Here is a 576,716-nt window from a genome sequence, read left to right on the forward strand (position 1 = left end):
GCGTAGGAAATGATGTTTAGGTTGTGTTGGCGTGCGATAGCTGCGAGGACATTGAAGAGGGTGGGACTGAGCGAGGAGCCTTGAGGTACGCCGCAGATGATCTTGGTGGCCTCTGAGCGGAAGGGAGGAAGGCGGACTCTCTGAGTTCTGTCGGAGAGGAAGGAGGTGATCCATTCCAGGGCTATTCCTTGGATCCCGGCGTGGTGGAGGCGGTTTGTTAGGGTGCGGTGGCAGACTGTGTTGAATGCGGCTGATAGGTCGAGGAGGATGAGGGCAGCAGTTTCTCCGTTGTCGAGCAGGGACCTGATGTCGTCGGTGGCTGCGATGAGGGCGGTCTCGGTGCTGTGGTTTGCTTAGAAACCAGATTGTGATGGGTCTAGGGAGCCGTTTGTCTCGAGGAAGGCGGTTAGCTGCTTGTTGACGGTTTTCTCGATGACTTTAGCGGGGAAAGGGAGGAGCGAGATGGGGCGGAAGTTCTTGAGGTCCGTGGGATCCGCGGTGGGTTTCTTTAGGAGGGCGCTGATCTCCGCATGCTTCCAGCTCTCCGGAAAGGTGGCAGATGCGAAGGAGTTGTTAATGATGTTCCGGAGATGGGGTGCGATGATGGAGTCGGCTTTGTTAAAGATGTGGTGTGGACAGGGGTCGGCTGGGGAGCCTGATTCTGTGTTGGTAAGTATCTCTTTAATCTTGTCTTGCTTCACCTTGCTTGTGTTTTTCCTTTTAATTCAACGTGTGGTTCTTATCTTAGTATATTGCTGCTAATACATTTTTTTCTTCGAAATGTTATTAATACTCTTTTCTGTGTATTTTCCTCAGCCAGTATTTATCTCAAAATATTCTGTCAGCAAAGATTCTTTTTAGATAAAGTAACTGCAAGCGCAACTACAGAGTGCGCGGAAATATGTATCTTGTAACTAGCGCTGACTCTGCTGTTACTCTATCTCTCTCAGAATGACTACGCGGATAAACTAGAGTTCACACTAACTCACGGTGTTCCTGATACCTAAAGCGCAAGAACACACTAGCGACTCTTTTTATTATCCTTACTCATGTATTCCAATACTTCTTTAGGAACAGTCTTACCGCGCTACGATGTATGCACAGGAATTCCAGACTCGCTCTTTGACACGGTTGCTTTTGTGCGACGAAGATGTTTTTTCCCTAACTAACTTTCGCGGCGCTCTTCAAATGCTACTTCTCTCCTCCTCAGTTCTCAGGTGAAGTGCGCCACAGCACGGGCGCTTCACCTGGTTCTTCATAATTGGTAGCGAGCGCTAGAGCGCTAACTTCCTGACCTGACTGTGGATTTTCGGCGGCCATCTTAGAATTAGAATTTGCCTGTAATTTGTATTGCCCCTTAGCCTTCCTGATTCTTCCTCTGGTTTTAACCACCACAGCGTTCACTGACAGCCTTTTCCTGACTGAAGATCTGACAGCCCTGACAAAGAACGAGGCGAGTGCGTCGCAGAGGTCTTGCGAGGGCGTAATGTCGTTGTTGCTGGCGCTGGGGTTGGAGAGCTCTTTAACGATGCTGTAGAGTTCCTTGCTGTTGTGGGTGTTGTTGTCTAGTCGTTCTCTGAATGCTGTCCTTTTGGTGGTGCGGATCAGCTGGTGGTGTTTGCGGATGGCGTTCTTGAGGGCTGTCATGTTTTCTGTTGACTGGTCATGGCGTCAGGCTTTCTCGAGGGTACGGCAGGATTTCTTGGAGTCTTTGAAGTCGTTGGTGAACCACGAGGTTTTCTTGCTGCCGGGTCCGCTGGGAGGATTCTTCAGTGGTGCAAGGGCATCGGCGCAGCCGGTGAGCCACTGTGTGAGGTTACGGGCTGCTTCGTTGGAGTCCGTAGTGTTGGCGGGAAGATTTTGGCTCAGGGAAGTGATGAGCTGGTCGGTGGTGATCTTGCTCCAGCATCTTCGGGGAGCACTGTTGCGGGTGGTGGTGGGTCATGGTTTTCCTGAAGTTGAAGTGGATGCATCTGTGATCTGTCCAGTGTGGTCCGGTGGAGTGGCTGAAGGAGATGTGGTTGCTGGAGGAGAAGACGGGGTCAAGCGTGTGGCCGGCGCGGTGGGTGGGGGTGTTCACTAGTTGCTTGAGTCCGAGGTTGGCTAGCAGGGTGGTGGTGTTGTTGTCATTGTTGTTTTCCAGGTGGAAGTTGAGGTCCCCTAGGAGGATGTAGTCTGAGGAGGTGAGGGCAAGCAGGCTGATGAAGTCTGCGATGGCTTCGCTGAATTGTGTGCGTGATCCCAGGGGTCTGTAGATGAGAGTGCCTCTGAGAGTGGTTTTGGGGTCGGTGTGTATCTGGAAGTGAAGGTGCTCGGCAGAGGTGAGGGTGTCCTCGGCATTGGTTGTGACGCGGATGGTGTTTCTGTAGTCAATGGCGATGCCTCCTCCGGTTTGGTTGACGCGGTCCCTCCGGGTGATCTTGTAGCCATCCGGGATGGCTATGTCGATGTCGGGGGCTGAGGAGGCGTTCATCCAGGTTTCTGTGAGGAAGGCGACGTCCGGCGCTGTTGTGTCGAGGAGGTTCCAGAGTTCGACGGCGTGCTTGTGGACGGAGCGGATGTTGAGCAGGATACACTTGAGGCCGTTGTTGCTGGTGCCTGGTCTGGCGGGTGTGGTGCAGGTCTGGAGGCAGGTGAATTTGCAGGCTTGGCAGGTGAAGGGTCCGTGGGTGCGTTTCGGGGTGGCTCGGTGGCAGGCGGGGGTCCGGCCGTTGTTGAGTGCGTGGAGGGTGTCGGTGTCGTAAATCAGTCGGGTGGGCTGGCATCGGCGAGGGCCAGGGGTCCTGGCTCTGGGGCTGGGCGCGGTCCAGGTGCGGACGGGCTTGCCTTAGCGCCCCCGCAGCGCGCGTCCGTTGCACGGCCGCTGCGCGGCCTCCATATGAGGGGGAGAGGGAGGGAGGAGCAGCTGGGAGGCGGGAGCGGGGCGGCCAATGGGGAGCGAGGGGGCGGGGCCACGTGGGACACGAGCGGCGGGAAGAAAAGTGGCACAGAAGGCAAGAGGGGGCTGGGAGGGAGAGACAGGCACAGCGGGCACAAAAGAAAAACAAGGGGCAAGTGGCACAGTGGTCAAAACGAACACACAGTTAGCAGAAGGCACAAAAGAAAAAAAAAAAAAACACAGTCAACGGACCCGTCTGCTGGGACGCAGCAGACAGCACGGAGCAGCAGCAGCGGCACACAGGTGGTCTGCGCGGTGGTAGAGGGAGAGACCTGCCTGGTCACAGGGTCAAGGGTCGCTCCTCTCACCAACACGCGGCCTCCATATGAGGGGGAGAGGGAGGGAGGAGCAGCTGGGAAGCGGGAGCGGGGCGGCCAATGGGGAGCAAGGGGGCGGGGCCGCATGGGACGCGAGCGGCGGGAGCTGTGTTGGGATCATCATCATCTTGAACCTACAATTGTGGCAGCGAGACCCGAGCAGAGGTTGAATATGGCTTCCCTGCACCACTGGGAACCGTGCGTGTATATTCCTCTGCCTGACTTCAGTGGAAGGGGTGGTATCTGAGTGGAGCCAATGCTCGCCGTCCGTAAACCAAAGATATGGACCCAACTTGGAGCGAGAGAGGCCCTGGGGCAACTAGTAAGGACAACAGTGAACCCCAGGCTGCGGTCAGCGAGGGCTGTGTGGAGTTTCCGCCATAATGCACACGACTAGTATCTGCAGCACACACCTCAAGGGCATCTCCTCAGGCAAGGCTCCTCTAGGGAGAGCCATCCTGTCGGTCAGCAGCAAGAGGGATCACAACCTGCTTGTCACGTCGACTTCTAGGTAGACTTTCCAATCAGGTCCAATCCAAAGACTTTATTCGGATAACAACGCATCCATAAAAGTAGAACATATACAAGATAAAAACACGTTAAGAGAAAATAAATAAATAGCGTATCAAATTCATAATGTGGCAAAATGCAGTAAACATGGGTAAAGTGCATATTGCGGTTAGCAAAATACGAGTCACTTCATTGGTCGCACATAGATTTCCGAGCCCCCGTAGCTACTCTCAAAAAAGTGTCAATGCGCAAGATCAGTTCAACATTGTCCAATTTGAGTATACAGTTGAGAGCATTAGTTAAATTAATAGGTGGCCGTCTAAAAAAAATGGAATTAACAGCCATTGTGCATATTTCATATAATATTTACAGAAGAATAAAAAGTGTAAAAGTGTTTGTCCGCTATAGCCATCACTTGGGCATGGCAGGGAGTCAAGTTTTGCATTATACCCAGAGGGAAAGCAAAGCAGATATCTTACTGTCCCGGCTCTTAGACGGAAGAGGAGGCCTCTCTCCCACTGGGACATTGGTCATACAATGTAACTGGGGAAACAGTATTCCGGATACTCAATAGGTATAAATTTAGCAACAGTTTGTTTCTTAGATTCCCTCTCTAGTATTTCCGCGCTATTAAGTGCGCACAGTGCTGACTTTAAAACTTTTTTATCCACTGTTGCAACTGTGTTCGGATTAAAAAACAGTCTATCAAAATTGACGCTTTCCAAACTCTTAAGAACCCAGCAAACCATGGAATATCCATCCCTTTCTCCCAGCGAATACGATCATCTATTATGTCCCTTGTAAGAGATGCTTCGGGGTTCTTATTTATAGCTAGCCAGAATAGTGTGGGGCGTGCCCTTATGAAATCTTCGATGTATCCTAATTTTAGTTCTCTGTGACATATATAAAGGGCGGTGGAGATTGGAGCGCCCAGGAGTTTTCTGCAAAATCTATTTTCCTTCAATTGGACACAAGAACATTTGGCAATGCCCCAAACCTCTGCACCATAGATAGCTATTGGTACGCACTGAGTCTTAAAAATCTTTAAAATGGCTGGAAATGTCCCCGATCTTTTAGGGCGGGGGAGACTGAGGATTGAATTAAAGGCCCTCTAGAACTTATTTTTACAATGCGCCATGTGTTCACACCAGGTACCGTTTGCAGCGAAGACCATCCCCAGATAAAGAAAAGTACCAGTGCAGGTACATTTTTGATCATGCACAGAAATAAAATTTAGAGGATATTTCCTTGGCCCACAGGACATTATGAATGATTTCTTGAAATGTGTGCATAAATCCACGCGGGTCATAAAATCTGTAGATCCTTGAACTCAAGTGCGTAGTGCATTTGGTGTGCGACCAATCAAAACCGCATCATCTGCGTATAAAAGCACCGGGAGAGTTTTACCTTTGACATCATTAATTTGTGTAATCAGAGATCTATGTAAATTGTTTATATAAATAATAAAGAGGAGGGGGACCAGAACACACCCTTGCCTGACCCCTCTACCTACACTGATATCATTGGACACCTCTCCCCTGCCACCAATCCTGACCCGCGCTTTCAGGCCAGAAAATGAACGAGGGCCTCGTCCAAGTCATAAGCTAGGAGGATAGACCATAGGCGGGACCTGTTAACAGAATCAAAAGCTGAGGTCAGGTCCATAGAAGCTAAATAAAGTGTTGACTGCTGTGCAAGGGTGTACTTCCCTACGATCAAATTAAGATTTAAACATTGCTCATTTGTACCAACTTTACTCCTAAAGCCTAGTGGGCATTGTTCTAAAATGTGTTTGTCCTGTGACCAGGTTAACATTTTTGTATATAAAACTCTGCCTAAGATTTTAAGGGTGTATCTGTGAGGGAGATCGGTCTATAGCAGCTAGGTTGTGTGCGATCACCCCTTTTGAAAAATTTGAACAATGATGCTAATGGACCATGTCTTTGGCAATGGGGCGTTAGTTAAGTTATTAAAAATATTTAACAACAGTGGGGCCCAAAAATCTGGTTTATGTTTGATAAGGTCAATGGGCAACCCATCGGGCCTGGGGCTTTATTGCCCACACTCTGGCGTATGGCCTCCTCGACCTCAGTTATTGATATTGGGACTCCAGATGGCACCCTATTATTAAAAAGATTGGGTTCAGAAGCAGGCGCTTGATAAATTGCGGAAAAGTGACTTGCCCAGGTAGCACTCTTTATGTTGCAGCTAATGGGAGTTAAGGGCTGCCCCATTGATGTTAAATCTTTAATGGTAGTCCAAAATATATTCCCAGTATTTTGGCTAGCAGCGTTGATGAGCGCATCCCAGTGCTCGCTTAATAACTGTTCCTTCCGATTAGCAGTGGCCTGCTTATATGTCAACCTTAAAGACTTGACCAGTACGTTACACCTTGGGTTGTGAGATAAGGCCTTGCGGAACTTCCTGTTGGCAATTGAGCACTCCCGATTGAACCATCTAGGTTCGCGTAATGCTGTAGCAATAGGTTTCGACAGCAAGGATTTAATAGCTCTACAAAGTTTGGTAAAGGCAGTGATTGCCTCGGGTGTGGATCCAGGGCCTCCAAACAGATAGTAATAAGATTCATCTTTTTCCTAACCATAGTACTGAATAGGTCAGCGTTATTAACGCCTCGCCATAGCAGTCTAAGGTTATCTGTAGATGGTGATAGATCCCTAACACCACATGCTATCTCGGGCGTTGGAACTGGGGACAATCGTAATGTTATTTGTATTGGGTTGTGGTCCCCAAAGGTTGTGGCCATAGTTTCGGCTTTCAGCAGGCTAACTTCTAAAACGGGAGAGACAAAGACATAGTCGATTGTGGATGATCCGCCCCTCCCTCTAAATATCGGTTCAGGGGTGGCATTATGTTTTGTAATTGCGGCAATCTCTGTAACATTGGTTAAACTGTGGTTATTCAAGTGGTCCATTAACTCTCTACCCCATCACATATTTGTCCACTGCTATGTGAGTATTTACTTGCCCATGGTTGAGATAACTTAGTATTAAAATCACACCCTAGGCAGGTTCCTAATGACTTAAAAAGGTCTTTGGATTTTTCAATAGATGCAATAACATTAAACACATTTATAAAATTCATATTTAGAACAGAATGAAAATCATTATTGTGAAAATTGATTAGCAAAAAGGACATTCCCCTATTAAACAATATGCCTTGGAAGTTGTTATTGTCTGAGCGTACAGTTTTTATGCTACCCCCTGTCGCGATATTAACCTAAATTGATAAGCCCCCAAATGGTCGGCCGTGCTTGGGGGTTGTTGCTAGAATATTATGGCATTCAAACCCCTCAATATGCAAATCTTGGGTGGCCCATGTTTCCTGGAATAAAAGTATATATTGGTTTTTAATAAATTGCAACCAATCAGGTCGGTGAAGTTTAGAGTACAGCCCTGCAACGTTCCAACTTAAAATGTGGTCTGAGCGAGCTGGGGCCTTTATTCGCGTGTGGGGAATAATACTTAGTTACAGGCAGGGGCTGAAGTGATCTATTAACAGGATCGGTATTTTCCCCAGGAGTCGATAGTCAATCTTGGGCATCTAATCCAGACAGGACCTGGAACATAATTGGGGGTGGTAATTAAAGGGAACTTGTTGAAGCAGGGGCCGTGACTTGGTTTGTAGTTTGTAGACGTACCCAAGGGATAGTGCGCATATATTAGTACTATTGGATGTTGTGAGTTCACATCCCCTTAGTAGGTGTCTCACCAAGGATGGTCTGCGAAAATTAATTACGATACAGTCCCCTTTGATATTCTCTGTGGATGCACCGACCCACCCAACCCTACGTTCCATTATAATATCCTTTATTTCAGAGTCATGAAACCCTCTGTGCCTTGATAGCCAGTCCGCACATTTGTTGCGTATCGGGTCCCATGACTCATGCTGATCCCTCTTTAAGGTTGGTACCCCTGCCAGTATCAGCACGTAGGGGCAAGCAGCAGGCGGCAAACTCAAAACGATGGGGACATTACTACTCGGGGGTACTAAGCAACCTATTCTGATCTAAGCCACTGGGCCTATTAACCTATTAACGCCAACCCTAGTGGGATGGATGTTTGGGACAATTATAGGTTTAGGGGTGGGTACGGTACCATGTCTATCCGGGGGGCAATTGAGGGCAACTCCTGATTTGATCGTGTGTCATGCGCAAGGTGCTTACGGGAGCAATAGCTCTGGTAGTTTGCGGCAAAATTTCAGGGTTTGGAATGCTCGTTACTACGCCTCCACTTTCACTAGTCCCGCACCTGCCACCCTCGCCATCAACTACCATTTGTACATTTTCCATCAATTGGCCAGCACCCCCTATGAGAGCAGCCAGGTTATCTAGGCGGCTCTGTAATAGAAAAAACTTTTTATCAAAAAGTTCAGTAATTTGTTTAGTCACCAACACAGCAGCAATGTTTGCGACAGTGTCCCCATGGTTCTCAGGATAAGGTACTGCTTCAGTCTGTGTGTTAATAGAGCAACTCAGTTTCACAATCTGTGTAGGCACAGAGGAATGAAGGGCTTCAACTGCACCAATGCTTGAAGAGGGCTGTATCCAGGCAGAGAGACGTGTTTGGGCAGGAGCGGGGACACTGCGAGTAGGCTGCTTCCTTTTATTTCAAATAGGTTTCCCAGACCCAGTATTCCTTTTCCGTTTAGGGGCAGGGATTCCCACTGATGTGGCAGTATTGATGTCACATTGCGGCTCAGCTTCCTCAGTTATATCCTGCCTACTTATATTCCCACTTACGATTGGTGATTGATGAGTCCCAGTTCCCTCGGGCTGAGGTGGGGGCAGGTCTTCAGTGTGATCTGATAATGTGCCTCTTAAGATTGCAATGTCGGTCCGCCCTTCAATACCCATAGACACCCTTAGAGGCCTTGTACCCTGACACACACACACTGCCTTTGCAGGCTGAGTGTCTTGGTGCAGAACAAAACAAAGAGTTGACATGGCACACATCCCTGCGTGCCATGACCACAAACCACTACCATGGCATGCATCAGTCACCCCTCTAGCTGGGTGCCCTATGCCAGTGGTGAGGGTACAGGTGCATGAGCCCTGTACCCCTACAGTGCCCAGGTCCATTCCTGGGCCCTGTAAGTGCAGTGCTGCCATTAAGAGTATATGGTGCTGGGAGGTTGTCATTATGAACACCACTGCACCATAATGGCTACACTGAAGACTGGGAAGTTTGGTATCAAACTTCTCAGCACATTAAACCCACACTGATGCCAGTGTGGGATTTAATGTAAAATGCACCACAGAGGGCATCTTAGAGATGCCCCCTGAAAAACGACCAACTACCAGTGACCTGACTGAGTGGCTGCGCAGGCTGCCACCACCAGACATGTTTCTGGACCCCTGGGTCGAGAGCCTGCTGCTCTCAGGGGCATGAAAAAATGCACATCCTGGGAAGAGGTGCCAAGCCTCCTCCCCCAGGATGGGCAGGGTTCACGAAGGAGCAGATTCAAAGGCATGCCGCCTTTGTGAGCCTCTCCAGACCATTTGTGCTTTCAGCAACTGGTCCCCACTGGTTCTACCCCCCACTTTGGGCAGGAGAACCGGTGGAAAAAACATGTGAGGAAGAGAGGTGTGCCCACTGTTGGACAGGCCACATGAAGGGCTTGCTCCCTCCCCGCATGACAGGGCCCAAGCCCCGGGCCTACCGGTGTTACCCACAGAAACAACCCGCACCCCGTCTCCCGACGGGACGCCTGCCCCCGGACATCTCCGTATCATGGGGCCAGACCACTACCGGCTCCCTCGCCCGGCCCGGCCGCCATCTTGGACACTGCACCACGAGGCCGCGTGGCCTCAGCTCGACCCTAACCCTGGGCCTGGCCAGGCCCCGACATCCCGGCACCACCATCCACCCAGGAGGTGAGCGGACCGCTTGGCAGGTCAATGGGAGAAAGAAGTGTCGATGGCTCTCCCCCGCCAGGTGCCGATCGCCCCCAGCTCCCCCGGGCGCTGGCTCCACCCCCCTGCTGGGTGTCTGGACTCCCTCATTCCGAACCTCCCGACCTCCAAGTGCGAGGGTCCGGACATCAAAGGGCACCAGACCTATAACTGGGGCAGCTCCAGAGCAGGAGGGCAGTTGTATCCTGGAGTCGAGAGACACCGAGAAGAACTCATCCTTGATGGACTACCGGCGCTGCCGCGGCCTTCTACATCCTCCATCCTCGTCGGGACCTGCTGGCGCTGCCGCGGTCCGTTGCAACTACCACCTTTGTCGGGACCTGCTGGCGCTGCCACGGCCCGTTGGAACTACCATCTTTTCCGGGACCTGCTGGCGCTGCCGCGGACCGTGTAACGTCCACCTTTCACCGGGACCTGCTGGCGCTGCCGCGGCCCGTCCAGCTAGAACACCGAGCTCGAGGATTGTGAGCTACCCATCATCGCATCTACCAGATTGGTAACCAGACTGTCCCGCTACCCCCTTTCCCAACCAAGAGACTAGAATCGAGGGGACCCCTGAGTCCAGACCTCCTTGTACCATCCTATCGTACCTAAGAGATCGCCTATAAAGAACGTTAAACCTTATCTTTGTGTGGTGTACATCTGTGGGGGGGAAGTTACTCGTCTGTACGATCGCTGGAGACGGCTCTCCCCGGAGACCTCTCCCCTTGTCCTCGGCCAACCCTCCCGGTCCGTCTAACATTGGTGGCCAGCGGCGCGATCCGAATCAACGCGTAATCGTACAGAGAGTAGCTCACCCCACGACAAAACCGCAATGTCAACCAAAGAGAGCGGATCCACCGAGAAATTCCAGATGGAGAAATTGGAAGAGTACAGCCATCGTGAATTAAAACAATTCTGCATAGAACTAGGCATTGCTACCACCGGCCTGAGTACCAAAGACGATTTCAAGCACGCCATTGAGTCGTGGGCAGAAACCGGGGCCGCCAGATCCCCGGGCCAAAACATTGCAGCAGAGAGGAACGCCACGGCTCCCGAGGAGCGAGGATCGGGCCTCTCGCAGGAAGAGATCCAAGAGAGAGAAAAAAACAGGCTACATGAGTTAGAAATGGCACGGCTCAAAATGGACGGTGAACTGAAATTAGCCGAGCAAAAACTGAACCTAGAACATCTGCGGCTCCGAGAAGAACGGGAAGAAAAACAGAGGCAGAGAGAGCTCGAAGAAAAGAGATTAGCATACGAACACGAGCGCAAACTGGCAGAGATAGACCTACGGAAGCAGAACAAAGAACCGGAGGGGCCCGAGTGACCGCGCACCCCGGGAGCGACAGAGAAGAAAGTCCACATCCCCAAGGATGTCGTTCGAGAGTACGTCCGGGAGGACGACATACAACAATGGTTCAAGGCCTACGAGATCGCCATGACCTCCCACCGGATCGATCGAAGTGACTGGGGAGCCGGTCTATGGGGGAGGTTCGTTAACAAAGGCCGCGATGCCCTGCTACAGCTCCCAGACCATCAGATGTCATCCTATGACCACATGAAGGCTGCCCTCCTCACCCGTTATGGGCTCACACCCGAAATGTACCGCCAGAGGTTTCGAGACTGCACCCGGATCCCGGGTACAACTTGGGTGGAATATGTCAACTATTTCAGCCGAGCCTTCGAGGGTTGGATCAAGGGAAGCCACGTAACGACCTACGAGCAACTTTTTAATCTCATGGTGTGGGAGCACCTCTCTAACAACTGCTTCGTTGAGCTCAGGCAGCACCTCCTCGACAGTAAATTGACTGACCCACGGCAACTCGCCGCCGAAGCTGACCGGTGGGAAAGCACCCGAGTGGGCCGGAGAGGGCCACACGAACAGAACCGGAACAACCAAGGTCAGCACCGTCCCCGAGGAGGTGGAGGAGGCCAGGGACGAGGGAGAGACACCGTCCCGGCCGCTCCCGCTGCCAGCACCCCGCCCCCGGCCAGCCGGGGCAACCCCCCGATGCGCCCGGGGTTCCGAGCCAACGTCACGTGTCACCGATGCCAGCGAGTCGGCCACTACGCCAATGACCCGAACTGTCCACAGAACCAAACTCCAAGACCCCACCAGGTAGCTGCCGCCGCCCTGGGGAGAGAACAAATGTCCGAAGAACCGGAAGGATATGAACAAGCACAGCAAGAGTGGGAACCGGCCGCCATGGTCCTAGCGTGCCTAGGGGGAAGAGACATGGTCCCGCGGGTTCCCCTGCCCGCCAACACCAGAAAATATAGCCAATGGGTGTACATTAATGGACGCCGGGCCGAAGCCCTACGTGACACGGGGGCCAGTGTGACGGCCGTCCGCTGTCACTTGGTAAAACCAGAGCAGATCCTGCTGAACATTCTCTGCCCCGTCCGCTCAGCCGACAATTCAGAGAGTCTATGTCGGATGGCCTGCGTCCCCTTCGAATGGGGAGGAGTCTCCGGCATGTTGAAGGTGACGGTCCGGGATGATGCCCCCGTGGACTGTCTCCTGGGGAATGATCTTGAGAGTTCCCCGTGGGCCGCCGTGGAAAGAAGAGAGCACCTGGGGATGTTGGGCCTCCCGGACTGGGCATGGATAACCACCCGGTCCATGGCCGCCCGTGCCATCCCCCGACCAGAAGAACCAGAATGGCCAGCACCTCCTCCCCCGATCGCTCCCGTAGAAGACACCGACAATACCGACCCCCCAGAGCAAACCCCCGAAGGGGTCGCTCAGCCCCAGGACCTTCCCGACCTGGCTCAGTGGCGTCAAGAAGGGGGGCCCACCCAGGAGCAGTTCCGTCAAGAACAAAAGACCTGTCCCTCCCTTGAGGGACTCCGCCAGCAAGCCCTCGCCCAAAGCGCAGGGGACACCACCGGAGCCCATTGGATCTATTGGGACAACGACCTATTATACAGCGAACAGAGAATCGCGGAGTTAGGGGCCAGTCGAGTGCTGGTGGTGCCCCTCCGTTTTAGAGACTTCCTGTTAAATTTGGCCCACGATGTCCCCCTGGCTGGACACCTGGGCCAGGACAAAACCTACAGTCGCCTGGTGACCCACTTTTTCTGGCCAAAGATGAGGAACGACGTCCTCAACCACTGCCGGTCCTGCCCCACGTGCCAGGCCAGCGGGAAGAGCGGCCGCAAACTCAAAGCACCTCTGCAACCCTTCCCAGTGGTCACCACCCCGTTCGAGAGGGTGGGAATAGACATTGTGGGGCCCCTGGACCCCCGTACCGCACAAGGACATCGGTTCATCCTGGTACTGGTGGACCACGCCACCCGCTACCCCGAGGCTGTGCCCCTGCGAACTGTAACAGCCCCGGTGGTCGGCCGGGCCTTAATGGGGATATTCTCCAGGGTGGGCTTCCCCCGAGAAGTCGTCAGCGACAGAGGCACAAACTTTATTTTGAAGTATATGAAGTCCCTCTGGCAACAGTGCGGGGTCACCTACCGATTCACGACCCCCTATCACCCTCAAGGAAATGGACTAGTCGAGCGATTCAACCGCACGCTCAAGGGAATGATTGGGGGATTGGAAGAGCCCCTCCGTCGCCAGTGGGATGTACTACTTCCGTGCCTCCTCTTCGCCTATCGAGAAGTTCCCCAGAAGTCCCTCGGCTTTAGCCCTTTTGAACTCTTGTACGGGCACCCTGTGCGAGGGCCCCTCAGCCTAGTCAAAGAAGGTTGGGAGATGGCCCCCCTAAAGACCCCTCCAGACGTCTTCAAGTACCTCCTGACCCTACGCAATCAGACCCGGCGATTCAGAGGAGTGGCAAAAGCGAATCTTGAGGCCAGTCAGGAGGACATGAAAAAATGGTACGATCAAAATGCCTCCTCCATCGAATTCGAACCTGGCCAACAAGTATGGGTGATGTCCCCCACCGAACCCTGTGCCTTGCAGGACAGGTGGACGGGGCCCTTCAAGGTGGTCGAACGCAAGAGCCCCGTCACCTATCTCATCGATATGGAGTCTCCCCGGAACCCCCTCCGGGTCCTCCACACCAACAGACTCAAACCACACTTTGTGCGCTCGGAACTCAGCCTCCTGATGGCTACGGACAGTGGAGCAGAAGAAGACTCCGAGCCTCTCCCTGATCTCCTGAAGATTCGGGAGAAAGATGGTTCCGTGGACGGGGTCCGGCTCTCCGATGCCCTCACCCCGGAACAGCGCCAAGGCTGCCGGGACCTCCTGCTGCAGTTTGCTACCTTGTTTTCCCTCACCCCAGGGGTCACCCCCTGGTGCTTGCACGACGTGGACACTGGGGACAGTCCCCCTATCAGACACCGGGCATACCGCGTACCAGATCGGGTACGGGCCTGCATCCAAGAGGAGGTGTCAAAGATGCTCACGCTCGGGGTCATCGAGCCCTCGGACAGCCCCTGGGCCAGCCCGGAGCTCCGATTCTGCGTCGACTATCGGGGCTTGAATGCTGTCACCAGAACCGACGCTCATCCCATCCCCCGAGCGGATGAATTGATCGACCGCATGGGGGCTGCCCGCTACCTCAGCATCTTCGACCTGACAGCGGGCTACTGGCAGATCGGTCTCACGCCCCGGGCCCGAGAACGGTCCGCCTTTTCTACCCCCGATGGCCACTACCACTTCAAAGTCATGCCCTTCGGCATGAAGAATGCCCCAGCTACTTTTCAGCGACTAGTGAACCAGGTCTTGGCGGGGCTCGAGGAGTTCAGCGCCGCCTACCTGGACGATATCGCTGTGTACAGCCGCCACTGGTCCGACCACCTCCACCACCTCCGAGAGGTCCTGCAGGCCCTCCAGCGGGCCGGCCTCACAATCAAGGCCGGCAAGTGCCAAATTGGTCAGGGATCCGTGAACTACCTCGGACACCAGGTGGGAAGCGGTCTGGTGGCCCCTCTGCAACTCAAAATCGCTGCCATCCAGTCCTGGCAGCCCCCAGTCACACAGACCGAGGTCCGAGCCTTCTTGGGGCTCACCGGCTACTACCGGCGGTTTGTGAGGGACTATGGCAGCATTGTGGGGCCCCTCACGGGGCTCACCTCCAAGAACCACCCGAAGAAGATCAACTGGACCCCCGACTGTCAGACGGCCTTCGAGAAGCTGAAAGCCGCCATGTGCACTGCCCCGGTGCTCCAGGCCCCCGACTACAGTCGGGAATTCATTGTGCAAACAGATGCCTCCGACCATGGCATCGGGGCGGTCCTCTCCCAGCTGAACCCCGAGGGACTTGACCAACCGGTGGCCTTCATCAGCAGACGCCTCCTGGCCCGAGAACGGCGCTGGAGCACCATCGAGAGGGAGGCCTTCGCAGTGGTGTGGGCCCTCAAAAAGCTCCGGCCCTATCTCTTCGGTACCCACTTCCGGGTGCAAACAGATCATCGACCCCTGCAATGGCTAATGCAGATGCGGGGGGAAAACCCCAAACTGTTGCGCTGGTCCATCTCCCTGCAGGGGATGGACTTCACTGTGGAACATCGGCCGGGCCAAGACCACGCCAACGCAGATGGCCTGTCACGCTTTTTCCGCCTCGACGAGGAGAGTCCCCAAGAGGATGGGTGACTCTCCCCGCCTTCAGCTGGGGGGGACGCATGTTGGACAGGCCACATGAAGGGCTTGCTCCCTCCCCGCATGACAGGGCCCAAGCCCCGGGCCTACCGGTGTTACCCACAGAAACAACCCGCACCCCGTCTCCCGACGGGACGCCTGCCCCCGGACATCTCCGTATCATGGGGCCAGACCACCACCGGCTCCCTCGCCCGGCCCGGCCGCCATCTTGGACACTGCACCACGAGGCCGCGTGGCCTCAGCTCGACCCTAACCCTGGGCCTGGCCAGGCCCCGACATCCCGGCACCACCATCCACCCAGGAGGTGAGCGGACCGCTTGGCAGGTCAATGGGAGAAAGAAGTGTCGATGGCTCTCCCCCGCCAGGTGCCGATCGCCCCCAGCTCCCCCGGGCGCTGGCTCCACCCCCCTGCTGGGTGTCTGGACTCCCTCATTCCGGACCTCCCGACCTCCAAGTGCGAGGGTCCGGACATCAAAGGGCACCAGACCTATAACTGGGGCAGCTCCAGAGCAGGAGGGCAGTTGTATCCTGGAGTCGAGAGACACCGAGAACTCATCCTTGACGGACTACCGGCGCTGCCGCGGCCTTCTACATCCTCCATCCTCGTCGGGACCTGCTGGCGCTGCCGCGGTCCGTTGCAACTACCACCTTTGTCGGGACCTGCTGGCGCTGCCGCGGCCCGTTGGAACTACCATCTTTTCCGGGAACTGCTGGCACTGCCGCGGACCGTGTAACGTCCACCTTTCACCGGGACCTGCTGGCGCTGCCGCGGCCCGTCCAGCTAGAACACCGAGCTCGAGGATTGTGAGCTACCCATCATCGCATCTACCAGATTGGTAACCAGACTGTCCCGCTACCCCCTTTCCCAACCAAGAGACTAGAATCGAGGGGACCCCTGAGTCCAGACCTCCTTGTACCATCCTATCGTACCTAAGAGATCGCCTATAAAGAACGTTAAACCTTATCTTTGTGTGGTGTACATCTGTGGGGGGGAAGTTACTCGTCTGTACGATCGCTGGAGACGGCTCTCCCGGAGACCTCTCCCCTTGTCCTCGGCCAACCCTCCCGGTCCGTCTAACACCCACCTCTGCCAACTCCACCCCTAAGGTGGGGGAGGCGAGGTGAAGCACAACCTCGAGTCCCCGCCTTCTTGAGGATGGGGGGACCCAGCCAACCAGGGACAGGCTCCTGCCTCCCTCCCACTGGAGAGTAGCAGAATAGGGGGTGTACCCACCCCAGAGAAGGGACCCATTGGTCCCTGCCCTTTACCTACCTGTAACGCCCCTAAATGTAGTATTAGGGGCACCCTGAACCTTCCTTCCTCAGATCCAGCAACTACAAGAAAATAAGAAGGACGAGAAGCAGTGCAGAGCTAACAAGAGTACGACGCCCACTGACTTGGCTCCAGCCCTACAGGCCTGTCTGCCCTCGAACCTGCTCCTGCGAAACCCTGGCGTGTCCAGCAGCCAGAAACCTCAAAAACCCCAGAGGACCTGCCTGCATTCACTTTCCAAGCTGCTTCTCCCGTGAACACCGGACGTGTTTGAACGGCAGCTTCTGGTGCCAGCCAGAAACCGCGAATCCAGCACACTCTGCACCTGCCGAGCCCGGCCTGTGTTTGAGTGAACAAACACCACGAGGAGGTACCCCGGCGATCCTGACCCAAGATCCCGTGACCCCTGACCTGCCTCAAGCCTCCAGACGATGCCTGCTGCCTCAATCCAGGAGACCCCCTACTGCGACCATAGCGGGTAAGAAAATCCGACGTCCAAAGGCACCGCTGCACCGGTCGCCCCACGGCCGTGTGTGCCCAACCCAGTGGTGCCTAACCATCCCTCTACCTTCCAACTTACCCCTCGAAGTGGTGGTCACTCCTGGAAGATCTTTGTCCCGAGCCTGCAGTGTTTCTTTGTCCCGGAGAATCTCCATTGAATTTAACAGGGCACCCGACCTCAAAACTGCGCCATGCACCCGGCTGCTCTAGCGCCGCTGAGGGTGCCCTTTTGTGCTAACTTGGTCCCCAACTTGGCCTGAGCTTAACCCTAGGAGCTTTGCTCCCACAACCTTGTAGCCTGCTCGCCAGCAGACACCAACCGGAGTCCCCCTATACCCCATAGGATAACATTGGGCCTCAGCACTCTGCACCCGGCTGCCCGAGTGCCACTGAAGGTGCAACAACAGTGCATCATTGACCCTGGGAGACCCCAGAGTCTAACCCCAGAACCCTAACTCAAAAGACCGGTTACTTACCTTGAAACCGATAACTCATTTTTCCTCATAGGGTAATATTGACACTTTTTCTTTCAAAAGGTTTCCAAGTGTTGACTTTTGAAAACTGCAAATATTCCTTTCAAAATCAGCCGATTAACCAAAACGCATTTTCTCAACTGTTTTCAATAAATGTCCCAGTGCTGATTCCAGGACCCAGCACGGAGCAAGAAAAAGCAACGATAACCTAACTACCTGCAAAGTGAATTTCCTCCCGTAGGATAACATTGGTGATTCTATGTGAAAAAGTTTCAACTTTTGAAATACAATATTATTTCTTAAAAATCATACCTTTAACCAAAACGCATTTACTCACCTGTTTTTAGGAAATGTCCCAGGGCTGAATCTAGGGTCCAGTCCTGTGGTTAGAAAAGTAATCTGAAAAGTAATTAACTGCATTTTACTTAAAAAGCCCATTCAATTGAATGTACTATACCTGCAATGTGTTGCAATCTGCTTCCTTAAACCTGTAATCAAAACCAGTACCAGTTATACTGCAATTCTGAACTGTGTTCAAACAAGACAATTACTACTGCGAAGTAGTTATATACTTACCTGTTCCAGGCTTCCTTGGTTCTAGAAATAAAACAACAGTATATTTTTTTATGCAAATAAATTGGCCTAGAGTTCAGTTCTTGAATGTGTGAGACCATTTGCTGACTGAGAATGTACATCAAATGCTTTACACTGTCCTCTGATACTTCCTTACTGCTCGATCAAGCTACCACTTTAGAGAGTAAGGTTCTGTCTAACTTTAACCTCTGCCAAACCTCTTGAGACTCTTGGACTCTATACACACTGTACCTCACTTTGGTGCAGTATATATAGAGCCAGTTTCTTACATTGGTGGATCAGCGGTGGGATACAAACTTACATGTGTTGGACTACTTGGTTACCATCTGATCACACAACAGAACTCTTAAATTTCCTTTAGAATTCAGATTTTTACAAATTGGCATTTTTTCCAAACTACTAAGGTGCCGATTAGGATCCTGGAGAAACCGGGTACGAACCGTCGGTCGGAGCGTATTCTCCGTCCGACTCGTACCCGGTTGCAAAACTTTACAAACATGCAAGTACGATTCGCACGGAAACACTATTTCCGTACGAATCGTACAAAACACCAACCAAGGAAAATAAACTTACAAATGACATCCGGAAAAGCGCCGACGTGACGTCGGGACGCATGCAGCCTGCGTTCCACGAACCAGGAAGTACGATTCGCACCGACGTCATGCCGCGCGGAGAATATTTTCCGGCAGCCAAAAACTGCCGGGAAATCAGGACTACGCGCACAAGGAGCACCTGTACGCGACGGACAGACATGGACCCGAACCTACGAGTCATCCCGGCCCTCATAGCAGTCGACCTCCTCTACAGGTACCGCCGCAGATGCCGCAGAAGGTAAGAACAACACCAAGGGGCAAAGGGGAGGGGGGGGGCCAGGGGCAGGACACAAAACCCCCACCCAAGTCACACAGCACACATGCCCTGGACATACCTGACCTCCAGGCCCTGGTCACTTCGAGGGGGTGGGGGCGTGTCCAGCAACGCCAGTGTCCGCCACAACGGAAGTGGGCGACGTCGCGAACCGGCAACACAACAATACAGGTACATACCGTACCCACGCCTTAAGAGCGTGGGTACGAGTCGTACCACGCCCACACCCACGTCACCCCAACAATGGCGGTACGGCCCGTACCCATGTGCCAAAGGCCTGGGTACGGGCTGCACAAGCACTCCACAGCGTGGGCACGGGTACGTACGGACCGTACCCCCACCCGCGTATGTATGGAGCTTACCCCCACCCCAACAGTGTATGTACGGACCGTACCCCCACCCCAACAGTGTATGTACGGACCGTACCCCCACCCGTGTATGAATTGACCGTACCCACACCCACGTATGTATGGAGCGTACCCCCACCCCAACAGTGTATGTACAGACCGTACCCCCACCCGTGTATGAATGGACAGTACCCACACCCGCGTATGTATGGAGCATACCCCCACCCCAACAGTGTATGTACGGACCGTACCCCCACCCGTGTATGCATGGACCGTACCCACACCCGCGTATGTATGGAGCGTACCCCCACCCCAACAGTGTATGTACGACCGTACCCCCACCCGTGTATCAATGGACCGTACCCACACCCGCGTATGTATGGAGCATACCCCCACCCCAACAGTGTATGTATGGACCGTACCCCCACCCGTGTATGAATGGACTGTACCCACACCCGTGTATGTATGGAGCGTACCCCCACCCCAACAGTGTATGTACGGACCGTACCCCCACCCGTGTATGAATGGACCGTACCCACACCCGCGTATGTATGGAGCGTACCCCCACCCCAACAGTGTATGTACGGACCATACCCCCACCCCAACAGTGTATGTACGGACCGTACCCCCACCCGTGTATGTACGGACCGTACCCCCACATGCGTATGTATGGAGCGTACCCCCACCCCAACAGTGTATGTACGGACCGTACCCCCACCCCAACAGTGTACATATGGAGCATACCCCCACCCGTGTATGTACGGACCGTACCCCCACCCCAACAGTGTACATATGGAGCGTACCCCCACCCGTGTATGTACGGACCATACCCCCACCTGTGTATGAATGGACCGTACCCACACCCGCGTATGTATGGAGCGTACCCCAACCCCAACATTGTATGTACGGACCGTACCCCCACCCCAACAGTGTATGTACGGACCGTACCCCCACCCGTGTATGTACGGACCGTACCCCCACATGCGTATGTATGGAGCGTACCCCCACCCCAACAGTGTATGTACGGACCGTACCCCCACCCCAACAGTGTACATATGGAGCATACCCCCACCCGTGTATGTACGGACCGTACCCCCACCCCAACAGTGTACATATGGAGCGTACCCCCACCCGTGTATATACGGACCATACCCCCACCCACGTATGTATGGACCGTACCCACACCCGCGTATGTATGGAGCGTACCCCCACCCCAACATTGTATGTACGGACCGTACCCCCACCCCACCCGTGTATGTACGGACCGTACCCCCCACCCGTGTATGTATGGAGCGTACCCCCACCCCAACAGTGTACATAGGGAGCGTACCCCCACCCGTGTCTGTACAGACCGTACCCCCACCCGCGTATGTTTGGAGCGTACCCCCACCCCAACAGTGTATGTATGGACCATACCCCCACCCCAAAAGTGTACATATGGAGCGTACCCCCACCCGTGTATGTACGGTCCGTACCCCCACCCCAACAGTGTACATATGGAGCGTACCCCCACCCGTGTATGTACGGACCGTACCCCACCCGCGTATGTATGGAGTGTACCCCCACCCCAACAGTGTATGTACGGACCGTACCCCCACCCCAACAGTGTACATATGGAGCGTACCCCCACCCGTGTATATACGGACCATACCCCCACCCACGTATGTATGGAGCGTACCCCCACCCCAACAGTGTATGTACGGACCATACCCCCACCCCAACAGTGTACATATGGAGCGTACCCCCACCCGTGTATGTACGGACTGTACCCCCACCCGCGTATGTATGGAGCGTACCCCCACCCCAACAGTGTATGTATGGAGCGTACATGCCCAGACGCAGGAGGGGTGGGGGCCTATCACTCCCAGCAGTGCCCAGACGCAGGAGGGGTGGGTGTAGAGTCCTCCCAGCAGTGCCCAGACACAGGAGGGGTGGGTGTAGAGTCCTCCCAGCAGTGCCCAGACACAGGAGGGGTGGGGGCCTATCACTCCCAGCAGTGCCCAGACGCAGGAGGGGTGGGTGTAGAGTCCTCCCAGCAGTGCCCAGACACAGGAGGGGTGGGGGCCTATCACTCCCAGCAGTGCCCAGACACAGGAGGGGTGGGTGCAGAGTCCTCCCAGCAGTGCCCAGACGCAGGAGGGGTGGGTGTAGAGTCCTCCCAGCAGTGCCTAGACACAGGAGGGGTGGGTGTAGAGTCCTCCCAGCAGTGCCCAGACGCAGGAGGGGTGGGTGTAGAGTCCTCCCAGCAGTGCCCAGACACAGGAGGGGTGGGGGCCTATCACTCCCAGCAGTGCCCAGACGCAGGAGGGGTGGGTCTAGAGTCCTCCCAGCAGTGCCCAGACACAGGAGGGGTGGGGGCCTATCACTCCCAGCAGTGCCCAGACACAGGAGGGGTGAGTGCAGAGTCCTCCCAGCAGTGCCCAGACGCAGGAGGGGTGGGTGCAGAGTCCTCCCAGCAGTGCCCATGGAACGCAAAGGGTGGAGTACCCACAGATACAATGCCCACAAATGTCAGTCAGGTGCACAAAGACCCTGCAGTACATGTACCACATGTGTGCGAGGCTGGGAGTACACACATGCATAGCGCCTAAAAGAGAACATGTCCACATGAAGTCTTGTCAACAGTCTACATACACAAGTACAGTGACCACCAAGGATGCCACGAATGATGCAGGTGGAGACATCGCTCAGCATGCATGTGCAAAGTTGAAGGAGTCCGTCACACCGCCAGCTGTTGTAGACACAGCTCAGCACCACATAGTGGAAACACCCTGCAGGGAAGATGTCAGGTTACACAGAGGAAGGTACACACCTTGGGACGATGTCACCATGCAGTAACTGTTTACATGAACAAAGTAATTTAGCCAACAGCTTGTGATGGCACACAGATACCAGGGTCCACCCTATGACCAGCACAAGACTACATTTCCCACACACCCAACACATTATCACCACCCAAAATCATGGAGCAGGTCCACCAACAGCAATACCAGATAAACAGTAGTGTTCAAAGGAAAAAACAAATTGCTTTATTCAGCAGGATGTAAGTAATAATCATCATAAATGTCAATATATACAAGGCCCATAGGGCAGTCCATGACTCCAATCCGGATGGGGGACACAGTGGTACGTGTGTCCCCTAGCTTGCCTGCACAGACTCCTTTGTCTTCCACAGGGGGGGGGGGCATCATGTTGGGGGGGAAGGACCAGGCACCACAGGGACAGGAGGGGCAAGGGGAGGTGTTGTGGGTGCAGGGACGGACGACTCCAACACGGGGTGGGGCAGCACCAAAGGTGGATTCGAGCACGGTGCTGCACACTACTGCCAGGTCGCTCAGCGTCTCCCCTGCACCCGAAGGAACCACAGGCCCCAAGGAGGGGAGGGGGTCACAGGGATGGGTCGCAGTGCTACCCGGGGAGGGTGTGGACAGGGGGGGGACTCCTTTGACCGCTTGTGGGATGGTGTCACTGTGGGGCTCAGGGACAGAGCGGCCATGAAGGAGTCCTTGCTGGATTTGTGGCCAGGAGAGCTGAGGGGAGTGGATTTGGAGGGAGTGGATTTTGCAGAATGCGGACTCCCACTCTGGCTGCGTGTCTTACGTTTGCCCCCCGACCCAGTGGCTGTGCCTACTTCACCCTGTGTGTGCGTGCCAGGAGGTGTGCGCTTGTCCTTCCCTGCTGGTGTGGTGCCTGTGTCTGGTAGGGTGTGTGCATGCTGACGTCTGGGTGTACGTGGGACAGGCATGGGAGTGGGAAGTGTGGATGGGGCATGGGTAGGGGGTGGGACGAAGTGCTGCAGGAGACCCACTGCTGCAGACAGTGTCGAGTCAATAGACCTCAGCAAGATGCGTTGGTCAGCCTGCGATGCTGAAATGCCCTCCAAGTATGCCTCCATGTTGGTGAGCACTTGGCTGTGGCCATGGAGGACATTAAGCATCGCAGCCTGACCAACCTGCAACTGCCGCAGGATGTCCACAGACTCGGCATTGGCGGCAGCAGTGGATACAGGGGCAGGGGGTGCGGTGCCTGGCAGGAAGGAGACACGTGATGACCTAGCACGCCAGGAAGGGACACGAGCAAGTGGGAGGCCGGTGATGGCAATGGAGGGTGCGGGGAGAGATGTTGTGCTGCTGTCAGCTGTTGGAGCAGCCTCCGCCCCCTCGGAGTGCTCAGCCTCGGACCCGTCAGCTTCATAATCTGTGGTGGCAGTGGACAGGTCCTCCGGCTCACTCCCCTCGCCCTCAGTTCCACTCGATGTGCCAGCTAAGGTGTCACTGCTGGCACTGGTGCCCGGTCCCTCCGCACGGTCCGTGCCGGTGTCTCCATCCGTGTCCCCCGACAATGCTGTGGGCAAGGTGAATAAACAGGAATTAATCAGACACCTGTATACATATGTCACATGAGTCAAATCTACATAGGTTACAGTGCATAGCCTGAAATAAAAGATGAGTAACATCTACAATACAAGGTACATATATAGGCCCTGCAACACACAGTTGGTTCACCCACCATGCCACTGAGAAACTATGGAGAGCATGACACATTTGCAAATGACATGATATGGATTTGGACAGAGGAGCCAGGCTCTGGGGCCAATCCAGCACTGCATCTGCACCACACAGCGTTGCCGTAACTAGGGATGAGCAGGGACCATCTCCATGAACTTGAGGCACATGCTGCAAAGGTAATACTTAAAGACATGCCCAACATGAATGGGACACTGCACCTTGAGTGTATGTTCAGACAAACATCACACACTGGCCAGACCGAGCAATGAGATTTCAGGTGTCGACATGTAGGCCTTGCCCGCACCAACCACCCCCTACATGAGACAATTTGATGAGACACAGGAAGCACTTGCATCTCTTAGTCTGGGAGAAATACACATGGGCTGCCAGAAACCCATATTGGACCCAAAATACCCCATGTGCGCCTGTACAACGATCTCATTTACAAATGGCCATCATCAGTAATTGTAACAAGACACACAGACACTGGCCACCGTGAGTATGAACAAGGAAAATTAGGTCAGGCTGTACAGTGGACACTTGTAGAACACGTTACGTAAATATACATGGTGCCAGGGGACAATGGCACAGAGCACATCCTATGCTGGAGACACACAGGGCCCGATTCACAGAACTAATTTAAGACAAAATCCTAAACTTACTACCATTTTGGTATTCACAGAAGGCACTTACTCATTTTGGTATTCACAGAAGGCACTTACTCATTTCGGTATTCACAGAAGTTAGTAGTCCTAAGTTTAGGACTCCTAAATGCCTTCTGTGAATACCAAAAGTCTTAAAATTAGGATTTTTCGCAGTTTAGTAGTAGTATAGTTAGGACTCCTAACTTTAGGACTCCTAAATGCCTTCTGTGAATACCGAAGGTCTTAAAATTAGGATTTTTCTCAATTTAGTAGTCCTAAGTTTAGACTTAGGACTACTAAATTGAGAAAAATCCTAATTTTAAGAATTTCGGTATTCACAGAAGGCATTTAGGAGTCCTAAAGTTAGGAGTCCTAACTATACTACTACTAAACTGCGAAAAATCCTAATTTTAAGACTTTCGGTAGTCACAGAAGGCATTTAGGAGTCCTAAAGTTAGGAGTCCTAAACTTAGGACTACTAAATTGAGAAAAATCCTAATTTTAAGAATTTCGGTATTCACAGAAGGCATTTAGGAGTCCTAAAGTTAGGAGTCCTAACTATACTACTACTAAACTGCGAAAAATCCAAATTTTAAGACTTTCGGTATTCACAGAAGGCATTTAGGAGTCCTAAAGTTAGGACTCCTAACTTCTGTGAATACCGAAATGAGTAAGTGCCTTCTGTGAATACCAAAATGAGTAAGTGCCTTCTGTGAATACCAAAATGGTAGTAAGTTTAGGATTTTGTCTTAAGTTAGTTCTGTGAATCGGGCCCTGAGAGTGTCCACATATTGTGATGACACACATGATACCTAGCAAAATATGACCCAGGGGACAGTAGTGGCCACAATATTCCATGGTCCTGAATGGTAATGACTGCAACACAGGCCACCATCCCTGCTCTCTGCGTATCGCACACTCATGCACATCATGTCACAGGCCACAACATAGGACATGCTTGCTGTAAGGCATTACACTTCAGAGACATACTCCTATGTCTGGACTCAGCGTCAGTGCCAATTGACATGGACCCCACAAGTACTGAACTGGACAGGGCACAGGCAAGGTCCCAACACCTGTTACACACCACCCCCACACATGATGCTGCAAGCATTGGTCACGTGGATAAACTGCCAGCCCAGATGACCTTGTGAAAGAGTGACTACACACAGACCAGGGAACACATGGCAAGGAGGGGAAGGGAGGAAGGACAGCACCGCTATACTGTGGGTGACAGGACCTGCACCGCACATTTAAACACTGGCAGTGTATCCATGCAACTGCGCACTTACAAATGCTGGTGACACACAACAAACACACATGTACCTACCCCCTTCCTGCTGCTGCTTTTCCCGTAAGCGCCTGTCCATGTCTGGAAAGACCACCGCCAGCACACGCTTGTGGATGTGGGTCAGACGGCGACGCCCATGGTTCTTAGGGCCCACAGGTGAGTCCCCCAGCAGGACCCGTGCGATCCTCCGCGTCCAGCACCGGATATCCTGCCAGCGTTTTCTCACCTGGGCCAGGCGCCGCTTGCGACCCTCCGTCCTCCTCACGGCACTGACGGCGTCCCTCCAGATCTGCTCCTTGGCAGCGGCGCCTACCTGTGGGGTTGAAAAAGTGAGACTACATCAATACACCTGCCACATGTCACAGAGACACACATTAGTACAATTTTGCTGGTTTCAACAAGGCATAGTATGCAGCCAAAGCATTGCACCTTTGTCATAGGGACATTTTTCTCTGTGTAATGGCAAATGCACCACTTGCCATTGAAAGTACACAGGTGGCATGAGGGGTGCGACACAATAAATGATCCAGACTCACACTGTGCATCAGAAGGTACACCAGGATTATGTGCAGCACCTCAAAGCAGTCACATGCCACAGGCCACTGACGCCACCTCAGCAGAGTACACAGACACACACAGGCACAGGACATTCACCTGCCATTGCCAAATGCAGCTACAAACCTCACTCTGCACATGTGCCACTAGACTGGGGGGGCTCACAGGTGTGGAGCTGGCTCTGCACGTCAGACACACAGCACTGCTCCCTGCTCGCATCAGATGGGCAGGGTATATCCATCCCTCATGCAGCTTGGGTGCTACACTCCACATATGAACCCACCCACATGACAGGGGACTTACACACACACCGATGTCCAGGGTACGAACACATCATGTGGACACTCTCAGCACAGGTACACTGAACTAACACACATCTGTGGGTACAGTCACCTGTCACACTGGGCTGACCACATAATCACATGAGTACTGTAGAGGCAACATTCCCAAGAGGATAAGACAGGCAGAATGTGGCATGCACCATGCAGTGATTGTCACAGTAAACACAATGCAAGTGAGGACGGCAGACATGCACCACAGCATGCTCTGGCTGGGAGACATCAGGCATTCCCCCCCCTGGGACCCACTCTACAGTACAATGCATGTGTGTCACACCTGGACACAATGCCAGAAGTCCCAGTCACAAAAAAGGGACACAGTCTGTGCTAGTGGACTCTGCACTCACCTGAAACCCTGGTTGCCCATACAGCATGGTGTACTGTGGGAGGATCACATCCACCAACACCATATTCTCCTCCATGGTGAATGGCTGGGCCCTCTCCACAGACCTGGACATGGTGCCAGGGAATCACGAGCAGCAGCAGTGTTGTAGAATCAAAAGATGTGCAGGCAAGTGCTCTCTCATGGGACCTGGCTGCCTTATATCTGCCTTGCTGGCCTGTTTCATGCACAGGAGTACAGAGTGATTGGTCACTCACATTTGCATCCTATGTTTCCTCCAATCCCTTTAAACCTAGCACAGTCAGTGGCTTTGCTCTTTTTTTTTCTTGAGCATGATGTAAACTCCACAACCACTTTGCAACAAAGTAGATTCATTCAAACCGACTTTTGCTGGGCACCTGATGAAAACAATTCAAACTTTAAACTTGGTCTCCATGACAACCAGCATGCATGTAGGGCTTTATACTTGTCCCTCATGTGTCCCCTATGTAATTTGGAGATTCACACACAGGTACGGTGCGTTCCAGGGCCCTAGGGCACCCCAAATGCATAGCAACGGCCCGTACAGGCGTGTGTACGGTCCGTATCACTATGGGTATGCATACGCGAGCACACCCATAGTGATAGTGAGCGTACAGGCGTGTGTACGGTCCGTATCACTATGGGTTTGCTCGCGTATGCGTACCCATAGTGATACGGACCGTACACACGCCTGTACGCTCACTATCACTATGGGTTTGCTCGCGTATGCGTACCCATAGTGATACGGACCGTACACACGCCTGTACGCTCACTATCACTATGGGTTTGCTCGCGTATGGGTACCCATAGTGATACGGACCGTACACACGCCTGTACGCTCACTATCACTATGGGTGTGCTCGCGTATGCGTACCCATAGTGATACGGACCGTACACACGCGTGTACGCTCACTATCACTATGGGTGTGCTCGCGTATGCGTACCCATAGTGATACGGACCGTACACACGCGTGTACGCTCACTATCACTATGGGTGTGCTCGCGTATGCGTACCCATAGTGATACGGACCGTACACACGCCTGTACGCTCACTATCACTATGGGTGTGCTCGCGTATGCGTACCCATAGTGATACGGACCGTACACACGCCTGTACGCTCACTATCACTATGGGTAGGCCTATGGCAGCACTCCCATAGTGATAGGGAACGTACACATGCCCTCAGAGCGAATGTACGGTGCCTTACACACATAACAGTGGTGACAGGCAGCACACAGAAAGGAATAGAGCTGACATACTTGTCCATGGATGGACATCAAGGCATTGTCTGTGCAGTACTACATGTGTGGGGCACAGGTGTGAAAGGCTGTGATGTGGCACATTACTCCTGAGTTGTGAAGGCAACAGATGTATGATGAGATGTGTACAGATGTTATGTGTGACGGTGCACAATGTGTCAGACATGCCCTTCACTCCTTTGACATGTGTGCATGTCGTACAGCACACTTGAGATGAGCGTCACTGGCATGGCACAGTCAACAACACACGCACGTGTCCCCTGATGCCCGCTACAGGGGTTGCCACACCTGACATGTGACTACCCACGTTGCACGATGTGACTATGTCATGTATGTGTGGTGTGTTCACATTAGCTTGATGTTGGTGTTCCCTCAAAAGCATCTGCTGTTGCTGCAACCAACATGTGTCTGTGTGTAGATGGCCATGGCACACTGTTACGCACACCAGGCCACATGTGGTATCGCATGTAAGGTGTGTATGTATGCATGGGACACAGAGTAGCGTAACAAGGACCTGTCTGCATCCTCTCAATGTGTGTGTGGTCAGTCATGACATGTACACCTTCATGGCAAGGTGTGTGGGCTGTCCTAGTGTAATGTCGTGTGACCTGTGGCTCTAGTGTTCCGCTACCTGTCTCTGCAATCAACATCCTACTTTTGCTGATATGCTGATGTATGTCACTCCTGTATTGCGTCTGGCTGTTCACTTACACTGGGACACAGCTAGTCCCATGCCATGGGATGTGGAGGTTCACAATCTCCGTGTGTAGCTGGGTCTTGGTAGGAGTGTCACCTGGCAGCCATACGTGTCCAGGGCATGTAGCACATACCTGACTCCGTATGTAGCATATGTGTATTGACAGATTAACATGTGCTCACTACATATAAATTGTTGTTGTAGTGCACTCACTCTTCCTTGTCAATTCCAAATTACTGCAGAGCGCCGACTCTTCCCCGACCAATACCGGACTTGGCTGACATGTGGGAGAATGACTGTATATGCTGCTACCGCTTCCCCAACTGTTGATTGAGGAGTTGACGGCAAGGCTGGCACCACACCTGCAACCGCTGCACAGGTATCCTACGGCACTGACACCCAAGCTGAAGGTAATGGCAGCCCTACATTTTCTTGCCACGGGTACCTTTCAATATACCATAGCTCATGTTGGTGGCATGTCCCAGAGCATGTTCAGCCGTGTGCTGCATGATTTTTTAGAGGCCATGTTGCTTCACCTGGATGAGTTCATCCATTTCCCAACTCCTGAACAGTTGACTGGTGTCAAGCGTGGATTCTATGCCCTAGGAGGGATGCCCCATGTCATTGGGTCCATAGATGGGACACATGTGGCTTTGGTACCACCACAGGCACAGGAGGTAGCGTACAGGAATCGCAAGCACTACCTCTCCATCAATGCCCTTGTGGTGTGTCTGTCCAACATGGTGATTTCACATGTCTGTGCTCGTTTTCCAGGATCAGCACACGATGCCTACATCATGAGGCGTAGCAGGGTGCCTGAAATGATGACGCAGCTGCGCAACGAACGAGCATGTGTTGTTGGTGGGTACACTCTGTCTGTCCTGTATTTTGCGTAGACTTCCAGCCCGAACGCTTCTCCTGTCCTACTTATGTCCATGTGGTTTCCATGTAGGGGACGCTGGCTATCCCAACATGCCATGGCTGATCACACCTCTCCGCAACCCCAGCACGCCGGCCCAGCTCCGCTACAACACCGCCCATGGCCGGACAAGGCGAGTGATAGAGAGGACATTTGGCCTCCTGAAGAGCCGATTCAGGTGCCTACACAAGACCGGCGGCGCCCTCCCATATGCTCTGGCGAAGGTCTGCAAAATCTTCATGGTCTGCTTCATGCTACACAACATGGCAATTGAGAAAGCTGTGCCACTCATCCTGGATCAAGATGATCAGGACCATCCACCCGTGGAGGACGAAGGGCTTGGCAATGGGGCTAGTGATGTGGAGGATGTGGAGCCGCAGGAGGACATCCGGAGTCGGCTCATACGCAACTTCTTTGCTTAGTGGTGAGTACCAGTGTCTGAGTGTGCACGCATTGGTCCCCGTGTGGCATGTGTTGCGATGTGTGTGTCCATCTGCATGTATGCCACGTGAGTCAGAGGTGTGTGTGGATGTGTCACTTGAGTGATGGTGCCAGTGATGAGTGTATTTCCACAGTCATAATTGTGACCTAGCATGTTGTCATCCTTACATGTGTCCAGTACATGCACATGCGAGTGGATGTGCTTTTTGTGGCTGACTTCTTGTGTGTCTCTCATCCCCAGGTACTTGCGCATGCCGTCTGCTGGTTGAATTGTTGTGGCACTGCTATTCCTCATGGACACGTCATCGTGTGCTGACTCAGCGTTACACGCACGGACAAGCTTGGAAGTCTCCTTAGGGTAAGGGATGCAACAGGGGTGTATTGGGTGTGGCAGTTGTTTACGATGTGTGCACACTGCCCCTGTCGATGTTTGGTTCCTCTGCAGACATGTCGCATCACCATGGGACACATGACATGTAGCTGGATACACCTGAATAGATGGTCAGACTTGTTGACAGTCATCTGTAATCGGATAGTGGATTGTGATGATGGCCTCAATGTGTGTAACACTGCCCTCGGACACATACTGTTTGCATTGGCTTGACATGGTGTGGGACTTCCACATCAGAGGATCAATTGTGTATGGCAGGCTCTCCGTGAGCAGCAGGGGGTGTTTAGCTGTTAGCCGACACTTGTGTGCCAGTTCCATGGATATCAAGCATTTGTGGTGCAGAAGGGGGGTGCCAGTGTTGGACCCACATGTTACTCCACATGACCTGTGTATGTGTACTCCGAGTTGCCTCTGCATTCCGGAATATATGACTAATAAAGGTGTCCCTATGCCTCCAAGGTGCCTCTTCTCAGTCAATGCTGGTGTGTTGCCACGGTGCATACGGCATGTCTGGCATGGTTTTCAGTGATAGTGGCTATGTGTCTATGTGTAGAGTAGCAAGATGCAAGCTGTTTGTCTGGGATTAGACTCTGTATTGTGCATGATGTCCATGACTGTGTGGGTATTGTGACATGAGCCATCCCCATGCATCCAACGTTGGCCAGGCCACCATTCTCTGCATCCACCTGACTCAAGCTTGCAGGACATGGTTCTGCCACCTGTCTACACATACCTGGGTGCCCCCCAGGACACTCCACATGATCCCTGACCTCTGCGCATGACTGTTGCTGTACTCAATATGTCTGTCGGCAGGGTTGTACGGCCACCCCCTCAGCTGGTTGGGCCCATCACGGGTGTGTATGGTGCTCCATGTCTGTCTTGCCTAATACATTGTGACCCATGTGTGTCCTGTGCCAGACTCAGGCCCCAGGGTATGGATGGTTGAAGTCATATGAGAACTCAGGCATGGTTAGACTTTACAAGACACATGTAAGGTAATAATGCAAAATGTAGGCATCATCTCTTGATCGTGTAAGTTTTTATTTGTGTTGGGGTACGTGTTGGGGGGGGGGTATGACAAGAGGGGCTTTCTGGGTGTGTGGAATCCAAAGTTCACTGGGGGAGTTGGTGTCCTTGCCATTGGAAATCATCAGAGTCCATGCCACAGTCTTTGTCATCATTGGTCAGACAGTGACCAGCAAGTCCATGTGGCAGAGAATGTCATTTGCTGATGTGCTGCTGTTGGGCCAGTGGGCCAGGTGCCAGGCCAGGTGTCCTGGGAGATGGTGCTGTTGCGCCGACCCTCACGGTCTTTTCCGTGGACGACCCGCCCTCCTGCGGGAACCCTCAGAAGCAGGCCGTGACGATGTTTGGGATGCTCCGTCGGATGCATCCTCCTCCTCCTGATCCCTCCCTGTGGGTGGTGATGTTCTTCGCCTGGTGGCACAGGGAGGGTTGCCCATGTTGTCGGCTATCCGACGGAGTGAACGGTTAATTCCCGTGAGCACCGTCACAAGCTAAGCCTGTCTGTCCTCCATCCGTCCTTGGTGTCGCAGTTGACAGGCATGTTGCTCCGCATGTTGCTGGGCCTGCTGGGTCTTGATCTCCTCGAGGGTCCCCTTCATCTCGTTGAGGGTGGACACAACCTGGCTCATGCCCGTGGTGTCCTGCCGGTATGTGTCCAGGATGTTTCTTACATGGGAATATACCGGTTCCGCAGCCAACTGGTCAGGCTCGCGCCTCCGCCGTCCTCCACTCCCACCACCCCTGCCCACTTGCACCTGGCCTGCCCTTGTGGGCACATCGGGTCTCCGGGACCCCTGAGGGGTGGCATTTGCGTTGTCGCCTGCCTCCTCCTGGGTGCCCGGTACACCGTGTTCCTCCTGGTCAGCCTGGCTGCGTTGTGGTGGTGGGGCAGGGATCCTGGGTGTCTCCTGGGATGTGGCAGGAGTGGGGGTGGTGGTTGGCCCAGTTGTACCTGACGCAGGTGCTGCAGGTGGTTGGACACCAGAGGGGCCAGGTTGGTCGGGGTCGTCCACAGAGTGGTGAGAGTCGTCGCTGCCGGTGGGATCGTCCTCCCGCAGAGCCAGGTCCTGTGAGTCTTCTCCCCCAGTGTTGGGGGGTGATCCATTTTGTTGACCTGTGTGTGAGAGAGACAATGTTATTTTTGTTCCATGCAACATCCATGTTTCATTCGTTTCAAAGTTGGCACATTTCCTCAGGGTATTTGGATATGTCTTGCATTCCACTCACAGTGCACTTGTGCATGGGTATGTCCCTTGGCCACAGCTTTTGAGACTTTACCTATGTGTGACACAGTCTTACTTGCTGCGTCAATTGTGACTGCAGTCAGCAGTGGAGTGAGCAGGTGTGGCGAGCCATGCATTGGCGCCTTCCGTGTTGCACTGTACGTGGGCACATGGAGTTGTTCCACACACTTATATAATGCAGGTAGCTGGCGTTGTGCTCGTGCACAGGTTGAGACATGGCCCAGTGTTTTGCCATGGAGAAGAGAGGGGGATTCAGGCACTGGCCACCCTTGTCTACATGCACGCAGTCCACCTGCTGACGAGCAGACATTCCCACACCACCCAAGGCTGAATTGGTCTCCCTGTGTATCCCTTTCTCACTCCCTCTCTGTCCCCCTCTCCCTCCCTCCCTGTGTCAGCCTCCTCCCTCTGTCCGTCTCCCTGTGTCTCCCTCCCTCTCTTTCCCCCTCTCCCTCCCTCTGTGTGTCACCCTCTGTCACCTCAGCCCAGCTTCCTAGGCACACACTTTTTGCAGATCTTTGAATGGCCCTTGGCTTGTTCATGTGAGTTTGTTTCTGATCTCCAGGCACCCATTGGGTGTAGTGTCTGTGTCTGCGCTGCTGCTGTGGTGGTGTGTGCTGCCACTCTTTCACAGTGTTGGCTGTTCATTGGCTGCTGTCATGTGCAAAAAGTGCCTTCACCCCCATGTCTTCATGCAAGGCGTCCGCCATTTGCAGGCAAGTCTTTCCTGTGTGGGGACACACTGTTTGTCTGGCTGTGACCTAGGCCATATGGGCAGAGGGCATTGTTGTCTGCTTCTGAGTTGCACTATGTGATTTTTGAGGCCCACACTTCCGCCATCCAGGTTACCGTGTCTTGTGTTGGTGTTTTCTGTGGCCTGTGACTTGGCATTGTCCAGCTGGGTGCATGCGGCATGGTGGCGCTAGTGGCATGTGCGTGTTTATGGAGTGTGGTTGAGTCATGCGATAGCTTTGGGGTGGTTGCGTGCATGATTGTGAGTTTGGTTGTGGATGACGTTCCCCCCATGTGAGGTGAGTTGTTTGTGTACTCACCAGGCTCTCGGAGTCCTTCTACTCCCTCCACTGCCACCACCGGCAGTATGGCCATCACCTTCTCCTCCCAGGGATGGTATTGTACGCGTCTGCGGGCCGGCCCTCCTCCAGTGATGTTGGCCTGGTTGTGGTCGTCGGTCATTTTGCAGCGGACCGTCCTCGGCAGATCGTACCACCTGGCTTGGCATTCATGCCTGGTCCTTCTGGTGGACGCAACAGCATTCACAGCATCGACAATCGTCTGCCACATGGCTGTTTTTTCGGAAATGCTGGTCTGTCGGACCAATGTTCCAAAGAGGTGTGGCTCGACTCTGAGGATTTCGTCGACAAGGACCTCCAACTCTTGGCTACTGAACTTTGGATTCTTGTTAGTGGGCATGGTGAGGGGTGTGGGTGTGGATGGTTGTGGGGGGTGTGGGTGTGGATGGTTGTGGGTGTGTGGGTGTGGTTGTGCAGGTGTGTGAATGTGATGAGGGGGTGTTTGTGAATGTGGTTGTGTGAAGGTGTGCAGGTGTAAGGTGTAGTGGAGGTTGTAGTATGGTGCAGTTGTTTCTCTGTGTGGTCTGGCAGCAGTGGGTCTGTTGCAAAGGGACATGGTTTGTGTGTGTTGGGCCTTTTTATTGGTCCATTGGTGGGTGTGGCTGTGTTTGAACTTTGGGTGGGTGTGTTATAAGGAGTGGTTGTGTTTTGGGCCTCTGTTTGGGGGTTTGGCAGTTGCAGGTCAGTGAATAGGTTGTATTTGTGGCTTTGTGCGATTCGAATGGAGTCTTCTTGTGATGTTTTGCTTTGTCCTGGTTGTGTACGTGTGTTTTTAGCGTCTGTACGGTGCGTACATCGGCCATTTTGTTGTACAGTGCTGTCCTTGTCTCTGGCTTGGTACGACTCGTACATGCGCGATGTTGGGTGAGGGTGCTGGTGTTGGGGCCTGGGGTGCGCTCCGTACTTAGACTGGTGGGGTGTGTGTTCGCTCGTACATACACGGGTGGGGGTACGGTCCGTACATACACTGTTGGGGTGGGGGTACGCTCCATACATACGCGGGTGAGGGTACGGGCCGTACATACACTGTTGGGGTAGGGGTACGCTCCATACATACGCGGGTGAGGGTACGGGCCGTACATACACTGTTGGGGTGGGGGTACGCTCCATACATACGCGGGTGGGGGTTCGATCTGTACATACACTGTTGGGGTAGGGGTACGCTCCATGCATACGCGGGTGAGGGTACGGGCCGAACATACACTGTTGGGGTGGGGGTACGCTCCATAAATACGCAGGTGTGGGTACGGTCCGTACATACATGGTTGGGGTGGGGGTACGCTCCATACATACGCGGGTGAGGGTACGGTCCGTACATACACGGTTGGGGTGGGGGTATGCTCCATACATACGCGGGTGGGGGTACGGTCCGTACATACACGGTTGGGGTGGGGGTATGCTCCATACATATGCGGGTGGGGGTACGGTCCGTACATACACTATTGGGGTGGTGGTACGCTCCATACATACGCGGGTGTGGGTACGGTCCGTACATACACTGTTGGGGTGGGGGTACGCTCCATACATACGCGGGTGAGGGTACGGTCCGTACATACACGGTTGGGGTGGGGGTACGCTCCATACATACGCGGGTGAGGGTACGGGCCGAACATACACTGTTGGGGTGGGGGTACGCTCCATAAATACGCAGGTGTGGGTACGGTCCGTACATACATGGTTGGGGTGGGGGTACGCTCCATACATACGCGGGTGAGGGTACGGTCCGTACGTACACGGTTGGGGTGGGGGTATGCTCCATACATACGCGGGTGGGGGTACGGTCCGTACATACACTGTTGGGGTGGGGGTACGCTCCATACATACGCGGGTGTGGGTACGGTCCGTACATACACGGTTGGGGTGGGGGTACGCTCCATACATACGCGGGTGTGGGTACGGTCCGTACATACACTGTTGGGGTGGGGGTACGCTCCATACATACGCGGGTGAGGGTATGGGCCGTACATACACTGTTGGGGTGGGGGTACGCTCCATACATACGCGGGTGTGGGTACGGTCCGTACGTACACGGTTGGGGTGGGGGTACGCTCCATACATACGCGGGTGGGGGTATGGGCCGTACGTACACGGGTGTATATACGTGGGTGGGTGTACGGTCCGTACGTACGGGGGTGTACATGCACGGGTGGGGGTTCGGCGCGTACATACGAAGGCTGGGGGGGTGGTTGGGCGCGTACATACGGGGGCCTGGGGGGGTGTTGGGCACGTATGCGGGCACACATCTCCATGGTTTCTATAGGAGTTCGGTGCGGACGGTGTTTTTTCCATCCGGTTGTAACATCGGACGCACGGGATGGATCGTACTTGCGCGGTCGGACTTCACTTTTCACATTTGTACAGTAAATCGTCCGGGGACGTGTCGGACACATTTTCCGACCCGAGGACGTGTGGGGAATTATTCCCAATGCGTTTCGTATGGACTTTTTCCCATGCGAATCGTACTTGGCAGTTTGTACGGCACTTGTACGATTCGTACGGTAAAGAGACCGGATACGAGTCGTACGGGGAATTTTTTTCCAGGATCCTAATCGGCACCTAAAAGTCTTGTTCGGGCATTGCTTAAGTCCCTTTAGAATTTTAGAAAATAAAAAGGCACTGTAGTCAAGGGTAGAGGGATTAGATCTTTGTGATAGAATGTCTCAAAAACAGAACCCACCTATTAGTGAAAATAACCCTGACACACAGGACATGGTTGAGGAGCTCGACCTCACCCCTTACCTCCATCTGTCTTTTCTGGAGTTAAGGTCCTTATGTAAAATTAAAAATATACCAATGGGCCAGCATCCAACCAAACAAGGGCTCCAGGAGCTCCTGCCTGAGTATGCACAGGCCCACCCATCTGAAAATAGTGATGACCAGTCAGATGAGGAAAGGGATGAGGAGGACAGGGCTGGTAACCCACCCCCAATAATCCCTAGAAAGGAAAGGGTCTCCATACCCTTAACTCCAAGAATTAACCCCTGGGGACCAATAAGCCAAACAGGTTGTACAGGCTCCAAGGAGGGCATTGAGGATGTCACGTCTGAACCTAAATCCCAGCGGAAGCCAAGTGTGATTCCACAGGAGCGAAGATATTGGTCCCAACGGTGAGTAGACAAAATATCGAAATTTTAATATTGATATACAGAAATATCGAAGTTAAAATATCGATGGAATAAAATATCTCTGTTTTTTATATCGATGTAAAAAATGTTGATATTGTTATGTGTAGTAAAATATCGAAGTACAGTATAGTATATCGAATGTCATAATATCGTGTTGTGAAAATATTAAAAAAGGATAGTATTCTGTGATTTTGTTATTTGTTAAAATTTATTGTTTATAAGTGTTAGAAAATGTTTATTTAAGTGTATTAAAATTAATAATTTTGTTTATATTAACATTATATATTTAATTTTGATATATAATTTTAGGAGCGGGATGTTGGGTTTATAGGGGATAAGGGTGGGGAGTGTTTTAAAAATATATATTTTAAATGAAATATTTTAAGAAATATTTGTACAAATCGAATTTAATTCATGAACAAAATTGCTATATTTACATTTTAATAAGGAAATACATTTTATAAGTGGGATTTTGTGTATATAGGGGATAAGGGTGGGGAGTGTTTTAGAAATAAATATTAATTTTAATTTTTTATGAAATAATTTTAAAAATCAATTTTTTAATTAAATTTAAAATTTAAAATTTTAATAAGAAAAAAAAATAATAAGTGGGATTTTGGGTTTATAGGGGATAAGGGTGGGGAGTGTATTAGAAATATATATACAATTTAATATTTTATCACAAAAATTAAAATTTCAAATTTTTGATTCCATTAAAAATTTAAATTTTTAATAAGAAAATTATTTTAATAAGTGGGATTTTGGGTTTATAGGGGATAAGGGTGGGGAGTGTTTTAGAAATATATATAAAATTTAATATTTTATAAGAAAAATTTCAATTTAAAATTTTTGATTCAATTAAAAAATTAAATTTTTAATAAGAAAATTATTTTAATAAGTGGGATTTTGGGTTTATAGGGGATAAGGGTGGGTAGTGTTTTGAAAATACTTATTTTAAATTAAAAGCAATAAAATATTGAATTTTTCTTTTTTATTTTGAAAATTGCAAATTTAATATTAAAAATTGAATATAATATTTTATTTTAGAAGTGTGATGGTGGGTTTATAGGGTTAAGGATGGGTAGTGTTTGAAAAAGGTTTTTTTACAAATAAATAATATGAAAATTTAATCTTAAAAAGCAATTAATTTAAAAAAAAATATTTTTATTTAAATGAAATGTTTAGAAATACATTTAGGAGTGTGTTTTTTGTTTTATAGAGTATTATTGTAGGGAGTGTTTTAAGATACATTTGTCACAATAGTATATTTTGTTAGAATTGAACATTTCAGAATATATTTTGAGAGAAAAAATGTATTTGGCATTTCAAAGATGAAAAATAATTTTAGTTCTTGGATTGGTGCTTTCATAGGGATAAGGTTGGGGATTATAATAAAAATAGATATGTTGTATTACATTTTATTATGAAATTAATAAAATATAAAACAGATATAGATAGAGAATTGTAGGAAAATAGGCTTAAAAATTTTTAAGAAATATTAAGAATATTTTGTTGGATTTATATGGGATGAGGGTGGGGAGTTATTAAAAATAAATATTTTTAGGGGCCTATTATTGCTAATGTTTAGTCATGAGGTTTTCATGATTAGAATTTATATAGCAGTGGCAATAGAAAAATATGTATGTTTAGTGTCCAGTAACTACCCAAAAATTTAATAGATTTTTGTGGGACGTGTACATTTTTTATATGTAGTGTCTGGCAGTTACATTAATTTGTTAAAAAGGGGAGTGGGAATTGTAATTTATTTATGTTTATAGTTTATTATGTACAGTAATTTTGAACAGATTGGAGTGGGAATGGGTAATTAATTTTGTTTATTGTTCAGCAACTACCACTATTTTTTGTAGATTGGAGTGGGAAGAGTTTATTATTTATGTGTAGTGTCCAGCATCTACTTCAATTTGTTATAGTTTGGATTGGGAATAGGAAATAATTTATGGTTACTGTTCAGCATCTACTGTAATTCTTTGTAGAATAGTATGGGAATTGTAAATTAAATATTTTTTCTGTCCAGCAGCTATTCAAATTTTTATAGACTGGAGTGGGAATAGTAAATTATTTGTGGCAACTGTCCAGCACCTATTGTAATTTATTATAGAGTGGAGTGGGAATAGTAAATTATTTATGGTCACTGTCCAGCACCTACTCTAATTTATTATAGACTGGAGTGGGAATAGTAAAATATTTATGGTCACTGTTCAGCACCTACTCTAATTTAGTATAGACTGGAGTGGGAATAGTAAATTATTTATGGTCACTGTCCAGCACCTACTCTAATTTGTTATAGATTGGAGTGGGAATAGTAAATCATTTATGGTCACTGTCCAGCACCAACTCTAATTTATTATAGACTGCAGTGGGAATAGTAAATTATTTATGGTCACTGTCCAGCACCTACTCTAATTTATTATAGACTGGAGTGGGAATAGTAAATAATTTATGGTCACTGTCCAGCACCTACTCTAATTCATTATAGACTGGAGTGGGAATAGTAAATTATTTATGGTCACTGTCCAGCACCTACTCTAATTTATTATAGACTGGAGTGGGAATAGTAAATTATTTATGGTCACTGTCCAGCACCTACTCTAATTCATTATAGACTGGAGTGGGAATAGTAAATTATTTATGGTCACTGTCCAGCACCAACTCTAATTTATTATAGACTGGAGTGGGAATAGTACAATATTTATGGTCACTGTCCAGCACCTACTCTAATTTATTATAGACTGGAGTGGGAATAGCAAATAATTTATGGTCACTGTCCAGCACCTACTCTAATTCATTATAGACTGGAGTGGGAATAGTAAATTATTTATGGTCACTGTCCAGCACCTACTCTAATTTATTATAGACTGGAGTGGGAATAGTAAATTATTTATGGTCACTGTCCAGCACCTACTCTAATTCATTATAGACTGGAGTGGGAATAGTAAATTATTTATGGTCACTGTCCAGCACCAACTCTAATTTATTATAGACTGGAGTGTGAATAGTACAATATTTATGGTCACTGTCCAGCACCTACTCTAATTTATTATAGACTGGAGTGGGAATAGCAAATTATTTATGGTCACTGTCCAGCACCTACTCTAATTCATTATAGACTGGAGTGGGAATAGTAAATTATTTATGGTCACTGTCCAGCACCTACTCTAATTTATTATAGACTGGAGTGGGAATAGTAAATTATTTATGGTCACTGTCCAGCACCTACTCCAATTTATTATAGACTGGAGTGGGAATAGTAAATTATATATGGTCACTGTCCAGCACCTACTCAAATTTATTATAGACTGGAGTGGGAATAGTAAAATATTTATGGTCAGTGTCCAGCACCTACTCTAATTTATTATAGGGGAAACCTTTCTACGAATTGCATTACCTGCCCTGGGGGTCCTGCTGCTACACCGCTTTTCCTGCTGCCGCTGCTGGGTCCCTAACGCTGTCTGTCTCCCCTGCCGCCGCCTATCCACTACGCGGCCGTAAGCAGGGGGAGACTACAGCTCCCAGGGCACTTAGCGCTCGCTGATGCCCCACACGCGCCCGGAGGCGCTGAAAATACCGCGGCTCCCTCCGCGACGCGGGAAGCGCGCGGGCCGCGCCGTGCGAAGCCCGGGCAAAGGGCGGGCCGTCTGTGGCCGTCCGGGGCTGTACGAGGCTGGGCTGGGCCACCCCTCCTTTGACCCACTCCTGAGGACATTGGAATTGCGCCTGTATGAACCTACTATATCAAGGTACTTCATATGAGTCATACATAGCTGTTGTCTCCACGTGTTGATCGGTATAGCCTTATTTTGATTCCCTGCGACACACGTGATTGTCCAGGACTCTGACCTGATACTGTGATTGTACCCGATTTCTTGTATCTAAGTTATCACTGCCAAAAAATAATGAGTAAACCGGGCAAGATATCTAAGCTCACTGTGCCCCGCCCAAATACTAGATTACACGCAGCTGCTCCTCAGCCCTTACCTACACTTACGACTATTGACAAAATGTTACAACAAAGTATTGGAGTTGTGGCCACTGCAATCGAAAATACTGAAAGAAGACTATCTCTTACTCCTACAGTATGTTTGCAAGACTTTGGAGGGGACTGCTCAGCACTAACTATTGATCCTACGGTCTCTGATTCTTTTCTTGTACCCACTTTTGCTGAGCTGCCATGCCCACAGTTGCCCTCTGAATCATTAAGTGATGTGCAGCTAGGGCAGGCAATAGAGGAGTTCTCTAGTAATGCTGTGGATTCGCATGTCACCTTGATTCCTTCTTCCCCTGCATTAACTGTGAAATCTGGGAAGTTAGGCCCTAAGCCGAGGAAAAATAGTCTCCCTAAAAAAGCTAGAAAACCGGGCAAAAAAACGCTGGCCAACCAGAACCATAATTTGGTGACCCCATTGGATAGTACTCTGAATCCCCAATTAGGGGTGCCATGCTGGGTCACAAATATGGTGGCGGATTTACAGGCATGCCTGGAACAGACCATTGTCGCTCATATTACACCCTTAGGTGCCGATTACGATCCGGTAGAAAAAATCCCCGTGCGACTCGTATCCGGTCTTTTTACCGTACGAATCGTACAAGTTCCGTACGAACTGGCAATCACGATTCGCATGGTAAAAAGTCCATACGAACCGCATTCGGAATCATTCCCCACACGTCCTCGGGTCGGAAAATGTGTCCGACACGTCCTCGGACGATTTACCGTACAAACGTGAAAAGTCAAGTCCGACCGAGGAATCACGATCCCACCCGTGCGTCCGAACTCACAACCGTATGGTAAAAACACCGTCCGCACCGAACTCCCATTGCAACCATGGAGATATGTGCCCGCATACGCGCCAAACACTCCCCCCAGCATCCATACGTTCGAGTCGTACTCCCCGTTAATGTACACCCCCCCCCTGTATGTACACCCGTGTACGTGTCGAACCCCCACCCGTGTATGTACACCCCAGTACGATCGAGTCGTACCCCCACCCCTCTATGTGTCATACCCCCGTGTACCTACACCCCACTACGTTCGAGTCGTACCCCCACCCCTGTACGTGTCATACCCCTGTGTACCTACACCCCAGTACGTTCGAGTCGTACCCCCACCCCTGTACGTGTCGTACCACCGTGTACCCACACCCCAGTACGTTCGAGTCGTACCCCCACCCCTGTACATGTCGTACCACCGTGTACCCACACCCCAGTACGTTCGAGTCGTACCCCCACCCCTGTACGTGTCGTACCACCGTCTAAGTACACCCCAGTACGTTCGAGTCGTACCCCCACCCCTGTACGTGTCGTACCACCGTGTACCCACACCCCAGTACGTTCGAGTCGTACCCCCACCCCTGTACGTGTCGTACCACCGTGTACCCACACCCCAGTACGTTCGAGTCGTACCCCCACCCCTGTACGTGTCGTACCACCGTGTACCCACACCCCAGTACGTTCGAGTCGTACCCCCGCCCCTGTACGTGTCGTACCACCGTCTAAGTACACCCCAGTACGATCGAGTCGTACCCCACCCCTCTACGTGTCATACCCCCGTGTACCTACACCCCACTACGTTCGAGTCGTACCCCCACCCCTGTACGTGTTATACCCCCGTGTACCTACACCCCAGTACGTTCGAGTCGTACCCCCACCCCTGTACGTGTCGTACCACCGTCTAAGTACACCCCAGTACGTTCGAGTCGTACCCCCACCCCTGTACGTGTCGTACCACCGTGTACCCACACCCCAGTACGTTCGAGTCGTACCCCCACCCCTGTACGTGTCGTACCACCGTGTACCCACACCCCAGTATGTTCGAGTCATACCCCCACCCCTGTACGTGTCGTACCACCGTCTAAGTACACCCCAGTACGTTCGAGTCGTACCCCCACCCCTGTACGTGTCGTACCACCGTGTACCCACACCCCAGTACGTTCGAGTCGTACCCCCACCCCTGTACGTGTCGTACCACCGTGTACCCACACCCCAGTACGATCGAGTCGTACCCCCACCCCTCTACGTGTCATACCCCCGTGTACCTACACCCCACTACGTTCGAGTCGTACCCCCACCCCTGTACGTGTCATACCCCCGTGTACCTACACCCCAGTACGTTCGAGTCGTACCCCCACTCCTGTACGTGTCGTACCACCGTGTACCCACACCCCAGTACGTTCGAGTCGTACCCCCACCCCTGTACGTGTCATACCACCGTCTAAGTACACCCCAGTACGTTCGAGTCGTACCCCCACCCCTGTACGTGTCGTACCACCGTGTACCCACACCCCAGTATGTTCGAGTCGTACCCCCACCCCTGTACGTGTCGTACCACCGTGTACCCACACCCCAGTACGTTCGAGTCGTACCCCCACCCCTGTACGTGTCGTACCACCGTCTAAGTACACCCCAGTACGTTCGAGTCGTACCCCCACCCCTGTACGTGTCGTACCACCGTGTACCCACACCCCAGTACGTTCGAGTCGTACCCCCACCCCTGTACGTGTCGTACCACCGTGTACCCACACCCCAGTACGTTCGAGTCGTACCCCCACCCCTGTACGTGTCGTACCACCGTGTACCCACACCCCAGTACGTTCGAGTCGTACCCCCACCCCTGTACGTGTCGTACCACCGTCTAAGTATACCCCAGTACGTTCGAGTCGTACCCCCACCCCTGTACGTGTCGTACCACCGTGTACCCACACCCCAGTATGTTCGAGTCGTACCCCCACCCCTGTACGTGTCGTACCACCGTCTAAGTACACCCCAGTACGTTCGAGTCGTACCCCCACCCCTGTACGTGTCGTACCACCATCTAAGTACACCCCAGTACGTTCGAGTCGTTCCCCCACCCCTGTACGTGTCGTACCACCGTGTACCCACACCCCAGTACGTTCGAGTCATACCCCCACCCCTGTACGTGTCGTACCACCGTGTACCCACACCCCAGTACGTTTGAGTCGCCCCCCCACCACAACCTCCTAAGTACGGAGCGCACCCCATGCCCCAACATCACAACCGCATGTACGAGTCGTGCCAAGCCACACACAAGGACAGCACCGTACAACCAAATGGCCCATCTACACACCGTACACACGCTCAAAATGCACGTACACAACCAGGACAAAACATAACAACACAAGAATACACTATTCGAATGGCACAAAGCCACTAAACGTGGCCAACAAACACTAAAAAAACACATACACTGACCTGCAACTGCCAAAAACAAACAGAGGCCCTAAACACCACCACTCCTTATAACACACCCACCCAAACTTCAAACACAGCCACACCCACCAATGGACCAATAAAAAGGGCCCACACACACAAACCATGAGCCTTTGCAACAGACTCACTGCTGCCAGACACCACAGACAACTTACAGCACCTTACTACAAGCTTCACCACACCTTACACTTGCACATCTCCACACAACCACCTTCACAAACACACCCTCATCACATTCACACACACACACACCTGCACAACCACACCCACACACCCACAACCATCCACACACCCCCCCCACCATCCACACCCACACCGCTCACCATGCCCACTACCAAGAATCCAAAGTTCAGTAACCGAGAGTTGGAGGTTCTTGTTGATGAAATCCTCAGAGTCGAGCCACAGCTCTTTGGAACATTGGTCAGAAACACCAGCATGGTAGCAAAAACAGCCATGTGGCAGACCATCATCGATGCTGTGAATGCTGTTGGGGACACCAGAAGGACCAGGCAGGAATGCCAGAACAGGTGGTACGATCTGCGGAGGAGGGTCCGAGCCAAGAGGCAGGAGGAACACGACCAGGCCAACGCCACCGGAGGAGGGCCCTCCCGCAGACCCGTACACTACCAGCCCTGGGAGGAGAGGGTGATGGCCATACTGCCGGTGGAGGCAGTCGAAGGATTAGAAGGACTCCGAGACCCGGGTGAGTACACAAACAACGCACCTCACATGCGGGGAACGGCATCCACAACCAAAATCACTAACAGGCACGCAACCACCCCAAGCCATCGCATGACTCAACCACACTCCATGAGCACGCACATGCCACTGCTGCCACCATGCCCCATGCACCCAGCTGGACAATGTCAAGTCACAGGCCACAGAAGACACCAACACATGACACGGTAACCCGGATGGCGGGAGGCTGGGCCCCAACAATCACATAGTGCAACTCCGAAGCAGACAACAATGCCCTCTGCCCATATGGCCTAGGTCACAGCCAGACAAACAGTGTGTCCCAACACAGGAATGACTTGCCAGCAAATGGCGGACGCCTTGCATCAACACATGGGGGTGAAGGCACTGTTTTGCACATGACAGCAGCTAATGAACAGCCAACATTGTGAAAGAGTGGCAGCACACACCACCACAGCAGCAGCGCACAGACACACATCACACCCAATGGGTGCCTGGAGATCAGAAACAAACTCACATCATCAAGCCAAGGGCCACTCAAAGATCTGCTAACAGTGTGTGCCCAGGAAGCTGGGCTGAGGTGACAGAGGGTGACACACAGAGGGAGGGAGAGGGGGACAGAGAGGGAGGGAGACACAGGGAGACGGACAGAGGGAGGAGGTTGACACACAGAGGGAGGGAGAGGGGGACAGAGAGGGAGGGAGAGGGGGACAGAGAGGGAGGGAGACGGACAGAGGGAGGAGGCTGACACACGGAGGGAGGGAGAGGGGGACAGAGAGGGAGGGAGAGGGTGACAGAGAGGGAGGGAGACACAGGGAGACGGACAGAGGGAGGAGGCTGACACACAGAGGGAGGGAGAGGGGGACAGAGAGGGAGGGAGAGGAGGACAGAGAGGGAGGGAGACGGACAGAGGGAGGAGGCTGACACACGGAGGGAGGGAGAGGGGGACAGAGAGGGAGGGAGAGGGTGACAGAGAGGGAGGGAGACACAGGGAGACGGACAGAGGGAGGAGGCTGACACAGATGGAGGGAGAGGGGGGCACAGAGGGAGGGAGAGGGGGACAGAGAGGGAGGGAGACGGACAGAGGGAGGAGGCTGACACACGGAGGGAGGGAGAGGGGGACAGAGAGGGAGGGAGAGGGTGACAGAGAGGGAGGGAGACACAGGGAGACGGACAGAGGGAGGAGGCTGACACACGGAGGAAGGGAGAGGGGGACAGAGAGGGAGGGAGAGGGGGACAGAGAGGGAGGGAGAGGGGGACAGAGAGGGAGGGAGAGGGGGACAGAGAGGGAGCGAGACACAGGGAGAGCAAATCAGCCGTGTGGCGTGTGCGAATGTCTGCTCGTCAGCAGGTAGACTGCGTGCATGTAGACAAGGGTGGCCAGTCCCAGAACCCCCCCTCTTCCCCATGGCAAAACACAGGGCCATGTCACAACCTGTTCACGAGCACAACGACAGCTACCTGGACCATATAAGTGTGTGGATCCACTCCATGTGCACATGTACAGTGCTACACGGAAGGCGCCAATGCATGGCTCGCCACACCTGCCCACTCCACTGCTGACTGCAGTCACACTTGACGCAGCAAGGAAGACCATGCCACACATAGTTAAAGGGGCCAAAGTGGTGCCCAAGGGACACACCCATGCACAAGTGCACTGTGAGTGGAATGCAAGACAGATCCCAATGCCAAGAGGAAATGTCCCAACTTTGAAACTGATGAAACATGGATGTTGCATGGACCAAAATTAACATTGTCTCTCTCACACACAGGTCAACGTCGTGGTTCACCCCCCAACACTGGGGGGGAAGACTCACAGGACCCGGATCTGCGGGAGCCCGATCCCACCGGCAGCGACGACTCTCACCACTCTGTGGACGACCCCGACCGACCTGGCCCCTCTGGTGTCCAACCACCTGCAGCACCTGCGTCAGGTACAACTGTGCCAACCACCACCCCCACTCCTGCCACATCCCAGGAGACACCCAGGATCCCTGCCCCAACACCACAATGCAGCCAGGCTGGCCAGGAGGGACACGGTGTCCCGGGCACCCAGGAGGATGCAGGCGACAATGCCAATGCCACCCCTCAGGGGTCCCGGAGACCCGATGTACCCACAAGGGCAGGCCAGGTGCAAGTGGGCAGGGGTGGTGGGAGTGGAGGACGGCGGAGGCGCGAGCCTGACCAGTTGGCTGGGGAACCGGTATTTGCCCATGTCCGTGACATCATGGACACATACCGGCAGGACACCACGGGCATGGCCCAGGTTGTGTCCACCCTCAATGAGATCAAGGGGACCCTCGATGAGATAAAGACCCAGCAGGCCCAGCAACATGCCTGTCTACTGCGACACCAACGGAGGATGGAGGACAGACAGGCTGAGCAAGTGACGGCGTTCCAGGGGAATCACGATACACTCCGTCGGATGGCCGACAACATGGCCGACCCTCCCTGTGCCAGAAGGCGGAGAACATCACCACCCACAGGGAGGGATCAGGAGGAGGAGGAGGAAACATCCGATGGAGCATCCCAGACGTCGTCACGGCCTGCTGCTGAGGGTCCCCGCAGGAGGCCGGGTCGTCCACGGAAAGGACCGTGAGGGTCGGCGCTACATCACCATCTCCCAGGACACCTGGCCTGGCACCTGGACCACTGGACCAACAGCATCACAGCATCAAGAGACATTCTCTGCCACATGGCCCTGCTGGTCACTGGCTGACCAATGTTGACAAAGACTGTGGCATGGACTCTGAGGATTTCAAATGGCAAGGACACCAACTCCCCTACTGAACTTTGGATTCCAAACTCCCGGAAAGCCCCTCACTTTGTCCCCCCCCCCCCCCCCCAATAATAAATCACACTATGAAGAGTAGATGCCTGCTGGTTGCATTATTACCTAACATGTGTCTTGTATAGTGATAGGGAGCGTACAGGCGTGTGTACGGCCCGTACCACTATGGGTGTACTTGCGTATGCCTACTCGTAGTGGTACGGGCCGTACACATGCCTGTACGCTCGCCATCACGATGGGTGGCCTTGCGTATGCGTACTCGTAGTGGTACGGGCCGTACACACGCCTGTACGCTCCCTATCACTATGGGTGGCCTCGCGTATGCGTACTCGTAGTGATAGGGAGCGTACAGGCGTGTGTACGGCCTGTACCACTACGACTACGCATACGCGAGGACACCCATAGTGATAGTGAACGTAGGCACGCGTGTACGGTCCGTTGCAATGCATTTGGGGTGCCCTAGGGCCCCGGAACGCACCGTACCTATGTGGGGAGCTCCAAATTACATAGGGGACACATGAGGGACAAGTATTAAGGCCTACATGCATGCTGGTTGTCATGGAGACCAAGTTCAAAATTTGAATGTGTTCTGGAAGGTGCACAGCAGTAGTCAGTTGGAATGAATCTACTTTGTTGCAATGTGTTTGTGGGGCTGACATCATGCAGGAGAATGAAACCGATAGAGAACCCACAGACTGCTAGGTTTGAAGGGATTGGAGGAAACATAGGATGCAAATGTGAGTGACCAATCACTCTGTACTCCTGTGCATGAGATGGGCCAGCAAGGCAGATATAAGGCAGCCAGGTCCCATGAGGGAGCACTTGCCTGCACATCTCTGTATTCCACGACCCAGCTGCTGCTACTGATTCCCTGGAACCATGTCAAGGGCTGTGGAGAGGTCACAGCCATTCACCCTGGAGGAGAACATGGCTTTGGTGGATGTGATCCTCCCACGGTACCCCATGCTGTATGGGCGACCAGGTTATCAGGTGAGTTCAGTGTCCACTGGCACAGACTGTGTCCCTTTTTAGTGACTGTGACTTCTGCCATTGTGTCCAGGTGTGACACACATGCTTTGTACTGTAGGGGGGGTCCCAGGGGGGGGAATGCCTGTTGTCTCCCAGCAGTGCCCCGAGACAGGAGGGGTGGGGGCCTATCACTCCCAGCAGTGCCCTGAGACAGGAAGGAAGGGGGCCTATCACTCCCAGCAGTGCCCTGAGACAGGAGGGGTGGGGGCCTATCACTCCCAGCAGTGCCCTGAGACAGGAGGGGTGGGGGCCTATCACTCCCAGCAGTGCCCTGAGACAGGAGGGGTGGGGGCCTATCACTCCCAGCAGTGCCCTGAGACAGGAGGGGTGGGTGTGATGCACAGTGTGAGCCTGGATCATTGATTGTGTAGTTGCCCTCATTCCACCTGTGTCCTTTCAATGGCACGTACTGCATTTGGCCTTCCCCCACAGGATCATGTCCCTATGACAAAGTTGCAATGCGTTGGATGCATACTATGCCTTGTTGTAAACTGCAAATGTGTTCTAATCTGTGTCCCCGTGACATGTGCAAGGTGTATTGATGTAGTGTCACTTGCTCATCCTCACAGGTAGACGCCTCTGCCAAGGAGCAGATATGGCTGGACGCCGTCAGCGCCGTGAGGAGTGCGGATGGTCGGAGGCGGCACCTGTCCCAGGTGAGGAAACGCTGGCAGGATATCCGGTGCTGGACACGGAGGATCGCACGGGTCCTGCTGGGGGACTCACCTGAGAGCCACAAGAACTGCGGGCGCCGCCGTCTCTCCCACATCCAGAAACGTGTGCTGGCGGTGGTCTTTCCTGACTTGGACAGGCGTCTACAGGACATGCAGCAGCCGGAAGGGGGTAGGTACATGTGTGTGTTTGTTGTGTTTCACCAGCATTTGTAAGTGCACTGTTCCATGGATACACTTCCAGGGTTTATGGTGTTGTGACGAACCTGTTACCCACAGTGTTGCAGGCATCACCTGCCTCCCTTCCCCACCTTGCAATGTGTTCCCTGGTCTCTGTGTAGTCACTCCATCACAAAGTAATGTAGCCTGACACCTTCTCCAAGTGTACAATGCCTGCAGCATCATGTGTGGGGGTGGTGTGTAAGAGGTTTAGTGACCTTGCCTGTGCCCTGTCCAGTTCTGGACTTGTGGGTTCCATGTCAGTTGGCACTAATGCTGATTTCAGACATGGGAGTTAATCTCTTGAGTGCGAGGCCTTCCAGCAGGCATGTCCCATGTGGTGGCCTGTGACATGATGTGCATGAGTGTGCGTTACGCATAGTGCAGGGATGTTAGCGTGTGTTCCAGTCATTTCCATTCAGGAGCATGGAGTTGTGTGGCCACTACTGTCCCCAGGGGCATCTTTTCCTAGGTATCATGTGTGTAATCCGAGAATGCCGACAATCTCTGTGTCTACAGCATCGCTTGTGCTCTGTGCCATTGTCCCCTGGCACCATGTTTATTGACGTGAGATGTATTACAAGTGTCCACTGTCCAGCCTGACATGATTTTCCAAGTTCATACTCACGGTGGCCATTGCCTGTGTGTCTTGTAGCAATCATCTGATGATGCCCATTTGTACATGATTCTTTGGAGAGCCGCACCTTGGGTATTTGGTGTGCAATCTTGATTTATTGCATCCCATGTGTATTTCACCCAGACTAAGAGATGTAAGTGCATCCTGTGTCTCCACAGATGTGTCTCATGTAGGGGGTGGGTGGGGCGGCCATGGCCTACATGTCAAGACCTGTCATCTCCTTGCTCGGACTGGCCAGTGTGTGATGTTTGTCTGGACATACACTCAAGGTGCATTGTGCCAGTCAGGGTGGGCATGTTCTCAGTATTACCTATGCTGCATGTGCCTCTAGTGCCTGGATTTGGTCCCTGCTCATCCCAATTTCCTGCCACGCTGTGTGGTGCAGATGCAGTGCTGTATTGTCCCCAGGGCCTTGCTCCTCAGTCAGAATGCCATGTCATCTCATTTGCTATTGTGTCATGCTCTCCATAGTTTTTCCATGCCATGGTGGGTCACACAACTGTGTCTTGCAGGGCCTACGTATGTACCTTGTTTTGTAGTTGTAACTCATCCTTTGTTTCAGGCTATGCACTGTAACCTACGTAGATTGTACTCATGTGACATATGTATACAGGTGTATGATTACTTTCTGTCTCTTCACCCTGCCCACAGCATCGTCGGGGGACACGGTGGGAGACATGGACACAGACGGCGCGGAGGGACCGAGCACCAGTGCCAGCGGTGACATCGGGGCTGGCACTTAGAGTGGGACAGAGGCGGTGGAGAGTGACCCCGGGGACCTGTCGACTGGCACAACAGACTATGAAGCGGACGGGTCCGAGGATGATCACTCCGAGTGGGCGGTGGCTGCACCACCATCTGACAGCAGCCCTACATCTGGCACCGCCCCCTCCATTGGCATCAGCCGCCTCCCACGTGATCGTGTCCCTTCCCAACGTGCCCGGTCACCACATGTCTCCTTCCTGCCAGGCACCGCACCCCCTGCCCCTGTCTCCACTGCTGCTGCCAATGCTGAGTCTGTGGACATCCAGCGGCAGTTGCAGATTGGTCAGACTGCGATCCTTAATGTCCTCCATGGCCACAGCCAGGTCCTCAACAACATGGAGGCATACTTGGAGGGCATTAATTCATCGCAAGCTGACCAACGCAACTTGCTGAGGTCCATAGACTCCACACTGACTGCAGCAGTGGGTCTCCTGCAGCGCTACGTCCCACCCCCTACCCCTGCTCCTTCCACACTTCCCACTCCCATGCCTGTCCAACATACACCCAGACGTAAGCATGCAACCACCACAACAGACACAGGCACCACACCAGCAGGGAAGGTCCGCCGCACACCTCCTGACACGCACACACAGGGTGCAGTAGGCACACCCACTGGGTCGGGGGGCAAACGTGTGACACGCAGCCAGAGTGGGAGTCCGCATTCCACCCAATCCACTCCCTCCAAATCCCCTCCCCTCAGCTCTCCTGCCCACATCTCCCCCAAAGACTCCTTCATGGCCGCTCTGTCCCTGAGCCCCACAGTGACACCACCCCGCAAGCGGTCAAGGAGGTCCCCGGTCATGGTGCTTGATTCCCCCCCCTGTCCACACCCTCCCACAGTGGCGCTGCGACCCATCCCTCTGACCCCCCCCCTCCTTGGGGCCTGTGGTTCCTTCGGGTGCAGGGGAGTCCCTGGAGGACCTTGCTAAGGTGTGCAGCGAGATCCTGGCCTCCGCCTTTGGCCCTGCCCCACCCCCTGTGGTGGAGTCCTCCATCCCTGCACCCACGACACCTACCCTTCACCCTCCTGTCCCTGCGGTGCCTGTTTCTTCCCCCCCACATGATGCCCTGACCCCTGTGGAAGACGACGGATTGTAACTGTGCAGGCAAGCTAGGGGACACGCATCCCACTGTGTCCCCCATCCAGTTGGGACTCCTGGACTGCCCTATGGCCTTTGTTGAAATTGGACTCACGTCATACTAGTTTTTTTCTCATGCTGAATAAAGCTATTTATTTTTGCCCTTGGAACACTCCTGCATTGCTGGCATTGCTGGCGGTGGGGCTGCTACATGGTTGTGGGTGTTGGTCATGTGTTGGGTGTGTGGGAAATGTAGTAGTGTGCTGCTCATGGGGGGACCCTGGGATCTGTGTGCCATCACACGGTGTTAGCTACCTTTCTCCATTCATGTATGCAGTTGCTGCATGTTGCTATTGTCCCAAGGTGTATTCCTTCCTCTGTGTACCCTGACTTCTTCCCTGCAGGGTGTCCCCTGACTTTGGCACAGAGCTGTGTGTCCATGAGCTGGGTGTGTGACGTAGTCCTTCACCTTTGCACATGCATGCTGAGCGATGTCTCCACCTGCGTCATTCGTGGCATCCTTGGTAGTCATTGTACTTGTGTATGTGGCCTATTGACATGACTTCATGTGTACATGTATTCTTTTCTGCGCTATGCATGCGTATACTCCCAGCCTCGAACACATGTGGTACATGTACTGCAGGGTCTTTGTGCACCTGACTGACATTTGTGGGCATGGTATCTGTGACTACTCCACCCTTTGCGTTCCATGGGCACTGCTGGGAGTGATGGGCCCCCACCCCTCCTGTCTCAGGGCACTGCTGGGAGGACTCTGCACACACCCCTCCTATGTCTGGGCACTGATGGGAGGACTCTGCACCCACCCCTCCTGCGTCTGGGCACTGCTGGGAGGACTCTGCACCCACCCCTCCTGCGTCTGGGCACTGCTGGGAGTGATTGGCACCCACCCCTCCTGTCTCAGGGCACTGCTGGGAGGACTCTGCACACACCCCTCCTGTCTCAGGGCACTGCTGGGAGGACTCTGCACCCACCTCTCCAATTTCACAATATGTACGCTCATGACATAGACGGATGTGGGTACGCTCCATGCATTCGAGGTGAGGGTACGTGTCTTACTTGCACTGTTGGGGTGGGGGTACGCTCCATGCATTCGAGGTGAGGGTACGTGTCTTACTTACACTGTTGGGGTGGGGGTACGCTCCATGCATTCGAGGTGAGGGTACGGGTCGTACTTACACTGTTGGGGTGGGGGTACGCTCCATACGTACGCGGGTGGGTACTGGTCGTACTTACACTGTTGGGGTGGGGGTACGCTCCATACGTACGCGGGTGTGGGTACGGGTCGTACTTACACTATTGGGGTGGGGGTACGCTCCATACGTACGCGGGTGTGGGTACGGGTCGTACTTACACTGTTGGGGTGGGGGTACGCTCCATACGTACGCGGGTGTGGGTACGGGTCGTACTTACACTGTTGGGGTGGGGGTACGCTCCATACGTACGCGGGTGGGTACGGGTCGTACTTACACTGTTGGGGTGGGGGCACGCTCCATACGTACGCGGGTGTGGGTAGGGGTCGTACTTACACTGTTGGGGTGGGGGTACGCTCCATACGTACGCGGGTGGGTACGGGTCGTACTTACACTGTTGGGGTGGGGGTACGCTCCATACGTACGCGGGTGTGGGTACGGGTCGTACTTACACTGTTGGGGTGGGGGTACGCTCCATGCATACGGGTGGGGGTAGGGTCCGTACATATCCGTCCCCACGCTATGTGATGCTTGTGCGGGCCGTACCCAGGCCTTTGCCACGTGGGTACGAGCCGTCCCGCCATTGTTGGGGTGACGTGGGTGTGGGCGTGGTTCGACTCGTACCCACGCTCTTCAGGCGTGGGTACGGGACGTACCTGTCTGGTTGTGTTGCCGGTTCGCGTCGTGACGGACTTCCGTTGTGGCGGTCGCTGGCTTATCTGGACACGCCCCCACCCCCTCGTAGTAACCAGGGCCTGGGAGTCAGGTATGTCCAGGGCATGTGTGCTGTGTGACTTTGGTGGGGGGTTTGTGGCCTGCCCTGGTCCTGCCACCCCCACCCCACTTTCCCCCCTCCCTTAGTTGTTCTGACCTTCTGCGGCGTCTGCGTCCGAACCTGTAGAGGAGGTTGACTGCTATGAGGGCCGGGATGACTCGTAGGTTCGGGTCCATGTCTGTCCGTCGCGTACTGGTCCTCCTTGTTCGCGTCGTCCTGTCGCGTACTGGTCCTCCTTGTTCGCGTCGTCCTGTCTGTCCGTCGCGTACTGGTACTCCTTGTTCGCGTCGTCCTGTCGCGTACTGGTCCTCCTTGTTCGCGTCGTCCTGTCTGTCCGTCGCGTACTGGTAGTCCTTGTTCGCGTCGTCCTGATTTCCCGGCAGTTTTTGGCTGCCCGAAAATATTCACCGTGCGGGATGACGTCGGTGCGAATCGTAATTCCTGGTTCGTGAATGGCAGGCTGCGTGCGTCCCGACGTCAGGTCGGCGCTTTCCCGGTTCGCATTTGTATGTTTATTTTGTTCGGTCGGGGTTTTTTACGATTCGTACGGAAATGGTGTTCCCGTGCGAATCGTAATTCCATGTTGGTAGATTTTGACGACCGGGTACGCGTCGGACGGAGAATATGCTCCGTCCGACGGTTCGTACCCGGTTTTGACAGGATCGTGATCGGCGCCACATATGTCAAAACTGGATAGAATTGCTTCCATTTTAAACAATAGGGTTGCGGGAACAACAAAGTTAGTAACCTCTCATGGAAAGTTAGTACCTTCTGTTTCTGGTAACTCGGGGGTTGTTCCTGCTGACATTCCAGTAGCTCTGAACTCAAATTTAGGGAGTACAACTATCACCCCCAATCCCTTAACTCATATGACACCACCTCCTCCTACTTTCAACGACCTAGGTCATATCTCCCAGACCCCAAGGGTTCCAGTTGATAATCCTAGAATGCATCCTAAGGAGGCTGAAGTTCCTGAGAAAAGTGTTTCATCTTTGCCAACGAGAACGGCCCAGCGTGGGACGGTTCCCAGCCAGTTGCCCTCAATAAATTTGCCTCCAGAAGCTCAACCCTACGTGGTTGTCCTAGCGGGTGTCCCAGCTCTTAGAGAGGGAAAAAAAGAATTTGAGATCGACCTAAAAACTAAATGTATCCAGTGGTTAAGCATAAATAGACCCCTCCCTCCTAATATCTCAGGGGAAATTTTGGCGGTGAGAAGAATAGAGTGGATTGGAAGGGGCCCCAAAACAGTGGCAGGGGACGCCATAATAATAAATTTCAGGGATCCTTCCGCAGTGGATTTTATTTGTAAATCTCCCACTTGGCGGAACTCCCAGATATTGTCTCTGCACTTGTCCTATTTTTATCCTACTCTCAATTACAATCAGACCTCTACTCAATATGGTAGGAATCATCTTTTGCCCTCTAGTGGGACCCGACAGTGGAAGTCATCTGTAGTGCACCCCCTAATCCCTATCCCGCCTCTGCAGCCGTATGCCCACTGGAACAGGTTTAGCGTCCTGGAACAAGTTGACTGACTGACCCAGACTGAAACCCCCATTCTAGAATTTAGCAATAGTGAATGTACGGATGGATCTGGACTTGGGGAGAATACCCCCACCCCACCCACTGGTGATGACCTTTGTCTTATTGACAGTGGGGGGGTGGTTAAGAGAGTAGGAGGCATCCCTAATCAGAGTCCCCTAAAAGAAAAAGGGTTCAGGCAAGGCTCAAAAAAAGTGATGGAAGGGTGTATAAAGATCCTTTCCTGGAATATAGGGGACTTAAGAACAAACTACTTGAACCTGAGTGGTTCGTATTTATGGCAAAGTATGACATCTGCTTGATGCAAGAGACCTGGGCCTTGGAAGGGAGTGAATGTCCCGGTTTTGCGACCTTTGACATTCTCGCAGTTTCCAGGGGCAAGGGTCGCCCCTCGGGTGGCCTATCCATTTGGGTGGGCACACACTTAGGAATACGGGCCACTCAGCTTGAAACAAATTCCCTTGATATCCAATGTGTCCTATTAACTTTATCTGATAAGTCACGAGTGGCCATTATTAACATTTACTCTAGGCCTACAACGAATGGAAAGGAATCAAGTATTATTACTGCTCTTGACCTTTTCATTCAGTCACTTGATTCTTCAATAACAATAATTGTGGGTGGCGATTTTAATTGCCAGTTCGAACCCTTGACCTCTCCTGAGCTGGATAATCTAGACGAAATAGACTCGTTCTGGTGTATCCCGGTTCCTGTTATCACCCCAGTGAAGGTTTGGACCAAGCTTGTATTACAAATCAAATCTTTTACACTTGCAAAATCCTTATGGGCGTGTAATGGAAGGTTTGATAACGCTAATTCTGGCCTACCCACTTACAATAGGTCTAATAGTTCTTCCATTATTGATTACATTTTATTAGAAGCCAAGCACTGGGATAAGCTCAAAGATTTCCAGGTTGTATCAAGACAAGATAGTGACCATAACGCTTTGGTCCTGATGCTTAAGCCTGGCGCATTTGGCTTTACCAATCCAGAGCCATGCAAAGCACTGGCTGCACTACTCCTTATTTTATCTAATAATAGAAGAAGGGTTAAATGGTCAATGTGCCTGGAATCATCGACTCGCCTTGCTGAAATTTATCAGATTGCTATCCCGTATATAAGCGAAATGGGGGGTCTTCTCTCTTTCAAGCAGGTCCCAGATATACATAGAAGGTTGACCTCGAGCCTTGGGGAGATATTCTACCCAGTTTCTGGGCCCAGACAACCAAGGCCCAGAACACATCCCTGGTACGACCATGCTTGTAAATGCGCAAAGAGAAATATGCTCGTAGCAATTAAATCCAAAGACGTAATTGCCACTAGGGCACTTAGATTGCTGTACAAGAAGGAATTGAGTAGGGCCAAGAGAGAGTGGGAGGAATCCAAGTGGAATGACCTAATAGAAGCACTCCTATCCAAGGATTCTAGGACTTTCTGGGCTATTGCCACTTCAACACTGAGTGGTGAACGAGAGCTAAGGGTTCCAAATATTGCCCCTCTAGTCTGGGAGGCACATTTTAAAGAACTTTATGCAAGTCCCGAGCTAAGGGAATCTGAGTGCCAAGATTGGGGAAATAGACCATCCCTTGGGATCTTTGTGCCCCCAGACTTCCCCACCGAACACAGCCAGCTTGGACCTCCGGCCTCTTGGTTAGGGGCTTGCCTTCCGGATCCTCAGGATAGGTCTGAGGGTGACTATCTGTTGTATCTTCCCTTTTCTTCCCACCTTGGTACCTTCCATCCACCCCCGCTGTCCCACTTACCTTGGTATCTCCTGAAGCCTACCTTAGAATGTTGACATACTGATCGCCAGACTGAGAGCGGTTGGCCTGAATAAAGAAGTGTTCCTGAACTTCGGTCTCTTCGTACTTATTACACTGGCGACGATCCTGTGTGGGGGGCAGATCAGGCCAATTCCCCTTTGTGTTGCTCTCATGTTTGGAAAGCAGTACGCTCCATCGCTTCTGTGAAAGGAACTGTCAGCTAGGAGAACCTCTGCAGCGTATCGTTCCTTGAAAGCTGACGTTGGTAGTTCCTGGTCAAGATTGCTTCCTGCATCCGTGTACGCCTCCTCACGCCCACAAGCGGGCGGAGTTACTGGCTCTACGGTAGCATCGTACGCCTCCTCTTGCCCACAAGCGGGCGGAGTTACTGGCCCTACGGGAGCATTGTCTGGGCGGAGACTGTTGCGGTGGATCATGAAGGAGGTCGGTTTCTTGTGGAAGTTTTGACGTTAATTAACGTCTCCTCACGTCTTGTCAGCCGACGCCTGGTTGTATTTGTTTGTGAAAGCTTCCTGTATCCGTGTACGCCTCCTCACGCCCACAAGCGGACGGAGTTACTGATCCTACGGGAGCATCGTCTGTGCGGAGGTTGCTGTGGCGGCTTCTGAAGGAGGTCAGTTTCTTGTGGAAGTCCTGAAGTAAATTGATCTTCGCCTCACTCCACCTTGGGGCTGAGTTTCACGCGGTGCCGGGAGGAAAATTTAAAGTGTCTACCACGAACAAAAGCAGGCTGCAAGCTTCGCGTTGACTAAGGTACTTTTCTGGCACTGTACTGTGGCGGTTCCCCCTGTTGGTGGTGTTTCTCTGCCGGGAAAACCCTTCGCACCGCAGGGTCCTGTGTGAAGGAGTACTCCATTTGCGGTTGCTGGAAGGAGATTGGTGTCAGACTGGTGCCGAATTTTAGTGCGATTGGCTAGGCGTACTCCATTTGCCTTATACATGTAATTTATCATTGAGGCACGAAACTCTCCGAGTTGTTACTTGAAGCTGGGGTTACCACAGTGGAATAGACGGTCATTCACTGTAGTACCTCGTATGGTACAAATTTACATTATTCTGGATATAGGTGGGGGTTCCTCTATCATAAATTGACTAGCAGCGAACTCTTCTAGAATTACATTAGTATTGTTATTACATATCTTACAATTTTAAAGTTACAGTGAAAGTGAACTCAATCTATAGCTGCAAAATAATATCAGTTGAGAGTTTATTGCAACATTTGCTGTGTTGGACCCCTAGTGTATATTGATTGAGTACGTTATTGCTTCTTATATCTTCTGTAAAGTATGGGCACTCTAGGAATATGTCAACCACCCTCATTTTTAAATGATAGTGGTGATCCTGAGATTCATTGGAAGGAATGGACCAAGCTTTTTGAATCATATTTGTATGCCATGGGGGGGAGAAAGGTTTTCCGCTTTAAGGAAACAGCACCTTCTCTTACATAATATTGGTGTTCACGGGCGGAATGTGTATGAAACTCTGCCAGAACCAGAGTTGGAAGATGAAGATGACCTAGATGTGTATGACATAACTATGTTAAAGTTAGGTAATCATTTTGGGGACAAAATTAATGTGGTCCTAGAACGTCATAAGTTTTTCAGTAGGTCACAAGGAAAAAATGAGTCTGTAAAAACTATATAGCAGTTTTGAGAGGGCTAACCCAAAGGTGTGATTTTGGGGAGCTTAATGATTCACTTATACGTGACCAGTTGGTCAGGTGCACAAGTAACATTAGGATACAAGAAAAACTACTCTCCAAAAATCCGTCATTGGAAGAAGCCGTTTCCATAGCTCAGTCTATTGAACACACTGCCAAATGTATGAAGGAGATTAAAATATCTGAGGAAGTGGTGGCAGCAGTTCAAGTTGAGGGGCCTAGTAAGAATTTTCATAAAGTCAGACAAAAAGTAGTGTCTTCCTCAAAGTTTCCTAGAGAACAAAACGAATTCAAATGCTATAGATGTGGTAGTAGTAATCATCTAGCTAACAATCCGTCATGCACTGCTCGCAATGCTTATTGCAAAAAATGTAATAGAAGGGGTCATTTAGCTAGAGTGTGCAGGGACAGCGATTCTAGCCAAGTCAAAGTCATCAGTGCACCCAGCGAGGACCAACTCAGTTATGTGTTCCAAGTAAAGAGTTTGGCAGGTAGAAATGCCAGTGATTACCCTAAATGCATGGTTGTAATTAATAGCGAATCTTTTGAAATGTTTGCAGATTCCTGCTCTCCTTTCACCTTGTTAAATGTGAATGATTTCAGTAAAAGTAAAATGGAACATAGTATGACCATATCGACACCTGACATCTCACCCCACGGTTACACCAGAGATCCTATTCCGTTAGTGGGAATGGTGGAGACACAAATACATTTTAAAGGGAGGTCCACGGTGGGAAAAGTTTATCTGGTCAGCTCAGGATCCAATCTCCTAGGGTGGCGCTACCAGAGGGAACTGGGCATTATCCTTGACCCCAATAGCAAAGAACAGGTCCAATTAATTAATGAAGTCACGGAAGAGTCACCTCTTTGTAACGAATTTCCGAATCTTTTTTCTACCAGTCTGGGGTTATTGAAACACTATCAGCACAAGATAAAGATTAGACAAGGGGCCAAACCGGTGGTGCATAAAACCCGTCAAGTTCCTTTACTTTTAAGACAACCCTTGAAAGAAGAACTAGACAAATTATGCAAACTAGGCGTCATATATCCCATTGATGCATCACAGTGGCTTTCTCCGATTGTTATAGCTTCCAAGGCTAATGGACAGGGTATCCGTCTTTGTATTGATTTACGCAGCCTGAATGAAAATATTTGGGTGGAACGGTTCCCTCTTCCTAACATTAATGAAATGTTGTGTACCATGGGCAAAGCTAAGTTTTTTTCAGTTATAGACCTTTCCATGGCCTATTATCAAGTTGAGCTGCACCCAGAATCTAGAGCATTAACAGCATTTTCTACGCCGTTTGGCACATATATGTTTGGAAGGATGCCTTTCGGCCTTGCCTCGGCGGCGGCTGTCTTCCAAAAGATGATGCAAAAGGTATTGGAAGGAATTCCGAACTGCATGTGTTTCCAGGATGATGTGTTAATTTATGGTGCAGATGGAAAAGAACATGACTCTATATTTAGGGAAGTGTGTACCAGGCTAACTGATGCAGGGCTTACTGTAAGAAAAGATAAATGCAAGATCAAAGTCACTGAAGTAGACTACTTGGGTCACAATCTTTCCTTCGAAGGAATAAAACCAAAACTCAGTCTGGTTCAGGCAGTGGAAAACGCTCCTTTACCAACGAATAAGGAAGAGCTAAAGTCATTTTTAGGTCTTGTGGAGTATATGGCTAAATTCATCCCCAACTTTTCTGAAAAATGTGATTCCTTAAGAGAACTGTTAAAAAAAAATTGTGAATTTATTTGGGAAAAAAATCACTCTGACTCCATAGCAAATTTAAAAAAAGAAATTGTTAACTCACATGCTCTAGGCCATTTTGACCATAGGAAGAGAACCATTCTATGGACTGATGCATCCAACAAAGGTCTTGGGGCCACACTAACTCAGAAAGGGGATGGTGTAGAAACTATCATAGCTTTTGCTTCCCGCACCTTAAGCCAACCTGAACGGAATTATTCTGTAATAGAGAGGGAAGCTTTGGCATGTTACTGGGCCATTAACCATTTTAAGTTTTTCCTTTGGGGAAGTACTTTTACGGTCCGCACGGATCACAAACCTCTACCACACATTTTTTCATCGAAGAAGGTATTTTGTGAATTCCCTAGGATAGCTAAATGGGTCCTAAGGCTGGAGAAATTTAATTTTCGTATTGAGTATCTTCCTGGTCAGGACAACGTCCTTGCTGACTACTTATCCAGATCTCCCATTACAGGCAACATTGAGGCAGACCCTTTAGATATTCCCATTCTTTCAATTTTAATACCTTCTTTTACAGAGGAGGAATGGAATGAGGAAATGGAGAAGGATTCCGACATGCTGGCACTGAAAGGCCTCATCATAAATGGGTGGCCGGCAAAGTGTGGCGATGTCATGGAGAGCTTAAAGGGGTTCTGGGAAGTTAGGGATGAGCTCAACATTCAAGGAAACAAAATTTATTGAAATTCAAAAATTGTGCCACCTGAAGCCCTCAGAGACAGGATAATAGATCTGGCACATGAAGGCCACTTAGGGAGGAGTTTCACCAAGGGAAAAGTGAGGAACAGTTTCTGGTTCCCAAAGATGGACTCTAGGGTAGAATGGAAGGTTAAGGACTGCTATAGTTGTGCCAAAAGTGACAAGGTAAGATCTACTCATAGAGTCCCTCTTTCCCCTGTGGAGGTACCTACCGTACCTTGGACGAAATTGGCCGTGGACATAATTGGCCCAATGGATGCTCTAGGTCCTCAAAGGAGATTCATGTTTGTGTTGGTGGACTACACTTCTCACTGGGTCAATATCAAATTCACTCCTTCCACTACGACCAAGAGCCTTATTACCTTCTTAGAGTCAGTGTTTTCCTACGAAGGGGTACCCTCCATATTAGTGACCGACAATGGGGTACAATTTACCTCGGAGGAGATGTTATCCTTTTTGAAGAACCATAACATCAAGCATGAGAAAACGGCTCTCTACTGTCCCAAGGCAAATGGGTTAGTGGAGAGGATGAACCGTATGATCAAAGAACATATCCAACTGGCAATATCTAATGGGTTCAATGTAAATAATTCCTTAAGAGACTGTTTGTGGGCCTACCACACGGCACCCAATTTAGTGACGGGTATCTCTCCTTTTGTGGTGTTGAGAGGGAGAAAACCAGGAACTAAGATGTTTCCCCTATGGCTGGATGGGGGTAAGACTATTGCCTATGACAGAACTGAAAGTCAGGTAAAACTTCAGCAACATCAATCCCGCTACAAGGGGTGGTATGACAAGAAATATGGTGTGAAGAATTTAAAGGCTAGTGCCAATGATTCTGTTGTGATAAAGAAACCCTCTTGGGTACAATTGGGACAGAGTAAATTTTTCCCTCCACAAAAGATCAAGAATAAGGGAAGAAATGTGGTGGTATTGGAGGATGGACAGATATGGAGTGGGGATAGAGTTGCTAAATAAAGTTTCTCCCCGCTTATGTTTTCTGTTATGTTGGGTAAGGAGATGTGTTGTATCTTCCCTTTTCTTCCCACCTTGGTACCTTCCATCCACCCCCGCTGTCCCACTTACCTTGGTATCTCCTGAAGCCTACCTTAGAATGTTGACATACTGATCGCCAGACTGAGAGCGGTTGGCCTGAATAAAGAAGTGTTCCTCAACTTCGGTCTCTTCGTACTTATTACACTATCCAGATCCAATTGCTCTCAAGGAGGTAGAATCTGCGATTAAGGGCTTGTCTCCAAATAAAGCACCAGGTCTCGATAAGCTTCGGGGGACCTCTTTCGCTCTCAACCTAAAATCTGGGCCCCATACCTGACTGTTTTGTTTAATACGGTACTGGAAGGTTCTGCATTGCCGGACACATGGCTTGGGGCCGAGATTGTACCGATCTTTAAGAAGGGCTGCCCATTAGCCCCATCCAATTATAGACCCATCAGTCTATTGGATACTACCCAAAAACTGTTGGGTCGAATTTTATTGAACAGATTGTTAGATTGGATGGAGGCGAACAAAGTATTGACTCCCCTACAAGCTGGCTTTAGAGCAGGCATATCTACCATTGACCGGATCTTTCGGCTCCAGGTACTATACTGGAAAACAGCAAGAGTCGAGGGTGGCAGCCTCTACCTTGTTTTTGTGGACCTGCGAGCAGCATTTGATCTGGTCCCCAGCGAGAAACTCTGGATGGTATTGAAGGAACTTGGTCTCCCACCTTATCTACTTGATGTGTTGATTCGCCTCCATACAGGGAACTTTGCTCAGGTGAGGTGTGGGAAGAATGGGGATCTATCAGCTCGCTTCCTTGTATCCCGGGGGTACGACAGGGCTGTGTATTGGCCCCTACATTATTCAGCCTTTATGTTAATGGATTGATTGACGAATTAAATAGTATCAGGGATATTGATGCCCCACGACTGGCTTCTGGTCGGGTGCCTTTAGTCAACAGAAAGCAACCTCCTTGTCATGAATGCACAACAGTCAACACACCTTTCACACTAACGGGATTGAAATGAACAGCACAGATATAGTCAAAGCAATTGAGAGAAAAAATATGACATAAACATTTATTCACAATTTCATTAAAAATTCGGTACACAGTTGAATCAACAAAATCAACAAAATCTGTGAATGAGTACTCAGTATTGTTATAAAGCTAATTATGAGGCAATTACAATATAGTACCTGAGTAAAAAATATCCACAATAACAATTTATCAACACCATAAAACATACGATTGGGGACAGTCTAAAAAGGACAATAAGTCCTATTCACAGAGAGAAATCACCAAATCAACGATACATCAATTGTGACCCCAGTTAGTATTGCTTTCAGTTATGTATGTCACAAAAAACTGTAATCCAAGATTTTATGTGGTTTCCTCTTTGAGAGCATCGACGCGTTTCGGTGGGCACTGATTCCTTGCCAACACCTTCATCAGGAAATTTAAAATAGAGTCCCAATAACAATCATGTAATAAAACGAGCGATATTAATTATTAGAGAGCTGTATCCATATGTATGCTGCCAGAAATTCTTTTCATTAACTTTTGACAGTAACAAAAGGTTGACCTTCACACTGGGTATATAGACACCTTGTTAATATCCGCTTCGAGTCTAAAAAGACCTCAGGACAGTTTTATATGTCTATTTTGCATCCGCTTCAAGTTTAAAGAAACCTCAGATCGTATTCACTTTGTGGATGAATGTTTTCCACGCCAGCCGACAGGCATCTAGATGGCTTTTCACTTTAAAATCCTATTTTGTCCATCAAATCTGAATAAATTTTTATTCTCAAGGCCACGATTCGGTGCCAATAGAGCACTCCAAACGGCCTGTAGTAGTGCACACGAAAAAGTCTTCTGCGTGGATGTCATCTTTAAGAAGGGCTGCCCATTAGCCCCATCCAATTATAGACCCATCAGTCTATTGGATACTACCCAAAAACTGTTGGGTCGAATTAAATAGTATCAGGGATATTGATGCCCCACGACTGGCTTCTGGTCGGGTGCCCGCTTTGATGTTCGCGGACGACACACTGTTGTTATCGCGGACACCATCGGGCATCCAGCGGGTACTGGATGGGTTCGCAAATTTTTGTGCCTCGCGCGGATTGGAGATCAATTTGGGGAAAACAAAGTTTATGGTCTTCAATCCCCCGAGGCACATATGCTTGAGCCCTGTACTGGGAGGTGTCCCCCTGGAAAGAGTTAAGACCTTTATATACCTGGGGGTCACGTTTACCGAGAACTTTGCCTGGGATGCCCAAGTAGTAAAATCCTCTTTGAGGCTATCTCAGATATCGGGTGGTATTGGTAGATTGCATAGAACTTCTACTTTCAAACCTGTCACTCCTGTATTAGAGATCTATAAGATCCAGGTTAGGTCTGCAGCACTGTATGCTGCAGAATTGTGGGGCCATACTAATACTAACCTACAGAAGGTAGAACAAGCCTTCATGCGTGGTCTGGTTGGCCTCCCCCAGAGCACGCCTCTAATACCATTGCGCCTGGATATGGATCTGGTTCCTGTTAATGATTTGGCAGCGGCACGACCATTACTTTTTTGGAAAAGGCTCTGGTCTGTCCCTGAACTTGAATTCTTTAGAGCAGAATTCAGTGCAATCTGGGGGACGCTAAAGTGTAAGAAAATTCCCTGGCTACTTCATATAAAGTCTTCTCTTTACCAAATTGGTTTGCCCCAACTCTGGGACACCCCGGATACTAGCAATATAAGTACCCAGAGGTCTGAGATATTGGCAGCTGACTTTATAACTCTAATAGATTAAGCTGCTCAACTTCTCTGGGTAGGTTGACCTCTGAATTCCTATTGATGAAAACTGAATCTAAGTTGGAGGTATTCCTGGACTTAGTACAGCCCCCTTTGGCGAGGAAACTTTATACCCAGTTGAGATATGGTTGTCTCCCAATTGGGGCGTTCACATCAAGCTGGGGAAAATTGATGGAGGCCAATTGCCCAATTTGTAAATCATGTAAAGAAGATGCTGTGCACATTTTGTTCTTTTGCCCAGCATATAGTATGATCCGAAAATGCTGGCTTTTCCCTCTGTGCAAAAAATTGGGTCTCAGACAATGGTGCCAATTCCGATCCGGTAAAAACCGGGTACGAACCGTCGGACGGAGCCTTTTCTCCGTCCGACTCGTACCCGGTGCGAAATCCATCCGAAAATGCAAGTACGATTCATACGGAAACACCATTTCCGTACGATTCGAACAAAACACCGACCGAACAGAAACTAAACACAATTCCGATCCTGAAAGGAGCCGACGTGACGTCGGTACGCATCCAGCCTACGTTTCACGAACCAGGAAGTACGATTCGAACCGACGTCATCCCGCACGGAAAATATTTACCGGCTGCCAAAAACTGCCGGGAAATCAGGACGACACACGCAAGGAGCAGCTGGACGCGACGAACAGACATGGACCCGAACCTACGTGCCATCCCTGCCCTCCTAGCAGTCCACCTGGCGTACAGGAACCGACGCAGACGCCGCAGAAGGTCAGCACAACAACCAGGGGCAAAGGGGGGGGCAGGGGCAGGACACACAACACCAACACATGGTACCAAATCACACATGGCCTGGACATACCTGACCATCAGGGCCTGGTCACTTCCAGGGGGTGGGGGCAAGGCCAGCAACGCAAGCGTCCGCCACAACGGAAGTGGATGGTCACGCGAACCGGTACGTACCCTACCCAGGCCGCAAGAGCGTGGGTACGGAACGTACCACGCGTCCCCCTACGTCACTCCAACAATAGCGGTACGGCCCGTACCCACGTCAGAAAGGCCTTGGTACAGCTCGTACCAGCATTGCTGGGGTCATGTAGGGGTACGCGTGGTACGACCCGTAGCCACGCCCCCAAGGCCTGTGTACGGTGCGGACCCCACGGCCCGCAACAATGGTGGGACGCACCGTACCCACACACCAAAGGCATGGGTACGGCCCGTACCCAGGCACGCAGAGCGTGGGCAGGGGTATGTACGGACCGTACCCCCACCCGTGGAAGTACGGCCCGTACCCCCACCCGTGCATGTACGCCCCGAACCCCCACTCGTGTATGTACGCCCCGAACCCCCACCCGTGTATGTACGCCCCGAACCGCCACCCGTGTATGTACGCACCCAAGCGCCACCCGTGTATGTACGCCCCGAACCCCCACCCCACCCTGGTATGTACGCCCCGAACCCCCACCCGTGTATGTACGCACCCAAGCGCCACCCGTGCATGTACGCCCCGAACCCCCACCCCACCCTGGTATGTACGCCCCGAACCCCCAGCCGTGTATGTACGCACCAAACCCCCACCCGTGTATGTACGCACCAAACCACCACACCAGCCGTGTATGTACGCACCAAACCCCCACCCCAGCCGTGTATGTACGCACCGAACCACCACCCGTGTATGTACGCACCGAACCACCACCCGTGTATGTACGCCCCCGAACCCCCACCCCAGCAGAGTATGTACGCCCCGAACCCCCACCCGTGTATGTACGGACCGAACCCCCACCCCAGCCGTGTATGTACGCACCAAACCACCACCCGTGTATGTACGCCCCCTAACCCCCCCCAGCCGTGTATGTACGCACCGAACCACCAGCCGTGTATGTACGCACCAAACCCCCACCCGTGTATGTACGGACCGAAACCCCACCCCAGCCGTGTATGTACGCACCAAACCACCACCCGTGTATGTACGCACCAAACCACCACCCCAGCCGTGTATGTACGCACCAAACCACCCCAGCCGTGTATGTACGCACCAAATACATACACGGGTGGGGGTTCGGGGCGTACATACTCTGCTGGGGTGGGGGTTCGGTCCGTACATACACGGGTGGGGGTTCGGGGCGTACATACTCTGCTGGGGTGTGTGTTAGGTGCGTACATACACGGGTGGGTGTTCGGTGCGTACATACAGGGCTGGGGGGGGGGTTTGGTGCGTACATACACGGCTGGTGGTTCGGTGCGTACATACACGGGTGGGGGTTCGGGGCGTACATACGCGGGCGGGGGGTGGTGGGGTGTTCGGCGCGTATGCGGGCACATGTCTCCATGGTTGCTATGGGAGTTCGGTTCGGACGGTGTTTTTTGCGTACGGTTGTGAAATGGGGAGGACGGGAGGGATCGTACTTGCGCAGTCGGACTTTATTTTTCCGCACGGTGGGTTTCTCGCCCGGGGACGTGTCGGTGACTTTTCCCGACCCGAGGACGTGTGGGGAAATCTTCCCAATGCGATTCGTATGGACTTTTTTCCGTTCGAATCGTACTTGGCAGTTTGTACGCTACTTTGACGATTCGGACGGAAAAAAATCCGGATACGAGTCGGACGGGGAATTTTTTTACCGGATCGGAATTGGCACCAATGTGTACAAGCCTGCAGAGTCCTAACTTACGATACTGACCCACTCATTGTTTATGCAGTTTCCCGCTTTTTATTTGGTATGTGGCGGAGAAGGATGAGTTTTATTAATATGAAGTAATGGCTTATGAGCTTTTACATTTTAATGAACCAATCATGATAACTCATTGTTTAATAATTATTTTTAACTATATTTCTCTATTTATGATCTTATTCTTGTACCTGTACATATTTAATTGTTCTTTTATGGTTTTTAGACCGAAATAAAGTTATCACCGGCATATTATAGACTGGAGTGGGAATAGTAAATTATTTATGGTCACTGTCCAGCACCTACTCTAATTTATTATAGACTGGAGTGGGAATAGTAAATTATTTATGGTCACTGTGCAGCACCTACTCTAATTTATTATAGACTGGAGTGGGAATAGTAAAATATTTATGGTCACTGTCAAGCACCTACTCTAATTTATTATAGACTGGAGTGGGAATAGTAAATTATTTATGGTCATTGTCCAGCACCTACTCTAATTTATTATAGACTGGAGTGGGAATAGTAAATTATTTATGGTCATTGTCCAGCACCTACTCTAATTTATTATAGACTGGAGTGGGAATAGTAAATTATTTATGGTCACTGTCCAGCACCTACTCTAATTTATTATAGACTGGAGTGGGAATAGTAAATTATTTATGGTCATTGTCCAGCACCTACTCTAATTTATTATAGACTGGAGTGGGAATAGTACATTTTTCATGTTTAGTGTCCAGCAGCTACTCTAATATTTTATAGCTTTGAGTAGGAATAGTAAATTATATTTTGTTTATTGTCCAGCAGCTACTACAACCTATTATAGACTGGAGTGGGAATAGTAAATTATTGTTGTTTACTGATCAGCACCTATTCAAACTTTTAATAGACTGGAGTGGGAATAGTAAATTATGTATGGTCACTGTCCAGCACCTACTCTAATTTATTATAGATTAGAGTGGAAATAGGTAATAGTTTATGTTTAGTGTTTTAAGTATTTATCATATTTTGTTATAGATTGTAGTGATAATAGTATGTAAATTGTGTATATTTTTTATTATTGATTTAATTAATTTAAATAGCATTGGAAGTGTAGAATTAGTTATTTTCAATTTTGAACATCTACTGTAATTATTGTTAAGTGCAGTGGTTATAGTAGATTTTGAGGTTCACTGTCTGGTATTTCATGAAATTAAATTATATTGATATAGCAATAGTAAAAAAAACAGTTAATGTATAGTAATTGTGTTTTATTATTATATATTGGATTTGTACTAATTTATTAAATATTTATAGTTTAGGATAATAAATAAACTTAAAGTTTTAATGTGATATGTTTATTGATATATTTAATGTTATTAGTAGAAACAAAAATAAGAATATTTTGTATTGGAATAATGGGTAATGGTATTATGTAATTTTATATTTATTTATTTTTATGTTTGTAAAAACAATATTTTATATATGTAAAAGATTGACAATAGAAGTTAAAAATAAATAATCAGAGAAACACAATTAATAAGACAAGAACACGGTTTTTATTGTAGTTTTTGTAATTTTTTATTGTTTATTCATTTGAGTAGGATAATTCAGAAATATCGTTATTTACATTGTAATTCAATTCAAACATATTGAATATAGGTCAGAAAAAATGTTATGTACATTTACTATATTTTGTACAATTTTGTAGTACATTTTAGTTATTTATAATTTAGTAGCATTTTGTGTTTTAAATTAAATTTAACATAGCAATAGGTTGTGTAAGTATTTATACAAAAAATGTGCAAAATATTTTCATATATAAACATTTTTAACATTTTAATATTTGTATTAGAAACATGTTATAATTTTTAAGTAATATTAATATGTAAAATATTAATTTTTTTTACGTTTTCAAAGCAAACACATTTTTAACATAAATATAATTTTATCATTCATGCAAAATATTTGTAACAATTTTTCATACATTATTTTGTTGTATTTTCTTTTTAGAAATTATAATAATAAATATTGTATATTTTGTAATATTTATTTTTATAATTTTACACATGAGGAAAATGTTCTTACAATTTTTAGGTACATGAAAAAAAAGAGGTCTATTTTAGTTAAATAATAGAAAAAAAATTGTGTGTGAATTTACATTTTACTTGATTTAATGAGGTTTTTTTGGTATAGTTAAATGTTTTATTATGTTTTGGGCGCTCTATTTTGTAACCCGGTAATGTTGTTTTGTGTCATTTGGGTTGAAGGGAAGCTCGCGGTTGGGAGTTACTTCACGTCGTCAAAGGTAAGGTTTGTTTTATATGTTTTAGATGGTTTAAAAATTAATTTTGAACCTAGTTAGATACTGTTTAGTGTAGCTGTATATATATTAGTTATATTTGGAAATGTTATGTGTTATAGTTGCGTGTCGTGTTTTGACGTGTTTTAAACGTTGTGTAGGCATGTTTCGAGAGTTTGGATTAAGGTGTTTAATGTATATTTAGAACTCTTTTAAATGTAGTAGTATTGTTAGTAAGTGTTTATGTGTTGTTTTGTGTGGGTGGGAGTGTATGTTGCTTTGTTTTTATACATTCTTTCCTAGGTTTTTCGTTTCGGATGGAATCGTTTTTTTTTTAAAGAAGTGTGTGTTTGTTTTATTGACTAATATGTTTTTTACACTTCTTTAAAATTTTCGGTTTTCCTGGAGCGTTTTTTACTATTTTTATCTATTTTCGGGTTTTTCATGGTTTTCCTATGGATATTTGCTGCATGGATTATATATTTAATCGACAGTTGTATTTTTCCATTTTTTTTTGGGAAACATTTTTTTTTTATGTTTGGATTGTGTAAGCAGAAAATGGATTTTACAGACTTTGGAATAAACTTGGTAAGTTAATTTATTATTATTTCTTGTGGGTGGGTATTGTTTAATATTATTGTTTATTTTTATTTTATTACAAATATTATTAATGTGTGTTAATATATTTTTTACAATATGTATACATATGTTACACACAGTAATTATTTTTGTGATGAAATAAATATATTTTATGTGTTTGATATGATTGAAAATGAGTAATTTGTCATTTATTTGTATTGATGTTTTAAAGAAGTGTTTTAGCTATGATGTTTAGGTATTCTAGGCCTTTGGTAGTAGGGTACAATTTTACTTGTTGCTCTAGATATTTATACATTTGTTTTGAGGTTTTTGGAGTTAGCTGAGTTATGGATTGTTCCATTCGGAACTCTTGATAACTCTGTTCTTTTTGTAGGCATGATATAAATCTTTCTAGTGTTGGTTTTGTTCTGCCTGTTGATTGCAGGAAGGCGATATGCCATCCTTCAACTGCATTATTAGTTTTTGATTCTCCATTTAATGTGCTTCTGTATACGTTCCACCAGGGAATTAAGAATTTAGGGTTTCTTCTGTGGCCAGATCTATGTAGTCTGCCGACCCATGTATCTTCAAAATAGTCCAATATAGGACTTAGTTTGTCTTCATTTTGTTTGTAGAAGGCGCTGTCTATTAAAATGTTGTAATGTTCTGTTACGTCTGTGTCAGGTACATAAGCTAGTGCTATTAATTTTTTTATTTGATATGCGAAAGCTGAATTAGTTGCATATTCAATGCTTAGGGCTGATTTTTCCATGTGTCTCCATAGGTACTGATTAAAATGATAGTAACAGCCTTGGATGGAGGTATGGGGTGTGTTTTTAATATAGTATTAATCATTGCATGTTCAAAATCTAGGATGATTTTTTGTGGGGAAAAGTTATTTGTTTTTTGTTTTATTGTATTTAATAGTTCAGTGTATGTGGAGTTATCTTTGTTTGGTAATAATGTGTAAATTAATGGTATATTGCAATTGTGATATAGGACGTGTATTGTATATAGTTGGAAAAAGGGCTTGGGACATATGGTAAAAGTTCCATCCATCATCCAGTTTTGTGATTCTTGTAGATTAGAGAGATTATTAGCAGTTCCAAATATTATTATTTTTTTGTCATTGTTTTTATTATCAAAAATGACAAATGGTTCTTTGTTTAAAGTTATACTTTGTTCTGGACTTAGAATAACTTCACTATGGTGCCGATTCCGATCCTGGTAAAATTTCCCCCGTACGAATTGGATCCGGATTTTTTTCCGTACGAATCGTACAAGTAGCGTACAAACTGCCAAGTACAATTCGCATGGGGAAAACTCCATACGAATCACATCCGGAACATTTCCCCACATGTCCTCGGGTCGGAAAATGTGTCCGACACATCCCCGGACGATTTACCGTACGAATCAGAAAAATGAAGTCCGACCGCGCAAGTACGATCACTCCCGTCCTTTCGAATTTACAACTAAATGGAGAAAACACCGTACGGACCGATCTCCTATAGCAACCATGGAGACATGTGCCCGCCTACGTGCCGAAAAACCCCACCCCAGACCCCGTATGTATGCGCAGAACACCCCCACAGCCCTCGCATGTACGCGCCGAACCCCCCCATCCCCCGCATGTACGTGCCAAACGCCCCCACGGCCGCGGATGTACGTGCCGAAACCCCACCAGTGCATGTATGGAGCGTACCCCCACCCGTGTATGTACGGACCGTACCCTCGCCCGTGTATGTACGGACCGTACCCCCACCCGTGTATGAATGGAGCGTACCAACACCCGTGTATGTACGGACCGTACCCCCACCCGTGTATGAACGGACCGTACCACCACCCATGTATGAATGGAGCGTACCAACACCCCACCAGTGTATGTACGGACCGTACCTCCACCCGTGTATGCATGGAGCGCACCCACACCCCACCTGTGTATGTATGTAGCGTACCCACACCCCACCCGTGTATGTACGGACCGTACCCCCACCCGTGTATGCATGGAGCGTACCAACTCCCCACCCGTGTATGTACGGACCGCACCCCCACCCGTGTATGAATGGAGCGTACCAACACCCCACCAGTGTATGTATGGACCGTACCCCCACCCGTGTATGTACGGACCGTACCCCCACCCGTGTATGCATGGAGCGTACCAACTCCCCACCCGTGTATGTACGGACCGTACCCACAACCATGTATGAATGGAGCGTACCAACACCCCACCAGTGTATGTACGGACCGTACCCCCACCCGTGTATGTACGGACCGCACCCCCACCCGTGAATGAATGGAGCGTACAAACACCCTACCAGTGTATGTACGGACCGTACCCCCACCCGTGAATGTACGGACCGAACCCACACCCCAGCAGTGTATGTACACCCAGCCCCCCCTATATGTACGGTGCGAAACACCACCACCGATGGACGGTGCGGACCAACACCCTGCCCGTGTCTGTACGTACCCTACCCCAGGCCCCTACACCAGCACCCTCACCCAACATCGCGCATGTAAGAGTCGTACTAAGCCATAGCAAAGGACAGCACTGTACAACAACATGGCCCATGTACGCACCGTACAGACGCCAAAAACACTCGTACTGAACCAGGAAAACAAAAACAACACAAGGAGAGTCAATTTGATGCACACAACACCACAATACATGTCCAACAAGCCAAAATACATCCTATACACTGACCTGCAACTGCCAAACAGCTAAACAGATGCCCAAAACACAACCACTCCTTATAACACACCCACCCAAAGTTCAAACACAGCCACACACACAAATGGACCAATAAAAAGGCCCAACACACACAAACCATTATCCTTTGCAACGGATCCACTACTGCCAGACCACAGAGACAACGCACTGCACCATACTACATCCATCAATACACCTTTCACTTGCACTCCTTCACACAACCACCATCACAAACACCCCCTCATCACATTCACATACACACACCTTCACAACCACACTCACACACACACACAACCATCCACACCCAAAACCCACAAACATCCACACCCACACCCCACACCATGCCCACTAACAAGAATCCAAAGTTCACAAAGGAGAAGCTGGAGGTCCTTGTCGACGAAATCGTCAGAGTCGAGCCACAGCTCTTTGGAACATTGGTCAGACGGACCAGCATAGCCGAAAAATCAGCCATGTGGGAGAGGATTGTCAATGCTGTGAATGCTTTTGGGTCCACCAGAAGGACCAGGCATGAGTGCCAAGCCAGGTGGTACGATCTGTGGAGGACGGTCTGCCGCAAAATGACGGACGACCACAACCAGGCCAACATCACTGGAGGAGGGCCGCCCCGCAGACCGGTACACTACCATCCCTGGGAGGAGAAGGTGATGGCCACGCTGCCGCCGGAGGGAGTAGACGGAGTACAAGGAGTCCGAGAGCCTGGTGAGTACACAAACAACTCACCTCACATGGGGGAACGCCATACACAACCAAAATACCAATCATGCACGCAATCCCCCAAAGCCAGCACCGGACACAACCACACTCCAAAAACACACACATGCCACTAGCGCCTCCATGCCCCAAGCAAGGCCAGGCCAAGTCACAGGCCACACAAAACACCAACACAAGACAGGATGTCCCCGATGCCGGGAGGGTGGCCCTCCAAACTAACATAGAGCAACTCTGAAGCACACAACAATGCCCTCAGCCCATATGGCCTAGGGCACAGCCATACAAACAGTGTGTCCCCACACAGTACTGTGTTGCCTGCAAATGGTGGCCGCGTTGCAGGATGACATGGGTATGAAGGCACAATTTGCACATAACAGCAGCTAATGAAGACGCTTCACTCTGAAAGAGTGACAGCACACACCGCCACAGCAGCAGCGCAGACTCACACACTCCGCCCAATGGGTGCCCGGAGACAAGCAACAAACCCAAATGAACAAGCCAATGGCCTTTGAAAGACCTGCAAACTGTGTGTGCCCAGGAAGCTGGGCTGAGGTGACAGAGGGTGACACACAGAGGGAGGGAGAGGGTGAGAGAGAGGGAGGGATACAGAGGTGGACACAGGGAGACAGACAGAGGGAGGGAGGAGGGTGACAGAGGGAGGGAGAAAGGGAGACAGAGGGAGACAGACAGAGGGAGGAGGCTGACAGAGGGAGGGAGAAACGGAGACAGAGGGAGACGGACAGAGGGAGGAGGCTGACAGAGGGAGGGAGAAAGGGAGACAGAGGGAGACGGACAGAGGGAGGAGGGTGACAGAGGGAGACGGACAGAGGGAGGAGGCTGAAAGAGGAAGGGAGAAAGGGAGACAGAGGGAGACCAAATCACCCTTGGGTGTTGTGGCCATGTCCGCTCGTCAGCAGGTGGACTGTGTGCATGTAGACAAGGTTTGACAGTGCGTGAACCCCCCCTTCAACCTTTGATAAACACTGGGCCATGTGTCAATCTGTGCACAAGTACATCCGTGCTGCAGGCACAAACCTAACCTTACACCCAGTATACCCACCCACTGTGTTTGTTAGAACCCTGTCACAAATGCTTAAGTTACCTACCTGCATTCCAAATAGCATGGAAAAAACACCATTTGGCCACGTACAGTGCAACACGTAAGGCGGCTCTGCATGGCTTGCTACGCCCGCTCACTACACTGCTGACTGCGTTCCAAAAATATACATCAACTAAGATTGTGTCACACATAGGTAAAGTGCCGAAAGCTGTGGCCAAGGGACATACCCATGCACGAGTGCACTGTGAGAGGAATGCAAGCCAAATCCACCCACACAGAGCAACTGTGCCAACTCAAAATGAATTAAACATGGATGTCGCATGTAACACAATTAACATTGTCTCTCTCACACACAGGTCAACGTCGTCCATCTCCCCCCAACACTGGGGGGAAGACTCACAGGACCAGGCTCTGCGTGAAGAGGACCCCACCGGCAGTGACGACTCTCACCACTCCGTGGATGACCCAGACCAACCTGGCCCCTCTGGTGTCCAACCACCTTCAGCACCTGCATCAGGTACAACTGTGCCAACCACCACCCCCATTCCTGCCACATCCCAGGAGACATCCAGGAGCCCTGCCCACACACAACAACAACACAGCCAGTCTGTCCAGGAAGGACAAGGTTCTCCGGGCACCCAGGAGGAGGCAGGCGACACCGCAAATGCCATCCCTCAGGGGTCCCGGAGACACGACGTGCCCACAAGGGCAGGCCGGGCTCAAGTGGGCAGGGGTGGTGGGAGTAGAGGACGGCGGAGGCGCGAGCCTGACCAGGCAGCTGAGTACCCGGTTATGTCACACGTCCACAACATCCTGGACACATACCGGCGTGACTCCAGAGGCATCGACCAGGTAGTGGAGACCCTCAATGAGATCAAGAACATGGAAGTCGAGCATCATGCCAGTCATCTACAACACCATGGACGGATGGAGGCAAGACTGGTTGAGCTCCTGGCGGTGCACAGGGACGTGAGCCAATCCCCTTGCTGGTCACTGTCTGACCAATGTTTACAAAGACTGTGGCACAGACTCTGATGACTTTCAATGGCAAGGACACCAACTCCCCCTGTGAACTTTGGATTCTACACTCCCGCCAAGCACCTCTTGTCACCCCCCAAACACGTACCCCAGCACTAATAAAATTCATCACAATCACAAGATGATGCCGTCATTTTGCATTATTCCACTACATGTGTGTGTTGTAAAGTCAAACCATGCCTGATTTCAGAAGTAACTGCAAACATCCATACCCTGGGGTCTGAGTCTGGCACAGGACACACATGGGTCACAATGTACCATCCAATACAGACATGGAGCACCATACTCACCCGTGATGGCCTCAACCAGCTGAGGGGGTGCCTGCACAACTGTGCCTACAGACCTATGTAGAAGAGCAACAGTCATGGGCAGAGGTCAGGGATCATGTGGAGTGTCCTGGGGTGCTACTCCCAGGTATGTGTAGACACGTGGCAGAACCATGTCCTGCATGCTTGAGTCAGGTGGATGTGGAGAATGGTGGGCCGGCCAACGTTGGATGCATGGAGATGGCACAATGGGATGTTGGATCACAGTGCCACAAGGTTGTGTTGTGGTTGTGGGCTGCATCCTGAGTGTGTGCGTGGATTGAGAAGGTCATCCTGCAGCTGGCAGTGATTCATTCCCCCCATCTCTGTTGGACGTTGATGTGGCCTTGTCGCCGGATGTAGAAGCAGAGCTGTGCAGATGCACCCTGGATGTGGACAAGTATCATGGGAGTTGTAACGCACACGTCCGTAGAGTGCAGGGTAGGATTTGACACAGATGTCGTAGTTGACCTGGGGGATGGTCTCTCTTGCCTTGAGGTGGATGGAACTGGGGATCTTGTGCATAATGCAGAGTGTGCTGCCGCATGAGGCACAGATGCTGCTGATCTGCATAGCACATGTCAGCAAGCAATCCATGATGAACACCAGCTCGTTTGCGTGGACACTGGGTGCCCTTGCTGCAGGGCCTGCAGCAGCATGCGCCATGTTAAGAAAACAATGCCACAAGTAGCACACAAAGACAAGGATCTCAGGAAGGAACCATGCAAACGGTGTATGTCAAGGAAGGACTGTCTGGTTCAACATGGCACACACACACACAATGGATGCACATGCAGCACAGTGGCTGTCGTGGAGAATGACATGCCACAATACCTACACAGCCATGGACATCATGCACAATACAGATTCTAATCCCTGACAAACAGCTTGCTTCTTGCACATAGACTCATATGCGCCATCTCTGAGAACTATGCCAGACATGCCGCATGCACAGTGGCAACAGACCACCATTGTCAGAGATGAGGCACCTTGGAGGCAGAGGGACACCTTTATCAGTCATGTGTGTTGGAATGCTAATGCAACTCTGTCAACACATACACAGGTCATGTGGATGAACACGTGGGACCAACACTGGCACCCCCCTGTGCACCACAGATGCTGTAAATCCATAGAACTGGCACACAAGTGACGGGTTACAGCTAAACACCCCCTGCTGCTCACGGAGAGGCTGCTATACACCATTGAGCCTCTAATGGGGAATTCACACACTATGTCAACCCGGTGCAGCACGTATGTTTCCGAGGGCAGTGTTTCACCCATTGATGGCTTCATCACAATCCACAATCCCATTACAGATGACTGTCACCAAGTCTGACCATCAATTCAGGTGAATTCAGCTCCATGTAATGTGCCCCATGGTGATTCTACATGTATGTAAAGTATCCAAACATGAACAGGAGCAGTGCACACACATTCAAAACAAATACCACACCCAAAAAGCCGTGCTGCATCGCTTACCCTAAGGAGATTTTCAAACTTGTCCGTGCATGTAATGCTGATTCAGCACATTTTGCTGTGTTCATGAGGAATAGCAGGAGCACAACAATGCCACCAGCAGACAGCAAGCGCAAGTACCTGTGGATGAGAGACACACCAGAAGTCAGCCAAAAGAAGCACATCCGCATGCATGTGCATGTACTCGACACGTATATGGTTGTCAACATTAGGCCTGGGCGAAGCACTACGCTACGCTCGCGTAGTTTGCGAAGTTCGCGCTACTTCGCACTACGCGAACTGCACGTAGCACAGTGCGAACACGCGTAGCGTAGTGTTGCGTAGTGCTGCGGTCATTTTTTGCTTGCTCGCGGTCCTCAACGTCAAGTTGGCGACCGCGAGCAAGCAAAATGACATCCTGGCGAGACTTTTTCCTTGTTCGCGATCGCGAGCATGGAAAATAAACCTCCCGGCGAGATTCCCAACGCGAGGAGGTCAGGTTTCTCATTGCGAGGGGTCGCGTATGCTCGCGACCGCTCGCGATATTTGCAGAAGAAGGATGTTTATTGTACAGACAGGTTGCGGAACACTCGAGGCACAGGTCACATGTCATAGAAAAAGGACAGACCACACACCTTGCCATGAAGGACTACATGTCAAGACTGATCACACATACATTGAGAGTATGCAGATATGTCCTTGTTTTGAAACTCCGTGTCGATGCATACATACACACCTTACGTCAGATTACACATGTGTGCTGGTGTGCGTAACAGTGTGCCATGCCCATCTACACACAGACACATGTTGGTTGCAGCAACTGCAGATGCATGTGACAAAAAACACCTACAGCAAACCTATGGGAACACATGACACACACATGACATAGTTACAGCGTGCAACGTGGGCATTCACATGTCAGGGGTAATATTCCGTGTACCTGGCATCAGGGGACATTTGCGGGTGTCGGTGACTGTGCCATGCCAGTGACGCATAGCTCAACAAGTCTGTACTACATGCCCACATGTCAAAGGAGTGAAGGGGATGTGTGGCACATAGGGCACCATCACACATGACATGTGTACACAGCTCATCATACTTTTATTAGCTTCACACCTCAGCCTGACCCACCTGTGCCCGACACATGTAGTACTGCACAGACAATGCCTTGATGTCCAGCCTTGGCCAAGTATGACAGCTCAATTCCTTTCTGTGTGCCGCCTGTCACCACTGTCAGGTGTGAAACGCACCGTGCATACGCTCTGAGGCCGTGTGTAGGGTCCCTATCAGTATGGGAGTGCTGGCATATGCGTATGCCACAGTGATACAGACCGTACACGCGTGTGTAGGGTCCCTATCAGTATGGGAGTGCTGGCGTATGCGTACGCCACAGTGATACGGACCGTACACACGTGTGTAGGGTCCCTATCACCATGGGAGTGCTGGCGTACACGTACGCCACAGTGATACGGACCGTACACGCGTGTGTAGGGTCCCTATCACTATGGGAGTGCTGGCGTATGCGTACGCCATACTGATACGGACCATACACGCGTGTGTAGGGTCCCTATCAGTATGGGAGTGCTGGCGTATGCGTACGCCACAGTGATACGGACCGTACACACGTGTGTAGGGTCCCTATCACAATGGGAGTGCTGGTGTACACGTACGCCACAGTGATACGGACCGTACACGCGTGTGTAGGGTCCCTATCACTATGGGAGTGCTGGCGTATGCGTACGCCATACTGATACGGACCATACACGCGTGTGTAGGGTCCCTATCAGTATGGGAGTGCTGGCGTATGCGTACGCCACAGTGATACGGACCGTACACACGTGTGTAGGGTCCCTATCACAATGGGAGTGCTGGTGTACACGTACGCCACAGTGATACGGACCGTACACGCGTGTGTAGGGTCCCTATCAGTATCGTAGTGCTGGCGTATGCGTACGCCACAGTGATACAGACCGTACACGCATGTGTAGGGTCCCTAACACAATGGGAGTGCTTTTGCAAAGCACTATATTAAACCATCACTTCCTGTCAGTAACCCTGCTTCAGTCTTTTGTAACCTCTATATATTCGTATCATTAAGTCATTGAATCTCCAAAATGGGTTTTACTTTAATAGCGATTTGTCATGGAGCTCTATGGTCATTGAGGGGTTATTAGTGTGGTCACTAATCACGACATTTACACCGCCCCATTTATATTTAATATTACATTGCTTATGATACTTGGAGAACTAGCTTTAAACAAGCACTCATGGGAATAAACGAAAAGGTATCCCGAGCACTACTCAGTATGTATTATAAAATCAAAGTCAAGTTAATCTTCTTTCAACTCCGATGTTTATTCCTGAGATATTTTAATCACAGATCACTATTCATCCTTCAAGTACATGTTGCAATCTTCTTCAGGTAGCACAAAATAGCCAACACGTGTTTCGGCAGATCCAATGCGTCCGCATTTCTGACTTCATCAGGGCTATGAACAGATTAACAACATATGTCTAAGTCAAGCTGGAGTTGAATAGGATCACCTTCACCACATCACCCAAGTGTTCAGTGATCCGCAAATATTTGACAAACACTCCAACACAAATGATCACATTGATTGTTATGAAGATATGTGTGTCATAGAAAGAGGGAATTGAATACAAAGCAATAATTATTACATAAGGGGTTCGAAGAACACTCATATTCTTATCAAATGCATACAGTAAGCCCATACTATATACAAAACAAACCTTACAAAAGTGTATAAAAATGTATAAAACACAAGAACCTATTATATATAGTGCATAAATCACCACCCAACCCGTGACTAGCACCAGTTCACACTTTAGTAGTTCTGGATAATGAGCTCACCTTTACTAAAAAATCTCTCTACTCACAGCGTCTACTGCTTAAGATTTCTATACAATCTGTGTTGTAAATTGGCAGCGATTGGGTTAGCATTAGCGGAATCCATCTTGTATTTAGAGGCTATCTTGTCCATTTTGTGGAATCCATTTTGTATTTCTGGCAGCCATTTTGTTTGCCATGTGCTGCCACGTGCTCACCATGTGCTCTGTCCTCCCTCAGTGTTGACTGCTCTTGTAACCTGCCTAGAAACAAACTATATTTAGCATCTTTCACCTTTGCACATGCCCAGTGAGTTTTCAGCTGTACTTGCAGCTGTTAGTAGTATGTAACTGTCAGGATGTGTTTACTAGCATTGGCAAACTGTTAACTCCTCCTACTTGTCGACTGCGCATTTCTATATGACCTTATATGTGCATAAAACCTTCTCCTGTACTTGTACCGCCCTCTTTTAAGCCCCTGTGCGGGTATAAAAGGACCATGCTCCTTCTGTTTGGTGTGCTTCTTCATTCAATACCGAAGGGTGCTGTGTGAATGTAGTTCCACCTCATGAGGTTTATTAAACTTTGTATTTTCTATTCCAGTTTCTGTGCCAACTTCTTCCTATTGGTCTGAGGACTCTGTGCAGAGAAGGGCGAACCCCTTGCACTGGTAGACCTAGCTGAGGTCCACTTCTACAATTTGGCGCCCAACCACGGGGCTCATCGGCGACTCGGATGCCCAAAGGATTGGTCGCGACGAAGGATTGGAATCTCGCTCTGGACGCGATCGCTGCCCGATGAGACCCGAGTTTTGGCAACCACGGCGTTTTTCCTTTCTTTCTGATCTGACCATCCAGGTGGTGCCGGTCCTCGACTGAGATCTCTTCTGTTGATTCGCCGTGCAGTGACCATTTGGTCGATTTTAGAACTTGCCAGTTGTAACCTGGACACCAAGTGATTGGTAAGAGTCGTTGTGCGGCGCTTGCTGTTGGTTTTATGCCGGGGATTGGTAAGGTAGTTTAGTAACACTTACTGCGGCTTTTGTATTTTGGAATTTTTGTTGGCCAACTTGGATTTCTATGTGGTTTATAGATAAATTACAATTTATATAGGCAGGTAATGAGGAGAATTTTCTTTATCTGAATTGATTTGAACGGCACATCGTACTAAAGGTACCTTAACTGCTACTTTGATTATAATACTGCATATTCTGCACTATTTTTGGCATGCCTGTTTTTAGCACACTTCGTAGGATGTCTTGCTTTTGTAGTGGTACCAATTTGAGACTCGATGAAGCACAACCGGCCCCCCCGGAGGGGACGCCTAATAGGGATATGTATATTAAGCATGGTCTTTCTTCTATAATGTACAGCGCATTAGGGAATAAATTAGGCCTGGGCGGTAAATTTCGTTCCGCTCGCGGAATTTGCGGAATTTAGGTAATTTCGCGTTCCGCGGAGAACGCGGAATTGCCCAAAATTCTGCTTTCCGCAGCTTCGCGGAATTTTTGCTTGTTCGCGATCTCAAACTGCGTGTTCGCGAGATATTTCCCCGCGAGCACGCAAACAGCTGTCGCAAACAGGAAAAAAGCATCGCGAACAAGCAATTCCGCGTGTTCGCGGATTTTCTGCGTGTTCGCGGAGATTTTAAACCATTTCGCGGAGATTTGCGTAACGCAACTTCGCAAATTCCGCCCACCCCTAGATTAAATACACTCGTAAGGATTCTGACTTGCGTTGGCCTATGCATGGGTCATTTGATTTACAAAAGATTGAGTATGGGGAACAATGTATGTTTAAGCGAAAGACTAGGCAAGATATGTTTGACTGTGTATGATTGTGGGGGAAAGAAGTGCGTGAACGGATGAAGCGTGAGCAAGCCTTGATTGAAAAAGAACAGCGAAAGAACATTTATGCGAAAGCATTAGAGTTGAAAAACAAAGAAATAAAAGAGTTAAAAGAGAGAGAAGATAGGGAGCGCAATTTACAGGTCATTGGCCAATACGCTGTTCGGCGGCCCCTTTATCCTATACTTAAAAAACCACAAGATGATTTCTTATTATTAGATCGTCCTCCACCTCAGTATACTGTTCCTTCTGCCCCTCATGAGTCAGATGAGGACTCCGGTTCAGAGCATCAGAAGGCACAAGAAACTCGTTCTATGTTGACCGCTGAGCGTGCGTCCCAGCTTAGATCTGCTGCTCGTAATGCAGTTCGTAGCACTGCCCCGCCTCTGAACTTCTAGATAGTATGAAAGGGTGGCAGGAAAGGGAGCAGCTGTATTTTACTGAGGTGTTTGCCGCAGAGGTCCTTGAGCTGTTTAGGAAATATTCTGAGGAGTTAGAGCCCGACGATGTAGCAGATAATTTTAAGCAAATGCGTGATGGTCTTTTTGTTTTCTCCCAGGTGACTGATACAATCAGGCGTTTGGTTAAACTGCGTGTTGATGCAGTCCATTTGCGAGAGGAGAAAAAGGCTGCAGACGTAGCTGCACAGACATCACAGACCGGCATGGCACAAGCTTCTATCTTCGGAACAGATAAGACTATGATAGTTCATGCGAAACCTATGCGGGAGGCCGCGCCTTTGTATGTTCCTCCTAAAGGACAGGGTACAAGTGATGATAAGGCTTCTATCGAGGCTAAGGGTTATTTTATTTATAATTGGGTTTACACTCCTTGGAATAGGACGGATGTCATGGCACTTAAAACTGCATTGCCTGATCCGCGGAAAAATCCAGCCGCTTTTTATGAGGAAGTTGAGGGTGCAATTAGCTCTTGTACTATGACTTTGCCTGATATTGATTTATTTTTCGGATTGATATTACCGCCTGATATGTGGAGAACTGTTCGTAAAATTGATGATCGTGCAGCTTTTGGGGCGTTATGGAAAGACTTAGAACAAATGGATGTAGAAAGGATGCACGCACAGAAGCCATGTCAGTTAGTTTTAGATCTTCCCGCAGCTATGTTAGTTAAGTTAAAAACGATTATTCCCCCTAAAAAGATAGATTGGACTGATTTAGCGTCCTGTAAGCAAAAGGCAGATGAATCGGTCTCTGATTTCTTTACACGTTTTGAAGAAGCATTCCACGATTTTAGTGGCCAGTCATGGACAGATGACACAGGCAGACATCTGCTTGTCGATAAATATGTCGCTAACCTGTTGCCAGGAATAGCTAGTCGCCTAAAAGCCAGTGAGAGTTCATGGACTACCTCTTCTCTGGTTTCTCTCTTGACTATGGCTCAGTATTATGAACGCCAGGAATTAGAAGCAAAGGGTAATGAGGATAAGAAGACTAAAGAATTAAAAATGAAGGTTATGTTGGCTCAGGCTTATGGTCCGCCTTTTAGAGGTAGTGATAGAGGTGGACGTGGATCTTATGGTTCGTCTTTCCCTTCTTATACTCGTTCGAATTTGTCTGCTGACCAGTGCGCGTACAGTAAGAAATTTGGGCATTGGGCTTCCAATTGTCCAGCACTGTGTGCTCAGCAGTGTCCACGTGGTCGGGGACAAATGAGAAATCGTTCAGGATATGCAGGGCCTAGAGGAAGCACAGGTGATCGTGCTAGGTTTGATGCTAATATACGTGGGCAGGATGGGTTTAACACTTTTGATAGAAGGAACCAATATCAAATGTCCGACTATGTGCCGTCTGATTCTCAAGATTCTGCTTATTCATAGGATTGCCTAGGATGGGGTAAGGAATCAGTTGAAGTTCCAGTAGATCAGAGGGGTCCCTATGTTACAGCACATGTTTTGGGTTCTACTGATCAGTTTCTGGTTGATACAGGAGCTACTTGTAGCGCCTTGTCTAAACAATTGGTTCCAAGGGCTCCCCTGTCTGGCTTAACCATTACTTCGATAGGTTTCGATGGAACCCCTTCCCTTAGCCCACTGTCACAACCACTTGCATTCCATGTGGATAAATGTACTGCTCCATGTCCATTTTTGCTTTCCCCGAATACACCAGACAATATTGGGGGTCTTGATATGCTCAGTATTTCAGGGCTACGATACGATGTTCTCCAGAAGGTGTACGTGTTATCTTGAATGACAACCATCCTGTGATGGAGAGGGCTTGTCTTGCTAAAGAGGATATTGCATTAGCTTCACTCCCAAGTACCTTGTGGGCTACTTCTGACACTGATGTAGGGCAAATGGTTATTCCACCAGTACATATTAGTGTCAAGGAGGGCGCTGCGCTGCCACGTTTGCCTCAATACAAAATTTCACAGGAAGGCGAAGAAGCACTCATACGTATTGTTCATGATCTTATTGAAGTGGGGGTTGTTGAAGAAGTTCCTTACAATGTTTGTATCAGTCCCATTCTTCCTATTCTGAAAAAGATACTGACACTAGGATTTACTGAATCATTATTGATTTGTGAGAAGTTAACAAGATTGTAGTACCACAATACCCCGTGGTTTCTGACATAACGACACTTCTTACTTTGGTTCCTCCGACAGCAACTACATTCTCTGTGATAGACTTGAAGAATGCTTTCTTTTTGATCCTTATTCATCCTGATAACCGATATTTGTTCGGTTTCACTTAGAATAATCGATCGTATAGATTTTGAAGAATTCCTCAAGGCTATACTGAGAGTCCTAGTATTTACAGTAAATCATTAAAAAGACAACTTGATTCTTTCGTTTTGCCTGAAGGTGTGGCTCTCATCCAATATGTCGATGGCATCTTGTTGGCAGCCGATACCCCTGAACAGTGTGAAAAATGTACTTTGTCCTTGCTATCTTTTCTTGCTTCTCATCATCACAAAGTGTCACGGAAGAAATTGCAATATTGTAGACCGAAGGTAACCTAATTAGGTCACCTTCTGTCTAAGGAGGGCCGTGCACTCACACCAGATCGCATTCAAGCTATTTTAGACACACCAGTGCCCCTTACTCTGAAAGATGTCCGTGCATTCATTGGTCTTACTTCTTTTTGTAGGCAATGGATATTAGGGTTTTCACACATTGTTAAACCCCTGTTGGCTCTTTTGACTAAAGATACTCCAATGCCCCTTCCATGGACAGATGAGTGTGAGACTGCTTTCTGACAGTTACGACAAGCTCTTTGTTCAGCACCAGTGTTAGCACCAGTGTTAGGTACTCCAGATTATACGAAGCCTTTTACACTCTATGTACATGAGAAAGATGGATGCGCATTGTCAGTTTTAGCGCAGACACACGGCGACAAACAGCGTCCCTGTGCATATTTTTCAGCAGTTCTTGATCCTGTTGCTCGTGCGTTACCTGGATGCTTCCGTTCAGTTGCAGCAACAGCTGTGTCAATACGTCAGAGTGAAGGGATAGTTTTGTCACATAAGCTGTTGGTGTTAGTACCCCATGCGGTTGATGCCCTTTTAAATCAGACGAAGACGCAGCATTTAACTAGTGCTCGTCTGACAGGATATGAATTGACATTGTTGGCCCCTCACATCACACTAAAGAGATGTGCGACACTAAACCCAGCCACTTTGTTGCCATATCCGGTGACTCAGTCTCAGTCACAGGAGTCTCATGATTGTATATTGCTTACTGAGGAACAGACAAAGGGTCATGTCGATTTGCAAGACACGCCCCTTTCAAGTGTTGATGGGGAACTATGGGTTGATGGGTCCTGTTTGAAGTTACCAGATGGTACAACGTCAGCTGCATATGCAATTACAACACTTCAGACGGTAGTTGAGACAGCTCGTATTCCACAGAAGTCAGCTCAGGCAGCTGAGCTAATAGCTTTAACACGAGCATGTGAACTTAGTACTGACTTATCTGTGAACATTTATACAGATAGCCGCTATGCTTCGGAGTGGCTCATGATTTTGGGCTACTATGGAAGGAGAGCGGCTTTCTTACATCCCACGGGATGCAAATAATGCATGGAGAATTAGTACATAATCTCCTGACTGCTTTAACATACCCGAAGAGAATAGCAATTGTTAAATGTAGCGCAGATAAGAAAGTAATTGATAAGATAGGACAAGGCAATGCTTTTGCAGACCAAACAGCCCGTGAAACTGCCATGCAGCGAAGCACCGAGTCTATGTACGTAGTGAAGTCACAGGCTATACATATTTTGGTGTTCGACCCAGTTTCCTGTTGCATTTGTAATATCTACAGGTCGGAATGGTCGTATTATGATTATTGAATATCCTGGATGGAGGCTTATGGAAGAAGAATAGTGGTAAGGATTGCTGCCCTCGATTATGGCGCAACTACGCGTGTCCTGTATCAATTAACTATGGCCATGAGAACTGATTTTTGTGTCTTGCACTCCAGATTGTACAGAAATCTTAAGCAGTAGACACTGTGAGTAGAGAGATTTTTTAGTAAAGGTGAGCTCATTATCTGGAACTACTAAAGTGTGAACTGGTGCTAGTCATGGGTTAGGTGGTGATTTATGCACTATATATAATAGGTTCTTGTGTTTTATACATTTCTATACACTTTTGTAAGGTTTGTTTTGTATATAGTATGGGCTTACTGTATGCATTTGATGAGAAGAGGAGTGTTCTTCGTACCCCTTAAGTAATAATTATTGCTTTGTATTCAATTCCCTCTTTCTATGACACACATATCTTCATAACAATCAATGTGATCATTTGTGTTGGAGTGTTTGTAAAATATTTGCGGATCATTGAACACTTGGGTGATGTGGTGAAGGTGATCCTATTCAACTCCAGCTTGACTTAGACATATGTTGTTAATCTGTTCATAGCCCTGATGAAGTCAGAGATGTGGACGCATCGGATCTGCCGAAACACGTGTTGGCTATTTTGTGCTACCTGAAGAAGATTGCAACGTGTAATCTCTGACGTCACTAAGGAGATACAGGGCTTAGGGAGCGGGTGGACACAAATAAAGACAATATTATTTAAATGAGTCAAATATTTGACAAAATGTAGGCCACTAATGTCAAAATAGAAGTGGAGATCAAGGTGCTCTGGGAGAAATGAATAAAACTGGAGGGTAAATCAAGACGTGGTAACATTCATATTCAAAATGTGAGAGAACATCATGAAGGTGAGGTGGTCAAGTATCCTCAGACCTGAAGGTGAGGTGGTCAAGCATTCTCAGACCTGAAGGTGAGGTGGTCAGGTATCCTCAGACCTGAAGGTGAAGTGGTCAAGCATCCTCAGACCTGAAGGTTAGGTGGTCAAGTATCCCCAGACCTGAAGGTGAGGTGGTCAAGTATCCTCAGACCTGAAGGTGAGGTGGTCAAGTATCCTCAGACCTTGTGCCACTTCATGCTTAAAGATGTCCAGATGTATGAGATCCCTATTACCCACGGGATTGGGGTTGGTGCACCAAGGAATGTGCTATGGACACAACCAAGACACGTAATAGCCAAGCTGGTCTCCTCCCAGCAAAAGCCAAGATAAAGAAGATGCTTCAGGAACAGTCTTCTGACTTGTTTTAGGAATGTTCCTCGGCCAATTTGAGCAAGCGAAGATCATTAACGCCACTGACTGCAGAGCTAGTTAGGAGGTAAATCCAGTACAGGTAGGGCTTTCCATTTGCAATTAGACACAAAATCACAAACGGTGCTTATAGTAGAAGAAGCTCAGGAAAGTCTGAGCATCTTGAGAGAATAACCCCTCGTAATCAAAAGAAGAAGACGTATGATGATGCATGCTATAAAAGAAATGAGAGAAAACTAGAGTGAGAAAGACGACACGCAAAGAACAAGAGGGATCAAGATCATAGAACAACTGAGCCTATGTTAGGTATGATGCCACCTATGGGTTCAGCATGTTCTCGGGAACCATACACGCTTACCCATTGGTATATTAAGTTACACAGATTTTGAAAGTGTGACTTATCATCAGAGGTTTATCAGGGCACTGGAGCAGGTGTGAAGGTTATCTGATGGGGGTTAAATGAAAAGCCAGGTCTTCTTGAGGAATTCCAGAAGTGAGGAGGAGGCCCTCAATGTGTAGATGGAGGAAGTTCTACATTGTCGGTGTAGGGTAGGAGGTTAGGCCTCCTGTTGTGTTTTTGCGGGTGCAAGACATTTATGCGAGAGAGAGAGTGGACAACTGCTTTCGAAAGATACTGGTAAAACAGTAAAAGCTGCAGGCCATGTATCAATATTGATCAGTACACAAGGACTCAAGGCCAGCACTCTCTTCTCTGCCTTACATTCATTCTTACATCTTCCCTGTGTGTAGCAAGTTGTATATATCTATATATTTATTTGTTCCCATTTTTTATTACTCTGCAGAAAGTGCTCCCTTAAAGACTCTGCCTCCCCATGTATGATAGCTTCAGGCACTTGTTTTGCTCACAGTCCTTCCCTGTGATGACCACACTGTGCAGCTTGTTCTTCTATATCTCCTAGTTGTCTCCAAGAACCATCACTTAAAAACATTTGATCACTCTCATTGCGTCTCACGTTAGTGGCATTAGCTCCGATGTCAGCCCCTACTCCAATTGCAATTAACACTAGTGTGGGCGCTGGCATCTTGTAAGCTGCTCCCTCCTTGATATAAGCTGCTCTTTACTTGCTTCTTGAATACTGTGGTGCTGCTGAGCCTCAGGACTATCCACAGCAATGCGCCTCCCAGAACGTGGATTTACATTTATTTGAGAATAAGAATCTACATGAGTCTCCTTATTCAAGTTCAAAGAATGGACTTATTGTCTTATGTAAATCCACGGCCTGGGGGGCACATTGCTGTTGATAGTCTACATTTGTTCCAGCCTCCTGAGCTGAATGACTCCACAATAGGAGACTCCCGCCGAGCCTCAGGTCAGCAGTGACTCCCTGACTAGGGCCCCAGTCTCACCTTTGCCGTCTCCTTCAGTTTCAATCGATCTTGCTGCTGTGGGGACTAAATGTGGGCTTTGAATGCTTTGCCTGGGGGTGGAACCACCTGCAGAACCCTCCACCGTGCCTTGTGTGTGGAACTGCTTGAGGGGCTTTAGGGTCTGTCCCTCTGATGATGCGCTTGAGCTCTGCCCCCTTCAGGGGGGTTACCCATTCCTCTAACTCAGGGTCCAGTCTTCTCTTCAGTGGCCACTGCCAGGGCCACTGAAGGTGATTAGAAAGGATGAGTGTGGACAGGTGGGGAGAAGAGTGCTGATAGTTGAAAGTTAAAGGATACCAGTCCTCCAGTTAGAACACTGTGAGAACCAAATGCTCCTGTGTGGGGCAAAGACATCAACAGAAAGAGAAGCCACTCAAACTAGAGCAACAAGCTGAGCTAGACAACGCCATCCAGAGATGAAGAAGGAGCTGTTTGAAAGTCTGTAAGTGGATGAGATGTATTGGAAACAGTAGGTCTATCGACAGATGTCTAAAGCCGTCTATAATGGAGGATGGGACAAATACAAGAATAGAGGGAAAAGACATTGAACTCAGAAATACAACTTAACTACCCAGTCATGACCAAGAGGTGATACAAAGTCCACTGTTTACAAATGATGTGTATTGAAAACAATAGGTCTGTCGAAAGACATCTAGCAACGTCTTAAGCAGAGAATGGGACAACCACAAGAATAGGGAAGAAAGACATTGAACTCAGATAGACAACTTAGCTATCCAATCATGAGCCAGGGGTGAACCAAAGCGCACAGTAAGTATATAATATGTATTGGAAAGCTAGGTCTGTAGACGGAGGTCTAAACCCGTCTTTAGGAGAGGATGGGACCAACAAAAGACTAGGGAGGAAAAACATTGAATCAAGAGTATACAACTCAGATAGACAATTTAGCTATGCAATCATGAGCAAGGGGTCACCCAAAGCCCACTGTAAGTACATGAGATGTACTGGACACAACCGGTCTGCCAACAGCTGGTGAATGTTGTCTGCAGCTGAGACCTAGAAGATCTATTGACAGGTTGAATTGCTGGCCCCAGAGAAGGCTTCTGACTCTACTTTGAAGCTATCTTGAGATAATCTTATTGATCTTCTGTTTGATGTTTACGAGACCAACATCATTTTAGGTTTGAGATCGGAGACGGTGAGTCTGCCAGGCCCATTAAAGTGTTTTCACATCAGTCTTACTTTGAACACCTCTGAGGTTTGGAACACCGACTATAAACATGTTTTTATGGATCTTTCCCTTCAGAATTCAGAAGTAAGACAAACAGAATCTGTTTCTCCTGAATGTAAAATTATTGACTTGTCCCAGACCCCTGAACTTCGGATCTATATATAAGTTGTGCTCCAAGACTGTTATTATGCTGCCCCAGATCAACACAATCACTTTCTTTTTTCTATAAGAACTCACCGTAGATAATGCCGTGCATGGCGCTTTTTTACTGCTTATGTTGAACACATGTGTTCTGCTGGAATACAACAGACTTTTAATACCTAAGAGCAGGGGCGGCAATACAGAAGGAGCTGGGTCTATGATCTGCTTGATGTAAGGTGAGTGAAAATTGATAAGCACAATATTGTTCCTTTGTGAATTAAACACCACATCACTTCTGCCAGAAGAAGCCTACACTGGCTTTGAGAGCACAGCAGACACAATCAATCAATCAGGGACTTGTAAAGTGTGGCTACACACCGGTGAGTGTCTCAAGGTGCTGGAGGAGGGGGGCTGCTAGTCGGACTGGGTGGGGAATCATTAAAAGAGCCAAAGGTCCAGGATTTTCGAGTACCAGCCCGGCTGTGGCATTTTGGATAGTCTGTAGTTTCCTGAGCTGTTTCTGTGTGATGCCGGCGTAGAGTGTATTGCTGTAGTCGAGTCTGCTGGTGATGGTTACGTTGGTGACCATTTTTCTGGGTTCTGGGGGGATCCATCTGAATTTCTTTCGAAGCAGGCTGAGAGTGTGGAAGCAGGCCGAGGACGCTGCGCTGATTTGGTGGTTCATTGTGAGTGATGGGTCTAGTATGATGCTGATGTTGAATGCGTAATGTGTCGGGGTGGGGAGAGCTGTCTTTCAACCAGGTAGCAGCAGCCTTCATTCCACTGTGGAGGTTGGTTCTGGCAGTTGTGTATCATTGGTGAGGGAATGCTGGGCATCATTGACGAAGGAGACGATGTTGAGTCCGTGGCTTCTAGAGATGGCTGCCAAAGGGGCCATATACATGTCGAAGAGGGTGAAACTCCATAACTGATCACTGTGGGTTCTAAGAGGAATGGAGGTAGTCTGACTCGCTGGGTCCGGCTGGTGTGGAAGGAGTGGACCAGTCCAAAGCCTTGTTGCGGATGCCAACGTCATCGAGTCTTGTGAATAGTGTGCACAGGGAGATGGTGTTGAAGGGCTGCGGTCCCACACCGGTCAATGATGGAGCAAAATGTCATCTGTGGCGGCGAGGAGTGCAGTATTTTTGCTATGTTTGCCTCAGAAGCCGGATTGGGAAGTGTCCAGGATGTAGTTCACTTAGATGAACTCAGAGAGTTGGGCGTTGATGGCCTTCTCGATGACCTTGGCTGGGAATGGGAGAAGTAAGATCGGTCTGAAGTTCTTGAGGTCTGTCAGGTCTGAGATGGTTTCTTCAGCAGGGGGTTGATCTCAGCGAGTTTCCAGTTGTTGGAGAAGGCATTGGTTTCTTTGGAGAAGTAAATGGTCCGGAAAAGTTGGGCGGAGATGGCGGCAGCTGCTCTGTGGAAGACGTGATACAGGCAGGGATCCGTCGGGGCACCTGAGTGAATGCTCTTCATGGTATTGAGCTTGTCCTCTGTTGTGAGCGTGGTCGAGCAGAGCACGGTGTGTTGGGGTGTGGCTTGGTTGTGTGTGATGGTGGAGGGTGTGGTGTCCAGGTCTGTTGTGTCGAAGCTGTGGTAGATCTCCTGATCTTGTGGTGAAAGAAGGTGCTGCGTTTCTTGCAAAGGACTTGGGAGGGGGGCCCATCTGTGGTCTTACTGTTGAGCCTGGTGAACTCCTTGTCGATGGCAAAGAGTTATTTGCTGTTGTGTGCCTTGGCATTGATCTGTCTTAGAGGGACATCTTCTTAGTAGTTTTCAGCAGGCAGAGGTGTGCATTGATGGCGGATTTGAAGTTTGCATGAGTTTCCGGGGTTTTGTTTTGCCTCCATGTCTTCTCGAGACGCCTGCAGGTGTGTCTGGACTCGTGGAAGGCGGGATTGAACCAGCTGGCCTTCTTGGAGTGTTGTTTGCCTGGTATTTTCATGAGGGGTGCCAGGGTGTCGGTGCTGTTGGAGATCCATAGGTGTAGGTTGAGTGCTGCGGTGTTGGCGTCCATGGGCATGTGAAGTGGTTGTGCTGAGGGAGTTGACTAGAAGTTTTTTGGTGGCCTTGATCCAGCCGCGACCGGGGAGGCGATGTTGGCGGTGGTGTACTGTGGGAATGGTACAGGCGAGACAATGGGGTTGAGCATGTGTTGGCTGTATGGGTCAGTGCGGTGACAAGCTGCTTAAGTCCGATGTTGGCGAGTTTCTCCAGGAGGGAGGTGGTGTTCTGGTCACTAGGGTTGTCCAGGTGGAAGCTGAGGTGTCTGAGTGGGATGTAGTCGGTGGATGCGAGAACCTGGGGTGAGCTGAAGGGGGTTCGGGCTGGGGGGCCTATAGACCAGGGTGACATGGAGGGTGGTGTATGGGTTGGGCTGGATGTGGAAGTGGAGGTGTTCCATGGTTGCCGTTGGGTTGTTAGAGTGCGTGGTCTGTCTGAGTGGACTTTTGTGGACAATGGCAATGCCTCCTCCTAGGCAGTTGGGAGGTCCTTGAGGATGATTTTGGAAGTGTCGGGATGGTCCAGGTTTCCATGAAGAAGGCCCTGTCAGGAGAGGTGGCGTCAATTTAAACTACACTTACAAGGGTACAAATATACTGCACAATACTAAGCAGGGATCATTGGACTGAGCTCCCCATAGTGCCTGAGGGTCAGCTCATCTCAAAAGGAGGCAGGGCTGCTTCTACTCCGGGCTCCTCAGCTTCGGAATCACTTCCTGGAAAACTGCTCCACGCGCTGTCTATGCCAGCCCTCAAGAAGGCGCTGAAGGCTCCCCTATACTAAGGTATATGAAGACCACCTGCTCGAAGCGCTGTCTATGCCAGCCTTCAAGAAGGCGCTGAAGGCTCCCCTATACTAAGGTGGTGAAGACCACCTGCTCCAAGCGCTGTCGGCACCAGCCCTCAAGAAGGCGCTGAAGGCTCCCCTATACTAAGGTGGTGAAGACCACCTGCTCCAAGCGCTGTCTGCACCAGCCTTCAAGAAGGCTCCCCTATACTAAGGTGTATGAAGACCCCCTGCTCCAAGCGCTGTCTGCACCATCCGTAAGGACACAGGAGTGAAAGAGTGGCGTCTTCCACTATTCCTGCAGAAAGGTTTCTGCCTAAATGTTCTACCTTCAGAGTCGAAGGAACCACAGCTGTTACATTTATAGGATGCCTAAATAATGATATGAGAACTTTATTAAGTGACTAAAAGGAAGGAGAGATGGTACAGGAGGCAGGCTGAGAGAGCCAATAACAGGATAGAAACCTAGAGCAAGATAGAAGGTGGGTTAAATTAGGTGGGTTATTCATGAGCTGTGGAGGAAGATTTCATTAAAGAAGGAAAAAAGGCTAAGAAGAGACAGAGACAAATAGCTTTTCCTCACATTGACATAAACACAAGTGCGAGCAACAAACGGAAGCCAGGAGCTCTTTGATAATGAAATTTGATTATATGACTCGGGCTGAATTATACTAAAGGTGCATTTCCATTGTTTGTGCCGGACTCTCCAAACAAGAGGTGCGCCCTGTGCAAACAATGAAAATGTGCCGTAATAGAGTGAATGCACGGCCCCCAGGGCAGCCGTGAACTAGTGCTGCCCCCTGGGCAGCGCATTCCTACAGAGCGGCTGCTTTGAAGCCGCTTTGTGTTTTCACACTGCAGGTGGGTTTGAAGGGGGAATAGAGATCAGTGAGTGACTGTACCCCCCTACAAGGGAATGTCTGGGGGGTCCGTGGGACTCCCTTTCCCCCTCCAGAGAACTGCCATCAGGGGGTGCACTGTCAGTGCACCTCCCGTGAGCTCCTTTGCCTCGGCACCCACATCTGTAATACAACGCAGGCGCAGAGGCCTAGGGATTCCCTCATTTGCATGGGGCACACCCCATGCAAATGAGGAAATGCCCCCTAAAGGTAGCACTGACACTTTATGTGCACCAGCGCTATCGCATTACAGATGGGCTGCACACGTCTGCAGCCTCTTCTGTGATACCATTATGCCCCAGGGGCACGTAAAGTGGGCGCAAATTCCCGTTGCACCCCTGTGGCACTTTCTGTACTAGGGCGTCTTATCTATAAAATAATTCAATTCAAAATTAGATATATCACTCACAAGGCTATCAATGTCAACACTGTCTCTACCTTGCTGCACTTCACACAATCTTCCTTGATAAGACTACAGGAGGTCTGGTTAGAGACACAGGAGTTCAATGATACATCTACATGAGGTCTCCTTAGAGACATGAGGGTTCAAAGATGGTTCTACAGGAGGTCTCGTTAGAGACATGAGGGTTCAATGATGGTTCTACAGGAGGTCTGGTTAGAGACACAGGAGTTCAATGATACATCTACAGGAGCTCTGGGTAGAGACAGGAGAGGTCAGTGATAGGTCTACAGGAGGTCTGGTTAGAGACAGGAGAGGTCAATTATAGGACTACAGGAGGCGTGGTTAGAGACACAAGAGTTCAATGATAGATCTACAGGAGGTCTGGTTAGAGACACACGAGTTAAATGACAGGGCTACATGAGGTCTGGTTAGAGACATGAGAGTTCAATGACAGGGCTACAGGAGGTCTGGTTAGAGACAGAAGACTTCAATGATAGGGCTACAGGAGGTCTGGTTAGAGACAGAAGAATTCAATGATAGGGCTACAGGAGGTCTGGTTAGAGACACAAGGGTTCAATGATAGGGCCACAGGAAGTCTGGATATAGACTCAAGGGTTCAATGACAGGTCTACAGGATGTCTGGTTAGAGACACAAGGGTTCAATGATAGGGATACAGGAGGCCTGGTTAGAGAGACAAGACTTAAATGATGGTTCTACAGGAGGTCTGGTTAGAGACACAGGAGTTCAATGATACATCTACAGGAGGTCTGGTTAGAGACAGGAGAGTTCAATGACAGGGCTACAGGAGGTCTGGTTAGAGATATGAGCGTTCAATTACGGCTACCCGAGATCTGGTAATAGATGTGAGATTTTAATGTTGTTGGTAAAGGATGTTGGGTTTAGCAACAAGAGTTCAATGATAGGGTTAGAGCAAGTCCAGTTAAAGAAGACAACTGGTTAAAACATTATGATACAATGGAGCACTAAAGGAGGCTGGGTACCAACAGGAGATTAATGATAGTGTTAAGACAAGTCTGGTTAGAGACACAAGTCAATTATATGGCTGAAGAATGTCTGGTTAGCAATATAACAATGATTGTGCGTCACATTTTACGACTGTGTTGGACTTTAGCTAACCATAGAATAGAGTACCACAGTAGAATGTGGCACTCTCCTTCCTATATGTGCCTTTGTGTGAGTCACCCGCATGTCTCTTTGTCTTTCCAGCTCCGAGGATGTTGGTGAGAGCACTCCTGCTAACACCGGGCAGAGGTTCAGTCAGGAGACATTGATCATTCACCAGCAGCAGAAGATACCAGCTCAGATTTCCTGCTGCTAAATCATGACTGAAACAAATACCAGCCAACAATGTTCAGAGCACACCCTTGTGAAAGTCACAATGTGCCTGTGGTTTGCTTTTTACTCCATCGCCTTCATGTGCGCTTCTTGTGAAGTTTCACCTTACACTCCCGGCTGTACCTTGACAAGCAGTGATAAACCAGCCTACTACAAGGAGGGAGATCTCATGGTGGGAGGAGTCATACAGATAAACACACTCAATGTATATGTGGGGGACGCCCGCTCAGGGTTTTACTACCCACCCTGGTACTGTGCAGAGTAAGTCCTATATAAGAGCACAAATCATGCATTCACCACCGTGGTCCTGTGAAGAGTTTATATGTATATGTGCATGTTTACATGGTTTATGTGTGAGCCAGATGATTGTTTACCAAATAAATACTTACATTAAAATAAACACATGCAATAGATGGGGGCAGGGGGATGTTGCTGTCACTAAATGACTCTCAACAATGAGGTGGAGTTTTGTTGATGTGGTTATGGATCTTGCTGTTGCTGTCTATGAGTCTGGATCCGAGAGACTCCATGTAATGTTTTGAGATCACAGGTGAGAGGAAGGAACACTGATGTTCTCCTGCAGGTGGCAGGAAGTTTCTTGGATCTTGCATGAGTTGATGGTAGTTGGTCAGAACGGAGAGAACCATTACAGGATTAAGCCAGAGACATTGTCAAATAATAGCATCATTTGTTATTGTACAGTTGTTCATAGCATCCTTCTGCCTTATATCAGCACTTACAGCAGTTGCTATTTTTACTCAAGTAACTGATAATCAGTTTGCTGACCGTAGAAGAATAGAAGCCTGAGGTGACCTTGCAGGAACTAAAATGTGTGTGCAGTTGATCACCACATGAGTTAGCAGTGAGGTTTGAGCTCACAAAACCACTAGGCAATCAGCTCACTGGGCTATCTCCAAACACTGATGCCAATCACTTGCTAGTTTGATCAAGTTTTATGGCTTCCACCTGCGTACATTTTGAGTTCTCTAAAATTGAATATCACTGGTGCAAAGTCCACGTGCCAAACTGCTTGCAGTCATTTCATCTCTTCTGGTAAGCTCTGTATGTTTTTTGTTGAAATTGACACAAGTCACACGTTTCCTGATTAGTGCTTAGTATGATTATGGTGTTTCTCAGTAGAGAATGCAAAGTTGTCTTAGGGTTTGGGTTCCACTCTCCCCCTGCCAGGGTTATGACACTATTGACTGCTGCATCTGAATCTGAACCTCATTGGAAGAGTAAAGACATTGGCCCAGGTGGTCTGACCAACATACCACATGTGTCATACAAAAGACTGGACAGATGCTCCACCCGTACAACTGGTGCTTTGTGATAGAGGCAGACACACTCTCCCTATAGAACACAAGGAGCAAGTCAAGGTTTCCCCTCAAATGCTTGCCATGTATATGTGGCTATGGGAAAGGAAGGGGAACTTTTTTTTTTCCATCTTCCTGAACCTCCCCTATCGCTCCTCAATAACTCCCTCTCCATGGGCATTGTCCCTAACCTCTTCAAGACTGCGGAAGTTTCACCCATCCTAAAAAAAGTAGGCTCTGACCCTCTTGTACTCAGCAACTTCCACCCAATATCGCTGCTGCCCTTCCTGGGTAAAATTTTGGAGGCCCATGTAGCAAACTGCCTGAGCACATTTGTGGAACACTCCCACTATTTAGACTCACATCAAGAGGGCTTCAGGCATGAACATTCTACCGAGTCTATTGTTCTGGCGGTTCACGATGAAGTCAGGAAGGGGGCTGATCAGAACATCGCGCAGGAACTAGTGCTCCTGGACTTGTCGGCAGCTTTCGACACCGTCAACCACAATTTATTGGTTGATCGGGTCTAGAGTGCCGGCATCCGGGGGCTCCCGCTAAAATGGATCATCTCCTCCCTCAACGATCGCTACCAAGCGGTTCGTCTTTCCAATTTCTCCTCTGAGAAAAAAAGACTGACCTGCGGAATCCCCCAGGGTTCTTCTCTTTCCCCTCTTCTTTTTAATCTGTATATTTTTCCCCTGATTTTAGATCTTCAGAAGAGAGAAGTAGTTACTTTTAATTACGCTGATGACCTCCAGCTTGTCTTCACCATAGACTCGTCACCCTCCTCCATGGAGGATTTTCAATCGACCATGAATTTCATCAGCAACTGGATGAACTTAAACCAGTTAAAGCTCAATCCTGATAAGACAGAGCTGGTTCTCACAGGGACCTCAGCCAACCCTTGGAACTTTAACCTTTGGCCCCATTCTTTGGGATGCCCACCCTCCCCAGTCAGCTTGGTTCAAAAGCCTAGGTGTCACAATTAGTAGTGACCTCACCATCAAGGCCCAGATTAATCCGTTGGTCTCTGTCTGCTTCTTCCACATGCGAAGATTTCGGAAAATTAGCAGATTCCTCTTCTTTGAGGCTCTTATCCAAGTTACCCTGGCCTTAGTAATGTCACATATCGATTACGCCAACTCACTGTACACCGGAATCCCTGCATACCAATCACACCGGTTACAAATGGTACAGAATCAAGCCGCCAGGCTTGTTTACAGCCAGCCAAAATCCCACCACGCGAACCCCCTGCTTAAGAGTCTCCATTGGCTCCCAGTGACCCAGCGCTGTCTCTTCAAACTTGGCTGCCTGATCCACAGAGCCTTGTCGTCCCATGGACCTGTTTTCATTGCTACCAGAATTCAGCGATATGCCCCCTCTCCTGTGCTACGTTCTTCTAGCATGAATCTACTGACCCCTTGCTCATTCAAACGAAAAAACATGGTGGTCTAAGATTCTCGACCTTGGCGCCTCAATTCTAGAATACCCTCCCCCTCGAATTGCGCCAAGTTCCCTCCTACCCTCAGTTTAGGAAATCCCTTAAGACTTGGCTTTTTTCCCAGGCCTATAATTAATTAACTCTCACTGCATCTGTCTATGCATCTCCGTTTAAGCACCAAGAAACCACTGGAGAACGTGCGCTCAATAAATAATTTTATCATCATTATCAACTTTGGCTTCAATTGGACATTGGGAGGAGCCGGCTCTGCCCAGAGCTGGATGCAAGTGAGCCCCTCTTGCCCGTCCAATTCAAACCTTTCCACACACAGGAGCTCCGTGCGTCCGTGAAGAGAGAGAACGAGGCTAAGGGCAAAATTTAGGGCTGAGGACTAGTTTCATAGAATTAGAGAGAAATATTGTCTCATGTACCTAGCCAAGAAGCAGAGTTTGATTTCCTTGCATTTATCTTAAAAAAATTGTAGCTTACATTAAAAAAATATTATATACTTTTAACACATATACTAACTGTAGGAGAGTAGGATCTGCTTCACATGGGTACCCCCACTTTTTGCTGGTGTTTCACTGTTTTTCGACCTTAGTCTGGCTGTGGCCCTGCTAATCAGGACCCCAGCCTAGCTGCTTCCTCTCTAAAATGGTTTCCATGTACATTAGGTACATATCTAATTGGATTCTGGAGTGCCTTATAAGCCCCTAGTATATGGTATACTATGTACCTAGAGCATAGGTACCTCAGAGGCCTACCAGGGGCTGCAGCATATATTATGCCACCCCTGGGAAGCACTCTGAAATGGCACTACATGTCTGCTACTGCGGCCTGGGTAAGAGTGTGTTGCACCCCTTACCGTGGTATAGGCTACCTATATCCACACATATATGCAGACACATATAAACCTATAAGCCACTCCTATGGCAGGCCTTGACAATCCTGAAGGCAGAGTGCTTGGTGTTATGTGAGAGGGTGCCCAAGCATGAGCTGAGCTCCTCTGCAGCTTTCAGAAATACTTCCTTTTGGCTGTTCTGTGATACAGCCATACCATATACTCTTAAGTGCATTATAACCTCGCGGTAAATTCTAACTTTGGAATGGCTGCATCAAAACATGTCGTGTTTGGTGTCAAACGCTTTTGAATACTACCCCCTCACCAGTTTTGCCAGAGGGGGTAGCATTCCACCCTTCTAGAGGGAAATACATGTTCTCACTGGTCAAACCCGGTAGGACTTTCCTGAGCCCTGGCATCAACAAATGGATGCCTCTGCCACAGACATGGGTCTGGCCTCCTGCTGCTGACCGAAACTCCAGCAGGGGAGGCCTGGACAATAGGTTTCCTGTCAAAGGGAGGTGTGACCATCTCCCCAGACAGGCAGATGTGTATTGGGGCTGGGCGGGAGCACTCTCTGGTGCTTTGAAGTCTGGCACTGGGGGCAAGTTTGCTGTCCCTGTGCATAGCCCAGTTCAAACCGGTTGCAGGGGCTACCTGCCCCTGCTCTTGCACGAAACGGGACAAAAGAAATGGGTGTAACCACCCCTCTTTCCAAGCCCACCCATAGATGGGGCCTTAGAGTTAGTCCATCCCCTAAACTTACTATAAGTATAGGAATCCAGTCCCTAGGACATTAGATTACCCTGGATGAAACTCTGCAACATATATCCTGGACCTTCGACGTTCTACCTCAACTAGAAGACTGAAGAAATCTCCCTTGGGGTCAAGGAGTGACTCCCCTGCTTGGCAGGCACCAAAGAAGCAACTGACCAGTCTGCATCGCTGAAGCTCCCGCCGGACGCTGAAGTCCTTGCATCACCAGAGGTAGATTTTCAGACTTCACCGAGGCTACCCTGAGTCCACAGCAAAGCTAAGGCCTGTGGCTATCGTGGGTGACGTGGAACCGTGACCCCTAGACACCGTGAACTATTGCAGCAACACTATCTTCCTGGAAATCCTCGCAGTTGTGCTTTGGGCTTATAGTAGCCCCAGCTTTGAGCACCTCTTGCACCGAAGATTGTTGACCTCCACTCCACGAGTGACCCATGGGCCAGCTTCAAGTGCGACTGCTTGAGGCCCCTTTGCGATCACTAGCCTGTTGGCTAGCAGGTCCCCATGAAGGCAACTTCTTTTCTAATTGGACGTTTCTGGTTGCTCCAGATGTGCCCTGACGTACCCTTGCTGGGTGAATCCCTCAGACCTTGCTGGTCTGTACCACAGTCCTTTCTCTGAATTCTAGTGACTTGCCGTTGCCAAGGCGTGTTGGGTCCATTCTGGTCACCGACACAGCAGCACTTGACAGACTTTGTGGGACAGCTTGAATCCGGCTCATGGACTGATGATTGCTATCTTGTAACTCAAGTACTTTGAACTCCAGTCTCTTAAAGAGACTAGAGGGGTGTGTTTTATCTTAAATACATATATTTTAAATATATACCTGGTGTGGTTGTCTTTTCATTTGATCATTTAAGAGATTATAGACTGGTAAAACAAGCTGCTTTACATTACTTCAAGACTTAGCCTAAAGGCTGCTCTCCATAGCTACCACTAGGATAGCTTTCAATAAAGGTTGTCTTAACCTATCACCATAAGGGGTTGTTTGACTGATACAAGGTGCCCACTAGAATTAGTGGACAGCATATATCAGGCCACCTTATCACATTGGTGTGCAGCGTGCGAGATTCCAGCTTGCTATTATTTTACCAGATAATCTCAAATGAATTGATCAACTGAAAACCACTAAAGGTACCTGAGGTACATATAATGTCAAGTTTAGCTACAGTAAGTTCTACTGAACTTAGAGTTGTATGTTAAGGGATAGCACACCCTTTCTACAACTCATGAGAGTTTAGTAGGCCACACTAGTGTAGGTAGTGCAATACACCACACCACATTAGTAATGTCTAACCAGCCAGGAACCAGTGGGTCCCTACCAGGAACCAGTGAGCTCCTTCCCTATAAATATGAGGATCTCTCCTTTGCTCAGCTTAGGGCCTTATGTTCCATTAGGAATCTGAAGAGAGGCAAAAGTCCATCCATCCAGCATCTCATAAAGATACTTAAGCTGGATGATATCACAGGGCCTAGTGGGCCTGATGATGTAGACAGTGTGGGTGGGGCAGAAGGAGAGGGTGGGCCTAGGGGTAATAATTCCACTGACCCTACCTCTGATGCTGACCAGACTGGTGACAATGACCAGACTCTGGTGAACACAGACCACCAGGATTAGGATGACAATAATGCCACTTCTTTTATTCCTCCAGGTACGCCTGACAACAGGGCTAGAAGGGATAGATCTCTGTCAAGGGGATCTATCCAGTCTAACTCCTCTATAGGAACCTCTGTTTCTTCTCACAGAGGGAGGGAAACCTCCCAGGAGAGGAGCGAGAGACTGCTGAAGTATGAGCAAGACAAGTTCAACCTCAGAAAGCAGCAGATGGCCTTAGATAGAGAAGCCCTGGAGCTCTACAGAGCTAGTAAAAAGGAGGGACTAGTGTCCCTTGGTGACAGTAATTTCCCTAGAGATAGGGAGAGGTCTTATGACCATACAAAACTAAGTAAGATTGTCCCTCCCTACCAGAGTGGGTTTGACATCCACAAATGGATCACTGCCTTGGAGAGGGTATGTAAAGTACAGAAGGCACCTCAAGGTCAGTGGGAAGCAATCTTATGGCTCTCCTTTGCAGACAAAGGTAGAGATAAGCTCCTCACTGTAAGAGAAGAGGATGCTGATGATTACCAGGTCTTGAAAAGTGCACTGATAGATGGGTTTGGCCTAACCACTGAACAATACAGGTTAAAGTTCAGAGACACCCAAAAAGCACAAAATCAAGACTGGATTGACTTTTTCGACTGTGCTGCTAAGGCTCTGGAAGGTTGGTTATTGGGCAGTAAAGTGTGTGACTTCAAAGGATTGTACAATCTGATAATGAGGGAGCAGATTCTTAATGACTGTCAAAATCAGCTGTTGCACCAGTACCTGGTAGACTCTGATCTGACCTCTCCCCAAGAATTGGGAAAGAAGGCAGACAAATTGGTCAGAACCAGGGTGAGGCAGAAGGTGCAGAACCAAGGGGGTGACCCAAAGAAGCAAGATTCCAAAAACTCTGACAAGGGTGGGGTCAAGGGTAAAGAACAGAAGTCTTCTCCAGGTCCCCAAAAATCTTCTTCAGGTGGGGATTCACAGTCAGGAAAGGGTAAAAGCCAAACGAAAATATTCCAGCCCCCACCAATGCCCCTAAGGCACCTGCTCCCCCTAGTGTAGTTACAATTGGTGGTGGGAATACACAGAATAAGGGTGTAGTGGGGTTGGCTCTGGGTTCTGAGATGGACTCTGGCCTAGTCAGAGTACCAACTCAGGCTGTGCTTGTCAGTGATGGGGGCATAGATATATCCCCCTATGTGAGTCCCAGTAACTTGGGCAAATACAGACAGCAGCCTTTAATTAATTGACTAGAAGCTTGGGCATTCAGGGACACAGAAGCAAGTGTCTCAATGGTGACAAAAGATCTTGTGGATCCTGGGCAGATTATACTTGGTGAAATGTACCAAGTGACCAATGCTAGCAATGTCAGAACAGACCATTATCTGGCAGTTGTTAACTTCTCCTGGGGAGGGGTAACTGGCCTTAAGAAGGTTGTGGTAAGTGCAGACCTGATTAAACAAAACCATTTAAAATAGGGTCCAAGGGATATATATTTTAAAGACCCACACCTGATTTTATCCCCAGCACCAACTGAATGTATAACACACGAAACACAGGGGGTCTAACAGCCAAATTTGAGAGGCTACACTGTCGATACTGAGTCAACAAGATCTCAAAATATCTTTATCGCACACACATAACGTATTAATAAAGGTAAAGAAGGAAAAAAGGCTAACACTACATGCATAGAGGGGACCGGTACATCATCGATTATTCGTAAAATGGCTGATTAATCCACAGCAGATTGTAAAGGGTTTCCATCAAATTAGACTCAATGATCAGTCCTATCATTTGGCCAAACCCATGTGCAAATGAGGTTGGTCCCCTGATCAGTGGGACACTCAGCTCCGCACCTTATTGTTGTATCAGGATTTGGTCCACCAAATACACAAACCGTCCATGATGACTGATCTTTTGATGGTAAAGTAAGAAGAAATAGTGCAACGAACAAAAAAGTGATTTAAAATAGGATGGAATGTCCTCCTTCTAAATAATTTATTCTACGGACTGGACACGCCTCCTATTTAAAAAATAGAACAGTGCAAAAGAAGACAGTGACAATTATCTGTCTACAGAAGGGCCAACATGTTTCTGCCAAACGGGTATTTAATCCCTTGGCATTCGTCAGGGCCTCTGCTCGTATAATAGTTGCACTCCTAATAGTGAAATATAGAATTCACCACCATCACCAAAAACAAATTATAATAAAACTGGTTTGAAACGGTACAACCTGTAACAACCATGGACATTAACCCTCCGATTCACAATGATTACTGTGAATTCTGTGAAGGAAAACGTTATATCATTAGGACTGTATTCGATGCATCACTCTCGTGTGCATAGTGTGTCACCAAACTAATCAATAATGTGTGTCAGAAAATTAATTTTTATGCTTACCCTTTGTGGTAGGGCAATAGACCTCACCTCACCTGGACACTGCGCAGGTACTAAGAGGCCCCGCACTACAAAGATATAGGGAAAACAAAAGAATGTGGCAAAGTACTATAAAGACATTTTTTTTTGCTTTATACCCTGCCTAAGTGCAGACCTACCAGTACAGTGCTTGCTAGGCAATGATCTAGAGACTTCAGCTTGGGCTGAAATGAAGCTCAGGACACATGCAGAAATGGTAGGGATCCCTACACCTGTCTTTGCTGTGACCAGATCACAGGCAAAAATGTCTAAAACTGGACAGGCCCTGGATTCTGGAATAATGGACCAGGTGCCTCACACGAGGAGGAGCAGTAGGGTTAAGGCAGAGCCTTCCTATCTGATTTAGAATGCTGATCAGTCTCCTCAGGAAGATGATCTTGAGCCTGAAGAAGGAATTGTCCCAGAGGAGCTTGAACCTGACCAGGTTGAGTTCTTGGGGACAGGGGGCCCTTCCAGGCCTGATCTGAGACAGGAGCAGAAAACCTACCCCTCTCTTGAAACTCTCAGACAGCAAGCTGCTGATGAGGCTGCTGGGAATGCTAGTGGCACCCATAAAGTTTATTGGGATGATGGACTCCTTTACTCAGAGAGTAGAGACCCCAAGCCTGGTGCATCCAGGAGGTTGGTTATACCTCTGAAGTGTAGGGGTTTCCTATTGGCACTAGCCCCTGATATTCCCCTAGCAGGACACTTAGGCCAGAACAAGACTCAGGACAGAATTGTTCCTCACTTTCACTGGCCCCACATGTCTGAAGACACAAAGGAGTTTTGTCGCTCCTGTGTAACCTGCCAAGCCAGTGGCAAAGCAGGTGGCACTACAAAGGCCCCCCTGATACCACTACCTGTGGTGGGGGTGCCCTTTGAAAGGGTAGGGATTGACATTGTTGGTCCCATGGATCCCCAAACAGCATCTGGGCACAGATTTATACTGGTGGTAGTAGATCATGCCACTAGGTATCCAGAAGCAATTCCCCTAAGGACCACTACAGCACCTGTAGTTGCCAGACCTCTCTTTAGTGTGTTCTCAAGAGCAGGCTTTCATAAGGAGGTAGTATCTGACAGAGATGTAAACTTCATGTCAAGTTACTTAACTGCTATGTGGAAGGAGTGTGGAGTGAATTACAAATTCAACACACCCTATCACCCACAATGCAATGGTTTAGTTGAGAGATTCAGTCTTCTATGGAATTATTCAGTCTGCTGCAGCATGTTTCAGTCTGCTGTGGTGTGGTTCAGTCTGCAGTGGTGTAGCTCACTATGCTGGGATGTGTTTCATTCTGCTCTGGTATGGTTCAGTCTGCTGTGGGGTGGTTCAGTCTGCAGTGGTGTAGCTCACTATGCTGGGATGTGTTTCATTCTGCTCTGGTATGGTTCAGTCTGCTGTGGGGTGGTTCAGGCTGCAGTGGTGTAGCTCACTATGCTGGGATGTGTTTCAGTCTGCTCTGGTATGGTTCAGTCTGCTGTGGGGTGGTTCATTCTGCAGTGGTGTAGCTCACTATGCTGGGATGTGTTTCAGTCTGCTCTGATATGGTTCAGTCTGCTGTGGGGTGGTTCAGTCTGCAGTGGTTTAGCTCACTATGCTGGGATGTGTTTCAGTCTGCTCTGGTATGGTTCAGTCTGCTGTGGGTTGGCTCAGTCTGCAGTGGTGTAGCTCACTATGCTGGGATGTGTTTCAGTCTGCTCTGGTATGGTTCAGTCTGCTGTGGGGTGGTTCAGTCTGCAGTGGTGTAGCTCACTATGCTGGGATGTGTTTCAGTCTGCTCTGGTATGGTTCAGTCTGCTGTGGTGTAGTTCAGTCTGCAGTGGTGTAGCTCACTATGCTGGGATGTGTTTCAGTCTGCTCTGGTATGGTTCACTCTGCTGTGGCAATATTCAAACTGCCTTGGCATGGTTCAGTTTGCAGTGGTTTGGTCCAGTCTGCTGTGGCATTATTCACCCTGCTGACGTGTAGTCCAATATAAAATGACATGGTCCAGTTTTCAGTAGTGTTGTCAATCAATCAATTATTCAATCAATCAGGATTTATAAAGTTAGGTTAATCACCCAAAAGAGTACCCAGGCGCTTGCAGGTCCCGGAGGCTTATTCTAACAGCCGGGTCTTGAGGGCCATTCAGAATTTCCGAAGTGAGGTGATGGTCCGGAGGTGCATTGGGAGGCTGTTTCAGGTCTTTGCTGCAATGTGAGAGAAGGCGCATCCTCCACTTCTGCTTTGGTCGATGCGGGGAGTATGGGCAAGTGAAAAAGAGGGGGTGCGTAGTCTTCTTGACGGTTGATGGAAGTTCAGGTGGTGGTTAATGTATTCTTGGTCCATGGTTGTGCAGAGAATTGTGTGAGTGGGTCGGCAGCTTAAATTGGAATCTCTTCTGTATGCAGAACCAGTGGAGGTGCCTCAGGTTGGGTGTAATGTGGGTTCGTGCGAGGATGAGTCTGGCTGTGGCATTCTGAATGGTCTAAAGTCTCTGTAGGAGATGTGCAGTGATTCCTACTTAGAGGATGTTGCCTTAGTCCATTCGGCTGGTGACGAGGGCCTGTGTCACGGTGCATCTCATGTGTAGGGGTATCCACTTGAAGATCTTGCGTAGCATGCGCAGAGTGAGGAAGCAGGCAGAGGAGGTGGCGTTGATCTGTGATTTTATGGTGAGCATGTTGTCAATGATGATTCCGAGGTTTATGGCTTGGTCGGAGGGAGGAGGTGCGGGTCCTAGGTCTGATGGCCACCAGGAGTTGTCCATGTGTTGCTGCTGTTGCCAAAGATCAGTACTTCCTTCTTGTCAATGTTCAGCCGCAGGCAGTTCTTCTTCATCCAGTCGGCAACGTTTGTCATGCATCTGTGGAAGTTGGTTCTGGTGGTGGTGGGTCTGCTGTGGTATTATTCAGACCGCTGCAGCATGGTTCAGGCTGCTGTGGTGTGGTTGACATGATGTTCTTTGTCACCATCCTATCCACAAACATTAAAGAAGTACATGAAATACCAGCGAGATTAATGTGTTTGTCATACAGGTGCCTTCATCTTGTGAAACTAAGTTTCTGACTGTGTCACTTTCAGACCTGCATTCAGCTTTCTCCGACACGCCATGGCTCTTATCTTTGCCGTAGAAGAAATTAATAGAAACCCTGAACTCTTACCAAACCTCACACTGGGCTACCAGATTTATGACTCTTGCACCAGTGAGATGAAAGCACTTCACAGCACTATAAATATATTATCAGGTAAAACAGAAGCAGTTCCAAACTATGGCTGTCAGAAGAAGGACATACTGTGTGGGATCATCGGAGACTTCTCTTCGGCAACATCCTTACCGATGGCTGAACTTGTGGGAATCTACAGGTATCCACAGGTAAGAGGTGCTGATGACTTTGTACGTTTAGTGGTAACAGGAGTTTTCTACTAAACTGAGATGAAACCATCTAGCGTTATAAGAGACATGAAGTTACAGACTGAGCCCAAAATTGGAGTGGTGCACCACCTGTTAAATGTGAAAGGAGTTGTTTCCAAAAAGTATCACAGTCTTTTGGAATTTGTTTTTTAGATAGTCTTTTGTTGTGAAGACATACTTTCCATCGGAGCGGACGGCTGCTCTCTACTTGTTCATACAGATTCTGCAGCACACTAGCCCTTATCAAGGAGGCCCTCGCAGCTGTTTTGTTCATGATCACTACAACTCAGACGCCATAAATATTTTTGCCCTGAAGAAGTTCATTGCTATGAACGAAACGCGTTGGCTGACATTTTCTTCATTTGGATCTTCACAATAAAAGACTGTCTAAAAGACAAATTCCAAAAGACTGTGATACTTATTGGAAACAACTCCTTTCACATTTAACAGGTGGTGCACCACTCCAATTTTGGGCTCAGTATCTCTCTGCTTTGCAGTTAGCACCAAACAGCGGCTGGTGCTGGAGTAGTCTGTGCACACCAAACCTAACTGACGAATCACGATCACAGTAAGGGAACACTACAGGTGAAGTGCGGTCATTGTGTCCGCCATTGTCCGCCTCTGCAACCTACATGGGGTTACAGACTGTAAATATGCTTATGTTGAAGCTTGAGTAAATCAGATTCCATTGTAGAGTTGTTTTATTTCGTGAGGTCACAACTACCTTGATAGATGTGTCTATATAGATGCGTTTTTCAAATGTCAACATGACTTCTTGAGGCCACCACAGAGCAGGATAGAGAAGGAAAGGAAAGTTCAAAAGTGTAAGAAATAACAAGTTTAGGTAGAGCTCAACAACTACAAGGTGGGACACCCCCATACATTAGTCCCCCATCATTGATGATGACATCTCAGTTGCTCATTGAGATATCAGTCTGAAACATCTGTGTCCAGGAGTTCAGTGAATGGAATGTTTCTATAACATGACACCAAAATATCGTGCCCCAGGCTACATAAGGCAAGAATATTGTTTTTCAAAATCTTTTATTCAATTTTGTGTTATAACTTATAATTTAAGCGTAAATTTATTTCCTTATTTTTAGTGTTTTTTGATTTGGTAATATAGTTCGAGTTTGTTTTATTTTATGTCTTTTTTGAAAAATATGGTCATATGTTTGCGTTTCTTAATTGATTAATTACATAATTTATTGTGTTCATTAATTGTTTTGAAGAATTTGGATATTAATTAATTATATTATCTTTAAGGCCTAATGGCTAGAGGGTCGACCTCAAACCTGTGGAACCGGGTTCGAGTCTCGGCAGGGACACTCAACATCCTGTGATCCTGGGAAAATCTCCCTGTGCCTAACAAAATGAATGTGTCCATCTGTAACCCAACTGGTGCACATGTGAATCCCCTTGATACCTTCAGGTCGAGTTTGCGCTATGTAAAACTCAAAGGGGCAGATTTATGAGGTTTTGCCATAGGGCAGCGCTGAGGCCTTCCTGCTGCGCTTCCCTACGGCAAAAGAAAAGGGCAGGGATGCACCGTATCTATAAAATTCGGTGCATTCCTGTCCTTTTCCCCTGCGCCGGCGCACAATGGGCTGCCTGCGCCAACGCAGGCACCTCTGCACTATGGTGCAAGGGTGCCTGCATTGTGGAGATGAATATTTTTGTACAGGAAGGGAAACCTTTCTGGACAAAAATAATCACAAGAGGTTTTTCCTCTTTGTATGGGTGCTGCAGAGTGCAGCAGACGTAGAAAAAGGAAAAACGAGGAGAAATAAAGATATTGCTACCCGTTGCGCCTCACTTACGCCTCCCCTGGGGAGGCGGAAGCTTTTGGCGCTGCCTCAGATTTACGATTTCTCGTAAATCTGGGGCAGTGTCAAAAGGCCATGGGTGTTGCTGGGAACGCCCCCAGCAACACCCATTGCACGCCCCTTTAACGCAGAACACTGCGTTAAAGGCACTGATATTTATGAGGCAGCATTAAGTCAAAAAAAGTGGCTCAGTGCTGCCTGATAAATATCACGCAAGCTTCTGCGCCACGGAACGTCACAAAAAGTGACGTTCCGATGGAGCAACGGGCCTCATAAATCTGCCCCAACATATAAATAAACTTCACAACCATTAATAACTGGTCTAAGGATCTATGCTACGCCGTTGTGATAATGTCTCGAACCAATCAACCTTGCACAAAGTGTTTTTTGTAAATTTTAAATGGACTTGAGGGGATCATCTTTTATACCTTTACTAAACTCTTTACATTTTAAACAATGTAGGCCGGCATTTTAATATTGATCCCCAGAATCTAAAAAGCAGCATACAATACATAACAAAACAACAGTAAATAGTTGTTCCTAAAATTACACGTGGCGGCATGGTTAAAACTTTATATAAAATTCAAAGTACTGGTTGTGTGAGCCATAATTGTCTAAGAACAGAGAGTAATCAACCTGAAAGGAAAATCCTTGTGCAAATAATCTTACTCCTAAATGCCTTCAGTGAATACCGAAAGTCCTAAAGTTAGGACTCCTAACTTCTGTGAATACCGAAATGAGTAAGTGCCTTCTGTGAATACCAAAATGAGTAAGAGCCTTCTGTGAATACCAAAATGAGTAAGTTCCTTCTGTGAATACCAAAATGGTAGTAAGTTTAGCATTTTGTCTTAAGTTAGTTCTGTGAATCGGGCCCATGGTCTCTCTCTTATGTCGGTTTTCAAGACTAACCTTTCATATATAAAAAAGAAAATAGAATAAAACAGACACTATGACCTGCGTCTTACAAACCTTTCAAAGGATGACAATCGCCGTGCAACTGCAGATTGAAATTAAAAAGTGGTTAATTGTTAATTCACATCTGGATACAAGAAAAAGACACCCATTCCATATGCCACCCTCGTCGCCTGGATGGATTTCAAAGGTATCCTTGGACAGCAGGGCCGCAATAGATTACAGCCTCGTGACTCGAGGGATGAGCTCTCAAGGGCATCAAGCAGAAGAGGAATCCGATGATAACAGGGAAGTGAAGGCAGATGTTGTGTCGCCGAAGAGGAATCCGATGATAACGGGGCAGTGAAGGCAGATGTTGTGTCGCCGAAGAGGAATCCGATGATAACGGGGCAGTGAAGGCAGATGTTATGTCCCCGAAGAGGAATCCGATGATAACAGGGCAGTGAAGGCAGATGTTGTGTCGCCAAAGAGGAATCCGATGATAACAGGGCAGTGAAGGCAGATGTTGTGTCATCGAAGAGGAATCCAATGATAACATGGCAGTGAAGGCAGATGTTGTGTCGCCGAAGAGGAATCCGATGATAACAGGGCAGTGAAGGCAGATGTTGTGTCGCCGAAGAGGAATTCGATGATAACGGGGCAATGAAGGCAGATGTTGTGTCACCGAAGAGGAATCCGATGATAACGGGGCAGTGAAGGCAGATGTTGTGTCGCCGAAGAGGAATCCGATGATAACAGGGCAGTGAAGGCAGATGTTGTGTCACCGAAGAAGAATCCGATGATAACAGGGCAGTGAAGGCAGATATTGTGTCACCGAAGAGGAATCCGATGATAGCAGGGCAGTGAAGGCAGATGTTGTGTCACCGAACAGGAATCCGATGGTAACAGGGCAGTGAAGGCAGATATTGTGTCACCAAAGAGGGATCCAATGATAACAGGGCAGTGAAGGGAGATGTTGTGTCGCCGAAGAGGAATCCGATGATAACGTGGCAGTGAAGGCAGATGTTGTGTCGCCGAAGAGGAATCCAATGATAACGGGGCAGTGAAGGCAGATGTTGTGTCATCGAAGAGGAATCCGATGATAACAGGGCAGTAAAGGCAGATGTTGTGTTACTAAAGAGGAATCCGATGATAACAGGGCAGTGAAGGCAGATATTGTGTCGCCGAAGAGGAATCCGATGATAACGGGGCAGTGAAGGCAGATGTTGTGTCGCCGAAGAGGAATCCGATGATAACGGGGCAGTGAAGGCAGATGTTGTGTCGCCGAAGAGGAATCCGATGATAACGGGGCAGTGAAGGCAGATGATATGTCCCCGAAGAGGAATCTGATGATAACAGGGCAGTGAAGGCAGATGTTGTGTCGCCAAAGAGGAATCCGATGATAACAGGGCAGTGAAGGCAGATGTTGTGTCATCGAAGAGGAATCCGATGATAACATGGCAGTGAAGGCAGATGTTGTGTCGCCGAAGAGCAATCCGATGATAACAGGGCAGTGAAGGCAGATGTTATGTCCCCGAAGAGGAATCCGATGATAACATGGCAGTGAAGGCAGATGTTGTGTCGCCGAAGAGGAATCCGATGATAACGGGGCAATGAAGGCAGATGTTGTGTCACCGAAGAGGAATCCGATGATAACGGGGCAGTGAAGGCAGATGTTGTGTCGCCGAAGAGGAATCCGATGATAGTGGGGCAGTGAAGGCAGATGTTGTGTCGCCGAAGAGGAATCCGATGATAACGGGGCAGTGAAGGCAGATGTTGTGTCATCGAAGAGGAATCCAATGATAACAGGGCAGTGAAGGCAGATGTTGTGTCACTGAAGAGGAATCCGATGATAACGGGGCAGTGAAGGCAGATCTTGTGTCACCAAAGAGGAATCCGATGATAACAGGGCAGTGAAGGCAGATGTTGTGTCACCGAAGAGGTAGCCGATGATAACAGGGCAGTGAAGGCAGATGTTGTGTCACCGAAGAGGAATCCGATGATAACGGGGCAGTGAAGGCAGATGTTGTGTCGCCGAAGAGGAATCCGATGATAGCGGGGTAGTGAAGGCAGATGTTGTGTCACCGAAGAGGAATCCGATGATAACGGGGCAGTGAAGGCAGATGTTTTGTCGCCGAAGAGGAATCCGATGATAACAGGGCAGTGAAGGCAGATGTTGTGTCACCGAAGAGGAATCCGATGATAACAGGGCAGTGAAGGCAGATATTGTGTCACCGAAGAGGAATCCGATGATAGCAGGGCAGTGAAGGCAGATGTTGTGTCACCGAACAGGAATCCGATGGTAACAGGGCAGTGAAGGCAGATATTGTGTCACCAAAGAGGAATCCAATGATAACAGGGCAGTGAAGGGAGATGTTGTGTCGCCGAAGAGGAATCCGATGATAACGTGGCAGTGAAGGCAGATGTTGTGTCGCTGAAGAGGAATCCGATGATAACGGGGCAGTGAAGGCAGATGTTGTGTCATCGAAGAGGAATCCGATGATAACAGGGCAGTGAAGGCAGATGTTGTGTTACTAAAGAGGAATCCGATGATAACGGGGCAGTGAAGGCAGATGTTGTGTCGCCGAAGAGGAATCCGATGATAACAGGGCAGTGAAGGCAGATGTTGTGTCGCCGAAGAGGAATCCGATGATAACATGGCAGTGAAGGCAGATGTTGTGTCACCGAAGAGGAATCCGATGATAATGGGGCAGTGAAGGTAGATGTTGTGTAATCGAAGAGGAATCCGATGATAACAGGGCAGTGAAGGCAGATGTTGTGTCACTGAAGAGGAATCCGATGATAACGGGGCAGTGAAGGCAGATGTTGTGTCGCTGAAGAGGAAACCGATGATAACAAGGCAGTGAAGGCAGATGTTGTGTCGCTGAAGAGGAATCCGATGATAATGGGGCAGTGAAGGCAGATGTTGTGTCACCGAAGAGGAATCCGATGATAACGGAGCAGTGAAGGCAGATGTTGTGTCATCGAAGAGGAATCCGATGATAACAGGGCAGTGAAGGCAGATGTTGTGTCACTGAAGAGGAATCCGATGATAACGGGGCAATGAAGGCAGATGTTGTGTCACCGAAGAGGAATCCGATGGATAACGGGGCAGTGAAGGCAGATGTTGTGTCACCGAAGAGGTATTCGATGATAACAGGGCAGTGAAGGCAGATGTTGTGTCACCGAAGAGGAATCCGATGATAACAGAGCAGTTAAGGCAGATGTTGTGTCACCTAAGAGGTATCCGATGATAACAGGGCAGTGAAGGCAGATGTTGTGTCGCCGAAGAGGAATCCCATGATAATGGGGCAGTGAAGGCAGATGTTGTGTCGCCGAAGAGGAATCCGATGATAACAGGACAGTGAAGGCAGATGTTGTGTCACCGAAGAAGAATCCGATGATAACAGGGCAGTGAAGGCAGATATTTTGTCACCGAAGAGGAATCCGATGATAGCAGGGCAGTGAAGGCAGATGTTGTGTCACCGAAGAGGAATCCGATGATAACAGGGCAGTGAAGGCAGATATTGTGTCAACGAAGAGGAATCCGATGATAACGGGGCAGTGAAGGCAGATGTTGTGTCACCGAAGAGGAATCCGATGATAACAGGGCAGTGAAGGCAGATGTTGTGTCACCGAAGAGGAATGCGATGATAACGGGGCAGTGAAGGCAGATGTTGTGTCGCCGAAGAGGAATCCGATGATAACGGGGCAGTGAAGGCAGATGTTGTGTCATCGAAGAGGAATCCGATGATAACAGGGCAGTGAAGGCAGATGTTGTGTCACTGAAGATGAATCCGATGGTAACGGGGCAGCGAAGGCAGATGTTGTGTCACCGAAGAGGAATCCGATGGATAACAGGGCAGTGAAGGCAGATGTTGTGTCACCGAAGAGGAATCCGATGATAACGGGGCAGTGAAGGCAGATGTTGTGTCACCGAAGAGGAATCCGATGATAACGGGGCAGTGAAGGCAGATGTTGTGTCACCGAAGAGGAATCCGATGATAACGGGGCAGTGAAGGCAGATGTTGTGTTACCGAAGAGGAATCTGATGATAACAGGGCAGTGGAGGCAGATGTTGTGTCACCGAAGAGGAATCCGATGATAACAGGGCAGTGAAGGCAGATGTTGTGTCACCGAAGAGGAATCTGATGATAACGGGGCAAGGAAGGCAGATGTTGTGTCACCGAAGAGGAATCCGATGATAACAGGGCAGTGAAGGCAGATGTTGTGTCACTGTCAGAGACACAGAAAGCGATTCCATCTTCATGTGGCAATGGGGCTACTGGCACCCGGCCTCCTTCTTTAAATCCATGATGGATCACTCTATGATGAAACTTTGGTGCTGATATTATCACCGATACCTGGAGAGGTTCACTCCTGGGCAGGGTCAAGTAGATCACCTCAGCACTTTCATCTCATTGCATTATTCGATATCGGAATCAAAATAAGTTACTTTTAAAAGAGTTGAACAAGTGGGCTACTGAGCAAAACAAATTACTTTTTTCAAATAGGATTTGTTTAATGCTGCAGTACTGAGAACACTCTCCATGCACTGTGAACTCTAGTAGAGAACAATTGACAAGTATTGAGTGCTTGCTGCACTTTAAGCAGCCTTCATTGATTTTACTACAACATTTGACAAAGTCAATAGGGGTGTGCTCTGGGTGAATCGCAATGAATTGAGCATCTGCAACCCTTATTGAGGGAAATCATTGATCTGCACTCAAGCACCTGGGTAAAGATTAGACTTACATCCAAATGGGACACCTCAGAGAGCACGTTTATGAAGAAGGGCTTCAAACATCCTGTCTGGTATGATGTTCAACTTATACTTGGTGGACCTGTCTGAAGTCCTTCTCCCAAATAGATGGCAGAAGTGAAGGTTCATATCAGTGCCAGTGACACTCTCCTGTTGGATTTAACTGGAGCGGGCGCCAAAGGCACTTAGATCAACTTATGAGGTATTTCATAAGCAATGATATTAAAAACTATCACATCTAAAACACAGGTCATTGTTTTTTTGTAGAAACAAAAATAAGAAAGGCCACTGATGAATTGGTAATGAGTTCCATTGAGAAGGTGCTCAGCTATGAATATTTAGGGGTGTGGATTAAGGACAGGGGGCAAAAAAGCGCACAAAACATATCAATTAGGAATGTGGCCACCTTTTTAAGCACAACATTCTGTTGTATTCTAAGGAACATCTGGTGTTGACACAAGTCATTTGTGTAAGGTGATGCAATGTAAACTAACTTCAAAACTCCTGTCTGGTGTGGTTATATTGAAAGAAAAACTGGGTGACTGGCTTGAGATAATACATTGTGGGAGTTACCGTGCAGACATTCAGACTTCCTCCTGCATCCCCCAAGCACCACTGAGGTAGAGCTTAACTTGAACAGATGCAGACGGCTCATGCACGCCAGGTTTATTGTCTATTGTATAAGTTTAAAAGAGCTGACCCTGATACTTTGAGTTTTTACCTGTGGGAAATGATAAATAAAGGTTCTAGCTGGTTATTTGTTTTTAAAAGGGCCATAAAACAACAAGAAGCCAGGTACCTCTGGTTGAAATTATTTTCCAAATTAACTAATAAACTGGATAAACATCTCTCAATGAGGCAAGATATTGAAGTTTTAAGTAAAATATTGCATATTAAGTTGTTCCCTGTGCTATATGAAAAGCAGAGGGCTGCATATTATCTTATGCAACATTGGCCACTGAAATGGAAAAGAGCATTAATGACATACCGCTTCGGTTTGCTACCCTTGAGAGCTCTTCTTTACCACACTTAAAGTCCTGACACTTAGAGCCCGATTCCGATCTCGTTTGGAAGCATATTGAACGACTAGGGTCTGAAATGCTTATAATACGGCTCAGGGGAGTCCGACCGAACGAGTATGATGCATTTGAATGCAGGAAAAGGAACAAAGAGGGGAGTAGAGAGGTACCACTCAGCGAGTGGTGGAGGTGGATACTTCCTCCCGGTCAAGCATACATAAACATAGGGATCCACCCACGGGTATAGTATGTCAGGAAACTCCCGTTTACACAATATGTATCCCACAGTCGTGGAGAATACACATCAGTAGTTTAAATACCCCTCACACACCAAAAGGGCCCTTGGTGTCATGCTTCATCATAGGGGTCTTCCCGCCCCTCTACGGGACGGGGCGTGCTACGACCTACGTTTGCGTGGGAGCACTGTTATTACTGAGACGGCTATGTGTGATGCAAGGGTGTGAGAGGAAGGGTCAGGAGTGGATGGAAAAGTGAATAAAAAAATACCTGGCTCTCAGGTCTTAGGAAAATTTATTCTGCCGTTTGAGCTGGTATTAATAAAAGGTGAGGGGGAGGAGGGTCTATGCCTCAATGAGCTATGCCTCCTAGTGGTGTCGACATGTTTCGAAGCTTCCCCATGCTTCTTCGTCAGGACCTTAAGGATCCCTTCCTAAAACTCACAGTGATGTGTAAAAAAGAAGAATAGTGAATGAATTAATGAACAAAGGAAGTAAATAACCTCCACACAGTAGTAATGCCTCAATAGGTCTTACATAATCCTATTGACTTGCTGTAAAGAGATAAAATAACCTCATGAGCTCATGGACCGAGTGGTGGAAGTGCCACTATAGGCTACGACTACATGGAACAATGTCCTGCCAAATGAACCACCCCGGTCGGCTCCGTCGATGGAGCTGACCGGGGTGGTTCATTTGATGAAGCATGACACCAAGGGCCCTTTTGGTGTGTGAGGGGTATTTAAACTACTGATGTGTATTCTCCACGACTGTGGGATACATATTGTGTAAACGGGAGTTTCCTGACATACTATACCCGTGGGTGGATCCCTATGTTTATGTGCATTTGAATGCATCCAGATACAATTCATTTGGGCTCCTTTTGACTTCAATGTGAGCCTATGTACCGAACACGTACACAGGGTCACATTGACAAAAGGGGTGGTTGGGGATAATCGTGCCCCCTGTGGCAGGCACCGAATTGTGCCTGCCACACTGTGCATGCTTGGGAAGAGAGGATGCATGGGTAGCTCCACGGGCCTAATTCGGAGGGCCCCAGGTCAAGTGGGGCCTGCTACCGGCCCCCAAAACCGATTCTGTAAGCCTTTTCGATCTGGGCAAACCAAATCGGAAAGGCTGTCCGAATCGTTCATCGTACTTGCTGTCCCGAGAAACCTAGTTGTTAGAGCTGTATGAATCAGCTCCAGAACGCTCTATCTCTCTGAATGCCTTTTAGAACTGATTCAGTCAGCACTAAGGCTTTCCAGGCATCGTACTTGGTCATTCAGAACTGTGAATGATTCGGTTGGAAACAAGGGCTCCGGATTGGTTTAGGCAATTCTGAATCCGATTTGGAGCCCTTCTGACCGAGATCGGAATCAACCCCATAGTATATTTGGGAGTGCTTATAAATCCACAAACCATTGAGGTTTTAAGCACTAGAAAATAGGAGATACCTCAGGATCAAGACCACAGCTTAAATGGGCCTGGAGATGCCTATTGTGTCCTGTTTTGACCATCACCTTTATTTTCCAAAAGCCGTTCTGTGAATAATTCTGATAGGGAAGCATAAAATATATTGCAATGTTCATATTCACCTGCACTCTGCACTCTGCACTCTGCACTCTGCACTTTGCACTCTGCTAGCTAGTACTAGGATTAATTCTGAAGATTTTTAAGCAGAAAGCTCATAATTTATTGCCACTATTAGTAATCCTGGTTGGTTTGGTGTTTTGTAGATGTAAGAACAGCCTGTTCTCTGAGAAAAATTTTAAACGATCTGTTTCCAATGGTCACATTCAAGGGGCCTCAATTACAAGCCCCGTGCACCACGGCTACATAACTTTTTTACTACGCAGTGGTGGCGTAATCAGAGTGCCACATTGCTCCTTATCTACAAACTGACACACTACACCTGCACTAGGTATAATGCTTGAAGTGAGGTTGAGGTCCCATTTGGGATACAGGGAAGAGAGAGATATGCATGCTCAAAGAGTGGAAGCTACAATTACGCATTGGAAGTCTATCCTGCCAAACCAGCTCCCCCATATCCCTGGATATGGCGATAGGAGGGGCCTAATTTATTTAGAGACCCGAGCAGAATGAACTTCCATTTTTTGAAGGCTTTCCCAGCCATTAAAAGCATGGAGCCCTTTATGTGTTTTCACAGTTTCTGGTAATATTCCAAAGGAAAGTCATCGGGTCGTGCCTGAATTCATATCACGAAAGGCATCTTCCGGCTCCTCCAGCTCTAGTGGGCGATCTACATGGTCCCTCTCAGAGTGGGAAAGAGTCAGCAGTAGGATGCCTTCAAGGATGGGGCAAGTGGATTCCCCCTCAGGCCTAGGACACATACTACAGAGGGACCACAAATGTGGAGGAAATGGATGGAGCCTCTGTGTGGATTGTGCCATCTGGAGCAACCTCACTTGTAGCCACCCACGGCCCCAAGTTGTGTGTTATCAGCCAGTACAGCACCGTGTCAGATTCACCCCCCCATTCATGGGCTCTCCTAGGGTGGGCCATCCAGCATTTTTTGGCCTCATTTTCAGGCCTGGTTCGTTAACATTTGCTGTCCCCACACATGAACTCATAACTTGGCTGAGGGCGGGCAGGGGTCGAATCCAGATGGCGCCCCTTCTTCAATATCCTCCTGCAGGAGATGAGAAAAATGATCCCTGCCCCACCCTACCGGACGTTCAAACATAGTTACTCTCCTTGTTCACCACGCTGTTTCCCCTACCCCCTCCACCTCCGCTTCCCTCCTTCATCCTTTGGCTACTTCTCCTTTCCCTTCCTCTCTCCCCTGAATTCCTCTCCACCTGCTTGCTTTGTCTATCCTTTCGCCTATGCTCCATTAAATTCTCCCTCCCCTCACCCTTTTACTTTACCCCTTACCCCTCTGCATGCCATTTTTCTAAAAAATGTAACTTGTAACTGTTGTGCCTGAAGTAACAATGTAGAATTTGTAAGATACGCACCTCTCCTCATGTAAAGCGCTCATAATTCATAGCACTCTTTCTTTGTCTACTTCCTTTGCTCCTATCCCCTCTCCCCTGAATCTCTCCCCTTGCCTGCTACATTGCCAAGCCCCCTGTCCTTTTTGCCCTTTGACCAAGCACTCCTTCTCCCCTTGTTGGGGAAAGATCCAATATTTACACTCTGGAGTCTCAGCGAACCCGCTGAGAGAGTCCACAGCGCCGGGGGAGCCACTCACAGTTGAGGTATGGTATGGCGCCCCTTGCCAAAGCACTCCCTCTCCCCTTTTTGGGGAAGGATCCAGTGTGTAGGCCTTGGAGTCTCAGAGACCGCTCTGAGAGAGTCCACTGTGTAAAGGGAACCTCTCGCAACAGAGATGGGGAAATGAACCACTTCCCCTGGGATCACAGCCTACTGGACTCTGGACGCAGCTATGACTCGTCTACCGGTTTGTGTCCCTGTCACCCCCCTCCGCTTTCCATGCTGTGTCTCTCACCCTCCCCTCCTCTTTCCCTCATTCGTTCTCTGTCTACTTCCCCTGCTCCTACCCCCCCACTGAATCTCTCCCCTTGCCTGCTTTTTCCATTATGTATATTTCCTTATTGTTTGTTTTGACCTTACATATTACTATGCTGCCAGGCTCTAATAACTGTGTAACCTTTATAACGATGTAACCTGCAACTGTGGTTTGATACTCATGTAAAGCGCTCTGATACCTCCGGGTCTAGCCAGCGCTATAAAAAAACCTTAAAAAATATATAAATAAATAAACAAATAAATAAATAAATCCAGAGAGAGTTGCCTGAGTGTGGCAGTGTGAATAGTTCATGGTGAGTAAATTTAAATACAACCAAAAGCACAATGGTATCCGAAGGTAGGAGTCATTTCACAAAGATGTCACTCGTATGTGGACATGGGTATCTTGGACCAGTTAAATGATCCCTCTCTTTAGTTGCAAGTGTCTGCACATGTTGCACGTTTAGCACACGTGGGGCATCAGAAACCTCTCAGTGCTCTTTATGTCATCTGGCCACTTGTGGCCTGCAGTCTAATATCATGTGTTTTTTAATAATGTCTTTGAATGTTCTTTTGCTCTTGTTTGCAGATCAGCTATGGTGCTCTTGATCCTCTCCTCAGTGACAAATTGAGATTTCCGTCCTTCTTCCGGACTGTCCCGAATGAGCTCTCCATGTACGCAGGAATCACTCAGCTGCTAAAACACTTTGGATGGACCTTGGTGGGGATCCTGGCCTCGGACGATGACAGCGGAGAGAGAGCGATGCGAGACCTGAAGACGATGATCACCCAGAGCGGAGGCTGCGTGGAGTTTTCCTATACGTTGCCTACAGATTTAATTTCCCTTAGTGTTGAAAGGATTAATCGAATTATTGGTGCCATACAGAACTGCACTGCTCAGGTTATAATCATCTACAGCACCAGCGCATCAATGACAAGACAATTCCTTTATGATTCCTGGGAAAGGGTACCCCATAAAATTTGGATTGGAACCGTGAGCATGTCTTTTTCTAAAACAAGGACCGGATTAGATGACCTGACTGAATTGAATGGGTCCCTGACTTTCTCCATCAAGGAAGGAGAGATTCTCGGATTTCGAGATTTCCTCTATGATGTGAATCCATTGAAGTTTCCAGATGACAATGCCCTGTGGGAGCTCTGGCTTTTAATATTTGGATGTATCATGATCTCTAAAGCTGATTTGGTCCATGCTTATTCACCGCATTTACCTATATGTTCAGGAAATGAGACCCTCAGAGTCTCTGACCTGCTCTCCATCAACGCCTTCAGTTATCGATTCACCTACAGTGTGTACACGGCTGTCTACGCCTTGGCACACGCCTTAAATGACATGTATGTGGATCAGTCCAGATCAGGATCTTCTGCTGGGAGCCTCAAGCAGGACTTCAAGCCCTGGAAGGTGATGGATTGTTGCATGTCCTGCTCAAGGCACAATATCAATGTCTTGATTGCTCTCTCATTCCTTATCTTCTGCAGTTTTCCTCTCATAGTGAAGAGTTTACTTTTCTAGTTTTCTGACATTTTTGGATTTCCTTGGAATTTTTCTGTTCATAATGTTATGTATGATTTGGGGATTTCAGAAATGCCTTATGCTTATTTCAAGTGAATTATTTTGGTAAATGATGCCAAGTTAAGCTTAACATGTTATCCCCAGCATTACATGAAGGTTTGAGAAGTTACTCTGATCCCTTCATTTACACCTCAGTTCACCTTGTCTTTGACCTTCAGATCCAACTTTAACACATTTAATGTCAACAACAGAAGGCAGACAATCTCCAGCTCCTAACTAGCAGAGGAGGGTGGACAGATGATCAGTTTGTTCTATGGGCTTCCAGAGCCCCCTTAACGGATCACTGTTTTTAAGATGTTTTGATTTATTAAAAGTATAAAATTGAAAAAAAGAAAGTATTAGATTTCTTGCCATTTTACTAATTATCCATTCAATACTTTAAAAGATGTAAAAACATTTAATAGCACATTCTCACATTGGTTCACTGACAAAATATTGATAGCAAAGATATAGATGACAAAAATATAGATGAAAAAATATAGACTGCAAAAATATTGACTCCCTATACTTAAACAGGTAAGTACAAAAATGTTGAATCAAAATATCGAAGTTAAAAATACTCTTGGGAGAGTGTTACTTCCCACCCTATTCCCCTATAAAGCCACAACCCACTACGGAACTAAAAACACAAAATTCAAATAAAAAAATAATAACTACTAAAATGTTAATACATATAATAAACATACAAACAATTCTTAATCAAAAAACATACATCATACACATATAAAATATATACTACAACACATAACTTTAATAAAAAAATCAATATTTTGAACAACTATATTTTTGCAAACAATATTAAACACTTCGATATTTTTTACATCGATATAACTTACTTAAAATTGATATTCTTGACCACAAGATTTTGCCTGTCGATATTCCTGACCCACGAAATCTTTGAAACAATATTTGTGCAATTCAATATTTTTTACTCGATTTTCTGTCATCGTCAGATATCTCATGTACAAGAGAGTAACAACATACACAGTAATCTACTGTGCAGGACAGTGATAGCATGTACAAGTATCTTCCGCACTAGACGTATGCAGGTGTTTCCTAGTTGGGACAGTAACAGAACACAACAATATCAAAAGTATCTCCTATGTGGGAGTGTAATCGCATGTGCATGCATCTAGTGCACAAGACAGAAACAGCATGCTCAGGTATCTTCTGTGTGGGATACTAACAAAATGCATAGGTAATTCCTGCATGGGACAGAAACAGTAAGTAAAGGCATGCTCAGATATCTCCTGTGTGAGATACTAATAGAACCCATAGGTAACTACTACATGGGACAGTAACAGTAAGAAACATCATGCTCAGGTATCTTCTGTGTGGGATACTAACAAAATGCATAGGTAACTCCTGCATGGGACAGGAACAGTAAGTAAAGGCATGCTCAGATATCTCCTGTGTGAGATACTAACAGAACCCATAGGTAACTACTACATGGGTCAGTAACAGTAAGAAACATCATGCTCAGGTATCTTCTGTGTGGGATACTAACAAAATGCACAGGTAACTCCTGCATGGGACAGGAACAGTAAGTAAAGGCATGCTCAGATATCTCCTGTGTGAGATACTAACAGAACCCATAGGTAACTACTACATGGGACAGTAACAGTAAGAAACATAATGCTCAGGTATCTTCTGTGTGGGATTCTATCAAAATGCATAGATAACTTCTGCATGGAACAGTAAAAGCCTACAAAGGTTTTCCCCGCACGGGACAGTAAAGCATATGCAGAGGCCTCATGTGCAAGGCAATAATAGTATGATAAACAATCAATTTACATCAGATATATCCTAAATTTCCGTCCATCAGAAGCTCACATATTACATTACTCATGACATGGTCAGTTACATCGCTGATGACATCTCAAATGGCTGTGACTGTTTTTAAAATGTTTATGAGTGTCAAATATTTGTACCAAGGTGCATTGATGAATCAGTGTATGAATGAGTGGCTGCATCAATGATTCAGTGGGTAGGTGAATGACTGTATAAGTGAGTGATTAGGTGTCTTACTGAATGCATGGGTGAGCGACTAGGTTTTAAGAATGCCTGTATCAGTCTGTCACATGGTGTCTAAGTGGCTGTATGGGTTGGAAAGTGGGTACATGAGTGGCGTATGGGTGATTAATTGGTTTTCTGAGTACCTATATGGATGAATAAGTGCCTGTGTAGGTGGGTGAGAGGGTGTGTGACTGCCTGCATGGATGAGTGAGTGAGAGAGTGAGTCAGTGGCTGTATGGGTTAGTGAGTGTGTAAGTGATTGGCTGTATAGGTGACTAAGTATATGTATGGATGTGTGGGTGAGTAAATGAACGTATAAGTGGTATATGGGTGAGTAACTGGATATGTGAAAGGCAGTATAGGTAAATGTGTGTTAGTATATGAGTGACTGTATGTGTAAGTGAGGGATTGTGATAGTGGCTGTATGTGTGAGTCTGTGCTTGTGTCAGGGACTGTATAGGTGAGTGAGTATGTGTTAGTATCTGTATGAATACGTGAGTGGTGTGTGTATAAGTGTATAGGTAAGTACATGGCTGTATGATTGACTTTGTAGGTGAGTGGGTAGGTGTGTGAGTGGCTCTAGGAGTGACTGAGAGTGTGTGAGTGTCTGTATGGGTGTATGAGTTGGCATATCAGGGGCTGAATTAGTGAGTGAGCTGGTACATGAGTGGCTGTATGGGTGACTGAGTGGATGTGTGTCTAGACTTATGAATCAGTGAGTGGGTAAGTAGAAACTGATATGGGTGTGTCAATGGTTTTGGGAATGTTAATGTGGAAGTTAGAGTGGGTGTAGGAAAGGTTATAAGGGGGTGTGAGTGGGTGAGTCAGAGATTCTGTGGATGATCCTATCAATGATGTCATCAGTAAAGTCACTGACCATGTCATGAATGATGTTATATTGAGGTCATAAACAGTGCATTATGGGGATACGAGTTATAGTTAGCTCAGCTAACTATAACTCCAGAGTTTCACTAGTTTTGTAGAAGTGACATGTCAGCCTAACGATAACGTTCCTGTAATCTTTGATTTTTTTTCAGTGAATTTCTACATTTTTTTAAAATTCTATTACCTAACTATAACGTCCCTGTAACATTTGTTTTTTTCAGTGACTTTCTAAGGTTTTTAAATGGTAATTCTTAACTATACCATCCCTGTAGCCTTTGGAATTTTCAGTGAATGTTTTATTTTTTATTAGCTGCGTTTGAAGAGTGGTGGTGTGAGGTGACAGGGTCTCCAACCAGATCTCAGGAATTCTGTTATGTAGTGCTTACAGGAGGTACCAGGAAGGCTTTTTGACCCCCAAGGCCCCTCAGGAGTAAAGTGGGCTTTATTCCCCTAACCAGAAGTGCGCCAGAGAAAGGGGACGTGGCCTCCGAAGGCCTCTTATAAATCCCACTCTGTGGGACTTACGGAGGTAACAGGAGGGGTAGTTGGCCACAAGGATGTCCTTGGATGCCAACTGCTCCTCCTATTACCTCCAATAAGTCCCACACAGCAGGTTTGCTAAAACCTGATAGGGGGCCACACCCGCCTCTAAGGCTCACCACCAGGGCCAATTTGGCTAGCAGATTGCTCCATTATTAGTTGTTGGATTCTTTGCTCTTTTTGTAATGCTGTTATACATTTGTACAGTGTAGGTTGGGATCTGCCTAATGTGGATTGGAAGGCATTGTGCCACCCTTGCACTCCGTTGTTTGTTTTGGCTTTCTGTGCCAAGGTGCTGTTATAGGCATTCCACCATGGTATTTGGAAATTTGGCTTGCGTCTGTGTCCTGAGCTATGCAGTCTGCCAACCCAAGTGTCTTCAAAATAGTCCATTAGGGAACAGACTTTGTCCTAATGTTTTCAGTAGAAAGGGATTTCTATTAGTAAATTGAAGTGGGTTGTTATGTCTGTGACAGGGATATTAGGTTGGTGATATAATTTGTTTTAAATCAAAGGCAAATTGGATGTTTGTAGAATATTCTACGCTTAGGGCCCCATTACAAGTTTGGCAGACAGGGTTACTTTTGGAACTTGTAATACAGCGGACAGGATATTCGTCATGTTTGTGATGGAGAATCCCATCCCCCTAAACTCGTAATCAGGCCCTTCGTACAGATTTTTAGAGGTGCCTCCGTGTACTTTGATTACAACTATAGTATCACCTTTGTATGGCTGTGAGGGTACATTTTTAATATGGTTTCAATCATGCCTTTTTCCAATTTAAAGGTTATTTTTTGGGGGTAGTAGTAATTTGTTTTGTGTTTGATATGAGGTCATAGTAAGTACTGCTTCTTTATTTGGTTTAAGGTCACATATAAAAGGTATGTGTTTTGATATTCACCGTGCACGGTGTATATCTGAGGGAATGTTTTGGGACACATTTTGAAGGTTCCATCCATGTTTCACATTGTCTTAGTTTTAGTACGTTATCTGCTGTAGACAATATTTAGATTTGTTTAGGTTGTCATGTAAAGGAAAGGTTCCTCATTAAGTGTCATTGTTACGTGTTCATGTATGTCTTTGACTTGGTATCATCTATGGGTAGTTGGGGTATCGCTGATGAATGAAACATTTTAAGATGGGGATAGGTGGTAGTTGGCCTGTTATGTGTTTGGGGACTTTAGGTAATATGTCTGTCAGGATTTTGCATGTTAATTCCCGGGAGCTGGTGCTTTCCTCTCTTACATCCTACAATATATATTTTACATCTATTTATGTGACATTTGAGGGGTGGTTGTGCTCTTTAACATGAATTACAACTTCATCTTTTGTAGTTGCCCTCCCATAGCATACATTAGAATTATATTTTTTACATTTCCATGTAATAGTTTCTGTTGATGTAGTTTCTTGGCTGTAGGTGTACCCATGTTTTCCTTTCTGAAAAGAAATAACATTTGCAGCTTTTGTCATTGTATCTGAAAGTAGTGTAAAACTATCAATAGATAGAATCCTATATCAGATTTCTATGAATTACTTACAGTTAAAATTATGCAATGCCCTTATTTTGTATGCTGCCATGTATGTTGTGTATAGATGTGACGCATGATTTTTCATTCTTTTCGTAAGGGGCGTTCCTATGTGAATCAAGGGCTTTCTTTTTTGTTGGATGAAAAATAAATTGTAAGTTGCACTTCAACTGTCAATATGCTGTTAGGTTTGTTTTTGCTTGCTATTTGGGTGCGTTTATACTTTAGTATTCATTTATGTACACTTACTTCATTCTATCTTTTTAATGGTTATTGATTGTTGTTTTTTCAGTCAGTGTATCACTGTTTCCAGGCGTGGGTTTTACTTTTAGGACATCTATGTAAAAAGATAGAAGTTGTATTGTATTTTATTAATTATTTTTTTAAATCTTTTTAAGTTAATAACAATTATGATTTAGTGTTAAAGTAAGTTTTACTTATTTTGTTAAGTAGCTGTTGAAATGTATATATTTTTTTGTAATGGTTTGGTAAGAAAATCTAGCAGAGTTTCCTTGTCTTGCTTAGTCTGCAATTTTTGAAGCAGTTAGAAGTTTAAATTGATGTGCCTTTTATATTGTGGATTTAATTGTTTGTTTGGATTTATTGTTTCTTATAAAGCGCATGGCTACCTAAGAAAAGGCTATTCAAAGCTAACAGGTAACCTGGATGAGGAAGACGGAAATCACTACAGGAGAGCATACAGTCTAGGTATTATTCTTATGTGTAATACATAGTTTGCTACTTTTGAATATATACCATAGGTTTCAGGGGCGTTATAGTTAGCCGGACTTTTCACTCGTACAAAACCATTGAAATTCCCCCGTTATAGTTAGTTCAGCTAACTATAACTTGCGCGCCCGCAATGCACTGCTGATGACGTCACATATTACATCACTCATGGCATGGTCAGTGACATCACTCATGACATCACTGATGACATCTCAAATGACATCACTCATGACATCACTGATGACATCATCGAGTGAATGTGTGTTTTTCTGAAAATTACATATGTTTTATATATGTATATGTCAAGGTCGATGGAAGAATAAATGGGTATATCAGTGTCTAAATGGATGATTTGTTTTTGAAAAATTGATTATATAACTGACTGATTTAGTGTATCTTAGTGAATACATGGCTTAGTGAGTAATGTTTAAATATGTAAATATCTGTATCAGTCCCTCACTTTGTGTATAAGTGGCTGCATGGGTTGGTGAGTAGCTATATGAGTGTCTATATAGGTTATTAGTTGGTTTTTTGAGTATCAGTATGAGTGTCTGAGTGTCTGTATGGTTCAGTGGCGGGTATTACGTAGTGCATAGGTGCATGAATGAGTGACTCACTGTTTGTATTTGTTGAAGACAGCATGTGTGCAGGACTGTATGGGTGGATGAGTGTGTGCATGGGTGTGTTAGTGAGTGAATGACTGTCTCAATTGTGTCTTTATGAGTAACTACATATGTTTTAAACTAGTATATGTGACTATTGCTGTATATAAGTGAGTATATGTGAGAGTGAGAGATTGAAAGAGTTCCTGTATGAATAAGTATGTGTTTCTATAAGTGATTGTTTAAAAGACTATGTATGTGTAAGTTTCTGTAGAAGTAAGTGTGGTGGTCTGTGTATAACTGTATATGCAAGTAAATGGATGTTTGATTCTTTATTAGCATGAGTGACTATGTGTTTGAGTAACTCTATGGATGAGTGGTGTTGTGTAACAGGATGTATAGGTGTATGAGTACATATGATGAGTGAGTATATGTATGAGTGATTGTATAGGACTGTTGGTGAATGAGTGTATGTGTATGTGGATCTTAGAATTACTGAATAGGTTGTTGTAACTGGTATTGGTATATCCATTGTTTTGAAAATTGTAGTTTCTATTTTTGAATGTGTGTTTCAAAGGTTATATTAGGGGGAGAGGAGGTCTGCCACTCTATCACAAGGATGATGTCATCAGTGATGTCATTTGAGATGTCACCAGTGATGTCATGAGTGATGTCACTGACCATGTCATGAGTGATGTAATATGTGACGTCATCAGCAGTGCATTGCGGGCGCGTGAGTTATAGTTAGCTGAACTAACTATAACGGGGGAATTTCAATGGTTTTGTACGAGTGAAAAGTCCAGCTAACTATAACGCCCCTGAAACCTATGTTTTTTTCAGTGAATTTCTAAGGTTTTTTAAATGCTAATTCCTAACTATAACGTGCCTGAAACCTATGTTTTTTTCAGTGAATTTCAAAGGTTTTTTAAATGCTAATATCTAACTATGCCTACAGAGATAGGACATGTGAAGAAAGAAGAAAAACGCACAGAAAGAAAAAAAAGAAATGCAGAAAGAAGCAACAGAAGTCCTCAAAGATGAAGAAAAGTGCAGGAAGAAGGATAACGTGCATAATGAAACAAACAAAAGAGCAGAAAGAAGACTTGTTGCAAAATCATCCTGTACCCTCAACTTTTTCAGACGGATACTGGTGGTAACTGAGTCTGACTAACCAGTCCTAGAGCCAGTGCTATGTTAAAAGACACTCAGAATACTGTGAAAACACCTACATACACTAGGGAACACTATGCATTGGGGTCCCCCTGTGATTAGCATGACCTCCTCTGTAAGCCCCTAGTATATAATAGGGCAGAGGATTAAAACTACCTCTTAAAACACGCCACAGGGCGTGCTTGCACATGTCACCTCAGGCACCGTCCCCTCCCTTCCCCACTGTGTAAACATGCCCTGTGGCCGTTTTAAGTTGGGAGATTAAGTCCCCTTGAATCCTGAGGATCCCTAGGGTCCAACTAGACCACTAGGAACCTCCAGTAAGCACCACAGAGCTGCCTTGCAGAGAGATGTAAAAAGGGGCACGGCCTAGACCACCTCTCTGCAACGTAGAGCAGTGGCACTTACTGGAAGCACCTGGTGGGCTAGTTGGCCCCTAGGGTCCCTCAGGATTGAAGGGGAATTATTTCCCCAACTTAAAACGTGCCACAGGGCGTGTTTGCACACCTTAACTCAGGCCCTGTCCCCTCCCTTCACTACTGTGTAAACACGCCCTGTGGCCGTTTTTAGTTGGGTGATTAAGTTCATTTGAATCCTGAGGGTCCCTAGGGTCCAACTAGCCCACTAGGTACCTCCAGTAAGCGCCACAGAGCTGCGTTGCAGAGAGGTGTAAAAAGTGGCACGGCCTGGACCACCTCTCTGCTCAGTGGCGCTTACCGGAAGCACCTGGTGGGCTAGTTAGCCCCCAGGGGCCCTCAGGATTGAAGGGGAATTATTTCCCCAACTTAAAACGCGCCATAGGGTGTGTTTGCACACGTCACCTCAGGCCCCGTCCCCTCCCTTCCCCACTGTGTAAACACGCCCTGTGGCCGTTTTTTAAGTTGAGAGGTTAAGTCCCCTTGAATCCTGAGGGTCCCTAGGGGCAAAATAGCCCACTAGGTACGTCCAGTAGGCGCCATTGCAGAGAGGTGTAAAAAGGTGCACGGCCTGAACCACCTCTCTGCAACGCAGTGCAGTGGCGCTTACTGGAAGCACCTGGTGGGCTAGTTGGCCCCCAGGGTCCCTCAGGATTGAAAGGGAATTATTTCCCCAATTTAAAATGCACCACAGGGCATGTTTGCACATGTCACCTCAGGCCCCGTCCCCTCCCTTCACCACTGGGTAAACGCGCCCTGTGGCCGTTCTAAGTTGAGAGATTAAGTCCCCTTGAATCCTAAGGGTCCCTAGCCGCCATCGCCATCCCGGACGGCTACAAGATCATCCGGAGGGACCGCGTCAACCAGACAGGAGGAGGCATCGCCATCATCCACAGGAACTCCATCCGCGTCACGACCAACACCGACGACACCCTCGCACCCGCCGAACACCTGCACTTCCAGATCCTCATCAACCCCAAGACCACCCTCAGAGGCACCCTCATCTACAGACCCCCGGGACCACGCACCCAATTCAGCGAAGACATCGCCGACTTCATCAGCCCTCCCCTCCGCTGACTACATCCTCCTCGGGGACCTCAACTTCCACCTGGAGAACAATAACGACCGCAACACCACCACCCTACTGGACAACCTCGCCAACCCCGGTCTCAAGCAGCTGGTGACCACCCCCACCCACTACGCTGGACACACACTCGACCCCGTCTTCTCATCTAGCAAGGACGTCGCCTTCAGCCACGCCACCGGACTCCACTGGACGGACCACAGCTGCGTCCACTTCAGCTTCAGAAGGACCACGATCCACCACCACCAGCAACAGGCCTCCCCCCGTTCAGATCAGAAGCCACCGAAGTCATCTGCGGCGTTCCTCAAGGCTCCTCGCTCAGCCCAACCCTCTTCAACATCTACATGAGCCCCCTCGCAGCCATCGCATGCCAACACAACCTCAACATCATCTCCTATGCCAACGACACCCAGCTGATCCTCTCCCTCACCAACGACCCCGCCACCGCCAGAGCCAACCTACACAAAGGGATGACAGGCGTAGCCCAGTGGATGATGAGCAGCCGCCTGAAACTGAACTCGGACAAGACGGAAGTCCTCATCCTGGGATCTTCACCCTCCGCCTGGGATGACTCCTGGTGGCCCCCCGCCCTGGGCAGCGCACCCAAACCAACAGACCATGCACGCAACCTGGGCTTCATCCTAGACTCCTCCCTCTCCATGACCAGACAAGTCAACGCAATCTCCTCGTCATGCTTCAACATCCTGCGCATGCTATGCAAGATCTTCCGGTGGATCCCCAACGAGACTAGGAAGACGGTCACCCAGGCCCTCATCACCAGCCGTCTGGACTACGGCAACTCTCTCTATGCCGGAACCACCGCCAAACTCCAGAAGAGACTCCAGCGGATCCAGAACGCCTCAGCACGACTCATCCTGGACATCCCCCGTCGCAGCCACATCTCCAGACACCTGAGAGATCTGCACTGGCTCCCGGTCAACAAGAGAATCACCTTCCGCCTCCTCACCCACGCACACAAGGCCCTACACAACCAAGGTCCAGGATACCTCAACAGCCGCCTCAACTTCTATGCTCCATCACGCCAACTTCGATCGACCGACCACGCCCTCGCCGCAGTCCCCCGGATCCGAAGAGCCACCACAGGAGGAAGGTCCTTCTCCTACCTGGCAGCCAAGACGTGGAACTCCCTCCCGACCCACCTCCGCCTGACCCAGGACCACCTCGCCTTCAGGAAGCAGCTCAAGACCTGGCTTTTCGAGCAGTAGCGGACCCCCCTCCCCCAGCGCCTTGAGACCCTCCGGGTGAGTAGTGCGCTATATAAATGCTGTGATTGATTGATAGGGTCAAACTAGCCCACTAGGTAGCTCCAGTAAGCACCACAGAGCTGCGTTGCATAGAGGTGTAAAAAGGGGCGTGGCCTCAGAACACCTGTCTGAAATGCAGCTCCCTGGCGCATACTGGAGATAACTGTTGGGCTAGTTGGCCCTCAGGGACCCTCAGTATTGAAGGGAATTAATTCCCCAACTTACAACTGGCCAGGGGGCACGTTTGCAGAGTGCTGCAAGGAGGGGGCGTGGCCTCCGGCGCGATGCCGGTCTTTTATTTATTTTATTTTTTTAAGAAGGAGGTCTGTGTGGCCACCCCTTCTTTTTCTAATTTATTGGCCCCGGGGACCCCATCCCCCAGGGCCTGCACCCTAATTTGATCTGTTGAAAAAAATTAATTTGGCCCTCCCAAGGTCTTAATCGGCCCCAGGGACCCCAATCCCCGGGTCATGGCCTTTTTTTTTTTTTAAATTCTTTAGGAGGGGGGCTGTGTTGCCCCCCTCCTCAGGCCACTTATGGCCCCGGGGACCCCATCCCCCAGGGCCGCCCTTTGTTTTTTAATATTTTTAAAAATATATATATTTATAGAAACACCTAGGACATGCTGGACAAACCGTATGTACCTATCACCATGACGATTTGCGTGATATTCATTAAAAGGCGATTATGCATACAATGAATCCATGTGGAATGTATTTACATCGCGAGTGAATTTCTGACGTGTCTGACGCCCTACCGTGCCTAATGCCGGCGCCCCCGCCGGTGGGCACTCGCCTAGTAGACACCCTTGTCATTTATTTATACAAATATGGGTAGCTATTGACGGGCACATTTAATACACACGCACACAAAGCCATTCAAAGGGGATTCGACAAAAATTCGACCAAACTATGCAAGAAACCCCCCTCACGGTTAATAATACTTTTTATTTTACTCTCTGGAAAGGAGACAAACCTCACTTGAGAGGCACAGTGTGCTCCTGGCTAAGCCCAATGCTGTGTTACACCCACCAGTGCCCACCGAGTGCCACACACCTCTGTGTTGTATTCCACAAGCTAGTGCGTATGCTATGACACTATCTAGCCCATGTGCACTGTAACACCACCCCGCGAATATGTCATGCCACACTTGCCTTCGTACGGGTTATATTGCCCCATCTAACCTGCCTTCCTCAATACCTATGTTATAACGCACAGCGCTATGCCATACATATTACAATCTGGGATCCATATCTTTGTCACAGTGCATATGCAACGTTTCACTCCCCAGCACATATTTTATATTACAACTTTAGAGACTAGTTAGGTTACACAACACTGCCCTGTGGATATTAAACTCCAAGGCGCATATCGCATAGCACGCGCTAGTGCCTGTGCTATCTCGTGCTCTCCAATGAATCTGTCATTGCTCACAATGTATTGCATATTATATCACACTTTTTGATGCATAGTTTATACCATATACTATATCTAGTTTTCATTTTCAATCGTGCTCTCAGGACTATGTTCTATATAGCACTGTGTCCACCTACCCTTTTCACGGGCATTACATTTTGCGATTAGGTGGAGGGTCAGGGGGTGTTTCTGCCAAGTGAGCCCGGAGTCACAGTCACAAACGTCCTCTTCTTCCTGAATAAAAGTGAGATTATGCTGCATACTTTTTCATATTTTAAGTAGTTCGCACAGACACACATTTTAAAAACAATAACGTTCCTAGTACCCACCTTCTCTGAACAGTTAGCTTGCTGCCCCATCAACCTCCTCCCTGTCCTCTGTTGTCTGAATCCATGGACTAGCCTCCTCCCTCCTGCCATGCATGGTCTGATGTGCTGCCACTGCCCTCCATTTAGCATGATGTACCAGTCCACTCCTCCTGCCCTCCGTTGCCCAATCAATTCTATGGCCCTTCATTGACCTTCTGCTTAGCCTCTGTGCTTAGCTTGCTGCCCCTAGTCTCCTCCCCCCCCTGCCCTCCGATGTCTTTATGCATGCCCCTGCTCCATCCTTTTTGCCCACCATGTTCCATGGACCTGCCACTCCTATCTACTCTGAGTGTTCTTTTGAGCTGCCACTCCCCTCCCACCTGCCTAGCATTGTCAGATGACTGTATCCTGTCCCTGCCACCTCCGCCCTGCCTGTCACATGCCATGCCCCTATCCCCTTCCTCCTATCCTCCATGGTCCATTTTACTGCCACACCCTTCTGCCCTCCCTGGTCTGTTGTGCTGCAACTGCTCCTCATGCCTGCCCCGCGCGGTCTGTTGTGAGGCCCCTTCCCCTGAACTCTCTTGTCTGTGCCCAGGTCCTGACCCTCCCTTCTATCCTCCATGGTCCTTTGTGCATGCCCCTGCACCCTCCTTCTTGCCCATCATAGCCATTGTGCTGCCACTAACCCTCCCGCTTGCCATGCATGGTCTTCTGTGCTGCCATGGCCCCTCCCACCTTCCCTGTGTGGTCAGCTAGCTGCTCCTGACCCCCTCCCACCTTCCCTCCATGGTCTGTGTGTATGCCATCATAGTCTCACTGTTGCTCTCCATGGTGTGTCTTGTTTCTAGTGCCCATCCTGCCTGACCTCCATGGTCATCTTGCTGCTCCTGCCCTGCCCCCTTGCCCCCAGCCCTCTGTCTCCATGTGCAGACCCCTAGTCCCTCCCTCCTGGCTTGTCGGTTCCATTGTAATGCCCCTGATCCGTCCCTCCTGCCCTTTATGGTCTGTTATGCTGCAGCTTTCTCTCCTGTCTGTCCATTATGGTCAGCTAGCTACCATTGCCTCTTTCCCCTCTGTTCTCTGTTGTCCATGTGCATGGTTCTGTCCCCTCCCTTTTGCTTTCTATGGATTGTTGTGCTGCACTCCCGTCCCGCATGCGCTGTGTGGTGTATTGTGCTGCTGCAAATCCTGATACCTGCCCTGTAGGGTCAGTTTGGTCCACCTCCCCATGTCCCTCCTGTCCTCTGTTATCCGAGTCCATGTCCCTACCCCAATTCCTCCTGCCTACCATGATCCAATGTACCATACTTGCGAACATTTTGAACTTGGTAAGAGGGAGATTTAAAAAAAAAAACTGGGGTATTGATTTTCCCCTTTGAGTTACATTAAAAAGATTGTAGACAGGAGACAGATCAAATAAAGCCCATTTGAGCTTAAAAACATTGGACGCTTTCAGGCTGAAACGGGTTTGTTGGCTTGTATGGTTGTATTACCACTGCCTCTTCCTTCTGCCCACAATGGTCTAATATATTGCCACAGGCTCTCTTGCCAGTCCTGTATTGTTGGTTTGTTGCCCCTGCCCCCCTTTCCACTGCCCTGCATAGTCTGTTGTGCTGCCACTGCCCTTCCTGCCTGCCCAGTGTGGTCAAATTGATGCCTCTGCACTCTCCTACCTGCCTTCAGTTTTCAGAGTCCGTGCCCCTGGCCTCTGCCTCTCAACAGTATCCCAATGAACAACTAGATTGCTAACATTCTATATTTATTACAAAAGTGTGGATCGCCTGACGTCATCTTGATGTAATCAAAACTGTAATACCTAGAGCATTTCCTTTAGAAATTACGTATATGAGAGGGTCTTATTTGCATCAAAATTATGGTTAGTGCTCTAAAAAACTAAAATGAGGACATATTTTCTGAGTTTTCAAATAGCGACAAAGAACTTTTAAATTATTTGTAATCTTTATGCTTTTTTTTCCAGTTGACCACTTCATTAAATTTTGCACCTAGGGGAGAGGATGTGGTGTTACTTCCAGAGCTGCAGACTTTGCAACTGGGAAACCAGGTTGGAGTTTCTGCTTCAGCTCAACATTCTGTGATTCTGGTCAAATCACTTAATCTCCCCATGTCTACAACCAAAATGAATTTGATCTGTGTGATGTAACCACTGCTCATGTAAAGCACTCCAATACCTGACAAGTCTGCACTATATAAAACTGCAAATACACAAAAAATAAGTGTTTTGCACACTTCCGTCATTGGGCTACATGTGGGCTACATCTGGGTGATATTTGGGCTACATTTTGGCTCTTTTGTCTCTGGTGGCCATCTTGGGAGATTTATTTGTTATGAAGTTTCCTAATTTCCTCATTTACTGCAGTCTCCTCAGTAGGAAATACTTTCAGTTTTTTACTTTGGTTCTATCAAGAAGGCATTCAGATGTGTCAAACATTTGCCATAAATTCTGAATATTAGCACTCTAGTTGCTCATTAGATCACTGTAGTAAAGCTACTGCTCACCAGGGAAGTCGGCTGCTGGTATTCAAAGTGCATGTTTCAGTATGCATGTCAGAATTTTTTTATGAAATAGAAGAGGATTTGAGAAGTCACTCAAAATGTGCCCTAATTTTTCTTTCTGCAGCATTAATCATACTTTCTATGGCAAAATGAACCCCCTCATTTTGTTCCTTTTTAAATTAAATGGTTTAAGAGTTACCACTTTATTCCAATCAAGATGGCTTCAGGTGTGCCATACGATTGTCATAAGTAGGACTGTTAGCGCTCTAGTTGTTCTTTAGAACACTCTGGGCAGCTGCAGTAGAACACAAATGAATCAACTGGCAGTCTCTGACCTTGTTGGATATACATGTTTTACTGAGAATGTCAGACTTCATTCTCACATGACAGAAAGATAATGTGAATTTACAGAAAATATGCTCTCAGTTTAGCTTATAGATCACGTTCCAAACCTCTGTGGGAAAAGCATGATCAAATAGTTTTCTCTCAAACATGATTCATGATATCACAGCAGAAGGCTTTTTCACATGGTAAAATCACCTTAGAACACACCACAATTCCTAAAATGAGTATGTTACCATCAACAAATAATTTATAATGTCACTAAAGGCTTAAAACCTCCTATTAACTGCAATGCTTTTTAATGAGGTGCTATATTGGTCCCAAGATGGCTGCCAACACTTCTTAGATGAAGTGCTGACAGCCAATCAGATCTCACGGTGAGATGTGTGGTTAGGCTACGCCCAGATATATCTATCTATTTAACTCTAATTTTCTCAGGAACTACTGAACAGATTTACACCATTTAAGCAAAAGGCACAAGTCTGAACTGAGGACTACCTCTTTGCCAAATTTGGTGTCATTCCGTTCAGCAGTTCGGGCTGTAGCTGCGTCAACAGGTCCTATGGGAAAATGCATGGAGAAAACGCGTTTTGGGACCCCCCTTTTTTCTCAGCCCCCGCTTGACGAATCACCGTGAAAATTTCAGGATAGGAGCCGACCGGAGCTGGCCAAAAGTTTGGAAAATTTTGCGAAGATTCGTTAATCGGTGCCAACGTTATTCCAAATAGAATGTTGCGGATTTCCTATGTCCACTGATGATGACATCACATATTACATCATTCATGACATGATCAGTGACATCACTGATGACATCTCAAATGACATCATCCAGTGACTCTGTGTTTCTGTAAAGTTTAAATATGTTTTTATATATATAAATCCCAAGGTGTATTGAAGAACGAGTGGGTGTATCACTGTCTAAATGGATAATTTAGTAGGTGTGTGACTGATTGTATGAATGAGTGATTAAACATGTCTTACTGAATGCATGAGTTAGTGACTAAACTGTGTGAATGTCTGTATCAGTCTGTTAGTTGGTGTGTAAGCTGCTGCATGGGTTGGTGAGTTGCTACATGAGTGTCTATATGGGTTATTGATTGGTTGTTTGAGTATCTGTATGGGTGCCTGAGTATCTGTGTGAGTGGGTTGGGGTGTGTGACACTGTGCATAGATGTGTGAGTGGGTGATTCAATGGGTGTATGGATTCAAGACTGCACGTGTGAAGCTCTGTGTGTGTGGGTTGGTGAGTGAATAGATGTCTCAGTGGTACATGTGTGAGTAACTACATATGTGAAAGGCAGTATATGTGGGTGCTGGAGTATATACATGACTATATGTGAGAGTGAGTGATTGTGAGAGTGGCTGTATGGATGAGTGTGTGCTTGTATGAATGATTGTATAAGTTAGTACGTTTGTGTTAGAATCTGTATGAATATGTGAGGTGGTGTGTGTATTACTGTATAGGTGAGTAAATAGGAGTGTGAGTGATTCTTTGCATGACTGACTAGGTGTGTGAGTAACTCTATGGATGAGTTAAGACCTAGGAATCTGTGAGAGGGTATGTAGTACCTGGTATAGATGTGTCTATGGTTTCGAAAATGGTGGTCTGTATTTTAGAGTGAGTATATCAAAGGTTATATTAGGGTGTGAGGAGGTGCATCAGATAATCACGTGGATGATGTCATCAGTGATGTCATCATTTATGTCATTTGAGATGTCATCAGTGATGTCATCAGTGATGTCTCTGACCATGTCATGAATGATATAATATGTGTCGTCATCAGCAGTGCATTGCAGGAGCGCAAGTTATAGTTAGTTTAACTAACTAGAACAGACACATTTCTTTGGTTTTGTACGAATGAAATGTCCAAATAACTATAACGTCCCTGAAAACTGTGATTTTTTCAGTGAATGTCTAAGGTTTTTTAAATGCTAATTTCTAACTATAACATTCCTGAAACCTATGTTTTTTTTAATGAATTTCAAAGATTTTTTAAATGCTAATTTCTAACTATAACGTCACAGAAACCTATGTTTTTTTTTAGTGAATTTTAAAGGTTTTTAAATGCTAATTTCTAACTATTCCTACAAAGATAGGACATGTGTAGAAAGGGGAAGAAAAGCACAGAAAGAAGCAACACAAATGCAGAATGAGGCAAAAGAAGTCCAGAAAGATGAAGAAAGGTGCAGAAAGAAGCAAGAGATATCTTGAAAGAACCAACAGAGGTGCAGAAAGACGCTTTGTTGCAAAGCCATCCTGTGCCCTCAACTTTTTGCTGACTGGTACTGGTGGAAACTGACTCTGATTAACCAGACCCAGAGCCAGTACTATCCTGAAAGACACTTAGAATACAGTGAAAACACCGACATACACTAAGGTACAATATGGGTTGGGGTACCACTGTGATTGGCATGACCTCCCTTGTAAGGCTCTAGCACATAATAGCAGTGTGGTAAAACAACCTCTAAGTCAGAGGTGGAGAAAGAGGCAAGAGAAGTGCAGAAAGAAGCAAGAGAGGTGCAGAAAGAAGCAAGAGAGGTGGAGAAAAAGGGAAGAGGGTGCAGAAAGAGGCAGGAGAGGTACACAAAGAGGCAAGAGAGGTATAGAAAGAGGCAGGAGGGTTAGAGAAAGAAGCAAGAGAAGTGCAGAAAGAAGCAAGAGAATTGCTGAAAGAAGCAACAGAGGTGCAGAATGAAGCAAGAGAGGTGGAGAAATAGGGAAGAGGGTTCAGAAAGAGGCAGGAGAGGTACACAAAGAGGCAAGAGAGGTATAGAAAGAGGCAGGAGGGGTGCAGAAAGAAACAAGAGAAGTGCAGAAAGAAGCAAGAGAATTGCTGAAAGAAGAAATAGAGGTGTAGAAAGAAGCAAGAGGTGTACAGAAAGAGGCAAGTGAGTTGCGGAAAAAATTAAGAGCAGTACAGAATGAACCAACAGAGGTGAAAAAGGAGTTAAGAGGGGTGCAGAAAGAGGTAGCAGAGGTACACAAAGAGGCAAGGAAGGTACAGAAAGAGGCAGGAGGGGTGCAAAAAAATGCAGAAAGACGCAACAGAGGTGCTGAAAGAGACTCAAAGGGTGCAGAAAGAAGTAACAGATTTACACAAAGAGGCAAGAAAGGTACAGAAAGACGGAAGGGTGTGCAGATAGTGGCAAGAGGAGTGGAGAAAGAAGCAAGTGAGGTGCTGAAAGAAGCAACAGAAGTGCAGAAAAAGGCAAGAGAATTGCTGAAAGAAGCAACAGAGATGTAGAAAGAAGCAAGAGAAGTGCACAAAGAGGTAAATGAGGTGCAGAAAGAAGCAAGAGCAGTGCAGAAAGAAGCAAACGAGGTGCAAACAGAGGCAAGAGGGGTGCAGAAAAAGGTAGAAGAGGTGCACAAAGAAGACAAGAGAGGTACCAAAAGAGGCAGGAGTAGTGCTGAAAGAAGGAAGATGATTGCAGAAATATGAAACATAGGTACAGAAAGAGGCAAGAGAGATGAAGAAAAAAGTAGGGAAGGTGCAAAAAGAGGGAACAGGGGTGCAGAAGGAGGCAAGAGATTTGCAGAAATAGAAAAAAGGGTACAGAAAGAAAACAAAGGGGTGCAGAAAGAGGCAAGAGGGATACAGAAAGAAGCACATGAGGTACAGAAAGGCAACAGAAGTGCAGAAAGATGCAATAGAGGTGCAGAAACAAGCAAGAGAAGTGCAGAAAAAGGCAAGAGGATTGCTGAAAGAAGCAACAGAGGTGTGGAAAGAAGCAAGAGAAGTACAGAAAGAGGCAAGTGAGATGCAGAAAGATGCAGGCGAGGTACAGAAAAAGGCAAGAGGGGTACAGAAATGTGAAAGAGAGTAGCAGATAGAAGCAAGCGAAGTTGAGAAAGAACCAACAGAGGCGTTGAAAGGGTTGCAAAGGGTGCAGAAGGAAGCAAGAGAAGTGCAGAAAGAGGTGGGAAATGTGCACAAAGGGACAGGAGAGGTACAGAAAGAGGCAGGGGGATGCAAAAAAGGAAGAGGAGTACAGAAAGAAGCAACAGGGGTGCTGAAAGAGATTCAAGGGGTGCAGAAAAAGACAAGAAAAGTGTAGAAAGAGGAAAAGAGGTGTAGAAAGAGGCAAGTGGGGTGCAGAAATATACAAGAGAGTAGCAGATAGAAGCAAGAGCAGGGAAGAAAGAACCAACAAAGGCACTACAAGAGACACAAAGGGTGCAGAAGGAAGCAAGAGAAGTGAAGAAAGAGGTAGGAAAGGTACACAAAGAGGCAAGAGAGGTACAGAAAGAGGCAGGAGTGGTGGAAAAATGAAGAGAAGTGCAGAAAGAAGCAACAGAGGTCCTGAATGAGGCTCAAAGGGTGCAGAAAGAAGCATGAAATGTACAGAAAGAAGCAAACAGAGGTACAGAAAGAGGTAAGAGAGGTACAGAGACAGACAGGAAAGGTGAAGAAAGAGGGAACAGGTGCAAAAAGAGGCAAGAGAGTTGCAGAAAGAGGGAAGACGGGTGCAGAAGGTGGCAAGAGGAGTACAGAAAGAAGCAAGTGAGGTGCTGATAGAAGCAACAGAGGTGCAGAAAGATGCAATAGAGGTACAGAAACAAGCAAGAGAAGTGCAGAAAGAGGCAAGAGAATTGCTGAAAGGAAAGAAGCAACAGAGATGTAGAAAGAAGCAAGAGGAGTGCAGAAATAGGAAAGTGATGTGCAGAAAGAAGCAAGAGCAGTGCGGAATGAACCACCAAAGGTGAATAAAGAGGCAAGAGGGGTGCAGAAAGAAGCAAGTGAGGTACAGAAAGGTAACAGAATTGCAGAAAGACACAGTGGAGGTGCAGAAACAAACAAGAGAAGTGCAGAAAGAGGCAAGAGAATTGCTGAAAGAAGCAACAGAGATGTAGAAAGAAGCAAGAGAAGTGCACAAAGAGGTAAATGAGGTGCAGAAAGAAGCAAGAGCAGTGCAGAAAGAACCAAACGAGGTGCAAAAAGAGGCAAGAGGGGTGCAGAAAAAGGTAGAAGAGGTGCACAAAGAGACAAGAGAGGTACCAAAAGAGGCAGGAGTAGTGCTGAAAGAAGGAAGATAAGTGCAGAAATATGAAACATAGGTACAGGAAGAGGCAAGAGAGATGAAGAAACAAGCAGGGAAGGTGAAAAAGAGAGGGAGCAGGGGTGTAGAAGGAGGCAAGAGAGTTGCAGAAATAGAAAAAAGGGTACAGAAAGAAAAAAAAGGGGTGCAGAAAGAGGCAAGAGGGATACAGAAAGAAGCACATGAGGTACAGAAAGGCAATAGAAGTGCAGAAAGATGCAAAAGAGGTGCAGAAACAAGCAAGAGAAGTGCAAAAAAGGCAAGAGAATTGCTGAAAGAAGCAACAGCGGTGTGGAAAGAAGCAAGAGAAGTACAGAAAGAGGCAAGTGAGATGCAGAAAGATGCAGGTGAGGTGCAGAAAAAGGCAAGAGGGGTACAGAAATGTGAAAGAGAGTAGCAGATAGAAGCAAGAGCAGTTGAGAAATAACCAACAGAGGTGTTGAAAGAGGTGCAAAGGGTGCAGAAGGAAGCAAGAGAAGTGCAGAAAGAGGTGGGAAATGTGCACAAAGGGACAGGAGAGGTACAGAAAGAGGCAGGGGGATGCAGAAAGATGCAGGCGAGGTGCAGAAAAAGGCAAGAGGGGTATAGAAATGCGAAAGAGAGTAGCAGATAGAAGCAAGAGCAGTTGAGAAAGAAGCAACAGGGGTGCTGAAAGAGATTCAAGGGGTGCAGAAAAAGACAAGAAAAGTGCAGAAAGAGGAAAGAGAGGTGCAGAAAGAGGCAAGTGGGGTGTAGAAATATACAAGAGAGTAGCAGATAGAAGCAAGAGCAGTGCAGAAAGAACCAACAAAGGTACTGTAAGAGACACAAAGGGTGCAGAAGGAAGCAAGAGAAGTGAAGAAAGAGGTAGGAAAGGTACACAAAGAGGCAAGAGAGGTACAGAAAGAGGCAGGAGTGGTGGAAAAATGAAGAGAAGAATGAACAGAGGTCCTGAAAGAGGCTCAAAGGGTGCAGAAAGAAGCATGAAATGTACAGAAAGAAGCAAACAGAGGTACAGAAAGAGGCAAGAGAGGTACAGAGACAGACAGGAAAGGTGTAGAAAGAGGGAACAAGTGCAAAAAGAGGCAAGCGAGTTGCAGAAAGAGGGAAGGCGGGTGCAGAAGGTGGCAAGAGGAGTGCAGAAAGAAGCAAGTGAGGTGCTGATAGAAGCAACAGAGGTGCAGAAAGATGCAATAGAGGTACAGAAACAAGCAAGAGAAGTGCAGAAAGAGGCAAGAGAATTGCTGAAAGGAAAGAAGCAACAGAGATGTAGAAAGAAGCAAGAGGAGTGCAGAAATAGGCACGTGAGGTGCAGAAAGAAGCAAGAGCAGTGCAGAATGAACCACCAAAGGTGAATAAAGAGGCAAGAGGGGTGCAGATAGAAGCAAGTGAGGTACAGAAAGGTAACAGAATTGCAGAAAGACACAATAGAGGTGCAGAAACAAACAAGAGAAGTGCAGAAAGAGGCAAAAGAATTGCTGAAAGAAGCAACAGCGGTGTGGAAAGAAGCAAGAGAAGTACAGAAAGAGGCAAGTGAGGTGCAGAAAGAGGCACGAGAGGTGCAGAAAAATGAAAGAGGGTGCATAAATGTGCAAGAGAGTAGCAGATAGAAGCAATAGCAGTGCAGAAAGAACCAACAGTGGTGCTGAAAGAGGCTCAAATGGTGCAGAAGGAAGCAAGAGAAGAGCAGAACGAAGTAGGAAACGTGCACAAAGAGGCATGAGAGGTACAGAAAGAGGCAGGAGGGGTGGAAAAAAGGAAGAGAAGTACAGAAAGAAGCAACAGAGGTGCGGAAAGAGGCTCAAGGGGTGCAGAAAGAAGCATGAAAAGTGTAGAAAGAAGCAACAGAGGTACAGAAAGAGGCAAGAGTGGTACAGAAAGAGGGTAGAGAGGTACAGAAAGAGATAAGAGAGTTGCACAAAGAAGGAATAGGGGTGCAAAAAGAAACAAGAGGGGTGCAGAAAGAGCCAAGAGGGGTTCAGAAAGAAGCAAGAGAGGTGCAGAACGAAACAAAAGAAGTAGAGAAAGAAGCAACAGAGGTACAGAAAGAGGCAAGAGGAGTGCAGAAAGAGGGCAGACGGGTACAGTGAGAGGTACACGGGTTTACAGAAAGAAGGGACAGAGGTGCAGAAAGTAGCAATAGAAGTGCAGAAAGAAGCAACAGAGGTGCAGAAAGAGGGATGAGGGGTGAAAAAAGAGGCAAGAGAAGTGCAGAAAGAAGCAACAGATATGCAAAAAGAACAAAGAGGGGTACAGAAAGAGGCAAGAGGGAAGCAGAGAGAAGCAAGAGATGTGCAGAAAGAAACAAAAGTACAGAAATAAGGAACAGATGTGCAGAAAGAGGCAAGAGGAGGGGTGCAGAAAGAGGCAGAAGTGGTGCAGAAATAGGCACAAGAGGTGCAGAAAGAAACAAAAGAAGTGAAGAAAGAAGGAACAGAGTTGCAGAAAGAGGCAATAGAGGTGCAGAAAGAGGGAAGAGGGGTGCAGAAAGAGTCGAGAGGGATGCACAAAGAAGCAAGTGAGGTGCGGAAAGAGGCAACAGAGGTGCAGAAAGAAGCAAGAGAAGTGCAGAAAGAAGCAACAGAGGTGCAGAAAGAGGCACGAGAGGTACAGAAAGAGGCAAGAAAGGTACAGAAAGAAGCAATAGAGGTGCAGAAAGAAGCAACAGAGATGCAGAAAGGAGGAAGTGGGGTGGAGAAAGAGGCAACAGTTGATACAGAAAGAAACAAGAGAGGTGCAGAAAGAAGGAACAGAGGTGCAGAAAGAGGCAGAGTGGTGCAAAAGGAGGGAAAAGATGTGCAGAAGGAGGCAAGAGGGGTGCAAAAAAAGGGAAGAGGGGTGCAGAAAGAAGCAAGCGAGGTGCATGAAGAAGCAGCAGAGGTGCAGAAAGAAGGAATAGGAGTGGAGAAAGAAACACAAGAGGTGAGAAAGAAGCAACAGATGTGCAGAATGAGGGATGAGAGATGGAAAAAGAGGCAAGAGGGGTGCAGAAAGAAGCAAGAGAGGCGCAGAAAATAACAAAAGAAGTACAGAAAGAAGGAACAGAAGTGCAGAAAGAGGCAAGAGGAGTACAGAAAGAGAAGAGGGGTGCAGAAATAGGCAGATGGGATGCAAAAACAAGCAACAGAGGTGCAGAAAGACAAGATCAATCAATCATAGGCATTTGTATAGCGCACTGCTCACCCGGAGGGTCTCAAGGCGCTGGGGGGGGGGGGGGGGAGAGAAACGCTACTGCTCGAACAGCCAGGTCTTGAGTTGCTTCCTGAAGGCGAGATGGTCTTGCGTTGTCCGGAGGTGGATGGGGAGGGAGTTCCATGTCTTGGCTGCCAGATAGGAGAAGGATCTTCCTCCGGCAGTGGCTCTGCGGATGCGGGGGACGGTGGCAAGAGCGAGGCTGGCGGTGCGGAGCTGGCGGGTGGGCTTGTGGAAGGTCAGGCGGCTGTTGAGGAACTTGGGGCCCAGGTCGTGGAGGGCCTTGTGTGCGTGGGTGAGGAGTCAGAACGTGATTCTTTTGTTGACGGGGAGCCAGTGTGGGTCTCTCAGGTGTCCGGAGATGTGGCTGTGTCGGGGGATGTCCAGGATGAGTCGTGCTGAGGCGTTCTGGATCCGTTGGAGTTTCTTCTGGAGTTTGGCGGTGGTGCTAGCGTAGCGGGCGTTCCCGTAGTTCAGCCGACTTGCGACGAGGGCCTGAGTGACCGTCTTCCTGGTCTCGGTGGGGATCCACCGGAAGATCTTTCGAAGCATGCGCAGGGTGTTGAAGCATGAAGACGAGACGGCGTGGACTCGTCTGGTCATCGAGAGTGAGGAGTCCAGGATGAAGCCTAGGTTGCGTGCGTGGTCCATTGGTTTGGGGGTGGCTCCCAGGGCGGGGGGCCCCCAGGAGTCGTCCCAGGCGGAGGGTGATGATCCCAGTATGAGGACCTCCGTCTTGTCTGAGTTCAGTTTCAGGCGGCTGTTCTTCATCCATTCGACGACATCTTTCATCCCTTCGTGTAGGCTGGATAAGTGCAGAAAAAGCAACAGAGATGCAGAAAGGGAAAGAGGGGTAGAAAAAGAGGCAAGAGGTGTGCAGAAAGTAGAAGAGATATGCAGAAAGAGGCAAGCAAAGTACAGAAAAAGAAAGAAAGGTACAGAAGGAAACAACAGCAATGCAGAAAGAGGCAAGAGAGGCGCAGAAAGAAGCAAGAGTGGCTTGCACACCATTACTACCAATTTAACACCCACATTTAGCAATAAGTAACAGGTGACCATTCTAGGTTTACAAATGACCTTCCACCACACTGTAACACTTGTCACTGCATTTTTGGTAATGTTTGATCCGTTTTTGCTAGAAACAAGGCTTTTTTTTTGTTCAAATCTGCAGATTAGGCAGCAGATGATGAATTTTGCGGCTAATGCGGAAAATGTATAACTGAGCAAAAGATGGTGCAGCCAAAGAGTCGCATAATTCCAGTGGCCCTGCTCATACCTCTGACTAGGTGACTAGGTCCAGAAGTGCTCCTCAGTGATTCCTTCTTTTTTTTGTCTCATTGAATTCATGGTTTAGCTTCTATGGAAACGAGGAAGACTAAACCTGAGGTTACTACTCCACAACACAGACTACCATACCACATAATTACTCTCCATAACACATAATCCCACTCTACATAATTCCTATAAAATAAATACGACATACTTTCTATCCACATAATTTCACTGCACAACTTACCACATAATACCACTACACACAACGTACATCCACTCCACTCTGAAAAACATTCTTAAAAAACGTTTACATTTACATTGCCAATAGCTCTAACTCTCGCAAATGCGAAACCTATTACATTGCAAAAACTTCTTTAACTACTAGTCGCGTTTGCAGAGTGGTGGAGAAAGGGTGCTGGGCCTCCAACCAACACTGAGGAATTCCGCTGTGTAGGACTTACAGGAGGTACCAGGGGGTCCTCTTGCTCCCCAAAGTCCCTCAGGAGTAAATTAGACTTCATCCCCCATCCCGTACTCCAGGAGGCGCTTTTGCAGAGTGGTGGTGAAAGGGAGGCATGGCCTCCGCAGACATCTTAAAGGTGGTAACAAGAAGGGTAGTTGGCCCCCAAGGACATCCTTGGATACCAACTACTCCTCCTATTACCTCCAGTAAGTCCCACACAGCAGGATTGCTAAGATGTCATAGCAGGCCACGCCCCCTTTTACCACCACTCTGCAAACGCACTTCCTGGCACGCTCTTAGATGGGGATTAAAGTCCCCTTCGCTGCTAGGGGTCCTTAGGGGCCAACTAGCCTACCTGATACCTCCATTATGTCCCAGATAGTGGAATTGCTGAAAGCTGGACACAGGCCATGCCCCCTTTCTCCACCACTGTGCAAACACCCCTCCTGGCATGTTCTAAGTTGGTGGATTAACTCCCCTTGTATACTGAGGGACCATGGGGGGCAACTAGCCCACCAGGTACCTCCAGTAAGTCCCACACAGCTGGATTGCTGAGAGTGGTCCAAGGACTCTCCCCCTTTTTACAGCACTCTGCAAATACACCTCCTGGTGCACTGCTATTTAGGGGATGAAGTCCACTTTAGTCCTGAGGTCCTCAGGACACAAGAGGACCTAATCGCCCCACTAGCAGTGCCCTAAGAGGCGCGTTTGCAGAGTGGTGGAAAAAGGGGTGTGGCTTCAGCCCACCTCTCAGCAACTTGTAATGGGGAGGTCGGACCGCTGATGGAGCGGTGGCTGGACCACCATTGACTCGCCCCAGTGAGACTGTCAGTCCTAAGTGTCAGGTTGTCACTCTGCAGGATCCATTCGCAGTGGTAAGCTCCACCTCCGGACCGGCCAAACACCCTGATGGTTAAATACGTACAGGGTATTTGACTGATACGGCGAGGGAAAAACCCCAAAAAGGGGAAAAAACCCAGGGAGGGAAAGGAAGGGGCAGCAGGGAAGGGAAGCTGAAAAACAAAACACACAGGTTAATAATACGCCAACTTCCGACTCTCAGTATTTCTCGCTAATAAAATGAGCGTCACGTGAGCTATCTCCCCCTTACTGCGGGAATACCAAGGCATGTAAGTTCTTCTGCAGGGTCACCTCCTGGTATATTCCCTCCAGACACCACACTATATGTTGTATTGAAAGTGTCAATGATAATGTCACGCAACCTTCGGTATATATTGCTCCATATACACCGATGAACTAAACAAACACTTTACCGCAATTCCAAAGTCCATCAACATGGGAGGGCGTAGGATTTAACTACCGCCGTCCCCGTTGTACACGATATTCCGCCCAACCGGCTCAAGACCTTCGAGACAGCAATGAGGAGGATTCCCCCCAAAACTCCGCCCCTTGCAGATCTCGGTTATCGTCCGGGCGTCTACCCGCTCCCCTTGACTCAGGAAAGCAAATGATCCTTTCCAAACACTCCACTCCCCGGCACACCAGCCTGATTCCCTGGTACCTGCCCGAGCGCCCCGCTCATCCTAAAACCTACGACTCTGGATCGGTCAAGCAAACGAATCCTCGCTCCTGACTCGGGAGTCCGTAACCGTTCCTCTGGTCGTGCTGCTTCTTGCGCAGCCTCCGGACACACAGGAACGGAGCTCAGCGTCTCCCGCCAAGTACAGCTTAATCACGAACACTCCCCTACCGGCCTTGCCTCGCTATATCCTTCCGGCGGCCGGGGCATCTGGGAAATGTAGTTAAAACCCACGGAAGCGTGGGAGTTGTAGTCCAGGCAGGCGCCTAGGCTAGATCCTGACACTAAGACCGCCAGACTCATAATTAGGCCTTTACTCTTTCCAGTGTTGGACACCAAGGGGTCGATTCCAATACTGTATTTTTTTTTCCCATATGACTCGTACCCGTAAATTTTTCCATATGAATCGTACAAGTCCCGTCCGACCCATGAAGTACGATTCGTATGTGAAAAATACATACGGATCAGCCCTATCCGTACGAATCAGATCGGGAAAAGTTGTACGAGACGGACTCGGACACTTTTCCGTACGAAGCCTAAAAATACAGTCCGAACGTACAAGTACGATCCGGACCGGCTTAATGATTTATGAATTGTACGGTAAACGTCCCGTACATGCAATGTCGGTGTACGCACCGTACATACGCAATGGCGGTGTACGCACCGTACATAGCAATGGCGGTGTACGCACCGTACATAAGCAATGGCGGTGTACGCACCGTACATAGCAATGTCTATGTACGCACCCTACATACACAACGCATGGGGTTGTGTGCCTGTACCGTACTGAACCACGGACCCTGTAAAACAGCACAAGGAGGGTCTATTCGACTCACACAACACCACAAAACACGTCTACACTGCACAAAATATGGAAATAACTGACCTGGACACATCCAAACAGGCAAACAGAGGGGCAAACTCACAACCACCCCTTATAACACACCCACCAAAAATTCAAACTGAGCCCCACCCACAAATGGACCAATAAAGAGGGCCCACACACACAAACCATGAGCCTTTGCAACAGACTCACTGCAGCTAGAGAGCACACACCAACAACTGCACCCATCTACCTTAACATATACACCTTCACACAACCTCCTTCACACATACCCCCTCTTCACATTCAGACCCACACCGTCACATTCAGACCCACAACCATCCACACCCTCACCACACACCATGCCCACAGACAAGAATCCAAAGTTCACAGGGGAGGAGCTGGACATCCTTGTCAATGAAGTCATCAGAGTCGAGCCACAGCTGTTTGGAACATTGGTCAGACAGACCAGCATGGCCGAAAAATCACGCCTGTGGCAGAGGATCGTCGATAGGGTGAATGCTGTTGCACCCATCAGAAGTACCAGGACCGAATGCCAAGCCAGGTGGTACGATCTGCGGAGGGCGGTCAAGAGAAGAATGAATGACGATTACGCCCAGAGCAACATCACTGGAGGTGGTGGGCCCCGCAGACCAGTACATTTCCATCCCTGGGAGGAGAAGGTGATGGGCATGCTTCCGCCGGTGGGAGTACATGAACTTCAAGGAGTTCCAGAGCCTGGTGAGTACACAAACAACTTACGTAACATGGGGGTAATGGCATCCACACCCCAACTACACCAAATGCACGCAACTACACCCAAGCCCTTACCGGACAGAACCACAGTCAAAAACAACGCTAATGCCAATAACATGTGTATGCCCCATTGATAAAGCAAGGCCATGCTATGTCCCATTCTACACGAAGCACCAACCCAAGAATGGATGTCCCGTATGCTGGGAGGGTGGGTGTCACAAAACGCTTTGTTGAATTCCAAATCAGACACAATTGCCCTCATCCCATATGGCCCAGCTACATACCCATGCACCATGCGCAATGCACAGGGATTGGGAAAGTACTGATAAGATAGCTCACACTTGGCCCTGGTATAGGCAGCACAAGGCCCTCCTGTGACCAGTGCAAACACAAACACCAAGACAACAAGGTCAGATATCTAGGACAGGAACTCACACTCACTGTCATGGCAGCATGCTCCATGGGGGGACAGATACATCACCTGGGAGCCCCAGTGCAAAATCACACTATACCCACCAGCAGGCCCTGTCACACACACCCCTTACACAAGCAGACACCCCCAGGACAGGCAATGGATTTACCCACTGTCACAATGAACATGCAACACAACAAGACCAATACATAGCCGAAGAAGCATCCAAGCCACAAATCGACATGTCAAAGATTCAGGAGAACATATCAATCTGTCCCCCGCAACATACCCATCCGCAAGTGAACATTGAGGAGAATGCTAGGCAGATACAACTACTTGGAGGAACAGTGCCAACTTGAATGTGTATGAAACATGGATGTTGCATGAAACAGCATTAACATTGTCTGTCTCTCACACACAGGGCAACGTGATGAATATCCCCCCAACGATGGGGGTGAAGAATCACAGTCCCAGGCTTGGGAGGAACCTGATCCCACCGGCAGCGACGCCTCTCAACATTCCACGAATGACCCTGACCAACCTGGACCATCTGCTGTCCAAGCCCCTGCAGCATCTGGTTCAGGAACATTTGTGCCAAACACCACCCCCATTCCTGCCACATCCCAGGAGACACCGAGGGGCCCTGCCCGCACTGAACAACTGAGCCAGTCTGACCAGGAGGGACAAGGTGCAACGGGCACCCAGGAGGAGGCTGACAACACCGCCACTGACATCCCTCAGGGGTCCCGTATACCCGATGTGCCACAACGGCAGCCCAGGCTCGTGTAGGCAGGATGGTGGGAGTGGAGGAAGGCGGAGGCGAGAACCTGACCAGCCAGCTGAAGGGACCGGTATGTCACACATAGAGGACATCATGGACGCATACCGGCGTGACACCAGGGAGGTCAGCCAGGTAGTGGTGGCCCTCACAGAGATAAAAGGGACCATCACAGAGATTAAGAACCAGCAGGCCGAGCAATACGCCAGTCAACAAGAACATCAAGGACGGATGGAGGCAAGACAGGTTGAGCTCCTGGCAGTGCAAAGGGACATAAGCCATTCACTCCGTCGGATTGCCGACAACATGGGCAACCCTCCCTGTGCCACCAGGCGAAGACCAGCACCAGCCACAGGGAGGGAGGAGGAGGAGGATTCGTCCGATGGAGCGTCCCATGCATCGTTAAGGCCTGCATCTGAGGGTCCCCCGAGGAAGGTGGGTCATCCACGGAAAAGACCGTGAGAGGCAGCCGGCCATCCACATCTCCCAGGTCACCTGGCCTGGCACCTGGCCTTCATGTGCGACAGCATCACCTCATTGACTGACATCATCTGCCACATGGACTTGCTGGTCACAGTCTGAACAATGATGCCAAACACTGTGGGCTGGACTCTGATGACTTCAAATGCCAAGGATCCCATCTCTCCCTGTGAACTTTGGATTCTATGGTCCCTGTATTGCACCTTTTTATGTGCACAAATCACGCCCCAGACATATAATAAAAAAATATATATTTTTATTTTGATGTTGCAGTCATTTAGCATGAGTCCACAACATACGTGTGGGGATATGTCAAAGTATGCCTGAGTGTTGAACTAACTCCACCCATCTATACACTTGGTTCTGGAGTCCGGTCGAAGACACACATGGGTCACAATGTATCACCAAATACAGACATGGAGCCCAATACTCACCCGTGATGGCCTCAAGCTGCTGAGGGGGGGCTTGCAATACTGCTCAGATAGACCAATTTGGAAGAGTATCATGAAGGTGTAGAGGTCATGGGTCATTTAGAGGTGCCTGGGGAGGGAGTCCCAGGTCTATTTGGCGAGGTGGGAGAAATATCTCCTGCATGCAGTTTTCCTGTGGATGTGATGAATGGTGGCCAGGGCAAGATGGAGTTGGGCCAATGGGGTGTTGGATGACACACGTCCAAGCTCGGTTTTGGGTCTGGGGTTGTGGATTGCCTCCTGAGTGTGGTTGAGGAGTCTAAAGGTGATCCTGCAGCAGACAGTGAGCCATTGTACCTATCTCAGGTGGACGTTGATGTGGCTGGGGCGGGGGATGTTGAAGATGAGGTGTGTGGATGCACCCTAGATGGGGACAAGTCCACATGCAGTTTTGCAGTCGTTCCTCCGTAGAGGGCGGTGCCGTAGTTGACCCGGCTGATGTCGTGGACCTGGGGGACGGTCTGTCTTGCCTTGGATTGGATCTATCTGTGGATCATTTCCAGCATGCGGAGGGTGTTGCAGCATGAGGTACAGATGGTGGTGAGTTGCATGGTAATTGTGAGCCATGAGTCTATGATGAACACCAGCTTGCGTGCGTGGCCACTGGCTGCTGGTGCGGTGCTCAGGCCGGTGGGAAATAAGGAGTCGACCCAGCCGTAAGGAGACAATCCTCAGATGATGACCTCAGTCCTGTCCAAGTCCAGCCTCAGGTGGCTGATGTACAGCCGTTTGTCTACGGATCTCATGCCTTCTTGAAGGTTGGATCTGGCAATGGCTGGGTCTTTTGTGAGGTTGAGGAGCAGCTGGGTGTAAATGGCATACGAGATGATGATGAGGTCGTGTGCACATGTGATGGTGAAGAGGGGGGTCATGGAGACATTGAAGATCGTCACGCTGAGAGATGAGCCCTGGGGCATGTGCCAGTTGACCCCAGTGTACTACATGCTGCAGGGTGGAGGCAGACTCCCTGGGCCTTGCTGGTGAGCTACTTTCTGATGTAATCCTGGGCCTTCCTCTGGATACCAGGGTTGGAGATGTGTGAGCTGACAGTGTGTTAGCACATGGTGTAGAATGCCGTTGAGAGGTCAAGGGGGGTGGGCTCACCATTGTTGAGCAGGGCAAAGTTGTCGTTGGTGGTGGCAATGCTGACGGTTGCAGTGGTGTGATTACTGTGGAAGATGGTCTGGTGCTGGGTAGCTGGAGCTGGTTGCATGGAGGAAATTTGTCAGTTGCTTGTTGAGTGTCTTCCTGATGAGATTTGCTGGGTAGGGAAGCAGGGTGATGTACCAGGAGATCCTGCGGTACTGCCGTCCGTTGTTTAAGAAGGGCCTGGCTCTCTGCATGCCTCCAGCACCCATGGAATGTGGCAAACTCAAAGGAGACATTCATGACACGCTGGACGTGGGCTTCAAGGATGGGGAATGATGTGGTTGAGATGTTGTGTGGGAAGGGGCCTGATGGAGATCCAGAGTGGATGTTGCACATGAGCCAGGTTGTGTACTTGCTGCTGATGGGAGTCCAGAACCTGAGGTGGGTTTGTCCTGCGGATAATAGTGCTGTCTGCCTCTGTGTGCCAAGGCTGTCGTGTATGGCCATGAGCTTGCAGTGGTACAAAGTTGCAAGGGATGTGATCTGCCTAGCAAGGGTGGGGTGTCTTGGTTGGAGATCTGCTGTCAGTTCACTCACAATGCTGATGAGCTCCTTGATGTCGTGTGTTTGGGTGTCTCGGCACTATCTGAAGGATCTCCACTTTTCCTTGCTGATGATATGGTGATGTCTGTGTGTGGCGTTTTCCAGGGCTGTAAGGTAAATGATGGCTCTTTGTGTTGCAAGGTTTGCACAAGAGTCCGGCTATGTCTGTAGGAGTCCAGTAGGTCTGCTTTGTCCCAGGTGCATTAACTGTTGTGCTTCACAGGAAAGTCCGTCAATGTGGCAAGATTGTTGGATCAGTTGCTGATCCAGTGCGTGAGGTTGCAGGGTATGGCGGGGGTGTTGTTTTGAGTGTCCCACACAGCTTGTCTGTGGTGACTTACATCAAGCATCTTTGGGGGACTGGTAGCGGGGTGTGGGGCAGTGTGTTGCTTGTCGGAGACGTGGATACAAATGTTTATGGACCGATGATGGATGGTGGTGTGGTTCTCCTCCAGCAAGAAGTTACTGGCCCCCAGCCACATGTAGCCTGTGGAGGTGAGGGCGTGCGTGCAGATGTACGCGTTGATGGCTTAGCGGAATTATGGATGTAGGCCTGTAGATCTGTAGATGAGTATTACTCTGAGGGTTGCCAGGGAGTTGCTGCAAACCCGGATTTGTGACTGAGGATGTACTTGTGAATAAATTGCAATTCATCCTCCGGGATTGTTGTGGCCGTCCCTGCGGGTATCCCACTGAGATGGCAATGAAGAAGTTGTGTGCTGAGGATGCTTCTGTCCAGGTTACTGTCATGAAGGTGATGTGTGGGGCTGTTGTGTTGAGGAGGTAACAGAGTCCAATGTCGTGCTGGTGGACGGAGTGGGTGTGGAGTAGGAGGCACATGACCTGGTTGTTCTGACAGGGTCTGGTAGGCGGGGCAGCGCTGTGTAGGCAGTTGGAGTTGCACACTCAGCATGCAAAGGTGTCGTGTGTGCGCTTAGGGGTTGCCTGATAGCAGGCGGATGATTGTCTGGAGGACATTGCTTGGAGGTTGGCTGCAGCTGAGCCTGTTGTGTGATGTGGGTCATGCAAAGACCAGAGGTTTGTGCACTGTGCACGTTGCAGGCGCAGACCATCCTGCCTTTGGCACGGCGCTGGGGCTACAGTGGCACAGAAAAGCTGCTGGCTGCATTTAGAATGGGGGACGGGGAAGGGAGGAGCATTTTGGAGGCGTGTGGGTTGCAGAATCATGGCACTCAGTGGGGCGGTGCTGCAGGTGAGGCAGCAGCAGGCGGAAGGGGTGAGAAATTAGGCAAAAAGTAGCACACAAAGACAAGGAGGTCAGAAAGGCACAGTGCAACAGGTGTATGTAAAGGAAGGAGTGTCAGGTTACTCATTGTTCACTCTGAGAAAATGTATGAACAATCACCATAAATGATGGCCACAGGATCAGGCAACAAAATGCGGATCTGCGCACAGGAGACACACCATCAGCAGGCGTTCACGTTCCGTTGTGGGGAGCAACCTGCACAAATACATACACAAGCAGGTACTTCATGCACAATAGATATTATTATCCATGAAGAAGTGCATGCATGTTGCCGAAGTACACATACACACATATGCTCAATCTTTGACAATTATGCCATAGATGACGCATGCAAACTGGCAAGAGAGCTGCAGTGACAGAGATGAGGCACTTTGGATTGTGCTGAACACCTTTATTCCACATACACACACAAAGGAAAATGCATCCATATGAACAGACTCACAGGTCAGTTGACAGAACATGTGGGACATACGCTGGACCCCCCCCTTCACAACACGGATGAGGAAAATCCCAATGAACTGGCACACAAGTTAAGGGGATGAGCCAAACACATCCTGCTGCACACGTAGAGGCTGCAATTCCCCATAGAGCCTGTTGTTGTGATGTCCCACACTATGTCCACCCTTAGCATCCGCAATGTTTCAGAGGAAAGGTTTACACACATTGATGCCTTCATCAGACGCCACATTCCACTACAGATGACTGTCAAGAAGGGTGACTATCATGTCATGGGAGTGATGCTACATGTTATATGCTCCATGGTGAGAAGACATGTATGCATGTTACCACAACATGCACAGAAACAGGCCCACAGATTCCCAACCCGTACCACCACCAAAAAGCCTTGCTGCAATCCTTACCCAAACTGACATTTCCACATGTCCGTGCATGGAACGCTGATTCAGCACACATTGCAATCCTCATGAGGAATAGCAGGAGGACAACGATGACACGAGCAGACAACAGGCGCAAAAACCTGGGAATGACAGACACACAAGAAGTCACCTAAAACAATTCTCTCCGCACACATGGACATTTACAAACATGAACAATGTTGGACACATGTAAATTTCAAAGAAAGTCTCTCCGCAAAACTGTGTGGCATGACATCATCACTCGAGTGACACATCAGAACACACATCAATGTCACTTTGCATTCAGTCAGCTGGACACACACATTGCAACACATGCCACTCAATGCTACAAGCTTGCATACTCTTACCCAGTGACTCACAATTATGAGAAGAAGTTGCCTATGAGCTGACTCCGGATATCATCCTCCTCCTCCTCCTCATCACTAGCCTCGTGAGCAAGCCCTTGATCCTCCATGGGTGGATGTTCCTGATCATCCGGATCCAGGATGAGTGGTACTGCCTTCTCAACTGCCATGTTGTGCAGCATGCAGCACAAGAGGAAGATTTGGCAGACCTTCTCTGGGGCATAAGGGAGGGACCCGCATGTCTTGTCCAGGCACCGGAATCGGCTCTTCAGGAGTCCAAACGTCCTCACAATCACTCGCCTGGTCTGCCAGTGTGCATTGTTGTACCGGTGATCTGCAGCTGTTCTTGGGTTGCGGAGAGGTGTCATCAGCCATGGCATGTTGGGATAGCCAGAGTCCCCTACAGAGAAACATCTTGTTAATAAGCAGGTCAGGAGATGCCGTAAGAGACAAAAATACTGCAACACACAGGACAAAAGAATATACCCACCAACAAGACATGCTCGTTCGTTGTGCAGCCGCAGCATCATTTGTGGCACCCTGCTATGCCTCATGATGTAGGCATCGTGTGCTGATCCTGGAAAACGTGCACAGACATGGGAAATCAGCATGTTAGCAAGACACACCACAAGGGCATTTATCGAGTGGTAATGTTTTCTATTGCGATAGGCTTGTTCCTGTGCCTGTGGTGGTACCAAAGCAACATGTGTACCATCAATGGACCCAATTACATGGGGCATCCCTCCCAGGGCATAGAAATCACCCTTGACATCTGTCAACTCCTCAGGAGTAGGAAATTTGATGAATTCATCAAGGTGCTCCAACATGGCTGCCAAAACATCACGCAGGACACGGCTGAACATAGTCTGTGACATGCCACCAACATCAGCTATGGTCAATTGAAACGTACCTGTGGCAGAAAAATGTAGGGCTGCCATCACCTTCATCTTGGGGGTCAGCGCAGTAGGATACCTATGTCGCAGTTGGAGGTGTGGTGCCAGCTTGTCTGTCAAGTCCTCAATCAACTGCTGAGAGAATCTGTAACGGCGGATGCAGGCACGTTCCCTCATGGCACCCAAGTCTGGCATTGGTCTTGGGACAGGTGGTGCTCTGCAAGACATTGTTTGGAAGAATGAAGATTGAGAGTTGGGCAACATCAATGTCAATGAACATAGCACATGCTACACTGCTAATACACATCAGGTAACTATGGAGTCAGGTGTGCGCAATACATACAGTACACATATGACAGCTTGCTGGCACTCCTACAAAAGGCCAGATACACCTGTTGATTGTCAAGTCTACATGACATGCCTTGAAATGAGCTGGGGGCCAGTGTGAGTGAAGAGCCACAGATATCACCGGAGTGACACACAACCACATAGCTGCATTGGAAGGATGTCATCTCATCCAGACAGCTGACTGCAGGGCACACGCACAGGTCGCATGGAATGTCAAATGTACATATCAAACACATTGCGATGAAGGGGAACACGTGACAACAGAAAGACACAGCCATTGAGACAACGAAGACATGTATGCCTGGGAAAATATGATGTCCGATGCACACTGACCCTACAGGCGTGGGAATCCACATGTGGCATGGTGTGCGTAGATGTGTTCTATGCCCATCTCCACACAGACCCATGTTGGACGCACCAACAACAGATGCAGTTGACGGAACACTGACATCAAGGTCATGTGAACACATGACACACACCTGACATAGTCACAAAGGGGCATGCTGATCGTGACTTGTCAGTTGATAGAGTGTACCTGTCCCTGGCATCAGGAGACAGGTGCGGGTGTAGATGACTGTGCCATCCCACTCCTGCTGTGCATGACACAGTTGGACTACAGACACACATGTGGCAAGTGTCAAGGTGATGTGTGCCACATATTGCCCCATCACTCATGACATGTGTCCACAGGTCATCACACATCAATTGTGCAACTAGATGAGATGACCTGTGCAATATCACTGGCTGCCACACCTAGGGCCTGCACATGAAAGTATGCAATGACAAATACTTGATGGACATCCTTGTGCGACTCGTAGCCCTCCATTCCTGGCATGTGTACGGCTGTACGCCTGTATTACCATTGTAAGTGTCTGAAATGCGTACCCATATGTGTGAACTAGTGCGTATCCGTACGTGTGAAACGCACTGTACTACTAGTGCGTACGCATATGTGTGTACCAGTGCGTACCTGTACGTGTGAAACGCACTGTACTACTAGTGCGTAGGCGTATGTGTGAAACGCACTGTACTACTAGTGCGTACGTGTATGTGTGTACCAGTGCGTACCCGTATGTGTGAAACGCACTGTACTACTAGTGCGTACGCGTATGTTTGAAACACACTGTACTACTAGTGCGTAGGCATATGTGTGTACCAGTGCGTACCCGTACATGTGAAACGCACTGTACAACTGGTGCCCTAGGGGTATGTGTGAAACGCACCGTACCTGTGTGTGGATTTCAAAATAACATAGGGGACACATATGGACAAGTATTAGGCCCTCAATGCATGCTGGTTGTCATGGAGACAGAGTTTTCAGTTGGAAAGTGTCGATCAGGTGTCCTGGAACAGTCAGTTGGCCACAAAATACAATGTTGCAAAGTGGTTGTTGACTTGACATGATGCTAAAAATTTGAACGATGCGAATGGTGTCATTGGTTTATGTTTAAAGGGATTGGAGTAAACGTAGGATGCGAATGAGTCAGACCAATCACTATGTACTCCTCAAAATGAATGCCCCTCAGCAAGGCAGATATAAGTCAGCCAGAACCCATGAGAGGGCACTTGCCTGCACAACTTTCCAGTCGACCACACTGCTGCTGTCTCTGCTTCCTCTGGACCATGTCAACGCGTACTGTGGAGAGGGCCCAGCCATTCACCCAGGAGGAGAATGAGGTCTTGATGGACTGCCTCCTCCCACAGTACACCAGCCTGTATGGGAGGCCAGGGGAGCAGGTGAGTGCTGACTCCACTACCTTTGCCTATGCACATGTTGTGTGACTGGCAATATTGTGTCCAGGTGGGACAGACATGCAATGTTGTTTACAGTGGGTCCCAGGAGGGGGGGGGGGACATGCTGGTGTCTCTCATGCAGAGCATGATGCAGTTCCTGTGTGCACTCCTCACTTGCATTGTGCTTACTGTGACTATCACTGCATAGTGCATGACACTTTCAGCCTGGCAGATCCTTGGTGGCTTTTTTTCCTGTTGTCCTGAGGTGATTCAGTGGTCCCCCCGGTGTGACAGGTGACTGTACCCACAGATGTGTATGAGTTGCGTGGACCTGTGGTGAGAGTGTCCAAATGATGTGTACGACCTCATGGACATTGATGTGTGTGAATGTTCCTTTACATGTGGGTGAGTGTCTATGTGAAGTGTTGCACCACAGCTGCATGGAGGAGGCAACAGATCAACCCATCTGATGTGACAAGTAAGCCGTGCTGTGTGTCTGACTTACAAAGCTAGCACGACACCTGTGACACCCCACTGGCAAGTGGCACATGTGCAGTGTGAGGGTTGTATCCGCTGTTGTCAATGACAGGCGAGTGATCTGTGCTTGGGTGTGTCTGTCTAGTATGCTGATGGTGCATCAGTGGAGTGGGACATGTGACTGCTTGGCACGTGCTGGCCTTCAGCCTGCTGTTGCATGTGCTGCACAGTGTGTGGCATGATCAGTGAGTGTGTCGCATCCCTCATGCCAACCTGTTGACTTTCAATGCCATGTAGTGCATTGGGGCTTGCACACAGGCCAATTTCTTTTTGTGTATGATGTAATTCCTGTCTGCATCCTATGCCCTGTTCAACATTTCAAAGATGTTCAAATGTGTGTCTCTGGGACATGGGGCAGGTGTATTGAAGTTGTGTCACTTTGTCATCCTGACAGGTAACTGCCTACGAGAAGGGGGTGATCTGGCACAACATCATCAGGGCCGTGAGATCTGCGGGGGAGCGTAGTAGGCAGCTGCCACAGGTCCGCAAAAGGTGTCAGGATATCCGGTGCTGGACCCGGCTGATCGCCCGGGTCCAGCTGGGGCTCGACAGTCCTCGCCCCCACGGCGGCCGCCAACGCCTGACTCCCCACATGAGACGTGTCCTGGCGGTGGTCTTCCCTGAGCTCAATAGGCAGTTAGAGGAGAGACTGCAGCAAGGAGGGGGTAGGTACATGGCTGTTTGTTGTGTTATGTGTCACCAGCTTTTGGAAGTGCTCTGTAGCCTGGATACACTGACAGAGTTTATATGTGCAGTGCATTTTCTGTTCCCCAATGTCACCTGGTGCTCTTTTTCATCCCTTCCCCTCCTTGACATGTGTCCCCTGGTCTGTGTGTAATCACATTTGCAAATGGTCATCTAGGGTGCCAGTACATCTAAGTGCACATAGCTTTCTGCATCATGTGGGAGGGTGGTCTGTGACTTGTGTTGGTACCTTGCCTGTGCCATGACCTGTTCACTATGTTGGGGGTCCATATTTGTTGTCACTGATGATGATTCTCAACATAGGAGTGTGAGGTTTAAACTGAACACCCTTGCACCATGCATGTCCAATGTTGTGGCCTCAGACATGATGTGCATGAGTGGTAGATATGCATAGTGCCATGACGGTTGAACATGGTACAGTCAGCTCATTCCAGGACCACGGAGCCACCTAATCATGTGTGTCATCCAACACTGTGCACATTCTCTGTGGGTTCAGCATAGGTCTGCCTCTGTGGCATTGGTCCCTGGCCTAGTTTGTATTTTTCTAATGTGTGCTACATGTGTCCACTGGACAGGGATACACCATTTTGCTTGTGCATACTCACACTGAGCAGTGCCTGTGTGGCTATTCACAACAATCTGTTGATGGTTGTTTATCACAAATATGTGTTGCCCGCTGTTAGACCTGGCACCATTGGCGTGGGTCACCCTTCCATGTTTGTCTGTGCCTCAATGTATTTTTGTGCTGGTGTTAGCTGCTCAGGGCACTGTGCCACTGCCATCCAGTGCCACAGTGCAAGTGCTCCCTAAGGGAAAATATATTATGTGAATTGACTTCCATGTTTGGCCTATTTGGTTTACTATCAGTCCCTAGTAGAGTGCACCAGGGGTGCCAAGGGCTTGTATATCCAAATGCTGCTAGTGGGCTTGCAGCACTGGTTGTGCCACCCACAGAAGCAGCCGGGTAAAATGTGTCTAAGGTCTGCCATTGCAGAACCTGCATGCAGTCTGGTACTGTCATGCCGACTGGGCAAGTGTCCCCACTTGCCAGTCCCTAAACCTTCCCTTACCTTCATGTTAGTCACCCCTATGGTAGGCCCTAGGGCAGGGTGCATTGTAAGGATAAGGTAGGACATGCCCTGAAGTGTGTGGCATGTCCTAATAGTGAATTACAGACATTTTCGTTTTTCACTATTGTAAGGCTACCTGCTCTCCATAGGCCAGAATGGGCTGCTAGATTATAACACTCTATAATCCTAGCAGGCTCAGGAAGCATGGTAGAAATTCACGTTTAGTATGCCTGAACTCGGAATAATAAAATACATCTTTTAGCAAAGGTTATTTTAATATCCTGTGTTTGCAAATGCTACTTTTAGAAAGTTAGCATTTGCTTGCCTAACCATTTCAGTCCGCCTCTGGAGGGAGGGGCTATCTTCTTTGTGTGTAGCTTGAGTGACAGGGCTGGGAAGTTCCAGGAGACAGGCTGGGGCTGCCAGGTGGTGAATAGAGAGATTACACCAGGATGGGTGGGAGGAGTGCAACTTGACTCTGAATAGGGCTGTGCTCTGCCACCACAATGCTGGCTCCACCCCCTGGGGAGCGTCTGATGTCTCTGCCCTGCCTGCTGAAAGAAGAAGCCAGAGTCCCAACAACAAACTGCTCCTCGCTGAAAAGAACTGGGCTGGCATTAGGCAAAGGCCCCCCTGGCCTGCAAAGACAAAAGAAACTTGGCATAAATGTAGGAGCCCTGCTCCTAAGAAAGCAGATCCTGATTGAACCACGAAGAAACTCTGCCTGACCAGAAGGACCTGGAAGAAGCTGAAGGAGGAGTAACTTTCCCTGACCTGGGGGATTGGCCTGCAGTGGGTGCCTTGCTGAGAAAGGAGAGGAAAGGACTGAAAGAGACTTTGCAACTTTGTTTCAACAATCTCCAAGGGCTTGGAAGAGAGCTTGTCCGCTGAACTGAGTCTCGGGACCATTGGACTCATTTGCCTTCTAAAATTGAGTTGCCTGGACAATTCTTGCTTGTATCCCGCTGGATTTGGCCCCAGTACGACCCGTACCCCGTCCGCCCTGGCTGCCTAATCCTGTACGCCTTGGACACAAGCTTCGTTGTCCCGCAGGTACGGTCCGTACGCTGCTAAAACATACTGCACTGTGCCGTGCTCAGAGCCGAGAAGCCCCATCGCACGATCCTCCCCGTACGCTGTACGGTTCGCCGAGAGGTCTGAAGTGGGCATGCTCTTGGCAACAGATGATGGGGCAGAAGAGGAGAGCGAGCCTCTTCCTGACCTCCTGGAAGCCACAGAGAAAGATGGGTCAGTGGATGGTGTCATCCTCTCTTCCTCCCTGACCCAGGAACAACATGACTTCATTGTATTGCTGTGCTCACCGGTTCACAGCCACTAGCTTCTCAGTGTATTTCTCATTCAAGTTGTGGCCTTTTGTGTTCTTTTTTCCTGGTGTCCAAGTGGCATAGTGGGTCTACCAACTGGGCAGCACAGGGCTTACATATGTGCGGAGTAATCTAGCTGTTACTCATGATGCATTGCCTGATATGCACTGTGACCTATTGTTTTTGTGCTCATGTGTCAGATGTATACAGGTGACTGATGCATTTTGGTTTCTTCTCCTTGCCCACAGCATCATCATCCGCAACCGAGGGAGACACCTGCATGGACCTGGAGGAGGGACCCAGCAACAGTGCCACCAGTGCTGTGGAGTCAGAAGGAGCCAGTGGCACGGAGGGCGAGGGGAGTCAGTCGGAGGACCTGTCTGGAGGCGATACCAGCTACCATGCCGATGGGTCCGACGCTGACCTCCTTGAGGAGGCGGAGGCTGCACCACCACCTGGCAGCATCCCCACATCTGTCCCCGCCTCCTCCATTACCATCTCCGCCCTCCCAGTTGCTCCCGTCCTTTCTGTCCGTGCAGAGGTCCACCATTTCTCATTCGGGCTAGGCACCGCACCCCCTGCCCCTGTCACCCCTGCTGCCTTCAGTGAAGAGTCGGTGGACATACTGCGCCACTTGCAGGGTGGGCAGCCATCAGTGCTGAATGTCCTCCATGACCACACTAAACTGCTCACACAGGTGGTGTTGTTCATGGAGGGCATGTCAGCAACGATGTCTGACCAATGCAGGATTCTGCGGTCCATGGACTCTTCCCTGATGGCAGCAGTTACTCTCCAGCAGCGCTCCGCCCCCTCCTCCGGACCCATCCACACTGCCTTCTCCCATGCCTGCCCAACGCACACCCAGACAGTCAAAGGCACGCACCCCACCAGACACAGCCAGCACACCCCCAAGTAAGGCAAGGCGCACACCTCCTGGCAAGCACACTCAGGGGGATGTAGGCACACCCACAGGGTCTGGGGGCAGGCGACAGACACGCAGCCACAGTCGCAGTCCGCAGTCCTCACAACCCGGTTCCTCCAAAACCACTTCCCTTGCCTCCCCTGCCACACTCTCACCCAAGGAGCTCTTTATGAGTGAGCTGGACCTCGCCCCCACTGAGCCACCACCCCACAAGCGGGCGAGGAAGTCCCCAGGCAGGGGAGTTGAGTCCCCCACCATGTCCACCCCCTCCCCCAAGAGCGCTGCACCCATCCCTCACCCACCACACCCTCAGTTGGCCCTGGGAGATCTTCAGGTGCAGGGGTTCGGAAGGACACCCTAGCAGCAGTGTGCAGCGCAAAGCTCACCTCCACCTTTGGCGCTGCCACACCCCCTGTGGTGGAGACGTCCACCCCTGTACCCACCACACCTACCCATCCCCCTCCTGTCCCTGCAGTGCCTGGTACTGCCACAGTTGATACCCCCCCCCGGTCGACAAACCTTGAGGTTCCTTTGTGCAGGCAAGGTAGGGGTGGACACGGTCCCCTACATCCACCCTTGGACTTGAGAAATGGACTGGCCATTGGCCTTTGTACATAGTGTATTTTTTTTGTTTTTGGTGCTGAATAAAGCCTTTTCTTTTACTTTCAACACTATTGCATGTCAGGTACTTGATATTGGTGATGAGGCTCCTGGAGTTGGTGTTCTTGTAATGTGTTAGTGTTCTGAGAAATGTTTTTGTATGATGGTCATGAGGTGGGCCATGGTATCTGTGTGCCATCACAATGTCTTTGCAAAGAATCATTGGTAGTGTGTGTTCATTTAGTTTGGAGACCTTGCCCCAAGGATATTTCTTTCCTCTGTGGCACCTGACATCTTCCCTGCAAACAGTTGCACAATTGTTGTGCTGACCTGTGTCAACATTTCCTTTGTTGGTGACGGATCCCTTCAACAATGGCCATGCCTGCTCACCGATGTCTCTTGCTGAATCGTCTGTGCCATCATTGCTAGTCACTGTACTTGTGTTTTCGGTATGTAGGAATGCCTTCAGGGACAAATTGCCCCTTTTCAGCACTATGCATATGTGTATTCACGGCCTACCACACAAATGGTACTTGTTATGCAGGGTATTTGGGCACCTGACTCACAATTGTGGGAATTGTATCTATTGGAATTCAACCCTATTCCTTCCATGAGAGACAACATCTTGGTGGCTGGACCAGCACCTGAACATTCCTTCCACTCCGGGGATGTGCGTGACAGTGTGTGTGCCCTTTGGCTATCTTAGTTTTGTATGCAGTTACATGACTATACAGTCTGTTGGCATGATCTCAGTGTGTGTATTGTGCTGCCAGCGCCAGGGGTGGGTATGCATGTGTTATTTGTCCTCACACCCACATGTGGTGTGTCATCCAGTGGGTGAAAGACATCCATCCTCCTGGGAGTGGGACACTGCTGTCAGTGATGTGTTGTTATGGCACTATCAACATAGTCGAAAATTAGTGATGCGTACATACACCCATGGAGTTGTGGTCATCTGATAATGATGTACACCCCCCCATGTCTCTGTACACTGCTGGAAGTGATAGGCACCCACCCCCACATCTCTGTCCACTGCTGGGAGTCATATGCACCCACCCCTCATGTCCCTGTCCACTGCTGGTATTCCTCTGCACCCACCCCTCATGTCTCTGTCCACTGCTGGTATTCCTCTGCACCCACCCCTCATATGTCTGTCCACTGCTGGGAGTCCTCTGCACCCGCCCCTCATATGTCTGTCCACTGCTGGGAGTCATATGCACCCACCCCTATATGTGTGGCCACTGCTGGTATTCATCTGAAGCCACCCCCAGATGGCTGGCCAATGCTGGGAATCCTCTGCACCCACCCACGCACCCCCTTGGGGCAGAACACTGCTAGCCTGGACCTACACACACACCAATATGAAGGTAACATGCTGGGCCAGTCCTCTAAGCCCACATTCCTGGCGCGTGTACGCCTCGTATCCCAAATATACTGCTGCCGGCACGGGGTACGTGTGACACGCACCGTACCCACACATTCATTGCGTGTGTACGGTCCGTATCACAGTTCTAATGGTGCCGTAGGGATACGTGTGGTATGCACCGTACCCACACATTCATTGCGTGTGAACGGTCCGTATCACTGTTCTACTGTACCATAGGGGTATGTGTGGTACGCACCGTACCCACGCATTCATTGCGTGTGTACGGTCCGTATCACAGTTCTAATGGTGCCGTATGGGTACGTGTGGTATGCACCGTACCCACACATTCATTGTGTGTGTACGGTCCGTATCACTGTTCTACTGTGCTGTAGGGGTACGTGTGGTACGCACCGTACCCACGCATTCATTGTGTGTGTACTGTCCGTATCACAGTTCTAATGGTGCCGTAGGGGTACATGTGGTACGCACCGTACCCACGCATTCATTGCGTGTGTATGGTCCGTATCACTGTTCTACTGTGCTGTAGGGGTACGTGTAGAACGCACCGTACCCCCCCATTCATTGCGTGTGTACGCATCGTATCACTATTGTACTGGTGCCTATGGGTACGTGTGGAACGCACCGTACACGTCCACGTCCGTTTTTGCGGTACGGAGGGGTTGCTTGACACGCCCCCCCAAATGACCAGACCCTGGTGGTAATGTATGGCTTCCATATTATAGGTTTGGCTTTGAGTATAGGGTATGTTTCCTGCCCCTCACCCCCACCCTGGCCCCTGGGTGTTGTTCTCACCTTCTGCGGAATGTGCATCGGGTCCGGTGCACCAGGTCGTAGGCCAAGAGGACCGGGATGACATGTACGATGGGGTGCATGGCATGTACGTCGCGTACCGGGGCTCCGTTTGTGGGATTCTGCTTTCCCGGCAGTTATTCGCTCCCGTAATCAAAGAGAGGTACGTTGTGGCGTAGGGAAGAATCGTACTTGCTGGGCCGAAAACCGCTGCTTAAATACGTCCGGATGTCGCGTACAAGCAGTTCTGGATCAGAATCGTTGTTTTTTTTTAGCCGTATTGTCTTTTGTACGATTCGTACAGAAAAAGGCATTCTGTACGAATCGTACTTCCTATGTTGTAAGATGAGTTTACCGGGTACGAGTCGTACAGAGAAAACGCTCCGTACAACAATTCGTAAAGCCTTTTTACAGGATCAGAATCGGCCCCTAAATGGGTGACATTTACTATTCCCATCCCAATCCAAACATATAGGAGGAAGGCGTTGGACACTAAAGGGGCGACATTTACTATCCCCGCTCTAATGTAAATCAATTTGGAGAAGGTGTTAGACACTAAAGGCATAACATTTACTATTCCCAATCCAACTCTATAGGGGTAAATTGTTCAACTCTAAATGGGTGACAGTTACTATTCCCACTCCAATCTATACCAATTTGTGGAAGATGCTGTATACTAAAGGGGTGATATTTACTAATCCTACTCCAAAATAAACCAATTTGGGGAAGGCATTGGGCACTAAAGGGTTGACATTTACTATTGCCACTCCAATTCAACCATACTGGGGGAAAGTTTTGGACACTGAACGGGTGACATTTACTACACCCACTCCATTCTATACCAATTTGAGGAAAGTATTGGACACTAAAAGGGTGATTTTACTCTTCCTACTCCAATTCAACCATGCTAGCGGAAAGTTTTGGACACTGAACGGGTGACATTTACTACACCCACTCCAATCTATACCAATTTGAGGAAGGTGTTGGGCACTAAAAGGGTGATGTTTACTATTCCCACTCCAATCTAACCCAAATCGAGGAAGGTGTTGGGCACTAAAGGGATGACATTTACTATTCCCTTTGTAATCTAAACCAATTTGAAGAAGATATTGGACTCAAAAGGGGTAACTTTTTCTATTTACACTCCAATCCAACAATACTGGAGGGAGATGCTGAACACTAAAATGGTAACATTTAATAATCCCACTCCAATCTAAGGATATTTGGGAAAAGGTGTGGAATGTACAATATCCACTTGTAAATATATTTTAAAAGAGTGTAATACAAAATAAACAATTTCAAAACATAATCAGTACTCCATGCTGATAAACATTTTTGTACTATAATATTAAAAATAATTTGATTTACAAACAAACATTCGTACTAAAAACCTGTATATACAAATGAAATTCATTTTATTTGTATTAACAATAAAAAGTTGTTTTTAAATATAAATTATTTTTCAACCTTTCCAAAACTATAAATCTCAAAATATCATATATACTATGATTTCAAAAGCAAGACTCGTGGAATCAAAAATTGTTTAAACACATGTAATATTTGAATTCTTTTAAATATATTTTTAAAATAAAATTAGAATTTGAAAATATATAAATGTTCAAATAAAATAAATTGTAAATATTATTTATTTAAAAAAGCAACAATTAAAAAAAATCTAGTTTTAAAATGTTCATATCGTCACAATTCTAAGCATAATATAGATTTTCAAAATATACATAATTTAAATATCTACCCGCCCTTATCTTGCTGCTAAAAAAAACAAATATATTATTTAATAATTATTTTTATATGTTAATACAGCTACATCTATAAATGTCAACAATTTCTTAAGTAAAAATGTAGCTTACTGAAAACACTAATCTAAAATAAATAATCGGATACAATTAAACACAAAACAATCAATTGCATACTTATTGACACAAATGATATTACATACAACATTATTTTCTACATCAATATTGTTTACAATGATTCTAAAACCAACACTAAAACAATATTTTTACCTTCGATATCCAGTTGACCATATTTTTGATGTCCCGATATTCTTGACACCGTATCTTCAGTATTTTTTTGACCTGGTTTGTTTGGAGAGCCTTTTTTTTATCTTAAGAAGTTTGGAGTCCCCACCAGATTAGTCAAGATAATATCGAATCTATATGAAAGTTGCTAGAGAGCAAACAATTATAAATTCCAGAAATATCAGGACTTGTTTGGTGACTAGGGGGGCGAAGCAGGGTTGCCGCATTTTGCCTAATTGTTTTGCTCTTTTAATAGAACTGTCAACTATTGCCACACAGACAAATTTACACACAGTACAAGCGGGATGACTTCTATAAAGTTATACGCGGATGGCATTGTGAGGTTTTTAAAACATGAAATGGAGAACCGGAAGCGACTTTTCGCAATCTTTCAAGCATACCAAGCTTTGGGTGGCTTTAAGATTAATAAGTTGAAAACAGAGGTTTTATCATGCAACTGCGCACGTGACACTTTACTTTATGTGTTTCATCCTCCAGTTTATTCCAGGCCTAAGTGCTAGTTAGGGGTTCCTTTCTCAGGAAGTGTTAATGACTTATTCATATTGAATGATACCCCTTTAATCAATTAAGGTTAAGGTACTATTTACAAAATGGAATAAGCTACCTCTTGCCATAATGGGCCACATTACGTTATTTCAGATGTCACTTTTCCCTCTGTGTAAATTTCTGTTTGCTGCTTCTCCATAGACCCTTCAGATGATGAAGCTTATGTTCTCAGTCTTTACTTTGGCTAGTAAATTGCCTCGAATGTCGGTGGACACACTATATTGGTCACTGAAGTGGCTGGGCTTACTCTCCCCGATCTGAGGGAATATTACTTTTCGAACTTTGCATGTAGCACTTTCGATTTTTTAAATCCTCAAAAGGGAATGGGCTTCCTGAAATTGTTTCACCAGGATATCACATTATGGAGATTTTACACCTCACCAGTGTGACTAAAAAGGGTAGATATAAGACCTTACAGTGGCATTTAAAGAGCAACAAATAGTTATTCAAATAGATTGATATTCCCTTGATTAATGGAGTTACTCATTCGTCTGAGATCTTTATAGGGGATCAACCCCCTTTAGGGAAGAATGTTGTCTTAAAGCGGGAGAGTAGCGGTTTCTGCATGATCACTGATTTATGAATGAGGAAGTTTGGAAAGTCTGGAGTGACATTGAAGCTAGAACTGGGTATTTTAAAAACACGTTACAATGATCCTTAAATTGATCAGATGTTTTTAATTGAATTAGATCCCAGTAGAATCCACCAAATCTCGATTGAGGAGGGACTTGGTAGAACCCAGAACGCGTAGATCTATTAGTTGCTGGATCTTAAGCCTCAGACAAAATGAGGCTAAAACAGTGTATGAGAAGGTTCGTGATAGGTGGCACTCATATCCAGGATTGAATTTCTGACTGCAATAAGATCAGCAAATTTAATTTAAATTTAATTTAATTAAGACGCATACTTCAGGCAGATGCAATTTTAGGCCAAGTAGCTCTTGAAAATACCCCCAGCTTTTCTGCATGAAATTAACCCCCAAATCCCAGCAAATTGCTTTACGTGTTTGATGGAAGGCAGGGTTCATGGATCCAGATCATCTGGAGTTGCTCAAGAACAAAGCAATTGTGGTCTGAGATTGAGCAGTACTACTAACATACCCTAGAACTGACTCAGCCTATAGAGGCCCAGACAGGGGTTTGGGGGTTTGCACCTGATATGAATATAGGTCCCTTTCACAGAAAAACAGTCTATATCATTGTTTTATTTGCTAGATTAATAATCCTTAAAAACTTGCATTTGGAAATAATCCCAATTTTCCAGCAATGGTGGCCAAATTATACAGAACCAAGAACTTGAAAATACATACATCGAGGTTGAGCTCTTATGCAAAGTTTCTTAGACTTTGAGAGGCATTTGGATAAAAGTATTTCAGCTGAGGTCAAACAAAAATGGAAACTTTGGGGCATGTGCAATGTAAAATAATTTCTATCATGGCTCATTTGTGCTGAGTCTTAATTTGCAGCATCCTTCTGCTTGTATATCATCAGGGTGAACCTCCTTAATAATGATGGCTTCTGTTTTGATGGGCTTTTATGACTGTTGACCTGTTCCAATAAAAAATGTTATAACAAACAAACAATTACAGATGGCCGTCTACTACATCGCCCCATGCTCTACACAGCTCTTTGAGACTGTAACTTAATGAATAAGAGAAAACTCCCCAATTGCCCTGGAATGTCTGGAAACAAAGGTCTTCTAAATCCAAATCCAAGCCACCTGCCTGCCTGGAGAGGCTTTGGTGACGACTTAAGTACTTCACTTCAAAGCCACCAGTGATGCCTCCTCTGCACCCGTCTTCCTTCTTCACCTGTCTGCTGACCCTGTTCTTATCCCCCTGTGAACTATCATCTTTATCTATTAATGCTGCTTTATGCGGGTTCTTCCTTCCACAGTGGAGCACAAGACTCTAGGGGTGCAGTCAAAGTGACCAAAAAGAAATTGGAGGATGGCTCAGAACCCCATGCACTATTACACGGGAAGACAAGCAGGGGCCATGGGGGGCTGATTTGTAAAACAGGAACTCAGGAGGATTGTTCCCCCCTGTTGCACCCTCTATAAAATCACATTTTTGTTTCACTCTGTACAGTGCTCCATTGACCTTCAGTTCATGTTATTTAAATACTACATGCATACATGTGCACACACTTGCATATGAACATATATTTAACTTGTGTCCTTCACTTTCCATGAGCATGTGCCCTGTATCTGTGTTTGTATGTGTTGTGCATCACAGAGTGACTTATGTTTCCTTGCATCAAGGTATGGCCAGTCTGATTTCTCCTCTTGAAGTGGTCCATGGGGCCTACAGCTCAAAGACTCTCTTATCCTTTCTCCAAGGTCTGGTTTCTGTGCTGTGATTCGCACTCAGGTGGCACACCCCACAGCGCATACATACAATTGCACTTTGGGGTACATTGTTACCCCTGTGCTCGTACCTCACTTCCATTGGCGAGAGGATGATACTAGACATCAGGGGTATATGAGCAGCAAATTATAGCACAAAAGCATGTGGGGTCACATCTCACCAAAGAAGGTGCTGGAGAATTTGTGTTTCTATTAGATTTGATTACTTTAAATGTCACATACTTACAAACTCTTTAGAGAAGATTCACTGTATTGAGAAGAGATAGCACTTTAATAGAAATGTCTTTCATCACATGGGATTACTGGGATAAACTATCTGAGTTTCAAATTTGCAGCTCCCCTCCAGCACATCCAAGCTACTAAACGTTTTTCAACCAATGATTCTACACCTTCTCTAATTGATGAGTATTTTGTTCTTTTAACAGCTGAACAAGTTCCTTATGAAGACACACTTTAGGACACCGACTGGAGACAACATTATGTTTGACATGCCAGCACAGTATGACATTCTAAACTGGGTTAAATTTCCCAACAAATCAATATCTGGCATCAAGGTTGGAAGCTTTGACCTTTCAACCCCACCAGGTCACCAACTTTCAATCACCCAAAGCGCCATCATATGGCACTCTGAGGGGCCCAACCTGCAGCAGGTGAGTGTGAGACTCTGTATCGAGTACATCTGCAAGTGATATTCCAATCAGGGGCTTTATTGTCCGCACTGGGCTTAAGTTACCTCATGCTCTGTTACTGTAGCTATTACAAGGCTGTGTAAAGGTACTGTTTACATGTCCAAGTAAATGTATAAGGAAATATACCCATATATCATGTACAGACTACAATTTAGACAACCTTCCTAAGGTGCAGATGTGAATGAGTAAGTGAATAAATTAATGAGTGAGTGAGTGAGTGAAGAAAAGTGTGATATTTGATTGGAATGTCGATGTTGGTGGCGTCACGGACCAATGTTACTAGTAGAGATGTGCAAACATAATTAGGGGTGTGTTAAATCTATCACACTCACATGGGCAGTGCAGAATGTGCCCGACCAACATCACTAGTGATATTTTATATTTAAAAGAAATAAATGAACAAAACACATAGTTTCTTGGATATCACTCAGTGTTCAGAATTCCAGTTAGGGCTCCAGGAAGCTGGATACATTCTCTTGAATGTCCCCCTTTGTCGCTGTGAAGGCAATTGGTAGATCCCCGCCTTATCCTGGGTGAGGGTCATGTTGACTTGGGGCCCTTGCGCTGGCCCAAAGTGTATAAATGTTCTTGGGACAGGACCCTGCAGTTCAAGTGAGGGATCCCCTTCTTGGGTGTGTGAATAATCTCTGACCCTACCCCCAGGTCAGTGCTCCAGTTGGCTCTGGAGTAGACGCCCCATCTGGGGTTATATAGCCATCCTGCCGTGTCTGAAAGAACTCGGGATGAGTTTCCCTGCATGGACAGGTTAAGAAGCTCTGACCTGACCTTGGGTCAGAGCTCTGGCATGCCTAGGGTGTAAGACCCTGCCTTTAGCTCAATGATCCGATGAAGCTGTGTCTCAGAGTCCCGGGGATGGGGACCCATCTGACCGGGCCGCAGGTCAGAGCTCTGACTGTCCAAGGATTGAAAGCTTCCTGCCCTGGGCCCAATGTTACAGCCGACCAAGGCCTAAAAGCTTAAGGTAGGCTCCAGCAGGCCCAGGAAGGTATCCCTTGCCTTTTCCATTATGAAGCTGTGACTGGGCCTTGCGCAAGAGCTGCGACAGGGCCTGTGATGGAAGCCCCTGGCCCTAGGCTACCTTTCCAGGCCTGCTGTTTTACAAAGTGCCCACTATGTAGTCCTGCAGTTCCAGGGAGGTCTCTGTTCTTTGAGGGGGTAACAAGCCCTCACTGGGCTGCGTATCGGGGTTCCTGCTGACTCTGGGTTGGTGGAAGCCCTGTCCCTCTTCCCCAAGCTCAGGGTGGCTGTGTCTCAAAGTGCCCTGGGTCAGATCTTGCAGGCTCACAGAGATTTCTCCTGCTTTCTTGGCTAAGAAGCTCTGACTGGGCCTCAGGTCAGAGCTCCAGCTGGCCTGGGGGTAGGAGGCCATGGGACCCATGCTCCGGCTGGCTCTGTCTCAAAGTGTCCGAGATTAGGGAAATCTCTTCTGCTTGGTAATGGTAAGAAGTTCTGATTGCGCCCTGGATCGATCTCTGGCTGGCCTAATGTTGGAAGCCCCCAGCCTTGGGCTCTCTTCCCTGGCTGCTGTGTCTCAAAGGTACTGCAATGGGGTCCCACAGGCCTGGGGCGTTCTCTCCTGCTTGTCCTGGTTAAGAAGATCTGACCGGGCCCTCAGTCAGAGCTCCAGCTGGCTCGAGAAGAATGACTCAGCAGTTGATTCCATTCTCCTAGCATGGGGTCCTGCAGGTCCCTGTGAGGTACCCCCTTCATGGCCAGGATAAGAAGCCCTCACCAAGCACTGGTAAAGAGCTTCTTGAGCCTCATGTCTGGTGCCCAGCTTGGTGTCCAAGAGCCAAGTCTGCAGAATCCTGGGCTCTAAGAGACTGGGAGCAAAGAGTCTGGTACCATTGGTGCAGTTGAGAACACTAAATCTCCTCCTGCTTCCACGGACGGAATGATTCCTCAGTCACACGCACATACACACATCACACGCTGGTGGGGCCCATAACACCAACATTCATTCACATCAAACTAGCCGTGCCTTTCAGAGGAGAGATACCCTAATACTGAACTACAGCTATTCACTTTGGATAGAGGAAACACATCTATTGACTTACCCTAACAGACCCTCCATCCGGAGGTCGAATAGATCATTTAGTTGGTTTGGAATTTGATAGAAAACACTTTAACCCTCATTTTAATCAATAAAATATCACAAGAAATAATCACCCGACACAGTTCTTCAAATAATGATTTTCTTTATCTAATTAATTTGCAAGTTAAATCCTAACAATGCCATATTATCTTTTGTCATATTTACCTATTCTGGCTATTTGTCGTTTTCTAAGTCAGCACCAGTCCTCGGAAAGATCATCAGTATTCTACCGTCCCGTCCTCTTCCGTCAGCACGGGTGTCGCATAGAGCAGCATCGATCAGGGTGCGTCTCAAGCTCCAGGGGTGGTGACTAATTTCCCTCTCTAGACTACTAATATTCATACCAAAATTAACCTATAATAGTATCATTTTCTTTATTTCCAGGCCGCTGATTGGCTAAATTCAGCCCCGTACCAATACTTTAAGAAACATTCTCAAAATTTCACATACGGATGATGAATAAACTAGGCGCATGGGAAAGCTGTTTCCAGGTCAGGAAAGTATCAGTCTATTGTGAATAGGTGGCTTTTGGTTCCCAGATGGCAACATTTGCTCCATGTTCAGGGACATTGGCATCTCGCCCAGAGTAGTCTTTATGGACCTGGTTCAATAGTTCATGGAAAAGCCACGACAAAGTCAGTGCAGGCGCCTTCCTCCATTGCTCAGTGCATGAAGTCATGTACTTTAGTGAGGATTCAGTCGGCAGCCATCTTTTAGTAGGCCGAAATAGTCAACTTAAGTAAAGGAAACACAAAATCGCAATTAATACATAGAAATGACTAAAACAGTGTTATTTCCTTACTAATACCCTTATGTGTATGCCTTTATCTAGCCATATGCAACATTTAAAGCCGTTAATGCTGGTTTATTTAAGCGCAAATCACGTTAACACTGCTCAAGCTAAACATATAAATTTAATATGCGTACAAACTTAGTTCACTTATTATTTTAGCCATGCAAATGCATTCCCACGTGTATTCTCTTGGTTAATAAGGTTGATTAATTCAATCACAACACTTTATTATTCATTAGAATTAGTTCTTTAGTCGTTTTAACATAAACATATATAAATGGATTAGGTATACTAAAAAAAGTTTATTTTACCCGCTCCATCAATCCCCCCTTTGGTGATTTTATCACCACAAAACCCACAAATTTCAATTTATTTCCCCTTTTGCAGAAATTTGAAATGTCTTTTTGCTTAATTAAAATTCTGTTTCTCTTTCGTCTTCTCTCTTTGTTTTGTCATACATACTCTCCTTCCACTCTTCCATTTCTATTTCATTGAGATCTTTTTCTGGTTTCTTTTCCCTCTTTTTGTAAATTTCTCGTTTAACTTTCTTTTTATTTCTTCTATATCTACAACACATACATCCTAATCTAAGTATTAATAATACGAAAATCACACCGGTTAATGGAAATATTATTTTCCCTAATATGATACTACCTAATTTACCTAAGAAAGCTTTAATAGCAGCCATTTCATTCCTAATTCTAGTCCAGATACTTTCAACCTCCAGTGGTTTTATTTCATCATGCAATTCTGTAATATTCTTTATATAGACTTTTAGATCTCTGCTTTCGTCAGGAATGTAAGTGCAACAATGTTGAACTTTCAGCATTCCACAGACTTCACCCTCTTTTGACAATAAAATATCAAGGGCAAGTCGATTTTGCATAATCATAGCACGCATGGCAACCAGCTCAGTGTTTACCAAAAGAAATCCTCCAGCGGTGCTTGTTGACAAGCGATCCACTATGGTGGACAACATCCGAATATTATTTGCATTCAAAGAAATTCCCACTGCTGGTATCAAGGCTCCAAAAATATCACCTACAATTTCTAACCAAGTTTCTCTTCTGCTACGCATTAGTAGGTTATTTGGTCCACTATTTTCTACTCTATCCATGTGAAAAATCTTTGGAAAGACCAGGCCAACATAACATGTGCCATACCAATGGTCGGGCAACCTGTAGTAAGCCTTGTTCCCACAAATATATTACAGTCCAGGGAAAACTGGATCTTCTCCAACTCTAAATCCCCATCCGGATGCAATGAAATATGTATCATGACACTCACTTGTCCCTATATAAATATAATCATATTGGGACTTTTCCCTCATGATGCATAATTTGCCTTTCTGGGGTGAGTCTATTGCTATTGTCGGTTTAACTCCACCCGGTGTCTCCTTTTTCCCATCTATTTCCCAAATGTTTTCCCCTTCCTTATGTCCCTCTGCATTCTTATGTATTTTCAATCTTCTCTCCTCAACCATATCAAAAAATGTTTTCTCTTCTGTTTTCAAACTACAAGTTAAATTGTTCTTAAAAATATATTCTAGAGTTAGTCCTTTAGTTTCTATAAAAATTTCTCCTAACACATTAGCATCTTTAGCTGGATTTAATTCTTTATTCATGGGCAATCGTCCAAGAATATTATCTATATTTGACAAATTATACTCTAATTTCTCTACTTGATAAAATATACTAGTTAAAACACTACATGTAATTCCATAAGTTGCTGGGAGGTGATGATAAGTCACCCCTTCTGAAACAGATGCAGGTAATTGCATACATATGTAGCAATCCCTTACTTCCATTGTTTTTACATATTCATACAATAATTTTGAAAACACATTACTAGAAAAATCAGTAATTGACCTATCTTGATGCACATGCTCTGTGCTTGTTCTAACCGGTATTACCTTTTGTGAGTTTTTCACTATATTAGTCATATTCTCGGTATGTCCTGCTAGTGTATCTAAAGTTACCTTGAAAGAGATCAAAAGAGTGAGTACGCTCCAAAGAAGCATTAATAGTCCTGTACAACAGCAACATGTCTTGCACCATCTTCTCATGAAGGTACATCTACTCTTGTTATCATCTATGTTAGCCATTTTGTTAGAATTAACCGTGTCTTTTGACTTAGCCTCTTCTACTCCGCCTCTTGTAGTTTTCCTACAAGAGCTAAGACCTTATCAGGTGATCCAAATACTTCAATTTCTTATTCAATCCTGTGTATTCCTACAAGGATCGCTTAAAATTACTCAGCTTGGCCTCTCGTCGTTTTTCACTTCCTTTTCGTCATCCACATGCAGGATTTCCTGATCTTCCGCTTCTTCTCCGATGTCGGACAAGATAACTCTCAGGATTTCCCCTGTTTCTTCTTCTTTTATCAATCTCAGCAAAGTCTCCTCTGGATTTCCTTGACTATCTGCCTCTTCCCTTTGTTCAGGCAGTGCCACGTACGTCCATTCAGGTGACTTATACTTTTGGTTTGGTTTTCTTACTCATTTATTTGCTTCTGACACCTCTTTTTCTCCCTCTTTCTCTGGATGCTGGCTGGTTACTTCATTCACTTGTTCAGCCTCTGAGGGTTTAACTCTTGTCAATCGATATCTCAGCTTCTTAATTTTGTTTGGCCAAAGATCACCGTTAGCATTTCTTCTTGGTTTGCCGTTTCTTTCCTCAATCCAAGTTCTCTTTCTCAGAACTCGACCCTCTGGTATTTCAGTTTCACTGTCCTCAGATTCTGTCTTGATTGACTTTTCCTTTTCAGAAATCTCCTTTTCCACCACTTGAGTTGGCCCTACTTCTGTCCCTCCTCGGGTCTCCGGCATGCAATCTCCCTGCTGACTACTTGTCCCTTCACCTAGCTGGGGGTTGCGGTTCCCTACACCTCCTCTGGGTTTTTCCGCAATCTGTCCCTCTCTTTCTGTGACTGTCCCTTCTTCTTCTTCCAGTATTTTCTCAGGTGGAATTTCTTCTACTCTCTCATTTGGTGTAAATGTTACTTCTGACTGGACATTCTTTTCTTTTCTTTTCTTCTTTCTGTGTTCACCATTGGTGTTTTGCTCATCTCCAGAATCTGAACTGTCTGAAATCTGCAATCTTTTCCTCAGAATTTCCTCTCTGGGGGTCTGAACTAGTCTTGGCTCATTTTCCCCCATTTCAGGATTTTCTTTTGACTTTATATTCTCATTGCTTGACTCATCACTTGATTCTGATTCGTCAAAGTATTCTTTTCCAATGCCGTCTGCTGGGTTTGGAACTCTCAGAGTGTGACTTGCATGTATCCAGTTTTTCAATCCCACACACTTCACAGCAGTTGTCGTGGTCAAGATGACCTGTCTTGGCCTTCCCCACCTTGGAACCAGGCAATTTCTTCTTATGTGGACTTTTATCCTCACCCAGTCCCCTGGGCTCAGATCATGGGCTGGTTTCTTTTCAAGTGTGGTGGCATCCGCTCCACCCTGGTGAAACACAGAATGAACTGCGTCAGCCAGGCCTTTACAGTAATCCAAAATCATGTCATCAGTTATAGTCATCAGCTTGTTGACTGGAACAAACAAATGTCTCATGGCGCGTCCCATGATGATCTTGTGTGGACTTAAACCTGTAGTTCTGTCTGGAGTAGACCTAATGGTCATTAAAACCAGAGGCAAGATATCAGGCTATTTCAAACCTGTGGCTAAGCACATTTTCCCTATTCTGTTTTTGATAGTACCATTCATTTGCTCGACCACACCAGAAGCCTCTGGTCGGTAGGCACAATGCAGTTTTTGTTGTACGCCCAATGCTTCACAAATCAATGTCGTGATCTCATTGTAGAAATGTCCTCCTCTGTCTGATTCTATGGTTACTGGGAACCCGTACCTTGGGATGAATTCCCTCAACAATAGCTTGGCCACTGTGATTCCATCATTTCTTCTGGTCGGGTATGCCTCCACCCACCTAGAGAACAGACAAACTACCACTAAAACATACCTCAGTTTGTTATAAGGGGGGATTTCAATGAAATCTACTTGCATTCTGGTGAAAGGTCCTCCCTCCCGGCCTATGGTGCCTAGACTCACCACTGTCTTCCTTCCAGGGTTGTACTGTTGACATGTCAGGCATCTCTGACAGAGACTTTCTGCTATCAACCTGAATTTTGGATTGTACCAGGTCTGCTTAAAAGCCCTTATCATGGCATCCCTTCCCAGATGTCCTTGGCCATGATACATCCGTGCCATGGTTGACATCATGCTATCAGGCGTTACTGGTCTTCCATCCCGATAGACCCACACATGATCCTTTTCCCGGGGTGCACATCCTGCTTTTACCCACTGCCTCATTTCTGCATCCACTGCCTCATCCTGCAACTGCCTCACTTCATCCCATGTTCCCACAACGTTAGTAAACATTATGGAGCAAGAAGACATTTCCTTTTCTTTTGACCGATTAATTGAGTATTTGTTTCGGGCACAATACTGAGCCATGTCGTTGGCAAAACGGTTTCCGGTAGTGATGTAATCACTACCCTGTCCATGAGCAGCACATTTTACGACAGACAATTCTTTGGGCATTTGTACTGCCTCAAGCAATTTTCCAACCACTTCTGCATTCCTTATGGGAGTTCCACTTGAGGTCAGGAAACCTCTTTGCAGCCATAATTGGCCGAAGTCGTGGACAACTCCGAAGCCATACTGCCTATCAGTCATCACAGTCACTCTCGCATTTCTCCCAATCTTGCATGCCTTAGTTGATGCCACTAGTTCTGCTACTTGAGCGGATTTAACTCCTTTCAAGGGTGATGCTTCTATAACTGCTGAAACTGTGCATACTGCATAGGCTGCGCTCAACACTCCTTCTTCCGTTCTCAAACAGGATCCATCCACAAAAAACACATAATCACTTTCTGGCAGTGGCAGATCTCTTATATCAGGTCGAGGTTTTGTGCAGTAGTCAAGCACATCCAGACAATCATGATCCACCTCTTCTCTTATCTCCACTCTCTCTGCATCAGGCAAAAGTGTAGCTGGATTCACATTCACACATCTTTCCAGACTCACATTTTTCGCACCTAGAATGACCTTTTCATACTTAGTCAGCCGACTATGTGACATGAACTGTGTTCGACTCCTTGTTAAAAGGATCGCCACACTATGGGGTACAAACACTTTTACTGGATACCCCATCACGATTCCCTCACTCTGCTCTAGACTTCGGCATGCAGCCGCTACCGCTTGCAGACATCCTGGCAGACCTATCGCCACTGGATCTAGCATTGACGAGAAATATGCCACTGGTCTCCTTTGCCTTCCATATTTTTGTATCAACACTGAAAGTGCGCATCCATTTCGCTCACTACAGTATAGCTCAAACTCCTTTTCATAGTCTGGCATACCCAGCGCAGGGGCTTCACAAAGACTGTTCTTCAACTGTTTAAATGCTGCCAATTCTTCTTTGTTCAGTTCAATGGGGTCTTTTACCTCACGTTTTGTCAATTTCACCAATGGTTTGGCAATCAGGGAAAAATTACTTATCCACTGACGACAGTAACCAGCCATTCCTAGGAACATTCTCACCTCTCTTTGGGTCATTGGAGCTCTCATTCCTTTAATGATTCTGATCCTGTCTATGGTTACTTTTCTCAGGCCTTTTTCAATATTATGACCCAAGTATGTCACTTCTTTCTTACAGTATTGCAATTGTGTTGGAGATACCTTCAGTCCTCCATCTGCCAAATGATTTAACAAAGCTATGGTGTCTGTTTCACAAGCCTCACGTGTCTTTGACGCCACCAATAGGTCGTCAATGTACTGGACTAAAACTGAACTCTCAGGCATTGTTAGACTTTCCAGGGATTTCTTTAACAACTGATTGATAATGGAGGGGCTCTCTGTGTACCCCTGTGGGATTCGGCACCATGCCAAAATACGGTTTCCAAACCGAAATGCAAAAAGCGGCTGGCTGTCATGATGCAACGGAATGGAAAAGAACGCATGACACAAATCAATTACTGTGTACCATTCTGCATCATGGGGAATCTGATACAAAATCACTGATGGATTTGGAACAATTGGACAAAATGAGATGACAATCTTGTTAATCTTTCTCAAATCTTGCACAATCCTGAATTTCCCACTTGGCTTTTTCAGTCCCATGATAGGCGAATTACATGGACTGCTCATTATTTCCCTCAGCACTCCTTGCTGGATCATTTTCTCAATCAAAGGGGTTACTCCTGCTATTATTTCAGGTGTCAGTCTGTATTGCGGAATGTTTGGGTAAACGGCTCCTTCCTTTACAGCAATTCTCACTGGGTCTACATTTCTCATCAGGCCTACATCTTCCCCAGTGAAATCCCAGACTGCTGCTTTCACTGTCTGTTTCAATTCTGGGGGCAATTCATCTGGATTGAATACTGCATAGGTTCCAGCAACCTCACACTCTCGGTTAGCTATGGTCATTTTATATAGAACATCTTCATCTGGTGTTTCAAAGGCTATTCCGTCTGGTGTACAGAATATGGTGCAATTAATCTTGCACAACAAGTCCCTTCCTAGTAAATTCACAGGACTGGTGTCACACACCACAAATCTATGCATGTCTGAAAATGTCCCTATTCTGACCTTCACAGGATCAGTAAGGTATGTTTTAATCTGGGTGTTAGATACACCAACTACTTGGATTGTTTCATCCGAAAGAGGAAGATTTTTAACATCCGCTGATCTGACAGTGGATCGGGTAGCTCCAGTGTCTACTAGAAAAGTAATGTTTTCATCATTAACTTTCCCATCCACAAATGGTCCTGTCTGATCTATTTCTAGAGATGCGCCAAGTACGCACCCTGCTTCCTCTTTTCGGCACCGTCAATAAATCTCTTCTGGCTCACTTTCGTCATTTTGCAGCCAATACTGTGACACAGCGCTCGCGCGTTGCAGTTAGTTTACCTGTTCTTCATTGTAGAATCCCGTCTCTTTGCTATACTTCTGTGTGCTCCGGCTCTGTGTTAAAGGCGGTTTTGGCACCTGATTCTGTAGATTAACAGCCTTCTGCTGTTGCGGCGGTGGGCCACTCCCCTCACACTGCACCTGTGGATTCAATGACGGATTTTCATCATTAGTACCTGGTGGATATTTACACTCGGATTTCCAGTGCCCAAATCTACCGCAATTGTGACAGGGGAACTTCTTCTTGGCTTCTTCTATATTCCCCTTTCCTTTTCCTGGGCCAAATTTTGATTTAATGCCTGGATTATTAGCTTGTTCTATCAGCTGAGCTTCCTGTCTCTCTGCAACCTTCACTTGAGCCCACATTGCCTTTTCTTTTAGTTTTCGCTGCTTTGCCTCAATCTCATCACTAAAGTATTTAGCATGCCTCAAAATCTCATCTATTTTCTTGCTCTGCCAGTCCACGGTGTGCTGCTTGATCATATCCCCAATCTCGGGCCGCAGACCATGCACAAATCTGTACACAAAATGACTCAGGTCCTTTTCTCCCAGACTTTCATCCCCACTAAACTGTTTGAAAGCCAAAATTAGCCTCTCATAGTATGCGTGGACTGACTCTTTTGCTTCCTGATGTGTTCAATCTATTTTAACCCAGTCTGTTTCTTTTGGAGGCACTTTGTTTTTCAAGAACACCATGACCTGTTCATAATCCTTCATTACCTCTGGGTCTGGGGCTCCTGTTTTGGGATCTCTCGGGTACTCTTTAGTCGGCCAATCTATGACTATCTTACATTCTGCCCACAAGTCTGCTGGCACTATTATTTATTTATTTATTTTTAGCATTTATTAAGCGCTAACAAATGCCCGCAGGCGTCTCGGCGCTGTACTATTATTACTCTCCTGAATGATCTTATGAGTTTTTAGAGGTTAAATAACCATGTCTTCAGTTTCTTCCTAAAGGACATGAGATTTGGGCAGGATCTTATGGTTTGTGGGAGTGTATTCCATAGTCTTGGGGCGACTACTAAGAAGCGTCTGTCTCCCCAGTTGACCAGTCTAGTCCGTGGCACTACCAGGTCGTGCAGTTTTGCTGATCGTAGCGTTCGAGTGGGAACGTATGGAACCAGATGGTCACACAAGAATTGAGGCGCTTGATGGTGTAGTGACTTGTAGACAATGCATAATGTTTTGAATTTAATTCTAATCCTAACGGGAAGCCAGTGGAGACTCCTCAAAGTCTCCGCTATTGGCTTGAATTTAGGAATATTAAGAAGAAGCCTGGCTGCTGCATTTTGGATCGTTTGCATTTTCTTGATAATCCTGACTTGCGCATTACCGAATAAGCCATTGCAGTAATCCAATGCTGACAGGACCAAAGCGCTGATCAATGTCTTTCCCACATTTTTTGGAAGAAAAGGAAGAATCTTCCTGACCAGCCGTAATTTATGGAATGCCGTGGAGGCCGTCTGATTGGCATGAGCCATGAAATTTAGATTGTCATCAAAGATGACTCCCAAATTTCTCACCTTCGTGACCGGTTTGGGTACCGCTCCAAAGGAAGAAGGCCACCAAATTGGGGACCAGCTCGGATTGAGATGGCCAAAAGTGACCACCTCGGTTTTATCAGAATTTAGTTTCAAACAGTTTGCTGACATCCAGTTACCTATGGCCAGCATACCTGTTCTGAAACTTTCTGCCACTGCTTCCCCATCATTTTTGACAGCCAGTATCAGCTGTGTATCATCTGCATATGAGGTAAGGTTCATCCCATGCGCTTTGATGGTTTTTGCGAGGTCCGACACATATATATTAAATAGTGTCGGGCTGAGGGATGAACCTTGAGGTACCCCACATGGCAGTGATAACTCAGCAGATTCAAACTGGCCCAGTATAACTGCCTGGGATCTCTCTGCCAGAAAAGACGTCAATAGATCTTTTGCTAGGCCTTGCACGCCCATTTTTTCGACACGGTTGACTAAGATCTTATGGTCAACCGTGTCGAAAGCAGCCGATAAATCTAGAAGCACCAAAAGTGCTGTGCCACCTTGGTCTCTGATTAATCGGATATCGTCCGCCGCTTTAATGAGCGCTGTTTCCGTTCCATGAAACTTGCGGAATCCAAATTGTGATTCATCGAGCAGATGATATTGCTCGATGAAATCCGCAAGTTGGGTGTTCATGGCTTTTTCGACTACCTTAGCCAGAAAGGGTAAGTTAGCAATGGGCCTATCATTTTTAAGTTCTGCTTTATCTAAGCCGGGTTTTTTCAGGAGGGGTTTGAGTAAGGTCTTTTTTAACTGGTTAGGGAAGATGCCTGTGCGAAACATAACATTGCTTATTTGTGTAATAACTGGAATAACAGTGTCCATTAATGACCGAAGGGTATTTAGAGGACAGGGATCCAGAGCTGATCCAGATTTAATAGTATTAATGATATCTTGGATTTGATCTTCAGTGACCTCTGCGAAGCAGGAAAAATTATTGCTTGAAGATGGTCTATTTATTTTATCAATGCCTTGGTAATCACCTAGGTTGAACGCTGAAAATATGTCATTCACCTTGGTGAAAAAGAAGGATGCCAGTGAATCACAGACATCTTGTGAGCAAGGGAGGTTAAGGTCTGGAACACATCCCGCAAGATGTTTGGTTATTTCAAAAAGCTTTTTATTCGAATTTTTAGCACTTTCGATTTGTTCAGTGTAGTACTTCTTTTTTGTCTCTGTGATCAAAAGTTTATATTGAGTTAACAATTCCTTATACACTTCCCTATTTTCATTATCATACTTTTTCCTCCAGTTTCTCTCTTTATTTCTGCAATGTTGTTTCAGTTTCTTAAGCTCCTCAGTATACCATGGTGCTGAAGGGGAGCTTCTGTTCCTGGACATTATTTTTACTGGTACCAGTTTATTAGCAGCCTGGCCCACCCATGTGTAGTATTGCTCAATATCAGTTTCTGGGTCGGTAGCCCATATGGGTATTGAATTGTGCCACGCTTCCTTAAAACAGGGAATGTTGATGTCTTTCCAGACCTTGAACAATTCTCGCTTGGGGGGGATTGTTGTGGCGGTAGATGTTTTATTAATTTGCATTGTAGCCAATACCAGGTGGTGGTCGGACCAAGTCGTTGGCAAGATATCGGTCACTAAGATATTATCCAAATTAGAAAAAATACCATCTAAGGTATGGCCTGCAATGTGAGTAGGTCCTTTTACCAACTGCGATAGACCAAAAACCTCCATTTCAGATTGCAGAGATATGGTGTCCTTGTCTTCACTACAGTCCAAATGGAAATTGAAATCACCTAACAGTGTTACAGATTTATCCGTAGCTGAGGTTTCTAAAATGGTGAGGATTTCTGTGAGGAAATCCGACCGGGCTTCTGGTCTTCTATATAATAATACGCCCTTAAAGTTATATGAAGGGGATAGATAGATATCAAATTGAAGTGCCTCGCATGTCGTAGAGGGAATTGCAGTAGAACGGATTTTAAAAGAATCACGGGCAATTATAGCAATCCCACCGCCTCTTTTACCAGTTCTGTCTAGTCTATAGCATTTGAATCCTTGAGGAACGGCTATCACAAGGTCCGGGTCGGAAGCTTTATCCAACCACGTCTCCGTCAGGAACATTATGTCTATGTTCCTATCAGTGAGTACATCGGCTATTTCTTGCCTATGCTTGGCTAATGAGCGCACATTAATAAGGGCTATGGTAAACATTTGCTTTATCTGATTAAAGTTATCACTACCTACCTTTTTATCTAATAGAGGAATGGACGTTTGACAGTGTTTACAATCCAGTGCCGTTTTAGATGGTATGGAGTCAAGACTGTACCTTGTGCATTTTTCCATGGTTTGTGGGCGGAGGTCAATCAGCGCGGAGCGCGGGTATGATGTAATACATGCGGGAGCAGTCCGACCAGGGGGGGTGGCCCTAGGCCCGTGTCCGGCGCGGACGGCGCGCCGCCGGCGCGCCCGCTGCGCCCGCCCGCTGCGCGGACGGAAAAACCCCATGTTTTTATACTGTGTCGAGGAGGGTGGGAGGCGTCCTGCCACTGGACCGCCAACCCTTCCTCCCTCCAAGATGGCGCCTCTGCCCCGCGTCGTCAGCCCGTGATCGGCCACGGCGGGAGGAAAAGGTGAGAGGAACGCGCCTCGATGCTTAACAGAACTTGTTCTCACTAAGCGCGATAGAATGCAGAATAAAATCTAGCAATTAAGATATATACAAATGTTAAAAAGACTCGCCCATTAATGTCACAAGGGATAGAGTAGAACCCCCGGCTTCCGCCTCAGGGGAGAGTATCTAGTACGCAGAGCGACGGCCACCTACTACTTAAGTATCCGGGAGGGTGGGAGGCGTCCTGCCACTGGTCCGCCAACCCTTCCTCCCTCCAAGATGGCGCCTCTGCCCCGCGTCGTCAGCCCGTGATCGGCCACGGCGGGAGGAAAAGGTGAGAGGAACGCGCCTCGATGCTTAACAGAACTTGTTCTCACTAAGCGCGATAGAATGCAGAATAAAATCTAGTAATTAAGATATATACAAATGTTAAAAAGACTCGCCCATTAATGTCACAAGGGATAGAGTAGAACCCCCGGCTTCTGCCTCAGGGGAGAGTATCTAGTACCAAGTATTATATCAAACAGACTATTCAAATTAATCCACAGCACCTTTGACAATTTCACAAATCTGTCTACCTGACTGTACCACTCGACCGGCTTTTCCCGTAATCGAGGGAAGTCATTTGTAAATGACAAAATGTCCTGTCTGGTCCATGGGACATGCACATATCCCCCTCCTGGAATCTCTCTCATAGGGAACTCCATCACCACCTTCTCCTTTTCTCTCACAGGAAACGCTGGAAATGTTCTGTCTGAGGTGTCATCCCGCTTCCTATACCACCTGCTCTTACATTTGTCCACATCTCCCCATTTCCTCAATACCGCGATTATGTCCCTAATATGCCCTATCCGCCCTGCAGCATTCAGATTCTCTATATCTTTTTCTGTGAAATCCACTCGGTATGGCTTTTGTAAAGCCTTTACCTTGTCCATGTCAATTCCCATTTCACTCGCTATTTCTGCTAATCTATCATGTAAATTCTTTGCTCTCCAAGTGACACTTTTACAAAGGAACAGCAGTTCCTCATCTTGGTAATTTTTCAGCTTTTCTGTGGGAATGGTCCCTACAATCAATTCTTCCAATACAATCCGTAATTTTGCCACATCAAATGTATGAGATTCTTTTTCTTTATCCTTCAAGCTTTTCAACCATTCATTCAATTCTTCAGTAGTTATGCTCACTGATTTCTCCACATTCCCTGGTTCTGTCAATCTCTGTGGTTCTAATATTGATCCTCCTACCATTCTACTTCTCTCGGCAGTATCAGCACAGTAAAATGGGTTCTTTGACACATGTAATTCTCTTTTACCCATAGTATGTCCCCAGGAATCCTCTTTTGCTCTCATCAGGGGCTGTTCTTCCTGTCTATTGTTCACATACGGAACCGTTAGTCCGTGCTCACTGTCTTTCTGCTTTTCAAAAATAGGCATAACAGGACCTATGGTCACAGGAACTGTAACTGCTTCTAGATTTTTCGTCAATTCTCTTATTTTCTCTGTCAGTTCTAATGTTGTTTTTGCTAGTTCCCTAGAATTTTCACTCTCTGCCTTATCTTCCTTTCCCTTTTCCTTAAGAGAATTTCTTCTTCTTACTTCTGGGGTCACAACTTCTGTTTTAATGATTCTCAGAGTTTCCCTCATTGGTGTACCTGCGGTTGGCGTTTCTGGTTCCTGCCTGTATGGAGGTGGACTTTTGTAAAACATATCATCTAGGACATCGTCGTCCGTTTCGTTAGCCCCATACCTCCGGGTTTCTACATGATTTTTCTTTTCAAGGCATTTCCTTCCTCCACTTTCTCCTTCTGTTCTAACGGGAAACAATCCTTCAGTCATACTAGCATCTCGCCACCTTCTCATTCGGTCACAATGAGTTTCACGATCGTTTGGCCGTCCGAACATATACCGATACCTACTGCCATTTCTCTGTTTCTCTCGCTCGTGCATCTCATCTTCCCACTCTGTCAATGCCTCAAACTGTGTAGGCCTGGGTCGCGGATCTAAGCTCATCATCCTCTCCCGTAAGTTCCTCAATATTGCCAAATTAAAGGACCCATCCTCTGGAAACACTAAAACTCCATCTTCCTTCGGATACTTTGCCCAATTGTCTAACCAGATGCAAGTATGGTACCCATATTTCACAACCATGAAGGATGCGGGGGTCTTCGCTGGGGGAAGTAACTGTCCTTCCCTAGTTACAATCTCTTTGTCTTTTACAAACCAATTCCGCATTTTACTAAATAAAGATTTCTTCTTCTTTTCGGGTGAATGATAATACATTTTTCTTTCTTTCGTGAACCCTTTAGTCTTTTCTACAACTGTACGATCTTTAGTCCAATAGCAACGCGACTCTTACACCTGCACCAATCCCGGCGCGTCTACGTCACTGTCACAACCTCCAATCCTAGCGCGGCTTACACTAACGCACCAATCCTGGAGCGTCTACGTCACTGACTAACTGTCCAATGCCAGCGCAGTCCACCTGACGTCAACAGTCACTGCAGCAGCTCCTGCTCCTGTCTCCAGTCTACCCCTCCTTTACAAGACTACTCGGTAGACTTTGTTTCGATTTTACAATACTTGTTAGTTATAACATACAAACATCACCATTGTCTGCTCCGCTAGCCACAGAATAGTAAAAGACCTTTCCCACGAGAATTATGTCTTCCCGAGAGCAGCGCTTACCTCTGCCCTACTACAGAATCATTACGTCCATTGGCAAAGTAGCGCATCCCTCTACTTTACCCCTCTTTCAAGCATCAATTAACTGTTTTCTCCGGAATTAAAACACATAGGTGGAAATGCAATGCTCCGGAGAGATAAAACCAGAGTTCCACAATCAATCCGAATGCTATTTCATTCACGCACTTTTACACAAGAAAATATAGTTCATTCACACAGAATCCTGCCTTTTCCGAGAACAGCGAACAGTCTGTCCTACTACAGAATTATAACATACGTTAACAAAGCAGCGCTTACCTCTACTTTGTCCTTCTAACAAGCTCAGAGAACACCTGCTACCTTTTCAGTAATAAGCGTTATCGGCATGCCAATTGGTTTCCTGGTACCTAAGACCAAAATTTCACAGGTAACTCTTCGCTATCATTTACACCTTTCTCACACAGAATATTACTAATGGCAACACACAACGATGCTGCCGAATCGAACCCAGACAATGTGCCATGCAATTTCAATTGTCACACGTTTCTCCCGTGTACCTACGGGCAACCACAATCCTGTCTTTCCCGAGAGCAGCACTTAACTCTGCTCTACTACGGAACTGTCATCAATTCCCGACTTCCTACCTCCCAGAAGCCGTACAGACAACATAAAACTCAATACGACTTGAACATATAATGTTAGTACATATATTAATACCAATCAATAATCGATAAGCTATATACATGCCAAATCATCAAACCAAAACAATAAAAACCATCATCTTGCTACCAGAAATACTGGTGCAGTTCAGAACACAAAATCTCCTCCTGCTTCCACGGACGGAATGATTCCTCAGTCACACGCACATACACACATCACACGCTGGTGGGGCCCATAACACCAACATTCATTCACATCAAACTAGCCGTGCCTTTCAGAGGAGAGATACCCTAATCCTGAACTACAGCTATTCACTTTGGATAGAGGAAACACATCTATTGACTTACCCTAACAGACCCTCCATCCGGAGGTCGAATAGATCATTTAGTTGGTTTGGAATTTGATGGAAAACACTTTAACCCTCATTTTAATCAATAAAATGTCACAAGAAATAATCACCCGACACAGTTCTTCAAATAATGATTTTCTTTATCTAATTAATTTGCAAGTTAAATCCTAACAATGCCATATTATCTTTTGTCATATTTACCTATTCTGGCTATTTGTCGTTTCCTAAGTCAGCACCAGTCCTCGGAAAGATCATCAGTATTCTACCGTCCCGTCCTCTTCCGTCAGCACGGGTGTCGCATAGAGCAGCATCGATCAGGGTGCGTCTCAAGCTCCAGGGGTGGTGACTAATTTCCCACTCTAGACTACTAATATTCATACCAAAATTAACCTATAATAGTATCATTTTCTTTGTTTCCAGGCCGCTGATTGGCTAAATTCAGCCCCGTCCCAATACTTTAAGAAACATTCTCAAAATTTCACATACGGATGATGAATAAACTAGGCGCATGGGAAAGCTGTTCCCAGGTCAGGAAAGTATCAGTCTATTGTGAATAGGTGGCTTTTGGTTCCCAGATGGCAACATTTGCTCCATGTTCAGGGACATTGGCATCTCGCCCAGAGTAGTCTTTATGGACCTGGTTCAATAGTTCATGGAAAAGCCACGACAAAGTCAGTGCAGGCGCCTTCCTCCATTGCTCAGTGCATGAAGTCATGTACTTTAGTGAGGATTCAGTCGGCAGCCATCTTTTAGTAGGCCGAAATAGTCAACTTAAGTAAAGGAAACACAAAATCGCAATTAATACATAGAAATGACTAAAACAGTGTTATTTCCTTACTAATACCCTTATGTGTATGCATTTATCGAGCCATATGCAACATTTAAAGCCGTTAATGCTGGTTTATTTAAGCGCAAATCACGTTAACACTGCTTAAGCTAAACATATAAATTTAATATGCGTACAAACTTAGTTCACTTATTATTTTAGCCATGCACATGCATTCCCACGTGCATTCTCTTGGTTAATAAGGTTGATTAATTCAATCACAACACTTTATTATTCATTAGAATTAGTTCTTTAGTCGTTTTAACATAAACATATATAAATGGATTAGGTATACTAAAAAATGTTTATTTTACCCACTCCATCAATCCCCCCTTTGGTGATTTTATCACCACAAAACCCACAAATTTCAATTTATTTCCCCTTTTGCAGAAATTTGAAATGTCTTTTTGCTTAATTAAAATTCTGTTTCTCTTTCGTCTTCTCTCTTTGTTTTGTCATACATACTCTCCTTCCACTCTTCCATTTCTATTTCATTGAGATCTTTTTCTGGTTTCTTTTCCCTCTTTTTGTAAATTTCTCGTTTAACTTTCTTTTTATTTCTTCTATATCTACAACACATACATCCTAATCTAAGTATTAATAATACGAAAATCACACCGGTTAATGGAAATATTATTTTCCCTAATATGGTACTACCTAATTTACCTAAGAAAGCTTTAATAGCAGCCATTTCATTCCTAATTCTAGTCCAGATACTTTCAACCTCCAGTGGTTTTATTTCATCATGCAATTCTGTAATATTCTTTATATAGACTTTTAGATCTCTGCTTTCGTCAGGAATGTAAGTGCAACAATGTTGAACTTTCAGCATTCCACAGACTTCACCCTCTTTTGACAATAAAATATCAAGGGCAAGTCGATTTTGCATAATCATAGCACGCATGGCAACCAGCTCAGTGTTTACCAAAAGAAATCCTCCAGCGGTGCTTGTTGACAAGCGATCCACTATGGTGGACAACATCCGAATATTATTTGCATTCAAAGAAATTCCCACTGCTGGTATCAAGGCTCCAAAAATATCACCTACAATTTCTAACCAAGTTTCTCTTCTGCTACGCATTAGTAGGTTATTTGGTCCACTATTTTCTACTCTATCCATGTGAAAAATCTTTGGAAAGACCAGGCCAACATAACATGTGCCATACCAATGGTCGGGCAACCTGTAGTAAGCCTTGTTCCCACAAATATAATACAGTCCAGGGAAAACTGGATCTTCTCCAACTCTAAATCCCCATCCGGATGCAATGAAATATGTATCATGACACTCACTTGTCCCTATATAAATATAATCATATTGGGACTTTTCCCTCATGATGCATAATTTGCCTTTCTGGGGTGAGTCTATTGCTATTGTCGGTTTAACTCCACCCGGTGTCTCCTTTTTCCCATCTATTTCCCAAATGTTTTCCCCTTCCTTATGTCCCTCTGCATTCTTATGTATTTTCAATCTTCGCTCCTCAACCATATCAAAAAATGTTTTCTCTTCTGTTTTCAAACTACAAGTTAAATCGTTCTTAAAAATATATTCTAGAGTTAGTCCTTTAGTTTCTATAAAAATTTCTCCTAACACACTAGCATCTTTAGCTGGATTTAATTCTTTATTCATGGGCAATCGTCCAAGAATATTATCTATATTTGACAAATTATACTCTAATTTCTCTACTTGATAAAATATACTAGTTAAAACACTACATGTAATTCCATAAGTTGCTGGGAGGTGATGATAAGTCACCCCTTCTGAAACAGATGCAGGTAATTGCATACATATGTAGCAATCCCTTACTTCCATTGTTTTTACATATTCATACAATAATTTTGAAAACACATTACTAGAAAAATCAGTAATTGACCTTTCTTGATGCACATGCTCTGTGCTTGTTCTGACCGGTATTACCTTTTGTGAGTTTTTCACTATATTAGTCATATTCTCGGTATGTCCTGCTAGTGTATCTAAAGTTACCTTGAAAGAGATCAAAAGAGCGAGTACGCTCCAAAGAAGCATTAATAGTCCTGTACAACAGCAACATGTCTTGCACCATCTTCTCATGAAGGTACATCTACTCTTGTTATCATCTATGTTAGCCATTTTGTTAGAATTAACCGTGTCTTTTGACTTAGCCTCTTCTACTCCGCCTCTTATAGTTTTCCTACAAGAGCTAAGACCTTATCAGGTGATCCAAATACTTCAATTTCTTATTCAATCCTGGGAATTCCTACAAGGATCGCTTAAAATACTCAGTTTGGCCTCTCGCCGTTTTTCACTTCCTTTTCGTCATCCACATGCAGGATTTCCTGATCTTCCGCTTCTTCTCCGATGTCGGACAAGATAACTCTCAGGATTTCCCCTGTTTCTTCTTCTTTTATCAATCTCAGCAAAGTCTCCTCTGGATTTCCTTGACTATCTGCCTCTTCCCTTTGTTCAGGCAGTGCCACGTACGTCCATTGAGGTGACTTATACTTTTGGTTTGGTTTTCTTACTCATTTATTTGCTTCTGACACCTCTTTTTCTCCCTCTTTCTCTGGATGCTGGCTGGTTACTTCATTCACTTGTTCAGCCTCTGAGGGTTTAACTCGTGTCAATCGATATCTCAGCTTCTTAATTTTGTTTGGCCAAAGATCACCTTTAGCATTTCTTCTTGGTTTGCCGTTTCTTTCCTCAATCCAAGTTCTCTTTCTCAGAACTCGACCCTCTGGTATTTCAGTTTCACTGTCCTCAGATTCTGTCTCGATTGACTTTTCCTTTTCAGAAATCTCCTTTTCCACCACTTGAGTTGGCCCTACTTCTGTCCCTCCTCGGGTCTCCGGCATGCAATCTCCCTGCTGACTACTTGTCCCTTCACCTAGCTGGGGGTTGCGGTTCCCTACACCTCCTCTGGGTTTTTCCGCAATCTGTCCCTCTCTTTCTGTGACTGTCCCTTCTTCTTCTTCCAGTATTTTCTCAGGTGGAATTTCTTCTACTCTCTCATTTGGTGTAAATGTTACTCCTGACTGGACATTCTTTTCTTTTCTTTTCTTCTTTCTGTGTTCACCATTGGTGTTTTGCTCATCTCCAGAATCTGAACTGTCTGAAATCTGCAATCTTTTCCTCAGAATTTCCTCTCTGGGGGTCTGAACTAGTCTTGGCTCATTTTCCCCCATTTCAGGATTTTCTTTTGACTTTATATTCTCATTGCTTGACTCATCACTTGATTCTGATTCGTCAAAGTATTCTTTTCCAATGCCGTCTGCTGGGTTTGGAACTCTCAGAGTGTGATTTGCATGTATCCAGTTTTTCAATCCCGCACACTTCACAGCAGTTGTCGTGGTCAAGATGACCTGTCTTGGCCTTCCCCACCTTGGAACCAGGCAATTTCTTCTTATGTGGACTTATATCCTCACCCAGTCCCCTGGGCTCAAATCATGTGCTGGTTTCTTTTCAAGTGTGGTGGCGTCTTCTCCAACCTGGTGAAACACAGAATGAACTGCGTCAGCCAGGCCTTTACAGTAATCCAAAATCATGTCATCAGTTATAGTCATCAGCTTGTTGACTGGTACAAACAAATGTCTCATGGCGCGTCCCATGATGATCTCGTGTGGACTTAAACCTGTAGTTCTGTTTGGAGTAGACCTAATGGTCATTAAAACCAGAGGCACGATATCAGGCTATTTCAAACCTGTGGCTAAGCACATTTTCCCTATTCTGTTTTTGATAGTACCATTCATTTGCTCGACCACACCAGAAGCCTCTGGTCGGTAGGCACAATGCAGTTTTTGTTGTACGCCCAATGCTTCACAAATCAATGTCGTGATCTCATTGTAGAAATGTCCTCCTCTGTCTGATTCTATGGTTACTGGGAACCCGTACCTTGGGATGAATTCCCTCAACAATAGCTTGGCCACTGTGAGTCCATCATTTCTTCTGGTTGGGTATGCCTCCACCCACCTAGAGAACAGACAAACTACCACTAAAACATACCTCAGTTTGTTATAAGGGGGGATTTCAATGAAATATACTTGCATTCTGGTGAAAGGTCCTCCCTCCCGGCCTATGGTGCCTAGACTCACCACTGTCTTCCTTCCAGGGTCGTACTGTTGACATGTCAGGCATCTCTGACAGAGACTTTCTGCTATCAACCTGAATTTTGGATTGTACCAGGTCTGCTTAAAAGCCCTTATCATGGCATCCCTTCCCAGATGTCCTTGGCCATGATACATCCGTGCCATGGTTGACATCATGCTATCAGGCGTTACTGGTCTTCCATCCCGATAGACCCACACATGATCCTTTTCCCGGGGTGCACATCCTGCTTTTACCCACTGCCTCATTTCTGCATCCACTGCCTCATCCTGCAACTGCCTCACTTCATCCCATGTTCCCACAACGTTAGTAAACATTATGGAGCAAGAAGACATTTCCTTTTCTTTTGACCGATTAATTGAGTATTTGTTTCGGGCACAATACTGAGCCATGTCGTTGGCAAAACGTTTCCGGTAGTGATGTAATCACTACCCTGTCCATGAGCAGCACATTTTACGACAGACAATTCTTTGGGCATTTGTATTGCCTCAAGCAATTTTCCAACCACTTCTGCATTCCTTATGGGAGTTCCACTTGTGGTCAGGAAACCTCTTTGCAGCCATAATTGGCCGAAGTCGTGGACAACTCCTAAGCCATGCTGGCTATCAGTCATCACAGTCACTCTCGCATTCCTACCAATTTTGCATGCCTTAGTTGATGCCACTATTTCTGCTACTTGAGCGGATTTAACTCCTTTCAAGGGTGATGCTTCTATAACTGCTGAAACTGTGCATACTGCATAGGCTGCGCTCAACACTCCTTCTTCCGTTCTCAAACAGGATCCATCCACAAAAAACACATAATCACTTTCTGGCAGTGGCAGATCTCTTATATCAGGTCGAGGTTTTGTGCAGTAGTCAAGCACATCCAGACAATCATGATCCACCTCTTCTCTAATCTCCACTCTCTCTGCATCAGGCAAAAGTGTAGCTGGATTCACATTCACACATCTTTCCAGACTCACATTGTTCGCACCTAGAATGACCTTTTCATACTTAGTCAGCCGACTATGTGACATGAACTGTGTTCGACTCCTTGTTAAAAGGATCGCCACACTATGGGGTACAAACACTTTTACTGGATACCCCATCACGATTCCCTCACTCTGCTCTAGACTTCGGCATGCAGCCGCTACCGCTTGCAGACATCCTGGCAGACCTATTGCCACTGGATCTAGCATTGACGAGAAATATGCCACTGGTCTCCTTTGCCTTCCATGTTTTTGTATCAACACTGAAAGTGCGCATCCATTTCGCTCACTACAGTATAGCTCAAACTCCTTTTCATAGTCTGGCATACCCAGCGCAGGGGCTTCACAAAGACTGTTCTTCAACTGTTTAAATGCTGCCAATTCTTCTTTGTTCAGTTCAAGGGGGTCTTTTACTTCACTTTTTGTCAATTTCACCAATGGTTTGGCAATCAGGGAAAAATTACTTATCCACTGCCGACAGTAACCAACCATTCCTAGGAACATTCTCACCTCTCTTTGGGTCATTGGAGCTCTCATTCCTTTAATGATTCTGATCCTGTCTATGGTTACTTTTCTCAGGCCTTTTTCAATATTATGACCCAAGTATGTTACTTCCTTCTTACAGTATTGCAATTGTGTTGGAGATACCTTCAGTCCTCCATCTGCCAAATGATTTAACAAAGCTATGGTGTCTGTTTCACAGGCCTCACGTGTCTTTGACGCCACCAATAGTTCGTCAATGTACTGGACTAAAACTGAACTCTCAGGCATTGTTAGACTTTCCAGGGATTTCTTTAACAACTGATTGATAATGGAGGGGCTCTCTGTGTACCCCTGTGGGATTCGGCACCATGCCAAAATACGGTTTCCAAACCGAAATGCAAAAAGCGGCTGGCTGTCATGATGCAACGGAATGGAAAAGAAAGCATGACACAAATCAATTACTGTGTACCATTCTGCATCATGGGGAATCTGATACAAAATCACTGATGGATTTGGAACAATTGGACAAAATGAGATGACAATCTTGTTAATCTTTCTCAAATCTTGCACAATCCTGAATTTCCCACTTGGCTTTTTCAGTCCCATGATAGGCGAATTACATGGACTGCTCATTATTTCCCTCAGCACTCCTTGCTGGATCATTTTCTCAATCAAAGAGGTTACCCCGGCTATTATTTCTGGGGTCAATCTGTATTGCGGAATGTTTGGGTAAACGGCTCCTTCCTTTACAGCAATTCTCACTGGGTCTACATTTCTCATCAGGCCTACATCTTCCCCAGTGAAATCCCAGACTGCTGCTTTCACTGTCTGTTTCAATTCTGGGGGCAATTCATCTGGATTGAATACTGCATAGGTTCCAGCAACCTCACACTCTCGGTTAGCTATGGTCATTTTATATAGAACATCTTCATCTGGTGTTTCAAAGGCTATTCCGTCTGGTGTATAGAATATGGTGCAATTCATCTTGCACAACAAGTCCCTTCCTAGTAAATTCACAGGACTGGTGTCACACACCACAAATCTATGCATGTCTGAAAATTTCCCTATTCTGACCTTCACAGGATCAGTAAGGTATGTTTTAATCTGGGTGTTAGATACACCAACTACTTGGATTGTTTCATCCGAAAGAGGAAGATTTTTAACATCCGCTGATCTGACAGTGGATCGGGTAGCTCCAGTGTCTACTAGAAAAGTAATGTTTTCATCATGAACTTTCCCATCCACAAATGGTCCTGTCTGATCTATTTCTAGAGATGCGCCAAGTACGCACCCTGCTTCCTCTTTTCGGCACCGTCAATAAATCTCTTCTGGCTCACTTTCGTCATTTTGCAGCCAATACTGGGACACAGCGCTCGCGCGTTGCAGTTAGTTTACCTGTTCTTCATTGTAGAATCCCGTCTCTTTGCTATACTTCTGTGTGCTCCGGCTCTGTGTTAAAGGCGGTTTTGGCACCTGATTCTGTAGATTAACAGCCTTCTGCTGTTGCGGCGGTGGGCCACTCCCCTCACACTGCACCTGTGGATTCAATGACGGATTTTCATCATTAGTACCTGGTGGATATTTACACTCGGATTTCCAGTGCCCAAATCTACCGCAATTGTGACAGGGGAACTTCTTCTTGGCTTCTTCTATATTCCCCTTTCCTTTTCCTGGGCCAAATTTTGATTTAATGCCTGGATTATTAGCTTGTTCTATCAGCTGAGCTTCCTGTCTCTCTGCAACCTTCACTTGAGCCCACATTGCCTTTTCTTTTAGTTTTCGCTGCTTTGCCTCAATCTCATCACTAAAGTATTTAGCATGCCTCAAAATCTCATCTATTTTCTTGCTCTGCCAGTCCACGGTGTGCTGCTTGATCATATCCCCAATCTCGGGCCGCAGACCATGCACAAATCTGTACACAAAATGACTCAGGTCCTTTTCTCCCAAACTGTCATCCCCACTAAACTGTTTGAAAGCCAAAATTAGCCTCTCATAGTATGCGTGGACTGACTCTTTTGCTTCCTGATGTGTTCGATCTATTTTAACCCAGTCTGTTTCTTTTGGAGGCACTTTGTTTTTCAAGAACACCATGACCTGTTCATAATCCTTCATTACCTCTGGGTCTGGGGCTCCTGTTTTGGGATCTCTCGGGTACTCTTTAGTCGGCCAATCTATGACTATCTTACATTCTGCCCACAAGTCTGCTGGCACTATTATATCAAACAGACTATTCAAATCAATCCACAGCACCTTTGACAATTTCACAAATCTGTCTACCTGACTGTACCACTCGACCGGCTTTTCCCGTAATCGAGGGAAGTCATTTGTAAATGACAAAATGTCCTGTCTGGTCCATGGGACATGCACATATCCCCCTCCTGGAATCTCTCTCATAGGGAACTCCATCACCACCTTCTCCTTTTCTCTCACAGGAAACGCTGGAAATGTTCTGTCTGAGGTGTCATCCCGCTTCCTATACCACCTGCTCTTACATTTGTCCACATCTCCCCATTTCCTCAATACCGCGATTATGTCCCTAATCTGCCCTATCCGCCCTGCAGCATTCAGATTCTCTATATCTTTTTCTGTGAAATCCACTCGGTATGGCTTTTGTAAAGCCTTTACCTTGTCCATGTCAATTCCCATTTCACTCGCTATTCCTGCTAATCTATCATGTACATTCTTTTCTCTCCAAGTGACACTTTTACAAAGGAACAGCAGTTCCTCATCTTGGTCATTTTTCAGCTTTTCTGTGGGAATGGTCCCTACAATCAATTCTTCCAATACAATCCGTAATTTTGCCACATCAAATGTATGAGATTCTTTTTCTTTATCCTGCAAGCTTTTCAACCATTCATTCAATTCTTCAGTAGTTATGCTCACTGATTTCTCCACATTCCCTGGTTCTGTCAATCTCTGTGGTTCTAATATTGATCCTCCTACCATTCTACTTCTCTCGGCAGTATCAGCACAGTAAAATGGGTTCTTTGACACATATAATTCTCTTTTACCCATAGTATGTCCCCAGGAATCCTCTTTTGCTCTCATCAGGGGCTGTTCTTCCTGTCTATTGTTCACATACGGAACCGTTAGTCCGTGCTCACTGTCTTTCTGCTTTTCAAAAATAGGCATAACAGGACCTATGGTCACAGGAACTGTAACTGCTTCTAGATTTTTCGTCAATTCTCTTATTTTCTCTGTCAGTTCTAATGTTGTTTTTGCTAGTTCCCTAGAATTTTCACTCTCTGCCTTATCTTCCTTTCCCTTTTCCTTAAGAGAATTTCTTCTTCTTACTTCTGGGGTCACAACTTCTGTTTTAATGATTCTCAGAGTTTCCCTCATTGGTGTACCTGCGGTTGGCGTTTCTGGTTCCTGCCTGTATGGAGGTGGACTTTTGTAAAACATATCATCTAGGACATCGTCGTCCGTTTCGTTAGCCCCATACCTCCGGGTTTCTACATGATTTTTCTTTTCAAGGCATTTCCTTCCTCCACTTTCTCCTTCTGTTCTAACGGGAAACAATCCTTCAGTCATACTAGCATCTCGCCACCTTCTCATTCGGTCACAATGAGTTTCACGATCGTTTGGCCGTCCGAACATATACCGATACCTACTGCCATTTCTCTGTTTCTCTCGCTCGTGCATCTCATCTTCCCACTCTGTCAATGCCTCAAACTGTGTAGGCCTGGGTCGCGGATCTAAGCTCATCATTCTCTCCCGTAAGTTCCTCAATATTGCCAAATTAAAGGACCCATCCTCTGGAAACACTAAAACTCCATCTTCCTTCGGATACTTTGCCCAATTGTCTAACCAGATGCAAGTATGGTACCCATATTTCACAACCATGAAGGATGCGGGGGTCTTCGCTGGGGGAAGTAACTGTCCTTCCCTAGTTACAATCTCTTTGTCTTTTACAAACCAATTCCGCATTTTACTAAATAAAGATTTCTTCTTCTTTTCGGGTGAATGATAATACATTTTTCTTTCTTTCGTGAACCCTTTAGTCTTTTCTACAACTGTACGATCTTTAGTCCAATAGCAACGCGACTCTTACACCTGCACCAATCCCGGCGCGTCTACGTCACTGTCACAACCTCCAATCCTAGCGCGGCTTACACTAACGCACCAATCCTGGAGCGTCTACGTCACTGACTAACTGTCCAATGCCAGCGCGGTCCACCTGACGTCAACAGTCGCTGCAGCAGCTCCTGCTCCTGTCTACAGTCTACCCCTCCTTTACAAGACTACTCGGTAGACTTTGTTTCGATTTTACAATACTTGTTAGTTACAACATACAAACATCTCCATTGTCTGCTCCGCTAGCCACAGAATAGTAAAAGACCTTTCCCACGAGAATTATGTCTTCCCAAGAGCAGCGCTTACCTCTGCCCTACTACAGAATCATTACGTCCATTGGCAAAGTAGCGCATCCCTCTACTTTACCCCTCTTTCAAGCATCAATTAACTGTTTTCTCCGGAATTAAAACACATAGGTGGAAATGCAATGCTCCGGAGAGATAAAACCAGAGTTCCACAATCAATCCGAATGCTATTTCATTCACGCACTTTTACACAAGAAAATATAGTTCATTCACACAGAATCCTGCCTTTTCCGAGAACAGCGAACAGTCTGTCCTACTACAGAATTATAACATACGTTAACAAAGCAGCGCTTACCTCTACTTTGTCCTTCTAACAAGCTCAGAGAACACCTGCTACCTTTTCAGTAATAGGCGTTATCGGCATGCCAATTGGTTTCCTGGTACCTAAGACCAAAATTTCACAGGTAACTCTTCGCTATCATTTACACCTTTCTCACACAGAATATTACTAATGGCAACACACAACGATGCTGCCGAATCGAACCCAGACAATGTGCCGTGCAATTTCAATTGTCACACGTTTCTCCCGTGTACCTACGGGCAACCACAATCCTGTCTTTCCCGAGAGCAGCACTTAACTCTGCTCTACTATGGAGCTGTCATCAATTCCCGACTTCCTACCTCCCAGAAGCTGTACAGACAACATAAAACTCAATACGACTTGAACATATAATGTTAGTACATATATTAATACCAATCAATAATCGATAAGCTATATACATGCCAAATCATCAAACCAAAACAATAAAAACCATCATCTTGCTACCAGAAATACTGGTGCAGTTCAGAACACAAAATCTCCTCCTGCTTCCACGGACGGAATGATTCCTCAGTCACACGCACATACACACATCACACGCTGGTGGGGCCCATAACACCAACATTCATTCACATCAAACTAGCCGTGCCTTTCAGAGGAGAGATACCCTAATCCTGAACTACAGCTATTCACTTTGGATAGAGGAAACACATCTATTGACTTACCCTAACAGACCCGCCATCCGGAGGTCGAATAGATCATTTAGTTGGTTTGGAATTTGATGGAAAACACTTTAACCCTCATTTTAATCAATAAAATATCACAAGAAATAATCACCCGACACAGTTCTTCAAATAATGATTTTCTTTATCTAATTAATTTGCAAGTTAAATCCTAACAATGCCATATTATCTTTTGTCATATTTACCTATTCTGGCTATTTGTCGTTTTCGAAGTCAGCACCAGTCCTCGGAAAGATCATCAGTATTCTACCGTCCCGTCCTCTTCCGTCAGCACGGGTGTCGCATAGAGCAGCATCGATCAGGGTGCGTCTCAAGCTCCAGGGGTGGTGACTAATTTCCCACTCTAGACTACTAATATTCATACCAAAATTAACCTATAATAGTATCATTTTCTTTATTTCCAGGCCGCTGATTGGCTAAATTCAGCCCCGTCCCAATACTTTAAGAAACATTCTCAAAATTTCACATACGGATGATGAATAAACTAGGCGCATGGGAAAGCTGTTCCCAGGTCAGGAAAGTATCAGTCTATTGTGAATAGGTGGCTTTTGGTTCCCAGATGGCAACATTTGCTCCATGTTCAGGGACATTGGCATCTCGCCCAGAGTAGTCTTCATGGACCTGGTTCAATAGTTCATGGAAAAGCCACGACAAAGTCAGTGCAGGCGCCTTCCTCCATTGCTCAGTGCATGAAGTCATATACTTTAGTGAGGATTCAGTCGGCAGCCATCTTTTAGTAGGCCGAAATAGTCAACTTAAGTAAAGGAAACACAAAATCGCAATTAATACATAGAAATGACTAAAACAGTGTTATTTCCTTACTAATACCCTTATGTGTATGCATTTATCGAGCCATATGCAACATTTAAAGCCGTTAATGCTGGTTTATTTAAGCGCAAATCACGTTAACACTGCTTAAGCTAAACATATAAATTTAATATGCGTACAAACTTAGTTCACTTATTATTTTAGCCATGCACATGCATTCCCACGTGCATTCTCTTGGTTAATAAGGTTGATTAATTCAATCACAACACTTTATTATTCATTAGAATTAGTTCTTTAGTCGTTTTAACATAAACATATATAAATGGATTAGGTATACTAAAAAATGTTTATTTTACCCACTCCATCAATCCCCCCTTTGGTGATTTTATCACCACAAAACCCACAAATTTCAATTTATTTCCCCTTTTGCAGAAATTTGAAATGTCTTTTTGCTTAATTAAAATTCTGTTTCTCTTTCGTCTTCTCTCTTTGTTTTGTCATACATACTCTCCTTCCACTCTTCCATTTCTATTTCATTGAGATCTTTTTCTGGTTTCTTTTCCCTCTTTTTGTAAATTTCTCGTTTAACTTTCTTTTTATTTCTTCTATATCTACAACACATACATCCTAATCTAAGTATTAATAATACGAAAATCACACCGGTTAATGGAAATATTATTTTCCCTAATATGGTACTACCTAATTTACCTAAGAAAGCTTTAATAGCAGCCATTTCATTCCTAATTCTAGTCCAGATACTTTCAACCTCCAGTGGTTTTATTTCATCATGCAATTCTGTAATATTCTTTATATAGACTTTTAGATCTCTGCTTTCGTCAGGAATGTAAGTGCAACAATGTTGAACTTTCAGCATTCCACAGACTTCACCCTCTTTTGACAATAAAATATCAAGGGCAAGTCGATTTTGCATAATCATAGCACGCATGGCAACCAGCTCAGTGTTTACCAAAAGAAATCCTCCAGCGGTGCTTGTTGACAAGCGATCCACTATGGTGGACAACATCCGAATATTATTTGCATTCAAAGAAATTCCCACTGCTGGTATCAAGGCTCCAAAAATATCACCTACAATTTCTAACCAAGTTTCTCTTCTGCTACGCATTAGTAGGTTATTTGGTCCACTATTTTCTACTCTATCCATGTGAAAAATCTTTGGAAAGACCAGGCCAACATAACATGTGCCATACCAATGGTCGGGCAACCTGTAGTAAGCCTTGTTCCCACAAATATAATACAGTCCAGGGAAAACTGGATCTTCTCCAACTCTAAATCCCCATCCGGATGCAATGAAATATGTATCATGACACTCACTTGTCCCTATATAAATATAATCATATTGGGACTTTTCCCTCATGATGCATAATTTGCCTTTCTGGGGTGAGTCTATTGCTATTGTCGGTTTAACTCCACCCGGTGTCTCCTTTTTCCCATCTATTTCCCAAATGTTTTCCCCTTCCTTATGTCCCTCTGCATTCTTATGTATTTTCAATCTTCGCTCCTCAACCATATCAAAAAATGTTTTCTCTTCTGTTTTCAAACTACAAGTTAAATCGTTCTTAAAAATATATTCTAGAGTTAGTCCTTTAGTTTCTATAAAAATTTCTCCTAACACACTAGCATCTTTAGCTGGATTTAATTCTTTATTCATGGGCAATCGTCCAAGAATATTATCTATATTTGACAAATTATACTCTAATTTCTCTACTTGATAAAATATACTAGTTAAAACACTACATGTAATTCCATAAGTTGCTGGGAGGTGATGATAAGTCACCCCTTCTGAAACAGATGCAGGTAATTGCATACATATGTAGCAATCCCTTACTTCCATTGTTTTTACATATTCATACAATAATTTTGAAAACACATTACTAGAAAAATCAGTAATTGACCTTTCTTGATGCACATGCTCTGTGCTTGTTCTGACCGGTATTACCTTTTGTGAGTTTTTCACTATATTAGTCATATTCTCGGTATGTCCTGCTAGTGTATCTAAAGTTACCTTGAAAGAGATCAAAAGAGCGAGTACGCTCCAAAGAAGCATTAATAGTCCTGTACAACAGCAACATGTCTTGCACCATCTTCTCATGAAGGTACATCTACTCTTGTTATCATCTATGTTAGCCATTTTGTTAGAATTAACCGTGTCTTTTGACTTAGCCTCTTCTACTCCGCCTCTTATAGTTTTCCTACAAGAGCTAAGACCTTATCAGGTGATCCAAATACTTCAATTTCTTATTCAATCCTGGGAATTCCTACAAGGATCGCTTAAAATACTCAGTTTGGCCTCTCGCCGTTTTTCACTTCCTTTTCGTCATCCACATGCAGGATTTCCTTATCTTCCGCTTCTTCTCCGATGTCGGACAAGATAACTCTCAGGATTTCCCCTGTTTCTTCTTCTTTTATCAATCTCAGCAAAGTCTCCTCTGGATTTCCTTGACTATCTGCCTCTTCCCTTTGTTCAGGCAGTGCCACGTACGTCCATTGAGGTGACTTATACTTTTGGTTTGGTTTTCTTACTCATTTATTTGCTTCTGACACCTCTTTTTCTCCCTCTTTCTCTGGATGCTGGCTGGTTACTTCATTCACTTGTTCAGCCTCTGAGGGTTTAACTCGTGTCAATCGATATCTCAGCTTCTTAATTTTGTTTGGCCAAAGATCACCTTTAGCATTTCTTCTTGGTTTGCCGTTTCTTTCCTCAATCCAAGTTCTCTTTCTCAGAACTCGACCCTCTGGTATTTCAGTTTCACTGTCCTCAGATTCTGTCTCGATTGACTTTTCCTTTTCAGAAATCTCCTTTTCCACCACTTGAGTTGGCCCTACTTCTGTCCCTCCTCGGGTCTCCGGCATGCAATCTCCCTGCTGACTACTTGTCCCTTCACCTAGCTGGGGGTTGCGGTTCCCTACACCTCCTCTGGGTTTTTCCGCAATCTGTCCCTCTCTTTCTGTGACTGTCCCTTCTTCTTCTTCCAGTATTTTCTCAGGTGGAATTTCTTCTACTCTCTCATTTGGTGTAAATGTTACTCCTGACTGGACATTCTTTTCTTTTCTTTTCTTCTTTCTGTGTTCACCATTGGTGTTTTGCTCATCTCCAGAATCTGAACTGTCTGAAATCTGCAATCTTTTCCTCAGAATTTCCTCTCTGGGGGTCTGAACTAGTCTTGGCTCATTTTCCCCCATTTCAGGATTTTCTTTTGACTTTATATTCTCATTGCTTGACTCATCACTTGATTCTGATTCGTCAAAGTATTCTTTTCCAATGCCGTCTGCTGGGTTTGGAACTCTCAGAGTGTGATTTGCATGTATCCAGTTTTTCAATCCCGCACACTTCACAGCAGTTGTCGTGGTCAAGATGACCTGTCTTGGCCTTCCCCACCTTGGAACCAGGCAATTTCTTCTTATGTGGACTTATATCCTCACCCAGTCCCCTGGGCTCAAATCATGTGCTGGTTTCTTTTCAAGTGTGGTGGCGTCTTCTCCAACCTGGTGAAACACAGAATGAACTGCGTCAGCCAGGCCTTTACAGTAATCCAAAATCATGTCATCAGTTATAGTCATCAGCTTGTTGACTGGTACAAACAAATGTCTCATGGCGCGTCCCATGATGATCTCGTGTGGACTTAAACCTGTAGTTCTGTTTGGAGTAGACCTAATGGTCATTAAAACCAGAGGCACGATATCAGGCTATTTCAAACCTGTGGCTAAGCACATTTTCCCTATTCTGTTTTTGATAGTACCATTCATTTGCTCGACCACACCAGAAGCCTCTGGTCGGTAGGCACAATGCAGTTTTTGTTGTACGCCCAATGCTTCACAAATCAATGTCGTGATCTCATTGTAGAAATGTCCTCCTCTGTCTGATTCTATGGTTACTGGGAACCCGTACCTTGGGATGAATTCCCTCAACAATAGCTTGGCCACTGTGAGTCCATCATTTCTTCTGGTTGGGTATGCCTCCACCCACCTAGAGAACAGACAAACTACCACTAAAACATACCTCAGTTTGTTATAAGGGGGGATTTCAATGAAATATACTTGCATTCTGGTGAAAGGTCCTCCCTCCCGGCCTATGGTGCCTAGACTCACCACTGTCTTCCTTCCAGGGTCGTACTGTTGACATGTCAGGCATCTCTGACAGAGACTTTCTGCTATCAACCTGAATTTTGGATTGTACCAGGTCTGCTTAAAAGCCCTTATCATGGCATCCCTTCCCAGATGTCCTTGGCCATGATACATCCGTGCCATGGTTGACATCATGCTATCAGGCGTTACTGGTCTTCCATCCCGATAGACCCACACATGATCCTTTTCCCGGGGTGCACATCCTGCTTTTACCCACTGCCTCATTTCTGCATCCACTGCCTCATCCTGCAACTGCCTCACTTCATCCCATGTTCCCACAACGTTAGTAAACATTATGGAGCAAGAAGACATTTCCTTTTCTTTTGACCGATTAATTGAGTATTTGTTTCGGGCACAATACTGAGCCATGTCGTTGGCAAAACGTTTCCGGTAGTGATGTAATCACTACCCTGTCCATGAGCAGCACATTTTACGACAGACAATTCTTTGGGCATTTGTATTGCCTCAAGCAATTTTCCAACCACTTCTGCATTCCTTATGGGAGTTCCACTTGTGGTCAGGAAACCTCTTTGCAGCCATAATTGGCCGAAGTCGTGGACAACTCCTAAGCCATGCTGGCTATCAGTCATCACAGTCACTCTCGCATTCCTACCAATTTTGCATGCCTTAGTTGATGCCACTATTTCTGCTACTTGAGCGGATTTAACTCCTTTCAAGGGTGATGCTTCTATAACTGCTGAAACTGTGCATACTGCATAGGCTGCGCTCAACACTCCTTCTTCCGTTCTCAAACAGGATCCATCCACAAAAAACACATAATCACTTTCTGGCAGTGGCAGATCTCTTATATCAGGTCGAGGTTTTGTGCAGTAGTCAAGCACATCCAGACAATCATGATCCACCTCTTCTCTAATCTCCACTCTCTCTGCATCAGGCAAAAGTGTAGCTGGATTCACATTCACACATCTTTCCAGACTCACATTGTTCGCACCTAGAATGACCTTTTCATACTTAGTCAGCCGACTATGTGACATGAACTGTGTTCGACTCCTTGTTAAAAGGATCGCCACACTATGGGGTACAAACACTTTTACTGGATACCCCATCACGATTCCCTCACTCTGCTCTAGACTTCGGCATGCAGCCGCTACCGCTTGCAGACATCCTGGCAGACCTATTGCCACTGGATCTAGCATTGACGAGAAATATGCCACTGGTCTCCTTTGCCTTCCATGTTTTTGTATCAACACTGAAAGTGCGCATCCATTTCGCTCACTACAGTATAGCTCAAACTCCTTTTCATAGTCTGGCATACCCAGCGCAGGGGCTTCACAAAGACTGTTCTTCAACTGTTTAAATGCTGCCAATTCTTCTTTGTTCAGTTCAAGGGGGTCTTTTACTTCACTTTTTGTCAATTTCACCAATGGTTTGGCAATCAGGGAAAAATTACTTATCCACTGCCGACAGTAACCAACCATTCCTAGGAACATTCTCACCTCTCTTTGGGTCATTGGAGCTCTCATTCCTTTAATGATTCTGATCCTGTCTATGGTTACTTTTCTCAGGCCTTTTTCAATATTATGACCCAAGTATGTTACTTCCTTCTTACAGTATTGCAATTGTGTTGGAGATACCTTCAGTCCTCCATCTGCCAAATGATTTAACAAAGCTATGGTGTCTGTTTCACAGGCCTCACGTGTCTTTGACGCCACCAATAGTTCGTCAATGTACTGGACTAAAACTGAACTCTCAGGCATTGTTAGACTTTCCAGGGATTTCTTTAACAACTGATTGATAATGGAGGGGCTCTCTGTGTACCCCTGTGGGATTCGGCACCATGCCAAAATACGGTTTCCAAACCGAAATGCAAAAAGCGGCTGGCTGTCATGATGCAACGGAATGGAAAAGAAAGCATGACACAAATCAATTACTGTGTACCATTCTGCATCATGGGGAATCTGATACAAAATCACTGATGGATTTGGAACAATTGGACAAAATGAGATGACAATCTTGTTAATCTTTCTCAAATCTTGCACAATCCTGAATTTCCCACTTGGCTTTTTCAGTCCCATGATAGGCGAATTACATGGACTGCTCATTATTTCCCTCAGCACTCCTTGCTGGATCATTTTCTCAATCAAAGAGGTTACCCCGGCTATTATTTCTGGGGTCAATCTGTATTGCGGAATGTTTGGGTAAACGGCTCCTTCCTTTACAGCAATTCTCACTGGGTCTACATTTCTCATCAGGCCTACATCTTCCCCAGTGAAATCCCAGACTGCTGCTTTCACTGTCTGTTTCAATTCTGGGGGCAATTCATCTGGATTGAATACTGCATAGGTTCCAGCAACCTCACACTCTCGGTTAGCTATGGTCATTTTATATAGAACATCTTCATCTGGTGTTTCAAAGGCTATTCCGTCTGGTGTATAGAATATGGTGCAATTCATCTTGCACAACAAGTCCCTTCCTAGTAAATTCACAGGACTGGTGTCACACACCACAAATCTATGCATGTCTGAAAATTTCCCTATTCTGACCTTCACAGGATCAGTAAGGTATGTTTTAATCTGGGTGTTAGATACACCAACTACTTGGATTGTTTCATCCGAAAGAGGAAGATTTTTAACATCCGCTGATCTGACAGTGGATCGGGTAGCTCCAGTGTCTACTAGAAAAGTAATGTTTTCATCATGAACTTTCCCATCCACAAATGGTCCTGTCTGATCTATTTCTAGAGATGCGCCAAGTACGCACCCTGCTTCCTCTTTTCGGCACCGTCAATAAATCTCTTCTGGCTCACTTTCGTCATTTTGCAGCCAATACTGGGACACAGCGCTCGCGCGTTGCAGTTAGTTTACCTGTTCTTCATTGTAGAATCCCGTCTCTTTGCTATACTTCTGTGTGCTCCGGCTCTGTGTTAAAGGCGGTTTTGGCACCTGATTCTGTAGATTAACAGCCTTCTGCTGTTGCGGCGGTGGGCCACTCCCCTCACACTGCACCTGTGGATTCAATGACGGATTTTCATCATTAGTACCTGGTGGATATTTACACTCGGATTTCCAGTGCCCAAATCTACCGCAATTGTGACAGGGGAACTTCTTCTTGGCTTCTTCTATATTCCCCTTTCCTTTTCCTGGGCCAAATTTTGATTTAATGCCTGGATTATTAGCTTGTTCTATCAGCTGAGCTTCCTGTCTCTCTGCAACCTTCACTTGAGCCCACATTGCCTTTTCTTTTAGTTTTCGCTGCTTTGCCTCAATCTCATCACTAAAGTATTTAGCATGCCTCAAAATCTCATCTATTTTCTTGCTCTGCCAGTCCACGGTGTGCTGCTTGATCATATCCCCAATCTCGGGCCGCAGACCATGCACAAATCTGTACACAAAATGACTCAGGTCCTTTTCTCCCAAACTGTCATCCCCACTAAACTGTTTGAAAGCCAAAATTAGCCTCTCATAGTATGCGTGGACTGACTCTTTTGCTTCCTGATGTGTTCGATCTATTTTAACCCAGTCTGTTTCTTTTGGAGGCACTTTGTTTTTCAAGAACACCATGACCTGTTCATAATCCTTCATTACCTCTGGGTCTGGGGCTCCTGTTTTGGGATCTCTCGGGTACTCTTTAGTCGGCCAATCTATGACTATCTTACATTCTGCCCACAAGTCTGCTGGCACTATTATATCAAACAGACTATTCAAATCAATCCACAGCACCTTTGACAATTTCACAAATCTGTCTACCTGACTGTACCACTCGACCGGCTTTTCCCGTAATCGAGGGAAGTCATTTGTAAATGACAAAATGTCCTGTCTGGTCCATGGGACATGCACATATCCCCCTCCTGGAATCTCTCTCATAGGGAACTCCATCACCACCTTCTCCTTTTCTCTCACAGGAAACGCTGGAAATGTTCTGTCTGAGGTGTCATCCCGCTTCCTATACCACCTGCTCTTACATTTGTCCACATCTCCCCATTTCCTCAATACCGCGATTATGTCCCTAATCTGCCCTATCCGCCCTGCAGCATTCAGATTCTCTATATCTTTTTCTGTGAAATCCACTCGGTATGGCTTTTGTAAAGCCTTTACCTTGTCCATGTCAATTCCCATTTCACTCGCTATTCCTGCTAATCTATCATGTACATTCTTTTCTCTCCAAGTGACACTTTTACAAAGGAACAGCAGTTCCTCATCTTGGTCATTTTTCAGCTTTTCTGTGGGAATGGTCCCTACAATCAATTCTTCCAATACAATCCGTAATTTTGCCACATCAAATGTATGAGATTCTTTTTCTTTATCCTGCAAGCTTTTCAACCATTCATTCAATTCTTCAGTAGTTATGCTCACTGATTTCTCCACATTCCCTGGTTCTGTCAATCTCTGTGGTTCTAATATTGATCCTCCTACCATTCTACTTCTCTCGGCAGTATCAGCACAGTAAAATGGGTTCTTTGACACATATAATTCTCTTTTACCCATAGTATGTCCCCAGGAATCCTCTTTTGCTCTCATCAGGGGCTGTTCTTCCTGTCTATTGTTCACATACGGAACCGTTAGTCCGTGCTCACTGTCTTTCTGCTTTTCAAAAATAGGCATAACAGGACCTATGGTCACAGGAACTGTAACTGCTTCTAGATTTTTCGTCAATTCTCTTATTTTCTCTGTCAGTTCTAATGTTGTTTTTGCTAGTTCCCTAGAATTTTCACTCTCTGCCTTATCTTCCTTTCCCTTTTCCTTAAGAGAATTTCTTCTTCTTACTTCTGGGGTCACAACTTCTGTTTTAATGATTCTCAGAGTTTCCCTCATTGGTGTACCTGCGGTTGGCGTTTCTGGTTCCTGCCTGTATGGAGGTGGACTTTTGTAAAACATATCATCTAGGACATCGTCGTCCGTTTCGTTAGCCCCATACCTCCGGGTTTCTACATGATTTTTCTTTTCAAGGCATTTCCTTCCTCCACTTTCTCCTTCTGTTCTAACGGGAAACAATCCTTCAGTCATACTAGCATCTCGCCACCTTCTCATTCGGTCACAATGAGTTTCACGATCGTTTGGCCGTCCGAACATATACCGATACCTACTGCCATTTCTCTGTTTCTCTCGCTCGTGCATCTCATCTTCCCACTCTGTCAATGCCTCAAACTGTGTAGGCCTGGGTCGCGGATCTAAGCTCATCATTCTCTCCCGTAAGTTCCTCAATATTGCCAAATTAAAGGACCCATCCTCTGGAAACACTAAAACTCCATCTTCCTTCGGATACTTTGCCCAATTGTCTAACCAGATGCAAGTATGGTACCCATATTTCACAACCATGAAGGATGCGGGGGTCTTCGCTGGGGGAAGTAACTGTCCTTCCCTAGTTACAATCTCTTTGTCTTTTACAAACCAATTCCGCATTTTACTAAATAAAGATTTCTTCTTCTTTTTGGGTGAATGATAATACATTTTTCTTTCTTTCGTGAACCCTTTAGTCTTTTCTACAACTGTACGATCTTTAGTCCAATAGCAACGCGACTCTTACACCTGCACCAATCCCGGCGCGTCTACGTCACTGTCACAACCTCCAATCCTAGCGCGGCTTACACTAACGCACCAATCCTGGAGCGTCTACGTCACTGACTAACTGTCCAATGCCAGCGCGGTCCACCTGACGTCAACAGTCGCTGCAGCAGCTCCTGCTCCTGTCTACAGTCTACCCCTCCTTTACAAGACTACTCGGTAGACTTTGTTTCGATTTTACAATACTTGTTAGTTACAACATACAAACATCTCCATTGTCTGCTCCGCTAGCCACAGAATAGTAAAAGACCTTTCCCACGAGAATTATGTCTTCCCAAGAGCAGCGCTTACCTCTGCCCTACTACAGAATCATTACGTCCATTGGCAAAGTAGCGCATCCCTCTACTTTACCCCTCTTTCAAGCATCAATTAACTGTTTTCTCCGGAATTAAAACACATAGGTGGAAATGCAATGCTCCGGAGAGATAAAACCAGAGTTCCACAATCAATCCGAATGCTATTTCATTCACGCACTTTTACACAAGAAAATATAGTTCATTCACACAGAATCCTGCCTTTTCCGAGAACAGCGAACAGTCTGTCCTACTACAGAATTATAACATACGTTAACAAAGCAGCGCTTACCTCTACTTTGTCCTTCTAACAAGCTCAGAGAACACCTGCTACCTTTTCAGTAATAGGCGTTATCGGCATGCCAATTGGTTTCCTGGTACCTAAGACCAAAATTTCACAGGTAACTCTTCGCTATCATTTACACCTTTCTCACACAGAATATTACTAATGGCAACACACAACGATGCTGCCGAATCGAACCCAGACAATGTGCCGTGCAATTTCAATTGTCACACGTTTCTCCCGTGTACCTACGGGCAACCACAATCCTGTCTTTCCCGAGAGCAGCACTTAACTCTGCTCTACTATGGAGCTGTCATCAATTCCCGACTTCCTACCTCCCAGAAGCTGTACAGACAACATAAAACTCAATACGACTTGAACATATAATGTTAGTACATATATTAATACCAATCAATAATCGATAAGCTATATACATGCCAAATCATCAAACCAAAACAATAAAAACCATCATCTTGCTACCAGAAATACTGGTGCAGTTCAGAACACAAAATCTCCTCCTGCTTCCACGGACGGAATGATTCCTCAGTCACACGCACATACACACATCACACGCTGGTGGGGCCCATAACACCAACATTCATTCACATCAAACTAGCCGTGCCTTTCAGAGGAGAGATACCCTAATCCTGAACTACAGCTATTCACTTTGGATAGAGGAAACACATCTATTGACTTACCCTAACAGACCCGCCATCCGGAGGTCGAATAGATCATTTAGTTGGTTTGGAATTTGATGGAAAACACTTTAACCCTCATTTTAATCAATAAAATATCACAAGAAATAATCACCCGACACAGTTCTTCAAATAATGATTTTCTTTATCTAATTAATTTGCAAGTTAAATCCTAACAATGCCATATTATCTTTTGTCATATTTACCTATTCTGGCTATTTGTCGTTTTCGAAGTCAGCACCAGTCCTCGGAAAGATCATCAGTATTCTACCGTCCCGTCCTCTTCCGTCAGCACGGGTGTCGCATAGAGCAGCATCGATCAGGGTGCGTCTCAAGCTCCAGGGGTGGTGACTAATTTCCCTCTCTAGACTACTAATATTCATACCAAAATTAACCTATAATAGTATCATTTTCTTTGTTTCCAGGCCGCTGATTGGCTAAATTCAGCCCCGTCCCAATACTTTAAGAAACATTCTCAAAATTTCACATACGGATGATGAATAAACTAGGCGCATGGGAAAGCTGTTCCCAGGTCAGGAAAGTATCAGTCTATTGTGAATAGGTGGCTTTTGGTTCCCAGATGGCAACATTTGCTCCATGTTCAGGGACATTGGCATCTCGCCCAGAGTAGTCTTTATGGACCTGGTTCAATAGTTCATGGAAAAGCCACGACAAAGTCAGTGCAGGCGCCTTCCTCCATTGCTCAGTGCATGAAGTCATGTACTTTAGTGAGGATTCAGTCGGCAGCCATCTTTTAGTAGGCCGAAATAGTCAACTTAAGAAAAGGAAACACAAAATCGCAATTAATACATAGAAATGACTAAAATAGTGCTATTCCCTTACTAATACCCTTATGTGTATGCATTTATCTAGCCATATGCAGCATTTAAAGCCGTTAATGCTGGTTTATTTAAGCGCAAATTACGTTAACACTGCTAAAGCTAAACATATAAATTTATTATGCGTACAAACTTAGTTCACTTATTATTTTAGCCATGCACATGCATTCCCACGTGTATTCTCTTGGTTAATAAGGTTGATTAATTCAATCACAACACTTTATTATTCATTAGAATTAGTTCTTTAGTCGTTTTAATATAAACATATATAAATAGTTTGGGTATACTAAATTTTTTTTATTTTACCCGCTCCATCACCAGCATTGTCAGATCATATGACATACATATAATGCCCTAAATAATGTGTATTAGAGGATGTCTCTATGAAAGTTAATAATAGAAAATCTACATCGAATGGGCTGATATTCTCATAAGCAATATTTAGGACTCAAGTGATATGTCTGTATATTATACTCTGACATACAACTGAAGTGATGCAAGCTGGCATTTAAAAGTTCCTAGATTTAGGTGTGCCTCTTCCTCCAATCAATCAATCAATCAATCAATCAATCAATCAATCAATCAATCAATCAATCAATCACTGCATTTGTAAAGCGCGCTACATACCCGAGAGGGTCTCAAGGCGCTGGGGAGGAGGGGTGCTACTGGTCGAAGAGCCAGGTCTTGAGGAGTCTTCTGAAGGCCAGCAGGTCCTGGGTCTGTCGTACGATGGTGGGGAGAGTGTTCCAGGTCTTGGCGGCGAGGTAGGAGAAGGATCTGATGCCATCGGTGGTTTTTCGGATGCGAGGGACTGTGGCGAGGGCGAGGTTGGCTGAGCGGAGGCTTCGGGTGGGGGTGTGGAAGCTGAGTCGGTTGTTGAGGTAGGTGGGTCCAGTGTTGTGCAGTGCTTTGTGTGCGTGGATCAGGAGCTTGAAGGTGATCCTTTTGTTGACGGGGAGCCAGTGCAGGCCTCTCAGGTGGAGTGTGATGTGGCTGCGGCGGGGGACGTAGAAGATGAGTCGGGCCGAGGCGTTCTGGATGCGTTGGAGTCTTCTCAGGAGCTTGTTTGTAGTTCCTGAGTAGAGGGCGTTCCCGTAGTCGAGTCTGTTGGTGATGAGGGCCTGGGTAACGGTTTTTCTCGTGTCGAGGGGGATCCATTTGAAGATCCTGCAGAGCATACAGAGGGTGTTGAAGCTGGACGCTGAGACGGTGTTGACTTGCCTGTTCATGGAGAGAGTGGAGTCGAGGATGACCCCTGTGATGTCTCTTCTCCTGTTCCATGAGTTCTGGGTTCTATGGAACATAGAACCTAGAACTCAGCTTGTACCTGAAAGTCATTTACCCTTATGGAGCTGATGGATGGGGTGTTAATAATAAACTTCTGCTATAACCTAATGCGTTTTCCTGTGGTTTTATCCTGAATATTACACTGGCGACTCATTTGTTGTGACAGGTCAAGGATACATCGTTGAAGGGAAAAATGTCTTAAAAAGAGAAATGAAAGGTGGAAGTTTGCGATAAAAAGAACACAGGTGAATTAGACTTGTAAGGTACTGTAATTTCATTTTCATTCATTGCGTGATTTTGAAAGGAAGAAAGGAAGCAAGCAATCTCATGGAAGTATCACGCTACATGAAGTTGATTTAATGAAAGTGCGCTTTACACGATAGTGCGAGGAAGATTAAATCAGCTTGAGCGTGAATATCGTGAGGAATTGTGCTGGGTGTTAAAAGAATTGTACCCTGTTAAACACAGTCAGGTTCGCATCCCCTCCGGCGGCAGTTTTAAAAAAAAATATAGAAGATTAATTACGCTTCTCCTGCGGCTGACTCACCCTTTAATGGATGCGGAGGGGGGATCGACTGGGAAGTCTGTTTGTTGATTTAGCGTTGTCATGTTCCTGTTGCCAGCGCGTGTTTTCTTGAAGCAAGGAAATCGTTTGGAGCAACGTTACTGTGGAGAGTTGATTGGAAGCAGGAGCTCTTCTCTCTTTGATTGTCGACTTGGTCTGATGACGTATTGGAACTCTGCAGAGGGTGTTGGCAATTCCTATGAGTCATCAGTCATGTGTTCTATCAGCTAGGTGACGTCGTGTTCTTGGATTGGAGAGCTGCCTAGTGTGTGTTTGGAACACTTTTAAGAAGCTTGGCTGCGCGAAATATAGTTCATTTGTAAAGAAATAATAAAGCTGTGGGTGTGTTGTTATTTCAGGCAACATTACAAGTGCTGATCTTTTATTTGGTCATTTGTTTCTGTTATTATACATGTTTTAAGTATAAAAAGAATAAGTATTTCTAGTTTAAGGCAGTGAATTTAAAAAAAAAAATTATATATATATATATATATATATATATATATATATATATATATATATATATATATATATATATATATATATATATATATATATATATATATATATATATATATATATATATATATATATATTACCTACTGGCGGTCGCCAGTAGGTAGTTATAGTTAGGACCACGTTTCCATAGGAAATCCGCAACATTCTATTTTGAATAACTTTTGCGCCGGTCGACGAATCCTCGCGGATTTTTCAAAATAGGTGGGGCGCTACGCTCCGCTCCTACCCTGAAATTCTCGGGGGGATTCGTCAAGCGGGGGCTGAGATAAAAGGGGGGTCCCAAAACGCGTTTTTCCCATGCATTTTTCCATAGGACCTTTAGACACAGCTACAGCCCGAACGGCTGAACAGAATTACTTGAAATTTGGCAGAGAGGTAGTCCTCAGGTCAAGGAAGTGCCTTTTGCAGGTTTGGTGTAAATCTGTTCAGTAGATTCTGAGAAAATAGCCTTTAAATCAATATATATATCTGAGCCAGCTTACGGTACGCTTACCGTAAGCTTACCGTACGCGTACGGTGACGTGCGCGAGCGCGATTCTGATTGGCTCTTAGATCTTAGTAAACATTCGAATCGGTCGAAACCAGGAAGCAGCGGCCGCCATTTTGTGTATTTCACTCAGAAAAAAAGGGTGATAACTTGAAAAGGGGGCAAGGAAGAGAGTTACAGACCCCCTAACATTTGTAAGGGGGTCAAAGAAGGACAGAAAAGTACAAAGAAAACATTTATTGATTTTAAAAAAAATCGCGGGGTACGCGTACGGTAAGCTCACCGTACGCGTACGGTAAAAAAAAAAAAAAAAAAAGAAATGAAATGCAGATTTAAGTGTTTAGATATTAGGGGGCTCTAAAAAGAGCCGTTGTGTTTATGAAGTGATTTTTTATTGGTACCTACAAGTAAGTACCGATGCAGAGTCTAAGGTTCAAGAGGAAGACTCTGTTCCCTTCATCAGTGAAGTGTACACCATCTCCTCTATAAATGTCTTGCATGTCGTAACGCAAGTTGTTGTGGTAAATGGAACCCATACCATAGTCACGGAGGAAAGCAGAAACAGATTTGTTGACGTGCTTTCTTGCTTTGTCAATCTGCGGACAAAAATGATTGGACCAGTTCCATTTTTGCCTTTGGCATATGTTAGAAAACACAAAGGCAGTTTTAGGGAAAAGTGAAAACAGTTGTGCAAAGGTCTCCTTCATAAGCATTTCCAGACCTACCCCAGTCAAAGTGCCTAGGTCATTGCCACCACAGTGCACTATTATGAGGTCAGGGTGTTGGATTTGCATGAAGGATTTCACCAATGGCATCAATTGGTGCCACTTGAACCCTCTCTGACCAATCCATTTAAAGTCTACATTTGGCAAAGCAAGGTCTCTCACCATATCTGTTTTCTCTGCATACTTTTCACTCCAGAAGACATAGCTGTGCCCTACAATCCACACTGTGAACATCTTCAAAGGAGAACTGGATGCACTCAGGAGGTGTAATTCAGTAGAATGGTAAAAAGAAATGAAAGACAGTTTGGAAATGGAGGCATACATATTTTTTTATAAAAAAAAGAACTGATTGGCTGTTTCATACCATTCTAGAATAAAAACTAGGCTGTATGTGTAAATTTATAGAAGCATGTTTTGTATTGGTACAGAAAAATGTGTTACCAAAGAACAGTACTATGGATTTGCTGTTAGGTTTGAAAATCAAGCACTCCTGCTCTTTGGAAATGAAACATTGTGTGGCGAACTTCTGACCTAACTCCACACAGCAGTGTTCCATGAGCTGTTGCTATGGTAGCAGGCAGAAGTCAAGTTGGGGGAAGGGTACTAGGCAGAAGTCAAGTTGGGGGAAGGGTACTTTTGGAAAAGGGTTGGTTTTCAACCAATAGAAATGTGTGATTACATTTGAAAAAAAGGGGGAAGCACTGAGATTTGAAATTAACATGTATATGTGTGGAAAAAGAGAGGGAAAGTTTGCCATTATCTGGTTCTGCTGAGAGGAGAGAGGTGTAAAGAACAGAGATCCTGGCTCTGATAATCTGCTGTTTGAGTGCCACATTTCTTTCACAACTAACTAATTTTAAAGGTGAGTTTAGAGTTTGAGAGGGGATGTATATGGTAAATTAAGAAATGAATAATAGAATTGGAATTCCTTTTGTTGAAGTTGTGTTTATTATTTTCTGTTTTGGGAGAAATTTAAATGTGAGGAACATGTAAAATAATATGGACTATGTTTTTACGATAAATTAAGGTGTACTGGTAAAAATAAGGAATACTTTAAGGGTTTGAGGTTGCACTCAGTAATGCAAATACATTCAGCATCGGTAAGGCTGGTTGCCCTTGCTGGAGTGTAGTGAGTCACCCAGGTTACACATGTTGCTGGTCTCAGAAAGCTGTTTGGTATTGCTCTGGTGATTTTACATTTGCATTAGATGGAAAGGGGGAGGTATTTTTTTATGCAGAAGCAGACTCTTAGCACACAGCCAGCTGGTTATTCTGTGGAATCATGCATAGTATTCACAACCGAGTGGGGTTTGAGGTTGCACTCAGTAATGCAAATACATTCAGCATCAGTAAGGCTGGTTGCCCTTGCTGGAGTGTAGTGAGTCACCCAGGTTACACATGTTGCTGGTCTCAGAAAGCTGTTTGGTATTGCTCTGGTGATTTTACATTTGCATTAGATGGAAAGGGGTAGGTATTTTTTTGTGCAGAAGCAGACTCTTAGCACACACCCAGCTGCTTATCCTGTGGAATCATGCACAGTAATGACAACCGAGTGGGGTTTGAGGTTTCAGTCAGTAATGCAAATACATTCAGCATCACTAAGGCTGGTTGCCCTTGCTGGAGTGTAGTCAGTCACCCAGGTTACACATGGTGCTGGTTTCAAAAAGCAGTTTGGACATGTGCTGTTTTCAGAATCTGAAAAGTGGATTCCAAATGTGTCAGTCTGTAAAAGTGTTTATCACTTGCCAAAAAAAAGAGTAGTAAGTGTGCTTTCAAATTGGCAAAGAAATTTCGTTTTGTGACTAATGTGAAAACATGACTCTGTGTGTAAATAGGAATTACAGGCAGAGATTTATTGCGTATTGCTCTGGTGAATTTACATTTGCATTAGATGTAAAGGGGGAGCCATTTTTTTGTGCAGAAGCAGACTCTTAGCACACAGCCAGCTGCTTATCCTGTGGAATCATGCATAGTAATGACAACCGAGTGGGGTTTGAGGTTTCAGTCAGTAATGCAAATACATTCAGCATCAGTAAGGCTGGTTGCCCTTGCTGGAGTGTAGTCAGTCACCCAGGTTACACATGTTACTGGTCTGAAAATGTTGTTTGGACATGTGCTTTTTTAAGAATCTAAAAAGTGGATTCATAATGTGTCAGACTGTAAAAGTGTTTATCACTTGCCAAAAAAAAGAGTAGTAAGTGTGCTTTCAAATTGGCAAAGAAATTGCGAATTCTGACTAATATGTAAACATGACTCTGTGTACAAAGAGGAATTACAGGCAGAGATTTATTGCGTATTGCTCTGGTGATTTTACATTTGCATTAGATGGAAAGGGGGACCTATTTTTTTTTGTGCAGAAGCAAACTCTTAGCACACACCAGCTGTTTATCCTGTGAAACATGCACAGTATTCACAACCGAGTGGGGTTTGAGGTTTTAATCAGTAATGCAAATACATTCAGCATCACTAAGGCTGGTTGCCCTTGCTGGCGTGTAGTCAGTTACCCAGGTTACACATGGTGCTGGTCTGAAAAAGCTGTTTGGACATGTGCTGTTTTCAGAATCTGAAAAGTGGATTCAAAATGTGTCAGAAGTAAAAGTACTTATCACTTGCCAAAAAAGTAGTAGAAAGTATGCTTTGCAATTGGCAAAGAAATTTCGTTTTTGGCCTAATTTCAAAGCATGACTCTGTGTGCACACAAGAATTGTTTTTAGATATTTAATTTGTGAAGGTGTTATTGTGATTTTCATTTATAGGAAAGGGGTTTATAGTATTTTAAGATTTCAAAAGATCATAAAAAATGTAGTAATATATTTAAATAAAATAAAGGAATTTTTTTTTAGTTTTTTTCAGGTATTGCTGAAGAGCAGTGAACAAAATTTAAGAAGCCTACACAATCCAGACTAAAGAAAGACCACAAAAAAAAACCTATATTTGAAGACAACTGGAGGACCTAAGTTAGTTGGAGATGCTCATGTTGGGAAAAAGAAAAAATCTTCTGGTAAGCAGACAAAAGATTTTTTAAAGAACATCTTCAAAAAAAGGAAAAATGTACAAAATGTCTGTACTGGAAAGAATGTTTTCAATAGAAAAAAACAGGAAAAAATTGAGAATTTAGTTAATGCAAATATACCTTCTGCAACAATAAAGATTAACTTAAACAGAAAAACAGCGTTTAAAGAGATACGTAGAAAAATGTTTCAGAGAAGAGTTATGTCCAATTTGATAAAGGATGTGAAGAAATATAAGCAAAAGGCAAAATATTACAAGAGAAAAAAAGAAATTGAAGCCATTGCAGCAAAGGCATTAGAATTAAAAAGAAAACTATTCATTTTAATTTTGAATAGGATGCGTACATTAGATAAAACGGTTAATGTACTGAAATCACAAAGCAAAAGGAAAAGAGTAGTGAACAGAACAAACTTTTGTAAAGTGTTTTTAGGAAAATGGATGCATAGTTCAAGTAGTGAACCTTTTTTTAATGAAGAGAGCTATTTTCAAAGTAATAGTTTGCTGCATGCAGTTGACACCAGAGGTCGTGCTTATGAAGTGAAAAATGGTTGCATAATGGAGAAGGAGATAATGGTTCCAAGAGATGAGGTACACGTGATGGCGGATGAGGCTATGGGGAGACGTCCTAAAGCCCCAGTGTACACTTGGAATTGTAGTAGTATTTGCACTGTGCGTCAGGAATCTATTGATAAATTTCGTGAGTTTCTAAGAGAATATAGTAAAAAAAGTGTAAAACAGAAGATTAAGGTGCTTCAAAGTCTGGATCCATGCAGAGTGAGAGAGAATACTGGTTTGCAGGGTCATTCTCTGGCTTGTCTATCTAGAAAAGTGTGTAATAGTGTTTTCCATCATTTTAGGATGCTGGCTGTTCATCATACTGAAATGAGAAAGTTTGTGAGACGGTTGTATTTTGCTAAAAGTCCAGCAATAAAGTTAGATGAATTGAATAGGGCTCTGTTCCGTGGATCGGTATCAGATGTAGAGAAGGTTGTTGATGAAATTCAGTTTTGTTACTTTGGTCCTGAACAAAACAGTGCAGAAAAGGACACAGTAAATGAGGAAGAAGTGGAAGAGAATGTAGAACCCTCTGTAAGTAAGACATTTAATGATCACATAACAAAATTTGCAATAATCTCTAATGAAAGACCAAATATTACTTGTATTTGTTGCCGCAGAACTCATTATAGAAAACAAACTAGGAATGTTGATCTCTACAGAAAGAGTGAAAATGAAGATAATTATAAGTGGAAGGATTTTGCCACATATATATTTCTAGAAAATTGTTTTGAATTGGGTGAAGATCAGCGTATTTGTAAATACTGTTACAACAAGTTAGAGGAAAATAGAATGCCGACCAGAGCTGTACATAATAATTTAGAATTGGATGCTATTCCTGCTGAACTTTCTGAATTAAATACATATGAGTCTATACTTATTCAATGTGTTCATCCGTTCCAGACCATAGTATGTATGGAGCCCAAAACTGGTAAATTACCTCCTTCAGATTTACTGAGAGGTTTAAAAGGTAGAGTGGTGTATTTGCCCTTGGATTTGAAAAAAAATATGGAAACTATTGATGCGGATACTTTGGAAACTGAACCATTAGTTATTCTGGTTAATGGTGTACCTACAAAGAATAAGAAGATTTGGCAGGAGCTGGTAGATGTACGGAAAGTACAAAGAGCAAATTTGTATTTGAAAAGGAATAACAAATGGTATGAAACAATTAATATAGAAGAACAAGAAGAAGATTTACAAGAAGACACAGAAACACCAACTGGACAAATTGAAAAAGTGGACAAGTCAAAGGAAGAAGAAATTTATGAACATTTTAGCATACATCCTCTTCATTCAAAAGAAGTTATGGGAGACAATATTGATCTGTTTCAGATGAAGAAAGCAAAAGGAACTCCCGTGAGTGTATGGGAGGAGAGCTTGGAAGCTCGATGTTTTCCCCAGCTGTTTCCTAAAGGAAAAGGAGGACGATACGATGAACGTCCAGAACAGATTCCAGCTTCTGAGTATCGGACTACAAGACTATATGCTGAAGATCCCAGATTTCGACATAGTATTCCTTATTTGTTCCATCTTTTATTTGAAAGCGACTTGTCTGCACTATCTTATGCAGTAAATCACATTTTAAAAAGTGGAGTACATTTACAAAATGTGTCTGCTAAGGATTTTATGGAGAAAGTGCAGCACCGAGATGATCATTTGGAAACACAACTGATTAATCTGATGGCTTGTCAGCGTGGGACAAATGAATATTGGTACCGACGCCATGGTGAATTAAAATGCATGTTACGAAATTTAGGAACACCAACATGGTTCCTTACCCTAAGCTGTGCTGAGTACGCTTGGGATGATTTACTGGATTTTCTACGAGAGGCAAATTCAAACATTAAAAACATCGAATACCAGACAGCAGGAGAACTGTGCTCATTGGATCCGGTTAATGTTTGCAGATATTTCAATCATAGATTTGAGGCTATGATGTCCTTCATCTGCAATAAAAAAAATCCACCTCTAGGAGAAGTAGTGGATTTCTTTTGGAGAAAAGAGTACCAGGCAAGAGGTGCTCCTCATATTCATATGCTGTTGTGGATCAAGGATGCCCCAAAGTTTGGAACAGATACTGATGAAGCAGTGTTATCTTACATTGAAGAATATGCAACATGTGCTATACCAAAAAGCACAGAAGAGAAAAAGTTAAAGGAGCAAGTTTTACGTTTCCAAAGTCATCGGTGTGGAAAATACTGTCGACGGAAATACAAGAGCAAAGATAAATACTACACTAAATGTCGATTTGGATTTCCTAGACCTGTTCTTTCAAATGGAAGAGTAAACAGTTTTATGTCATCTGTGAGACATACTATCACAAGAAAATCACCTAATCATACCTACAACCTAAAAAGAAAAGAAGAATCAAAAAATATAAATGACTACAACCCAGTCATTTTATCCATGTGGAATGCTAACATAGATATACAGTATGTAGCTGACAATTCCATTGCTGTTGCTCGATATGTAACGTCTTATATTACTAAATCTGAAAAAACTGAATTGAACGAAATGTGGGAAGAGATTTCTCACGAGAAGACTGTCAGTAAGAAGCTGTACAGTTTCAGTTTAAAGATGTTATCGCATCGAGAAATTGGATCCTACGAATGTTCAGATAGGCTATCTTCTGCAAGTCTCTACTCGAAATCAAGAAGAATAATTTGGGCAAGTTTAGGCCTTGCAGCAATGAGAAATCGGGTACTGAAATCTGTTGGAGAAATTGAATATTTGGCCGAGAATGACCCAGAAAGTACAGATATTTTGAAATCAAACATGTTGGACACATATTATCCCAAGAGAAGTCAACATCTGGAGAACATGTGTCTCTATGAAGTGCTGCAGAACTACATTTATTCACGGAAAGCCGCAGAAGACATCAAAAATGGAAAATATAAAGTCATTGGTGAGGAAGGATGTTTGGTGAAGCAAACAAAAGGAAGTTTGATAAATCACCGGAAGCTGAGTTGCGACACTACTGACAAAAAGGAATTTTACTACTCGGCTCTTTTACAGCTGTTTAAACCATGGCGTTCAGAGGATGAACTACTGGGAGAATTTCAAAGCTATGAAGATTCATTTAATGCTTGCAAAGACAGCATACAATGCAATACATTCACAACTTATCTGCAAATGTTAAATGAAGAAATTGAACAGGAAACTACAATTGCAGCAGAAGTAGCTAGAGACAGTTCTCAGGACAGCCAAAGTTCAGGAACACTCAGTCAAGATCCCCTAGGACAACCAATCGTTGAAAATGAAGCATCAATAGCCATGAATGAAGTGGAAACGGCTATGAATCAAGCTCAAGAAGAATTTATAGACTTACAAAATCTGGAAAGACAACTGAACGAAGAGCAGCAACAAATTTATGAAGAGATCAGAAAGAAAATTGATCACGGATTTCTACATGAAAAAAAAGAGTGCTCATGCACATCATTTCATCCAATCAGAATGTATGTAAGCGGACAAGCTGGAACTGGAAAAAGTTTCCTAATAAAAGTCATCAGAAGCTACCTACAGCAAACAACGGATTCTACTTTGTCTTGTGTGGTTACTGCTCCAACTGGGTTAGCAGCATATAACATAAAAAGAATCACCTTACATCGTTTGCTAATGTTACCAGTGGAGCATGAGAACAAAATACAATACAACAAGCTAACTGGAGAAGCATGCTTGGAAGTTTCAAGAGTATTGAAGAAGATGCAAGTTCTCATTATTGATGAGGTGAGCATGGTATCAAACTTAATGCTTGCCTTTGTGCATTTAAGAATGCAGCAAATTCTAAGGACAGACTATGACATGTTATTTGGTGGAAAACATGTCATAGTTTTGGGGGATCTTCTACAGCTTACTCCAGTTGAAGGACAACCAGTGTTTAATACTGTGACACATGAAGACACAAAGAAGTCATTGGGAAGCATCGGTAATGCAAATATTTGGTCCTTCTTTGAGTACAAGGAACTTACTACTAATATGAGGCAAGCAAACGATGAAGAATATGGAAGTATTCTGAAAGATATCAGGATTGGACTACTCACAGAAGTTGGCAAAAAAGCATTACAGAGTCGGCTGCTACATAATTTATTTCCAAAAGCAGAAATAGTTGCAGAGAAGATATACAAGAACATTGCAGAAAAGAAAAGTGTCATCTGCTTAATGCCAACTCTACGTGAATGCTTAATATTCAATGAGGAGCTTTTAAAATTGGAAAAGGAAGATATCAGGAAATTGGAAGCAGTGGACAAAATTGAGGATGGAAGAATTACTATCACATTAACAGGCACACTGAAAAATAAATTGGATTCACTAGAGAAGAACATTTCCAAAACAGCTGGATTAGAAAAAAATCTTTATGTTTGCATGAACTGTAGAGTATTTTTAGGAGAAATTTGGATGTTGAAAAGGGTTTAGTTAATGGAGCTATGGGAAGAGTTGTGGGTTTTATTAATTATCAGAAAAAAGATGGAATTGAATGTTTAAAAATAAAATTTGATCAGATAGAAGAAGTTAAAGATATTTGTCGTTGTTCAGTTCGTTTCATGCTTGTGAAAGACTTATATGTACGTAGGAAGCAGTTTCCGTTTTCTCTAGCATATGCTGTAACTATTCACAAGTCTCAAGGATTGACTGTAGATTGTGCTTTTGTGAACATTGGTTCAACTGTGTTCAAAGAAGGTATGGCTTATGTAGCTTTGTCACGAGTGAAAACATTATCTGGTTTATTCATGATAGACTTTGATGACTCAAAAGTTAGTGCTGATACCAATTGTGTAAAGGAGTATAATAGATTAAGAAGAACCTATGCTCCTCATTTAGGTCAGTATCCTGTGTTGGAGAAACGTGTAGTTTCTCGTAAAAGGAGAAATGAGAATATCTGTAATGAAGATGTAGAGAGGAGAAAAAAAAGAGGAGTGATGTAATTGCAAGCAAAAAGAAAAAGGAAAATGAAGAAGAGGTTGTAGGATGTCATTTTGAAAATAGCTCTGGTGTCAACTGCTACGCTAATGTAGTGCTCAATGTTGCATTTTATCTGGAAAGTGTGCAAGAGCAGATAATAGTAAATCAGGGAAAAAGATTCTGTTCTGAGTTGAGTCTCCTTTTTCAAAAGCTGAGTAATGATAAAACTCAAATAGAAAGTGCTACCGAAATTAGAAAACTTTTAGATGTATGTTCAGGACGAACACAGTTTTCTCAAAATGTACAGCAAGACGCACAGGAATTCTTGATGTTTTTTCTTCAGGTACTGGAAGAAGAAGGGGTTCCCATTGAAAATTTGTTTGGTCTCTCTTATAAAATGGGAACATAGTTGTGAAAACTGTTGCAATATATGTGGCTCTAATGTTGATTCTGAAAGGTTTATTTATTTAACATTGCCAGAAAGTAAAACAGTCACTTTTGCTAAATTAGTTAAAGATGCTAATCATAGCATGGAATGCAGTGAGTGTAAATCTGAAATGTTTTCAACGTAAATTTTAAAGTAATACGGACAATATGTAATTTTAATGATGCAACGATGTAAAGCTGATGGTTCAAAATTAGATACTTTAATAAAGAAGTTTACAGGACAGCAATTATCAATTTCAGGAAAATCTTTTGTAACAGTTGCAATAATTTTCCATGAAGGACCTACTGTTACTTCTGGACATTACACAGTTTATCTTAAATGTGAAAAAGGCTGGACACTGTGTAATGATTCAAAATTGATTTTCAAGCAACGTTTGCCTTTTGATTTAGCAAATTCCTATCTAATCTTCCTGAAACCAAAATTTTAGAGAGACTCGGCAAGATCTGTACAAAACAATTTTACCATTTTATTGGATTACCATTGGAATTTTCAAAAAAAATGATTTTACAAATTATCATTTAGCCTAATGGAAAGGTAACCAATTGTAATGTGGACTTTTTAAATTTTTAATGAAACTTTGGAAAACCAAAAATTTAGACAAAATCGGTAACATCTGCACAATTTAAATTTTGGAATGTTATTGGATTGCCATTGGAAATTTATTCAAAAAAGATTTTTAAAATTACTATTTGGCCATGAGGAAAGGTAAACAATTCTATTGTGGACTTATTTAATTATTAATTAATCTTTCGGAAACCAAAATGTTACAGACAATCGGTGAGATCTGTACAATTTAAATTTTGGAATTTTATTGGATTAACATTGGAAATTTAATCAAAAAAGAATTTTAAAATTACTATTTGGTCTAAAGGAAATGGAACCACATGTATTGTGGAGTTATTTGAGATATAATATTTTTGGGATTATACTTCTGAAACAAAATTGTCAGACGGTATTTTAAACAAATAAGTATTGATATTTGATGATATTTTTTAAGAATATTATGCATTTCTATGAAGTTATGTTTATGCAAAAAGACATTCTGGGCTTTTTTAAAACAATCTTTGAGATTGTTATTTTTTTTTTGCCCGCTGTTAAATGATGAATGCAATTGCTTTCACAATTTATAGTGAAATGCAATATATTCTGAAAACAGCAAAAAAAAGGCAAAACATTTTTGGGGAAAATATGTAAATATGTGTACTGTATTATAAAATGTTTTATTAAATATTAATACTTTTTTCTTTTTTTTCAGATTGAGATAGAAAATTTTCGAAAACTTGAACTATTTTTAAAGCAATTAAAATTAAAATTAAATTAATAAATAATTTTTTGAGTGGGTATGGTAAGTCAAAAATTTCATGGTCCCTTTTTTCCACTTCTTCACAATCACATTTTCAGTTTTTCATTGTAGTCTCTCAAGGACCTTGTAATGTGATAATTGATTTTTAGTGTTTTTTTAAAAAAAAAATAATAATTACGCGTACCATACGCGTACGGTAACATTTTTTTTTAAAAACGTTAAAAAAAATATATAAAAAAAAGTTAAAATGTAAGGTTGGCTCTTAAAAGAGCCGTTGTGTTCATGCAGGGACAGAGGAAAGAAAGAGTGGGAATATTAGTCTCTACGACAAATGTGCTGATCTATTAAATTGTTCACTAGGGCAACACTGGTCTCCCTATGACAAATTAGATCATGACAAGTGGCGCACCGAACTAAAACCCTTGAAAACCGATGGTTGATTACCAGAGGACGAGAAAAAGGAGATGCTCCCCCCACAGATGAAGGGCTCAGCTGACCGGCCGAAGATGGACTCGGCACTGCAGATGATGGACCAGGCTGAGCTGCTGTGGATGTGCTTGGTTGACTTACTGAAGGGTTACCTTCAGTATGTCGAGCAAATGTCCTACCGTGTACATCTTGAAGGTGTCTCAACATGGTGTGATTCCCGAAGGAATACTTCTTGTTGGGATTCCCTCTTGAAAGTACACGGCCACAAAGCTTACAAGTCACTAAGGGTGCATTTACCTTTTTCTTGTCCTCTGGAAAAGAAAAATACTCCCATATGAAAGAGCTCTTTTGTTTCCTCCTTCTCTGCCTCAAGGTAGTGCTGCTAGCCTCACTCTCGGAAGAGTTCTGCTGTTCTGCCATCGTATCACAAAGACAACTCAGCTCCTTCTCCTAAGGGATCACAAGCAGAAATGAGGGGAATGGGTGTGGTGTAGGAGAGTTCTAGAACTGAAAGTAGTTTCAACCAATCAAAAGTTGTGTTTCATGATCACATGACCCACCGTGCGCGTACGTTACGCTTACGGTGCGCTTACGGTGCGCTTACGGTAAAAGTACGCATGCGCGTAAAAAAGACACGCGCTCGCGCGCATGCGCAAAACAGGCACACCCCTTCACTTCCGCGTAAAAGCGCGTGCAGCATACGCGTTACGCGCTGCGCGCGCGTGACGTACGTCTACGCAAATTGCGTAAATGAACGCAAACAGCGTAGAAATCTAACGTAATGAAAGCAAGACGTGCGCTTACCGTACGCGCACGTTAAAAAAAAAAATTAAAAAAAAAAAAGGGAAAAAAACCCCAATATGTTATACTAATAAATCTTACCTGTTTATTTTATAAAAATGGTAAAAAAAACATATTGTAGAATTTTTAAAATGTAACCATAGTCTTTAAAAAAGGATAGAAAATTAAAATAAAAATATGTTAAAAAAATTGAAAAAAAAATAAATAAAAAAAATAAAAAAAAATTAGCATTTAAAAAACCTTGCTAATTCACTGAAAAAACCAAGGGTTTCACACACGTTATAGTTAGGAATTAGCATTTAAAAAACCTTGCAAATTCACTGAAAAAACCATGGGTTTCACACACGTTATAGTTAGGAATTAGCATTTAAAAAACCTTAGAAATTCAATGAAAAAACCAAAGGTTTCACAGATGTTATAGTTAGCTGGACATTTCACTCGTAAAAAACCAATGAAATCCCCCAGTTATAGTTAGTTCAGCTAACTATAACTCGCGCGCCCGCAATGCACTACTGATGACGTCACATATTACATCACTCATGACATGGTCACTGACATCACTCATGACATCACTGATTACATCTCAAATGACATCACTGATGACATCACTGATGACATCATTCTTGTGATAGAGTGGCAGACCTCCTCTTCCCCTAATATAACCTTTGATACACACATTCAAAAATAGAAACTAACATTTTCAAAACAATGGACATACAAATATCAGTTACAACAACCTATTCAGTAATTCTAAGCTCCACATACACATCCACTCATTCACCAACAGTCCTATACAGTCACTCATACATGTACTCACTCATCATATGTACTCATACACCTATACATCCTGTTACACAATGCCACTCATCCATAGAGTTACTCACACACATAGTCACTCATGCTAATAAAGAATCAAACATCCATTTACTTGCATATACAGTTATACACACACCACCACACTTCCTTCTACGGAAACTTACACATACTTAGTCTTTTAAACAATCACTTATAGAAACACATACTTATTCATACAGGAACTCTTCCAATCTCTCACTCTCACATATACTCACTTTTATACACCAATAGTCACATATACTAGTTTAAAACATATGTAGTTACACATAAAGACACTATTGAGACAGTCATTCACTCACTAACACACCCATACACACACTCATCCACCCATACAGTCCTGCACACATGTTGTCTTCAACACATACAAAGAGTGAATCACTCATTCATGCACCTATGCACTACATAATACCCCCCACCGAACCATACAGACACTCAGACTGATACTTAAAAAAACAACTAATAACCTATAGAGATACCCATGAAGCTACTCACCAACCCATGCAGCCACTTATACACAAAGTGAGAGACTGATACAGATATTTTCATATTTAAACATTACTCAGTAAGCCATGTATTCACTATGATACACTTAATCAGTCAGTTACACATTTAAAAAAAAAAAAAAAAAAGCATCCATTTAGACACTTATATACCCATTTATTCTTCCATTGACCTTTAGATATACATATATAAAACATATTTAATTTTCAGAAAAACACTCATTCACTGGATGATGTCATCAGTGATGTCATCAGTGATGTCATTTGAGATGTCATCAGTGATGTCATGAGTGATGTCAGTGACCATGTCATGAGTGATGTAATATGTGACGTCATCAGTAGTGCATTGCGGGCGCGCGAGTTATAGTTAGCTGAACTAACTATAACTGGGGAATTTCATTGGTTTTTTACGAGTGAAATGTCCAGCTAACTATAACATCTGTGAAACCTTTGGTTTTTTCATTGAATTTCTAAGGTTTTTTAAATGTTAATTCCTAACTATAACGTGTGTGAAACCCATGGTTTTTTCAGTGAATATATATATATATATATATATATATATATATATATATATATATATATATATATATATATATATATATATTCACAGAAAAAACCATAGGTTTCAGGCACGTTATAGTTAGGAATTAGCATTTAAAAAACCTCAGAAATTCACTGAAAAAACCATAGGTTTCAGGGGTGTTATAGTTAGCTGGACTTTTCACTTGTACAAAACCATTGAAATTCCCCCGTTATAGTTAGTTCAGCTAACTATAACTCGCGCGCCCGCAATGCACTGCTGATGACGTCACATATTACATCACTCATGACATGGTCAGTGACATCACTCATGACATCACTGATGACATCTCAAATGACATCACTGATGACATCACTGATGACATCATCCAGTGAATGTGTGTTTTTCTGAAAATTAAATATGTTTTATATATGTATATCTCAAGGTCGATGGAAGAATAAATGGGTATATAAGTGTCTAAATGGATGATTTGTTTTTGAAAAATTGATTGTGTAACTGACTGATTAAGTGTATCATAGTGAATACATGGCTTAGTGAGTAATGTTTAAATATGTAAATATCTGTATCAGTCTCTCACTTTGTGTATAAGTGGCTGCATGGGTTGGTGAGTAGCTACATGGGTGTCTATATAGGTTATTAGTTGGTTTTTTGAGTATCAGTCTGAGTGTCTGCATGGTTCGGTGGGGGGTATTACGTAGTGCATAGGTGCATGAATGAGTGACTCACTGTTTGTATGTGTTGAACACAGCATGTGTGCAGGACTGTATGGGTGGATGAGTGTGTGTATGGGTGTGTTAGTGAGTGAATGGCTGTCTCAATAGTGTCTTTATGAGTAACTACATATGTTTTAAACTAGTATATGTGACTATTGGTGTATATATGTGAGTATATGTGAGAGTGAGAGATTGAAAGAGTTCCTGTATGAATAAGTATGTGTTTCTATAAGTGATTGTTTAAAAGACTAAGTATGTGTAAGTTTCCGTAGAAGTAAGTATGGTGGTGTGTGTATAACTGTATATGCAAGTAAAGTATGTTTGATTCTTTATTAGCATGAGTGACTATGTGTGTGAGTAACTCTATGGATGAGTGGCATTGTGTAACAGGATGTATAGGTGTATGAGTACGTATGATGAGTGAGTACATGTATGAGTGACTGTATAGGACTGTTGGTGAATGAGTGGATGTGTATGTGGATCTTAGAATTACTGAAGAGGTTGTTGTAACTGGTATTGGTATGTCCATTGTTTTGAAAATTTTAGTCTCTATTTTTGAATGTGTGTATCAAAGGTTATATTAGGGTGAGAGGAGGTCTGCCACTCTATCACAAGGATGATGTCATCAGTGATGTCATCAGTGATGTCATTTGAGATGTCATCAGTGATGTCATGAGTGATGTCACTGACCATGTCATGAGTGATGTAATATGTGACGTCATCAGCAGTGCATTGCGGGCGCGCGAGTTATAGTTAGCTGAACTAACTATAACGGGGGAATTTCAATGGTTTTGTACAAGTGAAAAGTCCAGCTAACTATAACACCCCTGAAACCTATGGTTTTTTCAGTGAATTTCTGAGGTTTTTTAAATGCTAATTCCTAACTATAACGTGCCTGAAACCTATGGTTTTTTCTGTGAATTTCAAAGGTTTTTTAAATGCTAATTTCTAACTATGCCTACAGAGATAGGACATGTGAAGAAAGAAGAAAAAATGCACAGAAAGAAACAAAAGAAGTGCAGAAAGAAGCAACAGAAGTCCTCAAATACGAAGATAAGTGCAGGAAGAAGGATAACGTGCAGAAAGAACAAAAAGAAGAGCAGAAAGAAGCCTTGTTGCAAAATCATCCTGTACCCTCAACTTTTTCAGACGGATACTGGTGGTAACTGAGTCTGACTAACCAGTCCTAGAGCCAGTGCTATGTTAAAAGACACTTAGAATACAGTGAAAACACCTACATACACTAGGGATCATTATGCGTTGGGGTCCCCCTGTGATTAGCATGACCTCCTCTGTAAGCCCCTAGTGTATAATAGGGCATGGGGATTAAAACTACCTCTTAAAACAGGCCACAGGGCGTTTTTGCACACGTTAACTCAGGCCCCGTCCCCTCCCTTCACCACTGTGTAAACACGCCCTGTGTCCATTTTTAGTTGGGAGATTAAGTTCATTTGAATCCTGAGGGTCCCTAGGGTCCAACTAGCCCACTAGGTACCTCCAGTAAGGGCCACAGAGCTGCGTTGCAGAGAGGTGTAAAAAGTGGCACGGCCTGGACCACCTCTCTGCAATGCAGCTCAGTGGCGCTTACTGGAAGCACTTGGTGGGCTAGTTAGCCCCCAGGGGCCCTCAGTATTGAAGGGAAATTATATCCCCAATTTAAAACGTGCCATAGTGCGTGTTTGCACACGTCACCTCAGGCCCCGTCCCCTCCCTTCACCACTGTGTAAACGCGCCCTGTGGCTGTTCTAAGTGAGAGATTAAGTCCCCCTGAATCCTAAGGGTCCCTAGGGTTAAACTAGACCACTAGGTACCTCCAGTAAGCGCCACAGAGCTGCGTTGCAGAGAGGTGTAAAAAGGGGCTTGGCCTCAGAACACCTGGCTGCAGCGCAGCTCCCTGGCGCATACTGGAGATGCCTGTTGGGGGCGCGTTTGCAGAGTGCTGCACGGAGGGGGCATGGCCTCCGGCACGATGCCAGTCTTTTATTTATTTTAGTTTTTTCAGAAGGGGGGCTGTTTGGTTCCCCTTCTTATTCTAATTTATTAGCCCTGATGACCCCATCCCCCAGGGCCAGTCTCCTAATTATATTTTTTTGACCCCAATCCCCAGGGCCGGCCACTGTTTTTTATTATTTTTAAAAAATATATATTTATAGACACACCTAGGACATGCTGGACAAACCGTATGTACCTATCACCATGACGATTTGCGTGATATTCATTAAAAGGCGACTATGCATGCAATGAATCCACGTGGAATGTATTTACACCACTAGTGAAGCTCTGACATGTCTGATGCCCTACCATGTCTAATCCTGGTAGACACCCTTGTCGTTTATTTATACAAACATGGGTAGCTATTGACGGGCACATTTAATACACATGCACACCAAGCCATTCAAAGGGGATTCGACAAAAATTCGACCAAAACTATGCAAGAAACCCCCCTCACGGTTAATAAAACACACATCCACTGCCGGATGTGTAATACTTTTTATTTTACTCTCTGGAAAGGGGACGAACATCACTTGAGAGTCACAGCGTGCTCCTGACAGAGCCCAATGCTGTGTTACACCCACCATTGCCTGCCGAGTGCCACACACCTCTGTGTTGTATTCCACTAGCTAGTGCATATGCTATGACACTCTCTAGCCCATGTGCACTGTAACACCACCCCGTGAATATGTCATGCCACACTTGTCTTCGCACGGGTTATATTGCCCCATCTAACGTGCCTTTCTCGATGCCTATGTTATAACGCACAGTGCTATGCCATACATATTACAATCTGGGATCCATATCTTTGTCACAGTGCATATGCAACGTTACACTCCCCAGCACATATTTTATATTACAACTTTAGAGACTAGTTAGGTTACACAACACTGCCCTCTGCATATTACACTCCAAGGCGCATATCGCATAGCACACGCTAGTGCCTGTGCTATCTCGCGCTCTCCAATGAATCTGTCATTGCGCACAATGTATTGCATATTATATTTCACGCCCGGTTCATCTTATATCACACTTTTTGGTGCATAGTTTATACCATACACTATATCTAGTTTTCATTTTCAATCGTGCTCTCAGGACTATGTTCTATATAACACTGTGTTCACCTACCCTTTTCACGGGCATTACATTTTGCGATAGGGGGTGGAGGGTCAGGGGGTGTTTCTGCCAAGTGAGCCCGGAGTCACAGTCACAAACGTCCTCTTCTTCCTGAATAAAAGTGTGATTATGCTGCATACTTGTTCATATTTTAAGTAGTTCGCACAGACACAATGTTTTAAAAACAATAAAGTTCCTAATACCCGCCTTCTCTGAACAGTTAGCTTGCTGCCCCATCCCCTTCCTCCCTATCCTCTGTTGTGTGAATCCATGGACTAGCCTCCTCCCTCCTGCCATGCATGGTCTGATGTGCTGCCACTGCCCTCAATTTAGTATGATGTACCAGTCCACTCCTCCTGCCCTCCATTGCCCAATTCTATGCCCCATCATTGACCTCCTGCTTAAACTCTGTGCTTAGCTTGCTGCCCCTATTCTCCTTCCCCCTGCCCTCTGATGTCTTTGTGCATGCCCCTGCTCTATCCTTTTTGCCCACCATGTCCCATGGACCTGCCACTCCTATCTACTCTGAGTGTTCTGTTGAGCTGCCACTCCCCTCCCACCTGCCTAGCATTGTCAGATGACTGTAACCTGTCCCTGCCACCTCCCCCCTGCCTGTCCACATGCCATGCCCCTATCCTCTTCCTCCTGTCCTACATGGTCCATTGTACTGCCACACCCTTCTGCCCTCCCTGGTCTGTTGTGCTGCAACTGCTCCTCCTGCCTGCCCCGTGTGGTCTGTTGTGAGGTCCCTTCCCCTGAACTTTCTTGTCTGTGCACAGGTCCTGACCCTTCCTTCTATCCTCCATCGTCCTTTGTGCATGCCCCTCCACCCTCCTTCTTGCCCATCATAGCCATTGCGCTGCCACTAACCCTCCCACTTGCCATGCATGGTCTTCTGTGCTGCCATGGCCCCTCCCACCTTCCCTGTGTGGTCAGTTAGCTGCCCCTGACTCCCTCCCACCTTCCCTCCATGGTCTGTGTGTATGCCATCACAGTCTCACTGTTGCTCTTCATGGTGTGTCTTGCTTCTAGTGCCCATCCTGCCTGACCTCCATGGCTATCTTGCTTCTCCTGCCCTGCCCCCTTGCCCCCAGCCCTACTCCCTCCCTCCTGGCTTGTCTGTTCCATTGTAATGCCCCTGATCCGTCCCTCCTGCCCTTTATGGTCTGTTATACTGCAGCTTTCTCTCCTGTCTGTCCATTATGGTCAGCTAGCTACCATTGCCTCTTGCCCCTCTGTTCTCTGTTGTCCATGTGCATGGTCCTGTCCCCTCCCTCTTGCTTTCTATGGATTGTTGTGCTGCACTCCCGTCCTGCATGCCCTGTGTGGTGTATTGTGCTGCTGCAAACCCTGATGCCTGCCCCGCAGGGTCAGTTTGGTGCACCTCTCCATGTCCCTCCTGTCCTCTGTTATCCAAGTCCATGTCCCTATTTCCCATTTCCTTCCATGATCCAATGTACCATACTTGCGAACATTTTGAACTTGGTAAGAGGGAGATTTTGAAAAAAAACTGGGGTATTGATTTTCCCCTTTGAGTTACATTGAAAAAGAGGATATTGTAGACAGGAGACAGATCAAATAAAGCCCATTTGAGCTTAAAAACATTGGACGTTTCCTGGCTGAATCGGGTCTGTTGGCATGTATGGTTGTACTACCATTGCCTCTTCCTTCTGCCCACAATGGTCTATTACATTGCCACAGCCTTGAAGGAGGGTAGATTTTGTATCACAGGGGGCCCCTGGCCCGTTCTGTCCACACCTGAAGTATGAGACCCTTGTCCTTGCCCTGCCAGCTGCATTTGTAGGCCGTATTAAATTGACCAGCGGGTCCTGTGTTGCTATATAATTATCCTGAGACATCCTTACCACTCAGCCAGCATAAAACCCCTGTGTAGGCCCTTCTGTTCAATATGTAGGCCTCTTTGTTAAATTGACCATAGCTCTGCAATTTTAGTGTATAGCAGTCTGAAGGCAGGTCTGCGAGGCCTTCTAATCCAAACTAGTAGCCCCCACCCTACCCGAGTGCTCCGTGCTCGGTATCAAAGTTCAACATCCCCCTGAAGCTGTCGACATACAGTAGGCTGCATCCTGGACTGGTACTTGCTTCCTGGGCAGGTTTCCCGCTTTTAAGGAAGTGGCAACCGCAGAGCGTCAAGTTAGGAGAACTGAGGAGATTTTATACATGAATATATTGAATTCCCGTACAATACCCATTATTTTCTGCTTGCTCTATGGAACTTACGATAAGCGATTGGCCTGAGAGACTGACCTTTTCACCCAGTCCATTGTCAGCATTAAGTGGGTAAATGACGAAATGTCTGGTAAAATCTGCAGACGAAGCTTTAGGGTAGCATACGTAGGTAGATGTATCGTGCAAAGGAGCCCACAAAATGATATAAAAAGGGAGCACCCACAGATATCGACGGACTACCTCGCCGTCTGTATGTAGGTTAACAGGCAGTGCAGGTTTTCCCCAAGAGCTGGGAGCTCTTGTCTTCCTTTGCTTAAAATGTCTTGCTCTGCTTTGCTTGAAGTATCTTATTCTATTTTACCTATATGAAATGTCATGTTATGTTTAACCATTGTTCTCTTTACTTTTGCATTTAAAAGATTTTGTATTGTAATTGCAGGAATGCTTGCTCTAAGAGTAAACGTGAGTGTTCCTAGGTAACATTTTCCTTGGTGTAACTTGTTTCTCATGATGCATTTATAGATGTGTTTTCTCTCTCTCTCTGTCAGTACATTAATTGAGATACAGAGAAAATTATGACAGCTGTATGATTATCTGGATTCTGTATTTTGTACTTTATGTCTCTATTCTGCGGTTTCTTTGAAGTTGCATCTTCTCATTAAACTGCCATTGTATTCTGCCTCCAATTCCATGTCTCATATGTCTGTTTTCTTCATTTTTGGAGCAAGCGTTCCTAGGCACCCCGGCTCAAATTAAGGTGCCCCTTTTGTCCCTGACTCACTCTCCTGCTCAGTTCTGTGGTGGCTCCCGGGGATCTGGGGACCGCCCCTAGCTTCCTTGACCCGTAATAGATCTTCCCTCCAACAGCCTCTCTTGCAAGTCCTGTATTGTTGGTTTGTTGCCCCTGCCCCCCTTTCCACTGCCCTCCATAGTCTGTTGTGCTCCACGGCCCTTCCTGCCTGCTCAGTGTGGTTAAATTGTTGCCTTTGCACCCTCCTACCTGCCTTCAATTTTCAGAGTCCGTGCCCCTGGCCTCTGCCTCTCAACAGTATCCTAATGAACAACTAGATTGCTAACATTCTATATTTATTACAAAAGTGTGGAACGCCTGACATCATCTTGATGTAATCAAAACTGTAATACCTAGAGCATTTCCTTTAGAAATTACATATATGAGAGGGTCTTATTGGCATCAAAATTATGGTTAGTGCTCTAAAAGACTAAAATAAGGACATATTTTCTGAGTTTTCAAATAGCGACAAAGCACTTTTAAATTATTTGTTATCTTTATGTTTTTTTATCCAGTTGACCACTTGATTAAATGTTGCACTTAGGGGAGAGGATGTGGTGTTACTTCCAGAACTGCAGACTTTGCAACTGGGGAACCAGGTTGAAGTTTCTGCTTCAGCTCGACATTCTGTGATTCTGGTCAAATCACTTAGTCTCCCCATGTCTACAACCAAAATGAATTTGTTCTTGTGTGATGTAACCAATGCTCATGTAAAGCACTCCAATACCTGACAAGTCTGCACTATATAACACTGCAAAAACACAAAATAATAAGTGTTTTGCACACTTCTGTCATTGGGCTATATTTGGGCTACATCTGGGTGATTTTGGGCTACATTTGGGCTCTTTTGTCTCCGGTGGCCATCTTGGGAGATTTATTTGTAATGAAGTTTCCTAATTTCCTCATGTACTGCAGTCTCCTCAGTAGGAAATGCTTTCAGTTTTTTACTTTGATTCCATCATGAAGGTATTCAGATATGTCACACATTTGCCATAAATTCTGAATGTTAGCACTCTAGTAGCTCATTAGATCACTGTAGTAAAACTACTGCACCATGGAAGTCTGCTCCTGGTATTAAAAGTGCATGTTTCAGTCTGCATGTCAGAATTTTTTAATGAAATAGAAGAGGATTTGAGAAGTCACTCAAAATGTGCCCTCATTTTCTTTCTTCAGCATTAATCATAATTTCTATGGCAAAATGAACCTCCTCATTGTGTTCCTTTTTAAATTAAATGTTTTAAGTGTTACCAGTTTATTCCAATCAAGATGGCTTCAGGTGTGCCTTACTTTTGTCATAATGAAGACAGTAAGCGCTCTAGTTGTTTTTAAGAACATTCTGGGACATTCTGTCATTGGGCTATACTTGGGCTACATCTGGGTGATATTTGGGCTACATTTGGGCTCTTTTGTCTCTGGTGGCCATCTTGGGAGACTTATTTGTTATGAAGTTTCCTAATTTCCTCATTTACTGCAGTCTCCTCAGTAGGAAATACTTTCAGTTTTTTACTTTGATTCCATCAAGAAGGCATTCAGATGTGTCACACATTTGCCATAAATTCAGAATGTTAGCACTCTTTTTGCTCATTAGATCACTGTAGTAAAGCTACTGCTCACCAGGGAAAACTGCTGCTGGTATTGAAAGTGCATGTTTCAGTCTGCATGTCAGAATTTTTTAATGAAATAGAAGAGGATTTGAGAAGTCACTCAAAATGTGCCCTAATTTTTCTTTCTGCAGCACTAATCATACTTTTTATGGAAAAATGAACCCCCTCATTTTGTTCCTTTTTAAATTAAATGTTTAAGAGTTACCACTTTAATCCAAGCAAGATGGCTTCAGGTGTGCCATACGTTTATCATAAGTAGGACTGTTAGCGCTCTAGTAGTTCTTTGGAACACTCTGGGAAGCTGCAGTAGAACACAAAGGAATCAACTGACAGTCTCTGCCCTTGTTGGATGTACATGTTTTACTGAGAATGTCAGACTTCATTCTCACATGACTGAGAAAGATAATGTGAATTTACAGAAAATAAGCTCTCAGTTTAGCCTATAGATCACCTTCCAAACCTCTGTGGTAAAAGCATGAGAAAATATTTTTCTCTCAATCATGATATCCCAGCAGAAGGCTTTTTCACATGGTGAAATCACCTTAGAACATACCACAATTCCTAAAATGAGTATGGTACCATCAACAAATGATTTATAATGTAACTAAAGTCTTAAAACCTTCTATTAACTGCAATGCTTTTTAATAAGGTGCTATCATGTATATTGGTCCCAAGATGGCTGCCAACACTTCTTGGATGAAGTGCTGATAGCCAATCAGATCTCAGGATGAGATGTGTGGTTAGGCTCCGCCCACATATATATATGCTTTTAAATGCTATTTTCTCAGGAAATACTGAACAGATTTACACCAGACCTGCAAAAGGCACTTCCTTGACCTTATGGCTACCTCTCTGCCAAATTTCAAGTAATTCTGTTCAGCCGTTCGGGCTGTAGCTGTGTCTAAAGGTCCTATGGAAAAATGCAAGGGGAAAACGCGTTTTGGGACCCCCCTTTTTTCTCGGCCCCTGCTTGACGAATCCCCCCGAGACTTTCAGGGTAGGAGCGGAGCGTAGCGCCCCACCTATTTTGAAAATTTCGCGAGGATTCGTCGACCGGCGCCAAAGTTATTCCAAATAGAATGTTGCGGATTTCCTATGGAAACAGGGTCCTAACTATAACTACCTACTGGCGACCGCCAGTAGGTAATATATATATATATATATATATATATATATATATATATATAAGCTAGGAAGGTGCATTCAGGTTTGATTAATGTGAATCATTTATTTTTGGATTGTTTTTTTTTACCTGTCAAGTAGAAAAAAGGGAAATAGTTTGTTATTCATATTAAATATTATACAGTAAGTTATGCAGAACGTTACTGCTCCACCATTTTTTTTAAGTTCACCAGGGGAGCCTCCTGTTAAATGGAGCAAATGGAAAAAATAATTTGCGCACTATGCACGTGTTTGTGGTACAAATTTGAGTGCGGAGAGAAAAAATTCATTACTTTTACACTGTTTGGGTGGTGAAGGTCAAGAGGTATTAGAAAATTTGCCGAATTTGTCTTCAGAGGAACAAAGAGGATTAAATGAATATGAGATTTGTATACTTCAGTTAGACAAGCATTACTTACCCAGGGTCAGCACCATTATGGAAAGATATCATTTTGGTTTAAGAGAACAAGGGAAAGAAGAAACTATTGAGGATTTTTTAACTGGGTTTAGGAAGTTAGCTTCAAGTTGTAAGTTTGGGGCGGCAAATGAGGAAAGAATAAGAGATCAATTTGTGTTAAAGTGTAGGGAAGAAAAAAATAAGGGAGGAGTTATGGCTTAAAGATGAGCCACCCTTAGAAGAAGTAGTGATTATAGCAAAAGAAGTTGAACACATGTTAAAATGTGTAAATGAATTAAAAGTTGAAAAGAATAAAACTACAACTGTGGTAGAAGAAGTACTGGAAAGTGTAAATCTTATTAAAAATGGAAAATCGGATTATAAGGAACTAACTAAAGAGGAATATACAAAAGAAACGTTTGAATATTTTTGTTGTGGAAAATCTGGACACAAAGCTAATTCTAAATCCTGGCCAGCTTTGAATGTTGTATGTCATGGATGTGGCAAGAAAGGTCATTTTATAAAATTTTGCAGATCTAAACAGAAGAAATTGCAAAATGAAGAGATAAAAGAAATAATTTGTCAGGTTAGTGGTAGTGAGGATAACAAACATCCTATTGGAAGTGTTAAAATTGATGGTATTGATCTGAAAATGAAATTTGACTCATGCTCACATTTGACTATAATTTCAAAGGATGTTTTCTGCAAATGGTTTTAAAAAAATGGATGTAAATCCAGGAGGGTATGGAGGTCAACCCATTAGTATGTTGGGATATTTTGATGCTTGTATAGAAATGGAGAAGAAAATTATTGTGGAGAAAATTTATGTTTCAAAGGTAGGGGATAATTTACTTGGCTGGCCACATCAACGATTGTTGGGGATTACTTTGAATCCAAATGCAGAACCGCAAGTGCAGATACAAAAGATTGAAGGTTCAGCTAATCATTTTGTGCAGGAATTTCCGTGCTTGTTTAGGGATGATTTAGGTTGTTTGAAAGGTTACAAACATTGCATCAGACTTAAGAATGGAGCTGTACCATCTGTGGCAAAAGTAAGAAGAATTCCATTGGCTTTACAGGAGAAGGTGGAACAGGAAATAGATAAGTTGCATAGACAAGGAATAATTTCTCCTGTAGAAGCTTCTGAGTGGTTGGCTCCGGTTGTTATTGTGAACAAACCTAATGGCGATATAAGACTTTGTGTGGACTTGAGGTCCCGTAATAAGGAAGTAGTTGTTGACAAGTTCCCATTGCCCAATATAGATGAAATAATGTCTACTTTGGGTGGTGCAAAGTTTTTTACTACTCTAGATCTTACGCAGGCATATCATCAAATAGAGCTGACGCAGGACTCACAGGACTTGACAGCATTTATCACTCCTATGGGTGCTTTCAAATATAAAAGGAAGCCGTTTGGTCTTGTATCTGCTGCGTCAGTATTTCAAAGGGTCATGGCATCAGTTTTGAAAGCTGTGAAAAATGTGAAATGTTATCAAGATGATCTTTTGATATTTGGTTCAAATCAACAAGAACATGATATGTTTGTGAGATTGGTACTTGGCAAACTTGAGAAAGCAGGGCTCACATTAACATTTGAAAAATGTAAATTTTCAGTACAACAGGTGAATTATTTAGGGCATGTTGGACAGGCCACATGAAGGGCTCGCTCCCTCCCCGCACGACAGGGCCCGAGCTCCGGCCCACCAGGCGTAACCCACGAAAAGCACCTGCACCCCGTCTCCCGACGGATCTTCTATCCTCGGACCTCCACACATTACGGGGCCCAGCCCCATCGGCTTCCCCGGCCGGGTCAAGCCGCCATCTTGGGCCCTGCACCACGAGGCCGCATGGCCTCGCCCCGACCCTAACCCCGGGCCTGGCCGGGCCCGACATCCCGGCACCACCATCCACCCAGGAGGTGAGCGGACCACTTGGCAGGTCAATGGGAGGACGGAGCGTCAAGAGCTCTTCCCCCCGCCAGGTGCCGATCGCCTCCAGCTCCCCCAGGCGCTGGCTCTACCCCCTGCTGGGTGTCTGGACACCTTCATCCCGGGCCCTCCGACCGCCAAGTGCGAGGGTCCGGACATCAAAGGGCGCCTGCCCTATAACTGGGGCAGCTCCGGAGCAGGAAGGCAGTTGTATCCTGGAGTCGAGAGACACCGAGAGAACTCAGCCTTGACGGACTACTGGCGCTGCCGTAGCCCTCTCTTGTGAACCATCGTCCTGCCTGCTGGCGCTGCCGCGGCCTTCTGCAACATCCATCCTCGTCGGGACCTGCTGGCGCTGCCACGGCCCGTTGTAACGACCATCCTCACCGGGACCTGCTGGCGCTGCCGCGGACCGTACATCGACCATCTTTCCGGGACCTGCTGGCGCTGCCGCGGACCGTACATCGACCATCTTTCCGGGACCTGCTGGCGCTGCCGCGGACCGTGTACCGACCATCTCGACCGGGACCTGCTGGCGCTGCCGCGGCCCGTACCAACCAAACCACCAAGCTCGAGGATTGTGAGCTCGTCATCATCTCATCCGAACTACCTGACTGGTAAACAGACTGTCCCGCTACCCCTTACCCTACTTTGAGAGACTTGAATCGAGGGGACCCCTGAGTCCAGACCTCCTTGTACCATTCAACCGTACCTTGAGAAGTGCTTATAAAGAACCCTGAACCTTATCCGTGTGTGGTATCTGTCTGTGGGGGGGAAGTTACTTGTCTGTACGATCGCTGGAGACGGCTCTCCCCGGAGACCTCTCCCCCTGACCTCGGCCGACCCTCCCGGTCCGTCTAACCTTTCTAACATTGGTGGCCAGTGGCGCGATCCGAATCAACGCGTAATCGTACAGAGAGTAGCTCACCCCACGACAAAAACACGATGTCAGCCAAAGATAGCGGTTCCACCGAGAAATTCCAAATGGATAAGTTAGAAGAATACAACCACCGCGAACTGAGACAATTCTGCATAGAACTTGGCATTGCTACCACCGGCCTGAGTACCAAGGAGGATCTAAAGCACGCCCTTGAGTCGTGGACAGAAACTGGGGTCGCCGGACCCTCCGACCAAAACAGCATCGCACCAGAGGGGAACGCCACGGCTCCCGAGGAGCGGGGAACGGGCCTCTCGCAGGAGGAGATCCGAGAAAGAGAAAGAACCAGATTGCACGAGTTGGAAATGGCACGACTCAAGATGGATGGGGAACTCAAGTTAGCTGAACAGAAACTCAACCTCGAGCATATGCGGCTACGAGAAGAACGAGAAGAGAAGCAGAGACAGAGAGAGCTGGAGGAGAAAAAAATAACGCTCGAGCACGAGCGCCAACTGGCGGAAATAGAACTTCGGAAGCAGAGTAAAGAACTGGGGGTGCCTGAGCGACCACACACCCCGGGGCCAATCGAGAAAAAAGTCCACATCCCCAAGGATGTTGTCCGCGAGTATGTCCGAGAAGACGACATACAACAGTGGTTTAAAGCCTACGAGATCGCCATGACCTCCCACCGGATCGACCGGAGTGATTGGGGAGCCGGACTTTGGGGGAGGTTCATCAACGAGGGTCGCGATGCCCTGCTGCAGCTCCCAGATCACCAAATGTCGTCCTACGACCACATGAAGGCGGCCCTCCTCACCCGCTACGGCCTCACACCCGAGATGTACCGCCAGAGGTTCAGAGATTGCACCAGGATCCCAGGTACAACTTGGGTAGAGTACGTGAACTATTTCAGCCGTGCCTTCGAGGGTTGGATCAAGGGAAGCCATGTCACCACCTACGAACAACTCTTTAACCTTATGGTGTGGGAGCACCTGTCAAACAACTGTTTCGTCGAGCTCAGGCAGCACCTCCTCGACAGTAAGCTGACTGACCCCCGGCAGCTCGCCGCCGAAGCTGACCGCTGGGAAAGCACCCGAGTGGGCCGGAGAGGGCCACACGAGCAGAACCGAAGCAACCAAGGCCAGCACCGTCCTCGAGGAGGAGGAGGCCAGGGGAGAGGGAGAGACGCCTTGCCGGCAACACCTGTGGCCAGCACCCCGCCTCCGGCCGGCCGGGGCAACCCCCCGTCGCGTCCGGGGTTCCGAGCCAACGTCACGTGCCACCGATGCCAGCGAGTCGGCCACTACGCCAATGACCCGAGCTGTCCGCAGAACCAGACACCCAAGCCCCGCCAGGTAGCTGCCGCCGCCCTGGGGGAAGGGCAATTATCGGAGGAACAGGAAGAGTATGAGCCGGCCCAGCAAGAGTGGGAACCGGCCGCCATGGTCCTGGCGTGCCTAGGGGGAAGAGACATGGTCCCGCGGGCTCCCCTACCCGCCAACACCAGGAAATACGGTCAGTGGGTGACCATTAACGGACAACGAGCCGAGGCCTTGCGTGACACAGGCGCCAGTGTGACGGCCGTCCGCTGTCACCTGGTGAAGCCTGAGCAGATCCTGCCGAACATTCTCTGCCCTGTCCGTTCGGCAGACAACTCCGAAAGTATGTGTCAAATGGCCTGCGTCCCATTTGAATGGGGAGGGGTCTCCGGTCTGTTGAAGGTGACGGTCCGGGACGATGCCCCCGTGGACTGCCTCCTGGGGAATGACCTCGAGAGTTCCCCGTGGGCCGCCGTTGAGAGAAGAGAGCACCTGGGGATGCTGGGCCTCCCGGACTGGGCCTGCATAACCACCCGGTCCATGGTCGCCCGTGCCGTCCCCCGATCAGAAGAACCAGAATGGCCAGCACCTCCGCCCCCGGTCGCCCCAGTAGAAGACAACGACGATGCCAGCCCCCCGGAACCAACGACCGAAGGGGACGCGCAGCCCCAGGACCTTCCCGGCCTGGCTCAGTGGCGTCAAGAAGAGGGGCCCACCCAAGAACAGTTCCGCCAGGAACAAAAGACATGTCCCTCCCTCGAGGGACTCCGCCAACAAGCCAGCGCCCAGAACGCAGGGGACTCCACCGGAACTCACTGGGTCTACTGGGATAACGACCTGCTATACAGCGAACAAAGAATCGCCGAGCTGGGGGCCGGTCGAGTACTGGTGGTACCTCTCCGCTTCAGAGACTTCCTGCTCAACCTGGCCCAGGTGGCCCATGATGTCCCCCTGGCTGGACACCTGGGCCAGGACAAAACGTACAGCCGCCTAGTGACCCACTTTTTCTGGCCGAGAATGAGAAACGACGTCCTGAACCACTGCCGATCTTGCCCCACATGCCAAGCCAGCGGGAAGAGTGGTCGGAAGCTGAAAGCCCCTCTGCAACCCTTCCCTGTGGTCACCACCCCGTTCGAGAGGGTGGGGATAGACATTGTGGGGCCCCTGGACCCCCGCACGGCACAAGGACACAGGTTCATCTTAGTACTGGTGGACCATGCCACCCGCTACCCCGAGGCGGTGCCCCTACGAACCGTGACAGCTCCGGTGGTTGGCCGGGCCCTCATGGGGATCTTCTCCCGGGTGGGCTTCCCCCGAGAAGTCGTCAGCGACCGAGGCACGAACTTTATCTCCAAATACATGAAGTCCCTCTGGCAACAATGCGGGGTCACCTACAGATTCACGACCCCCTACCACCCCCAAGGGAACGGACTAGTGGAGCGTTTTAACCGCACTCTCAAGGGGATGATTGGGGGATTGGAAGAACCCCTCCGTCGCCAGTGGGATGTACTACTCCCGTGCCTCCTCTTCGCCTACCGAGAAGTCCCCCAGAAGTCCCTCGGCTTTAGCCCTTTCGAACTCCTGTACGGGCACCCTGTGCGAGGGCCCCTCAGCCTAGTCAAGGAAGGTTGGGAGATGGCCCCCCTAAAGACCCCTCCAGACGTCTTCAAATACATCCTGGCCCTACGCAATCAGACCCGGCGCTTCCGGGAGTTGGCCAAGGAGAACCTCGAGGCCAGCCAGGAGGACATGAAGAGGTGGTATGATCGAGCCTGGTCAGCAAGTGTGGGTGATGTCCCCCACCGAACCATGTGCCTTGCAAGATAAGTGGACGGGGCCCTTCAAAGTGGTCGAGCGCAAAAGCCCCGTCACTTACCTCATCGACATGGGGACCCCCCGGAACCCCCTTCGGGTCCTCCACACCAACAGACTCAAACCACACTTTGTGCGCTCAGAACTCAGCCTCCTGATGGCTACGGACAGTGGGGCGGAGGAGGACTCCGAACCCCTCCCGGATCTTCTGAAGACTCAGGAGAATGACGGCTCCGTGGACGGGGTCCGGCTCTCTGACGCCCTCACTTCGGAGCAACGCCAGGGCTGCTGGAACCTCCTGCTGCAGTTCGCTACCCTGTTCTCCCTCACCCCCGGGGTCACCCCTTGGTGTCTGCACGACGTGGACACCGGGGACAGTCCCCCTGTCCGACACCGGGCCTACCGCGTACCAGATCGGGTACGAGCCTGCATACAGGAGGAAGTGGCCAAGATGCTCACAATCGGGGTCATCGGGCCCTCGGACAGTCCCTGGGCCAGCCCGGTTGTTTTGGTTCCCAAAGCCGCTGCCCCCGGCACCACACCTGAACTGAGATTCTGCGTCGACTACCGGGGTTTGAACGCTGTCACCCGGACCGACGCTCATCCGATTCCCCGAGCAGACGAGCTGATCGACCGGCTGGGGGCCGCCCGCTACCTTAGTATCTTCGACCTAACAGCGGGCTACTGGCAGATCGGCCTCGCACCCCGGGCTCAGGAACGGTCAGCCTTCTCTACCCCCGATGGCCACTACCAATTCAAGGTCATGCCCTTCGGCATGAAGAATGCCCCCGCCACATTTCAACGCCTTGTGAACCAGGTCTTGGCGGGGCTCGAAGAGTTCAGCGCTGCCTACCTGGACGATATCGCAGTATACAGCCGCCACTGGTCCGACCACCTCCTTCACCTACAAGAGGTCCTACAGGCCCTCCAGCGGGCCGGCCTCACAATTAAGGCTGGCAAGTGCCAAATTGGCCAAGGGTCCGTGACCTACCTTGGGCACCAAGTGGGGAGCGGGCTGGTGGCCCCGCTGCAACTTAAGATTGCTGCCATCCAGTCCTGGCAGCCCCCCGTCACCCAGACCGAGGTCCGAGCCTTCTTGGGGCTCACCGGCTACTACCGGCGGTTCGTGAAGGACTACGGCAGCATCGTGGGGCCCCTCACGGGTCTCACGTCTAAAAACCAACCGAAGCGGATTAACTGGACCCCTGATTGTCAAGCGGCCTTCGAGAAGCTGAAGGCCGCCCTGTGCACCGCCCCTGTGCTCCAGGCCCCCGATTACAGTCGGGAATTCGTGGTACAGACCGACGCCTCCGACCACGGCATCGGAGCCGTTCTTTCTCAGTTAAACCCCGAAGGTCATGACCAGCCGGTGGCCTTCATCAGTCGACGTCTCCTGGCCCGAGAACAGCGCTGGAGCACCATCGAGAGGGAGGCCTTCGCAGTGGTGTGGGCCCTCAAAAAACTCAGGCCCTATCTCTTCGGTACCCACTTCCGGGTACAAACCGACCATCGACCCCTGCAGTGGCTGATGCAGATGCGGGGGGAGAACCCAAAACTACTGCGCTGGTCCATTTCCCTGCAGGGAATGGACTTCACCGTGGAGCACCGACCAGGCCAAGACCACGCCAACGCGGATGGCCTGTCACGCTTTTTCCGCCTCGACGAAGAGAGTCCCCAAGGAGATGGGTGACTCTCCCCGCCTTCAGCTGGGGGGGACGCATGTTGGACAGGCCACACGAAGGGCTCGCTCCCTCCCCGCACGACAGGGCCCGAGCTCCGGCCCACCAGGCGTAACCCACGAAAAGCACCTGCACCCCGTCTCCCGACGGATCTTCTACCCTCGGACCTCCACACATTACGGGGCCCAGCCCCATCGGCTTCCCCGGCTGGGTCAAGCCGCCATCTTGGGCCCTGCACCACGAGGCCGCATGGCCTCGCCCCGACCCTAACCCCGGGCCTGGCCGGGCCCGACATCCCGGCACCACCATCCACCCAGGAGGTGAGCGGACCACTTGGCAGGTCAATGGGAGGACGGAGCGTCAAGAGCTCTTCCCCCCGCCAGGTGCCGATCGCCTCCAGCTCCCCCAGGCGCTGGCTCCACCCCCTGCTGGGTGTCTGGACACCTTCATCCCGGGCCCTCCGACCGCCAAGTGCGAGGGTCCGGACTTCAAAGGGCGCCTGCCCTATAACTGGGGCAGCTCCGGAGCAGGAAGGCAGTTGTATCCTGGAGTCGAGAGACACCGAGAGAACTCAGCCTTGACGGACTACTGGCACTGCCGTAGCCCTCTCTTGTGAACCATCGTCCTGCCTGCTGGCGCTGCCGCGGCCTTCTGCAACATCCATCCTCGTCGGGACCTGCTGGCGCTGCCGCGGCCCGTTGTAACGACCATCCTCACCGGGACCTGCTGGCGCTGCCGCGGACCGTACATCGACCATCTTTCCGGGACCTGCTGGCGCTGCCGCGGACCGTACATCGACCATCTTTCCGGGACCTGCTGGCGCTGCCGCGGACCGTGTACCGACCATCTCGACCGGGACCTGCTGGCGCTGCCGCGGCCCGTACCAACCAAACCACCAAGCTCGAGGATTGTGAGCTAATCATCATCTCATCCTAACTACCTGACTGGTAAACAGACTGTCCCGCTACCCCTTACCCTACTTTGAGAGACTTGAATCGAGGGGACCCCTGAGTCCAGACCTCCTTGTACCATTCAACCGTACCTTGAGAAGTGCTTATAAAGAACCCTGAACCTTATCCGTGTGTGGTATCTGTCTGTGGGGGGGAAGTTACTTGTCTGTACGATCGCTGGAGATGGCTCTCCCCGGAGACCTCTCCCCCTGACCTCGGCCGACCCTCCCGGTCCGTCTAACCTTTCTAACAGGGCATTGCATCACAGCGTCTGGAATAATTCCTAAGAAGGAGTTGGTAGAAACAATTTTAAATCTAGCAACTCCTGTGACAAAAGAAGAAGTTGTTTCATTCTTGGGTATGATTGAATATTATGGAAAATTTGTTAACAATCTTGCAAGTAAATCAACCAATATGAGACAATTGCTTGGCAAGAATAAAGAATTTATTTGGTCGGAAGAGTGTCAAAGAGAATTTTTAGACTTGAAAGAAAATTTAAAAAATGCACCGAGTTTGCAGGCATTTATTCCAGTGGGAGAGACCACGGTAGTGACTGATGCAAGTTCTAAAGGATTAGGTGCTATTTTAAAGCAAACAATAGATGGTAAAGAACAGTTAATTGCATGTGCATCAAGGAGTTTACGTGGGCCAGAATTAAATTACTCAGTAATTGAAAAAGAAGCTTTGGCTATATTCCGGGCTCTCAATAAGTTCAGAAATTTTGTATGGGGAACATGTTTCAAGGTATGTTCTGATCATAAACTTCTAAAGGAAATTTTCATGAAAAAGGGACTTGATTCTATTTCTTCTCGCATAAGACGTTGGGTTGTAGGTTTACAGGATTTTAATTTTAGTGTAGAACATCTTCCTGGTGTTGAAAATGTTTCAGCTGATTGTCTGTCTCGTTTAGTTGGTGAGGTAGGTGAAGAATGGTTTGATGGTGATTGTTTTGAAGAGGAAGTCAGTGTGTGTGAAATTACCTCAGGTGTTGTTAAAGAAAATTAGTGGAAAGATGAATTAAGAAAGGATGGTGAATTGCTGAAAGTTATGAGCATGATTCAAACTAAAGGTTCAAATGATAATTCGATATCAAAAGCTTGGCGTTTGGTGGCTGATGAGTTATCGGTAGATAAAGAAATTTGGTTAAGAGGAAATAAATTGGTTCCTCCCTCTTCCTTAAGGAAAAGATTGATGGAGGAGGCACATCAAGGCCATTTAGGAATAGTGAAAACCAAGGAAAGGTTGAGAGTTAGTTTTTGATGGCCTGCCATGGATTTGGAAGTTGAGCGTGAGGTTAGAGAATGTCTTCAATGCAAAGTTAGTGATAAGGTTCTTACCCCTCACACTGCGCCCATGATTTGTCGAAGACTTCCCAATGGTCCTTGGGAGGATATTGCCATTGACATTGTTGGTCCTCTTAATGGAGAACATCGTACCCCGTATTTAATTGTTTTGATTGATCTTTATTCCAGATGGGTTGAAGTTATATGTGCATCAGAGATCACCTCAAGTTGTGTCATTTCATTTTTACAAGATGTGTTTATGAGAGAGGGTTTCCCGAAAACTCTTTTATCGGATAATGGACCCCAGTTCTGCTCAGGACAAATGAATGATTATCTTTCATCATGTGGGATCATTCATAAGAGATGTTCGGTTTATCATCCAGAAGGAAATGAGACAGTAGAAAGATTTAATAGAGTTATAAAAGAAAATATTCAACTTGCTAGAATTAATTGTTTGAATTGGAAGGAAGAATTACAAAAATGTATTTTGGCACATCGTTTCACTCCTCATACATCTACAGGTAAATCGCCTTTTGAATTATTTAAAGGCAGGGTTCCCAACACGAGATTGTGTCCTGGTTGGATGGTGTGGGGTAAAGGTGTGAAAGACAATAGCATTGGTCTTTGGAGAAAAAGGGAGGAGAATCTACAGCTTACAGGTAAAGGTAGGTAAAGGTAGGCGATTGGGTACGTGTGAAGGCTCCTATGGGGGCATTAACTTGGTCCAAGTTTACCGCTCCCATGAGAGTAGTAAAGTGTTTAAGAAATGCTGTTAAACTTGATAACGGAAACATTTGGAATTTAAATAGAGTTGTAATTATAAAGTCTAATTCTGATTTGGATATGTTAGGTAATAATTCATCCAGTGATACAGATAAGTTGTTGAAAAATGATTTGAGACGTAGTGGTCGTAAGACTTCAGTACCTGTTTTCATGAAAGACTATGTAAGATAATTGTCATGATGTTTCTTGACTTTATGTGATAATACTTTGTCTGTATCTCTTCATGCATTTGTTATTCAATTTGTTATTGGAAGGGAGATGTGTGATGTCTCTTCTCCTGTTCCATGAGTTCTGGGTTCTATAGAACATAGAACCTAGAACTCAGCTTGTACCTGAAAGTCAGTTACCCTTATGGAGCTGATGGATGGGGTGTTAATAATAAACCTCTGCTATAACCTAATGCGTTTTTCTGTGGTTTTATCCTGAATATTACAACCCCCAGGTTGCGTGCGTGGTCCGTGGGTTCCGGGGATGTGCCTAGTGACGTGGGCCACCAAGAGTCGTCCCAGGCTGATGGGGTGGGTCCGAGAATGAGGACCTCTGTCTTGTCTGAGTTCAGCTTCACAAACACACATCTTTACACTGCATCACACATGTTAAATTCTCTAATTTTACATATTCCATTTCCTGGACATTCTGCCTTTTGGTATTCATTTGAAGACATGTTTTTTCTTCTCATTTTGAATTATCTCTAAGTGACTTGTGGATCTTTTACTTAAGTATGAATACTCATCTAAATAAATATAAAATAAAATACATATTTTCAGCTACACAGTTTTAAAACAATTTGGTTATTCTTCATATATATAAATCAAAGGATGTTCCTTGTGATATGTTGGGGGCAAGTAACTGTGCAAAGGATCATTCCAGTGATGCTACTCACGCCGGTCTCCTTTGACGTCTCACCTGAACCCTTCTTTCATTCCAGTGATGTCCTCGGACAGGTCTCCTTTGTTGTTTTACCTGAACTCTTCCTTCATTCCAGTGATTCTCGTCACACAGGTCTCCTTTGGCATCTCACCTGAACCCTTCCTGCATTCCAGTGATGCTCATCACACAGGTCTCCTTTGGCCTCACACCTGAACCCTTCCTTCATTCCAGTGATGCTCCTCACGCAGGTCTCCTTTGGCGTCTCACCTGACTTCCTTCATTCCAGTGATGTCCTCGGACAGGTCTCCTTTGCCGTCTTACCTGAACTCTTCCTTCATTCCAGTGATGCTCCACACACAGGTCTCCTTTGGCGTCACACCTGAACTCTTCCTTCATTCCAGTGATGCTCCTCACAAAGGTCTCCTTTGGTGTCTTACCTGAACCCTTCCTTCATCTAGTGATGCACCTCACACAGGTCTCCTTTGGCCTCTCACCTGAACCCTTCTTTCATTCCAGTGATGCTCGTCACACAGGTCTCCTTTGCCGTCTTACCTGAACCCTTCCTTCATTCCAGTGATGCTTCTCACGCAGGTCTCCTTTGGCCTCTCACCCGAACCCTTCCTTCATTCCAGTGATGTCCTCACACAGGTCTCCCTTGGCGTCTCACCTGAACCCTTCTTTCATTCCAGTGATGCTCGTCACACAGGTCTCCTTTGCCGTCTTACCTGAACCCTTCCTTCATCTAGTGATGCACCTTACACAGGTCTCCTTTGGTGTCTCACCTGAACCCTTCCTTCATTCCAGTGATGTCCTCACACAGGTCTCCTTTGGCCTCTCACCCGTACCCTTCCTTCATTCCAGTGATGTCCTCACGCAGGTTTCCTTTGGCGTCTCACCTGAACCCTTCCTTGATTCCAGTGATGCTCCTCACACAGGTCTCCTTTGGCGTCTCACCTGAACCCTTCCTTCATTCCGGTGATGTCCTCACACAGGTCTCCTTTGGCGTCTCATCCGAACCCTTCCTTCATTCCAGTGATGTCCTCACACAGGTCTCCTTTGGCGTCTCATCCGAACCCTTCCTTCATTCCAGTGATGCTTCTCACGCAGGTCTCCTTTGGCCTCTCACCTGAACCCTTCCTTCATTCCAGTGATGTCCTCACACAGGTCTCCTTTGGCGTCTCACCTGAACCCTTCCTTCATTCCAGTTATGTCCTCACGCAGGTCTCCTTTGGTGTCTCACCTGAACCCTTCCTTCATTCCAGTGATGTCCTCACAGAGGTCTCCTTTGGCGTCTCACCTGAACCCTTCCTTCATTCCAGTGATGTCCTCACACAGGTCTCCTTTGGCGTCTCACCTGAACCCTTCCTTCATTCCAGTGATGCTCCTCACACAGGTCTCCCTTGGCGTCTCACCCGAACCCTTCCTTCATTCCAGTGATGTCCTCACACAGGTCTCCTTTGGTGTCTCACCTGAACCCTTCCTTCATTCCAGTGATGTCCTCACACAGGTCTCCTTTGGTGTCTCACCTGAACCCTTCCTTCATTCCAGTGATGTCCTCACGCAGGTCTCCTTTGGTGTCTCATCCGAACCCTTCCTTCATTCCAGTGATGTCCTCACACAGGTCTCCTTTGGCGTCTCACCTGAACCCTTCCTTCATTCCAGTGATGCTCCTCACACAGGTCTCCCTTGGCGTCTCACCCGAACCCTTCCTTCATTCCAGTGATGTCCTCACACAGGTCTCCTTTGGTGTCTCACCTGAACCCTTCCTTCATTCCAGTGATGTCCTCACACAGGTCTCCTTTGGTGTCTCATCCGAACCCTTCCTTCATTCCAGTGATGTCCTCACACAGGTCTCCCTTGGCGTCTCACCCGAACCCTTCCTTCATTCCAGTGATGTCCTCACACAGATCTCCTTTGGCCTCTCACCTGAACCCTTCCTTCATTCCAGTGATGCTCCTCACACAGGTCTCCCTTGGCGTCTCACCTGAACCCTTCCTTCATTCCAGTGATGCTTCTCACGCAGGTCTCCTTTGTAGTTTTACCTGAACCCTTCCTTCTCTTTCTGAGGTCTCTGTTCCACCATTCCTTGACGCTCCCTCTCCCAATCTCCTTAGATCCCCAGCCATAGTAAAATGATGAAGAAGAATTTATTCACCTGGGTTTTCCACCAATGCTATAAGGAGAGACACACAGTGTGCCCTCAAACCCCCCCCCCGTGCCTTGAGACCCTCGCGGGTGAGTAGTGTGCTTTATAAACCCCTTGATTGATTGATTGATTGATTAATAAAAGACAGATATAATTGTTCAAAACAATGGGACACTTACAGCAGACCGACACATCTACCCAGATGCCAGCTCCTGGATATATGTCCCCTGCAAATTATTATCAGCCAAAAAAAGATCAAAAAGTACTGTAAGGCAGTAAAATATATGACATTAGCTCTAATGGTCATACAAGTACTTCAGCTTTTATGAAAACTCTAATCAGTACATATTCACCAAAGTCTTTGACCAACTCAAATCAATTTCTAATAAATGAACCCCAAGACAATGCAACACATCAAAACTTTAACCTGTTTACCGCGGAGTAAAATCTGCCGCGGTGCGGCCGTTTCTGTGTGTGGGCGGGGCCGCGTCAGCCAACGGATGTGCTCAACACTACGGAGGTAGTGCTTGCGACGGCCGTCAGCCGACGCACACATCGAAGGGGTTAATTAGCTTAGTTTATATATCTTGAGCCAACCCACACTGCAGTTGCAGAGTCTGTGATTCTAAATTTAACTGCGTTTTTGACTAAAAAATGTCTATTTGAATGTACTGAACCAATTGTTACCAAATCGTAAATAGGATTTTGAAAGGCATACCAAATTTACATTTAGGGGTCGATTCCGATCTGGGTCGGACAGCTCTCCGAAAGCTGTTCATAGCATTACCTTGCGACCGACTCCGCCCGGAGCCGGGCTGTCCAGGCGATGAAGTACGATGCGCATAACCGACAAAAATCAGAACGACACGTAGGCTGTGATTCAAGCTTCATTCTCCGTCCGAGCCGTACCGCAGAACCGAGTCGCGTGGAAGCAGTATCCATAGCAGTTAAAGGCTGGGCAAATCATACGAGCCATACGGGTCGGCACATACGACATGTCACGGCATCCGGAAAAGAAGCATATCAGGTACAATTCGCGCCAGAACCCAGTCTACGGTTACGAAACGGACCAGCTTGCAAAGGGTACGAGACGGAGCAACAAGCAGCGTGTACAAGACAAACACATCATGAATCCCATCGCGCAGGTCATACCAGTACTGTACATCTATGACCGGATCAGGAACAGACGCGGACAGCGCAGACGGTAAGTCAGACGCCCACCACACAAACGACACGTGCCCTCAAAATGTCACACACACCCAGGGGATCCATATCATGGCCACTAGCAACAGGCCACCATAGGGGTTGAATGGCCAGCACCACTACCACCCCCACTCATAGGGCTTTTGTGGCCTATCACTACTGCCTCCCCCACTCATAGGGCTTATGTTGCCCATCACTAGTGCCACCCCCACTCATAGGGCTTATGTTGCCCATCACTACTGCCACCCCCGCTCATAGGGCTTATGTTGCCCATCACCCCTGGCACCCCCACCCATAGGATGGGTGATGCGCCATACATCCATCATACACCAACATTAGGTATGTCAGCAAAATACATCCCCCTTAACATCATGACAACAGTGTGTAGTCTGTGACAAATGCCCACAACAGTGATTATGACTTTGAACATACAATGTAACTATCATCACATGTGTGACCAAAAACTGAGTGTGGCCTACACAAGGCAAGCATCACCATGGCACTGTGGCAATGTAAAACTAACACCCCTCACTGTGTAGAACAAAAGTTAAGTGTGTGGTTCCAAACTGCAGCAAATGTTGAGGATTGTGGTGATGGGCTCCAAAACCCCCCTCATCACAGTGACCAAAAGGTAAGTGTCATCATGGTCAAAGCTGCAAATGCCAAACAGCATGTATGAGTCCTAGTCCCAACACATGAAACACTTTTGGGGCAAAGTAGTGGTTGTGTAACTTGTGTCCCATACCCACAGAGATGTGGTGAGGTGAGGCTAACAGTGCTGTGAAAACCTAACATACTCTCGGCCATGTGCAGACAAGCACCACCCATGGGGGCTGACAATGCATACAGTGTACAATGACACAAAAGCAGAAGTGACCATCACAAAGCATACACACATCTCAAAAATAGACACACACATCAAAACAACCCGTGTAGACTGTAGGTGTCAGCTCACAAACTCCCATTCCATGTCAGCAATGGCACCTAACAACTAGGATGAATGTGCAGAATACACAACACAACCACAACTCACACTACTGCACCCACAATCACTTTGCACACCACACACCATGGCCACACAGAAAATGCCCAAATTAACTGAGAGTGAGTTGAAGGTCATGGTAGATGAGATAGTCAGAGTGGAACCACAGCTTTTTGGTACCCTGGTCCAACAGACACCATTAGCCACAAGCACACAAATGTGGGCTAGGATAGAGCAAAGGGTCAATGCATTAGGGACCACCCCAAGATCAAAAAAGGAGATCATGAAGCGGTGGCATGATCTGAAGAGGGTGGTCAAGGAGAGGAGGAGCAAGAACCGCAAGCTGGCTCAGAGGACTGGTGGTGGCCCTCCCATTCCACAATAAACCATTCACACAATGGGAGGAGAAGGTGCTTGCCATACTGCATCCAGAGAGTCTCACAGGAGTAGCCGGGGGAGTGGAGGCTGGTAAGTACAAACAAATGACTGCCGACACTCTGCAATGTACTGCCTTGCACAACTACAAAGCTACACCACCTAGGACACATACCATCCATCTGCACCACACACTCACAAAAACATGGCTCACAGACCCAACATTCACCCACTCCCATTTACCCCAAACATAGCTAACAACATAACCTTGGGGGCATGTGTACAGGCAGACATCACTCCAACAACCCCCAGGCCCCCTGGCCCACACCTCAGCGGGATGGACCCCTCCCCCCCACCCAGGAGCATGTGTCAGCCATTACACAACCCTCATCAAACTTACAGGTAGGTAGCCATCTTACCTGGGATGGTGTTTGTGTCTGGGAGGGCTGCACTACTACTCCCAACATTCACTCTGTCCCACACCTCAGCAAGATGTAGCCCTCCCCCACCCCACCCAGGAGCAGTTGGAAGCCATTGCAGTAGACCCAAAAAACTCACAAGTAGTTAGCCAGTACGTGCACCCACCCATTTTTGCCAAATTAAATGGTGCCATATGACAACACCATCCGTCTCATTGCACAAAGAGGCATACCTACCCCATTGCGAAGCACAGTGTGCACACAGGTAAGCTAAGGAAACTGTCACAACCACCAAAGTGTGGCAAACCAATGCACAAGTAGAAGAAAGCCTGGGCACATTCATGCACAGCAACTAGTTACATGTGCATCACCATGGGGCAAGTGAAACAAGGACCATTCGAAAAATATGAAAGCATGTGTGGTGGCACAAATCAAGATATGCACATGACAGGACAAAGGGATGCAGGAGATGACAATGGCCAGTCCATGGCCAGATGTGACGTCTGCTAAGTCAGACAAATAAATTATGAGTCCACAATTAAACACATGTTGTGCCAGGGCCTAGATGGCAACAAGTCCCAGTAAACCTCACTTGTGCACACTTCACGTGGTATGCCTTGACACCTCGCACCATGGACAAGTAATGCTTGTACCACTGCATCATGTCAGGAAGCACAGTAATGCACATGGTCAACAATATGATGATATGTCAATTGTGTAGGTTACAAAAAGTGAATAACACACAGCAAACACAAAGCTTGCCGGGTGCACTGCAATGACCATTTCACATCTGACCCACAGGTGACCAAGAACTCACTGCAGAGGACAACACCAGCAACCTGCAGAGCCAGTCCCCGCCCCCCCGGTACATGGACTTTCGGATGTTGACTCCCAGGATTCCGTGGACTATGAGCTCGAGGCCGGCCCATCTGGTGTGCCAGGGAGCAACAGGTCCCAGGACCCCAGCGTCCCCCCACCACATCTGCGGCAACAACAACTCCACAGCAGACCCCTGCTGGCACAGCCTGTGCAGCCTCCCTCCCTGTCCCAGAGGATGCCCAGCACACACCACCCATGGAGGAGGGCAGGGAGAGGATGCGGGTGCCCACAGTGGTGAGGCAACAGGTCCGTGGCAGCAGGGCAGGTGGGAGGGGCAGTGTCAGCCAGTCATGGGTGCATACGAACTGGCCCAGGGACGAATGGGCCGGTCGGACAATCTGTTGCATGAGCTCATCCTACTGATGAGGTCCATTGACAGCCGCATGGGACAATCGTGGACCTCTTGGGCCAGCAAGTGGCGGTATTGAGGGACAGGCATGCGCCCCAGACAACACCTCAGCCTCCCTCTGGTGGGCTGCACAATGACAGTTCACCATCCTCCCCTGCGCCCTCAGAGAGGGGTGAGTCCTCAGACCCCACTGGCCCTGCAGCAGTCCCCCCTGCCAAACGACGAAGGGGCCATGCAAGAAGACCCTGGGAGTATCTGGAGGCCAAGCACCTGCCAGACGCCAGTCACGGAGCCAGCCATGATGGCAACCCTCTTCACCACTGCATTGACTCTTTGGACGCTCCTTCCCCACAATGCCTTGTGAATGGCATCTGTCTGTTGGACTGGGTCACCTCAGCAATGTGGTGACTACTCGACCATCTCATCTACCACGACTGTCAACTCACTGCTCCCCCCAATGGAAATGTACACCCCCCTTGAATCTCACCATAGTAAATAAAATATCCTCACACACATGTTGTGTCTGCTCTGTCTTTATTGCAGGGTTTACAGTCTTCAACTTTGTTAGACCTGGCACCTTGGCGTGAGTCTCCCTTCCTCTTTTTGTCGCTGTGCCTCATGTGCTTTTATGGTGTTGGCCGCTCAGCGTGCTGTGCCACTGCCAACCAGTGTTGCGGTGCAAGTGCTCCCTATGTAAATTGTATATGTTGGTTGGATTCCATGATTGAATTGTTTGGTTTACTGTCAGACCCCAGTAAAGTGCGCCAGGAGCGCCAGGGCATGTAAATGCAAACACCGCTGGTGGGCTTGCAGCACTGGTTGTGCCACCCACAGAAGCGGCCGGTAAAATATGTCTAAGGTCTGCCATCGCAGAACCTGCGTGCAGTCTGGTACTGACATGCTGACTGGCAAGTGCCCACACTTGCCGGTCCCTAAACCTTCCCTTAACTTCATGTTAGTCACCCCTCTGGTAGGCCCACGGGCAGGGTGCGTTGTAAGCATAAGGTAGGACAAGCCTGGATGCGTGGCATGTCCTAGTAGTGAATGACCGCCATCTTGTTGTTCACTACTGTAAGGCTACCCTGTTCTCATTGGCCAGTATGGGTGGCTAGGTTTGTTACATCCTATGATCCTAACCGACCCAGGGAACATGGTAGAAGATCGAGTTTAGTATGCCTGAACTCGGAATAATAAGGTACATCTTTTCCCAAGGTTTATTTTAATATTCCGCGTTTGCAAATGCCGCTTTTAGAAAGCTGGCCTTTGCTTGCCTAAACATTTCAGCCCGCCTCTGCGTGATGTGTATCTGATGTCTGGCTGGTGTGAGTGACAGGGCTGGGGGAACCCAGATGGGCAGGGCTAGGTAGCCTGGTGGTGAATAGGACGATCGACAGGTAGATGGGGGGGAGGAGTACTTCTAGGCTCTGAATAAGACAGTGCTCTGCCCCATCAATGCCGGCTCTGCCCCTGTGGAGCGTCTGATGACTCTGCCCTGCACTCTGAAAGAAGAAGGCCGCATTGCGTCAATAAAGTGCTCCAGAACCGGACTGGACTAGGCAATGGCCCCCCTGGCCTGGGAGAACAAAAGATTTGCTGTATAAATGTAGGAGCCCTGCTCCCAAGAAACTAGATCCGCTTTTGACCAAGTAGAATCTCTGCCTGAGGAGGAGGCACCGGGAAAGCTGTAGGAGGAAGACTGTCCCTATCCTGGGGGATTGGCCTGCAGTGGTGACCTTGCTGCCAAAGGGGAGAAAAGAAACTGTTGCTGAAGACTTTGCTTTATTTTTACTTTCAAGACTTGTGCTTTTCCAAAACGATCTCCAAGGGCTTGGACCTGAGCTTGCCCCCTGAACTGAGCCCCAGGACCATTGGGCTCTACCTGATCTTCACTCGCCTGCTGCTGGACTGTGGTGTCCTTTCCCTCACCGGAGCTGTGACCCTCGTGCCCCAGTCCCTCCCTGAGCCGTGACCAGGACTGCTTAGCCGCCCCCGCCTTGGGAAGAGCATCGCTCGATCGGAGCCGCTCCCCCTACGCTGTGCTGGGCTGCCCCTGTCACCTCGCTCGCTGTAGGCTCGCTGTGCCGGAATCGGCGTTGTGAGCATCTCCAAGCCTCGGACGGCCCGGTCGTAACCTGCGTGCCCGGCTGCCCCGATTTGTTCACCCGCCACCTGCAACACCCCGCTCTTGCCGTGAGCCTGAAGATCAGACCCCCATCGTGAAGTGTGGGACCCTCGGACGCCGCCTCCCCCTTCTGTCGAAGAGCCGCTGAAATCCCGCCTCCGCCTTTGCGTCAAGAAACAAGGTACTGTATTTACGAACTCGACCGCAAGCTCGCATCGGATCCAGGGTCCGCAACGTTCTGATTTCCCTGTCATCTGCCGTGTGCTTCCCGGTCGCCGCCTCAGCACGAAGTGCGCTGAGGCCCACAGTTACCTTGGGCCGCCTAAGAACTTTCCGTAACAAAGAGAACTTTACCGTATTCCTAAGAATTGTGGCCCCATCAGTTTAACGTTACTGGGCCTTGTATTGAATCTGCTGAATCTACATAAAAGCTTATATACTTCCTGATTGGTGTCCGTTTGTGGTGCATGCAAGGGGTTTACTGTATGTATAATTGCACTTGCTTAACCGTGTACGCCTGAGACTTAGCCTAGACTGCTCGCGCCACGCACCTAGAGGGTGAGCAGGGGTTATTCTGGGGAGTCATCCTTCCCCCTGACAAGAAGTAAAGTTTCCCTGCTTGTTGTGGGTACACACCTGCGCCAACCAGAGCCCCCTCATTTCTAACATTGGTGGCAGCGGTGAGGATTTACGGATTTGCATTTGTGGTTTGCGTATAGTGAACCACTGATCACCACGTAGTGAGAGCAGACCTGTAACACAGCCACAAGACTAGCAATTGTTTTTGTTTTGCCAAGAATCTCCGTTGTTAAAGCCATGCCTGGTTCACTTCCCGCCGGAAGGGCAGCCTCTATAACCTCTGGATTTGAGGACATAGATTGGGAAGAAGGCGCACTTCAGGATCATACCAATGAAGAATTGAAAGGTTTTTGCTCCAAGTTCAGAATTGCCCAAACTGGATTGAAAAACAAGGCCCAACTCCTGAAGGCGCTGAGGGCCTGGTATGAGTCAAAGGCACCAGAGAATCAGGTGGAAATGGTTCCACCAGAAAGTGTCCATGAGTTTGGCAGAGGCCTGTCGCCAGAAGAGTTGGTAGACAGGGCACAAACCCGGGCACACGAAGTGGAGATGGCAAAACTTAATGGACAGATGGATATGGAGAAACAAAGATTAGCCATGGAAGAGAAGAAACTCCAATTAGAGCATGAAATGAAGCTGAGGGAGCTGGAGCTGAAAGCAAAAAGGTTGGAGCTTAATCCCTCTGGTGGCAGCACACCCCCAGTACCGGCGGAACCAAGAGTTTATATTCCCAAGGATGTAGTGAAGGAGTTCTTTAAGAATGACGACATCGGGCAGTGGTTCAGAGCCTACGTGGTAGCCATGTCTTCCCACCGGGTCCCTGAGAGAGATTGGGGAGCGGGGTTGTGGGGACGGTTCCTGAGTGAAGGGCGGGACACACTGTTAGATTTACCTGCTGATGTTCATAATTCTTACGCCCATATGAAGGACGCCTTGATGACTAGGTATGGTTTGACCCCTGAGTTATATAGACAGAGGTTCAGGGGTTGCACTAAGATTCCCAATAGTACGTATGTGGAGTATGTGACTTTCTTTTGCAGAGCGCTGGATGGTTGGGTAATGGGTAGTAAGGTAAATGATTATCAAGGGCTTCTTGATTTAATGGCATGGGAGCACTTGTCCAGTAATTGTTTTCCTGAGCTACGCCAGCACCTGATAGATAGTAGGCTGACTAACCCTAGGAAGCTTGCTGAGGAGGCGGACCGCTGGGTCAGTACCAGTGTCCACAAGGGTCCCGTGGGAGATTCCGCCAAAGTTGGGCAGGGTCCCCAGCAGAAGAGTGGGGGGGACAGGGGTAAACGGAAGGAGTTCCCAAAAAGGCCCCAAAGTAGTCCCCAAGGGAACCAAGGGAAGGGTTCTCAGCCTCCCCCACCCCAGAAACCGACCGGGGCCCCGACAGGTCCTCCTGTTCAGAAGGGGCCCGTAAGATGTTACAGGTGTAACAATTTGGGGCATTTTGCCTCTGATGTAAAGTGTCCATTGTTTGGTAAACCAGCACCCACTGGTGCTCCACCCCGGCAGGTGACTAGTGTAGCCTTGGGGGAGGAGAGGGATATCCAAGGTGGGTGGGGTCCCGCAGAGATGTCCCTTGTCTCGCTAGGAGACCGTGAAGTGGTCCCTCCAACCCAGCTGCCTGAGAACACTAAGAAGTACAGGCAGTGGGTGACCATAAATGGCCATAGGGTGGAAGCTCTCAGAGATACAGGAGCCAGTGTGACAGCTGTCAGGTGTCACCTGGTGTCTCAGGAGCAGGTGGTCCCCAATGCATCCTATCCCGTTGTTGCCGCTGACAACACCGAGAGGCACTGCAAGGTGGCTCAGGTTCCCTTTGAGTGGGGGGGGGTCTCTGGTACTCTTCAGGTAGCTGTGAGGCCCGCCATGCCTGTAGACTGTTTGTTAGGGAACGATTTGGAGAGCTCACCTTGGGCTAAGGTGGAGCGGAGTGCTCACCTGGAGATGTTGTGTATGCCGGATTGGGCGTGTGTCACCACACGGACCCATGGCAGCCAGTAGAGGTACTCAAGAGGTCCTGGAGCCTGAGAGGGAGGCCCAGGAACCGGCCTCAGAGAGAAGGAGCAAGGGGCGCGGGAAGCCGGCCCCTGAAGTTCCCACGGTCCAGGAGGAAGCAGACCTTGAGGGGGATGCCCTGGAGCCTACAGGGGAACAGATAGCTGAACTGGGAGACCTGCCGGAGCTGACCCATTGGCAGCAGGAAGGAGGTCCCACCAGGGAGGACTTTTGCAAGGCGCAGAAGGAGTGCCCTTCTCTCGTAGGTATGCGGCAGCAGGCTGCAGACCAGGCCGCAGGTGGCCAGTCAGGATCACATTTCATTTACTGGGAGAACGACCTCCTATATACAGAGCCTAAGGTTGCTGAGCCTGGGTCAGCCCGTACGCTGGTGGTACCCCAGGACTTCAGAGCCTTCCTACTGGGGCTGGCTCACGATGTGCAATTGGCAGGGCATTTGGGGCAGGACAAGACCTTTGAAAGGCTTGTCACCCACTTTTATTGGCCTCAAATGCGCAGGAGTTCAGATACTCACTGCAGGACATGCCAGACTTGCCAGGCAAGTGGAAAGAGTGGAAGGAAGCAGAAGGCTCCACTCTAGCCATTCCCTGTGGTCAGTACCCCATTCCAGCGAGTGGGGATTTACATTGTAGGGCCACTGGACCCCAGGACAGCGATGGGCAATAGGTTCATCCTGGTCCTGGTGGACCATGCCACCCGGTACCCGGAAGCCATTCCTCTGAGGACAGTGACGGCCCCCGTGGTGGGACGTGCACTGATGGGAATTTTCTCCCGAGTGGGATTCCCTCTAGAGGTGGTGTCTGACCGAGGTACCAATTTCATGTCCAAGTACATGAAATCCCTTTGGCAAGAGTGTGGTGTAACCTACAAGTTCACCACACCTTACCACCCCCAAGGAAACGGGTTGGTTGAGAGATTCAACCGAACCCTCAAAAGCATGATAATGGGCCTAGAAGGACCCATGAGGCGTAAGTGGGACGTCCTCTTACCATGCCTTCTCTTCGCTTAACGTGAGGTGCCACAGAAGTCTCTGGGGTTCAGTCCCTTTGATCTTCTGTATGGTCACCCAGTCAGAGGACCTCTAAGTCTGGTCAAGGAAGGCTGGGAGCAATCTCCCTGGAAACCTCCCCAGAATGTATATAGTTACATGCTGGCCTTCAGGAATCAGACTAGGCGATTCAGGCAACTTGCTGAGGCAAATATGGAAGCCAGCCAGGAGGAGATGAAGCAGTGGTACGACCAGAATGCCACTCTGGTAGAGCTTCAGCCTGGACAGAAGGTATGGGTCTTGGCCCCCATGGAGCCGTGTGCGCTCCAGGATAAGTGGACCGGTCCCTTTGAGGTGGTGGAGCGCAAGAGTCCTGTTACCTACGTGGTAGACATGAAGTCTCCTAGGAACCCCTTAAGGGTCCTACATGTCAACCGCCTCAAGCCCCACTTGGAGAGGTCCCAAGTGGGCATGCTCTTGGCAACAGATGCTGGGATGGAAGAGGAGACAGAACCTCTTCCTGACCTCCTGTCAGCCAAGGAGCAAGATGGGTCAGTGGACGTGTCATCCTCTCTTCCGCCCTGAGCAACAGAATGATTGTCGCCAGTTGCTGGGACAATTTTCTGATCTGTTTTCCCTGGTTCCCGGTGTCACTGATTGGTGTGTCCATGATGTGGACACTGGGGATAGTACACCTGTGCGGCACAAGGCCTACAGGGTGACTGACAGGGTGAGGACATGCATCAAGGAGGAGGTCTCCAAGATGTTTGCACTCGGGGTAATTGAGTCTTCCAGCAGTCCTTGGGCCAGCCCAGTGGTCTTGGTCCCAAAGGCTGCAGCGCCGGGAGCCACACCCTAACTCCGGTTCTGTGTGGACTACAGAGGACTCAATTCAGTCACTAGGACTGACGCACTCCCCCTCCCCAGAGCTGATGAGCTCATAGATCGGCTAGGGGCTGCCCACTACCTCAGCACGTTTGATTTAACGTCTGGGTATTGGCAGATCGCCTTGACCGAGGGGGCCAAGGAGAGGTCAGCATTTTCCACCCCAGATGGGCACTACCAGTTCCGGGTTTTGCCCTTTGGGATGAAGAATGCCCCTGCCACCTTTCAGAGATTGGTCAACCAGGTGTTGGCTGGGCTGGATTCGTTCAGTGCAGCCTACCTGGATGACATCGCGGTGTTCAGCTCCACTTGGGAAGAACACCTGCACCACCTCTGGGAAGTGTTGATGGCGCTGCGCAAGGCAGGCCTCACGATCAAGGCGAGTAAGTGCCAGATCGGGCAGGGTTCCGTGGTGTACTTGGGGCACCAAGTTGGGAGTGGCCAAGTGGCACCCCTTCAGTCCAAGATAGAAACCATCCTGAATTGGGAGTCGCCCAAAACCCAGACAGAGGTGAGAGCCTTCCTAGGTCTCACCGGGTACTACAGGAGGTTTGTCAAGGGGTATGGCAACATGGTTGCCCCCTTGACAGCGCTGACTTCGAAGAAGCAGCCCAGGAAAGTGACTTGGACTGACACCTGTCAGAAAGCTTTTGAGGCCCTGAAAACTGCTATGTGCACGGCGCCCGTGCTCTTGGCTCCCAACTTCTCAAATTCAAATTTATTTATTATGTTTTGGCTCTCAAAGAGGGCCACATAAACATGTACAAACAAAACAACACAGTCATCAAAAATACGAAAATTATAAAACATAGTATTCAAACCGTAATAGGTACACTGCAAACCAACAGTCCCACATGGCCAGGCCGGCACAATCTTCCAGAGAATTTAATAAATATCTAAAAATCCTTTAAAAAAGTTAAAAACATAAGCACAAAACATTTCATTTGGTGGGCAATAAAGTGCATGAAGAAAATCTTGTAAAGTGACAATGCTAAGGCGAAGACAAATTACTTTAAGCCATCTCTTGCGCAAGCTTCGTAACATAGGACAAATCAAAAGTACATGTATACAGTCCTGATTATTTAATTTACATAGATTGCACAACGGTGAAGTGCCATGCCATTTAGACAACAACACGTTAAGAGGGATTAAGTCATAACGTAATAAAAACCAAAACCTACGAATCCCATGTGGCAGATTCCACTGGGCATACGGTTGGGGCTGTTTCAACCTATAGGAGGAGACCAGCAGCTCCACATTCCTTTTATCTCCAACTGTTTTTTTGTCGGATTGAAAACAATACTCCCACGAGGCCTCCCTAAGGACCTGCTTTAACTGCGTGGGAGAATAGGAGAAAAGAGCGCTTTCATCCAATCTAAGGATTTTCACAGCCCTTCTAAAATTGGTAACAAGTTTAGAGAACTCCTTAAAATTGCCCAAAAGTTCATTTTTGAGTAAGACTCGCAGGGTTCCTTCTCTCGCTCTGGCTAAGTTGGCTACCCACCTTATTAAGGCGCACAGCCCCTGAACCCAGGCACTCCTGAGTCCGAAATCCAGCCTACAAGCAGCCAGTGAACAAGCATTATTAAAATTCGAGAGGGATCTAAGGAGTTTTCCCTCGGTCTTATGGCAAAAGTCCCAATATTTTATCTCAATTATTTCTATACCGTACAAGATGGTTGCGGGGATTTTAGCTCTAAATACTTCTAGAAGACTAGAGAAATGTCTTTTCCCCGTTGCCAGGTATAGGGACTTTAACCCATTACCTTGGGCAAGAGCTTTGCAGGAGCAATGCTCTATATGAGAATTCTCGCTCATATTGGATGAGAATATTTTCCCTAAGAACGTATAACAAGTTACGACCTCCAATCTAAGCCCTCCGATGGCCCAACCAAAATTTGTAGAGCGACATTTCTTCCTACCAGCAATACACATCACTTTACTTTTATTAATATTGATCTTCATATAATGCTCCCCAGCAAAGTCCTGAAGAGCCTGAAGCCTATTGGCCAGACCCACGGGAGTTAAATCGAGCAATAACACATCATCGGCATACATCAGACAGGCTATTGGCACCCCTCCTATCAACGGTGCAATCCCCTCACTACGGGACACAGCTGCAGGGAGGTCAGTTGTGTATAGGGAGAACAACAGGGGCGCCAATAAGCAGCCCTGTTTAAGGCCATTCTGAGATGGTATTTTAGCCGACAGCCCCCTTTCACCCCCCATTAAGACCCTGCACCAGGTCTCAGTGTGTAGAGCCCGTACCAATTCCAGTAGGGGAGTAGGGACACCCATCCCCATCAATTTTCTCCACAGCGTACCCCGATCCACTTTATCGAACGCTGTGGAGAAGTCAATGAAAGCGGCGTATACAACACCCCCTCTAACCTGGACATATTTATCAGTAATAACCTGAAGGGCTGTGAGGTTGTCCAGAGTGCCATGTTCCCTACGGAAGCCAGTCTGTTCCAACGGCAAAATGTTGCGCTCCTCGACCCAATCAGAAAGAGATCTCAGGAGACATTTCGCAAAGACCTTTCCGATGGAGTCGAGGAGCGCAATCATGCGATAGTTACTGGGACTGTCCCTTGCTCCCTTTTTGAAAATAGGGACCAGAATGCTTCCCCTCCACGATGCAGGGACACATTTAGAAAGATGGCATGCCCTAAACAGGGGGTACAAGATTTTACTCCAGGTTGAAGGGTCTTGTTTTAGGACCGTCATCGGAAGCTCATCCGGTCCCATAGCCCCAGAGGATCTCATATTTTTTATAGCCAACTCGATTTCCTTCTCAGAGGGAGAGAAGACCGAGTCCTCAGGGGTGACATGCATGAAATTATCCACACCTATGGTCCCAATCCCTGCATATAATTCTCGGATGTGAGAGGACCATAGATCTTCTGATATAGCTATGGGAATAGGGGAGTGGCGAGTACCACATCCTTTCCCAATTATTGCCCAAAAATCTTTACTGTTGCCATAAGCAGCAGATTCCCTTAATTTAATCCATACTTCATCCTCCCTGTCCCTTTTAATTTTTAGCTTGAGTCTGCTTCTCTTTCTTTTTAACCTAGCGATATCTTTCCCACGTTCCAATACCCTTTCGACGTACTGTGCCCGGATAAGTTTGTTTAATTCCCTATTCAGATTACGGAGAGTTAGAGAAACTACCTCTCCTTTTTTCTTAGGGGGAACAGTTTTTTTAGCATTCAATAAAATTTTTGCCATGAATTCCTCAAAACAAACTATTTCATTTCCGTTCCACTCTTCTAATTCCCTAAGGGTATTGGTCAGTAACTCCTGGACCCCGTTAATGGCAGCATTATTCCAGAAGCATCTTCCAGATGTCGAATGGAAGGTAGCCTCCCTGCCATTTAGCGACCAGGATGCCGTATTCATAGAGTTTAATGAAATTAATAATGACAATAAACTATGGTCGCTCAGGGTCGTGGGTATAATCTTTAAGTCAAGAATCTGGGGAAACAGACTATAGCTGGCGATAGCATAGTCCAAAATTGATGACCCAAAGGGGGATTTATGGGTATGATTTGCGGGGGCGTCGGATGGAAATCTACCATTTAAGATAATGCCATCCCCGATCACTAATTCTTTTAACAAAATCTTCCCCCTTTTATTTGTCTTTAAGTTTTCAGGGAAGAGCGTCTGGGGGATGCAGTATGCTTCCTCCTTAGCTTTATCCCTGAAGAGGTTTAGACTAGCGTTTGAAACTTTACAATTCAAGTCACCGATAAGCAAAGTTACAGGAAAAGGAGGCGAATTTTTTATCTTATCCATATACTGGAGAACCCGCTGCAAATTATCATTAAAACATTCCTCAGGCGGAATATACACATTAAAAATTACCATGGAATATTTTATATTGTCATGGAACATATTTTCTAATGTTATTGTGTGGAAGAGTCTACTGGGGTCAATATAATGTGAAAATCTCCATTGGAACTTATTTGACAGTAAACAGGCGAGCCCCCCCCTAGCATGCCCTTTCTTAGAGGACGCAGCCGGAACTTCCAAAACGTAAAAATCTTTTAAAGGCGTTAACCTATCTGTGCACCATGTTTCCTGAATGCATAGTATATCCGCCTCCAGAGTGGATAAAAAAGTCATTTTCTCCGGGCTGCTATGGAATCCGGCCGCATTCCAGGAAATTATATTTAAGGCTGGGTTAAAGATGGTGGAACAATTTGGGGTTATCCTTATTTTTTGTTGAGAGTGCACTATGTAGCCAATTCCACCGGTTATTATCATCATTGAGTATAGAATTCTCAATTAGTGGAAGAGGCTTCACGTGCGATACTATACGTTTTCCCCTGGATACCCAAATTTTCAGGTCTCTCAGCGGAGGAGAGGTTACCCCGTTTTGTTCACCACCCCTCAACCCCTGCTTATCGAAAAAATTTGGCTTGCCTGGGGTAGATATATGTAGTATATCAATACCTAAGCGTTGAAAATTTTCGGCCTGTTCTAGTATCAGATTTGTTATTATGGGGGAGTAAAATTTCACCCGAGTACTCAAAACCCGACTACTACCCAACAAAGTTACCAGTTCAATGTCTCTAGACTGGATGTGATAGAGACATTCAATTTCACTAAAACACTTGAGAAGCCAGGCTCTATTTAATAAGAGGTCAGTATCAAATAATGGGACAAAATCTAATACACGCACATCCACAGGAGCCTTAGACATACTTGCAGGCCGGGCCGGAGGGCGAGTCATTTCAGAGTCAATTGTTACCACAAAGGGGGGGGGCCAAAGGGTTTAAAAACCCAGATAAGTTAGGAATTGGACCTTCACAAGCACTCCGAAAAGGAGAGCCTGGGAGAGAGCCCCCAATTAGTGGTAAATCCTCCGGGGGAGGCAGGCTGCCTTGTTCAACTTCCTCCTCCACCAAAGCTGAAGAGGATAAATTCACACCAATGTCCACTTTTAAAGCAGTAGAAAAGGATTCCCCATTCCTTATTTCATTCTCCCTTGTCTCTGTGCTTTTTTGGAAAATGATCCTCCGTTGCTTCTTCTTTCTATACTTTCGAGTGGGTTTCCTCTTACTGGCTTTGGTACTTTTTTGTTTACCATATGTTCTCTTTTCTTTACTGACCTCGGATTTATCGGCCAAGAGGTCTTTTCCACCATCCGAGACAAAAATTGGAAATAGTTCCTGAACCGGTTTGGGTCCTGGCAAAACTTCATCCTCCTCCTCTATCTCCAGGACTAAATTCTTGATACAGTTAGAGGCTGCAGTATAAGTCAACTCCTTATGAGGGACCATAGAAGACTCTTCATTTTTCCTAGTTAGTTCGCTTCTAATGGCTTTAAATTTCCTCTCAGATGCAGCTTGTTCAGACTTAGGGGGAACGACCTTACTCGCATCCGGCACTTTCTGCAGCAATACCTTTAAAATCTGGGTAACTGATTCAAGGATACAGTCCGAGCTGCCAACAAATTTCCCTAGAAGCAGCAAGATTGAAGCAAGGAGTTGTTCCAGCGCGATCATAGACTCGGAGATCGGCTTTTCTCGTGCTTCTGCAGTACGGATATTATCCAGGAGTTTGAGGTCGGGGCTCTTGGAAGAGTTTAACAAGTCAGAAATCTCATGGCTATTTAGCAACGGGGTGCTACTATACAGCATTAACCCTGATGGGGTGGCTCCCCCCTGAACTTTAAATTGCTCCAGGGATTCCACTTTAGCAGGGCTTACGTAGCGTCCCCAAAGTTCCAAATCAATGGATAGTGCAGACAGGTCATCCCCCTGCCTGTCATTCATTGAGAACTGAGGGGTCGATGGTATGTGCACTGGGTCACTTATATTCATCAACTTCCCATCTGTAGAGTCCCGCACGGGAGACCCTTCTGCCATAATTTGGGGGGCCCCCTGCTGGACCTGGGGAGATCGAGGCACAGAGGTAGTTGGTACATATGCTTCCAAGGCTTTAGTATCAGGATTATGTAGAGTTGCGCATTTAGGCTCTTTTATACCAGATGGGATCCAAAGTTCAGATAACAAACATTGTCTTTTTAAAGGTGGGATGGTTGCAGCCTTGTCTTTTGTATGGAAGGTAGTTAAAGTCTGGGCAGGATTTTCTCCCACTACCCTTCCTGAACGTAAGGTTTTAGACATTTTCCACAGTAATTGGTAAGAAATGTAACAATATAAAATGAATAAAATCTGGAGTTGAGTCAGTCACTGGCACAGCAGGAAGGGTGCAGTATAACTATCACAGTGTTTGCATCACATTACCCTACTACTCTAATGGGCACGAATGCAAACAAATACTTACAGTGAAAAGAAAATAAATATGGGGAATAAGGGACCGGGCCCAGCCCGGCCTACCTCGGTCACTGAGGGCCACAGAGGGCCCGCCCTTTGCCCGGGCTTAGCCCGGCACAGCCCGCGCGCGGTCCCGCGAGGCGGAAGCCCAGCTGCTGTTTGTAGCGCCTCCAGGCGCGAAAGAACAAGGGGCGGCTTCCAGTTCCGCCGCAGGGGATGCTGGGGAGTGTAGTCCCCTCTCCTCACGGCGACCGCGATGACAAGGCGGCAGCGGGAGGGAGACAGTCGCCAAACACAAACTTCGTGTCCAGGGCAGGCAGGTAGGAGGGCAGCTACCAACACACAGGAAGAATAGAGACACCCGCTCGGTCAGAAGCCCAGCTGCTGTTTGTAGCGCCTCCAGGCGCGAAAGAACAAGGGGCGGCTTCCAGTTCCGCCGCAGGGGATGCTGGGGAGTGTAGTCCCCTCTCCTCACGGCGACCGCGATGACAAGGCGGCAGCGGGAGGGAGACAGTCGCCAAACACAAACTTCGTGTCCAGGGCAGGCAGGTAGGAGGGCAGCTACCAACACACAGGAAGAATAGAGACACCCGCTCGGTCAGAAGCCCAGCTCCCAACTTCTCCAAAGAGTTTATCGTTCAGACAGATGCTTCAGAGCATGGTGTGGGGGCTGTTCTTTCAAAGATTAATGAGGAGGGCCTAGATCAACCCGTAGCCTTTATTAGCAGGAGGTTACTTCCACGGGAACAGAGGTGGAGTGCTATTGAGCGTGAGGCATTTGCTGTGGTCTGGGCGCTGAAGAAGCTAAGACCCTACCTGTTTGGGTCTCACTTCCGGGTTCAGACGGACCACAGGCCCCTCAGATGGTTGATGCATATGAGGGGTGAGAATCCAAAGCTGTTGATGTGGTCCATTTCCCTACAGGGTATGGATTTCACGGTGGAACTTCGCCCTGGTACAGATCACGCCAATGCTGATGGTCTGTCCAGATTTTTCCGCCTTAGTGATGAGGAACTCCCTCAGGTAGGGTAGTTCTCCCCACTTTTCAGCTGGAGGGGACATGTGTTAGACCTGGCACCTTGGCGTGAGTCTCCCTTCCTCTTTTTGTCGCTGTGCCTCATGTGCTTTTATGGTGTTGGCCGCTCAGCGCGCTGTGCCACTGCCAACCAGTGTCGCGGTGCGAGTGCTCCCTATGTAAATTGTATATGTTGGTTGGATTCCATGATTGAATTGTTTGGTTTACTGTCAGACCCCAGTAAAGTGCGCTAGGAGCGCCAGGGCATGTAAATGCAAACACCGCTGGTGGGCTTGCAGCACTGGTTGTGCCACCCACAGAAGCGGCCGGTAAAATATGACTAAGGTCTGCCATTGCAGAACCTGCGTGCAGTCTGGTACTGACATGCTGACTGGCAAGTGCCCACACTTGCCGGTCCCTAAACCTTCCCTTAACTTCATGTTAGTCACCCCTCTGGTAGGCCCACGGGCAGGGTGCGTTGTAAGCATAAGGTAGGACAAGCCTGGATGCGTGGCATGTCCTAGTAGTGAATGACCGCCATCTTGTTGTTCACTACTGTAAGGCTACCCTGTTCTCATAGGCATGTATGGGCGGCTAGGATTGTTACATCCTATGATCCTAACCGACCCAGGGAACATGGTAGAAGATCGAGTTTAGTATGCCTGAACTCGGAATAATAAGGTACATCTTTTTCCAAGGTTTATTTTAATATTCCGCGTTTGCAAATGCCGCTTTTAGAAAGCTGGCCTTTGCTTGCCTAAACATTTCAGCCCGCCTCTGCGTGATGTGTATCTGATGTCTGGCTGGTGTGAGTGACAGGGCTGGGGGAACCCAGATGGGCAGGGCTAGGTAGCCTGGTGGTGAATAGGACGATCGACAGGTAGATGGGGGGAGGAGTACTTCTAGGCTCTGAATAGGACAGTGCTCTGCCACCTCAATGCCGGCTCCGCCCCCTGTGGAGCGTCTGATGACTCTGCCCTGCACTCTGAAAGAAGAAGCCCGCATCGCGTAAACAAAGTGCTCAGAAACCGGACTGGACTAGGCAAGGGCCCCCCTGGCCTGGAAGAACAAAAGATTTGCTGTATAAATGTAGGAGCCCTGCTCCTAAGAAGCTAGATCCGCTTTTGACCAAGAAGAATCTCTGCCTGAGGAGGAGGCACCGGGAAAGCTGTAAGGAGGAAGACTGTCCCTATCCTGTGGGATTGGCCTGCAGTGGTGACCTTGCTGCCAAAGGGGAGAAGAGAAACTTTTGCTGAAGACTTTGCTTTATTTTTACTTTCAAGACTTGTGCTTTGAAAAACGATCTCCAAGGGCCTGAAACGAACTTGCCCCCTGAACTGAGCCCCAGGACCATTGGGCTCTACCTGATCTTCACTCGCCTGCCGCTGGACTGTGGTGTCCTTTCCCTCGCCTGAGCTGTGACCCTTGTGCCCCAGTCCCTCCCTGAGCCGTGACCAGGACTGCTTAGCCGCCCCCGCCTTGGGAAGAGCCTCGCTCGATCGGAGCCGCTCCCCCTACGCTGTGCTGGGCTGCCCCTGTCACCTCGCTCGCTGGAGGCTCGCTGTGCACCTTCACCCTCCCGCCGGAATCGGCGTTGTGAGCATCTCCAAGCCTCGGACGGCCCGGTCGTAACCTGTGTGCCCGGCTGCCCCGCTTTGTTCACCCGCCACCTTTGCGTCAAGAAACAAGGTACTGTACTTACGAACTCGACCGCGAGCTCGCATCGGATCCAGGGTCCGCAACGTTCTGATTTCCCTGTCATCTGCCGTGTGCTTCCCGGTCGCCGCCTCAGCACGAAGTGCGCTGAGGCCCACAGTTACCTTGGGCCGCCTAAGAACTTTCCGTAACAAAGAGAACTTTACCGTATTCCTAAGAATTGTGGCCCCATCAGTGTATAATTGCCCTTGCTTAACCGTGTACGCCTAGACTGCTCGCGCCACGCACCTAGAGGGTGAGCAGGGGTTATTCTGGGGAGTCATCCTTCCCCCTGACAAGAAGTAAAGGGTCCCTGCTTGTTGTGGGTTCACACCTGCGCCAACCAGAGCCCCCTCATTTCTAACAAACTTGATCACAATGTACCATGAGCATGGGCTGTATGTAGGCAAGGAGAAGTCGAAGGCACCTAGGGAAACACAATGAAACAACTGTCACTGGTCCCCTAAACCAGTCCTAGGATGCTTGATTCCGGTCCAGGGAAGACATGGCTTGGCAGTTCGGGCTGGACTGTTCCCATGAGGCCCAGGGTCAAGACTGATTTGCATATGGCCATGTCTGAACTGGGGTGGTGTGGTGAGCAAAATAACGATGGATTAAACCCAGATCTGTGACTGGGGGTGAATGTTTTGCCAATGTGCAGCATTCCGTCCATCATCTTGTGGGTTTTGCTGTTCGCCCTATGTGGGAAGGGTATGCCCAGACGTGGGTCCCGTGCTCACTACGCCACTGGAGTCAAGCTATCCTGGCTGAAGAGGGGTGAAACCCCAAAACCAGTCCTAGGATGCTTGATTCCGGTCCAGGGAAGACACGACTTGGCAGTTCGGGCTGGACTGTTCCCATAAGGCACAGGGTCAAGACTTATTTGCATATGGCCATGTCTGAACTGGGGTGGTGTGGTGAGCAAAATGACGATGGATTAAACCCAGATCTGTGACTGGGGGTGAATGTTTTGCCAATGTGCAGCACTCCGCCCATCATCTTGTGTGTTTTACTGGTCTGGGTGTGGCATCACAGACATCACACAAGCCCTAACACCAGGATAACCCAACATGCACATGTCACAATGGCCACCAAGTGTCAACATACACGTCCCATTAATGATCCCAAATGACATGTCCTTGAAACATTTCAAACCACCACTGAGTCTACAACTGGCTGACGCTACAATTTTCACATGCCCCTTCACGACAACAGTAATACTAATATCATCAGAAAATGGTTACGTTGCACATTGACACCCACCGTCAAGTGAAGTAACAGGTGATGAGTTGTTCACGCAGGTCAACACCTTCCTCCTCTCCACTGTCCTCATCACTGGACACAGCTTGGTTTGCAGGCTGGGGCCTTGGGTCCTCACCATCATCCAGGAGCAGGGGAATCTCCTTGGGAATGGCTAGGTTGTGGAGCATGCAGCATGCCAGTGCACCTCCGGTCTTGTCCAGGCACCGGAAACGTGATTTGAGCAGGCCAAAAGTACGCTCCACCACACAATGTGTCCTCCCATGGGCTTCATTGTAGCGGACTTCAGCCGGGGACCTGGGATTCCGCAGTGGGCTCAGCAACCAGAGACGGTTGGGATATGCAGAGTCACCTAGGTATGACAAACCCAAATAGACATTGCAATGTTGCAGATGCTCAGGGCAGCAGGTCATACACACAGCACGTCACACGACTAGGCATACTCACCCACAATCCATGCACACACTGGAAGAAGATTAGCCATCAGCTGGGGCACTATGCTGTTCCGCAGGATGTAGGAGTCGTGGGCCGAGCCTGGGAATTTGGCACACACCTGCCAGATGGTCATATCTGTCAGCACACCACCTGCACATTGATGGAGTGGTAATGCTTGTGATTGCGGTAAATATGCTCACTTGCCTGTGGTGGCACAAGAGCGACATGGGTGCAATCAATGGACCCAACAACATTGGGGATGTGTCCAAGGGGATAGAAATCTTCCTTCACAGCTGTCAATCCAGCACCCCTGGGGAAATGTATGTATCTGTCCTTGTATAGCATCATGGCGGACAGTACATCACGCAGCACAATGCTGAACATCGGTTGTGACATCCCACCACCGCTGGCCACAGTCTTCTTGAAAGATCCCATGGCAAAGAAAATGCAGGGCTGCCATCACCTTATAAGTAGGGGTGAAAGCTGTTGGATATGTCCTGAGAGGCTGCAGGTGGGGCTCCAACAGATCCCAAAGGGTTTTCAGGGTGGCTCTGTCCAGGCGGCATTTGCGAATGATCGCAACATCCTCCATGTCCTCCAGCATCGTCAAGTGACGAGTCAAATTTGGCTTCCTCCTATTGGAGATGATAGTGGACACATGTCAATGCAATACATCATGAGATGTGCACAGCATATCACGTTCCAGATGACACAACGACAACAAAGACTGACATCTATAGGGACTAACAGACCAGCTTACATGGAGGGACACCTTCAGCTACACAAAGGGCACACATGTCAACTTACATAAGACAAGTACCTCAAACACCACCTTTGGTAATGTGAATGCACATAGGGATCTGGCCACAGTACACATGTGTACGCCTGGGAGTCTAGCATCCAGCATATGTGTAACTAATCAAAACCACTGTCTCATACCTAGCTGCTGTACCGGTCACACCTTACTGTGTCATTACAACCTGGCACACATCCACCACACGATGACCACAGTCGGCGCTGGAATGATGAATGTGTGCATGAGCAGACATGGGAGGCAATGCTAGATAGATCAACATTCATCGACACGAGCATTGATGTGATTGTCACAGGACCACAACACATTGACATGTGTACACATTGTACAGTCCAGGACTACACTGAACTGCCTACACCAACATCAAATCCTTAAGTAACATGTGAGTGGGTACAGGCAAATCTACGTCACACACATACAAACATGGCATGTGTAGCCATCAGTGGAGTAAATTGAACATTGGCATCGTGTGCACAATGATGTGCCGTGGAACATGTTGGCACTGTGCACTGTTGATGTTTGACAGATGGCCATCGCCATTGTATGGCACCCATATCGCGGTAGCTACTGTCTGGCACTGGTGGTGTGCCACCAGCACCCCCATTCTCACAAGTGTGGTAGTCATAGGCATGGAGACATGTGGAAATGGCGGTTGACATGCTCCGTCGCCAGAATGGTGGTACCTCGTGTCAATGCATGCCACCCATATCATGGTAGCTACCGCCTGGCACTGGCAGTGTGTCACCAGCACCCCCATTCACACAAGTGCGGTAGTCATAGGCATGGAGACATGTGGAAATGGCGGTAGGCATGCTCCGCCACCAGAATGGCATACCTCGTGGCAATGCCTGGCAACCATATCGCGGTAGCATGGAGACATGTGGAAATGGCAGTTGGGTGCCCCACCACTAAAATCACGGTAGCGCACACTGGGCCCCAGCGTTGTACCACCACCATGGAGCATGCCCTTACAGCCAATGGGAGCCATGATTGAGGTGACATAATGCAATTGTGAAGGTCGCGGTAGGCGTGCTCCGCCACCGCGGAGGCGGTCATTGGGTGATTTTGAAAGAGGCAGAACTGGACTACCAATTGCTGCAGCTTGGCACCTTTGAAACGACCCCAGAGGGCTATATGTGTGGGAGTGAGCCTCACATTGCCACTGCTCACAATGCCTGCTGTCTGAGACCCCTCACCTGCTGCTGCCTTCAGGGACTGCAGCCTGAGACCCCTCACCTGCTTCTGCCTCCAGGGACTGCTGCCTGAGACCCCTCACCTGCTGCTGCCTCCAGGTACTTCTGCCTGGGAACCCTCACCACCAAAATCCCCTGCTGTTGTCTCACATCCAAAGTGATGGCAAGGTCAGAGAAGATCTGTGCCAGTCCCTTCATGAGTGAGGAGCTGGAGGTCCTGGTGGGTGAGGTGCTCACACAGTACCCAAGGTTATATGGTACCCCAAATGTTGTGGTAAGTCTTCAACAGTGGTGTGGTAGGGCAGGGATGCCACACATGTAGTGGACTGATGCAGTATGTGCCTGGGAGTGTGGGGTAGTGTCATGCACTGCCTGACATGCTGTCTCCAGTTGGAGGGTGTGTGTGCACATTGTGACAGCTTTCCCTCCCTGCACATGTATGTATGAGTGACCTGTGTTGTGTTGTCAGCCATACAGTGACACAGAAGGTTGTTCATGCTGTAGTCAGGACAGTGATTGCTTGGCTGGATGGCTGTGCGTGCCCCTGTAGTCCATCTCAGTGTGAGCCCAGGTGGCCTGCACAGTCCCCGCCTACAAAGACAAGGACAACTCACTCAACTTACAGAGTATGACATCAGTCTTGTCACATATCACTCAAGCTATTTCAGCACTGTGGTTTGCACACAACTGCTCTTGTGATTGACATATTGGATTTGTGATCTCATGTCCATCCATGTGACCACCATGACACATTCAAATATTCACAACACAGGGACATTGATGGCTGCGCAGTCTTGGACACAGTGAGTCCACCCACAAACACAGGTTGACATGTGATGTATGTGTTGCTCAAGCAAACAATGGACTGGAGATGTGGGCAGACTATATGGGTGTTTCAGTGCTGGCATCCTGCATGTGTGTGAGATGTGCAGGGACTGTGTTCCCCCTTACACGTGCATGCTTTAACATCAGCTTTTCCCATGCAGGGGTCCCATGTGGGCTGTACTATAGTCTCTGATTGACCGATCATTGGATATGTGATGATGTTGTATCTTGCTGCCATACTGATAGATGTCAGTACATGGCACTGTGTCCCTGATCATTTCTCCCTCTTGTCTCCCATGCCTGCAGCTCAAGGTCCACCAGCGTAAGGCCGTGTGGAGGGCCATTGCAGCGAAGGTGCGAGCCCTGGGGGTCTCAAACCAATGGCGCACCCACTGCCACAAGAGGTGGGACGACATCAGCCGGCTGGCAAAGAATGTTGCGGAGATGACCATGGGGCTGCTTCCTCGCACTGGGCGTCTGGCACGGTGCCACATGACACCACTAATGGGGCACATCTTGGCGGTGACACAGCCTGAGCTGGATGTACGTTTGAAGGAACATCAGCAGGAAGCCAGGGGTGAGCATTTGGGGAGTCTGACTTTGGATGGGAGTGGCTGCATGTTTACAGAGCCTGTGCCAGCGCTGGGCTCTGTGATGTTGGTAGTGTGATGCTGTAAGTGGCTGCTGGCCTGGGTGCCTGTGGCATGCATTTGCCCTACCTGTACTTGCAAAGTAGATTTGGATGCTGTGCCTTCACATTACATTCTGAGTTGTGCTCTTCGGGTTTCTTCTGCATTGGTGTAGTCTTGGGAATCCCATGGGAGCGAACAGCAGTGTGCCCAATCTGACTCTGCCTTCATCAATGCGTCCATTGCATGCACCCATATTGGGGAGGGCTAGACATCTTACAGCAATGTGCAGCATTCTATTGTCCCCAAGGTACGACATGGCGGGTGGCATGGGCTAATGTCCATTGTGGACTGTCATGTTGTAGTCTGGGTCTGTGTTGTCCCCTCCTGTTCTATCCAGTTCTGTCATTGGCAACAAGTACTGTGCCCCCATCATGTCCCTAGATGTTCTCAGAACTAGTTGTGTGTCTGTTTGAACAGAGCCACAAGCAGGGTGTTGTGCTGTGTGGTCATCACATGGCTCACTCATTCCTGAGTTTCCAGTTTCCACGCACTAGTTGAGTCTATGTAGTGAGTTGGCACAATGTGATTGCACAGGGTGGTGTGCAACATGTAGATTTGCACAACTTTTGTCATGCATTGCTTGCATATGTTTGTTCTGTTTTTGCGACTGACCTGACCCTACATCTCTCTCTCCAATGCAGCATCACCTGTGGTTACAGAGGGACAGGAGACGGACACCAGTGGGGGTGAAACTAGCACCACAGCTGCCCAGGAGCCCAGTGACACAGATGTCACCAGCACATCAGAGGGGGACAGGAGTCTGCTGGAGGAGTGCCAGCTTGAGATGCAAAGCACCACATCATCCGATGCCAGCGAGAATGCGTCCATGTTGGAGGGCAGAGGGAACGGGGACTCTGCATCGACTTTCACCACACAGCGGCCATTGCCCACCCTTCTAGCCACTTCCTCTGGTGCTGCCCGTGTCTGCCTCAGTAAGAGGTGAAGAGTGTCCTTCACCCCTGGCACCGCTGCCCCTGCCCCTTTCCCCCCTGCTGCCATCAGTGCTGAGTCTGTGGACCTTTGCGCCAGCTGTGTGTAGGCCAGTGAGCTCTCCTCAATGCCTTCATTGACTATGACAAGAAGTGGCCCAGGTGGTTGCTTTAATGGAGGGCATATATTCTGACGTGGGTGGGCTGCACCGGACAGTCCAGGCTTTGTCATCAACAGTGACGTCTGCCCTGCAACAGGCACATTCTCACAGTCCAGCTCCAGTCTCTTTGTCCCCCCCACTGGGCAGTGGCCACGTCTGACGATAGTGACCACGGTCCACATACATCAAAGTTATGATACAGTACACGGAGCACACAGCAGCAGCAACCCAAGTGGTCCAGTGCGCATACACCATCCCGACAGAAGACCAAAGGCACCCCAGAGCACAGGGAGAAAAGCCCGTCAGGCAACACCAGTGGACAATTAGCAAAGCAACAGACCTCAGGCACACATGCCTCAGTGGCATCCCCATCCAAGGACTCTCCTGCCGCCTAAAGCATCGCGCAAAGATAATCGTACAGTGTCTGTGCCCACCAAGGAGGTTGTGCATGCTAAGGCTACACCTAGGAAGGGCTCAAAGGCAGTATCACCAACCACCTTGACTCCCATTCCAAGCCCAGTGAAGCAGGGGCCGGAGGGCACTGTAGGGGTAACACCTAGTAAACAGGGGAAGGGGGCAGAGGCGAAGCAAGGCAAAGCATTCCGCTGGGTCCAGCACATCACCAGAGAGGCTGCCAGCGCCTGCACCTGCTGCAGCCGTGGTGGTGAGTGTGCCTGTTGTGCCCACACCAATTCCCATTGATCCCAAGTCAGGCAAGCCATTTTGGATCCCCAAGAAGTTGAAGGGCACCCCTCCACAATCTCCCAGCCACACCGTGACTCCCGTCTGCATGACTCCAACTCCACATGCCACTACACCACCTGGTCCAAGCAGCCCTCCAGCTTGCCAAGACACTGATCGCTCTACCTCAGCTGTTCTGCTCTCTCCCCCTTTCAGTGCCCTGACAATCCCTGAGGCACAGCCAGCTCCCAGTCTGCCTGACAGCCAAGTATGAGTGGTAGTCACCCTCACACACCTGCGTCTCACACAGAAGGGCCTGCACTGCACATTGTTGCCCCCTGACTGTGTTGCTGAACATGGAAAGGTACAGTCGCACACATTCCTTGTGCACCTTCTCATGGACTCAGTCTGCCCTTTGTCATGCCCACTGGCCTTGCCGTTCACTGCTGTTTTGCCCCCTTGCCTGTGCAGCTTCTCATGGACATGCTCTGCATTCTACCCTGACCACTGGCCTTGTTGTTCACTGCTGTTTTGCCCCCTTGCCTGTGCAGCTTCTCATGGACATGCTCTGCACTCTGCCCTGGCCACTGGCCTTGTTGTTCACTGCTGTTTTGCCCCCTTGCCTGTGCAGCTTCTCATGGACATTCTCTGTACTCTACCCTGGCCACTGGCCTTGCTGTTTTGCCTTTGCCTGTGCAGCTTCTCATGGGCATGCTCTGCACTCTGCCCTGGTCACTGGCCTTGTTGTTCACTAATGGTTTGCCCCTTGCCTGTGCAGCTTCTCTTGGACATGCTCTGCACTCTGCCCTGGCCACTGGCCTTGTTGTTCACTGCTGTTTTGCCCTTGCCTGTGCAGCTTCTCTCGGACATGCTCTGCACTTTGTGCCTTACTCTTCTCTTCTCATGGTGCCTAGCTGTGCAATTTGTGAATAAAGAAAGTTGCTCCAGTTGTCTATTTTGTCAGTGTCCTTACTGAATAAAGTTCTTTTGCTGTGTGTAAATGGTTTACTGCACCATATGGTCTGTGTGGCACTTCAACATGTTCTATGTTTGGCTCACTTGCGCTCTTTTTTTCAGGGGTAACAAGGTCTTCAGTTCTTCTTGGCACAGATGCTTGTGGTGGCAAGGGTGTCAATTTTGATTGGTTTGCAGTTGTCATATACTTGATTAGTTCATGTTGGCTCTATTGTACACATGTCAGGTTGGGGGGCACTGTCAGCACAGGGTGGGTTTCTGCACACAGTATTTCAGGCAGGCTGTCCAGGGTCATCATGTGTGTGTTCTTCCTACATGTGTGTCCAGTGGTGTATGCGTGTGGTCATCTTGTGAAGGCCAGTCACCCTAGTCCCATGGCTTACTTTCCATGTGTGCTCTTGGATGGCCAGGCAGTGTGCAATGTGAAGGGTGTGAGTTTGTGGGGAGTGTTGATGTGTGCATGCCTATGCAATGTCAACTACACACATGTGTCACCCAGGTGTTGTGTGCCTGTTGTTTTGATTGTTGATCCCTGTGGATGTGGTTGTATGCCCACGCGTGAGTTGTATGTTGTGCACTGTGCAGTGTGTTGGTGTGTCCTTGCAGTTCTGTCTGACTCCTACTTGTTGTTTTTGTCACTTGTGAGTATGCAGAGGCTGTTACTGGCAATTCAGTGTTGTGTTTTGTTGCACATCCATGTGTCTGGTGGCTGTTTGTGGGGTCTGTGAAGACCTGCTGCTCCACACTGCCATTGTGGTTGTGTTTTCTCATGCCTTGCTGTCCCATGGTGCCTTCTTGCCTCCAGTGTGGCATGTTGTGTGTGTTGTCATGTCATCCCCTATCTGTGCTTTAGCTGCCTACCCATTGTGGGTCTGCACTCCCTCTATTTGTATATGGTACACTCCTGCCATGTCCCCTACTGACATGCAGTGCACTTCACTTTGGGGTACACATCGCCCTTGGTTTGTATGTGTGTGTGCCTCCCCATGACTTAATTTGTGCCACTGTGCTTTGTGGTGCAGTTCTTTGTCCAGGGTCAATGTGTCACTCAGTGCATTTCCCCAATGGATCATGTGTGATGTTCTTGTGCTGTTTCTCAGTCATGCTTGCTGCTATGCAGTTCAACTGTGTGTGCTGCCCAGTCCTGTGGTCAAGTTGTTTCCACCTTTGTGTCCCAGACTTGTGCATCTATTGGGTGTTGTGTTGGATGTATGTGTGTTGTTTGTGTTATTGCTTCACTTCCTGGGTGTGCTGTTGTGTTTGTGCTTTGCTGTATGGTGTTGTGTGGGTTGCTGTTCTGTCACTGATGTCTGTGTGTGTCTGGTATGCTTGGTGTGCACACACAGCTGTGTTGTTCTGTGATGGTGCAGTTCTTTTTTGTGTTGTGTTATGTTGTCTGTGCATTGTTCCTGAGTGATGAGGTTGTACACTCCTGTTGTGTCTGTGCTCCCATTGCCTTTCCCCAGTTTAGCTGCACAGGGCATGTCTGTTAATGTTGTTGTGGCTCTGTGTGTGTTTCAGGTGGGTTGTGTGTTTGTCTGTTGTGTTTGTTTCAACATTTGTGGTGGCATCCCTGTGTGTGTGTGTGATGTCTGTGGCTGAGCCCAGGGTGTGCGGTTGTTTGTATGTGTATTGCCTGTCAAGTATTACCAGCCTTCAGTGTTTTTGGCACTGGTGTTGTATGCTGCTGGTGTGAGGGGGGTATGTGTGTAGATTCGTACTGGTGTTTGTCAGTCCTAAGGTGTGAAGATGGTCCCTGTGTGTGGTGCTACTGGTGTACTCCTGTGAAGTAATGTATGGATGTGTGGCTGTTCCCAGTTTGACTTCAGGGCCTTCCTTTCATCCTTTCATCCTTGTGCCTATACATGGTTTGCCTTACTGTCTCCCTGTGTTGTTGCACTGAGCTGTCTGTGGTTTGATTTCACTGACTGTCCCAGCCATGTGTGCTTTGATGGTGTGAGGGTGTTGTGCTCTGTTCCTTGTGTTGATGTGGTGTACACATGCTTGTTGTGTGTCTCTATGACCTTCCATTTGTGTGCAGCCCAGTTTGGTTTCCCTATTTGTTGTGCTCCATTGCTGTTGGCATGTGAGGTGTGTATGTGTGTGTGTCAGTCTATGGTATATATGTGTGGCTGTGTGTCCATTTGTATGTTGATTCATTGTGTGTTTTAATTTGTTGCTTGTCCTCATCTATGTTTCCCTGAGTGTGGTATAGTGTGTGTTTCCATGGCCCTGTGCTACTGTGCTGTGTGTTCCTGTGCAGCCACTCCTGCATTGTGTGTCTCCATGATTGTTTGTTGTGTGGTGCAAGGTATGTATTGCCCTGGCTTGTTGTTGTGCTTGGTGTGCACAGGGGGGGCACATGTCATGTGCCTTCATGGGGTGTGCTGGTGTATGGTGGGAGTGGGTGTGCCCCTGTGGTCTTTGTGCCTTGCCCATGCCTGGCACTGGCCCTGCCTTCTGCATTGTGCGCATGTATTTGCTTGTGTTTGCTGCTGCGGTGACGTGACCGGGACATTGATGCATGGTGGCGGTAGCTATGTGTCCAGGATGCAGCGGGCTGACTTTGTGGCAGGTGGGTGATGTGTGAGTGCCCTTGCAGATGTGTCCCTGTCCCACCTAGGGTGTCTGATGTGGATTTGGACCCTGTGTCAGGCCGTGGGTTGTGTGTTGTGTGTTGTGTTATTGCGTACCCGTGGCGTCGTCTGCGGCAGTCCATGAGTTCCTGGTGATGTAGCAGTTACAGCACCGGAAAGACGTGTAGGGCTGGGTCCATTGCGGTCGTGTCCGAGTGGAGTGGACCGGGACTCTGGTTTTGCGCTCTGCTGTCGAGCTTCCACCGTCTCTGGTTGGGCAGTGTCTCCGTTGCGGTGCGTCTGCTTGCTTGATTCATCCTAATTTGTGGAGCGGTGCAGACATCATTCCGCACGGAGGAGGGTCTCCATTGGCTCCCACCTCCGCACTTTGATGGCGGTTGCCGTCGCACCGTGGCGGTCGGAAATTGGCCTATGTTTGACCATACTAATATGGCGGACATGATGTCCGCTGCTAGCGGGCGGAAAAAGGCATTTTTCCATACCGCCAGCGCAGCGGTGGTTCCACTGCCCTACATCCTAATGGACCTCTAAATACCCAAACAAAATAAAAACTAAACGATTACCAAAAATATTGATCAATGAAGAAATGATTATTAATGAAAAAGTAATGATTAATTAATTTATATGAAATTACATTCCACCCTCTACCACAATAAACATCAAAACAAACACCTAATAATATTTACACAATTTCCATAACTAATTTTTCATTAATAAATTAATATCAATTAACAACAAATCAATAATTCTTTCTTTTTTTAATTACTTCCCACCATTTACCACTAAAAACCCCACAAATCACACATCAAAATGATTACACAATTGGCATATTTAATTATTAATTAATTAATTACCATTAATTAACAAATAATAAATTGAATATAAATAAATTACCTCCCACCATATTCCCCTATAAATGCCACCACCAATTTTGTAAAACATGACACATTTAACATAATTAATTAACAATTCATTCATTGATAACAATTAACAAGACAAATATCAAAAATGATTAAAAAATGAATGCACATAAGATAACACTATAAAATAAAATTAATTAAATATTATATTAAAAATATTAATAAATTTATTAAATTGAAATTACTTACCACCCTACTCCCCTATCAACTCCTCTCTTAAAAAAAGAATACAATTGAAATAATTATCAAGGAGTTATTAATATTTAGCAACCAATTAATAAATAATTAATCATAAATTAAGTCCCACAATTAACAATATAAAATATAAAAAATAAAAAAATGATAAAAACTTTAATTAATTAATTATAATTAAATTACTTCCCAACCTACTCCCCTATCAGCCCACAACTCGCTGCTAAACAAAAGACACAATTAACATAATTGCCAATTAACTATTATTAACAACAAATTAATAAATAATTTATAATAAATGCATTACCACAATTAACAATGTAAAATATAAAATAAATACATATTAATTAATATAAAATATTAATACATCAATAATAATTAAATTACTTCCCACCCTATTCCCCTATAAACCCACAACCTGCTCCTAAAAAAATGACAGAATTAACATATTTACCAATTAATGAATTCCCACAATTAACACTGTAAAATCAAAAATATATAAATACTTATAAATAAAAATGTTTATTCAATTTATTATAATTAAATTACTTCCCACCCTATTCCCCTATAAACCCACAACCCGCTACGGAACTAAAAAGCTAAATTTAATTAAAATATATTTAATAACTTCTAAAAATGCAACACATATATTAAAAAATAAATGCAAGATTTAAACAAAAAAATAGAGCACACACATTTAAAATACATACTAGAAATACATAACACTACCTAAAAATTTGTTTGCAAACAATATTAATAACTTCGATATATTATGAAACAATATTTCTTAACTGAAAATTAATATTCTTGACCACGATATTCTTGCTGTCGATTTTTATGAATCTCGATATTTTGCACTCGATATTAGTGCAAGTCGACATATACCACTCAATAATCTGACTCTTTACCAAGGTAGGTATATGAGTACATCGAAAGTAGGGCAAAGTAAAGGGCTATACTGTCCAGTGCAGCGTGCACCCCAAGTGGCAGTTGTTCACTTCTATCAGCAAAACAAAAAATAATAATAATGTAGTGGGAACCCCAAAATGCAGATTTTATAAAAAGGGACAATTACTTTTGAGTTCAAATTTTAACAATGTCTTTATGTCATATTATTAATTTCAGGTATGCACTGAATAGTTGTTCAGAATATAGAAAACATAAACATCATTATGGCAATATAACATTCATAATAAATGTCTCCAAAAATATTATCTTCTTCTAAATAAATTATCAGAATTATATTTTCTGAGACTAAATATAATGAATACCTTTGTTCCCTTGTATGTAGAAAATCAACCAATAGATAGCTTTTAGTATATGAACTTTTTTCTATCTCTAATTTGTTCTTGTCTCTGTATCGTATCATACTTGAAACAGCTACACGACTCACCAAACATGTGTGCTGTTCCTATTTTTAAAGAAATATAGAACAAAAGATTATGAGGTCTATTAGGGATGCAGGGACCGCCTGCCAGTGGTGCGGCGGTCCCGCACCGGCAATTAGGATGCCACCGCCACCGCGGCGGTGGCATCCTCTATTCCCAGCATTTTGGCGGGCCCGCCACAATGCTGGGAATGCACGTTATGCCTTGTCATGCACAAGGTGACAGGCACCGAGGGGTGCCTGCCACCTTGTCCGTGACATTGTAGGGGGTACCATAAGTTCCCCCATGTGCCTCCCCACCTCCCCAATACCCTAGGGGCCCGCAACGGGCCCCCGTAAGCAAAATCCGCATGGCTTGGAAAGCCCTTCACCGCTGCCCATGCTAATATGGATGGCAGTGTCTAGCAGACCTACATCATAATAGACCACTATATATACTGGAAAATATATAATACAGATATTGTAGTAAGATTATATTTCTGGAGTATTGAATTACGGATATTATTTATAATGAGATGATTTACTCTTGTTTATACTCTAATCAATGTTCTAGTATATTTATTGTATGCTAAAAATCATTAATAGGACATAAATTAATTGCTTTTGGGTTTCCCGCACATTAATATTTTTGCTATTAGTACATTGGTTGGTTCCCACAATTCGTTATCATTCACAATAAGGGGCCGATTCCGATTCCGGTCGCAAATCGTACCGACCGACAAGGACCCGGACTGGATACCGACTGACACGGACCAGCGCCGTACGACCCGTGTAGCACGATGCAACACGTGTGAATTACAACCGACACGTACAGAATACAAGCCGTATGACTGAGCCTTGGGAAAATAGTGATCCGGTCGGAAAGCCGACGCAAATTTCACCGACCGACACGAACCCGGAATGAACCTGACTGACCCGTACCCGCGATGTCTGATCCGCGCAGTACGATGCAATGCGTGGAAACTCAGACCGAAGTGCTGGTAGACGAGATCATCAGAGTAATGTAAATTGTAATGTAATGTAATGTAATGTAATGTAATGTAGAGTAGAGCCGCATTTGTTTGGTACATTGGTCCAAAGGACCCCCATGTCACAGAAAACAAAGATGTGGGCGTGGATTGTGGACAAGGTGAACACACATGCACCAGCAATGCGCACAAAGGACGATATCCAGAACAGGTGGTATGACGTGCGCAGGAGGGTCAAGAAACTCATTGAAAAACATCACCCCCTGAGCCAGTGCACCGGGGGTGGCCGACCTACCAAAACAGTCTAGTTCAGGACCTGGGAGGAGAAGGTGCAGGACATCCTACCACCAGAGAGCGTCCATGGGCTAACAGACATACCAGAGCCTGATGAGTAAACAAACAACATACCCAAGATTGTGTGGCAAGGGGACAGTGAAACCATGCACCGCAAACAAAGCTACAGTAACCAATAGATAATCAACCAAAGATGTGTATGCCAGTCAGACAAACACAATACCTGCCATCTCATAGTGACTTGGAACTTTGTTATGACATGCACCAACCTACAAACAAATAGAGCAAGGCCGTGACACAATGCTAAACAGACAGTTTGCCACCACAAACACACTACCTCACAGTGCACCTGAAACATGCCCATATCACACGGAGTGGAAAATGACTGACACTGGGTCCTGCTGTGGGGAGCACAAGGCCCTGCTAGGGCATGTTCGCAAATCAGAAGCAGGACACCACTGACTGACATCCCGAAAGACAATTTGAACGCCCTACAAAGGGAGCACGTTTCATGGTGGGATGTTTGGCCGGGTGGGAAGGAGGACTGACAGCTCACACCATACTTACCAGCATGTGGAGACACACACCCCCCTCAACACAAACTCCACACAACTCACTGGGTAGAATGCATTGACTCACACCTCTGTGAAACATCATCAAAAGACACCCCGTACTGGGTTCAGCTGTGTGAAGCACAGAGGCTCTCTTTGGAGTTGTAGCCAAACAAACACCAGGATTTCACAGTCAGCCATCTTGACATTGCTATCACACCCCCTCACAGGGAAGCAGAGTCAAGAGGGAGGAAGTATGGGCATGCTGGGAAGGGGTGTAGCCAAGAGTATGATGGAAGTCGCAGTCACAGACAATCCACACCCACCCACATGGCCCAGCAAGTTCCAACTGAACCATACTCGCCCCACAGGGAGTGGGAAGGGACTGACAGGATGTCTGACACTGGGCTCTGTTGTGTGGAACACAAGGCCCTGCTGGGAAATGGGCTACAACAAACACCAGGACTTCGCAGTCAGCCATCTTGCCATTGCTGTCACACCCCCTCACAGGGAAGCAGAGTCAAGAGTGAAAAAGTATGGGCATGCTCAAAAGGGGGGTATAGCCAAGAGTACAAGAGTATGATGGGAGTCGCCGTCACAGACAATCCACACCCACCCACATGGCCCAGCAAGTTCCAACTGAACCATACTCGCCCCACAGGGAGTGGGAAGGGACTGACAGGATGTCTGACACTGGGCTCTGTTGTGGGGAACACAAGGCGCTGCTGGCAAATGGCCAACAACAAGATCAAACTCTGTCTGTGACAAGCTGGGAAAAAGCAGTGTACAGGCAGGCATCTGTTCGTACAGTAGAAAATATCATGTTTGTGAACTATTGATGCCTGTAGAAACATAACTTACATTGTGTGTCTCTTCCAAACACAGGTGGTGCTGGGGACCCACCACCAAATGAAGAGGATTCCCAGGCCCAGACACTGGTGGACACTGAGCTCTCTGGTTTGACTCTGTCTCTGTCCTCTTTGGATGACGACGACCAACCTGGCCCCTCCGGTGCGAGTCATCATGCAGCACCAGCAGCATCAACATCTGCCCCTCCTGTACCCACGCCTCCAGCATCTGGAAACCGACAGGGCACCCCCACCAACAAGGACAGACCAAGGCCACTGGACACCCACAGCACAGGGACACAGGACCCCCCTGAAGCTACAGAAAACACCACCAGCAACATCACGCAAGGGGTCGCAGTGTCACCTGTGCATCCCGCCGCTGGTTCTGCCCGTGTGGCTAGGGGTGCTGGGAGGGGTGGGAGGCAGAGGGCGCGCCTTGCAGAGGGGTCTGGACTGCATGATGACCACCAACTGACACGCATCATAGATGCGTACCAGGATAGCACTGGAGGATTTGGCCAGGTAGTGGGGATGCTCAAGGACATGCAACAGGAGCAGGCTGCCCAACATGCCCACATGGAGGCAAAGTGGGATGCCCTTACTGCGGTGCATCCAGACATACTCCATTGTCTCTGCCAGATCAACACAAACCTGTCCACACCTCCCTGTGTAGCCACAACATCTGTTGCAACACCGTCTGCCAGCGCCACAGGGAGGGAGGAGGACTCTGGCGGAGAGTCCCATGCACCGCAGAGGCCTGCACCTGAGGATCCCCCCCACGGAAGAAGAGGGGCCGTCCGAAGAAGGACATGTGAGAGGCAGATGTCCAAGCACATCCTCCAAGGCCTCTAAACCTGTTCTGGACAATGTTCTTTGTGGGCAACCCGTTCACCTTGTTCAATCGCCCACAAATCGCCCACATGACATTTAGGGTTCATGTTGTTCCAATGTAGCAGATGACTGTGGACTTTACTCTGGACATTTCAGCTACCAGCACTTCCAACTCTAATGTGAACTTTGGATTCAAAAACCAATGTACAGCACCCACCATCCTGTGCACTTTCCTCACACATGTTCAAAAATAAACTCACCAGTACACCATACTTGCCTCTGAGGTGATTCCAAATTGTCATGTGTCATGGAGATGTCAATCTGCTACACAACACAGTGCATGCCAAATACTGCAACAATGTGACCAACGTTAGGTGAGACATGGTGATGTGACACATGTGAGGGAGACACACCACTATGACACCAAAATACATACGCACCATGGCCATGTTACTCATCACACACAATGAGATTGACTTGAAACACATAATTACCAGCATTTGTAAAGTGCACAGCTACCTCTAGAGAGGAGTCCCAGCGCTGGGGGCCCTCTGGAAGATTAAGCGAGCTATTGGCCAGAGTCACAAGGTGCTGGGCTAACCTGCCGCCGGCACCGGGGATCGAACCGTGAACCCCATGGTCTGGAGTCAGGCACCCTGGCCGCTGCGCCACACCTCTTCCACATAAGTATGCACAACAACAACACCTATCCACAGTCAGTGGTAACAAGTCCACAGGTGAGGTAAGCAAATGTCAGTCAGATGTGGAAAGACAGACAATGCACCTAACAAAGCATAGCACAGGTTCATTACTCATCAGCAACATGTTTATTCAAAAGCAGTTGCAAGGCAATTGTACGTTACGGTGGACACACGGTCACAGAGGTGCCGATCACGATCCGGCAAAAACCGGGTACGAACCGTCGGACGGAGCACAATCTCCGCCCGACGCGTACCCGGTCGTCAATTTTTACAAACAAGGAATTACGATTCGCACGGGTACACCATTACCGTACGAATCGTAAAAAAGCCCGACCGAACAAAAAAACACCTACCAATGCGATCCGGGAAAGCGCCGACCTGACGTCGGGACGCTCGCAGCCAGCCATTCACGACCCAGGAATCACGATTCGCACCGACGTCACCCCGCACGGTGAATATTTTGCGGCAGCCAAAAACTTCCGGGAATTCAGGACGACGCGAACAAGGACCACCAGTACGCGACGGACAGACGACGACGCGAACAAGGAGGACCAGTACGTGATGGACACACAGGACGACGCCACCAAGGAGGACCCGTACGCGACAGGACGACGCGATCAAGGAGGACCCGTACGCAACAGGACGACGCGATCAAGGAGTACCAGTACGCGACGGACAGACATGGACCCGAACCTACGAGCCATCCCTGCCCTCATAGCAGTACACCTCCTCTACAGGTTACGACGCAGACGCCGCAGAAGGTCAGAATAACTAAGGGAGGGGGGAAAGTGGGGTGGGGTGGGGGTGGCACGACCAGGGCAGGCCACAAAACAACCACATAAGTCACACACCACACATGGCCTGGACATACCTGACTCCCAAGCCCTGGTCACCGCGAGGGGGTGGGGGCGTGTCCTGATAAGCCAGCGACCGCCACAACGGAAGTCCGTCACCACGCGAACCGGCAACACAACCAGACAGGTACGTCCCGTACCCACGCCTGAAGAGCGTGGGTACGAGTCGTACCACGCCCACACACACGTCACCCCAACAATGGCGGGACGGATCGTACCCACGTGGCAAAGGCCTGGGTACGGCCCGCACAAGCATCACATAGCGTGGGGACGGATATGTACGGACCCTACCCCCACCCCGTATGCAAGGAGCGTACCCCCCACCCCAACAGTGAAAGTACGACCCATACCCCCACCCGCGTATGCATGGAGCGTACCCCCACCCCAACAGTGTAAGTACGACCCGTACCCCCACCCGCGTATGCATGGAGCGTACCCCCACCCCAACAGTGTAAGTACGACCCGTACCCCCACCCGCGTATGCATGGAGCGTACCCCCCATGCCAACAGTGTAAGTACGACTCGAACCCTCACCCGCGGACGTACGGACCGTACCCCCACCCCCACCAGTGTAAGTACGACTCCTACCCCCACCCGCGGACTCACGGACCGTACCCCCACCACACCAGTGTAAGTACGACTCGAACCCTCACCCGCGTATGCAAGGAGCGTACCCCCCACCCCAACAGTGTAAGTACGACCCGTACCCTCACCCGCGTATGCAAGGAGCGTACCCCCCACCCCAACAGTGTAAGTACGACCCGTACCCTCACCCGCGTATGCAAGGAGCGTACCCCCCACCCCAACAGTGTAAGTACGACCTGTACCCTCACCCGCGTATGCAAGGAGCGTACCCCCCACCCCAACAGTGTAAGTACGACCCGTACCCTCACCCGCGTATGCAAGGAGCGTACCCCCCACCCCAACAGTGTAAGTACGACCCGTACCCCCACCCGCGTATGCAAGGAGCGTTCCCCCCACCCCAACAGTGTAAGTACGACCCGTACCCCCACTCGCGTATGCAAGGAGCGTACCCCCCACCCCAACAGTGTAAGTACGACCCGTACCCTCACCCGCGTATGCAAGGAGCGTACCCCCCACCCCAACAGTGTAAGTACGACCCGTACCCTCACCCGCGTATGCAAGGAGCGTACCCCCCACCCCAACAGTGTAAGTACGACCCGTACCCCCAACCGCGTATGCATGGAGCGTACCCCCCATGCCAACAGTGTAAGTACGACTCGAACCCTCACCCGCGGACGTACGGACCGTACCCCCACCCCCACCAGTGTAAGTACGACTCCTACCCCCACCCGCGGACTCACGGACCGTACCCCCACCACACCAGTGTAAGTACGACTCGAACCCTCACCCGCGTATGCAAGGAGCGTACCCCCCACCCCAACAGTGTAAGTACGACCCGTACCCTCACCCGCGTATGCAAGGAGCGTACCCCCCACCCCAACAGTGTAAGTACGACCCGTACCCTCACCCGCGTATGCAAGGAGCGTACCCCCCACCCCAACAGTGTAAGTACGACCTGTACCCTCACCCGCGTATGCAAGGAGCGTACCCCCCACCCCAACAGTGTAAGTACGACCCGTACCCTCACCCGCGTATGCAAGGAGCGTACCCCCCACCCCAACAGTGTAAGTACGACCCGTACCCCCACCCGCGTATGCAAGGAGCGTTCCCCCCACCCCAACAGTGTAAGTACGACCCGTACCCCCACTCGCGTATGCAAGGAGCGTACCCCCCACCCCAACAGTGTAAGTACAACCCGTACCCTCACCCGTGTATGCAAGGAGCGTACCCCCCACCCCAACAGTGTAAGTACGACCCGTACCCTCACCCGCGTATGCAAGGAGCGTACCCCCCACCCCAACAGTGTAAGTACGACCCGTACCCCCAACCGCGGACTCACGCACCGTACCCCCACCACACCAGTGTAACTAGACCCGTACCCTCACCTCGAATGCATGGAGCGCACCCACACCGTGTATGTTCCAAGCGTACATATCCAGAAATAGGAGGTGTGTGTGCAGAGTCCACCCAGCAGTGCCCAGAGACAGGAGGGGTGTGTGCAGAGTCCTCCCAGCAGTGCCCTGAGACAGGAGGGGTGGGTGTGGAGTCCTCCCAGCAGTGCCCTGAGACAGGAGGGGTGGGGCCTTATCACTCACAGCAGTGCCCTGAGACAAGAGGGGTGGGGGCCCATCACCAACAGCAGTGCCCAGAGACAGGAGGGGTGGGGCCCTATCACTCACAGCAGTGCCCAGAGACAGGAGGGGTGGGTGCGGAGTCCTCCCAGCAGTGCCCTGAGACAGGAGGGGTGGGGCCCTATCACTCACAGCAGTGCCCAGAGACAGGAGGGGTGGGTGTGGAGTCCTCCCAGCAGTGCCCTGAGACAGGAGGGGTGGGGGCCTATCACTAACAGCAGTGCCCAGAGACAGGAGGGGTGTAACACATGTGTGTGAGGCCGGAATTACCCACATCCATACTGCCTACAAGGGAACATGTCCCCATGAACTCATGTCAACAGACTCCACACACAAGTACAGTGATCACCAAGGATGCCACGATTGTTGCAGGTGGAGACATGGCCATGCATGCATGGCCAAAGTAGAAGGGCTCCGTCACACACACAGCTCATGTAGACACAGCTCTGCGCTAAACATTGTGAACACCCTGCAGGGAAGAAATCTGGGTACACAGAGGAAGGAATACACCCTTGGACAATTGAACCATGCAGTAACTGCTGACATGACCTAAGGAAGTTAGCCAACACCTTGTGATGGCACACTGATCCCAGGGTCGCCCCAATGAGCAGAACACTACTACAAATCCCACACACCCAAAGCCTTAAACACCACCCAAAACAATGTAGCAGCCCCACCAACACCAATACCACCATAGCAGGAGTGTGATAATGAAAACAAAATTAAGCTTTATTCAGCATGAGCACAATGTCCGTGGATCGCAGGCAGTTCAATTTTAACAAAGGCCATAGGGCAGTCAATGATTCCCAGCTGGATGGGGGACACAGTGGGATGTGTGTCCCCTACCTTGCCTGCACAGTCAAATGGCATCGTCTTCCATACTGGTGAGGGCATCAGGGGGGGGGAAGCAACAGGCACCGCAGGGACATCAGGGCAAAGGGGCGGCGTTGTGGGTGCAGGGATGGAGGACTCAACCACAGGGGGTGTGTCATGGCCAAAGGCGGAGGCCAGGATGGCACTACACACCTTAGCAAGGTCCTCCAGGGAGTCCCCTGCACCCGAAGGGACCTCAGGCCCCAAGGAGGGGGGGGGGGTCAGAGGGATGGGTTGCAGCGCCACCGGGGGAGGGTGGAGATAGGGGGGGAGACTCAACCACCCTGACCGAGGACTTCCTTGACCGCTTGCGTGGTGGTGGAACTGTGGGGCTCAGGGACAGAGCGGCCATGAAGGAGTCCTTGGGGGAGATGTGGCCAGGAGAGCTGAGGGGAGGGGATTTGGAGGGAGTGGATTGTGTGGAATGCGGACTCCCACTCTGGCTGCGTGTCACACGTTTGCCCCCCGACCCAGTGGGTGTGCCTATCTCACCCTGTGTGTGCTTGTCAGGAGGAGTGCGGTGGACCTTCCCTGCTGGTGTGGTGCCTGTGTCTGTTGTGGTGGGTGCATGCCGACGTCTGGGTGTACGTGGGACAGGCATGGAAATGGGAAGTGTGGATGGGGCAGGGGTAGGTGGGGGGAGGTCGCGCTGCAGGAGACCCACTGCTGCAGTCAGTGTGGAGTCTATGGACCTCAGCAAGTTGCGTTGGTCAGCCTGCGAAGAATGAATGCCCTCCAAGAATGCCTCGATGTTGGTGAGGGTTTTCCCGTGGGCATGGAGGACATTAAGGATCGCAGCCTGACCAACCTGCAGTTGCCGCTGGATGTCCACAGACTCAGCATTGGCGGCAGCAGTGGAGACAGGGGCAGGGGGTGCGGTGCCTGGCAGGAAGGAGACATGCGGTGACCGGGCACGCTGGGAAGGGACACGAGCAAGTGGGAGGCGGCTGATGGGAACTGAGGGGGCGGTGCAAGGTGTTGTTCCGCTGTCAGCTGCTGGTGCAGCCACCGCCCACTCGGAGAACTCCTCCTCGGACCTGTCAGCTTCGTATTCTGACGTGCCAGTCGACAGGTCCTCAGCAGCACTATCCTCCACCTCTGTCCCACTCGATGTACCAGCCCCGATGTCACGGCTGGCACTGGTGCTCGGTCCCTCCGCCTTGCCTGTGTCCATGTCTCCCTCTGTGTCCCCCGACGATGCTCTGGGCAGGGTGGAGAGACATAAATTAATCAGACAGCTGTACACATCAGTCACATGAGTCCAATCGACATAGGTAACATTGCATAGCCTGAAAAGGAAGATCCCTAACATCTTCAAAACAAGGTACCGATGTAGGGCATGAAACACACAGTTGGTTGAGCCACCATGCCACTGAAATACCATGGAGAGCATGAGACAATAGCTAAAGACAGGAAACGGAGTCTGACATAGCACCCAGGCCCTGGGGACAATCCAGCACTGCATCTGCACCACACAGCATTGGCGAAAATACCGATGACCAGGGACCATATCCATGAACTTGAGACACATGCTGCATAGGTAATGCTGCAAACATGCCCAACATGACTCGGTCACTGCACCTTGCGTGTGTGTCCAGTAACATCACACACTGGCCAGACCCAGCAAGTAGAAATCCGGATTTGACACATAGGCATTGCCCGCCCCAACAAACCCCCACACGAGGCAAATTGTTGAGACACAGGTGGCACCAACATCTCATAGTCTGGGTGATAAACACAGGGGCAGGCAAAAAGCAAGATTGGACGCCAAACAGCCAAGGTGCGCCTGTACAAATAATGAGGTACCAGTGCCCATCCTCAGATGAGTATAACAAGACACACAGGCACTGGCAACTGTGAGTATGAAGAAGGACAATCAGGTTAGGCTGCACAGTGGACACCTGTACATAATAGCACGTCTATATACATGGTGACAGGGGACAATGGCACAGAGCACAACCTACGCTGTAGACAGTGAGAGTGTCCACGTTGATGATGACACATACAACACTGAGGATAAGGTGCCCCAGGGGACAGTAGTGGGCACGCAACTATATGCTACTGAATGGTAATGACTGCTACACACGTCACCATCCCTGCACTATGCGTATCGCACACTCATGCACATCATGTCACAGGCCACTACATAGGACATGCGCGCTGTGAGGCATGACACATGAGAGACCAACTCCCATGTCTGGAGTCAGCATCAGTGCCAACTGACATGGAACCCACATGCAGTGAACTTGACAGTGCACAGGCAAGGTCCCACAACCTGTTACACACCACCCCCAGACATGATGCTACAGTCATTGTTCTCGTGGACAAAGCGCCAGCCTACATTACCTTGTGAAGGAGTGACTACACACAGACCAGGGAACACATTGCAAGGAGGGGAAGGGTGGCAGGGGCGCAGCGCTATACTGGGGCAAACTGGATCTGCACAGCACCTTTAAACCCTGCCAGTGAATTCATGCCACTGTGCCCTTACAAATGCCGGTGACACACAACAAACGCACATGTACCTACCCCCTTCCGGCTGCTGCATCGCCTGTAAGCGCCTCTCCAGGTCTGGAAAGACCACCGGCAGCACACGCCTGTGGAGGTGGCTCAGACGGCGGCGGCCGCGGTTCTTGTGGCTCTCAGGTGAGTCCCCCAGCAGGAGCCGTGCAATCCTCCGCGTCCAGCACCGGATATCCTGCCAGCGTTTCCTCACCTGGGACAGGCTCCGCCTCCGACCATCCACACGCCTCACGGCACTGACGGCGGTCAGCCAGATCTGCTCCTTGGCAGTGGCGCCTACCTGTGAGGAAGAACAAGTGACACCACATCAATACACCAGCCACATGTCACAGAGAGACATATGAGAACAAATTAGCTGGTTACAACAAGGCATGTCATGCAGCCAACGCATTGCACCTTTGTCATAGGGACATCATCCTCTGGTGAGGGAAAAGGCAGTACGTGCCATAGTGGGTACACAGGTGGAATGATGGCAATGTCACAATCAATGATCAAGGCTCACACTGTGCATCACACCGACCCCTCCTGTCTCAGGGCACTGCTGTGAGGACTCCACACCCACCCCTCCTGTCTCAGGGCACTGCTGGGAGGACTCCACACCCACCCCTCCTGTCTCAGGGCACTGCTGGGAGGACTCCACACCCACCCCTCCTGTCTCAGGGCACTGCTGGGAGGACTCCACACCCACCCCTCCTGTCTCAGGGCACTGCTGTGAGGACTCCACACCCACCCCTCCTGTCTCAGGGCACTGCTGGGAGGACTCCACACCCACCCCTCCTGTCTCAGGGCACTGCTGTGAGGACTCCACACCCACCCCTCCTGTCTCAGGGCACTGCTGGTAGTGATAGGCACACACCCCTCCTGTCTCAGGGCACTGCTGGGAGGACTCCACACCCACCCCTCCTGTCTCAGGGCACTGCTGTTAGTGATAGGCACACACCCCTCCTGTCTCAGGGCACTGCTGTTAGTGATAGGCCCCCACCCCTCCTGTCTCAGGGAACTGCTGGGAGACATCAGGCACCCCCCCCCTGGTACCCCCCCGACAGTACATGGTGTCGTAATTGGCCCGTCCGTGTTAGCGATTAGCTGAACCTACACGTTGTCCTCCTTAACTTGGCTGTATATGATAAACGCCATTTTGAATACTGTGGCGGCCATCTTAGATCATGAGCGGCCTCGTGGCCGACGTGCCCTTTAGTCCTTTGTCCATTCCACTGACCACTCACATCTGCCCAGCAACAGGATATTTTTAGTACTGGTCAAGCCACACATGCGCAGTTCTCACTGACCCGTATACCTTCAGGAATGTGCCGCTAACTGACCAGCGGGTTTGAAACCCTCCAATGAGCTGGCAGTATTCCAAAACATGACCATGTATGTCTCTAAAACTGCGTCCTAAACTTGTGCCACCTATCTTTTATTGCCCCAAAATTGTATATAAACGGGGTCACACCGGTGTTCGGTGTGATACCTCTTGCAATACCGAAGGGTGCTGTTTGAGTGTACCACCACCCCATGGGGTCTTAATAAACTTGTTCTTTGCCTTTTACAGCTTCCGTGCCAACAGTTCTTTTGTGTATGGGGGTAATCTCTGGAGCGTGTAGGCCTTGGGAACCCCGAAATACTTCAATTGGCGACCACGAAGGGACTCATCGGCGACTCGGATGCCCGAAGGAGAGGTCGTGACGAAGGCTTGGAAACTCGCCATGGACGCGCACTGCCACGAGTGACCCGAGTCTTGGCTGCCAAGGTGTTTTTTCCTTTCCTTCCGATCTGACCTTCCAGGTGGCGCCGGTCTCCGACTGAGTTTTCGAGTGTCCGCTTCACTGAGAAAGTGCCGTTTGGCTGATTTGGCTTACAAGACCTTGGCAGTTGGAATCTGGACTTTTGAGAATTGGTAAGCTTTGTGTTCGGTAAGGTAGTCTTCGGACGCTTACTGATGTCCTGAGATTTGTGTTCGGTAAGGTAGTCTTCGGACGCTTACTGAAGTCTTGAGATTTGTGATCGGTGAGGCAGTCTTCGGACGCTCGCCGAATTTTGTGAACTTTGATCTGAGTTAGCTAACATTTTGAATTTGTGATCTTTGAACTTATATGTGTAGTGCACTTCACATAGGCAGGCATGTAGAGATGTTTCTCTAACCTTGTTTTTTCATTTGAGCGGCACAATCGTGTGAAGAACTGTAAGTGCCATTTGGTCTGGTGTCACGCTTTTGTGATACTTTTCGAACATGCCTGTTTTCAGCAAGCTCCGGGGAATGTGTTGCTTAGGAGATGATGCATCAATTAGGTTAGCGGAATCACAGCCGGCTCCCCCAGAGGGAACACCAAATAGGGACATGTATATCAAGCACGGCCTTCCACCTATTATGTATAGTAAATTATGGCATAAGTACACTAAGGCCGATTCCGAATTGCAATGGCCCCTACACGGGTCATACGATTTGAGTAAAATCCAATTTGTCGAGCAATGTATGTTTCAACGTAGGTCTAGACAAAATATGTTTGATTGTGTACGAATGTGGGAGAAAGCGGCGCGTGAACGAATGAAGCGTGAGGTTGCCTTGGCGGATAAAGAGCAGCGTAAGGCTGCTCGGGATAAGGCTTTACAGCTTGAGGAGAAGGAGGTGCAGGAGAAGAAAGAGAGGGAGGAACGGGAACGTAAATTGCAAACGATTGGGCAGTTTCCTATTCGCCGACCGCTTTATCCTGTCCTTAATAATGAAATTGATGATTTTTCTTTGTTAGATCGGTCACCGCCTCCGTACGTTTCACCGACGGCTCCGGCTGCGGACTCCGAGGATGAGGGGCAGATTCAAGTGAGCCAGAAAGGGGTATCGGCTCTCAGGTTTACTGCGGAGAGGTCCGCTCATTTGCGCGGTTGGGCTCGTAAAGTGAATAAGCATTGTGTTACTCAGGAACAGGTGGTAGCGGAGAAACAGGGGTGGTCGGATCTTGAATTAATGTATTTCTTGTCCATTTTAGCGGATGAAGTTGTAAATGCATATCGTGAAGTTTCTGAAACGTTAGAGCCTAAAGCTTTGTCGGTATATCGTGAGAATTTAGCTAAAGGTGATTTTGATCTTACAGATGTGGATGACCTGTTCAAACATTTGATCGCGCTGCGGGATGAGACGACGTGTTTGCGCCAGGAACTGAAACGGAGGAAAAAGGAATCCGAGCCGGGAAACGACGGGGCGGTTAAGGAGTGTTCTCTTCGTGGTTCAGATAAGAGCTCTGCGTTGCATGTTATGCCTATGCGTGAAGCCGCGCCTTTGTATGTTCCACCAAAAGGGGAAGGTACGGATGATGATAAATTGTCAAAGGATGCGAAGGGATATTTTGTGTATAATTGGGTATATACACCATGGAATAGAGCAGATGTCATGGCACTTAAAAACTCTTTACCTGATCTCCGAAAGAACCCAGCGGCATTCTATGAGGGGGTAGAGGGGGCTATATCGTCTTGTGTGATGACTCTTGTAGATATAGATTTGTTTTTCGGGTTAATTTTACCACCTGATATGTGGAGGCAAATTCGTAAAACTAATGATGAAACGATTTTGGGGGGGACCTGGAAAGAGATAAATGCTGCAGATTTAGATAGAGAACCAGCATGTAAGCCTTGTCAGCTAATTCTAGATCTTCCGGCAGCTATTTTGCATAAATTGAAAACGCTTGTTCCTGCCAAAAAGATAGATTGGACCATGTTAACGTCGTGCAAGCAGAAACCAGATGAAACAGTCTCAGATTTCTTTACTCGCTTTGAGGAGGCATTTCATGATTACAGTGGTCAATCTTTAACTGACGATACGGGTCGGCATTTGTTTGTAGATAAGTATGTGGCTAATCTCCTACCAGAGATTGCAAAGCGATTGAAGTCGAGTGAGAGCTCCTGGGCCACGGCGACCCCTGCGTCCTTATTAACTATGGCTCAGTACTATGAGCGGCAGGAAGTGGAGGCTAAAGAAAATGTAGAGAAAAAGACGAAGGAATTGAAAACGAAGGTGATGTTGGCACAGGTTCGGGGAACACAGAGTAGAGGGAATGATAGAGGTAGACGAGGTGGAGGAAATGCGTCGTATGGTCGTACGGACATTGCGGAGGATCAGTGTGCTTATTGTAAGGAGTTTGGGCATTGGGCCGATGATTGTCCGGTACTTCGTGAACAGCGTAGTCAGCGTGGTCGAGGCAGTGGAAGGTCAAGAGGAGGTTATACTGGAGCGAGAGGTGGCGGAGGTGATCGTAGACAGGTTGAGGAGAGGGGCCGTGGTCAGGACGAACGAAATACGTTTGATAGACGGAATCAATATCAGATTTTGGAAGGAGAGAATGTGGAACATCAGGATTATGTGCATGCATAGGATCGCGTAGGATGGGGTAAGGAATCAGTTGAAGTGCCAGTAGATCAGCAAGGTCCATATGTAACAGCGGGTATTTTGGGTTCTACTGATCAGTTTCTAGTCGACACAGGAGCTACTCGTAGCGCTCTGTCGAAAAACTTGGTTCCGAGGGCTCCCCTGTCTGGCGAAATGGTTACGTGTGTAGGGTTTGATGGCACACCCTCCCCCAGCCCATTGTCCAAGCCCCTTGCACTATGCATTGACAAGTACTTTAGTTTTGGCCAATTTTTGTTATCGCCCCATACCCCAGATAATATCTTGGGCATTGATTTACTCAAATATTTTCGAGCAACAATACGCTGCGCTCCAGAAGGAGTGCGGGTTATTCTGAATGACAACTACCCTGATCTTGATGACTGCCCTACACGTGACAGATTTTGTGTCATTTTAGATATTCCCGCTTTGGCCTCTCTGCCGCACACGTTGTGGGCGACATCAGATACGGATGTGGGAGAGATGCGTATCCCACCAATACATATCACTGTTAAGGAGGGGGCCCCTCTACCACGAGTGCCACAGTATAAGATCTCGAAGGAAGGTGAAATTGCACTAACACATATTGTTCAGGATTTGATTTCTGCGGGGGTAGTGGAGGAGGTCCCTTATAATGTCTGTAACAGCCCTATTCTACCAATTCTTAAGAGAGATTCAGATGGCAAGATCTATCGATTTATTATTGATTTGCGTGAAATAAATAAAATTGTCATTCCCCAATACCCAGTGGTGTCTGATATCACGACGTTGCTTACTTTGGTTCCACCGACAGCCACCACTTTTAGCGTTATCGATCTAAAGAATGCGTTCTTTTCTATCCCTGTTCACCCAGATAGCAGATATCTGTTTGGTTTTACGCTCAATAATAAATCGTATAGATTTTGTCGTGTTCCCCAAGGTTATACTGAGAGCCCTAGCATCTACAGCCAGGCTTTGAAACGACAACTAGATTCCTTCGAATTGCAGTCTGGCGTTGCGCTCATCCAGTATGTGGATGACCTTTTGCTTGCTGCTGACTCCTATACACAATGTGAACAGAGCACGCTTGCGTTGCTGTCCTTTTTGGCACAAAACAATCACAAGGTCTCCAAGAAAAAGCTTCAATACTGTAGACCCCAGGTGACCTACCTCGGTCATCTGTTGTCTAAGGAGGGGAGGGCATTAACATCTGATCGAATTCAGGCGATTTTAGATACACCAGTCCCCCGCACGCAGAGAGATGTGCGTGCCTTTATAGGGTTGACATCTTTTTGTAGACAATGGATCATGGGTTTCTCACATATCATAAAACCTCTGCTAGCATTATTGTCCAAAACTACACCAATGCCTCTTGAATGGACAGACGAATGTCAGAAAGCCTTTGAACAGTTGAGACAGGCCCTTTGTTCTGCACCCGTGTTAGGAACACCAGACTACACGAAACTTTTCACATTGTACGTGCACGAGAATGATGGGTGCGCGTTGTCAGTGTTAGTGCAGTTACACGGGGATAAGCAGAGACCATGTGCATACTTCTCTGCCATTTTGGATCCTGTAGCACGAGGGCTGCCTGGGTGTTTTCGAGCAGTAGCGGCAACAGCAGTAGCCATACGACAGAGTGAGGGCATAGTGTTATCACACAAATTGCTGGTGTTGGTTCCTCACGCAGTAGACGCCCTGTTAAATCAAACAAAGACCCAATACCTCACGAGTGCACGACTTACAGGATATGAGCTGACACTTTTAGCGCCGCACATAACATTGAAGAGATGCGCTACTTTGAACCCTGCGACTTTATTGCCCTATCCGGGCGAAGAGGGTCAGGAAGAAAAACATCATGATTGTGTTTTCCTGACTGAGGAACAGACAAAGGGTCGGGTTGACTTACAGGATGTGCCACTTCCAGATGTGGATGGGGAACTGTGGGTTGATGGATCGTGTTTGAGGCTGCCAGATGGCACGACTTCCGCAGCATATGCGATCACGACTCTTAAGACGGTGGTAGAAACAGCTAGAATACCACAAAAATCGGCTCAGGCAGCAGAGCTGATAGCTTTAACAAGAGCCTGCGAATTGAGTGCTGGCCTATGTGTGAACATATACACAGACAGCCGGTACGCCTTTGGAGTGGCCCATGACTTCGGGCTTCTTTGGAGGGAACGCGGGTTTCTGACGTCACATGGGGAGCACATTATGCACGGAGAGTTAGTGCGTGATCTCCTAAATGCGCTGCTTGGCCCTAAAAAAGTAGCGATAGTGAAGTGCAGTGCCCATAAGAAAATTACGGATAAGGTGGGCCAAGGAAATGCCTTTGCAGACAGCATAGCAAGGCAAACGGCTATGTCCCAAACTATCTCCCCCATGTACGTGGTACAATCGCAGGCTGAACGATGGAGTGATGCTAGAGTAGAGATACGGGATATACAAAATTCAGCTACAGAATCTGAGCTTGCGGCTTGGGCAGTAGATGGGGTGCTAGATGATGAGGGATGTTGGAGAAGCAAAGACATGGAGAAGTGGAAATTGCCTGCGGCTTACTTACAGGCGATGGTCCAGATGACGCATGGACTGGCGCATGTCGGAGCTCTTGCAATAACTCAGCTTTTAACACGAGTTTGGGAACATCCCGAGATTGCGAACACTGCAAAGAGAGTAGTGCAGACCTGCCTGGTATGTTTGCAACACAATCCTGGAAAGGGGGCCTATACTCCGAAAGGAGGGTTCGTTCCACCTTCTGCACCGTTTGAAGTCCTTCAAATGGATTATATCCAACTCGAGCGCTGCAATAACCTGAAGTACGTTTTAGTGGTGGTGTGTGCCTTTAGCAAATGGGTTGAGGCCTACCCCACGAAAGACAATACGGCTTTGACAACAGCTAAGGTGTTGCTTAAGGAATTCTTTCCTCGCTTTGGAGTTTGCAAATTTTTGTGGAGCGATAATGGGCCCCATTTTGTCGGAAAGATTGTGGAGTATGTACTGAAGGGGTTGGGGATTCAGCAAAAGTTCCACGCTGTATTCCACCCTCAGTCAGCAGGTTTGGTCGAGCGGTATAATGCAACGTTGAAGCTTAAGCTGGCCAAAATTGTGGCGTCTACATCATTGAAATGGCCAGATGCGTTGCCGCTAGCACTACTGTCTCTTAGATCAGTGCCCCATTCACGAACTGGCCTTACACCTTATGAGGTGGTGTTTGGCCGCCCCATGAATATTTGGGGAGTGCCCAAGCCGCGATTAATACATGATGTGCCTTGTGTTATGATGAATGATTATTTGGCACGATTAACAAATGATTTGCTCTCCATTCGCCAACAGGTTCGAGAAGCGCTCCCTGATAACTCTACTGGAGAGGGCCACGATCTTCGTCCTGGGGATCGTGTGATGATCCGTTCGTTTGAAAGAGCAAGCAGTCTGGAGCCCAGGTGGAAGGGCCCCGAGCAGGTCCTTCTGGCAACCCGCACCGCAGTACGAGTGACCAACAGGAAGCGGTGGGTGCATTCGACTCACTGTCGCCGAGTCTCTCCGGATCTGGTGACTCCTGCTGTGCTTACTGATTATAAAGAGATCTTGGAGAAAGAAAAGAGCCCAGCTGTGACGTCGGCCGAAGTAGAGGGAGCCTTCCCGGACCAAGCTGCTGCTGGGAGAGAGCGCTACAATCTACGACCGCGATAAAGAAGATTTTTCCCTTTTTGAACTGGTTGGTAACCGCTCCAGGTTTGTGAAACGGAAACCGGGAATTCCAAGGGGGGGGGATCAGTTCTGCCAGAGTAGCGACACCCGTCTTGGCCCGGAGAAGAAAACAACGGCTACCTCGGAGTTCAGCACCGCATTTTTCTTTTTTTTTCAGGTATACACGTACGTGTATCAGAGACTATTTGTGAGAAACTGTGAACGATTTGTTTTCTTTGAGACTTTGCACAAAACTTTTTTGAACTATGGCATCGATGGCATCGCGAGATAAGAAAATACTGGGTACCTTTCTTTTTGTTTTTACGATTGTGGTGATAGCTGTTATTGCCTGGGTAGTCGAACTTGTGGTGCCTGTACGTGAACATTTGCTGCCGACTACCCCGGCACCGCCTGAACATTTTCACTTTACCTTGCCTTTTCATGAAGAACGCCACCGTCAAACGTATTTAAATAACAGCTTCATTCAGATTCTTCACCACACACATAATATGACCAATACCTCTAATTGCTGGGTGTGTGGAATGTTGCCTGGGCACCAGAAGAGAGGGGGCACCCCACTTATTCCACTCCCGTTTTCGCATAATGGGTCTTGCAATGCCTGGTACACCCTCCTCTTTACCTTGAGATGGCCAACCAAAGGGGGGGTGCTTTTCCGCCTAAATAAAGAATGTCCCCATGACAAGGATGGGTTTCCACGGGCTGAGGGTACACGTTTTGAATGGGAAGAGTATAAGCCCGACAATGTGTCTGCTCCACGAATATACAGCAATCAGAGAAATGTGAATGTATCAAGTGCTCATGTTATAAATGTCATTGCTACAAAAGCTGATTTATGTATCCGAAATAAGGGCACGATTGCAGTGGGGAGAAGTGAATGTAATGTTACTCTCACGTTCGATAGCCCGAATGGCATTTCATTTGTTGCATCCAGAAACACCTACTTCATCTGTGGAACGAAGGGGTACCATCAGCTTCCAGTGGGGTGGTTGGGCACATGTTATGTATCGTTTGTGCTACCTCCTGTATTCATTGCCCCACCGATGTATCACAATGACTATACTCTGTACCATGACTTTGTTTTGAACAGGGTTAAGCGAACTGTTGCACTAGAGGACATTGATCAAACGGACACTGCGTTGCAACAATATGTGGATTTCAATCTGGGACTATTCTCCTTTGTGGGGGCCGCACTGAACAGTCGGAAGATCAGACGCCTGACACGTGTTGTTGAGGCTGTTGCAAATGACACTGCTATTGCCCTGGGGAATATTACCGAAGAACTGCAGATTTCCAGAATTGTCACCCTCCAAAACCGGATGGTGCTGGATGTTGTTTTGGCTGACCGTGGGGGGGCATGTAGGATCATTGGAAGCAGCTGTTGCGTTTACGTGCCTGATAATTCTCCATCTGTGTATGATGCGATTTCAAAGCTGCATAAAATAGCTGCCGAAATACAACCGGACAATGGAACTTGGACACTTTCTGGATGGTTCTGGTCCATGATTGCAACTTGGGGCTGGAAACTGTTGACAATTTTCTGTATACTTGTGGGAGCAATGTTTTTTATCTGCTTGTGTATCCAATGTGGTCCTGCATTATGTTCAATGTGCCTATCGGCCTGTTTGCCATCGAGACGAGCTCTTGTTCACGATAAAATGATGCTGCATAAGGAGGTGACACAAATTATGTTAATTGACATCGAGGACGAACATCCAGACTATGTTCATTATGAGGTAGATTCAGCTAAACGCTAAAAGGGTCGTCTGTCGTAATTGGCCCGTCCGTGTTAGCGATTAGCTGAACCTACACGTTGTCCTCCTTAACTTGGCTGTATATGATAAACGCCATTTTGAATACTGTGGCGGCCATCTTAGATCATGAGCGGCCTCGTGGCCGACGTGCCCTTTAGTCCTTTGTCCATTCCACTGACCACTCACATCTGCCCAGCAACAGGATATTTTTAGTACTGGTCAAGCCACACATGCGCAGTTCTCACTGACCCGTATACCTTCAGGAATGTGCCGCTAACTGACCAGCGGGTTTGAAACCCTCCAATGAGCTGGCAGTATTCCAAAACATGACCATGTATGTCTCTAAAACTGCGTCCTAAACTTGTGCCACCTATCTTTTATTGCCCCAAAATTGTATATAAACGGGGTCACACCGGTGTTCGGTGTGATACCTCTTGCAATACCGAAGGGTGCTGTTTGAGTGTACCACCACCCCATGGGGTCTTAATAAACTTGTTCTTTGCCTTTTACAGCTTCCGTGCCAACAGTTCTTTTGTGTATGGGGGTAATCTCTGGAGCGTGTAGGCCTTGGGAACCCCGAAATACTTCAATGGCATGTGTGTCACACCAGGACACAATGCCTGAAGTCACAGTCACAACATAGGGACAGTCTGTGGCAGTGGCCTATGCACTCACCTGATACCCTGGTCGCCCATACAGCATGGAGTACTGTGGGAGGATCACATCCAGCAGAGCCATGTTCTCCTCCAGGGTGAATGGCTGTGTCCTCTCCACAGCCCTTGACATGGTTCCAGGGAATCAGTAGCAGCAGCTTGGTCGACAAATGCAAAGATGTGCAGGCAAGTACTCCCTCGTGGGACCTGGCTGCCTTATATGTGCCCTTCTGCCCAGTCTCATGCACAGGAGTACAGAGTGATTGGTCACTCAAATTTGCATCCTATGTTTCCACCAATCCCTTCAAACCTAGCAGTCTGTGGGTTCTCTATCGGTTTCATTCTCCTGCATGATGTCAGCCCCACAAACACATTGCAACAAAGTAGAAGAATTCCAACTGACTTCTGCTGTGCACCTTCCAGAACAATTTCGAAATTTGAACTTGGTCTCCATGACAACCAGCATGCATGTAGGCCTCAATACTTGTCCCCTATGTAATTTGGAGAATCACACACAGGTACGGTGCGTTTTGGGGCCCTAGGGCACCCCAAATGCATGGCAACGGCCCGTACATGCATGCCTACGTTCACTATCACTATGGGTCTGCACGCGTATGCGTACCCATAGTGGTACGGACCGTACACACGCATGTACGCTCACTATCACTATGGGTCTGCACGCGTATGCGTACCCGTAGTGGTACGGACCGTACACACGCATGTACGCTCACTATCACTATGGGTCTGCACGCGTATGCGTACCCGTAGTGGTACGGACCGTACACACGCATGTACGCTCACTATCACTATGGGTCTGCACGCGTATGCGTACCCGTAGTGGTACGGACCGTACACACGCATGTACGCTCACTATCACTATGGGTCTGCACGCGTATGCGTACTCGTAGTGATAGTGAGCGTACATGCGAGTGTACGGTCCGTACCACTACGTGTACGCATACGCGTGCAGACCCATAGTGATAGTGAGCGTACATGCGTGTGTACGGTCCGTACCACTACGGGTACGCATACGCGTGCAGACCCATAGTGATAGTGAGCGTACATGCGTGTGTACGGCCCTATCACTGTGGGTCTGCACGCGTATGCATACTCGTAGTGGTACGGACCGTACAAATGCCTGTACGCTCGCCATCACGATGGGTACACATACGGCAGCACTCCCACAGTGATTTGGGAACATACACAGGCCCTCTTAGCAGCAGTATGGCGGTTTTTACACATCACTGTGGTGATAGGCGACACACAGGTAGGAATAGGGCGGACATACTTGTCCATGGATGGACATACTTGTCCAGGAATGGACATCAAGGCATCGTCTGTGCATTACTACATGTGTGGGGCACAGGTGTCACAGGCTGTGATGTGGAACATGCCTCCTGAGTGGAGAAGGCACCAGATGTATGATGAGATGTGTACAGGTGTACTGTGTGAGGGTGCAATGTGTGCCAGGCATGCCCTTGACTCCTTTGACATGTGTGCATGTCGGACTGCGCACTTGAGGAGAGCGTCACTGGCATGGCACGGACACCAACACACGGAAGTGTCCCATGATGCCCGGTACAGGGGTCATGACACATGACTTGTCACTACCCACAGTGCACAATGTGACTATGTCATTTATGTGTCCGGGTTTTACATCAGGTTGATGTTGTAGCACCCTCAAAAGCTGCAGCCGTTGCAGCAACCAACATGTGTCTGTGTGTAGATTGTCATTGCACACTGTTCCGCACACCATGCCACATGTGTTATCGGATGTGAGGTGCACATGTATGCATGGGACACGGAGTAGCGTGACAAGGCCATGTCAGCATCCTCACAAGGAATGTGTGGTGAGTCATGACATGTGCACCTTCATGGCAAGGTGTGTGGGCTGGACTAGTGTAATGTCATGTGACCTGTGGCTCCAGTGTTCCGCTACCAGTCTCTGCAATCGGCATCCCACTTCTGCTGATGTGTGGGTGTATGTCACTCCTGTCTTGCGTCGGGCTGTTCACTTGCACTGGGACACAGCTATTCCCATGGCGTGGCATGGGGAGGTTCTCAATCACCGTGTGTAGCTGGGTCTTGGAAGGAGTGTCACCTTGCATCCATACGTGTCCTGGGCATGTAGCACATACCTGACTCCATATGTAGCATATGTGTATTGACAGATTAACATGTGCTCAGTACATATGAATTGTTGTCGTAGTGCACTCACTCTTCCTTGTCACTTCCTCATTACTGCAGAGCACCGCCTCTTGCCCGGATAATTCCAGACTTGGCTGCCATGCAGGAGAATGACAGCATCCGGCTCTACCGCTTCACCCAACCGTTGATTCTGGAGTTGACGGCGAGACTGACACCACACCCGCAACCGCTGCACAGGTATCCCACGGCACTGACACCCCAGCTGAAGGTAATGGCTGCCCTACATTTCCTTGCCACGGGTACCTTTCAATATACCATAGCTCATGTTGGTGGCATGTCCCAGAGCATGTTCAGCGGTGTGCTGCATGATTTCTTAGAGGCCATGTTGATTCACCTGGATGACTTCATCAAGTTCCCAACCCCTGAACAGATGACAGAGGTCAAGCGTGGATTCTATGCCCTGGGAGGGATGCCCCATGTCATTGGGTCCATAGATGGGACACATGTAGCTTTGGTACCACCACACGCACGGGAGGTGGCGTACCAAAATCGGAAGCACTACCACTCCATCAATGCCCTTGTGGTGTGTCTGTCCAACATGGTGATTTCACATGTCTGTGCTCGTTTCCCAGGATCAGCACACGATGCCTACATCATGAGGCGTAGCGGGATGCCTGATATGATGATGCAGCTGCGCAACGAACGGGCATGTGTTGTTGGTGGGTACAGTCTGTCTGTCCTGTATTCTGTTTGGCCGAGCAGCACGACCGCTTCGCCAGTTCTAACGATATCCATGTGCTTTCCATGTAGGGGACGCTGGCTATCCCAACATGCCTTGGCTGCTGACACCTCTCCGCAACCCCATCACGCCGGCCCAGCTCCGCTACAACACCGCCCATGGCCGGACAAGGCGAGTGATAGAGAGGACGTTTGGCATGCTGAAGAGCCGATTCCGGTGCCTCCACAAGACCGGCGGCGCACTCCCATATGCCCCGGTGAAGGTTTGCAAGATCTTCATGGTCTGCTGCATGCTGCACAACATGGCAGTTGAAAGAGCTGTGCCACTCATCCTGAATCAACATGACGAGGACCATCCACCCGTGGAGGACGAAGGGCTTGGCAATGGGGCTAGTGATGTGGAGGATGTGGAGCCGCAAGAGGACATCCGGACTCGGCTCATACGCGACTTCTTTGCTTAGTGGTGAGTACCAGTGTCTGAGTGTGCACGCCTTGGTCCCCGTGTGGCATGTGTTGTGATGTGTGTCTCCACCTGCATGTATGGCACGTGAGTCAGAGGTGTGTGTGGGTGTGTCACTGGAGTGATGGTGGCAGTGATGGTAGTATTTCCCCACTCATAATTGTGACCTAGCATGTTGTCATCCATACATGTGTCGAGTCAATGCACATGCAAGTGGCTGTGCTTTTTGTGGCTGACTTCTTGTGTGTCTCTCTTCCCCAGGTACCTGCGCATGCCATCTTCTGGTTGCATTGTTGTGGCACTGCTATTCCTCATGGACATGGCATCGTGGGCTGACTCAGCGTTACAGGCACGGAAGTCTCCATGGGGTAAGGGATGCATCTGGGGTGTATTGGGTGTGGCAGTTGTTCACGATGTGTGCACACTGCCCCGGTCGGGGTTTGGTTCCTCTGCAGACATGTGGCATCCCCATGGGACACGACATGCAGCTGGGTACACCTGAATAGATGGGCTGCCTGGTTGTCAGTCATCAGTGATGGGATAGTGGATTGTGATGATGGCATCAATGTGTGTGACACTGCCCTCGGACACATACGGTTAACATTGGCTTGACATGGCATGGGACTTCCACATCAGCGGATCTATGGTGTATGGCAGGCTCTCCGTGTGCAGCTGTGGGTATTTAGCTGTTAGCCGACGCTTGTGTGCCAGTACCATGGCTATCACGCATTTGTGCTGCAGAAGGGGGGTGCCAGTGTTGGACCCACATGTTACTCCACATGATGTGTTCATGTGTACTTCAAGTTGCCTCTGCAATCCCAAAAACATGACTAATAAAGGTGTCCCTATGCCTCCAAGGTGCCTCTTCTCAGTCAATGCTGGTGTGTTGGCACGGTGCATCCTGCATGTCTGGCATGGTATTCCCTGATTGTGGCTATGTGTCAATGTGTCGAGTGGCAAGATGCAAGCTGTGTGTGTGTGCTGAGACTGTGTATTGGGCATGATGTCCATGACTGTGTGGGTATTGTGACATGTGCCATCCCCATGCATCCAACGTTGTCCATGACCCCATTCTCTGCATCCATCGGACTCAAGCTTGCAGGACATGGTTCTGCCACCTGTCTACACATACCTGGGTGCCCCCCAGGACACTGGCCAGGATCCCTGACCTCTGCGCATGACTGTTGCTGTACTCAATGTGTCTGTCAGCACGGTTGTTCGGCCACCCCCTCAGCTGGTTGTGCCCATCACGGGTGTGTATGGTGCTCCATGTCTGTCTTGCCTAATAAACTGTGACCCATGTGTCCTGTGCCAGACTCAGGCCCCAGGGTGTGGATGGTTGAAGAGAACAGATGACTCAGGCATGTTCAGACTTTACAAGACACATGTTAGGTAATAATGCTACCAGCAGGCATCTACTCTTAATAGTGTGATTTATTATTGGGGGGGGGACAAAGTGAGGGGCTTTCCGGGATTAGGGAATCCAAAGTTCAGTAGGGGAGTTGGTGTCCTTGCCATTGGAAATCCTCAGAGTCCATGCCACAGTCTTTGTCAACATTGGTCAGCCAGTGACCAGCAGGGCCATGTGGCAGAGAATGTCTCTTGATGCTGTGATGCTGTTGCTCCAGTGGGCCAGGTGCCAGGCCAGGTGTCCTGGGAGATGGTGATGTAGCAGCCACCCTCACAGTCCTTTCCGTGGACGACCCGGCCTCCTGCGGGGAACATCACCAGCAGGCCGTGACGACGTCTGGGATGCTCCGTCGGATGTTTCCTCCTCCTCCTCCTGATCCCTCCCTGTGGGTGGTGATGTTCTCCGCCTTCTGGCACAGGGAGGGTCGGCCATGGTGTCGGCCATCCGACGGAGTGTAGCGTGAATCCCCTGGAACGCCGTCACTTGCTCAGCCTGTCTGTCCTCCATCCTCCGTTGGTGTACCAGTAGACAGGCTATTAGCTCCGCATGTTGCTGGGCCTGCTGGACCTTGATCCCCTCGAGGACGGACACAACCTGGGCCATGCCCTTGGTGTCCTGCCGGTATGAGTCCAGGATGTTACGGACATGGGAAAATACCGGATCCCCAGCCAACTGGTCAGGCTCGCGCCTCCGCCGTCCTCCACTCCCACCACCCCTGCCCACTTGCACCTGGCCTGCACTTGTGGGCACATCGGGTCTCCGGGACCCCTGAGGGGTGGCATTGGCGTTGTCGCCTGCCTCCTCCTGGGTGCCCGGGACACCGTGTCCCTCCTGGCGAGCCTGGCTGCATTGTGGTGTTGGGGCAGGGATCCTGGGTGTCTCCTGGGATGTGGCAGAAGTGGGGGTGGTGGTTGGCACGGTTGTACCTGACGCAGGTGCTGCAGGTGGTTGGACACCAGAGGGGCCAGGTCGGTCGGGGTCGTCCGCAGAGTGGTGAGAGTGGTCGCTGCCGGTGGGATCGGTCTCCTGCAGATCCGGGTCCTGTGAGTGTTCCCCCCCAGTGTTGGGGGGTGCAGCACGACGTTGACCTGTGTGTGAGAGAGACAATGTTAATTTTGGTCCATGCAACATCCATGTTTCATCCGTTTCAAAGTTGGCACATTTCCTCTTGGAATTAGGATCTGTCTTGCATTCCACTCACAGTGCACTTGTGCATGGGTGTGTCCCTTGGGCACCAATTTGGCCCCTTTAACTATGTGTGGCACAGTCTTACTTGCTGCGTCAAGTGTGACTGCAGTCAGCAGTGGAGTGTGCAGGTGTGGCGAGCCATGCATTTGCGCCTTCCTTGTAGCACTGTACATGTGCACATGGAGTGGATCCACACACTTATATGATGCAGGTATCTGTCCTTGTGCTCGTGTACAGGTTGTGACATGGCCCTGCGTTTTGCCATGATGAAGAGGGGGGGTTCTGGCACTGGCCACCCTTGTCTACATGCACGCAGTCCACCTGCTGACGAGCAGACATTCCCACACACCAAAGGACTGATTTGCTCTCCCTGTGTCTCCCTCCTTCTCTGTCCCCCTCTCCCTCCCTCTCTGTCCCCCTCTCCCTCCCTCTCTGTCCCCCTCTCCCTCCCTCTGTGTGTCAGCCTCCTCCCTCTGTCCGTCTTCCTGTGTCTCCCTCCCTCTCTGTCCCCCTCTCCCTCCCTCTCTGTCCCCCTCTCCCTCCCTCTGTGTGTCAGCCTCCTCCCTCTGTCCGTCTTCCTGTGTCTCCCTCCCTCTCTGTCCCCCTCTCCCCTCTCTGTCCCCCTCTCCCTCCCTCTGTGTGTCAGCCTCCTCCCTCTGTCCGTCTCCCTCCCTCTCTGTCCCCCTCTCCCTCCTTCTCTGTCCCCCTCTCCCTCCCTCTGTGTGTCAGCCTCCTACCTCTGTCCGTCTCCCTCCCTCTATGTCCCCCTCTCCCTCCTTCTCTGTCCCCCTTTCCCTCCCTCTGTGGTCCCCCTCTGTCACCTCGTCCCAGCTTCCTGGGCACAGACTGTTAGCAGATCTTTGAGTGGCCCTTGGCTTGTTGATGTGAGTTTGTTTCTGATCTCCAGGCACCCATTTGGTGTGCTGTGTGTCTGTGCGCTGCTGCTGTGGTGGTGTGTGCTGCCACTCTTTCACAATGTTGGCTGTTCATTAGCTGCCGTCATGTGCAAACCAGTGCCTTCACCCCCATGTGTTGATGCAAGGCGTCCGCCATTTGCTGGCAAGTCATTCCTGTGTTGGGACACACTGTTTGTCTGGCTGTGACCTAGGCCATATGGGCAGAGGGCATTGTTGTCTGCTTTGGAGTCGCACTATGTGATTTTTGGTGCCCAGCCTCCCGCCATCCGGGTTACCGTGTCATGTGTTGTTGTCTTCTGTGGCCTGTGACTTGACATTGTCCAGCTGGGTGCATGGGGCATGGTGGCAGCAGTGGCATGTGCCTGCTCATGGAGTGTGGTTGAGTCATGCGATGGCTTGTGGTGGTTGCGTGCCTGTTAGTAATTTTGGTTGTGGTTGCAGTTCCCCCCATGTGAGGTGCGTTGTTTGTGTACTCACCCGGGTCTCGGAGTCCTTCTAATCCTTCAACTGCCTCCACCGGCAGTATGGCCATCACCCTCTCCTCCCAGGGATGGTACTGTACGGGTCTGCGGGAGGGCCCTCCTCTGGTGGCGTTGGCCTGGTCGTGTTCCTCCTGCCTCTTGGCTCTGACCCTCCTCCGCAGATCGTACCACCTGTTCTGGCAATCCTGCTTGGTCCTTCTGGTGTCCGCAACGGCATTCACAGCATCGACGATGGTCTGCCACATGGCTGTTTTGGCTGCCAGGCTGGTGCTTCTGACCAATGTTCCAAAGATCTGTGGCTCGACTCTGAGGATTTGATCAACAAGGACCTCCAACTCTCGGTGACTGAACTTTAGATTCTTGGTAGTGGGCATGGTGAGGGGTGTGGGTGGGGATGGTGTGGGGGGTGTGTGGATGTTGGGGGGGGTGTGGATGGTTGTGTGTGTGTGTGAATGTGATGAGAGGGTGTTTGTGAGGGTGGTCGTGTGAAGGTGTGCTAGTGTAAGGTGTGGTGTAGCTTGTAGTCTGGTTCTGTGGTGTCTGGCAGCAGTGAGTCTGTTGCAAAGGCTCATGGTTTGTGTGTGTGGGCCCTTTTTATTGGTCCATGGGTGGGTGTGGCAGTGTTTGAAGTTTGGGTGGGTGTGTTATAAGGAGTGGTGGTGTATTGGGCCTCTGTTTGTTTTTGGCAGTTGCAGGTCAGTGATTGTGTTATTTTAGTGGTTGTTGGCCATGTTTAGTGGCTTTGTGCCTTTCGAATGTGTATTCTTGTGTTGTTTTGTTTTGTCCTGGTTGTGTACGTGCGTTTTGAGCGTGTGTACGGTGTGTACATGGGCCATTTGGTTGTACGATGATGTCCTTGTGTGTGGCTTTGTACGACTCGTACATGCGGTTGTGATGTTGGGGCATGGGGTGCGCTCCGTACTTAGGAGGTTGTGTTGGGGGTGCGCCAGGAACTACTGGGGTGTACATAGACGGTGGTACGACACGTACAGGGGTGGGGGGGTGTACATTGACGGTGGTACGACACGTACTGGGGTGGGGGTACGACTGGAACGTACTGGGGTGTAGGTACATGGGGGTATGACACGTACTGGGGTGGGGGTACGACTGGAATGTACTGGGGTGTACATAGACGGTGGTACGACACGTACAGGGGTGGAGGGGTGTACATTGACGGTGGTACGACACGTACTGGGGTGGGGGTGGGGCTCGAACGTACTGGGGTGTAGGTTCACGGTGGTACAACACGTACTGGGGTGGGGGTACGACTGGAACGTACTGGGGTGTAGGTACACGGGGGTATGACACGTACTGGGGTGGGGGTGGGGCTCGAACGTACTGGGGTGTAGGTTCACGGTGGTACGACACGTACTGGGGTGGGGGTACGACTGGAACGTACTGGGGTGTACATAGACGGTGGTACGACACGTACAGGGGTGGGGGGGTGTACATTGGCGGTGGTACGACACGTACTGGGGTGGGGGTGGGGCTCGAACGTACTGGGGTGTAGGTTCACAGTGGTACGACACGTACTGGGGTGGGGGTACGACTGGAACGTACTGGGGTGTAGGTACACGGGGGTATGACACGTACTGGGGTGGGGGTGGGGCTCGAACGTACTGGGGTGTAGGTCCACGGTGGTACGACACGTACTGGGGTGGGGGTACGACTGGAACGTACTGGGGTGTAGGTACACGGGGGTATGACACGTACTGGGGTGGGGCTCGAACGTACTGGGGTGTAGGTTCACGGTGGTACGACACGTACTGGGGTGGGGGTATGACTGGAACGTACTGGGGTGTACATAGACGGTGGTACGACACGTACAGGGGTGGGGGGGTGTACATTGACGGTGGTACGACACGTACTGGGGTGGGGGTGGGGCTCGAACGTACTGGGGTGTAGGTTCACGGTGGTACGACACGTACTGGGGTGGGGGTACGACTGGAACGTACTGGGGTGTAGGTAGACGGGGGGTATGACACGTACTGGGGTGGGGGTGGGGCTCGAACGTACTGGGGTGTAGGTTCACGGTGGTACGACACGTACTGGGGTGGGGGTACGACTGGAACGTACTGGGGTGTACATAGACGGTGGTACGACACGTACAGGGGTGGGGGGTGTACATTGACGGTGGTACGACATGTACTGGGGTGGGGGTACGACTGGAACGTACTGGGGTGTAGGTACACGGGGGTATGACACGTACTGGGGTGGGGGTGGGGCTCGAACGTACTGGGGTGTAGGTTCACGGTGGTACGACACGTACTGGGGTGGGGGTACGACTGGAACGTACTGGGGTGTAGGTACACGGGGGTATGACACGTACTGGGGTGGGGGTATGACTGGAACGTACTGGGGTGTAGGTACACTGGGGGTATGACACGTACTGGGGTGGGGGTGGGGCTCGAACGTACTGGGGTGTAGGTTCACGGTGGTACGACACGTACTGGGGTGGGGGTACGACTGGAACGTACTGGGGTGTACATAGATGGTGGTACGACACGTACAGGGGTGGGGGGGTGTACATTGACGGTGGTACGACACGTACTGGGGTGGGGGTACGACTGGAACGTACTGGGGTGTAGGTACACGGGGGTATGACACGTACTGGGGTGGGGGTACGACTGGAACGTACTGGGGTGTAGGTACACGGGGGGTATGACATGTACTGGGGTGGGGGTACGACTGGAATGTACTGGGTGTACATAGACGGTGGTACGACACGTACAGGGGTGGGGGGGTGTACATTGACGGTGGTACGACACGTACTGGGGTGGGGGTGGGGCTCGAACGTACTGGGGTGTAGGTTCACGGTGGTACGACACGTACTGGGGTGGGGGTACGACTGGAACGTACTGGGGTGTAGGTACACGGGGGGTATGACACGTACTGGGGTGGGGGTGGGGCTCGAACGTACTGGGGTGTAGGTTCACGGTGGTACGACACGTACTGGGGTGGGGGTACGACTGGAACGTACTGGGGTGTACATAGACGGTGGTACGACACGTACAGGGGTGGGGGGGTGTACATTGACGGTGGTACGACACGTACTGGAGTGGGGGTACGACTGGAACGTACTGGGGTGTAGGTACACGGGGGGTATGACACGTACTGGCGTGGGGGTGGGGCTCGAACGTACTGGGGTGTAGGTTCACGGTGGTACGACACGTACTGGGGTGGGGGTACGACAGGAACGTACTGGGGTGTAGGTACACGGGGGTATGACACGTACTGCGGTGGGGGTACGACTGGAACGTACTGGGGTGTAGGTACACGGGGGGTATGACACGTACTGGGGTGGGGGTGGGGCTCGAACGTACTGGGGTGTAGGTTCACGGTGGTACGACACGTACAGGGGTGGGGGGGTGTACATTGACGGTGGTACGACACGTACTGGGATGGGGGTACGACTGGAACGTACTGGGGTGTACCTAGACGGGTGGGGGTATACATATACGGGGGGTACGTGTCGGACGTACGGGGGCTGGGGGGAGTGTTGGGCGCGTATGCGGGCACATGTCTCCATGGTTGCTATAGGTGTTCGGTGCGGACGGTGTTTTTTCCATACGGTTGTACGCTCGGACGCACGGGATGGATCGTGATTCCTCGGTCGGACTTGGCTTTTCACGTTTGTAAGGTAAATCGTCCGAGGACGTGTCGGACACATTTTCCGACCCGAGGACGTGTGGGGAATGATTCCCAGTGCGGTTCGTATGGACTTTTTACCATGCGAATCGTGATTGCCAGTTCGTACGGCACTTGTACGATTCGTACGGTAAAAAGACCCGATACGAGTCGCACGGGGGAATTTTTTACCGGATCGTGATCGGCACCAGAGTGTCTGAGAATTGTAGTCCAGGGGTGTGTGGCACATCACTTGATGTCAATTGACTACTCCCACACTGGTGTTGGATTCTGGGTGTTGGGGGCCAGTGTTGAACATACAACAGGCAAATAACCCTGTGAAGGACAGACACAAGACACAGTCAAAAGCACAGCAGAACAGGAGAGAAATGCAATTCACATGCACAAAACATGTCGCAAGAAACCTACACAAAAACAAGTTAGCAGTACTACCCTATTCTGGAGTACATACCACCTGAATGGACACATCACTGCACGCATCCAGTCAAGTGGAACACAGACACACTCAAACAGCAACAGAGCAACCACCACACATTCCAGGCTAACTCCATACATTGACATAACAACCCTGGGAACTCACATTCAGGTGAAGAAGTTGTTGATGAGCTGTGAGCGGACGTCACCCTCATCCTCATCATCACTGGCATCTTGGCCCAGGCCGGGATCCTCCACAGGTGCCGGAGGTTGGTCATCGTCATCCTGGATGAGATACACCTTCTTCCGCACTGCCATGTTGTGTAGCATGCAGCAGACCAGTATTATTTTGCACACCTTTGCAGGTTCAGATGGGAGGGCCCCTCCGGTCTTGTCCAGGCAGTGAAAGCAGATTTTCAGGAGTCCGAATGTCCGCTCAATCACCCTCCTGCTCCGACCATGTGCCACATTGAAGCGCATCTCGGCTGGTGTCACAGGGTTCCTGAGGGGTATCAGCAACCACGGCATGTTGGGGTATCCGGAGTCACCTACACACATAAAAATGAACAAGTAGTTGAGTTTTGTAGGAGTGCGGAATACAACATTGACAATCACACGCAATGATAAACAGTCAGTATACACCGACAAGCCAGGCATGCTGTGCCGGCATCTGTGACATCAGCGTTGCACAGTGTTGCAATGCAACTACTCCTCATTATGAAGGCATTGTGCGCAGAACCAGGGAACCGTGCACACACATGTGTGATAGACATGTCTCCAAGACATACCACAAGAGCATTGATCGAGTGGAAATGTTTCCTGTTACAGTATGCCTGCTCATGTGCCTGTGGTGGCATCAGGGCCACATGTGTTTCATCAATAGATCCGATGACGTTCGGCATCCTCCCCAGTGTATAAAAGGCATCCTTTATTTCAGGGAATTCAGCTGGGCTTGGGAACTTGATGTACAGGTCTAGGAAATGCAACATCCCCTCCAAGACATCGCGTAGCACCCGACTAAACATAGTTTGCGGCATACCACCAGCAGTTGCCACAGCGTACTGGAAGGTACCAGTAGCAAATAAGTGCAGGGCTGCCATCACCTTCACCTCTGGGGTCAGTGCTGTAGGGTATGTCCGGCCAGGTAGCAGATGTGGTGCCAACTGCTCCGCCAACACCTCAATCAGTGGCCTGGTGAAGCGGTACTGTCGTTTGCAGTCGCGTTCCTGCATGGTTGCAAGGTCTGGGAATGGCCGATGGACAGCTGGTGCCCTGCAGAACAGAGATGAACAAAGGAAGATTGTCGGTTAATTTACCCATGTGGCCATGACCACGATCACTATCACAAGATAGATCATGACATTACACAATGTACTGAGGTGCGTGCTGTTGGGCATGGACACTATGTCACCTACATGACCATCACCTCACATCTCAATTCCACATGTCCACATGGGTCCCATGTAGTGCAATGGCCAATCATCTGGCTGTGTCACCCGACCTATGTACTGCTGTGACGTTACAAACACACACCACAGTGACAAGTGAGGCCTGATGTCTCCCAGACATCACAGATCTTTGCCATGCAGAAACCCAGGGTCCCTGTATTGCCACATCGATACTGGCATAGACATAGCGTATCACGTACACACCACAAGGCAAGCATGATTCTCACAGATAGTGGCCACATTTGTCCCTGCAGGCCCTACATGTACGTCTCTTAGACACAAACACACCATCAAGGTTGATGCATATACCACATGGATGTGGAGACTGTCACTCATTGGACACATTTGATCAGACACATCTGAGACACAACATGCACACAGACTGTGGGTGCACATCAGTATTGTGGCTACAGGTCTCACTGTGACGTACATGCCATCACCCCCAGGACTCAGGGTGTATGTGACATGCCCCAAACATATCCAACATGAAACTGTGTCCGTGACTCATGCCCATTACTGTACAATTGCACATCACAGTGGTAATGTGCACAACACACAAAGGATTCTGCCCCCATGCACACGTGCACAGCCTGGGAGTTGCTGCACAAAAGTGCCACCCAACAAACCAAATGTGCCCCCCCCCAAACACCCAGGGAATGCAGCCTTTCCGGCCATGGGACACTGTGTGGCCAATGCTGGTGTGTGGTAGGTGTGCACAGGTGTCCCTGGCAAGTAATTGTGTGTTGAATCCGTCGAATAGTCACACCAATGAGGTCCGACGCAGGTGACAATGCATACGCATTGCACGGTTCATGACCGAGCCGTGCGTACGCTTTGCCATTGACTGCAATGAGGCACGACGCGGGTGACAATGCGTACGCATTGCACGGTTCATGACCGAGCCAGGCGTACGCTTTGCCATTGACTGCAATGAGGTCCGACACGGGTGACAATGCATACGCATTGCGCGTTTCATGACCAATCCGTGCATACGCTTTGCCATTGACTGCAATGAGGTCCGACGCGGGTGACTACTGTCATGCATATGCATCGGGCAGGCATGGTCCGACACAGGCGTATGCCTTGTCCTTTGAATTGTATGGAGACGGGTGTGTGTGTATTTTCAAAATACACATTGTACAGTCAATTGACCGAGCCGGGCGCACCCTTTGGCTCTGAACTGTCATGGAGGAGGATGCCGATTCAAAACTTGGAAATTCAGCTGGATGCCTACAAAAATGTTGCAATTCCTAGGGTTTTCTGAAGGTGAAATTCATAGGATGCAACCGTGTTGGACCTATCACTTAGGACACATGGCACAGATACCGCCTCTGCAGCACAGATATAAGGCTGGCTGTCCCCCAGGGAGCTTACTTGCCTTCTCTACATGCTACTGGACCACATCCCTGCTACCACTGCTGCTGTCTCTGCATCCTCTGGCTCCTGCTATGGCACGTGATCTAGAGAGGGCCCCAGCCTTCACTGAGGAGGAGAACCAGGCCCTGCGGGATGGGCTCCTGCCACCGTACAGCAAGCTCTATGGGAAACTAGGGGAGCGGGTGAGTGTGCAGTCCACTGCCTTCCTAATTCTGCATGTTGTCTGACTAGCAGGACTAGCAGTGTGTACACCAGTGGCAAGCATTCTCACTGACTACTTTCATCACCCAAAGTGTGTAGGTATATGTAATGAACAGGTGTCCTGCTGCTAAAGTGCATTAGTGCAAGCTTAAACTATCCAGACATTGTTAACATGTCAGAAATGCAGGTGAGTTGTCCTTCCCCATGGTTGCACTACCTGTGTAACTCATTTCCCTTTGTGATGATGACATGTATCTCCAAATGTGTGCAGCACAAATATGGGGCATGTGTGTTAATTTACTTTTAACTTTGTCATCCTCACAGGTTGATGCCCACCAGAAGCAGGACATATGGTTGACCATCGCCCGGGCAGTTCGTTCGGTGGGGGTCTACAAGCGCCGGATCCGCAACTGCCAGAAGAGGTGGCAGGACCTTCAGGGCTGGACCCGGAGGATAGCTAGAGTCCAGCTGAAGCTGTCACCTCCACGCAGGAGGGACGGACACCGGACCCTGACCCCTGCACATGCTCCGGGTCCAGGCGGTGGTCTTCCCGGACCTGGATAGGCAGCTGAAGGCCAGACAGCAGCAGGAAGGGGGTAAGTCCATGCCTAATCTGTGTACTATGTCTGACATGCTAATTGCAGTCTTTTGGCATGGTCACACTTCAACATTACGTAGGTCTTGTAGACCAATACTCAGATCTCTCAATTGTGTGATGCACCCTCCTCATCTGTTCCACAGGTGTGGCCCCTACAGTCTGTTGCTTGTGTCACTAGGGCATTGTGTCCCTGCAGTCAGCTATGCTTCAGCTACCGGACAGCATCTGTTCCCGTGACTTTGTTGTGTGTTTCATGGGTGGTTCAATTGTTTGCCCAATGCCTGAGATCTGACATGTGATCTGTGTGTGCCCTTGATATGTGTTCTAATTGCTAGTCTGACTTGCCACATGTGGCTGGGGTATTCCAAACAAACCCATGCATTAGGGGACTCCAATTTTGGGGCCTCAGGAGTATGTATATCAAGTATGTCACACTTGCTTAGCCACCTGACTACTGTCCAGGGCCAAACACTGTTTCATGTAGACCTGGGCAGTCATGCCTCCTCAAGGACATTTAGAAACACTCTGTAATCCTTCTCCTGTGTATCAAATTACAGGTTGTGCTTAGTGGCATGTGCCTTCAGGTGTCTGCCTCTGTGTCCTTATGGTGTGGCTTGTTGTTACGTACAACTGGGGTGTCCATGATTTAGAGGGTCAGCAGGACATCGGAGATGTGACTGTGAGAGACAAGACCTGTGTGACATATAGGTGTGTGATCATCTGACAGGGCACAATGGTGTATGCAACTGTGTCCTTCAGGCAGCTGGGTTACATGCATGGCAGACTGTGATGTGTTAATGTACAGGGAGTTGTGTTTGCAGAGACGCAGATGTCTGATTTGCATGATGTGGGGTCTTCTGGTTCCTGGATATGTTGTTTGCAGGGGATGGGCAAGTGTGCTGGTCATCTGCAGAGTTAGCTTTACCCCTGAGCTAGGATTGTGAGTCAGTGCATATTGTTGTTGTCTGGATGCCCTGCCCCTATGACAGGAGACAGTGTTGACTGACTTTCCAGGCATTCCAGTGCCATGGCATTTAACATGCTATGAGTGATCCTGCATTGTGTGCACCATGCACCCCATTGATTGCCTAGCAGGACATGAGAACATCATAGTGTGTGTTGCTGGCATGCATCACAAGCATGTGAAATGAGTCTCTGCCCATCCCTTCATCCAGACACCTGTACTGAGTCAGTAGCAAGAGATGTGCTGTGTGTATAGTGACATACTCCTACATGTTCACTTGCATGTACAACTAATGGGTGGTGCATGTCGGGCCATTGGGGTGTTAGCATCGAACATGCAACAGACATATGTGTGCAAGTCAAGGAGGGATATGTGTGCCATGGTTGATGTTGAGAATGACAATTGGCTTATTCTAAACAGTGTTGGCACTTTGAGCTGTGTTCAGCTGATGATGCCAGGGCTTGTCCTGTGATGTGATGCACTCACTGTGGTGTGTGCAGTCAGTGCAGGTGACTGATGTTGTTCTCTTACTTCCTATTCCTATCCAGATACATCCACGGCCACAGGAGGGGACAGCTCCACGGAGCAGGAGGAGCCACAGAGCCTGACAGGGACAGAAGGAGAGGAGTCGGGGGGACCCAGTGGCACGGAGGGTGAGTGGAGCCACACAGACGAGTCGTCAGCACCATCCCCCCCAGCTGAGGGCCACAGCAGCTCTAGGGATGACTGCCTTGTGGAGGCGGGTGTCAGCAGCCACCAAACCCCAGCTAGTGAGGCTCTCCCCGCCACCGCCCCCACCACCACCATCACCACCCTCCCATCAGCTCCCATCCCAGAGGTCCCTGTAGGCTCCCGTGTTTGTGAGCATGACTCCTTTGTGCCAGGCACCGCACCCCCTGCCCCTGTGTCCCCTGCTGCCCTGATTGAGGAGTCTGTGGAATTACTTAGACAGATCCATGTAGGGCAGACGTCGATGCTGAAGGTCTTCCATGCACACACAAGTCTGTTGACACAACTGGTGTCGTTCATGGAAGGCATTTTCTCGGGCATGTCTGCCCTACAGAGGACCAATACGTCCATGGCCTCCTCCCTGACGACAGCAGTGTCCCTCCTCCAACAGTCCCGCACTACTCCTACCCCTGCACCAACCACAATTCCTAGCAGCCTACCTGTCCAAAGCTCACACACACCTGCACATTCTCACAAAGCCACAGACACGGGCAGCACACAAACACCCAAACCAAGGGCTAGACGTGTACACAAGCAAGCACAGGGTACTGATACCACACTCACATGGGCTGGTTTGCAGACACACACACAGTCATCCACAACCACTCCACGGTCCTCCGATACCTCTCCCTCCCAGGCCCCTTCCCTGCAACCCCATCTCCACAGAAGCTCTGTGACCTTGACCTTGTGACCCTGTGACCTTTACCTCTTCCCCACTGACCCAGCAGATCCTGATTACAAGGGGAAGAGGAAGTCCCCACACACAGATGGGAGTGCCCCTCACACCCAGACACCCTCCCCCAGGCGCAGTCATACTGAGACCCCCACCCGCAAGTCCCCCCAGACCCGGAAGATCAAGACCCCACCGCCACCATGCAGCTCCAAGGCAAAGTCTCCGTCCTCCATCCCCCAGGCCACCACTCCAGAGGTTCCCCCGCCAGTCCCTGCCCCGAGTTTCCCACCCACAGATACATCATCCCCAAAATGCTGAGGCCTTCCCCCCTACCACTTGCTCCTCCACACCTGGTCAGACGGTTAGTGCCACTGATGTGAGGACTGTGTCCCCCCCTCTGTCCTGCCGACCTCACCTGCACCCCATTCCGCTCACATGGATTTAGGCACAGCAGTGGAGTCCACGACCACCCCGTCTGACTTGGGCACTGCAGTGGGGACCCAATCCGCTCCATCTGACCTGCCCACTGAAGTTGTGCCGGCACCCACCCCATCTGACTTGTGCCCCACAGTTGTGACTGCACCCACTACTTCAGTCAGCTCCACTGCAGTTGCAAGTGTCTCGCCTGCATCCACCACCTCTTCACTGCCTCCTTCTGCTGCGCCCTGAGCCTGTCCCTGCGGTGCCTGGCCTGCCCCCATGTATGCCCCTCCGAGGGGATGTCCCCTGTCCTTAGCAGTGCAGGCAAGCAACGTGTGACAGTTGTCACTCTAGTTCAATCCTTGGCATTTGGAAATGGACTGGCCATAGGCCTTTTGTTTGAACGGACGTTTAACTTTTAACATGCTGAATAAAGCTTTTTTCTTTATCCTTCTGAACTTGATTTAGCTGTACATTAGGTTGATGATGTTTAACATGCCCTTGCACCTGTAATGCTTGGTTTCCAATGTTGAATACTGATGTGTTGCTGTGAGGTACTCCATGTGGTCCATGAGATATGTATCCTATTCTGGTGGGTTTCCATGTCATCCTTTGCAGCTACCTGGGTTTGTCATGATCAACTATTTGTGGACATCTCTGTGAACATTTCATTTGCATGGTCACATTGCTGGCTTGCACCCATGCACCCATGAGGTGCTTCCCATTGTCCAATTTGTCAATTTCACAGACTTTGTGCGCATCACCACTGGACCTACAGGTGTGGGCATCATTGGTATAGGAGCAACTGGGTCCTCTGTTCAACATGATGTACATATGTTTTGAGTTTGTGCAGATGACTTAGGGGAGACTCCCGTACCCAGGCTGTTGTGACCAGAGTCTTCATTGTGTGGTAACTGATGGCTGACTGACCAAGTGTTCTGCTGACACGAGTGAGACGTGCTGTGAATATGTTTGGCACAGCTGGGTTTCCACAGGAGTTGGGTCCCCTCAAGTAAGTGTGTTGTCCCGTGACATAGCCTGGGCCCCTGGTGTGTGATGTATAAGCATGTGTGTGTGTCCACATCCCTTTTCATACACAGGCAGTGTTCCCTTGATATGTTCCTGTTGTTGATTTATTTATTTATTTTACAGTTTTATAGAGTGTGAACCAGACCCGTGACGGTATCAGAGTGCTTTACAGGGTTGAAGGGGGGGAATAAAACATAAGGGTAAGAGGGATCACACCGGGAGAGAGAGTTACAGGAGGGATACAGGAGGAGCACGCAGTTTTGTCGAGCTACATGAGGGAGAAAAATTGAAGCATGCAGAGTAACAGTAAAAAGGTTTCCAGTCCACGAGGTGCATCATAGCTGAGGTCGACGCTACATTTGGGATAAATCATGAAAAAATAATAGTTTGAACAGGTAGTTGTAAGGTACAAGAGGCAAGTCTATGAAGTTATTATAAAAAGTTCGCTAGATGAGGTATTTTCCCATTAAGAAAGTTTTGGTCTCCTTCTTAACGTGTGCCAAGGACGGGAGTCTTCTTGATGCTTGCTGAGTGGTACTGGGTTCATCCCCATGGGCTACCAGATGTTTGGGTGCATGACACACTACGGTTAATTGGTGTTTCATCATTGGGATTTGTCAGTTCTGAGTGGTAATGATGTTGTCAGACACAGATGGGACACAGTCAGGGTTCTCCAAGGCACTTGTTTATTCGCAATATCATGTAGTTGTCCCTAGGTGGTACCTTTTAGTGATTGAGACATGTGTATGTGCGTGTGACTGCTCCCACTTGTCGGGTTCAGGGCTGCAATATTGGCAGGTGTCAGCATGTGTGCCTTGTGGTTCTCCTTGGCTTCTGCATTGTCCTGGGACTGTGGCAGGTATTCGGAAGGTTGCGTGAGCTTTGATGTGATGGCCATGTACCGCATACTGTGCAGTATGTCTGTCATTCACCAGGGTTGTAAACTGTCCTTGTGTGATGAGTCTGTGCACCTTAGTTCCTCCCAACATTCCTGTGTTTGTCATGGGTGCATGTGCAATGTCACCTGTCCATGTGGGCTTTACAGATGCACATTGTTGCAGTTCAGGGTGTGTGGTGTTGAGGGTGGACTGATGTAAATGTTTGCATGGATGGTCCCCTAGCTCCCGTTTGTCCATGGATGAGGGGCCATGCTGAGTGATTTGTGTTTGTGTAGGTGTGATGTACGTTTGTGGAACAGGACACATGTCTGGGTTTCCCAGTTTGTACGACATCCACCTTTGTCATCACAGTGGACGTATCATGCATGCTTGTGTCACCCCAATGTCTGGTCCCTGGGGGTAGTGCTGTTTTGTGTCAGTCTCTTGCTGTGTTAGTTGGTGTTCATTCCAGCTTGTGCCACATGTGTCTGTTGTGCTCCCTCTCATCTCACAATGCCTGATTGCCCACTAAGGGGGTCCCAATGATGGTTTACTTTTGTATGGCACTGTGTCCACATCTGTGTCACTGTGGTTCAGCCCCCCTCATGTGTTGTGTAGTTGCCTGGGGATACTGAGACACACACACACACATGCTGTGTCAGATGTGCAGTGTGAGGTTGCCTGTTTGAGTTTGTGCATCTGCATCAGTGCATTGGTATTGCTGTTGTGGGCTTTTGTCTGCATCTCTGAAGCTCCTGAGGACTCTGAACAACTTTGCAACACAGGAGGTGGGTTCCTGAGGTCTCTGAGGTTGATCAGTGCCCACAGCAAGTCTGAGGTCCGTATCCCTCGCCAAGACCATGAACCTGAACCCCTGGGCACCACGAGAATTTGCAGAAAGATCAGCTTGGAGGCGACCTATGAGGCTGAGCTTTGAGTTACTTGTAGCCCTGACTCCGAGCAGCAATTCCACTGAAGATTGCCAGTACCTGGCGTGGGAGGTATGATTCCACCCTACTAGAGGGAGAAACATGACAACACCGGTACACCGGTACCAGCTTAACAGAACCCGGGCACCACAAAATGGATGCTGCCAGCCACAGACACAAGTCTGCCCTCCTGCTGCTGGATGAAACTCCGGCAGGGGAAGGTTTGACAATAGGTTTCCTGTCACAGGGAGTTGCGACCATCTCCCAGACAGCCCTTAGGATATTGGGGCTGGGTGGGTGCACTCCAAGAGTGCTTTGAAGTCTGCACAGGGGGCACATTTGGTGTTCCTGTGCATAGTCCAGTTCAAACCGGTGACAGGGGCTACCAGCCCCTGCTCTGGCGTGAAACTGGACAAAGGAAATTGGTGTAGCCACACCTCTGTCCTGACCCTCCCATACGTGAGTCCTCTGAGTTTGTCCCACCCCTTACTCGGGTATAAAGTAGGAACCCCTGGCTGCAGGATTTTAGATTTGCCTGGACGAAATTCTGCTACAGTATCGCAGAATTTCAACTATCTACACGACGTTGGATGACCAAAGGATTTCCCTTGGAGTAAAGGAGTTACTCCCCTGCTTGGCAGGCACCAAAGACGCATCTGACCGGTCTGCATCTCTGAAGCTACTGAGGACTCTGAACAACTTTGCAACACAGGAGGTGGGTTCCTGAGGTCTCTGAGGTTGATCAGTGCCCACAGCAAGTCTGAGGTCCGTGTCCCTCGCCAAGACCATGAACCTGAACCCCTGGGCACCACGACAATTTGCAGAAAGATCAGCTTTGAGGTGACCTATGAGGATGAGATTTGAGTTACTTGTAGCCCTGACCTCGATCAGCAATTCCACTGAAGATTGCCAGCCTACACTCCACGAGTGTTCTGTGAGCCGGGCCTTTGTGTTTTTGCTTGCGGGCCCTTAACGATCCCTGGTCCGTTGACCTGTGGGTACCTGAGAAAGAATCCTTAAAATACAGTGGGCTTCCCTGGTTTCTCCAGACGTGCCCTGACTCTCCATCACTTGGGGAGTCCCCAGAACCTCGCTGGTCTGCACCGAAGCATCTTTTCCTGCGTGGGTTTCAGTTGCCAAGGTTTGTTTTGTTCAATCCGAGCAACACCACCGCAGCACTCAACATCCTTTGTGGGACAACTCGAATCCAGGTCCTGGTCATCGTCGACATCTCTTGGTCCACCTGGCTGCAGGGTCAAGCTTCATCTCTTCGCACCTGAAGCACCCGACATCGGTGGGCATTCGTCTATCATGCCCCTTGTCACTGGCAAGTGACCCAGACTCTGTCCCCTCTGCTTTCAGGTTCTTCCCATCTCCGATCCAGGCTCAGATCGCACTGGACACTTCTCCTCTTCCCGGCAGCAGCACTTCTTTGCAAGACGCCATTGAAATTGATGAGCATTTTCGACACCACTTGACACCTATGCACCCGGCTCCTCTGGGACAGGTAACATGAGTACTCCAGTACTGTCAAGGGTGCTGGCCTTAGAACTGTCTTAGTTCCAAAGGGGTTGCTTAGAATCCTCTCCTAAGTGTCCTTAACCTTTAATTTTCCAACTGCGACTCTCGCATAGAATTGTACGGGGCTCGCGCTTGTGTTCTCACACTGCACGCGTCCCCCGTGGGTCTCCTGTGTCACTACCTTGGGTGGTTCCTTGGTGTCCAGGGATTCTACAGGCGCTAGGCCTTGTGTCTATTTCTGTCATGATTCTTATACCACTTTTATGGTGTATGGTTTACATCTAATCTCTTTTATTCCCTCTTTCCTCACAGATTCCTCGCTCTATCTGCAGTGAGACCTGCCCCTCTGGGCCCTCAGCTCAGACTTTACATTCGATCTTCATTATTCCCTCTTTCCTCACAGATTCCTCGCTCTGTCAGCAGTGAGAGCTGCCCCCCTGGGCCCTCAGCTCAGACTTTACATCTAATCTCCATTATTCCCTCTTTCCTCACAGATTCCTCGGTCTGTCTGCAGTGAGAGCTGCCCCCCTGGGCCCTCAGCTCAGACTTTACATCTAATCTCCATTATTCCCTCTTTCTTCACAGATTCCTCGGTCTGTCAGCAGTGAGAGCTGCCCCCCTGGGCCCTCAGATCAGATTTTACATCCAGTTTTCTTTATTCCCTCTTTCCTTACTGATTCCTCGCTCTGTCTGCAGTGATAGCTGCCTCCCTGGGCCCTCAGCTAAGACTTTACATATAATCTCCATTATTCCCTCTTTCTTCACAGATTCCTCGTTCTGTCTGCAGTGAGAGCTGCCCCCCTGGTCACCGAAAGGCTCCAATCGAAGGGAGGCCCATCTGCTGCTTCGACTGTGTTCCGTGTGCTGAAGGGGAGTTTTCAAACAGGACTGGTGAGACAATGTTTAGGTGGCGTGTTGTCACAGGGATTTTCATGCCAGATAATATCATCTAACATAAATATTGTGGCATAAATATTATTTGCAAACACATCCTTCTTGTGGTGTAGATTATGTGTGATTGACTGCATTGGAACAATACGGTGGAAGTGATATCTTGGATACAGCATTTTTTCTGAACAATATTAGGGCCCCAATCCTCTGGTGCCAAACCAGCACAGTATTTTACTTATTTTAAGATTTGAAATATATTTTTCTTCTCTCTCAATCCAGAGAAGGGACTGGAGAGCAGTGACCAAGCATTGTGGTAATTACGAGGTGTGCAAGTCCTGTATACAGATTCTTCAGCATGTGTGCGAGTGGGAGGCCTCACCTCGGACCCTTTTCACATAGAAAGAGGCACCCGGCAAGGGTGCCCCTTATCGCCCCTACTATTTGCTCTCGTGCTCGAGCCATTAGCGTGTATAATTAGACAGCGACATAGGGAATCAGCACTCAACTTCAACCACTGACCCGTCGGCATTTCTTTATATGCAGACGACATGGTCCTCTTTATTCGCAAACCGCAACGTCACCTCTCCCCTATTCTACGGGAATATATCCTATTCAGCCTCTTCTCCAGTTTGACGATTAACCGGGATAAATCGATAATGATCCCTCTGACGACTGTCACCGCTTCCCCTCATATGGAATACCCATTGATATGGATGACTGTCCCAGTAAAATATCTTGGAGTTTGGGTACTCCGGGATCCGGAGGTTGTGGTTAGAGAGAACTACGGCCGAGCGTATACTGCCCTCGAACGCCAAGTGGATTAATGGTTGCACATGCCGCTGTCCTTGGCCGACCGTATCGCTGTAATAAAAATGGTAATGCTCCCTCGCTTTTTATATTTGTTCTGCAACATCCCCATAAGACTCTCAAAACACTTCTTCTCGACCCTAAGAACTCACCGGCTCAGATTTATATTGGGGGGCAAACAAGCCAAAATAGGCTGGACCACTCTAACGCTGAGTTATGCAAAGGGGGGCTTCTGTGCGCCAGTATTGTATGTATATTATCTTTGCACACAAGCACAATACGCCTACCACTGGTATCATCCTCATGAATTTACTCCACACGTTGCAGTGGAAGACGGGGATGCATCTCCTATCCCGCTAGCTGGTGAATTAATGCACACCCACAGAGGCACACCTAAATCGAAAATTAATACCATAGACACTACAATTGCGGCCTGGCAGGCTATTGGCAAAATTACAGACAAACTCACTATATATTCTCCGGCCCTACCTCTTGCGCACCATGCGGCTTTATCCGTTACACAGGAAGCAGGTCCCTTACGTTCTCTCACAGAGGTTGGGCTGATTCATATGCAAGATATATACCCAGAAGGGCATTTTATCACTAAAGACGATCTTGCATACATCACTAATCCCACCACGCTTTTTCAATTTACATGTCACCGCCTAAAATCGGCTGTCAGAGATCACTACACATCCTTTCCTGAGGAACCCCTCCTCTACACTCTCTACAGTTTTTATTGGTAGCCCCAAATAGGCGACAGCTAATTACCAAACTATACAAAAAAGTAAAGGAGAAAATGACTTCTTGTTTAAACTGAGCTGCTATGAAAGAAAAGCCCAGGACTGGAATCATGGCACCCTGATGACGAAGCAACAGACGCTGCAACTGGGAGCTCGTCTCGGCTCCCGGTCCACGCACTGTTCCTGAACTCCTAACTGCGGCTAAACAACGCGTCATCGGCAGTGAAGCACACCATCGGCAAGCTGACAATGCGGGGTATAACCTAAGTGACTCAAACCACTGCCATCGCACTCACACGCCCAGGAGTGGGGCCTTGCTGCCGACCCCCGGCGCTCACCAAAATGGCGCCCAGTACCCCGTGAGAGACAGAGATCCCCAAAGTCCGGTGAAGTGAACACGGAGTTGATGCAGCATCGAAAGATCACTGGCCATGGCTGGGGAAGTACCAGAACCTTTTGGGTCTGGCGGCACAGGGTACGCCCTCTGTCCTCGGAGTTCACCTGCTTTGCTACACAGACACGGGACACTCTGTCGGCGTTAGAAGATTGGATTTATTTAGCTGCAGCTAGTACAGTTATCCTAGAAGTACACAAAGTAGGTTCTCAGGAGACTGCCACTTCACTCTGTGGTGCATCAGATTAAATACTATACAGTACATAATTATTAACGAGACACACTCCCCAAGCATAGACGAAAAGAGACAATAGGGTAAGTGGAAAAACAAAGTGGAATCAATAAGAAAGGTTCGAAAACAGAAATATCAGATGACTCGAAGAGACCTCTCCTCCAACTGTGTTTGTCATCCCACCCCCGAACTAATTCATTAACAGATTATAACTAACTTGCAGGTGGTGAGATACGCTTGTGTGTATTGGAGGAAAGTCGTGACACGAGAGAATGCTAGCAGGAGACAGTGAAGGCCAGTTGATAAGATATGATCAGGAAAGAATGTGTGAGCCTACAGATAGTTGAAACAGGGATTAGGAAAGCCAGACAAGGATTAGTGTACTCGGCTAGTCCAAACACCAGCTTCGCAAAGAGGACGTATTTCGACACCAAGCTTCGGGAAAAGCAGAATAGACTTCGTTCGCCGTGCTGCCTGAGTGATGGCAACACAAAATGGCGGCGGGTCACAAAATGGCGGGTCGATTCGATCGTGATCGAAAATCGAAGTTCCTCAGACCCTCCTTTTGCCAGAACTCAGGCAAGATAGACTCACGTTAATCTGAGTCCACGTCAATAGCCATGAGATCATCGAGCTGTTGCTGTAACATCATTCTTATGTTTTCCGTTACCGGTGGTTTGGGTTTTGGGATGCACAGAGTAGCACAAAGATCACAGATAGGGGGACCACAGTGCATACAGAGGCAGCAAGAAAATACAATGGTCAAGATTATTTCAAGGAATGTCAATGCTTTCCAACCCCATTTGGACAGTAGTCCCCAAAACCATTCCGTTAAAGACCAATCTCCTTCGTCCTGATGAATAGACTTGGAGATTATGTGCAACTTGGAGATAGCTTGGTATACTGTCGGAGCGTCATTAGGAATGGAAATACAGCAGCTTGACCCGATCAATTTACATACTGCACCACGATCGGCAAGAATAAAGTCTGAGGCAACTCGGTTTTGTAAGGTCATAAGACGATCCGCCTGTAGTTCCGCCGTGATATTACTTAAGGCTCCTACAGTGATGTCTATTGTAGTCTCTACGACACGGACCAGTTGCCTTATATTTCTGCTGTTGGCCATTGGACCCCAGAAGGGAAGGAAACCTTTAAGGAAATCTCCTCCCTCTTGTCCCGCGGTGTCTTTTGAGTCAATAATTCCTCGGCTGAAACGGGTTCGGTGATAATTGGCAGAGGCAGTGTAAGTAGGAGGAAGAAGGAAGGCTATGTAGCAAGTACCAGAGAAACCCGTTGGAAACCAAGTATAAGCTCTATCATAGCAAACGAAATAGGTGCCTTGAGACGGTACTAGAGGAGGCGAGTTTGGAGAGGAATAAATGTACGTGTAGGAACAGTTACTCTGTTGTGCAGTGTCAGAAGAACTATTGTTTATCTGTAAACAGAAGTTACCTTGATGCGGTATAGTCCAGATTGGCGAGGATTTTCCCTTTCCTACTTCATTATTAAGACTCGACATGTATTGGGTGACGTTCCAATTGGTGTATGCTTTCCTTTCGTCAATGGAAATGTTGCTGTTCTCCATGATTTTAGCCATAACTACCATTCCCTTAATCAAGGAACTATGACTAAAATACGGATAATGAATTTGTGAAGTAACAGACCGTCTGATTTTGCTTTGATATGCATTGGAGAAAATAACGAAGAATGCCCAAGCAGAACCCTCATAGGAAAAAGGAAGAACTAGATATGGCATTCCTTTCTCGGTGGTATGTGGCATAAGACCACATACCCAACAATCAGCTGTGTTAACCAATAATTGATGCTGTTGTAATAGTTGGATAAAGGAATTTTTGTAATACTCGGTTCTTCTGACAAGTTCATGTGAAGGAAAAGTATGAAAGAGGTGTGGAGAGATAGTAGAAGAAGGCATAGAGGAAGAAGTGTTAAATGGTAGCGGCAGTTGCAGTCGATAACCTTTCAAGGATTGCCCGGCGGTAATCGCCTCTTATACCATTCGATGATTTAACCAACAAAAGAGGCAGGCGCCGGAGACTGGTAGGCAGGAAACAAAGTTTTTATTCCGTCGGAGTAGAACACATCAGATCAGACAGCAAGGTATGGTCACGAGGTGCTCTAACTGCATCTCTGAGGCCTGGCCTCTTATACACAGGTTTATTGCTTTATTACATGTTACACATTCTTGTTGAGGCTTTGATGTACGGAAAGACATCCTTGGAATCCCCACTTCAAGCTCGTTCCCACACATATCTACAGTGGAAGTCCCCACCCCACCCACAGTAGGAGATGGCTATCACACAGCTGGACATTCCGCCAGTTCCCGGGGGTGTGTGCGACTGGTCGGGTCTCAGGGGCTGGGGGGCCTTGATCTACTGTAATCCCTTTGATGTGGGGTGTTTCCCTTACAGTAGGGGCAATAAACTGCATCCGCAGGGCTAGGTGATGGCCTGGGATCGGTTCGGACAATCGGGCGCAGAGGAAGGGGGTTATCAAAGGGATGCATGACCATGTATGGGATGAAAGAAGGTGTCGGTCAGGCGTTGGATGTGGTTCCATGGCAGGGTCGCGCAGAAGGAGAGAGTGTATGACCCATGTACGAGAGAGCGGGGGTGGTCAGCGCGCGGGGGGATGTTCGCAGCGCCAGAGGGACGCGCTAGCGATCGGCAATGAGGTCATGGTGCCTAAAATGGCCGTCTCGCGTTTTCTGCGTGTGGCGCTTGGGGAGAGACAAGATGGCGCAGATAATGTTCAGTTACGAACTAAATATCCACAGTTCTCCCTTTTAACATATCTCGCCAGCTTGTTTAGTTCGGATCTATCCCCATAATACCACAAACTTCTACCTCGTATAAAGATTTCATATGTTCTGCTTCAAAGTTTAGAGTCTTAGGGCAGATGCAGTTCATGAAAAGTGAACATAGAGGTGGCAAGCATTGAATCCCCAAGCAGCATCCACACAGTACCACAATCGGTATTAGGATAAACGTAAACAACCTCCACCCCCAACTTTTAATAGTGTCCCAAAACCAACTCCCAAGCGACCATCCTGCTTGCTCCTGATGAACCTCTGCGGAAAGTCTGTGGAGGTGTTCAATCGCCTTGTAGACTGAAGGTGAGTTATCCGGTACGTAGGTACAACAGCTGGACCCAATGATGCGGCATGCTCCTCCACGATCAGCCAGAACCACGTCTAGAACGAGGCGGTTCTGAAGAGCTACCAGGCGAACGGCCTGAAGCTCAGCGGTGTTGTTGGCGAGGATGCCGGCTGTAATGTTCATTGTGGTTTTGACTGCCTGGGTTAGGTGCCGGATGGCACGGCTGTTTGCCATTGGTCCCCACAGTGGAACAAGTCCCTTTACTGCGTCCATGAACTGCGCTCCAGTGGAGTCGACTTGTACAATGTCCTTTGCACGTTTCTGCCAGTGATGGTTTGCTGGAGCCACATATGTTGGAGGAAGGATAAAAGCGATGTAGCAGGTGCCTCCCCAACCTTTCGGAAGCCAGGTGTAGGCCTTAGTACCACAGACGAAGTAAATATTTGGGGAGGTAACAAAGGAGGGTGAGTCAACTGAGTCAAATGTTCGGGTGATGAGACAGGAACTGTGGCCTACCGGCTGGGTTCCTAGGCCTTCGAGGCACACCAGACCTGTGATGTTGACGACGGATAGGGCCACTGTTAGGGTGGCGGCCGTTCGTTTCCGGAGGTAAGAGAAGGTGGGTCTGGCTGGGTTGTTGAACACCTGCATTTCAACTCACTCTTTGGCAGGGATGTCCATATGGAAAGAGGTGGTTGATCTCAGAGGACAAAAGGGAGCAGAGGTTTTCCCAGTTTGGTTCAGCCAGAACCCATGGTAGAAGTGCGACACAGTTTTGCCGGAAGTGGCATTGTCCTTGTAACTTTCTTGCAGGAGGATTAGCCAAGCGAGGCAGGAGCCATGGACAGAGAAGGGCGAAGGGATGAAAGGGATGGGATGTCCAGTGGCATGTGGTAGCAATCCACAGATCCAGCAGTTAGTGGCATTGGCGGCAAGGTTGTGTTGGTGGAGCAGTTGCACAAAAGAGTTATTCCAGAACTCCTTACGTCTTTCTCGGAGTTGGGGTGAAAGTGAAATCAGATGGTGTTCTTTCATGGTGGTGGGTTGGGCAGTGGTCAGCAATGTCTTATGAGCGGGTGCGCTCTCCTCCATGATCCGGAAGGTGACCATGAGGAGAAGGCAAAAGAGAAGGGTAATAAAAAGTGCAATAGTCTTTGAGCTGTGCATTTTGTCAGTCTTTGGGTTTTTGTAGTGGATCTTCGGACGTCCGGTTGCTTCCATCATCTTCATGTCGGGTGCTTCCATCATCTTCAAGGGACTCTGTAGCGGGCAGAACCACAGACTTTGTTTAATTTCTCTTCTGGAGGCCTTTGGGGTGATTAGGTTACCGTTTTGAAATTTCGACTTAGTTCGTGGTCTGCTTAGCCGAGGTTCCCTCCTTTCTTTGCAGGTTATACCCTTCCTTGGATGGCACAGTGGGATCGGGATATTTCATTAATTCAAGTGTCTCTGTATCCGGGTAGCAGCTCAGGGATGGTCAGTCTTTGTCCAGGGGTTCCTCTTGGGCGGTGATGTTGTCGGTTGTCGTCAGGGTCGGTGATATCTTCTTACAATGGTCTGCGTGCAGCCAATTACGCTTCCCCTCCACTCGAAGAGCTGTTCGGGTGGTGATTAGGACTTGCAGGGGGCCCGTCCACCGGGGCTCCAGACTCTTGGTGCGCTGGAAGTTACGCACTAAGACAAAGTCACCGGGTTGGATGTCGTGCCCGGGGCCCCTGGAAGCATCGGGAATGGCTTGCAGCACCTGCTGATGGATAACAGACAACGTTTTAGTTAGGTTGTACAAATAGTCAGACATGAGGACGTCCGGGACGTCGTGGATGGATGTCGGTTTCGGTGCAGTCCAAAGGTTCATGGGCCGCCCGAAGACGACCTCGTAGGGGGTTAAGTGGTGTTTGGTAGGAGTGGAATGCATTGATAGCAATGCTAGCGGGAGAGCGTCTGGCCATTTTAGTCCTGTGGTTGCAACTATCTTGGCTATTTTGAGTTTCAATGTGGCATTATGTCGTTCAACCAAGCCCGCAGATTGGGGGTGGAAGACCGCATGAAATTTCTGTTGTCGCTCCACAGAATTCGACAAAGGCCGTAACGGGGGAAGAATTCTTTCAGCAATACCTTTGCAGTGGTCATAGCAGTGTTGTCGCGGGTTGGGTAGGCTTCCACCCACTTGCTGAAGGCACACACAACGACAAGTACGTACTTCAAACCTTGGCACCTTTCTAATTGGATGTAGTCCATTTGTACAACTTCAAAGGGGTGATTAGGAACCCCAAACCCTCCCCGGGGTACAGCAGTTCCTTTCCCAGGGTTGTGTTGGAGGCATACCAGGCATTGTTGGACCAGACGTTTGGCTGAGTCTGGGATCTTGTCATTGTGCCAAACTTTGGAGATGAGTTCAATCATGGGGGCAGACCCTATGTGTGCGGGGGAGTGTGCCATGGTCAGCATGGGGATCAAGTATGAGTCAGGTAGCAACCATTTGTTCGAGTCTTTAGTTCGCCAGCAACCGTCATCGTCCTTCAATCCCACCCGTGCCCATTCAGTCAATTCGTGTGGCGAGCTGGCTAATTGGATGTCCCTAATCGTTTCTCTAGCATCCTTCCACTTCTCAGTTTGTGACCTGGTCAAATACATGCGGGTCGTGGACCTATTCTCGGCTGGGGTTCGGGCAGTAATGTCAGCCAGAGCATTTCCCTGTCATATAATGTCTGTCACCTTCTTGTGTGCCTGGCATTTGATCACAGCTAGCCGTGTGGGGAGGAGGACTGCTTCGGTCAAAGCGGAGACTAGATCTCCATGTAAGATGGGTGTGCCATGTGAGGTCAGGAATCCCCTCTCTTTCCATAGGAGCCCAAAGTGGTGAACTACCCCGAAGGCGTACTGACTGTCTGTGTAAATGTTTGCGGTAGTCCCTGCTGCTAGGATGCATGCTCGTGTGAGAGCGATCAGTTCAGCCGCCTGCGCGGATCGCTGTGTGATGCGGGCTGTCTCTACAACTGTTCGGGCTGTGGTGACTGCATAGGCGGCTGAGGTGGTGCCATCGGGGAGCTTGATGCATGAGCCATCTACCCACAGTTCTCCGTCAGGGTCCGGGAAGGCAGTATCTCGGAGGTCAACCCTACTCTTGGTCTGTTCGTCAGTGAGGGTCACGCAGTCATGTATAGGGGACGCATTGGGGTCAGTGTCAGGGAGAGGTAGTAGAGTAGCTGGATTCAGAGTGGTGCATCGTTTCAATGTGATGTGGGGTGCAAGCAGAATCAGTTCATAACCAGTCAGTCGTGCGCTAGTCAGGTGCTGAGTTTTGGTCTGGTTAAGGAGGGTGTCAACCGCATGGGGTACTAATACAGTGAGGGGGTTCGAGAGCACGATCCCCTCACTTTGTCGGATAGAGACAGCAGCGGCGGCTACTGCTCGAAGGCAGGCGGGCAAAGCTCTGGCTACAGGGTCAAGAGTGGCAGAGAAGTAGGCACAAGGGTGTTGTTTAGGACCTGTGGACTGGGTTAGAACAGACAACGCGCATCCCTCCCTTTCGTGGGTGAAGAGGGAGAAAGGTTTAGTGTAGTCTGGGGTTCCTAGGACTGGTGCTGAACAAAGGGCATCTCGTAATTCTTTGAAGGAGGATTGGCATTCGGGTGTCCAGGGGAGGGGGAAGGGGACGTCTTTAGCCAGCAGGGAAAGCAGAGGTTTTACAATGAGGCTGAAGTTTGGCAACCACTGTCGACAGAAGGAGGTGAGACCAACCAGGGACCGCACTTGCTTCTGCGTTTTGGGGACAGGGGTTTCTAGGATGGTCTGAATTCGGTCAGGTGTAAGTTTCCTCCCGTCTTTGGTTAGTAGGTGGCCTAGATATGTCACTTGGGGTTGGCAGAATTGCAACTTCTTCCTGGAGACCTTGTGACCGTTTTCCGTGAGGAAGTGGAGGAGGTGAATGGTGGCTGTGACGGCAAGTGGAGTGGTGTCGGCCGCCAAAAGAATGTCATCGACGTACTGTATTAACACCACTCCATCGGGTAGTTGGACTGCATCTAGTTGTCTCTTGAGGGCTTGGCTATAAATGCTGGGACTCTCAGTGTAGCCTTGGGGTGCCCTACAGAATCTGTACGAACGGGCTTTTAAAGTGAAGCCGAACAGGTAGCGGCTGTCTGGGTGGATGGGGATGGAAAAGAATGCGTTCTTGAGATCAATAACGGTAAAGGTGGTGGCAGTGGACGGAATCAGGGTGAGGATGGTGGTGATGTCTGAGACCACGGGGTACTGAGGTATGACTACTTTGTTAACTTCTCGTAAGTCAACAATGAAGCGGTATGCTTTCTCATCTCCCTCGCCTTGCTTTTTTACAATGGGTAGGATAGGGCTGTTGCAAACATTACTGACTACTTCTTCTACCACTCCTGCATCGACTAGGGACTGGATGATTTCCACCAATGCCTTCTCGCCTTCGGGCGATATCCGATACTGTGGAAGCTTTGGGAGCACTGCGTCCGGTCGGACGGTTATGTGTACAGGGTCGATCACCATGCGCCCTACATCTGAGTCGGTTTTAGCCCATAGATGTGAGGGTAACGTGTCGAGTAGGGACAGGTCAGCATCGGTTATAGAGAACATATGTCGTGTGAGACAAGGCCAGAACAGATCTGGGTTATCGTGCAGGATGACTCGAACTCCGTCTGGGGAACATCTGATGGTAGCTCGGAAATGTTTTAGCAAATCGAGTCCCATAATGGCGTCGGGGGTGTTGGAGGAGAGCAGAAATGTTGCATCAGTGATGTTATCTTCTAAGTCAAAGGAGAATTTGTGCGGACAAGGGATTAGTGGAGGGCGTTCCATCAAAGCCTATTGAGGTTACGTGTGAGCCAGACAAAGGTGCCCTAGGTATCAGTCGTTTAGATAACGCACTACGTGTCGCCCCAGTATCTACCAAAAATGGAGACTTTGTGCCCAAGACCTTAGCAGTGACGTAAGGACCTTGCTGGTCAACACGGAGTTCGACTGGATCCCTCCCTTGCCCCTGGCGGTCCTATGCAAAGTCATGGGTGTTCTCGTAGTCGGACTGCTGGCACTGGTTCTGTCGGGGGCGGTCAAAGGTGTTTGGTCTGCCTGGCCTGTCGTTTGTGACGTGGTTCGTGTACCCTCGTCCCTGTCCTCTACTTCTGGGGTCATGTGCTATGTCTCTGGTGTCTCTATTTCTGTTCATTTCCAGAAGGACCGAGCACTGAGATTTCCAGTGTCCGAACCCTCTACAGAACGCACATTGGTTCCCGTCTAAGTCTCTTCGTCCAGCGTAGGGTGCAGGTGTATGGTCTCTAGGGGGTAGCTTTCTAGGAGCGGTCGGTTGGTAATTTCCTTTGGGAGGCTCCCTTCCTATGGTCACCCCTTGTAACTGAGCTATCATTACTCTTTCCTTCAGTTCCTTTTTCTTTCTTTCGGACGCCCTATCGCTCTCATTCTTTTGGTGTTCGTAGTATTGGGCCATCTGAAGGATAGCTGCGGGTTTGGAGGCTGCCCAAACACTTTCGCTGGTCTGTAGCTTCTGGGAGACTTCTTGTGACAGACCCTTCACGTAATTCTGGACAAAGAGGTGATGTCCGGTTGCAGTGGTCATGTCCTGGCCACTATAATCGGAAAACACTGTCTCGAATCGAGAGAAGTATTCAGACACATCCTCCTGGGGTTTCTGGCGACAAGCTGTCACTATCGACCAGTCTACCTTTCTTTCTGGGATTAGAGTCTTCAATTTCTGTACAATCTTGTCTGGGAACTCCAATATGGCTTTTGGGGTTTTTTGTCCCGGTTCTCGCTGTTTATCTATGGTATCGAGTTGGACCCAGGTATATCCGAACGGCTCAGCATGGTCAACTTTCCGGGTTTGCTTCCACACATCAGCCGGCAGACATAACCCGAAGAACAAGTCGATATCTGCTAAGGTCATTATTGTTGGACCTAAGGCTGTACCTAGTTCGGTGTAGAAGGCAGTTGGGTTCTTTCTTAAGTCGGGTAGGGTTTTTCTAAAGGTCAAAATGTCTTGTCGGTCCCATGGCTGGTAGACCCAGTTATATACAACCCTTCCCTTCGCATCTTGGTGGTTGATGTCGTCGTGCGTTCCCTGACCTCGTGGGGGGACCCAGTATGGGGCGGCTTCTTTGATCGGCATCATGGTATCAGCCCTTCCTGCCTGGGGTTCAGTCGCTATGGGGGTCTCTGCTTTGGTTGTCTGTCTGTGTTCGTTAAGATGCCGGGAGACCTCGAGTGTACGAGTGAAGAGGTCCGTCACATCGCCCTCTCCTCCTTCCCCAATGTCTACCTTCCTATATAGGGTCGCTAAGCCTTCGGGACCTTTATCGTGGTACCTATCCTCATATGTATTCAGGGCGTGATAACAAAGTCGTACGACGAAGTGCCGTCTGTGGTTGTCGGCATATGAGTTATACATGTCTGTTATATACTCCTCACTTTCCTTTCGCTCTACTAGTGTCCTTACTACCTTATCGATTCAGGCTCGTTCATCCTTTGTTAGTCGATTCACTCTGGCGGAATCTTTCTTTCTCATTTCAGGGTCATCTAACGTTATTGCTAACGTTGTGTTCAGTACAAGAGGCTCGGCCGGCGCGGAGGCCGTGAGGACCGAGGCCCTGGTACTGCTTTCGCTTGCGTTTGGGGGTTGTGGGTGCTGCGCTACCGGTTGGGAGGGTGCGTATGGAGGGGGCATGTAGATGATCGGGGGACCTAATAGCAATTCGTCATTCGTTTGTTGCTTGGAAGGTAACTCAGGGTAGAGCGTAGAGGGGGTCCTAACAGGGTACTGGCCTGATGTTTCAGACTCTTGTGTTAGTTTAGCTTCCTTTCTCCCCTTTATCTCTTCCTCTAACTTTCTAGCGGCAAGGTGAGCTGCCTTTCGTAATTCCTTTTCTGCTTTTACTTCTTCCCTCTTTTTCCGTTGCGTTGCTTCTTTGCGCCACATGCCGATACTGTCGAGCATAGTAGGCGTCATTTTATTACTACGTAGAGCTATTTCTAGCGTTTCCATTTTATGGTCATCGAAGGATCCCATCAGTGGCCACTGACTCTCGGGGTCCTTCTTTGTATATTTATGCCATAGCTTGCTATAAGCTACGGCGACTAGTCCGTATTTAGTGAACATGTCCTTATTAGGGGTGCCTTCCAGTGGAGCCGGATGGTTCACCTCTAATAAGCGGTCCGGGCAGAACCAACTACCAATCAGTGGGGAGAAGATAGGCATGACGGGTTACAACGGGGACAAAAATCAGCACTACCTATCTTTTCACTGCTTGTAAAGACTAGATAGAATATCTCTATTCCACGTTATTTGCAAGCAGAGAATACCTCCAAAGAACCAATATCGAACAACTAGTGTTCGGACAATCAATCAATCAATGGTGAGAAAGAGATAAGCACGACGGGTTACAATGGGGGACAAAAGTCTGCGTTACTTATCCTTCACTGTCTGCAAAGACTAGACAGAATATCCCTATTCTACGTTGTTTGCAAACAGAGAATATCTCAAGAAGTACTATTCTTCAAAACAATCAATATTCGGACAATCAATCAGTGGGGAGGAAAAAATAGGCACGACAGATTACAATGGGGGACAAAAGTCCGCGTTACCTACCCTTCACTATCTGCAAAGGGAGAGAGAGTATTTCTACTCTTCCCCATTTGTAGACAGCGAATACCTCAAAAAGAACAATCAATAAGCAATACTAGTATTTTCAATCAATCAATCAATTATTTAGCGATCTGTCGTATTTCACGACCTTACCCGGACCGCGTGGACAGTTTCTCGTCTTCCGCCTCCAGCGCCCGATCGTCCTCTACTCTCCGTTATTGCCGCGGCACTCCTGATGGTTCCCAGTCAGGACCGTAGATCACTCGAGAGAGGTCTGCTCGGAACCAGTGAAGTTCGGATGATCGGCTGCCAGACGAGGGTCTATCGGGCAGGAGCTCTCCCGATCGTTGCAGTCGTTCACTCTGTCGTCGGGACCTTACCCACTGGATCCACGTGTCGCTGATGGGCCCCACGCTTGGGACGCCAATTGTTAAATGGTAGCGGCAGTTGCAGTCGATAACCTTTCAAGGATTGCCCGGCGGTAATCGCCTCTTATACCATTGGATGATTTAACCAACAAAAGAGGCAGGCGCCGGAGACTGGAAGGCAGGAAACAAAGTTTTTATTCCGTCGGAGTAGAACACATCAGATCAGACAGCAAGGTATGGTCACGAGGTGCTCTAACTGCATCTCTGAGGCCTGGCCTCTTATACACAGGTTTATTGCTTTATTACATGTTACACATTCTTGTTGAGGCTTTGATGTACGGAAAGACATCCTTGGAATCCCCACTTCAAGCTCGTTCCCACACATATCTACAGTGGAAGTCCCCACCCCACCCACAGTAGGAGATGGCTATCACACAGCTGGACATTCCGCCAGTTCCCGGGGGTGTGTGCGACTGGTCGGGTCTCAGGGGCTGGGGGGCCTTGATCTACTGTAATCCCTTTGATGTGGGGTGTTTCCCTTACAGTAGGGGCAATAAACTGCATCCGCAGGGCTAGGTGATGGCCTGGGATCGGTTCGGACAATCGGGCGCAGAGGAAGGGGGTTATCAAAGGGATGCATGACCATGTATGGGATGAAATAAGGTGTCGGTCAGGCGTGGGATGTGGTTCCATGGCAGGGTCGCGCAGAAGGAGAGAGTTTATGACCCATGTACGAGAGAGCGGGGGTGGTCAGCGCACGGGGGGTTGTTCGCAGCGCCAGAGGGACGCTCTAGCGATCGGCAATGAGGTCATGGTGCCTAAAATGGCCGTCGCGCGTTTTCTGCGTGTGGCGCTTGGGGAGAGACAAGATGGCGCAGATAATGTTCAGTTACGAACTAAATTTCCACAGAAGGGGAGGTATTTCTTGGCTGCAAAACATAAACTATCCAACCAATAATCGCCAAAACAATACATAATGATGTAAAAACACATAGAGTTCTACTAAAACGACTGTACATTATTTTACAAGATGCTTTCTTCATTTCATTTCTTCTCTCTTTATTACTTGGTGTAGTTTCCATTTTTACTAGTGGATGCAACGGCAATCTTCCTCAATCACTGAAGTCACGATGCTCTACCGTCCTATGACACTGAGGATCCTGCAGACCTATTGTCACTACTCAGGTCGTGACCTAGACTCCTACCGTGACCCTGCAACCTAAACAGAACACTACACAAGGGAGAAGAAAGTCTCAATCGTTCTTTTGTCTGGGCCTAAGGTTGTAGCGCTCCTTCCCCAGAACATTCTGATCTCGAAACAATGTTCTTGGTTCAGTCGTGTTCAAGCGACGGTGCGATGGAATTGCTTCTTGTAAAATGTCGTCGTCCTCTTTCTCAGACAATGTCCCATTCAGTTGTGCTTCGCTAAAGGGTACAAATCGTGGAACTGTTTCGCCTTCACAGTCACCAAGCCCTCTACGAACCCACTGATCAAAAGGCAAAGGCAAAGGTACTTTCTTGCAATGCACACCGTGAATCCAATTTTTCTTTCCTTCAACTTTAACTGCTGTCCTTGTCGTTAGTAGGACCATTCGGGGCTCCCGCCATCTGGGTTCCAAATTCTTCTTCTTCTGAAAGTTTCTGGTGCAGACCCAGTCACCTGGTCGGATGGAATGACCTGGGTCTGTGGAAGCCTCTGGCAAAGCGCTCTGAACCTGTCGATGAAGGACACGCAATTTAGTTGTAAGGTCATGCAGATAGTCAATCAACATTGGATAGGGCAAGTCAGAGAATTTTTTAGGGCGAGGTATTCCCCATACGTTGGCCGGACGGACAAATACCACTTCATAAGGGCTAAGTCCCAAACGAGAGTGTACTGCTGTTCGGGTGGATAGCAGAGCTAACGGCAAAGCATCAGGCCAATTAAGTCCCGTACTTGCTTGAATCTTCGCTAATTTCAACTTCAGAGTTCCATTGTAACATTCTACTAAACCCGCTGATTGTGGATGATTTGCCGCGTGGAACTTTTGCTTGATTCCAAGACCTGCACAAACTTTCTGCATGACTTGGCCAACAAATTCGCTCCCATTGTCACTCCAGACAATGCGTGGCAATCCAAACCTGGGAAAGAACTCTTTTAGTAGGATTTTAGCTGTGGATAAAGCTGTATTATCTTTCAAAGGGTATGCTTCTATCCACCTCGAAAAGGCACATACTACCACCAGAACATATTTGAGATTGTTGCATCGATCCATATGGATGTAATAGATTTGCAACACTTCAAATGGGTATGTCGGAGGAACAAAGTGACCTGCTGGAGTTGGGGTTCCCTTTCCTGGATTGTTTATTAGACAAACAATAGAATACTTTACTACGTTGTCTGCACATTTTGGGATGTTCTCGTTTTGCCACACTGGGGGCAAAAGTTTACAAATGCCTTTTGCACTAAGGTGAGCTGGACCATGAGCCATAGTAACCACTGGGAGTACATAAGCATCCGGTAACAACCAACGTTTATGTTCGGATAATTCTATCCAACAACCCATCTCATCCAACATTCCCGTACTTTCTCTCCACTTGCTTATCTCTCTTTCTGTAGCCTCTTTCTGAATCGTGTTCACGCTTTCCACTGTATTCTCACACATTCCTCTCTCTCTGACCCAGTTTGCAGGACCTGCCATATACATTCGACAAGTTGAATCCCTCGCTGTTTTCTTTGCTGTTTCATCAGCAAATGCATTTCCTCGTCCAACATCATCCGTAATCTTCTTGTGTGCGCTACACTTCACTATCGCTATTTGGATGGGTAAAGCAAGTGACTCAAGGAGATCAGTCACTAACTGACCATGCTGTATTCTGGTGCCATGTGAAGTTAGGAATCCCCTTTCCTTCCAGAGACGCCCAAAACTGAATGCGACACCAAAGGCATACTGACTGTCAGTGTACACGTTCACTCTCTTCCCTTTCGATAATCCACAAGCTCTCGTCAGTGCTATCAACTCTGCTGCTTGCGCTGAATTGTGTCTTATACATGCAGTTTCCACAATCGTATGTAAGGTAGTTACAGCATAGGCTGAAACCGTATCTCCATTAGGCATTTTAAAACAAGAACCATCCACCCATAAAGTCCCATCTGGATTCTCTAACGGTGTGTCTCTCAGGTCAATTCTCCCTTTTGTCTCTTCCTCAGTACGGAAGAAACAATCATGCTGATCCTCAACACTCTCCTCATTTGGAAGGGGCAACAAAGTAGCTGGATTCAGGGTATTACATCGTTTGAGGTGTACGTGACTCGCCAAAAGCGTCAGCTCGTAACCAGTTAAACGTGCACTCGTAAGATGTTGTGTTTTCGTTCTGTTTAGCAAAGTATCCACTGCATGTGGCACCATGACAATGAGAGTGTTATCTAACACCATTCCAGCAGACTGTCGGATAGAAATTGCTGCGGCTGCTGTGGCTTTGAGACAACTGGGCAATGCTTTAGCTACGGGATCTAATGTAGCTGAAAAATAGGCACATGGCCGCTGTCTGTCTCCAAATTGCTGTGTCAAGACTGACAACGCACAACCTTCTCTTTCGTGAACATACAGCGTAAAAGGCTTAGTGTAATCTGGGCTGCCTAGTACAGGAGCAGAACAGAGAGCAGTGCGTAAATCAGTGAAACTATTTTGGCACTCATCAGTCCAAGGAAGGGGCTGAGGCGTATCTTTTAAAGTGAGTGCTAACATAGGTTTGGCGATCAAAGAGAAGTTAGGGATTCACTGTCTACAATAAGAAGTGATACCCAGAAAAGCACGTACTTCCCTTTGTGTGGATGGTACAGACATTCGTGCAATCGCTTGAATTCGTTCTGGTGTCAATCGCCGTCCCTCCTTTGATAGGAGATGACCCAAGTAGGTAACCTCTCGACAAACATATTGTAGTTTGGAAGGTGAAACCTTGTGATTCAGTTTAAACAAGTGGCGTAGCAGTGCAACAGTGACATTTTTACAAATCTCTTCTGAGTCAGTGACTACTAACAAGTCATCCATATACTGGATGAGAGCAGCACCAGACGGCAAATGAAAAGTATCAAGATGACATTTCAAGGCTTGACTATAAATGGAGGGACTTTCACAATAGCCTTGAGGTGCGCGTTTAAACCGGAAGCTTCGGCCTCCAAGAGAAAAACCAAAAATGTCCCTACTCTCTTCTGCAATGGGAATACTGAAGAAAGCATTCTTTAGATCGATAACAGAAAACCAAGTCGCTGTGGAAGGTATCATAGTCAACAAGGCAGTGATATCTGGAACAACAGGGAATTGTGGAATCACAATTTTGTTTACTTCTCGCAGATCAATCACAAACCGGTACACAGGAGGCTGAGAAGGATCAGTACGTTTAAGAACAGGAAGAATAGGACTATTGCATGTGTTACCTATCGTTTCTTCAACCACATCCTTCTGAATTAGGTCATGAATGATTTCCAAAAGCGCTTTTTCACCTTCAGCAGAAATTCTATATTGTGGGACACGTGGTAATTCAACATTGGGCTTGAGAGTAACAACATAAGGTGGTATCTCAAGACAACCTACATCATTCGGACCCGTGGCCCAAAGTGCTGTTGGAAGAGAAAGCAACTCAGGAGGAAACTGATCTTTGGACAGATACATTGGGGAGATCAACTTCTGACCTAGAGTGAGATGTACGCCAGAAGGAGAGCAATATATTGTAGCATGCATTCTTTTCAATAGGTCTAGACCCAACAGATTCTCACCACAACCATTCGTCAACAAAAGTGGAGCTTTCAAATCATAAGGACCAACTGAAATAGGCAGAGGACAAGAAACCGGATTGCGAACAGGGGCGCCAGAGAGTCCTACAGAAACATTTGTTAAGCCAGACAAAGGTGCCCCAGGGAGTTTAGAATGAATGATAGAACTTCTCATTGCTCCAGTATCCAAAAGAAATGGCTCTGATACAGCCATTGTAGTGACGTTAACATAAGGACCATTTTGATCTACTGGGATTGGCACAACTCCTCTACTTTGTCCATGGCTGTCCTAGTTGGCATGAAGACTCTCATTCTCGCCTTCAACATAATGGTCTTCATTATAATACTGAGTAGATCTCACATTCTGCTGATCAAAGTAATTCATGGAATTGGGAGAAGGAAGGGCACGCTGTTCTTGAGTTAACACACCTCGACCTCTACCTCTGTTTGCTGACTGGAGGCCAGCACGACCTCGTGGAGCAGATAACGCTCCATTGCGCTGTAATAAAACCGGACAACTACTCTTAAAATGACCTTCCTCTTTACAATAGGCACATTGATTAGGACCTAACGAAGGTCGCGGAATGTATGACTCAGGTTTCTGATACAACCTTTGAAACTGCGGTGGCTGTTGAATCTGAGGCTGAACATAACGTGGAGGATAAGCTTGCTGCAAGAGAACCTTTGTTTTTAAATCTTTCGTCTTTTTCTCTTGCTTTTCTTTTTCTTCTTTATCCCTATTCTCATAATATTGTGCAGTAGCCAATATCTGAGCAGAAGAAGAAACAGCCCAAGAACTTTCTGAATCTTTTAATTTGTGTGACAGCTCGGGAAGTAGATTGAATAAAAATGTATCCACGAATAATCGCTGTCCACCCTCGGTAGCCATTTCCTGACCACTGTGATCGATAAATGTCTCTTCGAAACGAGTAAAGAAGTCAGAGACACTTTCATCTTTCTTTTGCTTGCATGCTGCTAACTTATCCCAATTAACTCTCAGTGCAGGCATCATAGTTTTCATTAACGTAATGATTCTACCAGGAAGTTCCGAGATCAAAGCGTCAGGCTTTGCGCCACCCACTTGGTCTCTATCTGTATCAGCTATAACATTCCAAGTAACACCTAGTTCCTGTACGTGATCCTCTCTACGAATCATAGCCCATATTGTCTGTGGGACGACATTACCCATCAACATATCGATGTCTGCTAGATTCATAATACAAGCATCGATTGTCTGCGATAATTCTTTATAATAACCTGCAGGGTTCTTACGAGGATCTGGTAGAGTCTGCTTAAGAGCCAAAACTTCAGATCTCTTCCATGGCACATGTACCCATATACGCTGAAAGTGAGCAGGAATAGCTGGATTAGCACCTACTCCTGCAACCTCTTCCTTCCATACTGGAGGAACCTCTCTCATAGGGTAATTTTTCGACGTCAGTTTAACCGACGGATCGGAATCAAGAAAAATCTGAGAAAACAATAAGGATCTATGAGAGATAAGTGTCCTTACAGCTTCCTCGACTTTGGAACCTACAATAAGTCCTTTTTCAAAATCAGCTTGAACATCTAACAGATCTTGTGAGATCGGACTCGAACTCACATCTTCCCATTCTTTAATGAGAATGTCGCACATTACATTAAAAACATATCTCTGCGTAGGCGCATTCCATTGCGAAAAGGTAGGCAAAATATCAAGTACACTATATTGTGGACCCTTCTTGATCCATCTTCGTGCAAGAGAGTCTAGCTTCTCTCGTTCCTCAAAATCTGGAAACTGACTACGAGATTGTCTTCGAGCAAAAGCCGGAGACACATTAAAAGCACCAAAGAAAGGAGATAGAATACTAGTGACAGAATCTGTGAGACGCTTACACACAGACGGTGAATTAGACATTAGAATTGGAGACAGAGTATTAGGAGAACTAACAGGAGAAGGACTGGAAATTACAGGAGGAGCAGAAGGCAAAGGAGAGCTAAGATCAGGAGATGAAGGCTGAGAAGTTGAGACTAATGGTAAAACCAGCAAGGGCGGTAATATTGGAGGAGGCAAATGCTGAAGAGCCGGAACCGGCAGAGGTACTACCAGCAGCTGGGCAGGCTGTAACGGCTGAGGTACATTGGCATTTTTGCGCATAGGGTGGAGGCAACCTTAATAAATGAGACATTAGGGGATCCTCTTCTATATCTTTCTTATTATCAGGAGGAGAAACAGGCAACACCGGATAGCATTTATCTATCGTCATACGATGTTGTCTTTCTGAAATTTCAGTCGCAGTGTTAATTTCATCATTTTTGAACTGTTGGGCAGCCTGTATAATTGTCATACCCTGTGCTTTCCTATCTCGTTTTGCTTGTTTAATTTCTTTCTGTTTGGCTTCCTTACGCCAAAGGCGGAAAGAGTCAAACATTGCCGGCCGGGCTTTTCTTTTGAATAATACTGCTTCCAAATTATCTAGCACATCAGGATCAAAACTACTGTTTTCTGGCCATTTGAGAACACCATCTTTCTTCGTGTATTGAGTCCATGTCTCGTTAAAGGCAATGGGGCCGATACCATGTTTCGAATAGAGCTCATATGTGGGAGTTCCAACCGAAGGAATCGGACAAGAGTCCTCAAGTCGGGAGTCCCTATTACAACCAAGACAACAAATTCTTCCAAACTTAGTCAGACCAGGCATCTCACGATATTTCCTGTCTGTTCACAAACTTCAAGGGAGTAAAACTCAGTTTACGCAGTACAAATGCACTTACCCGCGGCTTTAGCCTTTGCAAACGCTAAATCTAAGTAACCTAAGGACATAAAACAAAGAACCAAATTGTGGGCGCGACCCACGAAAATACTTAACTAAGGACGTCTTCTTCCACCAACAGAGGCCCGTCTATCGTCTCGCCTTACCATACATCTCCAAAGGAATGGGCCAAAGCAGGGCGGCAGTCAGGGCAGCGGTCGTCAGTAGCCATCAGGAAGGAGTAACCGCGCTGCAAAAGACCTTTGGACCACTTTCGACATGCAGGGGTCGCTTAGTGTGGCTCGCGAACCCTCCGGAATTTTCTTGCGGGGTTCCTCACGACCTTCGAGCAGAACCGGTACCACTGAAGCCACCCCACGTTGGGCGCCAATTGAAGAACCAGAACCTTTTGGGTCTGGCGGCGCAGGGTACGCCCTCTGTCCTCGGAGTTAACCTGCTTCGCTACACAGAGACACGGGACACTCTGTCGGCATTAGAAGATTGGATTTATTTAGCTGCAGCTAGTACAGTTATCCTAGAAGTACACAAAGTAGGTTCTCAGGAGACTGCCACTTCACTCTGTGGCGCATCAGATTAAATACTATACAGTACATAATTATTAACGAGACACACTCCCCAAGCATAGAAGAAAAGAGCCAATAGGGTAAGTGGAAAAACAAAGTAGAACCAATAAGAAAGGTGGAGAAGTGTGGCTCAATGGTTAGAGTGGCAGACCTCGATGCAGAGCACTGGTCCGGGACCAGGGTTCGATTCCCGTCGCGGCAGGGTCTCGGGCTATAAATTCCGCGGACTGGATATTCTCGCCTCAGTGCCTATTCTAATCATGGGTCCCACGCTGCAACTCTGGGCAATAGCTTGCTTAATCTCCACAACGGCCCCCCTGCGGCGGGATGCCTGGCTTTCACCTTGGGGATGCCCAGTACGGGTTATCTCACAGGGAAAAACCAGGAAGGGTTCCCAAGGCAAGCGCCAAGATGCCCAAGGGTAGTTGAGCGCTATATAAGAACATATAATAATAATAATAATAATAAGGTTCGAAAACAGAAATATCAGATGACTCGAAGAGACCTCTCCTCCAACTGTGTTTGTCATCCCACCCCCGAACTAATTCATTAACAGATTATAACTAACTTGCAGGTGGTGAGATACGCTTGTGTGTATTGGAGGACAGTCGTGAAACGAGAGAATGCTAGCAGGAGACAGTGAAGGCCAGTTGATAAGATATGATCAGGAAAGAATAGTGTGAGCCTACAGATAGTTGAAACAGGGATTAGGAAAGCCAGACAGACAAGGATTAGTGTACTCGGCTAGTCCAAACACCAGCTTCGCAAATAAGGCCGAGGACGTATTTCGACACCAAGCTACGGAAAAAGCAGAATAGACTTCGTGCTGCCTGAGTGATGGCAACACAAAATGGCGGCGAGTCACAAAATGGCGGGTCGATTCGATTGTGATCGAAAATCGAAGTTCCTCAGACCAGAGAACACCGAGATCCCTGCCAATTGAAACAGACCCCCAAGTGTTGGCTACCTGGCGAGCGAGGGCTGAATAATATAACTACAATTAATAACACGCTCCCCACTTGACCCTAAGATGGCGGCCCGGCTTTGACCATAACCGCCGGTGAAAGACTCTTCCCAGCTCACAAACTGCCACCTCGTACCCTGCTGCAAAGACTTGGCATGTAAAACCCAGTGCCTCACGTGACCAGAATGCAGCCCCAGGGACGCCACACAGACTAGACGCTACCGACACAGTGCACTCTCAACCGGGAAACACCATTCCCCTTCAAAATGGCACCCACAGACGTACAAGCGGCGATGCCACACTAGGGTCGGAGCGCTATCCATAAAATTGACGCGGCTGTGTCTCAAGACCCGCTGAGCATAAGGCTGTTATCGAGGGGCCTACCAGGGAGCCTGCATAGGAGGTGCCCCCCACTGATGACATTGCCACAGCAGAAGCCCACAGCACCACGCTTTAGCATAGGACCCCCAGGTCATAGCTGCCAAGGTTTCGGATTACTTATGTGTGATATTTTCATGGTTTTGGTGTAATTGTGAGTGACATTCAACGACTATGAGTGACACTCTCTCGCAGTCAAAATCAGGCAATGAATATGTGGGAAATATATAAATACAAGAAATAATACCCTTTTGAGCAACGGAAACTCTAATAATGCTTGGAACTGTTGTAAAGCACCTGAAATTGAAGGGCACTAACCTAGTAAAAAGCAGTAACTCACAGCTAAAACTCATCAAAAACAGTTTTGCGAATATATATGTGTGGTTCTTATTCTTTCTCTCCTTAACACCTTTTGTCCTCTTTCTTGCTTTTTCCCTCCTTCACACTCTCTCACTTTCCTCCCTGTCCCTTGTGCCCTTTGACTTAGCACTTCTTCTCCCCTTGTTGGGGAAAGATCCAATTTCTATACTCCGGAGTCTCAGTGACCCCTCTGAGAGAGCCCACTGCGCCAAGGGAGCCACTCACAGTTGAGGTATAGTATGGCGCTCCTTGCCAAAGCACTTTATCTCCCCTTGTTGTGGAAGGATCCAGTAGTTAGGCCTTGGAGTCCCAGAGACCCCTCTGTGAGAGTCAACTGCGTAATGGAAGCCTCGCGCAACGGAGATGTGGGAATGATACCACTTCCCCTGGGATCACTGCTTACCGGACCTTGGACGTGGGTTTTACTTGTCTACCGGTTTGTGCCCCCTTCACCCTCCCCCTCCTCTTTCATGCTTTGTCTCTCACCCTCCACCTCCTCTTTCCCCTCTTTCATTCTTTGTCTACTTCCCCTGCTCCTATCCCCTCTCCCCTGAATCTCTTCCCTTGCCTGCTTTTTTTCCCCTTACGTTTATGTCTTTATTTTTTTTCTCTTGACTTAACTTGTTACCACGCCGCCTAGCCCCCTTCTGCCCTTTGAGTATGCACTCCATCTCCCCTTGTGGGGAAAAGATCCAATATTTACACTCTGGAGTCTCAGTGACCCCTCTGAGAGAGTCCACAGTGCCAACAGAGCCACTCACAGTTGAGGTATGGTATGGCGCTCCTTGCCAAAGCACTTCATCTCCCCTTGTTGTGGAAGGATCCAGTAGTTAGGTCTTGGAGTCCCAGAGACCCCTCTGTGAGAGTCAACTGCGTAATGGAAGCCTCGCGCAATGGAGATGTGGGCATGATACCACTTCCCCAGGGACCACAGCTTACTGGACCTTGGACGCAGCTTTTACTCGTCTATCGGTTTGTGACCCCGTCACCCCCCCTCCTCTTACATGCTTTGTCTCTCCCCCTCCTTCATTCTTTGTCTACTTCCCCTGCTCATACCCCCTCTCCCCTGAATCTCTCCCCTTGCCTGCTTTTTCCGTTACGTATATGTCCTTATTGTTTTTCTCGACCTATCATGTAACTATGTAGTTTTGCTCTGAAACTGTGTAATCCTTGTAACAATGTAACCTGCAACTATGGGCTGATACTCATGTAAAGCGCTCTGATACCTCCGGGTCTAGTCAGCGCTATATAAAACCTTTCAAATAAATGATCGTACCAGCGGATAAAAGCCTAGAGCTTTGGAATGCAATACTAGACCCCCAATTAACGCCGCCTGAATGGGAACAAATCTGCACATTAACGGGCAAACTCACACCCAATGGCAGCCTTAGAATCATTTACTTCAAATTCCTGCACGAAACATATCATACCCCTCTGAAACTTTATAAAATAGGTCTCCGCGACTCAAGCAAATGTACACGTTGTGGTCAGATGGGTGCTGATTTTTATCACCTAGCATGGGGATGCAGGCTGGTACTATCGTACTGGGAAGGAGTGGTGAATAGAATACAAGGCATGACGGATACTTCTTTGCCATGTACACCCGTGGTATGTTTGCTTGGATATATACCACAGGCCAAGGGAGCAAAAGGGAAATTTGTGAAGATTGCTTTGTTGTTGGCTAAAAGGCGTATAGTGCTAACATGGGAAAGTAAACCAGCACCGGGGGTTGAGAGTTGGGTCAAAGATCTAGCTTACTGCAGAGGAATTACCATCGAAGTCCAGACCTAAAGATATTTGGGAACCCCTAAGACAACATCTAGCACTCCAAGCCCAAAATGACACTATGCAGAATTGATGTCCACATGTCAGGTTCCAAAGAGGTATTATTTAGAGCACGATCTGTCCCTCTATTGCGAGACTTCAAATGCTAACATTGTATAAAATGTCCAAATCACGGATGTTGTTTTTGTGTTCGTTTTGTTTTTTTGATTGCAACGCAGCCCTGCGTGGCAGTTATGATGATTGTCTATTCTGAAAACCCAATAAAAAGAACAACAAAAAAAAAAACTAAGAATAAATTCAGAACCCCAAAATGAAGAACGGGAGGAACTTTGAATCTCAGTAGCCTTAAAATATTACCCTCAAATAGACAGATAGCACTGCTTTTTTAACCAAAGACTAACTTATTAAGTCACTAGTTGTGTATCAAATTGTATTTTAAACACTTGTACCTCTGAGTAAATCAGCGGACGAACTATGGGTTACCTCTTAAATTATTGACACGAAAAAAACCATGACAATAGCTATCATTTTGATTTTATTTTGAATGAATGCACTTTGACCGACTTCATTGTATAAATAAAGTATTTTTGAATTTGATGTTAGTGTAAGGTATATTTGTGGGTGTGAAGCCAAGAATCGCCTAGGAAAGAACCAACCCCATTACTTGGTGGAAGAGAATGAAGGACCCCATCTTGGCCTCAAGTAGGCCAACCGTGAGGCATGTCAGACCTCTGTGTGTTGAAGTTTCAGCATGCAGGACTCAGCTTAGAAGTGTCTCCTCTGTATGCCCGGTGTGTTGTGTAGTTCCTAGGAGTCCCCCAGGACCTTGTGTTTTGGATGACCTAAACTGAGGGCTTGGTGTCCCAACCACTTTCGGACACCCCACTGGATATGTCAGCCGCTAGACCAGCTAGCTGCACAGTGCCACTACCACCCCCCCTGTATCCTACGGTGGTGTAGGTGGTCTCTGCCAACCACTGAACATGACAACCCTGATTCCTCAGGGATCATGGATAACAGTGCAGTACTTTTCGCTCAGACACTCGTGCTTGCTTTCTCTTAGAAAATACACAGGATGGCGATTAGGACACTTCAATAAAGATTTATTGGTCCAGCGACAGCCTTGTGTAAAACATGTGTGCTACGACAATCAGGAGACAGAAGTATATGAAAGCGATTGCTAGTACCAATACAGTGATACATTTCTACCATAGTGCTAATAAGATGAACAGAAACAGTTCAGATAAAAACAGCAGCACTTGCATATTCCTAAAATGTGTACCCTGAGTAATTTGCTAAAACGTACCTAGCCTAATCTGGATGTGTAGGTGTATGTGTGTATAACTATATGTATATGTAGCCAAGAAACCCCCAGGGAAGAACCAGCCCCCTCACCTGATGGTTGGGATTGAAGGACCCCGTCTCTGCTTCGAGGATGGCAGCCTGCAAGGGATGTCAGACCGCTGCTTGTCAGACATTCGTCATTCAGGACCCCCATCTCAGCTTGGAAGCAGTTCTCCTCTAATTTGTAGGGGGGAGTAAGCCAAGCTTAGGAAGTATAATAGCCACTTCTCATCCACAGGACGATGAAGGTCATCTGATGCTAAAAAAGAATTCATAAAATCATTTTCTAAAAACGTAATGTAAAAGAAAAACAGTAAAAAGATGCTGTTAAAGTTAAAAAAGCTCTAAACGTCCTCTAAGAGTCCATATAGGATTAGGCTCTCTGAGGACATCGAAAGCCACGGTGCTCAGTGCAGAGCAAGAAAAGAATACAATTTTTTTTTTCCAATTCCAATTTCAATTGTTTTGGGAAAAGCCTGAATTGTTCCCATTAACACCGAGATCTGAATTGTTTACGTGTCCTGTGAGGGAGATGCAACATTACTGTTTGTCTCATTCGCAGATGACGCCCCCTCCAACACCTCATGTATCAGGTCAATTGATCAAACATGATCTTCTTTGGTTCTTACAGCAGCCACTGAGGAAGCATATGACACCTGCGTGCCCCTTGCAGAGCCGTTGTCAGTTCCACCAGGAGCTGAACCCTCCTGTGGAGGCTCTAAGAATGCCGTCATCAACATGGGTATATGCTGAGTGCATCGATACACTTGGGCCTTTAAAGCGTCCAGGTCTAATGGTGCTACCAATGGAAATGTCAGACACAGGTTCAACATGCATTCAAATCCACAGAATAGGCAATGGAACACCGGCAAGTTGCAGTCAAACCAGGGTGGTATGATCAATAGGAACCAATACTCACTTAGCCACCGAAGCCGAGGTGTGCCCAGATGGAGCACCATGCTTTCACTAGAACGTCGCACGAGCAGTGCCCTTTCCATCTACCGATGAACTGGGATGTCCATTGAGAAGCAGGTAGATTAAAATCAGGATGCCCACTACAAGAAGTAGGACCAGCAGAAGCCCTCCAAAAATGGTTCCCAATATGGAGTGTATGAAGGATGGAATTACTCTGAAAATTGTCCGAAAGAAGCTAACCAGTCCAGAACCCATACATTTACATATATTTATGATCCCCCACGTATCAGACATGTTAAAGATACAATGGACCATTTTCCCGAAATGGAGCGGGAAGTTCGTGCGGACTACTGCTTGTATCTCAGATGAAGACCTTGCAACCTTGAGATAAAAAGTCTCTTGGGCTGAGGTTCAGGCCACATCCTTCTGAAAAAGCATGGCATTCAGTCTGCGCAGACTATCAAACTGTGTAAAGGAAAAATTTTACGAAGGCCATAGCATCGCCGCCCTAACTGTGCGGGCCGGTGGAAACACTACTTGCATACAACAAGTAACCCTGTAACTTACTGTGACCAAATATGCGATGTCCGGTACAACCCACAGCAGCTTCGATCATTTAGCATTAAGTAACTCCCATTCGAGAGCAACTAGAACATCGGATGAATCACAGCAGCTGGGTAACCCTTCAAATAACGGGACAAGTTTGCAACCACAGCGTTACAAGCTCTATGGAGTGTGATTTACTTGCAAACCAAAGATCCACTAAAAGTATGTTCACAGTTTGAACCGCTGAGAAAATCTTCAGTGTTCCCTTTCCTACATCTGAATCTGTACAGTAATTCCCAGTAATCATGTATGAACCCCTCACCCAGCGCTTCATATCTGCCTACCTGATGGTGCTGGAGACAGTATTGAAATTGGAAAGTCGTGACTGGCTGTGTAATATAGCCATGGATTAATCATTCTGTGGAAGGTGGCTCAGCCACAGTGAAAGGTAATTGGTCCAATTTTTCAGTTTGTAACATGGTGTATTCCACATCTCTGCGTGCCATATCCATCTGTCTTTCTGTTAAATTGTACACAGAGACGTGCTATTGATGTTGCACCAGGGCACGTGGCCAGAACGTAAGGATTGCAGCATCCGGCTCAGAAGTATAATGGAGCACAATTGTGATTGTCCGTGTTGTAAAAAGATTTTCTTAATTTGTTATTGTGAATAAAATTGATGTCGTTTTTCTCGAATGTTGCTGCGACTACACATAATGTATTTTGTATGAACACGTTTTTACATTTTGTGAATTTTTTTAGTAAATCAAATTTACAGATGTGCAACTAAGGTCTATGTGCTAGCACACAGTTTTCTTGATCAGAACACTAATCTTCATGAGTGTGTGGATGTTGATTTGAGTGAAGAAGTAAGGTGAAATAGTTGTCAAGTTATTCCCAAAGGACAATCCTTTGTGTTTCTCTGATTGAACCCTAGTCCTTTGGGTGTCTAAAGGTCCTTCGCATTTTTTGTAAGCGTGTTGTAAAATAGACAAATATTGTTGCATTATATCGATTGCAGAAGACATAATATTGCCTAGTGAATAAATTCTGGACGATAGTGTGGTCATGCCATTATGAACTAGAGCCAAAGCGTTTTCTAGGTAAACCCTATCTATTTCATGTAATCTCGCAGCAGCCTCCTGTTGGGAGGTTTTCCATAGGTCATGGTACATAGCATACATGAAGCGCTTACAACACATGTCGTCTGATAGAAGGGACAAGTGTTGTTTCACCTGAGACAATGTCAAGGTTTTTAGCCACTTTAGGCATAACTTCCCTGCACTGTAAGATATCACCACCCTGGGTGTTCTGATTGTACTTAGCATGGGTCAGGCCTATGGTTACTAAACCCTTCGGTGTTACCCCTAAATCTTGACTGACAACTATTTGTGTCGATAGGACAAATCAGCCATCCCTTCCAATTGGGTTCTGATGAATTGTAAAAGCCATTGTGCATCAAGGCATCTAATGTATCCTCACTGTGTATCGTATAATTTTGCCATCCCTCAGAGTGTGTGGGTGAGGTAATCAGAGGTTTGTTCATATCCTTAATCCTGGCTAACCCAAGACAGGAAGACTGTTGCACAGTCTTGGTCAGGAAAATTATCTGATTTGGTATAAGACATGCTCTAAATAAGGCTTCAATTCCCTGAACCAGCCAATCTTTAGTCACCCAGGCAGATTTTGGGACCGATTCACAAAAGTAATCTGAGACAAAATCCTAAATTTACGACTTTTGGTATTCACAAAAGGCATTTAGTCGTAGTAAAGTTATGATTCTTAACTTTACTACTACTAAACTGAGAAAAAATCCTATCTTTATGACTTTCGGTATTCACAAAAGGCATTTAGTAGTAGTAAAGTTAGGATTGCTAACTTTACTACTACTAAATGCCTTTTGTGAATACCGAAAGTCATAAATTTAGGATTTTGTCTCAGATTACTTTTGTGAATCGGCGCTTTGTGTTTATAGTGTCCCTCCAAAAGTCGAACACTTGTAAAGACAGCTAGGAAATAAAAGAAGGAGATTATATCAGCTTATTGTTAGTGAGCATGTTTTTCTTTGCAGATATTGGTGCAAGCCTATAGTAATAGGAGGCCGGGACTGAAGTGTTAAACCCAGAAAAATAAGCAAAGCTCTGTGCAAACATTGTTGGACTAACTTTTGTTGGTGTTGGGCAATGTTCCCATTGATGGTAAGTCAAAACATTATGTGGGATACTTGCTTTGTGCAAAAAGTGGTGATCATATTGTTGGTAAGAAAACATGGTGTCAAAATTACATTTGTTATCATACAATTCATCCTGTGAAACTGCAGCAGATTGTTCTATATCAGACATCATAGTACGCACAGTTTCAATGTCCCAATCATCAGAGCTAGTACTAGATGTGATTAAATCATTCAAAGAAATTTAAACGAGTGTAGAATTTTGGAAAGTTCAGTAGGACCATACATACCATAAGGAACTCTATCCCAAACTATTCCTTCAGGAACTGGAACTGCTGTAACGTTCAGTAAGGGCAGGTCCCTTTGTTCACTGTGTGATGATGCATGTTGTTTTGAGACAAAGTTTACATGTTCTACTGCAGAGTGTTCCTGGAGATAATGCCCATTTATGAGCAAGAGAAAGACAATCACTATACCAATCCAAATTATTAGGGAAAATAGACCAATTGCAAGCCATAGCTGAATTTGTTGTTTGTGGTGAACAGGTGGTGGCTGTGTCTCAGGTTCACTTGGTTCCGATGAGAAATTGTAAAAGTCCATGAAGTAGCTAGACACCGTCCGATCTATCTTTGGTAGCTCAGCAGGTTTTGTGGAACTGGCAGATTACTTGCTTCAAGACATATTCACATAGAAATTGGTATTTGGCCAAATTAAAATCTGTTTCTTTTGTGAATTTGTTCAATTTCAACATGTACAAGTTGCATTCCAACGTTGGTAACTCCTTCACTTTGTATGTTTGAGTTTTCAAACATTATTAATCTTTCCATCTGAACTTCCTGTATGGTAGCGAAAGGAGAGCAACTTCTACAGAGAAGCCAAAGTGGCCTACTCTTGAGAGTTGGCCAAAGAGGGGTTTGATCTGATCAATTGAGATGAATCTCTTTTCTTTCTTGTCGGCAAGGGCGGAAGAAGCACTGTTCTTTTTCCTTCGACAGTCAGGACAGATGAATCAACTGCCACCACGATGTACTTGTAAGCCCCGTCATATTGTATAAGTAGTGGTGTTTGAGGTGGACGTGCCATGGTGGAACCTTTCATCTGCTGACAGATGTCGCACTTGAGAGCAAAGTTCTTGGTCTTTTTTGAGAGACCGGGTCACCAATAGCATTGCTTCAATAGTGAAATTGGTGCAGCGATCCCTGCGTGCGCAGAACCCAAACCCTTGAGTGCAGCTAGAATGAATACTAATCTGCGGTCCATGTTTGGTATTACTTTATCCCCCACTCCTGGAATTTGAGCATACAGAATGTCTTGTGCATCTAACTAGTAGGGGCAATTGAGTGGAAAACCGTTGGCAAGGCAGGACTGGTATGCGAGACGTTGATAGCTATCGTGCATGCCCCATCTATCCAAGTGATTGCATCAATGGCAGAAGTTCGCACCAGGCTTCATCAGTCAAGGAATTCCCTGCAACGTACAAGCCAACACGCTGATGACTCAGTGTGTGAATTACATGAGCCTGTGGCAAGCCCCCTTTCAGCTTCGCCACCTGTTCCTAGAGTACCTTGTGTTTCATTGCACAACCTTTTGAATCACAGACGCCATTTTTGCCCCAATAGTGAAGATATTCATTGTATGACTGGACACAGTAAAACAAATCGCTCACTGTGAGTGTGGAGAATTCCTGATCCATGTTTTGCAGTGCCAGTATCAGACCTTTTAGTTCTGCCAGCTGTGCCGTGCAATTTCCTGAAGACTTTGGATTGCTAGGAGGGAACTAGCCATCCCGTATGCAACCCTTCATAACTGCACATGCTGCGATGTATTGCTGTTTACTACCTACTGCATGATGAGCAGAACCATCAGTATTAATGATGTATTCATACTGATTTCGAAGCAGAACTTCATTCGGGAGAGGATATACTTGTTCATACTGCAGAAATGCTTGTGTTTTCAGTGTAGGATCATATCTGTAATCTACATCTGTCGCAGTGAGAGAATTAGCCCATTATATCCATTGTGGATTCAGTGCTTTTGCATTTGGAACACTTGCTTTTGTAACAGCCAAAAATGGTGGTACCGGAGTCTCAACAATTATGCGTTTCCCCTGAGCTAGTGCTCTTCGTCCCACTACAGCAGTCTGTACTGCTGTGAGTATTTTTGCAGAGGATGCAAAACGCATTTCAGCATTCGTGTACAAAAGAGATTTGTATGCAATGGCTACTGTTTGCCCTGATTGAAAGTGATTTAAGTGTACACTGCTTGACCAAACAACTACACGGATCACTAGATTTGTGGTATTTTCACAGGTGTGTAAGTGTTTGGAAATTATTATGTCAGCTTGTACATAACAGAGAATTCCTGTGTGTTCCTGTGTCTAATAGAGAACTGAAAAATCAGTTCTGATTAGGTCGTAGAAACGTTTTACCTAAAAAGTATGTTCTGCCAAAATTTAGGAACCCTAAAATTGATTGTAAGCCTCTGAGAGTCTTTGGAGGTTGGCGCAGTGGACATGTTTTCCTGAAAATGAGATGCCAGGCTATCCCCTTCACTTGAGAGCTCATATCCCTAAAATAGGATATTAAGATGGCCAATTTTTCATCTTTAAAGTTGAATTCAAAGCCCAAAGTAATAAATACCAGAATTATGTTTTTCCCCCTGCTCAAGTGCTCCAATAGTTCATCATCCGTCACATACGTATCATCTACACAGGACAAAGCCTCCTCATCACAATCTCGAAGTAACACTGATGCTCTTGCTCAGAACTTCCCAGGGCTATTCCTGTATCCTTGGGGCAGTCCACAAAAGTGGGGTTGTGTGCCTAGGGCTGAAAATGCTGTCAAGTATCTGCTTTCAGGCACTATATTTTGGTAGTAAAATCCATTTGAGATGTCTAGTGTTTGTTTGTATTTTTTTCCGCACAATGTTATTCATTAATGCCGCACTGTGTGCATTTTGTACTGCAAATGTTTGTGTGCATGTGTTGAAAAGCCGGCAGTCAAAAACTAGTCAGTATGAATTGTCTTGTTTTATTATGAAAAACAAAGGATTATTCATTGAAGAGGTGCAGGGCCTCATTTATGAAAAGTGAAGCATCACAGAATGAAAACCACTTCTCATTGTGCCCTCCTTGCGACACGATAGATGCGTCATATTTACTGTATGACGCATCATGTCACAGGGCATTACAGATATGTCAGTTTTACTGACGTATCTGTTGGCACAAAAATGATGCCTTGCTGGTGTTGTGTCGGAAGCGTGATACAAACCCAGCAATGCAGGGGGGAGGGCTATGGATATAGCACTACGTCACCCTTTCGTCTGCCATGTTGCAAGCATAAGGTTTTGACTCATTTTCATCCTAAATGTGGTGCACTGAAATCTCATAGATTTCACTGCATCACTTCTACGAGTCTTACTTGCGTGGGAACGCCCCCCACATACATTATACCTCATGCAGGTATAATGTAGTGCAGGGGCTTACAAAGTGATGCATCAGCTTAGATGCGTCACTTTGTAAATAGGGCGCAATAGGGGGCATGTTTTATGCCGACAATGCAGCACAAAAGGTTACGCAGCGGCAGCGTGAAATTGTCGCAAGGCCTCATAAATATTGCCCGCAGTTTTCAATCACACCTTGGTATTCAAGTTGATCTAAGATCTCCCTGACTTGTTTCTTTGTGTCATGTTTCTTGGATACTGCCTCTGTGGAGTTGGAGTAGATTTTAATGGGATTTCATGATGAGGTGACTCAGCATTCCACCCTACATGATTGGGGTAAAGTGCGGGAGCTAGCGCTAACGCCCACTCCTGCGCGTATGAATGTTTCAGTGACTCTGAAATCAGGTCAGAAAATGCTGGTAATATGACATTTTCACCTTTGGGGTAATCCATGACGAACTCTGGTGACCAATCTCTTTCAGCAAAAAGGATGTCATATCCATATGTCAGTGTGAGAAGTTGGCCTGATATATGCTGTCCACTAGTTCTAGTGGGCACCTTGTATCAGTCCAAACAGCCCCTTATGGCACGGGTACTCATAGTACGGCCCGCGGGCCGGCGGCGGCCCGGCAAGCCTTCCGTGGCGGCCCGCGGACCTTACAGACATCATACATGTGTGTTTTTTACATCGCCGGTTGCAGCAGCGTGGAGCTTCTGGGGCCCGGGCGATTTCTTTTAAAGACCATTAACTTGTAAATGAGGCTTTGTTGAATTTCACCTCTTCTTAGCGCCCCTGATGCAGGGGCGCTAAGAAGAGGTGAAATACAATAAAGCCTCATTAACAAGTGAATGGTTTTTAAAACACCTGTTAAGTACTTGGGTGCGGCGGCGGCTGTGTGTGTTCTCGGAAACTGTCTCAGCGCGGGTGAGGTGTCAAAGGGTGAGGAGGACAGCAGGGTGAGGTGACGGAGGGCAGCAGGGAGTGAGAGCAGCAGGTGAGGTGACAGGGGGAGGAAGACAGAGTGCGCAGAGGGAGGAAGACAGAGGGAGAGGGGGAAGACAGAGGGAGACAGATAGGGAGACAGACAGGGAGACAGAGGGAGAGGGAGGGAGACAGAGGGGAGGGAGGGAGAGCGAAAGGGAGACAAACAGTGGTTCAGAGAGAGAGAGGGAGGGATACGGAGAGAGAGAGGGAGACAGAGGGAGGGAGACAGAGAGAGGGAGGGAGACAGAGAGAGAGGGAGACAGAGAGGGAGAGGGAGGGAGACAGAGGGAGGGAGACAGACGGAGGGAGAAAGATGGAGAGAGGGAGGGAGACAGACGGAGAGAGAGAGAGAGAGAGAGAGAAGGAGACAGGGAGACAGAGAAGGAGACAGAGAAAGGGAGACAAACAGAGTGAGTGAGACAGAGGGGGAGAGAGAGAGTGATAGAGAGAGGGAGGGAAACGGAGAGAGAGTGGGAGGGAGACAGAGATAGAGAGGGAGGGAGACGGAGAGAGAGAGGGAGACAGAGAGAAAGGGAGACAGAGTGAGTGAGACAGAGTGAGGCAGATGGAGGGAGACGGAGAGAGGGAGGCAGAGGGAGGGAGTGAGACAGAGGGAGGGAGATGGAGAGAGGGAGGGAGACAGACGGTGAGAGAGATAGAGAAGGAGACAGGGACACATAGGGAGGGAGACATAGGGAGACGTAGACAGAGGGAGACAGGGAGGGATAGGGAGGGAGGGAGGGAGAGAGAGAGAGAGAGAGAGAGAGAGGGAGAGAGAGAGAGGGAGGGAGGGAGGGAGGGAGGGAGACAGACAGAGAGAGAGAGGGAGGGAGGGAGACAGAGAAAGGGAGACAAACACAGAGAGGGAGACAGAGGGAGAGAGAGAGAGAGATAGAGGGAGGGAGGGAGAGAGGGAGGGAGGGAGGGAGGGAGAGGTAGGGAGACAGACTGAGACAGACAAGAGGGAGACGGAGGGAGGGAGACAGACAGAGGGAGGGAGAGGGAGGGAGACAGAGAGAGGGAGAGGGAGGGAGAGGGAGGGAGACAGAGAGAGGGAGGGTGACAGGGAGGGAGACGGAGAGAGAGGGAGGGAGACAGAGGGAGGGAGACACAGTGAGGGAGACAGAGGGAGAGAGAGAGAGGGCGGGAGACGGAGCGAGAGATAGATAGATAGATAGATAGATAGATAGATAGATAGATAGATAGATAGATAGATAGAGAGATAGATAGATAGATAGATAGATAGATAGATAGATAGATAGATAGATAGATAGATAGATAGATAGATAGATAGATAGATAGATAGATAGATAGATAGATAGATAGATAGATAGATAGATAGATAGATAGATAGATAGATAGATAGATAGATAGATAGATAGATAGATAGATAGATAGATAGATAGATAGATAAAGATGTGTGAATGCTGGGTCTGGTGGCTCAGTGGACGAAGGCGTCCGCTGCACGGGCCTGTGTTCAACCTCATGGTCATAGGTTTTTTTTTGCTCTAGCCCCACCTCCTCCCCCACTGCCCCCGACCCCACCGGTGCAGCCCTCAGCCACAAACCACACTGTAAATTTGGCCCCCGAGAGAAAGTTTGTGAGTACCCATGCCTTATGGTGATAGGTTAAAGACAACCTTTATTGAAAGCTATCCTAGTGGTAGCTCTGGAGAGCAGCCTTCAGGCTAAGTCTTGAAGGAATGTAAAGCAGCTTGTTTTACCAGTCTATAATCTCTTGAGTCACTAAAGGAAAGATATCCAAACCAGGTATATATATAAAATATATGTATTTATTACTAAACACACCCTCCTAGTCTCTTTATGAGACTAGAGGTCAAAACACATAAGTTACACTTCAATAATCACAGTAAAATAACACAAATACACGTCAAGACCGAGGGGCGAGCCAAATCATATACTAAAATAGTTGTATAAGAACCACGACTTAACTAGACACAAGGCCTAGAGCCTGTAGAATCGCTGGGACCCCAAGGAACCACCCAAGGTAGTGACACAGGGGACCCACGGGGGCCGTGTGCAGTGTGTGAACACAGCCGTGAGCTCCCGTTAGCTTCTATGGGGGAAGTCGCGGTTAGATTTTTAAAGATTAGGGACACTTAGAAATGAGTCAGGACCAAACCCTTTTGGACTTAGGAAGTTCTAGGGTTAGCACCCACGGGAGCACTGGAGTACTCGAGTTACCTCACCCAGGGAAGCCGGGTGCATAGGTGTCTTTTGGTGTCGGGCCACGTCGTCGATTTCAATGGGAGTGGGCGAAGAAGTGCTGCTGCCGTGAAGAGGAGAAGTGTCCGAAGAGATCCAAGCCTGGATGGAAGATGAGAAGAACCCGAGAGCAGAGGGGACAGAGTCTGGGTCACTTTCCAGTGACCAGGAAGGCAATGAGCAGATGCCCACCGATGTCGGGTGATATCAGGTGAAGGAGGTAACGAGGACCAGGAGGTGTCGAGAACAACCAAGAGCTGGATTCTAGCTGTCCCATGAAGGATGTCAAGTGCTGCAGTGTCGGTGCCCAGATTGGACACAACAAGCCTTGGCAACAGCAACCCACGCAGAAAGAAGAAAGATGCTTTGGTGCAGACCTTTGCCCACAATGCCTCCAGGACATGGAATGCCCTTCCACTTCACCTCAGAGCTGATTCTAACCTTACCTCATTCCTTAAACAGCTTAAAACCTTCCTTTTTTAATTCACCCCTCTAACCTCGTTCCCCCCCTGTGTTTTCCGGCTGCTTCTGGCTATCATCAGCGCTTGGACGCCTCAGGGCAGCAATTTGCGCTCTACAGATATAAATACAATACAATACAATACAATACATCATATACCATATACTAGGGGCTTACAAGGGCACCTCAGTTCCAATCTGAACTGTACCTAAAGTACATGGAATCATTTTAGAGAGGAAGCAGCTAGGCTGGGGCCCTGAATAGCAGGGTCCCACCCAGACTAAAGTCGAAAAACTATGAAACACCAGCAAAAAGTGGGGGTAAACATGTGAAGCAGATCCTACTCTCCTACAGTCAGGTTCTCCCAAAAGAGAACTTTCACTTTCTTGGCTATGTCCCCCTCCACTTGGAGTTTAATTTCATGTAAATGAGGTGAGACACTTACGCTTGTATCAGGGGTTTCCACCGTGATATGTTCCTTCAACGCTGCTGTCACCAGAATTTCCATCAGGTTCTGGAGAGCTATTGTTACTTCTGCTGCGCTAACATCGTCAGAGTCCATTCGCTGTTCCGAAGCAGAGTCCTCGGTAGCCTGGGCATGTCTTATTTTAAGGCCCGCTACCTTCTTCTTTTTAAATTGTGGCATAGTTTTGGGTTTTCCTTCTTCTTCGATAATGTAGTCTGAACTGCGATGTGTCTATATCTCCTATTTGACTCACTCATCTGATCTGTGTTATAATTCTCCTTCTCTCTCTGAAAGGAACGGGAGGAATGAGTTTCAATATCCTGATACCGGTCAGGTTTTTTAATGTTATCACGGTTCCTAAGGGTATACCTCTTCTCAGGGGGCTCCTGCTGAGGAGACCCACCCTGTGATCTTGGTGAACTTTGTTTATTATTATTTTGTTGTTGTTTATTATCCCATTTTCTTCTTAAAAGAATGGGGTGCTTGCTTCAAGTAATGCTTTTGAGAATTACTGCCTTTTGTGGTTTCCTAGGTTTGGCTCCCAAATTATCTCTATGCAGTGAAGCATAGGTTTCTTCGATAATTGTTGGTAGTTCTTGCTCCTGTTGTCCAGGAATGCATTCCCTTAAGCCCTGGCTTATAGCCACCGCTGCTGCCTCCCATATTATGTAACTTTACATGATTGCTGATGCTTGGGCTAATTTGCCCATCAGTTTCATCACCAAGTCCGAGGCATGTTATGCCTTGTACTCATTCTGTATTTGCTTCAATACCTCAGGTATAACTGCTATTGAGGGGGTACCATGAATTCTGATGCACACGGCAGCGGAAATTGTACCTCAGGTGGAACAATCCTCTATTGGGGGAGCCATCCTCATTGGCAAACAAATTGTTAACATTCAGGGGCCAATTAGGATGTTGGTGAAAGGGCATCCGAGGGCCTGAACGGAGGCGGATCGTCCGACCGACTCGTTCTTGAATCCAGTAATTCCGACCGCCGCATTATAATGACCAAAGCCCATTGCTTACTGACCGACTTCCTTACTCCAAATCCGACTGGATATTCTGACTGGGAAGCCATCGAAAATGCCAAATTGAGCCGTTCAGAGCCACTTCCGAATCCGAAACCACCAGCTCTATTACGATGAATATTTCCAACGTGCAAAATCTGTCAGGCCAATTACTTCGTCAGAGCAGGTAGAAGGGGAGAATTTCAGCTCCGAATCTCGTCACAACATGTTTCCTGCAACCAAACCTGTGCAGCTATAGAGTCCGTCATGCATGTCATCCCTCTACTATACATGTATGGGGAATATTACAACCCCAACCGACACGGCCGTCACCACCGGTATGTAAGACACCTACCCCTACAGATTAACGTAACTACACAGCGAAAGTCAGTACAGTAGAAAGTGTTCTGTAGCATGTTGTGTATGGCAAATGAGGGAATGTCATCATCAGGTATCTACAGTCTGACCATCAAATCAAGGAAGAAACACACCTTTTACGTTGGAACAGGAATGCCCAGAGCTACATATACTCATGGATAACAAAATGAATGAATGAGTACACAACAGCACACAACGAAACATCACAGGGCAACAGAACTTCAATATACTCACAAAAGTATGCCCACAGAGACATTTGCACTGACACCATGTCCGCACCATGTCCGCACCTACATGCATCATTTGCCCAGGCAATATCCAAATATCTGAAACGCATACAAAGAACACAGCATCTCATGTCAGAGGAAGTCACATTGCAGGAAGAGACATCATTTATCCTGACTACCTTGCCATTTCCCAAACACCATATCAAGAAGCACATTATCTACTCTGTATAGCTTGAAGATAACCAACAATATGCAGAAACCACACTGGAAAATGAAGTCAAGATACATGGCTGACCTACCAAGCAGCAATGCAATCCATCCATCCAATCAGATAGAAAACTTAGACCTAGCTTGTTTACAACCTCACACCTCACTTTACCTAATGAACCAACTGTTGACAGATCAATACACGTCACTAAGCAACAAATTGAGTTCTACTGTACAACCTGGCCTGCCACTCCCCCGTCAGCCCAATCACACAATCCCACAATCCGTGTCCTTATGAATGAAGCAACGTCTGAGCGGGTATCCAACGAAACCCATTTCGAGCATAATCTCACCCTCACCGTGGGCACGTAGCCAGGTCATCATAGGGAGACATAACCAGAAGGGGATGTTGGCTGTTTCTGGAATCATAACATGTGAAGGATCCAGCACAGATTCAGAGCAGAACCCAGACAGATGAATCCCTTACATACAATCCCTGGCATGGTCTGCAACCACGCACACTGCACTCAAATGCATCTGAAGGCCAGCACACTGAAGCCTCATATCGATGGAAAACCTCGCCTATGCCCAATTTTCACCCCAAGCGCAGCTCTATTCAGAAAACCCACTCCTTCTCCAGAATCAAGCCCAGTTATATGGCAAAAGTGATACTATATAGAGCTGTTTGTAGGCAGCCTGGTACATTGTCACACACAAGTCGGGTATTAAATATTGACTTATTATCTATAGCTTCTGTGTTGTGCAGAGTACTATCAAGAGAGGCTGGCAGCTCATCACATTTAAGCCCTATTATACAGGTTACTTCCTACAATGCATCTGTACAGAGCGGAATCCAGAAAGGACCCTCTTTCAGTACACTTAGGCTGCATTTGGTGACGAATTCTCTGTGGTCTACAGCTCTGTTTATGTACTGATCCCTTGATGAAGAGACCTGTCCCTCAACCTATCTTATCCTTTCATGTAGAGAAACCCCTAAATTTCACATATTTTACCCTATAGTTAGTTCTTAACACATAGGTCAGTTCCTTGCTACAGATAACCCCCTGGTGTGAAAGGTCAAACTGCACACCTCCCACACCCTCTACTCTCTATACGCTCTTACAGAAAGGCCAGTCCATCACAATGTTACAACATTTCTATCAAAGCTCTTGGGTAAAGCTTCTACAACACACGTTTTAATCTGAAAAGAGTGGTTCTGAAACAGGCTAGTCACTCACCACATGCAATCAATCAATCAATCAATCAATCAATCAATCAATCAATAAGTCATTTGTAAAGTGCACTACATACCCACGAGGGTCTCAAGGTGCTGGGGGAAGGGAGGCGCTACTGATCGAACAGCCAGGTCTTGAGCATCCTCCTGAAGGTCAGCAGGTCTTGGGTCTGTCGTAAGGCTCAGTGGGAGGGTGTTCCATGTCTTGGCGGCGAGGTGGGAGAAGGATCTCCCGCCGGTGGTTGTTCTTCGGATGCGTGGGACGGTGGCGAGTGAGAGGTCGGCGTAGCGTAGCTGGCGGTTGGGGATGTAGGAGAGCCATCTTTTGAGGTAGGCTGGGCCGGTATTGTGGAGTGCCTTGTGTGCATGGATGAGGAGCTTGATGGATATCCTCTTGCTGATGGGGAGCCAGTGCAGGTCCCTCAGGTGAGGGGGATGTGGCCGTGGCATGGTACGTCGAGGATCAGCCGTGCCGAGGTGTTTTGGATGCGTTGTAGTCGTTTGATGAGCCTGGTTTGGGCTCCCGCGTAGGGGGCGTTTCCGTAGTCGTAGTCGAGTCTGTGACTGTCTTTCTTGTATCTGTCGGGATCCATCTGTAGATCTTGCGGTGCATGCGGAGGGTGTTGAAGCAGGAGGAGGAGACGGCGTTGATCTGCTTGGTCATTGAGAGCGTTGAGTCAATTCCAAGGTTGCATGCGTGGTCGGTGGGTGTCGGGGCTGCTCCCAGTGCCGTCGGCCACCAGGTGTCATCCCAGATTGAAGAGGTGGAGCCAAGGATGAGGACCTCCATCTTGTCCGAGTTCAGCTTCAGATGGCTGGCCTTAATCCAGTCGACGACGGCCTTCATTCCTTCGTGGAGGTTGGCTTTGGCGGTGATGGGGTCCTTGGTGAGGGAGAGGATCAGTTGAGTGTCGTCGGCGTGGAAGATTATGTTGAGGTCATGCTGTCGGTCATGTGTCGTCGGCGTAGAAGATTATGTTGAGGTCATGCTGTCGGGCGACATGGCCGAGCGGGGCCATGTAAATGTTGAACGGTGTCGGGCTGAGGAAGGATCCCTGGGGTACGCCACAGATGATCTCGGAGGCTTTGGACTGGAATGGGGGGAGGCGGACGCTCTGGGTTCTGCCGGAGAGGAAGGAGGTGGTCCATTCCAGAGCCTTGTCACCCTTGAAACTTGGTGGTGATTGGTTCTTTTCAGCCTCTTCAAATTATATGAAATACACAGTCCCAAATGTTCATTATAGTTTTGAAGAAATAGCGGGACCTGCCACGCAACTTTATACAGGAGCATTGTTCAATGTTCAATAGGTTTGACAATATTACCAAAAAGGTGAACTTCTGGCCTTTGTTTTAAAGGAGAAAAGCGTAAGCACAAAAAGGCCCTATAGCTTAGAGCGGAAAGTTTTCCAAAAATTAGTCTTTGGCTTCTTGTTAGAAAATCTCCAACACTCTTACCGGAGAGATCAGTCTGATCTCATTACCTCTTCCGGTTTTGTTGAATGTTCGGGCCCGATCTGAAGTGAGAGACAATTCCTCTCTGCTCTCCTGTGCTCGCAGAATCCCCCAAAGGACGCCAGGACCGCACCCACTCCTGGGCACAAAAGACGAATTCCAGAGACGTCCACACTGAGCCTCGGCAAAAGAATAACGAGCGCGAGGTCTTGGACGGGGCTCATTTGATGTGGGAGACGCGCTATTCCAGACCGTCGCGCTTGTGATGAAATCCCAATGCCGATTGCAGTCAAGATTGCAATGTATGACTGCATAATGCAATAGTCCATGTAATCAAAACAGAGAGAGGAAAAATAAACAAATATATGACATAGATAAAACAAACGTGTAGAAGTCAAGAATGGCAAATAAAGACTTGCTCTGAGCATAGGTATTTACAGACAAATGACTGGCAGTATCATACTGTCGTGGCCTGGAATCCTCAGGATCGTACGTTGCTCGTTATGGTCCACCTCTCGATACTCCCACGGTCTGATTGCGTAGACACAGACTCAATGGAGTGATCAAGTGTGGGAAGGGAAGGATAGGGACAGCGGGGAAGGAGACCTGTAACGAGAACAAGAATGGTTAGAGAAAACAACAGTTCGATACGTCTTCCACTACCCTCACCCCACCTCCTATTCTACCAGGATTGGTAACAGTACCTGTAAAGGAAAATACGTCTTCTGGACTGCTAGACAATAGTGCGTGCTGTAGAGCTCTGCTATGATCCAAAGGTAAGACAGGATAATCAGTAACCTATCAAGGATTACCATCTTCCAACAGAAAACCCATATGTTATCAACCTGACCTACCAATGGATTAGCCGTGAAGGCGGAGACAGGGGTGCGGAAGAGCTGTCCTCCTGCTCTCTCTCTATACCCCTGCTGTCGATACACAAGGAAAGAACGCAATTGACTACAGTGCATAAGAGAAAGCAAACGAGAAAAATTCCAAGCACACTATCACAATACTTCTTGGACTGTGGCCGGACTCTGCTCGTCGCCAAGAAACACGGAGGTTCTCTCCGTTACTCTAAACAAAATAGTGCCCCTTGCTGAGGGCTGTATATCACCTGTGTAGGATTCTCAGGTTTGTGAATAACCATGGATAAAGTCATAAGGGATATACATTTGAAAGAAACAATAACAAGGACGGTATCCAATGTTCCCTGATATTGCAAACCAAAGTCTAGGTCTGACAGGAGCAACGTCTGCTGGGTGTTCTCCCAACACGAGCTGGGAACAGCTCTCCAACGTGAGAGAATACCACACAAGAATCCTTAGATCAAGGACAGTCACTGTTCCTTACAGTGTATAAGTAAGCCGGGAGGTGTGAACACAGAATGGCAGAAATAAACACTCCCTCTGTGATTCCGGAATGGAGGCTGCTAGTGGTTTGCTCTGTAAAGAACCGGAAAGGACCAACCAATGGAGCAAGCGATAATGCAGCGCTAGATCTGGACATGTGCCGCAACAGGTTGAGCATACGGAAATAGACGATCCAAAGGGGAAGGAAACATTGGTGCACGAAGCACCCTTACCGGACCTCCTCTTGTCGCGGGACTCTTAGGGGTGGAGTTGGCAGAGGTGGGCACAGCTCTCTTCCTCACTTTGTTTTTCCCGCCGGGTCTCCTGCCCAAAGTGGGGGGTAGAACCAGTGGGGACCAGTTGCTGAGTACAGCAAGTGGTCTGGAGAGGCTCACAAACGAGGCATGCCTTTGAAGATTCTCCTTCGTGAACCCTGCCCATCCTGGTGGAGGAGGCTTGGCACCTCGTCCCAGGATGTGCATTGTTTCAGGCCCCCAAGAGCAGCTAGCTCTCGACCCAGGGGTCCAGAAACATGTCTGGTGGCAGCAGACTGCGCCGCCACTCAGTCAGGTCACTGGGAGTTGGTCGAGTTTCAGGCGGCATCTCTAAGATGCCCTCTGTCGTACATTTTACATTAAATCCCACACTGGCATCAGTGTGGGTTTAATGTGCTGACAAGTTTGATACCAAACTTCCCAGTCTTCAGTGAAGCCATTAAGGTGCAGTGGTGTTCATAATGACAACCTCCCAGCACCATATACTCTTAATGGCAGCACTGCACTTACTATTGTGCCACTCTCCAGTGGGACGGGGCAGGAGCCTGTCCCTGGTTTGCTGGGTCCCTCCATCCTCAAGATGGCGGGGACTCGAAGTTGTGCTTCACCTCACCTCCCCCACCTTAGGGGTGGAGTTGGCAGAGGTGGGCACACCTCTCTTCCTAACTTTGTTTTTCCCACCGGGTCTCCCGCCCAAAGTGGAGGGTAGAACCAGTGCGGACCAGTTGCTGAGTGCAGCAAGTGGTCTGGAGAGGCTCACAAAGGCAGCATGCCTTTGAACCTTCGCCTTCGTGAACCCTGCCCATCCTGGTGGAGGAGGCTTGGCACCTCGTCCCAGGATGTGCATTGTTTCAGGTCCCCGAGAGCAGAAAGCTCTCGACCCAGTGGTCCAGAAACATGTCTGGTGGCGGTAGCCTGCGCAGCTACTCATTCAGGTCACTGGGAGTTGGTCGAGTTTCAGGCGGCATCTCTAAGATGCCCTCTGTCGTACATTTTACATTAAATCCCACACTGGCATCAGTGTGGGTTTAATGTGCTGACAAGTTTGATACCAAACTTCCCAGTCTTCAGTGAAGCCATTATGGTGCAGTGGTGTTCATAATGACAACCTCCCAGCACCATATACTCTTAATGGCAGCACTGCACTTACAGGGCTCAGGAATGGACCTGGGCACTGTAGGGGTACAGGGCTCATGCACCTGTACCCTCACCACTGGCATAGGGCATCCAGCTAGAGGAGTGACTGATGTATGTCAGGGCAGTGGTTTGTGGGCATGGCACACAGGGATGTGTGCCATGTTGTCTCTCAGACACTCAGCCTGCAAAGGCAGTGTGTGTGTGTCAGGGTACAGGGCCTCTAAGGGTGGCACAATAAGTGCTGCAGCCCCTAGGGGCCTTCTCTGGTCACAGTGCCCTGGGTACCTATGGTACCATTTACCAGGGGCTGACGTGTGGCCAGAGATGCCAATTGGGTTTAGGTTTTAATGCAGTTTTAGGGAAGGAACACAGACCCTGTGTACCTAATTGGCAGGAGCCCAGAGCACACTCAGTCAAAATACATCAGCAATTCAGCAAAAAGTGGGGGCATACCATGCAAGAAAGAGGGCACTTTCTCACACAACCCCCCCCCCCCCCCCCAACGAAAGATGATGAGACTAACCTTGCCCTAGAGAGTCTTCATTTTCCAAGTGGAAGAACCTGGAAAGTCCATCTGCATTGGCATGGGCAGTCCCAGGTCTGTGTTCCACTTCAAAGTCCATTCCCTGTACGGAGATGGACCGCCTAAATACTTTAGGATTTTCTCCTTTCATTTGCATTAGCCATCTGAGAGGTCTTTGGTCAGTTTGAACTAGGAAGTGAGTACCAAACAAGTATGGCCTCAACTTCTTCAGGGACCAAACCAAAGCAAAGGCCTCCCTCTCAATGGCACTCCAACGCTGCTCCCTGGGGAGAAGCCTTCTGTTTATAAAAGCAACCGGTTGGTCTTGGCCTTCATCATTGGCCTGGGATAGGACCGTCATTCTAACATAAACTATAAGATTAAGCAAGTCCTAGATAAGAACTGGAAGATCTTAAATATTAATGATGAAGAAATACCAACACAGAAACCGTTGGTGGCCTTTAGAAGGAACTCTAATCTTAAAGACAAACTAGTACATAGTAGAGACAAACCTTATGTACCCCTGAGACAAACTATCATAGATGGCTTACCTCCTCCAACAGGTAATTACAGTTGTGGCAACTGTCACGCTTGCGCATCAGCCATTAACACACAAACTTGGACATATAGAGAAAAATCAGGAAACTTGAAATCAATGACAAACTGTAGAAGTTCCAATATTATTTACTTGATACTTTGCCCCTGTGGCCTCGGCTACATAGGCGAAACGTCCAGAGAATTTTGGACTAGGTTCTCTGAACATAAATCTGCCATAAGAACAGGCAAGTTACAAGCACCTCTAGTAAGACACTATCAAGAAAACCAACATGCAGAAACAGATTTACGATGGCTTATCCTAGAACGAGTCAACAACATACCCGGCAAAGACCAAACCAAAACACGTAAACAACGAGAAACGTTCTGGATTTTTCTCCTGGATACAGTTAACAATGGCCTGAATGTAGAGATAATATGGCTAGTGACAGCATAAATTACTGATAAGACGGACACATAGACTTCTATGACCACCATCCCATGAACTACTGTAATATCTCTTATTTATCAAGTAGTATTGACATTTTCAATACAGTCTAGATACTTGCGAATAAAAAAATAAATGTCAATGTACTGAGACCATTCAGATATGAGTATACTGTAGGATTATTATGTATACAACAAAGATTGGTTTATCTGACAGAAAGCTAGCCATTCTGCCATACTATACACTATTTACTATAGGCAGTTACTCTTTTGATATCCATTGCTTTTTAAACATCAATAGTTGATCATTACACTCTATGAGCCACTTCCGAATCTAAGAGTAAGATATAAAATCTTCTTATTATTACTTGTATCAATCTTAGATCGTCACATTAGTAAATAAATTATAGCTTGGCTCTTAACCTTAAAGTACTTTAAACGAACTTCGATACTTATGTACTTTCAATTACTGTACTATTATTCTAGTAGACAAGTCCATGTCTCACACATAACAGGGACTCTCTCTCCATATTTCTAACATTTAGTATGTTGTCACGCTCTTGCCTATTTATGGTAAACTCTTGTCTCTCTCTGTCCCGTTCAAAGATGGCGGCACCTAAAATCAACAAAAAATCCTTCCGGCATAGAATAGGGGTAATGGGAACAAACATGAGTGATCCAACTATCCGTAAATCGTTTCAACTAAATTCATTATAATTTAGAAATAACATTTCCTCTTCAAATTTAAATAAAAAAATGTTCCCCTTTTTTCTATATGCGATAACTGTGTAACATTAATTTTGGCATCCTTATACATATATTATCTCAGATATACTATTGCGTTGTTGATCCCTTTAGTCCATTAAATAGGGAAGACTTGGGAATAGACCTGTATAGGTACATTTTCATTAACACACAGATCTATCGCTGTTCCACATTTACCCTTCCAATATGGCGCTGAATTGAACGGAAAAGATTGCAACATAGTTTGAGACACCCTTCCGATATCGCGAGACTAGAATACGATACGTATTCCTAAATAGGTTCAAAAACGCGCGAATCTACCGACATACAACACTGAAGTTTGACCAGGTTCGAATAGCAAACGGCAACTCAACAAATAACGGTAAGTGAACCCTGCCCTGTTCATTTAGATTTATCTTTAGAATGGGGCCGTTACATTTGTTCCTATACATCATGACGAAAGAATATCGTTACCAGGCATACGACCCTCAGCTAGAGTTTACCCTCGTATGATAGAAAGCGCCCTCGTCAATCAGGGACAACACAAGAAAAATTCTACCCATATAATATCCGACTTAGGCGTAACACATTTAGCAATTCCAGCTGTATTGTAGTGCCACACACCCCCAAAAGGAAGGGTAGCGATGACATCGCTTTTGAGAAAGAACCAACCGGCCAATAGTCTTATTTTAAATAGGCGATGGCACCTTTAATGTGATAAAACCTAATTGGCATTATTTCCTTGTTTTAAATAAGACGCGCTGCTTTCCATTTTGAGTAGACAGCTACATACATATATATATTTATATATACACTACGCACACTTATTGACTGATAACAGTCCCTTCTGCCATTTTGAATAATCTATGAACTGAGGGATGCTAATGATAAGATACTATACTAGAAGATCAGATGTGTGCCCCACTTTAATTGTATTTCCAAACTTTTCATTGGAGGCAAGTAGACTCCCCATAATCTTTGTATAGGGTAGTCAGTTTGACATCAATAGAATAGCCTCATTCCAAAAAGGATACTTTTGAAAGTTGGTCTCTCTGTTGAGTATCCGATGCTAACTAAGGACTAGGACATAACTTTTCTTCTATTCCAATGCATCCATATAAAAATAACGAATAATGAGCAAGGGACAGCCATTATGGATGCCAGTTACCAAGCTACAGCAGATAATAGCACATAGTCCACAGGGGAATGGAAACTACAGATGATAACAAATAACGAAAGGATAATAAGAAGACAGCTAGATCCCCATACCTCTACAATCTACACTCCCTTTAATTATGACAAAATAGGGCCCTTTGGGTTAGACATTATATTTATAATAATGTATCTTACCCTTCTTTATTTGGTTCCTAATCTACTATAATGCCTTCAAATTTCACGAAAGCTTAGGTTGACCTAGTAAGAACATCCATTTTTTCTGATATTGTCTCTCACATTGTAGATGAGTGATAATCACCCATTTATTTGTATAAAAGGCCCTTTAATAGATACCATCATACGATAAAGGCTAGGGTAATTTGCTTCTAAGATATTCTAAGTTTTGATCTATAGCTTAATACCTCTAAAGTGAGTAGACCCCTGTTTCCTCTCACAGAAAAGAAATACTGTGATTTTCTTCCCACTGCAGGTATAGCATTACCAAAGAAATAGACAAGCATTTTCTAGCTCTCCTGTGTCTCCCTGGCCACACAAAATTATAACAAACGAAATAAATTATTATTGTGACCTTTTACAGACACTAAGGGTAAGACAGAGCAATACTTTGCCAACTATATCAACCATAGAAGGACATAATAGAGAGAGCAAGCTAAATACAAATATCTTGTTTCACTCTTATATTTATTTCCTAATAGATGATACCAATTGTGGACACTTTTACGGTATGATATCCGTTTGATTGGAAACCATAGGGCGATGAGAACATGAAGACCTTTGATGTCTCACCTACAATGTAGGTTATCTTGATAAAGATCCTTTTACAACGGCCTTGTTGTAACACACAGGGTGATTTAGGGGAAGGCCTAAAAATCAACACTGGGCATTGGAATCTTCTAGCCTTTGGTTGGCTAACACGAATGCCCTTTTTTCTTCCCTCGCACCTTTTTACTTGAATAGGTTTTCAAAAAAAATTCTTATAACCTTCACATGCCACATATGGGTGCACTTCAAATTCTTCAATTACCCCTCCGTACTTTGGGATCTCTTGTTCTTTTCTTTTTTTTTCTTTTATCTTTCTCCCCTCCCCTTCCCTGAGACGCGCATGTACCAGCAAAATTAAAGAAATGTATTAATAATGTTCTTGCCAAGTAAGTACAAAGAACATCAATAATTCCCCATATTTATATACACAGAAGAATCCTCCTTGTAGCACTGACATAAAAAACTGTTTGTTCATTGGTCCTGAAGAAGGTGATACCAAAATACAGTTCACCGAAACGTACGTAGACCAGCTACAACATAACTGGACGCCAAATCCGTTAAGGATCGACCAAAACAGAATAAAGGAGGAAATATATTTTTGATTTGCTATTTGTCATACTTGATTCTGGGAAACAAACAAAAATAACCATATCCCAGTTGAACCATTTTATTATACACACAACTGTTTGACAGTTAAGGTTTTCTTGTTTTTTCTTTTCTCTCTCTTTATTGTGCGGTATGACTGCTAGAATGTAAGAACGTCTGTGAGGTGAGAATGGAGAATTCATGATGCTAATTGGGGTCTTCTTGTTTGTTTAAATAATTGTGACCTGATATCTATGAGTATTATGTTCACATCAATGATTGCATTTACATAATTGTTTTAGGATTTACTGTAAACTACAAGAGAAAATATAGAAATGAAATAATAATGTATTTTGATATTTTTGATAAATAAAAACAAAAAACAAAAAGTAAAATGGTCTTGTAGACAATGAGTCTTTTGCCTATGGGGAACTATTGATGTATTCACATTAAGACTTTTTGTTTAGCATCTATTGACACTAAAAGAAATATAGGTCGGTTAAGAGGTTACTACTTCATACATGTTCCTTTTCCCCCCTCTTGGACCTACAAATAACCGGGGATAACCTTCCCTTCAATAGCTGGGATAGGACCGCTCCTATCCCTAGCTCAGAGGCATCAGCCTGCACTATGAACTGCTTGGCATAATCTGGAGCTTTTAGAATTGGTGCTGAGCACATTGCTTCTTTCAGGGTGTCAAAAGCCTTTTGGCAACTAACTGTCCAATTAACCTTTTTGGGCATTTTCTTGGAGGTGAGTTCTGTGAGGGGAGTCATAATGGACCAATGTCCATTCACAAACCTCCTGTAGTACCCAGTCAAGCCAAGGAATGCCTTGACTTGGGTCTGGGTCGTTGGAGCTATCCAGTCCAGGATGGCCTGGATCTTGTGCTGTAAGGGCTGTACCTGGCCTCCACCAACAAGGTGGCCCAAGTACACCCCAGTACCCTGCCCTATCTGGCATTTGGATGCCTTGATAGTTACGCCTGCAGTTTGCAGGGATTCTAAAACCTTCCCAGGGTGGACCAGGTGATCCTGCCAGGTGGAACTAAAGACAGATATGTCATCAAGATAAGCTGAACTAAAGGACTCCAACCCAGCAAGAACTAGGTTCACCAACCTCTGCAAGGTGGCAGGGGCAGTCTTTAGACCAAAGGGCATAACAGTGAACTGATAGTACCCATCAGGTGTGGAGAATGCTGGTTTGTCTTTTGCTCCTGGGGCCATGCCAATCTGCCAGTATCCTGCAGTTAAATCAAAGGTACTGAGAAAAGTGACTGCCCCTAATTTGTCTATCAACTCATCTGCTCTTGGAATGGCGTGAACATCTGTCTTGGTGACAGAGATGAGCCCTCTATAGTCCACACAGAACCTCAGCTCTCTCTTTTCACCCTTGTTGATGAGGTTTGGGGACCAGAACCACTGGGCTGGCCCAGGGGCTCTCAGAGGGTTCAATAACCTCTAACTTCAGCATCTTGCTGACTTCAGCTCTGATGCTTTCCTTGACTTGGTCTGACTGTTGATAGATCTTGTTTTTGACAGGTGCACTGTCACCAGTGTTCACATCATGGGTACACCAGTTGGTCAGACCAGGGGACAGGGAAATGACCCCAGCATACTGTTGCAAGACTTGCTTGCAGTCAGCCTGCTGTTGGGCAGAGAGGGTGTCTGATAAGACAACTCCTTCTACTGACCCATCTTGTGGGCTGTAGGAGAGGAGGTCAGGGAGAGGTTCACTCTCTGCTTCCTGTTCCTCATGAGTCACCATCAGCATGGTGATGTCAGCCCTGTCATTGTAGAGTTTGAGGCGGTTCACATAGATAACCCTTTTGGGTGTCCTGCTTGTGCCCAGGTCAACTTAGTAGGTGACCTCACTCTTTTTCTCTAGGATAGGGTAAGGACCACTCCCTCTATCTTGGAGGGCCCTTGGTACCACTGGCTCTAAAACCCACACCTGTTGCCCAGGTTGAAATTCAACCAGTGTAGCTTTTTGGTCATACCAGTGCTTCTGAGGCTCCTGGCTGGCCTCAAGATTATTGGATGCCTTTTCCATGTACTCAGCCATTCTGGACCTTAGGCCAAGCATATAGTCCACAATATCTTGTTTGGGTTCTTGGAGAGGTCTCTCCCAGCCCACCTTTACAAGACAAAGTGGTCCCCTTACAGGAAGAACAAAATGAAGTTCACAGGGTAAGAAACCTACTCCCTTCTGTGGCACTTCTCTGTCAGCGAAAAGCAGACATGGTAAGAGGACATCCCATCTCCTTTTACGTTTCTCAGGGAGACCCATAATCATGCCTTTTACTATCTTGTTAAATCTCTCAACAAGGCCATTGGTTTGTGGATGATAGGGTGTAGTAAACTTGTATTGCAAACCACATTCCTTCCACATGTGCTTCAGGTAAGCGGACATAAAGTTAGAACCTCTGTCTGAAACCACCTCCTTAGGAAACCCTACCCTGGTGAAGACATCAATGAGGGATTTTGGCTACTGCAGGAGCTGTAGTAGTCCTAAGTGGAATTTCTTCAGGGTACCTAGTAGCATGATCCACTACCACTAGAATGAATTTGTTCCCTGAGGCTGTGGGAGGTTCAAGTGGACCCACTATGTCCACACCTACTCTTTCAAAGGGAACCCCCACCACAGGCAGTGGTATCAGCGGGGCCTTTGGGTGGCCACCTGTCTTGCCATTGGCTTGACAGGTAAGACAGGAGCTGACAAACTCCTTCACCTTTTGGTGCATCTGGGGCCAGTAAAAGTTGCTAACTAGCTTTTCCCAAGTTTTTGTTTGGCCCAGCTGTCCAGCTAGGGGGATGTCATGAGCTAAAGTTAGGAGGAACTCCCTGTTCTTCTGTGGCACTACCAGTCTCCTGGTGGTTCCAGGATTGGGGTCTCTTGCCTCAGTGTACAGTAATCCCTCTTCCCAATAGACTCTGTGGGTACCACTGACATCTCCCTTTGCCTCTGAAACAGCTTGCTGCCTCAGGCTTTCAAGGGTGGGACAGTCTTGCTGACCCTGGCACATTTCTTCCCTAGAGGGTCCTCCTGGGCCCAAGAGTTCAACCTGGTAAGGGTCAAGCTCCATAGGCTCAGTTCCCTCTGGGGTGTCCAAGTCCTCTCCCTGAGGAGAGGGGTTCTGATCTTGTTGCTGTACAGAAGCTGGTTCCCCAGTTTTCTTACCTTTCCTCTTGGTGGGTCGGTCCATTCTTTCAGGCTTTTTCACCCTGCCTTTCGCTCTGTGCTCTTGTTTGTACACACACAAATTCAGAGATATCCAGCATTGCTGCATGGGTTAGTGAAGCCATTATGGTGCAGTGGAGGCTGAGGTTTCCAGGTCTTTGCCAAGCAGACAAGCAGCTGGTAGCTTTGGAGAGACCACTACCTGTTTCAGGCCAGTAACCCCCCCCCCACTCCCCCCCAGCCTAATGTCACCATAGCCATTGCATGATTAATGGTAACACTGTCAGCATTGGTGAATGGGTAAGTACACCAAATCAAATATTGCTCAGGGGAAACCAGTGTGTCTTTCACCATAGTGACACTGGCACCTGTGTCCCTCAGAGCCTCTATCCTAGTTCCATTGATCCAAGGGTACTGTAAGTATTTATTTAAGTTGGGTGGCCACACAGCTACAGTGGCAAACTCAACTTCCCCCTCTGAATCTAGAACTGCTTCCGTGTGCATCCTGATTTGCTCTGGGCACAATGTTGATCCCATCTGTAGACTTGCCACCCCAGGAGTAGCTTTACTGGTTGAACTAGGGGCCTTGTTGTGAGGGCAAGACTTGTCTACAGTCAAGTGTCCCAACTTCTTACAGTTGTTACACCAGGCCTTTGTGAGATCAAAGTTCTTCCCCCTAAAGGGCTGTGGCACATAGGGAGTGGTTTGGGACCCACCCCCCTGTGCAGGTTTTTGGGGCCCTTTGGAAGACTCAGACTTTTTATCTTGGGGATTCTCACTACCTTTCCCCTGGGGAGGTTTTGTAACCACCTTCTTCTGGTCACCCCCAGTGGTTGTCCCTGTCGCCCTAGTCTTCACCCAGTGGTCTGCCTTCTTTCCCAATTCTTGGGGAGAAATTAGACCTAGGTCTACCAAATGCTGATGTAACTTTTCATGTGTGCAATTACTCAATATGTGTTCCTTCATAAACAAATTGTAAATATCAGTAAAGTCATGCACATTGTGTCCAGTTAACCAACCTTTCAGTGTATTTACTGAGTGGTCTGCAAAATCAATCCAGGACTGGTTCTGGGTTTTGTGAGCCCCCCTGAATTTAATTCTGTACTCCTCAATCGGAGTTTTCTTCATGAGAGCATCTGGCCCAGAGAGGGTCAGAAGCCTGTCTCTGCAGTTACCAGAGAACAGTTCCCACAGGAGTGCCTCAAAGAGAGTTTTCTTCACCTTCCTCATTTCACAAGCCCTCTCACAGGCTGTGAACCATTTGGTGATGTCATCACCTTCCTCAAATGTAGGGACAATCCTTTTGGGGATTTTAGGATCAGAGGATTCCTCCCTGTCCTTGTTTTTGGGATTGCTGCCACCATTGATGGGTGCTAAACCCATCTCCTTTCTTTCTTTCTCTCTAGCCAGGAATCTGGACTCTAGATCCAATCTTTTGGCCAGCCTTTCTAAAAGGCTGTCCTCCTCATTTAAGCTGTCCTCAATGCCCTCATTGGTACCTGTGCCACCTGTGTGGCCTATAGGTCCCCACAGAGTGATTCTTGGAGTTAAGGGTCTGGGGACCCTTTCCTCCCTAGGGATTATTGGGGGTGGGTTATCAGCCCTGTCCTCCTCATCCCTGTCCTCATCTGACTGGTCATCACCATTTTCAGATGGGTGGGCCTGTGCATACTCAGCCAGGAGCTCCTGGAGCCCTTGTTTGGTTGTATGCAGGCCCATTTGGTATATTTTTAATTCTACATAAGGACCTTAACTCCTTGAAAGACAAGTGAAGGTACGGGGTGAGGTCGAGCTCCTCAACCATGTCCTGTGTGTCAGGGTTATTTTCACTAGTAGCTGGGTTCTGTTTTTGAGACATTCTAACAAAAAAAATTAGAATCCCTCTACCCTTGACTATAGTGACTTTTACTTTCTAAAATTCTAAAGGGACTTAAGCAAGGCCCTAACAAGACTTTTAGTAGTTTGGAAATAAAAAATGCCAATTTGAAAAAATCTGAATTCTAAAGGCAATTTAAGAGTTCTGTCATGTGATCAGATGGTAACCGGGTAGTCCAACAAATGCAAGTTTGTATCCCACCGCTGATCCATCAATGTAAGAAACTGTCTCTATATATACTGCACCAAAGTGAGGTACAGTGTGTATAGAGTCCAGGAGTCTCCAGAGGGTTGGCAGAGGTTAAAGTTAGATAGAACCTTACTCTCTAAAGTGGTAGCTTGGTCGAGCAGTAAGGCAGTATCAGAGGACTGCGTAAAGCATTTGATGTACACACTAAGTCAGCAAATGGTCTCACACACTCAAGAACTGAACTCTAGGCCAATTTATTTGCATAAAAAAATATACTGTTGTTTTATTTCTAGAACCAAGCAAGCCTGGAACAGGTAAGCATATAAATACTTAGCAGTAGTAATTGTCTTGTTTGAACACAGTTCAGAATTGCAGTATAACTGGTACTGGTTTTGATTACAGGTTTAAGAAAGCAGATTGCAACAAATTCCAGGTATAGTACATTCAATTGAATGGGCTTTTTAAGTAAAATGCAGTTAATTACTTTTCAGATTACTTTTCTAACCACAGGACTGGATCCTAGATTCAGCCCTGGGACATTTCCTGAAAACAGGTGAGTAAATGCGTTTTGGTTAAAGGTATGATTTTTAAGCAGTATTATTGTATTTCAAAAGTTGACACTTAGAAACTTTTTCACATAGAATCACCAATGTTATCCTATCCGAGGAAATTCACTTAGCAGGTAAGTTAGGTTATCGTTACTTTTTCTCACTCAGTGCTGGATCCTGGATTCAGCACTGGGACATTTATTGAAAACAGTTGACAGAAATCATTTTTGTTAAACAGGCGATTTTTAAGGAATATGTGTATGAGGCAAAAATCGACACAGAAGAATTTCTGGTAAAAACCAGGCAATGTTATCCAATGGGGAAAAATAAGGTTATCGGAAAATCATAGTTGTAATTACTTTTTCTGGTCAGTGCTGGGCACCTAAGTCCAGCACTGGGATCTCTCCTGGTAACAGGTTAGTAATTTAGTTTTCGTTAATCTGACGACTTTTAGAGAATATTTCAAAGTTTCAAAATTCAACAGTAGAATTCCCAAGTGAAAACCAGTCAATGTTACCCTATGGAAAAAATGTAAGTTATCGGCTTCCAGGTAAGTACTCGACTGGCAGAGTTAAGGTTCCGGGGCAGGACTCAGGGGTCTCCCAGGGTTAGGATTGTAATGTTGTTGCACCCTCAGTGACACAGGGGTAGCCGGGTGCAGAGAGAGTAGGCCCAATTTTAGCCTATGGAGGAAGGGGGCCTTTGGTTGGTGTCTGCTAGCAGGCAGGCCACACGGTTGTGGGAGCAAAGCTCCTGGTCACTTACTCAGGGCAAGTGGGGAAGTCGAACAGGGTACTTGGTGCACCCTCAGCAGCACTGGGGCAGCCGGGTGCAGGGGGCTTCTGGGCCCTCGGGCACCCAATGGATTTCAATGGGAAAGCTGCGAGATGAACAAAGGCTGCAAACTCGGGACGGTGATTCTTCAGGTGCGACCGCCACCTAGAGAGGTAAGTTGGGGAGCTGTAGGTTGTGTAGACACCCAGGAGTTGGGTACAGGGGGCCGTGGGGCGCCGGGTGCAGGGGTGTCTTTTGGCGTAGGGAAATCTTACCCTCTGCTGATCGCAGTTGGAGGGGTCCCTGGTGTTGAGGCTGCAGGCGTCATCAGGAGCGTCGAGGTGAGTCCTTGAGTGCTGGATTCTTGGTCACAGTCACCAGGGGGACGTCCTTGTGGTCTTTGTCTTTGTCGGCGGGTGCAGAGTGGGCAGGATCCACGGTCTCAGGCTGGGGCCTGGGGTTGCAGGTGTTTGAGCAGAGCCACTGCTCGTGGAAGTCTCAGTCTTTTAGTTGAGCAAGGCAGTCAGGTCCTCCGGGGTTTGTGAGGTTGCTGACCACTGAAGGTGCCGGGGTTTAGCAGGAGCAGGTTCGAGGTTCAACAGGCCGGTAGGGCTGGGGCCATGTCAGTTGTTGTTGTCCTCTTGTTAGCAGCTGCACGGCTGGTCTTCTTTCTTCTTGTAGTTTCTGAATTGGGATCCGAGGAAGGAAGGTTCAGGGTGCCCCTAAATACTAAATTTAGGGGCGTTACAGGTAGTTAAGGGCAGGGGCCAATGGGTCCCTTCCCTGGGGGTGGGTACACCCCCTATTGTGCCACTCTCCAGTGGGACGGGGCAGGAGCCTGTCCCTGGTTTGCTGGGTCCCTCCATCCTCAAGATGGCGGGGACTCGAAGTTGTGCTTCACCTCACCTCCCCCACCTTAGGGGTGGAGTTGGCAGAGGTGGGCACACCTCTCTTCCTAACTTTGTTTTTCCCACCGGGTCTCCCGCCCAAAGTGGAGGGTAGAACCAGTGCGGACCAGTTGCTGAGTGCAGCAAGTGGTCTGGAGAGGCTCACAAAGGCAGCATGCCTTTGAACCTTCGCCTTCGTGAACCCTGCCCATCCTGGTGGAGGAGGCTTGGCACCTCGTCCCAGGATGTGCATTGTTTCAGGTCCCCGAGAGCAGAAAGCTCTCGACCCAGTGGTCCAGAAACATGTCTGGTGGCGGTAGCCTGCGCAGCTACTCATTCAGGTCACTGGGAGTTGGTCGAGTTTCAGGCGGCATCTCTAAGATGCCCTCTGTCGTACATTTTACATTAAATCCCACACTGGCATCAGTGTGGGTTTAATGTGCTGAGAAGTTGGATACCAAACTTCCCAGTCTTCAGTGAAGCCATTATGGTGTAGTGGAGTTCGTAATGACAACCTCCCAGCACCATATACTCTTAATGGCAGCACTGCACTTACAGGGCCCAGGAATGGACCTGGGCACTGTAGGGGTACAGGGCTCATACACCTGTACCCTTACCACTGGCATAGGGCACCCAGCTAAAGGGGTGACTGATGTATGCCAGGGCAGTGATTTGTGGGCATGGCACACAGGGATGTGTGCCATGTTGTCTCTTTGTTCTGTTCTGCACCCAGACACTCAGCCTGCAAAGGCAGTGTGTGTGTGTCAGGGTACAGGGCCTCTAAGGGTGGCACACTAAGTGCTGCAGCCTTTAGGGGCCTTCTCTGGTCACAGTGTCCTGGGTACCTATGGTACCATTTACCAGGAGCTGACATGTGGCCAGAGATGCCAATTGGGTTTAGGCTTTAATGCAGTTTTAGGGAAGGAACACAGGCCCTGGGTACCTGATTGGCAGGAGCCCAGGGCACACTCAGGCAAAGTACATCAGCAATTCAGAAAAATGTTGGGGCATACCATGCAAGAAAGAGGGCACTTTCTCACAATTACCATAATATAATTAGCGATCCATTGGTTTTAGATATAGAAGAGATTAGATGTGGCCTAGCGCAGTGCAACGCCCGCACAAGTCCCAGGGCCGGATGGGGTGCCCGTGGGTGTCTTTTTAGACCATTAAGACTTATTGGCACCCCTTCCGACAAAGACTTTTAACATCATGTGTAAACTGGGTTATCCAGTCCTAGATGAAAAGTGTTGTTATTCCCATTTTCTAAAAGGGGATAAGAGACTGCCCTGTAATTACAGGCCAGTCCCACTAGACGGGACTGAGAAACTAATGAGCCGACTACTGCTGACCAGGCTGGAGGACTGGGCGGAAGAGCATAATTTATTGATTCCAGTGCAACATGGATTTAAAAGAGGTAGAGGGCCCATTCACCAGTGCTTAAATCTAAGCCTGATAACTGCAAAATGTACTGCGGCCAAGACGGGGCATATATATACGGCCTTTATGGACCTCTCAGCAGCTTTCAACTGTGTTTCACATCCCAAACTATGGTGGGTCATGGAAGCAATGGGTATAGAGGAACCAACAATAGTTTTATTAGCCAGATGTATTCACAGGCATCTGCAAGTGTCTGGTATGGTAGGGAGGGGGAATGTGCGAGGCTGTTCAAAATCCATAGGGGGGTTAGACAGGGGTGTGTACTTGACCTCTTTCTCTTTTTGCTTCATTCCAATGGAGTGGAGGCCGCACATAAATACAACATAAACGCAGCACCCCTACGCTGCGCCCCTCCCCACCCTCCTATACACAGGTGACGCTGTGCTAACCGGCAGAACCTGAAAGGCAAGGCAGATCATAATCGACGCCTATACTCATTTCATGAAACAAATGGACCTGAGAGTTACCAAGGCAAAAGTATATGTTCTTGTGGCAGGGGATTGGTTGAAGAGACTCAGTCCATATAGACACATGCAGGCTGGAGGTGATATACACGCTCTCCTATTTGGGGATTCTTTTCGATGAAAAGCTAACCTGGAACAGCATGGTAGTTACCAGAGGGCTGTCTCTTGATAAGAGCATCATGGCCATCTTCAACTTCATTACAAACATGCGATGCAAACCTATATGAAGGTTTACAAGGCCAAAGCAATGTCAGTGGAGCAGGGAATTGGGGTGTGTCAATTATCGACACCCTCTAGCACATTGAGGAGGGCTTTTATACAAAGAGGCTACTTAACCTCACCTGTACCCATTCAAATTTTAACTGTTCCAATGAAATGGGCTCCCCATTTATCTCTGATATAGTTTATTTAGCACCAATCACATTGTGGCATTCCATATGGAGAAGGGAGTTAGTTAAATTAAATCAAACCATCCTGAGGGATTGTCTAAAATTGGATCATGTAGGAAACATTAGATGGTTACATTATGTTGAAATCACTTTGAGAGCATTGCCTCTCTGAACTCTTTGAGAACCCACCTAGTTGTAACCAGGTTTCTAAAGTCAAATTGCATAGGCCTTTTGCCTGAAGGCCGCTCGGGACAGACGGGACACAAATTGGGTGAAAGCCTCAGTAAAGCTCTGACAACTGTCTCCACCTATGCAGGCAGTTAGCTATTCTTAATTAGCGCATGTCCCAAATCTACAACACCGTTTTATCTTAGTAGGATTCCAACAAAAAAATATCGCCCTAATGTTAGGATACCTGGGTAATATGTACCCACTAGAAGAACTAACACTATGGGGCATATTCTCAAGGAGCTATCGCCGAGTTAACGGCACTTTATCGCAGCCAAAGTTGCGATAAATTCATCGCCCCATTCACAAGCTGGTATTAACAGCCCACAGCACCAGTTTACCCGCGATAGCAGCCCCAAAAAACATCGCCACAAAAGACCCCCACAACTATCACTAATGAGATGCAGAGTAGGCGTTCCTGTGCCAAAAGTTGCGACAACACCACTCCACAACATTCACAACGGCCAGCCAGAACTACGATAAGAACACAAAACAGGTGATAAGGCGCGTTAGCAGCAGGAAAATAACACCTGCTCTGACCTGGTGCAAAGTCAGACCACAGCCTGCACCACAAAAGAGAGCCCAGCCCACAGCCACATCGGAAGGGCAACAGATGCCATGGACCACTGGTCATGCGGCCCGGACACCCAAGAGGGCCACAGCACCCACCGCCACCACCCCCAGGACCCCAATCCCCACCCATACCACCCCCAGGACCACCATAGAGGCAGCGCAGACAAAGACAGCGGACCCCCAGGAGATGCACCAGCCACACATATCCAACACCTGACAATGTCATTGCCCACTACAGGCTCAAGAGGACAACCATTGTACGCATCCTGACCAATAACGCCCAACAGGCCGACGGCACTAACACAGCGGACAACCAACATCCAACCCCACACAAAGCTGCTGGCTGTGCTGCACCTGTTGGCCCCTGGTACCCTCCAACCAACACCCACCAGAGGAGGAGGAGTCACACAGCCAGCCACATCCAAGTCCCTAACACCTGACCTGGACATCACCATCAGCCTCGTACCCCAGTCCCTATACGTCCAACACAATGCACAGGATCCGCTGGACACAAAGCAAGGACCACACGCCACATGTCATACCTGTGCCCCCTGCCAACACAGCACACAGTCACTGCAACAGAAAGCACTCGTCTCACATCAATGTGCAGGCAACAACTGAACACCATGGAACCTCCACCAATGTCACCACCTCCAAATACCCAGCCAGTGTGCATGATTCCTCCATCCTCCAACAGTCCAGCAGCAACCAGCATACCCAGGATGGCACCAAGAGAAATGCACAGCCCCTTGGCAAGTTCCAAATGAACACCCCGCTCACCTCAACTCCACAACCATGCAACTCACAACTCTGGCAATGCACACGACACAAAATCAAAACCAACATGCAAAACAACATGCCCACCCACCAGACATGACAGAACAACTCACAATGGTAACCTGGGCAAGCCATGAACATGAGCCATCAATGGCATGGCACCTTAGCCACACAAGCCGAATGTGGGGAGAGGTGGCAACCAGGCATGTGTGAAGGAGGCAAGAGAACCATGATTGGGAAAACACACAATGCCAAGAGTGGTGGAGATGTGCTTGCAGACCACAGTATGCAGAACACACCCATATCCATGGCGACATACACCTCTGGTGTATGGAGAGTAGTGGACAGTGTACGCAACCATGTCACCCCGGCCAGTGGGGGAGTTTGTGGAAATGTTATAAATTATGGGTAGGGTTTTGTGTGGTGCAGGAAGAATGGTGCTCAAGCTGGTTCGCTGTAGAGTATGAGATGCAAGAAATTTTCTACGGTGCTACCAGGTCAGGGGAAAAACCCAAACAATCCCCTGTAAGTTTGTGGGTGTGAACCCACACTAAAAATTGAAACAGAGTCCTAGACACACGTTCAGATTATAAATATGCAGTATAAAATTCTTCCTGTTGCGAAGTAAGTTAAGGTCGACACCAGTAAGTTCTTTGTGTTGAGTTTTATATATATATTCTTAGAATAATTAGAAAAACAACCAGCTGACACGTGTTTCGTCACCTGGGAAAGTTATCCCATGACACTTCAGGGCTGAAACTTAAGTATGTTGAGCATGCAACATCGTGGGACTGGTAATAATTCCAACCCGGTCTTAAACGGGTATGAAGACAACAGAGTAGGCGGATGAAAGTGAAAGGATGAAAAGTAAGGGGGGATGGGTATGTCACCACCCCCGTTCTTCAGGATCCCAAGGCAGTAAGCGGGCGGGTATGTCCGTCTTACTCGTGGTCCTGTGAGTGTAGTAGCTGGAGAGTATCATGGGGATCCGTCTCGCTTTCCGGATGTGGAAATGTTGCCTGTTATGTCCCCTCCGTCAGCGTGAGCGGAGCGGGTTGGCCCGGCATATGACAGGCCAGCGTAGGGGTGTGAATAAAAAGCACGTAGCCCTGGGCGTGGTCCTCTTCTGGAAAGCCCAACATCTCTGCCAGGGTGGTGCCTCTTACCACGCCACGAGGCCAGCGCCGTCCTCGTGAGCGGAGTTGCCTGCGATCCTGTGCGCCTGCTGTACCCCAGCCCGTTGGACCTCAAACCCGTAAGGCACGCCCCTGTACAGCCCCGCCACACTGATTGCCTGCCGACACCGGCGTGTGTCAAGGAGGGCCCACTACATGCCTGCGCAAGCTCCAAGCCCAAGGCCTGTGAACTTGGCAGCCTCCTCAGACCATCACGGCCTCCACGTCACAGGCCCGCTTTAGTCCTTTCTCGTTGACGTACTCTGCTGATGCCTCCTGCCTATACCAAGTAGGTCACACATTTGGAACTGAGTCTTGATTACACCATGGCAGAGAACATTATTTAAGGCAGAGTTCATGTCACTATACTCCCTTCGATGTGGTGCCACCAAGTCTCTGCATAGCATTACAACCACACGTGTCTGTGGGCCTACGCGGACTACTGCCCTCAGCCTACACTGCGCACGAGTAGGTCAAAGAATTAGAACTGAACATCGATTATTCAAAGGCAGAATACATATCATCGCACGCAAGGAGAGGCGTAAGAGGATGACACGTTGCAGTCCGGAGGGAACAGGATCATCATTACGGAGGTGATCAAACACTACTGACAACTGCCCTGGTGTCACTAACTCGCGAGCCAACGACAGGTGGGTGTGGGCCACTGCTGACCGCTGCCTCCGACCTACACTGCGGTCCAGTAGGTCACTGAGTCTTGATTTAGCGATGGCAGAGTTCATATCAGTGTACTGGCATCATCACAGACTGCATCCCCTCGCATCCCCGGAACCACTAAGTCTGTTACCCGACATTCATGGACACTCTCTGGTCGTAAATTGGTGGTGTCTGAGTCTATGGACAAGGGCATGGGTACTCACAAACTTTCTCTCGGGGGCCAAATTTACAGTGTGGTTTGTGGATGAGGGCTGCACCGATGCAGGAGGGGGGGCGACTACAGAAAAACCTGTGACCGTGAGGTTGAACACAGGCCCATGCAGCGGATGCCTTCATCCACTGAGCCACCAGACCTGGTATACACACATCTTTCTCTCTCTCTCTTTCTCTCTCTTTCTCTCTCTCTCTCTCTCTTTCTCTCTCTCTCTCTCTCTCTCTTTATCTCTCTCTCTGTCTCCCTCGCTCTCTCTATCTCTCCCTCCCTCTCTCTGTCTCCCTCTCTCTCTCTCTCTGTCTCCCTCCCTCTCTCTTCTCTCTCTCTCTCTCTGTCTCCCTCCCTCTCTCTCTGTCTCCCTCCCTCTCTCTCAATCCCTCTCTCTCCCCCCTCTCTCTCTGTCTCCTCTGTCTCCCTCTGTCTGCCTCACTCTGTCTGTCTCCCTCTCTCTCTCTCTCTCTCTCTCTGTCTCCCTCCCTTTCTCTCCCTCTGTCTCCCTCTGTCTGTCTCCCCCCTCTGTCTGTCTCCCTTTGTCTGTCGCCCTCTGTCTCCCTCTCTCTGTCTCCCTCTGTCTCTGTCTCCCTCCCTCTGTCTCCCTCTGTCTCCCTCTGTCTGTCTCCCTTTGTCTGTCTCCCTCCGTCTCCCTCCCTCTGTCTCCCTCTCTCTCTGTCTCCCTCCCTCTGTCTCCCTCTGTCTGTCGCCCTCTGTATCCCTCTCTCTGTCTCCCTCTGTCTCCGTCCCTCTGTCTCCCTCCCTCTGTCTCCCTCTCTCTCTCTGTCTCCCTCTGTCTGTCTCCCTTTGTCTGTCTCCCTCCCTCTGTCTCTCTCCCTCTGTCTCTCTCCCTCTGTCTCCCTCTCTCTCTGTCTCCCTCCCTCTGTCTCCCTCCGTCTGACTCCCTCTGTCTGTCTCCCTCTCCCTCCCTCTATCTCCCCCTGAATCCCTCCCTCTATCTCCCCTGACTCCCTCCCTCTGTCCCCCCAGACTTCTGCTGTCTCCCTCTCTCTCTGTCTCCCTCTGTCTTCCTCTCTCTGTCTCCCTCCCTCTCTCTCCCTCCCTCTCTCTGTCTCCCTCTGTCTCACTCACTCTGTCTGTCTCCCTCTTTCTCTGTCTCCATCCCCCTCCCTCTGTCTCCCTCTGTCTGTCACCCTCTGTCTGTCTCCCTCTGTCTGTCTCCGTCTGTCTCCCTCTGTCTGTCTCCCTCCCTATGTCTCCCTCCCTATGTCTCCCTCTATCTGTCTCCCTCTCTCTCTGTCTCCCTCCCTCTCTCGCCCTCCTCCCTCTGACTGTCTTCCTCTGTATCCCTCTGTCTGTCTGTCTCCCTCCCTCTGTCTGTCTCCCTCTGTCTTTTGTCCTCTGTCTCCCTCTCTCTGTCTCCCTCTCTCTGTCTCCCTCTGTCTCACTCCCTCTGATTCCATCCCTCTTTCTCCCTCTGTCTGTCTCTCTCTGTCTCCCTCCCTCTGTCTGTCTCCCTCTGTCTACCTCCCTCTGCCTCCCTCCATCTGTCTCCCTCCGTCTGTCTCCCTCTGTCTCATACTGTCTGTCTCCCTCTCTCTGTCTCCCTCCCCCTCCTCCTGTCTCCCCCTGACTCCCTCTCTCTGCCTCCCTCTGTCTCCCTCCCTCTGTCTCCCTCTCTCTGTCCCCCTTTGTCTCCCTCCCCCTCTGTCTCCCTCTGTCTTTCTCCATCTGTCTCCCTGCCTCTGCCTCTCTCCATCTGTCTTACTCCCTCTGTCTGTCTCCCTCTGTCTCCCTCTGTCTGTCTCCCCCCGTCTGTCTCCCTCTCCCTCCCTCTGTCTCCCCCTGACTCCCTCCCTTTGCCTCCCTCTGTCTCCCTCCCTCTGTCCCCTTCTGTCTCCCTCACTCTCTGTCTCCCTCCCTCTCCCTCCCTCTGTCTGTCTCCATCTGTCTCCCTCCCTGTCTCCCTCTATCTGTCTCCCTCCCTCTGTCTGTCGCCCTCTGTCTACCTCCCTCTGTCTCCCTCCGTCTGTCTCCTTCCATCTGTCTCCCTCCATCTGTCTCCCTCTGTCTGTCTCCCTCTGTCTCCCTTTGTCTGTCTCCCTCTCTGTCTCCCTCACCCTCCTTCTGTTTCCCCCTGACTCCCTCTCTCTGCCCCCCTCTGTCTCCCTCCCTCTGTCTCCCTCTCTCTGTCTCCCTTTGTCTCCCCCCCTCTGTCTCCCTCTCTCTCTCTGTCTCCCTCCCTTTGTCTCCCTCTGTCTGTCTCCATCTGTCTCCCTCCCTCTGCCTCTCTCTATCTATCTCCCTCCCTCTGTCTGTCTCCCTCTGTCTGTCTCCCTCCGTCTGTCTCCCTCTGTCTGTCTCCCTCTCTGTCTCCCTCTCCCTCCCTCTGTCTCCCCATGACTCCCTCCCTTTGCCTCCCTCTGTCTCCCTCTGTCTCTCTTCTTCTGTCTCCGTCTGTCTCCCTCCCTCTGTCTCCCTCTATATGTCTCCCTCCCTCTCTCTGTCTCCCTTTGTCTCCCCCCCTCTGTCTCCCTCTCTCTCTCTGTCTCCCTCCCTCTCCCTCCCTTTGTCTCCCTCTGTCTGTCTCCATCTGTCTCCCTCCCTCTGCCTCTCTCTATCTATCTCCCTCCCTCTGTCTGTCTCCCTCTGTCTGTCTCCCTCCGTCTGTCTCCCTCTGTCTGTCTCCCTCTCTGTCTCCCTCTCCCTCCCTCTGTCTCCCCCTGACTCCCTCCCTTTGCCTCCCTCTGTCTCCCTCACTCTCTGTCTCTCTCACTCTCTGTCTCCCTCCCTCTCCCTCCCTCTGTCTCCCTCTGTCTCTCTTCTTCTGTCTCCGTCTGTCTCCCTCCCTCTGTCTCCCTCTATATGTCTCCCTCCCTCTGTCTGTCTCCCTTTGTCTACCTCCCTCTGTCTCCCTCCCTCTGTCTGTCTCCCTCTGTCTCCCTCCGTCTGTCTCCCTTTGTCTGTCTCCCTCTCTGTCTCCCTCTCCCTCCCTCTCTCTCCCCCTGACTCCCTCCCTTTGCCTCCCTCTGTTTCCCTCTCTCTTTCTCCCTCTGTCTCCCTCTCCCTCTGTCTCCCTCACTCTCTGTCTCCCTTCCTCTCCCTCCCTCCCTGTCTGTCTCTGTCTGTCTCCGCCTGTCTCCTTCCCTCTGTCTCCCTCTATCTGTCTCTCTCCCTCTGTCTGTCTCTCTCTGTCTGTCACCCTCTGTCTCCCTCTCTGTCTCCCTCGGTTTCTGTCCCTCTGTTTCTGTCCCTCTGTCTCCCTCCCTCTGTCTCCCTACCTCTCTCTCTGTCTCCCTCCCTCTGTCTCCCTCCCTCTGTCTCCCTCCCTCTGTCTCCCTTCATCTGTCTCCCTCCCTCTGTCTGTCACCCTCTGTCACCTCAACCGCACCCGAGTACTTCACAGGTCTTTAAAAGACCATTTACTTGTTAATGAGGCTTTTTTGTATTTCACCTATTCTTAACGCTCCTGCATCTCTACTCTGACTATTTCTGGAATCGCCCGGCCACCATAGAGCAGAGTGTCTCGGAGTCCGCGCTGCTGCAGCAGTGTTTGCTTACACTCTTTAAAAAAATGTATTCAAAACACAGGTACAATGTCTGCAAGGTCCGTGAACCGCCAAGGAAGGCTTGCCGGGCAGCTGCAAGCCCGCGGGCCATACTGTGAGTACCCGTGGACTAGAGGCTAGTTTTCATCCTCATGTAGCTGGTACCGAATTGGTGGTGAAAACGAGGCTGTCGCATTCCACTCCTCCATTTGCTGCTTCCGGAAAACATCAGACCTTATGCCCTGGAGGATACCTTCCTCTGTCCCCCGCAAGCCTCTGCCTCATTCACCTTTGACACCGATGAGGACCCGCTCACTGCGAGTGGACCTACCTCAGTGCACCGCAAGTCACAGTCCCATGGCAGGGTGCTGGTCGCTGTGCATCCGGGGCCACTAACTCTGTGCTGGTCAGATCCGGGACCCCTTTTTCTGAGATACTGGATGGCCTCTGAGGCGATGGCCTTAGGGTCATCAACACCATGTGTCTGTGGCCCTGCACTGTCTGCTGCCTCTGGCCTGAACTGCGGTCCACCAGGGCTCACACATCAAATCGAGTCCTGACCGGCCCGGATGTTGATTAACTGCAGGAGGCACACACCACCGCTGCTAGGACCACCTCCAATCGCCATCTGCCAGAGTCGAAACGGTGGTCCTGACAGACTTACAGATTTGCTCACACCTGTCGTGGAGGCCATCATCAGTCGGATAACCTGCTTAGCCCTCCAGGTGCCACTTACTCAGTGCACCGCAAGCCATCTTCCATTACTGATTGAGTTTTGAGTTGTTGAGAGGATGCGCAGCAATGTTACCTCAAGCAGTGTGGGAGATCTGAGACATTGATGAGGAAGATGATGCAGGTCTAACACACACCTCTGCATCTGCATCAGGAATGTCTCGAACGGACGCAATCCAAGACTTTTTCTTCACATGGGAACACTCAGCTGTAGTGCCCCTACCTCAGTTCACTGCAACTCACTGTTGTGTGTCCTCTGGACTTTTTCCGGCTCCCTCTATGTTGCTCAGCAGTTGATTCTATGCAGGTGTTTTCGGTTTCCGTTGCTCTGGTGTCCACTGTTCAAGTGGTTGCCATCACCAAGCACTCTATGTGGGCTGGCTTACACTCACCCCATAAACATCCAGCACAGGCATCACTGTACATGTGGCCCTGCCAATAAAGGGGCCGGGCGCAGGTGCCCGTAACCAGTACAACATAATGTCTGCGTGTGTCCCTGTGGTCTTGTTGAATGCATGAGGGCCCTGGGCCCTACGACATTACAATGTGCTGTGTACATCGGATGCAGACATGTCACCACAGGCAAAGGGCTGGAGATTGGGCATGTAGCTTTGTTGTCACTCACTCAATTAGTAAGTGGAGTGGCCAGGGCCATCGTACGCAGAGCCAACGTGGGTGTGTGACTGCTATTTGAGCACCCCTGGGCGTGGTTCTGTCCTGTGAATGTGCATCTGCATGTGTCTCTATGGCAGTGTGGGTCTCCTTTGTGGGGTGTAGGTGGTCTCTGAAGGGTGAGAGACACCAACGTATGTGATCTAGTTCGCCTTCCATGGGTTCGGACCCCACCTACTTTTGGCATGCTGACACATGGCATTGGGGTGCCATGTGTGGGTGGGTGAAGTGTCAGGAGCCAGCTGTGCTTGCGGGTGCTTCCAGCTGTGTGGTCTGTTGCAGGCTCTGTGTTTTCCTCTGAGTAGCTTGACTGCCCAGGTCCTGGTGGTGGGTTGCGTGGGATATAAATGGGCTGTTGTAGGACGTCGGTGTCAACAGTGTGGTGGTCCTCTCTAGCATCACAGATGTGTTGTCTTCTGTGCTCTGCTGGAGGTGTTGTGTGCTCCTCTGCAATGTGAAGGGGAGATGCATGTTGACATTGTGTTGACATGTATGTTGGCGCATTGTTCTGGTTTACATGCAGACTGTATGGCAATGTACATTGTAACTGTTTGCGAGGTGCTGGATTCCTCTGCGGGACAGTGTAGATTTGAACTACATGACGGATGTGAGATAGTACATGTACATTTCCATCTCACAGTTTCCGGCTCTGGCAGATGTAGCAGGCATGTTTCTGTGCATGTGCGGAGCCAGTTGTGTCCTCTGTTCTGCAGTGTCGGCTATGCGCATTGTACCATGCTGTCGTCAATGTGGGTGTGCTGTTCTTGCTATGTGTGTGTGCTGCAGTGTGCCAAGGGGATCAGGGATATGATCCTGGGTGATTGTGGGTGTGCAGTGTGCTACACTTCGTTGTGCATCTCCCCCCCATCCCCTGTTCGTTACTCTCCCTGTTTATGTTGTGCCAGGTCCTCTCGAGCTGTGTCCGTACTCCCTACTCCTTGCACCGTCTCCACACTGATGACTGTGGCCTCGGTTTCCTCCAGCTCCCCCTGTGGCGCAGGACTGCTACCTCCTGTCGCCGTTGCTGCCTTCCTGTTGTCAGCGGGTTTGTGCCTGGTTTAGGTTGTCACATTATGCCGGCGCCTCTTGGCCTCCTCGATTGGCCTCCTCGGTACTCCGACTGCATTCCAGGTGGTCTGCTTGTGGGTCAGTTGCTGGTAGTGTTTTGTCACCCCCGTGACGCTGGTATTGTCTTCCTGCGGTCTGCACCCCTTCTTCCTCTCCCTCTTCTCCTTGGCCTTCCCCGACCCCATTGTTCCTTGCTGGTGGTTTGTGGGGGTTGTGGGGTTTGCGTTGGCCTCTGCGCAGAGTCAGTGTGCATCCATGTTGCTACGTGCTTTGGCTTGTTACTGGTGTGTTGTTTCTGTGGTTTTTATGGTGCATTTTCCCACCAGACGTGTGGGATTTGTAGGCCTGTGGTTGGTTTTCGAAACGTTTTGTACCGCGATTGGCCTCATCGCATGATTTTTCATGTTCGTGTTTCACATTTTTGATGCGTGCCGTTTAATTTTGCGCGGCCATTTGACACTTTATCTGGTGACTATCGCTTGCTACCGCTGCGTTGTGAATACTGGGTTGGCACGGCGTAATTTTCCCGCAACGGGCTGCGATGGTGAGAGTTGTGCTAAGCTACTCTTGAGGTAGTTATCACACGCTCTTGTGAATATACCCCTATGTCTTTGTGATGGCTCATCTTCACAAACATATCGACACTTTACCTTTTTCTGTAAATTCTATGAAGAGCCAAGAAACATATTTATTCTACCTCTTGTTCGGAAATACAATTTCAGGCAATGTCAGGTGGCTCTATATTTTATTCAGATGCTTGGGGACACATTTGTGTGTTATTCTCTAGCCTCCTTCTTGTTCTCAGCTTTAATGCGAAGGAGAACCCGTTTGATTTCTGGATGTTTATGCAGAAGCCAAATGCAACTTCTTTTTTTACCCTTTACATTGTACATGTATATTATAGTGAGGACATGTTATCTTTCTCTTTTACTGTATTAACCCCTTCAGTGCCCCGCCCTTTCCACGCCCTGTGCCGGGCGTTTCATTAGCGGGCGGGGTTCATGACGAGCTGGACTCGTCATGGGCACAGCGCAACCGCGGCCCATGACGAGTCCAGCTCGTCATGGGCACAGAAGGGGTTAAAGCATTTTCAAGACAGAAGGTCGATTTTAAAATATGTTACGTGAAGCAATGTTTTTTAAATATGTACTTTATACGCAATAGAAATATTGCCAAATAAAGGAATATTGGTTGATTGATTGATGCACAAAGTGTTTTTGGAATTCTTTTCCTTTTATATTACAAGTAAAAATGAAAAGTTTCAGGTTTGCAGTCAGACATACAGTCACAGGCATGCCTCTAAAAGCACATACACAACTAAATGGCCAATTACGTTGTCATCAGGAAGGGCGTCCTAGAAGCCTTCCGGAGACAGACCTTCCTACCAACTCGTAGTCGGCTTCGGTTTTCACCACGACGCATTACGATGCCCGAAACCCATTAGTTAGCGACTGAATCGGTTACCTCGATTCTGGATGCATATTCTCAATAAAACGCCTTCCAAATCGTCCAATGGAGCCGTCTGGAGTTACTTCAGATGTCCGATTCCCACCGGCCAAGTACGATGTGTACTTCCGACGCACCAAATCGGTCGTCACAACCAACGCATTAGAGCAGTTGAAACACGCCAAACACAACTCCTGTGACCAAAACTGCGCAGATGTGGATCCCATCATGCATGTCCTGCCTCTACTCTACATCTACGATAAATGCTACAACCCCAACCGACGCAGTCGCTGCAGACGGTAATTTAGACACCTACCCCTACAGAAGAACGCAACTACTCCACGAAAGACAACACTAGAGAGAGCAGGGGTGCAACTACAGTCAAATTGGGGGTGGGTGGTGAATATTTCCAGCAATGTCTAGGCAATATTGGGGGGGCTAATACTGCTATCAACATACAGAAAATTTGGGGCTGGGGGGGCTAGTACCCCATGAATCTAGAGTCATTTTGGGGGTGGGCAAATACCCCCAGCAATGTTTAACTAATTTGAGGGTTGGGGGCAAACACCCCCAGCAATGTTGATTACATTTGTTGGTTGGGGGGCTAATACCCCCGGCCAATCTAGAATCAATTTGGGGGTTGGGGGGCAAATACCCCCAGCAATCTAGAGTCAATTTAGGGGTTGGGTGGCAAATACCCCCAGCAATGTAGAGCCAATTTGGGTTTTTGAGTACAAGCTGCTGCAAATTCCCCCAAAACAAAGCCAAAGGTCACTTTGAAGGAAATGCATTCTCACACTGTGGCAGCAAAAGTGACTGGCAACTTTAAGGAATGGGCAGAGTGGAGATGTTAGGGATCTAGGGACTGTTGAAAAACAAACAAAGCTCACCATCTAGTAAATGCCCCTTAAAAACCCGTGAAATACTCGGGTGCTGAAGCGTAACGATGACAGACCAGCCACCCACAGAATGGCTCTATGTGTGTGTGTGGGAATCTGTCTCAGCCTGGCCAGACACACCCGGCATGGGGGCTGAAGCCCCTTGAGCCTTATGCGTGTTGAGTCCAATCAGAAAGTGTTCTGTATAGGCCTGGATTGGCTATGTGAGCGATCGGGCATTGGTCGATGGGCCGGTGCACCAGGGTCCCCTTGGGGCCACGGTTTGGGGGCCTTCGTAAACCATACTAAGAGGCTGACTCACTTCCCTAGTCCCCACCAGGCCACTGCAATGTGGCACAAGTATGTTGTCTGCTCACCAGCTGTGCTACAAATTGAGGCTGTGGGCCAGACTTTGGAGCATACTCACCTTAGCTCACTGCCTTGCCTGCTTTGACAGAAGCAGTGTCCTCTACTCGACTCGCCCATCACTTTCAGGTCATGGCAGGTGCAGGGAGGTTGCATTTTAAGTAAGTAAGTAAGTAAGTAAGTAAGTAATTTGGCCAGTCTAAACTACTGCCCACCCCCCCCCCCTTGATCAGCAGCAGTGTGCCTTTTTGAAACCTCCCTTGACAGGTAAAAGCACAGAGGCTACAATGAAAGCCAGGATCACAGGATGTGTGCCAATTACATTCAGAGTGCCCGATCATCATTTTGATCCCAATCCGAACACTGGTCCATAGCATGTTGTGTATGCCCAATGAGGGAATGTCATCATCAGGTAGGTACACTTAGCCCGCTAAATACCAGGCGAAAGACACATTTGACAGTGGAACAGGTATTGCCAGAACCACACATATGTATGTATCACGAAGTTAATGCATGAGTCCACCACAACACACACTGAAACACTTGAGGGCAACAGAACTCCAATGTACACACAAAAGTATGACATTGTGATGCGTCTGATTACAGTGAAGCCCAGAGGATATTAGCCCAGACAACACACTACTCCACAGACCCAGCCACTCAATACTCATTTTTGTGCCTCTCACTAAAACAACCTAGAAGTGGTTGTGTAACAGTCATCAATGAAACATTTGTCGACAAAATCCTCCTTGGTTTGGAGAGAAGCATGGACCAACAACAATGTAGGATACAGTCACCATGTGTGGACTGGGGGTGCTGCACACAACTCCCAATCGGTATGTGTACATGGTCATCTTCGGAAAATGTCATTCGCAGCAAGTCTGCATCCAGCCCCACAGGCTGTAATGTGTGGTGCAAAATAATAATCCCATTTTGAATGTGCTGATTGGGTCCTGCAGAATATTAGGAGTACGCTTGAATATCAGGACGTAGGATCCACCAACATGTGTTGGAGGCTCTAGTGCACAGCCCATTGTGTAAGATAAGCTGCCAGCACGGGTGAGGATGCCAAGGGGGTGGCTCAATCTGCGGCTCTCAAAGACAATCAACATAGCCATCCTCAAGCCAGGGGATATGGCTACATCTTGTGAGGATGAGGGATATGTGCAGAATTAAGTCTACTTTGTACACATTTAGCACTGGAACACTGTCTCAAAATCTATGAAAACTTCAAGGAGACCTTCAACAAAGACATATTACCCTCACGCTCGAGGGCAGTGTGTAATGGCCAAAATGGGAGCCCTCATTGACACACACAAGGGCTACCCTTGCCAAACCAGATTAGAGGTTCCAAAATATTGACAATGCAAACACCTATGAAACAGGGTGCACTGTACCAGTGTCAAATGTGAGTTTGCTCACAGTGCAATGTGTTGTCCTCAGCACAACCAGCGATATCCTCTCAATGAGTCCACCCCCATGGTGCCCCCATACCTTGGACATTCAAAGTCAGAATGCCATGAATACCTGTGTGTGTAGTCTACTGGGAAGTGTGGGGATGCATTTCTGGAGTAGTTTGACCCCAGGTGGCACAACAACACACATCCTTGACTTTTCACTCGAGGGGTCTTTATCCCTCAAAAGGAATGGACTGCTATCCAATGTCCCAGCATCACGAAATTACAAGGGCAAGAATGACCAATAACTGACTACAAATACTAACCAAGGGTAACACACCACATATGCCCAAACACAACTCAGACAAGGCAAGGCTAGGTGGAGGCTACTTATCCTGTGATGCCAATAGGGCTTGCATATGCCAGGGTACTCAAAGTTGTCATTAAAACAATCAGTCATGAACATCCATTGGCAGACAGCAAGCTGCAGCCAACACATTCCACACCTTCATATTTACTCTGGCGACTGTTCTGGCCACTTACATACATATAATCTACACATATGTACATTTCAACATAACCACGTAGCCTGCATAAACTCTACTTGTGTGGGTATGATCCCTCTTACATCCACTTCAAAGTACATGTTCATCTCTTAAAACTGTCATGCACACTAGCACGTCATAAGCCCCCTCTGGTGCAGCTAGATGGGAAAGCATGCCTGCACCACAAGTTCCAGCCTTGTACTCAAACGCTTCCAACCCGTGTCTTACAATCTCACAGTGGTGCTTCCCTTCTCACATCCACACCTACATTCACAGCACAACTCTTCATAACTATGTGTACAACACCTCTCACATACATGACATGCACACAATGCACTGTACTCATCCCTTCCTCAGCAGAGGTCAAACGTAACATGTCAACAGAACCAGTCTCATCACCAGTTGCACCCTCAGTAATGTCTTGGACTGCACTCATGTGACAACGTGCAGCATCACAGCCCGCTCTGACCATCACACTTCACACAACACCACTAGGCCTGGGTGGCAAATTCCCTTCCGCTCGCGGAATTTGCGGAATTTGCGGAATTTCGCGTTCCGCGGAGAACGCAAAATTGCTCAAAAGTCTGCTTTCCGCGATTTCGCGAAATGTTTGCTTGTTCGCGTTCTCAAAATGCATGTTCGCGAGATATTTCTCCTCGAGCACGCAAACAGCAATTGCAAACAGGAAAAAAGCATCGCGAACAAGCAATTACGCGTGTTCGCGGAATTTCTGCGTGTTTGCGGAGATTTTTTACCGTTTCGCGGAGATTTGCGTAACGCAATTACGCAAATTCCGCCCACCCCTAAACACCACATCTCACAACAAGACACTTACATTGCTGAATGAATATGTACTCAGTCATTCGCATATCACCATACACCACATCCTACTCTTCTTAAGTTAGATAGATTGTCATTTCTAAAACAGATGCTTCCACAGATTCAAACACAACATATATAAACTATACAACACCTCACATTTCACCGTTCAGCACCATAAATTACACAACTTGTTTATACCCTTTACATACACTTATCCACTTTGTTACATATGACAAGTTTAACCTTGTCTCAATGTGGCCCTGTCACATCCACATATGATTTCCGTGCTCAAGAACCCCATTGACTTATGCACATTAACAACTATACTCACACATTGAAAATGCCCTGTTACAGTAATTACTCACAATAGTGCCAATCAATCAAACATTTGTAGAGTGCGCTGCTCACCCGTGAGGGTCTCAAGGCGATGAGGGCCGGAAGCAGCTACTGATAAAACAGCCAGCTCTTGAGGAGTCTCGCGAAGGTCAGCAGGTTCTGGTTCTGTCGCAGGTGGATGGGGAGGGTGTTCCATGTCTTGGCGGTGAGGTGGGAGAAGGATCTGCCGCCGGTGGTTGTTTGGTGTAACCGTGGAACGGTGGGGAGGGCGTGGTCCGCAGAGCAGTGCTGGCGTTTGGGGGTGTAGAAGGTGAGTCGCTTGTTGAGGTATGCTGGTCCGGTGTCATGGAGTGCTTTGTGAGCGTGGGTGGGGAGCTTGAAGGTGATCCTCTTGTTGACGGGGAGCCAGTGCAGGTGCTTCAGGTGGGCGTTGATGTGGCTGTGGTGAGGATGTCGAGGATGAGGCGTGCGGAGGTGTTTTGCATGCATTGGAGTCTTTTCTGGAGTTTGGCCGTGGTTCCCGCATAGAGGGCATTGCCGTAGTCCAGTCTGCTGGTGATGAGGGCCTGGGTGACCGTCCTTCTGGTTTCAGTGGGGATCCATCTGTAGATCTTGCGAAGCATACGGAGGGTGTTGAAGCAGGAGGAGGAGACGGAGTTGACTTGTTGGGTCATTGACAGAGAAGAGTCCAGGATGAACCCTGGGTTGCGTGCTTGGTCGGTGGGTGTCGGCGCAGTTCCCGGTGAGGCTGGCCACCATGAGTCATCCCAGGCAGAGGGGGTGGAGCTGAGGATGAGGACCTCCGTCTTGTCCGAATTTCAGTTTCAGGCGACAGCACTTTATTCATTCGGCGACGGCCTTCATCCCAGCAAGGAAGTTGGTTTTGGTGGTGGCGGGGTCTTTGGTGAGGGAGAGGATCAGTTGGGTGTCGTCGGCATATGAGACTATGTTGAGGTCATGTGATGGTACCATGTTGTTGAGCGGTGTCATGTAGGCGTTGAAGAGGGTCGGGCTGAGGGATTATCCTTGGGGTACACTGCAGGTGATCTTGGAGCCTTCGGATCAGAATGGAGGGAGGCGGACTCTCTGGGTTCTTTCGGCGAGGAAGGAGATGATCCAGTCCAGGCTTTGTCGCGGATCCCCGTGTTGTAGAGGCTTTTGCGTAGGATGTGGTGGCAGATGGTGTCGAAGGCGGCCGAGAGGTCCGGGAGGATGAGGGCCGTGGTTTCGCCGTTGTCCAGCAGGGCCCTGATGTCGTCGGTGGCGGTGATGAGGGCGGTTTCGGTGCTGTGGTTGCTGCGGAATCCCGATTGGGATGAGTCCAGGGTATTGTTATCTTCGAGGAATTGGGTCAGTTGTCTGTTGACGATCTTCTTGGTGACTTTCGCCGGGAACGGGAGCATGGAGATGGGCCAGAAGTTCTTGAGGTCCTTTCGGTCTGCCTTGGGTTTCTTGAGTAGGGCGTTGATCTCAGCGTGTTTCCAGGTCTCCAGGAAGGTGGCGGTCACAAAGGAGCTGTTGAGGATCATACGGAGTTGGGGTGCGATGATGGAGTTCGCTTTGTTGTAGATGTGGTGGGGGCAGGGGTCTGATGGGGAGCTGGAGTGGATGGTGTTTATGATCTTGATGGTGTCTTTGTTGTTGACGTGGTTCCAGGAGATAAGGTGGCCGGTGTTACTGGGAGGTGGCGAGTCTGGGGTTTTGGCGGCTGTCGGTGAGGTCTGGGTGTTGAAGCTGTCGTGGATGTCTGCGATCTTGCGGTGGAAGAAGGTAGCTAGAGAGTCGCAGAGGTCTTGTGATGGCGGGATGTCATTGGAGCTGGAGTTGGCGAGTTCCTTCACGATGTTGAAGAGCTCTTTGCTGTTGTGTGCGCTGTTGTCGATGCGTTCCTTGAAGGAGGTCCTTTTGGCCGTTCAAATGAGTTGGTGGTGTCTGCGGCTGGCGTTCTTGAGGGCTGCATGGTTGTCTGGTGTTTGCTCATGGCACCATTTCTTCTCTAGTGTCCGGCAGATCTGCTTGGATGCCACAGACTACTGCTCTCACCACCTGCCAGAATCAAACCTTGCCTAGCTGGTTACGCCACTATCACATCTATGTATTCCTGCCAAACGTTGCCCATGATTTAACCAGTCTAATGAGCTCACATACTCTGATTAACACCCCCGTATTTGAAACCACTCACATTGGGACAATGTGAATACTTCACGTCTCCTACACAAGAACTGCCTATGAACTTAACTCTTACCTTTCACTCTCTGACAATCTCTAAATTCTTCCTGTCCCCATTACGTAGGAGTCTCCACCCCATTTCAAAGTTGGAAACACCAGTGTCTGTCACCATTACCCTTGTTTGAGCCAGCTAAGCATGTGCAACATGAACCTTGCAAAACACACCTGCAGCTAGGCCTCACATTCGAAATTCCACATTCTCCGCTGAGTGGTAAATAAGAGCATGGAATTGACACTGACTCCAGTGGCCTCTGCATGACAGATAGACCCACAAAACATCTGTGCACTCACTGTCCCCTCGGCTTACCACATGCAGCACAGGGCAATCTAACAGACATGACAGCACTCCCAGTCCAGCTCTGTGTGATCTGGAACAGCATCAAGCATAGCTCAAAGGTTTCCATGGTCAGTCATGCACAAATGACAACCTTCACACAAATCATATGCTCAACTATGACTGGTGTGTGGTTGTAAATATGAAATTCAGGCTTGGACAGACAAAACACAACATCAACATGATGTAGCCAAACAAAAGCAGGCTGGCATGACTAACATATGAATAGGAAAGCATTGGACTATTAAGACCACAGACACCTTGCTGAACAAGAACATCTGCAGAAAGGTGAGTCCTTAGAGGCAACAGGGTCTGAAGACTGTGAGAATACTGTTCACCTTACACTCACCATGGGCTCAGGAAATGTGTCAGATGAGTACACAGCCATGAAGGGAATTTGCCTACAGTGGAATGCAACCTGTGGCAAGGTTGTCATTGCCACTAGTCTACCAGATCTAAAGAAGACACAGACATGGGTCCACCACTATCAAGTCACATCCAAGTAGTGTTCCATTACTTTGTGTACATTGGTATGTCCAAAGTCACTACCATTTGGTCAAACTCCATTTCTAGGTATATCGATGAGAAAGGTGTCTTTCTGCACATCACAAACATATGCAGCATGCTCCTCCTAAACTGTTGCACTTTGAAACACGTGTACTATGTTGAAATATGAAAGCATGACCTATGGGGGTGGCGTGGCTTGTGTGAGCAAGATGGCGGACACAAACTAACATCGCTCCGCCACACACCCAAAGTGATCCATCATTTATTCCCTAAACAATTGTCATCCGGCACTCTCTGGACACCCCCAACAAGCTGCTGAGATTGCCAGTTGCGGAGATACCCTTATAGGGCGGACAGCCTGTGCCGCTGCTGAATGATGGGACCTGAGAAGGACCGACGTTGACACAGCAGTTCAAGAGACCGGGTGAGTGCTGCCGGAGGCCCTAGCGAGGGGACACGCATTTTGCCCGGGAGTCGAGGGCCCGGAAGGAGAGCGATGATATACCTGAGGCCAGGAACTGGACTGACACGGGCGAGGCACGGTAGAGTGGGGCATCCCTCTGTGGTGCAGCAGCCCTGGATCCAGGCACTGAGCGCTCCCGACTCGGGCCTGGACATCATGCTGGTGGTGAGAGCGGCGCTCCCTGCTCCGGTGCCACTGAATAGAAAACAAAGCAGGTGACAGACCGGAGACCCTGATCACGTGACTAGTAACGCGCAGAAGAGAGAGGCGACCTGGGTGCGGATCACGAGGGAAAAGGACTAACAACCCTGTCCTTGGAGAAGGTGAATAAGAAGCATACCTAAGGAACGAATTACAGAGGGGGGAAACAGTGATGAAGCAACGCCAGGAGAGGCCTCCTCATACAGCTGATAGCATGGGGCCTGCTCTAAAGGCGATAAACGAGGGAGCACAGAGTCAACAGTAATCTGCAGTGATGCATAAACTGAATGCGGCGGCCAGTGTGTTCAGTTCTCGGAGATTCCAGCGGGGAGAAACACCGAAAGAGCATAGAGCAATCGATGCAAAACACAAGAAATGCAGGAGAGCTGCAGTACGCGCAGAGCTCTCTATACCGGCCGGGGGTGCCCACCATACCTCCATTGGCCGCCCAGGAAACTGCCGCAGGAGAGACCACAAGGCATATACCAAGAACAGTGTTGTTACTACACACTCCCACCCCAGGGCAAGAAGACAAACACTGCACACCACACCTATAGTCATCGTAAGTCCCCTCTGAAAACATTAGAGGGTAAACTGGCGCCTAGACAACATGGTTGACACTATGTAGGAGCCTGAGACCTACATTAGAGCAACACATTGGCTTAAAGCAGGTGAAAACGAGAATTAAACACATCAAGTGACTGCTCCTGACGGCAGGCGCTGACCACAACAGCTGCATTGTAACTTGTCGCGCAGACAGCACCCTCTGGCGCAGGACATAGCTTCTGCAAGCTACAAGTGGCGGCTTCGATGGGATGGATCAGAGGAGTGGGCTCCAGAGCCTCCTCACATACTGTTGGACTTGGCCCTTTTTGCAGGGTCATCCCTAAACTTTTTGCCTTCCTCCTGTATTTTTTCTGACCTGTTGTTGGCTGTTTTATGACTCTGGGCACCTTACCACTGCTGATCAGTGCTAAGGTGCATATGCTCTCCCTATGGTAAAATGTTGAGGAGGGTACAGCCATCTGGAAGGGGGTGCAGAGGGAGGGAGTCCTCGCCTCTGACCCCGGCTCAACTGAAGGGTTTAGACCCTAGGTTGGAGGGCCAGGTTCAGGGTGTCCCCCCTGACCTGGATGCCCAGTTGCAGGATAGAACCCCTGAACTGGTGGGCGAATTGCGCAGGACACCTGCCCCAGGTGCCCTGGCAATTCTTGAAGGGGGTACCACTCCAAGTGGGAGGGTACAGAGCCCCAAGGAGGAGGACCGGGTGTGGGAGAGGCCACCCCAGTCTTTGGTCCAGCCGCCGGATACAGGCCTCGGGCTTGTGGGTCAGTGCCAGGATGTCATACCTGACCTGACAGGAGGAAGAATGGACAAAGGGTGCCAAGCACCTGGGGCTACTGCCCCCCGCTCCCTGGCGCCACAGAGGTTTGAGAGCCCTGAGAGGCATACGGCCTGGGTCTCATCCCTGACTACTGTCAGTGACCACTGTAGCATTTTGCTGTCTGTCTGTTGGGACACACCTGTGGGCCAGTTAAGGTTAGGTACTGCACAGGTGGTGTCCACAGGTGAGGAGAAGGGTTCCCCATGGATTGGCTTGGTGGAGCCTGAGAGTATGGACAGAGGGATTCCAATAGGTTCAGATTGGCTTAGAACGGGAGACTGCCCCTGCAGTTGCGGGCCAGGTCCTTGTTCTATCGCCCCAAGCAGGGAAGACCATCACGGTGGTGATTGGTCTGCCCTGCGTTTTGGCTGGAAGGGGGTTGTGTTGGACCTGTCCCTTTTTGCAGGGTCATCCCTAAACTTTTTGCCTTCCTCCTGTATTTTTTCTGACCTGTTGTTGGCTGCTTTATGACTCTGGGCACCTTACCACTGCTGATCAGTGCTAAGGTGCATATGCTCTCCCTATGGTAAAATGTTGATATTCATTGGATTCCATGTTTGGCTTATTTGGTTTACTATCAGCCCCTAGTAGAGTGCACCAGGAGTGCCAGGGCTTGTAAATACAAATGCTGCTGGTGGGCTTGCAGCACTGGTTGTGCCACCCACAGAAGCGGCCTGGTAAAATGTATCTAAGGTCTGCCATTACAGAACCTGCGTGTAGTCTGGTACTGTCATGCTGGCTGGGTAAGTGCACACACTTGCCAGTCCCTAAACCTTCCCTTAACTTCATATTAGTCACCCCTATGGTAGGCCCAAGGGCAGGGTGCATTGTAGGCATAAGGTAGGTCATGCCCTGATGTGTGTGGCATGTCCTAATAGTGAATTACAGCCATTTTCGTTTTTCACTATTGAAGGCTACCTGCTCTCCATAGGCCAGAATGGGCTGCTGGAATTATTACACGCTATAATCCCAGCGGACTCAGAGAGCATGGTAGAAAGTCAAGTTTAGTATGCCTGAACTCAGAATAATAAAATATGTCTTTTAGTAAAGTTTATTTTAATATCCTGTGTTTGTAAATACTACTTTTAGAAAGTTAGTATTTACTTGCTTAGCCATTTCAGTCCGCCTCTGCGCTGTGTGTGTGTGTTCTGCCTAGTTACAGTGGGGAGCAGGGCTGGGGAATTCCAAGAGACAGGCTGGCTGCCAGGTGGTGGGTAGAGAGATTACACCAGGATGGGTGGGAGGAGTACACCTTGACTCTGAATAGACCTGTGCTCTGCCACCACAATGCTGGCTCCGCCCCCTGTGGAGCGGCTGATGTCCCTGCCCTGTGCACTGAAAGGAAAGAGCAGAGTCACCACAACAAAGTGCTCCAAAACCGGACTGAGCCAGGCACAGGCCCCCTGGCGACAAAGAACAAAAGAAACTGTGTATAAAAGAAGGAGCCCTGCTCCTAAGAAATCAGATCCTGTTTATGCCAAGAAGAAACTCTGCCTGAAGAGAAGGACCTGGGAAAGCTGCATGGAGGAGTACTGTCTCTAAGCCTGAGAGACTGGCCTGTGGTGGGTGCCTTGCTGCAAGAAGGAGAGGAAAAGACTGAGAAAGACTTTTAAATCAACTTGTGCTGTTTGAACAATCTCCAAGGGCTTGCTGGTGAACTTGCCCCCTGAACTGTGCCCCAGGAACAGTGGGCGCTACCCCTCCCTGGAAGAAAGGAAGCTGCGACTGGTAATTTGCTAAACGCTGACCCCAGAGAACCTGTGTGGCCTCATCTCGCTGAGCACCGTGACCTCTGCCCGCCTGTGCTGCTGTGAGCTCCGTGACGGCCCTCCCTGCCTGGCCTGATCAAAGTGAACAGCTGCCCCCTCGAGCCGGAGCTCGCAACGTAAGGAGAGACTGCCTGCATCCAAACCCCAAGCCTCTGTGGCCCGAGCCATTGAGACCACCGTGAGGAGCATTGCCACGCCAGTTCACACCATCTGGCCGAAGCCGAGAGCGCTGCACGCTGAAAATCACCCCCGAGCCGCCCCTCCTGCTTCCCCCCTCGAGGCAAGCTGTGGAAGTCCCGAGGCGCCCTCCCCAAGCATCGTGGTCCTCTGCAAAAGAAGATTGCACCTGCGACGTGGGACGCCCCTTTTATGACTGCTGTGGCTGCACCGAACTCCCTGCCAAGATCCAAGGTACTGTGCGCCCCGTCCCGCCATCCGTACAGACCATACGACCCTGTACGGAGCGTCCCAGTAAGCTTGCTCACGCCGGAAGCGTGAGCTTTAGGAGGGAACGTCCGGTGAGTGTTCGGCCCGTACGGCTTTAAATAACTATACGCGGCTCACGCGGGAAGCGTGAGGAGTGGCAAGAGGCGTACTGGACTCGTTCGACGCGTACCTTCAAAGGTACGGCCCGTACGGCTTGAGTCACAGTACGCGTGCTTACGCTACTAAGAGTAATCCTTTGCCCTGACTTGGAGGAAAGGGTCCCTGCTTGTCACAACAGTGCATACCTGCGCCAACCGGAGACCCCGGATTCTAACACATACATTATCGGCAGCAGAGATGGAGCAGCAGGCCTCCCAAGACGCTTGAAACTGCAGACGGAAGACAGATCGGATGCCATCCTGAAAGCGATCGAAAGCTCCAGACAGTCGCTTGAGTCACAAATAGACAACATGGCCATGGAAATAACCCTGCTGCACGCAGACCATAGAACACTGGCTGATCATGTCACAACAGTGGAGCAAGTACTAACAGAAGTGCAGCCTGCAACAGACTTTATCGAAAAGCACCTGGAAGTGCATGAGTTACGACTCTTGCAACTGGAGCAACGAGTGGAAGGGCGCTCCAGGCGTAATAACATCCGACTGATAGGGCTGCCAGACGAAGCAGAGGGTCAGGCCCCAGTGGACTTCATTGAAAAGTGGCTGAAGGAACGAATGCCAGAGAGTGCGCTGTCACCTTATTTTTCAGTGGAGAGGGCACACCGAGTGCCATTTTGGAAGCCTGCCCCGGGCTCAAACTCTCCACCTATCCTGTTCAAAGTCCTCCACTACAGAGACATACACTCCATCTTATGGGAAACCAAAAAGACACAAGAAATGAGTGGAGAAGGCTAAGGTAATGTTCTTTCCAGACTATACTGTAGGAGTACACCACCAACGAGGTTCCTTTATGGCAGTGAAACAAGCGCTGCATAAACGGGATCTACAATATTCTTAGTTTTTTCCAGCAAATCTCCGAGTGGTATCAGACAAAACAACTCACTTCTTTAAAGCATCTCAAGATGTGTGGGACTGGATGGAGTCATCGAGGAGATACACGGGCCCTAGACTTACTGGAAGGGCAGACAGGGGTGGAGATGGTGCAAACAGCAACGGGAAACGAGACCGACAACACGCAAGCCGGATGTCCCAACGCGCAGGGGTTCCCGATGAGGAGCGAATGCTCGTAGAACGCCGACTAGCACCCCAAGAAGCAGAAAAAATATCAAACTATCTAAGGAACTGGACAGAGATCTGAAATCAACTCGAACATCTGAAGACGGAGACTCCTCCGTGATCTGCCCCTCAGACACCAACTCCCTGGGGCTGCCTGAAGTGACCGCACAAACTGCAGACGGACTCATCGGATGACTCCATATATCCTTTTATGAATTGAGCCCTATATATACTGACATGATGAGCTTTAGAAAGGGTCAGTGTTCGGCAAATATGCGATTGCGGTGAAAGGGCACTGGATGGGGCACTGGATGGGGAAAAGGAGTGACTGGGAGTAACATATGCTACTAATATGTTCAACACTTAAAGGGAAACGTATTTACCAAGGAAATGGGTGAACATCACACATAGGCGAGTGTTTGTAAGGCTTGCAGTCACACACCCACACGACCCTGAGGACAATACACCAACTTGGTGATAAGTAGAGGTTTGGGCAGTTCTGAGCAGTTGTGGGATCCACTCTAATGGTATTCTAAGTTTATAAAATAATTGTTAGGTTTTGTAAAAAGGTTTTTAGGCCCAATATGATCCATTATGGCCACCCCCGCATGACAGTGCAATTAACATGTGCAGATACAGGATATGGTCCCCTTCATCAACACATACCCATGCTATGCTGGCACAACACATCATCACATGGAACGAAAGAGGCTTATGCACCCCCTCATGTAGCTATGCAGTTTATTCATACCTGAAACGCCACAGCATGCAGATAGCTTTGCCCAAGGAGTATTAATCTGGATACGCCCTGGAGACACCCTGGAGACGCCCTGGAGACGCCCTGGCACTCCATTTTTGACTGAGGATGTTGAGAAGGGTACAGAGGGTGGATACATTTTTCTAAGGGGTAAATTGGACGGCAGATGTATCCTAATTGGTATTATATACGCCCCCAACATGGAGCAACGGCTCTTCTGGAACAAAATGTCCATGGGGTTATCTAAATGGTGCCACCTACCCTGGGTGATAGGAGGTGACTTCAATAATGTTTTAGATATAACGCTAGACCGTTCATTCCCACCTCTCGGTGGCACGTCCGCAGCAGCAGGGGCTTCGCAGTTGAAACCTTGCGTGGCTGGATGGGGGCTGGTAGATACTTGGAGACATCGCAACCCCTCCACAAGGGTTTACCCATTTTACTCTGCACCTCACCCACTGCATGTACAAACAGACAGGATGTTATGCTACCATACATGACACAGGTGGAATATATGGGTAGAATGCATGCTGATCACAACCCTCAATATATCGCTCTAACATGGGACATGCCGGGCTCAAGGACCTCGCATAGAGCATACCTCACCCCGGAAAACATAAATCAATGTTTTCACAGGAACGACTCGCATTGTCCGCGGTGTGTCCCTATCCCCATGAACGCAGACCCAACACACATGCTATGGGCGTGTCACAAATGTCTCCAATACTGGGAGGGAGTGACCAAGCTTCTGAATGTACTTAGCGACAAATTACAATTTCTTGGGAAATATGCATACTGGGGTTATTTCCCAGAAACAAAGCACACAGAACCACAAACCGATTCATAGATCTGGGCCTGATAGCAGCTAAAAGGCTCATAACACAACACTGGAAATCCCAAGACCCCCGACACTGGTCGCATGGTTTCGTTCAGTTGTTAACTGGGCCAGAGCTGAAGGGGTATCGCTTATAAGAAAGGACACACTGGGTCTGCATAGATTCCCACTTTCAACTAGCTGGAACGCAGCTAGCATAGCACTCCAGCACTCCAAACAACCCTACAGAATATACCAGGTAAATCCAGCATTGTGAGTCCAGAGCGGCACACTGAACCTAATGCTAGGTATTAATGTGTCATGGCCAGGGGAGGCGGGGTGGGGGGGGAATAGCCCTGTTTATAAGAATATGTACAAAAGAGGGGTAATAATGTGCTGACATGTACAAATCAAATAAGAATTGCTGTAAATAAAGGTAATAAGTAAGAGGGGGATAGGCCGGAGGTATCGGCACGCCTAATGTTGATTATTTAGTTAAGTTGAGAACTATACTGATCTTGTTTAGTCCTGATAAAGATTTGCGATATATATGGGCAATAATGCTGTCTGCCACGACAAAAGCTACGTATTTTGGAGAGGTGTGGCTCACTGGTTAGAGGCGGCAGATCCGCAAGCAGAGAATCGGCCAGGGACCAGGGTTCAATTCCCGACGCGGCAGGGTCGTGGACCAGGGTCAAAACGGACTCGATAATTCTCGCCTCGGAACCTACTCTAACCAGGAACACACTCGGCAACTCTGGGCATTAGCTTGCCTCATCTCCACAACGGCCCCCCACATTCGCCGGGGATGCCTGGTTTCACCCTGGAGGTACCATCTCACAGGGATAGCCAGGACGGGTTCCCCAGCGGTCTACAGCGCCAGGACGCCTCAGGGCAGCAGTGCGCTTTACAAGACACATACATTTACGTTTACATTTACATAACTATAAGCATGTACATTGAACTGCAGACTGCAACGTATGCTGTAATAGACTCTCATGTAAAGCTGCTTTATGTATTAGGGGCAAACATTGGGGAAATTTGCTAATCTGTTATATATAAAATTGAGAAAAAATAACAATAAACAGATCAAACAAAAAAAATGAAAGCTCGACCTATATGCAATTGTGATGAAAAAAAAAGGTTGGTGACTTCATGCCACCATCATAGCTGAGACTGATGTGGATGATGACTCCAGCAAATGTAGACAAAACAATGTTGAATACATACTGTCAGAGGTCACATACTCCATGGACCACACGCAATCCACGACAAAATTGGATACTTACACTACTAATTGTACATGATTTACAGTTAACTAATGACCAATTTGTGAGACACAAAAATCAGCATAAAAATCAGAACCGATAAGTGACACAAGGCCAAGGCAAGGCCATACATGTCCATATGCTCAATGGGCCCAAACATCCTGCCCATCGACTCTTGCCTGCACTGATCCTGCAAGGGGTCACCTCCCCTGGGAGGGGCATCTAGGGGGAATGCCAGGCACCAAAGGGACAAAACTAGGGAGGACTGGGTTTGATTTGGGTGGTATGGGATCAGGAGGGGTGTGTGTGTCCACTGCAGTGGATGGGCCAGATTGAGGGAGTTGTGGGTCCTCTGCAGTGGATGTGTCAGATTGAGGGATGTGTGGGTCCACTGCAGTGGATGTGTCAGATTGAGGGGTGTGTGGGTCCACTGCAGTAGATGTGACAGATTGAGGGATGTGTGGGTCCACAGCACTGGATGGGCCAGATTGAGGGGTGTGTGGGTCCACTGCAGTGGATGTGTCAGATAGAGGGATGTGTGGGTCCACAGCACTGGATGGGCCAGATTGAGGGGTGTGTGGGTCCACTGCAGTAGATGTGTCCGATTGAGGTAGTTGTAGGTCCACTGCAGTAGATGTGTCAGATTGAGGGGTGTGTGGATCCACTGTAGTAGATGTATCAGATTGAGGGAGTTGTGGGTCCACTGAAGTGGATGTGTCAGATTGAGGGGGTGGTGAGACCACTGCAGTAGATGTGTCAGATTGAGGGATGTGTGGGTCCACTGCAGTAGATGTGACAGATTGAGGGATGTGTGGGTCCACAGCACTGGATGGGCCAGATTGAGGGGTGTGTGGGTCCACTGCAGTGGATGTGTCAGATAGAGGGATGTGTGGGTCCACTGCAGTGGATGTGTCAGATTGAGGGGTATGTGTGTCCACTGCAGTGGATGTGTCAGATTGAGGGAGTTGTGGGTCCAGTGCAGTGGATGTGTCAGATTAAGGGATGTGTGGGTCCACTGTGGTGGATGTGTCAGATTGAGGGTTGTGTGGGTCCACTGCACTGGATGTGTCAGATTGAGGGAGTTGTGGGTCCAGTGCAGTGGTAGGCTCAGACTAATGGGGGTACAACTGCAGTGTGAGGGATGGATGGAGGGGACTTTGTTTGGTTTAAGCATTTTGGGGATAGTAAAATACTTAATGGTATGTAAAGGAATAGGGAGGGACTCAGACTTATTGGGAGGGTTTTTGTTGTTGTGAGTTACTGGGCTGGGCTTGGGAAGTACAGGTTGCTGGAAGGGCTTTAGGCTTGGGAGACCAGGGGGACTTGTGGGGGGCATTTTGGCTTTTCTTTTTCAAGAGGGGATGGCATGTTTAGATCTCAGGGCCGGGGGGGAGGGGGGGGGGGAGGGGGGTTGCTTCTTCCTCTTGTGATGGGATTTGGATGAGTCAGTAGGGAAGAGGCCAAGGTCACAGAGGTAGAGTTTGTGGACAGAGGGGGGACCAGGAGAGGCGAGTGTAGGTGATGTGGAGGCAGAGGTCTCTGAAGTCTGTGGAGTGTCTGTGGATGCATGTGTGTGTCCCAGTTGGTGACTGTGCTATCTGTCTCCTGAGTGTGCATGTGTGCGGGATTGTCCTTATGTCTGTGTGTTTGTGTGCTGTGCGTGACTGTTGAGGTATATGCATGTGTGTGTTTGCGTGTGCTTGGGTCAGGGAAGGTAGTTGGGATTGTGGATGGGAAAGAGGCTGGAGGGGGATGGGACAGCTGGAGCTGGGGCACGGCTGCCATCAGTGTGGAGGCCGGAGCCTGATTGGATCTCTGTGGGGCAGACATGTCCGAGTGAATGCCCCACAGAGATCTGCCTCAGGATGTAGATGGCCTCCACACTGAGGGCAGCAGGGGCGACAGGGGCAGGGGGGGAGGAGTCTGGTGTGAAGGAGATGGGTCCCCAGCCACGGGAGTGGCCATGGACACTGGGCCTGGGAGCAGTTGGGAGGGAGTTGATGATGGTAGTGGTGGTGGATTCTCCACCACCAGGGGGCCATCACTGGAGCTTGACTGGTCATCAGATACTGCAGATGTTGTTGCAACCATCCCTCAGTGTGGCTCCCCTCACCCTCCGTGACAATGGATCCCTCCACATCTGACTCCACACTGGACACAGACTGGCAAACTGCTCCCCCTGCATCTGTGGCACTGCCTCCTCCGCTGGCTTTTGCTGATGCTATTAACAAAAATGAAAAAAGAATCACATAAGATATCCGTACGTACTTGACACATAGGTAACATCACAAATCTTCACAGTTCAAACAACTGCATAATTTTGATTAGTGCTATTATCTTTTGATACATTACATAAATGAAACTTGTCAGTCTGCAAGTTAACCATTGCTCCCTCACACATGATGTTATCTGCAACATTGGGTGTATCTACATCAAATGCCACAACCACAATGTCAACTACTTCACTATGTACCAGGTGATGTCTCATCTTTTGCTCCTGATTGTCTTGTTTCTTGACATACCTGTCTCATCTCCTGCAAGAGAGTTTAGAGCTCACAATGGAAATAGGATTCACACAATTGAATTAAAACATGGCATCGACTCTGCAATTCCTAGTCATCGAATTGGGAACCATTTGCTCTAATGTCACAAGTCAAATGAGTTCCTTGTCAAACTTTAAGCTGGCGTACTCTTCATTGCATGAGTCATGTCACACAGATAACAGAGATTGTGCCCATTTGTCCTGTATCTCAGGTTCTCTACTGTTGGGTCACATCGGACTCTCATTTTGGATTCACCAAGGTAGTAGGCATAGCTAGGGTGAGGGGCACGTGGCTTTCTGTCTTGTGTCATCTATGCATAGTGTCATGAGGATGAATCAGAATGTTGTGCACATTGTAAACAGCTCACCATTTTCAGATGTGAACAATGATCAACATACTTCCAAGTACGATGACTGCATCTTCACGATGCTTCTGGTGGAACACCATGCCACCGGCCCGTCTGGGTGCATTGTCTGCACAGACTAATAGCACTGAACCTCTCTTCTTAATGACTCACATCAACACTGTGTACCAATCCTGTCCAGATTGCAGAGGTCCCCAATTGTACGACCCAAGTCTGAATGTCCCTCACTTCCATTAGTCATATTTCACACGTTCTAAAGCTTACAATGCTATTTTTTCCCATCTCATTTTGTTTACTTACTTCAAAATGATGCCGCTCAGGCTGACAGTGATGCATCATACACATGGTTTACAAAGCCCTAAGTATGTATAGTCAACAGCATTCACACATATGACAACTGTTGTGAATGTGTATCTAACATCAGACCTTACATTTTCAGTCATGTTCCAAGCAGGTACCACCTGTGTTTGTCAGTGAATGGCATGTGTTGTCAATATCACAGAGTTAGACACATGGACTCACTCCTTCCAATGGAGGGAAAGGAATCTTCCACACAATCAGGTGACAGGCCAGTGTGACAGATGACCGGAGTCAGCATACCTGTAATTGGCCCATGGTATACATTTGTTACACTGAGCACCACGGCGGGCACCTAGCACAATGAGCAGGCAAAACTCACCAGGTCTCCACATTGATGTCACCTGTTGCAGGGATGTATAGCATGGCCGATTCACACTCGTTTGCTCTACTAACAACATGCCTCACACATTTGTGGAAAGCACACTGAGAACAGGTCATTCATTAGTCAATGTGCTGGCACGTGTTGGGATATGGCATTACTCCAGAAGGTTACCTCCACGTATATGTTGCATCTTTTGCTGATCACTTGAGCATGACACTACTGTCACTTCCCGGAAAATAACGGACTCACATCTCCCTGATGAAAGGGGTATAGCCGGGCATCAAATTATCCTTGTGCATATGCATCTTACAAAACTGAATAGTGGGTTTGGCTGACTTACAACCTGTAAAGCTGGCAGCAGGCTAAGGTATTGTAACATGCATGTCTAACAAAGCTGTGCAACAAGGTACATACTCACCCCTTCCTTGCTGCTGTGAATAGAGATTTTGTTGGATAGTAAGAGCGTAAACATTACTATTCCCACTCCAGTGAGTGCAACAGTAGGGAAAGTGTTGGATAGCGTAGGGGTAAAAATTACTATTCCAACTCCAGAGATTGCAACAGTAGGGAAAGTGTTGGATAGCGTAGGGGTAAAAATTACTATTCCCACTCCAGAGAGTGCAATAGTAGGGAAAGTGTTGGATAGCGTAGGGGTAAAAATTACTATTCCAACTCCAGAGAGTGCAACATTAGGGAAAGTGTTGGATAGCGAAGGGGTAAAAATTACTATTCCCACTCCAGAGAGTGCAACTGTAGAGAAAGTGTTGGATAGCGTAGGGGTAAAAATTACTATTCCAACTCCACAGAGTGCAACAGTAGGGAAAGTGTTGGATAGCGCAAGGATAAAAATTACTATTCCAACTCCAGAGAGTACAACAGTAGGGAAAGTGTTGGATAGAGTAGCAGTTAAAAATAACATACTTATAAATAAAATAATTATTTAAAATAATTAGTGATTTAATTATTAAATAACTCAAAATTATTTACAAATACCAATAAATAATTATTACAAACATAACTACCAATTTATAATTAATTAACAATAAATTAATAATATATACCAATAAAAAATAACTAATAAATATTAATTACCAAATAATACATATTAAACAATAAAACATTTTTCATAACCACAAACATATGAATTATTAAAAAGTAATTAAGAATTAAAAATATTGAACAATTAACAAAATGTATACAACAAAATAATAATGAGACATTAATTACCAATTAATAATTACTTATTCATATATTAATTAGAAATATCAATACATAATATTTAATCATATTTAATTCACAATTAATGATTGATCAACAACAAATTATTTTTCATAACCAAAATTGTATAATTTAAAATATTTACCAATTAATAATTATTGTCCAATTAATTATCAACACCCAACAACAAATGTATTAATTACTTAATAAGATTTCAATTACTTCCAAGACTATTCCCCTATAAACGCACAACACACTCCAATAATAAAATAATACACTTAACATAATTATCAATTAATCAATTAATAAAAACTAATTACCAATTAATAAAAATTAAGTACCAATTAATACTTAATTAACAATAATATAATTATCAATACCAATAAATGAAAATAAATTATTACTTAATTACAATTAAATTACTTCCCACTCTATTCCCCTATAAACCCACAACCCGCTACAGAACGTAAACGCAAAAATTAATTAAAATTAATTTATAATTCCTAAAAATGTATAATTAATTTCATATAATTAAATTACTTCCCACCCTATTCCCCTATACACCCACAACCCGCTACAGTACTAAAACACAAAATTTACTTAAAAAATCATTATTAACATATAAAAATTGTATACATATATTTTAAAACCAGTAAAACACTTAACAAAAAACATATAACACATGCATATTAAATACATATTAAAATACATAACAATAATATAAATATCGATATTAGTAACATCAATATTAGTAACATCGATATATTTGATATCGATATTACTAACTTTGATATTACTAACATCGATATAAAAACACTTACCTTAGGGTCGATATTCTGTCCATAGATATTATTGACATCGATATTCTGTCCCTTCGATATTAAAAACTCAATATTAGTGTAGGTCGAAATTTTATTTTCGATATTGTGACTGCTTACCCTTTAATTTATGTATTATTTTTGCATTACATGTGTGGAGACAGGTTTTTCATGATTAGATGTACCTCTAAATGAATAGCTCACTCTCCCATGAGGAGCTAACCTTGAGGGGCACATGATACACTAATTTTGAGGCTAATACCAACATGAAACAAAACCACTACTTTTACCCTCCCAGGCTTGGTCACAGTGCCAATGAGTTTTGGTTGATATACAAGTGTTTTCTTTACATATTCACTGCATTTGGGGACTGTGGGACCCACAGTGCAATCTGTGTGATTTGTGTGATTTGTGACTGTAAATGTTTGGTGTCTGAGTTATGGATAATGCATTTACCTTTGAAAGAGTAGAACTTGACATTATGCAGAAACATCAGCTGGTGTCTGTGAGCTGCTTTACTAGTGTATCACTGTGTTCCAGACTTAAGTGGATGATGGCATAATATATGCAACACCTACATTGCTCAGGTTATGTGTATGAGATGGTATGTGTTTGTCAGACATGATAACATGACAGTGTCCAACCTATGACAGTAGTGTGCATGATTCACGTTGTGAGACGCTGTATGCATCATGTGTCCCACATATCTGTCATTACATGATCCTCTTGAGGGTACCTTTTATCCATGTAATTGTTGACACAAACCTATATCTTGGCTTCTTTGGTGGAGAGTTGTGGAGCGTGTGATGCTTGATCACATGAACGGTGACAGACAGTAGAGACGTTTTACACTACAACACTCTAATTGTTGTGTCCCCATCCCTTGGTAATATGTCTGGGATGGGCACTAATGCTGTGATACGTATCTAAGGTCAGCCTTTTTCATTGAAATGTGAATTTCCAATGTTCTGTACCTTTATTGTGTTCAGAGTTCATGTTTAGTTGGTCTCAATGCATGTTTTTTCGTACATTGAAAACTGACACCGAGGTGCCGATTCCGATCCTGGAAAAACCGGGTATGAACCGTCGGACGGAGCGTTTTCTCCATCCGACTCGTACCCGGGAAAAACACCTTACAAACCCGCAAGTACGATTCGTACAGAAACACCATTTCCGTACAAATCGTAAAAAACACCGACCGGCTAAAACATACCCACAATTCCGATCTGGGACACCGCGTACGCGACATTCACACGGAGTCAGGCAGCGTTTTATGGACCAGCAAGTACGAACCGTACCCACAGCACTTCGCGTAGCGCTGGGGGTCCGCACCGTACCTACGGGGGTGGTGGTACGCGCCGTACCTCCGGGGGTGGGGTGGGGGTACGCGCCGTACCTACGGGGGTGGTGGTACGCACCGTACCTACAGGGGTGGGATGGGGGTACGTGCCGTACCTACGGGGGTGGGGTGGGGGTACGCGCCGTACCTACAGGGGTGGGGTGGGGGTACGCGCCGTACCTACGGGGGTGGTGGTACGTGCCGTACCTACGGGGGTGGGGGTACACGCCGTACCTACGGGGTGGGGTGGGGGTACGCGCCGTACCTACGGGGGTGGTGGTACGCGCCATACCTACGGGGGTGGGGTGGGGGTACGCGCGTACGTGGGGGGGGTGGGCTGGGGGGTGTTCGGCGCGTATGCGGGCACATGATTGGACGTCTCCCTGGTTGCCTTGTGAGTTCGCTCCGTACGGTGTTTTTTCCATACGGTTGTGCAATCGGATGGACGGGACGGATCGTACTTGCACGCTCGGACTTCAGTTTACCGATTCGTACGTAAAACTGTCCGGGGACGTGTCGGACACTGTTTCCAACCCGAGGACGTGTCGGGGAATGTTCCCAGTGCGATTCGTATGGATTTTTTAACATACGAATCATACTTGCCAGTTTGTACGGGACTTGTACGATCCGTACGGAAAAAAATCCGGATACGATTCGTACGGGGAATATTTTTAACGGATCAGAATCGGCACCCAACTGTGTTTACACTCTACACATAGGTATCGCAGACGACCTCCAGTCCACAGGCCCTTCCCCGACCTTCAGACCATGGAAAAACGGGACACAATAAGAAGATAGAGTTTCACCAGGCCAATGATTGAGGAGTTGTCTGGGTAGTTGGCGCCGTATATGCAGCCTGGTCGCACATATCCTACTACACTGACCCCCAAGGTGAAGGTTATGCCATCCCTACATTTCTTGACCTCAGGTACATTCCAGTGCACAGTGGCAACATCTGGTGGAATGTCCCAAACAATGTTCAGCCATGTTCTTCGGGATGTGTTGAAGGCATTGCTACATTACCTGGACCTTTGCATTAAGGTCCCGACACCTGGAGAGATGACAGATCTCAAGGGGGAATGCTAAGCCTTGGGATGGATACCACAAGGCATTGGCTCAATTGATGACACCCACATTGCTTTGATCACACCACAAGCAAATGAGCAAACATACAGAACCTACAAACATTGCCACTCAATCCATGTCCAGGTGGTATGGTTGGCTGACATGTCGATCTCCCACATCTGCGCATGTTTCCCTGGCTCAGCACATGATACTTACATCCTGAGGAAAAGCAACATCCCCCAGTTGATGTCTAAGCTGCAACATGACCGTGCCTGGCTTGTTGGTAGTTGATGTTGTATGTTTATGTTGTGTTGTGTGTGGATTGAATGTCAGATAGTGCTCTGTTGTCAGACAACTGAAGTCTTCTCTGTGTTCAATGTAGGAGACTCTGGATACCCCAAACAGCCATGGTTGCTGATATCACTCCGTAACCCTGTCTCCCCTGCAGAAGTGCGGTTCAAAGAGGCCCATGGTAGGACCAGGCTAATGGTGGAGTCGACTTTTGGGCTACTGAAGGCCAGGTTCCGCTGTGTGGATCGCACAGTAGGAGCCCTCCAACATGCCCCATTGAAGGTGTGCAAGGTCATCACTGCTTGCTGCATGTTCCACCACCTGGCTAGAAGGAAGGCAATACCTCTCATACTGGACGACGGCGACCAGCAGACGCCAGCGAGGGAGGCTCCAGGACTGGGACATGTTGACAGTGGTGTTGAGGAGGAGGGCTTGGATTTGCAACAACAGCTCATACACAACTTTTTCACATGAGTGTAAGTATGCAATGAGAGGAGGTGACAAACTCCAATTTTTTGGTTGTGTGTTGCTGTGTACAATATGTATGTATGCGTCGGAGTGCATGATAATTGACATGATCTTTTCAATGGAATGGTTCATTTCAGTTTGCAGGTTAACATGTACAGTGCTAACATAAATCCTAGCTAGTGTTCACAGAGACATTTCTGTTATTTCTATGACATTTTCAGCAAAATTAGGCCAAATGATTCTTGAGTTTCTGACTCTGTTCTATGTTTCTCCTTACCAGGGATCATTGCCATGTCTACTGCAGAGTTGTGACCTCACCAGACCCATGATGCTGTGACATATTCCAACATTGGACTGTTGCTGAAATCCCTGACACGCACTTCCTTTTGAACTGATGGTCATTTTTTCTTCTTTTGTGCATTTTGACACAATGTGATGTGATCTGATTTTTTGTGAAGGCAACAGGTTGTATCTGGAGAATAAACCTGTGCTCCACATTGAGGTGTGTGTTGTCAGTTTTCAGACATCCAAAGATTGTTTAGAAAAAAAACATGCACCATGATTATCTATCATAAGACAGTAGACTTGAATATAATCCATACCATGTACTACGGGTTGTGTGATAACCTGGTTGTGTCTATCTATCATGCTGTGACAATGTACATATGCTCATAAGCCATTAGTTGACATTTTGGAAGTGATGTTTTACCAATGTTGCTGACACTTTATTCTCTGTGACTTTGAGCATCATTTCAATCATTGGGAATCAAAGTCATAACATGAGCACATTTTTAGTGAAAAGTTATTTATTTTCATGCATGACGGTGGTAGCTCATTACAAACTATGGCTCAACAAAAAGAAAGAATAAAGTGTGTTAGAATCCGGTCCGGGTTCTCTGGTTAGCACAGGTAGGTACTTGTGACAAGCAGGGAGCCTTTCCTCTAGTCAGGGTAAGGGGTTACACTCCTAAAATAACCCCTGCTCACCCTCTAGGTAGCTTGGCGCGAGCAGACAAGGCTTATCTCAGAGCGTTATAGGTTAAGCATTTGTGAACACATACAGTAACCAAGTGACAACACTACAAATGGACACCACACAGGTTTTTATATTAAAAATAAGGATTCTTTATATAGGATTATCACAAGACCATTAAACGATTAAATATACACAATACGGTTGCTTAGTTGGTAGAAGATTGCTTAGTTTCTCTTAAGTTCTTAAATGCAACACTTTAAGTCAATGTACCTTAGATGCGACACACAGGGCAACGAAAGTGTTGCAGCGATGCAGATGCGTTGAAGTTCTTGGTGCAAAAGAAATAAAGACGGGATCTTCCAGATGCGTTACGCTTCTCCGAAGTTGCGAGAAGGCTCGACTCGATGCATCAGCTACAGCGGCGTCACCTTTGGCGAGATGTGACGACAGCAGCCTTGGCAGCGGCACTCTTCTCCGACGTTGCGAGACGCTTCCGCTCGATGCGATGCTGCCGCGGCGACACCCCTTCTGCGAGATGCGACGACAGCGGCTCCGACGGCGGCACGCTTCTCCGTGGATGCGAGGCGCTTTTCTGGATGTGGTGCAATGCGACAACTACGATGGCTGCGATGGCGACACGCTTCCTCCTCGATGCGAGACTCTTCTCTCTATGCGGTGCAATGCGACAGCTACGATGGCTGCGATGGCGACACGCTTCTTCGGCGTTGCGAGACACTTCCGGAATGATGCGAGACGCTTCCGCTCGATGCGATGCTGCAGCGGCGACACTCTCTGCGAGATGCGACGGCAGCGGCTCCGACGGTGGCACGCTTCTCTTCCTTGCGTTGCGCTTCCAGCTCCTTGCGACACGCAGTCCCTCAGAAGGCCCAACAACAGCAGCCGGCACTTCCAAAAGACTCTGGGGAGCTGGGAGTGAAGTCCACTGGTCCTGGGACTTCGTTCAGGGGCAAGCTCAGTTCAAGCCCTTGGAGATATTTTCAAAGCACAAGTTGAAGCAAAGTCTTTAGTAGTCTTTCTCCTCTCCTTCAGCAGCAAGGCAACCACTGCAGGCCAATCCCCCAGGTCAGGGACAGTTACTCCTCCTACAGCTTTCCCAGTTCCTTCTCCTCTGGCAGAGGTTCTTCTTGTTTCAGCAGGATCTAATCTCTTGGGAGCGGGGTCCCAATACTTATACCCCTAATTCCTTTGTTCCTCTGGGGTAGAGGGGCCTTTGCCCAGTCCAAACCAGTTCTTGAGCACTCTGTTGACATGACTCTGCCTTTCTATTCAGGGTGCAGGGCAGAGACATCAGCCGTTCCGCAGGAGGTGGAGCCAGCATTGTGGTAGCAGAGCACAACCCTATTCAGAGCCCAGGTGCACTCCTCCCACCCATCTGACTGCCAATCTTCCTATTCACCACCAGGCTGCCTAGCCCTGCCCCTCTGGGTTTCCCCAGCCCTGTCACTCACACAACCAGACAGGCAGATACACATCATAGCAGAGGCGGGCTGAAATGGTCAAAACCTTAAGCATGCTTCAAGCAGGCTCAAGGAGTGACACAGTACAATGAGTAAAGGCCTCCCCATGCATTGCTAGAGTTGCGTCATGCTTGCAACACGACTCCAGTAATGCGTGACTTTTGGGCCAACAGATGCGTCAGAATTTCTGACGCATATGTCAATGCTTGCGCCTTGGTGCGCCATATTGTAAATACGGCGCATCCATGGTGGCCCAAGGATATCGCAGGCTGGAGCACGGAAACTGACACATCTCTACAGAAGCATCAGTTTCTTGTAAATCTGCCCCACAGTATCATGCACATTGTGATGTTGTGATCCTATGAGCACTGACAAGTAAAACCAATTTGATGGGCATTAAATTATCCCAAACGTAGTGTTAATTCGGAATTCTGTTGTCCGTATAAAGTGGTTCAGTTCTACTCATACAGAATCAATGTGAATGGTCATGCAGCACATGTAAGCCTACACTTATGTATGTAAGTGGAGAATCAGGCAAAGGGAAATGTTTCCTGAGAAAATTTCTTACTGCATGTGTTCATGAACAGACTGAACCCTCTCTTGTGTTGTAACAGAACCCACTGGATTAGCTGTGTTCAGCATGAAAAGTATTCCGTTGCATCGTCTGCTTGCGCTGCCAGGGGAGCGTGACAACAAGCGGAAGTAACTTAAGTTACCCGGTGATGCTTGTCATGAAGCATCAAGGGTTCTTAAGGAACTGATGGTTTTAATAACCTATGTGGTTAGTATGCAGTCAAATATAACACCAACCTTTGTTTACTTGGGAATGCAAGAGGTTCTCAAAAGTGACTATGACATTTTTGGATGGAAAATATGATATCGTTTTTGGCGACCTTCAGCTGACCCCTGTAAAAGATCAACCAGTTTTCAATAAGGTGCTCCAAGAAATAACCAGAAATTCTTTAAGACATAATGTTTAAAATCCCAACATACAAAAAGTATTAACATATGTGGGACAGGCTGCAGATGTGGTGCATGGCAAAACTTTTTAAAAACATAAGATAAGCAAGAGTGAAGAGAGAGGGCTCAATAGACATGGAAACAGCTGAAAGTGATGGCAAATGTTTTGAAGATTGAAAATGATATTGTGGCGTCTTCACTAACTCTCTCCAAAAAAGAGTTATCAATGATGGATGGAGTGGAATCAAGAGATTTCCACTTAACCTTATCTCTATAGTCTCTTGAATTCTAAATTCTGCCGCACTCTCTTTAAATTTAGAATAGGATTCCACCCCCTCCAGAGCTCTTTAAGGAACACAGGTCCGTGTGGCTGTGGGCTCCAGAGGTACTCCCCAAGCTTCACACACTTTTAGACAGCAGATGTGTTTTTACTTTGCAACAGGACATTGTAAAGCCTATTTTAAAAAAAAAATAATATCAGATCAAGATTGGTGGCACTTGTTTTTTATTTAGAATGCACATTTTTGATGTAATGTGTGCCTTGGTCAGATTCGTAAAGTCTATACCCGACAGCATATTATAAGATTTGCTGCTGAATATTTTTTCTGACTTTAACATATGTTTTCTTTTGGTATCTTGGGCTTTATTATATGCATTTTATCATGATTTGCTGTGGAATTGTGCTGCATTGTATGTGATTACATGTTGGGTTATAATTATATATTGTTTAGGAGACAATGGGGCCGATTGCAATATGAGTCGGAAAGGCTCTGACAGGCACTCGGTTAATACGAACCTGTGTCGGAACCCGTGTTTCAGACTGACTCGGAACATTTCCGACCGACCGATTACAATACAAGGTAGTCGGTCGTTCATTGGGAATCAGTTCCGACCAGCAAGAATCCAAGTCAGTCGAAGCCAAATTGTAGAGCTCTATGGACCACGTTTCTGACCGACCGATTACGATTTCGGAGTCCAACAACCTTTCCGACTCAGTCTGTCCAACACAAAAGGGCAGTCAGAGACTGATTTTAGGGGCCTGTAGCGGGTCCCCGTCACCCAGAGAGCTCCGAATGTGCCCCTCTGGGGTACCCATGGGACCCCTCTTTACAGCCATGCACAGTGTGGCAGGCACCATGGGGTGCCTGCCACAGGGTGCAAGGTTTTCCTGAACAACCCCTTTTTACAATGGGGGCCTGTGTTGTGGGTCGGAACACAGGCTCCCATTGACGTCAAAGGAAGTCCGACCGAACAGTGTTCAGAAACATAGTGATAGGTCGGTCGGGCTCCCCGAAACTGAGTTGGGCGGAAAGCATTCCGACACGGAGTCGGTCGGAATGCTTTCCGACCGTCATCGTAATCAGCCCCAATGTATTTAAAATACAATTTTGTAATGTGATGTGTGCGTTGGGCAGATTTGTAGAGTCTATAACCGACAGCGTATTGTAAACTTTGCTGATGATTTCTTTTCCTCCTTTAAGACATGTTTTCTTTTTGCATCTTGGGCTCATTAAAAGCCTTTTGTAATGATTTGTTGTAGAGTTATGCCCCATTGGATGTGATTACATGTGGGGTTTTAATAACTTATTGTTAAGGAGACAATGTCTAACATAAACAAATATATTGATACCGATACTAAACAACAGAAGAAGATTAGACATGGATACAATGATTAAGCCAGTGAAGAAACCACACAAAAAGGAACAGAACAGAATGGAAAGGAAGATAACAACATAAGTAAGGGTACTCATGCTTTTCATATACAATTAGCTAAAAGTTCCCTCGTCACGGAAACACCCATGATAAGAGCACTGTTAAAAAAAACTAATCTTAACCCGGAGGTGCGGGGTGATTATCATCTGGTCTCGCTTCTCCCCAGGATCAACAAAATATTGGAGAAATATGTCAAGTTCTTAGAAACTCACTCTCTACTGCATACCTCGCAGGCAGGATTTCGGCCACAACATGGCACCGAAACCACTCTTTTAGCGGTAGTGGATAAATCAAGGAAAATCCTCGACCAGGGAGGAGCGGTGGCCATCATCCTACTTGACCTGAGCTCCGCATTTGACGCTGACTTAGAATGGTTCGAGTTTCAGGTGATGTTTTGACCTCGATTAAGTCCTTTCTACTGGATAGATCATTTCCGGTATTTGAAGGCAACAAGACTTCCAAACATGTGCCACTAACATGTGGAGTCCCCCAAGGCTCCCCGCTAAGCCCCACCCTCTTTAATGTCTAGCTAAAACCTCTTGCCAAGTTAGTCCTGCCATTTGGGATCCATATCGTCACGTACACTGACGATAAACAGCTAGCGATAGCCTTAAATCATCAAAAGAATCTGCCAGCTAACTTAGAAATCTGTCTGGAAACGGTGGCCACATGGATGGACCAGTCGTGCCTCAAGCTCAACAGAGACAAGACCGAGTTAATGATCTTGGGTAACTACTCTGTCTCCACATCTGGACTGAGCTGGCCCAACTGCCTAGGCCCCCCGTCAGCCCCTAAAACCAAGCTTGGAAGTCTGGCTGGATAGAGCTCTTATATTTGATCACCAGGCAGTGAAGCTAGCTGCCTCCTGCTTTGGTATCATCAGACTGATGCAGAAAATTCTTCCACTTCTTCCGTTACCCACACGAAGAGTCATGGTCCAGGCATTGGCTCTCTCCTGCCTGGACTATGGGACCTCCCTTTACCTTGGGGCCCCAAAATCCACTATAAGAAAATTGCAGGTTGTGCAGAATTGCCCAGCAAGGCTGCTACACAATATTCCTAAAACACACTCTGCCAAGCCTGCTCTTAAAACAGTGCCCTGGCTGCCAATAAATGAACGCATAATGTTCAAATCATTATGTATAGCTCATAAAACCTTTTGGGGTATCGGTCCCAAAATCAATCACTCCCTCATTGCCTTCTACCGCCCATTAAGATGCCTCTGTTCAGCTAATATGTTTCTGGCATCTGTACCTAAAATTAAGAAAGCCCGCTCCAGAGGCCGCACTTCCTCTTACAGCGTTGCTAGTTTATGGAACACCCTTCCGATGTCGCAGTCCAACGTCCTCAGGGTCGCACGATGCTGTAAGGGGTCCACCTCCCGATAGCCCCTTGGTCTGGTATGTATATGACAGACACAAAGGGGTGATCAGGCGAGGGAAGGAAAGGAAGGGGACTGCGGGGAGGGAGATCTGGAAGAAAAAGCACAAGGCAATATGGTTAGGACAACCCCTAGACGCCCGTACTCAATGTTTCCCCTACTGTCCCCTGCTGTACCTGTAAAGGAAAGAAAGCACTCCTGACTGGGAGACCTGGAGAGACGAGGAACAGCAGTTCGTGACCTATAGAAAGGACATGGTTTAGCCACAAGATACCCCTAGTTGCCTTTCCCCTCTTTCTCCTTTATCCCCTGAACAAAACGGACATACCACAATTCCTGAACCTCGGGTAGAACAGGGGGTGGGGAAGGACGTATGTCAGAAGTCCTCTCCGCCCCTGTTGGAACACAAATAAACAATTGAGGTGCAGCGAAGCTTAAGCCCTGATGCCAGCAGCTCCGTCACCGGTACCTGTACAATCTCAGAGCGCTACTCCCATACTCCAGGGATAGCGTGAACTAAGGATCCTCTTTCAGGAGGAAAATAGGAAAGGCTCCAATCCTTGGAGCGGCTGGTATACAATTACCAACAACCCAGTGCAATGTCTCACCGCTCGGGCGATCCCGCAATACCTTAGAAAGGCGTCCAACGGAACCGCAGCGGTTCTATTTCACCCTCGGAATTTTGCACGGACACACACACACTAGTGCGCAAAACAGGCAGCTGGAAGTCAAGGCTGGTGCGTAGCACCCCTACCAGAACGCCACTTATCGTCCGCACTCGATCTCGTCCGCACTCGAACCTGGTAATCCAAAATAACCGGCACCCGCTTGATGCCGGAAGTTCCTTTTCATCGTCTTCGCGCCGTGCGCGATGACGTCGGAGCGTCATCTCGCAAGGCGCGCTGGGATATGTAGTTCCTTACGCCCGTCTCCTACGGGCTTGCCGTCCTCGGACTGTCAGTGCTCTACGGTGCGCTATAACAGTACATCCCTCCCCCGAAGAGCACTGACACAAGCACGCTTTCGTGGGATGTTTCTTGTGGAACAGGGCAACGAGTTTAGGAGCGTGGACCTGGGAGGCAGGTTCCCAAGAGTTTTCCTCCTCCCCGTATCCCTCCCACGCCAGGAGGTACCACAACCTGCTGCGGTAAATCTTGGAGTCCAACACACCCCTCACCTCATACTCTGCCTCGCTCTGTACCACCACTGGTGTAGGCCTTCGATTGGGCCCTACCCTTGCTGGCTTCACTAGGGACACATGAAAAGCAGGATGGATGCGTAACGTCGAAGGTAGGGAGAGCTTCACTACCACAGGGTTTACCAATTTAATCACCCGATAAGGACCTATGAATTTGGGATTAAAAACGCTGAAGCGTTTAAAACGTATGTGTCTGGTGGACAACCACACGTAGTCACCTATTTTATAGACAGGCCCTGACCTTCTGTGCTTATCCGCGGATGCCTTGTAGTTGCTTTTCGCAGCCCTTAGATTGTTTTTTGCTGTGCGCAAGTTTGCCTGTATGCGTTCTATCCTACTCTGCGCTTCGGGGATCTTGGTAACCTGCGCTGGATTTAGGAAAGGGGAAAACCAAGGATGGAACCCATAAGAGCAATAAAAAGGTGTAAGTTTTGTGGACGTGTGCGTAGCGCTGTTATATGCTACCTCCGCCAACCATAGGAAATCCACCCACTCGTTATCAGAAGCGTTGGAGTAACACCGTAGGTATTGCTTGAGGGTTTGGTTAACCCGTTCAGTCTGCCCATCCGTCTGGGGGTGGAAGCTGGTGGATATGTTGGATTCGATTCCCAGGGCTGTACACCAGGCCTTCCAGAAATGGGCAGTGAACTGGCCGTCTCTATCGGAAACAATCTTTCTAGGTAATCCGTGTAAGCGTACCACGTTCTCCAAGAGCAAGTGCGCCAACTGGCTTGACGAGGGAAGAGCTTTACAGGCGACGAAGTGCGCCATCTTCGTTACATAATCCACCACCACCGTGATCACTGTGCATCCCTTATCACGCGGCATACCCACGATAAAGTCTACTGAGATGTTCTCCCAAGGGAGGTCGGGTGTGGGAAGAGGTTGCAATAAACCTGCTTGTTTGGTATGGGAAGCCTTCATTTGATTGCAAACCCCGCAGTCCTGGACCCATGTGGTCACATCCTTTTGAACTGACGGCCACCAGAACTGTCTCCGGACTCTGTCAAGCGTTTTTTCCCTGCCGTTGTGACCTGCACAGGGTAGTTGATGGCACCATTTGAACGCTTGTAGCCTTAATGATCTGATGGGCAGGAGCAGTTGTTTTCCTCTGATCGGTAGCCCCTGGACTAGTTTCCAATCAGGATTGTCTTTTAGCCAGTTCTTCCACTTTGGTGTCCGCATGTTCTGTGATACACTCCTTAGGAATGGATCGGTGCAAGTCGCCCCAATTACGTGTTCTGGGCAGATTATGGCTCCTGTAGTATCAGCTGAGGTGCTGTTTTGGGATGCTTGCCGGGATAAAGCGTCTGCTTTCTTGTTATCCTTCCCGGGTCTGTAGGTGACAAGAAAGTTGTACCCTGCGAAAAAGAGAGTCCACCTCATTTGTCGGGGTGTGAGGTGTCTGGCTGCAGTCATAAACTGTAAATTTCTATGGTCCGTGTAGACCGTAACTACATGTCTGGCGCCCATCAAATGATGCCTCCATTCACTGAAGGCATTCTTGATGGCTAGCAGCTCCTTTTCTGCAATATTGTAGTTGCATTCAGCGGAGTTCAGTTTTCTGGACATGTAGGCTACCGGATGTAAACGTCCTGTCTCGCAATGTCTTTGTGACAATACAGCTCCCACCGCGGTGTCGGAAGCGTCCGCTTCCACAATGAAGGGGTATTCCGGGTGAGCATGGGCCAACACCGGGGCTGTTGAAAAGGCTTCCTTTAGCTCTTCGAATCCTTTTTGGGCTTTGTCAGTCCATTGAAACGTTGATTGTTTACGCAGCAATTGCGTGAGAGGGCTGGCCACGTCCGAAAAGCGGTCGATGAAACGACGATAAAAATTTGCAAACCCCAGGAAACACTGCACATCCCTAAGGTTACGTGGGGTTGGCCATTCTTTCACGGCCAGTACCTTTCTTTCCGACATTTCCTGACCCCAAGGGGTGAGGTTCACTCCTAGGAATTCTACCGATGTTACCCCAAATTCGCATTTACTGATCTTGCAGAATAGGTGATGTCGTCGCAGGGTTTGCAGAATGGTCTTGACATGTTGTGGATGATCTTTGGTGTTTGTGGAGTAGATCAGGATGTCGTCTATATATACGATGACGAATCGGTCAAGATGTTCACGCAGGACATCGTTCAAGAAGAATTGAAACGCCGCTGGGGCGTTACACAGCCCAAACGGCATAACCAAATATTCGTAGAGACCGAAGCGCGTTTTAAACGCGGTCTTCCACTCGTCTCCTCTCCTCATACGGACCAGATGGTATGCCCCCTTTAGGTCCAGACGTGTGTATATCACTGCCTCTTTGACCTGCTCCAGCAAGACATTGATTAAGGGAAGGGGGTACCGATTCTTCACCGTAACGGCGTTCAAGGCCCTGAAATCCACGCACGCTCGCAGCTCGCCGTTTGCCTTAGGGATAAAAAAGAGAGGCGATGCAGCGGGAGATTTCGACACTCGTATAAAGCCCAAGCTTAAGTATTTATCCAAATACTCCCTGAGATGTTTATTTTCGGGCTCCGTTAGGGCATATACGCGTCCAGCTGGGATGACTGCTCCGGGGATCAGGTCGATTTGACAATCGTACGACCGATGCGGGGGTAAGACTTCTGCCATGTCCTCATTAAAGACGTCCTCGAACTCTTTGTATGCGTCTGGTAAGGTGACGGCGTGTTCCACTGCAGTCGCTACTTGATAGCTGATAGCCAGCGATGAGGCTGGGTTCTTGGGTGAGCCATGGCAATTAGACAAGCAGTAGCCTGAGGTATACAATATGGTCTTCTCCTGCCAATTGATGAGAGGGTTGTGGAGACGTAGCCACGGCAACCCCAGGATTAATCCATAATGGGGAGCCGGTATGACATTGAAGGAAAGTAGTTCCTGATGCTCGGTCCCCTGTCTCATCGTTAAGGGCTCGGTATGATATCTCACCGGACCGGACTCCAACATCTTCCCATCTACGGCGAACACCATTTCTGGCTTGGTCTTCTCTTGCAAGGTGATCCCTAGCCTTACCACCTGGGCTTGATCCATAAAACACCCCGTGGCCCCCGAATCCACCAATGCACTAACCGGAATCCACTCCTCGTCCACCAGGATGTGTACTTCAGCATAGAAGTGGTTTTCGTTGCGTAGGTGTAAATCCTCCAAAGAAGGGATGTATAGTGCGCTCAAAGGACTCCCTTCCTCCTCCTTTAAGCAGAGTCGTTTCCCGCCGTGGCACTGTTTGTGCGAGTTACCGCGGCCTTTTGTTCTGGACGGGGGACCTTCGGTCTTAAGCTGCATTCTCGTATAAAATGGCCCTTTCGACCACAGTACAGGCACAGCCCTCGCTTCCTCCGATAGTCTCTTTCTTCCGCCGATAGCGGGGAACGGACAGCGCCTATTTCCATGGGCTCCGTTTTGTTCTGTACCCCGGGGGTCGTAGATCGAGAGTATTCCACGCTTGGCACTGGTTTCTCCCTCTTCCGGTGCTCCCCTTTACGTTCGCTCATGCGATGATCCAGCCTTAGGACCAAACTAATGAGAGCTTCACAGGAGGAGGGTTGTGGGTCGATCTGAGCTAACACATCTTTCATGTCGTCACTCAGACCCTGGTGGAAGATAGCCACATGTTTCTCTTCCGGCCACTCAGTTTCCGTAATCAATCTCCTAAAATCGTTGAGATAGGAGATGACGTCCCGATTGCCCTGACGTAACTCCAGGAGATCTCTGTCGGCTGAGAGCGCGGCCGCTCGTCGATTAAATGTCTTCTCAAATTCTATCAAAAAGGCGTTCCAATCATACAAGAGATGATCGTCTCTTCTCACCAACGGAACGGCCCATTGTGCTGCGTCCCCAGATAAATAGGAGAGCAAGAAGGCGACTTTCGAATGGTTGGTGTTAAATGCCCTGGCCTTACAGGTGAAATGTAGCATTACCTGTGTGAGAAAGACCTGTAATTTCACACCGTCCCCGTTATATCTTTCGGGAGTGGCTAACGGAACAGGTGTGGGGATTTCTACCACCACAGGAGCGGCTTGGGCAGCGCGGGGAGAGCCAGCGTCAAAGGTGTTACGCTCTAAGCGGTCTACCTGCGCCTGTAGTGTGGCGGTTTCTGTTCTAGAGGTGACTACCTCGGCCTGTAACAGGGCCAAAGCAGCCAACACGTCCTCTAAGGTGGCCATCCCACCGTGCGACTGGGAGGACTGCTATTCGTGGGCCGGTTATTTTGTCGCAGTCCAACGTCCTCAGGGTCGCACGATGCTGTAAGGGGTCCACCTCCCGATAGCCCCTTGGTCTGGTATGTATATGACAGACACAAAGGGGTGATCAGGCGAGGGAAGGAAAGGAAGGGGACTGCGGGGAGGGAGATCTGGAAGAAAAAGCACAAGGCAATATGGTTAGGACAACCCCTAGACGCCCGTACTCAATGTTTCCCCTACTGTCCCCTGCTGTACCTGTAAAGGAAAGAAAGCACTCCTGACTGGGAGACCTGGAGAGACGAGGAACAGCAGTTCGTGACCTATAGAAAGGACATGGTTTAGCCACAAGATACCCCTAGTTGCCTTTCCCCTCTTTCTCCTTTATCCCCTGAACAAAACGGACATACCACAATTCCTGAACCTCGGGTAGAACAGGGGGTGGGGAAGGACGTATGTCAGAAGTCCTCTCCGCCCCTGTTGGAACACAAATAAACAATTGAGGTGCAGCGAAGCTTAAGCCCTGATGCCAGCAGCTCCGTCACCGGTATCTGTACAATCTCAGAGCGCTACTCCCATACTCCAGGGATAGCGTGAACTAAGGATCCTCTTTCAGGAGGAAAATAGGAAAGGCTCCAATCCTTGGAGCGGCTGGTATACAATTACCAACAACCCAGTGCAATGTCTCACCGCTCGGGCGATCCCGCAATACCTTAGAAAGGCGTCCAACGGAACCGCAGCGGTTCTATTTCACCCTCGGAATTTTGCACGGACACACACACACTAGTGCGCAAAACAGGCAGCTGGAAGTCAAGGCTGGTGCGTAGCACCCCTACCAGAACGCCACTTATCGTCCGCACTCGATCTCGTCCGCACTCGAACCTGGTAATCCAAAATAACCGGCACCCGCTTGATGCCGGAAGTTCCTTTTCATCGTCTTCGCGCCGTGCGCGATGACGTCGGAGCGTCATCTCGCAAGGCGCGCTGGGATATGTAGTTCCTTACGCCCGTCTCCTACGGGCTTGCCGTCCTCGGACTGTCAGTGCTCTACGGTGCGCTATAACATCCGATTCATCTCCGCTCAACGCCCCCCCACCTTTCTTTTCGGAAGCAACTGAAGACCTGGCTTTTCCAAAATATGGCTTAATTTCCCTACTCCATCTGCTCGCTGTCACTAGCGCTGGGGTAGCTACGCACTCAATAAATGCTAATTAATAATATTTAATAAGTAGTGTAACATTTGTCAATGAGTATGACAGAGACCAACATGAAATCTATGTCATAGTAAAACAGCAATAGTACAGGATATTTTCTATGAACAAAAAGCAATCTTCAGCAATGAACACAAATTTATAGAACTTCAAAGAAGTTATTTCACAATATGAAACTACAGACTATTAGGAGATCTATTAAGCGGGGGAAGAGAGTCAGAAAGTGTATGTAGTGAATATTGTAGAAAAGCCATTTGTTTTAAACAGAAAGTTGATTATTCTGATACTAAACAGAATGTGAAGTGAAGCTGAATACGAGGAAGTCAAACTTGTGTCCCATGCTTGAAGGAGAATGAAAACAAACTTCCAACACCGAGCCTTTTTATGAAGAAAGCAAATTACAAGAGCACAGTTTAGTGTTTGCAGTTGAAACAGAGGGTCATGAATATGGTGAACAAACCCCTGTTTCACTGAGCATGTAGCAGCGCAGCAATTTTACAAAATAAGACAAGACTGAATTGACAAACTGAGGTTATCCTGAGACTGTCAAGAATTGGAACTCTAAAGCAGAACCTTAGGGACATATTCTCAAGGAGCTATCGCCGAGTTATCAACACTTTATTGCAGCCAAAGTCACAATAACTTTACCCCCCCCCCATTCACAAGCTGGTGCAAGCAGCCAATATCACCCGATTTCCGGCGATAACATCCTCAAAAAACATCGCCACAGATGAGCACGGCAACTATCGTTAATGAGATGCAGAGAAGGCTTTCCCAATCAAAAAGCCGTGATGATAACACACCTCAACATTCTCAACGACCAGCCACATCGGCGATGAGATTCTAAAACAGGCGACAGGTGCGATAGCAGCAGGAATTTAACACCTGCTCTGACCTGGTGCAAAGCCGGACGCCAACCTGCAGCATAAAGGGAGCCCAGCCCAGAGCCACACCTGAAGAACAACACATGCCATGGAGCTACTCATCATGCAGCTCGGAGCCCCAACAGGCCCACAGCACACATGGCCACCCCCCTAGTACCGCCACCCCCTCGGACCACCCCTGCCCCTCCCCTTGGACCAACACAGAGGCAGCACAGACAAAGACAGCAGACCTTCAGGAAACGCACCAGTCTCACAGACTTAACACCAGAGTATGTCATTGCCCACTACAGGCTCAAACGGACAACCATCCTCCGCATCCTAAACATCATTGCCCACAGGCTGACGGTACCAACACTGCAGAGAACCAACATCCCACCTTAGACAAAGCTGCTGGCTGTGCTGCACCTGTTGGCCTCTGGGACATTCCAACCAAAAACCGCCAGAGTCGGAGGAGTCTCACAGCCAGCCCTATCCAAGTTCATCACACTTCTCCTGGATGCCATCATCAGCTTGGTACCTCAGTACCTATACTTTCCTCACACTGCGCAGGAACAGCTGGAGACCAAGCAAGGATTCTACGCCATAGCTGGATTCCCGCACGTCTTGGGGGCAATTGACTGCACACAGGACCTACTTGTGCCCCCTGCCGACACTTCACACAATTACCGCAACAGAAAGCACATGCATTCCATCAATGTGCAGGCACTTGTGGACCACCGGGGACTCTTCACCAATGTTGTCGCCAACTACCCAAGCAGTGTGCATGATTCATACATCTTCCGACAGTCCATCATCAAATGGTGCTTCCAGGATAGCACCTATGGGAATGCAGTGCTCGTTGGTAAGTACCAAGAAACACACCACACACATGAACTCCGCAATCATACAACCCACAACTGTGGGAATGCACATGTTACAGACTCACACACAACATGCCCACCTACCAGACACGACAGCACAACTTACTGTGGTAACCTGGGCAAGCCATGTACACGAGCCAGCAACGGCATGGCATCTCAGCGACACTATAGCAAAATGTTGGGAGAGATGGGAACCATGCATGTACGAATGAGGCAAGTGACCCATGAATGAGAATGTACACAATGCCAAGTGTGGAATTGATGCGCTGGCCCGACTGCAGTATGCAGACCCCAGACATACCTATGTTGACACATACTGCTGGGGTTTGGAGTGTAGTGAACAGTGGACATTGGATGCAGCCATGTCACCCCAGCCAGTGGGGAAGAGCGTGGAAAGTAGCTCATTACATCCCCCCCGTAAGTGTGAGCAGAGTGGGCTGGCTCAGTGTAAGCCAGGCCAGCATGGGGGTGTGAATGAAAAGGCCGTTGATCAGACCCATCTTGGCTGCACCTGCGCAACCTTGCCACACTGCTCACCTGCCGACACCGGCGTGTGTCAAAGAGGGCCCACCACATGCCTGTGCAAGCTCCAAGGCTGAGGCCCGTGATCTTGGCAGCCTCCTCAGACCATGGCTGTCCTCCCAGAGATAGGCCCACAGTACTCCTTTTACATTGACGTACTCCACCGGCCTATACAGCGATCAAGTAGGTGACACATTTGGACCTGAGTCTTGATTATACTTTGGCCGAGTACACATGTTAATGCCGAGTTTTAACTCACTATACTTCCTTCGATGTAGTGACACCAACTCTGTGCATAGCATTCCAACCACACGTGTCTGGGGGCCCTCGCTGACTACTGCCTACGGCCTCCACAGTGGTCAAGCAGACCTCAGACAAATCCAATCCCGTCTGTCCCAGGCAGGCCACGGCATCGTCGCGGGGTGCACACCCGCTCTGCTCTGGTGCCTCCACCTCCGTCAACCAGGAATCTTCTCCATTTCAACACCGTGTGTTAGAGATCAAGGAGGAGCTGGCTGCATAGTGGTTGCCCCGCACTGACCGCTGCGTCCGGCACACAATACGCTCGAGTAGGACACACAATTTGAACTGAGTCTTGATTTGTTAAATGCAGAGTTTATATCATTGTACAGGCCTCCTCGCAGACTGCATCCCCTTCCAGCTCTTGTACCACTGACTCTGTGCCACCGGAGTCATGGACACTCTCCGGTTGAACTCAGTTGGCATCTGAGTCAATGGCATGGGGGTTGTCTTCATCATGTAGCTGATACTGACATGGTGGGAAAAAGGAGACTGTAGCATTCATCTCCTCCATAATGTCTGCTTCTGCTTGCTTCTGCCCTCTGCATCATGCCATGGATGGACACCTTGCACTCTCTCCCATAACACTCTACGACATTCGCCTTGGACATCAACGAGGACCCGCTCAGCTCTTGTGACCCTATCTCAGTGCACCGCAAGTCACCGGCTGTGCCTGCCGCAGTGCATCCGGGGCCACTAACTCAGTGCAGCTCAAGTCATTGACCTTTGCTGTTTGTACTTTGAACTTCGGATTGTCTGATCACTGTTGCAGATGTTGCCAGCACCACCCAACCCCTGAGGGGTGGCTTACACTACCCAATACACATCCAGCACAGGCATCACTGGACGTGTGACCCTGGCAATAAAAGGGGCCGGGCGCAAACTATCTCAGTGTGTCCATGTGGTCATTGTGTATGCATGAGGGCCCCGGGCCATGCCACATTAGATTGTCCTGTGTACAGCAAGCGCAACCGTGTCACCTCAGGCATTGAGATAGACCTGGGACATGTGGCTGCTTAGGCCCCCCTGTGAGCGTATGTGAGTGGACTGGCATAAGGCACTATGGCGTAGGGGTGTGGTCATTCGACACACGGCTCTGGGCATGGTTGAGTTTAGACCTTTACAAAGAGGTAACTGATGCATGTGTCTTTGATGTAGTGTCTGCGCCACCTGTCACGCAATGTACAATGTGGCTATGTGGCAAGCCCATAGAGTGTGGACTCGGCCAAGGGGTACATGAGGGTGCCCAAGCCCGCCCGGGTTCCGGGATCATAAATGCCAAATATTTTGTGTTTCACTATCTCCGCTGCATAAGCCAAATGTCTAGCCTCAACCGCATGGCGAATTCTTCCAGGCATGAACTCTACATCTGTGTCCAGCCTGTCCTTACCATGGGCCTACACACACGTGGCCGCCCACCTTCAGCGCACAACATCACTATTTTGTTGTCATGCTTGTGGACATGCGCAGACAGGCATGACAATGGTGTGCCGTAGGGGTGCAAGTGATGCAACCGCGCTGCGCACACAGGTGAATAGGCTCAGGGGAAGGGAGGAGGAGCAGCAGTGAGGCTACGTAATACACATTGATGCCGCTCATTTGCAACAAGCAGTACATGTCATACAGGAATCACAAAGTCACACATATCACACACCAATTAACCAGTGAGCCTGCCAACACATCATGCAGAACCAACTATTGACTTATGTCTCTCTGCACTGTCACAGGTGACCAAGGATATGCACTCTGCGCTTGGATGATGACACCCCTCCGAGCCCCAAACAAGTCAGGCAAAATGGCAGAGAAGACAATTAAACATCATGAGTCCCACAAAGTCAATGTCAACAAATAAACCAGAGCGGTCGGGGACAAGGAATCCACGGCACCCTGGGCCGGCCTCGAACACCGCGCAGGAGCACTCTGGCTGTGGAGAGGGTCAGAAGTGGGGGTTGAAGTGGATGTCTCGGATGGATCATCAATGTCGAGAGGAGAGAAGGCGTCCAGTTAAGGGGGGATAGTCAGGAGGGGAAAGTCAGGCTGGGGAAACAGAGTCAAAGACCGGCTTCAAGCGGAGAGGAAGAAAAGCTTGGTCACGGGAAACGAGTGGGTGGAAAACAAGGATCTCATCGCTCTCTCCCGGTCGTCGGGAATCCCTCGGGGAGCACGAAGGGCGGCAGCGTCGCGTCGGGCACTCGCTGATTTATCTGAGGCAAGCCCCCGAGTGCAGTGAGCAGCAAGAGTTAGTCGTAGGGGGAAGCTGAGCCACCATGGCCAATCCCGAAAGGTGGGTGACGGCCGAGGACATCACCGGGGTTCTAAACAAATGGAACATTCAGGAGAAAGCATGGGTAGATTTACTGGCCAGAAGATTTGAGGGGGAAATCCTGTCAGAATTTGCACCAACCTTACAAATGGATCAACCTTCTAACGATGCAGGAACAGCAACAAGTGCAACTCTGGGCGTAGGAAGAAAAAGTAGCCGTCCCATAGATAAAGCTCCGAGCATACATCCCAAACTGAAGATACCATGATCACAATAAGGAGAGGATGAGGCGACAGAGCCCCAGGACCAGATGGCATTCCTCAAGCCATCTCAAAGGTGACACACACCTCTGGGGCACTCATCTTTCAATGTTATTCAGGGAAGTGGAGCAACTGGGCTGCACTCCACCAAGCTGGTCAGGGTCTATAATAAACCTAATTTACAAGGGGGAGATCGATCGAACCCAGCAAACTATAGACTCATAGTGCTACTCAATGGTCCTCATTCACCTTAAGGTCGAGTGTCGATTACTTCAGCCCTTTTTCGAAAGTAAAAGCCAACCACCTAAGGGCATTCAACAATAAACATATCCTTCCCTGCTGATACCCCACTCTTGGGGCGGTTGTTTCACACCAGCAGCTGCTTTAAGTATTAACAGGGGCCCCTGCAGCTGGGCTAGAGAGTTTGTAAGGTGTAATCATTGGACGGATCTATATTTCATATTTCATATATCCTCATTATCCCTTACTCCCCACAACACCCTACACACCTGAGCACACCACACTTGAAGGGGTTTCCAGAATCTTTCCCTCTTACAGTCTTTCTAATAAGTCCATCCGAGACATATAGAAGAGAGACTCAAACCTCTCCGGATGCTAGGTGGGATACCTCCCACCCATTTATGACAAATTTCTCTTCTGGCCAGTGAAATTGCATTGAAGAGCAGGTCTCTAGGGATGCCCGTAGGACCTTTCATTACACCAAAGGTGATCAGTGATAGGCTAACCGTGATTTTAGACCCAAAATACCTGATATTGTTATTTCCACTTCCTGATTTCTGGGCCTTGGTAGCACATATGGACATCTGTCGCTTTTTCCAGGCTGCATTTTGTACATGTGGCGGGTCTTCCTTTCCCCATCTTTGATAGCTTTTCAGGTGATATGCATGCCCTGTGAAGTGAGAAAAGGTGATTTCTTCTCAAAAAAGCAGTTTTAACAATGGGATATAATGTACGCATTGATCCTTGCCATATATTTTGTAACTGCTCCCTCGGCAAGTATCTTCCCACAACTCTACTGCCAGAGTGAAACTCCATCCTAAGTATTGTGTATTTCTCAGTACCAGGATGTGACTTCTTTGGTTCCAGGTGGTTTTACGATCAGTTCATCTTCCAAATCATTTCCCGCACCCACACGCAGTTTTTTGCTTCTTTCCCAACTTTTCAATTGTGTGTATTTAAACTTTGAAAAATGACCATCCATCATCGCATTTAGTTCTTGCGATGGTATAAGACTACCGGCTCGTGTCAAATCAGCCCAGGCCCTTACACCTGCGTTTCTTATACGCAATGCTAGGTTCGGCATTGTCCATTGACGAGAGATTAGGATGACTCTTAACTTGGGACTTGATGAGTTCGAACAATTTTTTTGTATGTTTTTTTGCTTGCTCTAGTTGAGTTCTTGAAAAGGTGCCTTTCAGCATCCAATGCATTTATTGTATATGCTTCTCAGGGATCTCAAATGGTAGAGATGTTTAAGGGAGGGTTAGGATCTCCACAACCTTTCCGCAAGTCTTACATTTCTTCTTTCGGAATTAAGACTGTCATTAAACCATGGTTTGGAGAGTTTTGAGGACATTCCTTCAAGCTGTAGCGGTGCGACCGAGTCTAGTACACTAAGCGTTGAGTGGATATAGTGGGCCGTAAGGTCGTGGATGTCCGACATGTTCAGTGGAGGGGGCAGGTTGTTATCGTGGAGAGCAGTCAGCTCTAGAGAGTTGATGTTTCGTAGACATCAACTGTACTGTAAGTTAATGTTTTTATAGCACAGCAAACTTTCCCTAAAAGAAATAAAAAAATAATACTGTCTAGCCGTTCCCCAGTAAAACCAACATGACACGGAAGTTCTTAAGATCAATAGGAAGATGGAGTGATTGTACGACACTGAATAATCATTTTTTAAATCTTTTTCTTAACCGACATACCATGTAGGTTATATGCACCTTTTGGTTTTATGTTAAAATTTATATTTTTCTGAAGGTTTTTATGTAACATTGTTACGGTTTTAATTAACTAAACAATAAAAAGCTTACTTACTTATCTGCAACAAAAGGTCCTTCTCTAGGTGAGGTAATATCAATCAATCGGACGATGTTTCTTTGTGGAGACTGCAGTTTGGATGCGGTCTTTCATCTGTTAAACAGCCAACACCTAAATCTGGTGGGTATATCATCGCGGCGGCGGACCGGTTACATTCAAAAAGTGAACAGCAGGACCATTACCACCAACATCTAAATCTGGCCCTTAGGCAGCAAGTGTCAATTCCAGTCCCACAAATGTGGAAAGTACCGCTGGTGCAGATAGAGGGCCAAGTGGTATATTATAAAATGGTGTGTTTTGGATCTCCGAGGCCTGTTATCTCAGAAGGAAGAGTGAATCGTTTCATGTCTGCAGTCACACATACCGTCACTGGCAAATCCTCAAAGGATACATACAGCATTTGAAGAATTGATGCTTCAAAACTAATCGATGACTACAGTTCTGTCACTTTGTCTATGCAAAATGAAAATATGGAAATTCAGTTTGTGGCAGACAATTCCATTGTTTTTGCTAGATATGTAAAATCATAGTTTATAAAGTTTGAAAAGACAGAAATGAAAGAATTGGGTAGAGATCTCTGCAGAGTAATCTTTAACAAATAAATTCTATAGCTCCAGTTAAAGATGCTTTCCCACAAGCAAATGGGATATTTTGATGCCTGTGAACATTTGAACTTGTCTAGTCCATATGGCAAAAGCAAATTAATAATTTGAATTATTTTACCCTAGGTTATAAACAAGGGAGTGTGGAAGTCATTTCCTGAAATTGAGAATTTTGCACACTCTGATCCTTTATTGCACTGACATAATTAAAACCAATGATGGAAATGTTATGGTTTTTATTTTTCCAAATGTTAAATTATCTCTTGTAGATAAGGAACACTGCTACAAATGTCCTCAAAACCCCAAAAAGATGTAAAAGTCTATAAGATGAAAAAAATACACTGATGAAGCAGAAGCACACCTGTCTCTAAAATAATTTGAAATGTGATGTAGGAGGTACCCTTATTTTGGAAAGGTAATGGGTATTCACATTTAAACAAAACACACTTCCCATTTCCTTTAACTCTAGAGGGAAAAGATCAATATCTTCAACCCCAGTTATCTTTCCAGTTATATCTGGATCACCCTGGAACCTTTAAGAACAAGCTTTTACAAGGTCTAATCTTGCCAAGTTACCAAATTTACATTTTGATTGGTACACAATGCCCCATAGTTAAAGACAAAACAAGTTCAAACGGAATGTTCTATTTATCTTTTTTATTAATCAGCAGAGTATTTCATCAAAATATTTTAACACAAGTTGTTAAAAACATTATTCATCACTTTTTATTAAAAACATAAATTGTGCATAATAAAATTAGGAAAAAACTGTCGATGCGGCGTTTCGGTGTTAGAAAAGATCGTCACCTTCTTCAGGACATTAATTTTTCAAGATTAAGAAACAGTCTTAATGAATTCTATAGAGGTCTTTCTTAATTGGCTAAAATAGAAGAATTAATTCTTCAGAATCACTTGATAAAAAGATACAGGTCAATGCTTAGTGATAAGTACGTCTTTCTCATCCGATTTCATTTACTTCTCACTGTCTTGCTGTCAATCCCTTCAGATATACTTTGCAAAAATGTTTGGGGGGAAAGGGTTTCTTGATTCAATGTTATTTCTGGACACTTTTTCTATTCCTCATGCACCAGTGTTTAATTATGATGCCTTTCTCTTGTCACTGCTTCTAGCTTTTCCAATTGTGCTGTTTGTCCTTATTTGATGTTACTCTGGACCATTAGCTTAGGACAAGAAGTGGTTCGAGCATACGTCCGTTTTGCTCATTTTCCAGACTGGATCTCAAACTTAAAGGTCTATAAGATGAAAAAAATACACTGATGAAGCAGAAGAACACCTGGCTCTAAAATAATTTGACACAGTTACTTTTTGAGTGCTAATTTATGGTGTGTTTTTAATTTAGTTTGATGTAATGTTTATAAAGAAGTGTACATTATGTTATGCTAACGGTTTTCCAAAATAGAGGCACTGACAGATGAACACACACTAGGATATACCTACACAAAGACAGAGAGACACAAATACACACATTAGGAAATGCAAGTAAACCACATTCATACTGTCTATATCCAGAGATACCCATTCTACTTCCAGACTTAGAAACAGTCACAAACCACCTATATTTAATGGCGGCCGATGTGCACCAAAGGCAAGCCCATCTGCACCCCTCCTCGACCCGACCGCGACCAGTGCGAGAGACCCTGGATCTCCAAGCATCCACCGCTACGACACAGCAGCCCTCCTCACACTCAACCCTGGAAAGAACTTTAACTGCCAGCTGCCCATGCCTAACACCACCCATGGCCAGTTCTCCTGCCACCACTGCTGCCAGACTTTCACCACTACCATACTCCCATGGGCACTACTCCCACGTCGGCCGCCAACACCACCATAGCCCTGAAGTGCATCCTCCTCAATTGAGGTTCCGTGTGAATCGGAACGACACTTTTCTGGGTGTGTTCGAATATGGACGAGTTTGGTATCTACGAACCGCAAATGACGAGTTTAGTGGGTGTACGCGTTTTCGCTACGCTGCTATGTACGGTTCGTCTCATTCCTGGGTATGTCCATCCGAACCCTCGGGTTCCATTTTAGATACGGCATCCATTTTGTTTCTTGCCCTCAAGTAGCCAGCGAACGGACCTTGTCCGCTTTGTGACCCTGGGATTCCCAAGCCTTTCACGAAGGACACGTGCTTCTTTGATGGTGTCTTTTATGATAAGGGAAATGACACGGCAAGGGCAGATGGCCCCGCTCAAGGCTCATCTTGCCGTGCCAGTCTATTGTTTCAGTCATGCATGCATTAGGCACGAGGTCTTTGATCCTCCAAACAAGTTTCCGTTATTACTCTCTACACTCTTTTTCAATCTGTTGTGCACCCTTGTTTTTCCTTTGCATCTGTTTCTGTCCCTTCTCCTAATATGTTTACAGCCAGAATGGAATGTGCTTAATGTGAGGATAATGTGCTTTTACAGTTGGGAACCGGCACTGTTGCTATAATTATGTTCCAGGCTTCTGAAACATGAATGCGACCCTTTGAAGTTTATTGTGGGAACTGATTTGTAACCTTTTGTTCGTCATGTTGTGCTATGATGAAAATGTGCATAAAAGGAGCGATCCACTTTTGCAATTCGAAGCAGTCTCCCAGAACCTACACGTTGTGTACTTCTTGCGACTTCTGTATCCCTGCAGTAAATAAACGCTGATCTTTGACGCCGCAGGAAGTGTCCCGTGTCTCTGTGTTTTGTACGCCGGAACAGGTAACTCACGAAGGTTTCAGGTGTTGTCCCCTGGCACCGCTGGGCCTTAGAATAACCCAGTCCTTCAGTTGGCGCCAAACGTGGGGCGACATCAGCGGTACCGGTCCAAAGCCCGACGATCGTGAGGAACTTCGTGTGAAATCTCCGAGGGAAGGTGCACCCCGCTTCATCGATCCAGTTGTCGAAATAAGTGGCCCGAAGACTTTTCCCGCGAAGATTCCCGCCTCCTGACGGCTGCGACGGACTGATGCCCTGACTGTCGACCTGTTTTGGCGCCTGGCGTAGTCCTTTGTACGGCGAGACGATAGACGGGCCTTCCTGGTGACGCCATTGCTCTTTCAGTTATGTATTTGTGGGCCGCTCCCAGAGTTTATGGTTTTGTAGTTCCTTTTTGGGACGGTTACTTTGTTGTTTGCATGGTTCCATTGCATTTGTGGTTCTTAGTTGTTGGTTCTTAGTTGTTGGGTTTTATTTGACGATTGCAATTGCCAAAACCGAGGGTCTTGCATTTTTGCGAGGACATCGTCATTCGATAGCCCTTGAAGTTTGTAAACTCGGTTAGTGTGCACGATGCCTGGCCGTAGTACTTTGTTTGGTTTCCTTAAATGTTGTAGCACGGATTCCCGACTGGAGGATTCATGCTCGATACCTCCAGTTGGAACTCCAATTTATGAGCTCTATAGTCGCCACGGCGTAGGTCCTATTGTATATAATGAATATTGGATTCGTTAGACTAAAAATGATGGTGTTCTTAGTTGGCCATCACATGGTAGTTTCGAAACTGCAATATTAGATAATCTTGAAGCTAAATTGTTTAAAAAGAAGGCTAGGCCGGCCATGTTTGATTCCTTTCGGTTGTGGCGCAAAGAGGCCAAGCAGAAAGAACTCAAACAGATTAAGAAAAATAAGAGAGAAGGTGTCATTACGGTGATGCGAAATGCAGAACAGTATCAGCGAGACAAAGATGAGAAGGAGCAGGAAGTTAGTGCTAGACTTCATCATATGGCGGTGGATAAATGTTATCCGGTTTTACCGTCTAGTACAGATAAGACGGGAGAGGAAGTGATAGAGGATCCATTATTGTCTTATCTATTGAAATCACCACCTCCCTATGCTCCAGATACCGTGGGTCCTGTGATTCCTCCTGTTCCTCAACCTGTTGTTTTGGCGGCTGCTGGTCAGCCTGTCGTTCCTCCTGTCCTTCCAAATCCCCTTGTGCTGCAAATTGTCCATCCTCCTTTACCCGCTCTTTTTCCTACTGCTCCTTTGCCAGTATCCCTTCCGCCTAATCTTACTACTACTCCTGTTACCCCGACCACTGCTACTGTTTCTACGTTTACTCCTACTGTCGTCGCTCCTGTACCTCCTTCTTCTTCTCCTTCCATTCGTAGTCGTATATTGAATGCTGTTGCTACTCTCTATTCTCCGCTTTTTGGACCAGTACTCGGGTCCGATCTTTCTGATGTTGCTCAGAGGCGCAGTCAAATTCCTGATGGTAGGGAACGTGAGCCGTTAGTGAAAATGGCGCGTAAATGGATTAGGCATCCTGTGAAGTACACGTCACGTATAGTTTTTGAGACATTTTCTCAGTTTAATGAGCCCACACAAAGATTTGTGTATGAGGAAATGTGTAAATCTTTGAGGGAAGAGTGGGATAATGATGCCGTAGATAATGTACCGCCCGAGATCACTGAGCTTCAGAATCAATTTTCGACTGCTGTGATTGTGGGTGATAACGTCCGACGTGCTCTAGAGCGTCTGTTATCTTTTCGATCTACAGTACAACCTCGCGCATTGTTTAAAGACGCAACTGAGGAGTGGATGGCAACACCTGGTCAGTATCCTATGCGGGAAGTTCCCCCAGTATGGATGCCAGGTGATCCTGCTGCTAATCCTGCTATTTTACCACACTTTCAGAGAGTTTGGATACACCTCCCATGGAAGCGATCGGAAGTTTTGCAGGTAAAGCAAACTTTGCCCGACCCCCGTAAAAATCCTGCAGGTTATTATAAGGAGTTGTCCCAATTAGTGGATGCTACTGTCATGAACCTTGCCGATATTGACATGTTGTTTGGTAATGTAGTACCCCAACCGATTTGGGCGAAAATCCGTCAAGAGAATCACGCAGCTGAGTTAGGCGGTGATTGGGCTGCTCTTGCGGCAGCTGACGGACGGCAAGTTGGTGGGGCTAAACCTGAACAGCTCATTGAGAATCTGACCCAGAGGATAATTACACTTATGAAGACACTTATGCCAGCGATACGCGTTAATTGGGACAAATTGTCTGCGTGCAAACAAAAGAAGGACGAGAGTGTCTCCGATTTCTTTACGAGATTTGAGGAGGCATTTATTGATCATAGTGGTCAGGATATGAGCTCTGAGGGAGGTCAGCGGTTGTTTGTTGATAAATTTGTATCGAATTTGTTGCCTGAGCTAAGCAACAAGTTGAAGAATTCTGAAAGTTCGTGGGCCGTTTCTACCACTGCTCAGATATTAGCCACGGCCCAATACTACGAAAATAGAGAGAAGGAAGAAAGCGAACGCGCAGATAAGAAAACAAAGGATCTTAAAACAAAGGTCTTGTTGCAGCAAGCGTATCCTCCGCGCTCGAATCACAATGACTCGCAGCAGCCAAATCGATTACAATCGCAGTTTTCTAGATCACAGTTGCGTACTGATTCCTCTACACCTCACTCTGTGTTGGGGTATAATCAATGCGCATATTGTAGGGGTGAGGGCCATTTGAAGTTTAATTGTCCAGTGCTACGTGACCGAAACAATGGTGTTTCGGCTCGAGGAGGTCGTAGTGGTCCTCAACAAGCGTCACGTGGTAGAGGTCGCGGTGTTACTCAGAATCAGAATGAGCGTCTTGCCACTTCATCAGATCCACACAATTGCTTTGATCGGCGCGATCCATCGTCTGGTAGATCTGCACAGTATCATGTGGACGACTATTATGTCGAGCATGATGTGGTCTGCTGACGGTAATTACTAGGACAGCCGTGGACAAAGGAACGGAGAAGTATCAGTTCCGGTTGATCAGAGAGGGCCTTATGTTGCAGTTGCTACATTGGGCGTAGTTGAGCCTTTTCTGTTGGACACTGGTGCAGCGAAAAGTTCCATCATGCATTCGAAACTCCCTGGCGCGCCTTTGTCTGGCTTAACGAATGTTTTAGTTGGATTCTCTGGCGCCCCCGTTAGCAATCCAGTTTCTAGCCCTTTGCCCCTTACAATTGGGTCTCGTGAGTTAGAGGCTCCGTTGATTTTGACTACTGGTTGTGGTGAGAACCTTTTGGGCCTGGATTTATTGAAGCGGTTATATGCGACTTTGTACTGCTCTCCTGCGGGAGTGGAGCTTACACTAGGTCAGAGAGTGATCTCTCCTATGTATTTGTCGACTGATAAGCTCCCACCGGAATTGAGTTCTCTTCCTGATTCTTTGTGGGCGACAGGTCCCAATGATGTGGGCCTGCTGGATATACCACCTTATGTTGTTCAATTGAAATCAAATGTGCGACTGCCACGCATTCCCCAGTATCGTATCTCTCTTGATGGAGAACAAGCACTTTTAGCGATCATTTACGATTTGATCGATAAAGATGTCATCGAGGAAACACGGGGTAACGTGTGTAATAGTCCTGTGTTACCTTTTTTGAAACGAACTGATCCATCTAAGCCTCCTCTGTATCGTTTTGTTATTGATTTAAGGGAGGTAAATAAAATTGTTGTTCCACAGTTTCCCGTGGTGCCTGACATTACCGCTTTGCTGACTCTGATTCCAGCTTCTGCGTCATGGTTCTCGGTAATCGATCTGAAGAATGCGTTCTTTAGCATTCCGATTGCTGAGGAAAGCAGAGATTTATTCGGTTTCTCATTAGGTGGTCGCAGCTTCAGGTTTAAACGCGCACCTCAGGGCTACTGTGAGAGTCCATCGATCTACAGCCAAGCCATTAAGAGTCAACTCGATGCGTTTGTGCTGCTGGCTGGTACGGCTTTGATTCAGTACGTTGATGATCTGTTGTTAGCTGCTGACCCTGAACAGATTTGCAAAACTGCTACAGTATCACTGTTGCGGCATCTATGTGACTTACATCACAAAGTATCGCCTTCTAAACTACAATATTGTTGTCAAGAAGTAACCTATCTAGGTCACTTATTGTCAAAGGCGGGAAGAAGGTTGACCCCTGAAAGAATTGCAGCAATTGCTCGAATGACTGTGCCAACAACTCAGAGAGATGTGCGTGCCTTTCTAGGTATCACGTCATACTGCAGACAGTGGATTCCAAATTTTTCACTGTTAGCGAAGCCATTGATAGCTCTCACGTGCAAGGACGTTTCGACTCCTTTGCCATGGACGGAGGAATGTCAGAAAAGTTTTTCTGAACTACGTGATGCGTTGTGTTCGGCTCCTGTGTTAGGTACTCCTGATTACAGTAAGCCATTTACACTATACGTTCACGAGAGAGAAGGTTGTGCGTTGAGTGTTTTGACGCAACAATTCGGTGGTAAGCAGCATCCGTGTGCATATTTTTCCTTGACCTTAGACCCGGTAGCTACAGCGTTGCCGAGTTGCTTGAGAGCGACAGCGGCAGCTGCGGTGTCTATTCGACAATCCGCAGGTCTGGTTATGGATAACATGCTCATAGAGATGGTTCCGCATGCAGGTGACACTCTCCTGAATCGGACAAAAACTCAACATCTGACGAGTGCAAGGTTGTCCGGGTACGAGTTGACCCTTTTGGCAAGTCATATACAGATCAAGCGTTGTAATTTGCTGAATCCGGCGACATTGTTGCCGATTAATATGGAAACAAATGGTGTACCACCACATGATTGTTATTTACGAACTGAGGAAGAAACGAAGGGTCGTGTGGACCTGAAAAACACTCCGTTGACAGATCCTGATGGCACTTTGTATGTTGATGGTTCATGTTTTAAGTTGCCGAATGGTGATGTGACGACTGTGTATGCTGTAGTGACGTTGAGCACGGTTGTGGAAACTGCGAGATTGAGTCAGAATTCAGCGCAAGCGGCAGAGTTGATTGCATTGACGAGAGCGTGTGTTTTGTCTAAAGGAAAGCGAGTGAATGTGTTCACCGATAGTCAGTATGCATTCGGTGTTGCACATAGTTTTGGTTGATTGTGGAGAGAAAGAGGATTTATGACATCGCATGGTACGAAGATCCAACACGGGCAGCTCGTGAATGATCTTTTGGATGCACTTACATTGCCTAAGCAGGTAGCGATTGTTAAATGTAGTGCGCATCGAAAGGTTACGGATGTCGTTGGTCGTGGTAATGCATTTGCGGATGAGATTGCTAAGGAAACGGCTAAGAATCTTGCAACCCGAATGTATGTTACGAGTTCAGTGAGATGGCCGACGGAGACTGGTATGTGTGAAGATACTGTTGAGAGCGTGAAAGCAATTCAGAATGAGGCCACTGAGATTGAAAGGACCAAGTGGAAAGAAAGTACGGGAAAGTTGGACACGCATGGATGTTGGGTTGACTTATCGGAACGTCAGAGGTGGATGTTACCGGATGCGTATGTATTAGCCGCCGTGACTATGGCTCATGGTTTGTCACACATTAGTGCGAAAGGTATATGCAAGTTATTGTCCCCTGTATGGAAGAACGATGGTATTGCTAAATGTGCTGAGAGGGTGGTTAAGAATTGTATGGTGTGCTTGATGCATAATCCTGGCAAGGGCACCCCTACTCCACCCGGTCATTTTGCTCCTCCTGCCTGTCCCTTTGAGGTTATCCAACTGGACTTCATCCATATGGAGAGATGCAATAATCTAAAGTATGTTTTGGTTGTTGTTTGTGCGTTCTCAAGATGGATTGAGGCCTATCCTCTTAAGGATAATACTGCCCTGTCCACAGCGAAAGTCCTACTGAAGGAGTACTTTCCTTGGTATGGAATGCCAAGGATTGTGTGGTCAGATAATGGAAGTGAGTTTGTGGGAAGTGTGATGCAGAGTGTGTGTAAGGGCCTTGGAATTCGGCAGAAATTCCATAGTGCCAATCATCCTCAGGCAGCGGGTTTGGTTGAAGGGTACAATGGTACTCTGAAGCTGAAACTTGCAAAGATACAAGCTACGACTGGTTTGTCATGGCCTGACGCCTTGCCTCTGGCTCTCCTATCAACCAGAGCGACTGTACACTCTCGAGTAGGGCTCAGCCCATATGAGATTGTGTTCGGCCGCCCTGCGAACATTTGGGGAGTTCCGAGACCTAAGGCCTTTGATAGTCTTGAGTATCCAATGCTGATTGATTATCTTCATGATCTGACTACTAAACTGAGGCTAATTCATCCACAGGTCTTTGAAGCTCTACCGGCACAGACAGAGGGTCCTGGACATCGGCTCCAGCCAGGTGACTGGGTCGTTACCCAAAATTTTGGCAGAAAACGTAACTTGGAGCCGAGATTTGTGGGACCCTTTCAAGTGCTATTGACTACAAGGACTGCAGTTCGGTTGGAAGGCAGAAAGAACTGGGTACACGCCGGCCATACCAAGAAGGTTCCGATCCCTTCGCCAACAGATAGTTGGGTGAGAACTGGTATTGCGGCAACGGAAACCGAGACCCCTCTATGCTTTGTGCCGTTTAGTGATGCTCAACCTGTAGGAGACAATTCATTGCAGTCAGACACACCTGTTGAGTTGTCAGTTTGGGAGAACTCAAGATCTGAATCGTCATTTAATCGATTGGACACTGTTTCACCAGCTGAACAATTATTTGAAGAGCAGACTCGACCTGGAAGAAATCGATACTTTCTTCGCCCATGTAACAAAGACTAATAAAATGTTTCTTATATTTTCCTTTACTGTTGCTACGAACATTACGAACAATTACATCCTTTTCTGATTTTTTGAGTTTCGTTTTCGCTAAAGAGATTTGTATTAATCTGAGTGTTTAGGAAAACCTATTATCCGGGTTAACCGTAGGGCCGTGCTGGTACTCCTTTCTGTTTAGCAGGCTTCTGACACTAGGTCGGTTGCTTTTTGTCGACTCCTGGGAACTCCTGGGAATTGATAATCGCTACTCAGAACGAAGTGCGTCAAGTACGTCACGGATGGTTTTTAGAGGATGGCATTCTCTAAGCTGTTGGAAGTAGAAAGGATGTCGGCGCAAAGATCAAAATTGCATAAGATTGTACGAACGAAATGTTTTTTGTTTCAGGTATTTCTGCTGTTTCTGACTGTGTCTATGCTATTGGTGGGTGGAGTGTATTTCGGAATACAGTCGTTATTGCCTTCCATTTCACCTACTCTTTCTCCTAAACTAAGCTCTATTACCACTGTTTCTCCACATTCTTTTCATCCTCTGCCTCAACATGAACAGGTTAGACGTGCGGAATTCATGAATAACTCCTTCGTTCAACTCCTACATCAGCATCAGTTGGTGATGAATACTACCAACTGTTGGGTGTGTGGGTTAATGCCACATACCATGGATAGGGGTATTCCGTATCTGGTTCTTCCTTATAGCTCCCAAGGGTCAGCTCGAGCATTCCAAACTATGTTCCGTAGTGCACTAGATTCCTACCCCAGTCGAGAGCCACGCTCTGCAAACTTTGGTTCCGGTCCGTATCACAAGCCTTTGGCGATAGCGATTGCGGATTTGGATAGAGATGTTTTTGATGCATCGCTTATTCCAGATGAAGAGGTGCAAGCCTATAAGGACCTGAGTGAGGCTGAGTATAGTACGTCAGTGGGTGATAGACAGCTTGAGAGCTCGTCTCCAATATGGATCGTACCCCACCTCGGTAATTTCTGCTTGAAAGGTTTGGGTCGAAATCCGAGAGCACAACTTGGGAACAGTGCTTGTACTGATACGTATGTTCTACCGATGCTCTCTTCCCCTGTTTTTCTGACTGCCAAGGGTACCTATTTTGTATGTTATGAACGTGCATATACATGGTTGCCCCGTGACTTCTCGGGTACCTGGTATATTGCAAATCTTTTGCCACCGACTTTTACAGTCGCCTCAGACTATCACAAGACTAGAATTGTGAGAGGCGTTATTAGTGAAGAGGACACTGCCGGTCAAGAAGCAGGAGACTTCTTTAAGGGTTTCTTGCCGTTTTGGGGACCTATGGTTAATAGTAGGAACCTAAGACAGTTGACCCGTGTGGTGGAATCAACTGCTAACATAACTGCGAGCGCTCTTGGTAATTTAACAGCAGAACTTCAGGCGGATAGACTCATGACGTTGCAGAACCGTATGGTTCTAGACGTTGTTCTTGCGGATAGAGGTGGTGTGTGCAAAGTTATCCATTCGAGTTGTTGCATTTTCATTCCTGACAACGCTCCAACTGTTTACCAAGCCATCTCGAAGTTGCATAAGATTTCCGAGTCCATACACGTGGACGAAGGTAATTGGACATTTCTAGGATGGTTTTGGGGCCTGATATCAACTTGGGGTTTGAAGATTCTGATGATCGTAGGGGTTGTTGTGACTTTTCTGTTCACGTGTTGTCTTTGTGTGCAGTGTGGTCCTGCCTTATGTAGTCTCTGTGCTACAACGTGTATAAGACGGCCATCTATTACCAAGGAGACATTGATGGATAGAATGATGTTCCAGCAACAGCTGAACGATTTGATGAATATCGAAATCGATTCTGATCTCGACTAGTGCTTGCCTACATGAGGGCAAAAGGAGCCTCTGAGGTTCCGTGTGAATCGGAACGATACTTTTCTGGGTGTGTTCGAATATGGACGAGTTTGGTACCTACGAACCGCAAATGACGAGTTTAGTGGGTGTACGCGTTTTCGCTACGCTGCTATGTACGGTTCGTCTCATTCCTGGGTATGTCCATCCGAACCCTCGGGTTCCATTTTAGATACGGCATCCATTTTGTTTCTTGCCCTCAAGTAGCCAGCGAACGGACCTTGTCCGCTTTGTGACCCTGGGATTCCCAAGCCTTTCACGAAGGACACGTGCTTCTTTGATGGTGTCTTTTATGATAAGGGAAATGACACGGCAAGGGCAGATGGCCCCGCTCAAGGCTCATCTTGCCGTGCCAGTCTATTGTTTCAGTCATGCATGCATTAGGCACGAGGTCTTTGATCCTCCAATCAAATGTCCGTTATTACTCTCTACACTCTTTTTCAATCTGTTGTGCACCCTTGTTTTTCCTTTGCATCGGTTTCTGTCCCTTCTCCTAATATGTTTACAGCCAGAATGGAATGTGCTTAATGTGAGGATAATGTGCTTTTACAGTTGGGAACCGGCACTGTTGCTATAATTATGTTCCGGGCTTCTGAAACATGAATGCGACCCTTTGAAGTTTATTGTGGGAACTGAGTTGTAACCTTTTGTTCGTCATGTTGTGCTATGACGAAAATGTGTATAAAAGGAGCGATCCACGTTTGCAATTCGAAGCAGTCTCCCAGAACCTACACGTTGTGTACTTCTATCGACTTCTGTATCCCTGCAGTAAATAAACGCTGATCTTTGACGCCGCAGGAAGTGTCCCATGTCTCTGTGTTTTGTACGCCGGAACAGGTAAACCACGAAGGTTTCAGGTGTTGTCCCCTGGCACCGCTGGGCCTTAGAATAACCCAGTCCTTCACTATGTGCGCTCCCTGCACAAACACGCCGTAGAGATCTGGGACCTCCTCGACTCCCTCTCGCCAGACGTGGCCTTCTTCACAGAAACCTGGACCAACGCCTCCTCTGCCCCTGACATAGCCACTGCCATCCCTGATGGATACAAGATCCAGAGGAAAGACCTCCAAGACCACCCAGGAGGAGAACTCGCCATCACACACAAGCGCTCCCTCCGACTCACCACTTCCTCTGCAAACGACTGCCCGTCCACCACCGAGCACCTTCATTCCCAGATACAGACCAGCCTCAGATCTATACGGCACGCTCGCATACAGGCCCCCTGGACAGCAAACCGCACTAGCCACCACCATCGCCGACCTCATCGCACCCTACGCCATTGCCTCCACAGACTACATACTCATTAGTGACCTCAACTTCAACCTCGAAAACCTCAACGATCCTAACTCCTCCACCCTCCTGAACAACCTCACCAACCTCGGACTGAAACAGCTCATCTCCACCCCCACCCACAAGGCAGGACACACCCTCGACCCCATCTTCACAGGAGGTAACAACATCCACTTGAGCCACACCACACAACCCCATGGATGGACCACCACTGTGTACACTTCATCGTTAAGAAACCCACAACTCCAAAACCTGCACCCCGCTCACCGCAAAGGAACTGGAGCAAAGTCACTGAGGAGCACCTCAACTCCACCCTCAACTGCAATACTCGACCAAGTACACACTGCAGCCCTGATCCTACTCGCCCTCTCTGCAGCCTTCGACACCGTCACCCACCGCATACCAGCATACGGGGAACCGCCCTCGAATGGCTCCGCTACTTCCTCACCAGCAGGACCCAAATAATCAGACTGCCACCCTTCCTCTCCGAACGCACAGAGATCAACTGCAGAGTGCCTCAAGGATCATCACTCAGCCCTATGCTCTTCAACATCTACATGGCCCCCCTCACCGCCATAGTTCAGACAGGACGGACTCAACATAGTCCTCTAAGCCAATGACACCCAGCTCATCTTCTTCTTCACCAAGGACCCCATCACCACCAGACTCAGCTTTCAGGAAGGAATGAAGGACATGACATACTGGATGAGCAGCAGCTACCTTAAGCTTAACTCAGAGAAGGCAGAGGTCCACATGGGATACTACCTGGTAGCCCACCACCCTCGACAGCCCACCCACCCCTATCAACCACGGCCAGAACCTTGGCATCATACTCAACTCTTCCCTCTCCATGACCCAACAGGCCAAAGCCGTCACTTCCACCAGCTTCATCACCCTATGCATCCTTCGCTAGACCTTCAAATGGACTCCCCCGAATCAAGAAAAAGCGTCACCCACGCACTCATAACCTACAGATTGGACTATGGAAATGCCCTCTACACCGGAATCAACAAGACTCTGCTCCGCAAACTCCAGACTATACATCGCAGCCAGACTCGTCCTCGGGATTCCCTGACAAGAACACATCACCCAACACCTGCAAGATCACCGCTGGCTACCCTTCGGGAAGAAAGTAGCCTTCAAGATACTCACCCATGCCCTCAAAAGCCTCCACAACACCGGACCCCAATACCTCAATGAGAGAATCTCCTTCCACGTACTCAAAAGAATCCTCTGATCCTCTGACCTTGCCCTCGCTGAAACCCCAGGCATCTGCAGAGCCAGAATGGGTGGAAGGGCCTTCTCCTACATCGTGTCCAAGATGTGGAACGAGCCCATGATCAACATCAGAAGCGCCCCCTGTCTGAACATCTTCAGGAAGACACTCAAGACCTGGCTCTTCGACTGAATAGAGCTACCTTGAGTCCCTCACGGGTGAGTAGAGCGCTTACAATTCCCTGATTGATTGATTGATTGATATATGAATGCCTGTAGTCACATACATAGACTTTGACAAATATAGTTAGTCAGCAACACACATTCATGCACACCCAAACCGAGTCTAACACCTGTGTATTGACATGCATTCTAAGACAGAGTTAAAGAGACAAACATTCACAGACACATATACACAAAGAGAGACCATATGCTCAGTCATATATCTCTCGTACACACACAAACACAGACACCATCACACATACCCTTTAGGCTACACAAAATCAATATCCAAGGAAACGACCTCAGATGGATCACCTCATTCCTCACCTGAAGAACTCAGAAAATCTGCCTACCTCCATTTACCTCAGAACCCAAGGAAATCACCTGAGGTGTCCCTCAGGGTTCATCTCTGAGCCCCACCTTTTTCAACACCTACATGACATCCTTGAACAACATTGTCAGATCCCACAGGCTCAACATCATCTCAAATGCAGACGACACTCAACTTATCCACTGTCTCTCCGGGAACCCCACCACCACCGGAGCCAGATTCCATAGGGGCATGATGAGCGTCACAAACTTGTTGAGAGACAACTGCCCGAAGCTCAACATGAACAAGAAGTACAGAATACTTTGTGGTAGCCAGTGGAAATAGGACCGGCATCCTCCCAGTCCAATCACGCCAGGAACCTTAGAATCATACGTTATTGCACGCTGACTATTAAAACCCCAGGTTGACGTAGTCTCATCGGCCAGCTTCTTCATTCCACACATACTATGGAAGATCTTCAAGTGGCTCCCCACTATCACCAAACGCACTGTCACACAAGCCCTCATCACAAGCAGGCTGAACTATGGCATATAGTACGGGATCCCTAAATGCTCCTTCATAGGCCATCCAGAACACTGCAGCCAGACTCATCCTCAACCCCCCAACCTTGATGGCACCACATCACCCCTACCTCAAAGAACTCCATTGGCTCCCAGTATGGAAGAGATGCCAATGCAAGCAAATAACCCATGCCAACAAGGCCTTCACAACCTAGGACCAGGCAACAACAATCACCACCTGAGCTTCCACCAATCAGCCAGACAACGTTGATCTGCTGGGAAATGGGAAAATATCTTCATATAGAATTTAAAATAAAACAACACGGTGCACAGCCAAACTTTGTGTTGGCAAGGGTAGGCAGCTCTGTTTTGGTGACAATGATAAACCATCTGACATTTGTCCTCATGGTTGTTAACTCCTTATTGGCAATATATATAACTGGAATTGGATAAGAATTAGAATGCTTAAGGTTTGCTCATCATCTATGAATAGATTGCTGATTGAATACTAATCAACAGAGAGGGCCAATGGATTTATGTCACTCGGTATCTGGGGTTGGGTCCCAAAAGCCATGAGGCGTCACAAAAGCATAATATTATGTAAATAAATCACAACAAAAGCAACCCCTTCAATATAATTATTCTTTAAATATCAAAATGTCATTAACAATGTTGTAAACATACTGCTACATTTAGCATTAATGGAACATTTATGGCTTCTATATTTACTTATAAACTATCTCCTTCATTTTAGATGTGGACAACTGCCTGAGGTGCCCTGAGGACACGTGGCCCAATGTCAGGAGGGACGGCTGCATCCCCAAAACCATTGCTTTCCTCTCATACAGTGATATCCTTGGTGAGACTTTGGTCTTCACAGCTGTATCCTTCTGTATAGCCACAGCTGCAGTGCTGGGAATCTTTATTAGACACCGGGACACACCGATGGTGAAGGCCAATAACCGAGATCTCAGCTACGCACTCCTCGCCGCCCTAATGTTGGCCTTTCTCTGCTCCCTCCTATTTATAGGACGCCCCGGGACATGGACCTGTCTGATCCAACAAGCTGCATTTGGGATCGTTTTTACTGTTGCTGTGTCTTGTGTTTTAGCAAAAACCATGACTGTTGTCATTGCCTTTAATGCCACCAGGCCTGGGAGCAGATTAAGCAGATGGCTGGGATCACGGGTGTCCGGCTCTATTGTCCTCTTGTCCACACTAGGAGAAGTGACAATCTGTCTGTCTTGGCTGCTCACCTCTCCACCTCACCCTGGCACTGACACACAGTCTGAGACTGGGAAGATAATCTTGCAGTGTGACCAGGGCTCTGTCACTGCCTTCTACAGTGTGATTGGTTACATGGCCCTCTTGGCCTTTGCTAGCTTCATGGTGGCTTTTCTCGCCAGGAACCTCCCTGACCGCTTCAACGAGGCCAAGCTCATCACATTCAGCATGCTGGTGTTCTGTAGTGTCTGGGTCTCCTTCATTCCTGCCTACCTGAGCACTAAGGGCCGCAACATGGTGGCCGTGGAGGTCTTCGCCATCTTGGCTTCTAGCGCTGGTCTGCTGGGCTGTATCTTCATGCCCAAATGCTATATCATTCTATTTAAGATGGATATTAATACCAGAGAACATGTAGTCTTGAAATGTAATACGTAGTATTGAAAGACATTGTCATATGGCCCTACATGACACACTACCAGAGAGATAGTCTCCCACGTATACATACATTTTGTATTTTTTTTAAACCGCAGAGTTTTTTTAGTTCTGTAAATTTCCTTGGGTGCTCGCGCGTCTTACTCTTGTTCATCATAACTTCTCAGGAGCTCCCAGGAAAGAAGAATACTGTGAACATTGAAGGAGAAGAACAGTTTGCTCAGCCAATACTCCTCAGGGCAACTGGTCTGCTGGTAAATCCAGTGGTAAGAGTGGGTCAGAGTTGATCAATGAGACTCTAGCGCTTCCAGTGGTGGGAGAAGGAATGACACCAGAGTACATTTTTACATCCTCGTTCTACATGCAGAACAGCTGGGGCACAGATTGAGGGCAGGGTAGAAAGGGCACAAGAACTGGACACAGGCAAGAGCTGTAAATTCCATCAACTGGCCTAACTTTTGAAACCTAGATAAATGTAGCATTGGAGAGGAGAATTCTATATTTGCAGAAATTCAAAATATCAGTTTAATGTTTAAATGTATTACTTTCTAGAAATGTGGGCTTGAAGATCGATTTATGAAACTAGACCTGATCATTAGGCAGATGCAAATGTGTGTCCAGGTGTGTCTGATCACACATTGATGCCCTACTTGGTGCAGTCTAAGGTGCGTTGGAGAAATGCATGAATGGTTCCCCTGACATCAGCTTTCAGATTCTTTCATCTCTTTTTGGAGGGCTACAGGTGGGTGGAGCTGAAAGGATGCGCTGTTACCTTTATCAAGAAGGGCCTTTCAATACGTCTCGACAGGAGAACTGTTGTGGGTCCACCATATGGCCCACAGTATTTTCTCTCCTGTATTAGCCTAACTGCATGTAGTCGGCCACTTTAGCTTTGCAAATGTTATGAAAGATCGCACTTGTTTCTGTACCACACTTTATTTTACAAACAAGCTGCGCATGGTTGGTTATTTAGCTTTACGGCTGGGATTCAGTCTGCACATTACATACAAGGTCAAATAACACTGCACCCTGTGTTTCTCTGTTGTCGGACACTGACACTTACACATAATAGATGAATCCAGCAGCTCTTTTTGAACATGCAATTTTTATCATACAAGCCGGGACTTTTCTGTTTTGAAAATAAAGAGGTGAAACTCTTGCAGAGCAAAGGTCCCAGGACGAGAGAGCTGTGCCATCTGAGATGTAGAACAGCAACAATTTGAGGCCAGGTATGGGGTCCAACACTAATCCCAGAAATCTCTAATATGTCACTGTGCTTCCATAGTGAGGGTAGGCTTCGAAAGATCGATCATCCAATATGGCAGGACTTTTTATTATGTATAATCTATTGATCGTGCTAATCACATTGTTAACCTTCACATATTTTCTAAATGCAGCGCAGTTGCTTCATGATAGAGCACGGTAGTTTCAATAAATATTGTAAACTTACTTTGTGTCTCTTTTATTTATTGTGGACATGTATGAGTGAGAGAACGAAAGGTCATGACCTGCTACTATGATCCCTGAGAGGGTCGAGAGGGTTGTGTTCTGGGAAGGTTAGGATGGCAGGTTAGACTCTAAAAGCAACCCTGGATTTGAGCCCATAGGTACTTATGTGGTATGGTTACTGAGTCCCTACATGCTGAATTCACGTGATCTCTGACATAGTTCTGTTTCTAAGCAGAATCCCTGTAACATGGCACCACCAACGCTTGCCAGTAGGTTTCCTCTTCCCTTCCAACAATGTGTACCGATTTATCTTAGTATCCCAGATTTCCTGGCATGGGGTATCTGTGCTAGTGTTTGACCCCCTCCCATGGGATCCATTTCCCCTTGGGTCATCGAGATGAATGGCCCGCTCTGGAGTTCCATATCAGTGGTCCATTTTTCATTAAGAAAGTTTCCCCAAATATGTTAAGGGCCACCCTGGGACTACAGACGGAGGTGGGAGCGGATGTATTTGTCCACTGGTGCAGTGGTTTTCCTACCCCCAAGAACCACTTTTCTATGAAGTCTCAGTGCCAAACAGTGTCCCTCCCTACAGGCCCCTACTGCACATCCTATCTAGCTCAGTTTGAATGTCGGTAGGTTCGGTGAAAAGGTATAGTGCTGTGTGGTTGGTCTCATACCAGGTGATTTACTACTCTTGGTGTTATATCTTTGCCCTAATCCTACATAGGTACAGGTGGATGTGACTTTTGGTTTCTTCAGGGCTATCTCTAGGGATAAGTAAAGCCTGTCTGCGCATACGGTGTGGGGTATCAGGGAACATATGGAACATGACCTGTTCCTGGTTTGGGTGTCCACGGAAGTCATGTGCTGATACTATGTGATGTGTTGGAGTGTGCTGTGTAGTGCGTGAGGAGTGCTACTGTTCAGTTCAGTGTAAGTGCAAGTAAAGTGGGAGAGGTCACTATGCAAATACTGCAAAGATGTTGAGGTAGGTTGCATGAAACTAGGCAGATTTCTGGCTTCAGAGAGGCGTGAGAGCACCCATGATAGGCAGAGAGAGCACGGAAATACATAACTTTCAAAACATTCATAGGTCTTGAGATGATCTCCAGGGGAGATGTCTGTCATATTAGTGCCCAGGGGTGTCTTGGTGCAGTGCAAAAAAGAGTTTGTAAAGAAGTGTCCGTAAAGGCATCTAGGAGTCTATGTTTTTGAGTAATTGGCCCACATTTATGTTCTTTTGGGGGCTTCAGCTAGAGAGGTTGCGGGCTTCTGTAACAAAGGTGCAAATGTGGCTCGATTGCAGACGTGTTTGGATAAGAGCTGTGGGTTGTAGGTTAGCTTGGAAAAAACACATATCGTTATACAGTTTTTGGTAAATTCCTGTGCCTTGTTTTTCGGGGTATGTTCTGTAACTTTACTATGCACAAAACATTTTAGTGGGGTACTGGAAAGAGGTGGTAGTACTTTTAGGGAATGGTGAGATTAGGTCAATTTAGGGTTATTTTGTTGGTAATTTGGTCACCCCCTCACTCGCAATGGCATGGGAGAGTACTTTACTTTGCAGGCTGCTTCCTTTAAATGTGTGTATGTGTGTGTGTGTGTGTGTTTGTGTTACTATCCTTGTGGGGACTTGGGTGTGATAACACACTCACTCTGTGGGGACTTGATTGCACTGTGGGGACCTGAACCCAGGACCCCACAAAGCAATGTCCTTTAAGTGATAGAAAATGGCTTCAGGAACATCTGTGTCAATTTTTACAACTTTTAAAAAAATTGTCTCGGGACCTGTGTTTCATAAAGTGTGTTTATATTTCTGCTCAGCTCTGCCCCTGTAGACAGGAGGCGGTACTGCAGTCTCAAACACACTTTGCATTTAAACACACTTTGTTCACCAGGAACACAAGTTAGCAGCAGAAAGCACAGATATTTCAAAGAAAAAGCTGCAAAACCCTGTGTTAAAAAATATTTTTATTGCAAAGTAACATTTTCCCCATTTAATAAAGTAAAACTTTATTTACATGAAAATTTTGAATTGAGACTATTTGAGTTTAAAGATTGTTAGTGGTTGTATAACCGTTGCTAAAAGCAATTTGGGTACGTTTTAAATCCAAGATTACGTCACTATTGCAGTTTGATCCTTATCTGCAATTAAAGAATGACGGTGCATTAAAACGTGATACAATATAAACTGATCTGATCATTTTTTGCAAATTGTATTCCATATTAATATTCACTTTGGAATACGTTCTTCAGATGATGGCTAGATGAGTGAGTTCCTAGAGTTGCATTGTGCTCACAGCTGCGCTCTCTCAGACGCCGAACTGCAGCAATGTCATGCCCACGGCATGGGGAAGTTTAATTTTAACAGAAAAAACATGTTCTTAGAACATTAGTTGCATTCTTCGAAAATATATTCAAATCTTGCCATAAGATGAAATTACATTTAAATCCTTTGAATTGCTTAATTTCCAAACTATTCCCAATGCTTTACAAATTAAAGAAGCTTTATTCCCAAAGATGGGTGAGGAACAGTCATATAACAAGCATTGGCAAAGCCAATAGGTGTCACCTACGAGACAGCTACTGGCTTTCACAGAGTTTCTTTCCCCTGCTGTACAGCAGTGTCCCTGCTCTGCCGCATGGGTGCAATTGAAATTAAAAAAAAATTAAAGCACTATGATGCAGCCAAAACAGACCACATCATGACACTTTTTTTTATTGCTGGCAGGAGGGTGGGGGCGTGTGAGGGGTCAACACTATCAACAGCGGAGGTGGGGAAAAGAAAAATCACCGACGCCGCCGCTACGCATCACAGTATACGAAGGAGCTGTCAGAGCCTCCTTGGCCTTATTCAGTTATAAAATGCAGACTCTGATATATATGAACCTTAGCGACGTAGGTGCAGAGGCACAGGTGGAGAAGGTGACCATACGGACTTCTTAGCGCTCAGCGCGCTGTTTAGCCTGCTATAGGATTTTAACCATCCTGTTTTGTATTTTCTTTGTGCTTATTTTCGATTGTGACCCTGCTTTTAACTATAACTTTTAAACTTTAAGCACCCCCCCTCGGCCAACCTCTTGCACTGTAATACCCCTCCTGGGGACCATCTGCACCGCCTTTGGCGGGTCCGGGATCACGGGTACCTGGGGTGAATCGGAGCGCCATTTTGGATTGGGCTTGGGAACTCTCGCGTATTACCGCGAGACCTCGCCCGGAAGAGTCTATTTTAGGCAGTACGAGTCAGTGGGTCAGCCTGGAGAAGGTGACCATACGGACTTCTTAGCGCTCAGCGCGCTGTTTAGCCTGCTATAGGATTTTAACCATCCTGTTTTGTATTTTCTTTGTGCTTATTTTCGATTGTGACCCTGCTTTTAACTATAACTTTTAAACTTTAAGCACCCCCCCTCGGCCAACCTCTTGCACTGTAATACCCCTCCTGGGGACCATCTGCACCGCCTTTGGCGGGTCCGGGATCACGGGTACCTGGGGTGAATCGGAGCGCCATTTTGGATTGGGCTTGGGAACTCTCGCGTATTACCGCGAGACCTCGCCCGGAAGAGTCTATTTTAGGCAGTACGAGTCAGTGGGTCAGCCTGGAGAAGGTGACCATACGGACTTCTTAGCGCTCAGCGCGCTGTTTAGCCTGCTATAGGATTTTAACCATCCTGTTTTGTATTTTCTTTGTGCTTATTTTCGATTGTGACCCTGCTTTTAACTATAACTTTTAATTACCGCGAGACCTCGCCCGGAAGAGTCTATTTTAGGCAGTACGAGTCAGTGGGTCAGCCTGGAGAAGGTGACCATACGGACTTCTTAGCGCTCAGCGTGCTGTTTAGCCTGCTATAGGATTTTAACCATCCTGTTTTGTATTTTCTTTGTGCTTATTTTCGATTGTGACCCTGCTTTTAACTATAACTTTTAAACTTTAAGCGCCCCCCCCCCGGCCAACCTCTTGCACTGTAATACCCCTCCTGGGGACCATCTGCACCGCCTTTGGCGGGTCCGGGATCACGGGTACCTGTGGTGAATCGGAGCGTCATTTTGGATTGGGCTTGGGAACTCTCGCGTATTACCGCGAGACCTCGCCCGGAAAAGTCTATTTTAGCCCACTGCTGGTCGCGCAGCGGTGACGCGCAGCGGGAGCGCCCTCACTGCGCCTGAGTCTCGCCAGAGTCCTGCCCGTCTGCGCCCGTCAGCGATAAGGCAGGGCTAGGGCAGGATACTCTGGACGACTCAGGATGCCCACCATCATGGAAATACATCAACTACGACAGCGAGTGGTATGTCATCACCATCATGCTGTGGACCCTCTATGTGGTCCCTATCAATGTCCTAGCTGTTCATTTGCCCTTTCCACCCCTAAGCCTATAAAATCTCTGTCGCGTAACCTTTGCGCGTCTAGGCCGAGAACAGTGGTGACCGATGGCACGAGTCGTTCCTCTCTTAACGTACTACACCTAAATGTCAGATCGCTCGTCTGCCATTTTATGGAAGTCTTTACTTTGATAGAGGACAAACAACCAGACGTCTTCTTCCTTACGGAGACATGGTTACATGACCAGGCTATGGTGTCTATCAATCTAGCTTTACCTAGAGGGTATACCATGTATACCCTACATCGAAATTCCAGAGGAGGTGGCATAGCAGCCGCTGTAAAATCTTGTTACCCGTGTGTCTGGCAGAAAAGTTCAGTGGCAGCTTGTGAAAGCGCGCAATTAAGTATTACCCTATCCCCTCACTTTACGCTGTCTGGACTACTTATTTACAGAAAAGCTTTGTCAAAGAAGGACACGCCCAGTGTAGTATGGTACGGTCAAATGAAGCAAATGTTTGGGAACCCACCAAGTGGGTTAAAAGACCCCTCACACACCAACCTGGTTGGTGTCATGCTTCATCATCGGGGCCCCAACCGGGTGGCCGAATGCCTCCCGGTTGTGCTGCGACGCCTGACTACAGCGGAGCTGGTGTAGTGCAAAAGTGTGATGTGGTGATAATTTAAAAAATACCGCTGAGAGTCCTTACCATTGGAAGATTTATTATTGGCGGCTCAGGGTATTGGTTAAAAAGATATGTGGTGCAACTAAATGGAGAAGTAATTATCTGTTAGTTGGCTATGTGGTGGGTCTACATGTTTCAGCTCTCTAATAAAAGTAATGAGGAGCTTTCATCAGGACCAGTGAGAAGTGAGTGGCAAAAGGTGTAGTGCCACGTGGTGAAAAAATTAAAAATCTGAGTTACCTACACACTCACTAAGGTGTGTGGAACGCGGTGTCAACACATTAGCGGACACTAGGCGCAAACCTGTGGAAGAAAAAACAAGACAGCACATAATACACATTTAACATTGGTGCACTGGATGGCAGGCAACATACAAATAGTTTTAATGTGCTGTGAAAGATCAAACCTGTCTTCAATGAGCGTACCGTGAGTGACACACATACCTATGAAGTGTATCATGCTGCTATGCAAAGGAGCGGAGGCAAGACCATTAGGAATGCTAGATAATGCGTAAACCGTTCTGTGGACTAGGGGTGCCAAGTGGTAGATACCGCGGCACTATGTAGGGCTATATGTGAAAGTCACACGAACAGGCGCCAAGTGATACTGCTGGCAATGATTGCGGAACCTCAGAGTGAGGTATGTATACAGTGAGGGGCCCAGGGTGCGCTGAAAATGAGTGGCTGAATCGAGCCTCCAAGCGCTGAAGAAGAGTACTGGGCACAGGTTCAGTAGAACAATGCGCAAAAGTAGCAAGGGGAAAGGATAATTACACTATGGCTGGGTGAAGGCGCTGTGCAGGAAGCGGGAGGGGGGCGCTTCTTACAACAGAACTGTAGGTAGAAGAAACAACAAGTTAAGAGAGCGAGGCTGGCAGAAATGGGCCGGTATCCTGCTAGAGCAAATACGAGACACCTTACTTGGTTGTGAAGCTACCATCGCCTTGCACCTACTGTGGCCTCCCGAAGTCCCGGATGCTGGCGGACCCCGGGGAGGGAGGAGGTTAAGTAGGGAGGAGCGCCATTGTGTACGTGCGTTCGTACTGGCTGGCTAGGGCGTTACTGACTGCAATGCGCATGCGTGTTGGAGCAGCGTCGTGATGGCGCGCATGCGCGGAAGGATTCGCATGCTAGTGCTTTACTTTGTGAAGCGCGCATGCGTGTAGAAGTTGCGCGATGCGCGGATGGTTGCCAGGGGTGATGGAGGATGTCATGCGTTTAGCGAGTGACTTTTAGGAGACGCAGGACATGTTAGTGAGACCAGGTATGGCTGGAAAATCCCACAAAGGGAGCGATCCAGGATGGAACAGAGAACATAATGCTGTACACAGATGAACGATATTAGCTACTCAGAGCCCTTACTATGACTGTGCACTTACACTGTATAAGAGAAAATTACTCAATCCTGGAGAGCCTCATACTCCAGCCAAGAGAAGGAAGGCTTTCCCCGCAGACATAGGGCGCATAAAGAATGGACAAGGATTTCACATTAAGGGGGTGAAAAGTCTCTTGTTTCGAAGTGATATATTTTTTGGGCATAATATGTTGTCTATGATCATATTGGTCAGCAGTTGGGAGCAGAGATTGTGGGATTCGCTTCACTGCAGACCATAAAGCGTGTTTATAACATTTGGAGGCAGACCTTTAGCAAGGAATCTACCACACGTACATTGGAGTGGAAGCATGAATGTTGCTGTAAATAGACTGTCATTTAAGGAGGGCAGCACTTTTTGAAATGAGGCACTACACCTAATATTTTGGGAAAGCCTAGAAAAGTATTGGTATACATCTCAGAAGAAAGAGCCGTAGCATGGACATGGGTGCGGGCAGAAAACAGCAGATGTGCGTCTGTTCTGGATGCAATTGCACTACTTTACCTACAGCTCATACCCTAGCGTGGAATGAGTCTAAGTTAGTGGCGAAGCTGTAGACAGCATATTATATAAATACAGCCATGCTTTGCTCACATTTTGATCATGTACTCATGTGGGCATTAAGAGGGATTCTTTCAATTTTGCCACATGAAATGATTTTTGTGTCAAACGTTGACGTGAGTGCAGCACCAAAGTCTCTGCCCTGTGGTGCACAAACCCACTATCAGGGTGGGAACAGTTCAAAGACAACTGGAATACACACAACGCCAGATCTACTCAACTAATGTGTCCTGCCTTTGCATGAAGTTATACCACCAAATGAAACCAGGAGCAAACAATGGGCATACAGAAAAGTCTAGGATATTTCCTGACACACATGTAATTTCGGCAAAAATATACACTTGACACAGCTTACTTGACATTGTGTTAAAAGTTGTACTGGAGAGCTTCATCATCTATACATTTCACAAAAGACACTTCCAGCTTTCCTTATCACGGTCGTGCAATGCTTAGAATCACACAAAACAGACATCTTTGGCATGCGACTCTTTGAAAATATGGTGCTGTACTATTTTTACTGTTTGTCCAAGGGAGTGCAATGGAATATTACAAATGCTTATATAGCACTGCCCCGTGTTTAGTTTATCTAGATCACTGGGTGGCGCCACAGCTCCATGTTACTGAACAAGAGAGTAGCCAGAAAATGAACATATTCCCCGATTTTGAACTGAAGCTTTGATGGCACCAAGTAAGTGAGCCCAACCCGCCCTAGCTCAGCTCCCTTGTCTCCTCCATCCAAGCATCCTTTCACCCTACCACCTTTTGATATCCATTATTTCACCTTTACAATGAGTCAGTCATTCATTCTTTCATCCGTCATTCATTCTTCCCCATTACATGCATCAAGCCATCCATCCATCCACTTTGTTATCCATCCACTCTGCCATGCATCCATCCATCCACCCACTCTGTCATCCCTCTCTCCATTCTGCCATCCATCCACCATCCACTCTGCCATCCATCCATTATCCACTCTGCCATCCATCCATTCACTCTACCATGTATCCTCTCTGCCATCCACCCATCCATCTATATAGTCACTCAGCCATCCATCTAGCCATCCATCATCCATCCATCCATCCACTGTGCCATTCATCTACCCACTCAGCCATTCATCATCCATCCATCTATCTATCCACTCTGCCATCCATCCACTCTGCCATCCATTCAGCCATCCATCTACTCTGTCATCCATTCACTCATTCATCCACTCTGCCATACATTAACTAATTTCATCCACTCATCGATCGATCGATCCATCCATCCATCACTTTAATCTGTCATCCTTTCACCTGCCCATCCACCTATTCATTCATTCATCCATCCATCCAGGAATACCTTTACTCTGCCATCATTTCACCTGTCCATTCACCTATCCATTGCTTTACGCTGCCATCCATCCATGTCTTACCTCTGCCATCCTTTCACATGTTCATCCACCTATCCATTCTCTCTCTCATCCATCCAGCCATTTACTCTGCCATTCTTTCACCTATTCTTCCATTTATCTATCCATCCATCCATCACTTTGCCATCCATCCATGTCTTACCTCTGCCATCCTTCCACATGTTCATCCACCTATTAATGTGCTCTCTCATCCATCCAGCCATTTACTCTGCCATCCTTTCACCTGTCCATCCAACTATCCATTCATTTCATGCATCCTTTCACCCACTCATTATCAACCCACTCATTCATCCACCTACTCATACACCCGTCTTCCTTCCTTTCACCCATCCTTCCTTTAAATATTCCTTCTTTTTTCCGTTTCCTTTTTTACCCATCTTTTGTTCTTCCTTTCTCCTGTTTGCTTTTCTGTTGAGGCAGAATTCCTTTATTGCATTAATTACGACTCAGGTGCAGACAGAATAGGAGCACAAAGAACTACAGCTCCTGCTGTAGCTGCTGAAGCAACACAACACCCCTGTTTCTGAGCTGTGCTAGCTCCAGCTTATTCATAACTTGTACTGCTGCCCACATAGACATTCTGGGTTAATTCAAAACAGGTACACTGCTCCCTTCAGCATGATATGCTTTCTGGATTCATTAAGCATGTGACTTGAGTAAGAAGAGTCTTAGACTGTCCACTGAACTGTGATCATCTACAACTGGTGTGCTTGTGGATTTGCAGCCAGTCAGGGTAGACTTCTCAAGAGTGGCTGAACTTCCCAATAACTACACCATATCTCTGTGGGGACTTGAACATGTTAGTAACTACACATTATTTATGGGGAGATTTGAACATTATAGTCACACACTTTCTTTGTGGGGACTTGAATAAGACACAATCTGTGTGAGCTCTTGAACAGTCCTATAATCACACACTATTTGTGTGGGCACTTAAACATCATAATCTTCACAAACAATCGTTGAGGTGACTCGAGCATGATTACCTTCACATACAATCTCTTTGAGATCTTAAACATTCCTATAATCACACACTATCCTCATTACGATGTCGGTCTGAAAGCGTCTGACTGACAGTCGGATTCCCCTAGACCGTGTTGGGACCCATCCGTCCAGCTCAGTCAGAAACAATTCTGACGGACCGATTATGATGCTCGCGGTCGGAAGGTGACTTCCGAATCTGTTCCGACCAGCATTTGGAGAATCCGAGTCGGTCGGAACGGATTCTTACAGTTCAACTGTCAGCATTTCTGCCTGACCAATTACGATGTCAGATTCCAACAGCCTTTCCGACTAGGTCTGTCCGACACAAAAAGGCTGTTGGAAACTGACTTTGGGGGTTCCGAGCAGGTCCCCCTTTATCCTGAGTCCTCCAGTTTGGGCTCGAGGGGATATCCAAGGGACCCCCTGAGAAACCATGCACAGTGTGGAAGGCATCATGGGGTGCCCGCAACAGGGATCAAGGTTTTCCACAGACACCCATTTTCCCAATAGGAGCCTGTGTTGCCAGTCGGAACACAGGCTCTCATTGAAATCAATGGGAGTCCTTCCGAACGGCGTCTGGAAGCATCGTAATTAGTAGGGCAGAACCACTGAGCACAAGTTAGTTGGAACCGAATCCGACAAAGAGTCGGGTAGTGTAGTTTCCGACCAACATCGTAATGAGGCCCTAAGTATGTGCGGGGTTGAACATGCCTATAATGCATGTTTGAACATGAACAATTGTACCTTCACATGCTATCTATGAAAGGACATGAAGGTCATCTTTAAACACTGTCACTGTGGGGACTCGAAGACTACTATTGTTGAACACTATCTCTGTAGGGACGTGAACATAATAATAAACACACACTATCTTTGTGGCTGCTTGAACAACCAGTAACCACATACATCTCTGTGGGGAGATTTGACTATTATATTCACACACTATCTTTGTGGGGACTTGAATATGATTAACTTCACACACAATCTGTGGGAGGTCTTGAACATTCCCATAATCACACATGTCCTGATTCACAAAGTTAAGCTTACGTTTTTGTGTAAGTTTATGACATTTTGCAATTCACAAAGCAATTTTACAAGTAGTATCTTTACAACGCCTTATCTTTTTATGTGCGGAGACTCTGCCATGAGTTTAGAGGCTCTGCAGCCGTAAAGATACTACTCGTAAAATGCCTTTGTGAATTGCAAAAATGTGTAAGCTTAAACAAAAGTTTAATTTGACCTTTATGAATCAGGACCACAGTATCTCTGTGACACTAGAACAGCATTTTAGTGGAGACTTGAGCATGATCATCAACCACTATCTTTGTGGCGACTTGAACATGATCACCTTCACACACAATGGCTGGGAGGTCTTGAACTTTCATGTAATCGCTTCATTTCTTTGGGGACTTAATCATCATTATCTGCACACAGTATCTTCATGCTCTATCTATGTGGGAATTTGATCATCATTACCTTCTCACACCGTCTCTTTGAGGTCTTGATCGTACCTATAAGCAAACACAATCTTTGGAAAACTTGAACATCCCTATAATCACACACTATGTATATGCAGATTTGAGGTTCACTGATGACATATCGATGTACAAAATATCGATATACAAAAATATTGATTCAAAAATATAGGGGCCAATTAGGATGGTGGGCAGATCGCCCCCGCCGGGCCCGCCATCTATACCTGACAGACCCCCTGCCATATTAGACCGGTTCCCCCTCACATTTCCATGCACAAGGTGGCAGTCACCGCGTGGTCCCTGCCACATTGTGCATGCAAATGCACAACATGCCTTTTTTACATTGCGGCCGGTGGCGCTTACAGCACTGTCCGCCGCAATGTAAAAGATGAAGGGATGCGCCCGCCAGTGTGGCGGGCGCATCCTAATTTGTATGGCGGGTCCACCGCAACAGTCAGTCCTGTGCCCCGATGCGGTGGCAGGCGGACATAGTCCATCCGCCATCGTAATAGGCCCCATAGAGTACAAAAATATCGACTCCCTATATTTAAGAAGGTAAGTACAAGAATATCAAATAAAAAATATTGAAGTAAAAAATATAGATGTACAAAATATCGACTTAAATATATATATTACATAAAATAAATATATCAAATATTACTAATATTTTTAACAAAATTAATTTAATTTAATATACATTTTAACGAAATATAACAAATAAACATAATTAAAAAAATATAAACACACAAACATGAAAATGTCTACATATAACCATTTTACAATGAATTCAAACAGTTAACTAAAAAAAATATATATTAAAACATACATTTTGCAATACAATAAATACAACAGTAGGGAAAGTGCAGGATAGCGGAGGGGTAAAAATTACTATTCCCACTCCAGTGAGTGCAACAGTAGGGAAAGAGCTGGCTAGCAGATGAGTGAAAATTACTATTCCCACTCCAGTGAGTGCAACAGTAGGGAAAGTGCTGGATGGCGGAGGGTTAAAAATTACTATTCCCACTCCAGTGAGTGCAACAGTAGGGAAAGTGCTGGATGGTAGAGGAGTAAAAGTTACTATTCCCACTCCATTGAGTGCAATAGTAAGGAAAGTACTGGATGGCGGAGGGGTAAAAATTACTATTCCGACTCCAGTGAGTGCAACAGTTGGGAAAGTGCTGGATAGCGGAGGGTTAAAAATTACTATTCCCACACCAGTGAGTGCAACATTAGGGAAAGAGCTGGCTAGCAGGTGAGTGAAAATTACTATTCCCACTCCAGTGAGTGCAACAGTATGGAAAGTGCTGGATGGCGGAGGGTTAAAAATTACTATTCCCACTCCAGTGAGTGCAACAGTAGGGAAAGTGCTGGATGGTGGAGGGGTAAAAGTTACTATTCCCACTCCATTGAGTGCAATAGTAAGGAAAGTACTGGATGGCGGAGGGGTAAAAATTACTATTCCGACTCTAGTGAGTGCAACAGTAGGGAAGTGTTGGATAGCAGAGGGGTAAAAATTACTATTCCCACTCCATTGAGTGCAACAGTAAGGAAAGTGCTGGATAGCGGAGAGGTAAAAATTACTATTCTCACTCCAGTGAGTGCAACAGTAGGGAAAGTGCTGGATGGTGGAGGAATACAAATTACTATTCCCACTCCAGTGAGTGCAACAGTGTGGAAAGTGCTGGATGGTGGAGGAGTAAAAGATACTATTCCCACTCCATTGAGTGCAACAGTATGGAAAGTACTGGATGGCGGAGGGGTAGAAATTACTATTCCGACTCTAGTGAGTGCAACAGTAAGGAAAGTGCTGGATAGCGGAGAGGTAAAAATTACTATTCCCACTCCAGTGAGTGCAACAGTAAGGAAAGTGCTGGATAGCGGAGAGGTAAAAATTACTATTCCCACTCCAGTGAGTGCAACAGTAGGGAAACTGCTGGATAGCGGAGAGGTAAAAAATACTATTCCCACTCCAGTGAGTGCAACAGTAGGGAAGTGCTGGATAGCGGAGAGGTAAAAATTACTATTCCCACTCCAGTGAGTGCAACAGTAGGGAAAGTGCTGGATGGTGGAGGAATAAAAATTACTATTCCCACTCAAGTGAGTGCAACAGTAGGGAAAGTGCTGAATAGCGTATGAGTAAAAATTACAATTCCCACTCCAGTAAGTGCAACAGTAGGGAAAGTGCTGGATGGCAGAGGAGAAAAAATTACTGTTCCCACTCCAGTGAGTGCAACAGTAGGGAAAGTGCTGGATGGCGGAGGGGTAAAAATTACTATTCCCATTCCAGTGAGTGCAACAGTAAGGAAAGTGTTGGATAGCAGAGAAACAAAAATTCATAATATTTAAATATTTTTTTTAATGTAAATATAAAAAATAAATAAACAATATTTAAAAAACAGATTAAATATATTGAACATTAACATTAAATATATTCATTACAGATATCAAAAAGGTAGAACTATTTTCTAAAATAAATACATTCATAAACAATATTTATTTAAAATAAGCAAATATGGAACATACCACATGATTTTGATTGCGGATTTGCTAAGACTTTTACATTTGACCATTTAATTGGACTTTATTGACTTTTGTGCTCAAATCACTTAATAAACTTTCATTGCAACATTTATTGTGTGCACAGGACTCCAGTTCACAGCATTGTGCAGGATTCTTTCCTTCACATACTCAGGGGTTATAGGGTGTTTCCCCGACCTTTTTACACCCTACTTATTAGATATCCAGCACACTACACGCAGACGCAGCTAGGCGCCATCACTTCCTATACCACTAACACCCACCCCATTACAACACATATACTCTCATAGGTCACCCCTATAGCAGGCCTTGCTAATCCTACAAGGCAGGGTGCTGAGGTATGTGTGAGGGGGGACTCCTACATGAGTAGGGCCTCTCTGCAACCTTCGTTAAACCACTGCTGGGTTGTTTGTAGTGTAGCCATACCATATACTCTTAACCGCATTATAAGTCTATCGCGATAATGCGATAACTTGAGAATGGCTACCCAGAACCATATCGTGTTTGGTGTCAAACATGTAGGAATCGTACCCCCAGTCCAGTCATGGGCATGAGGGTACGATTCCCCCCTGCTAGAGGGGCGATATGGGAAAAGCGGCAGAATTTAGACACCAATTTAAAAGTGCACAAGTAGTACAAAATGGCTACTGCCCACCACCTACACAACCCTGGCTGGCTGTTGCTGGGGAAAATCCCAGCCTCGACAGCTGGACAATAGGGCTCCTGTGGCAGGGAGGTGCCAGCACCTCCCCAGACAGGATAATGTGGATTGGAACAGGGTGGGTGCACCAAATGTCCTTTCAGAGTTGCACGTAGGCAGCTCCAGCGCCTGCATTCTGCATACGCCGCTTGGAACCGGTTCAGGGGCATCCTGCCCCTCGCCCAGGCGGGAAACACACAAAGGGGAGAGGGTGTAGCCACAATTTCCCGCCTCACCACTCATTGGTGGACACTACTCTGGACACTCCCCTAATCTTGGGGATAAAGGTGAATAACGTGGCCCCAGAGCCTCAGATTAATCTTGAACTTTACAGTCTTGACCTTCGACTTGCTGCTGCCCAGCTGACGGAAGAAATCTCCCTTGGGGTAAAGGAGTTCCCCCCTGCTTGGCAGGCACCTGAAACACTGCAAGTGACCCGGTTGGAACTTCGCTGCTCTCATGAACTTCGTCGACTTCCAGCAACCTCGAGGTGGGTTTCCTGAGTATCCCAGAGGCCAGTGAGTGTGCACAGCAAACCTGTGCACCGTGGACCGTGTGAGTGCTGAGATTCCCAATACCCCAGGACACCGGCCACCTCTTGCGTAGCACACTACCCTGACCAGTGGGGAAGTTGTGCTTTGGCCCATTATTGAACCAACAACCAAGCAGCATTTGTGCCAAAGATCAGCGCCCTAGCCCACTCCGGTGGCCCGTGGGCTCCCTTTAACGCACTCCATTTTGCTGCCTTCCGCAGTCCCTTGTCGCTCAACTTGTGGGCCCGAGCAGAGGACAATCTCGACATCTAAGAGTTCCCCTGGTTGCTCCAGGCTTGTCCTACAGTTTCTCCAAAGGAGACCTCTCACAGACCTCGTGGGTCTGCACCAGTAGCTGATTTGTTCCTCTTGCATGGGTTGCGGTTGCCAAGGCTTAGTGGATCCAATCCGGACACTAACAGCGCAGCGACCCTCATCCGTTGTGGGACAGCCGCTCTACAGAAGCTGGCCTTCCTTGAAGCCTCCCGGAGCCCGTGGCTGCAGATCCAAGCTACACCTCTTTTCACTTAAAGCACCCGACATTGAAGGGCTCTTTGCTTTGAGCTCCCTGGTCACTGTGCCGTGACCCAGACTCTGTCCCCTCTGCTTTCAGGTTCTTCTCTACAACTTCTACAACTTCAATCTTCACGGCATCATCGACGCTTTTGGCTAGCAGCACTTTTGAACATTTTCCCATTGAAAATCAGCCCGCGACCCGACATCGAAAACGACCTATGCACCCGGCTTCCCTGGGGCAGGTAACAGTGGTACCTCGGTACTCTCGTGGTAGTGGGCTCCTCAAAAGCTTAAGTCTAAAGTTTTAACTTTGAACTCCTGCTAGAAGTGTCTTTAATCTGTGTAAATCAAACCGCGACATTCTCCATAGGCTTTAATTAAGATCCCGATAGCAGCTATTTCCACTGCACGTGCCTCCCGTGGGTCCCCTTCCTCATAACCTGGGGTGGATTCTTAAGGGGCCACCGATCCTAAATGCCCTAGGCATTGTCTGTAGAATTGTCATGGTTTCTTATACCACTTTTTTGATATATGGTTTGGTCCCCCCCTGGGGCCCTGTGATTCTTGTGCTATTTATTGTGTTTATAAATGCTTGTTTGAATTGTAACTTTGCCACTAGCCTCATAAAGAGACTGTGGGATTCTGTCTAGAATAAATACATATATTTTATATATATACCTGTGTGGGCTACTCTTTCATTTGGTCACTCAAGAGGTTATCTATGGTAAAACAATAAGCTTAGCACTCCTTCAAGACTTAGCCTGAAGGCTGCTCTCCACTGCTACCACTAGGATAGCTTTCTTTAAAGTTTGTCTTTAACCTATCACCATAAGAGTCGAATTGGACTGGTGCAAGGTGCCTACTATAACTAGGAGACAGCATATGCCAGGCCAACTTCTCACATGGAGTTTCTGCTCACAGACAGCCTTTGTCTGCACGCCTCAGCCCCATCCTGGCTGCAATCACAGCCGCATATCAGAGCTTTCCCATGCTGCTTACTTGAAGGCAGATGTGTTAGGAGCACACCCATCCCCCAGTCTGGGAAGGTAGCAGACTCCAGGGGTTTCCGGCGCTGCTCACTTGAAGGCAGGTGTGTTAGGAGCACACCCATCCCCCAGTCTGGGAAGGCAGCAGACTCCAGGGGTTTCCGGCGCTGCTCACTTGAAGGCAGGTATGTTAGGAGCACACCCATCCCCCAGTCTGGGAAGGTAGCAGACTCCAGGGGTTTCCGGTACTGCTCACTTCTAGGCAGGTGTGTTAGGAACACACCCATCCCCCAGTCTGGGAAGGTAGCAGACTCCAGGGGTTTCCGGTGCTGCTCACTTGAAGGCAGGTGTGTTAGGAGCACACCCATCCCCCAGTCTGGGAAGGTAGCAGACTCCAGGGGTTTCTGGTGCTGCTTACTTGAAGGCAGATGTGTTAGGAGCGCACCCACCCCCCAGTCTGGGAAGGTAGCAGACTCCAGGGGTTTCCGGCGCTGCTCACTTGAAGGCAGGTGTGTTAGGAGCACACCCATCCCCCAGTCTGGGAAGGCAGCAGACTCCAGGGGTTTCCGGCGCTGCTCACTTGAAGGTAGGTGTGTTAGGAGCACACCCATCCCCCAGTCTGGGAAGGTAGCAGACTCCAGGGGTTTCCGGCGCTGCTTACTTGAAGGCAGATGTGTTAGGAGCGCACCCACCCCCCAGTCTGGGAAGGTAGCAGACTCCAGGGGTTTCCGGTGCTGCTCACTTGAAGGCAGGTGTGTTAGGAGCAAACCCATCCCCCAGTCTGGGAAGGTAGCAGACTCCAGGGGTTTCCGGTGCTGCTTACTTGAAGGCAGATGTGTTAGGAGCACACCCATCCCCCAGTCTGTGAAGGTAACAGACTCCAGGGGTTTCCGGTGCTGCTTACTTGAAGGCAGATGTGTTAGGAGCACACCCATCCCCCAGTCTGGGAAGGTAGCAGACTCCAGGGGTTTCCGGTGCTGCTTACTTGAAGGCAGATGTGTTAGGAGCGCACCCATCCCCCCGTCTGGGAAGGTAGCAGACTCCAGGGGTTTCTGGTGCTGCTTACTTGAAGGCAGATGTGTTAGGAGCGCACCCACCCCCCAGTCTGGGAAGGTAGCAGACTCCAGGGGTTTCCGGCGCTGCTCACTTGAAGGCAGGTGTGTTAGGAGCACACCCATCCCCCAGTCTGGGAAGGCAGCAGACTCCAGGGGTTTCCGGCGCTGCTCACTTGAAGGCAGGTGTGTTAGGAGCACACCCATCCCCCAGTCTGGGAAGGGAGCAGACTACAGGGGTTTCCGGTGCTGCTTACTTGAAGGCAGGTGTGTTAGGAGCAAACCCATCCCCCCGTCTGGGAAGGTAGCAGACTCCAGGGGTTTCCGGCGCTGCTTACTTGAAGGCAGATGTGTTAGGAGCGCACCCACCCCCCAGTCTGGGAAGGTAGCAGACTCCAGGGGTTTCCGGTGCTGCTCACTTGAAGGCAGGTGTGTTAGGAGCAAACCCATCCCCCAGTCTGGGAAGGGAGCAGACTACAGGGGTTTCCGGCGCTGCTTACTTGAAGGCAGATGTGTTAGGAGCGCACCCACCCCCCAGTCTGGGAAGGTAGCAGACTCCAGGGGTTTCTGGTGCTGCTCACTTGAAGGCAGGTGTGTTAGGAGCGCACCCACCCCCCAGTCTGGGAAGGTAGCAGACTCCAGGGGTTTCTGGTGCTGCTCACTTGAAGGCAGGTGTGTTAGGAGCAAACCCATCCCCCAGTCTGGGAAGGTAGCAGACTCCAGGGGTTTCCGGCGCTGCTTACTTGAAGGCAGGTGTGTTAGGAGCGCACCCATCCCCCTGAGAAAATAAAGAGTATGACAAGGCCTATGTGTCCCCTATGTGTTCCCCAATGTTTCGTTTACATGCATGTCTGCCATGCATTTTCCCTCCATGGCCTGTCAACCATGATGCCTATGCTATAACGTGGCCTGCCATCAAGTCTCCCATGAGAGAAACGACAAATCTGCACTGAGGCCTACACGTTTTGCATCATGTTTTCCTGCACTCGTGCCATTTTCATGAAAGCCCATTTTGTGGCTCAGCCGGAGCCTGAAAAGAGGTTTCAGGCCTCAGACGCTCTGAGAGCTGCAGCTGCGTATCCTTGGCCTCGCACACTTGGGCCTCAGCCAAAGAGACCCAGTCCGGGGTGCCGAGATAGTATTGAGCATGGTTATCTGCTTACTCCTACTGAATCACATTCCTGCCTGGAAAAGGAGGAGTAAACAAAACCCGCCTGCAAAGGATAGAGCCTAGCCTTCCTGTCAGTGATTGCAAAGCTCACGTCAGTGAAAAACCCATAGCCCCCATGTAAGGCCCACGCAGTGAATAAAGAAATAGAAGCCACATCAGCTCTTGGTGATGGGCAACCTATGTCACAGATCAGTTCCTGCTCCGGACTTTAGATATCAGATAATACAAGATGTACTGGTCGTCCTGACACTGAAGGCCTCTCTTCCAGACTCCCCGACTGCACAAGCAGCCTTCCCCCAGTCACACGTCAATTACACGTCATGCTCGAGTTGAGCACAAGTAAGGCAAAGTTCCAGTAAAGTTCCAGCTGATCACGCAACCCCCTCCAGGTACCCACCCACCTATGACACTCACCTATGACTCATCAAGTGGACGCCCACATGGACGCCCACCTTCACGCCTACTTACACGCCCACATGCTCTTATCTCATTCTCTCTTGCTCTGCCTGAAGCACTCCTCCTTACGTATAATATTGAATGTATATATACTGTACTCTGTGAATAAAGTTGCAGAAGACCCTTCCTGATCCCTTGTGGTGATGGAACCATTCTCCCTATAACTCGAGTTATTGGAATAAAGCCCTTTTGAACCTGATACCACGGACTCAGCCTCTTGCTTTATGCATGATCCTCTTGATACCTATAGAAATTATGAGTGCGTAATACTTTATTTACGACACCCCAGTCTGGGAGGGTAGCAGACTCCAGGGGTTTCCGGTGCAGCTCACTTGAAGGCAGGTGTGTTAGGAGCACACCCATCCCCCAGTCTGGGAAGGTAGCAGACTCCAGGGGTTTCCGGTGCTGCTCACTTGAAGGCAGGTGTGTTAGGAGCAAACCCATCCCCCAGTCTGGGAAGGGAGCAGACTCCAGGGGTTTCCGGTGCTGCTTACTTAAAGGCAGGTGTGTTAGGAGCGCACCCATCCCCCCGTCTGGGAAGGTAGCAGACTCCAGGGGTTTCCGGCGCTGCTTACTTGAAGGCAGGTGTGTTAGGAGCAAACCCATCCCCCAGTCTGGGAAGGTAGCAGACTCCAGGGGTTTCCGGCGCTGCTCACTTGAAGGCAGGTGTGTTAGGAGCACACCCATCCCCCAGTCTGGGAAGGTAGCAGACTCCAGGGGTTTCCAGTGCTGCTCCCTTGAAGGCAGGTGTGTTAGGAGCGCACCCATCCCCCCGTCTGGGAAGGTAGCAGACTCCAGGGGTTTCCGGTGCTGCTCACTTGAAGGCAGATGTGTTAGGTGCAAACCCATCCCCCAGTCTGGGAAGGCAGCAGACTCCAGGAGTTTCCGGTGCTGCTCACTTGAAGGCAGGTGTGTTAGGAGCAAACCCATCCCCCAGTCTGGGAAGGCAGCAGACTCCAGGGGTTTCCGGTGCTGCTCACTTGAAGGCAGGTGTGTTAGGAGCACACCCATCCCCCAGTCTGGGAAGGGAGCAGACTACAGGGGTTTCCGGTGCTGTTCCCTTGAAGGCAGGTGTGTTAGGAGCACACCTATCCCCCCGTCTGGGAAGGTAGCAGACTCCAGGGGTTTCCGGCGCTGCTTACTTGAAGGCAGGTGTGTTAGGAGCAAACCCATCCCCCATTCTGGGAAGGGAGCAGACTCCAGGGGTTTCCGGCGCTGCTCACTTGAAGGCAGGTGTGTTAGGAGCACACCTATCCCCCCGTCTGGGAAGGTAGCAGACTCCAGGGGTTTCCGGCGCTGCTTACTTGAAGGCAGGTGTGTTAGGAGCAAACCCATCCCCCATTCTGGGAAGGGAGCAGACTCCAGGGGTTTCTGGCGCTGCTCACTTGAAGGCAGGTGTGTTAGGAGCACACCTATCCCCCCGTCTGGGAAGGTAGCAGACTCCAGGGGTTTCCGGCGCTGCTTACTTGAAGGCAGGTGTGTTAGGAGCAAACCCATCCCCCATTCTGGGAAGGTAGCAGACTCCAGGGGTTTCCGGCGCTGCTCACTTGAAGGCAGATGTGTTAGGAGCAAACCCATCCCCCAGTCTGGGAAGGTAGCAGACTCCAGGGGTTTCCGGCGCTGCTCACTTGAAGGCAGGTGTGTTAGGAGCAAACCCATCCCCCATTCTGGGAAGGTAGCAGACTCCAGGGGTTTCTGGTGCTGCTCACTTGAAGGCAGGTGTGTTAGGAGCACACCCATCCCCCAATCTGGGAAGGCAGCAGCCTCCAGGGGTTTCCGGCGCTGCTCACTTGAAGGCAGGTGTGTTAGGAGCACACCTATCCCCCCGTCTGGGAAGGTAGCCGACTCCAGGGGGTTTCCGGCGTTGCTCACTTGAAGGCAGGTGTGTTAGGAGCACACCCATCCCCCAGACTGGGAAGGGAGCAGACTCCAGGGGTTTCCGGCGCTGCTTACTTGAAGGCAGGTGTGTTAGGAGCACACCCATCCCCCATTCTGGGAAGGTAGAAGACTCCAGGGGTTTCCGGTGCTGCTCACTTGAAGGCAGGTGTGTTAGGAGCAAACCCATCCCCCAGTCTGGGTAGGTTGCAGACTCCAGGGGTTTCCAGCCTCACGGATCTCTTGCGATGCTAATGACCCTTTGTTATGCACAGAGACGCGCATTTGCAACTCTGGCCTGCCGATCTGAAGTCCTGCCTTGAGTTTCTGTCCAGAACAGAGAGTATTTCACTTGATGTCTGGAAGGAAGGCCTTTCTTTTATCCTCTTCAGGATGCAACACAACGTTAAACACTTTCATGCCTGTCACTAAAGCGTGCTCTTTGTCATGAACCTGTTTGGTTTAAAATCAACAAACATTCTCATGTTTGCATTACAAGCATTTTCCTGAAATTAGGGGCCTTTCACTGCCACTGTTCTAAACACAGTACTTTTTTCAACAGGTCTCAGATTTTAGAATAACCGCAAAAGGTATCTCAGATGTATTCAGCGCTACATTAAGACACGTTAATAATGGGGTGGCCGATTCACAGAACTAACTTAAGACAAAATCCTAAACTTACTACTTTTGGTATTCACAGAAGTTAGGATTTTGTCTTAAGTTTGTCTTAATACAAACTTAAGACAGACTTAAGACAGACTTAAGACAAACTTAAGACACACTTAAGACAAAATCCTAACTTCTGTGAATACCAAAAGTAGTAAGTTTAGAATTTTGTCTTAAGTTAGTTCTGTGAATCGGGCCCAATGAAATTTTTGTACGGATTGCCAGGGCTTTTTTCTAATGGAAGGAGGTGCTTCCAGAGGACCAATCATCTGAACACTTAGGACACCCAAAATTGAAAATACAGTTTAAAATAAAAAACAAGACATTCCGATAAGTACACTTGTACTTTTTGTGCTTTTATTTTCTTTTTAATTCAACATTTGTTTACACTAGCTCCTTTAATGGGGAGGATGTGGCCTATGGCCAGAGCTGCTAACGTTGGAACTGGAGATCGTGGTTCGAGTCTCAGCATCAGATCCAGTGATTCTGGGCAAATCACCTAATCTCCCAGTGCTTGAAAAATAATGTCCTTGTGTAACGTAAGTGCTGCTCATGTAATGCGCTCCAATACCATTGGGTCGATTTTGCGCTCTATAAAAGTTGCCAAAATAAATGTAAGAGCTTCAATGAACAGCATTCATAAAATGGTGTTCTGGGGCATCCATGCACAAAATACACACTATTATGCTAGTAAATAACAATTTTATTATCAGTTACGTTTCTTAAACCGCTGCACCTTCTGCAACATTGGAATTGGAATCAATGGATGTTAAATGGTAAAAATGCTAGAAATAAAGCCTCAGAATCTGATGCCAAAGCTCACTTTAGACGCATAGTTCACACATATTTTGTACTTATGCATAATTTGCTTTTTTAATTTCGTGAAGGCGGACATTATTTCACAGGTTGTGAGTTTGCCATTTACAATGTATTCGCTTGATTCTGCAAAGTACACACATTCAATACTGATGTGGTATGAGTTACAAGAGGCGCTACACTCTCTCATTAAGGGGCACATTGATCAACAAGTCATGCGATGCAACGCAGCAAGCCACCGTGCTGCACTGCACTGCTTGACCGCGCTGTACTTTACATTATACAGGGCATTCCTGTCATTTCGCAGCGCTGGCGCACAATGGACTGCCTAGCACCAGCGCAGGCCCCCATGCACCATCGTGTAAGGGTGCCTGCATTGTAAGCAGGATTGCTTTTGTGCAGGAAGGACTACCTTCCTGCACAAAAACAATCCTGAGAGGTGTTAAAAAGAAGAAAAAACAAGGAGAAATAAACATATTTCTCCTCATTGCGCCTCACCTGGGGAGAAGTAGAATTTTGACGCATTCCAAGGTTTACCAGTGTTAGTAACTCCTGGAAAGTGCCAAAAGCCATGGGTGAAACCTCTGGAAACAGGTTTCGCTCAATGAACAGACTTGACTCTTTGAGGCCTCAACTTCCTTCTACACCCACCAATCCTGTCAGGGCTCAAGAACCTTTCTGTGTATATATGCCCAGAAAAGACATGGACCTTACCCACACCCCTCCTCGTTGAGTGTGCATCTCAGGTATCTACATATAGCTATTAGGGTCAGACTTCCATTCCTGGAAAGTTATGAGATTTCCCACTGCGAAGAACACATCTTTTTTGCAACATCTATTGGCATGTACAGTCATTGTTCCTTTTGAATATTCCCAAATGTTGTGCCAGTATGTGTGAAGGGCTGTACAAAACCATAGAATATGTACAATGCCACAGTCTATTGGTTACAAAAACTGGGAGGACGGGTAGGCCCAAAAGGACCAAAGCCAGGTAGGGCCGTACTAAATTGAATACAAAAAAAGGGGGAACCTGGCTCGGTTTGACGTTCTGCTCTTATTATTTTCGAGCAACTAACAGACCACTATCTTTTCTGCTTGAATGGAATTTTTATTAAACCATTCCTATTCTTTGCAATTGTTTGTTCATCAAAAAGATTTTGATTGCATGAGAAGTGACACACATTTTTCAAATTAATATACAAAACTTGAAAAATACTTATAACAATTCACAATAGACAACGCATGAAATGCTTATATACAAACACATTTATATACAATAACGGACTTTTGCATCATAACATAAGAGTAATCCTATCGCTATCTTTTTTTGGAGCCAAACATGTGCCAAACATGGGAAAATACTTCGAGTGTGTGCGTGGGCGTACGATTTAATGCAAAACCCTCACGTCACAACAAGTTTATTCAAAATCCTCCGTGATGAAAAAAAGTGCCGACGCGCCGGGACTCTCACCGGGGCTTCCTGTTAGTGGTCAGTGGTTTGTGATTGCCTGATTCTCAGCTAGAGCTGCTGCTCTGGCTCCTGTCTGCATGATGACTAGGGGTGGGCGGAATTTGCGTAATCGCGTTACGCAAATCTCTGCGAAACGGTAAAAATCTCCGCGAACACGCAGAAATTCCGCGAACACGCGGAATTGCTTGTTCGCGATACATTTTTCCTGTTCGCGATCGCTGTTTGCGTGCTCGGGGTGAAATATCTCACGAACACGCATATTGAGAACGCAAACAAGCAAAAAATTTCGCGAAGTCGCGGAACGCAGATTTTTTGGTAATTTCGCGTTCTCCGCGGAACGCGAAATTACCCAAATTCCGCAAATTCCGCGAACGGAACGGAATTTACCACCCAGGCCTAATGATGACCAGGGACGGAAATCACCGCAGTGAGCTTTGTGGATAATGCCGGGGGAATTTCATTCAAACTTTCACTGGTCCCTCAGAGAAAGGCGTCTATGTCTGTAATCATTGCGTCCTGTTTTTAAATCTGAGCACATCCAATTCAAGCAGAAAATATGGTGGTCTGTTTGTTGCTTGAAAATAATAGGACAGTCTATTGGTTGGCATCTCTAGCCAGAGAGAGGAATGTGCAGGTGTTGAGGCAACCAATGCCAGCCTTGGATTACTTGGAAGAAGTTTAGTTTCAAGGGGGGCTGTCTCAAGTCAAGGTCATGTAATGACAATATCTCTGACTAACTGTCCACCAAGAAAGTTGTTTGGGGTCAATCCTGCCAGCCGAGTAACAGACAAGTTTCATTTTATTTTGAAGGTGCATTCTGGGATGATTGTTTTGTACATACCCGGTACAACTCTGCTTTAATGTCCCCAAATTTTCAAAGAGTGATTGATTGGTAAATTCCCCTTTAGTGCAATCACGGGGCATTGAATGGTTCTTCAGGCGCTGTGTCAGTTGTAAGTATTTCCACTTTCATTACTAGACAGATGAAATTCCTGTCACAGAGATTCAAATGTTTTGATTTGGCGAGCTCTCAGTTGGTGCATTGGCCATAAAAAACTTTTTTTCTAGAATTTTTAGCCACCATAAATCAGACCTTACATGTGCCAAATCAGAGCATTTGAAGATTTCAGCTGTAAGGAGTGCCAGGTGGGAAACTCTGCATTTAACATAGGTCATCCGTGTGTAGTGGGCTTGCTTTTGTGTACAGGATGCCTGTTGGTGAGACGTAGAATTGCAATAGTCCCTTTTCGATTAGAAGCCAACCGGGATCCTGAGCACTGGCTAGCAGGGGTTTCAACTGCAAAATGTAACAGGTCTCACAGTAAGACTGCACGCGCAGCAATCACAGTCTGCCCGCTGTTATAGCTGCATATAGTTTCAACATTTGCAACAGAAGTTGGGGATTGTTCCACACAATGTAGTATTAGGTTGTGAGTAAGGGTGGGCGTAGTTCGCGAAGTAGCACTTCGCAAAGCTACGCAAAGTGAAGTTCGCACTACGCGAGCTACGCGTAGCACTTCGCGAACTGCGTAGTAACATGTTCGCACTGTGCAAGATGTTGTTTTCAATGATTGCACAGTGCGGACAAGCAACCGGCACTGTGCAATCATTGAAAATGGCATCTTGCACATTGCGAGCTGTAGTTTTCTGCTGCTCGAGTAGATTTTTACTCGAGCTTCAGCTTTCTCAACGCGAACTGGTAGTTTCTCATCGCGAGCGGTCGCGAGCATACGCGACCACTCGCAATGAGAAACCTGACCTCCTCGCGTTGGGAATCTCGCCGGGAGGTTTATTTTCCATGCTCGCGATCGCCAACTTGCAGTTGCTGATCGCGAACAACGAAAAGGTCTCGCCGGGATGTCATTTTGCTTGCTCGCGGTCGCCAACTTGACGTTGAGGACCGCGAGCAAGCAAAAAATGACCGCAGCACTACGCAACACTACGCTACGCGTGTTCGCACTGTGCTACGTGCAGTTCGCGTAGTGCGAAGTAGCGCGAACTTCGCAAACTACGCGAGCGTAGCGTAGTGCTTCGCCCAGGCTTAGTTGTGAGACTGTTGTAACAAGTGGTTGTGATCTTGAAGGGAAGCATCCTATATAGGTAGTTATATCTGGCTCCCACAACCCTTCCAACAGTTTGCAATCTTCTGATGTGGAAAGTTGCAAAGGCTCATTTGCTGAGGTGTTGGCATTAAGGGGGGGGGTCTGATTGTCATGTGTAATGTTTGCTAATCCCATATGGAATGCGTCACTTTACAATCAGTTAATTTTATAATCCAAGAAAGAAGAAAAGTCAGTCATCAGGTCTTCAAGGATGTAACTAAATCATCAGGCTCCAAGACGTTAAATGGCATAAAACTGCCGATGGATCTCCCCTGCCTGCTTCCGTACGCTGCTCAGATTTCCTAAAGGCAACTTCTAGACGCTCTAGAGTCAGAATGACCATGAGGGGTGAAGCAAGACAGCTATGGCACAGACCTCTGTGAATATGAATGACATTTGACAGAAATCATCACCTTTGAATCTAGCTTGTGAGATTTGTACAGCCACTTAAACTGTGCTAGGAAGTTTGGTGGAATACCAGTTCTGGAGAGAATGCTATTCATATATTCACATTCAACCCTGTCAAACGCTTTATCGGCATCCGAGGAATGCCTCTTTTTATCATCTGAGACATTATAAGTTTACAATAGGAGGTGTTGGAGCAGTCTGAGGTAGTTCCTAGATAGTCTTCTAGGGAGAAAGCCTAGTTGAGAGCAGTGGGGACTGGGGATCACTTTCTTTAATTAACTGGCAAGTACTTTTGTTTAAATCTTCACATCGGGGTTGGTCAGTGAGACTAGTCTGCTGCTGGAGCAAAGTAGTTGGTCTTTCCCTGTATTGGATATCAACGCGATGGTGAACAGTTATTATATTGACTTTTTAATATCGAATTTCCAAAATATCGAGTTTTTTTCATATAGAATGGACAGAATATCGAATTGACAAAATACAGGTAAGAAATATCGATTGTCATAATATAGAAGTTAGTAATATCGACAGTCATAATATAGTTGTAATTTTTTTTAAAAGTAATGAATTTTATGTTATTTAATTTTTGCGTAATTTAATTCCGTAGCGGGCGGTGAGTTTATAGGGGAATAGGGTGGGAAGTAATTTAGTTGTAATTAAATAATTATTGAAAATATTTTTGTGTATTGATAATTAATTTACTGTTAATTATTAATTGGCAAACATTTTGTATTACTTATTAATTTTTGGTATTGAAAACTAATGTGTGGTTAATTAATTATTAATAGGTAATTAATTATTAATAATTAATATTTATTGACATTTATTTTATTTATAATTATAATTATTAAATAATTTGTCATTGGTAATTAATTTTTAATATATCTGTATTGGTATTGATAATTATTTTATATATGTTTAATTATTAAATCATTACTTTCCCTACTGTTGCACTCACTGGAGGGGGAATAGTAATTTTTACCCTTCCGCTATCCAACACTTTCCCTACTGTTGCACTCTCTGGAGTGGGAATAGTAATTTTTACCCTCCCGCTATCCAGGGCTTTTCCTACTGTTGCACTCACTGGAGTGGAAATAGTAATTTTTACCCCTCATCTATCCAGCGCTTTCCCTACTTTTGCACTCACTGGAGTGGGAATAGTAATTTTTACCCCTACACTATCCAACGCTTTCCCTACTGTTTCACTCACTGGAGTGGGAATAGTAATTTTTACTCCTCTGCTATCCAACGCTTTCCCTACTGTTGCACTCCCTGGAGTGGAAATAGTCATTTTTACCCTTACACTATCCAACGCTTTCCCTACTGTAGCACTCCCTGGAGTGGGAATAGTAATTTTTACCCCTACACTATCCAACGCTTTCCCTACTGTTGCATTCACTGGAGTGGGAATAGTAATTTTTACCCCTTCGCTATCCAGCGCTTTCTGTACTGTTGCACTTGCGGGAGTGGGAATAGTAATTTTTAGAGGGTGTACCTTGAATATAGTTCTCACGCTGACACGAGTTATATTTTAGCCATAGTGCAATGCTTAGAATTGAGCAAAACAGACTTCTTACATGTGCCACCAGTGACATCACTGATGCATGACTCTATAGATATGGCACTGCGCATTTTTTTATCGTTTGCGCAACACAGTTCAAAGAGTTGGAAATCTGGGCCACAGAACTCTGGCAAAGCTCCACCAAACCTCGTCAGAGCCTATAGCAATTAAACATTTCCACTACCATTGGCCTTATTAAGAGTTTGGCGGTCTTCTTATAGGACCACCACTGTGGCGGTCCCAGGAAGAGCCCATGATTAACCCGCCTGCCGGATTCCGAGTTGATCTAGGGTGGGTGTGTGGTGCGGCCACAGTGTCACAGAAGTGGGTATGTTAGGCTCACATCAGAGCTTAAACAGCATACCTGCACCGTGACAGTGCCTACAGCACGTCTGTGCACAGTGTGGCATGCACCATGTCATGCATGCCACACAGTACATGCACCACGGTGAAATTCCAGTGTGGCACAACATGCAACATGAGACTGCAAAGAAAGGGTACAGTAAAGAAATGAAACTTCCACCAGTCTGGGGCAGGTTGAGGATTTATCAGCTGCAGAGGAACAACATACCTTTGATATCGCTCAAAACCGGGCTAGTAATGAGAGCTATAGGCTACTATTGGTAGCCAGAGCTGAACTACAGAAGGAGATCACTCAGAGAGCAATGTTGGAGTATCTATCGTCTAGGGCTAAACGGTATGAAACAGGGGAACAGGCAGGCAGAATATTAGCCTTACAAATAAGGCAGGGTAAGTCTAAAAATATTATATCTCAGATGGAAGAAAATGGTATAGAATATTCAGACCCTCCAGATATTCTCCAGGTTTTTAAGAATTTTTATCAAAAATTATACTCAGAAACAATATTAAATGAACCTGGGACAGAGGAGATTGCTGATAATGGCCCTCGTTTAGGGGATGCCGCAATAGAAGAGATAGAGAGGGAGATTTCTGGGAGGGATATAGCGGAAGCCCTGCAAGAGTCAGCTGTTGGCAAGGCAGCAGGCCCTGATGGAATACCTTTAGAAGTTTATCGATGCTTTGAGGCAGAGATTACCCCGCTTCTCAGTGATCTTTTCAACGGGGTAATGGGTACAGGAGTGGCCCCGGAATCATGGAAAGAAACAAACATAGTGGTGTTCCATAAGAAAGGGAAACCAAAGGATAAACCGGGCTCCTATCGCCCAATTTCGCTAATTAACTCAGACACGAAGCTATATTCTAAAATCTGGGCTAAAAGACTGGGTAGGGTCATTGGTGATCTTGTCTCCCCTTGGCAGCATGGATTTGTACCTGGGCGAAGTACCACAGATCATATTAGGAGGGCAATAGCCTTATTTGATATTCAGTCTGCAGTGGGAGGAGAGATAGCCATGATCCTGCTCGATGCAGAGAAAGCCTTTGACCGTGTCTGTTGGAATTATTTATGGCGGATTTTAATCGGTAGAGGCTTTGGTATGAATTGTATTATAGCTCTGCGGGCAATGTATAGCGATCCAGTTGCCCGGGTTGTGGTCATGGGTGAGTGTTCTGAGAAAATCTATATAACGAGAGGTACGCGCCAAGGATGTCCTTGTTCCCCTATCCTCTTTGCTCTGTATATTGACCCTCTTATTCGGAAGATCTTAGCCAGCCCCCGGATAGAACCAGTGATACATAATGGATTTGAAAACAAAATCATGGCATATGCCGATGATCTGGCTGTGATTACAACAAACCCACAACAGACACTTGGGGTTTTGGTTCAGATGGCTTACATATTTGGCATGAGGTCGGGGTATTTTGTTAAACGAATCTAAAACCCAAATTATCTGTACAGCAAATATAGTTAAAGCCGACTCTAGATATGTGGATTCAGCAATTAATCTGGGAGTTAGAATTAATGCCGCGGTTAATAAGATCACAGCTGAGAACTTTATCCCACTTGGGAAAATGATAGAAGCGGATCTCAAAAGAATCGATGTTTTACATCTCTCATTGATAGGCAGGGTCAATGTTCTTAAGATGACAATGTTACCAAAAATCTTATATCTCTTTCGAGCGATACCATTGTTAGTAGAGGAAAAAACTATTAAGTGGCTAGAGTCAATATTCATTAGGTTTGTTTGGCAAAACGGGAAACTTAGACGTTCCACCAACCTTTTGTCACTCCCTTGGGATAGGGGGGGGCTCACCTTACCTAATTTAAGATTGTATCATTGGTCCTGTCTGTTGGCAGAAATGTTTATCCTTTTTCAACCTACTCAACCTAATGATTCTGGGCAAGATGATCTACAGACCCCACCATTTATATATGAGCCATTAGTTGGAAGTAAGGTATATGGTCTCCTGATGTGTGAGGTTGAACGGAGGTATTATAAAAGACCACGTTTTAAGATACTGGAAGGAGTATGGGGACTCTGGAGAGCTATTTCTTGCTTTTGTAAAATTCCCAAAATTCATGCGTATTTGCACCTTAGTAATTCGAGCTTATTTCGGGGTAGAGGTCTTGAGAGGAATATCCGGATCTGGCAGGAGCATGGAATTAGCACATTAGGCGATATAGTGGGGGCAGATGGGCTGATTGGCTTTGAAACACTTCAGAGTAGAGCTGCCATCCCTTCAAGTCACTGGCTCTCCTATGTTCAGCTGGCCAGTGTCATTAAAGCTTTAAGAATCAGATGGCCAACAGGGTTAAAAGTTCCTCTGATTGATATGTTGGTAACAGGGGGTATAAGAATCAAAAATGTTTACTTGTCATTGTTGGATGCTTTACAGAGTGATATTGAGAAAATGGAGAACACTCTTGTACGGAAATTGGATAACCCCGATGTGGATCTCGATAAGGCACTCTATTTAAATAAAAAAATCTTTCGTTCTACGAATTTGAGGGCCCAGCATTACAAAACCCTGTTTGATTTATATTTCACTCCAGCAAAGCTTTTTAGGTGGGGGGTTAAAGGTGATGACAGGTGCCCCAGATGCAATTTGGCTCAAGCAGACTTGACGCATATGTTTTATAACTGTAGCTCGTTATTAGCTATCCAGGGAGAGATAGCGAAATTTTGGGTGGAGGTGCTTGGTCGAAGGGTTGAATGGTCTTCCTCGTTGATGATATTGGGTCTAGATAATAGTTTAAAACTTGGGAAATCTGAGGAAGCTTTGGTCTTTTTAACTGTAGCAGTACTTCGGATATTAATCACCTCAGGGTGGAAAGATGTAAATGCCCCTTCTTTCCAGCTATGGTTATCTAGATTATTGGCTATATATAACATTGAAAGTTCTTTATATGCTCAGAAAGGGAGGAAAAAACAGGACATTGGTAAAAAGATATGGTCTCCAATCTCTGACTGGATTGCTGGAAGACCAAGAGTTTGATGTATATTGTATTGTATTTTCGAATGTATGTAAATAATGCCTCCTCGTCCCATGTTCTGATATGGTCTTACCGGGCTTTGGTGCCTCTTGAAGATTTAGCATCTGTTTAAATTGTTGATAATATTTGTTTTTGTCTAATGTATTATGTAACATTTACTTGCATCAATAAAAAATATTTAATTAAAAAAAGAAAGTCCAGTGTGGCACAACATGCAACATGAGACTGCAAAGAAAGGGTACAGTAAAGAAATGAAACTTCCACCAGTCTGGGGCAGGTTGAGTAAGCTGTATCAATAACACAAAGGTTTCTAGGGGAACACTTTAAGTGGCATTTGCTAAGGTGTTTACATATTCATATTGGGACTTTTGTGTTTAACTTTACAGTCTGGAAGGCAGAGGTCACCTTCAAAGTTCTGAGCCTTAAGAAGTCTAGAATAACAGGAACCTGCCTACGCCCTTCAAAATACATTTTAGATGTAATTGGAATTACAAGGGGAGAAAGGATTAGGAAAGGCAGAGACTTGTGAGCAATATCTCAAATAATATCACAACAGAATTTACTTAAAGTATCAAGAAAGTTTCCTTTTTAGTACAATGAAAATGACATACATGCCACAGTCTAAATTTCATATGTACTCTGTGAATGACCAGAAGGCATGATTGTAAACTGCAAACAGCTAATGTTGCTGTATTTTGTAGGGGAACGCATACGTAACGCTTAAAAGTGCTTAAAAGTGCTAGTACGAGTATACTGCCAGATGGGCTATGCACAATGCAACTTATTTTTTGACCAAATATAATCTTTTAGTAAGTGTCACTTACAGTGGAAACACAAACTAAATAAATTTGATGAGACAAATAAATCCTTTAGTCTATGACCCTCAAGAGTAAAAGCACCTGCACATAACAGTTTGAGAAATAATTCAAGATTGTAGTGCAATTTCCCCAAGTTTCAACACGTGTTTTTCTTCAGATGCTCACAGCATCGACCATTAGTCCTCAGCTAGGAATGTATGAGGGCTGAGGAGGCCGGCGGCCCATCGTTGTCTGGTATCCTGCTTTTCTCTCCGCGAGATGCAAACTGACTTCCTTGGTTATACACCCCTACTCTACTTTTGCCACCGCGGGGCATATTTACAAGCCCCTATTGCCACCACAACGTCACTTTCAGTGACGTTGTGATGGCACTAGGGATCTGGCCTTATAAATAAGGCACCCTTAGGGCAATGGGTGTTCCAGTGGGCGTTCCACCGCAACACTTAATTGATTTTGATGCTGCCCCCTATTTACAGGGGTGGCGTGAATTTGAGGCAGCGTCAAAACTAAGACCAGGGAAAACCTGGTCTTAAACAGGCGAAATGAGGAGAAGTTACTTATTTCTCCTAGTTTTTGCTGTTTGTGCAGCACACATAGAAATGGTGAACTGCCTATGATTGTTTATATGCAGGAAGACCCCTCCTTCCTGCACGTAAACAATCATTTAAAAAAAAATGCTGTGTTGCAACTTCTATGTGTTCTGCATTAAGCAGCACGCATAGAAGTTACAAAAAGATTGTTTATGCGCAGGAACGGGGACCTTCCTGCACATAAACATCTTCCCCCTCAACTCAGGCTCCCTTGCACTATGATGCAAGGGTGCCTGCGTTGGCACTAGGCAGCTAATGTTAGCGCAGGGGCAAACGCATGGCTGCACCATATTCTAGTAAATATGGTGCAGCCCTGCGTTTCTAAACTGATGAAGATTGTCATTAGCCTTCTCAGTATACTCGGACACCATGATTGTGGTAGCTTCAATTTGATTGCACATCATCACTATGGTGTATTCACCATGATACACCAACTTTGTGTAGACTTCAGTATAATAACACACCATGCCTGTGATGATTTTACTATAATCAAACAACATCCTAGTGACAACATCAATATATCCACACCTTGTCCCTGTTTAGGCCTTAATATGATCACACACAATCCCTGTGGGGCATTCAAAATGATAACATAGAATACTGCAGGCACTTCAGTATGAACATACCCCATCCCTGTGAGGACATTATTACAATAACACAACACATTCCAAAGATGTCAGTATGATCACACACCAACCCTGGGGGCTTCAATATAACCATGTCATCCCTGGGCAGGATTCAGTTTGATCACACACCATCCCTGTGGGGACTTCTATATGATCACACACCATCCCTGTTGGGACTTCTATATGATCACACACCATCCCTGTGGAAACTTCTAAATGATCACACACCATCCCTGTGGGGACTTCTAAATGATCACACACCATCCATGAGGGGACTACTATATGAGCACACACCATTCATGAGGGGACTACTATATGATCACACACCATCCCTGTGGGGAATTCTATATGATCACACACCATCCCTGTGGGGACTTTTATATGATCACACACCATCCCTGTGGGGACTTCTTTATGATCACACGCCATCCCTGTGGGGACTTCTTTATGAGCACACACCATTCATGAGGGGACTTCTATATGAACACACACCATCACTGTGGGGACTTCTATATGATCACACACCATGCCTGTGGGCACTTCTATATGATCACACACCATCACTGTGGGGACTTCTATATGATCACACACCATGCCTGTGGGCACTTCTATATGATCACACACCATCACTGTGGGGACTTCTATATGATCACACACCATGCCTGTGGGGACTTCTATATGATCACACACCATCCCTGTGGGGACTTCTATATGATCACACACCATCCCTCTGGGGACTTCTATATGAACACACACCATCACTGTGGGGACTTCTATATGATCACACACCATGCCTGTGGGGACTTCTATATGAACACACACCATTCCTGTGGGGACTTCTATATGATCACACACCATCACTGTGGGGACTTCTATATGATCACACACCATCACTGTGGAGACTTCTATATGATCACACACCATGCCTGTGGGGACTTCTATATGAACACACACCATCACTGTGGGGACTTCTATATGATCACACACCATGCCTGTGGGGACTTCTATATGATCACACACCATCCCTGTGGGGACTTCTATATGATCACACACCATCCATGTGGGGACTTCTATATGATCACACACCATCACTGTGGCGACTTATATATAATCAATTGGCATCTCTGTGGGGACAGTATGAGGACAAAGCATCCATGCAAGGCTTCAGTTTGATCACACAGCATCCCTGTGGGGATTTCTCTATAATAGAATTGTTGCACCTGCCAAACTGGAGAGTGTCCCTCAGAATGCACTGCCTGAAATTCAAATGGAAAAATTTGAATCCATATTCAAAGTCGGTTGCTCCAACATGTCATTTTATTTCAAGACACGAGTGGTTTTGCTTTCATTACTTCATGCAATGTAGTTTTCTTCTGTATGTATCCACAATACAAATGTTTGAGAAACAACAAACTTATGTTTGTTTAGCCCCAATGCATTTTGGGCAACATCCTGCCCTTCGTCGGGGGGGTTATTTCTAGAAAAAACTAAATGAATGGCGCAATGAGGCGACAAACGCTTCCTAAAAACCATATATATAACCATGTCATATTTCCAATTGCCTCAAAAGTGCCTCAAGTGAAAGGAACTACCGAGGAATACCCTGTGGTAAACATATGTGTACACATGCATAGTGTACTGTCACCAGTCATCAGTGACCGTAAATGAACGTGCTTAAAAAGTGTGCGCTCAAGGACAGCAGACCAACGAGCTCCAAAAATAATAAGTGTACTTGCATGAAAAAATGCTCAAGAACAGCATGCCAACGTGCTCTAAAGAACATAGGTAAAGATGAATAAGTAAATAATAAGTAAAGGTGCTCGAGAAAATACACGTGCTCGACAAACATGCTCAAACAAATAACCATGCTGAGGGCGTGATAAACGGTTCGATCTTAACTGAAATATCTTAATTTCATGCAAGTTTTTTACACCCATTATGACACCAAAGTCCCAACGGTTATGGAGGATGAGATAAAATTAAATAAAATAAAAGTACCTTGTGTTCTTAATGAGAGTTCCCCGTGTTGCTCCGAAAATGTAAACCAAGTAGAACGCTCGCTGCCATGCTAAGGTGCTCGGCAATTATAGAAAACTGACTCATGCGGTAACATCCGTGTTTGTGGGGGCCATTTTGGAAGGGTGAATGAGTGCACCAGGATAAATAACTATGTATACATGTCATATGTGGTATGTGAATGAAATGTGAACTGAAGGGATGACAAAGTATATTACGTATAAACATAATGTGAAAAGGAAATCATAACTGTACATCCATGATTAATGTGTGTTCAAAGGTCGTTTTGAAAAAAATGCGGCCATCTTGGAAAGATTAGGAACAAAAGAGAGTAGAAGTCATTATGTGGATAAATGATGAAATAATGTAAACAGAAAGGGATGAAAAGAGTAAGAATAAAAAGATGGCACAAGTGATCAAATATTGTAATTACAAGTGAACAATGAAAAGGTAAAAGAGGAATGAGTAAGGAATGCATGAAGAGATGGATAAGAAAATGTGATTGTAAATGTGAAAAGAATTAAAGAAAAATTAAAGATAAGAAAATAGTCAGAGTGGCACAATAGATCAGACAAAACAACTGTATTCAATGCGGACATTAAGTCCGTGTGGCATCAGAGAGTTCATCTTTTTTATCCTAAACGTTTCAAGCTGGATTAAGAACTTTCGATTGTCCCTTCCCTCCTTGATCTCGACTACTTCACAAACTTGAAAACGTAGTTGGCTGACGTTGTGATGATGGGTGGAAAAATGACTAGCTACTACTGAATTCGGGTTATTTTTTCTAATGTTACTTTTATGTTTATTTAGTCTTGTCTTGATCTTCTGCTCAATTTTACATATGTATACTAGCCCATAGGGGCTTTTGAGTAAGTAAAAAAGATTTTTAGAATCACAGGTGGCGGTAGTGAAGAGTCGTATTTTGTATCCCTTAGTTGGATGGTTTACTATGTTGCCTTTGATAATGTCATTACAATTACCATAGTTGTTGCATGGGATCGTACCTTTAAACACAACATTACCAGTGTCAGATCGTTTGGATCTTAATATCTCTGCCAGATTTTTGCTCCGTTCATAGGCAAAGAGTGGTATATCCAAGAATGATCGTTTAAAGTCTGGCTCCTGTTGGAGCAATGGCCAATGTTTGAGAATGATCTTCTTTATTCTTTGACTTTCTGTGGAAAATGTTGACACCATAACCACTCTGTTTGTTGATGTTTCCTTTTTGTGATTAGTTAGAAGTTGGGTAAAAGGGACTTCAGAAGTCTGATTCATTGCTTTATTAAGGATTTCCGCCGGATATCCTCTATCACGGAATCTCTCCACCATGTTTGTGTGGTTATCAGAAAGTTGTACTGTTTCTGAAACAATCCTCTTGACCTTAATCAATTGAGAATAGGGTAAATGAACTTTGAGAGCATGTTAATGGAAGCTACTGAAATATAACAGATTGTTGCGATCTGTTTCTTTGCGATAAAGGGTTGTTTTCAATTGTTTATCTTGGATATAGACTTGTACTTCAAGAAAATTGATTGATTGATTGTCAATGTTGTAGGTGAATTTCAACCTGTCATTGACCTGGTTCAGGGTATTGATAGCTGATGTTAGATCTTCTTTGGGACCTTGCCATACTACAAAGATATTGTCTATGTATCTTAAAAATGTTCACTAAATATCTGTTCCAAACGTTGTTGTTGATGTTGTCAAGCTCAAACTTGTGTATAAAGAGATTTGCATAGCTGGGTGCTGCGCAATTCCCCATTGAAGTTCCTGTCAGTTGGAAGGAACATTTGTCTTATGAACAAAGTAACTGCGGTAGAATGTAAAATCCTGGTCTAAATCAGATCGCAATAAGAAAAATTCTATCGCCTCCATGCCCAAGTCGTTGGGGATCAATGTGTACAAGGCTGCCACGTCAATGGTGCTCAAAAAGATTTCTTTATTCCAATCAATTTGAATGTTCTTTATTTTTATCAGGAACTCGTTGGTGTCTTTGACGTATGTTGACATTTCCTGAATGAATGCTCGCAGATATTTATCGAGATATTTACGTGAATTGATCCACGTGTGGATACTATGGGTCTCATCGGTGGTTTATATAGATCTTTATGTATTTTGGGCAGCATTTGTAAGGACATGCTTCTCGGAAATTCCTGTATGAGATATCATCGATCAGTTTCCGTGATGGTGCCAGTTGTTAGAGTGGTGTCCACAGGTTTTTTAAGTTCTGACTAATAATAAGTGGTTTGGTCTCCCACATGATCATCAATTTTCAAATCGTAGTATGATATGTTCCTGACAACTAATGCTCAGCCCTTATCAGCTTTTACACACTTGATTTCTGGATTATTGGCTAATCATTGAAGTGTGCTCCTGTATTTGACAGTAAGATTAGATTGTTCTGATCTCTTGGTTTTGAACAGATTTTGCAAGTCAGTTTTAACAAGAGTTTCGAAAGTGTCCAAGATCTTGTGGCTCACGGGTGCCATGTTTGAGCTCTTGGGTTTAAGTCCTTTCAAAGTGTTGACGGACTTTGGAGATGGTTCAGTAACTATGTTGTCAGAAAAAATTCTTAATCTTAATGTCCGCATGAATCTAAATAGGCTTACTCATGCTTCTAAGACGTTCGATTGATAAGATGGTACAAAACTAGTTCCTTTCTTCAAAACCTCCATTTCATGAGGACTCAAATGGATCGTCGATATATTGATGACGAAATTATTTTGATCAGAGGTTACTTCTGGCTCCTCGTTATTCGTTTCTCCAGCACTAATCCAATGTTGGTCCTTGGGGCTAAATAAACATACGTTTGTTGTTTCTCAAACATTTGTATTGTGGATACACACAGAAGAAAAATACATTGCATGAAGTAATGAAAGCAAAACCACTCATGTCTGGAAATAAAATGACTTGTTGGAGCAACCGATTTTGAATTTTGATTAACATTTTTCCATTTGGATTTAAGGCAGTTCATTCTGAGGGACACTTGCCAGTTTGGCAAGTGCAACAATTTTATTGCATTCACACACCCAGGTTTAGAGGGTCAAACCTCGGTGCATGCCGTCACAGCATTTCTAATTGTATACAACACTTGGAAAAACTCGTTGGTATAAACCAACGGTGTGCAGGTTCCAATACCAGTTGATTTCTCTATAATCACATATCATCCAATTGAGGACTTCAATATGATCAAACAGCAGCTCTGTGGGGACTTGAAGATAATAACACAGAAGTCTCAGAACGTCTAAGTATATTCAGACAACATGCTCCTGAGAGCATCAATATGATTACACACCTTTATTCTGGCTTTTTGTCTATGACACACCACCACTGTTCAGGCTTCAATACAATAACTATGCATGTGAGGACTTCAATATAATCACACAACATCCCAGTGTCAACGTCAATACATTCACACATCATGCCTTTTTGGACCTTAATACGATAACACACTTTCTCCATGGGTAATTCAAAATGACAACAAAGAATCCTGTTAGCAGTTCAGTTTTTTTTGTAGCATTATATTGAGCAAACTCGCCCGAAGATATTGGAGCGCTTTACATGAGCAGCAGTTACATTACACAAGGACACATTCATTTTTTGGTAGGCACGGGGAGATTAAGTGATTTTCCCAGATTCACAGGACGTTGAGCTGATGCTGAGACTCGAGCCTGGTTCCCCAGATTCAAAGTTGGCAGCTCTGACCGTTACACCACATCCTGAAAGTCCTTCAGTATGATCCATCCCTGCATCCATGTGGTTATTTCTATCTGATTACAAGCCATACATCGTAGACTTCCATATAATCACGCCTCCACCCTGAGAAGATGTTGGTATGAAACCACAACATCCATGTTAAGGTTTCAGTATGTACATGCACTATGCCTGTGAGGCTGTCACTATGATCACACACTATCCCTATGACGACCTTATTACAAAAGTGGACTATCCTTGTAAGGACTTCAGTGTGATCCCACAATACCCCAGTGATTACCTCACATGAGTGTTGTGCACCTCAATATAATCCCACACCAACCTGGAAGTATTCAATTTGGTCTCCCATATACATATACATATACATATATATATTCACTGAAAAAACCATAGGTTTCACACATGTTATAGTTAGCTGGACATTTTACTGATAAAAAACCAATGAAATTCCCCCGTTATAGTTACTGCAGGCAACTATAACTCACGCGACCGCAATCTTCTGCTGATGACATATGTGTCTTTATGGAAAAAAAATATTTGTAATATATGTAAAGCTAAAATTTAATGGAAGAAGACATGGGCAAATAAGTGTCTAAATACAGTATTAGCATCAGCAGAGGATTGCGGTCGCGTGAGTTATAGTTGCCTGCAGTAACTATAACGGGGGAATTTCATTGGTTTTTTATCAGTAAAATGTCCAGCTAACTATAACATGTGTGAAACCTATGGTTTTTTTCAGTGAATATATATATATGTATGTATGTATGTGTGTATATATATATATTCACTGAAAAAACCATAGGTTTCAGGGGTGTTATAGTTAGCTGGACTTTTCACTTGTACAAAACCATTGAAATTCCCCCGTTATAGTTAGTTCAGCTAACTATAACTCGCGCGCCCGCAATGCACTGCTGATGACGTCACATATTACATCACTCATGACATGGTCAGTGACATCACTCATGACATCACTGATGACATCTCAAATGACATCACTGATGACATCACTGATGACATCATCCAGTGAATGTGTGTTTTTCTGAAAATTAAATATGTTTTATACATGTATATCTCAAGGTCGATGGAAGAATAAATGGGTATATAAGTGTCTAAATGGATGATTTGTTTTTGAAAAATTGATTGTGTAACTGACTGATTAAGTGTATCATAGTGAATACATGGCTTAGTGAGTAATGTTTAAATATGTAAATATCTGTATCAGTCTCTCACTTTGTGTATAAGTGGCTGCATGGGTTGGTGAGTAGCTACATGGGTGTCTATATAGGTTATTAGTTGGTTTTTTGAGTATCAGTCTGAGTGTCTGCATGGTTCGGTGGGGGGTATTACGTAGTGCATAGGTGCATGAATGAGTGACTCACTGTTAGTATGTGTTGAACACAGCATGTGTGCAGGACTGTATGGGTGGATGAGTGTGTGTATGGGTGTGTTAGTGAGTGAATGACTGTCTCAATAGTGTCTTTATGAGTAACTACATATGTTTTAAACTAGTATATGTGACTATTGGTGTATATATGTGAGTATATGTGAGAGTGAGAGATTGAAAGAGTTCCTGTATGAATAAGTATGTGTTTCTATAAGTGATTGTTTAAAAGACTAAGTATGTGTAAGTTTCCGTAGAAGTAAGTATGGTGGTGTGTGTATAACTGTATATGCAAGTAAATGTATGTTTGATTCTTTATTAGCATGAGTGACTATGTGTGTGAGTAACTCTATGGATGAGTGGCATTGTGTAACAGGATGTATAGGTGTATGAGTACATATGATGAGTGAGTACATGTATGAGTGACTGTATAGGACTGTTGGTGAATGAGTGGATGTGTATGTGGATCTTAGAATTACTGAAGAGGTTGTTGTAACTGGTATTGGTATGTCCATTGTTTTGAAAATTTTAGTCTCTATTTTTGAATGTGTGTATCAAAGGTTATATTAGGGTGAGAGGAGGTCTGCCACTCTATCACAAGGATGATGTCATCAGTGATGTCATCAGTGATGTCATTTGAGATGTCATCAGTGATGTCATGAGTGATGTCACTGACCATGTCATGAGTGATGTAATATGTGACGTCATCAGCAGTGCATTGCGGGCGCGCGAGTTATAGTTAGCTGAACTAACTATAACGGGGGAATTTCAATGGTTTTGTACAAGTGAAAAGTCCAGCTAACTATAACACCCCTGAAACCTATGGTTTTTTCAGTGAATTTCTGAGGTTTTTTAAATGCTAATTCCTAACTATAACGTGCCTGAAACCTATGGTTTTTTCTGTGAATTTCAAAGGTTTTTTAAATGCTAATTTCTAACTATGCCTACAGAGATAGGACATGTGAAGAAAGAAGAAAAAATGCACAGAAAGAAACAAAAGAAGTGCAGAAAGAAGCAACAGAAGTCCTCAAATACGAAGATAAGTGCAGGAAGAAGGATAACGTGCAGAAAGAACAAAAAGAAGAGCAGAAAGAAGCCTTGTTGCAAAATCATCCTGTACCCTCAACTTTTTCAGATGGATACTGGTGGAAACTGAGTCTGACTAACCAGTCCTAGAGCCAGTGCTATGTTAAAAGACACTTAGAATACAGTGAAAACATCTACATACACTAGGGAACATTATGCGTTGGGGTCCCCCTGTGATTAGCATGACCTCCTCTGTAAGCCCCTAGTGTATAATAGGGCATGGGGATTAAAACTACCTCTTAAAACAGGCCACAGGGCGTTTTTGCACACGTTAACTCAGGCCCCGTCCCCTCCCTTCACCACTGTGTAAACACGCCCTGTGTCCGTTTTTAGTTGGGAGATTAAGTTCATTTGAATCCTGAGGGTCCCTAGGGTCCAACTAGCCCACTAGGTACCTCCAGTAAGTGCCACAGAGCTGCGTTGCAGAGAGGTGTAAAAAGTGGCACGGCCTGGACCACCTCTCTGCAATGCAGCTCAGTGGCGCTTACTGGAAGCACTTGGTGGGCTAGTTAGCCCCCAGGGGCCCTCAGTATTGAAGGGAAATTATATCCCCAATTTAAAACGTGCCATAGTGCGTGTTTGCACACGTCACCTCAGGCCCCGTCCCCTCCCTTCACCACTGTGTAAACGCGCCCTGTGGCTGTTCTAAGTTGAGAGATTAAGTCCCCCTGAATCCTAAGGGTCCCTAGGGTCAAACTAGACCACTAGGTACCTCCAGTAAGCGCCACAGAGCTGCGTTGCAGAGAGGTGTAAAAAGGGGCTTGGCCTCAGAACACCTGGCTGCAGCGCAGCTCCCTGGCGCATACTGGAGATGCCTGTTGGGGGCGCGTTTGCAGAGTGCTGCACGGAGGGGGCATGGCCTCCGGCACGATGCCAGTCTTTTATTTATTTTAGTTTTTTAAGAAGGGGGGCTGTTTGGTTCCCCTTCTTATTCTAATTTATTGGCCCTGATGACCCCATCCCCCAGGGCCAGTCTCCTAATTATATTTTTTTGACCCCAAACCCCAGGGCCGGCCACTATTTTTTATTATTTTTAAAAAATATATATTTATAGACACACCTAGGACATGCTGGACAAACCGTACGTACCTATCACCATGACGATTTGCGTGATATTCATTAAAAGGCGACTATGCATGCAATGAATCCACGTGGAATGTATTTACACCACTAGTGAAGCTCTGACATGTCTGATGCCCTACCGTGCCTAATCCTGGTAGACACCCTTGTCGTTTATTTATACAAACATGGGTAGCTATTGACGGGCACATTTAATACACATGCACACCAAGCCATTCAAAGGGGATTCGACAAAAATTCGACAAACTATGCAAGAAACCCCCCTCACGGTTAATAAAACACACATCCACTGCCGGATGTGTAATACTTTTTATTTTACTCTCTGGAAAGGGGACGAACATCACTTGAGAGTCACAGCGTGCTCCTGACAGAGCCCAATGCTGTGTTACACCCACCATTGCCTGCCGAGTGCCACACACCTCTGTGTTGTATTCCACTAGCTAGTGCATATGCTATGACACTCTCTAGCCCATGTGCACTGTAACACCACCCCGTGAATATGTCATGCCACACTTGTCTTCGCACGGGTTATATTGCCCCATCTAACGTGCCTTTCTCGATGCCTATGTTATAACGCACAGTGCTATGCCATACATATTACAATCTGGGATCCATATCTTTGTCACAGTGCATATGCAACGTTACACTCCCCAGCACATATTTTATATTACAACTTTAGAGACTAGTTAGGTTACACAACACTGCCCTGTGCATATTACACTCCAAGGCGCATATCGCATAGCACGCGCTAGTGCCTGTGCTATCTCGCGCTCTCCCATGAATCTGTCATTGCGCACAATGTATTGCATATTATATTTCACGCCCGGTTCATCTTATATCACACTTTTTGGTGCATAGTTTATACCATACACTATATCTAGTTTTCATTTTCAATCGTGCTCTTAGGACTATGTTCTATATAACACTGTGTTCACCTACCCTTTTCACGGGCATTACATTTTGCAATAGGGGGTGGAGGGTCAGGGGGTGTTTCTGCCAAGTGAGCCCGGAGTCACAGTCACAAACGTCCTCTTCTTCCTGAATAAAAGTGAGATTATGCTGCATACTTGTTCATATTTTAAGTAGTTCGCACAGACACAATGTTTTAAAAACAATAAAGTTCCTAATACCCGCCTTCTCTGAACAGTTAGCTTGCTGCCCCATCCCCTTCCTCCCTATCCTCTGTTGTGTGAATCCATGGACTAGCCTCCTCCCTCCTGCCATGCATGGTCTGATGTGCTGCCACTGCCCTCAATTTAGTATGATGTACCAGTCCACTCCTCCTGCCCTCCATTGCCCAATTCTATGCCCCATCATTGACCTCCTGCTTAAACTCTGTGCTTAGCTTGCTGCCCCTATTCTCCTTCCCCCTGCCCTCCGATGTCTTTGTGCATGCCCCTGCTCCATCCTTTTTGCCCACCATGTCCCATGGACCTGCCACTCCTATCTACTCTGAGTGTTCTGTTGAGCTGCCACTCCCCTCCCACCTGCCTAGCATTGTCAGATGACTGTAACCTGTCCCTGCCACCTCCACCCTGCCTGTCCACATGCCATGCCCCTATCCTCTTCCTCCTGTCCTACATGGTCCATTGTACTGCCACACCCTTCTGCCCTCCCTGGTCTGTTGTGCTGCAACTGCTCCTCCTGCCTGCCCCGTGTGGTCTGTTGTGAGGTCCCTTCCCCTGAACTTTCTTGTCTGTGCACAGGTCCTGACCCTTCCTTCTATCCTCCATCGTCCTTTGTGCATGCCCCTCCACCCTCCTTCTTGCCCATCATAGCCATTGTGCTGCCACTAACCCTCCCACTTGCCATGCATGGTCTTCTGTGCTGCCATGGCCCCTCCCACCTTCCCTGTGTGGTCAGTTAGCTGCCCCTGACCCCCTCCCACCTTCCCTCCATGGTCTGTGTGTATGCCATCACAGTCTCACTGTTGCTCTTCATGGTGTGTCTTGCTTCTAGTGCCCATCCTGCCTGACCTACATGGCTATCTTGCTGCTCCTGCCCTGCCCCCTTGCCCCCAGCCCTACTCCCTCCCTCCTGGCTTGTCTGTTCCATTGTAATGCCCCTGATCCGTCCCTCCTGCCCTTTATGGTCTGTTATACTGCAGCTTTCTCTCCTGTCTGTCCATTATGGTCAGCTAGCTACCATTGCCTCTTGCCCCTCTGTTCTCTGTTGTCCATGTGCATGGTCCTGTCCCCTCCCTCTTGCTTTCTATGGATTTTTGTGCTGCACTCCCGTCCTGCATGCCCTGTGTGGTGTATTGTGCTGCTGCAAACCCTGATGCCTGCCCTGCAGGGTCAGTTTGGTGCACCTCTCCATGTCCCTCCTGTCCTCTGTTATCCAAGTCCATGTCCCTATCCCATTTCCTTCCATGATCCAATGTACCATACTTGCGAACATTTTGAACTTGGTAAGAGGGAGATTTTGAAAAAAAACTGGGGTATTGATTTTCCCCTTTGAGTTACATTGAAAAAGAGGATATTGTAGACAGGAGACAGATCAAATAAAGCCCATTTGAGCTTAAAAACATTGGACGTTTCCTGGCTGAATCGGGTCTGTTGGCATGTATGGTTGTACTACCATTGCCTCTTCCTTCTGCCCACAATGGTCTATTACATTGCCACAGCCTTGAAGGAGGGTAGATTTTGTATCACAGGGGGCCCCTGGCCCGTTCTGTCCACACCTGAAGTATGAGACCCTTGTCCTTGCCCTGCCAGCTGCATTTGTAGGCCGTATTAAATTGACCAGCGGGTCCTGTGTTGCTATATAATTATCCTGAGACATCCTTACCACTCAGCCAGCATAAAACCCCTGTGTAGGCCCTTCTGTTCAATATGTAGGCCTCTTTGTTAAATTGACCATAGCTCTGCAATTTTAGTGTATAGCAGTCTGAAGGCAGGTCTGCGAGGCCTTCTGATCCAAACTAGTAGCCCCCACCCTACCCGAGTGCTCCGTGCTCGGTATCAAAGTTCAACATCCCCCTGAAGCTGTCGACATACAGTAGGCTGCATCCTGGACTGGTACTTGCTTCCTGGGCAGGTTTCCCGCTTTTAAGGAAGTGGCAACCGCAGAGCGTCAAGTTAGGAGAACTGAGGAGATTTTATACATGAATATATTGAATTCCCGTACAATACCCATTATTTTCTGCTTGCTCTATGGAACTTACGATAAGCGATTGGCCTGAGAGACTGACCTTTTCACCCAGTCCATTGTCAGCATTAAGTGGGTAAATGACGAAATGTCTGGTAAAATCTGCAGACGAAGCTTTTGGGTAGCATACGTAGGTAGATGTAGCGTGCAAAGGAGCCCACAAAATGATATAAAAAGGGAGCACCCACAGATATCGACGGACTACCTCGCCGTCTGTATGTAGGTTAACAGGCAGTGCAGGTTTTCCCCAAGAGCTGGGAGCTCTTGTCTTCCTTTGCTTAAAATGTCTTGCTCTGCTTTGCTTGAAGTATCTTATTCTATTTTACCTATATGAAATGTCATGTTATGTTTAACCATTGTTCTCTTTACTTTTGCATTTAAAAGATTTTGTATTGTAATTGCAGGAATGCTTGCTCTAAGAGTAAACGTGAGTGTTCCTAGGTAACATTTTCCTTGGTGTAACTTGTTTCTCATGATGCATTTATAGATGTGTTTTCTCTCTCTCTCTGTCAGTACATTAATTGAGATACAGAGAATATTATGACAGCTGTATGATTATCTGGATTCTGTATTTTGTACTTTATGTCTCTATTCTGCGGTTTCTTTGAAGTTGCATCTTCTCATTAAACTGCCATTGTATTCTGCCTCCAATTCCATGTCTCATATGTCTGTTTTCTTCATTTTTGGAGCAAGCGTTCCTAGGCACCCCGGCTCAAATTAAGGTGCCCCTTTTGTCCCTGACTCACTCTCCTGCTCAGTTCTGTGGTGGCTCCCGGGGATCTGGGGACCGCCCCTAGCTTCCTTGACCCGTAATAGATCTTCCCTACAACAGTCTCTATTGCAAGTCCTGTATTGTTGGTTTGTTGCCCCTGCCCCCCTTTCCACTGCCCTCCATAGTCTGTTGTGCTTCCACGGCCCTTCCTGCCTGCTCAGTGTGGTTAAATTGTTGCCTTTGCACCCTCCTACCTGCCTTCAATTTTCAGAGTCCGTGCCCCTGGCCTCTGCCTCTCAACAGTATCCTAATGAACAACTAGATTGCTAACATTCTATATTTATTACAAAAGTGTGGAACGCCTGACATCATCTTGATGTAATCAAAACTGTAATACCTAGAGCATTTCCTTTAGAAATTACATATATGAGAGGGTCTTATTGGCATCAAAATTATGGTTAGTGCTCTAAAAGACTAAAATAAGGACATATTTTCTGAGTTTTCAAATAGCAAAGCACTTTTAAATTATTTGTTATCTTTATGTTTTTTTATCCAGTTGACCACTTGATTAAATGTTGCACTTAGGGGAGAGGATGTGGTGTTACTTCCAGAACTGCAGACTTTGCAACTGGGGAACCAGGTTGAAGTTTCTGCTTCAGCTCGACATTCTGTGATTCTGGTCAAATCACTTAGTCTCTCCATGTCTACAACCAAAATGAATTTGTTCTTGTGTGATGTAACCAATGCTCATGTAAAGCACTCCAATACCTGACAAGTCTGCACTATATAACACTGCAAAAACACAAAATAATAAGTGTTTTGCACACTTCTGTCATTGGGCTATATTTGGGCTACATCTGGGTGATTTTGGGCTACATTTGGGCTCTTTTGTCTCCGGTGGCCATCTTGGGAGATTTATTTGTTATGAAGTTTCCTAATTTCCTCATGTACTGCAGTCTCCTCAGTAGGAAATGCTTTCAGTCTTTTACTTTGATTCCATCATGAAGGTATTCAGATATGTCACACATTTGCCATAAATTCTGAATGTTAGCACTCTAGTTGCTCATTAGATCACTGTAGTAAAACTACTGCACCATGGAAGTCTGCTCCTGGTATTAAAAGTGCATGTTTCAGTCTGCATGTCAGAATTTTTTAATGAAATAAAATAGGATTTGAAAAGTCACTCAAAATGTGCCCTCATTTTCTTTCTTCAGCATTAATCATAATTTCTATGGCAAAATGAACCTCCTCATTGTGTTCCTTTTTAAATTAAATGTTTTAAGTGTTACCAGTTTATTCCAATCAAGATGGCTTCAGGTGTGCCTTACTTTTGTCATAATGAAGACAGTAAGCGCTCTAGTTGTTTTTAAGAACATTCTGGGACATTCTGTCATTGGGCTATACTTGGGCTACATCTGGGTGATATTTGGGCTACATTTGGGCTCTTTTGTCTCTGGTGGCCATCTTGGGAGACTTATTTGTTATGAAGTTTCCTAATTTCCTCATTTACTGCAGTCTCCTCAGTAGGAAATACTTTCAGTTTTTTACTTTGATTCCATCAAGAAGGCATTCAGATGTGTCACACATTTGCCATAAATTCAGAATGTTAGCACTCTTTTTGCTCATTAGATCACTGTAGTAAAGCTACTGCTCACCAGGGAAAACTGCTGCTGGTATTGAAAGTGCATGTTTCAGTCTGCATGTCAGAATTTTTTAATGAAATAGAAGAGGATTTGAGAAGTCACTCAAAATGTGCCCTAATTTTTCTTTCTGCAGCACTAATCATACTTTTTATGGAAAAATGAACCCCCTCATTTTGTTCCTTTTTAAATTAAATGTTTTAAGAGTTACCACTTTAATCCAAGCAAGATGGCTTCAGGTGTGCCATACGTTTATCATAAGTAGGACTGTTAGCGCTCTAGTAGTTCTTTGGAACACTCTGGGAAGCTGCAGTAGAACACAAAGGAATCAACTGACAGTCTCTGCCCTTGTTGGATGTACATGTTTTACTGAGAATGTCAGACTTCATTCTCACATGACTGAGAAAGATAATGTGAATTTACAGAAAATAAGCTCTCAGTTTAGCCTATAGATCACCTTCCAAACCTCTGTGGTAAAAGCATGAGAAAATATTTTTCTCTCAATCATGATATCCCAGCAGAAGGCTTTTTCACATGGTGAAATCACCTTAGAACATACCACAATTCCTAAAATGAGTATGGTACCATCAACAAATGATTTATAATGTAACTAAAGTCTTAAAACCTTCTATTAACTGCAATGCTTTTTAATGAGGTGCTATCATGTATATTGGTCCCAAGATGGCTGCCAACACTTCTTGGATGAAGTGCTGACAGCCAATCAGATCTCAGGATGAGATGTGTGGTTAGGCTCCGCCCACATATATATATGCTTTTAAATGCTATTTTCTCAGGAAATACTGAACAGATTTACACCAGACCTGCAAAAGGCACTTCCTTGACCTTATGGCTACCTCTCTGCCAAATTTCAAGTAATTCTGTTCAGCCGTTCGGGCTGTAGCCGTGTCTAAAGGTCCTATGGAAAAATGCATGGGGAAAACGCGTTTTGGGACCCCCCTTTTTTCTCGGCCCCTGCTTGACGAATCCCCCCGAGACTTTCAGGGTAGGAGCGGAGCGTAGCACCCCACCTATTTTGAAAATTTCGCGAGGATTCGTCGACCGGCGCCAAAGTTATTCCAAATAGAATGTTGCGGATTTCCTATGGAAACAGGGTCCTAACTATATCTACCTACTGGCGACCGCCAGTAGGTAATTCACTGAAAAAACCATAGGTTTCAGGGGTGTTATAGTTAGCTGGACTTTTCACTTGTACAAAACCATTGAAATTCTCCCGTTATAGTTAGTTCAGCTAACTCTAACTCGCGCGCCCGCAATGCACTGCTGATGACGTCACATATTACATCACTCATGACATGGTCAGTGACATCACTCATGACATCTTGTTTCTCATGATGCATTTATAGATGTGTTTTCTCTCTCTCTCTGTCAGTCCATTAATTGAGATACAGAGAATATCATGACAACTGTATGATTATCTGGATTCTGTATTTTGTACTTTATGTCTCTATTCTGCGGTTTCTTTGAAGTTGCATCTTCTCATTAAACTGCCATTGTATTCTGCCTCCAATTCCATGTCTCATATGTCTGTTTTCTTCATTTTTGAAGCAAGCGTTCCTAGGCACCCCGGCTCAAATAAAGGTGCCCCTTTTGTCCCTGACTCACTCTCCTGCTCAGTTCTGTGGTGGCTCCCGGGGCTCTGGGGACCGCCCCTAGCTTCCTTGACCCGTAATAGATCTTCCCTCCAACAGCCTCTCTTGCAAGTCCTGTATTGTTGGTTTGTTGCCCCTGCCCCCCTATCCACTGCCCTCCATAGTCTGTTGTGCTTCCACGGCCCTTCCTGCCTGCTCAGTGTGGTTAAATTGTTGCCTTTGCACCCTCCTACCTGCCTTCAATTTTCAGAGTCCGTGCCCCTGGCCTCTGCCTCTCAACAGTATCCTAATGAACAACTAGATTGCTAACATTCTATATTTATTACAAAAGTGTGGAACGCCTGACATCATCTTGATGTAATCAAACCTGTAATACCTAGAGCATTCCTTTAGAAATTACATATATGAGAGGGTCTTATTGGCATCAAAATTATGGTTAGTGCTCTAAAAGACTAAAATAAGGACATATTTTCTGAGTTTTCAAATAGCGACAAAGCACTTTTAAATTATTTGTTATCTTTATGTTTTTTTATCTAGTTGACAACTTGATTAAATGTTGCACTTAGGGGAGAGGATGTGGTGTTACTTCCAGAACTGCAGAATTTGCAACTGGGGAACCAGGTTGAAGTTTCTGCTTCAGCTCGACATTCTGTGATTCTGATCAAATCACTTAGTCTCCCCATGTCTACAACCAAAATGAATTTGTTCTTGTGTGATGTAACCAATGCTCATGTAAAGCACTCCAATACCTGACAAGTCTGCACTATATAACACTGCAAAAACACAAAATAATAAGTGTTTTGCACACTTCTGTCATTGGGCTATATTTGGGCTATATCTGGGTGATTTTGGGCTACATTTGGGCTCTTTTGTCTCCGGTGGCCATCTTGGGAGATTTATTTGTTATGAAGTTTCCTAATTTCCTCATGTACTGCAGTCTCCTCAGTCGGAAATGCTTTCAGTTTTTTACTTTGATTCCATCATGAAGGTATTCAGATATGTCACACATTTGCCATGAATTCTGAATGTTAGCACTCTAGTTGCTCATTAGATCACTGTAGTAAAACTACTGTTCACCATGGAAGTCTGCTCCTGGTATTAAAAGTGCATGTTTCAGTCTGCATGTCAGAATTTTTTAATGAAATAGAAGAGGATTTGAGAAGTCACTCAAAATGTGCCCTCATTTTCTTTCTTCAGCATTAATCATAATTTCTATGGCAAAATGAACCCCCTCATTGTGTTCCTTTTTAAATTAAATGTTTTAAGTGTTACCAGTTTATTCCAATCAAGATGGCTTCAGGTGTGCCATACTTTTGTCATAATGAAGACAGTAAGTGCTCTAGTTGTTTTTAAGAACATTCTTGGACATTCTGTCATTGGGCTATACTTGGGCTACATCTGGGTGATATTTGGGCTACATTTGGGCTCTTTTGTCTCTGGTGGCCATCTTGGGAGACTTATTCGTTATGAAGTTTCCTAATTTCCTCATTTACTGCAGTCTCCTCAGTAGGAAATACTTTCAGTTTTTTACTTTGATTCCATCAAGAAGGCATTCAAATGTGTCACACATTTTCCATAAAATCAGAATGTTAGCACTCTTTTTGCTCATTAGATCACTGTAGTAAAGCTACTGCTCACCAGGGAAAACTGCTGCTGGTATTGAAAGTGCATGTTTCAGTCTGCATGCCAGGATTTGAGAAGTCACTCAAAATGTGCCCTAATTTTTCTTTCTGCAGCACTAATCATACTTTTTATGGAAAAATGAACCCCCTCATTTTGTTCCTTTTTAAATTAAATGTTTTAAGAGTTACCACTTTAATCCAAGCAAGATGGCTTCAGGTGTGCCATACATTTATCATAAGTAGGACGGTTAGCGCTCTAGTAGTTCTTTGGAACACTCTGGAAAGCTGCAGTAGAACACAAAGGAATCAACTGACAGTCTCTGCCCTTGTTGGATGTACATGTTTTACTGAGAATGTCAGACTTCATTCTCACATGGCTGAGAAAGATAATGTGAATTTACAGAAAATAAGCTCTCAGTTTAGCCTATAGATCACCTTCCAAACCTCTGTGGGAAAGGCATGAGAAAATATTTTTCTCTCAATCATGATATCCCAGCAGAAGGCTTTTTCACATGGTGAAATCACCTTAGAACATACCACAATTCCTAAAATGAGTATGGTACCATCAACAAATGATTTATAATGTAACTAAAGTCTTAAAACCTTCTATTAACTGCAATGCTTTTTAATGAGGTGCTATCATGTATATTGGTCCCAAGATGGCTGCCAACACTTCTTGGATGAAGTGCTGACAGCCAATCAGATCTCAGGATGAGATGTGTGGTTAGGCTCCGCCCACATATATATATTGATTTAAATGCTATTTTCTCAGGAACTACTGAACAGATTTACACCAGACCTACAAAAGGCACTTTCTTGACCTGAGGACTACCTCTCTGCCAAATTTCAAGTAACTCTGTTCAGCCGTTCGGGCTGTAGCTGTGTCTAAAGGTCCTATGGAAAAATGCATGGGAAAAACGCGTTTTGGGACCCCCCTTTTTTCTCAGCCCCCGCTTGACGAATCCCCCCGAGACTTTCAGGGTAGGAGCGGAGCGTAGCGCCCCACCTATTTTGAAAATTTCGCGAGGATTCATCGACCGGCGCCAAAGTTATTCCAAATAGAATGTTGCGGATTTCCTATGGAAACAGGGTCCTAACTATAACTATCTACTGGCGACCGCCAGTAGATAATATATAGTTGCTGTGCTAGTGCTATCCAACACTTTCCCTACAGTTGCACTCCCTGGAGTGTGAATAGAAATTCTTACCCCTCCACTATCCAGCGCTTTCCATACTGTTGCACTCACTGGAGTGGGAATAGTAATTTTTACCCCTCCGCTTTCCAACACTTTCCCTACTGTTGCACTCACTGGAGTGGGAATAGTATTTTTTACCCTCCCGCTATCCAATGCTTTCCCTACTGTTGCACTCACTGGAGTGGGAATAGTAATTTTTACTCATCTGCTATCCAACACATTCTCTACTGTTGCACTAAATGTAGTGGGAATAGTAATTTTTACCCCTCTGCTTTCCAGCGCTTTCCCTACTGTTGCACTCACTGGAGTGGGAATAGTAACTTTTACTCATATGCTATCCAACACATTCTCTACTGTTGCACTCACTGGAGTGGGAATAGTAATTTTTACCCCTCCGCTTTCCAACACTTTCCCTACTGTTGCACTCACTGGAGTGGGAATAGTAATTTTTACTCATCTGCTATCCAACACATTCTCTACTGTTGCACTCAATGGAGTGGGAATAGTAATTTTTACCCCTCCGCTATCCAGCGCTTTCCCTACTGTTGCACTTACTGGAGTGGGAATAGTAATTTTTACTCATCTGCTATCCAACACATTCTCTACAGTTTCGCTCACTGGAGTGGGAATAGTAATTTTTACCCCTCCACTTTCCAACACTTTCCCTACTGTTGCACTCACTGGAGTGGGAACAGTAATTTTTACCTCTACACTATCCAACATTTTCCCTACTGTTGCACTCACTGGAGTGGGAATAGTAATTTTTACCCCTACGCTATCCAACACTTTCCCTACTGTTGCACTCACTGGAGTGGGAATAGTAATTTTAACCCCTACGCTATCCAACACTTTCTCTACTGTTGCACTCTCTGGAGTGGGAATAGTAATTTTTACTCATCTGCTATCCAACACATTCTCTACAGTTGCACTCACTGGAGTGGGAATAGTAATTTTTACCCCTCCGCTTTCCAACACTTTCCCTACTGTTGCACTCACTGGAGTGGGAATAGTAATTTTTACCCCTCCGTAATCCAACACTTTCCCTACTGTTGCACTCACTGGAGTGGGAATAGTAATTTTTACCTCTACACTATCCAACACTTTCCCTACTGTTGCACTCACTGGAGTGGGAATAGTAATTTTTACCCCTACGCTATCCAACGCTTTCCCTACTGTTGCACTCACTGGAGTGGGCATAGTAATTTTTACCCCTACACTATCCAACAATTTCCCTACTGTTGCACTCACTGGAGTGGGAATAGTAATTTTAACCCCTACGCTATCCAACACTTTCTCTACTGTTGCACTCTCTGGAGTGGGAATAGTAATTTGTACTCATCTGCTATCCAACACTTTCTCTACTGTTGCACTCACTGAAGTGGGAATAGTAATTTTTACCCCTCCGCTTTCCAACACTTTCCCTACTGTTGCACTCACTGGAGTGGGAATAGTAATTTTTACCCCTCCGTAATCCAACACTTTCCCTACTGTTGCACTCACTGGAGTGGGAATAGTAATTTTTACCCCTACACTATCCAACACTTTCCCAACTGTTGCACTCACTGGAGTGGGAATAGTAATTTTTACCCCTACGCTATCCAACGCTTTCCCTACTGTTGCACTCACTGGAGTGGGCATAGTAATTTTTACCCCTCCGCTATCCATCAATTTCCCTGCTTTTGCACTCACTGGAGTGGGAATAGTAATTCATTATTAATTATAATATTAATATTATTTAATATATTTTGTTTAAGTCATATATATTTTTTAAGTCGATATTTTTTACATCTATATTTTTTGCTTCGATATTTTTGATTCGATAATATTGTACTTAGCTGTTTAAGTATCGGGTGTCGATATTTTTGTATTCAATATTTTTACATCGATATTTAAACATGGAACCAGAATTAACACAGTTTCTATTAATGAGGGCGTCAGTGTCAATAGTAATGATAAAACACAACTGTGGTTCTCATGCATAGCGCAGAACACACACTTGCATGACGTCGCATGCTTTTCTCTTGAAGTGCACTTTGGTTCTGCATCAATGGACTGAAACAGTATTTAAATGAAACTATAACATATCACCAAAAACATCCAGTCACACATTCAACAGAGTAGCTCAGGAAATTCCCATAAAGACCAAAAATATGTCATATAATCAGTTATCTCAAAGATTTTTTTGATACCACTCCCGTTTTTCAAGTCTCCCGAGCATGCCCTCTATTGATTCTGTTTTCTGAAAACTGCCTTACAATGGGCAAGGACAAGATGAGCATGAAGTGAGACTTACAGTGTGTCTCCTGAGCACGGGCGACTGCCGCAACCAGCTTTGCAGCGCAGAATTACTCTGGAGTTGGAGTTCCGGGCTTAGAATCCTTGGAACCAAGCGGTGACTGACTGAGCAAGATTGCAACCATCAATTGAGAGTCCCTGGGCATCTGCAATGAAGTGGAGCGGGGCTTCCAGCTTGATTCGGGGACCCAACAGAGCAGTGGAGGTGCAGCGTAGAGAACAGGGACACAGCCAGTGTCATGGGCCCTAGTGTAAGGAAGGAAATGGGCCCACTGGCTGTTGTATGAACTTTGAAATACAGTAATAACCAGGGCTCAGTGGGCCCCTTAGGGATCTGGGCCCAGACCAACTGCCCCGGCAGCACCAATGAAAGCTACGCCCCTGGTAAGGAGCCCTTGTGCCCATGGTGAAGAATGCTGAGGGGTGCCTTTGTGGGAATGGCAGAGCTGAACATGGGCAGACAGCTCTGGTCCCATAGGAAAGGGTTAAGGCTGCTCCCCTCTTCGGAATCCTGACGGAGTCAGTACAGATGCCTGCAGCCCGGCACAGAAGACCCGCTTTGTGGGAGAGTCAGCCCCTTAACACTAACGCAGCCTGGAAAATGATGGCGCGTCTAGCCTTCAGAGGAGACACTATCCACAGAGCAGCAACCTTTGACTGAGGAGATGAGAGGCGGGTCACCTGCAGCTGTCAGTGGCAGAGAGCAAGAGTTCCATGGGTGATGGATCAACAACTGAGTGAGCTGTATGTCCCTTTTCTAGATAGTGTTTAGTCATGCGTGTATTCGATTTTTTACACCGAAAAGTACTGCGGTGTTCAGTAATCCTGTGACGTATTTTGCGGCAAGTCATGCCAATGTAAATTAAAGAACAGGGGCACGTGATCATATATATCACCCCACTTGTGTTACAATTGGTATGGCTATTCAGTTTCCAAGGTGTCCCTGGTAAGATGTCAACTTCTGTTAAATGACGTGTAAAAGGACAGACTGAGCATGATCCACACGGAAAATGCCCAGTCACAGGATCCACATTCCACAACGTCAATTGACTATTATGGCAGGTAGTAGTTCTCGGTCTTGAGTGTACCATTAAGTCCTGTAAATTGCTGCTACGTTTCAGTGCAAAAAGGGGTGAATCTAATGTCAGCTTCCCCGTATTCAGTATATGCCAGTTCTTGTTAATGGCCCTTTTGACATTTACAGTGAAATTACTAAAAGTAGTGACACACACCAATCTTTCCAATTTAGTTTTAGTATAAGTTTCCAAAAGAGCCCCCCTGTCGTTGTTACGTGCTCTTGTGGAAGCTCTTTTAATCAATTGTGTCAGGTAATGTCTGGCAGACAATTCCTCAGTCAACTTGATGGCATGTTTATGATAATTAGCCAACTCAGAACAATTTCTCCTCAATCCGAGGAATTGGCCTACTGGTAAATTAGTAAGAAGGGCCCGAGGATGGAAACTATGGAAGCTCAACAGGGAATTTCTTGCCATCGGTTTTTGGTATAATTCAGTGTGAATCCAACCATCCTTAGGATATAATCCTAAATCCAAAAAGGGGATGGAAAAGTTGTTATTTTCACCAGTGAACGAAGGTTCCCGTCCCGTGTGTTAAGCCAGTCAGAAAAATTCTCTAGAGATTCCTGGTCACCTTCCCAGATGACCAGGATATCATCTATATAGCGCTTCCATAATTTGAGTCGACTATGGAAAGGGTTTTGCTGAGGATAGATATGTTTGGTCTCAAAACCATGCATGTAGAGATTAGCCATGCTAGGTGCACAGGTACTCCCCATGGAAGTACCGGGGGTTTGCCAATACAGTTTCCCTTCAAAACTGAAAAAATTCACCTTAAGTGCTAAAGTAGCACACTGCATAACAAAGTCATTTGGAGTTTGATCATCACGTGGATTACTGTTCAAAAGATTACGTATTGTCTTAAGCGTGGCATCTTGGGGTATGTTTGTATAAAGTGCTTCCACATCATATGTGGCCATCAATTGACAATAGGGATCGAAAGAAAAAGACTCCAGGCACAAGAGCACATGTTTAGTATCCTGTAAATAAAATGGCATCTGGGATACAATCGGTCGAAGAAAGTGGTCTACAAATTTCGACGAGGGTTCTAATATAGAACCAATACCAGACACTATAGGTCTACCAGGTGGAGGTCGTTGATGTTTGTGTATTTTAGGAAGGATATAGAAGGCTGGTACTTTAGGATTTTTCTGTATCAAAAACTCAGCCTCATTCTTCTTTATCCAACCTGCCTCTTTCCCTTCTTCCACTAGTGGGATCTAGTGCAATACGAGTATAGAAAGTTTCATTATTTAACTGTCTAAGGCATTCTTCTCGATATACCACCGTATCTAAAATCACCGTAGCTCCCCCCTTATCTGCCGGTTTAATCGTGATAAGGGGATCAATCAATCAGCCGATTTGTAATGCGCACTACTCACTCGTTAGGGTCTCAAGGCGCTGGGAGGAGGGGGGCAACCGCTATTGCTCAAACAGCCAGGTCTTGAGTTGCTTCCTGAAGGAGAGATGGTCCTGGTTCGTCCGAAGGTGGGTGGGGAGGGATTCCATGTCTTGGCTGCCAGGTAGGAGAAGGATCTTCCTCCGGCTGTGGCCTTGCGGACACGTGGGACGGTGGTGAAGGCGAAGCTGGCGGAGCGGAGTTGTCTGGTGGGTGTGTAGAGTGTGAGGCGGCTGTTGAGGTATTTGTGTCCCATGTTGTGGAGAGCTTTGTGAGCGTGGGTGATGAGTCTGAAAGTGATCCTCTTGCTGACGGGAAGCCAGTGCAGGTCTTTCAGATGGGCGGAGATGTGGCTGTGGCGGGGGATGTCCAGGATGAGTCGTGCAGAAGTGTTCTGTATGCGCTGGAGTCTCTTCTGGAGTTTGGCTGTGGTTCCCGCGTAGAGGGTGTTCCCGTAGTCCAGTCGGCTGGTGACGAGGGCCTGGGTGACCGTCTTCCTGGTTTCGATGGGGATCCACCGGAAGATCTTTCGGTGCATGCGCAGGGTGTTGAAACAGGATGATGAGACGGCGTTGACTTGCTTGGTCATCGTGAGGGAAGAGTCCAGGATGAAACCCAGGTTGCGGGCGTGGTCCGTTGGCTTGGGGGTGGTGCCCAGGACAGGGGGCCACCAGGAGTCGTCCCAGGCAGATCGGGATGGTCCCAGGATGAGGACTTCCGTCTTGCCAGAGTTCAGTTTCAGATGGCTGAGCTTCATCCATTCCGCTACGTCTTTCATTCCTTCCTGGAGGTTGGCTCTGGCGGTGGCGGGGTCGTAGGAGAGGGAGAGGATCAGCTGGGTGTCGTCGGCGTAGGAGATGATGTTGAGGTTGTGTTGGCGTGCGATGGCTGCGAGGGGGCTCATGTAGATGTTGAAGAGGGTGGGGCTGAGTGAGGATCCTTGCGGGATGCTGCAGATGGCTTCGGTGGCCGCGGAGCGGAATGGGGGGAGGTGGACTCTCTGGGTTCTGCCGGCCAGGAACGAGATGATCCACTCCAGGGCTGTTCCTTGGATTCCGGTGTTGCTGAGGAGATGTATCAGGGTGCGGTGGAATACGGTGTCCAAAGCTGCTGAAAGGTCCAGTAGGATGAGGGCGGCTGTTTCCCCGTTGTCAAGCAGGGCCCTGATGTCGTCGGTGGCTGCGATGAGGGCGGTCTCGGTGCTGTGGTTTGCTCGGAAGCCGGACAGCGAGGGGTCGAGGGATCCGTTAGTCTCGAGGAAGGCGGAGAGTTGTCTGTTGACGGTCTTCTCTATGACTTTGGCAGGAAAAGGGAGGAGCGAGATGGGGCGGAAGTTCTTGAGGTCGGTGGGGTCCGCGTTGGGTTTCTTCAGGAGGGCGCTGAGTTCGGCGTGTTTCCAGCTCTCCGGGAAAGTAGCGGATGCGAAGGAGCTGTTGATTATGTCCCGGAGTTGGGGTGCGATGATGGAGTTGGCTTTGTTGAAGATGTGGTGTGGACAGGGGTCGGTGGGGGAGCCGGAGTGGATGGTGTTCATCGTGCGGGTGTTGTCTTCGGTGTTGACCGGGCTCCAGGTTCAGGGGGTGGTGGTGGGTGGAGCTGGTGCGGTGGTTGGGTTCGTGGTTTGTTCGTTGAAGCTGTTGTGTATGTCGGTGATCTTGCGGTGAAAGAACGAGGCGAGTGAGTGCAGAGGTCTTGCGAGGGTGTAACGTCATTGCTGCAGGCGCTGGGGTCGGCGAGCTCTTTGACGATTCTGAAGAGTTCCTTGCTGTGGTGGGTGTTGTTGTCCAGACGTTCTATGAATGCTGTCCTTTTGGTGGTGCGGATCAGTTGGTGGTGGTTGCGGGTGGCGTTTTTGAGGGCTGTCATGTTTTCTGTTGTCTGGTCATGGCGCCAGGCTTTCTCGAGGGAGCGGCAGGTTTTCTTGAAGCTTTTGTGGTCGTCGGAGAACCACGAGATTTTATTGCTGCTGGGTCTGCTGGAAGGGTTCTTCAGTGGTGCGAAGTCATCGGCGCAGTTGGTGAGCCACTGTGTGAGGTTACGTGCTGCTTCGTTGGGGTCCGTCGTGTTGGTGGGAGGGTTCTGGCTGAGGGAGGTGGTGAGCTGGTTGGTGGGGATCTTGTTCCAGCCTCTGCGGGGTGCCTGTTGTGGTTGCTGGTTGGTCGTGGTTCTCCTGTAGCTGAAGTGGACGCAGCTGTGGTCTGTCCATTGTAGTTTTGTTGAGTGGATGAAGAAGATGTGCTTGCTAGAGGAGAAGATGGGGTCAAGCGTGTGGCCGGTGTAGTGGGTGGGGGTGTTCACCAGTTGCTTGAGTCCGAGGTCAGCGAGGTTGTCCAGTAGGGCGGCGGTGTTGCTGTCATTGTTGTTCTCCAGGTGGAAGTTGAGGTCTCTTAGGAGGATGTAGTCAGGGGAGGATAGGGCGTGCGGGCTGACGAAGTCTGCGATATGGCTTCGCTGAATTGTGTACGCGGTCCCGGGGGTCTGTAGATGAGGGTGCCTCTGAGGGTGGTTTTGGGGTCGGTGTGTATCTGGAAGTGGAGGTGCTCGGCTGTGATGAGGGTGTCGTCGGAGTTGGTCGTGACCCGGAGGGTGTCTCTGTGAGCGATGGCGATGCCTCCTCCGGTTCTGTTGATGCCGTCCCTCCGGGTGATCTTGTATCCCTCCGGGATGGCTATGGCGATGTCGGGGGCTGAGGCGTCATTCATCTAGGTTTCTGTGAGGAAGGCGATATCTGGCGATGTGTCGAGGAGGTCCCAGAGCTCGACGGCGTGCCTGTGGATGGAGCGGGTGTTGAGCAGGATGCACTTGAGGTGATTGTTGCTGGTGTCTGTCCCGGCGGGTGCGGTGTCGGATCGGAGGCTGGTGAGTTTGCAGGCTAGGCAGGTGAAGGGTCCGTGGGTGCGTTTCGGAGTGGCTAGGTAGCAGGTGGGGGTCTGGTCGGGGTTGAGTGCATGGAGGGCGGCGGGCGTGTAGGTCCGGCGTGTGGGCTGGCATCGTCCTGGGCCAGGGGTCCTGGCGCTGGGCGCGGTCCAGGCGCGGACGGGCGCAGGCGGGCTTGCCTTTGGCCTTTTTTAGGCAGAAATCTGTAAACCCGTTTTAAGCTGTGTTTCTAAAGATTGAATTTCAATGAGTAATAAATCAGCTGTTTCTTTGGCTGTCGTGATTATCAAGACTAACCAGTCTCTAGTACAAGTCTCGGGGCATTAGATACAATGAGGCCAGGGGGAGCTATATTACCTCTGAGGTACTCAGTAAGAATAGCAGCATGTAAAATAGTGTGTACTTGTTGTTTTTTGATATTACTAAGTTTAGTCCATTCTTCTGAATTGGACAAGGTCTGTGAAATGTGTGTATCAAGTATACTGGGTGTATCTAGTATACTGGGTGTATCTAGTATACTGGGTTTATTTAGTATACTGGGTGTATCTAGTATACTGGGTGTATCTAGTATACTGGGTGTATCAAGTATAGTGGGTGTATCTAGTATACTGGGTGTATCTAGTATACTGGGTGTATCAAGTATACTGAGTGTATCTAGTATACTGGGTGTATCTAGTATACTGGGTGGATCAAGTATTCTGGGTGTATCAAGTATACTGGGTGTATCTAGTATACTGGGTGTATCTAGTATACTGGGTGTATCTAGGATACTGGGTGTATCTAGTATACTGGGTGTATCAAGTATACTGGGTGTATCTAGTATACTGAGTGTATCTAGTATACTGGGTGTATCTAGTATACTGGGTGTATATAGTATACTGGGTGTATCTAGTATACTGGGTGTATCAAGTATACTGGGTGTGTCTAGTATACTGGGTGTATCTAGTATACTGGGTGTATCTAGTATACTGGGTGTGTCTAGTATACTGGGTGTGTCTAGTATACTGGGTGTATCTAGTATACTGGGTGTAGCTAGTATACTGGGTGTAGCTAGTATGCTGGGTCTGTCTAGTATACTGGGTGTATCTAGTATACTGGGTGTATCAAGTATACTGGGTGTATCTAGTATACTGGGTGTATCTAGTATACTGGGTGTATCAAGTATACTGGGTGTATCTAGTATACTGGGTGTATCTAGTATACTGGCTGTATCTAGTTTACTGGCTGTATCTAGTATACTGGGTGTATCTAGTATACTGGGTGTATCTAGTATACTGGGTGTATCTAGTATACTGAGTGTATCAAGTATACTGGCTGTATCTAGTATACTGGGTGTATCTAGTATACTGGCTGTATCTAGTATACTGGGTGTATCTAGTATACTGGGTGTGTCTAGTATACTGGGTGTGTCTAGGATACTGGCTGTATCTAGTATACTGGGTGTATCTAGTATACTGGGTGTATCTAGTATACTGGGTGTATCTAGTATACTGAGTGTATCAAGTATACTGGCTGTATCTAGTATACTGGGTGTATCTAGTATACTGGCTGTATCTAGTATACTGGGTGTATCTAGTATACTGGGTGTGTCTAGTATACTGGGTCTGTCTAGTATACTGGGTGTATCTAGTATACTGGGTGTATCTAGTATACTGGGTGTATCTAGTATACTGGGTGTATCAAGTATACTGGGTGTATCTAGTATACTGGGTGTATCTAGTATACTGGCTGTATTTAGTATACTGGCTGTATCTAGTATACTGGGTGTATCTAGTATACTGGGTGTATCTAGTATACTGGGTGTATCTAGTATACTGAGTGTATCAAGTATACTGGCTGTATCTAGTATACTGGGTGTATCTAGTATACTGGGTGTATCTAGTATACTGGCTGTATCTAGTATACTGGCTGTATCTAGTATACTGGGTGTATCTAGTATACTGGGTGTATCAAGTATACTGGGTGTATCTAGTATACTGGGTGTATCTAGTATACTGGCTGTATCTAGTATACTGGCTGTATCTAGTATACTGGGTGTATCTAGTATACTGGGTGTATCTAGTATACTGGGTGTATCTAGTATACTGAGTGTATCAAGTATACTGGCTGTATCTAGTATACTGGGTGTATCTAGTATACTGGGTGTATCTAGTATACTGGCTGTATCTAGTATACTGGGTGTATCTAGTATACTGGGTGTATCTAGTATACTGGCTGTATCTAGTATACTGGCTGTATCTAGTATACTGGGTGTATCTAGTATACTGGGTGTATCTAGTATACTGGGTGTATCTAGTATACTGGGTGTATCAAGTATACTGGGTGTATCTAATATACTGGGTGTATCTAGTATACTGGGTGTATCTAGTATACTGGCTGTATCTAGTATACTGGCTGTATCTAGTATACTGGGTGTATCTAGTATACTGGGTGTATCTAGTATACTGGGTGTATCTAGTATACTGGGTGTATCTAGTATACTGGGTGTATCTAGTATACTGGCTGTATCTAGTATACTGGGTGTATCTAGTATACTGGGTGTATCTAGTATACTGGCTGTATCTAGTATACTGGCTGTATCTAGTATACTGGGTGTATCTAGTATACTGGGTGTATCTAGTATACTGGGTGTATCTAGTATACTGGGTGTATCAAGTATACTGGGTGTATCTAATATACTGGGTGTATCTAGTATACTGGGTGTATCTAGTATACTGGCTGTATCTAGTATACTGGCTGTATCTAGTATACTGGGTGTATCTAGTATACTGGGTGTATCAAGTATACTGGGTGTATCTAGTATACTGGGTGTATCTAGTATACTGGCTGTATCTAGTATACTGGCTGTATCTAGTATACTGGGTGTATCTAGTATACTGGGTGTATCTAGTATACTGGGTGTATCTAGTATTCTGGGTGTATCAAGTATACTGGGTGTATCTAGTATACTGGGTGTATCTAGTATACTGGGTGTATCTAGTATACTGGGTGTATCTAGTATACTGGGTGTATCTAGTATACTGGGTGCATCTAGTATACTGGGCGTATCTAGTATACTGGGTGTATCTAGTATACTGGGTGTATCTAGTATACTGGGTGTATCAAGTATTCTGGGTGTATCAAGTATACTGGGTGTATCTAGTATACTGAGTGTATCTAGTATACTGGGTGTATCTAGTATACTGGGTGTATCTAGTATACTGGGTGTATCTAGTATACTGGGTGTATCTAGTATACTGGGTGTATCAAGTATACTGGGTGTATCTAGTATACTGGGTGTATCTAGTATACTGGGTGTATCTAGTATACTGGGTGTATCTAGTATACTGGGTGTATCTAGTATACTGGGTGTATCTAGTATACTGGGTGTATCTAGTATACTGGGTGTATCTAGTATACTGGGTGTATCTAGTATACTGGGTGTATCTAGTATACTGGGTGTATCTAGTATACTGGGTGTATCTAGTATACTGGGTGTATCTAGTATACTGGGTGTATCAAGTATTCTGGGTGTATCAAGTATACTGGGTGTATCTAGTATACTGAGTGTATCTAGTATACTGGGCGTATCTAGTATACTGGGTGTATCTAGTATACTGGGTGTATCTAGTATACTGGGTGTATCTAGTATACTGAGTGTATCAAGTATACTGGCTGTATCTAGTATACTGGGTGTATCTAGTATACTGGGTGTATCTAGTATACTGGCTGTATCTAGTATACTGGGTGTGTCTAGTATACTGGGTCTGTCTAGTATACTGGGTGTATCTAGTATACTGGGTGTATCTAGTATACTGGGTGTATCAAGTATACTGGGTGTATCTAGTATACTGGGTGTATCTAGTATACTGGGTGTATCAAGTATACTGGGTGTATCTAGTATACTGGGTGTATCTAGTATACTGGCTGTATCTAGTATACTGGCTGTATCTAGTATACTGGGTGTATCTAGTATACTGGGTGTATCTAGTATACTGGGTGTATCTAGTATACTGAGTGTATCAAGTATACTGGCTGTATCTAGTATACTGGGTGTATCTAGTATACTGGGTGTATCTAGTATACTGGCTGTATCTAGTATACTGGCTGTATCTAGTATACTGGGTGTATCTAGTATACTGGGTGTATCAAGTATACTGGGTGTATCTAGTATACTGGGTGTATCTAGTATACTGGCTGTATCTATAATACTGGCTGTATCTAGTATACTGGGTGTATCTAGTATACTGGGTGTATCTAGTATACTGGGTGTATCTAGTATACTGAGTGTATCAAGTATACTGGCTGTATCTAGTATACTGGGTGTATCTAGTATACTGGGTGTATCTAGTATACTGGCTGTATCTAGTATACTGGGTGTATCTAGTATACTGGGTGTATCTAGTATACTGGCTGTATCTAGTATACTGGCTGTATCTAGTATACTGGGTGTATCTAGTATACTGGGTGTATCTAGTATACTGGGTGTATCTAGTATACTGGGTGTATCAAGTATACTGGGTGTATCTAATATACTGGGTGTATCTAGTATACTGGGTGTATCTAGTATACTGGCTGTATCTAGTATACTGGGTGTATCTAGTATACTGGGTGTATCTAGTATACTGAGTGTATCAAGTATACTGGCTGTATCTAGTATACTGGGTGTATCTAGTATACTGGGTGTATCTAGTATACTGGGTGTATCAAGTATACTGGCTGTATCTAGTATACTGGGTGTATCTAGTATACTGGGTGTATCTAGTATACTGGGTGTATCTAGTATACTGGGTGTATCTAGTATACTGGCTGTATCTAGTATACTGGGTGTATCTAGTATACTGGGTGTATCTAGTATACTGGCTGTATCTAGTATACTGGGTGTATCTAGTATACTGGCTGTATCTAGTATACTGGCTGTATCTAGTATACTGGGTGTATCTAGTATACTGGGTGTATCTAGTATACTGGCTGTATCAAGTATACTGGGTGTATCTAATATACTGGGTGTATCTAGTATACTGGCTGTATCTAGTATACTGAGTGTATCTAGTATACTGAGTGTATCAAGTATACTGGCTGTATCTAGTATACTGGGTGTATCTAGTATACTGGGTGTATCTAGTATACTGGCTGTATCTAGTATACTGGGTGTATCTGGTATACTGGCTGTATCTAGTATACTGGGTGTATATAGTATACTGGGTGTATCTGGTATACTGGGTGTATCAAGTATACTGGCTGTATCTAGTATACTGGCTGTATCTAGTATACTGGGTGTATCTAGTATACTGGGTGTATCTAGTATACTGGGTTTATCTAGTATACTGGGTGTATCAAGTATACTGGCTGTATCTAGTATACTGGGTGTATCTAGTATACTGGGTGTATCTAGTATACTGGGTGTATCTGGTATACTGGGTGTATCTAGTATACTGGGTGTATCTAGTATACTGGGTGTATCTAGTATACTGGGTGTATCTAGTATTCTGGGTGTATCAAGTATACTGGGTGTATCTAGTATACTGGGTGTATCTAGTATACTGGGTGTATCTAGTATACTGGGTGTATCTAGTATACTGGGTGTATCTAGTATACTGGGTGCATCTAGTATACTGGGCGTATCTAGTATACTGGGTGTATCTAGTATACTGGGTGTATCTAGTATACTGGGTGTATCAAGTATTCTGGGTGTATCAAGTATACTGGGTGTATCTAGTATACTGGCTGTATCTAGTATACTGGGTGTATCTAGTATACTGGGTGTATCTAGTATACTGGGTGTATCTAGTATACTGGGTGTATCAAGTATACTGGGTGTATCTAATATACTGGGTGTATCTAGTATACTGGGTGTATCTAGTATACTGGCTGTATCTAGTATACTGGGTGTATCTAGTATACTGGGTGTATCTAGTATACTGAGTGTATCAAGTATACTGGCTGTATCTAGTATACTGGGTGTATCTAGTATACTGGGTGTATCTAGTATACTGGGTGTATCAAGTATACTGGCTGTATCTAGTATACTGGGTGTATCTAGTATACTGGGTGTATCTAGTATACTGGGTGTATCTAGTATACTGGGTGTATCTAGTATACTGGCTGTATCTAGTATACTGGGTGTATCTAGTATACTGGGTGTATCTAGTATACTGGCTGTATCTAGTATACTGGGTGTATCTAGTATACTGGCTGTATCTAGTATACTGGCTGTATCTAGTATACTGGGTGTATCTAGTATACTGGGTGTATCTAGTATACTGGCTGTATCAAGTATACTGGGTGTATCTAATATACTGGGTGTATCTAGTATACTGGCTGTATCTAGTATACTGAGTGTATCTAGTATACTGAGTGTATCAAGTATACTGGCTGTATCTAGTATACTGGGTGTATCTAGTATACTGGGTGTATCTAGTATACTGGCTGTATCTAGTATACTGGGTGTATCTGGTATACTGGCTGTATCTAGTATACTGGGTGTATCTAGTATACTGGGTGTATCTGGTATACTGGGTGTATCAAGTATACTGGCTGTATCTAGTATACTGGCTGTATCTAGTATACTGGGTGTATCTAGTATACTGGGTGTATCTAGTATACTGGGTTTATCTAGTATACTGGGTGTATCAAGTATACTGGCTGTATCTAGTATACTGGGTGTATCTAGTATACTGGGTGTATCTAGTATACTGGGTGTATCTGGTATACTGGGTGTATCTAGTATACTGGGTGTATCTAGTATACTGGGTGTATCTAGTATACTGGGTGTATCTAGTATTCTGGGTGTATCAAGTATACTGGGTGTATCTAGTATACTGGGTGTATCTAGTATACTGGGTGTATCTAGTATACTGGGTGTATCTAGTATACTGGGTGTATCTAGTATACTGGGTGCATCTAGTATACTGGGCGTATCTAGTATACTGGGTGTATCTAGTATACTGGGTGTATCTAGTATACTGGGTGTATCAAGTATTCTGGGTGTATCAAGTATACTGGGTGTATCTAGTATACTGAGTGTATCTAGTATACTGGGTGTATCTAGTATACTGGCTGTATCTAGTATACTGGGTGTATCTAGTATACTGGGTGTATCTAGTATACTGGGTGTATCTAGTATACTGGCTGTATCAAGTATACTGGGTGTATCTAGTATACTGGGTGTATCTAGTATACTGGGTGTATCTAGTATACTGGGTGTATCTAGTATACTGGGTGTATCAAGTATACTGGGTGTATCTAGTATACTGGGTGTATCTAGTATACTGGGTGTATCTAGTATACTGGGTGTATCTAGTATACTGGGTGTATCTAGTATACTGGGTGTATCTAGTATACTGGGTGTATCTAGTATACTGGCTGTATCTAGTATACTGGGTGTATCTAGTATACTGGGTGTATCTAGTATACTGGCTGTATCTAGTATACTGGGTGTATCTAGTATACTGGCTGTATCTAGTATACTGGCTGTATCTAGTATACTGGGTGTATCTAGTATACTGGGTGTATCTAGTATACTGGCTGTATCAAGTATACTGGGTGTATCTAATATACTGGGTGTATCTAGTATACTGGCTGTATCTAGTATACTGAGTGTATCTAGTATACTGAGTGTATCAAGTATACTGGCTGTATCTAGTATACTGGGTGTATCTAGTATACTGGGTGTATCTAGTATACTGGCTGTATCTAGTATACTGGGTGTATCTAGTATACTGGCTGTATCTAGTATACTGGGTGTATCTAGTATACTGGGTGTATCTAGTATACTGGGTGTATCAAGTATACTGGCTGTATCTAGTATACTGGCTGTATCTAGTATACTGGGTGTATCTAGTATACTGGCTGTATCTAGTATACTGGGTGTATCTAGTATACTGGGTGTATCTAGTATACTGGCTGTATCAAGTATACTGGGTGTATCTAATATACTGGGTGTATCTAGTATACTGGCTGTATCTAGTATACTGAGTGTATCTAGTATACTGAGTGTATCAAGTATACTGGCTGTATCTAGTATACTGGGTGTATCTAGTATACTGGCTGTATCTAGTATACTGGCTGTATCTAGTATACTGGGTGTATCTAGTATACTGGCTGTATCTAGTATACTGGGTGTATCTAGTATACTGGGTGTATCTGGTATACTGGGTGTATCAAGTATACTGGCTGTATCTAGTATACTGGCTGTATCTAGTATACTGGGTGTATCTAGTATACTGGGTGTATCTAGTATACTGGGTGTATCAAGTATACTGGCTGTATCTAGTATACTGGGTGTATCTAGTATACTGGGTGTATCTAGTATACTGGGTGTATCTGGTATACTGGGTGTATCTAGTATACTGGGTGTATCTAGTATACTGGGTGTATCTAGTATACTGGGTGTATCTAGTATTCTGGGTGTATCTAGTATACTGGGTGTATCTAGTATACTGGGTGTATCTAGTATACTGGGTGTATCTAGTATACTGGGTGTATCTAGTATACTGGGTGCATCTAGTATACTGGGCGTATCTAGTATACTGGGTGTATCTAGTATACTGGGTGTATCTAGTATACTGGGTGTATCAAGTAGTCTGGGTGTATCAAGTATACTGGGTGTATCTAGTATACTGAGTGTATCTAGTATACTGGGTGTATCTAGTATACTGGGTGTATCTAGTATACTGGGTGTATCAAGTATACTGGGTGTATCTAGTATACTGGGTGTATCTAGTATACTGGGTGTATCTAGTATACTGGGTGTATCTAGTATACTGGGTGTATCTAGTATACTGGGTGTATCTAGTATACTGGGTGTATCTAGTATACTGGGTGTATCAAGTATTCTGGGTGTATCAAGTATACTGGGTGTATCTAGTATACTGAGTGTATCTAGTATACTGGGCGTATCTAGTATACTGGGTGTATCTAGTATACTGGGTGTATCTAGTATACTGGGTGTATCAAGTATTCTGGGTGTATCAAGTATACTGGGTGTATCTAGTATACTGAGTGTATCTAGTATACTGGGTGTATCTAGTATACTGGGTGTATCTAGTATACTGGGTGTATCTAGTATACTGGGTGTATCTAGTATACTGGGTGTATCTAGTATACTGGGTGTATCTAGTATACTGGGTGTATCTAGTATACTGGGTGTATCTAGTATACTGGGTGTATCTAGTATACTGGGTGTATCTAGTATACTGGGTGTATCTAGTATACTGGGTGTATCTAGTATACTGGGTGTATCAAGTATTCTGGGTGTATCAAGTATACTGGGTGTATCTAGTATACTGAGTGTATCTAGTATACTGGGTGTATCTAGTATACTGGGTGTATCTAGTATACTGGGTGTATCTAGTATACTGGGTGTATCAAGTATACTGGGTGTATCTAGTATACTGGGTGTATCTAGTATACTGGGTGTATCTAGTATACTGGGTGTATCTAGTATACTGGGTGTATCTAGTATACTGGGTGTATCTAGTATACTGGGTGTATCTAGTATACTGGGTGCATCTAGTATACTGGGCGTATCTAGTATACTGGGTGTATCTAGTATACTGGGTGTATCTAGTATACTGGGTGTATCTAGTATTGCTTGTACTGTATCTTCGTCAAAGGCCAGTCCTGTATATTCCGTCATATCCAAAAAGCATCTATGGTATAATAAACATATACCAACTGTACTATGGAAACAAGGAAAGGGGTTGCTATCTACTGTGAAAAAGGTCAAACCAGTCTGTGCAAGCTAAAGTAAGTACCCACAGCAAATGCTGTACTAAATATATATCACACTAGACACCACCAGGCTTCATCTGTGAAGACCTCATTTCCTTCATTAACTGCAGGTTCCCCCTCACCTCTGTGTGGGGGCTTCGCATCGTTCAGCCTTCAGGCCCTACCAGCTAACACGCAACAATGCCTTGAGCATCTATCTGAAGGCCTAACTGGCATTGTGATGCTTGGGTATCAATGGACATGCAGACTCCCTTCTGCATGAATTCCACTTGTTTGACCTCCTCACAATAGGCCGTGGGGTAAACCCTACAGAGACAGCTCTGTCATGTCCCTATGGTCGATGCCTTCCTCAGCAAACATGTCTACTGTGGGGGAAACATCAACACATCCCCCAGGAGCTTCTACGACCCATCCAATCACCCAGGACGATATAGACACATTCTTAAATTACATTAAGTGTGAAATTGGCTCACTTAAAGCGGATATCAAAATCTGTATGCTGGACGTCTGCAGAGACAACACAGAGTCAAGCACATGGGTGGACTACCTCGAGCGCACCATGTACTCTTACAAGGAGCACTAAGAAATGCTCTGGTGCCGTGTAACTGCTCTGGAGGACCAACAGATCGAACTCCAGGTTAAGCAGGAACATTTGGAGAACCACAGCTACAGGAATCACATATGCATCTAGGGATTCCCTCGGGATGTGGATGGGGAGGACATCATGGCCTTCACAAGTGACTTACTCCAGACCATCCGAGGATGTTTGGAAGACCAACCCCTGATCCTAGATGAAGCCCATCGCATTGCGGCTATGGCAGGTAACGCGGACACCCCCGCCATTCTAACCAGAGTCCAATTTTTTCAGGAGAAAGAGACTCTCCTTAGAGCGGCTCAGGGTAAGGCAGACCTAGCCTTTTGCAGGCCCACCCTACAAATCTTTCGGGACCTCTCTTCAGTGATGCCTAAGAAGCAAAGGGACTTCAACCCAGTCACAGAGAAACTGCAGGAACAGGGTCTCAAATAGAAATGGACTCACCTCTTTGGTCTCCTCTTCCAATGGAAAGGCAAACAACGGCTGATGCACTCCCCCTACTGAAGCCAAATGCATGCTGGACTTGCCTGACGGGTCCTTGGACCAGGAATCTTCACTTTCTGCTCTGGAGCAGCTGGATGGATGGTGCCTGACTTGGAGCATATGTGGCATGTGCATTTCACTTCACCGTCTTGGTACGGCGAAGGCCCTACGAACTGCAAAAGGTGACATTATATCCCACTTGCAGAACATGAAGCAGGAATCCACCCAGCTCTCTGTGAGTGATGCTTGACTGCCTTTGGTGCTGTTTGTACAGAACTTCCATTTTCTGCTGGAACTCACTGCCATGCTAACCATAAATGTTCTTTTTCAGGACCTGTGGCCTCGGGTCGGCACTCACTAGTTTCTCCTTTTGTTGACTTTTGGTTTGTGTGATACATTGGGTTGCGAAGGCATCCACCACGGTATATACAGCCCCCCACATTTCAGGCTATTCTCCACTCGAGGTACCACCTCTTCAGATTTTGATGGGTTTCTAATAGATCCACTGATGGAGCACGTCAACATGTTGGGCCCTGTTGACCCAGTGGTTCTGTTTGGGTTTCAGGTCCGCTTAACACATTCTTCTATATGTTCATATGTTGAGAAAATAGTATGTAAAGAGAGGCTTGTGTTGGGGTTGAAAGGGTTAAATTTAAGAAAAAGATAGTACTAGCTGAACCACCGAGGAGCTGTGGATAATGTTGAATTAAAAAAATAGACAATACGAATTGACTAAGTAAATTTTTTCTCCATTCAGCCATTTTGAATCCACAAAGAAAGTGAGAGGATCCGAAACGATTTGTTTGGCTGCCACAAAATAAAAGAAAATATACTGGCTGCCGTTAGAGGACTCAGGACAGATGCATCAAAGGGTTTTACCCATTCTATGTCCATGGGAAAATGCTCTAGTACAGTCAATCCATAAAGTGGGCTCCTTCATTCCCCCTGACGCAGTAAAAACGCTAGTGACGGTCCAGGCCTTGGCTAAACTGGACTACGGAAATGCACTATACTTAGGCCTTCAGAAACAACATATGATTAAACTTCAGCGAGCACAGAACGCTGCCGCCAGATTGCTGCTAGATGTTCCCAAATTCCAATCCATCGCCGAAGGTTTGGAAAAACTCCACTGGCTTCCTGTCTAGGAAAGGATAGACTTTAAAGCGCTATGTCTAGCATATAAAGCTGTCCACGGAAATGGGCCAACGGTCATGAAGCAACACTTCACCTGGTACCATCCATCAAGGCACAGAGCAAACTCCTCCAAACACCAATATTCAAGAAAGTAAGCTGTGGAGGAAGAAGCTTTGTCCTGGGTACTGTGAGGCTGTGGAACTCGCTTCTGTTAAATATCAAAAGCTGCCCAACACTGCTTGGTTTCAGAAAATTGCTAAAGACATTGCTTTTTTCAAATTAATGCACCATCTCCGGCAATCTCCTCCGCAAAGCGCCTAGATGCTCCCGGGCAATCGTGCGCTATATAAATTCTAGAATCAAATCCAGAATCAAATCATACATATGGCCCTCACTGACTTGTCCCCAAATCACTGAAAACTTTCAAAAGGCAATTTATAACATGCACACATTTTTAGAATGTGTCTCTACCTCTCAACAAAACTGCAGCACCACTGCCAAGCTAACTTTCTCTGTACTTGCACATTGTAACATTAGCCACAGTCAAGACAATTGGGGCCTCATTACGATGAGACTCGAAAAGCTTTCCAAGTCTCATCACGAGTTTAACTTTCGACTGCCGCATTACGATGAAGGCAGTCGAAAGTGAAACTGGACAGTCATTGCAGCTGGATTCTGATGCGCTGAAGGAGCCCATCGGCCAGTCGGAGGCCTGAGCGTAATCCCTATGGACGATGCTTCCGCCGTAGGTATTGCGATATCAGTTTCTGACAGGTTTTCCATGTCGGGCTTTCTGACATGGAAAGCCAGTCAGAAAACAACTTTGGGGGGGCCCTAGCAGGACTCCCCATTTACACTGCGGCCTCCGGTTGGGGGATGAGGTGCCCCCCGTCAATATCTGCACCATGTGGCAGGCACCTTATAGCCCCTTCACAACCACGCTGATCTTCTCTTTCAATGCAAGTTTCTCTAAAGGCTGACCTCGAGAAGCCTCAACTATAGTGTGAAGAGTAGTTATCGCATATGCAGCAGTTGTCATGCCATCTGGTAACTTGAAACAAGAGCCATCGACGTACAACTCCCCTTGAGGGTCAGATAGAGGAGTGTCAGTCAGGTGTACCCGTCCCTTCGTTTCTTCCTCAGTCCGAAATATACAACCATGAACATCATTGTTCTTTGCATTCGAAGGGAGGGGTAGTAACGTAGCAGTAGCTCTTAAACAGCTAGGGAGTACTCTGGTGACTTTATCAAACACCGCAGAGAAATAGGCACAAGGTCTCTGCTTACCACCAAATCATTGTGTTAACACAGAAAGCGAGCAACCGTCCACCTCGTGTACGTAAAGCACAAAAGGTTTTCGGTAGTCAGGAGTACCAAGAACAGGTGCAGAACAAAGCGCAGATTTCAAAGAGTCAAAAGCATCTTGACAAGCATCAGTCCAGGGTAAAGGTACATGCACATCTTTAGTATCCAGGTATTGGGGACAAAGCTGCTAAGTGATTTAGTCAAATATCTGGGGCTTGAGTTGTTTCCTGAATTCTAGAAGAGATTATGACGTCGTTGGTGAAGGAAGAGGTCGTTCCAGGACCTCTCCATAAGATAGGAGAAAAGGTTTTGCTTCGGTGGAATGCGGGTTGCGTGTGCAAGGGAGAGGGAAGTGGAGCAGAAGTGTGTGGAGAGTTGGTGGAAGTTCAGTGGGGATTGATGTATGCTGATCCGTGACTGCGAGGTGCCTGGTAGGTGTGGATCTGCCTCTTGTTTTTACATCTTTTCCGAATGGGAAGCCAATTGGGCTTCTTGAGGTGAGGCTGAGGATGAGTCTGGCCGATGAATTCTCCATGTCCTGTAGTCACTTCAGGAGGTATGAGGTGATTTCTATGAGGAGTGCATTGCGCTAGCCTAGCTTGCTGGTGACTGTATCTTGAGTGATGGTGGGTCTGATTCTGATGGGGAGCCATTTGAAGATGTTGTGGTGCATGTAAAGAGTAAGGAAGCAGGTGGAAGATACTGCTTGATCTGTTTTTTTATGACAAGTTTTTTACCCAGGATGATGCCAAGTGTGTGTGGTCTGTCTGAGTGGGTGCTGGTCATAGCTTGGAAGGCCACCAGCAGTTGTTCCATGGGGAGGTATTGTTCCCGAAGATCAGCACTTCCGTTTTGTCTTTTTTTAGTTTTAGGCAGCTGTTTTTCATCTAGCTGACAATGCCCTGCAGAACTTGCCCCTTGTGGTTGAGGGGTCTTCCAATAACGAGAGGATGAGCTGGGTGTTATTTGCATAGTATATGATGTTCGATCCTTGGGTTCCGACAGTGTTGGCCATGTGGGTCATGTAAATGTTGAACAGTGTAGGGCTGAGGCATGAGCCTTCCAGAATGTGATGAATGTAATGAAGATTTGGGAGTTTCCTAGAACATCCTCTTCCTTATCAATATATTTTGGCACAAGGGAAATGTTTTGTTACGGAAGATTATTGGTCTGCTCTGTTCTGTTTATCTTCCACTCTACAGTTATGTAGCTCCATCTGCATCTTCATTCTCCGTCGCTACCGATAACCACTCAACACAGGCACGAAATGCTGGCGTTGAAGTTTAGAGATGAGAATTCAGGCTCCAGAAGAGAGTTCTTAGGAAAGTATTATAATCACCACTGAGTATAATTTAACAGATGGTACCAAGCTAGTCATTCCTCCTCATAGATTGTTCAGCAGAAGACATTTTACATTTACTCAGAGAGAGTGCTGAGGAAAAGGTGTCCATCGATAGGTGAAGGGCGAATGGGCAGCTTAGTATTTAGATCATTGGGGGTTTTAGCCAAGACTGAGCCCTGCGTTTGTAGGTTCTTTAACTCCACTAAATTGCTGTTAAAAGTCCTTATCCTGCTTTTTTCTTTTCAGTGCTCTATAAACTCTTAGGAGCACATTTATGTAAAGTCAGCTCTGCGTGGCAGCGAGGCACCTCGCCGTGCCGCACAGCGTCACTGGAAAAGTGCAGGAATGCACAATGCTTAAGGCATACAGTGCTTTCCTGTCCTTTCCTCCTGTACCGAAGCACAACGGCCTGCCTAGAGCCAATGCAGGCTCCCTTGCACCATTGCACAAGTGTGCCTACATTGCCGCAGGGACCTTCCTGCACAAAGACAATTGTTTAAGGCATATTCTCTTATCTATGTGTGCTGCGGAATCCAGCAAACATAGAAAGAGGAAATAACAAAGAGAAATCAAGGTTTCTTTCCTCTTTGCGCACGCACTGGGGAGGCTCCCACCGCAAGGCCCATGGAACGCCCCCCTGATGCAGAGTAAGGCAACGCCACGATTCGCTCTGCTTTGCCTCACTCTACAGTAAAGAGACCATGAAAACTCATGCAAAGGGGCCTTGCATGGCCTCATAGATATGGGTGTGCAGTCTGCGTTGCCATTGTCAAAAACGTGATGCACGGGACTGGTAAATATGCCCATACGAGGCTAGGCACATATTGGCAGTTCAGGCTGGACTGTTCCCATGAGGCACAGGGTCAAGACTGATTTGCATATGGCCATGTCTAAACTGGGGTGGCGTGTTGAGCAAAATAACGATGGATTAAACCCAGATCTGTGACTGGGGGTGAATGCTTTGCCATTGTGCAACATTCCGTCCATCATCCTGTGTGTTTTACTGGGGGAAATCTGGCATCGAATGTTCAGATGCAAGATTGTCTCTAAAGCTGATAGGTTATATATTTACAACACAGGACGTTTGTCTCTGTGTTCAGGAAATGAGACCTTCCAATTGTCTAACTTGTCCACCATCAACGCCTTCACTTATCGATTCACCTACAGTGTGTACACGGCTGTCTACGCCTTGGCACACGCCTTACATGACATGTATGTGTCCGAGTCCAGATCAGGATCTGCTGCTGGGACCCTCAAGCAGGACTTCAACCCTGGAAGGTGAGGGATTGTTGCAGGTCCTGCTCAAGGCAGCATAGCCATTCTCTCATGAAAACAGATGATCAGTCTTGATGGCTCTCTCCTTCCTTATCTTCTGCAGTTTTCCAATCATAGTGATAAGTTTACTTTTGTAGGTTTCTGACATGTTTGCATTGCTTTGACATTCCTTTTGTTTGTAAAATTCAGCATGAATTGGGAAATCCAAATATGCTTTATGCACATATTTCCAAGTCTGTGAGTGCATTTGCTAAATTATACCAAGCCAGTTCTAACATTGCATGAATATTACGTGGTTGTTCTTCCCCTTAATTTAAAACTAAATTCACCTTATCTTTGACCTTTATTTGCAACCTCAAAATATACAATGTTAAAAACAGAAAACAGGAGTAACAGAGATTCCAGCCACTGTCAAGCAGAGGAGAGTGGAGAGATGAGCTGCTTGTTCTATGGACACCAAGGGCCCCCTGAACAGATCTCCCTTCTTTTGAAGGTAATTCAAGATGTTTTGATTTAATAATTGACAAATCCCTTTAAAGAACTGCATAATCTGGAATTTTCATATTTTGATATTTACAAGGATTCCTTATACGTCGCTAAAGAAAAAAACTGCTGCTAAGTGCAATTGAAGGCACTTTTTTAACGTCAGAAAATACCTGGTCTTAAAAATGGTGCAAAAACACTTGTGACAAAACAAAAGGGCATAAATACCCTATCAATAAGGTATCGTGCATTTCCGTCTTTTTCCCCTACGTTGAAGGGACATCTTCCTGCACAAAATCAATCAATCCAGACGGTTTCCTCTTTCTATGTGTACTGCAGAAAAAGAAAAAAAGAGGAGAGATGAAAACATTGATCCTCGTCGCGCCTCCCAAACGCCACCCCTGGGGTGGTGTTAGATTCTGAAGCATTCCCAGGTTTTCAGTTTCTTGTAATTCTAGGAATGCTTTAGATTCCATGGTTTTTGTCCACAGCAACAACCATGGAACGTCCCGTTCACACACTTATATGAGTGAAACGGATACATATTGACAAGGTGATGGAAAGCCACGTAAAGTGGCTTTACATGGCCTTGTAAACATGCTGTGGCACATTGCGTCACCCGAACGTAAAAAAAAGTGACGTTACAGCAGCGCACAAGTCCCGCCAGTGCCTCATAAATATCCCCTTGGATAATAAATGAACTCCCACAATTAATCCTTGGCAAGGTCTACGACGCCGTGGACCTCCTGCCATTGTAATCAGGAGCACCATGGAGACCTCCACCCCTGTCATGCGTCGCTCGCCTGAACAACTGCTCTGTTCCCTTTGGGTGAAGACTGGAACTGATCCCTCTAAGTGCTGACTTCAGTAGACCGGAACGTCAGCCACAGGAAGCTGGAGACCGGGAAGCACAGAAAGCCCGAGACTCTCCAGAGCCGTCTGGAACCATGGAAGAAGCAGAGACGCACAACCAGTCAACCTTAAATTAGGACATCTGCCATCTGAGGAATCACATCCGGGGGCGCATTGCAGAGGAGCCATCGTTGCTGGGGGAGCGTTCAGGAAGAGTGTTGTGAATCTCTCTCCGAGCGTAATCGGGCATCTTTGCCACAGCATACAGTGCTCTCTGCCTCTCCTGTATAACCTGCTCCAGATTGGGAGTGGCTTGTAGTTGTGGTGGGGGACGCCTGCTACTCCTACGATTCCCACTATAACTGGCTCCGCGAATGACAGCTTGTTGTGCAGACCCTTCACGCCCTGTCCACAGCACCTGGCGACCAGTAGATTCCAGCCAGGTCCAGACCTCTTCAGCGGCGTCAAAGAAACACATGTCACCATCTGAGACCACTCTCAGTCTTGCTGGGAAAAGGAGGGACTATTTGATGCCCAACGCCTGGAGGCATCGCTTAACGGCTAGAGACACCCCCCTGTGCCTCTGCACTCCTGTAGCATAGTCAGGGAAGAAAGGTATAGTGGTGTTATACACTTTCACCTCCTCCAGCTTGTGTACCTCCCTCAGGACAGCATCACGATCCCCGTAGGAGGTGGAAGAGAAAGGGTCTAGGACCTGTCCCAGGCAGCAGACGGCTTGCTGGCACTCGATGCTCCACAACAAAGAATGAGGAGAGTCCACCTGCCGGCAGTAGACCACGCAACCATGTCCCAGTATATGCCAGTGCATCAGCTCCTTCTGTTCCCTTGGGCACACCCACTACCTGCACGTTGTTCCGCTGGGAGCAGCCCTTCACATCCTCTGCTCTTCTTTATAGAGACATCACACGTGCTATTAGGTGCTGTACCTCTAACGCTGCAGTCTTGGTAATAGGGTGGACTTTGACAAGTTCTTGCTCATTTTCGTGTACTTTGTCAGTCAGCTGGCGATGTTCTGCGCGCTTCTGTGATTTTGTCGATGCGGCGCTCAAGGGAAGTGCATCTTTGTTCGAGGGAGGTGCCAGCTGTGAGTACGGAGTCTAGTTTGGGGTCCTGGGTGTCTGCTGTCACCTGTCCCGGTGGCCAGCGACCCCCAGCTGCTCTGTTCTGTTTGGGAGTGGCCAGGTGTCAACGCCGCCCCATGTGCAGGTGGCCCATCATTGTGCCTGACACCCAGGCACTATGTATGACATGCGGTGCAGTGCAGTGTGATCACCCGGCCCCTCTCCTCCAGTCAGGTGTATGCTCGCCAGGAATCTACATTCAGACGGCACCAATGGAAATCCCCTGAACACCCCAGAGCTCACTTCCAGGGGGTAACGAAAGACAGCACCATCTGGTCACCTCCTCTGATCTAACAGTGGCAACCAGATTCCGTGTTCCCCAGTGCCCCAGGGAGTAATGGCGGATCAAACCAGCGCCCCTTCCTCTGGCATGTGATGCAGAGAGGTGTGGGCCCCCATCTGTAATCTTCTCTGTACACCTCAGTGTAGTGGTTGCATGTGTTATGCAATGTAGATTTCCCCACGCCGGTGCACAGGAGCGCCTCTACCAATCACATTGCCAACAGGCACCAGGTGTTCTTCTCAAACAGGCCAACAATGTGTCTCCATACGACCTGCCAGTGGACCTCAAGGGCAGTCGCTGGCGCATCAATGTGCACAGCCACGGCCCACAGGCATGGGCCTAAACCGGCTAGCCACCGCCATCAGACCGCAGTAAATCCACAGCACTGGTGCCTCCCACCCCGGCTCTGAGAAGCAGGCCCAGCGAGGCCTCCAGGCCGTGGAGACTGTCCGCGCTGCCAGGCATCAGCGGCCATGGTGTTACAAGTATGGTGCAATGAAAGTGCTGCATCGCTGTTTTTCCCCATCGATGCGCCACTTTCAGAAATGAGGCCATAATTCTGCATTTTCTCTTCCCCTGGGACTCTTGCTGGTCATACAAAAGAGAGTGGTGTGCTGTTCCCACTGAACGGCGCAGGGAGATGTGTGTATAGAACACTGATGTGCTCACAAAGGGCTGGGGAAAAACATCCTCCATTCGGAAAAAGACCCTCACACGCCCAGTCAGCTAGGTGTCTTGCTTCATCATTGGGTCTGCTCCTCGTCGGGTCAGCGCTGCAATACCCGATCGGCACCCATGATGGGGCCTTTTAGTGGAGATCTTTTTTCCTGGCCGGTGGATACAGTGCGTGTGAGGGCCCTGATGAGTGTAGATGTGAAATTGTGAGGCTAAAACAGGAAGTAGAGGTCCACTCAGAACAATTTTAATGGCCACTATCCTGATTAAAACAAACAATGTGCGCACTCCTGCTATAAGGTTGCAGCGTATTGTGCTTTTGAAATCAGACCAACATGTTTCTTGCCCTACGTCACGTAGACGGCAATTCTTCAGGACCGATGTAAGATCTATCTACACTTTTTGGTGGTAGTCCAAAGTAGTGAAAGTTAGTGACCACCCATACAGCACCCTAAAAAGTGGACCTGTGGATCTAGAACATCACCCGATTAGGGTCAACAACGTGCAGCAACGTGTACCGGCCGGTGTGGACACCGTGTACCGGCAGGTGTGGACACCGTGTACCGGCCGGTGTGGACACTAAATAGTGCAGTGTCGTGCTTTTGTCCGTTATTTAGGCGGTCGACCTGCCCCTCACTCTGCGGGTCCCAGGAGGTGGCTGGTCATCCTGGATGTTGGGGGGTGTTGTTGACTTGTGCTTAACTTGGTCCTGGCTGCTCCCTTCTTTATTTCAGTGTTTTTTGTTTCTTTTTTTCCTTAGAGGTGTATTGTAAGCTATTTTTGCCTCTAGATGCTGAAAAGTGACGTTGGGCCGTCTAACGTGAGATTTTTTGGCGATAATTGGCCGGTCTGCACTTTTTTCACGCTAACGTCAAAACTTTTATCGCCTTTAAATGAGACATAGCAACCATTTTCACTGCCGCTAGCTGATCCTACTGCCATGTAACAATGTATTGTAATACATCGCAAACATGGGGTTAGGTTTTTACGATAGACAGCAGTAAAGAAATTGCTGCTAAGCGGCATTTCTTGTAAATATGTCTTAAAGAGTTACGTTTCCTGCTATCTCACAAATTATCCATCAAAGCCCTTAAAAAATAAAATAGAATTCTCTAACATATTCTCACATTCATCAGATGTCAAGTCAGTGCTGGAGGTTGTGTAAGTGTCCTCACACTGTGCCTGATAAACATCATATGCAGGTATCTACTGTACAAGACAGTAGCAAACTACTCCGATATCTACTGTGCATGACAATAACACGTGTTGGTACCTCCTGCCTCCTAATACAGAACATACAGGTATGCAATGTGCAGCGCAGTTACACATGCATAGGCATCTTCTTTGCAGGACAGTAACATCATCTTTGTTGAAAGGTGGGTTATTGATAGGGGTCATTTTGACCCTAGCACTGGCAATAAGGTCATCAAATTAATAAAAGGTCCAGTCAAGGTCTCGACACATTTGCCCCTGGCTCAACCCTCGGTTACTGGTTGCGAGCAGGCGGGCTTAACTTAGGAGACAGGTGTGTAAAGCATTTATAAACACCAATACATTAAATAAGTGAGGCACAACGCTGAATAAAAATCCCAAACCAATTTAAATAAATAGGAAATATTTGTATCTTTAAAATGACAGCAAAATGACAAAAATCCAATGTAGGGAACCGGAGATTTGAATATTTATGTTATGTTATGTTATTTGGATTTCTATAGCTCACGCTGCCCCAGCAAAGGGGCGTCCCGGCGCTGCCAGCGTCAGAGAGCGCACCTAAACACTAAGACATAGAACGTCAAGAACAGAAAGAGTGACCAAGAAGACTAAGTGGACTTTCCTGAAGTCCAGCAAACATTCCATCCTATGGATCTGAACAGGCAGGGAGTTCCATAACTTGGCTGCCAGGCAGTGAAAAGACCGGCCCCCTGTGCGAAGGCGTTTCACACGGGGAACAATCACCAGATGCTGCCCCAAGGAGCGCAGCTGGCGCGGGGGAACATATGGAGTAAGCAAGTTACCAAGCAGGCTGGGCGTAGCCAGCTTCAGAAACTTAAAAGAAAGACACAGCTGTTGTGATGGAAGAATGGTCCGTATTCAGGATGGTATCTTCATGTAGTTTATTAGGTAATAAATAAATGAAGTAAGGTACAGATGAAGGAAGAAACGAAACCAGGGAAACAAGTAAGAAAGAAACCCCAACAGGAGCAGCCTGCTTGCTGCTCAGCCCTACTCTCAACGGACATTCACGCACGCACACAACACTCTATGACATCATACACTCACGCTAACATTCCACACCATCACTGGCTGAGCAGCAAGCTGGAAGCAGACACCACACTTCTCCCCCTTTAACCCCTTGAGTGCCCCGCCCTTTCCACGCCCTGTGCCGGGCGTTTCATTAGCGGGCGGGGCTCATGACGAGATAGTCTCGTCATGGGCACAGCGCAACCGCGGCCCATGACGAGACCATCTCGTCATGGGCACTCAAGGGGTTAATAAAACACCAAAAAATGAAAATGCAAAGAATAAGCATAATAGCGACATTACAGGGAAGAAGCAAGCAGTCCGAATGTCAATAACAAAAGTAACTAAATGAGAACATATTGCAATTATTAAAATAGAGGATTCTGCAATAAAACAATAGAACTATTGTGCAGACTAACGATGAGAAGATAAACACTAAAATAAGGAAGAAAAGGGGAGATGCAAACCTCGACAAGCAATAACAGGAATATCCAAATAACACACACCCATCTTCCCCCTTTAATAGAACGACAAAGAAATCATGTGAAGGAAGAGCGAAAGAAGAGGAAAAGTAGGAAATGTCAACAAGCTAAGGAGAACTAACAAACTACGGAAGGACAACAATACCGTAGCAATAGAAATGAAACACACATAACAAAAAGGAATTGACGCTCCAAATCACCACCTAACGTACTAGTTGACCATACCAAAATGAAGATGGCAAGAAGAAACAGCAAAAGAAAACAGACAGTGCAAGTCAAAGACAAGAAAAACACTCTCATTGTAAAAGAGATGTGTAAGGAAAACTCATTATGAATTAGAAAATACACAGGAGAAAAGTAAAATAGTACACTGTAAAATCAACGTACAGGTACCATGTAAGGTGAAAATACAGAGTGTCATAGATCCCAAGAACAAGAATATGTAGATAAGATGCAAGAAATAAGAAACATAGGTTATTACAACACAATTACATACATAACACATGCCTTAAAGAAAGGCACTGTAAGGTAACGCAACGTCAAGTAATGTAAACCTCTAATGTATGTGACGAATCACAAACGTGGAATTTTTAAATCAAGTAACGTTGCAATAAATACATTAAAACAGATGCTATAAGCAATGTAAATTCTGACACTGTAAATTCTAGCACTAAATTACTGTAACGTAATGTAAAAGAACACTAACAAAATGTGACAAATGTCAGCGTAAAATGGGAAACACAAGAAATGCAAGTTGCAAACTGGTTCATATGAGAAATGATAACATTTTAAACTTTAAGCAGGGTTCCAATAAAAAAATAAGATAAAACAAATCAAGTGGTCACCGTTGTCATTGTTAGTGCGCAGCTGATGCATTATACGGAAACAGTACCTTGTGAAGAAACGTTAGACCTTTGAGGAACAGTGGATGCCAGCAAAACACTGGAGGAATTGTATTCTACGTGTCTAGACTTATTTTCCTTGAAGAGGTGCAGAGGTGGTGAATGACCGCTAGATGGCACTACTGCGCAATCAATAGAACAGCAAAAGTTATACTCATGCAGGCACATGCATCATCATAGGGTTTTGCGATTCCTTAATTGCGATTATTAAGGAATCGCAATTAAGGAATAGCAAAACCCTATGCATGTAGGAATCGCTAAAGAAATAGCGATTCCCACAAATTCCTTAATTGCGATTAGCAAATTGCGAGTCGCAATTAAGGAATGTCTTCCCATTCATTCCTATGGGCCTCCAGGCCCATAGGAATGAATTAGAGATTGCGGGAGCAATTTGCGAGTACCAGTAGGTACTCGCAAATTGCTCCCGCAATTTCGATGGTGCAAGGGTATCAAAATGACACCCTATTGCACCCATGTATGTTCACTCTGCACAAATGTTGCATACACACATGCTCTAAGGGCATGTGTGTGGGCAACATGTAACTTAGAAAAATGCAAAGAAGTGCATTTTTCTCAGTTTTCGCAAATTACCATGAGGTCCAGCCTCATGGTAATTTGCTCACGCTAATAGCGAAATCGCTATTTTTTAAACTGTAATGCATTGCATTTAAGGAATCTCAATTAGGGATTCCTTAAATGCAATCGCTATTTAAGGAATCCCAATTTTGAGATTCCTTAAATAGCGATTTTTGCATTTGGGATGATGCATCCCAAATGCAAAAATACCGGGAGCAAAGGGTCAGATTCTGAGAATCTGCCCGTTTGCGACCGGTATTTTGCTTGATGCATGTGCCTGATGGTCTTCAAAACTTGACGAAGAGCCAATAATTGTAAAACTCCACAAGCTCAGGAATATAATCCAGGAAAGGAATGCGCGCCACTGCAGAATATTGCAAAATACGATGCAAGGAAAATGAGAGGATCGTGGCACTGCTGGAATAGCAGAAATACAGTGCGTCAACCAGGAAGTATTGCAGAATGCAGAAGTGAGGAACGCTGCAAACGTTGTCCATATTAAAACGTGGTTGGCAGGATGAATACAGTAAACCACATAATGAAGGAAGGGACAAACCCAAAATGGCGGCACGCAATTAGATGTCGCGCCGGGTGGTTCACTGCACGCCAGTGCAGCAAAACGCCCATTCAGCAGTTCCCTATTTCTGTGCAACGTCACAACTGAGGTATTGCAGCGTGGAAGTAATGGAGGTAAGAGCGCGCGGATCTGTATGCGATCGTGTCGTATTTGAAAATATGGCGGAGGCGGTTCAACTGCCAAGGAAGGGTGCATACAGGAGGCAAGGCACAACCCAGAAAAATAACTAAAGTACTCACAGCTAATGTTCCAAACACCATAAACCTTTATCTCCAACAAATGAAAGCATGCGTGTGCTGATGACCTTTAGTTTTACTAATCAGTTAAAACAGGTTTGCCGCAGCGAAGCACACTAGGGAAACTAAAAGCCACTTCAAGGCTTCAGTTCGAACTTACTCAGCCATAGTGTCTTTTTTCGCTGCGGTGTCCGCAAGTTCGCAGACACCGGGTCCACACACCTTAGCGAGTGTGTAGGTAATCAACCTTTTAATTTTTTCACTTATCTCGTGGCACCCTTCACTTTGCCACTCACTCCTCTCACTGGTCCTGACGAAAGCTCCCTACATCTCCATGAGGGCTGAAACATGTAGACCTACAAAACTAACAACTATTAGACAATAATTTCTTTCGTAGTTGCATCACATACCTTGTTTTTAATATATCCTGAGCCGCCAGCAATAAAGTTCCAACGGCAAGGACTCTCAGAGATATTTTTAATCTTCACAACATCACACTCTTGCACCACACCAGCTCCGCTGTAGTCAGGCGTCGTAGCACAACCGGGGGGCATTCGGCCACCCGGTTGGGACCCCAATGATGAAGCATGACACCAACTAGGTTGGTGTGTGAGGGGTCTTTTAACTTACCTAGTGGGTTCCCAAACACTGTCTGACAGTGATCGTACCACACATCGTTGGGTTCGTCCAACTAACATATAAACAGGGGGTACGGACGCACCCCACTCTTCCCTAGCTCTCTCGTTGTTCTCTACATTGATCCAATCGCAGAACAAGCTATAACCTGTCTAAGCGTTATTGAGAGGTTCCAGAGGATTCATGCTGAGAAGTGCGTGAAAATCCTCCCACCTCAGTTTACGCCAAGGGCGTTTGAAGACAGCCAGTTGGGTAGCTTTGTTGGGGGGCTCTGAGTCTGGAAAAGACATTACTACCAGTGAATGGTCAGTCCAACCCATGGGTTTAGGAGTCTCCACAGCTGCAGACAGAATATTCGAGAAAATAGGGTCCAACAAATGGCCAGCCAAGGGTGGGGCCGGGTACCAGTTGGTTAAGTTGGTTCGCAGCCAGGTCTGCAAGCAAGCTACAGATCTCATCATCATGCGATAAATCAAAGTGCAGATTGAAATCACCTAGAATACTGAAGTTGGCAGTGCCCATAGCGAGCGTGCAGACTGCCTCCAGAAGGGCGACTTTGAACTTAGAGGCAGACCCTGGTGGAGGATAGACTAGCAGGCCAGAGAGGGTCAGATGGGTACTAACGGTGATACTACAACGAGCACACTCGCAGCCCTCAATTACTTCTTTCATAAAAAGACATGAGTAACATGATTTAAAATCACCGCAATGCCTCCACCCCTAGACTCTCTGTTAACCGTGCAAATGGAGTACCCAGAGGGCAATGCTAGATTTGGTTCAGCCACCATTACCTCGTTAGGCCAGGTCTCAGTCAAAAAGAACACATCCGGGGATTCCTCTGTGACTAAGTCATGGATTTCTAAGTAGTGCTTAGCTAACGATCGCACATTTAGCTGGAGAATTTTCAGCCGTCGCTGGGGCTGAACGATGGAAGGAGATAAAAGGGGTGGTAGTGTAGGGGAGACATATCTACAACATAAACAACCAAATGGTCCTTATAGAATTAAAACTTTCTAGTGCTTTAAAAAAATACAGCACCAACTTGGTAGATCTGGTTGCTCTTGACCGGGAAAAAATAAAAGTTTGTGGCTGACCGCGATGGAGTTCTGGTCGGATACACTACGTCAGAATTTTACTTTCGCATTTAGATATTTTTCTGGGGGATTTTCTCCTGACGTTGTGCGGCCCCTCCCAGCAGCCCCATGAGACATCATCAGATTGCTTCTCCGTGAGGCCCCTGTCAAATCATGGAGGTCTGAAGCTCCAGAGCTTTCAGCGGAATGAACCTGAAATCCAGGATGGGTCGTGGTTAAAAAGTATCTGGCTTGAATCTTGATATCGAGTCAGGCACCTTATGCTGCTTTTTCCAAAAGGTGATCCAAACTTCTGAAAATTTTTCCTGAAGTTACCCTTAAGGGTTCAAAGTTTCCAAATCACAAATTCAAGGGTCTAAACACTCTTAGATGGTCCTCTAGGCTGGGGACTTCTTGAGGGAGGTGGAGCAGGGAAGCTCTGTTAAGCTGTTGCTTTCAGGGAGTCAAAGTCCTCAGGACTGTAGTTACGAGTGCGCGGCAGGAGCAGACCAGGGTTTCAAGAGGACAGTCCTTCTTCCCCTTGTGGTTTTAGGCAGAAGATCAGGGTTGCTATTCAGCTCTCACATATTTATCCAATGATCTGAGTTGAGGGGGCACCCCATCCAATGAGGTGCAGCGTGCCACCCAAAAGCATGACAGCTTCCTCCAATGTGTGGCATTTTCTGGTCCCACAAATCACTGTACTTCAAAATTCAAGATGGTGAATTCCTCTCCTTTGGAGTAGGACCGCTCTAAAATAACCACTGGTATGGCTCATTTCCATTAACACAGTCAGGGTCCGTTACCACCTCGATCAGTCACGCGGGACAGTAACACCGTGCATAGGTATCGCCGGCAGAGGACAGCAATGGCTTGCATAGGTATTTCCTGAGTGGGACAGGAACAGTATGCATAGGCATCTACTGTGCTGGACAGTAACAGCATGTGCTGGCATCTACTCTGCAGGAGAGGAAAATCTTACAAATTATCACCTGACCAGAAAATTAAGACCATGAATATGAATATACAATATGAGTTATAAAGTGAGCAGCTACTCAAAAAGAGTGTCCTGCGCATCCATGGGCCCCTGGGATAGATCCCCCCGATTAACCACACACGCACAAAGGGAGGAACTGAAGGGAAGATGAAAAGAGAGCGGGCACCTTCTTCACAATTAGTCATTAAAAAGCCAGGTTTTGAGGTGTTTCCTAAAAGTGACCAAACCTGACACCGCTCTCAGTGAAGCGGCGAGCGCATTCCAAGCCTGAGCCCCAAGGAGCCTAAACAAGGCGCCCCCTGCCCGAGCGCGGAAAATTCTAGGGACCCTGGCCAAGTTCATCGAGGGTGATCTCAGAGTTCTAGAAGGAACATAGTGGGCAATCCTTCTGCAGAGGTACTTGGCCCCCTTTCCGTGTAAAGCTTTGAACTTGAAGTTGGTGGTAATTAGCGATTCCTTAAGGCTAAAGTGCACTTACTTTTGTGCTACTTACATTGCATTTAAGGAATCGCAATTTCCGATTCCCTAAATGCAAGAGCAAAATAAGGAATCGCAATTTCCGATTCCTTAAATGCAAGAGCAAAATAAGGAATCGCAATTTCCGATTCCTTAAATGCAAGAGCAAAATAAGGAATCGCAATTTTGGGATTCCTTATTTTGCTAGTAGGTTTAAACTCACCTACATTGCTGGTAGCCAAATAGCGAGCGCAAACGCTGGAATCCTGCTAATTTCAGCGTTGCCGATCGCTATTTGGCCACCTACATGTGGCCCTTAGTGACCCGAAATGCAGTGGGTTTGTGAGTATGAGAAGAGGAGCGTATGAATTAGTTTTCACTCCATGTGTCTCCGCTAAGATCGTTAGAGGTGACATATAGAGATTAAATAATGTGGGGCTGAGAATAGAGCCCTGAGGGACTCCCACATCCATTTCCGGGATAACAGCAGAAAAGGGAGCAGTCCAGACCTCCTGATTCCTGTCTTTCAAATAAGAGGCTAGCCACGTTCAAACTGTACCTCCGATACCAAGCGCCTGGGCACAGTATCAAAGGCTGCTGATAAATCCAACAAGTTCAAGGTCTCCCGGATGTATTCGGAGACTTCTAAAAGAGCAGTCTCGGTGCAATGGTTGGCTCTAAACCCTGACTGACTGCTGTGAAGAAGGCTGTTAGTTTCCACAAAGTTAGTAATCACAGAGTTAACATATTTCTCCAATACCTTGGAGAAGGCGGGGAGAAGGGAGATGGGCCAATAGCTTTCTGGAAGTTTTGGGTCCGCAGACGTTTTTTGAATGAGTGGCAGAATTTTTTCCTGCTTCCATCTAGAAGGCATGTGTCCCGATTCCAGAGAAGCGTTGCAGATTTTGTTTACCACTGGATTCATTGCCTGAGCTTTCGACGCTAGCACTTTAGCTGGGCATGGGTCGGAGGGGGAGCCCGACTTCAGGCCTTGGATGCTCGCTAGGGAGGTTTCCATAGACAGCGATGGGAACTTTTGTAGTGAGTGCACAACTCCTAACACAGGCTCCATAGAGGGGCTTGACCGTGTTTTTCTCCGGCTTCGAGTGAATTAACTCTCAAATTTTCTTTGATCATTCTGATCTTCATGAAAAAAAGTAGCTACTACTATCGGCCAATCCGCGGTAGCCGGAGCAACCTCCATCTCTACGTCCAGATTTGTAACGATTTTTACAAGTTTGAAAAGCTCCTTACTTGCGGATTCAGACGATTCTATTTTGCTGGTAAAATAGGTATTTTTGGGCCTCATAAACTTTATCGAAGTGGCCTTTCTGTGATTGTTTATATTCTCTCTTGGCCTCGGGGTCGTAGTTTTTTCGCCATTTCCTTTCCAATCTTTTGCAGGCATTCAGCACCCTCCAATTCCCAAAGTGTAATATGAGTGCACGCAAACTTATCCTTATAGATAATCGCAATGCCCCCTCCTTTGCCAGACAGGCGGACTCGTTTCAAGATCTTGTAGCCCGGCGCAATCGCCGTGTCTACAGTAGGGTTGGAATCTAGTGAGAGCCAGGTCTCCGTGAGGAACAATAGGTCTGGCGCGGAGTTCTGCAATAGGTCAAACATCTGAAGTTCATGTTTCTGTAGGGATTGTGTATTCAATAGAATCACTTTAAATCCTAACCTCTGGCCTACCTTATTGTCCACCCCCATTTCACAGTCAGTCTGAGTGAGGTACAGGGAGCTGTGAATGGGTTGCCAATTACAATGAGCGCTGGTGCGGGTCAGATCGCCCCCATATCCATATTATTGTATTTGCATTTTGGCGCCTCGTCCAAAAGGAATAGGGTCCTCCTGTCATAATGGTGACGTTGGTTAGCAAACCGGCCGAGAGCCGTGCGCCGTGCGCCTCTGGGATGCTGATGGGTGCAGACGGGCTGGCCTTAGGCATGCCTTTGGCGCGCCAGCGACGCATCTACACAGCGACCCTGTTTATATGCATGCAAATGACCACATGGAGCGCTTCAAAGAGGAAGTGACGTCGCTGTGCGCCCCTAGCGTACTGCGGTTACAGAGGGACCGACCGGAACTGCCAGTCACCTCTTTCCGGTGAGTTACCAACAATCAGATTCGAATTCAAGTACAACCGTAAGTAAAAAGCCCCATTATTTTGCAAAGAAGCAGCGAAAGGATCTAGTACCAGGTTCGGGCCACCTCCGTCCACGCAGTGCCCCTTCCTCTATGCGGTAGCGAAAGGATCTAGTACCAGGTTCGCGCCAACTGCGTCCACGCAGCGCCCCTGCCTATAAGCAGCAGCGAAAGGATCTAGTACCAGGTTCGGGCCAACTGCGTCCATGCAGCGCCCCTGACTATATGCAGCAGCGAAAGGATCTAGTACCAGGTTCAGGCCACCTGCGTCCACGCAGCGCCCCTGCCTATATGCAGCAGCGAAAGGATCTAGTACCAGGTTCGGGCCACCTGCGTCCACGCAGCGCCCCTGCCTATATGCAGCAGCGAAAGGATCTAGTACCAGGTTCGGGCCAACTGCGTCCACGCAGCGCCCCTGCCTATATGCAGCAGCGAAAGGATCTAGTACCAGGTTCGGGCAAACTGCGTCCACGCAGCGCCCCTGCCTATAAGCAGCAGTGAAAGGATCTAGTACCAGGTTCGTGCCAACGGCGTCCACGCAGCACCCCTGCCTATATGCAGCAGCGAAAGGATCTAGTACCAGGTTCAGGCCAACGGCGTCCACGCAGCGCCTCTGCATATATGCAGCAGCGAAAGGATCTAGTACCAGGTTCGGGCCAACGGCGTCCACGCTGCGCCCCTTCCTATATGCAGTAGCGAAAGGATCTAGTACCAGGTTCGGGCCAACGGCATGCAAAGGTAACTCCTGTGTGGGACACTAAAACATACAAAGGTGACTTGTGAGGACCAGTGACAGCATTCTCAGGCTCTCCTTTGTGGGACAGTAACAGCATGAACAGGCATTTCCTGTGTGAGGTTGCAACAACACGCACAGATATTTCCTGCATCGATCAGTCAATTTAGGTCTTGGATCCCAAACTCATAAATTCTACAAATATGGCTTCAGTGAAGAGCACTGTTTGAATTTCTCGAATTGCCCTCCATTGAGAGCGCAGTAGTGTACAAGGTGATGACAAGCCTGTCGGGTTCCGCACATTCAGGAACGGAAGGCGTGGGTTAGTGGCTTTATGAGAGCTGATGTGTTACACTGTTCCTACGATGGTAAGTGGAGTGCGTATTAGGACAACAGAACTTCAGGGTGTGGTAGAGCAAGACTGTCTGGCTAGCTGACTGTACCTCACTGCACACCAAACCAAAGGGCATATTTACAAGCTGGCGATGAAAAATTATCGCCACTTTTGTGGCCGTTTTCGGCCAAAAAGCGGCGATAATTTTATCGCCTAATTAGCTAGGCCATGCTAGCGCGTGAAAACTTGCGTTAGCGAAGGAATTCCTAACGCCCAGCTTTGCATCTCTAATGAGATGCAAAGTGGGCGTTCCTGACCTAACATGACAGGAGAGATGTCGCTAAGCGACATTTCTCCTATCATCAAGCCCCACGCTATGAAGCATAGAGGCAGGAAAAGTAGCGATAACCCCTGTTATCGCTACTTTCCTTACGCCTGCTTCAGGACTGACTTAGCCATGATGTCCTTGGACATCAAACCTGGGCTTCTATTGGAATTCTCTGTGGCATATTATCAAACCCCATATCGCCGCTTTAGCGGCATTTTCCTGCCACTAAAGTGGCGATACTGTTTGCGCCGTTCTTGATAATATGGCCCCGAGAAAGGCTATTCTTGTTTTCTTACAGTTGAATTTGTAGCCCAGTCAGAAAGTCCCCAAAACAATGCTAGCTACTCTCGCTGAGAGAGTGTTTACGTTATCATCCTTCAGATCTACACCATCAACATAGGACAATGCGTCTTGATCAATATCATGTAATATTGACGTTACAAGGCTGTGTTTATGCCCTTGTACTCGAGCCGCCGGTCTGGGGTTTTGACCTGTATGCTTTCACACCCAGAAACTCTTGAAGATTCTGGCAAACTCTCATGACGTCTGCTGAGCTCTCTAGCAGATTTACTGCCCATGTCTTGTTCCTCAGCAATGTTCCCTGCATGTGTGGTATATTATCCTGAAATGTCTACAACCTTCTTTTTGAACTGGGTTTTTGTTGAGGAAGTTTTGCTTCCTTTTTTATTGTGATATCAGATGAACGTTAACACTCCTTCTTTGGTTTCAGGTACTCTACTTGTCTGTGATCTGACTGCCCACTCTCTCGGACCATTTGTCGGATGCGTCCTGAAAGGAACGAGAAGGGCGTGTATCAGTGTACAGATACCTGTAAAACTATTTCAAAGTATCACAGTTGTTATAAAGTAGCCTGGAACTCTTTTAATAACGGCGTCCACTGTGGAACCTCAAACACATCTCACTGCAAGCTCAGTGACTACAACTCTGCCAGTCAACATTCTAAGGCAGCCTCCGGCTCAACTGTAGGAACATTCCAAGAGGTGGAAGAGCGAGGGGGGAAAGGGAGAGAGCGGGAGAGACCATAGGATTGAGGTGGCAAGTTATGAGGGAGATAAAGAACTTAAGGGAATTATAACAACAGTTAAATAAATTATAATCTTTCTCAGAGCTCACCAAATGCGGAGATCTGCCCTGTGATTTTACATTATCTTTATTATATTTCTGTTTGTCCCAAAAGTTTTTTAGAAGTCTCTTAGGGTTGCTTGGCAATATCCTTTACAGGATTACCTTTAAGCACTGGTTTATTTCTTCTGGATCCTAATCTATTGTGACCTATGCATGTATGGGTTTCATCAATAATCTTTGGTAGCTCGCGCTCCTGGTTAATTAAAGGAACTTGCGCTTCCCTTTTTATATCACCTAAAATAATTGTGGATACTATGGCCCCGCCCCCCTGCCCCTACTGGTCCTTCCAGTTGACCCCTCCTCCCCTCCCTCCCTCTTATGGCAACCGCTGCGCGGCGGAGTCAGTGACCCTTGACCCTCGGGTAGGTCACTTCCCCCACCGCTGCAGCTCCGCCTTGCTTCTTCACCTGTCCCCTGATAGCTGATCTGTACCCTGTGTGCCTGTGTGCCCTTTTCCTCTCTGTACCCTGTGTGCCTGTGTGCCCCTTTTTCCCCCCTGTACCCTGTGTGCCTGCGCTGCCTGCCCCGGTCAGCACACTCCTTCCCTGCGCCATTTTTTTCCCGCCGCTGCCTCCCGTGCGGCCCCGGCCCCCTGCCCCTACTGGTCCTTCCAGTTGACCCCTCCTCCCCTTCCTCCCTCTTATGGCGACCGCTGCGCGGCCGCGCAGCGGACGCACGCAGCGCGCCTAAGGCAAGCCCGTCTGCGCCCGTCCGCGCCTGGACCGCGCCCAGTGCCTGGACCCCTGGCCCCCGCCGATGCAAGACTACCCGACGGACCTACAACGCTGTTGTAAATTAAAGCAGAATGTGATTAAGCATTTACTGAAAACATTAATGCTTCCCTTTTATCGTGTTTTCTTCATTATGTTGGCCGAAGTCCGGACTCCATTTTGTATTGACATGCTGCCACGTGTTTGCCACGTGGAGAGTCCGACCTCTGTGTTAGTTGCTCTTGTAATCTGCCTAGTAACAGTTATAAATAGCTTTCTTGTCTATCTGGCGCATGCCCAGACTTGACCACATCTGTTATAATTAGCTTTGCTTGACCATGTGTTTTCGCGGGCTCAAGGAGTGTGTTAGCTCCGCCCATGTATTGATTCAGTATCGAGAATGACCCTAAATGGTAATGTTCTTCAACCTCATGTGGTATCCACCCACTCATGAGCCCCTCTGTTGTGTATAAAAGGGGACAATGTACGCAAGTTCTGTGTGCTACTCCTTGCAATACTGAAGAGTGTTGTGTGGATTGTAGGACCACCCTTAAGGGTTAATAAACGTTGTTTTTGTACTTTGCAGTTTCCGTGCCAACTTCCTTATAGATTTCGTTACAGAAGAGCGAACCCTTGTCTCTTGCGGGCCTAGCTGGGGCTTGTATTCATCAATTGGCGCCCAACGTGGGGCTCATCGGCGACTCGGATGCTCGAAGGACTGGTCGCGACGAAGGTGAGGAGTTTGGCCGGGGACGTGATCACTGCCAGCGGCGTCTTAGCCCTGGCATCCCGAGGTTTTTCTTCCTTCCCTTCCGAGCTGACCGTCTGGGTGGCGCCGGTCATCGACTGAGACCTCTTCTGTCGGTCCTGCCGTGAGAGCCGTTTGGGCGATTGTGGAGCTTGGCAGTTGGAACCTGGACTCTTGATTGGTAAGAACCGTTGTACGGTACTTGCTCCGAGTTTTGAAGCCTGGTCTGGCTATTTGAGTTTGATTGATGGTGACTAGTCATATTTTGAATTTGTCTTTGTGAAAATATATGCGTTGCAACACATATAGGCAGGTAATGTGGAGAAATTTCTCCGGAGCTGTGTAAACTTTGAACGGCGCAACGATTAAGTGCCATTTTTCTTGATAATACTGCATATTTTGCATTATTCCTAGCATGCCTGCTTTTAGCGCACTTTGTAAGTGGTGCTGCTGTTTTGGGAACCGGTTGAACCTCGAGGAATCTGCTCCAGCTCCCCCAGAGGGGACTCCTAATAGGGATATGTACGTGAAGCATGGTCTTTCTTCCATAATGTACAGCACGTTATGGAGGAAATATACGAGGAAGGATCCTGAGTTGCGATGGCCTTTGTATGGATCGTTTGATATACGTAAGATTGAGTATGTGGAACAGTGTATGTGTAAGCGACGTGCTCGTCAGGATATGTTTGAGTGTGTGCGATTATGGGTGAAGGAAGTGCGTGAGCGAGAGAAACGTGAGAAAGCGCTGTTTGATAAAGAACAACGGAAGAATGATCATGTGCGAGCTCAGGAAGCGAAGCGTCGGGAGGACAAAGAGCAAACGGACAGACAAGAGAAAGAACGTAGGCTCCAAGTTTCGGGTCAATATGTTGTTCGACAGCCGCTTTATCCTGTCCTTAATAATCCTGATGATGATTTTTCTTTGCTAGATCGCTCTCCGCCCCCTTATGTTGGCGCGTCTGCTCCACGGCCGCAAGATTCTGACCCAGCCTCGGGTAAAGTAGACACACGGTCAATGCTGTCGGCCGAGCAAATGGCTGAGCTTCGGAAAATTTCTTTCCGTGCGCTTAAGGGCAAGGTATCCATGGAGAACTTATTTCAAACTTGGGGGCCGTGGCAGGAGAGAGATAAAGTGTATTTTCTGGGTCATTTCGCGGATGAAGTGATTACTGCTTTTCGAAAATATTCCAATGTCCTAGAGCCTGACGAAGTGGCTTTGGATGCCAGAGCAATACGTAACGGTGTTTTTTCTCCCTCTCAGGCTCCTGAGGCGGCTCGACGGCTGTTCGCCTTACGGGACGAGGTGCTGGCCCTTAGAGAGAAAGCACGCCAACAAGCGGAGGAGGAGAAGCAGTCGGATTCGGTTGCGGCAGGGGACCACCCATCCACCTCCCAGTCAGATAAGGATAATGTAGTGCATGCTAAACCGATGCGAGAGGCGGCACCTTTGTATGTCCCTCCGAAAGGAGCAGGGACTAGCTCGGACATTAACTCCGCCGATGCTAGGGGATATTTTGTGTATAATTGGGTTTATACTCCTTGGCATAGGGCCGATGTTATGGCATTAAAGAATGCGTTGCCTGACCCCCGCAAGAATCCAGCGGCCTTTTATGAGGAAGTCGAGGGGGCCTTGAATTCTTGCATTATGACCTTAGCAGATATAGACCTGTTCTTTGGCCTTATTCTACCACCGGACACGTGGCGGTCTGTCCGAAAGATAGATGATATAGTTGCCTTTAAGGCTCGATGGTCTGACCTTGAGGATGAAGATAGGGAAAGGAAACCCGCACAGAAACCACCCCAGAATATTTTAGATCTCCCTGCTGCTATTGTGGCTAAATTGAAAACAATAATTCCCCCTAAAAAGATTGACTGGAATATGTTAGCGGCATGTAAGCAGAAAGTTGATGAATCAGTTGCAGATTTCTTCACGCGCTTTGAAGAAACGTTCCATGACTTTAGTGGCCAGTCGCTTACCGACGACACAGGCCGCCACCTTTTCGCGGACAAATATGTGGCTAATCTGCTGCCGGCAGTTGCGGCCCGGTTAAAAGCGAGTGAGAGTTCTTGGTCCTCCGCGACACCGATGGCCCTTCTGACCATCGCCCAGTATTATGAGCGTCAGGAGCACGAGGCGAAGGGCCAGGAGGAGAAGAAATCGAAAGATCTCAAAACCAAAGTGATGTTAGCACAAGTATATGGCCCGCCCCGCCGGGGTAATAATAATAGGGGAAGGGGCGGATCTTATGGTCCCCCTTCGGGCCGATCTGATTTGAATAGGAACCAGTGTGCGTACTGCAAGCAGTTGGGCCATTGGGCCAGGGATTGCCCAGTGTTGCGTGCTTCGCGGCAGGGGCACACTCCGGGTGGCCCGAGAGGTAGAGGGGGCTTCTCGAACTTTAGAGGGAATTCTAACGATAATGTCCGTTTCGATACTGCCGGACAGCACCGAGATAGCTCAAACGTTTTTGATCGCCAGCACCAGTATCATGTATCGGACATCGATCGCTCGGAATATCATGATTCTCAGCATGCATAGGAATGCGTTGGATGGGGGTCTGAATCAGTTGAGGTGCCGGTCGATCAGACGGGTCCTTATGTATCGGCTGAGGTTTTAGGTTCTACTGATCAGTTCCTAGTGGATACAGGAGCGACACGTAGTGCATTGTCTAGGTACTTGGTTCCGGGGGCTCCCCCATCCGGCTCAATGGTTACATCGGTAGGGTTTGACGGTACACTCTCCCGCAGCCCTCTTTCACAGCCCCTTACATTTAAGGTTGATTGTTTTTCTGCGCCCTGTCCGTTCCTGCTTGCCCCGTATACACCGGATAACATTATGGGCCTTGACATGTTAAAGCACTTTAGGGCTACAATTCGCTGTTCCCCTGAGGGTGTGAGGGTGATTTTAAATGACAACTACCCCCGATCTGGGCGGATGTGTACGATCTCAGAGGATGCGTTGTTGGCTACCCTCCCCCGAGCTTTATGGGCGACTTCGGACACAGATGTGGGACAAATGGTGATTCCTCCGGTCCACATTAGTGTCCAGGAGGGGACGGTACTACCACGCCTCCCACAGTATCGTATTTCCCAGGAGGGCGAGGAAGCTCTCATACAGATTGTGCAAGATTTGATCGCAGTAGGAGTAGTGGAAGAAGTTCCCTATAATATCTGTAACAGTCCGATTCTCCCTATTCTGAAAAAGGACACGGATGCAAAGGTCTATCGGTTCATAATTGATTTGAGGGAGGTAAACAAGATCGTGATACCTCAGTACCCGGTGGTTTCCGATATCACGATGTTGCTTACCTTGGTCCCGCCTACGGCGACCGTGTTCTCAGTGATTGATTTGAAAAATGCCTTCTTTTCTATTCCCATTCACCCTGATAGCCGATTTCTTTTTGGGTTCACACTAAACAATAGATCTTATCGTTTTTGTAGAATTCCCCAGGGCTACACAGAAAGCCCTAGTATTTATAGTCAAGCTTTGAAACGACAGTTGGACTCCTTTGTTTTACTCGAGGGTGTCGCCCTCATTCAATATGTCGATGACATCTTGTTGGCGGCAGAGACCCTGGAGTTGTGTGAGAAGAGCACGTTGTCCCTACTTTCCTTTTTAGCATCCCACAATCATAAGGTGTCTAGGAAGAAATTGCAATTCTGTAGACCAAAGGTGACTTATTTAGGTCACCTTTTGTCTAAGGAGGGGCGTGCACTCACACCAGATCGTATCCAAGTAATCTTGGACACACCGAGACCATCCACGCAGAAGGATGTGCGTGCATTTTTGGGTCTTGTTTCTTTTTGTAGACAATGGATATTGGGGTTTTCACACATAGCTAAGCCATTACTAGCTCTCTTGACAAAAGATACGCCTATCCCAATCCCTTGGTCAGATGAGTGTGATGCTGCTTTTCAGCAATTACGACGGGCCCTTTGCTCAGCACCAGTGTTAGGGACCCCTGATTATGCTAAACCCTTTTCGTTGTATGTGCATGAGAAAGATGGATGTGCATTATCAGTTTTAGTGCAGATGCATGGTGATAAGCAGCGCCCTTGTGCATACTTTTCGGCTGTACTTGATCCTGTCGCCCGAGCATTGCCAGGGTGTTTTCGCTCGGTTGCGGCGACAGCTGTGTCAATACGGCAGAGTGAAGGAATTGTATTGTCCCATAAACTGTTGGTGTTAGTTCCCCATGCTGTTGATGCCCTGCTTAATCAAACAAAGACACAACATTTGACCAGTGCCCGTTTAACGGGATATGAGTTGACGCTTTTGGCTCCTCATATTACGTTGAAAAGGTGCGTGACATTAAACCCGGCCACATTGTTGCCATACCCCGAGACCCAGCCTGAGGCACAGAAAGTGCATGATTGTATTCTTGTGACCGAGGAACAAACAAAGGGTCGTATTGATCTCCAGGATACGCCCTTTTCAGAGGTAGATGGAGAATTGTGGGTAGACGGATCTTGCCTGAAGCTACCAGATGGTACGGCTTCAGCGGCGTATGCAATTACCACGTTACAGACGATAGTGGAGACAGCACGCATACCACAGAAATCAGCTCAAGCAGCGGAACTGATAGCGTTAACACGAGCGTGTGAGCTCAGTACAGGATTGTGTGTGAATGTTTACACAGACAGCCGCTATGCCTTCGGAGTAGCGCACGATTTCGGCCTACTCTGGAAGGAGAGAGGGTTTTTAACGTCACATGGGGTACAGATAATGCATGGGGAGTTAGTCCACAATCTTTTAACTGCATTGACATACCCGAAGAAAATTGCCATTGTTAAGTGTAGTGCCCATAGAAAAGTAGTTGATAAAGTTGGAGAAGGGAATGCGTTAGCAGACCGAGTGGCACGGGAGACTGCGATGCAGCCCGGTACTACTGCCATGAATGTAGTGAAATCACAGGTGGAGAGATGGCGTGATGCAAAGGAAGAAGTGCGAGAAATGCAAAGGACCGCTTCTGATAAAGAGCGGGAGCAATGGGCTAGTGAGGGAGAGTTGGATGATGAGGGTTGTTGGAGAAATAAGCAGATGGATAGATGGAAGTTACCCACGGCTTTCGTACAACCTATGGTTCAAATGGCACATGGGCTAGCACATGTTGGAGCTTCCGCAATTGTGAAATTGCTTACCCAAGTCTGGGAGCATCCAGAGATTGCTAGCACAGCAAAGAGGGTGGTGCAGACCTGTATGATCTGTCTGAAGTATAACCCAGGGAAAGGCACGCGAACTCCAGCAGGAGGATTTGCGACGCCCACTGCACCCTTTGAGGTTCTGCAGATGGATTATATCCAGCTTGAGCGCTGTAACAATTTGAAGTATGTTCTAGTAGTGGTTTGCGCCTTCAGTAAATGGGTTGAGGCGTACCCTACGAAAGATAATACTGCAATGACCACGGCGAAGCTACTGCTAAAAGAGTTTTTCCCTCGATACGGCGTCTGTAGACTTCTGTGGAGTGATAATGGCCCTCACTTTGTAGCGGATGTTATAAAGTATGTCCTGAAGGGCCTAGGCATCACCCAGAAGTTCCACGCCGTATTCCACCCCCAGTCTGCAGGACTAGTCGAGAAGTATAATGGTACACTGAAGCTCAAGATCGCTAAAATTCAAGCTTCAACATCCTTGACTTGGCCAGACGCCTTGCCACTGGCGTTATTATCAATTAGGTCGGTGCCACACTCCCGAACCGGCCTTACACCCTATGAGATTGTATTTGGACGCCCAATGAATATTTGGGGTCCACCAAGGCCTAAGGCTGTGTATGATGTACCTTGTGTGATGATGAGTGATTATCTGGCACAGTTAACGGATAACTTGGTTTCTATTCATCAACAGGTCCGAGAGGCGCTCCCTGATCGGTCTACTGGCGAAGGACATGGTCTCCGGCCTGGAGATCATGTTATGATAAAGGTTTTCGACAGATCGAACAGTTTGGAGCCGAGATGGGTAGGACCTGAGCAAGTCCTCCTTGCAACGAGGACGGCAGTGCGAGTCTCGAACAGGAAGAATTGGATCCATTCCTTGCACTGTCGAACGGTACCGCCCGGGCTGGTGGAGTCTGCCGTGCTGACCGATCAACGAGAAATCCTAGCAGCAGAGACAGGCCGTGCTGCGGGGCCAAACGACGCTGAGGAGCTCTTTCCGGACCACACGACTTCTGGAGGAAGGCGATATCATCTGCGACCAAGGAAGTGAGGTTTCCAGTACCGGGACATACTGTCAGAACGGCCCTTGGGTTAGTGAAACGGAGAGCCGATGAGGCAAGGGGGGGGGATCAGCCCTGCATTAGTGTAGTGACACCCGTCTTGGCCCGCTGGTGAAGAAATCAACCGCTGCCCAAGGGGAAGAGTTCTGACAGACCTTTTTAGTTTCAGGAAGATATCAGGGTATTGTTTCTTTTTGACATGGAGAAGAAGAAAGTCCTTTGTGCGTTGGGGTTCATGCTGACAGTAGCTATTGTTGGCATAACAACATGGTTTGTGGAGGAGGTAACTCCTGCTCGGAAAACACTTGTGTTGACGACTCCAGTGCCTGCGGAGCACTACTTTTACACATTGCCGTATCAAGAGTTGAAGCATCGACAGTCCTATTTAAATAACACTTTCATTCAGATGCTGCATCATACCCACGTTGCTACGAATGCTACGAACTGTTGGATATGTGGGATGATGCCAGCCCATCAAAAGAAAGGAGGTACGCCATTCATACCACTTCCTTTCTCTCATAATGGCTCTTGTAGAGCATGGTACACTTTGCTGTTTGCCACTCGGAAGCCGACAGTGGGACGATTGCTTTTCAGACTTAATAAAGAATGTCATCAGGACAGAAATGGATATCCACAAGCAAATGGAACAATTTGGGAATGGGAAGAGTACCGACCAGACAATGAATCCATTCCCTATATCTTCACGAATACCAGAGACACTGTGGGGAAGGACAAATTTGTGATCCAAGTGGCCCAAGCCCAAGCGGACCTGTGTGTCCAGAGTGTGGGTTTTATCCCTGTTGGTGTCAGTGATTGTATAACCGTATTAAACATTGATGGGTTGAACAACAGCACCTTCCTAGCGTCCCATAATACCTATTTCGTATGTGGAAATAAAGGTTATTACCGTTTGCCGGCTGGGTGGTCTGGGGTATGTTATGTATCATTCCTATTACCTCCTGTATTCTTAGCACCCGCGTCATATCATAAGGATTTGAAATTGCTGAATAATGTGACTGTAAATAGATATAAACGTACTTTATCGATTGACGATGTGGATCAAACTGATACCAGCTTGCAACAGTATATTGATTTTAACTTAGGACTGTTCTTCTTTGTTGGAGCCGCTTTGAATAGTAGGAAGATCCGAAGATTAACGAGAGTGGTAGAAGCTGTGACTAATCAGACTGCTGCTGCTCTTGGGAATCTTACGGAAGAATTACAAATAACTAGGATTGTTGCATTGCAGAATCGTATGGTATTGGATGTAATGCTAGCTGATCGAGGAGGAGCCTGTAAAATTATTGGAAGTAGCTGCTGTGTGTTCATCCCTGATCATACGCCGTCTGTTTATAGCGCCATTAACAAACTGCATAAAATAGCAGCTGAAATCCACACAGAAAACGGCACTTGGTCCTTTTCTGGGTGGTTTTGGGCGTTGGTTACTGCCTGGGGTTGGAAGGTTCTAACTGGTCTCTGTATTATTATAGCTATTCTGTTCTTTTTCTATATGTGTATTCAATGTGGACCATTGTGCTGTTCTGTATGCATTTCATTCTGCATTCCAGATAAGAAAGCTATTGCCGATGTTGCCCGCCAGAAGGGTCTAGCTAAAGAGGTTAAAGGGATGATGATAATTGACATATACGATGATTATTCTTGGAAACCGGATGTCTTCAGTAAATGCTGAAAGGGTCGTCTGTTGTAAATTAAAGCAGAATGTGATTAAGCATTTACTGAAAACATTAATGCTTCCCTTTTATCGTGTTTTCTTCATTATGTTGGCCGAAGTCCGGACTCCATTTTGTATTGACATGCTGCCACGTGTTTGCCACGTGGAGAGTCCGACCTCTGTGTTAGTTGCTCTTGTAATCTGCCTAGTAACAGTTATAAATAGCTTTCTTGTCTATCTGGCGCATGCCCAGACTTGACCACATCTGTTATAATTAGCTTTGCTTGACCATGTGTTTTCGCGGGCTCAAGGAGTGTGTTAGCTCCGCCCATGTATTGATTCAGTATCGAGAATGACCCTAAATGGTAATGTTCTTCAACCTCATGTGGTATCCACCCACTCATGAGCCCCTCTGTTGTGTATAAAAGGGGACAATGTACGCAAGTTCTGTGTGCTACTCCTTGCAATACTGAAGAGTGTTGTGTGGATTGTAGGACCACCCTTAAGGGTTAATAAACGTTGTTTTTGTACTTTGCAGTTTCCGTGCCAACTTCCTTATAGATTTCGTTACAGAAGAGCGAACCCTTGTCTCTTGCGGGCCTAGCTGGGGCTTGTATTCATCAATGCCGCCACCCTCAACGCACTCAATGCCGGCCGGAACCCTGCCTGCTACCGAGCCACCCCGAAACGCACCCACGGACCCTTCACCTGCCAACCCTGCCGATTCACCTGCCTTCGGACCAGCACCACCCCCGCCAAGTCGAGCACCAGCAGCAACCACCTGAAGTGCATCCTGCTGAACACCCGCTCCGTCCACTGGCACGCCATGGAACTCTGGGACCTGCTCGACGCGACAGCACCGGACATCGCCTTCCTCACCGAAACCTGGATGAACGCCTCCTCAGCACCCGACATCGCCATAGCCATCCCGGACGGATACAAGATCACCCGGAAGGACCGCATCAACCAGACGGGAGGAGGCATCGCCATCGTACACAAGAACACCATCCGCATCTCGACTAACTCCGACGAAACCTTCACCGCCGCCGAACACCTGCACTTCCAGATACACACTGACCCCAAGACCACCCTCCGAGGCACCCACATCTACAGACCCCCGGGACCACGCACACATTTCAGCGAAGACATCGCAAACTTCATCAGCCCGCACACCCTGCCCTCCGCCAACTACATCCTCCTAGGGGACCTCAACTTCCACCTGGAGAACAACAACGCCAGAAACACCACCGCCCTGCTGGAAAACCTCGACAACCTCGGACTCAAGCAACTGGTGAACACTCCCACCCACTACGCCGGTCACACGCTTGACCCCGTCTTCTCATCCAGCAAGCACATCACCTTCAGCCACGCCACCGGACTCCACTGGACCGACCACAGCTGCGTCCACTTCAGCTTCAGAAAAACTACAACCCACTATGACCCGCAACAGGTTCCCCGCCGGAGCTGGAGCAAGATCACCGCCGAGCAGCTCACAACCTCCCTCAGCCAGAACACTCCCACCAACACAACGGACCCCAACGAAGCAGCCAGCAACCTCACCAAGTGGCTGACCGCCTGCGCCAACGACCTCGCACCACTATAGAACCCTCCCAGCAGGCCCGGCAGCAAGAAAACCTCCTGGTTCACCGAAGAACTCAAGGAATCCAAGAAGAACTGCCGCACCCTTGAGAAAGCCTGGAGGCTCGACCAGACCATAGACAACAGGACCGCCCTCAAGCACGCCACCCGCAAACACCATCAGCTGATCCGCGCCACCAAGAAATCGGCACTCAAAGTACGACTGGACAACAACGCCCACGACAGCAAGGAAGTCTTCAGCATCGTCAAAGAGTTCTCGAACCCCAACGCCGGAAACAACTACATCACGTCCTCGCAAGACCTGTGCAACTCACTCGCCGCGTTCTTCCACTGCAAGATCACCGACATACACAACAGCTTCAACACACAGACCACGCACCCTATCACCGAACCAACGCCCGCCACCACCACCCTCTGCAACTGGACACCGATCAGCACCGAAGACACCACCCACACGATGAACTCCGTCCACTCCGGATCACCAACCGACCCCTGCCCACACCACGTCTTCAACAAAGCCGACGCCATCATCGCACCCCATCTCCGGGACATCATCAACTCCTCCTTCCTCACCGTCACCTTCCCGGAGAGCTGGAAGCACGCCGAGCTTACCGCCCTCCTGAAGAAACCAACGGCGGACCCCACCGACCTCAAGAACTACCGTCCCATCTCGCTCCCTCCTTTCCCCGTCAAAGTCACCGAGAAGACCGTCAACAGACAGCTTGCCGCCTTCCTCGAGACAACCGAATCCCTCGACCCCTCGCAGTCCGGGTTTCGGGCCAACCACAGCACCGAGACCGCCTTCATCGCAGTCACCGACGACATCAGAACCCTGATCGACAACGGGGAAACAGCGGCCCTCATCGTCTTGGACCTCTCTCCGGCGTTTGACACCGTCTGCCACCGCACCCTAGTGAAGCGCCTCTGCAACATCGAAATCCGAGAGAAAGCACTGGAGTGGATCATCTCGTTCCTCGCCGGAAGAACCCAGAGAGTCCGCCTCCCTCCGTTCAGATCCGAGGCCACCGAAGTCATCTGCGGCGTACCACAAGGATCTTCACTCAGTTCAACCCTCTTCAACGTCTACATGAGCCCCCTCACAGCCATCGCACGCCAGCACAACCTCAACATCATCTCCTACGCCGATGACACCCAGCTGATCCTCTCCCTCACCAACAACCCCACCACCGCCAGAGCCAACCTACACGAAGGGATGAAAGACGTCGCCGACTGGATGAGGAACAGCCGCCTTAAACTGAACTCAGACAAGACGGAAGTCCTCATTCTGGGATCATCACCCTCCGCCTGGGATGACTCCTGGTGGCCCCCGGCCCTGGGCACCGCTCCCAAACCAACGGACCACGCACGCAACCTGGGCCTCATTCTGGACTCCTCCCTGTCGATGACCAGACAAGTCAACACCGTCTCATCTTCATGCTTCAACGCCCTGCGCATGCTCCGAAAGATCTTCAGATGGATCCCCACCGAAACCAGGAAGACCGTTACCCAGGCACTCGTCACCAGCCGACTGGACTACGGGAACACCCTCTACGCCGGAACCACAGCCAAACTTCAAAAAAGACTCCAACGCATCCAGAACGCCTCCGCACGACTCATCCTGGACCTCCCCCGACACAGCCACATCACCGGACACCTGAGAGACCTGCATTGGCTCCCCGTCAGCAAGAGAATCACGTTCAGACTCCTCACCCACGCACACAAGGCTCTCCACGTCCTGGGCCCCAAGTACCTCAACGACCGCATGACCGTCTACACGCCCACCCGCCAGCTACGATCGACCAGCCACGCCCTCGCCACCGTTCCACGCATCCGCAGAGCCACCGCCGGAGGAAGATCCTTCTCCTACCTGGCTGCCAAGACCTGGAACTCCCTCCCCACCCACCTGCGGCGAACCCAGGACCATCTCTCCTTCAGAAAGCAGCTCAAGACCTGGCTGTTCGAGCAGTAACATACCCCCTCCCCCAGCGCCTTGAGACCCTCCCAGGTGAGTAGCGCGCTTTATAAATGCGATTGATTGATTGATTGCTATTAATTTCATCACCATATCCAGGGGAGGGGAGTCTCCATAACCATTTTGCATCTTTTTTGCATCTTTTTTAGCACATCTGGTAAAACAGCAATAGATGGTGTACTATGAGTTATGGTACAAATTGCAGCCAAAATCATATAGCACAGTCCTCAATAGAGGGTGAACAAAACAAACATAAGGAGATGATGGACAGAGCGCTGAAACTTTTCAGACACTCACCCTCAGTCACAGATGTGGGTTGAATCCATCAACATCTTTAGCTCACTTCACCACCCCAGTTCAGACACAGCTAAATGCAAATCAGTCTGACCCTGTGCCTCATGGGAACAGTCCTACCCGAACTGCCAGGTCAGGTCTTCCCTGGACCGGAAAAAAGCATCTTGGGACCGGTTTCGGGCTAATGAAGGGTACCATTCCAAGTTTCATCATGAGAATGATATGCTTGTCTTGGGGTCCCGTGTGTGGAAGCACTGATTCAAGCTGGTTTGGTATTACCTCCCATCTGGTGGGTGTTTCACCCATAATTGTGACTTAAAGGAGGGTGCACGCCAGTCTTCTATCTTCCACCTGCCAGAGAATGGTATGCGTGAATGTTCCAAATATCACAAGGGAGTGTGCGAATGGCGAATTGACTTGGCTATAACTATGGCGTTGTTTGACCAACCTGCATGAAATTTTCATCCAAAACTGTCAGGGTGGGTTCTATTGTTATGGAAAGTTTGGGGGCGATCCGTGCATTGGGGACTAAGATTTTGGGGCACTAAATAAGGTTGCATTTGCATTGTTAGTTTCCATTGGAACCTTTAGCCACATCTACGGCTCGAACCACTGAACAGACTTACATCAAATTTCGGCAGGGAGGCAGATGTTGGTTCAAGGAAGTGCCTTTTGCTTATTTGGTGCAAATCTGTTCAGTATTTGTTGTTGAGAAATGTAAGTTTAAAATGATTGTGATATCTCTGGCCATGGATATTTCGTGATGGTTTCGCTATGAATCGGGAATGCTCTGATTGGCTGTGCACAACCTGAACAGAAAGTTGCAGCCGCCACATTATCTATCAGGAATGGTTCACGGGGCTGAACATTTCTGAAAAAGCTAAAAGGGGTCAGATTTGAAGTACTCTGACCCCATGTTCGAGAAATGGGGGTGTAAGTGACACAAGTTATGCGTCCAAATAGCATGCATTATCCACAGCGATGCTACGACCGCCAACGCAGCCCCCGTGTACCATCGTAGGGACATCGTGACTATCAAGGTTGTCATGAATATTGGTAAAAATATTTTTAAAAATCTGTGAATCATTAATATGCATTGTTATAGAAATATTGAGATTTTGATAAATCTCTTTATATATTTATTTATATAGAGAGTTATCTATTGCGATGGTTAGAATAAATTATATAGTAATAGTTTTTGAGCTAACTATAACTCGTGCCCCAGCAATGCACTGCTGATGACGTCACATATTACATCACTCCTGACATGGTCAGTGACATCACTGATGATATTTCAAAAGACATCATTGATGTAGTGCTGAGAGTTGGTGGCAGACCACGCCCTCTTTCTCCACCACTCTGAAAATACACCTCCTGGCGCGCTCTTGGTTGGGTGATGAAGTCCCCTTGTTTCGTGAGGGTCCCTGGGGGCCAAATAGCACCACTGTTACCTCTAGTGATCCCCACAGAGCTGGATTGCTGAAAGGTGGACAGAGGCCATGTCCCCTTCTCCACCACTCTACAAACAAATCTCCTGGCGCACTGCTGCTTGAGGGATGAAGTCTACTTTACTCCTGAGGCCCTCAGGAGATAAGGGGATCTCATCTCGCTACCAGCAGTGGGCTGAGATGGGTGTTTGCAGAGTGGTGAAAAACAGGGCGTGGCCTCCGATCACCTCTCAGCAATCCCACTGTTTGGGGCTTACTGGAGGTAACAGGTGGGCTAGTTGGCCCCTAAGTACCCACAGCAGCAACGAGTTGTTGACTTCCATTTTTTTTAATTTTAGGGAGGGGGCTGTGTGGACCCCCTTCCTTTACCCTTTTGGGGTGACCCTTTTTTTATTTTTTAAGTATTATAAAACAGGAGTGGGCTGCGCAGCCCTCCTCCCGAGGCTAATTTCTACCCTGGGGACCTCATCCGCCAGGGATGGGCCTTTGATATTTTTTTTTCTTTTCAAAGGGGAGGGGGGCCCCCCTCCCCAGGCCCCACCATACCTTGGGACCCGGCCATTTTGTTTATTTTTTTTAAGGAAGAGGGGCTCATGGCGGCCCAGTCGACCCGTCTTCCTGGGCCGATATTTCCCTGGGGAATTCATCACCCGGGGCATTGCCTCTTGTTATGGACTGTGGGGGAAGCCTCAAGGCCCCTGCTGACTACCCGCCTCCTGCCGGAGCCGGCATTTCTTTTGGGCACAGGGAGCTGCTAATAAGCAGCTCCCTCTGCCCAAAAGCAATTCTGCTAAGCTTCATTGAAGCGAGAGCATTTTTCTGGCTCTCGCTTCCATGAAGAGGACTAGAGTTTGCTATGTCTTGTTTGGGAGCACTACTCCCGCCAAGCCATAGCAAACTGCAATGTCCCAAGGTGGGCATCCTAGGACATTGCTGGAGACGGCCCTGGGGTGTGGCAGTGCCCAGGGCCATTAACGGCTCTAGTAGGGTGTAGGAGAGTAGGATCTGCACCTTATGTTGCCCCCTCCCATAAATCGATTGGGACTACAATGCAAATGTATGATTATACCATACTCCACTGAAGGCTCAAAACCCTGCTGGCTACCTTTCCAGAGAGCGCACACAAGGTCACAGATAACTGCAGCCTAAGTTCATATCATTGTAAAGTCAAATAAGCCAGCTGCCATATTGTTAGTCCAGATCATCACTGTCAGGAGGATAGTGACATGCTGAAGTTAAAAGACATAATTACACATCAGTCATACAAACCAACACTCTCGACCTCTCACTAATGATGGTCACTATCAAAAAATACAAAAATGTCAAAGATTAATTGTCCATAACTCAGGAGGAGTTTATACTGCAACGGTCAAGAATCCTGATTCCGGAGAGTCTGTGACTGAAAGTAATTGAAGTGGCTCACGAAGGACACTGTGGTATCATAGCCACAAAAAGAGCTCTCAGAGACCAAGTTTGGTTTCAGCATTTAGATGGAAGGGTTGAAAAAGAACTTAAGGACAGTCATTCATACAACTGCCTTTCGACAAACGTTACTTCTACGGTCTGCTCATTAATGGACATCACCTGATGATGATTGTCTATTTTCTTTTCTTTTTTTTCTATTGCTGCTCTTTTTTTTCTTTTCTTTTCACTATTTTCTTTATTTCTTTTATTACTGCATTTCTTTGTGTTGCCTCTTGCTTCTGTCCTTTGCTCTCAACCTGGTTCCCTGCTTTCCCGCTGGCTGCATGTCCCCGTGGCCTTGCCCCTTCTTAGCACAGTTTTTCCTGCCTCCCAGCTGACCAGCCCTCCTGCCTCCCCAGCACTACTTAATGGTGGCCGCTCCCCGATGAAGAAGGAACCTCACTGACCTTGTCAGCATGTGTTTGCTCCCCTCACCGTGGAGCTCCAGCTGCTTGTGGTCTGCCCTCCTGAGCCCTTGGCTTGCAGTTCAAGGCCCTCCTCGATCCACAGGACCCGTCTGTTGACAACCCTGGTAGCCCACTGGCGATCTCTTCTACATCTACTATTGTCTATTTTCTTTTCTTTATTATTCTATTGCTGCACTTTCTTTCTTTTCCGATATTTCCTCTTTTTCCTTTATTTTCTCTATTACTGTGTTTCTTTGTGCTGCTTCTTGCTTCTGTCCTTTACTCTCAGCCTGGTTCACCACTTCCCCCTATCTGCTCCTTGCTCCCTGTGGCCCTGCCCCCTTCTTGGCACCGTTTTTCCCACATCCCACCTCCCTCACAGACCAGCCCTCCTGCCACCCAAGCACTGCTCAACGGTCACAACTGTGTAGCCATGCGTAGTGGGCACACCAAAGGCAAGCCCATCTGAGCCTGTCTGCACCTAGACCCCTCTCACTGCCACTGGCCCTGGTTCCTGCAGCCCCCACCGCTATTACGCAACCACTCGCCAAGTCAAGCGGCCAGGAGTAGGCATTGCCATCGTACACAAAAACACCCTCCGCCTCACAACATACTCTGATGACCACTCACCCGATATGGAACACCTCCACTTCAGATCCAGACCATCCTGAACATGGAGGGTGGCTCCATGGCACCCTCATCTACAGACCTCCCTGACCTGACTCCCCCTTCAGCGCAGCCAAAGCCGACTTCATCGCTCCCCATGCTCTAGTCTCAACAGACTGCATCCTCCTCCACAACCACAACACATCATCCCTACAGGAGAACCTCACCACCATCGGATTCAAACAACTGATCAAATCCCCAACCCACTCTGCAGGACACACGCCCGACTCCATCTTCTCTGGAAGCAACAACATTGCAGTCAGCCACAACTCCCAGCCACATTGGACTGACCTCCACTGCGTCCACCTCTATTTCAACAAACCCAAGTACGCCACCAGTCCCATGGTTATCCTTGCAGAAGCTGGAACAACCTCACCGAAGAACAGCTCACCACCTCTATCAACAAAACTCCACCACCAAAATCCACGGACCCCAACACCCCAGTGCACAACCTCCACCGCTGGATCTCAGACAGCACTAACACACTGAATTCCCTCAAGATACCCACAGGCAAGCAGCCCTCCAGGAAAGCCATCTGGTTCTCCCCCAACCTCCAAGAGTCCACAAGCACTGCAGACGACTCAAGAGAAGATGGAGGAGCAGCGAGACCGTGGCAGACAACGCAGCCTTCAAAACTGTAGTCACCGCACAACAAAACCTTATCAGAACAACAAAGAAAGTAGCCATGCAGGAACAAATCAAAGACAACACGCACAACAGGAAATAGCTTTTCACCATGGTCAAAGAATTTGCCAAACCCAGCACTGAGACAGTGGCCATTCCCCCCTTTCAATACCTCTGTGACAACTTCACCACCTTCTTGTTTCACAAGATCAAAGATATGTATGATAGCTTCGCAATCCAAGAGCCACCAACCTCACCCCCTATCACTGTACTCAATGACTCCAGACCCCAACAAGCTTTGCCCAACTAGACCACCCTCATCCCCGATGACACCTTCAGGATCATGAAGAGCATCCACTCAGGAGCCCCCTCGAATCCCTGCCCCCACCACTTCTTCAACATAGCCCGCACCTCCATTGCACCCGAACTGTGCTGCACCATCAACTACTCCATCGAGTACGCCACCTTCCTGAATACTGGAAACACAAAGAGATCAACCCCCTGCTGAAGAAACTGCCTGTCAACCCGACAGACCTCAAGAACTACAGACCTATCTCTCTGCTCCCCTTACCAGCTCATGTCATCGAGAAAGCCATCAATGCCCAGCTTTCTGAGTTCATTGAAATGAACCACATCCTGGACCTCTCCCAATCAGGCTTCAGAGGTAACCACATTACCGAAACTGCTCTTGTTGCTGCTACTGATGACATACAAACCAGGACTACTGCCCTCATCCTCCTAGACCTCTCAGCCAACTTCGACACCATCTCCCAATGCACCCTCTGCCGCAGACTCCATGATGCCAGCATCCGCGACAAAGAAATTAAATGGATCCATTTCTTCCTCACCAGCTGAACACCGAGAGCCAGACTTCCACGGTTTAACTCAGAACCCACATAGATCAACTGTGGTGTGCCTCAGGGAGCTTCTCTGAGTCCCACCCTCTTCAAAATCTACATGGTCCCACTTGCAGTCATCATCAAAAGCCACGGGCTCAACATCGTCTCCTATGCTGATGACACCCAGCCGATTCTCTCCCTCACAGACGAAGCCACAGCAGCCAAGAGGAACTTCCATGACGTGATAATGGCAGCAGCCACCTGGATGAAGGACAGCTGCCTCAGCTCAACT

General features: G+C 47.2%; 1 protein-coding gene across 1 annotated transcript; it reads left to right on the top strand.

Moving 5' to 3' along the window:
• Positions 1-108,262: 108,262 nt before the first annotated feature.
• Positions 108,263-464,274, top strand: LOC146829940 (vomeronasal type-2 receptor 26-like). Its single transcript, XM_085605823.1, has 5 exons — positions 108,263-108,526; positions 121,384-122,214; positions 172,292-172,516; positions 331,933-332,056; positions 463,370-464,274. Exons 1-5 carry the CDS (start codon positions 108,263-108,265, stop codon positions 464,272-464,274), a joined length of 2,349 nt encoding a protein of 782 aa, XP_085461949.1.
• The last annotated feature ends 112,442 nt before the right edge of the window (positions 464,275-576,716 follow it).

This window comes from Triturus cristatus, chromosome 5_1, assembly GCF_964204655.1.
Source record: "Triturus cristatus chromosome 5_1, aTriCri1.1, whole genome shotgun sequence".
In the NCBI taxonomy this organism is placed as follows: Eukaryota; Metazoa; Chordata; class Amphibia; order Caudata; family Salamandridae; genus Triturus; species Triturus cristatus.

What these genes read in the sequence shown, in the direction of transcription:
- LOC146829940 (XM_085605823.1), top strand. Translation starts at nt 108,263, where the DNA reads ATGGCTCTTATCTTTGCCGTAGAAGAAATTAATAGAAACCCTGAACTC. An exon ending in GAATCTACAGGTATCCACAG is followed by an intron (nt 108,527 to 121,383) that starts GTAAGAGGTGCT and finishes TCTTGTTTGCAG; the next exon opens with ATCAGCTATGGTGCTCTTGA. An exon ending in AGGGGCCCAACCTGCAGCAG is followed by an intron (nt 172,517 to 331,932) that starts GTGAGTGTGAGA and finishes CTTTCTTCACAG; the next exon opens with ATTCCTCGTTCTGTCTGCAG.